This window comes from Apodemus sylvaticus, chromosome 13 (genome assembly GCF_947179515.1).
Source record: "Apodemus sylvaticus chromosome 13, mApoSyl1.1, whole genome shotgun sequence".
Taxonomy (NCBI): domain Eukaryota; kingdom Metazoa; phylum Chordata; class Mammalia; order Rodentia; family Muridae; genus Apodemus; species Apodemus sylvaticus.
Genome location: NC_067484.1, coordinates 38,163,570 through 38,682,288, shown reverse-complemented (window position 1 = coordinate 38,682,288; position 518,719 = coordinate 38,163,570). Strand labels below are relative to the sequence as shown.

The 518,719-nt window shown below is 38.3% G+C and overlaps 2 protein-coding genes across 2 annotated transcripts; both read left to right on the top strand.

The window, feature by feature from the left end:
• Positions 1-8,491: 8,491 nt before the first annotated feature.
• Positions 8,492-22,992, top strand: Minar2 (membrane integral NOTCH2 associated receptor 2). Its single transcript, XM_052155479.1, has 3 exons — positions 8,492-8,737; positions 18,165-18,389; positions 21,688-22,992. The coding sequence occupies exons 1-3, from the start codon at positions 8,561-8,563 to the stop codon at positions 21,865-21,867; spliced, it is 582 nt and encodes a 193-aa protein (XP_052011439.1). The 5' UTR covers positions 8,492-8,560; the 3' UTR covers positions 21,868-22,992.
• Positions 22,993-142,938: 119,946 nt separating this feature from the next.
• Chsy3 (chondroitin sulfate synthase 3) lies at positions 142,939-401,910 on the top strand. The gene is made up of 3 exons (XM_052155852.1): positions 142,939-144,072; positions 146,873-147,156; positions 399,212-401,910. The coding sequence occupies exons 1-3, from the start codon at positions 143,265-143,267 to the stop codon at positions 400,772-400,774; spliced, it is 2,655 nt and encodes an 884-aa protein (XP_052011812.1). The 5' UTR covers positions 142,939-143,264; the 3' UTR covers positions 400,775-401,910.
• Positions 401,911-518,719: the final 116,809 nt, after the last annotated feature.

Here is a 518,719-nt window from a genome sequence, read left to right as displayed (position 1 = left end):
GTCTGAAATCAAGTTTAACATACATGGGTGGCTACATCAGAAAGGTAGTTACAACAAGACAGAGAAACTTTTCCATGCACCTCAGGTATTATCCGATGACATTCTTAGCTCTGGGGTTGGCGGACGTACACTGTCAGCTAAGTTAATAGATTCCGAATTCTTTCTCTGGATTTCGGAGCCCATGCATCACAAGTCAAAATAGCATAGCCCCACATGTTGAAGTAGTTTAGAGTATGAACATACTCTATCAGTGCCTTGGGCCTTCAAGGTGTTTTCTTTCACCCAGTGCAACAACTGAAACTGTTTTAAAGGACTTTTGTTGGGTGCATCTTTTGTAGGGCTCCATGGGGCAGAGAGATTCCACATCACACCATAGTGACATTTTATGGTCATTTGTGGGAATTTCCCCTCAAATCTTTTTCTCCATCTTCGAAATTTGTTCTTTTGCATACTTTTATAATTAAACTCTTTACTTTGTATGTTAATTTTTGAAACTAATAAAAATAAATTAAACAAAAGGATGATGCCCTAAGAGATCTTAGGTCTGAGTTTACAGGGAGGGAACAGTGAAGTAACAGAGAGACTCTCAGCAGGGAGAGCTAGTTGCTCATGGAACTGATTGTACTTCCAAAATGTTACCAAGATTAATCTTGTACAACTGTGATGGGAGTCATGCTCTGATCAGGTAATCTGCCCACAGGCTTAGTGAATCAGACAAAGCATACCATACAATGAATTTACAAATCTAAGTTCTGGTTCCTTGAAAATATAAAACAAGATCTATAGACCCTTGACCTAATTAGTCAAAGAAGGAATGAGATAATCCTTAATAATGGAATTGAGATGAACAGAGAACATAACAACAGACAATGAAGAAGTCCAGAATATTATACAGGAATGCACTAAAGCCTGTATAATATATAATATACCACTAAGTTAGAAAATAAAGAGAAAAGTTACAAGTTTCTAGATTCACATACAACACTAAACAAAGAAGAGAGCAACAATTAAAACTTACCCACAATGCATAAGGAGATCTAAACAATAATAAAAAGCCTTCTAACATAGAAAACTCCAGGCCCAATTGGATGCACAGCAGATTCTACCAGTCTTTAATGGAGAGTCAACAACCTATACTTCTTAGATCACTAAAAAAGAGCAAAACAAATGGTACTTCTAAACTCTTTCTAGTAAGCCAGTATTACACTAATACCATAAGTAGATATGCACGCACACGCACACGCACACACACACACACACACATACTGGGGAGGGGAATGAGAGAGGGAGGGAGAGAAGGAGAGAGAGAGAAAGAGAGAGAAAGAGAGAGAGAGAGAGAGAGAGAGAGAGAATTACAAAATCACATAAGCAATACAAGCAAGAAAAGGCCTTGAACAAAATCCAGCAACCATTTGTGAAAAAAGTCCTCTAGAGTAGGAAAGAAAGAATAAGGAAACATACCATAACCTAATAAAAGCTACATCTGGCAAACCAAATGATCAAATCATTCAAAAATAGACAAAACCTAGAGGCAACCTCACTAAAATCAGGAAGAAGATAGGTCTGCCTACTATCTCTTTTTTAATATAGTGCATGAAGCAGTAGATAGAATAACAAGGCAAGAGGGGGATTAAAGGGATACAAATAGAAAAAGAAGAAAAATCATCCCTATTTGCAGATAATTTAATATTATAGATAAGAAAGCCCCATAATTCCACCAGAAAACTTCTAGGCATGGTTAAGAATTTCAACAGAGTGGCAGGCTACCAAATCAAATTATAGAAACATTTAGTCTTTGTATATACCAACAACAACCATGCTGAGAAATAGATCATGGGAACATTAGCTTTCACAGCAGCCTAAAAAAAAAAATCTAGAAATAAATCTAACCAAGAGGTTGAAAATTCTTGACAATGAAAATTTAAATCTCTGAGGGAAGAGATTAAAGAAAACGGAAGACAGAAAGACCTTCTACCCTCATAGATTGGTAGAATTAATATTGTAAAAAGACTGTGTTCCCAAAAAAAAACCCTACAGACTCATCGAAAGCCCAATAAAAAATCCCCGTGTCATTCTTTACATTAATCATAAAGCTAATATGGAACCACAAAGTCTCCAGATACCTATCTAACAATGATCCAACAGAACAAGGTGGAAGGATCACCATTCCAGACTTTAGCCTTTATTGTAGAGCTAAAATATTGAAAACAAACATAGACATAGAACAATGGAACAGAAGATACAAACACTAAGATAATTTACTACATCCACCTCATATTTGACAAAAATTCCAAAAATTCACACTGGCAAATCACATCTTCTACAAACAGTATTTGAAAACCTGCATGCCAGCATATAGAAGACTGGAATTAGGTCTCTATCTATCATCTCCCCCCACCCCGAACACACACACACACACACACACACACACACACACACAGAAAATCAACAAAAAATGGACCCAAGACCTCCAAACCCAAAACACCAAAATCTGGATGAGGCTATAGGCAGCCCCCTACAATACGGAGGTGTAGGAAAATGTCACTGAATAGGACTCCATTTGCCCAAGCAATAAGACCAACTATTGACAAAGTGGAACCTCATAAAACTCAAAAGCTTCTGTACAGCAAAGGAAGCTACAGAGGGAATATTTCCCACCCATATGTCTAACATAAGATTGATACTTCAAAATATATAAAGACCTCACAAAACAAATTCACGGAACCAAATGATCCAATGAAAAATGGGATATGAATCTGAGCAGAGAGTTCTCAAACATAAAAAAATAAATGGCTAAGAAATATTTTGCTTTAAAAAAAAATGTTCTGCTACCTAGGCAATTAGAGAAATGCAAATTAAAACTACTTGAAGAGTTCTTACCCCAGTAAGAATGGGTAAGGTCAAGAAAACAATTGATAGTAGCTGCTGACAGGCATGTGGGGAGAGGAGCGCTCATTGATTATGAGTGGCATTGTCAGCTTCGCCCTCCACTCTGAAAATCAATGCAAAGAATGCTCCAAAGCCTTAAAGGAGCCTCCCATACTATCCAGCTATCCAGCTCCTTGCCTCCCATACTATCCAGCTATGCAGCTCCTCGGCATATACACAAAGGACTCCACATCCTAGTCCAGGGATCCTGGTTCAGCCATGTTCCTTGCCACTCTGTTTGCTAGCTAGAAAATAGAAACAACCAACCTAATGCACTTCCACTATGAATTCGTAGTAGAAATGCAGTGGTGTGTGTGTGTGTGTGTGTGTGTGTGTGTTACAATATGATTCAGCCATAAAGAAAAAAAAAAGATAATGGAATTTACAGGTAAATAGATGGAACTAGAAAATATTATACTGAGCAAGGTATCGCATTCCCAAACGAATAATAATACATCCTCTCTGTTGCTTATTGATCCATGATCTGAATCTTTTATTTTTTTTGAAGATTTATTTATTTATTTTGTGTATACAAGAACACTGTAGCTGTCTTCAGACACCCAGCTGCAGGCCTCAGATCCCATTACAGATGGTTGTTAGGAATTGAACTCAGGACCTCTGGAAGAACAGTCAGAGTTCTTAACCGCTGAGCCATCTCTCCAGCCCAATCTGAATCTTTAGATGTGAGTATGTAACACAGAGTAACTACAGAAACCAGGAAAATAATAAGGAAGCACAGAGAAGGGGAACTCTAGAAAGAGGCCTAATAATATATTATATAATATTTAAGAAATTATATAATATTGCATATGTGTTATATAGCATATAATATATACTTATATAATGTTACATATATGTCATTGATGTGAGAGGTGATATATATTATTATATGATATGATATAACATATATAATATTATATAGGGGAAACTCTGAGGGAGACATTAACTGGGGAGGGCAATGGAAGGCAATATAGAGAGAGGAGGAAGGAGAGGTTGGTTCTCAGCATCCATATATGGCTCACTATGGTCCTTAACCCCTTTGTCTCAGTGCCCCCACAGACACTGCACACATTTACACGGCACACTTACACACAAAAACAAAACAGTTAGACACATACAATAAAAAGAAACAATTCTAAACAAAAAAAAAGTGCCAGGTCTAGGAAACCCACTTTTAAGTTATTGGTTTGGGGAGTCCAAGAGACCCAAACCATATAGGCTATTTCCTTTGCCCTTGGTTGTCTCCCACAAAGCTGAGGTGATGCTCTATTGCTAAATACACTACACACTTACGCACTTAGGACAAAGTTAGGAGGGACTGAGCTGGATCTGACTTAGTAGCTTCTTCCCTAAGGCCTAGCTTTCATCATACTGGAAGTTGGTAGGAAAGCAGCCAAGAAAGAAAAGCAACCAATAGTTCTTCCCAGCTGTAATGCTTACAAACCACGATGACCAGAATGAGATATCCAAAAAGGTGCAAAAGTGACTTTCATGTCCCATGGAGCAGCCGATAGACTATCTGATTGGAACTTAGGGCCCCACAAAGGAGGGGCTTCATGCCTGCTAGTGTACAAGTATTCCACTACCAATAGCTAATGACATGCTGTCGATGAACTGTCTACTGCCACTTTCCTAAAGCAGTGTTGTTTCTAGCTGCGCTCTAAATCCATATTCTTATGCCCACAGCTAAGTGTAGCTCTCATCCATTATCAAAAAATGTGTGTGTGTGTGTGTGTGTGTGTGTGTGTGTGTGTAGTAAAGGAACTCAGCAGATTGTATTTAAAAATTTGTACGTATATAAAATAATAATAATTAAAAATTAGAGGCCTGGCTTTAAGAGAGATTGGAGGTATTAGAAGGAGGAGAGGGCATGGGGAAAATGATGTCCATACAGGACTCATAAATTCTTTTTAAAAAATAAAAAAGAAATTCTGTCCAACAAATAAATTAATCCATTGTTTTTGAAAACTCAGCCTTAGATTAGTTCTCAGGACAAGGGAAGCATGCAGTCAGATTCTTTGCCAGGAGATAGCCTGAAGGGCCTCTTTCCCAAGTGTTTTCTGGAATCTGCATTGCCCTCTGGACCCTTATGACCTGGGCCTCTGCTTTGCGCATTTCCCTCAGCATTTGTGCCTTCCATGCTCCCACCAGCATGGCTGACATGTTCCGCTTACAGCCTCTAAGAGGGAAGTCTATCGTTCCAAACCCTTCCATCTACCCCCTGCAAACCAATCCCAAAGTCCTGACATCAGGTTTATCTTTATAATGACATTCCCTTTTTCTACCAATTCTCCATTAATTACTAGATTCACTGCTACAGTAAAATACTAGACTCAAGGACAAAGAAGAAAGGATTCACTTTGGTTCACATTTGCAGAGAATATCAGGGCAGGCAGGAGCTTGAGGCAGCTGATCACATTGGATCTGTAGTGAGGGACAGAGAGAGATGAAGGATGATTCTCAATTAGTGTTCTTCTTCATGGATTGGCATTACCTGCAGTTAAAGAGTCAGTCTTTATTAATTGAATCTAGCTAATACCCCATAGGCGTGTCTCCCATGTGATTCTGAAGACTGTCCACTTGGTGATCAGTATTAACCCCCAGAGGGGACTTTTAAAATAAAATTTGGAAATACATCATCAAACAGACAAAATTATAAAAAAAAATTACCCTAAAGTTTCAAAGGGGAAAACTTGTATTTACTAAAGAGATGGGGTTTTCTAGAAGGTTCTGTGTCAGATGTGACTCACGGATGTTAAAGAGGTCTACAAGACATAGGGATGAGAAGAGAAATCTTGGATGCAAGCAGATGTGTCAGTTTGGTATGATGATGGTGATGGTAGAAAGGATGCTTGTTTTCCTGTTTGCAAAATAGAGGCTTCATGGATAGCAGTAAGGAATGAGAAAAGGTGGGTTTTAGGGTAAAGACGGAATGTGGGGGAAAATAAAGACCCTGTGACTAAATTCGCAAATTGAGAGTCAGTATAAAAACTTCATGCATGGGGCAATACAGAGAAATCTGGAAGAAGCCTGAGGAGAACTGAATGCTCATTTCACCTACCTCATACTTTGGCTAAGAGAAAGGTCTAATCAAATCTATTTGGATGGAAGTTCTGTGTCTCCACTTGCCAATACAAAGAGCCAAAGACAAGTTAGGCTCTTCTTGAAGATGTGGATTTTCCCCCAAAGGATACTTTAGGAAAAGCAGTCTGAGAAATACTTGTTCATTAGATATTTTTTGGCAGCAACCAGAATATATCAAGCACATGATAAGCACATAATAAACTTGATTCTTGAAACATTAATGGCTTGATTTGTTTTGTTATTAACTGTCATCATTAAGTGCCCTTTGCTTTCTCTAGAAAATATGTTAGAAGCATCCAAAAGATGTAACAGTCATTGTAAGATAATGATGAACTTTATGTGCAAAACATTCCTGTGGCAAATGTTAACTTCTTAAACTGAGTTTATGACCGTAAATAGGTCAGGTTTTTGTCTGATCACATACCCTCGTGATTTTTGCTATAAAGAAGGTAAGTGCTCTCCTGTGTCTTGCCTGATTCAAAAACATCCTGATTCTTGTAAGCTATATGGCACTCTTCTGAAATCTATTCCTGATACATTCCATATGGGACAACACTGTGTCTGGAAGAGAAGCCTTCCTGCTACATCAGAGGGGTTTACAACAATAGTAAGATTACAGGCAATTGAAGTGTGTTAGAAACCCTTGACATATCTACCCTTCAAAAGTCTCCCAAGTGAGAGGTCTGCTTCCTCCAGATGACTTTGAATAGTTCTAGGTGAGAGGGTAAACTGTTTAAGACTGTTTTTTCACAGATATCATGGCTACATTAAATTTATCAGTTGTTGGCTGGCCAGGCTGGCCATAAAGTCATCCTGACCTTGGCTGTTTTAACAGCAGATGGGTTTACTTACAGTCCAGAGCATCACCCCGACTCAGCAGCCTGACTACCATTTGGATCCAAATGTGCCTAAGAGCACCACACATCCTAGGCTTTGATACTGCCAGGGATAGAGTCAAAGGAAACTAAATACTGAAGGGTTCCAGCTGTGTGTTAGGGATGACCTCCTGCCACCACCCATAAAGTACATGTCTGCTGTCTTCCCACTTAAAATAAACTGCCAACTTTAACCCAGTTAAGTTTCCCATGAGCTTGAGACTAGGATTCCCAACCTGAGAAGGAATAAGATCAGGTTTATCATGAAAGATGGAGGCAGGGTCAGGGCCAGAGCAGCTGCTTTTGTGTAGCAATACAAAAAACAAAAAACAAAAGAATGGATACAGAAAATGTGGTATATTTACACAATGAAGTACTATTCAGCTATTAAGAACAATGAGTTAATAAAATTCTTAGGCAAATGGATGGAACTAGAAAATGCCATCCTGAGTGAGGTAATCCAATCACAAAAGAACATACATAGTATGCACTCACTGATAAGTGGATATTAGCCCAAAAGCTCTGAATATCCAAGATACAATTCACAAACCACATGAAGCTCAAGAAGAATGAAGACCAAAGAGTGGGTGATTCGGTTCTTCTGAGAAGGGCAACAAAATACTCACAGGAGCAAATATGTAGATAAAGCATAGAGACTGAAAGAAAGGCCATCAGAGAAGAAAGACTGCCCCACCCGGGGATTCATCCCATACACAGTCACCAAACCCTCAACACTATTGTGGATGCCAAGAAGTGCTTGCTTAAAGGAGCCTGAAATGGCTGCTTCCTGAGAGGCCCTGCCAGAGCCTTACAAATACAGAGGCAGATGCTCACAGCCAACTATTGGACTGAGTGTGGGGTCCCCAATGGAGGCGTTAGAGAAATAACTAAAGGAGCTGAAGGGGTTTGCAACCTCATAGGAAGAACAACAATATCAACTAACCAGACCCCCCCAGAGCTCTCAGGGACTAAGCCATCAACCAAGGAGTATACTGCATATGAAGCAGAGGATTGTCTTGTCAGGCATCAAGGGGAGCAGAGGTCCTTAGAAGACTTGATAGATGCCCCATTGCAGGGGAATTGGGGGTGGGGAGGTGAGAGGGGGTGGGTGGAGAAACAACCTCATAAAAGTAGGGGGAGAGACGATGGGATTGGGGCTACCTGGGCGCACCCAGGAGGTAGGGGAAGACTGGGAAAGGGCATAACATTTGAAATATAAATAAAGAATATAACCAATAAAAAATTAAAAAAAAACAAAATCAAGCAGTGAGTCTCTTCAAGTGACTGTGCTGAGCTGCAAATGACGGACTTTCATACTGAGATTATAGCAGCCTTAATATACAAAATAGCTATTTCAGACTCTGCCTGGGGGAGATATTAAGTGTAACACAAACATAGTTTTCTCAATCCATTAATTTTAAATGATGTGCTTTTTTTGTGAAATTCAAGCATGGTGTGTGTGTGTGTGTGTGTGTGTGTGTCTCTGTGTTGTAAGGTAGGAGGGAGGGCTGCTTGTTTTGTTCCTGTGTGCTGACGTGGCCTTTAGAAAGTGGCTTTTGTGTGCAGCAGAGAAACCTGGGTTTCAGATGCCAGCCCAGCCGGAACATCTTCAGGCTCATTAATTATGGAGGCGCCTGACAGGGGTAGCTTCGCTTGCTTTGTTTCCATGGCAGATGAAAGGGGACATGGATCTTTCTGTTTTGCCCAATAACAACCATCCTGACAAATTCCTGCAGCTTGACGTGAAGTCTTTAATGAGGAGCTCAACCCTTCTGCAGGCTAGCCTCGCGAGATTTCCGGGTGCAAATTATCCTGCTCCACAACACTGGCAAAACCTTGTCTACTCACAGGTAAGATCTAAGGGCATAAAAATAAAGGGTAGGGGCGTGTTTCTTTATCACTGTATGACATTTTCTTATTCGTGTGAAGAAGGAGGTTTGGGGTGGGGGGGGGGGGATACAGAGAAGCTGCCTGCCCCCCCCATCCCTTCCTGTAAGCTCTGCATTTGATGTGCAAATTCTTCTGTGGGTTCATTCCCCTCCAATTCCTGGCTTCTCTGACTGATTTTGTTTCAGATTTGTATCTCATTTACTCCCTCGCTTCAGAACATTGTAAACCAACTGTTACATTATCAAATAAGCTTTGAGGGAAGAAATACTACTTAACCTCAGTCTGTTGGTGTGATCTATACAATAAAATGTGTCAAATGCTTGCAGGGAAAGGGTGTACCTGCCTCTGGGGAAGTCTGAGCCTTGCTTTGGCCCTTTTAGGCTATCCTTCCTTTGATACAAAGGAGCAAAGGATTGTGCGTGACAGGACAAACTGGCCGCTCTCCATCTTGGAAAGTGGTGCTCAGAGCTTAGATGTGCCTTTTCCACAGGTGTCTGCATGGACCAGCCATAGGAACAGGATCTTCCAATCTAATGCAGAGTATTTTGGTCTTGTTCTTTCCTTAAAGAATGAAACTAATGAATTCCATCTGCTGAGACCCACACAAAGGCCCCTGCTGAGGCACAGCTAATCTAACAGGGATAATCTTGTTTTAAGATGCGAAGGCTAATGGCTTTGAGGGCTACTCTAGTGTAGAGAGAGGAAAGAGCATTTCTTCTCAGAACTGAAGTAACTGGACCTATAAGCCCCTGTAAATCATTAAATTCTTCGGAGTGTTCAAATTCCCTGGACAGAAATTTGTTTGCTTTTAAGAACAGTTGCTGCTCATGAGTCCTGGTGTACAGTGACTGCTTTGTGGTGTTTGTAGGTTCCTTGGGACATATGTCATGAGATCATTCAGAGTAAGAGACTTAAATGATTATGTAAGTTGCCTCTATTTTATAAAGGGTTTGATTTGTTTCCATTGTAAGTCAGCAGCTTGGTATAAAAACATTAAAATTTTTATTTATTTATGTATTTATTTTTTTATTTTTACATCCAATCTTTGTAATTCTTAAAGCCTTGTGGCTTTCTATGCAAACCCATTTATTATTGTTTTGCTTGGTAAAATGAAATAAAGTTCCTGCTTTGTAGAACAAAAGGATTAAAAATGATTTTAGAGCATCTTGCTCCTCCTCCACCTTCCTGCTATGAAGTACATTGTGGGGTGTCACACAGCCAGTAGATTGTGGGGGTGCACTGTGACACATCAGTCTTCTAGCATCTTTTGTTAGGGAGTACGGTTGATCTACTGCCTACATTTACAATTTCACAACTAGAACTCATAAGCTGAGAAGATGCAAATTTCTAACAGGCAGCTTTTTATATAAACCCTGTTGGGCCTAAATAATTATTCTAGGAACAAAGAGGTATACTTCCACAGAGTGTCTTTGCTAAACCTCAAATGAATTATCTTTTTTTTCCCTCAAATGAAATGACAGATAACTTAGTGAAAGCTGATTTACTACTGAAGTAACAGATGGTGGGGAGGCATGGTAGACAAGTGTAAATTCAGGAAATTAGTAGGCGTGGTTCAAACTATGAGGAAAGGCACTTGATCTCACAGTCGCTAGTGAACTGCTGGAGATCTAGAAATGAAGACGGACAAACTCCATTGAGTAAAAAGTAAATAAATATGAAATGGGAACATGAAATTTTGAAATAGAACGATGTTTCTAAAAAAAATTCCTTCCATATATCAGGAATATCTAATGGGGTGCTAAGCATGAACGAAAAGGAAGTGTCGTATTTCTTAATTAAATTCTTTCCTTTGGGGAGATTAAGCAAACAGGAAGATTATGCAAACACCATTCTCATGAATCACATGTTCAAAAAAAATTTTCAATTAAACATTTAGGTTCAATCATCTTCAGGAAGAAAATTTGAGATTCATCTCTCACTGACCTTGAGCAGCCCAGGCCTCAGTCTGAGCTCTTGTAAAATGAGTGCAAGAGTCTCTATGGTTTCTTAAGAACTGAGAGCAAATAACGTATAAGGAAAAGACAATAAAGTGCAGTTTCCTCTCACAGTTGAAGAAGTAGAAACAGAAATTCTGGGCTGGGGGTCGGAGTGTTGTATTTCATTTGATAGAATCCTGGAATCCCAGCACACAGGAAACCCTGCCTCCCCTCCAGTACTGCATAAAACATGTGTGATTTACATCTAAAATCCGAGTACTCACTAGGTAGGATCAAGAGGACCAGGGATTCAGGGTGACTGTAGTTTGGGTAGGCCTCCTCCTCCTCTTCCTCCTCCTCCTCCTCCTTACCTAAGAAAAAAAAGAAAGTATAGGATTTGAAAAATTAACAGATAGTATTGTTACTTACTTTCACCATATTTGGGTTGGATTTGAGGCAGAACTTCATGTAGCTCAGGCTGGCCTCAAGCTCAATATGTGTCCAAAGGTGACCTTGAACTTATGCTCCATCCTCCCATTCCCTGGGGATTGGAATTGCAGGCGTATGCCACCATAACTGGTTTTAGAAGCTCTGGTAATTGAATCTAGGGTCCATGCATGGTAGTAAGCATTCTACCAATGGGAGAGTGCCACACATACACATGGTCAGGCACACACACACACACACAAACATACACACACACATACACACACACACACATACACACACAAAGAAAAAACCTTGTTTTAGTTAAATGACAAAATATTTAAAGGCATCAAAGTGGGAATTGGCTTTTCTTTTTTTTTTTCTTTTTATCTTTTTCTTTTTTTTCTTTTTGGTTTTATCGAGACAGGGTTTCTCTGTGTAGCCCTGGCTGTCCTAGAACTCACTCTGTAGATCAGGCTGGCCTCGAACTCAGAAATCCGCCTGCCCCTGTCTCCCAATTGCTGAGATTAAAGGCGTGTGTCACCACTGCCTGGTGGGAATGGGCTTTTCTGATGTGAGGAGCATCCGGACCTCTGAGTCTACTCAAAGTGAGGTGGTTTTGTTTGTTTTTGTTTTGTTTTTCTATTCCTGACTCTTTCTGCATTGGTTTCAGAGCCCTGAGGCTTCTCAGAGGAAGTCTGTGAGCTGGAGAGAAAAGGCAGCGGTGAGACATGGGCTTCCTTATTTCTAGACAGGTTCATTTCCTGTCCTAACGTGTCCATCACTGCATTGCTGTCCTATACCACTGTTTTCCTTAAATACCAGCATCTATATGTGTCTCTGTGTGTGTTCATCTATATGCATGCATATGCACATGTGTTCATCTATGCATGTGTATATGTGTGTGTATGACTTTAGATGTATATACATGTATACATAAGTTTACATATATGTAAGTCTGTATGTATATGAGTATGGATTTGTGTGTATGTGCTTGCATGTGTGTATATGTCTATATGATTTGTGTGTGTTTAGATATGTGTATGTATGTATGTATGTGTGTGTAAATATATTTGTCCTTCAGCCTTCCATTTTGTAACTCCACATTTTATTTCCACTGCATCATAGTTTAAAACATTTTCATTGCTTTTTATTTAAAATATAGTCTAAATATTTACAAAATTTGTATTTGAGATATGTTTCTGTTGATTCTTAGATCATTAATTACATTGTGTACTTTCCTTCAGAATCTATTGCATTATCAATGTTTTGAAAATATTCATAAAATGGAGTACTTTCAACTGTTGACGTCAATTGATTGGATTTGTTGATTTTGTTGTACAATTGTCTTAGGGATCTTTTATATGGACATATGTAATTTTAATAATTACTTTAATATTTTATTGTTACAATAGTTTTATAGCCTATGTCCTATATTATATTTACTGTACTTGGCCAGTGATGCTACTTTTATTTTTGGAGCTGTTAAAGCTTCCTGCTTTTAGTCTATTTTGTTTGATATTTATATTGTGATATATTATTATATTACATTATATATTCTGTAGTAGGTAGCTATTTTATGTTGCAGAAACAAACATACAGGAATCTAATAATGCAATAGGTATACAACTCATCTGCAACCTTGGTATATTCCTGCTATATACATTCTGAGAGGCTTCACCTAAAGGCAGAATTCAAATTCTTTTCTTGGAGGTCCTTTCTACAATATCAGAGTCTGCATTATGCCTGCATACCAAGAAGACAGAGAGGAAGACACATGTACTATTGGGGAGGTTAGTAGTCAAGTTTGAGTTTCAACCCAATTGTTGTGTGTCATTGGCAAGGAAATGGGTTTGTTGTGTGTCTAGACAAAAACTACCTTAAAATAAATAGATGCTATATTTAAGATAAGATACTTCAAATATATCACATGTCTACACATACAGCTTATATCTTTCTAAACACTTGCTCTACCCACAGAATTGACAACTGAGCTCATCTCTCAGATAGATTCTGTCTAATAACCATGCTTAGCAGCAGCTCCTGCAGGCCAGTCTACAAACTCCCCTGTAAAAAAGCAGAACTGATAAACATTTTTTTCCTCTTTAAGCATCAGCAAAATCACTATTCTGAAGTCGTTCTGAGATCTCTCTTGGAGTGCTTGTGCAGATCTCTGGAGGTGGGCAGGGTCAGAGCCATTTCTGTTCTTTGAGGACCCCCTAATCTCTCTCTGCACAGCCTCATCTCTTGAGAGGGTCTCAGAGCTTATGTCTACGCTTGTTCATGGGAATTTGGAGGCCCGTGCTTATAATTGTTTTTTAAACTTGGGTATGTTGTTTCTGTGGTTATTCTTAGTTTTTATGTCTAAATGACAGAAGATGTAGGTGATTTTATTTTATATTTAAAGACTCAAGTTCTCTTCTTGTAGTCTTCAGTAATTTATTTCCTCTACAGGTTAATTGACTATTTGTTAATTTATTTAATTATTTATATTATATATTATATATAGTAATTAATTTATTTAGCCTCAGATTGCTCTTCCTCACATACAATATCCCTAAAGTTCTCTTAAAGGTATGGGTCTCAAACTGGCCTTGGGAGCTGACTTTCCTATCTCTACTTCTCTACTGTCTGGCCTAATGAGGCTTATAAAATCATGTTTTTAACATAATATTTGCCTTCAGTTACTTTATACAGGTAAGAAATTTTCCTCATCTTTATCCCCCCTTTTGTTTGGAAGTAATTTTGCATCTCAAAGTTTGAGGTCTACAGTTATTATACTAGGAAGGACCATACTTTTAGGCCCTCCTCCCACACTTTCAACCATCCTGTTGGTTTCCCTGACTCTAGACATATAGAAATGGTTCAAGTTGTTATAAATGACTACGTAAATTCTCAGATTTGCCACAAGTATCTTTTAAATTTAGTAATCATTAATTGTCTCCCAGATTACCATGACTAACACTTATACCAAACGATTTTTCACTGTACAACTTGAATAACTGTCCCCAAGCTTCTGATATCAGGAGATATGGCTATGACTCAGATGGTAGGATGTCCCACATGAAACTTTAATGCTCTGAACTTGGTTCTGCATCATTCACATGAATATCTAGGCTCAGGGTCATTTTTCCATAATCCAATCTATTTTTGGGATGAGGTGGTGTTGGGACCGATGGACCCCTGAAGCTCATACGCAGACAGTTCAGTTGAATCAGCAAATTCCAGGCTCACTAAATGAACTTGTCTCAAAAAATAAGGAGCACACCCAATGCAACCTCTGGTGTCCACTCATGAGCACTTGTGCTCGCATGTATACACACAAGCACATGCACACAGAGCATCATCTACACACACTGCACACACACAAACCGGGCTAGAATAAAGCTCCAGCATTCCTTCCTGGTTCTGGGGTGTTGCAGTAGTGGGACACAATGGTCACTCTTCAGCAATGCTTCTGCTGTGGTGAGGGAGGCTACTCCTCACCACTGGGGCAAGTGGCAAAGTAACAGGGAGTCTAAACAGCGCTTACATTTTAAAATCTGGTCTGCTGATCTCTGTCACTGAAAGAAGAAGTTAAGTCTTCTTTAGTTCAGTAGGCTCACTTATGACTTTTCTTTTATTTGCTCTTGAGGTAGCTTATATTTACACCCGAGTCCACTAAGAGACTGCCATGGCGCTCTTCCTTGCTCTAGTAATTTGGAGGTAAACACTCTTTCTTTGATTTCAACAATATCTCTCTCTTTTCCTTACAATTGGTTCCTAGTGTCTTAACTGACATCAGTGTTAAGCTTATGACCATCTAATTCTCTAGTTCACTTTAAAACTCAAATTGTTATAGTCTGATCACCGTGTTGATTTCTATCTATTCATCAGCATGCTTTGGCTTCATCTCCCTGGCAAACGCCAACGTGACTCATTCTCGATGTATAATGATAGAGGTTCTTCTTTAAATGGTCAGTTAGATGCTCTCCCTTAGAGTTTATCTGCCCAAAAATGTCTCCGAGCTCTTTAAGTAAGTGACATTTTACTTGCACACTGGATTATTAGGATTGAAATGAATAAAAATTAATGGGCAAAATTAAGAGTGAAAGTCTAGCTGAACTTTGAAGTGTTACTTCTTTAAATAAATATTTCAAATGGAACTTATTCTTTCAAATGGAACTTATTCAACGGTCTAGTTGATTAAAATCATTCAGATGCTACTGAAATTTCTTCTTAGTGTGTCACCTAAGATGCAGTATGGAAAGTTAGACTTACATATATGTTCATTATTTTATTAAACCTATTTGGAAAAAAATAAAGTACAAATGAGCCTTTTTTTTTTTTTGGTAAACTTTCTATTTGAACCTTTGAACCTGAAGACTCACTCTTGCTAGGTAAGCCCTTTAGCATTGAACTATGTCTCCAGCCTCATAACTAGTGTTTATTTTTATTCTTCTATTATATAATAATTATTATATATTTGGCTCTCTCAGGGATGAAGGCCACAATTTCCAGTAATCTAAGCATGTGCTTGGTCTCTGAGCCTTGCCCCAGTAATCCATCAAATAATTATTAAGTAATTTATTGTTATATAAATTATTTAAAAATGGTTTCCTTAGTAATAAACCTTAATATTAAGTTTTCTTTGTTGTGTCCTTCAGATATAAGAATGATGTGAAGATCAAAAATAAAGAACACATTTCAGGAAAACATTTAAATCTTTTCAAGGAAATGTCCTAGAAATAAGGCTTTAGAATATACCTGTTTTGATAGCTTCATATATTAATTTGTCTAAATCTATATACATATTATAGTTTATATATACTTTTCCTGAGCCACACATTTTATTTTCCTCATTTATCAAACCTTTACATTTTCACTCAAGGAGCAGTCTAAGAGGAAAGGAACTTAACAAAGACAATATGCATGTCAGAAGAGTTAGCCTACTCCAAAACTGATCAAAGCTGCCACAGTTTCAAGAAAACAGAGGTATAATTATACAAAACTCAAATAACCTTAACTTCTTGTCACAATATTTTTATTTAATTAAGAACAACACTGATAAAGCTACTACTCATCTTTAAGCTAAATGTTAAGATGAAATTTATTATTTTATTATACAACTAAGCATCATACACTATAAATTGTCTTTTAGCATGCAAAAACCAAATTAACGTCAGAGGAGGTCTCCATAGTGACCCCTAAACACATGACAAATGGATTTATTCAAAAGTCAAAGGAGGGGTTGTGGAGATAACTCGGTTGTTAAGTCTACTTGTTGCTCTTCCGGTGGACCCAAGTTATATCCCCAGCACCCACAGTGTCTGGAACTCACGTTCCAGGGGATCCCACATCGTCTCTGGTGTTGGAGGGCACCAGGCCCACATGTGATGCACATGTATACATGCATGCAAACACTAATACCCGTAAAATAAATATTTTTTTAAGTCACAGAAACCCAGTGCCCAGAAAAACAAAAATGGTGTTATCAAAACTAATTTCCCCTTTATTAACCAATTATTTCAGAAGGATATGTCATGTAACACCCGTCTACAATTTTACACATTTAATGTGATTTCTATATCCTAAGAGATGCTGAGTCCATCTATGTATGACTAGGGGTTATACACATGATTCAAAAGGATGTAATTCCTACTTGTATATCTCCCATGTTCTTATTCAGTCACCGGCATCATTACACACCACACAAACACACACACGCACACACACACACACACACACACACACGAAAGTTTGTGGGGAAAGGACATATATTATTATGTGTGTTCTTTCTATGTATATATTATGTTTAAATGTCAATTTTTATAATTCTGAAAGTTGACAACTGAGCCCCCAATAGACAATTCCTCCACAGACACATAGTGCCAAATGAGGTTGAAGTGATCCAATTGCTCTGTGACTTTTCCTGGTGCCAGGGAGATGTGACTTTAGCTGATAACTGAAGAAATGAGTCCACTCAAATCAATAGTTTTAGTATAGAACCTTACAGGAGCATGGTGGCTCCTAGCCAACAGTAGCACCAAGAAAGCCCAATCTAGCATACAGGAAGACTCACAGAAAATCTATCCTGGGAGTGCCCTGCTTGTGCCAGTAACAGGCCGCTCCACAGAGATAACTCCTATATCCTAGCAATTGCTTGTTGCTTATATAGGCTTGGAAAGATGACTTGTGAATCTTGTAGTAGCTTTTGGATCCTCTGGAGAATTTCAGTGTAGCGATTTTCCTGAGCTTGGTAAGATATACATTATTAGCTTCCCATATTTAATGAACCTTCTGTCTTGGTCTAGCATGGACCAAGTGTTTCCATTTGGGAGAAGAAACTAAGGAGTACCACCCTCCACCCCAAACTCTAGGACAGATAAGCAAATGATGTGTTTATAACAAACCAAAACATAGGTATACGATTATTTTACATTTTTTTCATTTATTTGTGTGTGTGTGTGTGTGTGTCTGTTCATGTGCTTGCCAGGACTTATGTGTGTGGACATAAGGAGTACGGCATTGGCAGCTTTGTGATTCTCTTTTCTTCTTGTACTATAAGTGTCTGGTGATTAAATCCAGGCTGGCAGGTTTACCTGCTGAGCCATCTTGCAGTCCTTGAAAAATGTTTTTAATCTTAATTTTACTGGATTTAAACAATAATATGAAATATTTTTATGACTCAGGTAGCATACAAAAAGGCATAAAATACCATTAAATTCTAATGCACAGGAGCTGTAAAACTGGGTTTCCTCAGAATTCTAGATGAAATGAGGGACACAATACTTTCTTTGTGACTGGAAAATATCAGTGAAATGGATATGAAACTCAACAATGTAACATAAAGAGAGTAAAGTCCGTAAAAGGGAGGATTCTAAATAGAGGCAGATCAAGGGGCTGTTTTCTAATTTGTTGTTTTATCTGTTGGGTTTGAGACAGAATCAAGAGGTTTTCAGCTGCAGATTTCTGCCATTTTGGCTTCACTGCCACCAGGAAGCCTATCTTGTAATAGAAGCCTCATTTTCTAATCTCCCAACAGAGAGAAAAGAACATTACTACTCAACGAAACAAGGGATTTGGTGGGGAGAACCCAGTCCTTCCTGAGAGTCCTCCAGCCTCCATGTCTTCAGTCATGAAGAACAACCCATTGTATGGTGATGTAAGTTTGGAAGAAGCTATGGAAGAAAGGAAAAAGAATCCTTCGTGGACCATTGAGGAGTATGACAAGCATTCTGTGCATACAAATCTCTCTGGACATCTGAAGGTGTGTGTACTAAGAAGGGTCTCCAACTGATGAGGTAGATCAGCTAATCTGAAGTTAGAAAGCTGTGGTGGAGTGACAGGAGTGACCAATTCCCACACCATCCTTTCCACCCTTGAAATTATTTCTTCCCCAGCCATTAAGAGGGGGTTGCTTATTTGTTTTGTATTTTGCACAAGCCAATGGCATCTGGAGAGAGAAGAAAGAGGAAGTGGCAATGACCAAATTTCTCCTGGGAAGATAAAAGTTTCTTACTTTCTTAAAATTAATTTGTAAGGTCACATATGTGTTGCCTAATCTTATAAGTATTTATATTCATTATCACTTAGGAGTAAGTTTCTAACTCTACATTTTTCTAGAACCACTGATGAAGTTATCAGGCACTGTGCAAGGAATCCCTTAACAATGATCGTTTTATTAACATTCTGAGTCCATCAAATGATTTAAGATAGCAGGTTTACATCTTGGTCATTTTTCTTGTGTCTCCAAACCAAACAAAACACTTCAGTGAGGGAAAGTATGCAATGAACTCACTCACCCAGCTTACGATTTTTCTCCCCTTACTTTTTCTTTTCACCCTCTGATGTCACCCACACAGAAGACTCAAATACCTGAAAACCAGAATGGATCTTCTCTTGTCTGAAAGGAGTAAAATTCCTGATCAGCCTTGGCTTGCCTCCACCTGCCTTAGGCCAAAAAGGGCTGATATCTCCCAAATACCCGTCATTTAAAAATGTGTGTCTGGTCCAGGTTTATACCTTAGCCACCTGAAATGAATCACTTTCTTTATTTTTTCCCCTTGGATGGGACTATAGACTTTAATATTCTGCATACAAGTTTTAAAACGTTGAGTGTGTGTTCCTTGAAACACATCATAGACTAGAATCCCTGACAGCTCTTAATCCCCTGGCTTGGAGGAATCCCCTCTTCAGTTCCTTCCTGTGAAGATGCCAAAAGACAATCCCTTTCTCTCTGTCTTCTTTGTTTTGGTTTAATCTCATGTTTCTTACCAAAGACTTCAAATCATTAAGCCTATTATTGGGTAAAATGCATTGATTCACTTCACACACAGTCACTTAGTGCTGGGCACAAGCTAAGGCCTGTTCTGTTGCCTTTGCTGTGTGCAGGGCTGACAGGAGGTCTATGGAGATAAATGCTGCCTCCCTGCCTGCACACAAATCCATCTAACTGAGTAAACAGGAATAGTTTACCTGATTCAAAGAGTATAATTTTCATGTACCAACTGAAAAAATCGAATTTTTCTAAAAAGCTTTTTTTTTTGGTAGGTTTGGATCTCAGACTTAGACAATTCAAGATCATTGGCAACGAGAAAGTTTTTCTTTTAAGTTAAATTTACAAGATGAAACAGAAATCTAATGGGGATGCTGTGTTACTGAATCTGACAGTTCCTCACGTAGCTGAGCCTCTGTGCACACTCACACTTCTCCGAGCAGTCATAGTCCCAGGCTTTCCTGTGTACTGGCCTCTTGATGCACCTTTTCAGTGTTCATTTCCACAAGAATCTTCTGGAAAGCTGTGCAGCCTGCCCTCATTAGAACTTTTTTAAAAGTCTCTTGATGTCAACTTCTTTTGTCAGTATTTCTCTCCTTATCTCATAAATAGCAGAGAGAGCTCCTCATTCAAATTTATAATCCCCTTTTAAACCTTTATTTTTATTTTGCCTGTCTGGGTGGGTGTTTTGCCCGCATATGTGTCCATGCATGCAGTGCCCTCAGAGGACACAAGAGGGTGTCAAGTCCTCTTGAAACTGGAGTTATACTTGGCCATAAATGTAAGTGGCCCTGTGGGTGCTGGGACTCAAATCAGGGTCCTCTGCAAGAGCCGACATTGCTTTTAGCTAGTGACTCATCTCTCTAGTCCCATAATTTTATGATCTTGATACCAACTATGGACTATAACCCTTCCAAGTGTTTTCATGGATCACTTACTGTTTTTTTTTTCTAATTTTTTAAGAGCTGCAGGTCACAAAAGATAAAAGAAATGTTACACTTAATTACCAATGCAAACCGAAATGGGGCTTTACGAGGGGATTGCCTCTATGAGAGAAGCCATCGTGACAACAAAATGAAAGCACTAATGTTAGAAAATGCAGGACTCTGATTAGAACACAAACATGACGAAAACCAAGTGGGTGCAGACAAGGGTTTTAAAGCTGATATTCTTCTGCTGAGGTCTTTTAAACACAATGGTAATTCTTAAGCACTTTTAAGTAGGTGGTTTAAACCCACTTACACCTTCCTTTTAAAGAATCACCATTGCCAAATACATCCCTGCTCCTTACAGGTATGCACATGCCTCTCCTGGTGCTACAACCCTAACTCTGAAGCTATTTCAGAGACCCTAGAGGCTGCCAGCTATAGAAGACCAGTTTTGTGACACCCCCTCTCCCCGCCCACTAGCTGATAGAGGTCCACAGGATGTGTTGAGGGTGATGGCCTGTTTCAAATCCTTCAAAATATCTAGGCAAGAAAAAAAAATCAAGGTCTTCAGTTGATAAGTGAAACTGGCTACTCTTTGTAAACTTAATATATGAAAGTTCATTCCCTGACAAGACACAGAGACTCTGTACTAAACTAGCTAGAGATTAGAGGGAATTTAAAAAAAAATAGCATAGGAAATAGTAGAGCTTATAGGTGACCAATTGGGTGGGCACTTGGGAGCAGGCTGACTTGAGAAGCCAATGATACAGAGACACCCTATGGACAGGAGCTAACAGGAGGAAAGACACATCACGCCCCAGGGATTCTATGTAGAAGATACACAGTTGTTCAGCTGTGCAAGGAACCCTGAACACCTAGCATTATCCTTTCTGCATGGAAGTCAGTTAGGGATCTGGTGAAACTTAACCAAATTCTTTTCCCAGCCACAAAGATGACATAAAGCCTTCAAGGTCCATCTAAAGCTAGGAATTGTAACTGTATTCCAACTCGATTGATTTGTAGGCATATGTATAAGATGTTATAAACACACAGCTGGCTAAGAGATGACTCCCATATATCTGACTTGGAAGTTGAACAATTTAATACAGAGATTTTGCAGGCCACCCAACAAATTCCAATACAGACAGACAAGTTTCCTGTAGGTATCAGTGGTCGGCCAGGCTGTGTCAGTGTATCTGAGACATTTAAAGATTATAAGCCCAGTGTTTTAGCTTTGAAACTTAAGCCTTACCTAAAATAGTGCGCATACAGAGCAGGGGCCTCTGACATCATCTTGTTCTCCAGTCACCATCTACAGTGCTGACTAGTCGCTGATGTTTCCTGTGTTAATTTTCTTTTAGGAAAACCCCAATGACCTGCGCTTTTGGTTGGGGGACATGTACACTCCGGGCTTTGACACTTTGCTGAAAAAGAAGAAGAAACGCAACAAGCGGTCCAAGTTGTGTCACATGGGTCTGATTTTACTCGTCGTGGCCTCCATCCTGGTTACCATAGTGACTCTCTGCACTCTATTCGCTTAAGGAAGTTGCAAACCCCGCTTTAAAGCTCTAAAACGCCTTCTAAGTATTTGCAGGAAAATCTGTCCGTGCGTCGTGAATGTCTGCGTTGCTAACTGTGCGACCAAGCGTCATTGCCCTTTAGAACGTGAGCGTCGCTTGTGTTATGTTGGCCTCTCTGCTTTGGTCTTTAAAACCTGTGTGTCATTCCAGCCTGGGTTTGTCCTTTGTGAAGCAGGCTCACGGTAGCAAAAGTCACTTCCTAGAGTTACAATCAAGCTTTAGAGAACAGGCTGCGGCTGCTTGTCTCCCTGCTTACCTGGTTTCCACATCGGTCCTCCCCCGACTCCTCCTCCTCCTCTGAGGAAGCTGTAGCCCATCTGCCCAACCGCTAGGATGACCCGAAGGCTTCTGCTGAGCTATCCCTCAGTTTAGATCTGTTTTTACCTTCCTTTATCTCCGCTAAAGTTAAAGGCAGATAAAGTGGGAGGGAGACATTGTTCAAACCTATTCTAATTTCCCCAGTCATCCTTTCTGGTGAGCTAAATTTATGTTACTGTTTTAGCAGAAACAAATTGGTCAGCCACAGTGGCATAATCAATTGCATTATATCCAATCGTGCTTGTGGGTTGATAGGAACTGGCAAGTGTGACCTCTAGTGGCAGTGGGTACGTGGTTTACCAGAAATAGGGGGGTAGGGCACTGGAAAGACGCCAGGAATGCTGCCACCCCTGAGCATTCGACTGAATGACAGGCCTGAACAAAAGATTGTCAGAGAAGGGAGCTGGCTTTCAGACATGGAGGGGAGAGGAGCAGTTGGCTCCTAACTGTAGCTTTTCCCTCAATGGCAATGTCATTTTCTTTGTGTATTTATAACCTTCTGCTGGGTGCAGATACCTGGGAACAAACCCCAGGATGCAAAGAACCAAAGTAACCATCTTCTCCCAGGACATTCTTGCCGAAGGCTCTAAGCCCCACTTCTAATGCTATTTAGTGTGTGAAATAAGGCTTTTCTTCTTCTTCTTCTTCTTCTTCTTCCCAAAGAGCTCAGTCCTCTCATGCCCTGTGATAACGCCTTACTATCTCGCTGTATTGCTCATCAAGATACTTGAAGTATATAGAAATGAGGGTTTACTGGACAAATAAACCATTGTGTACAAAGCAAAATGTCTTACTGATCTTTGTGCTGTCTGGATTGTTATTCCTCTTTTTTTGCTTGGAGTCCAGTCCAATGTAGAAAGGATGTCAGGGAAATGGCGGTGAGGGGGCACTCCAATGCCAGCCAGGCTCACTTCTGCTGGGGATGCTCTTAGACACTGCCTGCGGTCACCCCACTGTCTTCTAAGCTTGACTGCTCTGAGGATTCAAATCATGCTCAGGGGTCCCCACACAAGACACCCCTCTGTGCTGAACTGTGTTATTTGTGTCTGTCCAAGACAAGGCCTGATGAAGCTTTCTAAATACACTGGGATGGGTAACCACAGAAATGTGAAGGCAGCTCTGTGAACTCCTAGCCCACCCCTCCACCCCAGCTTCCCTTTCTCCTTCCCAGTCAAGGAGCACCTACGATTCCTCTACTCTTTAGGCTTCCTCCCTTTTATTTACGATACCTTTGGACACTTATTTCTTCTGCATGAGTGAATTTATTACTTTGCTTTTAAACCAATATCCATTGCTAGCTTTCAGTGAAACCGGACTCAAAATACAATATTGTTCCTCACTGAATTAATGGTATGTGTCCTGCACATAAGGGAAAGTCATAATGGGAATGTGTCCTTGTTTGCATGCAAATTTATAACTTGCATGCACTTCTAATTCCCCTTGTGAAAACAGCTCCAGGAGGAAAAAAAAGTGTAGGGTCATGGAGAGGACAGCAGTAATGGCTCTGACCAGGCTTCTGCTCAAATCTGGGCTTGCTTGAGAGTCTCTGATCCAGGTCCACTCTTTTCTTCTTCCTCTCTCTTTCTCTTTTTAAGCTTTTAAATACCGCGTTTGGCACATAGCACTAGTCAATAAATAATAAGTCCCATTGTCAGCAACTCTATTTTAGTCTCTTTATTAACTACTAAATTGGGTTAAGTAAATCTGTACACCTAAATTCTTAATAATAACTTTTTTTCAAATACAAAATTTCCCCTTATTATTTAGAAGGCTCCTCTACAAAAGTCTGCTTTCTTGTTTATATATGTTTTATTTTATTTTATTTTTTGCGTATTAAGTTAGTGTGCTGAAAAATTATAAGCTAATGATGTCACAATTTCCAGGGGAAAAAAGTAGAACGTTTACACTTGTTTAAAGTGCTGCTCTCAGATATAAACAGAAAGATCGGCATTGTTTTTTCACCTATTAAGAATTCTTTTTCCAATTATATTTCGGTTGCTGCCACCTAGTGGAAAATTTGATGCGTGGCCTATGGGAATGCAAGGTCCCAAGGCCACGAACTAGAGTGAGCTGCTGCCACCTGGAGGACACATTTATTATGCCGGCGTGAAGAAATTACACAGGAAGAAATGGGCACTGTGCAGGTAGGTAAGGAACTGGGAGCTCTTGGCTACCCTTTGTAAGGCTGATTTTGACACTGTCTTGTCTTTCTAGAAAGGATATGTGACTGGCTGTCAGTCAGGTTGACAAAGACAGAGCTAGAACCTCGGAATAAACTTTAGATTCCACTGCACGTCATCTGTGAACACTAGAAGACTCAGTGCAGTGGTTCTCAACGATCCTGATGCTGCAGATAGTTGCACATTAAGTGGTGATCCCCAATCATAAAATCATTTCCATTGTTACTTTATAGGTATAATTTTGCTAATATGATTCATAATGTAAATATTTGTGTTTGGGGTGGTCTTAGGAAATCCTTGTGAAAACCACTGCTTTGGAGGATGACTACTTTCTCACTTCTCCAAATGGATTAAACCTTTGCTGCTTTGTTTTTGACTTCCTATGGTCTTCTGTTTGTATACTGGTAGCTCTCTGCATTGGGGAATGTCTTAGTCAGGGTTTCTATTCTGCACAAACATCATGACCAAGAAGCAAGTCAGGGAGGAAAGGGTTTATTCAGCTTACACTTCCACATTGCTGTTCATCACCAAAGGAAGTCAGGACTGGAACTCAAGCAGATCAGGAGGCAGGAGCTGATGCAGAGGCCATGGAGGGATGTTATTTACTGGCTTGCTTCCCTTGGCTTGCTCAGCTTGCTTTGTTATAGAACACAAGACTACCAGCCCAAGGATGGCACCACCCACAAGGGGTCCTACCACCCTTGATCACTAGCTGAGAAAATGCCTTACAACTGGATCTCATGGAGACATTTCCTCACCTGAAACTCCTTTCTCTGTGATAATTACAGCTTGTGTCAAGTTGACACACAAAACTAGCCAGTATAGGGAGCCTTTCCATTTTTCAATCAATCAATCAATCAGTTAATTAATTTAGGAACCTGTGCTCGCATGTGTGTGTGCATGCTCATGCATGCATGCAGAGTCCACAGCAGTATTTCAGGCATCCACCTCCAGCATCTTCTATCCTAGTCCTTGAAGCCCGAATCTTTCACTGAACCTGGACCTGCCCGCAGGCAGCACATTCCAGTGATCTGTCTGTCTCCAGCGTCCGCAGCACTGGGCTTGCAGGCAGGGTAGGTGGCAGTCCTCAGCTTTGGATGCGTGTTCATGGAGTTTGGACTCTGCTGCTGATTCTTTCACAGTTAACACATTCACTGAGCCATCTCTTCCATCCAAATACAGTTTTTGTAGTTCCCTTTCTTCCTGAAATAATCCTTTACCAGTTTTCAAATTTTCCCCTCCTATTACTGAATAAATGTCATTTTGGTCATATATAAGATTTTTTTTCAAACTATAACCAGACAGGGCCATTAAATCTTAGCCTCTCTAAAATCTTGCATGCACACACACAGTTTTTTATTTAAAAAAAAAAGAAAAACAACAAGGTTCTTGTTTCCTTCCAAACAGTCACTTAGCGCAGACTTTGGCCCGACTTCAGGTGAGAATGTTAAGCAAGAGGAAAGGACTTCAGAGACTGAAGCAGAAGTTTCTGCCAGAGTGGCAGCTCTTCACTCATTTTATGAACATGGTGACTCATGTACCTGATCAAATTTCCCTCTGTGCAAATGGCTGGAAAAAGTCAGGCTGGAAATATGGCTTCTCCTCTCCAGAGTGTGGCACTTTCTCATGTGCATTGCACGCTCAGCTTTATCCCGGCTCCACGACTTACTTTGCCCTTACGTTCTGCCCCAAATATAGATCCCATCCCCTACCTGCTTGACTTCCCCCTTCAGTTTCTGGTATGCAGAGGGCGGGATGATACTCTATGCAATCCTTGCTGTCCTGAAACTTGCTGTGTAGACCAGATTGGCCTTGAACTCACAGAGAACAGCCTGCCTCTGTCTCTGCTTCTGCCTCTGCCTCCTGGGTGTTGGAATTAAAGGTGTGGGCCACCACATCTGGTCCCCTTCCTCCACTTTTAACTTACTGACAAGATGCAGAGTCTAGAGACATAGAGGGGTGTGTAGATAATTACATGTTTGCATTGATACAATGAATATATTCATATATAGAAGCTAAACACAGGAATGAAGATGTGGCTGATTGCATAACGCTTTTCCTAGCATGCCTTGGCTTCTGGGTTGGATCCCAGAATGAAAAGAAAAGAAAAGAAAAAGAAAAGAAAAGAAAAGAAAAGAAAAAGACAAGAAAAGAAAGGAAAGAAAAAGAAAGAAGACTGATATTCAAAAGAAAAAAATTAAACCAAATGAAAGTATAATATTTATTTATTGGTTTTATGAATTTGGTTTTTTCAAGACAGGGTTTCTCTGTATAGCTCTGGCTGTCCTGGAACTTACTCTGTAGACCAGGCTGGCCTCAAACTCAGAAATTCGCCTGCCTCTGCCTCCCAGAGTGCTGGGATTACAGGTATGACCTACCACCGCCCAGCTGAAAGTATAATTTTAAAGAGAAAGTATAATTTTATTTTATTTGAAATTTTATTATTTTTTATTATTTTATTTTATTTAAAAATAAAAATGTTCTTTGAAGCAAAGATTTGAATATTTTTATAATATTTGAATATAAAAGACTCATGCACTAAGCATGTCTCCAGCAGGGGGCACTATTCATGAGGCATGAGGCCTACACTCCCCCCCCCACCCCCCCACCCCCCCACCCCCCTACCCCCCCCCACCCCCGCTGGGGAAAGAAGTCATTAAGGCTATGAATGTCTTTGGCCCCTTACTCACACTATAGGATGTTGAGTGTCCCCTTTTTTTTTTTTTTTTTTTTTTTTTTTTTTTTTTTTTTAAAGTTTTGGTTGCTTTTATTATTTTTTTTTTGTCTTTTTTTTTTATTTGATATAATTTATTTACATTTCAAATGATTTCCCCTTTTCTAGCCCCCCCCCCCACTCCCCGAAAGTCCCGTAAGCTCCCTTCTCTTCCCCTGTCCTCCCTCCCACCCCTTCCCAGTTCCCCGTTCTGGTTTTGCCAAATACTGTTTCATTGAGTCTTTCCAGAACCAGGGACCACTCCTGCTTTCTTCTTGTATCTCATTTGATGTGTGGATTATGTTTTGGGTATTCCAGTTTTCTAGGTTAATAACCACTTATTAGTGAGTGCATACCATGATTCACCTTTTGAGTCTGGGTTACCTCACTTAGTATGATGTTCTCTAGCTCCATCCATTTGCCTAAGAATTTCATGAATTCATTGTTTCTAATGGCTGAATAGTACTCCATTGTGTAGATATACCACATTTTTTGTATCCACTCTTCTGTTGAGGGATACCTGGGTTCTTTCCAGCATCTGGCAATTATAAATAGGGCTGCTATGAACATAGTAGAGCATGTATCCTTATTACATGGTGGGGAATCCTCTGGGTATATGCCCAGGAGTGGTATAGCAGGATCTTCTGGAAGTGAGGTGCCCAGTTTTCGGAGGAACCGCCAGACTGCTTTCCAGAGTGGTTGTACCAATTTGCAACCCCACCAGCAGTGGAGGAGTGTTCCTCTTTCTCCGCATCCTCTCCAACACCTGCTGTCTCCTGAATTTTTAATCTTAGCCATTCTGACTGGTGTAAGATGAAATCTTAGGGTTGTTTTGATTTGCATTTCCCTAATGACTAATGAAGTGGAGCATTTTTTAAGATGCTTCTCCGCCATCCGAAGTTCTTCAGGTGAGAATTCTTTGTTTAACTCTGTACCCCATTTTTTAATAGGGTTGTTCGGTTTTCTGGAGTCTAACTTCTTGAGTTCTTTATATATATTGGATATTAGCCCTCTATCTGATGTAGGATTGGTGAAGATCTTTTCCCAATTTGTTGGTTGCCGATCTGTCCTCTTGATGGTGTCCTTTGCCTTACAGAAACTCTGTAACCTTATGAGGTCCCATTTGTCAATTCTTGCTCTTAGAGCATACGCTATTGGTGTTCTGTTCAGAAACTTTCTCCCTGTACCGATGTCCTCAAGGGTCTTCCCCAGTTTCTTTTCTATTAGCTTCAGAGTGTCTGGCTTTATGTGGAGGTCCTTGATCCATTTGGATTTGAGCTTAGTACAAGGAGACAAGGATGGATCAATTCGCATTCTTCTGCATGCTGACCTCCAGTTGAACCAGCACCATTTGTTGAAAAGGCTATCTTTTTTCCATTGGATGTTTTCAGCCTCTTTGTCGAGGATCAAGTGGCCATAGGTGTGTGGGTTCATTTCTGGATCTTCAATCCTGTTCCATTGATCCTCCTGCCTGTCACTGTACCAATACCATGCAGTTTTTAACACTATTGCTCTGTAGTATTGCTTGAGGTCAGGGATACTGATTCCCCCAGATTTTCTTTTGTTGCTGAGAATAGTTTTAGCTATCCTGGGTTTTTTGTTGTTCCAGATGAATTTGATAATTGCTCTTTCTAACTCTGTGAAGAATTGAGTTGGGATTTTGATGGGTATTGCATTGAATCTGTATAGTGCTTTAGGCAAAATGGCCATTTTAACTATATTGATTCTACCGATCCATGAGCATGGGAGGTTTTCCCATTTTTTGAGGTCTTCTTCCATTTCCTTCTTCAGAGTCTTGAAGTTCTTGCCATACAGATCTTTTGCATGTTTGGTAAGAGTCACCCCAAGATACTTTATACTGTTTGTGGCTATTGTGAAGGGGGTCATTTCCCTAATTTCTTTCTCAGCCTGCTTATCCTTTGAGTATAGGAAGGCCACTGATTTGCTTGAGTTGATTTTGTAACCTGCCACTTTGCTGAAGTTGTTTATCAGCTGTAGGAGCTCTCTAGTGGAGTTCTTTTACTCCACTAGAGAGTGTCCCCTTTTACTTCACTGAATATGAAACTGTCTAGGGAGCTCCAATGACTGGCCAGTCTTCTGCCTCCCAATGTTCCTCAGTACTGGATTTGTTACAGTGCACAGCTGAGTCTAGCTTTTCAAACTTGGTTCTTTCATGATTGCTTTTGAGCCCTCTCCTCATCCTGGACACATTTCTGCTTTGAAACGAATAGCATGGATGATTCTTGGACACCTGCTGTCACATGGCACCACACTGATGTCCACTTATCCTGGGTCTCTGCATCTCAACTTGATGTTAACTTCCCTGCAGCTAATACATGTTGCCAGAGTGATACTCTTATCTTATCTTCTGCATTTTGTTATTTCAAAAGCCCTCCCCCCCACACACACACAACCTCATTTCTTTTGCCTTGTACTGCTTTGAAACACATACAGAACACAGTTTCAAGGAAAGAGGTTAAATTTTGAAGGTGGTGAACATCTGGCAGGAATGCAAACTGGAGACACCTGATCCTTTCAACTCTTCTGAGTGATTTGATCTAAGTGTCACTGTAATGAGGAGTTCATGTGCTTCAGCTGCTGACGATAAAGGGGGTCTTTATATCTTCCCATCCCTATAGTCACTCACATACAATTTCCTTACTATCCTTCAGCTCTCAACTTGCAGGGATTCATAGAGAAGTTATGAGTTAAATAAGCAGGGACACAGCCACACAGTATACACTGATTCCATCAACCTGTGCGGACTCTGGGTTAGATACAATCTTTGCAAAGTGGAAAGCCCACCATTGAGAAAGACTGTGGGTTAATTACTCTTTTCTTAGTAAATCATGCTGGCAGAATTTCTGTTGTCTATCACAAGGTAGCAGAGCACACAATTCAACTTAACTGACTTTCTGTTATAACTACTTGACAATTAGATATCTCCTCCTCTAGAGTTCACCAAGGACCCTGGCTAGAGGTGAACAGAGATGAAACCTACTTGAAAAAAATTCAACCTCCCATGCCCTGCATGTCAACATCTATATCTAAGGCTTCCAGGAGAAGATGCAAATTCTTACTGTCAGGTAATGTTCTCTCCTGGACTTCAAATTTTTGTATATTTCCTTAAAAATGTACATTTCTTAATTTGCACTCCTTGTACACCCAAACTTTCATCTTCACCCAAAAGAAAAAGGGATCACTTCTAATTTCTCAATAGCTTCTAGTTCGTCTCTTACCACCAGATGGTAGTCACGCACCAAGATGCAGCTCCACTGCCCCCACACCCTCAAGGATTGTGCTTCCCTCATGTTAGAAAAGAAAATGACTGGAGAACTTCTAAAAGAAAAATGATTAATCATGCTGATTAAGTCCTGGAGTCTGGGGCAGGGGCCGTCCTGGATTGTCCAGTGTGCATTAGCACAGAAAGTGACAGTAATTGGGATCCCATAGAGAGAACTTTTCAAATTCAGGGAGTTCAACCTGGGCACCAGCACTCATTAACCAAGTTCTCAGCAGTGTTTTTACTCAGAACTAAGTGATAGCTTGTTAAAATGCTGACTCTGGACAGCTGAAACGAACCTTCATGTTTGCCAGCTTCTGGGTTGATTATTGCTGTCAAACTTCAGGAAAGATACCGAAGGCTTCACCTTCTCTCTTTCTAGGCTGATTATAAAGAATCAAGGATTCCACTGTGGTTCTGGGGGGACACTGATACACACACACTCACACACACATACATATATACTCACATACACACATATACACACACACATACATACATACATACATATATACACACATACACATATACACATACACATATACATATGCTTTTATATTCTTTGTTTCCCTGGGAGAGGAGGAAACGATTTCTATTCCCCCTTCCTTTTGAAAAGACATGGCTGTGTCCTAACCTGTGTCCATCTGGAGCCTCGGGTGTTTTCATTCTCAGGGAGGTTAACTGGAGGGAGAAACTGAGAGATCTCTTGTGAGCTACCTTGAACCTGCCTTGCTTTGTTATGAGAACTGTTTCTCTAGAAGTCTTTTAGATTGCTCTCTTCTGTGTCCTGTGGAAGCCTCCATATCCCACCATGCAGACTGAAGAAGTCAGGTGGGACAAGCACAGATATTCTAGAGAGGGAATTACTAACAAATCTCCGTTCCCACTTCTCCCTGCTGTCTTTTGCTAGTGAGACATTGCTTTGAAATCTCCTTTATTTCTGTTCCATTTCCTTCTGGGGCCTATCCACAAAGAAGGGATCAATTTTACCACCATCACTCAGACTGTACAGGATTTGTAGACTTTCCCTGAAGTTGCAGAACCCTGGTGAGAAACAATGAGTGAAATGTGTTCGATAAAGAGGCAGATGCATGCCCATGAAGAAAGCCTTAGCCAAGAGTTGGGCTGACTTGTACATGTGAGTAACACCAGCCTCATGGAGTAGTTGGTGGATGTTGGGATCCTAAATCTATTGTAAAACACGAGAATCTATTAGAGTTTAAAACTCAAAATCTCATGAAATTTTACACTCCTGGACTTGATTTTTTTCCTGTCACTTATCTGTCCTTCAATAGCAATGTTATATTGTTTCTAGAAGGTTCTATATTTAGAGCAAATAGTTCTCACAGGTAAACTTAAATGAACTAGCATTCAAAAGTAGGTGAAAATGAAACTATTTTAGAACACCATGCTTTTGATTTTTTCCTGAAATTTCTTGGCTTTTCTATCTGCAAATAAATTTAAAGCAAATATTCTGGGTCATTCTTTAATTATAAAATACATTAAAATTACTCATATTTAGTTTATATATTAATGCTATCATTGCTATGTAATGACTATGTTGAGAACTATTTCCTCCAATCTTTTAAAATGGTTCTTGCCATATTTCCTTTTAAAATGCTCTAAAATTGTACCCCATGTTCTCATTTTGTTTGTAGACTCTGCAGACAATACTTACTTACTATATACCTGCAACTCGGGAGCTGAGATGTGGGGAAGGAAGGAGACCTGATGCTGTTTCTAGAAAACATGCTTCAGGGTTAGTGAAAGGTTTAAAGAAAGAAGAGAACAGAAATACCAGTCAAAATAGTAAATACAGTCTTGTCCCGAGTTAGATTTTCTGACGGAGTGGGTCAGTGAGATGCTTTCTCTTTGAACTCCATGTTATGTGAAGCATGGAATAAATAAAAGACCCGAAAAACAAAACACAGAAGAATTCCAGGACCAAAGCACATTTGATACAGTTCATTGCACAAAGGCTTTCCTAGAAATGATGGGAAAATGCCATAATATATGTCAACACCACCTTCCTTTGTTTTGGTTTTTGATAAACAAAATATAAGAGCATTGGCATTTCAAAAATACTGTCTGATATTATTATTATTATTAGAGTCTTTAACTGTTGAGAACTATCCTTTACTATCTATCTGACACCTAGTCACTACTGTCTCAACTGTCCAGCTGCTGTCATCACTACCACCAACCAACTGCTAACTACTATTGAGAGTAAACCACTTTCACCTTTCAAAAAGATAGCAAATGCCCCACCAGTAGATCAATCCACGGCACAGCATGCCCAAGGGCAGTGTATGTCATAGTAAAGGCTGGCACCTCAGTAGCCTGGAAGCCAATGGCAGGACCCTTTCCATTGGGGATCAGAACATTTCCTGATTTCAGGTAAACACTGGACATCATTGAGGTCTTCATCAAGACGATTAGGAGAATGAATAGCCTATCCAAGAATAAAACGATTAATAGCACAGAGGTAAAAGTAAGACACTTGGAAATGGCTTGCAAGCAAGACATGGTTTTTTTTTTTTTTTGAACTAAGCAAACAAAAGACTGCCTGAGAAGTTCTCCCTCCTTGATACCTGTGCGTTTTGTTCCCACCATTTTGAATTCAAGACATCTCCGGTTTAACCCAGACTCAATCTCTCTATTTGTAAATTGTATCAGTTCCTATCTTCTAATACTTGTCCCCTGTTACAAACCCAGACCTCTCTCTCTTTCCTCTTTCCTGTCTTGGTAGAATCTCTTTCTTAGCTATATCTTTGTAGATTAGCATATTTAACTATATTTCATCTTAAAAACAAACTAACAAAAACATTCATGTGCCCTAAAACCTGTATCAGACAGAGCACATTTCTTTGCTTTTAATATTGTAAGGCCATCTATATTACACAACAGGAAAGTGCTCAATTGTTCAACTGGTCAAGATCATTTGCTAGCATGAGTCTTCTAGAAAAAAAATTTAATCTCCTTTACAAAGCTGACTCTCTGGTACTTGGACATTTTTGCTGGATATTAGTTCCTTAGCCTCACATGTGAGCACACCTTCCTCTCTGTTTCCATAACTTCTCACTTACCCTAATATCTGTAGTAATCTTATACAACATGACTTTAAATTCCACTTGGTGACAATTCCCAATGGCCAGAGCAATGCCTATCCTTCTCACTGAACCCCAGACCTGTCTTCTCTTGACACAGGCTTTCACTACCTGAACTCACTAAAGAACAAAGACAAGCAGCAGATGGTTAGAATTCTAGTAGTGTTTATGACTGACACTTCAGGCTTTAGAACACACAGTATGCTGACATGTTCAGAGCACTGCAAGTTAAAACGGAAAAGTATCAAGCCAGAATTCTGGAAATGTCTTGGAAACTAAAGGGAAATAAACAAAAGATATCTTACTCAAATTACTCAAAGAAAATTCATTGCCTCTCATTGAGATAAATAAGAAAAATTAGAAAAATATTATTAATAAATTTTAATTTACACCTGAAGTATGGATACAAATTATTATATACATATATATGTATGAATTATCATAAAAACATATGGTAATCAGCAAAAAGTTAAGATACAAAAGAAAAGAAGCTAAAAGTTATAAAACAACACAGAAGATGGAGTAAGAGCGTAAAATGTAAACTCAGAATAAGGGTATTATTTTAAGAATCCAGCATTACATTCATTTATACACAAAAGTGTGAATGCACACGTACTAGTGATTCCGGTATTTTAAATGCAGCATGTCATTTCTCCACACTCTTGTTCTTGATCCCAGGATCTAGACTCTAGAAACTCCTCATCATGAAAGATCATCCCAGTGGCACTAGAGTCCATTGTATTGTCTCTGGCCAATGAAAATTGACAGCAAGACATCCACAGGAGTAAGCACAGCAGAGGTGAGCTTTACTAAAGAGTACAGTAGAGATGAGGGAAATTAATAGAATATGAGAAATTAAAAGAAGACATAAAGAAAAGGTTAGAGCACTTTCCAAGACAGGGAGGTGTCTGAAAGAGGAAAATTATAAATGGCATCATCTACAGCAGTGGTTCTCAACCTTTTGGTGGCTGTATATCAGATGTCCTGCATATCAGATATTTAAATTACAATTCATAACTAGCAAAATTATAGTTATGAAGTAGCAGTGAAATAATTTTATGTCTAGGGTTTTTATAACATGAGCAATTGTATTAAAGTATGGCAGCATTAGGAAGCTTGAGAACCACTAGACTCATGGGTTTTTAAAGAACTACAGCAGAAATGGACAAAGCAAGTTAATCCCTCTGAGATTAGTCAGACCTTGGGCTATGTGTGCGTGCGTAACCACTGACTCAATAGAGAGTCCACACATTCTACGAATATCTCTTTGCCCAACTAGGGAGATAGATGAATGCTGCATTCACAAAGAGCTCATGCAGTTAAGGTGTGAAGTCCACTCTACTAACCTCTGCCTCCAACTTTGTTAGTTATTAACCTTGACTGCCAGCCATCAGTGAGTGGCAGCTGTTGCAGCAACCTGTGGATATCTCACTTGAAGTTGTTTTTACTTTTCTTGCTTTGTTCTCACGCCTAGTGGTAAGCTTGGAACTCCCATCATATCCACAATTCCAACTGCATTCACTCTTAGGTAACTCGCTATCTACAAGATGGTCTAGGGTCTCTTGCCTGAAGCAGGTGACAGCAGAAACCATTATGACTTAATCTGCTACAGTGAGCTGCATTAGAAACAAGAATATGGAAAAGAGAAATATCACATAGTGTACATTCCCCAGTAGGGCATCTCCTACTGTCTCTGCTTCTCAGAGCCTGTCCTACTTTTAGGACCTCTTGGCTACCAAATGTCCACTTGGAAACTTTTTGTTTCTCGTCTTCAGCATTACTACATTTGCTGTTTTAACCCTAGCATTCCTTTAACCCCAGCATTTATTTCCCAGATTGCAGTTCTTACCAGGGATCCCTTTCCCTCACTACCTACAGAGAGCCAAGTCCCGAAACATTTATGTATAATACTTACCAGATACATATTTTTGAAGAGTTCTACTCTAATGTGACTTAGCCTATGATTTAGGATGAGAGTTAGGCTTTAGGTATGGAAAATATAGAAAACACGACCGTTGTAGTGTAGGCTTCAGAGGTCGTGAGGGTTAGAGATCAGAGTTGAGACATATTGTAGGTACAGTGTAGAGTGGAACTTCAATGTCTGCATCATGATAGCAAGGTGCACAGAACTGTGTAGACCCCTGTACAAATACTGTGTGTGTGTGTGTGTGTGTGTGTGTGTGTGTGTGTACTTTAGCTGTTTGACACTTGTGAGGTCTCTTGATCCATTGAAGAAGAATAGTACAGAAAATAAGTACTTACCTAATGCTATTTTCTTATCAGTACACATGAAAATTCTCCTTTGATTCATTTCTTCCAGATATTTTCCAAGAATCACCTCATACGTCCTTTACTGTCAAATGACTATGCCTGTCTAATTGTTTGTCTGTCTACATGAGACAGAAGGTCACAAGACTGCTGTTGCATAACTGTCTCCTGAGAGGCTTCATCCAGCAATGAATGGAAACAGCTGCAGAGACCTGCAGCCAAACAGACAGAGCTTGGGGAGTCTTGTGGAAGATTGGCCAGAGGGGTCAAGGACATCACAAGAAAACCTACAGAGTCAACTAACCTGAGTCAAGGGGGCTCACAGAGACTGAACTGCCAACTGAAGATCAGGCAGGGGCTGGACCCAGACTCCTTACACATTTGTAGCAGATGTGCAGCTTGGTCTTCATGTGGGTCCCCTAACAACTGACGAAGGGGCTGCCTTGGACTCTATTGCCTACCATTGGACCACCTTCTGCTACCTGGACTGCCTGGTTGGGCCTCAGTGGGAGAGAATGTGCTTAGTCCTGCTGGGACTAGATGTCTTGGGGTGGGGTGGTACCCAAAAAATGCTTCCCTTTCTCTGAAGAGAAGGTGAGTGGATAAGGGGGGACAAGGGATATAAGGGTGGGACTTGGAAGAGAGGAGAGAAGACAGTGGGGCTGTGATCAGCATGGAAAGTGAATAAAAAAATTATTGAAAAAAGAGAAGAATTTACATATATAGAAACTAAGTATACTTTCTTGTCTCTAGAATTCCCTAATAGCATTTTTACTGTTGGCTTCATTGTTATTTATGATAGTGTATTACTCTCATTGTGCCTAAAGGCAAGCTTCTAATTACTCTATCAAATACATTATTGATCCTCTTTGATGATGGCAACACTATATAAATATTCACAGTATGCAGGAAATTGTAATCAACATATCCTATCTCATTCATGTTAAATGTATAGTTTTGATTTGTATAACATAGAGTGTGTAGCATCTCCCAAATCATTCTAGGTCACATGGTACTTCTAGAATGTGAGTTTCCCCAATATTTACCACCTCCTACTTTGCATACAGCAAAAAAGAGATTTTGAATAGAAGGTTAAACCAAACTCAGCATTTTAAAAGCTATTCTGAATTCTTAGCTGACAGTTATGAAAGGACTGAGTTCTGAGACATGGTACCCAAAGCTCCTAAGTCCTCTGAGGAAATAGATATGGAATCTCAAGAGGAGTACGATGGTGGGTCCACCAAGCTTGCAATAGCTAATGAACAAAGTATAGCCTTCCTATGTTTGCTGCCCTTGTGTGCTGTCGACGAAACAGTCAGCTGCATGAGTCTTTTAGCATGACTTGAGAAAGCTATTCAACAGCACAGTGTTTTAAAATGTAGTTTAAGAAGAGTCCCTCACAGGCTTATGGGTCTGCGGACCTGGTCCCCACATAGTTGCACCATTTGGAAAGGTAGAGGAACCTTCTGAACTCAGGCCCTACCTGGGAACATAGAGTCAGAGTGTTGGGATTTAAGGGGTATAGTCCATCCTGTGTCTGGTAAGCTCTCTGCTTCGTGATCAGCCAAGATGTGACTCTCTGCAAGCACTAGCCACAGTTCAGCCACCAGCTGCTGTGTATTCATCACAATGGGCTATGTCCCCCTACCATGTCCCGTGCACCTTTTAGTTGTACATCTCAGATAGCTGTCACAACTAACAGAGGAAAGTGTTGCTATGATGCCCAAGATTCTTGTCCAGTTATCTCCTTGGAAGAAGATAAGAATATGAAAAGTGTGTGGGCGGGAACAGAAAAGGAAATGGTCCTTTTTATCTTTTGTGTGATCAAATCAGCTAAGTTAGAACTTTAAGTTTTTATTTGTTTATTTGTTTTGAAACACTGTGTATTCTTTATATGATCAGGGACTCAGTATCAGTCTGCTTTGGTTAAAATCTCTATTGCCCACACTGTAAACAAACATTGTAAAGAAATCCCAAAAGAAATACATTAGAAATTGTACACTAAAGCTTTAGTGCCAACTTGCTATCTGGATGATAATTGCCCTCACTTCTTGTCTACCCGAGTAATGAATTTCTGCCTTCAAGATTCTGCCCGCTTCCAGGTTACTGCAGAAAACTAATTCAGAGTCTCTTACTGTTTCAAACCACAGCAATAAATATAACTGACTTGACAATTTCCTTGTAAGTAATGTCAAGCCAGGCTTGCTCTTTACATAGAATATAGCAAAGCAGATAACTAAAAGTTTTGCTTTTAAGTGAATGAAATATATTCTGCCCAGGTGAGAACAGAAGAAAAGACACTGCCTATTTCTTTTAGAGCTTAGACATGAAAGACTAAAAAAAAAAAAAAATGCAGCTAGTAATCCTTAAAACTATGTGCATCCTAAGTATAGTGGGACCTTGGAGATTATAGGAGGAAAGAAATGTTTGTCCTATACGCACAAAATATTTTATCTCTGCCTTTAACTATTTAGAAGCTCATGCACGGAACAGTGAACATATTGCATCGCCATTATTTCATTATTTTCATGCAATGCCTTCAATTTTTTTCTGAAGGAGTATCCCAGTTGGGTCTTTGTGTTTGACAAGTTCAGAGGTCAACCTTCCTGAGAAGGTAAACACAAGATAAAGCAGGGAAGCCCATGCAGTCTTCCGCATTTCCTGTTTTTCTTCCTGCAGATGTTAGCTAGGTCTCCTACATTGGCACCTTAACTGTGCCAGCTTATCTGTGATAAGCTCAGAGGACAATCAGAGCATCTAAGTAGCTACCTCTTCCTGGCTAGAGAGGATCAGGCAGAAAAGTGGATTTTAAAGATTTATTTTGCAGTGTTTGGGAAAGGTGGTTGAACCAGTAATTCTGCAGGGTGTTTTTGGTTGTTGTTGTTTTTGTTTCTGTTTGTTTTTTGTTTTTATTGTGATTTTTGGAAGCGTGAGAGATCTAGTCTGCCATTTTTTGGCTCCAAGATTCTTCTATGCATATCTATGTTTAATTTAGTTTTTATTAAAGAACCTAGATTTGGATGGAGTTGTCATGTTGGGTACAGAAATTGTACTAAGTTCACTTACCCAGATGAAACAAAATCACTACTTTAAAATGATAGTAACCATCTTTATTTTAAGCACTTTATTTTCATTATACATTCCCAAGCACCTTAAATTCATGTGTTTATATGAAACATTTTCTCCTGGTTTTTCATTTTTCTATCTAAGCAAAACTGAGTTTTTAAAAGTCTCACTTAAGTAATGAAGCAAAACTGAGGGTTTTGTTTCTCAAGAAAGCACGTGCTATTCCATCAAGATGGGGACAAGGAGAACATACCATACAGCTCCATCAGTTCAGGTTGTCAGTGTAGCTAAACCCGGTGAGGCTGCCCTGATTTGTGGATCAAAGCCCCTCTGTTACTTTATCAGAGTCCTTCCGCAAAAGGGGCTCAGAAGGTTGTTTATCAAACCAAAGATTTACATAACTTGCTGACTCAAAAATTAAAAAAAAAAAATCAATAGTCCACTGTGACTTCCGTGATCTCTGACCAAATGCTAGTGTCTTTAATCACTGTCCAAGGAAGGCTGATAAATTGTATATGCCGTATGTGCCCTGGTTAAGGCTTTTACAAAGTCAACTTGTTCCTAAATTTTAATTTACCATATACCATCATGTTGTGGCTTGGAAATGGGTTAAATGGGTCTCACCAGAGATTGATATTATGGAATTGGTCTCCAGGATGGTGGAATTAGGAAGCAGTATGATTACATAAGGTGTGCCTTGTCACAGGTCATTAGGTTAACAGTAGATGGTCTAGGACATCATCACTTCTCCACATTCATGTCCATTCACTGCTGTAATGACACTCATCTCTGATGTGATACTCACCAGTGACAAGCCAGTTCTAGTGCCTTGCTCTAAATCTCCATGACTGAGTGTTAGATTAGCCCCTTTACCTTATAAAGATAGCTCACCTCGGGCATTATATCATAACATGAAAAATAGACTAACACATATCAAGATGAACTATTCTACCTACTGTCTGCGTTCTTCATCCCCTTTAGATACCCTATCCCAGGTGCATCCCACCAGGTGACACACTTGTTGATTCTAGATACTGCTAGGAGACCCCCCTTTATTTCTTTGTAAATGCAAGTCTCGGGCATGTTTACTCTGCCTTATTTTAAACCTCATTCAGACAGCAGACATACTCCAGGCTTTTTTGTCTAGAACCCAACTTCTCTTACTAATCTAATATTTTTTTTTAGATAACTTTGCTGATAGTCAATAGAAACTAATTTGCCTAACGTAATGGAAAGAAAAATTATCAAAAGGAAAACGTATAGATAGAAGCATCAAAAAAATTTGAGCCAGGCAGTGGTGGCACACTCCGTTAATCGCAGCACTTGGGAGGCAGAGGCAGTCAGATTTCTGAGTTCAAGGTCAGCCTGCTCTACAGAGTGAGTTCCAGGATAGCCAAGGCTACACAGAGAAACCCTGTCTCAACACTCCCTGCCCTCCCCCAAAAGATTTTGAAATATCTAATTTTGAGAATAGAAAAATTGCAAGAGTTTCAAGTATTTTAGTGAGTCATAGACCCACCACTATGTTGATAAGGTGTAGACTCACACCCACAAATTCCCCCAAAATAAAAAAAGAGTAAGTCCCTCTCTACCTGATAGGAAGGTTACATACATGACTACATGCATACACATAAGACTGTCCTCTACAGTTGAAATGACCAAGAAATCTGACTCATTTACATAGTAACTATGTAAATGAATTTGGAGTACTAATTAAATTAAGTAGTAAATGTTTGTATTAATCAGGCTTCCCTAGAGAACAGAACTGATAGATTGGATCTGTATGTAACCACAGATGCTTCTACCTGTTTTCCAGTTCCCAAATAATGACTTGAAGACTTATTATTTATTAATTAAATGCCTACACAATAAGCAAGGCTTGTTCCTACTATGTCATAACTTACATTAACCTGTCTTTATTCTATGTTTGCCGCATGGCTACTTACCTCTCCTAAGTTTCATGCATCTAACTTTGTCCGAGTCTGGGTTGGGAATCTTCCTGCCTCTGACTCTATTCGAGAGTTCCTCTCTTACTGCCTGATGTCCAACCTTCTAATCCTGCCTCAGGTTTTTGGCTATCAGATCTCTATTGATGCTTCCAAACAGTACATAGGAGATTATCCCTACATCTGTATATAGATACAGAAAAGGGATTTATTAGAGTGGTTTATAGGCTGTGACCCAGATAATCCAAAAGAGGCTATCTACCAAATGAAAGTCATTAAGTCCAAAAGTTGTTCTGTCCACAAGACTGATGTCTCAGATGGTCTTCAGTTTACACTGGAATCCTGAAGAAGTAAGCTCTAATGCCAATGAAGGAATGGACTTGCCGAGAGAGAGAGAGAGAGAGAGAGAGAGAGAGAGAGAGAGAGAGAGAGAGAGAGAGAGAGACAGAGAGATGTTTCTACTGCTGTTCATCATGTGCCCTGCCTTCTTAGCATAAATGAATTCTGAATTCTGTCCATTAGCAACTCTTCCTGCTGTGACATTATCTCTATCTCAAAATTTCAGAGAGTAGTAATACCCTGTCCAGCTCATCTGGTTCCTTGTACAGCCTCAACTCTGCAATTAACCTGGCTTTGCCAACTCAACAGTTTCTACTGGATGACTGTCTTACTCATTCACTTTGAATCCAGCCTCATCCATCTGCACTACATTAAAAACAAACACACAAACAAACAAACAAAAAAAAAACACCAACCAAAAAAGTACACATGGAGGGACCCACGACTCCAGCTGAATATGTAGCAGAGGATGGCCTTGTGGGCCATCAGTGAGAGGAGAAGCCCTTGGTCCTGTGAAGGCTCCTTGTCCCAGCGTAGGGGAATGCCAGGACAGGAAAGCAGGAGTGGGTGGGTTAGTAAGCAGGAAGAGGGGGGATGGGATAGGGGATTGTCAGAGGGGAAAAGAGGAAAGGGGATAACATTTGAAATGTAAATAATGAAAATACCTAATTAAAAAAAAGAACACTTTTCTTTTCTTTTATGTATGTGTTATTTTGCCTTCATGTTCATTTCATATACGTAGAGTCCGTGGAAGTCAAAAAAAGAACATTGAATCCTGAGGCTAGCATTATAATGGTTGTGAGCCACCATGTCAGTGCTGGATATCACCACCCCAAGTCCTCCATTCCACTCCCAATTCCCCCTTCATTTTTATCAGCACTATGAATTTATTTTGAACCTCTGTTTTACACTACCTAGCTTATCGCCTTAGTGTGTATCTAACCATTTATTGTACCTCTGCCTTCTTGTACCAGTACCAGCTGCTCTAAGATGTGATGTGGGAATCTTGGAAGGGAATCAATAAGACAAAAAGATATTGTAATAATTAAGTGTTATTGACCTTCTGAATATCATTTATTTATGGTAACATACAGTAGAGTTTCCTACATCAAATAGAGAAACAAATGGGAAAATCAGCTTCCCTAATGCTCATCCATAAATTCATAAATTTGTAAAAAAATTAAAAGATGGTCTTTTGACAGATGTTTTTTATTTTCCAAATATGGTTATTTATCATAAGCATTCAATATGTTTATTATTCTTTAGATGAAAGAATAAATGGTTTAAAATCCTCAAAACCCCTGTAGAAGAATATTAAAATTAAGATGTAAGAAAGCTCTGCATAAGCTCAAAATGTTTTTGTGTTTTTTGTTTTGTTTAATCTTTTTTTTTACAGTCCCTTTGTTATCCCCCTCCTGGTCTGCTCTTTAGCTTTCCTCATCCCATTCCTCCTCCCCACTCCCCATTTCCAAGAAGATGTCCCCATCCTACCCCACCATACCTCCCTACTCCCCGTTTCCAAGAAGATGTCCCCATTCTCCCCATCCTACCCCACCATGCCTCCCCACTCCCCGTTTCCAAGAAGATGTCCCCATTCTCCCCATCCTACCCCACCATGCCTCCCCACTCCCTGGGGCTTCAAGTCTCTCCAGGGTTAGTCCCCTCTTCTCTCACGGAGGCCAGACCAGGCAGTCCTCTGCTGTGTATGCATGGGGCCTCCTACCAGCTGGTGTGTGCTGCCTGGTGCCTGGTTGGTGAGGAGCTCAACAATGTAAATGTCTATAAAGCTGCCTGTAGGCTTGAAAACTTGAAAATTACTCTTGTGCAATAGGAAGCAAACTGTGACTATTTCAGGAGGATGGGTCTGGGTGAGTCTAAACTGCACAGGAATCCCCACATGAATGGACCATGGGGGCTGTGGAACTCAGGAGGAGGGGGCTTAGAATGGGGCTCTGTGAGGCTTCTAGTGTGTGCAGTCAGGGTAACTCAAGATATGCTCGGAGGAAGAGGAAAGTTAGGACTCTCACATAACTGCATCGTGAGAAGATGCTCATCGAAAGAAAAGTTTACAAAGAATGAAGAAATGAGTTGTCTAGAGACAGAGAGCTGGAGAAGGGGAGAGCGTCACAGACACCAAAGGAGTGGTGTTTCCAGTGGCCATTGCTACAGGCACCAAACGTTGGGAAATCTCTTTTTGCAACAAATGACTCTGTTAACATGGAAGAGGCCCCCCCTCACCCAGGGTGTGTGAGAGGGTCTGGCTTACAGTAAAGTAAGAAACTAAAGTCCCAGATAGCTTCTTTCTCATGGTATTTGTTTAGTAATAGGAAAGGTCATAGTATGATAACTGGGATGGAGGTGGGCACATGGTAGGGTAGGGTCTTGTAAGACACAGAAAGTTAATATTTATCTTGTGAAGATTGTCCTCATATGTCTGCCTTTCTTGTAAAATTACATGCAGGGCTGGATGGCTTAGTTAACATGTTCCTATATTTATTCTAGGCAGTTGTTACATGGAAAAATCACAGGAACTCCTTACATATTGGTATGTAATTCACCAGTTATATGTTTTAGAGCTTATTAATTTAGAACAGTACTTATAGCGTTTCATGAAATGCTGTAAAGGGATAACTGCTTATGTCAATAAGCATTGACATCACATGATAAGAAAACATCACATAAATTTTATTAAAAATGCTGGCCGTTTATATCCACAGAAGAACGTGTGTTCCACGTTTCCCATTCCAACTAACCATATTATTTTTAAGGTTCTGGAAGGCAGTAAAGCAGAGGAGAACTCCTGCCCATGGGAATTTCAAAGAAACAATTAGATTTCACAATTAAGATGCATTTAATTCATCTGCTTGCGTGCACAGTGTCAAAATCCTAAGAATAAAGTATGTGATCTGTTAAATATCTGTGAAGCATTAGTGAAGTAAAATCATGGGAGAAAATCCTGTGTTCTAAAGATGAGTCTAATTAAAAAGTAGGCTGATTAAAATTTAAACATCCAATTCATAACTCCTCATTTATTCTCATGAGGTTACTCAAACATCTGTGAATTAGAAAAATCACATTACAAACACAAAACACATAGGAACTTGTATAGGCTGAAAATAAAGCCAAATTATGCACAACAGAGAAATTAGCTGCATGCTAATGATCATTTGTTTTATCCATTTGTGAGATGGATGGTTAGCCAACTGAATATTCATTACCATAATCTTTCATTTAAGAACCATTTTTCTTAGAAACCGACAACTTATTTTAAATGGGGAAGAGCTAGCTGATCATGGGTTTGCAAACTTGTTAGTGGAGGGTATCTAGCTATTTACTAATGACAATTATTCAGGATAAATAAACTATTAATTATTTCAATGGATAGATAGAAAACAGCCTAGACACTAAACTTTAACCTGTTTGTGGTGGACATCTCCATATTCATGACTGCCCATTGTCTCCATAAGGCTATTGGACCCGGGCAGGGTGGGGGTGATGTCCCTGGGCTCACTGACCCTCTAGAGCAGTAATTAGAACCCCTGTCTACACTAACAGCCAAAGAAAGCCAAAGAAGGGCAACTTGTATGTAGCATTAAGAAACTTCTGTTGGGCCTTTAATGTAGAAATGAGTCCTAGAAGCCAATCATGCAAGAAGTGGGATAAAGGTCAAGATTAGTTGGAGTTTGTAATACACTGTGGTTAGGAGCTGCCAGAATTAGCAGTGTTGGTAGGTGAGCTGTACACAGGTAGCCCGGTCTCAGGTTGAGCACCGACCTAGAATCCCAGTGACCTGGTAGGCCTCTTCCACCTACATGGAACAGGAGTTCGGTCAAGGCCCCTGGGCCCCTGGGCCCCTGGGTCCTGTAGCAGTTTCAGCCCCCACAGTAGAGGTATGTGGCTATCAGTCATGTAGGAGCAGAACCAAGCCCTCCCACATGCATAAGGTTTCCCCAAGCTCTCAGTCCAAGCCAATGAGAAGTACCTGCTGTCCAACCCTGAATCACCCCCAAAACTGTATAGAAATCCTATCCTGGATCCTATAGAAATTATTAGAGGTGTGTGAGAACTAATCCATCGTCTGAGAGCTTCTGTCATAAGAGCTGTAACATTTGGGAAGAGGTCTGTACTCCCGAAATGCCACCTGTGGCTCAGCCACACTCCTCCTAGGCTGGTCGGCCTTTCCTAGGCCCAGCTGGACCCTCAGATAACCAAAATGGTGACTTGGTAAAGACAGAGGTGGAATCAGCTGCGGTGACAGAAGAGACCTTCCTCCTGCTCCCAACCTCTTCCCCCTGCCAGAAATCTAGCGCCCAGCCAGGTCAGAGACCTCTGTGGAAAGCCTCCGAATGGTATGCAGACCCACATACCAGTAAGGTAACTTTCTGGCACTTTACTATCCAAGTCAGAATGTCGCCTGGTTTCCCTAACAGCCCCATTATACACTGTGCTTTGGAATTCTGCTGCGAAAGGTTTGCTTTTGAGAATTTTGTTTTTCCTATTCCTTTTCCGGACATCCCTGTGAAGCTTTTAGCCATCTGATAGATTTAAGTGCACTGCTACCATGAACAACGTAGCTGCAGTAGATTCTATTGTTTATAACCAAGGGCGTTGACTGATAACTCAGTAAATGAAAAAATTAAATAGAGTAAGCTGGGAAGGCTCTTTTGAGCTAGGAAAATATTTACTGGAAGAAAAGTCGTGAGAATTCAAGGTATGGGACATTTAATTTTGAAAGGTTAATAAAATCAAGCTGCAGACTGCAGTAAGGGCCAGGCCTGAAAAGCTGTGGGTTTGTATCTAGCTATCCCCACGGCTGGCTACAGATAGGAGCTGTAACCTTTTGATACTTGGGGTATCACCTGTGATACAAAGCAACAGTGCTCAGTGATTACAAGGATTTAAAAGAAACCATTCATGCAGTATCAGTGTGGAGCTTTGGACTTCAAATTGCCTGACAAATAGCTTTTGGCTGAACTATTGTTGGTGCCACATAATTTGAAAAAGTTTTTTTTTTTTCAGTTACAAGAAATATAATCCACTCCAGCAACTTTAAGCAGGAAGAGATTTATTTGGGAGATTTAAAGCGCATTCTGAATGTTTGGGCTGAGGACTTCAAATGTAGAAAAATTCTGGAAGCAATGCACAGAATACACTAACAAAGAAGACACTTTCCTGGTCCTGCCCAGGAAAATGTAGAATTGTGAGGCTTTAGAGATAATAAGGATTCTCTTTCTACATTTTCCCACATGTGCCGTGTCCAGAAAGCCACGGGGTGGTCAGTTAGGAAATCATTATTCTAACTAACTTCTGTCACCATACTTTATCTTGTTATAATTTGAATTTTATATAAACAGAGTACATAACATTATTTTGTGAACTTAAAGTGCATGATAATATGTGTGGCACTGAAACAAGGTTTCTTTGCTTAGTCCATTATAATAACAGCCCTCAATAATATTAACATGTTAATACCATTGAGAGGCCAAACCTGCTCCATCTTGGAACCAGCTTCCGTCTTCAAAGAAAAAAAGGGGCCTGAGAACTTGGCCCACAGCTGGGCCCTAGCTGCACCCAAGTACCAGGAAGGACCTCATGGCTTGTCCTTGGCCAGAGTTACTCCCTCGCTACCTCCTAGCAACAGTTAATCAAACATTAGTCTGGATGTTTCAGATGTACTTTCTGACTGCTCGTGATTGTATATAGTCTGACTTCAGAGTACCCACCTGTCAGTTTACAGTAGACATTCAGTTAGATGCTTGCCAGGATGGATCCTGACCCCTTACTTTCTTCCATTTTCTATAAAACCTTATCCTGATGAGAGTTCCGGGCTGCCTCACCAAACCATCCTGTGGTAAGCCCAAACTCCAGTTTGTAATAGATAGATCCTAATGTGATTACATTGGAAATGGCTCCTTGGTGGTCTTTTGGGCTTCATGAACGCTTCCTGGCAAATTACCATTACCCATGAGTATGTTACAGCATATGGCAAGATAGAATTCATTTGTGTTGTTAAGCAGTGGATCTTAAGTAGAGTGTCTTCTGGATAATCCAGTTGAACTCAACTGTAGTAATGAGTCATGCTAAAATGAAAAAGCAGTGCAGAGAGTGGGTGGAGGATGTGAAAGGGAGGATCCTGGCCACCTTCCCAAGACAATGTGGTCTATGAACCAAGGAATAAGTATGAAAGGCCACAATGTGAAGGAACTCTCCTCCAGATGCAGGGGAACCCAAGAACACATGTGCTTCCTGAGAGCCTCTGGAGAGTAATGGAGGTCTTCAGACACTGAGGTTTTAATCTTGGGATGGACATCTAACCTACAGATATTTAAGAGAATGTGCTTGTATTGTTTTAAGCTATTACTACATTTTTTGGCAGTTTTTAGTGTATTGTTTCTCTTGATAATCTTTGGCCAGGTAGCTCTTATTGTGGGAACATCCTATGGATTATGGCACGTTAAGGAGCAAGGCTGGGTTCTGCCCACTGAAGGTATTAGCACTCTCAGTCATCGTGATAAGAAAGTATATTCTAGGCAATGCTAAAAACCCTCTGAGGCACAACATTCCCCCCCCCAGCTGAGAAGCATGTGCCAGCCCACTAATGTCTTAGACAGCATTCTGCTCAAAAATACCTGGATTGATTCCAGATTAGGATTATCATTAATAATGTTTCTTTGTGTATCTATTGCATGTGATTTGATAAATGGAGGTGCCAAAGGAAAAGAGAAAAAGAAAAAAATTGTGCTACTTCTATGTGGATGACCATGTCTTAATCCCTCAAACATAACTGCAAATGACTCCTTTAAGTGAAGTCCCTAAGCAGGTCACACCAAGGTGCACTGGTCTCAGAATAGACATTAGGTACCTATTTACAATTACATAGGCAGTGTATAAAAGTTTCTGTTGTATTTAATTTTTGAAAAACCTTTACAATAGCTGCCATTTTTCTCAATAGTCAATCATATAGATTTATTGAGTGTCTATAACACGTTATGAATTAAATTTGTACTTGTGTGACATTTAATAGGGACATGCATTTAAAGGATGTGGCTTTATTTTTATATTTTATTAATTATCGTATTTATTTACATTTCAAATGTTGTTACCCTTCCTGGTCTCCCCTCTTCAGACTGCCCATTGGACTGAGCCTGGGGATCCCAATGGAAGAGTTAGGAGAAGGACTGAAAAATGTGGTTTGATTATGGCATACCCTTATTTATGAAGGTCCCAATCAAGTCCTTAGCCCCAATTTTTCTATTTTAAAAATATTGTATAGTCTTTCAAAAATCCATATACATGCCATTTGTTGGAGTGACATACATGTTAACTCAGTTATTGGTCCTAATCACCTCAGTATAAGAAGTTTTTTTGTAACTTAACAGGCTTAGATGTAAACCAGGAATTCCTGTGTTAACTGTAGGGCTTGTGTAAGCATTTACTCGAAATTTTGCTCCTTTGGTTGGCATTACAAAACTTCATAAAATTCTGTTTTCTATGTGGTGGGCTTCTATATGGTTTTATGGTCCCATCTCTGCAGATGACTTATGAATTGAGACCTTTGCTTATGGGGTTGTTGTCCTCTCAGGCAAGGTGAGAACTTCTCAGTGTTTTTAGAAAAATTTACCCAAGGAAAGGAGACCCTTGCTTAACATGGGTGGTAACAGTCTTTAGGCTGCATCATGGACTGGATATAATAGAGAAAGCCAGATGAGCACCAACAGTCATTTTTTTTCTCTGCTTCCCAACTATGGATGCAATGTGACTCGCCACTTCACAATCCTGTTACCCAGCCTTCCCTGCCACCATTAACTGTATTCTGCTGAACTGTGACTCAAACTAAACCCTCCTTCCATAAGATGACAGTCAGATATTTTATCACAACAACAATGGAAACAAATGATGTAGAAAGTTAGTACTGAGAAGTGAACCACTCTAGTAAAAGCAACCGTGGGACTCTTTGGCCATCAAACTAATATGGAGGAGGAACATGGACCAGCACAGAGCCATGATTCCACTACTTTCCCTACACTTCTCTTGTTTGTGACTTTAAGCTTCCCCACTCTCCTTTCCCCACCAATTGTACAGTTTTTCATATCCATATTTTCTATTTATTGTTTTCTCAGTAACAATGAACAACCTGAACTCTATCCATCCTGCCTTGAAATTTCCCCTAAATTGATTAATACAGTATTTGTTAATGTAACCACACTCAAGCTTTCAAGACCTGGAAATAAGGCATCCAGTAAGGCTGAAGGCACCAAGTGGAGGTGTCCCAAGAAAACCGTCATAAGTGCTATAGTCTGAAGAGCTGGAGAGGCGGGGCTTCCAAAGCCCTTTGATGCCCAGATGATTCTGGCCTCAGATGCAAGACATGGAGATCTAGGGTTTGGTGCTTGTCCTGTTGGGATCTAGTCTTGCTATGGTCTGATATTTTCTAACTGGGTTCCCATTCCTCCTTTTTGAACTGTCAATGTTTATTCTGCATCATCATATTCCAGAAATATATAATTTGGTTTTAATTTTATTTTCTAGGTGCTAATGGTTAAGACATTACCTTAAGTCCCAATGAAACTGAGACTCTTGACTTTTGAATTGTCAGAATTGTAATGAATATGGGGAAGTATTAGAGATGAACTAAATGCATTTGATATTATGAGGTGAAAATGAGATATCCAGGTAATGGGGTGAAAAGTTATGGCTTGAATTGATGTGTTTGGGTGTCAAGTTGGCAAACTTGTAATAGTCTTCACTGTCTACTTGAATGGATTTAGGAAAATCTCAGAAACAAACCTCTGAGTGTGTCTAAGACCATGTTTCTGAGTAGTTTAACTGAGGAGAGTGGACTACTCTGAATGTGGACAGCATCTCCCCATGGAATGAAGTCTGGCAAAGTAAAAAACAGAAAGAAAGTAGGACACAGGTATTCCTATCTCTGTTTCCTGTCAGCTTATACACTGTGACAAGCCACACAAGCCTCTTCCATCACCCCTTCCATTCTACAAAGAGTATCTCAGGTGGTCAAAATAACCCCTCTTCCCTCAGTTGCTTTTTGGCTAGTATTTCATCGTAGCCCAAAACATCATTACCAAACCTAGGATAAAATCTTGAAGTTTCTCCCCACAACAGTATGAGTCAACAGTTTTTTATTATGAAATAATGTGACATTTTATAAACATAACATTTTTGGGGTCTATGAACTTACCAATGAGCACTAAATAATATATACTTCTAGAGCCATTGTGAAACATGCATATTTTGTGTAACTGCATTCTTGCTCTTCAGAGTATTTATTTGAGAGGAGTTGATGGGCCAATGCAACTGAAACTTGCCAAAATATTTTTCAGAGGTAGCACCATTTCACATTCCTAGCAATGATGTATAAGCGTTTCAGTGGCTCCACCTTCTTGCTAAGTTGGTTATTTTCCTGAAAATATAACAAGGAAGCCAACAGTAATAGGCAAATCACCTAACTAAAATAGGCAAAGGCTTTAAACAATTAGTTCTCCATAGAATATAAATCACTAACAAATCCCTGAAAAGATGATCAACGTTATCATTACTTAGGAAAATACAAATCAAAGCACCAGATTTCTCATCTAGGTCTCTTGACCCTCAGTAGAATATCTTGTAATTAACAAAATATATAAGTCTTTTGAGGAAAACTGTCATTAATTCTACAACAACTAACTTTATAGATGATGTGGATTATAACAACCTAGGGTCATCTATGAGGCACGATAAAGACCCTAGCAACCTGTAGACACCCATGAGGCATAGGAAGGACCATAGCAACCAACGGTTATTTATGAGGCATGGTGAGGACCATAGCAACCCGTGGACACCCATGAGGCATAAAGACATATTTCTTTGTGGTCATAGATATTCATGATTCACTTTCACAGTCTACCATGAGCTCTTTTTCTTTACCTTTTTCTATTTCACAGTCTCTGAAGCTATCAAAGGGAGTCTATTTGTTCCCTGCATGTTTCCTGAGTCTGTGAAGCTGCTGTTTCCATTTCAAAGGAGAGCATCACCTCTCTACAGTATCTCATTGGTGTTCTTTGGGACGAATGCCACTAAGTCCTTACTTCCTTTTCTAGTCTCCCACCATGCCACAGCTTAACCTTTGATCCCAGAATTCATCCTGTTTAAAAAGAACATATTTTTCTTTTTCTGTAACTATATATGCTTTTAAGAAACACTTCTAATACAGGCCCACAGAAAGACACGGGTGTACATGTTCTTAGCAAAATACCAAGTGAAAAAATTTCAAAATCTGAAGGAGTGACCTACTTAATTTTCTCTGTGTTCTGTCACTGGCATTGAAAAATTTTACAGGTGAACGTCTAGGGTAAAGTAACAGCAAGTCTTTAGAACAATCCTCTATGTGAATGTTCAGTTCTGTTTCTTCATGGCAAGGCATAATTAGATCACTGTTAAGTATAAATCTATGCTCATTTTTTGTAAGCCAGTAAGAAAAAAAAGTCATTATAATTGCCTTAAAAGAGGTCGTTAAAAGTTAGAAATAGCTCTCTGCACATTTTTAGTTTTATAAAAGAGCACCATTTCCCATTTTGGAAGGACATGCTGAAGCATGCAGATAGATGTCTTAGAATAAGCTGAGAGGGCTCATATAAGCAATACTGATTTTAGAAACATGTCACTCTGGAGTTTGATGCACATATTTCTATGCAAGAGCAATATTTAATTCTCCCTTGACTGTAGAGCTGCATATTAAGTACTAATTTTATAGCAGGCTTAAAACATTTTGTTACAGGTAATATCTTTTCATCTTATTCTAGGCATGTGTTTAACCTTATTTCTCATGTTAGCTAGGTCTGTATAAACTAGTGAAAATTGTCTAAGTTGTAGCTCCATATTTCTAAATACCTATGAATTTTATGTGGCTGAGACAGACTAATTTCTCTTCCCTTGGAGTTTCCTACCTTCAACAGTTTTCTGCACTATATCTCTGGTTGTTTCTTATCATGACCTAGAACCATAATCTTAGAGAGCAAACTAACAAATCCCTGAAAAGATGATCAATGTTATCAGTACTTAGGAAAATACAAATCAAAGCACCAGATTTGACCCTCTTGAATTCGTCTAGTTCTCTTGACCCTCAGTAGAATACCTGGTAATTAAAAAGATATATAAGTCTTTTGAGGAAAACTGTCATTTATTCTACAACAACTAACTTTACAGATGATGTGGATTATAACAACCTGGGGTCATCTATGAGGCATGATAAAGACCCTAGCAACCTGTAGACACCCATGAGGCATAGGAAGGACCATAACAACCAACGGTTATTTATGAGGCATGGTGAGGACCCTAGCAACCTGTAGACGCCCATGAGGCATAGGAAGGACTATAGCAAGCAGCGGTTATCTATGAGGCACGGTGAGGACCTATGAGGTGGGTTGTCGCTTGTAATCCATTCTTATCCTACCAAAATGGGAAATCGCTACCAATATAAGAAAGCCAAAGCCAGTTATTTGTGACTTGCAACACTCAAAAGATTTTTATGGTTGTGAGCCTAGCCTCTAACAGCTGAGACATCTCTCCAGCCCTCAAAAGATTTTTAAAATTAAACTGATTTATTTCTTTAGAAAGAATCCAAAATGTACATATATTTGTGCTCAACACTTGGTCCCTCTATTACATATTCTGACTTTATTTTTTTCTAGCTATTTTTTTTAATATTTTTATTTTCTATATTCTTTGTTTACATTCCAAATGATTTCCCCTTTCCCGGAACCCCCCTCCCCATATGTCCCATAAACCTTCTTCTCTCCATCCATTCTCTGATCACCTCCCTCCTTTTTCTCTGTCCGTATATTCCCCTCCAATGCTAGATCAATCCTTTCCAGGATCAGGACCCTCTCCATACTTCTTCATGGGAGTCATTTGTTATGCGATTTGTGCCTTGGGTATTCAGGGCTTCTGGGCTAATTAATATCCACTTACCAGAGATTGCATTCCATGTGTATTCTTTTGTGGTTGTGTTACCTCACTTAGGATGATATTTTCCAGATCAAACCATTTGCCTAAAAATTTTGTGAATTCATTGTTTCTAATTGCTGAGTAGTATTCCATTGTATGAATATACCACATTTTCTGTATCCATTCCTCCTTTGAGGGGCATCTGGGTTCTTTCCAGCTTCTGGCTATTATAAATAAGGCTGCTATGAACATAATGGAGCATGTGTCTTTATTGCATGCCGGAGAATCCTTTGGGTATATGCCCAGGAGAGGTATAGCAAGGTCCTTAGGACGTGTCATGTCCAGTTTTCTGAGGAACCACCAGACTGATTTCAAAAGTGGTTGTGCCATCTTACAGCCCCACCAGCAGTGGAGGAGTGTTCCTCTTTCTCCACATCCTCGCCAACACCTGCTGTCTCCTGAGTTTTTGGCCTTAGCCATTCTGACTGGTGTAAGGTGAAGTCTCAGGGTTGTTTTGATTTGTATTTCCCTAATGACTAATGATGTTGAACACTTCTTAAGGTGCCTCCCGGCCATCAGAATTTCTTCAGGTGAAAATTCTTTGTTTAGATCTGTACCCCATTTTTTTAATAGGGTTATTTGGTACCCTGGGGTCTAACTTCTTGAGTTCTTTGTATATATTGGATATTAGCCCTCTATCAGATGTAGGGTTGGTGAATATCCTTTCTCAATTTGATGGCTGCTGTTTTGTCCTTTTAACAGTGTCCTTTGCCTTACAGAAACTTTGTAATTTTATGAGGTCCCGTTTGTCAATTCTTGATCTTAGAGCATAAGCTATTGGTGATCTGTTCAGGAACTTTTCCCCTGTGCCCATGTCCTCAAGGGTCTTCCCCAGTTTCTTTTCTATTAGTTTCAGTGTGTCTGGTTTTACATGGAGGTCCTTGATCCACTTGGAGTGAAGTTTAGTACATGGAGATAAGAATGGATCAATTCGCATTCTTCTGCATGCTGACCTCCAATTGAACCAGCACCATTTGTTGAAAAGGCTATCTTTTTTCCACTGGATGTTTTTGGCTCCTTTGTTGAAAATCAAGTGACCATAGGTGTGTGGATTCATTTCTGGATCTTCAATTCTATTCCATTGGTCCATTTGTCTGTCATTGTGCCAATACCATGCAGTTTTTAACACTATTGCTCTGTAGTATTGCTTGAAGTCAGGGATACTGATTCCCCCAGAATTTCTTTTGTTGTTGAGAATAGTTTTAGTTGTCCTGGGTTTGTTGTTATTCCAGATGAATTTGAGAATTGCTTTTTCTAACTCGGTGAAGAATTGAGTTGGAATTTTGATAGGGATTGCGTTGAATCTGTAGATCACTTTTGGCAAAATGGCCATTTTAACTATATTAATCCTGCCGATGCACGAGCATGGCAGATTTTTCCATTTTCTGAGGTCTTCTTCGATTTCCTTCTTCAGAGACCTGAAGTTCTTGTTATATAGATCTTTCACTTGTTTGGTTAGAGACACACCAAGATACTTTATATTGTTTGTGGCTATTGTGAAGAGTGTCATTTCCCTAACTTCTTTCTCAGTCTGCTTATCCTTTGAGTATAGGAAGGCAACTGATTTGCTTGAATTGATTTTATAACCAGCCACTTTGCTGAAGTTGTTTATCAGCTTTAGGAGTTCTCTGGTGGAGGTTTTTGGGTCACTTAAGTAGACTATCATGTCATCTGCAAATAGTAATTTGACTTCTTCCTTTCCAATTTGTATCCCCTTGACCTCCTTACGTTATCTAATTGCTCTAGCTAGAACTTCAAGTACTATATTGAAAAGATATGGAGAGAGAGGACAGCCTTGTCTAGTCCCTGATTTTAGTGGGATTGCTTCAAGTTCCTCTCCATTTAGTTTGATGTTGGCTACCAGTTTGTTGTATAATGCTTTAACGATGTTTAGGTATGGGCCTTGAATTCCTGTTCTTTTCAAGACTTTCAACCTGAAAGGCTGCTGAATTTTGTCAAATGCTTTCTCTGCATCTAATGAGATAATGATATGGTTTTTTTTCTTTGCGTTTTTTTTTTATGTTGTGGATAGCATTGATAGATTTCCTTATATTGAACCATCCCTGCATCCCTGGGATGAAGCCTACTTGATCATGGTGGATGATCTTTTTGATGCATTCTTGGATTCGGTTGGCAAGAATTTTATTATTTTTGCATCAATATTCATAAGAGAAATTGGCCTGAAGTTCTCTTTCTTTGTTGGATCTTTGTGTGGTTTTGGTATCAGCGTAATTGTGGCTTCATAGAACGAGTTGGGTAGAGTTCCTTCTGTTTCTATTTTGTGGAATAGTTTGAAGAGTATTGGTGTTAGGTCTTCTATGAAGGTCTGATAGAATTCTGCACTGAAGCCATCTGGTCCTGTGCTTTTTTTTTGGTTGGGAGACTTTCTATGACCCTTTTATTTCTTCGGGTGTTATGGGACTGTTTAGATGATCTATTTGATCCTGATTTAGTTTTGGTGTCGGATATCTGTCTAGGAAACTGTCCATTTTCTCCAGATTCTCCAGTTGTGTTGAGTATAGGCTTTTGTAGTAGGATCTAATGATTTTTGGAATTTCCTCAGTATCTGTTGTTATATCTCCCTTTTCGTTTCTAAGTTTGTTAATCTGGATACTGTCTTTGTGCCCTTTGGTTAGTCTGGCTAAGGGTTTATCTATCTTGTTGATTTTCGCAAAGAACCAGATCCTGGTTTAGTTGATTCATTGTATGGTTTTCTTTGTTTCTATTTGATTGATTTCGGCCCTGAGTTTGATGATTTCCTGCCTTCTACTCCTCCTGGGTGAAATAGCTTCTTTTTGTTCCAGGGCTTTCAGGTGTGTCATTAAGCTGTTAGTGTATGCTCTCTCCATTTTCTTTTTGGAGGCACTCAGGGCTATGAGTTTTCCTCTTAGCACTGCTTTCATTGTGTCCCATAGATTTGGGTATGTTGTGTCTTCAATTTCATTATGTTCTAAAAAGTCTTTAATTTCTTTATTTCTTCCTTGATCAAGGTATCATTGAGTAGAATATTATTCAGTTTCCACGTGTATGTGGGTTTTCTGTTGTTTTTGTTGCTATTGAAGACCACTTTTACTCCATAGTGATCAGATAGGAGGAATTGGATTAGTTCGATCTTCTTGTATTTGTTGAGGTCTGTCTTGTGACCAATTATATGGTCGATTTTGGAGAAGGTACCATGAGGTGCTGAGAAAAAGGTATATTCTTTTGCTTTAGGATAGAATGTTCTATATATTTCTGTTAAATCTAATTGGTCCAAAGTGTCAATTAGTTTCACTCTGTCCCTGTTCAGTTTCTGTTTTCCTGATCGGTCCATTGAGGAAAGTGCAGTGTTGAAGTCACCCACAATTATTGTGTTAGGTGCAATGTGTGCTTTGAGCTTTAATAAAGTTTCTTTTATGAATGAGGGTGCCCTTGCATTTGGAGCATAGATGTTCAGGATTGAGAGTTCTTCTTGTTGTATTTTTCCTTTGACCAGCAAGAAGTGTCCCTCAGAGTCTCTTTTGATGACTTTGGGTTGAAAGTCAATTTTATCTGATATTAGAATGGCTACTCCAGCTTGTTTCCTGAGACCATTTGCTTGTAAAATTGTCTTCCAGCCTTTTACTCTAAGGTAGTGTTTGTCTTTGACCCTGAGGTGTGTTTCCTGTATGCAGCAAAATGTAGGGTCCTGTTTATATATCCAGTCGGTTAGTCTATGTCTTTTTATTGGGGCATTAAGTCCATTGATGTTAAGAGATATTAAGGAATAGTGATTATTACTTCCTGTCATTTTTGATCTTATTTTTTAAATTTGATTGGTTAACTTCTTTTGGGCTTGATGAAAGGTTACTCTCTTGCTTTTTCCAGGATAAAGTTTCCCTCCTTTTATTGCTGTTTTCTTCCTATTATCCTTTGTAGGGCTGGGTTTGTGGATAGATATTGGGTAAACTTGGTTTTGTCATGGAATATCTTAGTTTCTCCATCTATGGTGATTGAGAGTTTTGCTGGGTATAGTAGTTTTGGCTGGCATTTGTGTTCTCTTAGACTCTGCATGAGATCTGCCTAGGATCTTCTAGCTTTCATAGTCTCAGGTGAGATGTCTGGTGTGATTCTGATAGGTCTTCCTTTATATGTTACTTGGCCTTTTTCTCTTACTGCCTTTAATATTCTTTCTTTGTTTACTACATTTGGGGTTTTGATTATTATGTGACGGGAGGTATTTCTGATCTGGTCCAGTCTGTTTGGAGTTCTGTAGGCTTCTTGTATATTCATGGGCATCTCTCTCTTTAGGTTAGGGAAGTTTTCTTCCATAATTTTATTGAAGATATTTTCTGGCCATTTAAGTTGTAAATCTTCACTCTCATCTATGCCTATAATCCTTAGTTTGGTCTTCTCATTGTGTCTTGGATTTCCTTGATGTTTTGGGTTACAAGCTTTTTGTATTTTGCATTTTCTTTAACTTTTGAGTCTATGGTTTCTATGGTATCTTCAGCATCTGAGATTCTTTCTTCTATCTCTTGTATTCTGTTGTTGATATTTGCATCTATGTCCCCTGATATCTTCCCAAGGTTTTCTATCTCCAAAGTTGTCTTCCTTTGAGTTTTCTTAGTTGTTTCTACTTCTGATTTTAGATCCTGGATGGTTTTGCTTATCTCCTTCACTTGCTTGTTTGTGCTTTCCTCTAATTCTTTAAGAGATTTTTGTGTTTCCTCTTTCATGACCTCAGCCTGTTGACCAAAGTTCTCCTGTATTTCTTTAAGTGATTTTTGTGTTTCCTTCTTATTGGTTTTTTTATTCTCCTGAATTTCTTTCAATGATTTTTGTGTTTCCCTTGCAAGGGTTTCTAACTTTTGATCCATTTTCTCCTGAATTTCTTTAAGTATGTCCTCTATGTGTTTCTCTACCAGCTTCATGACCAGTGATTTTAAATTCAAATCTTGTTTTTCTGTTGTGATGGCGTATCCAAGACATGCTGTTAAAGGAGAATTGGGTTCAGATGCTGCCATATTGCCTTGATTTCTGTTAGTGACGTTCCTGCGTTTGCCTTTTGCCATCTAGTTCTCACTCGTGTTAGTTGGTCTTGTTAATGCTGGACTCACCAGTGCAAGCTGCCTCTTCCCAGGTGGCTTCTGGTGCACAGCTGACCTCCTACACTGCCTGGAGACAGGGTGCTGTGGCCCAGGCTGTTCAGATCCCAAAGCAGACTCCTGAAGGCTCCCACCGGGGCCTGCTGGACTCATCAGAGCACACTGACTCCTCCTAGCCGTCCTCCCAGGTGCCCCTCTGGTCTCTTGCAGGACCTGGAGATGTGGTGTTGCAGCCCAGGCTGTTCTGGGTCCCGAAGTGGAGATCTGAAGGCTCCTGCCAGAGGCCTCAGGACTAGAACCTCATATTCTGACTTTAATGATCTACATTTAAAGGGGGCATATGAAGCATTTCATGAATATTTTCATCTACATTCACCTCTAACAATAAAAAGTGATTTGTGCTTCCCCCATTACTAACTTTTATTCATTTCTCTATGGTAAATGTGAATTCTTATTGCTTAATCTTTAATGTACATCTCAACCTATTTCTGCTTCATTTGCCCCTTTGTATAAGGGAGAGCTGCAAACTGGTGTGTAAAATGTGCATGTGATCCCAGTAGTATCAGGAGAGTGCCAGCTGCTCCAAAGCACACTTGTACATGTGGCCCAGTTCTCTACAGTACCCACAACCCTGGCCATGCTCTGGATTTTCCAAGTTATAACCTGTCCCAACCTCTGCAGTATTTGGAGGGATGAAAATATAAGCTTGTACTCTTGGAGCCAGGGAACTACTAAGAGCCATCCAAAAGACTCTTTTAAATATGTCTGCTACTAGCATTTAAACGCTTCAGCTAGATTTTCTCAACTTTCTGAAAAATAGAACCGATTAACTGTAACAATAGGTCAATGGAGACATTAACTGAATCCACAATGCCTAGCTTCTACGGAGGAGACCCTTTTCTATCCCCCCTGTAAAATCAGATTTTAAAAGCAGGAAGCTTAAAAAAAATCTTAAAGGAATTTCTTTTACATATGAACGACAATGAAATTAATCCAAAAAGGTCAAAAAATATCAAACTAAAAAAGAGATCACAGACTTTTGCAACCTAAGTTAATTGTGATTTCTAACATTCACTGAAATCTTACTGTGTGTGAGACAGTCTTAACTACTGGCATAACCATTTCATTCAGTCCCTAAAGTTGATGGAATCATGAGTATCTTTATTAGCACGTCTCAGACTTAAAAACAATAAGGACAATGCCCAAGGTCGAGTGGCCAAGGAGAAGAGTATCTGTGAGTAAGAAATGCCCCTAACATGATATATCAGATAATGCAAGACATTCTTCAGTTTGGCTCAGCCTTCTCCATAGAACACTAGGCTCTGAGCCAGTGCTCTCTTTCATTAAACAATCATCTTATCTGATACACAACCTAAATGCTCTACATATATTACTACCACATTTCAAATAATATCTACCTATTTTATCACAAAACATTGTAACATTGTATTATCTGAATAAACTAATGCAAAATAACATTTAAAAATGTTTGAAAATGTCATAGATGTATGCACTGTCTTACATATCAGGTGCATCTTTGTCATATCTATCTCTACTCTCTCCCCCTAGATTTCCCCTGTACAATCCAATGCTTTTCATGCTTTATGTCATATATATATATATATATATATATATATATATATATATATATATATATATAATCATACACACACACATACACATCTTGTGTATGTGTGTATATCTTGTGTATAATCACATCTTGTGTAGGTCTTGAACAATAACCACATATGAAGTGGAAGTTTCTGGTTGGGTCATGTGATGCAGAATCATATGATGTTTTGCTATGGCTGACTCACATGTTGTTTGGCTAAGGCAAGATCTGTGGGAGGACATGTGATGTTTGGAGAAAGTATAAATGGTTCTCAAGGTACAGTGATGGCACACTTGCATAGCTAGCCTTGCAACTCTTTGTTGGTCTCACATCTTCATCTTTGTTGTTGCTGATTTTTGCTTCATTGAGAAAGGCATGGCAGAGAACTCCTGGCATCATGGCTAGTCCTGGTCACTTCAGTTGACTCATGTGGAATCTGCAGAGGCCTGGTGGTTTCTTCCGGATCTTGTCACCACTGCTGATTCATGTTTGGTATCCTGACACTACTGAACTGGACTGTTGGTATCCTGATAAATGGAGAATGCAATCATCCCAAATAGAGCCACAGCCTCTTATCCTATTTACTATCTTTTATCTCCTACCTTTGAAGGGTGGGCTAGAAGGGGAGAGTGCATACATTTGAGAACCTTTATTAAAGGTAGATTTTAAAAACTCTGAGCCTATACATATGTCCTGTGAGTTTTTAATTATAACACCACATCATGTTAAGAATACTGCATTTCACAGCACTCCCTGCATCCTCTGGCTCCAGACTCTGTGGGTTCCTCTGCACTCATCTGACTATTCCCTGTACTAGAAAGAAGTTTGCTGGCTTCACGAGATTTGGTACACTCTATTCAGAATGCCCTTCCCTGTGCTTACAAAGCTATGTGTTCTCCTGCATTTTCCTGCAACAATTTCAGAGTATCAAGTCTTATAATGATATTCTTGATCCATTTGTACCCAAGTTTTGCAAAGTAAGAAGAAAGGATATAATTTTACTTTTCTGAATGCTAACAACCAGGTTTTCCCTGAACTATTTACTGAAAGCTCTGTCTTTTCTACAATGTATATTTTTAGTATCTTTGTCAAAAGCCATGCAGCTGTAGTTACACGAAGTTATGTATGTCTTCTCTATTCTGTGATCTGTATGTCTATTTCCATTCAGGTACCATACAATTTTTATTACTATGGCTTTGTAGTATGAATTGAAACCAGGCATGACAATGCCCCCCCCCCCATTGTCTTTGGATTTTTTTAGATTATCTTTGGTCTTTTACTAGTACATATAACGTTTTTTCTTTCAGTGAAAAAACTCTGCTAGCTTGAATAGTAGAATACCTTTGGATCTGGTAACCATGAGGTATTTAGGTCACCCATCATCACTATGTGAGTATTAATCAGTAGTTTTATATCAAGTACTCTTAGCTTTAAGAAATTGTTGCTCTTATGTTTGATGTGAATCTGTAATACCCCCTTGGTGGATTGTTCCTTTACTGGTAAGGAGTAACTTTCCTTATTTCTTCTGACTCATGTGATTTAAAGTCCATTTTATCAGATAGAATAGCTCCTCCATACTTTTTTCCCTTTCTTGATCCATTTGCTTGGGATATCATTTTCTATCCTTTAGCTACAAAGTAGTGTCTATGGTTGATGATGATGTGTGTGCTTCTTGGAGGCAGCGGAAGAAAAAGATTCTGTTTTCTAATCTAGTCTGCTAATCTGTGTCTTTTCACTGGGAAAATTGAGACTGTTAATCTTTAGAGTTATTATTGAGAAATGTGTATTACTGTAATTTTGATGACTTTGAAGTGTTTTCTTATGGGTATTTTGATTTACTGACCTGGTATTGTTTATTATTTCATGTGACCCTTTGGTTATATTCTTAGCCCTCTTCTGACTGAGGCATTCTTTCTTATTTCTTCTGTGGACTCATCTTAGTGGTTATCAAGTCTTTAGATTTTTTTATTTCTACTTTAATTTTAATAAATGGTTTATTTAGTATAATAGTGTGGGTTGAAAATTGTGATCATTTTGAATATGGAATACATTTTTCAGTCACTTCAGGCTTTACAATTTTCTATAAAGTAATCAGTTGTTATTCGAATAGGCCTGCTTTTACAAGTTGACAGCACCCGTGCAGCCATCAGGTATAGGCCTGGAGGATTGACAGAAAACACAGACACGGGTCATTCTGTAAGGAGAATGCCAAAGCTTCACTGAGGGACCAGCAATATATACTAGAGGCCAGGGAAAACAACAGGAAGAAACAATCATAACCATAGGTTAGGCACCAGGGGGGTTCCTGTTTGGGAAAACACTGGGCGGGAAAACAGGAATCAAATTAAGCTGCAGGATGTTCCGGAGGATGTTCTGCAGGATGTTTCCTGTGCAAACTCAGCTGGGGGAGTTGAGCTAAGTTCACTAATGCCCAATAGGTCCCCCTTTTTTATTTTATAAAAGGAATAGCATCTGTCTTAGGTCACCTTCTGTCCAACTCCCATTACCTGTCTCTGGGAATCTCTGCTAGTCCCAGAGTCCCTGTCTTAGGTTGGTGTGAAATGCAAAGGAGTTGCCTGTCATAGACTAACTATTCTCGATACAGGCTGAGTCAAATTTGAGCAGATGGATTATCCTGTGCTGAAGACATAAGCACTTGTTCAGTTACTACTCTGGACTGGTTTTTGCTGTTTTCACATACGGTTTAGAAGGAACAATCCCAATGTGACAGCTCCACAAACCAAAAGCCCTAGTGCCATAGACTCAGACATTTTTAATCAGGGGTTTCAATAATGCCAAAGTCTCTCTTATGGTGATACAAGATGACAGGAAGTGTTCCTTCATCATTTAGCAGGATAGGCACAATTCCAGGATTTTTTACAAACATAGCCTCATCTTCATACTCTGAGCAAATTGTCAATACACACAGTCTGCTAAAAAATTCAATTTCTTCTTGTCTTCTTCCTATTCATTAGAGACTTTTCAAACTACAGAAAACACATAGTTTAGTATTCAAGGAAACATTGCAAAGCACAAGACAGGAACCAAGAAATGAAGTTCTATCTAACTAACTCCTATTACTATTTTTAATAAAACATAAACTATTATGTTTTATTAAAATATATTATAAATGTATTACTCTGTTCTACTTCTAATTTAGCTGTAGCCTTCCCCATGGTCCTATTATTAGAGAGCACAATCTGGCCACACAGTACTACTTATCCCCACTGGCATCAGGACTGGTGGATTTTCCACAAAGCTCCAGTGAGTTTCAGTCTGTACTTGTGTCTATAATGACAGGATGCACACAGCGCTCAGGAACCCAGATAGGACTTTCTGCATCTTTAGGGAAGATACAAACAGAACCTCTTATCCTGATCAACACTGGATCAGGACCTCTCCAAAGTCCTGAAGATAACTCTTTTCATTTTACTAAACCCTCTGACTTCTTTGCCCCTTTCCAATGCCTGTCTGCAGCAGAAAGCTTATAATAAAAAACTTTAAAGTATAAAGAATAGCATGCAGAGAGGTAAACTCACCCTTTTTTGTTTTTTCAAGATAATTTTTTTTACAGTAAGATTAGCTTTCTCCACTATAGCTTGCCTTTGTGGATTGTATGGAATCCCTGTTCTATAATAGTATGAAAATCCATGCAAAATTTTTCAAAGGATCTTCTGTTTTATGCTGGACTATTATTAGTTTTTAACTAATTTGGGACTTCCATACAAGCAAAAGCTTGCAAACAATGATTTTTTTTACATGAACAAATTGTAGTTTCCCAAAAGAATGGGAAGTGACTACATGAATCTTATAAATTCAAACCAAACTTCATTTTTCCTAGCTGCAATTTCAAGAGAAAACACACTTTGTACCCAATAGGAGAAATAACCATCAGCCTACTTGCCATAGAACTTGAGAAACTGCTGGCTCTTTTAAAAGCAGCTTTTCTCCAGCTGTGCTTGACTCCTAGCTAAATTCAGGGCAGCTTAAATCTTCATCCCCTGTGTAAACTGAGACTGGATCAATAGATGGACTTCCAGCAGATAAAGTTTTTACCAATTTTTCTTTTAATATAAATTAAAGTTTTTACCATTTTTTCTTTTCAACATGAAACAGAACAATCATTCAAACAACAAAACAAAAGACAGACACAAATTGACACGTGGACAAATTGGTGCACCAACGACAATACATAGGGAAGGAAGAGCACTTGTAATCAGTACTGTCACACCATAGCTATTTTAATTTTGACCAGTTGATCTACTTACTATTTGTAAGATGGAACTTATCATCCCCATGGTGCGATCCTGTACTTGCTTTGTTTGTTGCAGTTCCTACTTTCACTTTGTTTCTTGTATCATGTACTCCCCAATACATTCCTCTTCTTTTCACCAAATGGTTTTTCTTGGAATGGTCCCGTCAGGAGCTCATCTCTTTCCCAATCTTGGTGGGACCTCCATTTGACAGTGCCCGCACTGCCACGGTACCAAGTATCAGGCATAGGCCTGGGGGATTGACAGAAAACACAGACATGGGTCATTCTGTAAGGAGAATACCAAAGCTTTACTGAGGGAGCAGTAATATATACTAAAGGCCAGGGAAAACAACAGGAAAAAAACAATCAAAGCCATAGGTTAGGCACCAGGGAGGTTCCTACCACACTGGGCGGGAAAACAGAAATCAAATTAAGCTGCAGGATGTTCCACAGGATATTCTGCAGGATGTTTCCTGTGCAAACAGCTCAGCTGGGGGCGTGGAGCTAAGATCACAGATGCCCAACAATAAGTGACTTGAAAATTCTTTCAGATTTGAATAACTTTTCTTGATCTTATGTTTTGATGTTTTAACTTCAACATGTTGTAAGAAATTTCTTTTCTGCTCCTTTGTACTTAGTGTGTATAGGAACCTTATATCTGGATGGGCATCTCTCTTTCTAGATTTGGGAACTTTTCACTTATGATTTTGTTGAAAAGACATTTATTAATATTTTAACCTTTATTTTTATTCTATGTGCATGGGTAGATATTTTGCCCCCATAGATGTCTATGTACCACATGCAGGCAGGGCCAAGGAGTCTAGAAGAAGGTGATGGATTTCCTGGAACTAGAGTTACAGATGGCTATATGCTGCTATGTAGGTGCGGAGAACTGAATCTTGGTCCTTTGGAAAAGCACTCTTAATCAGTGAATCATCTCTTCTGCTCATTGGACCTATTTTCTATGTATTTGGTATTTCGCTCCTCTCATGTCCATGATTTGAAGCTTAGGTTTTTATTCTCATGCTGTAACAAAGCTGACTTTATTTTTTCTTCAAATATTTTTCTAAGTTTATAATTGTTCTTTATAGAATAATCCAGTTAAGCTGGCCTTGTCTTTGATCTCTAATACTCTTTTTTATTTTTTTATTTTTAAGAAATTTCCCCTTCTTTTTCTTTCCTCCAAAACCTCCTATATAATACTCACCACTCTCTTTGAAATGTATGGCCTCTTTAAAATAAATTATATACACATATATGGGCATATTTTAGAAATATATTCCTAAATAGTCTCAGACTGTATAATATTACTTATATGTATTTTTTTCTGAGCTAACAATTTGGCATTGGATACAAAAGTTTTCTAATCCATGTGCATGGATCTTTTTTTCCCCCATGTTTTTGTGTCATCCTTGAGTTTTTCATATCTTCATTACAATTTACATGGCAGAATTCTTTCCTCTCCTTGCTTAGATTTATATGTAACTATCCACTAATCCACTAGTCTGTCTCAATCTGAATAAAGTAAATTATGTTAAAAGAACATCTGACCTTGAATGTATGGCAGAGCAACATTCATATTCAAAGTGTGGAATCAACTTGGGCAATATTGGGAGCAGAACAGAGATAAGATACTAACTACTCTGGTTTGAAAACTCCACATTTCATGTTAAATGTTACACTGTGCAATATAAGTGTCTACAATGACACATAAATTTAAATCTTAAATACTAACAAGCAGCATATGCCAAGGGAAGTTCTGAGAGGGAGCATCTGAGAATTTTGAAACAAAAGACTGGAGGTCAAATGTGGGTCCAAGCTGATGGATAGCCTAGGTTCTACTCAAGACAGCTTTTCACACTCTTCTCTCTTCTCTCTCTCTTTCTCTCTTTCTCTCTCTCTCTCTCTCTCTCTCTCTCTCTCTCTCTCTCTCTCTCTCTCCCTCTCTCTCTCTCTCTCTCTCTCTCTCTCTCTCTCTCTTTTCTTTATTTATTGAAAAAGGAAGTAAAAACACTTTATGATAAAATTGGAGATTTATATGGAAAATATTTCTGACAAAATTGAAAAAAATATAAAGAAAAACATGTTAAAATTGACAATCTTCATGAAACATTAAAGAGTAAAGTAGTAGACATAAAGGACATTGCTAAATTAATTGAAAAAGAAATTATAAACATTTTATGATAGAATTGAAGATTTATGTGGAAAATATTTCTGATAAACTTGTAGAAAAATACAGAATAACATGTTAAAATTGAAGATTATCATGGAAAATTACACAGATAAAATGGTAGGCATAAAATATTTCTAAGTTGATTGAAAGTGGAGTTATAAACATTTTCTGATAAGATTGAAGATTTACATGGAAAATATTGGTGGCTGTTATCTTCACTCCCAGTTGGATAGGATGGGTGACCGAAATATCCTGAGTCTAAGATTTCTGGGGATGCAGATCTACAGCTGTGGGCTGCCACCTGCGCCCAGGACCTGGGCAGATCAACGGTTCATCTGTGTGCCAGCCAGGCATGGGTCCTGTGCCCTGTGGGGTGCCTGCGGGATCCCCGCTGCCATCTTTGCTCCCTGACAGAGCAGACAGGCAGCACCAGGTTTGGTTCACACAGACACCCCAAGTGTAACATTGCTTGGGGCAGGACACAACAGAGCTCCAACAGTATCCAAGAGAGGGGCAGCACATCAGCAGTCTGTGCCAGGGGAAACCCAGTCAGCCAGTGGTGCGGAAATAGCCTTACAGGCTCACAGGAGGTTCAAGCACCAGCCAGTGACAACAGGACCAACTAACGCCAGAGAAAACCAGATGGCAAAAGGCAAATGTAGGAATGTTACCAAAAGAAACCAAGGCAATATGGCAGCATCTGAACCCAATTCTCCAACAACAGCAAGTCCTGGATACCCCAACACACCAGAAAAATGAGATTTGGATTTAAAATCACTGATCATGATACTGTTAGAGGAACACAAGACGGACATAAATAAATCTCTTAAAGAAATTCAGGAGAAAACGAATCAAAAGTTAGAAGCTTTTACAAGGGAAACACAAAAATCATTTAAAGAAATTCAGGAGAATATGGGTCAAAAGACATAAGCCAATAAGGAAGAAATGCAAAAATCAGTTAAAGAAATACAGGAGTACTTGTGTCAACAGGCAGAAGTCATGAAAGAGGAAACATAAAAATCTCTTAAAGAATTACAGGAAAACACAAACAAGCAAGTAAAGGAACTGAGCAAAATCATCCAGGATCTAAAAGCAAAAGTTGAAACAACAAAGAAATCACAAAGGGAGACAACTTTGGAGATAGAAAACCTTGGGAAGAAATCAGGGGCCATAGATGCAAATATCAAGAACAGAATACAAGAGATAGAAGAAAGAATCTCAGATGCCAAAGATACCATAGAAACCATGGACTCAATAGTCAAAGAAAATGCAAAATGCAAAAAGCTTGTAACCTAAAATATCCAGGAAATCAAGGACATAATGAGAAGACCAAACCTAAGTATTATAGGCATAGACAAGAGTGAAGATTTACAGCTTAAAGGGCAAGCAAATATCTTCAACAAAATTATGAAAGAAAACTTCCCTAACCTAAAGAGAGAGATGCCCATGTATATACAAAAAGCCTACAGAACTCCAAACAGACTGGACCAGAACAGAAATACCTCCAGTCACATAATAATCAAAACCCCAAATGTACTAAACAAAGAAAGAATATTAAAGGCAGTAAGAGAAAAATGCCAAGTAACATATAAAGGAAGACCTATCAGAATTACACCAGACTTATCACCAGAGACCATGAAAGCTAGAAGATCCTAGGCAGATCTCATGCAGATTCTAAGAGAACAAAAATGACAGCCATGACTACTATACCCAGCAAAACTCTGGATCACCATAGATGGAGAAACCAAGGTATTCCACGACAAAACCAAATGTATGCAATATCTTTCCACAAACCCAGCCATACAAAGGATAATAGAGGGAAAGCACCAATATAAGGAGGGAAACTACACCTTGGAAAAAGTAAGATAGTAACCTTCTTTCATCAAACCCAAAAGAAGAAAACCAATCAAATATAAAAAGTAACATAAAAAATGACAGGAAGTAATAATCACTATTCCTTAATATCTCTTAACATCAATGGACTCAATTCCCCAATAAAAAGACATAGACTAACAGACTGGGTACATAATGAGGATCCTACATTTTGCTGCATATAGGAAACACACCTCAGTGTCAAAGGCAAACACTACCTTAGCATAAAAGGCTGGAAGACAACTTTACAAGCAAATGGTCTCAGTAAACAAGCCGGAGTAGCCATTCTAATATCAGATAAAATTGACTTTCAACCTAAAGTCATCAAAAGAGATGCAGAAGGACACTTCTTGCTGGTCAAAGGAAAAATACACCAAGAAGAACTCTCAATCTGTGAGCATCTATGCTCCAAATGCAAGGGCACCCTCATTCATAAAAGAAACTTTACTAAAGCTCAAAGCATACATTGCACCTAACACAATAATTGTCGGTGACTTCAACACTGCACTTTCTTCAATGGACCAATCAGGAAAACAGAAAATAAACAGGGACACAGTGAAACTAATTGAAGCTTTGGACCAATTAGATTTAACAGATATATATAGAACATTTCATCCTAAAGCAAAAGAATATATCTTTTTCTCAGCACCTCATGGGACCTTCTCCAAAATCAATCTTATAAATGGTCACAAGACATACCTCAACAAATATAAGAAGATTGAAATAATCCCATGCCTTCTATCAGATCACTATGGAGTAAAAGTGGTCTTCAATAGCAACAAAAACAACAGAAAGCCCATATACACATGGAAACTGAACAATACTCTACACAATGATACATTGGCCAAGGAAGAAATAAAGAAAAAATCAAAGACTTTTTAGAATTTAATGAAAATGAAGACACAACATACCCAAATCTATGGGACACAATGAAAGCAGTGCTAAGAGGAAAACTCATAGCCCTGAGTGGCTCCAAAAAAGAAAAAAAAAGAAAAAAAATGGAGAGAGCATACACTAGCAGCTTAATGATACACCTGAAAGCCCTGGAACAAAAATAAGCTAATTCACCCAGGAGGAGTACAAGGCAGGAAATCATCAAACTCGGGGCTGAAATCAATCAAGTAGAAACAAAGAGAACCATACAAAGAATCAACAAAACCAGGAGGTGGTTTTTTGATAAAATCAACAAGATAGATAAACCCTTATCCAGACTAACCAAAGGGCATAGAGACAGTATCCAAATTAACAACATTAGAAATGAAAAGGGAGATATAACATCAGAAACTGAGGAAATTCGAAAAATCATCAGATCCTATTACAAAAGCCCATACTCAACACAACTGGAGAATCTGGAGGAAATGGACAGTTTCCTGCACAGATATCAGACACCAAAATTAAATCAGGATCAAATAGATCATCTAAACAGTCCCATAACCCCTAAAGAAATAAAATGGGCCATAGAAAGTCTCCTAACAAAAAAAGCACGGGAACAGATGGCTTTAGTGCAGAATTCTATCAGATATTCAAAGAAGACCTAACACTAATACTCTTTAAACTATTCCACAAAATAGAAACAGAGGGAGCATTACCCAACTCATTCTACGAAGCCAAAATTAAGCTGATACTAAAAGCACACAAAGATCCAACAAAGAAAGAAAACTTCAGGTCAACACATCAAAACGATTATCCACCATGATCAAGTAGTCTTCATGCCAAGTAGGGATGCAGGGATGGTTCAATATAAGGAAATTGATCAATGCAATCCACTACATAAACAAACTCAAAGAAAAAAAAACACATGAAAAGCATTGGACAAAATTCATCATCCTTTCATGTTAAAGGTCTTGGAAAGAACAGAAATTCAAGGCCCATACCTAAACATAGTTAAAGCAATATACAGCAAACCGGTAGCCAACATCAAACTGAATGGAGAGAAACTTGAAGCAATCCCATTAAAATCAGGGACTAGACAAGACTGCCCTCTCTCTCCATATCCTTTCAATATAGTACTTGAAGTTCTACCTAGAGCAATTAGACAACATAAGGAGGTCAAAGGGATACAAATTGGAAAGGAAGAAGTCAAACTATCTCTATTTGCAGATGATGTGATAATCTATTTAAGTGACCCAAAAAACTCCACCAGAGAACTCCTACAGCTGATAAACAACTTCAGCAATTTGACTGGTTATAAAATCAATTCAAGCAAATCAGTTGCCTTCCTATACTCAAAGGATAAGCAGACTGAGAAAGGAATTAGGGAAATGACACCCTTCACAATAGCCACAAACAATACAAAGTATCTTGGTGTGACTCCAACCAAACAAGTGAAAGATCTATATGACAAGAACTTTAGGTCTCTGAAGAAGGAAATCGAAGAAGACCTCAGAAAATGGAAAAATCTTCCATGCTCGTGGATTGGTAGGATTAATATAAGTAAAATGGCCATCTTGCCAAAAGCAATCTACAGATTCAACGCAATCCCCATCAAAATCCCAACTCAGTTCTTCATAGAGTTAGAAAAAGCAATTCTCAAACTCATCTGGAATAACAAAAAACCCAGGATAGCTAAAACTATTCTCAACTGTAAAAGAGCTTCTGGGGGAATCAATATCCCAGAACTCAAGCAAGACTACAGAGTGTAGAAAACTGCATGGTATTGGTACAGTGAAAGGCAAGTGGACCAATGGAATAGGATTGAAGACCCAGAAATGAACCCCCACACTTATGGTCACTTGACCTTCGACAAAGTAGCAGAAAACATCCAGTTCAAATAAGATAGCCTTTTCAACAAATGGTGCTGGTTTAATTGGAGTGTCCTTCATCCAGTGTAAAACCAGACACACTGAAACTAATAGAAAAGAAACCGGGGAAGACCCTTGAGGACATAGGCACAGGGGAAAATTTCTGAACAGGAAACCAATAGCTTATGTTCTAAGATCAAGAATTGACAAATGGGACCACATAAAATTACAAAGCTTCTGTAAGGCAAAGGACACCATCAAAAGGACAAAACGGCAACCAACAAACTGGGAAAAAATCTTGAACAACCCTACATCCAACAGAGGGTTTATATCCAAAATATACAAAGAACTCAAGAAGTTAGACCCCAGAGAATCAAATAACCCTATTAAAAAATGGGGTACAGTGCTAAACAAAGAATTTTTACCTGAAGAAATTTGGATGGCCAAGAAGCAACTTAAGAAATGTTCAACATCATTAGTCATTAGGGAAATGCAAATCAAAACAACCCTGATATTTCACCTCACACCAGTCAGAATGGCTAAGATTAAAAACTCAAGAGACAGCAGGTGTTGGCGAGGATGTAGAGAAAGAGGAACACACCTCCACTGCTGGTGGGATTATAAGATGGTACAACCACTCCGGAAATCAGTCTTGTGGTTTCTCAGAAAACAGGGCATTACACTTCTGGAGGATCTGGCTTTACCACTCCTGGGCATATACCCAGAGTATTCCCTGGCATGCAATAAGGACACATGCTCTACTATGTTCATAGCCTTATTTATAATAGCCAGAAGCTGGAAAGAACCCAGATGTCCCTCAATGGAGGAATGGATACAGAAAATGTGGTATATTTACATAATGGAATACTACTCAGCAATTAACAATAATGAATTCATGAAATTTTTAGGCAAATGGTTGGAACTGGAAAATATCCTCCTAAGTGAGGTAACCCAATCACAAGAGAATACACATGGAATGCAATCACTGATCAGTGGATATTATTTACCCCAGAAGCTCTGAATACTGAAGACACAATTAACATATCAAATGATTCCCAAGAAGAAGGAAGGAGAGGGCCCTGGTCCTGGAAAGGCTTGATACAGAATTGTAGGGGAGTATCAGGACAGAGAAAATGGAGGGGGTGATTCAAGAATGGGTGGAGAGAAGAGGGCTTATGGGACATAGGGAGGGGGCGGGGACCGGGAAATGGGAAAGCATTTGGAATGTAAACAAAGAATATAGAAAATTAAAAATAAAGGAAAAAAAAGAAAAACATGTTAAAATGAACTATTTCATGGAAAATTATACAGATAAAATGATAGGCATAAAATATTTCTAAATTGATTGAAAGTGGAATTATAAACATATTCTAATAATATTGAAGATTTACATGGAAAATCTTTCTGATAAAACTGAAGAAATACATGTTAAAATAGAAATAGAAAAACATGTTAAAATTGAATATTATCATTCAAAATAATACAGATAAAATGGTAGATATAACAAACATTACTAAATTAATTGGAAGATGAATTACAAACATTTTTTGATAAAATTGAAGATTTACATGAGCAATATTTTTGTTAGTTTCTGCCTTTTCAATCAGGGAATTGAGTCCATTGATGTTAAGAGATATTAAGAAATAGTGATTGTTGCTTCCTGGTTTCCTTGGTGTTATTTTTATGTTTGTGTTGTTACTTTGTTTTTGGGTTTGTTATAAGATTACCTTTTTGCTTTTTCTAGGGTATAGTTTCCTTGTGTTGGCATTTTCCATCTGTTTACCTTTGCAGGGCCAGGTTTGTGGAAAGATATTTTAAATTTGGTTTTATCATGGAATATCTTGGTTTCTCCATCTATGGTAATCGAAAGTTTTGCTAGGTATAGTAGTCTTGGCTGGCATTTGTGTTCTCTTAAGGTCTGTATGAGATCTGCCCAGGTTCTTCTAGCTTTCATTGTCTCTGGAAAAGTCTGGTATAATTCTGATAAGTCTACCTTTATAAGTTACTTGTTATTCTAAAAATCTTTCCCTTAGTGCTTTTAATATTCTTTCTTCGTTTAGTGCATTTGGTGTTTTGATTATTATGTGCTAGGAGGACATTCTGTTCTGGACAAGTCTGTTTGGAGTTCTGTAGGCTTCTTGTATGTTCATGGGTATCTCATTCTTTAGGTTAGGAAAGTTTTCTTCTATAATTTTGTTGAAGATATTTACTGACCCTTTACGCTGGAAATCTTTGCTCTTTTCTATACCTATAATCCTTAGGTTTGGTCTTCTCATTGTGTCCAGGATTTTTTTGGGTTACAAGCCTTTTGCATTTTGCTTTTTTTTTTTTAACTGTAGAGTCAATGTTTTCTATGGTGTCTTTAGCACCTGCGATTCTTTCTTCTATCTTTTGTATTCTGTGGTTGATGCTTGCATCTATGACTCCTGATTTCTTTCCAAGATTTTTTTCTCCAGTGTTCTCTCCCTTTGTGATTTCTTCATTGTTTCTACTTCCATTTTTAGATCCTGTATGGTTTTGTTCAGTTCATTCACTTGACTTTTTGTGTTTTCCTTTAATTCTTTAAGGGATTTTTATGTTATCTCTTTAAGGGCTTCTACCTGTTGACCCATGTTCTCTTGTATTTCTTTAAGGGAGTTATTTATATCCTTCTTGAAGTCCTTTATCAGTATCATGAGGTAAGATTTTAAATTCAACTCTTGCTGTTCTGGTGTGTTGGAGTAACCAGGACTAGCTGTGGTGGGAGAACTGGGTTCTGGTGTTGCCAAGTAGCCTTGGTTTCATTTGATAGGGTTCTTGCACTTGCCTTTCACTATCTGGTTATCTCTGGTGTTAGTGGGACTTGCTGTCTCTGGCTGGAGCTTGTCCCTCCTGTGGGCCTGTAAGCTTGTGTCCATGATCCTGGGAGACCAACTCTCTTATGGAAGGGTCTGTGCACTGAAGGCTCTGGAGCCACCTGGATCCTTGGTGCAAATGTCAGCTGGAAGACTCCTGTCCCAGCAGCTCCACTGTGTGTGTGTGTGTGTGTGTGTGTGTGTGTTCTTGAGAAAGCGTTTTCTTATTATTCTAAAAATCTTTCTGGTTGAGACAGCTCTTTTAGCTCTAGCTAAAAGCTAGAAAAATTTAAAAGCTCTGGATAATTCATGGGTTTTTGGACCAAAGTCAGAAAAGCTACTATTAAAAATTATTAGATGTTCTAACCAAGTCAGAAACCCTGTTAGAAAAATTCTAAAATTAATTCTTGGATTTTTTAAATCAAAATCAGAAAGCCAGAAAACATTCTTTTTTTTTCTTTTTTTTTAAATTCGATATATTTTTTATTTACATTTCAAATGATTTCCCCTTTCCTGGCTCCCCACTCCCTGAAAGTCCCATAAGCCCTCTTCCCTCCCCCTGTTCCCCCATCCACCCCTTCCCACTTCCCTGTTCTGGTATTGCCCTGTACTGCTGCACTGAACCTTTCCAGAACCAGGGGCCACTCCTCCGTTCTTCTTGGACATCGTTTGATATGTTGATTATGACTTGGGTAATCCAAGTTTCTAGGCTAATATCCGCTTATCAGTGAGTGCATACCATGATTGATCTTTTGAGACTGGATTACCTCACTTAGTATGATGTTCTCTAGCTCCATCCGTTTGTCTAAGAATTTTATGAATTCATTGTTTCTAGTGGTTGAATAGTACTCCATTGTGTACATATACCACATTTTTTGTATCCATTCCTCCGTTGAGGGACACCTGGGTTCTTTCCAGCTTCTGGCTATTATAAATAGGGCTGCTATGAACACAGTGGAGCATGTATCCTTATTACATGCTGGAGAATCCTCTGGGCCAGAAAACATTCTAAAAGTGCTGTATTTTCTCTCTAAGGAATTCCTGCTAGAAAAAAATTTCTAAAAGAGCCATGAAAAGTTCTAAAAGGGGATTGTTCACTCTCTATGGACTTTTACCAAGTAAAATCATAAATGCTGTTAGAAAAGAATTTTTGAAGAATTGTGTTCACTCTCAGAGATATCCAGACAGCTTAATTCTTCACTCGAAAAAATTTTAAAAGAAAGAACTGCTATCACTTTCTGCTAGCTCATCTCATGGAGACCAAAAGACCATTTTTTAAATTTACATATTAAATCAACAAGAACATTTTGTGATATTCCTTATCACAATAGTAAATTCTTTATAATAAAAAAAAAGATAAAAAAATGGATTTCTTGAAAAAGCACACAAATGGACGGATAGTAAATGACAGAGGACCAAGTCTCCCCTACTCGGAATAAATAAAATTTGTGAATCAAACAATGGGAAAATCAAGCTTTTTAAACGTCTTTTGCAGATACCTTGTATATGTATTGTTGGATAAAATGTGGCCTAACAGTGATTCCCTGGAACTACCCAGAGACAGTGACAACAGAACAAAACATGTTGGAGAAGAACAGGTGATGGAATCATAGATGTCTGCACCATTCCTGACAGAAATCTATGCTCAAAATCCACAAGGAGGATACTTATTGTTTTGACAAAGTTCCAGAAGAAAGAATGAAACATTTATGCTAGAATCTTCTGTGTACAATCAGTATGGTTTTATTTATATAATTATTGCCCCAAATTCATAAGCTAAAGAGACACACATTTAGCTTATGGTAACTATCTGGATTATATGGGTTCTGTATCACATCTGAAATAAAAAGTAAATGATGAAAATTAGACAGAGATCTCTTGAGAGCATCTCAGTTTGAGATGACTGAGTGATCTGTGGTAACCATAACCCTTGATTGCAGGCAGGTCAGCTTGTTTTCCTGTGAGGCCTTTTAACACAGTCTGCAGAAGGCTTCTTTCATTATACTGAAATTTGGTAGGGTTGAGGTGGGAATCTGTCTGACCCTTTCACATCAGCAAGGGTATAAATTAAGAAAAACAGTGATTTTCTCCCAATTTTCTATAAAATGTTCCCTGGTATCTGCTTGCTCTTAAGTCTACCTTGTGAATTATAAGTGAGGTGAATGTGCTGGATTTGATTTTCTTCAGCACCAGAAAACAGAAGACTAGAGGAGGAGAAAGGTGGTGTTCTGTTGAATTCCAAGTGTGTGTGTGTGTGTGTGTGTGTGTGTGTGTGTGTTTGTGTGTGTATGTATGTGTCTGTGTGTCTGTATGTCTGTGTGTGTGTTTGTGTGTCTGTGTGTCTGTGTGTGTATACATATGTGCATACCTGTCTGAGCCCAAAGGCCCAAGGAGGATATAAGGTGTCCTGTTCTATCACTCTGCCCTTTTTTCTTCTTGTTAAGACTGAATCTCCTGTTGAGCCCGAACATGGGCTGGGAGGAAGGAAGCCCCAGCAATCATCTGGTTCTCACTTCCACAATATTGTCATTATAGGCACCTGTATAGCCAGGACCAGTTTGTTCTGTTAGACTTAAAATTAGGATAGTTAAGTACAAAACCAAGTAGTAGATAAAGCATAGACTTTGCTGTTAAACTACTTTAGTGTGTAACCTAACTCTCTTCTGGATGTATGCCAGGACAGGCCTGTCACCCTAATGGGCATCTGCCATCACCAAGAAGAGCAGTATTAGAAAGAATTGTAACAGATTGTTCAGAATGCTGGCAAAAAAACTGGTAGGGAAAGAGCATGAAAAGACATCGATAGCCTTATATCATATTTGCCCAAGGAACTGAAAAACACTGAGTCATCTCATATCTGCTCAAACTCACAGAGAAAACAGGGAAGAAAGGCCCACCAAAACCTCAAAATCTTTTCAATTTGAACAAGTCCCAAGTAACAAATTTCCAAACGCACTGGATCAAAGAAAAAGAGGTTAATGGCTGATGGACAGAAATCCAAAATTCTCTAAGATTTGTGCATGAGCTCCAAAAAGGCCCTGTAGGAGAGCTATTTAGATTTTGAGGCAGGGAAAGATAAAGTACCAAACAGGTTAAGAGTCCAGAAAATAAACTACAATAATTTGTGAAAAATTATACTTGCAGCCAATATAATGTCACCCTTGAACTGTGAGACTGTGATATTTTTGAAGTTTTTAAAATTTCTATAATGTATAAATTATCCATAACAAACCAGCATTGTACCGAAAATAGAACAAAAGGAATGGGATGAGTAATGTTTATATCTGTTGTCATTGCAGGTCCTTCTCATTTACTTGATGAACATTTTCCCTTGCTGCTACTCTTTCCGTGACTGTACATAGTGATTGATTCTTACTCCTGACAAGCATCTAAACTTGCCCGTTGCTGGCATTAGACAATCTTTCAAATACTCAGGTGTGCAAAGCAGAGACCTGGAGTCTTATCTTTTCTTACTTGATGAATCTTAGCTACTGAACTAATGTAAACCTGCCTCTTCATCTATAAAATATAATATTTATATATAGAGATTACTAAAATAATGAAATAGAGATGCTTAAGAGCACTTAATGGTCTTTTAAATATACAATTCTTTGTTTATTTGATTGATTTTGTTTTCTCAAGAAGGGTTTTTCAGTGTAGCCCTCCTGCCTTGGGATTTATTTCATAGACCAGGCTGACCTCGATCTCTTGAGTTAATCTGGGATTAAAGGTATTCACCACCACGCTGGGCTAAATTTCCAATTATTGATCCCTAGTAGTTTAATTGCTCTTTTAGCACAGAAGAAGAGAGTAACAATGCTCTCATATCACATAAAATAAATAAATAAATCTTTTTAAAAATCAGCCATTAATCTTTTCAGGAAGTAGAAATTGCCAATAGACAGAGTCAAACATCTGGTTTGATTCCATTCCATAGTTTCTGACTTTGGAATCTTCAATGGGTTCCAAACTTTCAGATTATCATGGTTCTCTTCTCCAAAGTCCAAAGGGTAAATATTCCCATATTACTAGAGTTTAAGGTATATAAATATGTTCTCCAGAGTGATGACCCATCTTTCCTCTTACTGAGACTTCCAAGGTGCCATGCTAGACCAGAGGAAATCACAACCAAACAGATCACATTGGGGGAAACACTCATATATTTATTTATTGAGTAAAATATTAAGTGAGTAGTATATGCTATGCATTCTCTTCCTAGGCACTGTGGCATAGCAGAAAATAAGCAGAGATAATGCTATGAAAGAAGTGCATTAGCATTATTGAGCCTGCCTCACTGTGTGCCTCTCATTTGAGCTGCACTAAACCTTCAGATACTCTAACGTATATGTTCCCTTTGATTTGGGGACATTCATAGACTTTTCTCTTTTAGATGACTGTAGCCCACTCTGTGTCATTTAACTACGTAAGTGAGATGAAAGAAATTGCAAGATATTATGGATTCTGGTCAGATCTGGTGAGATCTGGTGAGATCTGGTGTACTGGCTGGTTTTGTGTATCAATTTGACCAAAGCTAGAGTTATCAAAGAGAAAGGAACCTCAGTTGAAGAAGTACCTCCATGAGATTCAGCCGTAAAGCATTTTCTCAATTAGTGATCAAGATTGGGGGGGACCATTGTGGGTAGTAGCATCCCTAGACGGGTGGTCCTGGATTCTATAAGAAAGGAGGCTGAGCAAGGCAGGTAAAGCAAGCCAGTAAGTGGCACTCCTCCATGGCCTCTGCATCAGTTTTTGTTTCCTCATCTGCTTGAGTTCCAGTCCTGACTTCCTTTGGTGATGAACAGCAATATAGAAGTGTAAGTTGAATAAACCCTTTCCTCTCCAACTTGCTTCTTGGTCATGATGTTTTGTACAGGAAATCCAAACCATGACTAAGACAATTTCGTACCAGGAGTAGGGTATTCATGTGACAACCTGACCAAGTTTTGGAGAGGACAGTGGAAGGACTTTGGAACTTTCAGCTATAAGAGCCTTTGGGTGTCTAGAGCTCTGTGGGATCTTTTGTAGGATCTTGGAAAATAATGTTGAGAACAGTATAAATGATGGGAACCTGACATGTGAAACTTCAGAGGGAAGATTAAAGACTCTTATCAGGGCTAGTACTAGTTTGATTGTGAAGATTCTGTAGTTTTGGTTTGCTGGAGCTGAAGAATCAGCTGTAATTAACAAGATAACAGTACTACTAAAGCAAAACCTTTGTATTACTGGGACAATTGAAACTGGTTAGCTGGAGCTAAGAAATCATCAGTGATTAAGAAGAGACAAGCATCACTGTGGTGAAATCTTCTGGGAAGTGTTTCCTGAGAGCACAGAGAAGCTGTGTTTCAGAGGCAGCCAGTCGTACCTCATGTTGGCAGTGAGACTTGATAATGTATAAGAGTTATCCAGGTGGTACTCGTTTTGAAACATGAAGGAGTAGCAGCTGATGCTTGGCACTGAAGAGGCCAGGAGAGGCTATTGGTGAAGGTGCATCCTCAGTGACAGTTGAAGGTCCAGGACTAAAGGGGTTATACAGAGAAGTTGAGGCTTAGCACCACGAAAGGAGCCTATGAGAGGCTCTTTGTGAAAGTGCAGCTCAGTTGCAGCAGAAGACAGCCACAGTTAAGAGACTTTGAATTTTAAAGATATTGGATATTTTAAAGGGATTGAAATTTTATTATGTAAAGAATGTGGGACTTTTAAAGTTATTTAGATCTTGGAGATCAGAAAGAAAGTAAGGGTTGAGACTTAATAGTAATGTGTGTGTCAGGTTGACAAGGGGTCAGTTGTACTGGCTGGTTTTGTGTGTCAACTTGGCAGAAGCTGGAGTTATCACAGAGAAAGGAGTCTCATTTGACAAAATGCCTCCATGGGATCCATCTGTAAGGCATTTTCTCAATTAGTGATCAAGGCAGAAGGGCCCAGCTCATTGTGGATGGTGTCTTCTCTGGGCTGGAGCTCTTGGGTTCTATAAGAAAGCAAGCTGAGCAAGCCAGGGGAAGCAAGCCAGTAGCCATCACCCTCCATGACCTCTGCCTCAGCTCCTGCCTCCAAGTTCCCACCCTGGGTGAGTTCCTGTCCTGACTTCCTTTGGTGATAACCAGCAATGTGGATGTGTAAGCTGAATAAACCCCTTTCCTCCTCAACTTGCTTCTTGGTCATGATATTTTGTGCAGGAATAGAAACCCTGCCTAAGACACCTGGTCAGGCAGTTCTTCAGAGATGGACATTTGTGGCTGGTCAGATTGCTGACTTAGTAAAGTGCTTGCCATGCAAAATGGATTCAGTGAGCTCCAGGTTCAGTGAGAAACCCTAGTTAAAAACAATAAGATGGAACAGAGCTAAGACCAAAGGAGGCACCTGACAGTTTCATCTCATCTCTCCATGCACCCACAGCCATATGCACAGACACAAACATATGAAGGGGCGTTGGGCCCAAGCATAGATAAACTAGACAAAGAGTAGGGTGCAGTCATTTAAAAAAGAAAAGTCTATGAATGTAGACTTTCAAATCAAATCAAAGGAGCTGTATGTACTAAAGGATCTGAAGGCTCAGGGCAGCTCAGATGAGAGGCAAACAGCGAGGCAGGCTCAATAATGTCATATTCTCATCCACTTGGACCACTGCAGCGCATACTAGGAATGCTAATCTCGTGGCAGGATGCGATGCCCATTTATTCAGTTTGACGCAAGTGGAAGCAATGAAAGACATGGATTTCTATAGTAAATATGTCAAAGGAATATGATTTCCTAGAGATAATGTAAATACACATGTGTGCTAAAGAAAGGTATTAATAGGCAGCTTTCTGTGTTCCTGGTCTGGTCTATTTTGAAAGATAATATTGTGTTTGGTTGAGTTCCAGGCTGTGGGGATAAATTGTGTTTTCCGTTTAGTCATCTTAAGTCCAAAGTGATTTTGAGACAACCGAGGAGATGTGCCGACTTGGTGGATGGAATTTCAGGTCGGCATTTGGAAGCTATCTGGACTACAATGTTTGATCCTCAGCCAAGCATTCAGAGGGCTGAAGATAGAGCTATGTAAATCAGACTCTGTAAGATAAAGATACAGCCACGAGGAAAGAACAAGCATGCCACGCCTAAGATAAATCTTTATCTCTGATGACATATATGGATGCCTCTTACTCCGAAGATAACTGTACGATCACCAATTGCAACAATACGATTTTCAGAAGCAAACTGGGTCAACTCTTCTTGCTTCTAACTTGGAGGAAACTCATGCCTTTATCATGGCATTTTTGTGTTCTTTCCATTTTGTTGTTTTTCGCTAACACTTTGGATGATTAAAAAGAAAGAGAGTCTATTTTAGAGAACAGACTACTTACTAAAATTGTGCTGCAGTGCCAGAAATGTCATTTAGTGGAATAAATGGAAAATAATACAGGATGCTTTGATGTAAGAACTTACAAAATAATATAGCGAGGCAATTAGGAAGCCATCTGAAATGCTTTTCCAAGGTGAAGAATTGAATCCCAGAGCAGACTTTGTAACCATTTAACATTGGAAATCACTGCAATAAATTGGTTCTAAAAATGACTGTGTATTCATCTTCCTCTGTTCGTTTCCTTGCCATTCTTTTGACTACAATAAAACAATGGCGTTAAAGGGCCGTTTGTGCTTTGCTCCCTGCCTGTCTCATTTCCCTGTCTTCATCACTCAGTCACTCAGTTAAATGCCTTTCAGCTTTGTCTCCAGCTCCTGATCATGCTTGCCTTTTTTCTCTGAGCTCTGATCTTCCCCAGTGCCAAGCTTCATCTTTGAATCTCATAACTTATGTGCTGTATCCTCTCCTGGATCCTCAGTTTATCTCATAATGTATGTGTGCATCCTCCCCTGGTTCTGCAGCTTGCATTTGTATTTATTGTCGTATTCAATAAAAATAAAAATGATTTTCAGGGCACCAGCTTTTAAACACATTCAAGGTGATAGACGTGGTGACTGATCACACCTTCCCTGGTCATACTCACAGCAGCCCCAAGATAAAAAGGGATGCTTCCTTCTGCAATCCATAGAATAACCTGTTCCTGGAGATTTACCAAGACGTGGAGTGTGGACCCCTATTTCTCCAGCCCTATATGAAAATGCTACAAAGTATTACAGTTTATATATCAGGGAACACTGTTGTGGATTTGGAGGCCAAAGTTCTCTGTTCTCACACCTCTGCTCACAGGGAATGTGACTCGAACTGATCCAGGCTCAGGAAGCACTGGGTTCCTCAAGAGCAGAGATTAGAAAGCAGAGTTTGTGATTTTACTTAAGGAAGACTTTATCACTATCCACTATTGCCTGTTTTGGAAGACACCAAAACTGAAGTCTTTCCTCCAAGTGGGTGTCTTTGCTACTTTTTTTTTTGCTATATTGCAATTTCATAAAGCAATTGTTCCCTTCCATTGTTTAGCATTTTAGAGAATAGAATTTATATTAGTAAATGTGACCATTTTCCTAATGTCACAACTTGGTGGCAAGAGGTTTGATTACCACTGCATGCAGAGAATGCTTTGGGCTCCCAAGAAGTCTGTGTAGCTGTGAGACTTTTTAAACATATTTACTTAATTTTTGAGATTATAATACAATTACATCACTACCCCTCTTTTCTTCCCTCCATCCAAGCCCTCCCATCCACACCTCCTTGGTCTTTTTCAAATTCATGATCTCTTTTTCCCTTAATAGGTAAATATGTGTACATATATGTTCATAAATACACGTGAATACAACTTGTTTAGTCTGTATAATGTTACTTGCAGGTAAGTTTCCAGCATAGATCATTTGATATTAGATCAACTGTATAATTGGTGTACTCTTTTCTGGGGAAGACTATTTCTCCCACTCTCAGCATTCCCTACTTGCCTGTCGTCCTGTGTAGGACTGAGGCCTCTTGTTCTCTCCAGATCCACTTTAGCATGTTTATCTACTACTGTGAGATTTTTATGGCTCCAGTATTGACAGTAAAATTAAGGTCTCTAAACCTCACATACAAGGTAACTGAGGACCAATGTATCCCCTAACAGTCAGATGCTCTTCTATTTCCAGCATAACATGCATGTCCTTATCCGTGTGGGTGTAAACTATGAGAGGAAATGCTCAGGACACACCGGACCAAGTTTTCAGTACAAAGGAGATTTATTTGCCCCAGATGAACAAAGGACAGGGATAAGGGACAAAGACAGGAGGTAGAGAACGAGGAATAGGGGATGGGGAACAAAGAAGAGGGGAGAAAAAAAGGGAGAGGGTGAGGGGTAAGGGGTACTTGGCCTGGAGTGGGACCAAGAACTGCTTTTGGAAAAAGAGACAGACATGGCACATAGGAAAATGGAGGTTTATGAAGGCAAAATGGGAAGCCCCCATGTTAGGCTGAGGCATTTAATTTGTATGGGTATGATAATTTGGTGAGGCAAAGGGAGCTTTTGAATGTTACACTTCAATACTTTGATTGCTGGACCTTGGTAGTCAGTCTCAGGAGGAGGAAGTGGCCAAATAAAGTTTCCTAATGGCTATTTTTAGAAATGTAATTAACAGTTTTTAGCAAAGCAGAAGGAATGGGGGAGAAGGTTGAGGTGCAGCGCCATGCTAGTCCCGTTCAAGCTGGTCAGAGTCACTTTGAATCATACAGAAGGTGAAATTCTCTTATCACCACATGCTAATCTTCAAAGGGATAAAACATGGAGTGACTCTCTTGCCTATGCCTCATGTTTTATGCCTCCATGCCTTCTATCAGCTCTTGGGAGCAGGTTTTCCCCAAGTCCTCCCCCATTTCTTGAACATTATCTTGCTTTTTGCTCTAGTTATCTTTGCACCTTAGTTCAAAAATGGTGCTGTTCTCTTGACAGAGAGCTGTGGCTATTTTCTTGACCTCTAAAGAGAATCACTGGAGCTTCTTGTGGCTTCTAGAACATTCTTTCCCTATAAATGTGCTTAGGCTAGCATTTCATGCTTTCTGGCTACATTACTCTTGGCCCTTGTTATTGTCATCAAACACTTCTGCAATGATGTCCTTCTCTCAATGCATATTTTACCTTTTCCTTCTGTACATACCCCCCACACCCCACAGACATATGTATGGTTAAATAAATATCTTTATTATACATAAACACATAAAAGATTGTTCACACATCGATTTCTATATTACATAGTTGAATTTCTACCAGGCAAAATAACAAGTGGAGAAAATTTTAATTTAGAAATGAGCTAGAGGTGGAAGGAGAGAAGCCCCGCGGCCAAACTCGCTGTCTGCAGGGACACAAAAGGATCACTAGATACTGTAACACCCTGAGCCTTAGATTTCTGGTGGTGCAAACCACCAGGGTTCTGCCTGCACTCAGGAATTGAACAAATAGGCGGTTCATCTGCAAGCCAGTCCATCACAGGACCTGTGTCCTATGTGAGAATCAACAGAGGGAGTGACCCCCACCACAACTTCTTCCCTCCATAATAGAGCAGACAGAGAACACCTGGTTGACCTTGACAACCTAAGTATAGCATTTCTTGAGGCAAGATTGAGAAGGGCTCCAAAGGCACAAAAGAGGAAGGCAGCATATCAGTAATCTGTGCCAGAAGAAACCCAGTCATCCAGTGGTGCAGAGATAACCTTAAAGATCCACAGTAGGTTGAAGCACCAGCCAGTGACAATAAGACCATCTAACACCTGGGAGAACCAGATGGCTAAAAGCAAACATAGGAACGTTACTAACAGAAACCAAGGCATTATGACAGCATCTGAACCCAATTCTCCAACATTAGCAAGTCCTGGATACCCCAACACACCAGAAAAACAAGATTTGGATTTAAAATCACTGGTCATGATGCTAGTACAGGAAAACATGAAGGACATACTTAAAGAAATTCAGGAGAAAATGGATCAAAAATTATAAGCCCTTACAAGGGAAACACAAAAATCATTGAAAGAAATTCAGGAGAATACAAAAGCCAATAAGGAGGAAACACAAAAATCACTTAAAGAAATACAGGAGAACCTTGATCAACAGGCAGAAGTCATGAAAGAGGAAACACAAAAATCGCTTAAAGAATTAGAGGAAAACACAAACAAGCAAATGACAGAACTGAGCAAAAATTTCCAGGATCTAAAAACAGAAGTAGAAACAACTAAGAAAGCACAAAGGGAGACAACTTTGGAGATAGAAAACCTTGGGAAGAAATCAGGGACCATAGATGCAAATATCAACAATAGAATACAAGAGATAGAAGAAAGAATCTCAGATGCCGAAGATACCATAGAAACCATGGACTCAACAGTTAAATAAAATGCAAAATGCAAAAAGCTTGTAACCCAAAATATCCAGGAAATCCAGGACACGATGAGAAAGCCAAATCTAAGGATCATAGGTATTGATGAGAGTGAAGATTTACAACTTAAAGGGCCAGCAAATATCTTCAACAAAATTATGGAAGAAAACTTCCCTAACCTAAAGAGAGAGATGCCCATGAATATACAAGAAGCCTACAGAACTCCAAACAGACTAGACCAGAACAGAAATACCTCCGTCACATAATAATCAAAACCCCAAATGTACTAAACAAAGAAAGAATACTTAGGGCAGTAAGAGAAAAAGGGCAAGTAACATATAAAGGAAGACCTATCAGAATTACACCAGATTTCTCACCAGAGACCATGAAAGCTAGAAGATCCTGGGCAGAGCTCATGCAGACTCTAAGAGAACACAAATGCCAGCCGAGACTACTATACCCAGTGAAACTCTCAATTACTATAGATGGAAAAACCAAGATATTCCATGACAAAACCAAATTTACACAATATCTTTCTACAAACCCAGCCCTACAAAGGATAATAGGGGGAAAGCACTATTACAACGAGGGAAACTATACCCTGGCAAGAGCAGGATATTAAGCTTCTTTCATCAAACCCAAAGAGGATAATCACAAACATATAAAATTAAAATCAAAAATGTTAGGAAGCAATAACCACTACTCCTTGATATCTCTTAACATCAATGGACTCAATACCCCAATAAAAAGACATAGACTAACAGACTGGTTATGTAAACAGGACCCTACATTTTGCTGCTTACAGGAAACACACCTCAATGTCAAAGACAAAAACTACCTTAGAGTAAAAGGCTGGAAGACAATTCTACAAGCAAATGGTCCCAGGAAACAAGCCGGAGTCGCCATTCTAATTTCAGATAAAATTGACTTTCAACCTAATGTCATCAAAAGAGACATGGAAGGTCACTACTTGCTGGTCAAAGGAAAAATCCAACAGGAAGAACTCTCAATCCTGAACATCTATGCCCCAAATACAAGGGCGCCCTCATTCATAAGAGAAACTTTACTAAAGCTCAAAGTCCACATTGCACCTAACACAATAATTGTGGGTGACTTCAACACTCCACTGTCACCAATGGACCGATCAGGAAAACAGAAACTAAACAGGGAGACAATGAAACTAATTGAAGCTTTGAACCAATTGGAGTTAACGGATATATATAGAACTTTTTATCTTAAAGCAAAAGAATATACATTTTTCTCAGCACCTCATGGTACCTTCTCCAAAATAGATCATATGGTTGGTCACAAGACAGACCTCAACAAATATAAGAAGATTGAAATAATCCCATGCCTCCTATCAGATCACTATGGAGGAAAAGTGGTCTTTAGTAACAGTAAAAACAACAGAAAGCCCACATACACATGGAAACTGAATAATACTCTACTCAATGATACCCTGGTCAAGGAAGAAATAAAGAAAGAAATCAAAGATTTCTTAGAATTTAATGAAAATGAAGGCAAGTCCAGTCCGGAAGCCTCTGGCGGTAGCCCTCAGATCTCTCCGCTTCTGGATCCAGATCAGCCTGGGCAGCAACACCACATCTCCAGGTCCTGCAAGAGGCAAGAGGGGCTTCCGGGCGGCCGGCGGGGAGAAGTCGGTGTGCTCCTGTGAATCCAGCAGGCCCCAGCAGGAGCTTTTAGGTGCCTGCTTTGGGATCTGAACAGCCTGGGCCACAGCACTCGGTCTCCAGGAAGTGCAGGAGACCTAGTGTGCACCTAGAGGCAGTCTGGGAGCTCACAGCACAGCTTGCTCCTGTGGCACAAAGCTTAGGCTCTAGTCCGGAGGCCTCTGGCAGTAGCCCTCAGACCTCTCCGCTTCTGGATCCAGATCATCCTGGGCAGCAACACCACATCTCCAGGTCCTGCAAGAGGCAAGAGGGGCTTCCGGGCGGCCAGCGGGGAGAAGTCGGTGTGCTCCTGTGAATCCAGCAGGCCCCAGCGGGAGCCTTCAGGTGTCTGCTTCTGGATCTGAACAGCCTGGGCAACAGCATCCTGTTTCCAGGCAGTGCAGGAGGTAAGCTGTGCACAAAAGGCCACTTGGGAAGGGGCAGCTTGCACTGGTGAGTCCAGCATTGACAAGAACAACTAACACCAGTGAGAACTAGATGGCAAAAGGCAAACGCAGGAACATCACTAACAGAAATCAAGGCAATATGGCAACATCTGAACCCAATTCTCCTTTACCAGCATGTCCTGGATACCCCATCACACCAGTAAAACAAGATTTGGATTTAAAATCACTGGTCATGATGCTGGTACAGGAACACATGAAGGACATACTTAAAGAAATTCAGGAGAAAATGGATCAAAAGTTAGAAGCCCTTGCAAGGGAAACACAAAAATCATTGAAAGAAATCCAGGAGAATACAAAAGCCAATAATGAGGAAACGCAAAAAACACTTAAAGAAATACAGGAGAACTTTGGTCAACAGGCTGAAGTCATGAAAGAGGAAACACAAAAATCTCTTAAGGAATTACAGGAAAGCACAAACAAGCAAGTGAAGGAGCTAAGCAAAACCATCCAGGATCTAAAATCAGAAGTAGAAACAACTAAGAAAACTCAAAGGGAGACAACTTTGGAGATAGAAAGCCTTGGGAAGAAATCAGGGGACAGAGATGCAAATATCAATAACAGAATACAAGAGATAGAAGAAAGAATCTCAGATGCTGAAGATACCATAGAAACTATGGACTCAACAGTTAAAGAAAATGCAAAATGCAAAAAGCTTGTAACCCAAAATATCCAGGAAATCCAGGACACAATGAGAAGATCAAACCTAAGGATTATAGGCATAGATGAGAGTAAAGATTTACAACTTAAAGGGCCAGCAAATATCTTCAATAAAATTATGAAAGAAAACTTCCCTAACCTAAACAGAGAGATGCCCATTAATATACAAGAAGCCTACAGAACTCCAAACAGACTGGACCAGAACAGAAATACTCCCTGTCACATAATAATCAAAACATCATATGTACTAAACAAAGAAAGAATATTAAAAGAAGTAAGAGAAAAAGGCCAAGTAACATATAAAGGAAGACCTATCAGAATCACAGCAGACTTTTCACCTGAGACTATGAAGGCTAGAAGATCCTGAGCTGATCTCATGCAGACTCTAAGAGAATACAAATGCCAGCCAAAACTACTATATCCAGCAAAACTCTCAATTACCGTAGATGGAGAAACTAAGATATTCCATGACAAAACAAAGTTTACCCAATATCTATCCACAAACCCAGCCCTACAAAGGATAATAGGAGGAAAACACCAATACAAGGAGGGAAACTTCACCCTGGAAAAAGCAAGATAGTAACCTTTCATCAAACCCAAAAGAAGTTAACCAATCAAATTTAAAAAATAACGTCAAAAATGACAGGAAGTAACAATCACTATTCCTTAATATCTCTTAACATCAATGGACTCAATGCCCCAATAAAAAGACATAGACTAACTGACTGGCTACGTAAACAGGACCCTACATTTTGCTGCTTACAGGAAACACACCTCAGGGTCAAAGACAAACACTACCTTAGAGTAAAAGGCTGGAAAACAATTTTGCAAGCAAATGGTCTCAGGAAACAAGCTGGAGTAGCCATTTTAATATCAGATAAAATTGACTTTCAACCCAAAGTCATCAAAAGAGAGTCTAAGGGACACTTCTTGCTGGTCAAAGGAAAAATACAACAAGAAGAACTCTCAATCCTGAACATCTATGCTCCAAATGCAAGGGCACCCTCTTTCGTAAAAGAAACTTTATTAAAGCTCAAAGCACACATTGCACCTAACATAATAATTGTGTGTGACTTCAACACTGCACTTTCCTCAATGGGCCGATCAGGAAAACAGAAACTAAACAGGGACACAATGAAACTAATTGAAGCTTTGGACCAATTAGATTTAACAGATATATATATTTATATATATATATATATATATATATATATATATATATATATATATATATATATATAGCATTCTATCCTAAAGCAAAAGAGTATACCTTTTTCTCAGCACCTCATGGTACCTTCTCCAAAATCGACCATATAATTGGTCACAAGACAGACCTCAACAAATATAAGAAGATAGAAAAAATCCCATGCCTCCTATCAGATCACTATGGAGGAAAAGTGGTCTTCAATAGCAACAAAAACAACAGAAAACCCACAGGAATTCAAGGCCCATATCTAGACTTAGTAAAAGCAATATACAGCAAACCGGTAGCCAACATCAAATTAAATGGAGAGAAACTTGAAGCAATCCCACTAAAATCAAGGGCTAGACAAGGCTGCCCCCTCTCTCCATATCTTTTCAATATAGTACTTGAAGTCCTAGCTAGAGCAATTAGACAACAGAAGGAAGTTAAAGGGATACAAATTGGAAAGGAAGAAGTCAAACTATCACTATTTGCAGATGATATGATCGTACTTAAGTGACCCTAAAAACTCTACTAGAGAACTCCTACAGCTGATAAACAACTTCAGCAAAGTGGCTGGCTACAAAATCGATGCAAGAAAATCAGTAGCCTTTATATATTCAAAGGATAAGCAGACTGAGAAAGAAATTAGGGAAATGACCCCCTTCACAATATCTACAAATAGCATAAAGTATCTTGGGGTGACTCTAACCAAACAAGTGAAAGACCTATATGACAAGAACTTCAGATCTCTGATAAAGGAAATCGAAGAAGATCTCAGAAAATGGAAAAACATTCCATGCTCATGGATTGGCAGGATTAATATAGTTAAAATGGCCATCTTGCCAAAGGCAATCTACAGATTCAATGCTATTCCCATAAAAATCCCAACCCAGTTCTTCATAGAGCTAGAAAGAGCAATTCTCAAATTCCTCTGGAATAACAAAAAACCCAGGATAGCTAAAACTATTCTAAACAGTAAAAGAACTTCAGGGGGATTCAATATTCCAGATTTTAAACTCCACTACAGAGCAATAGTGATAAAAACTGTATGGTACTGGTACAATATCAGGCAAGTGGATCAATGGAATAGGATTGAACACCCAGAAATGAACCAACACACCTATGGTCACTTGGTCTTCGACAAAGGGGCTGAAAGCATCCAGTGGAAAAAAGATAGTCTTTTCAACAAATGGTGCTGGTTCAATTGGAGGTCAGCATGCAGAAGAATGAGCATCAATCCATTCTTATCTCCTTGTACCAAGCTCAACTCCAAATGGATCAAGGACCTCCACATAAAACCTGACACACTGAAACTAATTGAAAAAAAAAACTGGGGAAGACTCTGGAGGACATGGGCACAGGGGAAAAGTTCCTGAATAGAACACCAATAGCTTATGCTCTAAGATCAAGAATTGACAAATGGGACCTCATAAAACTACAAAGTTTTTGTAAGGCAAAGGACACCGTCAAAGGACAAAACGTCAACCAACAGACTGGGAAAGGATCTTCACCAACTCTAAATCCGACAGAGGGCTAATATCTAATATATATAAAGAACTCAAGAAAGTAGAACCCAGAGATCCAAATAACCCCATTAAAAAGTGGGGGTACCGAGCTAAACAAAGAATTTTCACATGAAGAACTTCGGAGAGCTGAGAAACACCTTAAGAAATGTTCAACATCATTAATCATTAGGGAAATGCAAATCAAAACAACCCTGTGATTTCACCTCACACTAGTCAGAATGGCTAAGTTCAAAAACTCAGGAGACAGCAGGTGTTGGCGAGGATGTGGAGAAAGAGGAACCCTCCTCCACTGCTGGTGGGGTTGCAAGATGGTGCAACCACTTTGGAAATCAGTCTGGAGGTTCCTCAGAAAACTGGGCATGTCACTTCCTGAGGACCCTGTTATACCACTCCTGGGCATATATCCAGAGGATTCTTCAGCATGCAATAAGGACACATGCTCCACTCTGTTCATAGCAGCCTTATTTGTAGTAGCCAGAAGCTGGAAAGAACCTAGATGTCCTTCAACAGAGGAATGGATACAAAAAATGTGGTATATTTACACAATGGAGTACTATTCAGCCATTAGAAACAATGAATTCATGAAATTCTTAGACAAATGGATGGAGCTGAAGAACATCATACTAAGTGAGGTAACCCAGTCTCAAAAGATCAATCATGGTATGCACTCACTGATAAGTGGATATTAGCCTAGAAACTTTGAATACCCAGGACATAATCCACAAATTAAATGATGTCCAAAAAGAATGGAGGAGAGGCCCCTGGTTCTGGAAAGACTCAGTGCAAGAGTATAGGGGAATTCCAGAACAGGGAAGTGGGAAGGGGTAGGTGGAAGAATAGGGGGATGGAAGAGGGCTTATGGGACTTGGGGGGAGTGGGGACCCAGGAAAGGGGAAATCATTTGCAATGTAAATAAATAAAATAAAATTAAAAAAATAATCGCAGAGGTGGAGGGAGAGAGAGATCTGGGTAGGAGAGGTTAAATGAAGAGGAAAGAGGGAACATGATTTGATGTGGGGGAGGGGACAGGAGAGAAGTCTGGAGGGCCAAGAGAATGGATGGAAATAAGCAGCCTCAGGGAGTGGGAGGTAGAAGGACCCTCTCGAGAGTACCAGACATCTGGGAAGTGAGAACCTCTTAGGACTCATTGGGGGTGACCTTAGCCAAAAGGCCTAACATTGGGGAAAGGGAACTTGAAAAGTCCACCTCCAGTATATAGACAGGGCCTCAAGTGGAAGGACAAGGATTCTAACCCACAATCAAAATTCCTGGTCCAGAATTGTTCCTGACTAAAAGAACTGCAGGGACAAACACAGAGAAGAGACCGAAGATAAAGAGATCCAATGACCAGCCCAACTTAGGATGCACCTCATAGGTGTGGAGGTCACCGAGGCCTGACACTATTATTGATGATATGATGTGCTTACAGAGTTTGACATGGTTGTCCTTTGAGAGGTCCTAGCAGCAGCTGACCGTGACAGAAACAGATACTTACATCCAATCATTGGACTGAAGTTGGGGAACCCTATGACTGAATTAGGGGAAGGATGAAGAAGCTGAAAGGGAGATCAATCCCCGCAGTCTCAACTGACTCAGACCTTAGGGAGCCCCCAGAGACTGAGCCACCAATCAGGAGCATACACAGGCTGCTCCAAAGCCCCTGCTACCTCAGCAGAGGTCTGCCTGGTCTGGCCTCAATAGGATAGGATGTTCCTAGTTCTCCAGAGCCTTGAGGACCCATGGAAGACAGAGGCCCAGTGGGAGGGTAGAACGTCCTCTCAGAGGCAAGAGGCAGGTAGGAATTGAATGAGGAACTATGGGAATGGGGACTGAAGGGGACAACACATGGAATGTAAATAAACAAAATAATTTAAATTAAAAAATACAAAAAAAAAAGAAATGAGCTAGAATGTTTTAAATTGTTTTGTAGCTTTTCTATGGGATTGATTCCACTAACTACAAAACAAAGTATAATATTCTCACAGATCATCTGCAATTCATTATGTTCTCCATGGACTAAGTATTCTGACATCCTTGTACCCTACATACATTTCTGCTTGAGTCTATTCTCCACTCCATGATAGTAATAGTCATAATCAGAGTAGACACCTTGATTTCTGCATGAGCAAGTTTTCAGCTGTGATCATGCTCGCTGACTTCTGTTAGGTTTTTACACTTAGACGTCTATCAGATAAGAGAAAGGTAGAGAGAGATGGATGAGGGATTTAGTATTTCAGATGTTTCAATGAGTATCATTTCTCATAAGATGAAATGTAAAGTCCAAAGCCTGGATCCCACCCACCTAAACATTAGTTTCTTCTTGTGGTCATGATGAAATACATAACAATTGCCCTCCTAGTTCTGACCTTGCTAGTTGGCATGCTGACAGTCTTGTGTATATGGACACTGGCCCGTCTCTCTTCCACACTCTTTTACCCTATCAGTGACTGACTCTATGGCCTGTAACTTGCTTTGTAGCTCCCCTTTTTCTATTCAACTCTAGGACTCCTTGGAAGCCTCATCAGTCATGTCTTCCTTGATGTCATGTTCACATCATGATGTGAATGTTCATCATGATGTCATGTTCACATCATCAGTACCACCTTCGGCAAATGCTCAGTAATTCTCTGATATTGTTCACTGACATTCCATGGTCTGAGTAGATAACTCTCCCTCTGACAGTGCATCTTGTACATCCTGTTCCACCAACACTGGCCTGCATGATGACTCATGAACCTTCCAGGTTCAGCTTTGTCTGGCTCTCTCTCTCCCTTAAGCATCTCTTTCTCCCTTAAGGACCCCAATGTCCAGGTAGGTGGAATGCTTATTGCTTTTTAGTTTCTAATATTAAGTCTTCTGCCCAGAGAGACCTACAGTTTCTACCCCTGACATTTTTTCCTCCATGGTATTCATTCTCTAAAAAACGTACATTTCATTTGTTCAATTTTGGTATATTTGTTTCTCTTAAGAACACAAACTACAGCACATACCCAAATACCTCCAGGAGAGAGCTAGCCTCCCAGGAGTATGGACAAGCCTGTGAGCACAGGTAAGACCACCACCTCAGCTCCAAGGGACCTGGCCAGAACCCTCAGGACAAAGGAACAACAAAGTAGCCTGGGATAGGAGCCTTCTGTTTTCCCTCTCTGACCAGAGCTGAACTTGTGCCATAGCACTAAATACTCAAATACCACCAGGAGAGAGCTGATCTCCCGAGAGTGCCTACACACCTGTGAGCATAGGTAAAACCATCACTTCTGTTTAAATTCCTGGCCCAAGAAGGATCCCCCTAGAGCCATCAGGAACAGTTGAGGACAGGATTCTTCTGTTTCTGTCTATACCCAGAGCTGACTCTGTTCCACAGCTCTCCATCTCCTCCCAGAGAGAACTGGTCTGCCAAGAGTACTGAAAAACAGGCATGCAGGAGGGTCAAGCCACAGTCAGAGAAAGCAAGACCAGTTAACAACAGAGATACCAGATGGCAAGAGGCAAGGGCAATAACATAAGCAATAGAAACCAAAGCTACTTGGTATCATCAGAACTCAGTTATTCCACCACAGTGAGTCCTGTATACCCCAACACACAAGAACAGCAAGACTCTGATTTATAATCACATCTCATGATAATGATAGAATACTTTAAGAATGACATAAATAACTCCCTTAAAGAAATACAGAAGAACACAGGTAAAAAGGTAGAAGCCTTTAAAGAGGAAAGAGAAAAATCCCTTAATCAATTACACAAAAACACAACCAAATAGGTGAAGAAATTGAACAAAACCATCTAGGATCTAAAAATATAAATAGAAACAATAAAGAAATCACAAAGAGAGACAACCATGGAGATAGAAAACCTTGGAAAGAGATCAGAAGTCATAGAAATACAAGAGATAAAAGAGAGAATTTCTAGTGCAGAAGATACCATAGCAAACATTGACACAACAGTCAAAGAAAATGCAAAATGCAAAAATCTCCTGACCGAAAACATTCAGGAAATGCAGGGCACAATGAGAAGACCAAACCTAAGGATAATAGGTATGGAAGAGAGTGAAGATTCCCAACTTAAAGGGTCAATAAATATCTTCCACAAAATTATAGAAGAAACTTCTCTAACCTAAAGAATGAGATGCCCATGGACATACAAGAAGCTTACAGAACTCCAAATAGATAGGATCAGAAAAGAAAATCCTCTCATCACATAACAGTCAAAACATCAAATGCACAAAACAAAGAAAGAATATTAAAAGCAGTAATGGAAAAAAGTCAAATAACATAAAAAGGCAGACCTATCAGAATTCCACCAGACTCCGAACCAGAGATTATAAAAGCTAGAAGATCCTGGGCAGATGTATTACAGATTCTAAGAGACCACAAATGCCAGCCCAGACTACTACACCAAGCAAAACTCCCAATTACCATTGATGTAGAAATCAAGATATTCCATGACAAAACCAAATTTACATAATATCTTCCCACAAATCCAGACCTACAAAAGATAATACATGGAAAATGCCAACACAAGGAGGGAAACTACACCCTAGAAAAAGCAAGAAAGTAATCTTCTTTCAAAACCCAAAGAAAATACCCACACTAACATAAAAATAACATAAAAAACAACAGGAAGTAGCGATCACTATTCCTTAATCTCTTAAGATCAATGGACTAAATTGTCCAATAGAAAGACAAACTAAGAGATTGGATACTTAAACAGGACCCAACATTTTGCTGCATACAGGAAATGGACCTCAGTGTCAAAGACAAACACTACCTCTGAATAAAGGGCTGAAAAAATTCAATATTCTAAAAAAATGGTCCGAAGAAACAAGCTGGAGTAGCCATTCTAATATTGAATAAAATTGACTTTCAACCAAAAGTTATAAAAAAAGATAAGAAAGGACACTTCATAATTATCAAAGGAAAAATCTACCAAGAGAACTCTCAGTTCTGAACATCTATGCTCCAAATGTAAGAGTACCCATATTCCTTAAAGAAACTTACTAAAGATGAAAGCACATTGCACCTCACACAATAATAGTGGGAGATTTCAACACCCCACTCTAATCAATGGACAGATTATAGAAACTAAACAGAGACACAGTGAAACTAACAGAAGTTATAGACCAAATGGATTTAGCAAATATCTATAGAATATTTTATCCTAAATCAAAAGACTACACCTTCTTCTCAGCACCTCATGATTGATACCTTCTCCAAAATTGACCATATAATCAGTCACAAAACAGACCTCAACAGATATAAGAAAATTGAACTAATGCTATGCATCCAATCAGAGCACTACAGATTAAGACTGGTATTCAATAACAACAAAAACAACAGAAAACTCACATACAGATGGAAGCTGAACAACACTCCACTCAATAACTTAGTCAAAGAAGAAATAAAGAAGAAAACTAAAGACTTTTTAGAATTTAGTGAAAAAGAAGGCACAACATACCCAAACTTATGGGATACAATGACAGCAGTCCTAAGAGGAAATTTCATAGCTCTGAGTGCTTCCAAAAAGAAACTAGAGAGAGCTTACACTAGCAACTTAACAGCATACCTGAAAGCTTTAGAACAAAAAGAAGCAAATACACTCATGAGGAATAGAGGTCAGAAAATAATCAAAATTAGGACTGAAATCAACCAAATAAAAACAAAAATAAATATACAGAGAATCAACAAAGCCAGGAGCTGATTCTTTGAGAAAATCAACAATATATATAAACCCTTAGGCAGACTAACCAGAGGGCACAAAGACAGTATCCAAATTAACAAAACCAGAAATGAAAAAGGAGATATAACAACAGAAACTGAGGAAACTCAAAAAGTCATCAGATCCTACTGCAAAAGACTATGCTCAACACAACTGGAGAATCTGGATGAAATGAACAATTTTGTAGACAGAAACCAAATACCAAAGTTAAGTCAGGATCAGATAGACCATCTAAACAGTCCCATAACCCCTAAAGAAATAGAATCAGTCATTAAAATTCTCCTAATCAAAAAAAGCACAGGACCAGATGGTTTTAGTGCAGAATTCTATCAGACCTTCAATGAAGTCCTAGTACCAATACTCTTCAAACTCTTCCACAAAATAAAAACAGAGGAAAAGTTCCTGAACAGAACACCAATGGCTTATCCCCTAAGATTGAGAATCGACAAATGGGACCTCATAAAATTGCAAAGCTTTTGTAAGGCAAAGGACACTGTCAATAGGACAAAACCGTAACCAATAAATTGGGAAGAGATCTTTACCAATCTCACATCAGTTAGACGGCTAATATCCAATATATACAAAGAACTCAAGCAGTTAGACTCCAGAGTGCCAAATAACCCTATTAAAAATGGAGTCGAGCTAAACAGAATTTTCAACTGAGGAAAACCAAATCACTAAAAAGCACCTAAAGAAATGTTCAGCATCCTTAGTCATCAGAGAAATGCAAATCAAAACAACCCCAAGATTCCACCTCACACCATCAGAGTGGCTAAGATCTAAAACTCAGGTGACAGCAGATGCTAGCAAGGATGTAGAGAAAGAAGAACATTCCTCCATTGCTGGTGGGATTGCAAGCTGGTACAAACCCTCTTGAAATCAGTCTGGTGGTTCTTCAGGAAACTGGTGCTAGTACTACCTAAGGACCCAACTATACCAGTCCTGGGCATTTACCCAGAAGATGCTCCAACATGTAATAAGGACACATGCTCCACTATGTTCATAGCAGCTATATTTATAATAGCCAGAAGATAGAAACAACTGAGATGTCCTTAAAAAGAGGAATGGATACAGAACATATGGTATATTTATACACGGAGTACTACACAGCTATTAAAAGCAATGACTTCATGAAATTCACAGTCAAAAGGATGGAACTTGAAAATATCATCCTGGGTGAGGTAACTCAGTCACAAAAGTACATACATGGTATGTACTCACTGATAAGTGGATATTAGCCCAAAAGCTAGGAGTACCCAAGATATAATTCACAGACCATATGAAGTGCAAGAAGAAGGAAGACTAACGTGTGGAAACTTTGGTCCTTCTTAGAAAAGGGAATCAAAATAACCATGAGAGAAGATTCAGAGACATTGTGTGGAGTAGAGGCTGAAGGAAAGGCCATTTAGAGACTGCCCCAAGTGGGGATCTATCCCAACTACAGCCACCAAACTGGGACACTACAGTGGTTGTCTAGAAGTACTTGCTGATGGAAGCCTAATATGGCTGTCTCCTGAGAGACTGCCAGTGCCTGACAAATACAGAGGCGGATGCTCAAAGTCAACCATTGTACTGAGCTCCAGGGTCCCCCAATGGAGGAGTTGGAGTAGGGACTGAAGGAGCTGAGGGGGTTTGCAGCCCCATGAAAGGAGAAACAGTGTCAATAGACAAGAACCCTCCCCCAGTTGCTCCCAGAGACTGGACCACCAACCAAAGAACACACATGGAAGGACCCATGGCACAGGCTGCATATGTGGCAGAGGATGGCCTTGTTGGACATCAGTGGCAGGAGAGGCCCCTGGGCCTGAGGGTGTTTGATGCCCCTATGTAGGGAGTACCAGGGCAGGAAGATGGGGGTTTGTGGTTGGTTGGGGGAGTACCCTCATAGAGGAAGCGATGGGGGATGGGATAGGGAAAAAAGAAAAACAAGAAAAGAAAAAGAACACAAGTTACAGAACAGCAGACATTTCTGTTTATTTTTATACAGCTGTATTCAAAGCACCAAGAATTTTCAGAATTTGTCAGTGAATGAATTGTCTCTATTTTGCTTAGGATAAAGATAATGAGTGGATTGTTTGATGAATGGCTGATGGCCACACTGACAGACTTAAATATTTAATACATGGGACCAGAGGACTTAACAGCTCAGTGAAACTTGGGAGTTAAATGATCATTTAATCCAACCTTCTAATTTCACAGATGAGGAGATTTGAAGCCAGGCTTTAGTGATTTATACTGAGACTCTCTCATAGCAAGGTCAAGATAGTAATCCCATCCTTAGGTATATTTCATGATTTGAGTTAGAATGAAAAGAATATATTTTCATATTAATTTATCTTTTAATATAACAGAAAGTAATGACTCTATTGTGATGAAGCACTGCATCTTGGGTTATTGTCACCCTTATCTTCAGAATTTAGGGACAGCCTCTCAGGCTTGAGACTGTCTTAATGTCAAAGCTTGTGTACTTGGTTTCCGGGTCCTTCCATGTACCTTCTTGGTGTCTGAACTGCAAGAGAGCGCCCCCATCTGCCCAATTGCCCAAACTGATAAAAATGCAGACTATTTCCCCCTTTTGTTCTGTTGATGGAGAAGGTTATTTTGTTTCTTTTCTGTGGTTTTTTTTTTCTGATTTGAGTAATTTATTTTCTTTTTTTTTCTTTTTTTATTCAATATATTTTTATTTACATTTCAAATGATTTCCCCTTTCCTAGCCCCCCCACTCCCAGAAAGTCCCATAAGCCCCCTTCTCCCCCCCTGTCCTCCCACCCACCCCTTCCCACTTCCCCGTTCTGGTTTTGCTGAATACTACTTCACTGAGTCTTTTCAGAACCAGGGGCCACTCTTCCTTTCTTCTTGTACCTCATTTGATGTGTGGATTATGTTTTGGGTATTCCAGTTTTCTAGGTTAATATCCACTTATTAGTGAGTGCATACCATGATTCACCTTTTGAATCTGAGTTACCTCACTTAGTATGATGTTCTCTAGCTCCATCCATTTGCCTAAGAATTTCATGAATTCATTGGTTCTAATGGCTGAATAGTACTCCATTGTGTAGATATACCACATTTTTTCATCCACTCTTCTGTTGAGGGATACCTGGGTTCTTTCCAGCATCTGGCAATTATAAATAGGGCTGCTATGAACATAGTAGAGCATGTATCCTTATTACATGCTCGGGAAATCCTCTGGGTATATGCCCAGGAGTGGTATAGCAGGATCTTCTGGAAGCCCCACTTGCCTCTTTCAGGACCTGGAGATGTGGTGTTGCAGCTCAGGCTGATCGGGATCCGGAGGTCTGAGGGCTACCGCCAGAGGCCTCAGGACTGAAGCCTAAGCTCTGTGCCACAGGAATGAGCTGTGCTGTGAGCTCCCAGACTGCCTCTGGGTGCACACCAGGCCTCCCGCACTTCCTGGAGACCGAGAGCTGTGTCCCAGGCTGTTCAGATCCCAAAGCAGGCGCCCAAAGGCTCCTGCTGGGGCCCGCTGGATTCACAGGACTTCTTTTCTGTTTTTATTCCCTACATTCTTTTGCAAAAAAATCCTCTATTTTCTAATTATCCAGAGAACAAAAATCTAAATAGCATTTCTGCCCAGGACTTCTCTCTCTCTCTCTCTCTCTCTCTCTCTCTCTCTCTCTCTCTCTCTCTCTCTTTCCCTCCCTCTCTTCCTCCCTCCCCCCTCTCTCTGTTTCTATCTCTCTCTCTGACTCTCTTTCTGTCCTTCTGCTCTCTTTCTGTCTTTGGTCTCTGCTTTTTTTTTTAGACATAAGTAGAGACCCTTTTAACTCTGATCTTCCTTCATGGTTTCCTATTTTAAAGGGACCCATCAAGTCTTCAATTTTGGAATAAGAGAATGAGAAATTCTAGTCCTTTATTGTTCATGTTGTTGAAACCAGAACACCATTAATTACATACTTCATAGCCAGCTCATGTTCTTCAGACTTTCTTTCAACCCCTGTGGGATAGGTCTCCACATTGGCCTTGAATTTGTGACACCTCATATCTTGACTTCCAGTGTAGCTAGGATTATGGGCACAGGTCAACACTCTTGGCTCGCAACTCAACTTTGCTCTATAAGCTAAGTCTAATGGATGGTTTTATCTCAAGAAAAACCATGAGAGTTTTCTTTTTCAAGTTTTATGATTCTACTTTAGAAGAGAGGAAGCTGAACTAATGTGGTATGACTAAGAACACATGTTAAAAAGTGTCAGAATTGGGGTTTTAATTCAAATCAATGTGATTGTAATACCATGTACTTTCAATTATATTACACCAATAAAGGGGACTTATTATTTGACCTGGAAGAGTGACGTGATTTGGTTCTAAAATTTTTATTTAATATTTCCACAAATTTAAAAACGTTTTTATTTTGACCCAGAAACATAAATTCTCAGACTGACAATCTCGTAAGTCATTATCCTACTTCGATTTACCTGTCAATTAGGTACAGCCTAGACTCACAAGAAAAAGGAGTCTCAGTCTAGGGACTGTCCAGCTCCAATTGGCCTCTGGGTATGGCTGCTGGGAGTTATCTTGATAGTTCATTGATACAGGCAGGCTGAGCCTTTTGTGGGCAGTACCATTCTCTGCATTGTACAAGGAAGTCAGGTGGGCAAGCAAGCAAGCTTCCCTCAATGGTTTCTGTCTTCGAGTTCCTGCCACGATTTTCCTTAGAGATGGACTGTGACCTGGAAGTCGGAGCCTGAGAAGCCTCTTCCTTTCCTACGTTGCGTTTAGTGTTTCACCACAGCAACAGAATGCAAACCAGGACATTCATCAAATCTGTTGCCCTCTTCTGACAGCCTGAATCTCTTTCACATTATCTGTGCAACTACATACCTGGTCTCTTACTCATCAATTCAGCAATTATAAGTAAATTTTACATTTCTGTAAGTATTAGAGTTGTGACATGCCTATTTTTTTCCTATGGTTTTTTTATTCGATATAATTTATTTACATTTCAAATGATTTCCCTTTTCTAGCCCCCCCACTCCCCGAAAGTCCCGTGACATGCCTATTTTATAAATATGTGTATGAATTCTCTTAGATTATATAATGAGATCAGAAGACAGCGAGATATAAAACCTAACATTTTGTGAATTTAAAAATTTAAGATGAAGTCAACTCCAAAATATTTAATGTGTAGGCAAAAGGAATAACTACAAAGTTAATTTATCAGGAAAATTCCACAATGAAACTCATTTCATTGTGCTAATCAAAAACTTAACTTGAGAAAGGTAATTAGATAAACAGGACAACCACAAAAATACATGAGGGAAAGTATCAAATCATTAAATAACTCTGATAGCAGGAGTTCAAAGGCCAAAGGTCTCTCCTGCGGTCAAATCACTCCTATCCCTTGTCTGCGCTTCCCGTTAATGTCATGTCAGTGGTTTTCATGAGGCAGCTGCTATTATTTATGAGCTGAATATTTAACAGGACGGTTGTGTCTACTACATGAGTGTTGTAACAAATTCTCGTCATTTCCAAAAAGAGAACAGTGACATCAGTAGCGTGGAATAGGAGTGTTTTGATGAGAACGGACCTGAAGATCACTTAGAAGAAACTCACACAGAATACCTAGAGAGTCCTAGGTGTCTTTATTTGTAACTGGGGCATAGGAAACAGCTGGTTAAAAACAAAAACCCACGGAATCTAAGGAGGGTCCTGGGGAGTTCACTGCAGGGGAATGAGAGTGGAGGGAGAAGTAGTTAAACACTCGAACTTGAGGGTCTTCCAAAGCTTTGGGATTTTCATTGTGATGGGAAGCAGTAAAGGGTTATCCATTAATGGTACCCATTAAAATTTTGACAGTCCTTGTGTCACCATAGAAAGGAGGGAAATATGGAAACTGAGGGCATATGGCTCCTGTACAGAGCAGAGAGGAGGAAACAGGTATGAAGAAACATGTTTTCCTTTCCTATTCTGTTGGGGTATTTAGTTTCTTCTCTATTGTGGTGGAGAAGCAGGCACAGTAAGGTAATTGGCTTAAAACAGGGTCTGATACAAGCTCCTGCAATCTGTCTCTGCCCCATCACTCACTCAGGCAAATCCCATACCCTCTTGGCTCTAGGTTTATAGTGTAAGATTAAAAACAAAACCTATTTCTGAGGGTTGTTAGAATGAAGAAACAAATCCATATATGAAAGTGTTAAGAGTGTTTAGATGGTGTTCAAACACTAAGTTTAATGTTGTGAAGATAGGGAGTGCTTTTTAAAATGCTTTGAGTACATTCAAATTGTCACTGATAAAATGGTTATATATTAAGAGTGGAAATAAAAGTGCAGTGGTCAACATTTTCTATCAACTACTCAGAGATGAGTCATCACAAAATACTTTCTCTAACAAGAGCAACCAAAATACCCCGACTTAGACCAGGGTAAGATAAAGAAGTGGGACAGTCAACTGAGTGAGGACTTTTACATTTCTATACTTAGTCTGCTAAGATTTTAAGGGAAAGCTCTTGGTAGATGTTTGGTTTTCTTCAAAGGTGGAAGTCTGTCGAGAGAACCTTGGCACTTAACATTTTGGTGCCTGTAACCAATACATTGCAAATATAGAATAAAATAAAATAAAAATTCTCTCTGTATTGGACTTTTCAGTGACTTAAATATGATTAAAGACACAAATGTTTGGAGGTTTTCATGTGCATTGTGAAAAACAGTGTATTCAGGACCACTGCTTGGATTTTAGACAACAGCTTGCAAGGGTAATTTTTCCCAAGGTGGTACTCTGTTTTAAACTTGAAGACCATTTTGGCAACAGTGGAAACATTCAGGAATAACTGCTAATGACATAACCAGATGTGTCTTAGAAAATCAACTGTCTGGCCAAACCACCAAACCCCACCAAAAAATTTTTTTAAAAAAATGCAGTGAGCTAAGCAGGTAGAGAAAAATTCCATCATGTCTCTTTCACCCTGAGAATATTAGTATGACTCAATTAATAGCAGACTTCATTTCATATTGGGATTCAAAAGTCATACTGGAGACAGTTTCTCTCGGTGTGTCAGCAGGATAACAAATACCCATTTGCTAAGTCACAGGCTTCCTCAGTATCCTGAAGGGATCCATGCATGCACCACTGCTGTTTCTGCCTTCCCTGGTACACCATACTCAGTGGGTGTTTCTGGGTCATTAGTACAAAGCATCAGGCTGTAGTCATTCAAATCTGTGAGCAGCTAGTGAGTACTATTCTTATATGGCTTGATTATTAACAATTAATTTTCAAAAGAAATGATTGTTTGAAGATGTTTTTTATCTTTGCTGGAAAACACTTCTCTCTCCTCCCTCTCACCTCCTCTCTCCTTTCCTTTCTTCTTCAGCCTTCTCTTCTAGCCCCCCTCCTGCTTGCTCCTCCTCCTCTAATTCACATTCTCTGTCTCCTTGTTCCCTCCATCACTTTTCTACATCTCTCTCCTTCTCACCCCTTCTCCCTCCTGATAGCAAAATATTCTCAGCTGTTCCTTGTCCCCACAGATGCTTTTGTGGCCAGTGGGTATTTTGCAATCTCATCTGTTTTCTGTCATGCAGCCATCTTATCAGCCTAGCTTGTTTACAGCAATTGGGAACGAGGCGTGCAAGCACCATGGGCAGTCCATCTTGAAGAAGTAGATGAATATAGCACAGGGCTAGGTCAGTTGAATAGCAGGTCTTAAATCTGCTCATCTACTGCTTCATGTGTATAGAAGAATCTGTCAGTCACAAGTTAGGCAAGCAAGGAGGAGATGTTATACATTGATTTCATACATTTTCAAAACTATAGCTATTAATAAACAAAACTGCAACACTTTTATTTTTTCAATTATCTATCTAAGTCTCATTTCATTCTTTTCAAAAGGGAAAGGTTTCTGAACAAATCTGGTTCTTTTGATAAGGGCATTTAATGGGGAAAGCGAATGATTAGACAAGAGGAGATTGAAGAAAGGGACAGAGGAAGGGGGGGGGAGAGGCTGTCTAGTTTCAGTTCAAGATCATTAGACTTCTGATCAACTGTGAGCTGCCTAGCAAAAGATGTTCATCTCTTCTACAGTTTCCCCCCAAAAAAATCTCTGACATGTTTTATAAACAATTCAAATCCTGACAAGAAAGAGAATGTGAACTTCTTCCTGTATAAATTATGTGTCAAACGGAACTGTCCACAAAATTTGCCTCATTCCTTTCTATTCAAAAAAAAATATAATAATAATGAAATATTTGGTTTTTCTTCAATATGAACCTTTCAACATCCTTGGTTTATTCATATCAAAACAGACTTCAAATAGCTGTCACAAGGAGATTCTTGGTGATAATAGTATCAACCAACCATGTATTAATGATTTTCAAATATTTATTGTACTTGTGATTATGTGTATGCATATCCATATGTGCATGTGAGTGTAGACATCTGTAAGTACCAGAAGGGGGCAGCAGATCCCGTGGAGTTGATGTAATAGCTGGTGGTGAGGAGACCACCATGGGTGCTGGGAATCAAGCTCTGTGCCTTTGCCAGAGCATGGGGTTCTCTTAACTACTGAGCTCTCTCTCCCTTTGCACCATTTCAAGTTTTATTTTTATATTTTTGAAATTATAATGTTATCACATCATTTTCCCCTTCCTGTTCCTCCCTTTGGCCCTTGCTATAAAATCCCTACCTTGCTTTCCATCAAATTTACAGACTTTACTTCTTTTATTGCTCACACATACATATGTATATTCCTAAATATATATAAACACAGTCTGATCAGATTGCATGGATACTAATCACCAGCTAACCAACTTGGGGACTCTTCCCTAAAAGAAGACTATTTTTCCTGTTCTCTGCATTCTTTGGTTATCTAAAGTTCTTTTCCCAGGCTTAAGGACCCCCATGAGATTTCCCCCTTCGTTTTAATTATATGTATGCACATGTGTCTATGAATGGATATGTGCAATGGTGCAGGATGTTAAGAATGTTCATCTAATAGATATTATTATAAATAACTTACTGAAGCCTCTTGACACTCTGATGTAGACTGACTTTCCATTGCAATATAAGCTGGCTGCCTTCTATCTTTATCATATAGATCTCTTTTCCTAAGACTTGTTCTTGTACCTGTTCTACAGAAGTGCACTCAAGATCAGAGACATACCTGCCTCCTAGGCATCATCTGGGACATATAAATATCCATATGTCAGAATCCACTGACAAAAAATGATGTGATAGGTAATTGATGACATCCTTTCTGATGTGGATATGTATCTTCCATTATGGAAATCCCCCTATGGACATAAAAATGTCAATATGTTGAAATCCTCTGAAACAAATAGTGTGGCTAATGATCAGTGGCCCCCTTGCCACCTTTATAAATGTCATAGTAGAAAATAATACTCTTTGAATAAAGACATCAGGTGCTTCTTCGTTCTAACAAGGCTGGAGGCCTCCTGCATTATAGAGGGAATCTGAATCCAAGTGGACCAACCTAACAACGACAAGTGAAAACATTTATGATACAGCTGAGGACAAACTTGGAGGAATAACTATTGCCTTAACAGAATCTGGATGTGTGTATGCCAAACGTCCTCTCCCAGATGACATTGCTTATAGATCTTGTTAACCTTGCATTTTGTCCTCTTTCTGTTTTTTTTTTTTTCTAAAGCATCTGTTAAAGTACTGAATCTGCTTACCCTGTTTTCTCTGTCTGCCTCCAATACATCATCCTTGAATTCCCTTCTGAATCTGGTTTTGAATTATTACATCTGTGAAACCAGGAACCTGCAAAAAGCCCCTCCTATTTGCAGCAGAAGTTCCACTGGCTGTGGTAACATTTCTCCTTGCCTGGATAACATAAGGGGTATGCCCTGGAAATGATACTAAGCCTCATTAAAACCTGTCTTAATGCCCCTTATTGCTGCTTGACCACTAACTAGGCCTAGATTCATTGTGGTCTTAGGAGGAAAATTATGATACTGTTTGAAGGAAACAGAACATCCATCAAAATCATGTCAGGACAAAAAACAGGCAGGGGATATTGAAGTCATCTTGTGGTTTAAAGGCTAGTATACTCCAATGGTGTCTGTAGCCATTTCTTTTTTCTTTTCTTTTTTTTATTTTTCATGTTTCATATTTTATTTTTAATTAGATATTATTAGACATATATTCTTTATTTACATTTCGAATGTTGTCCCCTTTCCTAGTTCCCCCCTGAAAATCCCCTAATCCATCTTCACCCTCTCTGTTCACCAATCAACCCACTCCTGCTTCCCTATCCTGGCATTCCCCTACACTATGGCATTGAACCTTCTCAGGACCAAGGGCCTCTCCTCCTTTTGATGTCCAACAAGGCTATGCTCTGCTGCCTATGCATCTAGAGCCATGGGTCCTTCCATGTGTACTCTCTGGTTGATGGTTTAGTCCCTGAGAGCTCTGGGGGTACTAGGTGGCTCATATTGTTGTTCCTCCTATGGGGCTGCAAACCCATTCAGCTCCTTGGGTCCTTTCTCTAGCTCCTCCCTTGGGGAACCTGTGCTCAGTTCAATGGCTGGCTGAGAGTATCCCCCTCTGTATTTGTCATGCACTGGCAGAGCCTCCCAGGTGACAGCTATATCAGGCTCTGATCAGCAAGCACTTGTGGGCATCCACAATTGTGTCTGGGTTTGTAACTGCATATGGTAAGGACCCATTCAACCTCCTTAATTATCAGGGAAATGCAAGTCAAAACAACTCTGAGACTTCACCTCATACCAGTCAAAATGGCTAAGATCAAAAACTCAGGAGACAGCAGGTGCTGGTGAGGATGTGGAGAAAAAGAATACTCCTCCACTGCTGGTGAGATTGCAAGCTGGTACAACCACTCTGGAAATCAATTTGGCAGTTCCTCAAAAAATTGGGCATAATACTATTGGAGGACCCTGCTATACCACTCCTGGGAATATACCCAGAGGATTCCCCAGCATGTAATAAGGACACATGCTCCACTATGTTCATAGCGTCCTTATTTATAATAGCCAGAAGCTGGAAAGAACCCAGATGTCCCTCAACAAAGGAATGAATACAGAAAATGTGGTATATTTATACAATGGAGTACTACTCAGCAATTAAAAACAATGAGTTCATGAATTTTTAAGGCAAATAGGTGGAGAAGCCATAGCCATTATTATTTCTAATAAATGAGAGATATATAGTCTAAAAATCAGACAAGATGACAGCTGAACTCTACGAATGAATACTAAGTAAATGACATTTAGCAACCAATTTGTTATACAGCAGAATAATGTACTCTCTTCTTCTTAAAGCCACAGCAGAAAACTCCCTCCTGCTTTGGCTCAGAAAATACAGAGGAAAAAAGACCCAACATTGCTGAAGACTTTAGCAATGGATTTACTCTTTGGGAAAGGTGAATAATACATGGATCTTGTAGAACTGGGCTCCCTGAGTGACAAGACCCTAGACTAGCCAAGGCCAAATGCAATGTCAAGTTATCATCAGGACTGATGCAATTACTGTTATGGGAAGTGCTGAAGGACAGTCAGGAATCCCTAGTCAATAAAGCTCAAGGTTATGACTTAAGGATCAAAGTCATTTTAGGCCAAGACAGGTGGCATTTGGTTCATATCTGTAACCAAAAAATGATCATGAATTCAGAAACAGATATATGTTATCAATAGCAAGAGACATCATGTTCTTGGCTGAGTTTCCAGACCAGAACTTATTCTCAAATGTGGAACTTTCATATTTAAGAAAATAAAACTAAATCTTAATAAAGTATCTTGAAATATCCATAAAATGCTTACACAGTGATCCCCACAGTCCTGAGAAACTCAACATCATTTCTTCAAAAAAAACACAATTATTCGGAATTCTTCTTCCAGGAGGAAAATGACATATTCAACTCTCTGGCAATTTCATGTAGTTTCTCAACTGAGACGCCACCAGAAAAAGTAATAGAATACTACTGTGATGTTCCTGTAACAACCAGAGTCTGGTGGAAGATACCTTGTCTTAAGATATGTCTCATAGTGGAACCAATATGTCAGTTCTTCGGTTTGTGGTAGCTGGGTATACACTTACACTGATTAATAGGTGCACTTTAACCTACATATGCTGTAAGAATCTGAAGTGGAAAGAAGGCCCGACTGAAAGCATCTGAACCCATTGAACTTGGCCAAGATCAACACATCATTGTATAGAGAACATAAGATTTCTAATCAGTTTAATGCATCGTCTTATGGAGAAGAGAAGATGTCTTAGTCAGGGTTTCTATTCCTGCACAAACCTTCATGGCCAAGAAGCAAGTTGGGGAGGAAAGGGTTTATTCAGCTTACAGTTCCACATTGTTGTTTATCACCAAAGGAAGTCAGGACAAGAACTTACCCAGGGCAGGAAGCAGGAGCTGATGCCGAGGTCATGGAAGAATGTTACTTACTGGCTTGCTTTCCCTGGCTTGCTCAGCTTGCTCTCTTATAGAACCCAAGACTACCAGCCCAAAGATGGCACTACCTACAATGAGACCTCCCACCCTTGATCACTAATTGGGAAAATGCCTTACAGCTAGATCTCATGGAGGCATTTCCTCAAGGGAGGCTCCTTTCTCTATGATAACTCCACCTTGTGTCAAGTTGACACACACAAAACCAGCCAGTACAGAAGGATATGATGTGTGAAAGGGTGTAAAAGGGCAACATGTTGCTGCCATTATTTCCCTCTATTTCTCACCAGTATGGTCCTCATAAAAATGAGATGGATTATAGCAGATGATATGAACTTATGGGGTGGCACATAAGACTGCCAATTTTAGGTTGGATTCTTCAGTATATATATGGTACAACAAATGACTTTTGTTATTTGGGACAAACGTCATGGTGAACCCTGTGAGGCAAGAGGTTTCTGTGATAGATTCAGGATGGTTGGCATGTGTTTTTCAAGTTCTAAGGAAAGGCAACAAGAAGAGACCCATTATACACTTCATATAGTTTTTAAACAAGACCATTCCACTTGCAACAGAAAAGTTTTAGCAGCAGGAAAATCAGTTTTAACCTGTTTCTGTGCCCAAATTAGAGATTGTTATTTGACTAGAACATCAAATGATCATAGATGTGCACATCAACATCTGTATGCTGCCCAAACCACCAGGCAATAAGATCAAAGAGTGATGTATTTATTGTATAAAGCTAACATAAGTAATATTAGGCTACAAAGGACCAGGAAAATAAGAAACTTATTGATGACTTACATTCTCTCCCATGTCACCTTTATTGCCCTAATCCTCACTTCCTATGACCTTGAAGCCAATTCTCCATGGCAAGTTGTCACAATGTTTCACTGGCTTCAGGTTGTCATGATACAATTGTGTTGCTGCTATATTATGACATGACTCCATGTCAGTCATGTAGCAGCAGTGGGATGACATCCTTCTGTGGGCAAAGCGTTGAGTGGCATACCTGGCCAAAAAGTAAATGTGGAAAGAAGTGGTCTGAAGTGGAATATACTAAACTTGGAGGTACCAGATAGGAATGCAATGGGTTCTCACATGGACGCCACACACAGCAGAGGAAGCTCTGATCAGATAGAATAGGGTGATGTGGGTTTTGCATATTGAAAAGCATTCAGGTCCTGTCCATGGCAGCACAGTGCTTGAAAAATTGGCTTTTAAATGAAGTAGTCAGTGTCAGGCATGAAGGCTATGTATGTGTTTCCTCTTGCTGAGGCTGACATATTTACTACCGAGGATTAATGTTAACCTCTCAATATGAAAGATTGATGCTGAACTCTCAATATGGAACTATTCTTCAAGAAACAGCCACTTGGTGGCAAGCCAAGTATATCAGACCCATTTCACTCCAGGAAAAAATACCCAACAACAGCAAAACCCTAACAATTTGCATGTACCAGCATTGATAAATGTATGGGGACTTTTTCTATCCAATCCCATAGTAACAGGGCTACCAATATTATCTGATGGGTCAGAGTTTCCAATTTATCATCCTGGCGTCTCACATAACATGGCCTTGGATAAAACAAGTATGGCAATGGGGAAATAATTATAGATCCTAAGGTATTCATCATCATTTGAGCCTTTGAATGTTACCTGTATTGTTTGGAGTCAATGTCTTCTCTTTCAGGATGCTGTATGTAGTCTGAGACAACAGCCATTATATAGTTCAGCATTATAAGTACAAAATTGAAAGCATCTAGGACCTCAGACACAATATAAATAGACAAATAGCTGCCCTATTCTAGCTCCCAATGATCCATGCAGGGACTATGTGCTTCTTGTCTCTGTACTTTAAAGTTACCTAAATTCAAGCCTCTGGTTCCTTATTAAATGAGACTGTATCTATCAGAAAATAGTGCTTAGTTCTACAACTATGATCCCAGCTTGATTATTGTAGATTTATCATACTAACAGACTAGCAGGCAAAAATCATGATTTACTACACCAACATATCACTGATTTTCACGAAAACACAACAGTTGCTGCTACGTAATTGGGATAATGTAGACTAGTTGTAAATAAAAATGTTATTCCAAAAAACAGTATTTATGCCATGACAGGAGCACAAAGCAGAGAATGGAAGACTAGAAAGATCACTATCTCAGCTCCTCAAGAAGTAAATAGCCTAGGTAACCAGAGACTTTAGCCAAGGTAAAAGATCTAAATGGGTGTATACAAAATGATGAATATCAAATTATACCTCAACAACTGTTCAGGATGCCCTAAATATGCCCCAAATCTATTCTCTAGTAAGGGTAGTGTAATGGGAAAATGAACACAAAAATAAGGAATAGAGTAAATCAAAGACAATGAAGGACTAGGTTTGCCTGCTTGTATGTCTAGATTGTATCTGCAAGGTGAACTAAGAAAGAATTAAGTTTGTAATGTCGACTGAGAATCTCACCAGAGGAAAATAATTATTAAAGGAGCAGATTGATCCAGGATGTCTGCATATCTAGAGAGCTGGCAACATTGGCATTGCTTTCCCATGAATTCCTGCTGAAGCTTAAGTACAACTCACACGGTGAATGTAATCATATTATTTCATTCATTGATAAAGCTAGGAGGAATAGAATTATCCCTAGGGAGAAAGGAATCTTAATCCTCTCTTTAATCTATGTCAAATAGACTAGGTTCAGAGTCCAAGTGTTGCCTTGAATGGTAGACTCTGAGACCTGGAGCCTCCGTGAGTGGGCAGCAGAAGGCTTACCAAAGTATCCATGGTTCACGTTGGCTAAGCTACAGTGCTTCTTTGCAAGACAGTGCAGACATAATGTCTATGCGAGGTTAACTGGTGCCTCACAGGCTCATGTTCTCCAAGATTAACTTTCACTCAACGCCCTTTCCCCTGGTAGACCAAATAGGTCATTTAATGATGCAGAAACCTTGGAAAAAGTTTTGCTCTGGCATTTCCATAATGAAGAAAAGGTTGGCAATGAAGTCATTTTGTGTGTAATGGACATAGCTAAATATAAAAGAAAAGGCAATCACCCAAGAAGCACTGCAAGAGGGAAGGAGGAGACCATAAGTCACCTCTGATGCCAGAAAAAAGAAAAAGAAGAAGACAAATAAGACTTGGGTGGTATTTTTTGGTGATATTCTAATTATGGTGGTCTATTTTAGTGTTGGAAATTTACTTTGTCTACCCCAATCTCCATTTTTTAAAAATAAACTCTACACTAAAACCTGCCTTACAGGACTCAAGGTGGCTTTAGTTCCCTGTGGTATCTGAAGAACGCCAGCCCCACGGAGCAGAGGCCCATACACATGAAGCACTGGGGGCAGGGTAATAAAGGTAATAAAGGGTAATAAGGTAATAAAGGTTAGCTGGGTGTGCTAACATTTGTCTTTATCCTCTCATTGTTTTAAATTGTGTTTCACTATAGAGATTTCCTTTTTAATCACACATGCTGGATTGATCTTTATTTTTCCAATCCTTTTGTTCTTTTGCTAGGCACTGTTAGAGAATTTTACTTCCATAAAAGCTAACTTCCTTTCTTAGACTTAAGTAGTCTATATCATATATTTAAATTAATGTAGCTAATAGAAATAATACTGTACTTTTCAGGAATTAATACACACCTAAGAAAAACAGAATAATATAAAGAAAAGCTTTTTAAAACATATACTATACTCTATTAAGTTGGAAAACTTAAATGATTACTCAATTGAAATTTAACAGATTACTCTCTTGACTCGGACGTTTGTTTTTTAAGGAAGGCAAGGCCATGGTTCTTGGTGATTGTGATTTTTGTACTAAACTCAAGCAAATAATTGATTTTGTAGTTCACAAAGTACTAGATAATGATAGGCATTAATATTTTTTTGAGAAATGCAATAAGTACATTATTTACTAAAAATTTCCAGAGGTTGTGTGTAGCAATCTTATCAAGTGAAATTCTTATTAAGCCACAACTACAGACTTGCATAATAAAATGTAGCATATAATTTTAGTGGAGTTTTATGTTAACCTAATTATTGTTCTAAATATCATTTAAGGGTTATATATACAGAAACTCTGTGGGTTCTATATTGTTTTTTATGATACCAGATGCTTGCTTTTCTTTGTTATTTTACACACACACACACACACACACACACACATGCACAGCCACATACATGCACTCAAACACTCACTCATGCGAGTATGCATGCGTGCACTCACAATATACTCGATGTCCATATTTTCTCTGTTGAAACAACTCACCCAGTGCTCATTTTGATCTTGCTATTGCTGTGATAAAGATCAGGGGTGAATGCATAGCCTGTTGCATGCTGTGTGTTTATTCAGTCCCTCACCAACCATGGCTGTGTGTCATTAACAGGAGGAGGAGATAGGAGCCAGCAGGCACCAGAGCTGCTTCAACACAAAGGTAATGGAGTGGAGGAAAGATGCAAAAGACTCAGTAGACGCCAGACTCACCACATGGAATGAAAAACAATTACTCTGAATCAAACCGTTCCTAAGCAGTGTTTTAATGCAAAATCTTAAGGCATCTAAGGTTTTATGAAAGAAGATCCAGGTAATGAAAAAACATATAAATTCATTTGGTGAAAAATGCATTCATTTTATCCCATGGTGGGAAGGTAACTGGGGTTTGGAAAGAGTTAATGAGTAATGATTGTGAATATTATAGAATTAAGAAATCATAAGGCAAGAGAAAAATTATCTCCAAAAAAGCAACTAATGCAGGGCTGATATTGGGATGTAAAGTGAATGAATAAATAAATTATTTAAAAAAGCATCTAATACATAATGAGAGAGGGAAAATAAAATTATATTATGAGTACACTTGAGGCCACATATCATCATAACCCTCCCCAATTTAGACAAAGGCACTTATGCAGTCCTAAATACCAATGTGTTTTTATTTTGTTGGCACTATTGTAACAATTTAAATGTAAGGGAAAGCAGCTTTGTGGAGAAAGGTCTTCTGATAGAGCTATTTGTTCTTGTGGATGAAGAAGCAACTCTTCAAAATAGAAGAAAGGAAGTGGGTGTGAAGGAGGGGAAGACTTCCACAGAGAAGTCAGGACAGGGATTATGCATGACACCAAGAATATCTAAAGAGTTTATCACATTGTTTGTTAATAGTTGAACTTTCTCTGATCTCTCCTGTAATTGTAAATCTCTGATCTGTCCTGTAATTCTTAATTACTCACTAATGCTTTTCATAAATGAAAGAGACCCAAAGCTTCCTATAAAGCATTAGACTTGGTTAAAAATAAAATCAAAACTCCCTGGTGAGCTAGCTTCCAACCACTGCTCAAACTCTGCAAATGTTTCTTCCGTTTTAGTGTTGATGAAACCACTAAGTCCACCTATTGTGTTATTTTTATTCATCCAGCTGTACGTTATTGTGCTGCTATCCATAACAAAGCTTTGGGAAACACAACTGAATAGTTGAGTTTACCTATAAGGTATTGTGAGCAGCGGCAAACTTCTGTGTACTCAAACGTTAGCATCATCGCATGGGTAGTAAGTGTAATGTTTGTGAAGAGGCAGGCAAGAAGCCAGCCCCTGCCTCGCCTTGGCAGACCCAGTTTTCCTCACCTTTAATGCAGTTCTCAGGATCAATATGTAGTATTCTGAGATACAAGGAACTGTCTGGTAAAGTCAGGACCGTGTCTATATCCCTTCTAGAACAAGATGCACTTGTAACACTTTAGCAATTACTGTGGCTTCTGGAGTCCAACATTACAGAACCAAAGATCGTCCAGGCCCCTCACCTATGTAGCACAGAATAAGTACTTACTGCAAATCATGGCGCTGCTGTGTGCGTGCCTCCACACGCTCTGGGCTTCTGTTGCTCCTACTTGTCTATCTGTGATGAAGCTGCTTCCCTGAGTCCTGGGCTGCGTGAAGCTATGCCTCACAGCACTTACATAAGGTATAGTGACCAGAGGATATTAAATGTGAACTCCATCATAAAGGTAGGCGACATTTCATATTAAAGAGGAAGAGGAGGATGCACTTAAGTAACAGTCACCGGGAAGGCAAAAGACCACATGCTTGGGGACACTGGAGATGTAGGTCTGGTGGCAGCAAAGGTGCTAGGATAGTACCAGACACCAGTCTTATCTGGGACTCACAGAATTATCCCAGTTATTTTGGGCTTTTTGGTGAGAGTATCAGAATCTATAAAGGAATGGTGGTAATTTGAAAACTGGGGTATTGGATTTAGGTTGTGCTGCAATGGGGTTGAGAACCGAGAAACCATGTATCTTTCAGAACCCTCTTTGTCAGCAGAGATAACCTCCTCTGTCTGTTATGATGTGCTAGCTCAGCTTTGTTTGAAGACCCAGGAACAACCTTCTCTGAGGTAGATATTTGAGGATATGTTCTTTTATTTTTAAAATTTAGTTTTTACTTATTCACTTCACAGTGCCCCACTCCTGGTCAACCCCTCCTTCCCACAATCCTTCCTCCTACCACCCTTCCCTTCTTATCTGAGTAGGCCTCCTAGGTATCCCTCCTTGGCATTTCAAGTCTCTATGAGACTAGGCACATCTTCTCTCACTGAGGCCAGACGAGGCAGTCCAGCTAGAAAAACATCTCACAGGCGGGCAATAGCTTTAGGGAGAGCCCCCATTCCAGTTGTTTGGAACCCACATGAAGAACAATCTGAATGTCTGTTACTTAGGTGCAGAGAGGACTGTGTCCAGCCCATGTATGTTTTTTTGACTGGTGAGTCAGTCTCTGGCAGCCCCCGAGGGTCCAGATTCTATTGATTGTCCTGCGGAGTTCCATCTCCTTAGGGGCTATGATCCTTGTAAGGAAGTATTCTTAAATTACTGGATCAGAAAAACAGGAGCATAGCCTTAGCTACGCCATCCAGGACATATTCCTCAGCTGTTTGTAACTAACTAAACAAGCTTACCATTCTTTTTCAGTAAAGCTAATTCCTGGAAATGCAAACATGATTTCCTCTTGCTACTGAAACAAGACACCACAGACTTAATGATTAAAACAATTCAGATTTCTTCTTTAGGATCCCAAAGACTAGAAGTCATAAAGCACAGACTCTAGGGAGCCATCTCTATTTTCATGGTTTTGGATTTTCTAGCATTTATAATCTGTTCATGAATGGTTTGTGATAGGTTCATGCTAAGGTTTTCTAGAATAGTGTTTCTAAATCTTCCTAGTTCTATAACCCTTTAAAACAGTTCATATTGTGGTACCCCCAACCATTAAATTATTTCATTGCTACCTCATAAGCATAATTCTGTTCCTAATGAACTGTAATATATCTAATATTTAGGATGTTTGATATGTGATTCCCAAAGGGGTTGCCATCCATAGATTGAGAACCACTGCTCTAAAGTAAGAAAATAAATATATTGGGTATATTAAAAGGAGATTTATTAGCTTTGCTTACAAGCTGTGTGTTGGATTCTCTAACAGTGGCCTGCCTCTGATGGAAAAACTGAGGGTCGAGTAACTTCTTGATTCATGAAGCTGGTGTTTTCAGCAGTCCCAGACAGGTGTAGAAGGACTGGAACATTCTTGGAAAGCCTAGGTCTTCGGTCAGTTTTGGAAGTCCATCGAAGCTAGTTTCTGAAGTCAATGAAGGATGATATCAGCAGGATGAGCAGCATACTCCAGCAAGAGACCAAGGGAAAGGATGTCCTGTCACTACATCTGTCTCACTGCAGGAAGGCACTGTCCACAATAGGGCACGTCTTCCTGCTTCTATTAACCTACTAAGAAAACACTACCCATGTGTGCTCAAGGGCTAACTTAGTCTAGATAACCCATCACTGGTGTGCACAATCACGGGTGCATATATCATGGGTTGTTCTGTGTCCAGTCAGGCTGATGCTCATTGTCTACCACGCAGCCCCATCCAGACTTACAAGCTGTAATGTGACTTCTAAGCTCCTATTTAAAGCTGACCCTCCCATCTCCCTTTATAAGAGGACAGTTTGATTATATTTGGCTCACCCACGAATCTAGGATAAATTGCCCCTATCATTAGCTTTAATTTATTCTTATATGCAGACTTCCTTTTTCCTTGTAAAAGACATTGTCCTGTGTCCCTGACTGGGATTAGGATATGGGCATCTTGGTAGGAGTGCTGTTTACCTTACCTCTTCTCTGAAACGGCTTTGCCAATGACTGTGACATGATGGTTGCAATGTGTCTTAGTCAGGGTTTCTATTCCTGCACAAACATCATGACCAAGAAACAAGTTGGGGAGGAAAGGCTTTATTCAGCTTACACTTTTATGTTGCTGTTAATCACCAGAGGACGTCAGGACTGGAACTCAATCAGGTCAGGAAGCAGGAGCTGAGCCAGAGGCCAGGGAGGGATGTTATTTACTGGCTTGCTTTCCCTGCCTTGCTTAGCCTATTGTCTCATAGAACCCAAGACTACCAGCCCAGGGATGGCACCACCCACAATGGGCACTCCTCACTTGATCACTAATTGAGAAATGCCTTACAGCTGGATGTCATGGAGGCATTTCCTCAAGGGAGGCTCCTTTCTCTGTAATAACTCCAGCTTGTGTCAAGTTGACACTCAAAACCAGCCAGTACACAATGTTTCTAGAATTATGAATATTGCCAATCTTTGCCTAAATGCTGGTTGGCAGTGTCGGGTGCAACTTCTAAGTCAAAGGTTGGCGATGTGTTTGTCCTTCCATCTCTACCAATGGGCTTGTAAAAACCTAGGCACCTAAAGAAAACACTTTGCTGTTTGAAATGCCTGGATCAGTTCTCATTTTTCACACTAAGTCTTGATTTCTACGACATTAAATAACTACATAAGCATCACTAGTTCCAGCTAAAAAGCAATATTCTGACAGATTTCAACTCTGAAAACCTATTTCTTTTATTTAATAGCCATGGGATCTTGGTAGAATTACTTATTTTCTGTGCCTTATTTTTTTCCTAATTACCTCTCTACCAATGTTGGTTTTTGTTTTGAGGCAAAGTAATTAACGTGCATAAAGATTTAGAAAAATCTGGAGTATCCATTTGCTATATAGAATACCATACTCTACATATAGAGCAAGTAATTTCAACCCACAAACAAGGACAAAATATTATTTTCATCAGTTGAGTGGTCTAAAAGAGAAAATTCATATTTCCAAAGAAAGAATTTTACAGAAGTATTTTTAACTAGCCAACCCAAAGGAACACTAATGTATCAGAAGATGTTAACTACGGGAAGCAGCTGACACCTTTGGATTTGGAAGACAAAGGGAATTTTAAAATTAGAAGCTCAAAGAGGGACTTCATGGAGTCTATTTCCCAATGTCAGAGCAAGGCATTGCTAGGTCAGTGCCAGAAACATGGAACAAAAAGCAAGTCCGATGGGGGAAAACATAAAGTGATGGAAAAATAATAAAATGATGGACAAAGACTGATTCAAACACTGGTACGGGAAATGCTCCAGCCGCCTTGCTGGACAAGAAGCCAGTACAGGCAAGCAGGATGTGCCAACCCTTTCTTCTATATCCTATGACTGGTTCTCGTGTCCAATTAAAGCTTATTGAAAAAGAAGCAATTCTTAAGCAGCAGGAATTTTGGTTCCAGTGTCCCAGGCAGAATATGGAAAGATAGGCTTTAGGGTCCTGTTGCTTTGTTCTACAGGGCCACGTACTGGACCCTTGGTCTCCATTAGGATATTGTTGAGAGTGCAGAACTTTCAAGGCCTTGGTCCTAGTGTACCAGAATCAGACTGTGAAGGCACAACCTGGGATATGATTAGTGTTGATCTCTTGGAATGAGTTAGCTTTTGCAAAAGTAGGTTTTATAATTGTATTTATACAAAGCCACTCTTCAGATCTGGTTCTTCTGAAAGTAGCCTATTAACTTTTGTTTCTTTGTCATGCTGTAAAACAAAGAAGCTGGCTTTTACCAAGATAGTGCCATCCTCTTGGACTTCCAGATCTGTGAGTTAAATAAACATTTTATCTTATAAAATACTCTACTTCAAACAATTTGCCATAGCAATGAAGAGTGAGTGAGTGAGTTTAGGAAACTCACATTTTCATATGTAACATCTCTCAAGACTTGGCAAAATTTTGAATTTCCCCTTTTCCAAACAGCACACCTCAGCTATCCTTCATCCAGTGAAGACAATTTACCCTTTCCCCAGAGTAACAAGATACTGCATCCCTCAAGACCCCTCCCCATGTCTGGAAAACAGCTCCATATATGTGTTGAGTGAATCAATTTTACCATTGGTAAGTTTCATCAGAATATAGTGTTACTTAAAGATAATATACACACAAAGTATTTATAAAACCTCAAAGACAAGGAAGGAATAGTACAGGGAGAAGCTAGACATTAACTCTAGTGTGCAAGTGCCATAAAACAGTGGTGCGTTCGCCAGATTTGTCTGATTTTCTTAGAAGAACATACCTCATTTGCATGCCTTATGAAACACAATTATTTATTCCATTGTTTACTTGTAAAATTCATTCCTAGCTATGCTGGATATAACATTTTAAAATTTTCTTATGACAACTATAATTCAGTATTTTCCTAATGTTGTCCAGAATACAAGCACATAATTTCAAACTCTCATGTATAGAGCTTAATATTATCTATTCAGCCCCCCCTTTCTATTTTCAGATGGCTAAACTTATGGTACAATTTATATTATTTTTCATACTTCTCTATGGGCCTTCATGATGGAGAGACACATGCTCCATTAATTCTAACAGAGCACATCTGACCTTTCACCTCTGCACAAATGATGGACTGGCATATACTAAAACATGAGCACAGATTTTGAAATTATTTTGTACGCTTCCTTATTAAAATTCCATTCATGTGATCAGTTATCTGCCATTTCTCTGTACATGTTTTTCCTTAGGGCAAGTTTTTTTTTCTGTTACAGGAACAAAATCTGAGAGAAAATGAGGCAGATATTTAATTCTCCATATGAAGATTGGAAATACTGGAGAGGATTTCACCAAGTTATCCTGGGCCAGAACTTGTGGACCAGATCATAAGAATGTTAAGACTGCAGGTACTGCATGAGAATGGTGTATTGGTGGCCAGGGTCAGAGAAAGAGGAGACAGAAGCCTAACCTTCATGACTTTGGATAGAAGAAGATGGTAACAGAGACCACAGAGTCAGCATGGCCAGCATCACAACCCTGACTTTCTTCTGTTGGTGCTGTGGGCATCATGGGAACCAGGGTGAAATGAAAGAAGAAACAGAACCTCTTGTATCTTGTTCTCTAGCTGGAGTCTTGGGAGTCCAGAGAGGCTGGCTTCTTCTCATTACCCTGAGGTGAATCAAGCTGTATGTGGAGTTAAGGGCAAAGGATCTGGGTACCTTTTCTGTGACCCATGACTGACACTGATAAAGAAGACTTCAGGCACCTAGGTAACTAACCCTTGCTCCATGCTGAAAGTTGTGGTCCCCTGAGACACTGATACCTCTTTACGCAGGAAAATAAATGGTAAATGAAACTTTGTGTGCTTAACTTTTAATGAGAATATTAATGCAACAGAAAGGTTTTAAAGTTTCAAGGTTTTAAAATTTGGAATAGGCAGCGGAGGTGGAATGGGATGGGGAACTGTTGGAGGGTGGACCGGAAGGCAGATAAGGATTGGATTGTAAAAAGATTTAAGAATAATAATAAAAAATTGGAATATACTGCTTAAAGCAAAAGAAAATGTTCCTTTGTTAAAATTCCCCTCTGATCTGAATGCCTTTCATATAAAGTTTAGAAGAACAACGCAAAATGAAAGATCCCTGTATTCTTTAGTTATCTGTGCACATGCGCACGATCACACACACACACACACACACACACACACACACACACACACACACACTATTAGAGTTGTTATCCAGTGATTGAGAAGCTTGATGGCAGTGCCTTCATGCACATGATTACCAATAAGCGAATTCTTAAACCTTGCATTTTAGAAATAAAATTCTAACGAAATTGTACTGTTCAAATATGTTTAAATAATTTGTTTTGTTGATAGTACAAGGTACGACATGATCAGTAACAATGATATTCAAATAATATTCAGTCACTTTCTGTGCTGATCTTCATGTATTATAAAACCATGCAGCATATGCTCTGCCAGGACATTTCTCTTGTCTTTCCATTCGAAACCATACTTAAATGTCACTCAGTTTAAAGAAAAAAATTAAAAAAAAATTTAAAAAACACCAAAATTTAAAAAAAAAATACCAAACTTACCAGTAATTAAAAAATTCTATTCATTGCATTTTGGTGATTTTTTTCCTATTTTTATTGTGCTATTTTTAATTCAGTTTGAATTTTTACATTTTGACCTAAGTCCTAGAATGAGGAACATTTAAAGGAAAGCGCTACACTTTATTATGAATTATAATTTCAATACAATAATTTCTTCTATGTAATTAGTTTTCCTATTTTAATGAATGCAATTTGAAATAGTTTTATTTGCCTCATCCAGTAAATAAAAGCCCCAGATTGGAACTGCATTCCACTAAATACTGACTACACCACGTCTCTATAAATGTCTGCTACATGTGTACAAAATTCCAAGAAAACTGGAGACTTAATGTTCATATTTTTTTTATATCCTGTTAGCACTACAGCCAGAAAAAAAAATTAAAGAAAATTTATGATCAAGTTACTGAAACTACTAACAGAAAGGCTGCCAGTTTAGAATATCTGCTGGTTTGGTTCTATGCACAGAGCTCTTGTTTTAGTGCCAGAATCATAGATTCCTTTTAAAAAGTAAAATAAATAGGGTGTCTGGGCTGGTGGCTGACAACCTGTGATTCACAGTTTTTTGTTTTTTTTTTTCCCCCTGCTGGTATCTTCAGACCCAGACATTTAGATTCAGATGCTTTGTGTTCCTATTCAATGAGCTCTGTTTAATTTCAGTGTTCTAAGTCCACCTCACTGCTTTGCCTTTAATCTGTTGCCTGGCCCTTTTAAGTCTGTTTGCTCTTAAATATTTGTTGTTGTTGTTGTTGTTGTTGTTGTTGTTGTTGATGTTGTGAGTGGTGGGTTTTTGTTTAGTATGTGTATTGCTTAGTGTATAAGTATAGCAATTTCAGTATTTATCATGGGTCAGACATAACCAATTAGTTTAGCCTCTCTCTCTCTCTCTCTCTCCCTCCCTCTCTCTTTCTCTCTCCCTCCCTTTATCCCTCTTTCCTTCTCTCTCTCTCCCCTCAATCCTTTCTCCCCATTTTCTTTAACCTTCTTCTTCTCCCTCTCTGTTCACTCATACACACAAACACAGTTTCTAGTCATAATAATCTTCAATAAAAGATATTGTCACACGTATTATGCCGCAGAAAGAAGCAAGTTCAAGGTATTAAAAGAGCAAATTCAAGCTCACAGAGCTAGCAAGGGGAATCACAGGGGTTCAGTTACTTTAAAGCACATTTATCTATGTATTAATGAAGATTCTACTTGTCATGAAGGACACAAGTCTAACATGATCTAGTGTATGAAAGACAGCACGCACTGCCTCACATCACCCCAAAGCCAGTTCCCAAACACTGGTGGGTCTGGGGAATGTCTGGATCTAGCTTTTATCCTCAGTAGGGTTCCATTTTCCTCTGACTCTGAAGTTAGACTGAAGTGACCCCCTGCAGCCCAGGCTCTGGAAGTTTTTGCAGCCAGTGTTCATGGAGAAGGGAGAGTGATATTCTTCCAACAATCACCCCTGGGAGGGTCATGGTATCCTTGATTGGGTCACATGACTGAGACTGAATACTGGCCAGAGCTTTGTAATGGCTAAAGATAGTTAGTTCCACCTACGTCACAGAGACTGAACAGGAATGTTGCAGAAGGTCAGATGATTTCCTCAAAGGATGCAAGCCATGCAAAATCTAAAAGCGTAAAAGAGTACTGAATGCCCCCAGTGTCCATTCACATATACTGACGTTCTGAAGTACTGTAACAACTTCAGCAAGCTCCATGAGGTCAAAGCTGTCTTTGTTATTCAGTTATCAGGAACAAAGACAGAGGCACATTCTTTAAGTCCACATCATATGTAAATCATAAGACCTTTTATAGATTAGTCATGTATTACATATGTATCAATGTAAAAAGTCACATACTCAGGCCTAAGCTTGTGACAGTCTAACCATGTATTAACTTTTAAGGATTAAATAGATGAAATTAGACTTTGGTCTGATTTAGTACTTATAGTGTTTGACAATAATTAATCTTTTAGACAATACTTTAATATTTTATAATAATAACTCTCACTTGCAGTTTACCAAAGGTATAAAATCAAGGAGCAGAAAATCTATATTAGATGAATGTCAGTTTATTCACATTCTTTGGTTGATGAATATGAAATTAGAATTAGGTAAGTTTAGAAATTAAAAAAAAACAATTTAGAACAGAATTTATTAGCATTTCATGTAAAAAAAGAGAAAGGAGCTTAGTTTTAATTAGGTTATTACTACCTGAAAATGGGGGAAATGTTTATTAAATAAAACTTGGTCTACGTCAATATCTATGCACCATGTTTTTTTTTTCTTTTCTCTCCATTTTTTCTCCAATCTTTCTTTTGGTTTTATTTTATATACAGACTCACTGTCTACCTCCCTGTGTGGGATTCACCATCCTCCTGCCTCAGGCTCTGGAGTGCTGGGATCATTAGCATGCACACAGCCTGTTCATTTTATTTTATTCTAGCCCTAGGCATCAGCTGCAGTAAAAGGTAAGAAATGAGACTGAAGGCATTTCTAGGACGTAGCTCTCCATTACAACTGTCTCAAGTCTCGGCATGTGCCTCCAGCGCCTGGGATGCTCCTAAAGTTATGCTGTGCCCAGTAGCGGTTTACACAACTGTTTCCCAGCCTAGAGGTTCTCAAATCTCTGCCCCCTATGCCTCGAGTCTCTTTTGATAATATGAAGCATATGATGCATACTTCCTAGCACGTTTAGCACATTCTGCTGGAATGACTCCAGTAGCCAACAGTCGTGGGACCCACAAACCTTGGTCCCACTTATATATATGATAAATGACCTGAAATCCATTTCCTTACCTGGTTGGAATGAGCCCAAAGGATCTTACTCATGAGCCAGTATTTTATAAAAGCCAAGGACGAAGGGTTTCCTCCAGAGGATTTTACTTCCAGCTCTGTAAAATGTCTGAGATCAAGAGAAACAAATAGGTTGACCCTCAGCTTGAAATGAGAGGAAGGAGAAATATTAAAGATAAAGATAAATCACTGCCTCGAAAAAGGAAAAAAAATAAACCTTTCATGTTGCACTGCATAATCAAGAGCTGCAGCTTGAATCACAGCAGTTGCAACAGGACTGCCTCCAAAGTGAAATTGCAGTGATAAGGAAATGGTGTGAACTTTAGCCTCTTGGAGTGGTACTCATCAAAGGCATCTCAGCTGCACCGATGTGGAGATGCGGCCCAATACAGATGCCAGTAGCATCTCTAAGCAGCGGCTAGATAAGGAATGAGGAGACATCACTAACAAGAAAAGCAGAATAAATATTTAAAAACAGCTAGAGAACAAACTAAAGAGCATCAGTAGCTGGATTGGACTCCCACAGACTGAGGACTGAAAGTTATAGATCTCTTCTGAGTCCCGAGACAAGCCTGTGGTTTATGAGTCTGTTAGAGGGCCTCAGGGTTCTGGAAGCATTTGATTTCATTTTCATTCCTCAAGAAGCACTGCTACTCAGGAAAGCAGCTGACCAACCTGAAGGTTTTGCCATGAAGGGATACTGTATGTGTGTGCATGTGTGCATGTGTGCATGTGTGTATGTGTGTGTGTGTGTATTGTGTGTGTGCACACACGTGCACATTCCCTTGTCTGTCTTTCTTTCTGTCTGTCTGTCTGTCTGTCTGTCTGTCTGTCTGTCTGGATGAAACTTCAAATAAGAGATCCCAACTTTCACAGAAGAAAGGATAAATGATCTCTGGCATCAAAATGCCATGGTTAGAGCTTTATACAAAATGGCTTGTGCAACTCCATTTGGCCCATAGTTCTTGAAGAATGTATTAAAACTTGAGTGAGGTCAAGACCTCTTTTACTCCATCCCTGCAATGTCCCCAGCTCAGGTAAAGCCTTATGTTGGCCAGCAGCTGCTGCACGCTCTTTACCTTGCTGATGTCATCACATTGCATTCCTCTTTCTCTTTGTTCAGTTACTCACTCTCCCTGCTGTTCCTGGAACAAACCATACCAATTTTGATGGACATTTTCAACTAGTGTGCATCCCATGAAACTTTGGTCTGCTTTACCTAGAAAAGAGTTCTTAGCACCTAAGGCCACATAGATGGTGCTTTGGGAATCTTTACTGAATAAGCGATACTGGAGAAAAATGATGATCCCCGACCTCTATGTGCAAGTGCCATGGTGAGATCCTTATACAGATGGTTGGTGTGCACATGCACATTTGAGTTTTATTCTGGTATTCTCACATAGATACTTTGGATCAAGCACTTTCTGTCCCAGACCTTCTTTATGCTGAGAATGTTTGTCTTGTTGCATTCATTTAGGTGATGTAACTTCCAAATATATCCTATTTCCACAAAAGTTAGAGCCCAAATTCAGAAAACATTTTAGTACTTCTACTGGCACCTTAATTAGGCAAGTACATGGTTGATTCTCTTAAAGGTAGGGGATCTACACACTAGACTGTGTGCTTTTTATCTTGGCTGAGTTGTAAGCTCTCAAATTTCAGTGTCATAAAACATGCTACACAGGGGTGCACATCCAGGACCATGGATAATCATCTTTATAGACAAACACAGGATTTTCAATAGTAAGTTTTACTGGACTTAATTTTCAGTTTATTTACAAATCTACACTAATCTCTTATAAAAATGTAAGTGCAATTACGCTAACTTTAATCCAACTATGGTTTCTATAAGCTTCAACTGCTGTACTTGTGCACATATCTAAATTTGAAGTTACAAACTTCAAATAAGAAGGTTGTTCTTCATCCCTCTATTTACAACTCAAGATCCTTGTTCACCAGCAGCAAACTCATCACTGGGCCCTGCATCTGGTATCCACTTACCAGTGGCTCCGTCCCAAACACACTCCGGGGATGCTAGAATATGCCCAGCTTTATCTCTCCCTCCAAATTGTTGGTGCTTCAAGCCTGATTGCTGCATTTTGATGATGAGAGCTGTTTCTGACATTGTGTGCAGAATCAAAATTTTCTATTTCTCTTCATAAGTATTTGAATCAGTTTAATTTCAAAACGTCCTAAGATTGCAAGGTGAGCTGTTAAAAAAAATGCTGCTATTCCTAATCACTTATCTGCTCGAAGCAGGATTTTATTTTTAAACCACTTGAACAACAACAAAAAGAGAAAATCCACAGACTAAATTGTAGGCTGATTTTTTTTCCTTCAAATACTGTAATTGTCATCTACAATCGTCAATGTCAAGATTGTCCTTCCGTAGTCTATCACGCTCACCAAGGCAGCTCTTTCACTTTGGATTGTACTTTTCTAGTGAACAATTGTTAAAACAAAATAAGGTCATTTAAGTAATTATTCATTCATCTCTTTGAAGTCAAAGCTTAGAGTTGAATCTTTCTTCCTCTCTTTTTCTAAATTCTGCTACTGAAATCAGGTTGAAAATCACAACCGTCATTTGTAGGTTGTTGAATTCCATCTGCAAGAACTAAATAGTAAATACTTTAAGTTCGTTTGTTTGTTTTAAGCCAGGACGTAAAATCAGGGACCTTAGGTAAATATTAAAAGGCAAAGCCATTAAAGTGTAAAGCATTTGGGGGAACTGAGTGGGGAAAGCTCGTTTTAAATCTGTAGACTGTGTCAAATAAGGCAGCGGAGTGGATTTGGCCTGAGGAATGCAGTTTGTCAACTTCTGCTCTATCCCAACCAATACCTACCTTCTCACAGGTGAAGAGAACACAGAGGAAATTCTTGGTGGGGTCACAGGAACTGCAGGCTAGGAAGAGAGGAGGGCTGCAGGGTAGGCCCTGTGAGGACTAGTATTGTTGGATCATTGATGAGTGATTCAGGGGGAAAAGATGCTCAGATATTAGCAGCAGCAGACACTAAGCCACAACTGACCTGCAAACAAACAGACAGACAAACAAACAACAACAACAACAACAAAAACAACCAAAAATGACTATGTGGGCATTCACCAAGTAAAAACCACACTCAGCAGAGATCTTCCCTTTTCAAATCCAATTCTACCAAACATTTATTAAATGTAACATAAAATATCCTGCAATCATACATAACCCATACACAATGTACAAGAAATTCTGGAGGCTAAGAAACATGTAATATGGAGGTGTAACCTTGAATCCTTGTCTTGACTCAATTGTCCACTTGCTTAAAATTTTGAGAAGATGAATAAGTGTAATTTAGAAATAAAAAGCAAAAAATAACAAAAAATACATAGCTTCTTCCATTCTTCTCAGATTCTTAGTTTTATGTATTATGCACATTTGGATATAGTTATGGGATTTTGGTTGGGTTAGAAAATTAGTCTCATTTTGGTAGGAACAGAATATGTCTAACCTTGACTTTTAAACTCTCTTGAACATTAAAATTAAAGGTAAGAGAGAAAAATTCCACCCCTTGTACACATTGTCTGAAATGGGAAATTTAGAGTAAGCTTTTCCTTTCTTGGTTTTTCTCCTTTTCATTAAGTAATTTATTCATTCACTTTACACCCTGATTGCAGCATCCCCTTTGCCCAGTCCCCCCCTCACAATCCTTCTGCCCCCATTACTCCCTTCCCTTCTCCTCAGAGACTGGAAGCCCCCCACGGGTACCAACTTGTCCTGGCACATCAAGTCACAGCAGGATTGTGCTCACCTGCTTCCCCCACAGTAATTTTTTCTTTACAGAAGTGTTTCAATTAATGTAGGAAGAACACTTACAATATGTCTACTTGGAGTTTTTACTAAGACAATCAGTAGATTAGTCAAGGAATCCAGTATCAATTGGTGACACCAGAGCTAAGGACAGACATACACTGCTCTCTTATTCCTAAGAGAACACAGTATAATTTATCGAGTAAATTATACCTAAAAGAGAAAAATATGAACCTGGACTTGCCATTCTCTAGAGGCTACTGTCAGTTTACCGTTTCAGAGGGCACAGTGAGTGTCTAGAGAACTGTGGTAACTGAAAACACACTGAGGAAGTAAGTCTATATGTTCTGTTATTGGGATCTCAGAAGGAAAAAGGCACAGTTTGTCTCCTTTCTTTTTTAGACAAAAAATAATTTCTTTAAAACAATAGATGGAGACACAATACAGAAAGACAGACACAGACAGAGAGAGGGAGAGAGAGAGAGTGAGTCAGATATTGTTGTCTGAAGAACCTCAGACAACAATACTGACTCTATGGACTTGGAGTAGAAGTTAGATAATATTAAGGAATGAATATTAGCTCCAGTTAGTGATGGACTAGGACACAAAGCTGAAATACCTGAGATAAAAGTGTTGAAGCTGGAGATCCAGAAGAGGAAGAAAAGTGTTCCTTTGTAAAAAGATTTTTTAAATAGCTGAAGGGAATTTTAAAAACCAAGCCTGGTTATATGGCCACAATGGCTTCCTCAATGAAATTCTAATAGCAGTTTAACAGGAAAGGCATCTAGGAAACACCAAGATAAATAGATCCTTGAAAGTTGCTAATGTAAGATTCATTCCTCAAGTAAAAGAAATTTTCGAGAAATGTACTTGAGCTATCATCTGGAGTGTGACAGTGGTGCTGTAGGAGTGACTGTGATTTCTAACTCCTGGGTGGAAAGAGAACTCAGCAGAGCCGTGATCATGTGACCTCCCCTTCAGTGCTGCCAGCTGTCCTCCCTTTAACAGACAACTGGGATGCACTGTGAACTGTACAAAGGAAGGTGTTGGGAAATGAATGTTCCTGGAAGCAGCCATTAATCAATGGCTGATGTGTCTGTCAATAAACACCCAAATTCTTTTCTCCTACAGTGGAATAATCCATATTCCATGTTCTATACCATTATCAAAGTCTAGAGGTGGAATTAAACTTTAGTTATCACTGTCTCAGTTACTGTTCTGTTGCTGCGGAGACATATCATGACCAAGGTAATTTAGAAAAGGAAGCTCTTGATTGGAGGATTGCTTATAGTTTCAGAGGGTGAGTATGCACTCATTATGGTGGGAAGCATGGCAGCATGCAGTCAGGCATGGAGCTGCAGCTGTAGCTGAAAGCTCATACCTTACCTAAAAGCATGAGGCAGACAGACAGACAGACAGACAGACAGACAGACACACACACACACACACACACACACACACACACACACACACACACAGAGAGACAGGGACAGAGAAAGAGAGACAGAGTCAGAGTCAGAGAGACAGGAAGACAGAGACACTGACACAGAGATACAGGAAATGGCTGGGTCTTTTCTTGAAACCTCAAAGCCCATGCTCAGTGCCCCACCATTTCAAACAAGGTCACACCTCATAATCCTTCTTAAACAGTCCACCAACTGGGAACCAAATAGTTGCTCATATGTACATGTACAAGCCAGTAGAGGCCATCCTTACTCAAATGATGACATCCATCAAGGTAAGACTTGATACCTTAGTATAGAGGAATACCAGGACAGGGATGCAGGGGTGGGTTGATCAGAAAAGGGGGGGGGGTGGCTTAGGGATTTTCAGGGCAGGGGGACACCAGGAAAGAGGACAACATTTGAAGTGTAAATAAAGAATATACCTAATTAAAAAAAAGAAAAAAGGGAAAAAATTAAAATAAAATAGATAAGAATATGTAATACATAACATAAAATAAATACAGTGTATGAAAAAAGGTAGTAGGCTTCAAAATTTGCATTTAATAATTCATTCTTTTTGCTTATCATTCCTTTTCTTGCTTATATCTCTTCTACTAATGATCTCTGGGGTCACTTTCCAAATAACCAGTTGCTCTATCATCATCATCATCATCATCATCATCACCAAATTAATTTTTATTCACTTTACAAGCTGATATAATCCCTTCCTTTCCTCCCAATAAGCCCTCTTGCAAGTTCCTCCCCCTAGAATAAGCAGTTCATTAAGGGTGGGGGAATCTACAGGCAGGCAGGCAACAGACTCAGTGACAGCCCCTGCTCCAGTTGTTGGGGGGGCTCTCATGAAGACCAAGTTGCACATCTGCTGCATATGTGCAGGGACCTAGGTCCAGCCCTTTTTCACTCTTTGGTTGGTGATTCAGTCTCTGGGGGAGCCGAAGCTTCCAGGTTAGTTGATTCTGTTGGTCTTCCAGTGGAGTCCCTGTTCTCTTTGGGTCCCTCAATCCTTCTCCTATGGATAAAGCATAGGAACTTCATAGAAAGACTCCTATGCTTCATCTAAAGTTTGGTTGAGTCTTTGTATCTCTTTCCATTGGCTACTGGGTGGAGTCACTCAGAGGACAGTTATGTTAGGTTCCTGTCTGCAAGTATAGCAGAATATAATTAGTGTCAGGGATTGGTTCTTACCCATGGGATGGTAAGTCATTGGTTGGCCATTCCTTCAGTCTCTGCTCTATCTTTGTCTCTGCACATTTTGTAGGCAGGACACATTTTGTGTTGAAGGTTTTGTGGGCTACTGTCCTTATCCCTCCATTGAGAGTCCTACCTGGCTATAGGAAGTGTCCATTTTAGGATCTATATCCTCCGCTGTACTTGATTTTTAACAAAGAAGTCAAATCATACAGTGGAAAAGGGAGAACATCTTTAACAAATGGTGTTGGTCTAACTGGATGTCTGCATGTAAAAAAATGCAAATAGATCTATATTTATCTTCCTGAGCACAAAACTCAAGTCCAAATGGATCAAAGGCCTCAATGCAAAACCAGATACACTGAATCTAATAGAACAGGAAGTGGAGAATAGTCTGGAACTCATTGGTACAGGAGACAGTTTCCTGACCAGAACACAAATGGCTCAGGTTCTAAGGTCAATAATTAATAATTGGGACCTCATGACAACGAAAATCTTCTGTAAGTCAAAGAACATTGTCATTAGGACAAAATGACAGCCTACATAATGAGAAAAGATTTTCACTAACCCTACATTTGACATAGGGATAATATCAAAATACAAACAGAACTCAAGAAGTTAGACTTTAACCATCCAAATAACCCAATCAAAAATGGGGTACAGAGCTAAACAGAGAATTATCAACAGGGGAAACTTGAATGGCCAAGAAATACCTAAAGAAATGTTCAACATTCTCAGTCATAAGGGAAATGCAAATCAAAAGGACTCTGAGATTCCACCTTACACCCATCAGAATGGCTAAGATTAAAAACTCAAAGGACAACACATGCTGGTGAGGATGTGGAGAAAGGGGAGCACTTCTGTACTGCTGCTGGTGGGAGTCCAAATTTGTATAACCATTCTGGAAATCAATTTCAGGGTTTCTCAGAAGATTGTGAATAGTCCTATCTCAAGACCCAGTTACACTACTGTTGCGGTTGCCGGTTAACCTCTACTCAAATAGACCCAATGCTCCCAAATGAAAGATACACACACAGACACACAGACACACAGACACACAGACACACACACACACACAGACACACAGACACACACACACAGACACACACACATACAGACACACAGACACACACACAGACACACACACATACAGACACACAGACACACACAGACACACACACAGACACACACACATACAGACACACAGACACACACACAGACACACACACAGACACACACAGACACACAGACACACACACATACACATACACAGACATACAGACACACACACAGATACACACACAGACACACACACAGACACACAGACACACACACACAGACACACACACACAGACACGCACACACACACAGACACACACACAGACACACACATACACACACAGACACACAAACACACACACAGATACACACACAGACACACACACACAAACACACACACACACACACACACAGCCTTATATTTTAGTGTGCCCCACAGCTCAATGGCTGAGCCACTCCCTAACTTTCTCATGGCTCACACTTCCCTCTGATGCTCCTGAGTTATTACTTACTACAATCTATATTCCATCTTTGCTGCCCTAGACCCAATGTGGGGAGCCCCTGGCTCTTACATGATTGCTATGCTCTCTCTTCTATTCCCCTCTAGCCTGGACTTTACTCCTTTCTGGGCATGGTGGCACTGAATCCTTCTTCCTCTATTGGTGCCCTTGCTCTTGAATCCTAAAGTCCCTTCTCTGTCTCCCTGCCCAGACATTGGCCACAAGCAACTTTATTTACCAACTGGAGGCCAACTGGAAACAGGGACCCTCAGCCTCTTACATGTGTATTCTCATGCAATTTTGGGAACCCAATTAACATAATCCAAGCATTAAACCAAACCCACAACATACCACTCCTCAGCATATATGCCCAAAAGATGATCCACCATTCCATGAAGGCACTTGCTCAACTATATTCATAGCAGCTTTATTTGCAATAGCCAGAAAAAGAAACCAACCTAGATGTCTCTCAACTGAAGAATGGCTACTGAAAATATCTTATATGTACACAATAGAATACTACTCAGCCATGAAAAACAAGGACACCATGAATTTCACAGGCAAATGGATGTAACTAGAAAATGTCATCCTGAGTAAGGTAACATAGGTCTAAAAGGACATGCATGACTTCACTTCTAAGTGAATATTAGCCATAATGTACAGGGTAACCATGCTGCAATCCACAGACCCACAGAAGGCAAATAACAAAAAGGACCTAAGGGAGGATGGCTGAGTCTTTTGCAGAATGGGAAATAAAATAGAGACCAGAGGTCGATAGAAGGACAGAATTGGATGGTAAAGGGGATGGGAGGGGAGGAGGGCAGGAGGAAGGTGGGAGGAGGGGGAGATTGTATGTAGGAATATAGTAGGGGAGAGAAAGGGGAGATCAACTGGGGAAAGACCCCAGAGCATCTATGTGGGTGGCTCTAACCACTTGCTCTTAAAGCCTGGACTGAAAACCTGTTTTCTGGGAGGCCAAAGTAAGACACAGAGTGATAGTAAAACATATAACTGAAAAGAAAAAAAAAGAACAAAAGAAAAAAAAAAGGTCTTCTTTGTTTTGGAGCTGGAGAACTGAGAATTTAGACATGGATCTAGAAGTTCTTGACTTTCATCTTACCTTGTTTAAGTTAATGTATTAGGAATTTAATTATCCCAATTATTAAGGGAAATTTGCTGGTTTTTTCACAAACTTTAGTAGTTTGAGAATCGAGTAAGTGAACAATGCATCCTTGGCTCTCCCTCTCAGAGTTTCTGATTCAGTAGGGATCTAGATTCATGACTCATTTTACCAAATTAAAAATTAGAAACATTTACATAACATTCTGTTCAACAACCTGCTGCCAACATGATTATTACCTGTCATTCCCACCTGAATTCTGTTTGTGGACAGACAAGCCTTCAGCTGAGTTTGGTGACTATACCAGGTTCAAAAGTTCAGGAGTCCCAATTCTGTGCCACTAATACCAAAACCTAAACTTCCTTTTAATTTGATTCAGATGACATTGCTACTATTCCTCTGTTTCTGTAAAGATATACATCGGAAATTAGGGCTGGCAAAAAAAAAAAATGCTTCCTAGGATGGAGGGGGTGCTGTGCTCACCACCAACAGAGTGGGGGAAGGTGCACCACATCCTCCCTCCTTTCTGAGAAGTCAGGTAACTGTGAGGCTCCTGTTTGCTCCTGCTCTTCTCTTTCTGAACCTCTTCCCTCCCCCTTTCTTCCATATGATAAATAAGTACAGAGGTACCAGTAACAGCATTGGCCTCACAGGCTTGCCTCCTCTGCATCATATTTTTTTTAATTAAGAAAATTTATGTGTGTGCATGATGCATATGTGCCTCTGTGTGTGTTTGTGTATGTGTGTGCCTTTGTGTGTGTATATATGTGTGCCCGTGTGTGTGCCTCCGTGTTTATGTGTGTGTATCGCTGTTTGCCTCTGTATGTCTGTGCCCGTGTGCATGTGTGTGCCTTTGCGTCTGTGTGCATGATGTGTGTGTGCATGTGGGTGCATGTGTGTGACTGTGTATGTGTATGTGCATGACTATACATGTGCAGAGGTTGAGAGGTTGACTTGGGGTTTTCCTCTATTGTTTGTTCTCCAGGTTATGTCTTTGAGATTGAGACTGTTTGTGCTAGAGTGCTTGCTCAGTCTGCTCTGGTGATCTCCCTGTATCTGCAACCACATCTCCCTCAGAGCTGGGGTGACAGAAGCTCCTGGCCTTTATGCCATTGCTAGGGATTTGAACTCAGGTTTTCCTTCTGGGAAAGCACTTTCCCCATCAGCCCATTTCCCTAGATTTTCCCCATCACCCTATCTCCCCAGTCTCCTGTCTCAAACTTTGAATCTTGTAAATCCTTTATGAATCTTTGAATCTTGTAAATCCACTTTTACCATTTTAATAAAGTTTACATTACTTTCTTTGGGTTTAGCATTCCAACTTGCAACACTGAAAATTTGACAAATACTAATTGAAGGACAGAAGCTGTTATATCAGGCTATAAAGCTAGCAACAAAGTATTCTAACTCTTAGTTGTTGGCTTGCTGTGTATTTTAATTTATTTTTTAATACTGACAAAGACAGGAAAATTTTAAAAAATGGGATAGGGGCCTCTATTCCTGTATTTGACCAGAAGTCTTGTCCTGGGTGGCCGTCTGAAATGCCATAAATATTTGTAGGTCCGTGTCCTTGGTCTAATTCTTAAACAATGGTAAACTCTCAGCTCTTGAGGGGGAAATTGTGCATAAATAACGTTAGAGGCCCCAGAGGCCACTGAGGCTTTGGACCCCACTTTTTATTTCGGAAGTAACACTAAAAAGGTTTGCTATGACTTAGACCTCGCCTCCACTCAGGAAGGCTAATTCAGAGGCGTGCAGGCTAAGGAAATGGGAGGAATAATGATCCCTTTAATGAAATGATGGACTATCTTCCTTCTAAGAAGCTGCTTCTCCATGTGAACCATTCAGGGCTTCTGTCAGGGAGCCCGAAGAGAGGGTGCATTCTTCTGAGTCCTTTTCCTTCTATCTCTCTTCTTTCTCATACTAGCCTAGGCTATCCTGGACACCGGGCTTTCTCACTCTGTCTCTGAAGCTGCTCCCCATTTCTGAGATGGAGACATGTTTCCAGGTTGTGGCCACACATAATGTGGCTTTTTCTCTTCCTCTTCTCCACCATTTTCTTCCCAGCAGCCACTGAGAGTTAGAGCTTTTCCTGTCCAGTTGTTTCATTCTAAAACTAATAAAGTTGTCCTTGAGCTCCCTCCCAAGTTCGTTTCTAAATTTCCTTACTAAGGAGTCTAAGAATCAAAGAGAAGAACCTTAGTTTTTCCAGTAACAACACAGGGTCTCACACTGTAGCCCAGACTGGCCCCCCCTTTTTCTTTTCTGTGAAGCCTGTAAGCATGAGCTACCAAACCAAGCTTAACTACCTTGTAACTCTTCTTCCTGGAGAACTTTTTACATTGCTTCCGGGAGAAGAAAAAGATACAGGATGGAATTTCTTTGGATAAGTGTTCTTAAACATTTTTTAAAAAGAGTACTCTTTTACATTTTTAAAAATTGATGAGGAGGGTCACATAGATGACTCACCAGTGCAAAGTGTGGACTGCATTTGCAGAAGTCAAGAATTTGATTCCCAGCAGCCATGTTTGGCAGCTGTAACTCCACTTCCAGGGAGAATCAATATCTCTGGCTCCAAGGGCACAGGCACATACCTAAACACACACACACACACACACACACACACACACACACCCCAATGATAATAATAATAACAAATCTTTAAAAATGTCAAGGAGTGAAAACATTTGAGAAATTAAAACATGAGAATTAGATATCAATCTATTAATTAATATAAAATAAGAATCATCATATGTTAATGTGAAGAAATAAGTTATTTTATAAAATTACTATGTTTCCCAAACCAACATGATCATGAAGAATAGGGAAAACAGCTGTCACCCTACTGCTAACACAGCCATACAACTTAACTTTCAAGACTTGGACACTTGTGGGTCATTATTAGTTTGCTACCAAATTAAATAACAGTCATGCTGTCTGCAACGACCATAAAATTAATTATAATCTATGCCTGCCTCACTTGAGATGTAGAATCTTAGGTAGAATAGTCAATCTTTCAGCCTAAGGCATGCATGACTCCCTGACAATCTATTTAAGGATGAGATGCCTAAGCCTGCCTGCATCCTAGTAAAGCATCCTGAAATTTAATAAGAATGTGATCAACAAGGGCAGTTTTTAATCTCTCTTCTTATATATTTTTATAATAATATAGCACTGAACAAATATGACACCCATAATATCAGCAACACACACACACACACACACAACATTGTTGTGTGTCCCTATGAAATATACTCACGTGAAAATTTTAGAAAGCAGTATAATAAATTTTATAAAGGTTCTGAATTAAGTCTTCTTTAAACCTAAAAGCTAGGTTTTAAGTTTTGCTGCCTAGAGACGAGATTACTGAGTAAACAAATATGCAATTGTTAAGACTAATTTTGCTTTTAAAAATGTGCCTACGAGAACATTTCAGATGATCTGCCTAAATGGTGTGTTTCTGCAGCACCGCTTTGCTCCATGAAACAGGCAGGCAGGAGTACGCAGCCGGGTTTAAACACGGAACAGAGGAAGGAGACACATATGTTTATAAAATACTAAGATTAAGGTGCTGAACTTCAGCTTATTAATATCTCAGGAGAACAGTGAAGAGAGAAAATTAAAGATCGGAATCTTTTGTGAGAATAAATTCAAATTTCTGATTAAGTCCTCTCTAAAATTTTTGCAGCTTGCTGTATAATTACAGGTTATTTCTACTTAGAAAAATAATCCTCACATCAGAAATGATTCTTCTCTCATTGTGAGAATTCAACCAGGCATTTTTTTTTAACCACTGAGAGTGACATTGTGGTGAAGAGAATATAGAAGACAAGGTTTTTGTTTTAGATTTTCATGACCCATACCTCAATGATATTGTCAAATTAGTTATCATTTTGTTGCTTGGAAAAGAAAATATCATGACCAAAAGCACCTTTATTAGAGAGGGTTTATTTGAACTTATGGCTCCAGACAAAGGAGTCCATCATGACAAAGGAGGCAGGGCAACTGGCAGGGAAAGCTAAGTAGAGGAAGTAGGAGCTATTGAGTCCATTTCCACCCACAAGCAGGAAGCAAACACCAAGCTCACTGTCCTAGTCCATTCCTACCATGTCAATAAAATTGTCCTTAATTCCTATTGCTTTGACCAACATAATGACCCAAAGCAACCTGGGGAGGAGGAAGGGTTTATTTGGCTTGCATGTCCAGGTCATAAGTCCATCCTCATTCAGAGAAGCAAAGGCAGAAACACAAGCAGGGCAGACACTGAAACAGACGCCATGGAAGAACTCTGCTTGCTCCCCAAGGCTGCCTATGCTTGCCTTTATATACAAGCCAGGTTCGTCTGCCCAGAGGCAGCCTGAACTGTCCCTCAGCAATCCAGAAAATGCTCCATGGATATACTTTAATGGATCAGTCTGTTGGAGGCATTTTTCTCAACTAAGCGACCCCCTTTAGAGTGATAGAAAGCCTAACCCCAAGCTCCTCCCCCAGTAATATATGGAAGGCCACACCTACAAAAGGGTCCATAACCTCCTAAGGGCCACCAACTGGCGGCAAGTGTTTAAACAGAAGAGACCTTGGCAGACATTTGTAATTCAAACCAACACACATTGCATTCTCAATCTCTTGTCAAATAACCTTTGCAGTGATGCTTTGACCGGTGGTTATGTTATCTCAGTCAATTAAATCTATTGGAAAAAAATGTTGAATTTTCACTAATTGTAAACAAATGAAATATTTGCTTTAAGCTGCTGATTATGGAGAATTCTAAATTACTCCAAAGGTAACCACCCATCTCCAAAACTCAGCCCCCTTCCCAAATCATTAAGCTTCATACATGTCAAGATCCAGTGGTTACGACTCAGACAATATTGTTTGAATTAAAGTCATCATACCAGCTTTCCTGTAAACATGCATTGTTTTGAAAATAAATTTATTCTTTTAAAAAAGTCCTGCCCTAATAGCATTATCATATGTAAAAGCAGAATTAGCAATAAATATTTTATTTCTAAAATTCAGATGTCCAGTCACTGTAAAAAATTAACCACAGCTTCTCGTTTTGTTAACCTAAGTATAGATTAAAATCAGGTCACAACCTATTCAATTTGCAGTATGCTCTAAGTAATTACATTTTCTTATTTCACTGTGTAAACTTTGATCATTTCCTCCTGTTCTGATGTCTGAGGGAATAACTGTGTAACAAAATAGCTACTTTACTATATCTATGGTTATGATAACTCTCAATGAGAAAAGTACCTATGACATAATTTATCCTTTAGAAGCAAACTGTGTTACCATTATGATCACTAACCACTAGATGCCACAGTTGCTTCACACAAATGAAATCAATTCAGTCTCGATCTGTCAAGGAAAAAAAAAAGTGCTGACATCTGAAATAGCTCTATAGAATCGCAAATTAAAGTGTCATTGCAAGCCTCAACTCAGTTAGAGCCTCTGAAGTATGTGTCGAATTATTTATTTAAATATTTACCTTCAGCATAGTGATAAGAACTAGGAACTCTCTTCCCAACTATTTCTACTAGCTGGTGCTAGCTCTTCAGAGTACTCAAAGGCACAAGGGACAGTCCTCAGAACAGGCATACCTTTGACACACTTGGTCTCCAGTGGTGAGTGAGATCCTGCCATCCAGCTCTACCTTACCAACAGGAATGCCACCTGTACCCTGAATCCAGATGGCAATATAGCTCAGGAACTCTATCTCTGAGGAGTCATGAATGAATCCATATGTGACACCACTTACAGCTGATCACCTCTGAAATATTTAAAATAGTGAAGGAGGACAGGGAATCAATTTTGTGATTTCCTTTGTTTAAGATTACAATTTTAGGACATTTCTATTCTTAGTGCCTCTCTCGAAATTGGCCACCATGTTGTTTCAGAGATCTTACCAGGTGGCTTGTTAGTTTGCATACTGAGACATCCTTGTTCAGAGAGGAATAGCAAGTGTACTGGGACCTTCAGTCAGAGACATCACACCTCCCTGATACATTCAACTGCTCTTTCCTTTACTGCAGCAGACTGTTCTACTGCTTTCTCTGCAATCCTTTTTTCTCTTCTACAATATTTTGTCTCTTGCTCTTGAGTGACAGTTTCTATGTAAATATGCCTCTAACATCTCTTGCCCAGAAAGGTTTTTCTTTCTTCTTAGAATATATATATATCCCATAAAATACTTAAATACTTATCCTAAAATCATGTATCTTCAAGATTAAATAAGTATGAAAAATTGTTTCACTGCTCTGGGTAATATCAAATAAGTAATTACAGGAATCTCAGCAAACCTAATACTTAATTCAGATTAATAAAAATACTTTCCTGTTGGCACAATGGCCCAGTGGTTAAACTAAAGTTGCCTGAAGCCAAATGACTTGAGTTCACTCCCCAGAACTTAGTGCTTCATGCCCTTCCACCTCTACATATGCAACATGGCACAAGATCTGCCACCCCATGAATAAATATAATGTAACTTAAAATACAAAACGTAAAGACATTTCTCATAGCTTCTTAAAAACAAAAAAGAAGTGCAAACACTGTTGGTGAAGAACAAAAGGGAGTTTTCTTCTTTCTTTCTTTCTTTCTTTCTTTCTTTCTTTCTTTCTTTCTTTCTTTCTTTCTTTCTTGTTTGCTAAAAGTACTTATTTATGCTGAATTTTTACAGGGCTGAAAATTGAGCTCAAGGCCTCACATATGCTAGGCCCCGGTCTCTAGCACTGGTGTATACTCACAGCTGCTGGGAGTAATGCAGTCAGTGCTTTCTACAACAAATCTACCCTTTTCTACATTTTTCCCCACAGGGATTAGAGTGAATTTATAAAAAATAAGTAGTTTTCTACTGTAAAATAAAAGTAATAACATAAGATTATTATACACAACACCTTTATTGTCACTCAGAATAAACCCAGACGTTTTAACAGTGGTTTTAAGACACTAAATATACACTGTCCACTGTTAGCCACTACCTACCTTTAGGTATTAAACACAGAAACTGTTCATATGAATTGTTGTATGCCAGAATGGTCTGGAAAAATCTAGTGTCACTAAAAGAACTGTAAAACATCTTACTAATAATTTTATGTTGATTATATATTATAATGCCATTTTGGATATGCTAATTTAAGAGCATGAAAAATAATCATACTACTTTAGTTTTAAATGTGACTCTTAAACGTTTTGATTACATAGCTTCCATTTGGAGTTCATTTTTCTTCTTTTGGACAGAAGCTACTTCCCCTTTTTAAGCTCCACTAATTTCTAGTGATCTTCAATGTGCTGAGCCTGTCCCAGAGGTTTGGTGACAGGGAGTCTCTTCCCTTATTTTTGCCTATCTTTGATAGAATTATCAGAAATAATAAGTTGCCTCATTTCCATGTATCTTGTTATTATATATCCTGATTTTTGAAAGCATGGGTTGAAGAGCAACAAGCTTATTTATTTACATATATCCTTACATACCATGTTTGCTCTTCCCTTAGTAGAATACAAGGCTCACAGAACTAGGGGCCTTGTCTGTTTACTGCTGTTTTTGACACCACACACCAGGTTCTCAATGGATACTAAATATTTGATAAATAAATAAGGAATGAAACATAAAATCTATGGTTGACAAGGTGGTTCAGTGATAAAGGCTGCCAAGCCTGATGACCCGAGATTGAATCTTCATTGAAGGGGAGAACTCATACAGACATGGACACACACACACACACACACACACACATTTATAAAAGAAAATAAGTATAAAAATGATGTGATATTTGAAGAGATCAGATGGGTAAGAACGAACGTTCCCTGCCTCTGCAGGCTGTACTAACACATTCAGTGTGCTGATAAATTCTCACAGAAATGTGACATTCATGAGAGAAATCTAAAGCTCAATGGATTTTTAACAGGTCCCACAAATCACACAGGTAGCATTGAATACTGCTTCAAAACTTTCACTTTATTTCCAGAAGCCTTCCAGATTCCCAAACTGATGTATTGAAGAACTAGAATACTCTGAAGAGGACTGTGTTTCTCCAGCCTATTGCTTATCAACACAAGGATATTTTGCAGTGGGGTGTTAACTCCACCTAGACATCAGTGACTGTGTACAATAAACTTTGTGTCAGGAGGCAGCAATTCTGTAGCTGGAGTCTCTTAGTCCAAAGCTCTCTGGTTTGAACAATATGCAATGCTTGCTATGCAATGCAATACATGCTTGTTAAGCAAATTAATAAATGGAATTAACTTTCTTCTCAATGCTTCTAAACAGGTCCTGAGTGGGTTATCTGCACCTCATGAGAATTTATGGCCATTAGAATGAAAAGCAGCTAGGAGCTTGCAGGGGAGTTTGCTGATGTGTAAGCAGATGTGGTTCTCAACCACTGACCACACGAAATTGGGAAACTCTGAAAATGTACGACCCATCATAGAGGCAGCTGACCACACAGGGCAACTTAAATCAGAACTAATTGAAGTTATATAAGACTGTTAATATATTCCCTCAGTCACACTAGCCACATTTCAAAGTGTCTCCAAATGTTACATGGTCATTGGCTACCATGAGAGTGATAAAGAATATTCCTTATAGCAGAAGTCTATGAGGTATCATTATGACAAAAATATATTGAAACCCAGAAAAGTCCTGCTTGCTTGGCTAGCTTGATTTCCTAGTTGAAATTCTACATTGAAAAGAATAGGATGGTCTTCATTCCCAGGAGTCTCGGGGCAAGCCTCAGACTTGGAAAGGTGAGGAGATTCACTGTCAAACAGGAGCAACCTTTACTTAGCTGGGCTCACGTACAGCCAGTGGCTGACGTGGAAAGAGCCGTCCTGCAATGATTCCCGGCAGACTCACTGTTCCAGAGACCGTGCCAGCACCCTGCTCCACTGAGCCATTATGTCTAATGCCATTCAATACCATCCCTGTTGAGGTTGATGTATAAAGCAGAACACGGAAATCTGAGAAGTAAAAAGTTTGGGATGTGAGACACACCAGACTGTGTATGGTTAGATACACAACCTCCAAAGAACAAATTTGAAATGTCTCCTTCAAATTATAACTCATCTTCGGGTAATTTCTTTACATTATTAAAGTAATTTTGGCCAATACAATTTAACCACCTCGGGCTCCTTTGCCAGAGAGATGATCTAGTTCCTGTCAGTGTATCAGAATAGGCAAGAACAAAAATGACACCTCTTAATTTATGATTAAGTTTGCTGGGATGAGCATTTCTTCAGTTTGATTCTTTGGGACTTTCTGATTTGTTCGCATTTTGTAATCATTTGCTGGTCCTACTTAGTCTTCTTCCCAGACAGAAAATGATTCATGCTTCTTATTTCCATACAAGAGATGACCAGAAGAGCGGAGGAGGGGACGATCAGGCAGTCCCGCATTTCCCAATACAACAGGTGGAGGACACTCTTTGCAAGTTCTTTGGTGGTGGTGGTCGGGGTTGCGGATTGAATACCCTCTTCTGGTCCCCATTTGCCTGCCTTTTTCCTGGCCTTCAAAAAGCATATTTCCGATTTCTGATTTTTCTCAGGAGACACCAAGTGTAGCTGATGCTCTGACCAGGGGAGGGAGGGTAAGAAAGATGCAGGTAGGGCAGCTAGGCTGGGGCAGACCATTGGTTTCCTGGCAGTGAGTGGAGAGAGAGGGTGCGGCACAGTGGCAAGAGTAAGTGTAGCCACTAAGAACCAAAACCGCTAAAGTGACTCCTCAGACCCCGGGCGGGGAGCAGTGGGAGAGGGTCAGGCTAGGACGCCAGGGGCTGGGGGAGGGGAGCCCACCCACAGCAGTGCGAGCTTGCTGGGGGCTCGAGCAGCCGAGCTTCTTGGAAAAACCCAGCGGGGCAGAGGCATCGGGAGGAGCGAAGCCAGGGCCCGGGAAGCGGTGTCTAGAGGGCAGGGGTGGGGGCGGGTCGGGACCCAGAGTGGAGCCAGACGAGGGGGAGACCAGGGGACAGCCGCGCTCAAAGCCGGAGGTGGCCGCACAGGCGTCGTTTCCTTCCGGAGAGAAGGATGGCCGACCCAGGCGTAGGCTGGGGGGCGTCCAAGGGCGGGTGATGGGGGAAATACCGCGGCCCGCGCTTCCCCACGCCTGGCAGCCACTACTAGGGTGGCTCCTCCTTCGGGCCGGTCCGGAGCCCGGCAGCGGGCGGGAGGGAGGCGGGGAGCGAGGGCGGAGGCTTCGGGAGGAGGAGGGACCAGGCGCGCCTGTGACAGGGTGGCAGCCGAGAAGCGGACGCGTTGCCGCCGCTGCTCCTCCTCCTGCAGCTCCTCTCGCGGCCGTCGCCGCCGCTGCCTGCGCCTCCACCGCTGCCGAAGTTTCACTCCCGACCCTCGGCGGGAGCCCCAGCGCAGAGCTGAGCCGCCACCTCGCCGGGAGCTGCAGCGCAGCTAGGCGTGCGGAGAGCTAACCCGCGTCGGTGCGCAGGAGGCGTTCACGGCCCCAGGCTAGGGGCGCGGAGACCCAGCCAGGGCGGCAGCCAGCCTAGGGGACCCACGACAGCGCCCACACCGCCCACTCTGCCTCCGTGCTCTGAGCTGCTACGATGGCTGTGCGCTCCCGCCGCCCGTGGGTGAGCGTGGCGCTTGGGTTGGTCCTGGGCTTCACCGCCGCGTCCTGGCTCATCGCCCCCCGGGTGGCCGAGCTGAGCGAGAAGAGGCGACGCGGCTCCAGTCTCTGCTCCTACTACGGTCGCTCGGCTACCGGGCCCCGCGCGGACGCGCAGCAGCCGCTCCCCCAGCCTCAGTCCCGGCCGCGGCTAGAGCAGTCGCCGCCCCCTGCCAGCCACGAGCTCCCGGGTCCTCAGCGGCCGGAGGCGGCGCCCGGAGGTCCTAGTTTTCGGAGCAGCCCCTGGCAGCAGCCGGCTCCGTTGCCGCAGAGGAGGCGAGGACATAAGCCCGAAGGTGCGACGGCGCTTCCAGGCGCTCCGGCTGCCAAAGGGGAACCGGAGGAGGAGGATGGGGGCGCGGCTGGTCCTCGGAAGGGTGGCCAGCCGGGGAGCAGCCACAACGGCAGCGGGGACGGGGGTGCCGCTGCCCCGACCTCCGGACCCGGGGACTTCCTGTACGTGGGTGTGATGACCGCACAGAAGTACCTGGGCAGTCGCGCGCTGGCCGCGCAGCGGACCTGGGCGCGCTTCATCCCTGGCCGCGTGGAGTTCTTCTCCAGTCAACAGCCTCCTAGTGCTGCGCTCGGCCAGCCCCCGCCACCGTTGCCTGTCATCGCGCTGCCGGGGGTCGACGATTCCTACCCTCCCCAGAAAAAGTCCTTCATGATGATCAAGTACATGCACGACCACTATCTGGACAAGTATGAGTGGTTCATGCGCGCCGACGACGATGTCTACATCAAAGGTGACCTCCCAGTGTTAGCTGTCCCCACTGCCCACCTTCTGATTCCTTTCTCTGCTGTCAACCCCAGCTCCTACCCACCTCCTCCACCGTTTCTCTTGCCAGCACCTGCTCCGGGCTTCTGCAGCCCCTGGCCGTCTATCCCCATCCCTTGCATCCGCCCATCATTCTTAGCCTGCGCCTCCTCTCCTGCAGTCTGTATGTTCCTCATACCTGCTCAGCTTCATCCACTTTCCTCGCTCTTGCAGCTGTTCATTCCATCTGGCTCAGGGCTCTACTCAGAAGGCTAAGTAGGGGACCTCAGAGCTAACCCAAAAGCCATTCCCGCCCCTCCCCCAAGCTCGCGGTAGGTGATAGTTCCCCAAATCTGTCCAGAGGGGCGTGTCCTGGCTAAAGGATAGCAAGATGCAAGATGCTAGAGCAGGGCTGGATATTTTATGTTGTTGCTTTCCTTCCCTGCTCCTTTGTTTCACCTTAATCTGGAGCAGTTTCAAGACAGCTGCAACTGTGGGTAGCCATCTCTTACTGTCCCAGATCTCTGCTTGACATTCTGTGGCTTTTAGAAACTTGCCCCACACCGTGAGACCTTGAATACACCCACCAGCCCACTGTGCTGTTCTTTCCAGCCAAGTCCCCATTTTCTGCCACACTTCAATAAAACTCAGCAGCAATCGGTGGGAGTTTCCAAAGGTCAGGTGAAGAAGAGGGGTTGACGGTTTGGCAGTGCATTGGATTTAAACAGCCTCTGGTACCTGCAAGCTGCGTCGTACACACTCACATTGGAACCTTTCCAGTTGCTCTTGGTGGCTGCAGCGTTTGAACAGATTCTAGAACTACCTAGACCACACCACTGAGCCACGGCATGAGAAAACTTTGTCAGTATTAAAAGAAAGGGACAGCTTTTTATCCAGATTGTTAGCAGTTCTGGCCAGAGAATTTCAGAGCTCAATAGCTCAAAGTTTCTTAGAGTACAGGAGTCAACTTTTTGGTTCAGATAGTGGAGAAGATGGGAAAAAGATCGCAAAGGAAGAAATAGGCTTGTCCTGGAGGAGCAATCGCCACTGTACATGCTCCCTACCTCTTATCCTAAGGAGTACAGCCCGTCTCGGCATGTGCTGGCTATTTGTAGACCTATGACTTTGTCATGATCAAGGTTAATACCTTTCACATAATGCAAGGGCAAGCAAATCCTAAGTTCTTCTTTGGGGCAAGGAGATGATGTCCTGTTAATAGAGTTGTTCCGAGTTTAAGGGAGAGGAGCCGATCTCTGTGGTGCCATTTGAAATGAGAGATTTTGATAGTTACGTGACAACAAGTCTATCATGATTGCATCCCTCAAATGTGGTATTTATGGTGGTGTCAAAGAAAAAGTATTTTTCAGAAGTATTGCCTTCTGCTCATTGTCTTGAGGAACCTAGACTTTAGAATAATTGTCTTCTATTTCTCATCAAAATCACCAAGATTTTTCTGGCAAAGGAGCCATACTTTGCACCATATATTGATAGGGCCTACTCCGGCCATGTGTTTTTAATGATTTGGAGTATATATTGTCCCTCAATTCTTTGAAATGCCATATTCTGTTTTTATTAAATTTAAAATGCATTTCTATCAATAATCCAGTATAGTTTAAAAAAAATTCCTATTGACAGCTAGAGGGTGAGACATGGGCTGGAGATAGTGGCCTTGCTTATTAAAAATAAGAGTACCAAGGCTGACTAAGGACACTGAAGAGGGTGACAACTTATTCCGATGTATCACTATACAGAATATCAGATGCTTTGAACTCTTATAGCTACAAGATTTTACTTTCAATCCTTTCTTTTGATCAACTTACCACCCACAAGTCAGTACATCTCATTATTTTGATTGTAATGTTCATGATTTTTTTCCTCTAGAATAATGCCTTCCCAAGTTCAGTTTCAAGATAAGGTTTTGTTTAGATCACCTCCTAAATAATGTAGATTGTGTATGACTGAAGTTTAATTAATAATAAACTCCCAACCTGGTCGATTATTATAAAAATAATCATTGGATATTGGAACTATGGAGGTAGCTAAATGGGTAAACTCACCTCTCAGGCATCAGGACCAGAGCTGCAAACCCCAAAACCATGTCAAAAAGAAAAGCATAATAGATATGGTGGAATACTCTTTGGAGCTCCCTGGCCTGCTAGTCTAGTCTACTTGGTGAGGTCCAGGCAAATGAGAAAGACAATCTCCTAAAATACACCCAGGTCAGTTAGAAACACACTGTCTTCAAACCCAAAGCGCTTGGAACCAGAGAAAGAACTAAGGTTGAACTCTGGCTTCCTTGTGAATGAATGTGATGTTGTATCCACATACATTAGGATATAGACACAATATGCCTACAAAGAAAACTACTTATCAGCTCTCAGCAGATTGCCAGGCCAACACCACCAGGTATCAATTTGATATTATGTTGTATTTCTGGAAATCTTTATTACTTCAAATGTACTAAGAAGCAATCTTCATTCCTCTTCTCTTCATCTCACCTCTGCTGAAATTGGGTGACAGATTCGTTAAAATTGTGTTAAGGTTTAATAAATACCCATGACTTTGCGTTGGGACTGGGAAAGGGGGGGCAACATTTGAAATGTAAATAGATAAAATCATTAACAAAAAAGGAAAATAATGACAGAAAGGAGAATTGTTTCTTCTTCTTCCCAATGGTTTAAGGTGCATGCTGAGGTTAAGAGAAATGGCGCAAGTTCTCTCACTCCATTGAACATGGTAATTGCCTGTGAAATGAGGACAGGAGGTGACTCTCGGCTTTCTCATTTTAGGTGATAAGTTGGAAGAATTTCTAAGATCCCTAAATAGCAGCAAGCCTCTCTACCTGGGACAGACTGGCCTGGGGAATACAGAAGAACTTGGAAAGCTGGGGCTGGAGCCGGGGGAGAACTTCTGCATGGGAGGACCTGGCATGATCTTCAGCAGAGAGGTTCTCAGGCGGATGGTGCCTCATATTGGTGAATGCCTCAGAGAGATGTACACCACTCACGAAGATGTAGAAGTAGGGCGGTGTGTTCGACGCTTCGGCGGGACACAGTGTGTCTGGTCTTATGAGGTAAGCCTTAAGGTTGTGAGGAGATATTCATGCATTACAGGTACATGCCGCTTTGCATCCTGGACAACAATTCTTTTATTTACTTTTCTTTATTTTCTTAGGGATGGGGAGGCATCTTTCTTATTAGATCCAAAGCCTTGATGAGGTCTTGTTGTTAGCATGAATTTTAACTTTAGGCAAACCTTCAGTTATACCTCTGCCACCGGATAAAATTCCTCCACCCCACTTTATTTCCTTTTTTTGGTGTTTATATTCATGTGCATTTATTTGCTGTCTCTAACTAGAGGGCTAATTGTAGTTCTTTCCATGTAATTTTTATTATTTATTGACCTGGATTTCTTCTTTGTGTACATGAGGACAGCTCTTTGTTTTCACAAGGCTAACATGTGCAGTCCTTGAGAATATTCGAGCGAGCGGGAACTAGACACTTAGGGGAAGGTCATCACTATGTCATTCATGATAGGTTCTTTTCTAGCACTTTACGGCTCTATTTGATAGCGTGTGAGTAATCTGGGGCAATGAGTGACTGTGTCACATGACTGTCACATGATTATGTTTTTCACTTGTTCTCTAGACTTTATTTATGTCTGTTTTTGTGACAATTTATCAAAAGTCAAAATTATTTAAATATGGAGAGGTATGTACTGTTATGACATCGTGGATATTAACTTTGTGGAACTTTTTTTCCCCTTTAGAATTTGGCTTTAAAATCAAATGAATTATCCTTTAAAATAGTTTTCCTGAAAGATAATTTTAGTAACAATTGATTTGGTGTTTAAATAATACATTGCAATTTTAATGCAGTTTGATTTGCAGTTATTTGGAGTTTAATTTTATTTTACCTTCCCAGTGGACACAGAGTGCATCTCAACCTCTTTATCTTCAAAAGTTTTGTAAATTTAGCAGGGAGAATGCATGTAAGGAAAATACGTTTCATGTGAAATGATTGTTTCTCAATGTTACATGGTTTATTTTATTTTTTCTTTCAGGGTTGTAATATCTCTTTATTTAGTTTTTTTAAAAATGTCTTGTGACACAATTTGTTGAGGTATTTTACACTTGATCTTAGCCAAAAGGCTGAGAAGCAGATGTTGAGGTATTTTAAAGAATTATTACCCACAGGGAAATTCACTGATAATTATGTATTGGGGATCTGTATTAGGCAAATTAAGTTGATTATACAAATAATTGCTTTCAATAGGAAAGTAGCAAGTTTTATTTTATAAAGCTATCCTATAGCTTTTGTAAGCCATTCTGGTAATTCTAATACTCAGAACCCTGAAGAGGAAGGATTGTGAGTTTCAGGTTAGCTTGAGCTATATAGTCAGACTCTGTCCTAAAAGCAAAACAAAGCAACAGTATTTAGAAGAAGATTAACAACAAAGTATTACAGCTTTTATCATGAAAGGCGACTTCACTGAACTCAATGCAGAATTCCCTCTAATATAAAATTATCTGGGATACAACCAATACTTAATGTCTAACCTACATTCAGCCAATTTCATGTGAAGATCTGCCACAGCAATTTTGAAAGTATGAATAAACACAAAAGGGAAATATGGAGTTCTTGATAACTTATTGCCTTCCATTAAATAGAACACTCTAGCAAAAAAATCTTTTATTATCATTCACGTTTTTCACTGATTTTACTACAAATGTCCAGTCTTTACCTTATGCTCTATCTGTTCATCTTCCACACCAAGAAAATGTTCTCAAGTGGTGTGCAAGCTCTCTTGTATCCTACACATTGGTGATATTTCCCATAACCTTTGCAGTATGTTTAAATTTGGAATGACACTTGTCCGTCAATGACTTCAGAGTCTGTAGGAAATAGATCATTTCAGCATTTAGTTCTAGCACTGGAAAAAAAATAAAGTGTCCTGAATTGCAGAGTGTGAATGTCACACTGAGAAACTTTGAGGCCCTCAGACAGTGCTGAGTTTGTGTCCAATTGTCAACGCATGCTGGTTACATTGTCTCAGTCGGAGGCATTGTGCATTATGCCTAGTGGTAAGCGATCAGGAGCTGTATGACATGGATTCTTAAACTTTACTCACTTCGCAGCCATTGGTAATGCTGATTCATTGTTATCAGAAGAGTCAAATTAAAAATTACAATCTTTAATTACACTTTACATGCTTTAATGATTTTTTTGGCCTAGAGTGAGAAAACCATTGTTTTATTTTAGAAATACCAAAAACCACTGAGAGTAAACTCGCCGTGAAACCCAGAGTGCTTCTAAATTGCATTATAATGTAACCAAATTAAAGGAGAATGTGTGGAATAGATTATTTCCTTTGGTACTTCAAGAATCCTAACCAGGTTAGACTATATCTACGTAATGAAAAATGACTCAAGAAACTACTAGATTCATTTCAAGAGTTCAGTTCTGTTTCCAGAGGTTTTCTTAGTCTCAATAGAAAGAAAGTTAGTGCTTTCTCACATAAACTCCTCTCCCTCCCTCTCTCTCTTGCTCTCTCTCTCTCTTCTGAGATAAGAAAACAAAATTACAGCAAAACTCTCTAGAAAAATGAAAACCTACATACATTTACACAGAAACATCTATGTAAATGTTATAGCGGTTTATTACTGACTGCCCTAAAACCCAAGCAACTCAAGTGGTCTCCAGCAGGCAATCCGCTTACTTTTGGGGAACGCATCTCGTAAGGCAGCTGGAACCTTCTCTTGCTGTATCTTTGGGACTTTGAGACACTAATGTGCAACTTCAGTGCCTGGCAATCAGAACCCAACAGTTTGTTTGTCAGGTGACTTCTTCTCCCCGTCTACTCCCCCACTTGCTTATCTCTCAGGGGACACAAAGGACCAGATGTCACTGGAGAGTATTGATGGATACTTTCCTACTTAGGTCTGAGCCATCCATTTTCCAAGTTGTTAGTACAGGTTGCTGCTATACTCACCTACACCTCAGGTTCTGTGTATGTGTTTGAAGTTAATTCTGTTGTACTCCCTCTGTACTAGAATTGATTGGTCCCTCCTGCTGGCTAAGGTCACACGTCCAGTGGAACCCTGACTTGACTACTGTGGGTCTCTGGCATTCTAGGAGGCTCTCAACATTGCCTTAGCAATGGAGGTTTTTAAAGTTTTGTGCTTTTAGTTTGTTCTGTTTCCTTCAGTAGAGGCAGGCAGGTTTCAGTTCTCGTCATATCTGATTGGACACTAGGATTTCCATGGGAATTTATTTTATATTCCTTGTCCAAGCTGATAAAAACAACACTTTTTTTTTCTTTTACAGACAGGGATTCTCTGTGTAGCCCTGGCTTTCCTGGAACTCACTCTGTTGACCAGGCTGGCCTCGAACTCAGAAATCTACCTGCCTCTGCCTCTCAGAGTGCTGGGATTAAAGGCGTGTGCCACCACTGCTTGGCTACAACAACACTTTCTTTCTTTCTTTCTTTCTTTCTTTCTTTCTTTCTTTCTTTCTTTCTTTCTTTCTTTCTTTCTTTCTTTCTTTCTCTTTCTTTTTTCCTTCCTTCCTTCCTTCCTTCCTTCCTTCCTTCCTTCCTTCCTTCCTTCCTTCCTTCCTTCCTTCCTTCCTTTCTTTCTTTCTTTCTTTCTTTCTTTCTTTCTTTCTTTCTTTCTTTCTTTCTTTCTTTCTTTCTTTCTTTCTTTCTTTCTTTTGAGGGAAGCAACCCTTGGCTACAAATTTTATGACATCTCTTTCCATAACATGAATTTTGGTAGTAAGAATCAAATTTATATTTTAAATACTTTGTTGTGAGGATTATACTTCATTGTGATTAACACCTATAGATGCCACATTAAGGAAAGAAATAAAAGAATTCACCATTAGAGTAGATTAATTAAGAGCAAGTCAAGATTTGAATTGTTCACTTCAAGTTTTCTGTGCCTCTGTCTTCTGTCTGATGTGTGAGTCTGATTTTGAGTCTGTGTCTGTATCGTTGTTTGTCTGGTGTACGTGTCTGTCCCTAACAAAGGGCTTCACTCTGTCTTTATTGAGAAGCATAAAGAGCATGCAAGGAGGAAGGAATGGGTTCTTTATAGCAGCGGTTCTCAACCTTCTTAATACTGAGACCCTTTGATGCCTTTAATGCAGTTCCTCACATTGTGGCAACCCCCTAACAAGATTATTTTCATTGCTATTTCATAACTGTAATTTTGCTACTGTTACAAATTGTGATATAAATATCTGATATGCAGGATATCAGCTTTGCAACCTACAAAAAGGTCATTCTAACCCCTGAGGGGGTTGTGCCCACAGGTTGAGAACCACTGCTGTACAAACCTCTTTAAAGGAGTTTTACAAGGGATTAAGTCACTGGCTCCAACTGAACCCACTGACCCAGATAACAAGCATTGTTTATCAACCAATATCCATGAATGGTTACATTTATGGGTGACTTTAGGAAGTTATTCACAGCTTCTGTATTTGCTGATTTCAGCAAATGTTGTGCCCACATTATCTGAGCCAGGAGCATGGAAGATTACATAATTTAAGATTACATCTATGCATTATCTTAAGTTGTAAAGATTGTTAACAAGGGTAACCAAAGGCAAGTAGTGTAGGTTCTTAGATTGATCTCTTAAAGGTAAGTTAAACAGTTTGAGGACACAGTAGGTTCTCTGGCTCTGAGGTCCAGAAAATTTTCCAGTCTCTTAGAATGTAAGAGATGCCAAGATGTTTATGCAGGTTTCCTCATTTGTGTGTCCCTGTGTGGAGTCGAGAGTTTGATGTTGAGTGTCTCCCCAGATGTTTGCCACTACATGTTTGAAGCAGGATCTTGAACTGAACCAAGAGTTCACCATTTAGGCCACTCTGTACCCCAGTTCTCAACATTGGGTTGCAGAAGAACATGCTAACATGTGTGACTTTCATTTTGGGGTCTGGGGACCTGAACTCAGCACCTCCTGGGTACACAGCAAGCACCTTAGTCATAGAGCCACCCCTCCCAGCACTAAGCTCTGTTATCAGAATGTTCCCTAGAACTAATTAATAGATGCAGTGAAGTCTAAGTTTTTATCTAAGATTCAGTCTTTCAGAAGTTTGCTGTTTTGTTTTTGCTTGTTTGTTTTTGGACTTTCCTAAGAGCAGGAAGCCTCCCACATCTGCCCTTTCTTCCCTGTCCCATTTGTCAGATGAAACCATCCTAAACTGTCTTTGTGAGGTTCTTGCTGCTGCACTGTTTTCTTCGTTGTACAAAAATCAAATCACCTCCTGAAGTTATGGAAAATTCAGTACAGATGTCGGTTGTGCTCTGTAAGCTTCGGGCATTTCCACCGCTAAGTGGTCCCTGATTACCTGACCTGAGACAAGTTATGTATTCTGAATAGATGCTTTCCAACAGTTGCAGATGCTACTAAGTTTGAGAAATGCCTCCAGACAACTGGAAACAAACTAGATGATAGCATGACATTCCTAACAGGTTTAAATGCTTTTCTTTCCTAATAAGTCACAAATATTTCAGTTTCTTGAAAAAAAAATCAAGTCTGGTTTCTGGCTCTGTCTGTTTTCATTGTCTTGTTGTTTTAAACAGTTCGTTCCCTGAGAAACATAAGTTCAGCTGTTTTTCTACTTAGCAAGTATTCAAAATACAAGGCAATGCATCAGACATCGAAGTGTAGTTTGTGTTATGTCACACATCTTTTGTAGAATGGTATAGCTTTTAATGGGACATTTTGTTCAAGGAATTTAATTGCTACAAGAACAGAAAGCAGGGAGCCATGTGAGCCATTATTTGATGTTGCCAAATACCAAAACCAGTCAAGGAAGGTGGGAATTGAGGAGCTGCTGGGCCTCACAGGCCCAGTGCAGTTCTTATTTAATCACCTAAGAAACACCCTGAACCAAGCCCAAGTCCTCATGTGTGTTTACTGTTGTTCTGTATTGGACATTAACAGTTCAGTAAGTGTGCTACAAGTTTATGAATTAACTAAACAAACATGATTTATTCTTTAAAACCCAGCGGGCACTGTCTCGGGCCTAATAGATAATTAAATTGATTTCTTAATTGTTGTGAGATTCTCAAGCCTTTATTTACTGATTTTAATTTTGACAGCAGTGTTCTTCATTCTTTGTGCTCAATACTATCTCAAGATTTTTTACTATCTCTTTTTGTTTCATTAATTTTTATTAGGAAGTTATTTGCTTATAAAAACTCCTATATCACTAAGAGATGGCTTAGATACACATACATAAGAAAAATAACTGTTAAAGTTCAAAGTACTCAAAGAAAATGAAACTTCAGAAAAATATGGTAACAACTATAAAAATACATATTGGCTCTTATTTTCTGAACATTAAATAATAATTTGGAATATTAAAACTTAACAAAAAGAAGCAAGTGACAGAAAGGAATGTAGAGGACCACATTCTCAGCACCTCAGCTAATAGAAGGTAGTGGGTTCAGTTGGATGTTTATTCTAACTTCCTTCAACAGACTCGGGCTGGAAGGCTAAGGGAAGATCCTGTGAATGGAATGAATTCTCTTTAGAGACAACAGTTTTCATCACGTGCAAAAGTGTTTGGTGTATTGCTGGATTTTATTTTGAACTGAAAAATGTTCTTCAGAGACTCCTCTGTGGCTAAGTAGAACTGTCTCAAATCTTTTCTAATAAGCTGCCAAACAGTTTGAAATGCTAAAAGCTCAGTGTACAGGTACTGTGGTTATGGTTGAGAGACTGTATGTGTGATTTAGCTAACCAAAGGATGGTAGGGGCCACTGCAGAAGTCCCACTGGCCACCTCTAGTCCAGGAGGTTTAGATGAGAAGGATGGAATTCTAAACTACTGGGCCCAGGAGTAAATCACCATTGCATAACTGTGACCTGCTGTTTAGAAACATCTCTTTTCGTAAATACTAATTTAATTTTGAGGCAAACTTTGCAATCACAAATCAAAATATAAGGGGATATATATATATATATATATATACTTAAAAATAAAAGCTGTATTTAATGAGATAAAAATTTTTATAATAGCAAGATGTATTCTTAGCGAAACGAGGATATTTAATGCACCTGAGTAGGTATCCTGAAAGTACACGTGATAAAGCACGTTTAACGTGTTCTGCTCACATAGCTAGCTTCTTTCACTTGCCTGTGAAGCTCCCTTTACAGACAGTGTGTCACGAGCACCTTTCTGTCTTATGGCATGGACTAGGAGGAGGGCTCTGGCTTCTAGCTTACCTCTTGCCTTCAGCTCTGACTGAATTGGGCTACCACCTCAGACATGTCTCTCAATATTATTTCATTCTGCACCACGGAATCTACAGTTGAGTCCAACTGTGATACTCTGTGCCACAATACAGATGATATCATTCTTGCCCCATTTTATTAGCAATGGCATTTCGTAGCTCACCAAAGATATCCGTTCACACATTTAGTGACTTAGTTCTCCGTTAATGGCTTTCATTTCTCTTGGCCACTACCAACTGCAAATTACTCCTAGATCAGAACTATCCCCGTTCCAGTCCTTAGTTTTCCATTCACGGATGGTATGGCTGTTGACAAGTTATTGTGTCTTTTAGTTCTTTGGTTTTCATTTCCTCATCTACTAAATGGTATTACAATAATTTTGTACTTAAAGGGTGCTTCTGGGAAAACTGAATGGCTCAATGTGCACAGAAGCATTTCAGAGTAGTAGCTAGTTCTCTAAGCTGCTCTTGAAGAAACAAACAGCCATAAAACAGTGCCAACTTTACAGAGCCATGGTGGGGAGTATAAAAGATCAATACATTGAAGGTCTTTAGAATCTTGCTCAGCATGTGTTCATGTTAGCTGTTTCTAGTCTCCAAAATGGCAGTGTTTTTTGCCTCATGCCCCATTGGAAGAGATAATGTCAATTGGAAAGGTTAATTATAATGGGTCTTTGGAAGATCTGTTCTGCTAAGGTAGGGAAAGTCTTGATTCAGTTTGTTTAGTGATTTATTTTTGTGCTCATCTGTACTTGAGTGTGTGTGCATGAGTGTAGATACTTGTAGACACCAGAAGAGAGCGTCAGATCCCCTGGAGCTAGAGTTGTAGGTGATTTCTATAAACCACCTGACATGATAGGAACCAGATTTGGCTCTTTAGAAAGAGCAGTATGTAATCCTAACTGATGAGCCAGCTCTCCAGCCACAGTGTAGTGGTTATTTATTTCCACTACAGAATGGGATTCTCTGAGGGACTTTGAAAATAGTTAGGAACCAACTGCTGGTCCAATATATTAGAATCTTTTTCCGGGGATGCCTATTGTTTGAAATAGCCTGGGTGACTAAGGTGGTCATAGTGTATGTTCGAAGTGACTAAGGTAGATATAGTGTTGACCTCACAGTACTCATTAGGATATATGCATGTCACACATTCATGCATTGTTTGGGGGTGGAGCCTATGCATTCAGGCTTGCAAAAAACTACTTTACCAACTGAGGTATCTCTCCAGTTCTCAAGTGTATTGATTTTAAGTTACCTATGATATTTGAATATCCAGCCAACTTTGAGTTATTCTTTATTTTCTTTCAGACATAGAGACTAACAAAAACTTCTATATAATTGTCATCCATTTGTTTAAAACAGCAAAGTCCCCAGATTTTAAGACAATAATATGAAACTATCACTTGCAGCCATATAGCTACTCCTCTAATGACTGTGCTCAAATATTACTTTAAAAAGAACATCAGGGTGGATTTTTCAGAGTTCTTAAAACTAGCTTCACACATTCAATGCTTGGGGAATTATAGTTCTTCTTAATCACCATATCTGAATGATCTATAATAACAGAGTTCTAAAATGCTTGAATGCTGATTCCCATTATTTTGCTGCTGTGATATCGACTTATTGCATTGGACTTTGGTGCTTTAAAGACAACAGGCATTCAAGAGACCTGTATGATAAATTCCAGAAATGGTAACTTTATAGATTTTAAAATCTTTAAATGTAAATGTGATGTCCTCTGCTTGTCACCAGTAAACATTCCTCTGCCCATCGCTGTACTGACTTCTTTGGAGGCGGAAAGTAAATGATACTTTATTTCAAATAAAGGAAAGAAGTGCTCCATAGAACTGGAAAATGCAGTGCATTCTTCAAGCCTTGAGCACCGTGGAGGACAGTTGGCAGATGCAGAGAAGATGAAAGGCAGCACCATATCACATAGCATGTTTGGGTTCAGCTTCCGAAAGGTATCAAAAGTGAGAATTAAAACCGGTAGCAGAATCCACTTATAAAGGACTTATACATCATACTCACAAGTTCAGATGGATCTGTAGATGTGTGAGTAAGCCTTAGAATCTCATGGAAAACTGTGGACTAGAAGAAAGTGTAAGATTGTGAAAAAATCCTTCTGGTTGATGTTAATGAGCAGCTGGTATAGAAAATCAGTCCACTGGGTCATAGAAAGCTTTGATGAGGTCTGAGTGGAGAGTATCACACAGATGTTTTCCTTAATGGCTCTAGTGCAGGAGGATGCCTTAACAGTCCTGTGCTTAAAGATGGGGTCTTATGGGATTTAGTTATAGCTGCTGATTGTGTGAGATGAATCTTAATAAAAGGGCCAAAGAGGAAGTGTACATGATGAACTTAAGATAGAGCAGACAGAGAATTGTCCACAGTAAAGATAATCTAGGTGTGCAGTACTAGCCTGGGAAAGGTTAACATGTCACCTGGGCTTCAGGCTTGAAGATGATAGTATTCCCAGAGGTAAGGTATGTGAGATGAGCAAGTCTGAGTGACCAACTTATTTCAGGAATTGGAAGAACACAGGAGGATGTCTACTTAGGGCACACCGAGTTCTACTCATTATTCATGTATTCAGCAAATAGTCACAACCTTCTAATGCCCAGGCATTCTTCTACAGTTGCTGTTTCAGCAAACATTAGATCCAAATCCTGACCTTATATTCTAGATTATGAACAAGGTAAATAAGGTCGAAAAAGACTCAGGAAGGCAGAGAGAGAGAGAGAGAGAGAGAGAGAGAGAGAGAGAGAGGTGCAGGCAGAGGCAGATACTGAGACAGACACATACATAGAGATAAAGAGAGACAGAGAGATAGAGAAAGACAGACAGGGGCTGCTACACAGCTCTGTGTAGGGAGCCCTGATGGGCTTTACTTAGAAGACAACTGTGTGAGTGACACAGGGAACAAGGGAGAAAATTCTCATCAAAGAAGCATGGACAAGTAAGCCATCTAGAAGGCAAGGGACGCTCAGGTGGAGTCCCAGACTGGGGTGTTGAAAATGCAAGATCAGAATGGAGAAAGGACAGAGGGCAGACATTGTGCATGACAATGATGTTCTTTGGGAGGACGTTTACTAAGAAAATTAAGGCACATCTACCTTGAACAAGTTTTCTGGCTAGTGAGGAATGGGTCCCAACCCACAGTGATCATTATCCTTTATTGCCTATATGCATTTATTTTAATCAAACTTCACTTCTTGGTAAAGCAAGTATTGTGTAAATAAAGCTCATGGCTGACCCTGGTGACAAGCGCCTGTGGGTCCTTCAGTCAATTCATGGCCCTGAAGTGGGAGGAGGGCTTGAGACTGGACTTCTGAGACATTGCATTGCCAAGTCTTATGGTCGTGGTGTGACAGTTCTGTTTTGTGATTAAATCTTTGTTTTAAAATCATTTGTTTTAAATGTTTTTAAATAAAATGTAAATACTAAGTATAGGGTGTTAAAATAATATAATAAAGTGGTCAGAGCATACAGATATAGAGTGAAAAATATTACTATTTCTGTGATTCATCTGATTTTAGAATTTTCTTCCCAACATTTTTTTATTTTTATGTTTTTTTTTTAAAAACTAAGACTCTTTTCTTCTATATCCAGTTTCTTTTGAATGTCAGAAAACTTTGATTTAGTTTCTTTCCCTGGTTATTTAGTTTTAAGAGGGAAGTAGAAGAAGTAACGTATGCATTGTTCTGAACATTAACGTTGTTCAGTTATGATCATTGCTGGGAGCTGTAGTTTGATGAGGGAGTGTCTTTCCCAAGACACCGTGTGCCCAGCTGGTGGCGCTAATGAGAGCTGAGTGGATTGGGAGGGCACTGGCTTCATTAGTGGATTATCTAATGATGAGTTTGCAGCTGAACTGCCTGGAGAAGGGGGAGTCTGGAAGAAAAGCAGGCCACAGAGTCATGCCTTTGGAGTGTATTCCTTGTGCTTGGTCCAGTCTCCTTCTCTTTTTCCAGACTGCCACTAGGTGCACAGCTTCCTTGGCCACATGCTCATACCAGTATGATATTGAATAATGGACTATAGGCCATGGACTAACCCCCTCTGAAACCCAATGAGCCAAATTAATCTTCCTCTTATACTCTTTCTCTCATGCATTTGCTATGGTGACAATAAAAGTGTTAGCAGAGAATTACTCTTATATCAGTATCTTATATCAGTAATATCCTCTCGTTTTATTTTAATGGCTGCTTAGAACTTCAAAATGATTGAATTACCATTTTTTTGGAGAATCAAAAGGAAAATAGACTCCGCAGCACTCCCAAATGCCCATGTTTATTGGTTGCTTTTGATTCCAGGCAGCAGTCTTGGCTCTCCCAATGATTAGCCTTTTCAATATTAATTTTATTATTAATTATCAATGATAAATAGTTTATTATTTAATTATTATTTTTTTAAAAAAGATTTGCCAAGAACCTCTTGGGAGGATAACATGCTGTGTGGTTTTAGAGGTAAATTCTGTTTGTGGACTATACGGTTACAGGGATGGAGTTAAAGAACAAACAAACAACAAAGGGACAAATTCATGCCTTCCTTTATGGAGCTGACACCTTGATTTATCAACACTAGTACTGTTTGATGTGGTAACTAAGCTTAGGTTCTTTGACTAAAATGAATTTGAACTAATAACCTCAGATTAATTACTCAGGCTGTTGCTAATTAGTCTGTTCTTCTTGATTTTCTACCCACACAGTTTCTTAGAATAGTTTAGTGCTCACTTGATTCCTCTGTGACTGTTTACATTCTGCATTTCTCATAACTGACCAGCATCTTCCTTGGTTTCCCTTTCCATTAAATAATTTAACACGTCATGGAATTGCGACAAATCAGAGTTCAGAGAGAATACTGTCTGACTTGTAAGTTAACAGAAAGCCTTACTGTGTGAGGTCTTATAATTGCAATCTCATTGGAAAAACAACAATATCAACTAACCACAACCTGTCCCCCTGCTCCTCCCCACCAGGAACTCCCAGGGACTAAACCACTAACCAAAGAAAGAGTAGGAATGCCATATCTGGCATCAATGGGAGGGGAAGCCCTTGGTCCTGTGAAGGTTTGATGCCCCAGCATAGGGGATGATAGAGGGGTAAGGTAGGAGTGGAAGGGTGGGTGGAGGAGCCTCCTCTTAGAGGCAGTGGGGAGGGGGAATGAGATAGGGGGTTTACGGAGGGGAGACTGGGAAGGGGGGCAATGAAAGAAATGTAATTAAAGAAAATATCCAATAAAAAAAGAGCCTTAGTTTATCAGCCCTTCCTTTTGACACCATTTTGTAGTAGTAGATTATCCTTGTTATTGTGTTGCCATACAATATTAGATGCACATCCAATCTTTCCCATGGAATATTTAATGAAGTGTCCATTGTAAAAATATTTTCAACTCCAACAACAGATTTGTTTCATTTGAAGAACATTTAATAACATTTGGGGGAGCTAGGCAGTCTCAGGATTATCAGTATAATAATGAAAATATATAACCATAACTATAGGATGATATAATTATGATGCCTCAATAAAAACAATATTCTTTGATACTGACTATAAATTTAGGTATTTATAACATTTTTAAAGCTCTGGTTTGAATAAATTTTAAATTATGTATATTTTAATGAGAACTGGGCTCCATGCTTTTCACCTCTAATTCTCATTTTGAAATATTTCTCTTTTATCAGCTCTCTGGTTTTAGTGCTGCATTATCATATTTAATTTTGTCCCGGTGCATCTTGGACTGATTTCTATGGTGAAATACATGATGTACTCTTCATACAATATGTTCTACATCTTACTTATGTGCTCCTGTGAAACTTCTGGCAGATGGACACATGACCTAGGTGCTGTGTCCAGGAGGCTGTGCTTATAGGTTTAGCACAATACCATGGCTTTAACACTTGAACTGAATTGAATGGCACTAGTGTTCAGTCACTCAAGCTACCACTTGAAACAGCTGATAATGAGCGAAACTGATTTTTCACATCTGGCAGACAGTTGCAGTGTGTGTCTGACAGTTACCAAGGGGCACCACATTTCACTTTTCTGAATTTTATCCTAGATGGGCAACTTTAAGGGGTTTTTGTGTAAGATTATAAGTCAAAATACTGACGATCCCTAACTGAGGGAACATGTTTGAATTTTTCAAAAAGCACCTGCTTTCATCTCATTGTTTGCTCCAAAGGTTTGTGATTGCAAATAGTCTGTTTAATTTTGTAAAGAATTAGAAAGATTAATGCTTGTTTATTTCCTCTTCTCCATGTTCGCATTAAATTCTAGTGTGTGTTACACACATACATTTAGGATAGTTACCCAGTGTGTCTGTCACAAGCTCCCATGAAGCCTGTGCAAACTTAATCCCTTGTGGTGTTGATGGAAGATAATGTCTACAGGATAACATATGTAGTTACAAGTTGCAGATTTTAGAATATTAGAAAATTATGAACATTAAATTTTTCTTAGCTTATTTGTATCGTAGGGTTTTTCTAACAAAATATAATTTTGTGGCTGAAGTAATGTAGCTAGATTCTAGAGTGGGATCCAAAATATTTTCTGTTATTTAAAAATTAGAAGATAATTCCAGTGACATTATTATTTTTTTGCGGGGGGGGGGTGGATAATAGGTTTATTTGGCTTATACATCCAATGGTATTATAAAACAGCTTTGATAAACTATATTAAATCTGCATGTCAGGGTTACTATTAAGGTAAATTTAGATGAGAATATTTTATCATTCTGCTGCTTTTTGAGATCTTAGAAGTTTGAGTAGTAACTTATTATAGCATAACAATATTATAATAAATATTCCAGAATCCATAGCTTGTTGTGGCCCTATGAAGGTCTACTTTCTTTCATTATTGAATAAAACAAAGCTATTAATTTATTAATTAATTGAAAAGTCTAAAATATTGTTAAGCTCATGATGAGCAGTAACCTACATTTGAACATTTTTAGTATATAAAATGAAAATCAACTTAATGATGTGATTGTTTCTGTAGTGGGTACTCTACACTCTGAGGCTTTCCTAGCTGTACAGGGGTTCAAGATGTTTCTTGCATCTTATGCTACAAGTGCTAGTGCAAACTAAAAATTTCACAACTAGCAGAGATCACATAGCCAAAGAATTTACAGTCTCGTGTTGAACTCAGATTTATATGATTCCAATGGCCACACCCTTATCAAATTGTTACACTGACATCATGCCTGTAAATTCAAGGGACAACCTTGGACTTTTAGTTTTGAAACTCCTGTCATTGTAGACAGACAAGGCCAGATGCATGTGTATACATCACTGGACGGAGTTGGAAAAATAGCACACAAGTGAATGATGTTAGGCCACAAAGATGGAGTTGAGAGCAGTATCCAATGATTGTATTGCCTTCTCTTCTAGACATGCTCACCTATTGAAGAAAAAGGAATACCGTCTTTCCAAGACAGATCTATGAGGTGTGAATGCATGAGATCAAATTTGCTCTTGCTTTCTTGCTGTTAGTGTGTTTCCAGGAAATTAATAGAATAATAAATCTTTTAGTAGAAACAAAACTTGTCTTTTACTGGGTGTCAGTTCAAAGATAAGACAGTGGGCTGTCAGTTTTATCTAAATGACCTTTATTTCCATCTGTACTTTTACAAGCAGAGTGCATGCGGGCATGCATATCACAAGGAAAACTTGTTTAATGTAATATATTCTGAGAAGTCAGCATATAAGTAATATATTCTGAGAAGGCAGCATATAAGTAATATATTCTGAGAAGTCAGTATATGAGAAAGTAGATCTTGTTCTCCTCTTGGGTGAGGTGTATTACCATATATACATATATGAGAAAGTTACCAGGACTAGTTAAATAGTACGAAACAAAATATCTAATATCTATAATGTTATAAAAACTATTGGTTCAGGCAATTAAAATGAATGTTTCATGCTAATTCGTTTTCAAGAATAAATGTCTTCTACTTAAGTTAAGCTATTAATAAATCCTCGTGAAACTCCCTAAAGATAAGTAGTGCCCTTATGAACACAACTCTAATAATCATTGCAAGAAGACTGTGATGAGTTCTAGACATGTGCTTAGCTTCTGATATAATGCAAAATGATAGAAATCCATTCAAGCCTTCTAAAAACATACTCCCATTTTTTTGAAGCTTAATGGAAGTATGAAGGCACACAATAGGGGTATCAGGGCAGTAGGACATATCTGAAGGAGCAGTGTAACCACTAAGTCTAAGATACTGTGCTTTGTTCAAGGCACAGAACCTCCTTAGGGTCAGCATATAAGAATAAGAATATGAACAACAGAATGCATACTCAGAGCAGGAATGGGGATGCTCACATGTGTCACCACTTGGGATCATGACATTTGTTAAGAGAGTTTCATGGATAAGTTCAGTTGATCTTAACTTGAAAACCTAAGTAGGGAAACCTCTTAGCACAGATGGAATGTGGAAGCCCTATGAAGTCCCAGACAGCCAGTGAAGGTCACCTAGACTTAAACTTTTTCCACTCATAACTACTTCTAACTTGTAACTTTTTATATGTATCTGAGTATACAGTAATACCAATCCAACATTTCATGGTAGTAAATCACAAATTTATTTTGAATAATTTAATTTATATATGCATTATTTTTTAGCTTTTCTTAAAGACAAAAGCAATTTTGCACACTAAAATGAATGTGCTGCTGATTTTCAAAGAAAGTAAAATATTGGCTCAATATTTAATAATGCAGAATGTAGAATATATTCAATATTTTTCAGAGTTAAACAACAGTTTGATTGTTTAGTCATCAATACTGTTTTATGTCTTGTACTGGCTGGTTTTGTGTGTCAAGTTGATATGGGTTGGAGTTATCACACAGAAAGGAGCTTCATTTGAGGAAAAGCCTCCATGAAATCCAGCTATAAAGCATTTTCTCAATTAGTGATCAAGGTGGGGGAGCATTGTGGGTGGTGCCATCTCTGGGCTTGTAGTCTTGGGTTCTATAAAAAAGCAAGCTGAGCAAGGCAGAGGAAGCAAGCCAGTAAGTAACATCCTTCCATGGCCTCTGCATCAGTTCCTGCTTCCTGGCCTGCTTGAATTCCAGTCCTAACTTCCTTTGGTGATGAACAGCAATGTGGACGTGTAAGCTGAGTAAACCCTTTCCTCCCCAACTTGCTTCTTGGTCATTGTGTTTGTGCAAGAATAGAAACCCAGATTAAGACATGTATGTTGTACCAAATGGCAGAAATATAATAAGGACCATTTCAGAAATTGATCATCAATCTTTCTTAATCTCAAGCCAAATGCATTTATTGATTTCTTATGACACTCAAGTCACAGACTCAAATGGCAATTCTCAGAAATCAAACATCCTAACACAGTACCATCCAAAGATATTTGACAGTTACATTTGGAGAAATGACAGTAGGAAAATATTAAAAGCCTTTGCTCTCATAAGCCATTATCATTCTATAATATTATTAAAAGAATCACAATGCATATTATAATAGTTTCTGAGCTAAGGTGCTTCACGCATTGTACAGCATGATCACAAGTGCAGTACAAATGTTATATGTTTAGCACCAAGCCTACAGTGAATTCCTTCCATGCACTCCTAGAAACACTTCAGGTTCTTTATGTTTCATCTTTTTAAATAAATTTGGCTATTGCAGGATCAGAAATATTTTACAATCGACAAATTATTTATAACCTCCCTACTTATGATATGATCTCATGTGAAGTCATGCCCCAATTCAAGGGACTGAGGTCTAGATCAGAGCTGTATAGGAACAGACCTCAGCAGCTCCAGGGGACAGTCAAGATTCTGTAAGGACAGAGTGAATGGTGTGGTGATCACAAAGACCTGAGCAACTGAGAGAAAGCAGTGGACGTCTACGGCAGAGATGAGAGCCCCAGAACAATGACAGAGTGAGAATGAGTGTTTCTGTCCACTGCTGGGGACAATGGGTCTTCATTAACTCTCTTCAGGTTTCCAATGTGTATATAAAGGTGCACATAACAGGTGTACTTGTATTTGTGTGCATGTGTATGGGCACTGAGAGCAAGGGTCAATGGTGGGTATCTTTTTCAGTCACCCTCTATTATAGTTTTGAGACAGGATCTTTCACCAAGCATGAAGCTCACACGCATTGACTTAACTGCCTTGTCAGCTGGGGTTTGTCTGCCTCTGCCTCCCCAGCACCGAGATCACAGAGATCACACTAGATTTACTTAATGTATTTGTTTATAAAAACCCCAGTTTATTTATTGGAATTAAATAAATATCATTATGCTCATATGGGAGTACTTTACAAACAGAGCTATAGCCTCGATGTTGTAACTCCTTTCTTTTTCTACTTCTTTTTCACTTTAATTATTCACTTTTTATTTTTAGGGTATTTAATGCTGTATTTCTATCACTTCCCCCCCCCCCCTTCCCTTTTCACGCTCCGACATCGCTCATGTTCCCCCTCTCAAATTTGTGACCTCTCATTTTCTATTGTTACATAGATATTCTTAAGGATACAAGAAATGCATTTCCTACTGATTTTATTTAGTATCATTTATATGCACCTGCATTCATCGTATGGGATTCGATAATCTATCAAGTGGCTCATCTTAGATAAAAATTATGCACCTTTTATCAGAAGTCATTAATTGTCTATAGTTCTTCATCTAGGGGTGGATGTTGTGAAATTTTCCTCATCCTCGTTGGTCCCTGCCTTTGTCATTATGCATATCCTGTTCAGGTAGCCATATTATTGAGATTTTATGGTGCAGCTTCCCACTCACATCTAAAAGCAGCAAACATACTGGTTCTATGGGTTTTGGAAACTTTCCACTCTCTCCTTTGAGCCTTAAGTATAGTGGTTGCATTGTAGGTGCATCAGTTTGTAGGAGGCATGTAGGTACTTGTGCTCCCAGATAAGCACCAGGGAAAACAAGAATGTTAAACACACAGGGTTCTCTCCTCAAAGGAGACAGATTTTTCCTGTTAAACTATTTTTTTATCCAGAAGGTTGGGAGCAGAGATGATTAGTAGGTGACCTCTACACTATCTAAATGGCCAGGTCACACCAGCTCCCTCAGATCCCTGTCTTAAGGCTGTTTATCTCAGTTAGTTTATAGCACTATTCTTCAGAGACCCTTACAATAAGCATTGCTTACCATGAGCCTGCTTCTTTAGTCATCTATAGCACCTATCTTAAATAGAAGATACTGGTACTTTACAAGAGTTTAATGATGTCTTAAGTATTGTTGTGTAAAAGGACTTGAGTTAATTATTACCCAGAAACCTTTTTCCCCAGAGTGTAATGTGGATGTGGTTTATATTTACCTAAAATAAACTATCTGGCATCAAACTCTCCAAGTTTGAACCAACAGTGGCTTCTGAGTCATGTTAAAATGAATTTCTTTCTTGACTCCCTTAGATGGCACTGTGATGACTGTGGTGTTTACAGAGACCCCCCACATCAATTGGGGTTGTACATCCCACAGTTAGTTGTTCTCTTTAGTTTGACCAGTCTGTAATAATCTCTATCTCCTCTATAAAGAAATTTTTTAATAGGGGCGATAACTATCCTTACCTGTAGCTAAGTATAAAGGGTGAATGTAAAGTATAATATATCTCTATCTGGTATAGAGTCTCATTACACCTAGAACATGAAAGGCGGGGTCTTGCCTTTCCTTTTGTTTATTTTTAATTTTTATTTTCTTTCTTTCTTTCTTTTTTTTTTTTTTAAAGACAGGACTTGACTGTGTGCCTTGGCTGGCCTGGAACTTGTGGTGAACTTCCTGCCCCTGCCTTCTGAGTGCTGAATTCACAAGCATGCATCACCAGGCCTAACTCTTGTTCTTTGTGATATAAATATGGATGATATTAAATATTCCTGTTTGAGACGTGAAAAATGCTGTGCTTCTAGAGACAGTGTAGGATTCCGTGCAGTGGTGAGTGATCAGAGTACAATAGCCGTTCAGGGAAATAACTGGAGCAGTATTTAGGGAACATTCTGTAGGAGTAATTCCAGGTTTCAGAAGATGGGGAGGAAGTTTTCGTCAGCAGCATAGGAGGTTTATTTGAGAAGGACTGTCTAAAAGGCCCAGTTGTGGTCTTGGATAGAGCTGATAATTGAACTGAGATATCTCAAGAATACTCAGTTTAAAGTTAGCCCTTCCCTCATATTAAGTGCATCATACTGAAAGCGAGGCTATAAAGGAAAAAGAAACTACAAAGAAGAATCGTTTAATTCACATGTGAAGAAGTGACTCGTTCCTAAAGAGAACACGACTCTGTTGGCCACATTTCTCCAGTGGGGCTAGAGGAGTGCATTATTGTAAGACCATTTAATTTACTGACTGAAATTGGCATTTGTGATGCAAACTTTCTGACATTTAACATATTTGTTATCCTGTGTATGTGTGTTTGTGTGTGTGTGTGTGTGTGTGTGTGTTTGTTCACATGCATTCTTCCTGTGGCATTGATGTGTGTGTGTGTGGGGGGGGGTCAAGAAAACAAAAACATAAAGTTGGTTATGTCTTTCTGTGAATGCTAGGGATCAGACTCAGGTTGTCAAGTTTGTATTAGAAGCATTTTTACCCTCTGAGCCTTCTCATTGACCTCTGATCTGTTTTATTTGCTTATAGGCCTTGCCCAACTTGTTTATATTGTTGGCAGGATCTCACCACATAGTCCAGACTTGCCTACATCTCAAGCTTGGCCTTAACTCAGAATCTTAGAACCCTGGCCTCTGAGATTGTAGGCATGTGAACCACAAGTAATTTCAGAAGTCCTTTTCTTTTTAAATTCTGTGTATGAAAATTATATAATTCTAGTTCTCACAGAAAAGCCATGTATGGAGTACGAAATATAGAGAACTGTTTTTGCCAAGTTTTGATAGGCTGTATATTTATCACATGCTTCCAAATTGGATTCATCCTATAACCAACCATACCTCAGAATGTTTGCTATTTTCTTGTCTGAAATAAAGGACAGGCATCTATCTGTCTCAAGAATGCTGCCTCATGAAATTGAAAGGTTGCTTCTTGGCAATGTATCATTGAGCCAAAATATTCATTTGACACAGTTTGCATTTTCAGAGTTCGTTCAGCCACAACAAAAATAACACATAGCTGCCTGCAAGAAAGTATTCCCAAATGGAACTGACTGATAAAACATAAGGAAAAATGAAAAAAAAAAAAAAAGAAACCCTGAAAACCTAGAATTTCTCACTTAGAACGTAAGCAGACAATATTCTCCTCATTTACTTTCCTGTACCATATTCTGAATGGATCTCATGCTTTTTTAAAAATATATTTTTAAAAGTGTGGGGTTTTTTTGAGTTTATAGTATAAACTATCACTTTATATCACTTTCTTCGTCTCTTCCTCCAAACCCTTCCTTGTGCTAAAACCTCTTTACTTGTTCTCATATTTGTGGTATCTTTTTCTTGAATTGTTGTTGATGTGTGTGTTTGTGTATTTCTAAATACATAAACACAACCTGTTCCATCTGTGCCTTGTTTTTTTGTACGTATATATATTCAGAACTGACCGTTTGGTAACTGGATAACCAGTTAGTGCACTCTTTCCTGGGAATGACTTTTTCTGTCTCCCTCAGCATTTCTCCCTTACCTGTAGTTCTTTGTCAGGGGTTGAGACCTCCTGAGCATTCCTTAATGTCATGCTACTTACGTCTACAGGTGCCATCACGTTTCAGGTCCAGGGCCTCCACACCAGACAGAAGCTGCAGCAGGCCAGGTGTTGACTGTTGTAGTTCCTAGCTTTCTGACCTTTATTTGGGCAGTATTCCTCTGCAAAGTTAGTAAGGAAAGTATCCTGCCCAATGTTTTTGAAAGACCAAATAGCTGCAGGGGACTTTCTAATCAGATATATCTAGGAAATGGGTTGGGTAAACATCCAATATGTTGAACTAGAAAGATAAATTTTGGCAGAAAATCAAAATGAAATGAAACAAAACAAAACAAAATAACAACAACAAAAGCCCCAAGTTTTAAAATCATTATCCAACCATCTGTTGATTGACAACTAAGTTGGTTCCAACTGTTTGCTATAGTGAGTAAAGCAAGAATAAACATGAGAGCACAAATATTTCTATAGTGGATTTGGAGTTCTCCCTGTAGAAAACTGGACAGACTTGGAATCCAAGTGAGGTCACAGAATCTCAGGAAGCAAAAACTTGCAGTTTAACTCTCATATGCAGAAACTAGCTACTATAACTATATATGTAAACCTATAAACATATTGATACAGTACACTGTGAAAGGAGAACAAGAAAACGTAAATCTTAGAGGATAGGGAAGGACTGAATGAAGATCATAGACATGAGTTATTTAAGAGATTTTAAGGCTAGCTATTTCTCTAGTTTTCATTCTGCAACAGATAAATTTTATGGCCTTTTTGTTCTCTGTATAGTACACCATAATAGCTTTGTGGTTTGAATAGCATCTAAGTTTGAATTGTTTGAAAGCAAAAGGACCACTTCTGGGTGATTTGCACAGTGACAGATTCATCCAAGGTACATGGGCAGCCCACAGATACTTTTATGGCCCAAGGCCAAAGTTGAGTTCCAGTTGCCAGGACAGTGTCCAGGATTAGGTTGCAGCTCATATTTAGTTGAGTATTATTGCTGCTACCGATCACCCACCAGACTTCAGTTACCACTGTTACGCTACTCTCAAAAGCCAAAATTAGCTGCCTCTGTGGTCATCCCCACTACAGGGAAACAGCTAACCTTGGTTTTGCTTCCCTGTGTTACAATTACTAGTGCTTAAATGGCTGGGTCTGGCTTGCTTTGTCAGGTGAGATTTCTATACCAGAGTAATAAGTATTGGTGTGAACATGACTACTCCGTCTCATTTATTGTACTGTGATGTAAGATGGGAATTACTCAAACAAAAGAATGAAAAGTATACAACATCCCCTCAGGAAAACTTGTGTCTGGCTTACAACTTTCTAGCTCACGGTTTCTCCATGCTCTACACTCTGTCCATAGCCTCTCCCTTTTCCTGTTGGGATGTTTTATGGTTTTGTAATGGTTTCATTTCCTTAACCTTCCTACCTTGCTCTGGAGTCCCCTCCTATCCCATTTGTACAGATTGTGTTCAAGTGTTGCCTACACAGTCATTGTGTACCTCCTACATGAAGAAACACAACCCTTCTTTTGTGATTTTCTCCTCTCCTCTCCTCTCCCTTCCCCTCCTCTCCTTTCCCTTTCCCCTTTCCTTCCCCTTTCTTCTCCTCCCCTCTCTTCTCCCCCCTTCTCGTCCTCCTTCCCTCCCCTCCACTCTCACCTCCTCTCCTCTCATCCCTGTTTCTGAGCTTGGAAGGGATGTTGGTGGATATCTTCCTAATTTTTTTTAAAATATCAATTGTCTTGGATTTGTCCCTCTCCTCTTCCACTCTCCTGCTTTCCTCTCTGACCATTCTCCTCCCATGTGTACCTGAAGGCTGGGCGTCAGTCATCTCAGGAAGCTCTGTCATAATTAAGAGCAAAAAGAGTTCAACAATGTGTGCTCAAGAATTTTCACATTCAAATACTGTATTTTCCTCCACAAAAATTATAAAATTAACTAATATAACTATTTATAACTATTATAGTTACAATATAACTAATAGTTAAAATAACTAATAATGAATCCTAAAATTTTAAGTATAATACCAGTACATTATAGTGCATGATTTTTTAGAGATTAAATAAAACACAGCTCTGGGCTTTTTGCTAAATAAAAACTTAGAATATAGAAAATCTCCTAGTGTAGGTGTTGCTTTGAATTTATGCAAGGAAGTGAACTTTGTTTCAATGAGATCAACTTGATTTTAAAACACAAATAATCTTTGCCAGATTTTAACTTGATGGACTGAAAGTAAAATTGCTCCTAGCTTTTCTCGGTAGAGCCAGTTAAAGGGAAACCTTCTCATAAGGAAACCTGAAGTCTGAGGAACAAGGCATAAAGATCACATGCATCTTCAGTCCTGAGTCTTCAGTTGTGTACTGTGGGAAACGTCACCGCTCACCAGGGACCGCTGCACATGATCTGTCTTAGAGAACTGTTGAAGAGGTGTGAGCCAGACACATGATCTTAGGTTCTAATTAATGGCTATGGAAATCAAATTAAAGTGTTTTTGAAAGAGTTCTTGAGTAGAAAATTTCAAAATTCCCCTTTACAGTTTGGAGCCCTACTTTCTGACAGCGTGGTAGAACAGGCTCCCACTGTGACCCACTCCATACCCTGTCTGTGTACAAACTGGACAGAAAGGAAATCTACAGTGATGTGAGTGTCTAGTTAGTTTTAATTTAATTTAGCTTAAATAGCAAAATGAGGTTCTTGTTTACTACAACATGAAGTTGAATTTTGATCATCAAATTATTTAAGATGTGATGGGTCTTCCTTTGATCCTCATTAACTGAACTCATTCTGAGCATTTGTAATGATGACTTATATGTGGATAAAAAAATTAATGTTTGCCCATGAGGTGGCTAACAAAATTATGTCATTAGATATTATAACAAGATTTGTTTTTATAATATGACTTTCAAACATTATGATAACCTTTAAAATATGCCTAAAACAAATTCATATAATGTAGACTCTTAAACATGTAAGACTATGCTTTTTATCCTTCAGAAAATTATGTGAATCTGACCTTCCTCTTTTTGTAAATGCCACTTGGAATTTTCCTTGTTACTAAAATTAGTATATTATTTTACTGCATGAAGATATGTGTTCAGATATAGTATAAATCTTATATAACACATATGTAGATTTAAATATACAAATTTATAATTGTCAGACAATTTTATTTATGTACATAACAAATATATTTGTATATATAAATATAATACAATGTTATATATTTACCTATTTAAATATACACACATAAAATTCTTATATTTATGTTCATATACATATCTATGAATTAAAAATATACCTTTGATACTTTATTAAATTCTGTGATATAAGGCTAAAATAATTACTTTTTCTCATTTAAAAGTTTGATAAATATAGATATTTGAAATTGTTATGATTAATTATTAAACATTTCCATATTATTTAAAATTCATAAACTAGACACATTCCAAAATTAGATCAAGGCTCAGTAAATTGTGCCAAGCTGGGGAACCCACAGGCTTGAGGGTTGCAGGAAAGGTACTTTTGACCGTGTCCCTTCAGTCTGTCTGTCTCTTTTCTAGTGGTAGCTTTTCAGCAGTGCTTATCAAGCACAATTGTCTACTTTCTAAGTGATATTCAGATAGCTGTCACTTCCAGTGGGCTTTAGTTGCGAGTTTACAGCATCTCCTGGGATTATTGGGAACATTGTCATTTAGACATTGTTGTGTTACATTCCCCATTAACCCACAGAAAGGTCACTAACTCTGTTCTAACGTTCAGCTTGCTTTCTGACCCATGTGAACACACGTGGTAATTTATTGGTGAGAGGAGAATGAGGAAGAAGAGTGGTTGCTTTAGACCGCTAATGAAGAGCATTAGGAAGGATTCAGTTGTAATTCCTTCAGATAGATATGTGGTGACGGTCCTCTACGTTGCCAGGACACCAGTAGTTTTAGCCACATCCTCCTGCATCACCTCTAGACACTTGGTTATTTAGGAGATAAGAACCCAGAGTTCCTTCCTGGCACTACTGACCAGAGGACCAAGAACTGCTGGTGGAACATCTTTTCCTTATACTTTCTTCTCACTGTTCTCCTGTGAGCAGGTGGATTGAGAAATCTATTTATCTTTCCCTTACTGTTGAATGGGGTTGTCAGGTATGACAGTTGGGATAGTTCTCCAATGGGGCAGTTGGGATAGCCCTCCAGTCAGGCATTTGGGATATTCCTCAAGTGGGGGCAAACGAGATGGCCCTCCAGTGGGGCAAATTTGAATTCCAATGTTTCCATTTGTAAAACAGTGGAGTATTGGGAAGAAAGAAAGTCCCTGTCTGGTGCCTGGATAGGCAGGAGGGAGAAATAAAGGAAAGACTTATTAACACTAACCTTCATAGACAGACTACCAGGCGATGCTAGAAAAGATATTTTAAAAATGTTTCTGCAGGGCGGTTGTGGTGTACGCCTTTAATCCCAGCACTTGGGAGGTAGAGGCAGGTGGATTTCTGAGTTTGAGGTTAGCTTGGTCTACAGAGTGAGTTCCAGGACAGCTAGGGCTACACAGAGAAACCTTGTCTCAGAAAACAAAAAAAACAAAAACAAAAACAAAAACAAAAAGCAAACAAACAAAATGTTTCTGAAGAATGGTTGCATTTCTTCATTCTGTGTCTAGAAGCCATCTAGGATGGTGCGCATAGTGTGATTCTAGTAGGCACTCCAACAACTGTTGACTCTACAGTCCATCCTCAGAGGTCAAAAGAAATGAGGAGGAGTCCAATGGATGGATGCCTTGGTAAGTCTGCTATAGGATTCTAACTAGTTTGGACTTATGATTTTTAACAATTTGAACTTTTGACTGCATCCTTTATTAGATGCCATTTTTATTATTTTATTTTGTTTACTTTGTGAGGTAAGGTGTTACTATGTAGCCTTGGCTGGCCTGGAACTTGCTATGCAGATCAGTCTGGCTTTGAACTCACTGAGCTCTGCCTTTAACCGCTTGCCAGATTAAAGTGCAGATTAAAGAAGTGTTCCACCATTTTCAGGTCAATTTCCTTTCAAAATCATTATATGAAGACAAACCTCATTTGCTACACATGAAAGTCTTATGTTCTCTTGTTTTTTTTTCCTTTAATTTTTTTTAAAAGAATGATGCCTCATCTTATAAAGCAATTGGCTGATACAAATTAATAATGGGAAGGCTAATATGATTGTTAACTTGAGACACTTGGGAAGAGAAAACCGCAATTGAAAAATTCCCTTCATCAATTTGGCCTGTAGAGCTTGTCTTGATTACTAATTGTTGTAGGAGGGCTCTGCCCACTGTGGGCAGTGACACCCTTGGGCAAGAGGGCTGGGTTGTATAACAGAGCAAGTGAGTAAGTAGCATTTTCCCTTGACCTTCGCTTCAGTTCCAGCATCCATATTTGGATGTCTTGACTTCCCTTTGTGAGCACCTACTACTTGCAAGTCATAGAAGCCCATTCCTCTCCAAGTTGAATTCCGTCACTGTATTTATCAGAGCACCAGGCAGCCAGAATTCTAAGTCAAAGTCTCTCTTCCTCATGGCCTTCACAATGTTCCTTTTCATAACTTAGTCCAGAACACGGTTTTTAGATTGAAAATGGTTGCAAGTGCAAGGGAGAGCAAAGCTTAGAGCCTATGTGGGAATGAAGAAATCACTGTTACTGTGAAGTTGTTTCACTTGTCCTATGACATAGGAGCTAATTATAGTTAGCACTACAGAAGTGCCCAGGTCAAAAGAATTGAGAGGATTTTCAGTGTTCTCATCACAGAAATGCTCAATCCCATGGTTTAATTATAATGCAGTCTCTATGTATATGGAGATGACGTACTCTACCCTATAGATAGGTACCATACTCATGGCATTGAAAAACACAAATGGAGTTAAAAAAAAGTGTGTGACTCTTGACATTTTCTTGGGAACTGACTGTGTCAAATAAAGTCTTGCCACACTGATATTCTTTGCTAGGAATGCATTGTGTTTTTTAATCTTTGTTAACCAAAATTAATTTCATAGGAAATTAAGATAAGCCTGTGTCAGATCCTTTTCCATTAGTAAAAACTGATGCTAGTTCAGGAACTGCATTACTTCAATAGTTGAGGTCTGTGTTTCTCTAACTGTCTGAGAGCAGTTGCCATGGAGCTTAGGAGAGAATGATATTGGGAGGCGCTTGGACAAGAGTAGTGCTGAGCATATAGAAAATGCAGAATGCACAGGAAGCGAGGAGAAATCCAAATTAAAAGTTTCTTTTCCGTTCTCTAACACATGGTCTGAGCACTCCAAGAAAGCCAACAGAATAAACACACAGTCATTTTCTCGATTTTCACTCTCTCAAAATTTTGAGAAAGAAAAAAACAAAATGGAACAAACAAGCCTATAGTAAGGAGTTAAATGTAAGTTTTCATAAAACTTGAAAATTTTAAGCTAAAGGGTCACTACTTTTAGAAATCACATCCATTTCCAGCAGTGTGTGGGGATGTGTGCTTTCTCTTCCACTGAGATACTTCTGATGGGAGACGTAGACTTCTCTCCTTGAAGGATGCAGGTAAAGGGAAGAGAGAGAAAGACAGGGCTGGGCCTTGTGCGTTTGGAAGTATGGGAGGTGAGATGGGCAGATGCAGTTACGAGTCTTCACTCACCCCTCCTCCACAGTATTTAGCAGAAACCCCTAAGGATGGCAGGCGAGCTAAACATTGCTCATTTTTTATTCAATTCCCCCTTTATTAAGGAAAAAAACAACTATGTTGTAATGACTACCACATTCCTACTTTCTTAGCATTTTTAGTATCTTGGGCTCATTCTCTCCCAGTCACATGAGTGTGTGGGTATGCGCACGCGCATGCATGCGCACACATACACACACACACACACACGTTAGTTTTAGTCAAAGTTTGAACTAACTAGTACAGTCCTCCCTCCCTCTCTTTCTTCCTTTTCTTTCATGTAGAGTATAGTTCTGACTTTTTCAGGAAAAATCTTCTGTGACTTTGAGAGACATGAACCTACAAAGATCTTATGCTAACCACAGACTTATTTTTATCCATCTTCCCACTCCTAGCATGACTTGAATAGCATCACAGAAGAGCAGACTGAGGAGCTGGGGTGCAATGAGGGACCAGCCTGGATTCCTCATATCTATGAATATCCCTGTTTGGTGCATTACCTAGTTTTCTAGTCTTTGGGTATATGGGTATGGATGCATTTAGGGAAAGTAGACATGTCCAGCAATTTTTTTCTCACTTTGTGATTCCCTCCTAAAGAATAATTTTGAGGTCAGATTCAGGAATTATGAAAGTAGTCATGCTCATTAGAAGATTTCTTTGTATAAATAATTACAGTGCAGCTTTAGATCAAGGTAAAAGTTACAATGAAAGAATCGAAAGTTACCAGGTGAAATAAAGTTATACTCTCCTTTATTTCAGCACTGTGCAGGCAGAGGTAGTCACATCTCTTCTACTGTTTCTAACACTTTGACAATTTTTTGATTCTATATGAAAGTGAGATTATGCAGTTGGGTCATTTAATTATATATATATATATATATATATATATATATATATATATATATATATTTGTAAATGACAGAAGTGCCATAATTCATAAGACTAAAAACAAGACATCTTTGGGGAAACCTTTCATTGTACTGATTATTTGCCTTTAGTATGCAGAAATTTCACAGGAAGAATATTCTTTCCAAAGTACAACGCCTATTCCTCACAGGCACACCTACAACTTTCAATGTGATAATATTCTAGGACACAAAAATATGTTTTTAACAACTTTGAAACCATGTGAACGTTTTACCAAATATGAACATAAAAAACTAGAAATCATTAATACAAGGATAACTGGAAAATGTAAAAATAAGTGGAAATTTTTAAAAAAGTGTCTGAGCAACCAAAGACCTAAAGGTATAATTAGCTCCAGAGAATTGTATAGCCTGAGACAAACATAAATGGAACATAGACATAAATATCTCTGAAGGAAGCCCATAGCTGTGCATATGGACTGCACATACCTAAAGGTGGGAAGCAACTTTGAACCTCAACTGTGCTCAAAGGGAAGAGCAAAGTAAGCCAAAAGATTTCTGTGTTTTTATGCATTTTAATTAAAATTTAATTGCAGTACCTGCACCTTTCCTCCAGCCCCTTCCAAATCTCAACCACTCTTCTATATGACTCCCTCCAAATTTAAAATTTGATGGTTTTTCCTTCCCCTATTACTATTGTTATTTTTATGTGCTCGTGTGTGCAAATATATAAATACAACCTGCTGAGTTTGTTTTTGTTGTTTGTGTATATATGGTTTATGACTGAATACTTTGTATTGACTGGATGACTAACAAGGAGACTCATCTCTGGGAGAGGCCACCTCTTCTCTTAGCAGCCATCAGCTGCCTGTCCAGAGGTGTGACCTCATGGTGATTTAAGCCCTTCTAAATCCTATTGATATTGTCATTGTTCCAGTCTCAATCATGCAGCCCTTTGTAAGAAAAGCCATGCTCAACAGACCTCCTGCTATTCTAGCTCTTATAGTCTTCCTTTCCCCTGTCCTATGATCCTTCCAGAGTCATAGATAGAAGAGCTGAGATGTAGATGTGTCTGCTGTGCCTGGACTCTCCCTGATCTGATCTCTGTATTTCATTAATTGGTGAATTGCTGTGGTGATCTCCCCTTCCTTTAGGGAGAACCTTCCTTGTGAGGGGTAGTAGCTACACAAATTTGTGGATAAAAGCATAAAATGTAGAATGTAGAAAGATTATTTTGATCTAGCAAAGTGGAAGTAGTGCATTTTCTTCTAAGATCCTTGACCGCAATAGTCCTGGGAAACTGGTTCTTTCTGGCATGATTTCTTCCCTGTCGAGTGGGCCTTAAATCCAATAAAATGGTTGTTGGTTCTTGCCAACATATGAGTATCACTTCCTGCACATTTCCAGTATTTCCAAGCTATGGAAATACTTCTTGTGAAAACCATTCTTATGCTTCGTAGGTGTCAGAGACAGGGAGGACTAATACTTGCTTCCATCTCTTGGCAGTTTACACAGTATTTTCTCAGAGTATGGAAATTAGACCACAGGTAGCAGGTTTTTGGGTCTCATCATCCAAATCTTCCATAAGTATGTGGTGTCTTCAGCAGTAGGGACTTACCCTTAGCTTCTACAAGGCAATGAAAACACCACAAGATTAATAAACATAGGAAATAACAAATAACAGATTATAAATAAATGAACAGCAGTCAGGAAGAGAAATCTTAATGCTGTAGTTAGTGTTTTGAAGTGATACACATTGGCAAATAGGCCCTAAAGAGGAAATAAAGGATTCTAATAAATAAATTCAGAAAACATTAGACAGCTGCAGCCTTTGTCATGGAAAATAACATATACACAGATAATATATATATATATATATAATTATTGTATATTGTTACTATAACTTATATATACACATATATAGATACACAAACACACACACACACACACACATATATGAAGAGGTTAAGAAAATGATGGCATCTTCAATAATATGGAAAATAACAGGAATAGACCTAACAGGAAGGCTGAAAGACCTGTAACCTGGAAAATATAAGGCAATGAAGAGAGAGTAAGAGGCAAGAGATCTTGTACTCATGCCCTTGGCAGTTAATATGTTAAAGTAACCATGTCATTGCAAACAATATGTGAATTTAATATAATCCTTGCAAAAATCCCAGTGACACTCTTCATACAAACAAACAAACAAATGAGCAAAAGACTTCATGTAGAACCACAATTGATACTAGTACTAGTGAAAGTTTAAGAAGAACAAAACGCAATCATGGCATTTCTTGAATTCAAAATGAACCTATGTTGATCAACACTATATGCTGCATTCATAAATACAGATGCAGAGACCACTGGATTGGGGATAACAAAAGTCATTTGAACATACATCGTCAACTGCTTTTCGGTAAAGATGTCAAGGAAGCATTTCTCTTCAAAACCCAGGGATAAAACAAAACCTGAATATTAAATATGTGAAAGAAGGGAATTGGATCACTGTATTTTACCACACAAAGTAATCAACTCAGAATGGAACAATTAAACAGAAACCTTGAGGTGTAAAACCCCTATGAGGAACCATAGAGAAGGGTCTGTGAAATTTGTCCTGGTACCCTACGTTTTGGATCCTTCCTCAAGAACATATTTATCACAAAAGCAAATAACTATAACCACATGAACTATAAAATGTATTTCTCTATTCTATGGTCTATGTGAAATCAGTATGACAATATGTTAATAATCTATATTCAATATGTGTTGCATTAAATATCAAATATCCTTTGTACAATTATCTATTGCTACTTAGTAATATATATCAATGAGTATAATTACATTTAACTAAAATATGTCTATATAAACTAATGTGGCTAGCTGAAAAAGGTAGTATAAATTAAATAATTACAGTGTTAAAAAGTTTCCCATATGTGAAGGGCTCCAGTTTTGTCAAATCTCATATAAAAGTCAACCTCATATGCAGTATTGCTATGCTATCATCCAGTCTTTCCCCTTTGGGGACAACTTTGAGAAACATTTGGAAAGGCATATATAGGAAGCAGAGAATTCCATAGCACTGGGTTGATATTCAGTTACGTTGGATGCCCTTAAAAATGTAGTTTTAGAGTGTGTTAATTCTCAAAGATGGCTGAACAAGTATGTATTTGATATTCTGAGAATACCATTGGAAGCTCACTGATGTCTGTACTCAAATCCAAACTTTCTAAGGTTTTTCAGAAGATGCTTATGGAAGAACTGTGAGCCGCCTTTCTTCCTGAAGGTTCCATTTGTATAACCTGTTGTGCTGCTGAGAAGGCAAAGCCCCCACTTGTTAAGAGAATGCATTTTTAGAGCTGTCACGACAGTGTGATTTTTGGTCTATACATCACCATTTGTGTTGAGCTGCTTTCTGGTTTACATTGCTAGTTCTGTGATATATGGTGCATCCACATCTGCTAAGGAATGGGGTACATGGGGAATGGGTATACAAGCAATCTGGTACAGAAAGGGGCAACCAAACAGGAAATCAGAGCACAACATAATTAGTTTAAAGTTACATGCCATATGGTGTAGGCTATGCCAGCCTGTAAGCATTCAGTGAGAGGGGGAAAGGCAAGGGGAGGAAGCAACTGGAGGTGGTTAAGAAAAACTAATTTCAGAGCCTGAAACGCCTGTATTGAGCAAATATAGAAAGGATGCTTCACTTTATTAAACAATAATGAGAGCTCTTGCCCTGCAGACTTGACAGGAGAAGTGACCAATATTCAGTTGGAAAAACAATTTAATGCAAATTTAACAAGAAATAATGATTAGGTTTTGAGCACTTTTAGGAAGTGCATTTTGAGATCACTTAATACCAGAAAGTTGAGTTCTATGTTCATTAGCATAGAACTCAAAGTAGCTATCAGTGCACTTGTGAAGCCAAGCTAGACAGCCATTCTGAGTTTACAGTGCAGCATTTCAAACTTTGAGTTCTTTCTACTGCCTACATATCTTACTGACGCCTTTTTACCCTTCCTGTGTGCTATCCTGTATCCTCAGCTTGCCATTCGTGTTTATGATCATCTACATTTTTCTCTTTATGCTTTAGAATCTCTCATTGGTCACATTCGATTATGTTGTGTTTTCCATCTGGAGCTTTTAATGCAAATTCCCACCTCATTCTTTAAATTCTGCAATTTCTTTTTATGGGGAATTTCAGGCTTATTTCCTGAGAGATCGTTTTATTTCTACATTAGTTCTGATAGTGACATATCTTTTGCATCCTCTGGGATGAGACTGGTATTCTGTGGTAGTTTCCTTGGATACACCAATAAAGGTAGGATGCATGCTAAGATAGGAAAGTTACCTAAATGTCTGCTGCAATCCGTGTCCAGGGCTGGGTCTTGGAATATATTATTTCACTTAGGCATCAAATACTGGGAAGTGAAGGATGGTCTCCATTTGACTATGGATGGCCTTAGACTTTAAATTACTTTATCATAGCAAAAATGGCTAGACACCAAGTATCAAATGAGTTTCTCACACTGAAAGAGTCAATTCTTAATCCATTAAATGAGAGTGTCATTGCACATCTGGGGAAACATGCTGGTTAGCACTGTGTTAATTATCATGTTCTTAGCATGGCTTTATGATGCTATCCTTTGATTTTTTGTATAACAATAGACATTTCTTTGGTACCTTGTGAGGATAAGGAGTCCTGATATCCTCCCAGGGCCTTCTCTGTGAGTAAGAACATGGTTGGTAGCCTGTGAACAGGCAGGGCAGGAGGGACATCAGCTGAACTCAAGCTTTTATTAGGACCCATTCACACGATAGCCAATATACCCCCACACTAACAATATTAGTTCATTCTTGATGGGTGAGTCCTGTGACCTAATAGCCTCTTAAAGGTTCTGCTTCCTAAAACTGTCATGATGGGTGGATATGCAGACATATTAACCATAGTACTATTACTCTCTATATTAGATCCAATAGGGTGCACAGTAGAACACTGAATGCTAAGCTTAATATATACATACATACATATATATATATATATATATATATATATATATTGATTGATATATATACATACATATATATATATAGATGACCTACATATATGATTAGAATATAAGGATAATACTAGAAAAATCCAGGCTTCAGAAAATACAGAATTATAAGAATTTGGCAAGACATGGCTTCACTTTTTAGGGACTAGCACTTTAATTTTTTTATTGAGTATTTGTTTTAATCTCACCTTAATACTCAATTTCTTAATCAGTGCCTACTCCAATCTACAGCCAAACTTTTACTTGGTTGAACTTTTCATTTGGAGAGTATTTCTTTTCTTCTTCCCTCATTTTTAAACATATGTTTTGTTGTTGTTGGCTATTTGTTTTGTGGTGTAGGAGATTGAAGACAGTACCCCGAGAAAGTCAGGCAACCATTCTTCCACTGATTTACTGTTTCAGCCCTCTGATTTACATTTTCTTATAAAAAGTCTATTGCAAACTTTTCTTCCTAATTTTAGCAAATAATTTAGAGCAACTGAAAATGGTCTTACCCTATAACTTCTTAAATAAAAATTAATTTTACTTAAGTGGCCAGGTTTGAGAACTATAATTTGATTGAAATAATTTTTATGTACATAGATTTTTAAACTACAGGGTACCAAAAGAAGTGTCATCTTTCCCCAGATTCCTTTCCAGAAGCATGCTTCCTCCTGTTCCACTCAAAAGTACTCCTTCAGCATCTGCTGCTGTAACCCTGACCAAAGTCCCCACCTCATCCTCTCTTGGATGGTACATCCGGTCACTTGTGCTCCTTCAGCATCTGCTGCTGTAAGCCTGACCAAAGTCCCCACCTCATCCTCTCTTGGATGGTACATCTGGTCACTTGCTGCTTTCTTCCCTCCCTCCCTTGAAAAATAGTCAAATATTTGGCCACAACATTACATAGAGGATGAAGCAAGCAAATTCTTAAAAGTAAAAAATACATTTTATTCCAGAAGGAAAAAAAACACCTTAATTATTACCCAGTAAGCATTTAACGAGAATGAGATAGGCCCCACTGACAGTCTGGGTTCATATCCAGGTAATGGGCATGTGCCTCATTTTAGACATAAGACACTGTTTTGTCTTAGGAATATCCAGCTGTTTCTGCACAAAGCAATCTAGAATATTTAATTAATTATTCTCAGCAAAAATTTTCCCACTGTTCTATGAAAGATGACAAGCTAATTCTCAAATCCAGCTGTTCCCATTAACCGTTTCCTCTCCATGCATTTTCCCCTCATCCCTATCTTTGCCCATGTATCTAGCCTGTTATTTACTTTGATGACATCAGTGTAGTGTCTGTCATTGCATACCTGACTTGTTTCATTTAATATTTCTCAGTTCTAACCACAAAAATATTTGTTCTCTATGCATTCTTGATTACCAATTATAAAAAATAGATTAATGATTGTTCTTTTAAACACAGAGCTTCAAGCTTACCAATATATTTCTTCAGATTGAGGTTATTCTTCATCTATATTTGATTATACAACAGTATGGTTGTATGAAATTGTGCTTCTACTGTACTACAGGTCTTCAGGAGGTCTAGATTTTTCTCTTTAGATGCTCTGAAACTTTATGATTGACATTTACATATTGAGGGTTCATATTTATTTCATTGTAAAAACAATTTTCAATGGAAGAATTTTCCTTGTTTCTTCTTTATGTAATTACAGCATTGATACTATTTTCACCTTTATAGAAGTGATCCCTTAAGTATTGAAGGTTCTGACTGTGTATGTTTAAGTTCCCTTTTCTGCCTTAAATTATGAGCACTTTCTATTTCTTTTTCTTCATGGTGGTTTAGACATTTGGTGGTATTTGCTTGTCTGCTCTTGTCTGAAAGCTGAATTTGATTATTTAATTATAAGTGTGGATTTTCTCAAATACTTGATCACTAGTCCTACTTCCTGCTAGATCCTTTCCTGAAGGAAAATCTGCCTATAACTCAGTAGAAGGAGTTGATTGGATAAAAAAAAGTCACTTATTAAGTATCACTCAACTGCTAATTCTTATTAACTAATTTTCCCAGTTATCTACAAAAGAGAATATTCTTTCTTTCTTTTTATTTATAAAAGACAACATTTAATTGGGGTTGGCTTACAGGCTCAGAGGTTCAGTCCATTGTCATGTCTGTCAAGGCAGAGACATGGCAGCATCCAGGCAGATATGGTGCATGAGTAGCTGAGAGTTCTCCATCTTCATCTGAAAGCTGCTAATAGAAGACTCGAGATACTATTTTTAATCTACAAAAATTTAAAGCAAAGAGTAATACTATTAGAAACAAGAGTCTGTGGTCCTTAAGAGGTTCTCAAAGTCCAGATTAACATACGGACTTTGTTCCTATTCTCTACATAGGGCTTAGTTCATTCTTATGTTTCTCTGCTTTTTCTTTTTCTTTTTTTCTTTTTTCTTTTTTCTTTTTTTTATTCGATATATTTTTTATTTACATTTCAAATGATTTCCCCTTTTCTGGTCCCCCACTCCCCGAAAGTCACATAAGCCACCTTCCCTCCCCCTGTTCTCCCACCCACTCCTCCCACTTCCCTGTTCTGGTTTTGCTTTATACTGCTACATTGAGTATTTCCAGAACCAGGGGCCCCTCCTCTGTTCTTCTTGTACCTCATTTCATGTGTGGATTATGTTTTGGGAATTCCAGTTTTCCAGCCTAATATCCACTTATTAGTGAGTGGATACCATGATTGATCTTTTGAGACTGGGTTACTTCCCTTAGTATGATGCTCTCTAGCTCCATCCATTTGCCCAAGAATTTAATGAATTGATTGTTTCTAATGGCTGAATAGTACTCCATTGTGTATATATACTACATTTTTTGCATCCATTCTTCTGTTGAGGGATACCTGGTTCTTTCCAGCTTCTGGCTATAATAAATAGGGCTGCTAGTTCTCTGCTTTTTCTAATGTGACTACTTTCTTTTTTATTTACCTATTTTTTTAAAGGAGTGGAAAGAAAAAATGTGAATGAAAATATGTCTAGTTACATGCAGGTGGTCTCTCGACAGACAATTCAAACAATCTCCCCTAATCTCTCAAATTAATCCAGGCCAGATGCTAGCTATTTAGGAAGTAGTTCCTTTAAGGATGAGATTATTTCTGAATGCTAAATGTTTTAAAAGATTAATCCCCAAAGGGTTGCAGGGCAGGGTTCAATATTTTCCTGCTAACCTAAACAAATGACTTGTTACACAAGTTTGTTAGGTAAACATAACAAGAATGTACTCTTCATTCATGGTCCAGCTTGTACTTTTGAATGAAGTGTTCTTGGATAAATTCCAAATGGATGTGCTCGCATTTGCATAGCATAGATTGGCTCTTCCCTCCCTGTGATAATTACCATATTTTTCTTCATGAGCTGATTTGGGTGCTACTGTTCACCACTACTTGATGTGGATCATGTCATGAAGATGATTTTAATTTTTATTTACGTCTGTTTATTTCCTGGATATGTTTCCCCTAATAGCTAAGTAAACAACATTGGCCAGTCGGCTAAACCCATGTGCATTTCATCACTAAATTCCAGTTACAATCTGTTACTTGCTTTCTACATCAAAATACTCTTCATATATCCAGAATATTTCTCAGCTGCTACCTTTCCAAGACACACTTCTGGGGTTGAATTTGCTTTTATGTTTATAGCTTACATTTTAAGGAATTGATATTATGGGAAAAAAACAAACACACATACTATATCCTCCTCTCTTTTCAAATTTGTGTTTAAAGCCAGGTGGTGGTGGCACATGCCTTTAATCCAAGAACTAAGGAGACAAAGGCAGGCAAAGAAAAACAGCAACAGCAACAGCAGCAGCAGCAACAACAACAACAATAACAACAACAACCAAAGACAAATGAAAAGAACAAAATGAGTTTATTATAATCCAGTATAACTAAGAAATTCCTACATAAGAACATGATATGCTATACTGTTTAATCTTGTCAATGGAGAGAAATAACAATATATTTATATCTAGAATACTTGAACTCACCATTACTAAGCTTAAATATGCAGCTAAAGGAGCATGGGTGTGTAAAGAGTTTCAATTTATAGTGTTTCTGAGTTATTTGTGTACTTTTTGTCAGCAAATGGAAAAGACACTATTGCGAATTGTCATAAAATTTCACCTTTTTTCAATTGTAGTTTTTCCTTCGGCAGTGCATGTTTTTTAAGTTTAAGGTATTTCTTAATAGTTATTATATTTTAAAAGATTTTTTCAGCTTAGTAACAGCTTTTACAAACGTAGTTGATATCATATTAGCTTATTACATTGCCACCAATCATTTATCATATCTCTGTTTTGGGAAGAGTTGGGAGGTATCTAACAGACGTTAGAAATTCCTTAGTTTCAGGAACCATTTAGTCTTAAACGACCTTTTGACAACAGACAATCATCATATCATGACTGCTACATCTTGTGTGGCTTGGTTCTGGAAACCCAACTGGAGCAATGAGGGAATGAGGAACAGATAGTCACCCAGACACATGTTTAGAAAAACTTGGACCAAATGGGTTGTTCTCCTCTGATGGAAGGTACTAACTACACCCTAGATGTTTCACACATCTGTATTGAGGAAGCAAGTTTATGATACATAGTTGAATAAGGAGGTGGGTTTATGGTATAGTGCCAACGGAGGAGGCAGGTTTAGTTGATTTCTTATATGGGAGCAGTCTCATGCTGCAGTCAACCTTAAGGCTGAAGCTAGAGTTGATAGTTTTCCCATACTCCATGAGCATTAGCACAGGGAACAGAGGAAGACTGTGTCATCCATTTAGGCCTCACTCAGGGAAGGCTATGAGATGCCTGCAGTCAGAAAGTGCTGGAATTCCTTGACTTGACTCTGCTCATATCAGCAACACACTCATGCAGGGCTCCTTACATGTTCACTCAGGGTTTGCTTCATTTCCTATACATGATATCATAATAAAAAATGGTTTGTCTAAGACCAACCCAATTCTGTATGCAGAGACCCTGACCTCCTATCCCAACACAATCCTTGGGCTGCCACTCTTGCTCTACAGGCTTTGCTTGCGTTTCAATCCATACAAGAGAAGAATTTAGCATGAAACAGACACTCACTAAATATAGTTGAGTAAACGAATTAAAGGAAGCTTACCATTTTTTGAAGTTTGAAATCTATCGGAAAGTCTTTGTCTAGAAATAATAAAATGGTGAAAACAATCTCAATGATATATTTTTTCCTGGAAAATAACTGGAAAATTTAATGACCACATAAATGAGCATTAATGCTGAGATTTAATTATTTGGCAATTTTTTTTAATAGATGAGAAAAACAAATCTAAAGGCAGATAAGTTTCATTATAGAATAGAGTAAGATATTTATATATTGTTTTTAAAACATGTTTTATATTTATTTCATTTGTAAAAGACAACTGGTAGTGAGAAGAAAAACTATTTGGATATTTGACATAAGTACATGAGAAAGTAGAAATTATGGAAGAATTCTTGAAACTCCAGCTCAAGTTTTCATTGTACTTGTTTTAAAATTATAAAACTCTGAATGCAGTGAGCCAACAGTTTTTGCAAATAATAAAAGTTTCATGTTAATGCTTTGGTAAGCCGATTGTTTTATATGCTAATCAAGTCTTTTAAAATAATGAATTTACCTCATTATTTAAAAGTAAGGTAGTTTTTGTAGTGTTTTGCAATTTCTGTAACACATTTTTAGGAAATAATCCATACATACCTTTCCCCTAATGTTAGCACAAACAGGAAAGCATGCAAAAGTCTGCCTTTGTAGTTATTTTACTTTGTGCCTAGAGTGTTCTATGTCATCGAATTGCAATTTACGTTTCCAGCCATTCTGCATGCTGTGTCCACCAGTGGATATGAGCAAACCAGCAGAAACTTTCCACAGCTTGCTCTTACTTGAAATTCTTCCCAGAGTGACTTGACTTGGAATGTTTGGTTGACTGTGGCAAAGCTGTCCTGCTTTTTCACCATAAATGGTACAGACATGAGTTTTCAGACAACAGTCAGTGGAAATTTCAGCTAATGCAAGGAACACAGAGAGGAGTAATTGCTTCCTTCCCCTCTTTCCTTTTAAATTGGATATTTCTGACATTTCTGAAGTTGTTGAGAATGCTTATTTTCCTAATCACACCATATAAATGCAGGTGAGGTCTGAAATTGTGATAAAAGGATTTAAATTGGGAGGAAAAAACCAACACATGTTCACACCAGCCTCTAAGAATAGTTTTATTGGGCTGGGGAGATGGCTGTGTTGGTAAAGTGCTTATCATGTATTATAGATGATCTAATGTAGAGATTAGCAACAGTTGGATAGAGAGCCTGACCTGACAGAATTGTCCCAATTTCCCTAGTTGGTGAATGCCCTAACACACCTCATAGATTTGAATACTTGTTTTTCAGATGGTGGGGCTGTTTGGCAATGATTAGGAGATTGTTACAGAATGTGTGTTTTTAGGTTCCTAAAGACATGTGTCATTCCTAGTGTTCTTTTCTGCTTACAACCTGAGGATCAAGGTATGATCTTTCAGCTGTTCCTACTGTCATGCCTTTGCTCTGCCACCATGGACTCTAAATGTCTGAAGCCATAATCTCCAAATTAAACACCTTTTTGTTCCCACAAAATAAGTTGCATTGGGCGTGCTATCTCATCACAGCAATAGAAATGAAGGTAGAAACTGGTACCAGGAATTTGGCATTGCTGCAAAAAGTCTGGCTGTATTGTTTTTTGGAAGAATGTAAAAGATTAGGGGACTTTGGACTAGGAAAGTAATTGAACTTGAATTGAATTGAGTCTTTATGGGCTGACCTATTAGGAACTTGAAAGACAGTAGTGCTGAGACTATGGAGATAGACTATCAATATACAGGAAGTTTCATAGGGTTGCAATACTAGCAACTTGGCTAGAGACCAGTTTTGTGATTATTTTGGCAAAGAATATGTCTGATTTCTGTTCTTGTCCTAAGAATCTGCCTGAGGTTAAATTGAAGAGTATTAGATTCATTTCCTTGGCAGAGGAGATTTCAAGAGAGCCTGATATCGATTCTGTCATATGATGATTTACAATCACTCTAATTCAGGTCTACAATGAAAAAGGGCAAGCCATGCATCACAAAATACAAATTGCACAGTATGAGAAGAAAATGAGCTTGAAAAAATTTAATGTTGGAGCGAAGTTTAGTTCTGAAAAGAATGAGAAGATTAAAGAAAGACCTGTTCTGAGGGCAAGACTCCACCAAGCTAAGCGTCTGACTTTTAAAGAAGAGAAGACTGAGAATTTTTGTTTGTTTGTTTTTAAAGGTATCAAGGAAACTTAGGTAAATGTAGCAGACCAGGCTTCCCATTAGGCTTGTAGTCAAACTTGGCATTGTTCTCTGACTTTAGCATCATAAAGGCCACATGAATAAAGGGGTTATGTATATTTTCTCTTCATTTGAGGATAGTCTTTGAGACACACACACACACACACACATGAGGGAGGGAGAGAAAGAGAGAGACCCTCTAACCCCTGAATGAAGTCCCTACAGAGGCCATTTAGTGAAGCTGTAAAAGTGAATTCTGAATATTGCTTTATTATGTTTATGTATGCTTGTAATACCCAAGACACAATTCAAATATCAAAATGATGCCCAAGAAGAAGGAAGGAGAGGCCCCTGATCCTGGAAAGGCTCAGTGCAGCAGTGTAGGGGAATACCAGGACAGGGAAGTGGGAAGGGGTGGGTTGGGGAACAGGGGAAAGAAGAGGACTTAGGGGACTTTTGGAGAGGGGGGATCCAGGAAAGGGAAAAATCACTTGAAATGTAAATAAAGAATATATCAAATAAAAAAAAGTGAATTCTGGATTGCATTGGAGATCCCAAGATGTTGGAAATGCTAGAGTCATGATTCATTGGCTAAGGAATGCTGCAGACAGGGAATGAAACCAGAGAGGTAAGTGTACTGGAAGCAGCAAAGGCAGAACAAAGAAACCATCAAAGCTATAAGATCTGGATTTTGCCCTGCTGGCTTTCTATCTTGCTTTTATTCAGGACTTCCTCACTGTGCCCAAATTTCTTTTTCTTTTTTTTTTTTTTTTTGGAATGGTAATGTATATTACATGATATTGTGTATGGAAAATATGTAATTTGCTTTTGCTTTTGATTATGGACACGGTTACAGTTAAGAAATTGCCTTGAGCCTCAGAAGAAACTCTTGACTGGATTTTTTTAGACTATACTGAAACTGTAAAAGTTTGAGATTTTTAACGATGGAATATACACAGTTTTCATTATGATATGGCCACATGCCTATGGAGTCAAGGGAGTGGACTATGGTGATTTGAATGAGAATGACCCCCCCCCCCCCATAGGTTCACATAGTGAATACTTGGTTGGAAACAGTTGGCAGAACTGTTTGGGAAGTATTAGGAGGTGTGGTCTTGTTGAAGGAGATGTGTCAAAAGGGGAAGGCTTTGAGGTTTCAAAAGGCCCACAGCATTCTCTTTTTCTCTGCCTCATACTTGCAGGTCAACTTGTAAGTTCTCAAATGTTTCTGCTGTCATGTTTTTGTTCTGCTATCAGGGACTCCAGCTCTCTGAAACAATAAGCCCAAAAGTCAATGTTTTCCTTTATAAGTTGTCTTGGCTATGATGTTTTATTATAACTCTAGAGAAGTAAATAAGATATACTGTAAGATTAAATAATGGCAAGAAGGTACAAGCACATGTGAAGAGCTTCGTCATTACCCTTCTTCTGTGTCAGAACTTAGGGTTTGAGATGCTGTTTTTCAATGGGATGAATTAAATGCAATGGGTTTCATTGAGCCCCAGAGTAACAGGGGCCTGGTTGGCAGCACTGACTTATTAATGGCAAGATGAAGTATAGACAAAGCAGTGTTTCTAATGGTCTGATCCATTACTGTCAGCACAGGTAAATTGATTTTTATGATGGCATGACTTGTATAGCCTGTTGAGACTGTCTAACCAACATGGTATTTTATTATAGCAATAGAAATCCTACCTAAGACACCATGCAAGCATGAAGAACTGAGTTCAGAATCTGAGAAACTAAGTGAAGCATCAGGTGGTTCAGCAAATGGATAATCTTTGTACTGGGGATGCAGAGAGGAGATGGGTCATGGTGGTCATCCAGCATAGCCAGTCTGTACATTCCAAGTTCAGGTTCACTCAAAAAACAGGGTGGAGTGCTATCATGAGAGACCTGTGCACATGTATCCACACACACATGTATATACTTGCACAAACATACATGCACAAATTCATACAGAATACATACATAAAACAGAAATATGCAAAGTTGTGCTAGTATAAAGAAAATTTATTTTTGATAACATATGAAAATTTTAACTTGAACTCTTTGGCTTGAAATGAAAACAGACCACATGCTACCCCTTTTCAGGCATGATGGTTAAAATGTTCTTCTCATCTACCCTCTGAACACACTTCTGTTACATTGTATTACACCCCTGTACCTTTATGCAATATAAGACTTATCTATTATCATAACTGTAACTACCTGCTGAATGTACGCTCTATCATTCCCCAATTCTCTACATATCTTTTGACAGCATAATCTGAGATCTTCTTGCACAGAACTTTTACCTTTGATTTCTCTTAGGGCACCATACCTTTAATAAATTCGGAAACTGTTGCAAACATCTTCTACTCTAATGCTTTGTTATTTTGTATCTTTTTATCTGAAGAAGACCCTATTTCATCCATGGATATTTATCATTTGGAAGTTCTCACCTTCCTTAGGTTCAAACCAGAAAACTATCCCGATCTACAACAGTATCCTCAACCCTGTTCCAGCTACTCATGTAGGAGGAAGTCTGTTCACTCTATGCCAATCCCTGCATCTGACTCTTGTTTTCCCTGTCCTCAGTCAGTCAGGTACTCTGTACTCTCTTTTATCTGAGATAAACTCTTTAGCTGGGACTCATCACCATTGCCTCCCATCTCACTGAATGGCTCTCCTGTCTAGACAGTTGCATTTGAAGATACCAGAGCCCTTGCAAGAAGTTTTCCTCTTCCTTGCCATGGATTCAACCCATTACATGTTTGTTGATACTGCCTCCTCATGTCCTCTTTTGTTCTTACCATTTAAATACTCTTACACCAGACAGATTAAAAAAAACCCTAATTCACCAGGCTGGTGACTGAATCACAGCTGTTTTTCATCTTTTCTCTCCATATAAATGACAAATAGCCTGGCCCTCTTCTTCTTAAGCTCATTCATTGCTTCTAGAACACACAAGGTGCAGTCAAATCTTTCTGTGGACTGTGGGATCCCCTGTGTATATCTGAAGCCTGATTCATACTACCCTTAACCACTAGTCATGATACTTCTCCTATCTAGTGAAGGGAAGAAATCCTGCTTCCTCTTGGTCGTGAGTGACATCATGTCTCTAGACTCTTGGTGACATAATTCAAGAACTACATTCAAGTGGCAATTCTTGTAGAAATATCTGAATCATACAGAAGGGTTAAAAGCCTCCTGGAGTGTTAGACACTTTGATTGGTTGTGGTCAGGGATATACCTGCCCCGTGTGTTGGTGACTACTTTGGGGCATCTAGTTTCTGAGTGAGAATCAATTTGGGTTGTTCATATCTGGTAGTAGATATTTTATAGACATTAAGAGTGGTTGTGAGGAAACTCAAGGTCAATACCAGGATCACAGCTTCAGAGGTAAAGCCAGATGACTAAAACTTATTGCTACTCATGATTGATCTAGCAAAATTATGTGGTGAGGAAGAGGAGTGGGCCCTGTATATTCAATGATATAATAATGAGGATCCTATTTCATTAAAATAGGTAACTCTGACCTTTCTCAAGTTAGAGAAATAATATGTTATATGCCTGCATCCTTATAGTGTACAAGAAACTATTTCCATCTACTATGTAGGTTGATATTTTACTTCATCTTTATGGTAGAGGTGGTTACCGTTCTTTTCAATTTTGTTTTTCTGTGAATGAAGAAATTATGATTTGGCTGTGGTATTTTAGTCTCAAAGCCAAGTGAAGCAGCCACATCATCTAATTTCTGTGCTGTCCTCATGAGATCAGTTTAACATTTAACACTATTCCGGTCACAGTGTGTGCTATTAACATATTAGTGAAGTGTGACTTAGTGGGAAAATAACTAGCCTATGACACTGTGGAGCTGATTTTCAGCTGCTCCTCACAATGCAGCCCTCTGTTCAGCTGTTACATTTGACCTGTGTTCAGTTGTGTTTGGGATGGATCCCAGAGCCGTATGTACAGAGTCTGTGACCTTCTTCTGGTGTTATTTGTCCTTCGTCATCATTCCAGTATTTCTAATGTTATCTGACTCAGAAAATCCACATTTTAATTTTCGTTTGCAGTACTGGCTAGGGTGTTTCAGGTCCCAAGTGGCATCATGCTTGAATTTTTTTTTTTTTTGTTTTTGTTTTAGGAGATTCTACTAAGAGTTTGAAAATTCTCCAACAAAAATTTACCTGTATGTGCTAGAGTTCATTTTTGATGTGGAATCTATTTCCATTTTCACATCTCAAAAGCAAGTGTGCCAGTCAGGAAAAGACTCACTGGCTTGGTGGGAATGGGTTGTGAGTTTTATCCTTTCCTGGAGCAGGCTTTCTGTGTCTACTAGAGGCTGTTTATTGCCATCTGATCCTGGAATAGCTCTATGATGATCCAGTCCTTTTGCTCAGAATATACTTATGTGAGTAAAAAGCAAATAAATGAGGTGGAATTCCTTTTGGCCACCACGGGCTCTTCTGTCTCAGTTAGGATCTTTTCTAGCTTGGGAGTAAAATGTAAGAGGAAGTAAGGATAGTTCAAGGGAAGAAGAGAATAATTTCAATTCATTCTGCAAGTGAGGCTACCATAGCTAAATTCTGCACCCACATATTGGAATCAGAAAGTTCTTAACCTACCCTGGCTGGAATTGTGAAAATGCAAAGTTCATTCTCTTCTTTTAATACCCACTCTGGGATTGAATTATTTAGGACAATACTTACAGGTGTCTACCAAATAATATGCACAGAATACTAATTACCTTAGGAAGAACCGTAATTGGAGACACAATGCAGTATACTAGTAACTGGTGTGCTTAAAATTCACATTATTATTAAGAACTTTTAACCTCTGTAGACACGATGACTCTCACAATCTAATTCTTCTTTGTGTCTTTCTTTGACTTTAAAGCTACACTATGCTTGAAAACACAAAGTATCTTGATCTTTCTTGATTCTTTTTATCCGTTTTCTTCCATTCAATCAAAAGTATTCTTTTGATATATATTTATTCTTCTACAATATGTGGAATTGTGTATAACAGTGGTTCTCTTCCTTTCTAAACCTGCAACCCTTTAATATAGTTCCTCAGTTAGTGATGACTTTTGCAACCATAAAATTATTCCTTGCTACTTCATAACTGTAGTTTTGCTACTCTTATGAATATTAATGTAAATATCTGATATGTATGATGATATCTGATATACGACCCTGAAAGTAATTGCTACCCATAGGTTGCAAACTGAGGGTGTATATTGTATTCTTACCTGTTTGAAGTTTTCCAAGAATTAAAAGCAGCTTACATGCTTCACACTTATGCTTGCTTAGTATCTGTTTCACTGCTGTGTACCTGACATGGGCAGTGATGGCATCTGTTGGCATCTGTCCCTGGGGCCTGCAGAGACATTGATTTATCATTGTGTCACTAGCCTTTAGGGATTTTAAGGATGCTGATAAAAAATAGATGCTATTGAAGTGGCTGCACACACAAAAAATATCGTGTGTGTGTGTGTGTGTGTGTGTGTATGTGTGTGTGTAACATGGAAAATTGGCTATCAGGTGACACAAAATCTAGCCACAGTCTTAACTGGTACTGTTGTATCTATGCCGTTTCAGTTGAGAGAAAGAGTGCACATCTCACTGGAGACTTGGTTGACTGGGATGGTGATTGTCTTTGTAGTTTATATAATATGAAGCTGTGACAAGAGGGTTTTTTTTTTATTTATATGCTCACTTAATATCTTTGTAAAGTATGAGAAATAACAGATAATTATAGAGTAACAGCTAGGAAGACATCATAGAGGGGGTATATTCCAGAACCAAAAGGGTAGAGTATGTCCCTTGTATTTAACATGGGGATTCAAAGTAGTTTGTTTTTGGAATAACCCAGTGTCATGTGAACAACTGGAGCTCAGAGAACAGTTGCAGAGTTGCAGCTATCAATGCACATCAGGCAAATAAATCATCCACCAGGTCCATGGCCTTCTCAGGCCCAATTCCAAACCTGCAGAGGATTGGCCAGGTAGCACTGCTTTCTGTGGGCTTCTGCAGAATAATCACTGAAATAAGTGAGACTGGATCACTGACATATTAAAACATTGCATAGATGTTTACATGCTTATGAATAGATATTTTAATGGATGAAAATGATACTCTTTTTATTTTATGGCTTAGCTTATTTTAGAGGTGTGGAATTGTAGTAATTCCAGGATTTGCCTTTCACTCACAGTGTGGGGTTTGTAGTCTTCATGTTCACAAAGATTCTTTCCTAACTGAGGGCTTTGCAGCCCTGTAGAAGCATTCAGTTTTATCCAGTGTCTACCTAAGAGAAAGAGAAAAAAAAATAATCACGAACCCACTATTGAGGATTAGTTTTCTTGAAATGGTTTTATTTCTGCAAAGGAGATGAGAAAAAGTCCCAAGAAGTAACAATGTGGGAGCCAGTGCCTGGCATAGTTCCCTTTCTCAGTGACCACACTGTCCCCACACACTGAAGACACTGTAAGTCACTTCATACTTAAAGTCAAAGGACTCCTTGTGCAGGGTCTCAACGTGTCTAGTGTTACTGTTGCCTAAAGCAATTTAAGAACGCAATAAATGAATGATTCTGACCATCTTCTATTTATGTAGCCAGTGTAGAGCGACCAGGTTGTAATGGAAAAAAGCACTCAGAGTAAAAGGCCCTTGTGTTTAAAGTCAAATTTCACTACTCAACTAACTGCGGTGTCCTCATGTATAAAATAATAATATCGCACAGCCTCTAGCTTGAAGTGTTCAGAACACATTTATAGAGACTGAGAAAGAGCTCAAAAGAAGAAGATCGAATCAGGAAATAGTCTTATACATCTGTCTAAAAAGTTAATATTTGGTCCAGGGGGAATTAAAAAACGTAGGTGAGGACCACATTTATGTGATTGATAATGCTTAAAGAGTTTTCATGGAGTACTGTCATAGGTGTGTATTTTTCTCAGTCCCTGTCTTTGTCTCTGCCTGTGCCTCTGTCTCTGTCTGTCTCTCTCTCTTTCTCTCTCACTCCCTCTGTGTATGTTGTTCTCTTTCAAATATCCTCTAAAGAGAATAAAACAAATTTATTTCTGTACACATTGAAAAGTGTCTTTTGCTGTTCTTTTTCAGGCTAATATGACATTTATTTAAAAGGGTCTGCTATTTACCAGTCACTGCTGCTATTTGGTTCCATAACAACCTTACTAATTATCCGAGAAAGCCAAATGTGATCTGGGCTTTCTTGGCAAAGGGATATTGACTTTCATTAAGGCTGAATTGCAATACAGACCTGTAAGCCTTTATCTGCATCCCATTAATTGGCATGTGATTTGGGAAAGTGGCTATTAATTATACAGAAGATGGTGAGTGAGTAGAAAGAATCATTCAAAGACAAACCATGTTTAAACCTGACCGTGTCTTCACGCATTATACACTTCACCTGGCAGCCATTAATTTGCCTAAGTGTTCAGTATCAACTCCAGTAAGGATTTTTAAAGGGCACATCTAGAAATAACATTAATGTCTAGATTTTTCACTTAATTTAATGCTAAGACATTTTTATTATGTTTTCAGGAGTGCTTTGGTTGAAGTCACAAGAAAGGCACACATGTAATCTTGAGATATTTTAGATTGGCTTATATGAATCAAATCCTCTTCCATAAGTAGGGTAGTGGCTGCTTTTAAAATCCACTGCCACTTAAAATAGTATGTTTCCTAAATGTAATGGGTCATGGAGAATCAATCCTCACACCTATTGTGAGATTTCAGCAAGTCATTTGTGTCTTGTTAGATATACACCATTTGGAAATCCATTTGAGTGACACACTTTAAAAGACTATATATGGAAATAGCTAAAAAATTAACATGGATTAAATCTAATTGAACCCTCACTTTTAAATTTTATCTGTGTAATGAGTGCTTTAACAATTTGGCCATGCATTTTCAAGTTTAGCCTTTTAAAAAAATGTTCTCCAAATTTTTAGGTTACACCTAATGGCTCCTCTGAATTAAATATGATGTGACTTTTAAGTACAAGAATCTAATGCCCAGTGACCATTCCCATGTAATTGTTATAACCATTATCTACTGAAAGTATTAACACATTCTCTGATCGCCATTTTGAAATGCTCAATTAGTTGTTTCTAACTGTAATAATCCTGCTATGCTGTACAGCATTAATAGTCAGTTCTGCTTTCCAACTGCACCTCTGTGTCTCTTAACTGTCCTCTTGGCAGCACGTTCTTCCTAGAAGAGTGCTCTGGTGCCCACCACCATTCTACATTCTGCCTCCATGAGACCACCTCCTTAGCTGCCCCGAGTGAAATCATATTGTAGTTGTTTTCTCCATGGCCGGTTTATCCATGCGTGTATGAACGTGTGCACCCATGCATCTGTTTGTATGGGTACATATGCTTGTGTGTGTGTGTGTGTGTGTACATGTGGATCCAAACAAATTTCATTTCCAAGGGACATTTTTCAGGAATCACCCACCTTTTAATTGAGGGAAGACTCTCTCATGGGCATGGAATTTGTCAAGTAGGATAGACTGAATGGCCGGGCACCAGAGATTTGGCTTTCACCCTCCCTACCACTGGAGTTATAAATGTGCATTATCACACCCAACTTCCTGTTTTTCTTTTCATGAGTTTTAGGAAGCTGAACTTATGTTCTTGTGCTTGTGAAGCAAGAAGCACTTTTCAACTGCAATATCCCTAGCCCCTGTTGTGGTCTGTTTTTAAAGGAAAATTATTATATGTAACTGTGTGCTATATCTGCATAATTTTCCAGTGTTAAATCTTTTTTCTCATAATGCAGTTCACAAACTGGCTTTGAATATTAGGTGTTACAGTTAACATTACTTTGGAGACAGGAGGGAAGAGTATTTTCCAGCTCCACCTGTGGTATGGCAGGCCGTAATCACGTGATCAGACTGTGTTTTAACTAGTTTCCTTGAAATTCTGTTACATGTGTGTCTGTGGAGGAGAGACATTTCTCACAATTCTATGGGTCACAAAAACTGCAAAGCAAATAAGGTTGTTTTTATTAAATAGTAAGCACTCTGTGACAGAATCCCCCAGCAAATGGCCCACTGTAAGCTTAAAACATTTTCTTGAGAGTTTTCCAGCTGCAGAGAGCAGTCAGTGCTTTCTAAAGTATGGGAGTAGCATTGTCTACCTTAATGTGATGTTGGGTTTGTTAGTGCTGATTTCCTAGCAGGACTCCAGACTTCTCCACCAAGCTCTCTGGAGCTTTTAACCCACATTCAACCTACCTTTGGGGATCATTAACCAGTGATTTCTCTTTTTGGCATTTTAGGCTGTGACTTATTTCTATGAGTATTTTACAATCAATGTATATGATATACAGCTAAATCAATGTTGGTATATGTTTTTCAGTGTTATTATTTATAGAGCAATGGAAGTAAAGGAACATGGTCTTGATAGGTTCTTTGTTTTCTATAAAATAGTACTTCAAAATTTTATCTCTGCTTTACTACAAAAGAGTCAGACAGACTTGAGCACACACAGAGTTGAGAGGGCGTTCAGGTGGAGTTAAGTACTTTGGTATAAATTTGGAACCAGTTTCTGAATTCAACATAAATACTGTGTTATTTCAAGTAGTTGATACAATTTCCATTATTAATGCAATGATTTATTCATTAATGGTTAATTATGAGGCATTACTTAGTATAATTAAATGGATCATGTTTTATGATGCATATTTTCTTCAACCAAGCATTAGCTAATTGTAGTTAAGTCATTACATGTAGTGATTGCCTGCTGCACTCATTTTTTGCTCTTTAAAGACATTTAATTTGAAATACATCTTGTGTGAATCAGTTATTTTCTCGGTTTCTGAGTGATCTTGAGCTTAAATGAAAGTTTTTCTTCTCAAAAATTTAATTTATTTCATTTTACATAAAGAATGTGTAATTTCAAAGCACTATATAAGTGGTTTTGCAAGATACGTGTCTAAAATATATTCTTCATCTTACATGCTTTCATATTTTATTCAGTTACAGTCATTTGGATAAGGTACCCATTATTCTATTTCTGTCATTATATTTGTTGAAGGTCAGCCAGAAATATAAACTTGAGCACAATGTTGTATTTTAATTAATTCAGTAGGTCAGTTTCTGTTGAATAAAAGGAAAATAAGATCTATTTAACGGAAAGCTAGTGCAACATTGGACACATACTTATTTGTAGGCTGAATTTACATTACTTGCTTGGGGTTTTCTCAACCTTCTGAGCCAATACCGAGCAAGGTTCCTTGCCATATATTATCTGCCTGCATGTATGGGTTCATCCATCCCACCCATGTCTGCCTGCAAAGCTATGTCTTTCTCAGCCTTTAGGTTCCTGTTGAAGCGAGTCACCTTGGCTTTGTCAGTGTGTTTCATGGAAGGCTTCACCTCAGTCTTTACCTGCTGCTTTCTGAAGACATCATGAGTTACATGAGGCTGTTTACTTCTTGTCTGTCTGTCTTTCCCATTGTACTGCAGGCAACTTGAAAATATCTCTCATGCAAACGTTTGCATAAGCAGAGCATAGTGAAATACCTGGCATGTAAGATACACTTAAAAATATGTTTTGTAAGGAAAGAATGGATGGAGAGATGGATAGTAAAAGCTTTTGAGTAGTGGGAGTTGGAACGTCTGGAGCAAGCTGATGTGAAATACTGCCTGTCTGATCATTGGCAAGGAAGAAATAAATTTTAGTACTAATTCAACATTCATTTAAACTATATAAGCAGAACTAATGACTTGTAGTTTGTGTTGGTTTCTGCACTTTGCCTACTCCTTTACTTGTTCCACACCTTAAATGCCATTTTATTTCTTAATTTTGAGTACATCTTATTCTTTTCTTTCCACAGAGAATGACTTGTGAGTATAATTTTCTTAACAATGTTATAATCTACTTTAAAATATTACACCATGCTACCAGAAAACATTATGATTTGAATTTGTGAAGTGCCAAACCCGATGAAGTATTTGGCAATATTAGGGATTAAAAAGGTGTCAGTGGGACCAATTCTTATATCATGTAGTTAAATGTAATTTAAAATGCCTCTATTGGATAAGTTATTAATAAATCTAGAAGATTAAAATTGGCTGTCATTTGTACTTAGACACATACCATTATCAAATTCCTTAATATTCTATTGTAAAATAGAATAAAAAGTTATGGTAGAATTAAAATACTTTCAATTTAGAGGGCATGTGATGCTTATACCCCAATAATTAAAAGTAAGAGAATTCCCAGATAGTCTGTTCTCTAAAATGTAATAAGGTGGAAATAGCTTTGCATATATTTAATCTTCATGATAACAATTTTTGTGATTGCATCTTAAACGTGCAATTTCACAGTGAAAAATCATTTTTCAGTGCATCATTTAATTAGTCAAAACAGTGTAAGCATTCAATTTTAAATATGCGAAATAATAATAATAAAATATGGATTAGTTTTATTTTTATAGTCACATCCCATTTATTCAATTTTGTAAGTTCTCTAGTCATTGGGTAACAAGACTAACATCATAAAACTAAGTGCATTGATTAGATAATTTACTCTATCATATTGCTAAGCAATAATGTAGGCACTTTAAATGTATTACACAGTCACTTTGTAAAAAAGTATTAATATGTTTTACAAATGAGAAAATTGTCTGCCCAAATCTCTGCCCTAAAACTATATTGCTACACACACACACACACAAAAAAAAAAAGTCCTGGAAAGGATTGATGTGTCTTTAAATCCTAAATTCTTTTTTTTATTGTATCATATAGTCTCTGGAAAATACCATTTTCACATCAAATAATATTCAGACACATTCTTGGTTTGCACTTTCCATTCAGTAGTAAATCAGCAAGCATTTATATAGGTTACTGGTACTATGGCTAGTTGAAAACTATCCTTGAGCCTTGTCTCCAGAGACCTCATTGTGTAAAGTAAGATGGTTGCTGGCAGCTGTGGATTTCCGCACATGCTTTCGTTCCTCTGGGACTTCAGCTACACTATTTTACTCATTGCTTCATCTCTAGTTAATTCAAGTGTGAATGGTCTACTTCCCTTAGAACAACCCTCAGTGAACCTTACAAAACTGTGTTGGCAGGAGCCAGTTTCCCCTTATGAATCAGCTGGGAATTTTGAGTGAGTTCAGGCGGGTGATCCACATAGCTCAGTGTTGTCTGATACCCTCAGAATATATGAATTATTTAAAGCGACTAACAGTGTCATCATCTATCGGCAGGATGAAAACCACTTCAGACCTCCAGTCTCCACTCTGTCTTTAAGTCCTAAAGACTGCTTATCTGATAGAAGGTCCTGTGTGTTCTTGGCAATGTGCAGGTGTTGTTCTCTGTGCCTGCAGCAGTTTTGCCACATTGGCAGCCCTTATTCATGTTGTATGTCTGGCTAGTGTCAACCTTAATGCCAAAGGCCTTCTCTACTATCCCCATCCCTATTAGTTATTGCTCCTCAGAACTATTTTAGCCTATTTTTGTTTTTTACAGTTCTTTGTTCTCTCAGCCTTTGTATGATCATTTATCTTTATCCTCCTCATGACTTGATTTTCTAATAAACTGTAGACATACAATGACTACGGTTCATACTCATATACTCATTCACTTTTTGTTGAAATATCTAGTAGTTTGTATAAACGAGTGTCATTTAATGTGCATACACAAGAGGCATTTAATATCTAATTATTGTTGCAGGATATTTAATAACACCATGAACCCAAGATTGTGTTATTTCCTGAAAATACCTGTCGATCCTTGTGCTGTGGCTCAGCCCTTAGCACACACATCTTTAATCTCTCTGGCTGAAATACAGATGACCCTTAGTGCACACCTTTAATCCCAGATAATAAAGGTAAAATTGGTTTGTAGAAGGAAGCACCCATTTTTGAAAGTGATGCATAATTGAATGGCAGACAAAGTGACAAATTAGAGAAAGATTTGACAGAATAGGATATGCCCAATTCTCATGAGAGAGGAAAAAGAAGCTACTTAAGAGAGAAGAGGTAGAGGAAGGAGGAAGGAAATGGAGGCAGTTTTGCTGCAAGAGCTTTACAGAGAGAGGTTGAAGAGAGAATGAGTGAGTCATAGGTGAAGACAGAGTGAGCCAGAGACTGAGAGGGAGCCAGGAGATTAAAAACAATTACCTGAATTAGTATGAGGCCAAGCAGAGCAACTCAGTAAGAAATGAAGAGAAGCTAGACTGAGTCAATCAGCTTGGGGAGAAGTTTAATCCAGAACAGCTGAGTTGAGACAACCAGCCAGTGTTCAGAAAGAACCAGAAAGGGTGACCTTATTCAGCAGCAAGTCTTAGATGCTGAAAACATTCCAGGTCTAGATAAGACTCTACAGGAGCTAGAAACTTCCAGGAGTAGTCCTGGGATAGCAGACAGAGGTAGTAAGCCTCAGATGCAACAATTACCAATAGGAGTATAAAAGTTACATTTACAAATTATACTTAACAAGCTGAACTGCTAGGTAAAGACAACAGTTCGTGGTAATCTTAGTACAATTTATTTAACTTCTTTCAAGTTGAGACCCTGTTAGACAGAAAGGGAGAAACTACTTTTGAGAATAAGAATATTTAATCAGTGATACCTACTTGTCAATCAGACAGAGAGCTAAGGATTCAAACATTCTACTTGGAATGACTCTCAGTGTGAGAGTGTGTCTTACACTTAATTTCATGCTTTAATTTTGACAATCCACAAAAGCTCGATTGATTTCAATTTTTTTTAAAAAGAACTTGTCATGCTGAAATCCATTAAAGGCCTAATTGAACATGAAATGTATGTATAATATTATCATTAAGAATAAGTGCACTGTTATTTTGTTCCATTTAACCTAACTCCCTTTTAGTTTCATAGCAGGTTTCGTGCCTTTATTTTTGTTTGTCTTTAACAGATAATAAAGATGATCTATGCCTAATTTCCTTAAATAACTCACTATCAGGACACCATCTGTAAATGTGCACACACACACACACACACACACATATATATATATATTCAGCTTTCTGGCGATCTAAGAGATAAATAATGTATCACAGTAAGAGTTCTTATTGTTTAACCCAATACCAAGCTTTTAAAAATTACTCTTAGCACTAAACCATGTCTGGGGATGAAAGGGTGACTGTTTTCTTTGTCTGGGGTTAATAGCTGTTGTTATTTGAATGAGAAATGTCCTTCTCAAGTCATGTATTTGAATAATCACTCACAAGTTGATGGGGATATTTGGGAGAGTTTACATAACCATCAGGGAGGTTGAGCCTTGCTGGTTGAAGTACATCACTGGGAAGAACTTTGAGAGTTTATAGCCTAGCACAGCTTCTGTTCTACTCTCTGCTTCATGTTTGTGGCTGAAGATGTGGTAACTCAGCTTCTTGCTCTAGCCGCCTGCTCTCATCCTACCCTACCATTGTGGACTCTCTATCCTGAACTGTAAGCCAAATAAATGCTTTCTTAGCCATGGAATTTTATCACTGCAACAAAAATTAACTAGTACAGTAGTGTTCTCCTAATTTCTGCCTTGTATCTTGTCTTTTAGTTGGAGTGACTGTCTTTTGTTCTGTGGACAGAATTGGGCTAAATGCTGTCACTCAACCTTTTCCTGAAAGAGAAAGCTGTTCATTTTGCCTAAATATTTTCTTGGTGTTTTTTTATTTTAGTGTATTTTCACCCCACACCCCAGGGTTTTTTTTTTTTCTTCAACTAAGAATTTATTTAAAAAACCCTAGCTATTCCAAGATCCAAACATTCTAAATAATCCCACCATCTAAACATATTTCTAGAGATTCAGAAAGCTAAAAGGATAAAAACCATGGGAGTAGAAAGGGGTTGGCAGGAAGACACTGAATTTCTGTCTCTATAGTGTTTCTCTTACTGGTTTCAGTTTGTGAGGTTCCAGGATTCTTGGAAGATATCCCATCCAATCCTGTCCTCCGGCATGTGTAGAAGAAAACATCATGATCTTTTAACATAATCTAAAAATTATTGATAGCAGTAGCCCCTCTTACTCGGGCAAGTATCCTAGTGTCTGTTTCAGAAGCTTGTGACCACAGCTCCGATGTCAACTCTGCTGTGCATGTGCACTTGTGTGTCTATGTCTAGGTGAATATTGCCAAACACTCACTCTCCCATCTGCTCACCCAGAGCGTTCTCAAAGCAGACTTGTAATAAATGAACACTGTTTCGAGAAGTGCTTCTGTGTTTGTCCAGAATGCCCTGCTCCCACATGATGCCTCTTCCAGTACTTTCTGCTGCCTGTGTCTTATTTCTCTGCCTTCTCTCATATCTCACTACTGACTCTAGGCTTCTCTGGATGCTTTAGCTCTTTCCATTTCCTTTTGATCTTTAGCCCACTGACCAGGTCTTATGATGAGTCACACTTGTGAGCCCAACTCATGTTGTGTTTTAAGCCTTTTGTAGCTCTACCCTTTTGGTTGTAGCGGTCATGCATTTCTCGGTGTCTCTGCTAGCTTTGATGGCTCCGTAATTAAGTGTGAGTTAATTTTTAGCTGTGCTGTTTACGAAACCTTTATGTCACACATCCTGTCTCTGCTGATTATGCCTTGTTAGTGAGTAGAGTCCTATCAGCATCATTACTGATACATATCCGTACATTGCCAAGTGTGTCTCTGAAATAACTCATTCCTCTTTTATTTATTACACTTTTTAATAAAGTTAGAAGCTTTAGAGCCCCCTGAAGAGTCAATACCTATAGTTAGCTACCTCTAACTGTGTATTCAAATAAACGAACATCTTTTGCTACTTTTTATGTCTCTGAATTATGTTCCTCCATAACCAACTTCTTTCTGCATATAAAATTCTTATTCCTGTTCTAATGAATACAAAGTGTTTCTTTTCAAATTGCTGCTGAATTTTAAAGATAATTTTAGATGCAATTTACCTCATTCATGATTTGAAAATGATTATATACATTCTTACTCCCTAATACTCCCATTGTTTGATTGCAGTTAGGATTTGTCAGTAGTCTCTATTGTCCTTCTGTAAAACCTCTTTTCTGTAGTTTTTATATGTAGAGCCTTGATCAAGGGCCTCATTAACTTTCCTGGAGGAATGAGGAGCTGCTTCTTCATGCACATCCTCTTGCCAAATGAGCACTTTTATAGTTATTTTTTTAAAATATGCCACTCTGGATAAGACACTTTTAAACTTAAAATCATTCAGTGCCTTGAAAGAATAAAACTGTACTCTATTTCTGCTTACGTTCTCAAGAAAAATAACCCTGCTCCCAGGGAAGTCAAAGTACTTGTGGCATTCTCTACATTGGCATTTGGTTCACAACACCAAGATTTTTTTTTTATACATGTTGTATCCTTGGTCTGGAATACTCTGATTTGGTCTGATTGCAAAAGCCCATCTGCCCTGAATATTTTATAGATTGACCGCTTCTCAATTTTCTGTGGTCATAATAATATTTTATTATTTAAAATCACTTAATATGTAAAGTTGAATATTCACCAAATGTATTGAGGGCAAACCATATTGTCCTTTAAGTATAGTGGCTCCTGAGAGCTCTTTTTTTTAATTATCCATGACATTTATTGTTTTTACTATGTGATTAGTTTAATACACTGACTTTTCTTTTTTTCTTTTTTTCTTTTTAATAATTTTTTATTTTCAATATTCTTTGTTTACAATCAAAATGATTTTCCCTTTCCCAGTTCTCCCCTCTCCATAAGTTCCCTAAGCCCTCTTCCCTGTGCCTGTTCTCCTATCAACACCCTCCTACTTCTCTGTCCTCTCTTAATTGCTGGGGATGCCATTAGCATTTGAGTCCCATTACTTATACTGAGCTAGCTACACTCTGACCCTCTACTTGTGAATCACCTACAAGGAATGGAATGTGCCAGTCTGGATGTGTAAATCATCACCATAGTACCGAGAAGCGAAGTGTCTGCGAGGCAGGATTGTCCAGGCATGGTGATGCTGTGAGTTTTCACATGGGTTTGATCTGTCAGAGGAGCCGTTTTTCTACGGGAGATTATTGAAATGAGTTTATGTTCACTCATAACCTGCAGCTGCTAACTTTTGAACTGGGAATGTAGAACAGCAGAGCCATTTGAATCGCCTTTGGCGAAATAAAAGCATTACGGCCAAGAAGCAGCTGCAAGATCCCCAGGTTTTATGTCTCCCCAGGGCTGTTGAGTGCAGATGGATAGGTGAGACATTTGGAGATTTGCCTTTCTAGCATCAAGAGTCAGTGTACAGAATGAGATTGAGGAAGAAAAAAATGGAACTTACATAGGGGAGAGCAGCAACAGAAAGATTCACAACTGCTTTCTAGATATCAGGTGACCTTAGGGGATCCTTTGCTCTTTCCCTGAATTAAGAACCAAAATCAGTGATTCAAGCCAAGATGCACATTATCAGGATACAGTGTAGGGAAGTAACGATACGCAGGCTGAGGTATGGCAGGGGTCTTAAAGTAATATGAGAAGTGTTCTCAGCTGAGTTTCAGTCCCAGAACTTGCTATTTTCCCACTCAACATTTACCCAAAATAAATCCTAAGGACAAAAATGATTTGGATTTCTTGTGGAAACTGGTTCCCCCAAACAGAAAAACCACAAAGGAATTCAAGAAGATACATTAGTGATTAATGCAAAGATTTTTTTTTATTGTTATTTACTTTAATGGTTGCTGTGACAAAATTCCTGTCAAGAAGCAACTTGGAATTTATTATGAAAAGAACTTTGTTTTGTCTGAGATATGGTTTGCCCAGATAAAAGTCATGGTGCAGACGTCAAATGGCTGCCCACATGTTGTCTATACGTGGGAGCACACAGAGGTGAGTGCTGGGCTCCGCCAGCTTTGTGTTTTAATGCTCTGTTATTCAATCCCCACTCTATGGGTGGGTCCTTCTTCCTAACTAGCCTTTGAAACACCCACATGGACATACCCAGAGTGTGTCTCATACATGATGCGACGGTGATTCAGAATAGCCACCCTAAAAGGCAGCTCAAGGATAAATGATATTTTTTAAATACAAAGTAACCACAATATGATGGCATAGTAGCAAGCTCATGTGAATGCTGTACTAGGGACATATCTATCCTTCTGGATTTCAGCAGCTCAGAACCCAGCAGCCCTTTGTTCACGTGCTCTATCACCATTAAATAAGTTTAGTATTTTTTCACCTAACATCATCCAATGCTTGTTTAGATTATATATAGTATAGTTTTAAAAATACTGATATGTAGTATAAGAGCACACACAAGTAAAACATTAACTATAGGGACATATTTTAAAACAATGTAGTGATCAAAGAATTTTCTAGGTATATGAATTTCAGAAGTACTTACTTATTTCAAGCAAGTTTTGCTTTTGCTGTGAAGAAATAAAAGATTTCAAAATACCAAGTATCATTATTATTATTATTATTATTATTATTATTATTATTAATTTTGTGGTGGCATACACCTTTATTCTCTCCAACTGGGTAGCAGAAACAGGCAGACATCTATAAGTTAGAGGCCAGCCTTATTTACAGAATGAGTTCCAGGACAGCAGCCAGAGATAGATAGAGAAGCCTGTGTGTGTGTGTGTGTGTGTGTGCGTGTGTGTATGTATGTATGTTTGTTTGTGTGTGTGTGTGAATACACATATATCTGTATATATGTATGTATATGTGTATATATGAATATATATGTAATATATATGTATATATAAACCACTAAAGTTTTATTGTAACCATAAAGGTGTTGGCAAAATGATTAAGACTATAGTTTTAATTTCAAATAAGTATTTTAAATGAATTTGGAAATACTGAATAAACTACTTGACTTGATTGCTTAATAGACCCACTGTAATCATGGGCAAAAGACCAAAACAACATTGTTCAGCAAAAAAATATGACAGAGATATATTTTTGAATAGAGATGGGAAGAATCCATATAGAATTCTCTTTAATCAAATATGTTTTGGTTGTTGTTGTTTGTTTCTTAGTTATTTGCTGTTTATTTTCCATTCAAAGAGAACATTCTTCTAGAAAGTTCACATGTTCATTCCTTATAAAGAACTTCACTGTGCTGTGAATTAGATGTTAAAGTAATTAATTTTTAGGTCTTCTTTTATTTCCAAGATTATAACTCATTACAAGGTTGGCTTTTAATGGTCTGTTTTGCATTGAAAAAAATTTCTGGTGACATATTACATATAATATTTAGGAATGCTTGATTTAAAAATATTAGCAACTATTCAAGTACCAAATAAAGGATCTATTTTATGGGGACTGGTCTTGATGGCATTCTTATAATCCATAGTTTAACTCAGAGTTCTTTCTTAGTATTGTTATGTGAATTTGGACAAATGCATAATGACAACATTTCAATATTTTACCAAGCTTTTGACTTCCTTACAAACCTTCCTGTCCTACTCAACAGTCTGCAAATCTCTAATGTACTTTACTATTTTGATGCTTTTCTTCTCTAGCCTGTAGCTGTCTAGAGAAAAGAACATATGGAACATAGTGTATATATGACCTTTTAAATTGGCTTTACTTTGTTTGCCTGTGTGTGTCTCTAAGTATCCCATGTTTTTGTTATTTGTTTTCTTAGATTGATAACTTGCATTCCTGATTTTTGAGACAGGGTCTCATGTAACCAAAACTGACCTTGAACTTGTTGTGTGTATGAGGATGACTCCAGAATTATCCTTGCTTCTCAAGAATTGTAATTATAGGAATGCCACACCATACCAGGCTCTGGAGCATTTTTTTTTTTTGAAATTGATATGTCCCACTGCTAAGTTCTTTGTTTACCAGTTTAACCAATGACAGACATAATTATCTTTGGTGATTTCTGTGTGAATAAGAAATTTCAACTAACATAGATTGTAGAGATCAGAGAAAGCCCTAAGAGAAATTAAAGTTCTTAGTGAATGTGTGTGGTGACATGAGCTGGCCATGTCAAAGACCCCAGAGCCTCAGACTCTTGGAGGAATGACAAAGTCTTCTTCCTGTGGTGAGTGAGATTGAGGAGATTGAGAGACATAACTTATCCTTTCTCAGGGGACTGTGATTGTTGGTTGTGTATGCAGAAAACGTCCATCACAGCTTCTTCCTTCTGGATATTTATGACTTAAAGACAGTGATTACTCTTACCAAGATTAGCCAAACCTACTTCCTTGATCCAGCTGTACACCATAAGCTTTGCCTCTTGATTTATCTGAATATAATGATTCCACTGTCTTGTTCAGCTCAATTAAATAACCATTCCTCTGTGTTCAACTGTATAAAACAAATATGCTGATCTTCCCTTGTGCCATGTGGTCTTAGCACTTAGACTGCTAAATAGTAGCTTTCTGTTTGCATGTCTGTCTGTTCATCTTTTCTTCCTTCCCTTGCCACCCCAGTTAGGACTGTCCCTGGAGTCATTTTTGGAGAAATGTAATCCAGTGTAATTGCTGGATCCCATGGCAACAATGTGTTTGTTTACCTTCTCAAGAAAATCAGCAAATTATTTTTCATGTTTGTTGTGCCATTTTGCATTGCCATCATAAATGAAAGGGTTTTCCCTGTGGTGTGCTGGCTTTGGGCATATGCTGTATGGCTATGACTTGTTCTTGCAGTAATGCAATCTTTACTCTTTGGAGAAATTCATTCTTCTTACTAATATACCTACTTTTAACTTAATGCTGTCTTGTTCCATTAGGAGAGACTCCCAGCAAATATTGAAAGACAATCTTCCTTGGCTTGTTCCAGATGTTTGTGAGAAAGCCCTGTGTTTCTCACCATTGAGCAAAATGATGGGCATGTGCTTTTTTTCTCTTTGAATTCTATTAGTTTTACTTTGTTAAAATCAAAAGTCATCGGTTAATAAGGAAAATTGAAGGTTTCATTTTGGAATTTGTATATGTCTGTATCCTTGCACCTTGTTCAGATTTGCTTCCACACTGTCCTCTTCTGTTGCCATGCCTCATTTCTTGTCCTGTTCCTCCCTTCAAGTAGTGTCTACACTTAAGTCACTTGTGTTGTTATTCTCTCATGTTCCCCTCCTCTCGTAGCTTTCTCCCTCCCACACACCTGTCACTTTATATATCAATGTCATGTCATTGATATATTAGAAAAAATGTGGTACATGTTTCCAGAGCCTTTTTTATCTTGGCTAATGTTATGATTCCTAGTCCCAATTGTTTACTACAGATATTATAATCCCATTCTTCCTTATTTAGATATTTACTATTTTAATACATTTAATATAATATATATATACTTTTCCTCCCTTGTGTCCTCTCTCGAATTGATAGACTCTTTTTCTTTCAATTACTATTGTTACACACACACACATTTATGAATATATATGTATGCACAATTATATAACTACAACGTGCTGAATCTGTTTTTATTGCTGTGTGTATACAATATCAGGGCCGATCACTTTGCATTGGACAAGCAACAAGGGGCCTCATCCCTGGGTGAGACTAGTGGTTCATATCTTATCTGTCATCAGTTGCTAGTAGTTCCATAGCTAGGAATGGGACCCTGTAAAACTTTGTCTTTTACCTGTGAGCATGTCTATTGATATTGAATGTTTTCTGCTCTTTTTCAAGCAGTTGTTTTTATGAAAGATTGGTTCACAGGAGTCTTCCTGGAATTCTGAACCTTACAATTTTTCTGCTCTAGCTACACTTATCTGTGATTATAAGGATAACATTTAGAATGCACTAAGGAGTTATGTTGGTCTACCAAAGTGGTGGTATTCTTCTTTATGGCTGAATGAAGTTAGATCCTATAGATGGATCACATTTTATTTATACATTTACTTACTAGTCATCTAGACTAGTCCACATCTTATTTATTATGAGTAGATTTTCAATAAGCAAGATACGCAAGTAGTTTTAGTGTATGAGTCCTTTGGGTATATGCCGTGTAGTGATATACTTTGAACATCCAGTAATATACAATTTGCATGCATGCCATCCTAACTTGTAAAGGTTTATCTTTCTATTTGCTTACTTGCACTCATTAATTCTTTCATAATAGTTCTTTGACTTGCATGTTATGGACTCAAGAAGTTTTAATATGCATTCCTTGATGGCTTAGGATGTTGAACACTTTGAAACATTTATTGAAATCTCTATTTCTTCCTTTGGGAACTGTTGGTTCAATGCATTAGCCGTTTACTAATCAGATTAGTATTTTAAAAATAGATTTAATGTTGAGTTAAGAAGCTTGCTTCTGTTCTTACTTAATTGACAGCTCTTTATCACAAATGAGTGTTGGATTTTTGTCTGTTGTTTCTTCTCCATATATTAATATGGCTCTGTAGGTTTTGTTTTTAATCCGGTTTTCCTACTTTCATATCTAGGATAAATTCCACTTGGTTGTCCTGTATGATCCTTTTAGCACATTTTTGGTCTCTATTTGCCAGTAGTTTGCCAAGCTCATTAGTATCTATGTTCATAAGAGGTAAGGTTCCATATATGGCTTATCTTCAAGTAAGATGTAAATATCACACATATTCTTTACTGGCGAATGCAACACTATTGTTAGGCTCTTTATTCTGGATGATATATTCAGGTGATAGAAATTTACTTTTTAATGACACCCTCACATGGTCTCACTGTACTTAATTTTTTTCTGATATAAAAGAAACCCACCAATTAACTGTTCTAAAACTATTGTCTAAGTTTTCTTTATAATGATAAAGTGTTTACAAGTATAGGAACTGTAAGGAAGATGTCTTTAGTTTCTATGTGTTCACTGTACTTTTAAACAAATCACTGAAATAATTTTATTCCTTTGATGAAAATGAAATAATGTCTTAAAAACTATTATATATAATTTGATGAAAAATTTCAAATTGGGTTGTTTTCTTCTGGACAGTTCTGAGATATATTTAAATTCAAATGTCATGAGCAAGTACTATACTTAACACAGTTCTGTGGTGGTTTGTATAGATTTCCCCCTCCTCCAGAGACTCATGTGTTTGAATGCTTGACCCACAGAGAATGGCACTATTAAGAGGTGTGGCCTTGTTTGAACTGGTGTGGCCTTGTACGAAATGTGTTACTATGTGGGTTGGCTTTGAGGTCTCCCATGCTCCAGCTCTACCCACTGTGGAATCAGAGTCTCCTGCTGCCTGTAGAAGACAGGCCCCTTCTGCTGCCTGCAGAGCTTGGCTCCTACAATGCCACGACTGCTTGCTTGCTGCCGTGCTTCCCACCAGGATGATAATGGACTGAACCTCTGAGACAGTAAGCCAGTCCCAACTGAATGCTTTTCTTTGTAAGAGTTGCCTTGGTCATGTTGTCTCTTCATAGCAATGAAACCCTATCTAAGAAGTTCCGTTCATTTTGCTCAATCAATATATGTTAGTATACTATTAAATTTGAGTGAGATGGAAAAGAATGAATCAATCCATTTCTGACTCTACATTAATTTAAGTAAATCATCAAATCAGTGTTCATAACAACTCATAAAAACACCAGTACAACTAGAGTTGATCCATGAATGCATGTTTAATTTAAATTTCTATTTAAAGTATAATTACATTTTCCCCCTACTCTTTCTTATTACTCCCATGGCCACCACACCCCTACTTCTTCCCAAATTCACTGGGCTCCTTTTCTTTTCCAGCATTGTTTTTACATGTTGTACACATAAAAAATAAACAAATATATATACAACCTACTTGATTAATTCACTGTTTCCTCCGTGTATCTGTTTCTAAAGTACTGGATAACCAGTCAGAGGGCTCATTTTCCTTATGTCAGCAGTTATTAATTGCTTGTAGCTCTTTATCTGGGGGTTGGGGCCCTGTGAAGTTTATCCCATCTCTAGTGACATGTCTATTTGTGTAGGATTGTGTTCAAGACTTGTTTTGGCAGCCAGGTTGTGCAATCATGGTATAGCTTTCCAGCACAGCAGAATTCCAGGTCCTTTAGTCTGTCACTACTTTTGCCATGTTCTCTGTGCCTTAGGTGTAGGCATTGTTCTGTAGACATGTCTACTGGAGCTAGGCACCCCACAACCAACTAGCTGTACTACAGAACAATAGTGATAAAAACTGCATGACATTGATGCAGAGACAGGCAGGTAGATCAATGGAATAGAACTGAAGACCCAGAAATGAACCCACACACCTATGGATACTTGATCTTTGATAAGGAGCTAAAACCATCCAGCGAGGAAAAAAGACATTTTCAACAATGATGCTGGTTCAACTGCTGGTCAACATGTAGAAGAATGTAAATTGATTCATTCGTATCTTCTTGTACAAAGCTCAAGTCCAAGTGAACCAAGGACCTCCCCATAAAAGGAAATACACTGAAACTAACAGAAGAGAAAGTGGTGAAGAGCTTCGGATATGTGGGTGCAGGGGGAAATTTCCTAAACAGAACATCAATGGCTTATGCTTTAAGATCAAGAATTGACAATTGGGACCTCATAAAATTGAAAAGCTTCTATAAGGTAAAGGACACTGTCAATAGGACAAAACAACAGCCAACAGATTTGGAAAAGATCTTTACCGATCCTACATCTGATAGACGCATAATTCTAATACATACAAAGAACTCAAGAAATTAGGCTCCAGACAATCAAATAACCCTATTAAAATGGGGTACAGAGCTAAACAAAGAATTCTCAACTGAGGAAACCCAAATGGTTGAGAAGCACCTCAAGAAATGTTTAACATCCTTATTCATCAGGGAAATGCAAATCAAAACAACCTTGAGATTTTTACTTCACACCAGTCAGAATGGTCTCTGCATTTTTATCAACTGTAGCTATCTATAATAGTCTGAGTCTGCTGCAAAAAGAAGGTTCCTTGGTGATGGGTGATGGCTACACTTTCAGGTGGGTATAAGGATAATTACTTATAATGCAGTTGCAATTATACTAGTTTAGAAAAGTAGTGTGCTATGGATTTGTACATGTTTTTGAGTAGGAAAAGGTAATAATAATATTATTTCAAGAGATAAACAAAATTTTAGCAAAACTTCAAATACTGCCAAAGACAAAGAATGAGTTTTTAAAAATTGTGCCAGTTTCATTTATGAAATTATAGGGAAGTTATTGTTACTATTTACATGCAGGTGGTCCTAAGCTCACATTCTGCATTATTATAAATACATAACCATTGCAGTAGGTGAACATTTGTTGACTGTACATGAAGGTGGTGGTCTGGTTGGCTTCATTATGTGTCCACATGCTGTTGCTTGGAAGAATTAAAAGATTCTGCTTTTCATGCCATGTGGGTTCAGTGTAAACCCTGTGAAGCTCACAGTAGTAAGTTATTATTTTATTATTATTTTAAATGGGTCTCAAACTTCTGTTACAGTGATACAGGGTTTTTCGTGGGGGGTTGTTTCCCATTTTAAGATATTGATTTTAAAATTTCTCTCTTTTATATACACACACACACACACATACATGAAAAATACATAAATAAATAATAAATGGTTCATAAAACATTATCCCTTTGAATGTTTTACAGTGCACTGTTGTCATTGAGCAGTCTTTTACTTTTAAACCTAAATAGCCAATGTAGACAAATAGTTCTGGGTAAGAATGGGGCAGATGTTGTTAGGGGTAATTCGCATTGGCCCCCTGTGTTTCTGGGAGGACTTGGTGACCTTGGTAGCTCCAGCAACCTTCTTTTCCACAGCTTTGTTGAATTGTATAGCAATTCTCTTTCTCACATCACATACAGCAAAACAACACAGTGGAGGAGAGTCAGAGAAGGTATAGACTCATTTGGGCTTGCCTGGAACCATAGACACAATGCAATGCCTGCATCACCAAGTTTCAGAAATTAGAGCCATCTTCCTAGCTTGATAACAGAATGGTAATCAATTGTGTATGTGTGTGTATGTGTCTGTGTGTGTGTGTGTGTGTGTGTGTGTGTGTGTGTGTGTGTGTGTGAGAGAGAGAGAGAGAGAGAGAGAGAGAGAGAGAGAGAGCGAGAGAGAGATGGGGGGAGGGAGAGGGAGAGCTGTCCTGCAACTCACTATGTGGACCAGGCTTGGCTTGAACTCAGACACCTGCTTGCTTCTGTCTCCCAAGTGTTTGGATTAAAAATATGTGTCCCCGTTCTCAATAATCAATCCTTTGTTTTTTTAAACTCAGCCATCTTGCAAGTTAGGTTAGCAAAGTGACAACTAGTACAGGGGCATAGCCATCACTACCTTTGCTTGAATGGTGCAGGATAATCATCTTGAGGCAAAGTCACTTGCTCTCTTTAGTGTGTCACTTTTGCTGTTCCCAGCAACATTACCATATCTAACATCTTTGGCAGGCATGCTCGTTATTTTGAAACTCATTGGCCCTGGAAGAATTTTACTCAAAAGCTCATAGCACTTTTCAGCAAATTTTATCTCCGTTGTGACACTGGCTGGGGTAAAGGTAACCACCATATCTGCTCTGAAAACACTAGACTCTACTTGGTTCACATCGACAGTACCAATATCATCAATTTTATAGTCATGTTGGAGAAGCAGTTGCAAAGGTTTGTCAGTTGGATGAGTTGGTGGCAGGATTCAATCCAAAGCTCCCAGCAGTATGGTCCCATTTGCATCCCTATCTTTTAAACCAAGGCATATTGGCACTGGTCTCCAGAATGCTGTCAACATTCCAACCAGAAATTGACACAAATGCTACTATGTCAGGATTGTTCCACAATGTTCTTGATTCAGTGTTTATTTCCTTAACCATTTCCTCCTGTCTCTTGGTGGAATCTGTTTTGTTGACACCAATAATTAGCTGTTTCACACTCAGCCTATGATCCAGAATGGCATGTTTACAGGGCTGCCCATTTCTAGAGATCCCAACTTCAAATACACTGGCAACAGCAGCGACATTCCAGATAGCAAGTCAGACGGAAATGCATCTGTAATGATGTTTTTGATAAAATCTGTGTTCTGGAACATCGATGATAGTCACACATTTGCCGGTCTCTTATTTCTACAGGGAAATGTACATGTGATACCACACTCATGCTTGCATTTAAGTTTGTCAAAGACACAGCCATACCTAAAGAAACCTTTTTCCATTTCTGCAACCTCCATTTTAAACTTTCTATTGCCTGTTTGCTGATTCCACCATATTTGTGGAACAGATGGCCAGTGGTAGTACACTTGCCCAAAACCACTTGTCCAATGATAATGTTGATGTCTTTTCCTTTCCCATTTTGGCTCAGAGTTAGCAATAGTTTTCACAACACCTGTGTTCTGATAGCAAACCCATTGTGGAAAAGCAGTAGAAGACTTTATTGGGAAACATCTACAGAGCTGAGAATCAACAGGAGAAAAGCATGTGTGAACACATACCTTTGATCTTGCAATGATATTACATGGAGACTTGTCGTCACCAGGGTGTACAATGGGCAAGTAGAAACAGATGATCAAAGCTTAGCCTGGGGTTACTTGTTGGCTGTGTAAATGCCTTGTTTGCAAATGCCAACCACTTAGCATTTATGAACCTTATAATGCATATGATGTTATAGGTCCCTCTGTCAGCGAGAAGAACCCTGATAAGCTGAACTTGGATCCTCCTCCTTCCTGAAAGTCCTACCATGTAGCCTTCTCTCCCAAAAATAGAATGATGCCATTTACTCTTGGAGAGACCTGCAGCCACTTAGGGCAAATTAAACTCTAATGAGACAGGAAATGTAGACAATCTTAATATATTTCAATAGTTAGAATACAGGATACTCATTGCCTTTTTGAAATCATATAGTAATTTTCTACACAGTTGTTGCTGCTCCCAATAGCTCTGTCAACATTTTCAATCCTTTGTTGTTGTTTTTTTATGACTTCTCCTTTTTGCCTTTTAAAACCTTTTATAGCCAGTGCCAGACTTTGGGATTGGTTTGCTTTGAACATGGATGTTATCGAGACTTCTCAGATGACATTCCCAGTCAAAATGTTCAATCTCTGCTGTCCTTCAACAGCTGCCTATTAGACATATCTATTGTTAGAAATGCACGCGCGTGTGTGTATGTGTGTGTGTGTGTGTGTGTGTGTGTATACGCATGCGCGTTTGTGTGTGTGTTTGTGTGTGTCTTTAAATGTTGTGTATATGGTTGACTGTGTGGGATATCAATGGCACTTCAAGTTCTTGTTATCAAATTATAGTGCAATGTGTGTGGGAGAAACATTGTTCAGGTAACGAGTCTTTCATGAGGTGAAATGCTGTCTTTTAATGGGGTTTGTTGTATTTTGAAAAGATTATTTATTCTCTCTGTCTCTTGTTGACAGGAGGTTTCCGAAGGAATGAAAATTTTAGTTTATGTGTTTTACTATGTCCAGAGTGAACATTCAGCCTTGATTCCAATATATTATGTAGCCAGATGGTGAACTATCCTGGTTGTGTGGTCCTCAGTTTTGCCTAGATTACCTTTCCTGAGGTTTAAGTCCTCCAAAGCACAGACTTTGGAGTTGGGGATACTGACCTTAACCAGGGCTCTTGTTCTCAGGAAGCAAGGCTGGGTTTGGTAAAAAGATGAATTAAAATAGTATTTAATTTAAACAAGAGGAAAGCACAACAGAATGGTAACATCACCGGATGAAAGCAGTATGTTTTTAAATTTTTTTCCCTAGATGATTGATTTAAAGCGTAGACTCTAATCTTATCTGAATTCTCATTAATGAGTAAAATTTATTTGCAAAGTTTACTATTAGACTTCAGTACATCTGAAGCCCACAAATATTTTAGAAGATAATCACCTTTTGAGATAGTATTAGTTAATTTTTAATCTTATCACTTAGTATTGACCCAGATATTCCCTATTTGATATTAACTTATTAAACAGTGCCTATAGAGTAACTATTTTTACTTTTCTAAAGGTACTTACTTGAAACCTCTGGAATATACCCCAGAACATCTGAAATCATTCATAAATTGGATCCTTTTTATCACTAGAGTTTGTAAAGTTTATTCAAATTATAATTACTGAACAATTAAAATGCAGGGGAGATATTTTCACTCCTGTGCTCTGGGAGCTTCTCAACTTAGCCACACTTAAAGGGAAGGTGATGATTTCTTAGCCACACAACCTGAAGCTCACTATTGAGTATCAAGTGATGAACGATGCCACATCTTCTATCAAATACACTTATTTCTATAATATTTGAGATTTTTACATATCTGAATTTCAGTGATGCAATTTTATTTAGTTTGACATGTTTGGATCCGTTGTTATAATGTGTATTGGAACATTTTCATTAATAATGACAATAATTTTAAAACTAAATCTCGACTTATTCAGCTATTTGCCTATCTGTACTGTTTTTATCCATTAGCACATCTGTTTTAATAGAGCTAGAAAAATAAGGAAAAATGGAAGATTTGGTTAGCATAGGAATGAGGACTGAGAACTCTAGGCCTATGTCCCTCTGCTACTCAAGGAAAGCAAGTGCTTTAGAATGCCTTCATTACAGAGATCAAGTTAAGCATTTATTAGACACAAGGCCAGAATATTCTATCACACCTAGAACCCAGCTCCTCATGTTTAATGAGTGTATCTATTTAAGGCTTCTGAGATACAGGTTAAAAGGGAGGTGCTTATGGAGAGAGACAGATCCTCACAGAGGGCATGGAGCCTGTGATGCTGATAAGAATCCTAGGATGGCCATGTCTTCCAAATGAGTGCTTTAATCATCCAGCCAAGTGTGAGGCGAGTCACATGATAAGGATTGTGTTCTTGGGGGTTGAAAGCAACTCCAAAAGCTAGACACATAAAGTCTTTGTGTGATCTTGGTTTGCCATGGTGCTTTCAGAGTCTAAGGATATTTGGCACTCGGTCTGTTCCTGTGTTTGTATGCATGCTGTGCAGGTGTGGAGCCGAGAGTGGTCCATGAGTGTGTAGCATGCTGCCTGCGTCCCAACATTCTGGAGATCGCCAGCTGCATGATGATGATTATCCTCCTGCTGTTACCCATTACTAAACGTAGGTCCCCTAACAAGCTGGTCTCTCCACTGCCCCAGGCTTTCTGCAGCCATCAGCATCCCCAGCGCCTACTCATAGCTCTTTAATAGTCTGCACCCCTTGAAGCAGGAACTTTTTTATCCTGATGTTGGTAGTAACTAATGAAAGAAAGACAAGTAAGTTAGTTGAATGAATCGCCTGGGAAACTTTACTTCCGTTTTCTCCAGTAAGACACTGGCAGGCTTTAAACAACATTTTTTTTTTTGTATAACATCTTACCTTATATTTCTTCTCTATGAAAACATTTTATATTTGCTTGGTTTTTTTTGTTTGTTTGTTTCTTTTAGATGATTTAAACATTAGCAGGCTGAGATGAAATGCTTCAGAAAGTCTATGAGCCATCATTTGTTATAGAATATTGAGTTTTGTAAAACATAGCATTTAAATACATTTACATAAAGTATGCTGGGCTAGGGAGATGGCTCAGTGGATAAAGCGCTTGTCATAGAATTGTGGTAAAACCCAAGTTTGAATCCCCAGAGAGCAAGTGATGCCCTGAATCATTTTACATGCTTGTAATCTCGGCAGAGATGGGAGAGTCCTCGGAAGCTCTAGTTCAGCTAAGGTGGGATATGTAGGAATGGAAAAGTGACCAGTCTCAACAAGATGGAAGATAAGAGCAAATACCTAATTCTGTCCCCTAACCTCATCTGTATGAGATCCAGGACACATGATTAGGCACACATATATGAATATAAACACATCATAACACACATATAAAGATAAACAGAAATCTTTAGAGAAAGTGTCTTGAAGATGTGCAGCAATGGTATCAATTGAATTTAACCCTAGAACTGCAGAAAATAATAGCACTGTTGTTTCCATTTGGTTTAGGAGATCTCTCGGAAAGTTTTAGTCAAACCCTCTTGAAACCCCTTGACCACAGAGGCTTATCTTGGGAACAAGAGTCTGAAGGACACATACTTCCTTTGTAATAGGGGATGTTTCTTCCTAAGTGACTAGTACTCTCAAATGCATGCCCATGGCCAGGTAATCTTAAGGAGGAGTTGCTGTCCCTGAGTTGTACCTTTAAGCCCTTTTGTTCTTCAAATTGACAACATTCCAGCTCAATTACTCTTTTTCACCTAAAGGGAGATTATGATTTCATAGTCTTAGGTGCCAAAACAAAATTGTATTCATATAGGGGAAGTATAGTATGGCCTTCTTTATAAACCAAAGTAATGCCTGTGCCTCTTGGTATTTCATATCTTGCTCTTTTAACAAGCAACCTGAACTATTTTCATTTATGTTAAAAACACCGCTACATTTCCAACCATTTAACAGACTTAATAGTGATTGTTAGAAAGCACCTTCTAGCACTGCTCTCCCAGCTCAGCCTGCACTCCTGTTGCTTCTTGTCTTTAAAGATGTTGTTGTTTTGATAATTTTGTAAGGATATAGGTCAAATTTATTTTTCTTGGACTTCTATTCATCATCAAATGGCATGATACCATAACTGTCCAGCCTTCTTGATTTCTTACGTTCCCAGCTTTATGCATCATGTAGAACTTTTTTTTAAAGTGTACTATGGTTACATTTAAATTATTATTTTATACCCATTGAAAACCTTCTTAAAATTACTATTATGATGTAAATACTATCAAACGTTAATATGTATATTCCAAAACAACCCACTTTGCCACCTCTTCTCATGCCCTCTGCTCTGCTCCATTAACCCAGATACCTGCTGGATTGTCCTTGGCCTCCTCTGCCTCAGCTCTCCTAGCTGCTTGTCTGATCAGTCTTATCTTTTTGCTGTTTTTCTCCCATCACCTCTGTCTCCCCATTTGTCATTCCTCATCTTTAGCTCAAGCTTTTATTACCCCCTCCTTAGATCACTGCGTTTTCCAATTAATCTTGTGCTCTGTCTCCCAGATCCTTACACAAATTTACTGTGGAGAATAACACGTGATTTGATGTCATTGGTAAAGTGCTTCTTGGATACTTTACATAAAACATCGTAGAATTACTAGCTTGTCAGGAGATTGTGTAAGTTTTCTTTATTAAGTATTGCTCTTTCCATTTGCATAATGCCTGGAATGTTAGCAGTTCTGACATCACTGGCCCTAGCAGAGACCTATTCCCAAAGCTCTATTGGTTAACAGTTATACCATTTGGTTAAAAGAAATGGACATTTTTTACATGTATTAAAACCCCATGAGGGATTATGATTGACTTGTTTTACATTGTGATTATTCCCACTTAAGATTACGGGCAGTCAACTCAAATTCACATTCTGCCAAAGAACATTAGAACATTCTGTTTCTGTGAATTATTGACATTAGCAGTGTGTCACGTGTACTTTCTATCTATTGTTATTTTACAGAAATTCTTATTAAAACATGAAGTTGGCACACCTACTATTCAGAGGAATATTATTATTAGTGTCTTGTTCATGCACCTTCTTCTGAGTAAAGTCTCAACTTTATTTTGGTTGGAATTGATATCCTTCTGTATCTGCATGTGATGCTGCATGCTGCTTTTCTGGACGTCTCCATCCAGGACCAACCTAGATACATATTTAAAATGTAATGGCCTATGAGATGGCTCCTTGGGTAAATTATTGATATGCAAACACGAGTCCCCAGAATCCACATGAGATCAGGACAAGTAGCAGCACTAACTATAATCTACCATTGCTACATGGAGATGGCAGACAAGCACAGGAGACACCCTGGAAGGCTAGCCTGGCATACACAACAGAAAAAGAACAGAAGAGATCTTATCTTAAACCTGTTTAAGACACCTGTTGTTGACCTCTGACTCCTACACATAGAAGCTGTGGTCTATGTACTCCTACACACACACACACACACACACACACACACACACACACACACATACACACACACACACGAGTAAAATTCAAGGCTCTTATGAGGGTTGGCAGAGTCTGGGGTTCTGTACCTTCCTTTGACAAAGCTCATAATCATGAAATTACAGTGACTTACCTTTTGGATGAAGAATATCTGTTATTGTTGGGAAGCCTGTTTCCATGTCACTGTCTTCTACTCTCTCTGGTAAGATGCTCCAAATCTTGGTCATAATTTTATTTTTATGCTTTTATCCATCCTGTTTCATCTCATAGTATTTCCAGTCATTTTCACGATGTCAAGTCTGCTATTGATATTCAAGAGCAGCACCATATTTATACAGTTGTATTTCTTCAGTATTTGAATATTATTCTTCAGTATTTGCTTGTCTTAATTACCATTCTATGGCTGTGAAGAGAGACCAGGGTCAAGAAAAATTATCAAAGGAAACATTCCATTGGAGACTTTTCTTTCTAAGAGTTTCAGAGGATGAGTCCATGACCATCATGGCGGGAAACGTGACAGCAGGGTGGAGCTGAAGCAATAGCTTCAGAGTGCAAGTTGAAGGCAGAGACAGCTATGCCAGGTTCCTGTCAGCAAGCACTTATTGGCATCCACAATAGTGTCTGGACAAATACAGAGGTGGATGTTCTCAGCCAACTATTGGACTGAGCACAAGGTTCCCAATGGAGGAGTTAAAGAAAGAACCGAAGGACATGAAGGAGCTTGTAACCCCATAAGAGGAATAACAATATGAACCATCCAGTATCCCCAGAGTTCCCAGGGAATAAACTACCAAACAAAAAGTACACATGGAGGGCCCCACAACTCCAGCTACATAGGTAGCAGAGGATGGCCTTATTGGACATCAAAGGGAGGAGAAGAGGCCCTTGGCCCTGAGAAGGCTAGATGCCCCAGTGTAGGGGAATGCCAGGACAGGGAAGCAGGAGTTGGTGTGTTGGTGAGCAGGGGGAGGGGGCTGGGAGAGGGGGAATGAGATAGGGGGTTTGGGGAGGGGAAACCAGGAAAGGGGATAACATTTGAAATGTAAATAAAGAAAATATCTAATAGAAAAAAGGAAAAAATGGTTGAAAGCAGAGAACAGGAGACAGAGCATGACAATGGCTTTCGAGGCCTCAAAGCCCACCCCTGGTGGCATACCACCACACCCCCTAATTCTTCCCAAAACATTTTCAGTAATGGGGACCAAGCATTCAAATATATGAGCCTGTGGGCCCATTGTCATTCTAACCACCACAATGCTATAGCAGATATCTATGTGTTTGTCTGGTAAATTGATGCTGGTATGCATTTCAGGTGGGGTGATTTTTATACATCACTATCATTTCTGTAGCACCCACTTTTAAATTTCATGTGTTGTATATTTAGGATGAAAGGCTTAGTAGCAAGAATCTCATTCTGATTCATCAGTAAGCAGATAATAGCATAGTCTTTGTTAAGATGAGGGGTCATGGCTAATGTTGGTTCTTAGGGCTACACCTGTGCTTGCTTGCTGTCTTTGTACACCCAAAGTGCACCCTGAGTACCCAACTAGCAATGTTGGAGGGCTTTTAAAACTATTAATATTTTCAGTTATACTTGAATCAGGGTTTTAAGTACATCAATGCAATTTGATCTTTTCTTCAGTAAATGTGGAGAGAAAACAGACACACACATGAATTGCTTTTCCCGTCAGTTTCCATGGTAATGGAGCTTTTGATTTGTTTAGCCAGGAAGGAACACAAGCTAGCAGAGTCTGGTTTGTTTCCTTAACACACACACACACACACACACACACACACACAAATACATGCACACACATGTGTACATGCATGCAAACACAAAGCACATGTATACACACATTCTAGCACAAAGTACACATGCATGAACATGTAGTTTTATTTTGTCAAATTTACCAAATCTTGACTAAAACTTAATGTTTCTTTCTGCTCCAGCTACTTTGCCCTGCCCCTTCTGTTTCTTTCATCAGAAACAGACTCTGTAAACTCCTATGTAGGAGAAACCCTCCCAGATTAAGAAAAGGACACATGCATTAGGATTTAAAGACTCTATGCTTCCTTCAGGGTTGTCCAGACTTTGCTAATAATGGGATTTCAGTATGATTAGAAGTAAGTTAGTTTACATTTCTGTGTTTACATATTGTTCTACCTAGATGTGTAATTGTAAAGCATCCATCAAAAGGTTTAGATTATAATATGTCCTTTTTATTGCAGCACAGATCCATGCCCAAGAGTGATTAACTCTCTTCTTTGTTATTTGGATAAACAAATTGGGTTATTTATTGAGAAAACAGATGAAATCTGTCATCTGAAATGAGGAATTTTGTTTTCAAACTATTCCTCTGTGAGTGGCAGCTGGTTGCATTTGGTTATATGATTTACAGTATGATGCAAGAAAGAGTTCAGTGAGCATGAGAGAATACTTCTTACCAATACCAGCTTCTTTTCTCAGCCATCTGGGTTTCCAATTTAACTGTTTTGTGTGTCGGGGGGGGGGGGGGGGCATGAATGCGCATGTGCATTTGTGGTCATGTGCATATGAGTGACAGTGCCCATGGAAATCAGATGTCCTTAAACTGGAGTTTCAAGTAGTTGTGAAACTCCAAGCATGGTCCTGGGAACTGAACTCTAGGTCTAGAGAAGAACAGCCTATTGATCATGCTAAATAATCCATCTTCCTTGACCACTTTTGTGGGCCACATCTCTTTCTAGTACATCTACATAACTAAGTATCTTATCTTAAGAAATATAATGAGTGTGTATTATGATGAGAAATCATCTTAGATTCTATGACTAAAGTTTTATTTTGTTTACTATAACACAAACCCTAAAGATGTGTCCCAGAGGATGAATGGCCAGTGGTGAAGCTGCTTATAATTGATCCAGTATATTGAAATGTGGGTCTCTGAGAGCAAAACCAGTTACATTCATTTACTCTCTGCCAATGGCATCTGACATACCCCTTCTCAACCTTTTAACTCTGTTCAATCAACTCTCATTTGTCAGTTGCTTGAAAAGTACATTTTACTAGAGCGCAAAGTGATAAGCTGAATGAATGACATCCTCAGTGTACAATTTGATCTTCCCAACGTTAGGCATCACCATTTGTTCAAAGACGCCTTCTATGGAATTGCATCATCGAAACCTTGTTTTCTTAGGTTCCAAGACACCTAGAATACATTTAAAATTAGTGATGAATCACACTCAGTATTACAGTGAGTATAAATAGTGAGTTTTCTTTTCATATTTTCCTTTGCATCTCCCATTTTATAGAAGGAATCTATGAAAATTCCAGTGGAATTTAATTTACTTTGAAGTTAAGTATAAAAGTATGTTTCACATGTGGTAAGGGGCAATACTGAATTAAAATGAGGATGAACTTGAGAATGTCTCTTTTACTGTCATTGCATACCTTTTAGAAAAGAACTCTTAAAATTATTTAAAAATACATAAAATTATTTAAATTATTTAAATGTCCAGATCAAAAGGGCTTTATAATTTTGATATACGTTACATTCTCTCTTTAGAAATGGGACACTCTACTCAAGAATATTCAGTTTTCTTTTTAATTTTTCTTTTCTACATGTCTTACAGAAAACAGAACAGGTTTCAGATAACAATGGGTATTTATCAACTAAATTATAGAGAATCTAATAAATAGTAAGTTGTGTGTTTGTGTATGTATGTGTGTGTGTTTGCAAAATTACACAAGGCAGCAGGAATCATGTATGTATCTTGACTGTTGATTGTGTTGACATTGCATTTCTTCTGGAGATTTATTTTTCAATTTCTTTATCATCAAACAATTGTCAAGGTAGATATCATGCACTAGTACTATAAAAATATGATGGGAAATAATTTTTCAGTGAAAAAGGATGTTTATGATAATTTCATTGCTATTTAAAAGCAATGTGATTACACTTTAGAGAAGAGGAGACCAACTGATGTTGAGTGTTGAGTAATCACTGTGCCTTAAGCTCTCAGACTCACACATGGTTGGTAAAATGTGTAGACAGTGAGCTGAGGACACTGAAATTAAGGCCATCATTATGATGTGTCTTAGAGAGTCAGAGAGAAGTTATACAGAAATTAACACTGTAGCCTGTCTTGTGACACTCCATACCTCACCCCTCCTTAATTCAGTGTGCTACAAAAGTGTAAAGAGACAAAACGTGACTTGGGGCAGGGGTGAACCTATGCAGGAGGAACCCTGTTTTTTCTCTCCTCAGCACTGGGACAGCAAATGCTATTTTCTTTTGAAAACAGTTCTCTTGGAGGAAATATACTTCTTTCTTTCTTTTTTCTTTCTTTCTTCTTTCCTTCCTTTTTTCTTTCTTTTTCTTCCTTTCTTTCCTTTTCCTTCCTTCCTTCTTTTCTTTCATTCATTCTCCCCTTCCTTTCTTTCTTCCATTCATTCTCCCCTTCCTTCCTTCATTCCTTTCTTCCTTTCTTCTTTCCTTTCTTTTGTTCATTCTCCCCTTCCTTCCTTCTTTCCTTCCTTCCTTCCTTCTTTCCTTCCTTCCTTGTTTCCTTCCTTCCTTCCTTCCTTCCTTCCTTCCTTCCTTCCTTCCTTCCTTCCTTCCTTCCTTCCTTTTTTCTTCTCCTCTTCTTCCTCTCATTCCCCTTCTTCCTCTTCCTTCTCCCCCTCTTCTTCTTGTTCCTCCTCCTAATCCTTCTTCTTCTCGTTCCTCATCATCATCATCCTTCTTCTTGTTCCTCCTCCTGATCGTCCTCCTTTTTCTTTTTATATGAGCTGCTGTTGTCAGTTTTCTTAGTTTAAGGTATCATTGCCATCTCAGTTTTGACAGTGAATTCCCTCCTGCCTTCAAAGGTAAAAACTGTATGTGGATAGTAAAGATCTTGCCTGGCAAATAAGAGAAGACCTTGCTTCCACATCCACAGACACATTAAAGTACAGAGATGCAGTCTGTATCCACCTCAATGCTACTTATATGTCCACAGTAACTCACAACCTGTTCCTCTCCTGTTGACCTCTTTTTACCAGGCTCATGAATGTGTAAGTGCGTAACCTTCTTCTGAAGAACACACAGGAGTTTAAATTATTTCCACATTAGAAATAAACTGTCAAGACTGTTTTCCAGATTTACAATTCTAATTTAAGTGAACATGATAAGATTTTAAAAAGTAATAATTTAGTGTAAGCAATCCAGTACCAAAGTCTGTTGGAACAGGTTTTATTGCTCTGAGCCTTAACTTAATAAAACCAAGGAAAGAATCTGTTTTTCTTGGAACATAAAGCAATTTGTTTGAGAGTGCTTCATTTGTGGGATAAAATATTGTGCAGATTGTGAACCAGTGTCTCACAGTGTGGAACAGTAAGACTTCACACTGCATCCCATCCCATTTTAACTCTTTACAGACACAGTATAAGTTAGTCTTAATTAAATAGTACTTAATAAATGTTTCTTATTAACATCTTTGAGAATTAATTTTTTTACATGCATGGACATGAGGTGAGAAGTCAGAAAGTCTTCATAACAGTGGATTGCATAAACAAAATATATATGCAAAATGTCATAGTACCATTCCTAAAGATTATGAGATATTGAATAACCCATTCTGAACACCCCACCCCAATATTTTCTTTTGAAATTACTATGTGGAGACAGAATTTGGTAACAGAAAACTTCAAGGGTTAAATAGTATCATGAAACACAGAACTCCTAGCTTTGGTTCCAGTCTTTCCTGAAACCTCTGTAGGAATTACCTGTATAGACTGGTAAGGCTGTCAGATACAGACATACTTCACTGGGTAGCAGGATTTTTATCTCATTTCGTCTTTGTAAAACACACAAACAAAAAGAAAGAAAAAAGAGAGAATATAGGTATTATTTGCATTCCAACTTTACGCATTGGTCATCTGACTTGGACAACTCAGCATAAGACCAAACTATACTGACAGTGTTGGGACTGCAGTCAGTTTTTAACTGTGTTCATTGGTTCAGCAAACATTTGTTGAATGACTAATTTGTGGATTAAAGCAGCTTATGTACTAGAAAATGAAGTCTTCCTCCCTTTGGTAAGGACTCTGGTGATATCCTCCCCCCACCCTCCCGCCATGTGATATTAAATTTATTTCAGAGTATTCCAGAGCTATAGGGTTCTTTAACTTGACTTTGCACAAGATAGAAACATAGGAGTCATCTATTTAAATTTGATGTAGGATCAGTGAAATCTTAAGCAAATAACTTTTATGTTGAGTGCTAATGAAATTAGCTTTGCCAAAATATTAGCAAAGCATCTTTCAGGGAAAGACACAGTGTAAAGGAACGAAGCCACAGACAGTGGGGGCAACTGACTGAAAGAAAGAGAATAGTGTGCCTAGAGTGAAAGCAAGAAGGCAGACTCACACAGGCTGAAGAACCTGTAAAATTTCCATCATAGGTATGTATACACATGAACCTATGCATATGTGTAGTCCATTTAGTGTTGGTTGATGTATGTGTGTTTAGGTCTGGCCACTTGAGATTGGATCACTCAATCCCTGGAGCCAACTGATTCTTCCTACTCCAGAAGCCACTGATGACCTGTGGCTCATCATCTAAATGTAGACTTTGCGGAATTTGTCCCATCTGATTTGGCATGTCACATGGTGTCATGCTGGTCTTGTTTATTTAGTCATACTGTTGAGATTTCTCAACATGGCAGCTTCGCTGTCATTTCTAGAAGACACTATCTAGTAGCAGGTGTTCTGGTCTTCTGAACTCTTTAAACCTTCCATTCCTGTCTTCCATGATGTTTCCTGAGATGTACATGTAGGGATTGCATTGTAGATGAGAAAAGGGTGACACAGGAGGAGCTGGAGGAGGGAGGAGGAACACTTGAAATAATATGAACACAATAGTTTTGTAAAAGTCTAAAGAAGAAAAAAAAACACTTAAAACTTAAAGAAGAGATTACATGTAATGGGAAAGGAAAGAAGGTGGATCTGGAAGGAGTGGGGGGATAATGTATGTGAATGTGATCAGAGTACATTGTAAGCATGTATGAAATTCTCAAATGATTAATTAAAAATATGCCTCTTAAAAATAAAAATATCTGACCATTCAAAAATAATTTTACTCCTATTGAAATGAGCTGAAGGGTTAAACAAGAAAAAGTTATTGTTTTGGACTACTTATATTGCTGTAACCAAAGCCATAAGCTGCACAGTTCTTATTAGCTTAGAGTTTGGAGGTTGGAAGCCTATGTCAAAGGCATGAATGGAAGTCCCTTCTCATGGGCTTCTGATTTTTGGTTGTCAGGTAGCAGAATTCTTGTTTCTTCAAATGGAGGAGGGCTAGCAGACACTCTGGGGTTTTCTTTTATGGGCAAAAACAATCCCTTTTAATGATCTCTCTGCTCTTATAATCTAATCTTCACTTTGAACTTCCACTTACAAATACTGTTACCAGTGAATGATCGAATATTCATATCAAATTCATATGATTAATATATTTAATCATATATTATATTTATAGCATATAGTTTCTGGATTACACTTTGAAAGATCATTTAGCTAACACCATATTAAAGACATGGGAAGGAAGCAATGGGAACATTTTTATCAATGTCCTTATTATCTTGCAGACTCACAGGTATGAGGTGGGTTGGCTCTGAGAACCAGGACAGGGCAGAACAGAATTGATGCAAAGAAACAGCCATGTTGCCTCTCAACAGGGCACCTATTCATATTTTATTTTTCTGCTAACCAGTCATGAACATGCATGTATTATGCGAGGGCAAAATTTATTCTTTGTTCACAGCATCTCTTCCTAAATATCTATTTGCATTTTGACAAATATTGTATTTTCTTTGGGAATGTATTAAAGTCTAGCAGAGAAGAAATTAAGGAATACAATGTACACTGCGTTCACTATAGTTAAACTCTAAGAAGATAATCGTTTTTTAAGTAACTTGACTGCCTGCTGAAAACACCGGTTAAGAGGATTTCCTTCAACAGAATTTATTGTCTCCTACCAGCGAGAAATGTTGTTATAGTCTGTCAGGTGGGATCTATAAATAGCAGTGATATGTTTTAGTTTTATTGATGTAAATGGATTTGTGCCTCCTAATTTGTGTGCCTAATTTGGCAATTTACATTCTTATAAGGAAATTATGTTTAATAACCATAGTCTCAAATCAATTCTATGAAAATGGGTTCTGTTGGCTCTTAAAATTGTGTGCAAATTGGGGAGCATTTTAATTAGGTTATGTTCTAAAAATTAATTCATTTTCAACAAATTTTTTAAAAATTGCCTTGTTCCTGATAATTTAACAGATTAATCTGTTCAAATTTGGACTAAATAATGGCACAGTATATCAAAATGCTTTTTAAATTTTTTATCATCTTTTAAAAATGCTGGTCAGTTTACAATTTTTGGTTATGATATGAAGAATGGAAATCACTTTTTCCTAAGGGCGTATTGTGTGTATACATACATGAGTGCGAACATAGGTAAATCCAATTGAAAACTGATAATAGTGGATTACTTTGTGAACTAGATTCTTACGTGTCTGGCCATCAGTACTGGGGAATCAGGACTTTTTCACTCCCTAGAAATACTGAGATGTGTGTTTGGTTATATACAATATGTACATCCTGAACAATGTTTTATAAATATTCTTAAGACATTAATGGTTAGGTTATTCAACTCCATCATATATATGACACTGTAAATGGGAGGAAGAAATGACCTTCAGCTAAGGTGTATAACCTTTTAAATCTGCAGGTTTATGAATCAGAGAACATAGATAACTGGTGAAGTATGGGGCAAAATCAAAGCTAATATTAGCCTTGTGGTTCATTCACACTTTTATTCCCAGTATACATGATCAACTGCAGCATATATATAGGTTTGGAATTTATCTGTTATATCTCTATATTCTTTTACTTATGGTGTTTATCTTTTTATATCACCTCTCCTCCTGCTCAGGCAGGGGTGTGAGATAACTTAGGATACTAAGAAGTATTTTCATTCCAGTTGTTTATTGGTTGCATGGTAGAACTCATCACACCTAGGTTTATAAATATTGTCATTTCTACTAATATAACAATATACTGTTACATTGTGCTTATCCATGCAATAAGGTGTTAAAATGGAAGCCTTAGCTGAGACATGTTAAAGAGGCACATTTTTATTAGATTCCCTTAAAAAGAACTCCTCTGTGATACAATGCCCCTTTATTTCCAAAATGAAGAAGTAGGCCACTAACACCCACTCTAAGCCTGGCAAGAATATCTTCCATGAGAATTATGAGAGAATTCTGTTGTGTGTTCCATCCCTTTGTCTTCTCAGAAGTGATGGTCTCATAATGAGCAGAGTTATTTAAAGAGACCTCTCAGAGGGCATTCCCTAAGTTCAGACATCTATCTGGGGAATCACAGCTGGGTTGGCATGAAAGAGAGAGGTGAGGATTTCTCCTAGGAAACTCAGAGATTTCAATTCATCTCTAAAAACCCATGAAGGGAGGAGTGCATGGGCCAGGGATGTCACTCAACAACCATGCAGACCTGACAACTATTGATGCAGACTTGACAATTATTGCCAGCCCAACAAGGAGGTTGAAGCAGAGTGTGCCTTGAGAGTGGCCTGGACCTTGTGGCAGTGTCCACTCATAAACAGCAACGTCCTGAAAAGATTGTGCTATTGGTTGGAAAGCTAAACGACTGGAGAATGTCTACCAGGATCTACTTTGCACAGATGGGTATCCAGTGTACTCTTCAGGATAATCTGCATGAGTCATATTCATTACAAAATACTCCTGGCATTTCTACTGTTATGCATATAGTATTCTAAGTGCTTTTAGTCATTATGTAGTCATCTTTAACTAATTACAACATACCAGGTGAGCATAATCATCAAAGTCTCAGTTTTCTTCATTTCCTTTCCTCTCTGAGGACAGTATATATTACCTACTCTGTAAATGATGTGACACATGACCTTGCTTTTTCTTAAATTCATCTATGTTTTACTTGACACAGTTCTGGTTCTTCTAGTTGACACTCACAAAGTAATAATAACTATAATGTTCTTATCGATACACTTGCAATCATGTTCCTTACAAACATCAGGAATGATTCTTAAACCAATTTTTGTACACATGAAACAACTTTATTTGGTAAATGGAGGAACCAGAATCCAGTTTCTTTTGTATCCCAGAGTTCTAGAGGCTGGATATCTGAGGCATCTAGAGTTCTAGAGCCTAGATAGCCTGAGGTTCCCAGAGTAATTCTTTCTGGACTTCCTAAATGTATAAAGTATCCTATGCTTTATATTTCTTTGCTTTAGAAAATGATTTTTCCTCTGGGCTTGAAGGTGGTTCAGTGTGCAAGCACTTGCTTTGAGTACTGACATTCTGAGTTCAGTCGTTGGGATCCATGGACGAGGAATGGAACTGTAATTGACTCTTGCAAGTTTTCCTCTGACCTTTACATAAAGACAACCTCCCAAACATACAACAAATAAATAAATGTTAAAAAAAGAGTTAATAAACCATTTTACCCATATAAAATGTTGACAATATTTATCTTTGCTTAGTTCTGGTGTTACCTCTAATGAAAAATCATGTAGATAAATGAAACAGAACAAATGAAAGCTCAGCTTGCCACTTTGTAGATGCTTTTAATATATGTTGAAATCTGAAAATGACATTTCTTCTTCGGTAGTGTGGAATCAAGCCCCATTGTGCGAGTGAACCACATCCTTTATTTTTTTTTTAACAGTTCACAACCACACTCTTTATTATAAAATTGAATGCTTACCAAATCTTATCTTAAAGTAGTTGTTTAATATACTGTATTTTCTATAGTATAATATGTATTACATCTGTTGTATATGACCTGTATACATATATATGTACACACAATCACAAGATTCACATTGGGTAGGTTCTCATTTGATATCTTATAACCTTTGCCACATATTGCATTGCACATCTGATTGTCAGTTGGTGGGCATCTATATTGACTCCATTTTCTTGATTTTGAGAATAGAACATCAATGAACACTGACAGGCAGTACCTCTGTCACAGTGTAAAGTCTTTGGGTATATGCTCATTATGGTAGTTCTGTGTGTAGCTGTCTGAGCCATCTTCATACTGATGTCTGTAGGGATACTAGTTACCACTACCATAAACAGAGGGCAGATGTTCTCTTCTTTCACATTCCACACAGCATGGACTCATTGGTTTTCTTGACAATGGTCCTTTTCATAAGAATGAGATAAGAAGAGAATCTCCTTGTAGATTTTATTTGCATTTCCATGACAGCTAGGAATGTTAAACCCTTAAAAAAATGTCCATTGGTCATCTGTATGGTACTTTGGGGAAACTCTGTTTAATTGAGAGTTTGGGTTGAATTACCATTTTCCTAGTGTTTAATTTTTTGAGTTTTTGTATATTTTAGAAGTTTATCCTCTATCAGATATGTGAGTGCCAAAGGTTTTTCTCCTATGCTATAGGCTGCCTCTGGCTGTATGTACACTAGTATTCTCCCTGTAAAATAAGAAGTTCTCAAAAACTTTCCAGCTGTTGTTGACGCCCTGCTCTGTGCTTTGAAAGCTTTTGTACTCTCTTTGTTCAATATTAAAATGCAGAGACCTCATTCAGGAATCCTATCTGTAAGCTTTCTCTATCGCTTTTTCCCTGCCTCGCAAAACCTGTGATTTTTTTTAAAAGTATTTTCAAACCTGTTCAGTTGCGTTCAGTAGTATGTTCTTGGTAAGTGTAGATTCAGCTGTTTCAGATAAACCATGATCTGCATTAGGTATGAGATAATCCTTGTTCACCTAGTCGCTGAGGATGCTAAAATATTTTCCTTAGGAACTTTGTGAAGGTGAAACATTTTTTTTTTCCCCATCCAAGTGTACAGTCTTAATCAAGCTGCTGGAAAATTCAGTTTCTTAACAAATGACTGATGTTTGGCTGTGAACACCAAAGTCTTTTCTTAACTTGCATCTTCATTTGCATCACCGCTGATCACAGTATTGCCACTTGCCTTGTGCTTTGCTATTGGCGTCACTACTGTGGATAATACCACTGCTGTGGCCCCAATAACCTGTTTGCACTATTGAACAGAGATTGTGCCACATGAAAAGACATTTTAAATGAATGTTTTAAAAAAGATAGATTTACTAGAGAAACAGAAACTAAAAGCTATGCTTTTGTCTCAAGTGTACCTACAGATAAAGGTTCACATATGTTAGCTTGCAAATTGCTCCGAGATTGGTCATTATTTGCTCATGTGAGAGTAAAAGTTAAAATAGGGATGCTTTTAAACTATTGCTTATGAACATCATAAACTAAATAAAAGCAAATTTTACTTTCTTTACACTTAATACTGATAGACTTTTTAGCTTTTCATCTGTGTTTGTTCTTCCATTGGAGACTATGAACTTCTCAAGCTACTAAGAATTCCTCCTTTTCCTTCTTTTAAGAGGTACAACTTCATATTTTTTGAAAAGAATGATTCATTTCCCCAAATAGGAATCTGAGAACTGCTAATTTTAGCAACACTTTATTATGCCATTCTCACTAGTCTCATCAGTATGATATAACTGATTTCTTTCTAAGGCAGAAAAAAAAATCCATTCAACAGGAATATGTGATTCAAAGATAGTTTTTCCAGCCAGAACTACACCTTAACAAAACAAACAAACCATACACTCTGCCAAGGTCATATTTAGGGAAGGCATGGGAAACAAAAATGGACAAGCAAGAAACATACCCAGCATGCACTTTCATAGTAAGCCCTAGTGTGGGTGTATAAAAGGAAACAGGGTGCTGGTACAGGAAGTGTGGAGGGGCAGAAGCTCCCAATGCACTATAATTTTAATATCACCAAGTTGCCACTAAAAAATAGCATCTGACTAGAGGCCCAATGGCAACTAACAATGAGGAATAAAATGTCCAGGTGATGGGCATCTCTAGTAGGGAGAATGGGGAGTATGGCAGCTCTGTGAGGAAAACAACAACAAAACCTGCTCAGTATTCATGAAGAAGGTCTGTATGTGGAGGTTGGGTAGGGAAGGCTGCTATTAATATGCCAAAGGCCGTGTGAACCAAAGAATGCATAGGAAGATAAGGCTAGAGACTTAACATCGAAAACATGTTAGTCCTGTAAGCCATTTCAGCAGCTGAAATTTTAAGGTAGTCCAATGGGCATGCATAGGAGTGTTTGCAGTTTTAGTAGTGGTGTGACATGTATCGAGAGTTCATTGTCACACAGCCAGGGAAGAATCAGAAATAATAGAGGTATAGGAGACTGTGCTAGACCAATGGCAGATACCTCTCCCAAAGGCAGAGAGCAGGGCCAGTTTCCTTTGTGTGTGAAGACAGCCAATGGGATTTTCTGATGGAAATTGATGCATTAAGTCTGGTGTGTGTGTGTGTGTGTGTGTGTCTGTGTGTCTGTGTGTCTCTGTGTGTGCACGTGTGTATTAAACAACCAAAAGGATAAAATTGCAAATATTTACAATACAATGAAAATCATCTATGTATTTTTACACTAACAAAAGATTTCTAAAACAGAAAATTACCAACAGAATTATCTTTAATGTAAAGCCACATGAATTGTACAGATTGTATAGCCTTGGGCTATGTGTAACATTATAGATGTTGAAATGAGTACTGTTTCAAGACACAGAAAACAGAAACAAACCCTGGTTAGTAGCAGAGAAGAATTACTGTGTGACAGGAATTAATCAACACAATTCATAAAAAATTCTAATATTTAGGTCAGCACTTCTGTCTCTAGGAAAACAAACTATTGATTTCAAGCTCCTTTCTTTTCTAAATTCCACTGACAACTTAAACACTCTGCATTAGAATTAAGAGCAGGTAGGCAGCTGATTGCGATATTGATGCTCTGGAGCGGGCGCCTAAGCCTGATTATTCATTTAGTTGTTCATTTAGTGGTGCTCTCACAAGTCGCTCGTGAGCATCACTGTGTCAGGCACAATCATATTCATCCCCGGCAGCAGAGCTTTGGGTCCACACACATCGACTGTCAGGCAAGTGCAGGAAGATAGATTAGCATCTTGCAACTGATGCACTCAAATAGAACAACAAAAAAATATAGTGCGCACTCTTTCTTTCTGAGACACGATAGAGAATGAATTAAATAATGCTTATGGAGTGTGTACCTGGGGAACACAGTGAGAAGTGTCACAACTCTTCCCAATTCTGTGGTAATGACATCTTATTTTCTCTACTTAGACAATTAACAAATTTGAAATTTGTGTGCATTTAAAAATATCTCAACACTTTCCTTGCATACCTTATGTATCTTTCTATTCACCTATAAGTCTTCGTGTGCCTTGAATTTTAAAATGATCCAAAATACACAGTTGCTCTAGAAATGTGTACTGATTACAGAGATACTGGATAGGTAGACTGTAGTCATTCTACTTTGTAAGCAAAGTTTGTTTTGTTCTTTGCTTAAAAATAAGGTCCCCAGGGGCTGGAGAGATGGCTCAGTGGGTAAGAGCACCAACTGCTCTTCCGAAGGTCATGAGTTCAAATCCCAGCACCCACATGATGGCTCACAACCATCTGTAAAGAAATCTGATGCCCTCTTCTGGTGTCTGAAGACAGCTACAGTGTACTTACATATAATAAATAAAGATATATATATAAACAGAGAAACCCTGACTGGGGGAAAAACAACAACCAAAAACTTCTTAGCAAAATTTTCCAGGTGATGGTGGCGCACACCTGTAATCCCAGCACTCTGGGAGGCAGAGGCAGGCGGATTTCTGAGTTCGAGGCCAGCCTGGTCTACAGAGTGAGTTCCAGGACAGCCAGGGCTATACAGAGAAACCCTGTCTCGAAAAAAACCAAATCAAAAAGAAAAAAAAAAAAGAAACAAAAATAAGGTCCCCTGATAAACTGTGAAAGGTCATTGAAAAACTCAGAAAGCAATGCACACAGGCTACTAAGAGGAGAAGTCAGATCCTGGAGCCTTCAGGCTGCATCTTAGGCCTGCTGTATTCTGCAGTGGCTCCGCTGCCTCCATGGATTCAGCTTTCTCCTGGGCGAAAAAATTTATCGAGTAAATTGGTCAATGTGTATTAGAGTGAATATAGTTTTCCTTTCTTCCTTTTCTTGTCTATTCCACCTATCTCTTGTGTGTGTGTGTGTGTGTGTGTGTGTGTTGTGTATCCAAGATCTTTAAGTGTGAAAAATGTGAAACTCCATATCTCCATTGTCGTTAGAGTGGAGAGCCATTGTCCAAACCAGGGACTTGACTTCTTACTAAGTAAACTAAAAGCTAGACTAAGTCAAGGAAAGATACTAGAGGAGAAAAGCATCTTTCCTACTATAGGTGTTTGCTTCTCCAAGAGTGGGTGGTCCCAGTGAAAGATCCAAAGCTGCCGCTTGCTATGGAAAGGGTAAAGATGCACAGAAAGAGAAATGTATTCAGATGATGACATCAAAAGGAAACTGAAACAAGATGATTCAAAATGGGCAGTATTTAATTTCTAGAACCCTCTTTATGACATCAGACAAATGCGCCACAGTGGCCCTTAATACCCTCAAGACTGAGACCCTTGAGAGGCAAAGGAATTCAGTTTTTTTCTGCTTAGTTCCTTCCTACAGGGAGGACAGAGAGACACTGATCATGAAGGTCAGATGTCAGAGGCTGAGAGAGAGTGTGAGAAGAAAAGAAGTGACAGAGCGTTAAAAACAAAACAAACAAACAAGAACAAGTTAAAAGCTTTTGGTTTCAACAAAGAACCCTTTAAAAGTACAGATTCTTCCATTTATTAAAGTTTTTAAAATTAAGAAATGGGATATTCAGCAAGGTACCCAGGCTGGGCTGTTTGGATTTTTGGTGGGCAGTAGGGTCATACCCTAAGAAGAAAAGAGCAATCAGAGCATCCTTTATCTGTGCAGCTAAAATTGATTGAGTCCTATCATGCCTTCAAAGAAGCCATTTTCTGATGTATGGAGATTAGAATGGAGAATAGAATTTTGTAAAAATGTAGCAATCATTGTTGGTATTTCAAAGATACATTTCTTTTTAGAATTATGTATTCTTCTGTACTTATTTTTTGATGCTATTGGACCATTAAAAATATCAGTGACCAACTGTAATTTGGTCTTCCCCAATTTCTGTGGTATGTAGTAAGAGTAAATTTGAAAGATATAGGCTTAGCAGGCTGACATCATCCCCAGGGGGGGTAGCTAAAATTTGTACTTACTTTGTAGTTAACCATCTGCAGGAAATAGCTTTAGATATCTCTCCCCAGGAAAAGGGCAGAATATTAATGTTTAGTAATTACCTTTTCTTTTGTGAACAAGCTTCTCTGAGAAAGTTTTAGAAATATCGAAAAGAGTCACTTCATTGTGTGCACATGAGAAAATGTGTATATACCTGTGTTTTTGTCCTAAAATATTTAAATCAAAACCAGCATTGTTCTTGTTAAAAGAAGTTCACATTGAATAAAAGCCTCAGCTATATCAAAAGTTCTACAAAACTTCATAAGTGACTAGAAGAACTTCATGATAGTCGAGAATTAAAAAGAACTCACGACTACAACTGATAGACTGAATTAAACTGCAATGATGGAGAATGTTGGGAATGTTGTAGGTCTAAAACCTAATTAACTCATGTTGGGCAAGCTTTTGCCCCTAGAATAGCCATTCGTTGTCCACCACTGTCTCAAATAACATCTTGTGACTGACAAAAACCATTGGAAGGTATGGATTTAGTAACCCACGTGGCTTCTACCACCCCAAAGATGAGTGTCTTAGATAGCATCTTTAGCCTACAGAAATTCTTGTATCTCAATGTAACTCTCTCTATATATCTGATGTTTCCATCAAGATATTTAAACTCACCTTCATTTATGAAAGTTTTATCTAACATCTTTGTTCTGTTAAACCATAAAACTTGATGAAATTGCGTTCATATTAGAACATGTAATTAGGAGCACATGAATCTGTGCTCCTAGGCCATGGTCATTCATATTGTCTCCAGAGCAAACTATTTCATACTCCCTCTAAAATGAGAGCTGGATTTTTATTTTTGTTGTTTGTTTCTTTGTGTTTGTTTTGCATGGACAACAGCCATTGTCCAATATGGTCATCCATGCCTTTGTCTTATCTAGCACTCAGGGGGCTGCTTTGTACAACCTAGAGAGATGCATTAAAGACCTCCCACCAAAATCTAAGAGACTTATTAGCATCTGAAAATTTTTGCAGAGATTTTCCTGCCTTACTATAACCAATATCCTGATATTTTACCAAGATACTTGAAGAGTGCCTTGATTTATTATTTTATTTTGTTTTTTATAAAAAGATTCATTAAACCATTTCTGAGTTAGAACATTGTATTTGAGGTAACATGATTTCATATTCCTAGCCTGTGATCACTCATATTTGGCTCAAGAATAAAGAACATGTTATTCCTTTTGAGGTGAGAGCTGTTTTGCATAGGCATTTAATTACCATCTTGTAATAGTACAACTAACTTGCTAAAGTTGAAAACACAGCTTTTAATTTGCAGAATGTTTATTCCACTTAACTTTAATCAGAGTGTTGGGGAGTATTCAGGCATTAGTATCTTTGGAGACCAATGAGGATGGCCCTAATCTAATGGTCAGCTTTAGATCCTACTGGCTGTTTCTTTGGTAGAATTAGAAAGGGAAACATCATAATTACTCCTTCTTAGGGCTCTTAGTAAAAAGAATAGAATACTTCTGACTCTGGATAGAAACATGTCATTCTTACCTGCTCCAAAATGTAGAGAACATTGAACAATTTTGTTGCTTTCATTAAGATACCCTCTAGCTGGGCTGTCTAGGTCACTATCCCCTCATCCCATAAAACTGATTAATCAAGAATATGCTAACAAGATAGGAGGCATGATTATGTCCTCTAAGAAGATAGTGTTCTGTCTTTCGAGCAGCTCCTCCATGGGTTGTACATGTTGTCAGAGGTTTCTGCCTGTCCTCATTGCTAAATTTGAACATTTTGAGTTAGAACTTACACCGTGTAACTTTTAATTTCTCTCTCCTTTTCTGGAACCTGGGCTATTATGCCTAGATCATGAGATTCCCACATACCACCAAAGACTAGCAGGAGTCCAACTTTTATGCAAAAGCAAAGAGTATTTATTCAAGCTGGAGCTTGGACCTCTCCAGCACAGTAGAAGGTATGGAAGGTACTGAGGTGGTACAAGCCTTGCCTATTTATCATGGTTGCTGTAGCAGGGTAAAGGATGTTCCAACTTAGCCATTATGTGACTGACAATTGCTTAATGCACTTCTATTGGCTAATAATGATTATTAATCATTAATAATGGTTGCTAGACTAATCAATCTACTTTAAGATATTAGGTACTTTTCCTTTCATAACTAATTGGTTGTTGCTAGGAGTAGAGTAGCTATTTGCCCAGGGAAATTGTGATTGTTTCCAGGATGACATGGCTCCTAGAATGAGTTGGGGGTTTTCCAGTAGCTGAGTTCATTCAGAGAGCAAGTTAATCATAAAATGGAGTCTGAAAGCAAAATGACGTTAGTAATGTTAAGCTGGACCCTCCGTGGGCAAATGCTTTCCCTGACTCTTGGGGCTTATTGCTCTTTTTCTGAAACCCCTCTCTACTTCTACCAGGCAGCTGTTTGCAGAAATCCATGTCGAATATGTTGGCTTTCTTAGATTCTAACTGATAAGTCTTGGCTTCCTCTTCTACTCTCCATCTCCCTCCTCACAGTAGCTCCTAAAATTTAGGTTGTGGGCCTTCCCTTCTTCCTTCTCAAACTCTAATGAAATTGTCTCCCATCTTTTTTTGGAACCTCTTTCTAAATTCTTTTACTAATAAGACTAAGAACTCAAAAGAGAAACACATTCTCCTCTGTGGAGTTACCATATGCTACAGGGGAAAACAGTATACCCTCTAGTAGACAGAATGGATGCATAGACATTAGTATTCATTTTGTCCTGTTTCAGTAACCCTATGGGCTGCATGATGGTGTGGTGAGTCAAAGTTGGCCTGCCTCTGCTTCTTAGCCCCATCTTCCCAGAAATAAGCCTCAGACTCAAAATATATTTACAAATACCTTGGCCATATAGCTAGGCTCTACTCTGACTAGATCATAACTAAAGATAACCCATTTATTTTAATTGCATTCTGTCATTTGTCTGGTTACTTCTTCTCTGTTTCCATTCATCCATCTCCTCACATCTTTCCAGGCTGATCTCTTGAATCTCTCTTTTATATCCTCTTTCCCATAATCCTGTTTCTTCTTGACCTGTTCCTATTTCTTGCCTCAGTTCATTGACCATTGGCTTTTTTTTTATTGACAATTGATTCTCTTTTTTAAAATTGCATATTTTAATTATTTACATTTCAAATGTTATCCCCTTTCATGATTCCCCCCCCAGAAGCTCCCTATGCCATCCCCCTCCTCCTTGTTCTATGAGGGTGTGCCCCAACCCACTCCCACCTCCCTGTCCTCGCATTCCTCTACACTGGCACATCAAGCCTTCACAGGTCCGAGGGCCTTTCCTCCCAATGATGCCGGACAAGGCCATCCTCTGCTATGGAGCCATGGGTCCATGTATGTGTACTCCTTGGTTGGTGGTTTAGACCCTGGGAGTTCTGGTTGATTGATATTTTTGTTCTTCCTATGGGGTTGCGAACCCCTTCAGATCCTTCAGTCCTTTCTCTAACGCCTCCATTGGTAACCCCATGATTAGTTCAATGGTTGGCTGCAAGCATCTGCCTCTGTATATGTCAGGCTCTGGCAGAGTCTCTCAGGAGACAGCTATAACAGGCTCCTTGACAGGTGATTCTTATAAGAAAAATTCTCTTACAGTGATGACTTTTAGTAAAACCAACCTCTGAGTGCTTGCTTAAACAAAATTTCTCACATTCTATTATAGATGTTTATGTTGTTTGCAGGACTGGTTTATGTTTAGCAATTTTGTTGCCAACTTTGGGATTTAGGAAGTTCTAACCTTGAAAGAAACAATTTTTCCCTGACAGTTGTAACAATAGAATTTTTACACTCCATAGTTAACATTATTAGATTCTTTAACTCATTATAATAATCTATTTTCCAATTTTTTTGCCCAAATTTTCATGGGCAAATCTTGTCATTTTAAGTAAACTGAGGTAAAACTACCCCATTTCCGTGGGAGAAGCTAGTGATATTATTAGAGGCATTCTAAACTCGAGTCCTTGTGCTTTTGAGCGGATGGCCCCATTCCTGATGTTCATTGAGCATGGAGATACTGGAGAAAGAGGTGCTCTTGTGTGGCCTCTGAGTTAGAGGCACTCTAAAATAAAGCACATTTCATTTGCTAATCAGTGGTCATTTTCTGGAAACCTGAATCACCATCTCCTATTTAGAATCTAAAAGATAGAGTATAGGGCAGGTTTTATAGAACTGTCAGCCTCTAGAGTAGCAATTTCAATGCTGTGAAAAGGTATTCATTCTAAAATTTGTTTCTCAAACAGTTCATATTTGTAATACTATGTATTTGAAATTGTGAAGATGTTTAAACTGTCAAAACTGCCTTGTTTTGTCCATCGTTAGTGCTAAGAAGATGGAGATGTCTCAGCTTGCCTGGAAATTTACTCATTAGTTTTCTATTGATAAATCTTCTGTGGCTCAGATATTTTCAATATTATGTCACAGAAAGCTGTGTAATACAACAGCTATGCCAGTATAAGTCAGAACAGTAAATAATTTCAAACTTGATGGACATTCAAAATAAGCTAATGGTTAGGTTTTCAGAGAAACTGATCCTTATGTTGTTTTCATCTGCCTCCCATTGCTGTGATCAAACACTGACTGACTAAAAGTAGCTTGGGAAGAGAAGAGTTTATAAAGCATCGTGAAGGGAAATCAGCAAAGAGACTCAAACAACGTCCCTAGTGTCAGGGACTGAAGCCGAATCCATGGGCAACACTCCTAACTGGCTTGCTCCTATTGTCTTGCTCAGTCTGCTTTCTTGTACACACTCCAGGACCACCTACCCAAGCTTGGCCCCATCTACAGTGGCTGGGACCTTCTATCCTCCCACCCCAAACATTAATATAAAATGCTACACTACAGGCCGATCTAATGGAAGCATTTTCTCAATAAGATTCCCTCTATACAGATGACGCCAGTTTTTGTGAAGTTGATAGAAAAATAGACAGCACCCACATTGGAATCCTAGCACAGTTTACAGCTTGTCTATGTTGACAGTATTTTTTAAGGGAAGAATAAAAAGTAACTCTTTCTGTACTGTTGCTAAGTCTGTCTACTCCATATAGAACACTAAAACAATTCTTTAATGGCAAAATACGACACATGAACCTGGTTTTTAGAAGAGAATAATGATATAATGGTGGAGCCGCAACATTGCTAGCTTATTTATTCTCAGGAACAATTAGTATGGAAGACAAGTATGGGACACTTAAGGAAGGTCTATGCCAATTGCTAGGATAAGTCTCAGACCCTCACCTCCTTTGTCAGAGTGGCCATCAGCAGTCTGCTCTAAGTATTGCTTGCTAACAGTTTTAAAGCTGCCTCTGACTCTGTATAGTTATTCTGGGCCCAGTAGGTATTATTTTAGCTATAAAGGAAATTTCACTCTTTCCCCCACTTAATGATTGACAGCAACTGGGAGATAATAGGAGGCCCCTTTGTCTCAGTTGGAATAAATTCAGCTGGCAATTATATCCATCTTTCTCCCACACTATGAGACTGGCATGAAATGAGAGAGTAGACCACAGGAGAACCCTATATCTTCTCTGCACCCACACCCCTTTTCCTGAGAATGTTTCTTCGAGGACAAGTGCACAGGGCCCTGCATAGGCAGACCAACACAATACAAGCGCCTGCTGTTTTACTTTATCTGTACTGCTCTGCTACTTATACCAAATGTTGGAGATACAAGAAGCACTAGAAAGAAACTGTGTTTGGGTGTGTGTGTGGGGGGAGAGAAATAGATAAAGATAGATGATAGATAGATAGATGATAGATAGATGATAAGTAGGTAGATAGATAGATAGATAGATAGATAGATAGATAGATAGATAGATAGTATTAAATGTTGTGTTCAGAGTCCATGGTAACCCTGAAGGTATGTATACTAGATGCTGTATTCTGAACTAGTTTAAGAAGGAGGTTCTAGAAATTATAGGAGGTAAAGTCTAGCAGAAGGAAGTAGGTCACCTAAAGAATGGCTTTGAAGGATGTTTGTGATTCCAGTGGTCCTTTCCCTTTTCTGTTTTCTGCTCACTATGAAGTAACAGCCTCATTCATCCTTTTCTACTGCATGGAGTCCTGTGTGAGTGCATAAAATCATCAGCTAATATAATTATCATTTTATCAAGTTGTGCCTCTGGAGTTTGGCCGCAGTGATACAAAAATACCTAATATCATAGTGATTAAATTTTCACATAATGACTATTTTTAATTTGTTTATTTTGAAAGTTGTAAAGCAACATCTTAACATTTGTGAAAATAGTGTTTTAATGAGCATTGAACACAGTGATCTTATTCTTTTATAAAGGTTAAAAGTATTTCTTAACTTACGGCTTTAGAATACTTGTATATTCATAAATTCTAGAGCATAGGAAATTTGGATAAAAGTAACAGTGATAGAAGGTACAAGATCTTGATAAGAACCTTTAAGGAAAAATTACGATTAATATTTAAAATCTCCACTGATAGGACATGCTTGTATTTTCATCTATTAATTTAAATATGAATTTATTGTTCTATAGCATCTCACTAATACATGCATTTCCCTCTAGACAGTAATTATTCAAGCAAATCTTTAATTAGATCAAGACAAAAATAAATATTTATATACTGCAATCCTGAATAGTTTTCAACTTCTTCTGCAATTTAAAAATAAAAAATATCCCTTTAAAATATCAAATCCTTTTGTTGAGTGCTTTTAAGCAGCCAAGACAATCACTTTATTTGATTATATCCTGCACATATGAAGCAGGATATCAATAGTTATTTGCTTTTGATTTTATGTTTTCAGTTTGATTATAGGAATAGAATCAAATGATTTTCTCTGTCTTTCTCTAATCTCTATTTTTATCTAATCCCTGTCTCTATAGTGTACACGTGTGTTCCTGTGTGTGTGGTAATCTTATGGATACTTCATATTGCAAATAAACACTATTTTAGCATTTTTTCATTGTGGAGCACTCCAGAAAAGTTTCTAGTTATTATACTGCCGCATATTATTCAGCAATAATTACAAAAATGATTGTAATGATAAGCAATCATTACAAAAATGTTGAGAAAAGTTTTGTTTCTCAGTACCATCATGGTAGGAACTTGAGCAATTTAATCCCATGATCTGACAAGCTAACCTTGAGTACCAGGGCTTAGCTGATGGCTTCAGACTTTTATTATAATTCCTGAAACCTGTGCAATTACTTTTGGCAAAGCCCAAAAGCTGAGGTGGTGTCCTCTGTTACGTGAATTCATTGGTAACAAGGAGTCTTTCCCTTTTCAAAGACTGCATCTGTTCTCCATTACTTTTTCTTTGCTGTGTCGAATTATGACTTTATTATTAAATTCTCCCAGCGGTGGAAGAAGTCATCCGTGTGTCAATATTGAAATTTATAACACTGGATGAATGACTTCTCAGACCTTTCCCTGAGGATAGAGTTTAATACAGTAATGGGTATTTGAATGAGTTTAGATATCTGGAGATGATATGCTTTAGAAATTAGAAGTGAGGGGCAGATCTTATAGGCATGTGTGCATCGATATGTTTGTATTTCTTTTCAGCAGATAATAGTAATTCAGTTATGCATTTTATTGTGTGCTAGGAGATTAGATGATAAAGAAAGGGCATGGACAGCATGGTTGCTGCTCAGCATTGTCTTTAAAATTATTATTATTATTATTATTATTATTATTATCATCATCATAATCATCATCATCATCATCATCATCATCATCATCATCATGTCTTTCAATAGCCATTGCTTCTATCCAGCTCCCCCTTCCCACATTCCCTCATCCCATTCCTCTTCCCCCCTTGTCTCCAAAAGGATATTTCCCCTCCCCCACCAGGCTTCCCCACATCCTGAAGTCTCAAGTCTCTCAAGGGTTAGGGGTTAGGCACTTTTCCCACTGAGGCCAGACCAGGCAGTCCTCTGCTGTATATGTGTGTGGGGTCCTCTGACCAGCTTCCCAATTGGTGGCTCCGTGTTTGAGAGAGCTCAAAGCAGGTTAGTTGAGACTGCTGGTCTTCCTATGGGTGGCCCTCCTTCTCAGCTTCTTCCAGCATTTTTCTAATTTGACCACGGGGTCCCAGACTTCAGTCCAATAGTTACTTTTAAGTATCTTTGTCTCAGTCATCTGCTTGTTGGGCCTTTGAGAACAGCCATGCTAGGCTCCTGTCTGTGAGCACTTCATAGCATCAGTAATAGTGTCAGGCCTTGGAGCCTCGCCTTGAGATGGATCCCAACTTGGGTCTACTCTATCTGATGTAGGGTTGGTGAAGATCTTTTCCAAATTTGTTGGTTGCCGATTTGCCCTTTTGATGGTGTCCTTTGCCTTACAGAAACTTTGTAATTTTATGAGGTCCCATTTGTCAATTCTTGGTCTTAGAGCATAAGCTATTGGTGTTCTGTTCAGGAACTTTCCCCCTGTACCGATGTCCTCAAGGGTCTTCCCCAGTTTCTTTTCTATTAGCTTCAGAGTGTCTGGCTTTATGTGGAGGTCCTTGATCCATTTGGAGTTGAGCTTAGTACAAGGAGATAAGAATGGATCAATTCGCATTCTTCTGCATGCTGACCTCCAGTTGAACCAGCACCATTTGTTGAAAAGGCTATCTTTTTTCCATTGGATGTTTTCTGCCCCTTTGTTGAGGATCAAGTGGCCATAGGTGTGTGGGTTCATTTCTGGATCTTCAATCCTGTTCCATCGATCTGACTGCCTGTCACTGTACCAATACCATGAAGTTTTTAACACTATTGCTCTGTAGTATTGCTTGAGGTCAGGGATACTGATACCCCCAGAATTTCTTTTTTTGTTGAGAGTAGTTTTAGCTATCCTGGGTTTTTTGTTATTCCAGTTTTCTACATTCTTTGTTTACATTCCAAATGATTTCCCCTTTCCTGGTTCCCCCTCCTCATAAGTCCCATAAGCCCTCTTCCCTACACCCATTCCCCCCCCCCCCCATCAATCCCCTTGCACTTCTCTGTTCTGGTAATCCCCTACATTGCTGCATCAAGCCTTTCAGGACCAGGGCAAAACCAATTCTTAACAATAAAAGAACTTCTAGGGGAATCACCATTTTGGACTGATCTCAAACTGTACTACAGAGCAGTAGTGATAAAAACTGCAAGGTATTGGTACAGAGACAGGCAGGTTGATCAATGGAATAGAACTGAATCCCCGAAATAAACCCACATACTTATGAACACTTGATCTTTAACAAACAAGCCAAAACTGTACAATGGAAAAAGAAAACATTTTCAATAAATGGTGCTGGTTTAACTGGCAGAAACATGAAAATAGATCCACATTTATCACCTTGCACAAAGCTCAAGTCCAAGTGGATCAAGGGGCCCTTTTTAAAAAATATTAAATGTTTTTAACTTATGTTTCATCTTCTCACTACCCCCCTCTCAGTTATCCACGATCCTCCCCCCATCCTCCATCCACTTTTCTTCCCTTTTCAGGGCCCCACCCTGGCACTTCAAGTCTATTTGATGCTAGGCACTTTCTTTCCCATTGACGCAGACAAGGCAGCCCAGCTAGAAGAACATATCCAATGTACAGTAAGCAGTTTTGTGATCGCCCCCATTCTAGTTGCTCAGGACCCACATGAAGACCAAGCATATGTGCAGGGAGACTTAGGTCCAGTTAGGTCCAGTCTGTGTATGTTCTTTGGTTGGTGGTTCAGACTCTGAGAGGCCCAAGGGTCCAGGTTAGTTGACTCTGTTGGTCTTCCTATGGAGTTCCTATCCATAGAGTCCCCAAGCTCCATCCACTGTTTGGCTGTGGGTATCTGTATCTTTTTGAGTCAGCTGCAGGGTAGAACCTCTCTGAAGACAACATGCTCCTGTTTTTAGGCATAACAGATTAATAGTGTTAGAGACTGCCAGAATTTGCCTCTTGTCAGGACAGTAAATCACACAAGATTCATGTATTACAGTTGCTGTCATATCATAGATTTATCTTAATAAATTATTAGAAAAGCACAGGAAGTGTACCCTCATTTTATTTATATTAATGATAGTTAATATTAACAGTTTGAAACTTTTTTTGAAATTACTGGCTTCTTGTTTTAATAATCATTTAGATCTACATTCTAGAAGATTATTTTTATGCTAAGTAATTTCTTATGACATGCTAGACATCCTTTGCTGATTATGTGGTTCTGTAACAACTGAGAACAGGGCTGGAGTGATGGCTCAGTGGTTAAGAGCACCAACTGCTTTTCTAGAGATCCTGAGTTCAATTCTCAGCAAGTGGTGGCTCACAACCATCTGTAATGGGATCTGATGCCCTCTTCTGGAGTGTCTGAAGAGAGCAGTGGTGTACTCATATACATTAAATAAATAAATAAATAAATAAATAAATAAATAAAGAAAGAAAGAAAGAAAGAAAGAAAGAATAATAAAAATACAATTGAGAACATTGCACACAGACTGGGTTGTCTATGTATTCTTTCATTTTTTTATTCATTTGATATTGAGCCTCCATGATACACACCTATCCTTGATAAATGCGAAGGACCCAGAGTTGAAGAGTAATACAAGATACCTTCCATTGTGATTATTAATGCTTATTAGGGGAACTAAAGATATAGGAGATTATAGAAAGCTAGTTATAAATATTGAAAAATGATTAGAAGAGAAAAATGAGGTCATGGAGTAGAACTGTACTGTGTGGTTCTAGGTAAGTTGTTTAGTAAGGAACCTGTAGCAGCTAGAATAATGGTTGATATGCTCAGGTAGAAATAAGACCATGTTCCTTAGTGTGAGCTGAGAGTTCAGAGGGAGCGGTCTGAAGCATCATATTAAGCAAGTAGGCCCAATCTTATAGGGCCTTATGGAGGAAATACTGTTGTATGAACAGTGGGAGCCACGTGCTGTTTTTAAAGCAAGAACATAAACTATTTAGTTGCTGTTTTTGAATGACTTCTGTAGAAAATGAAATATAGGTAATCAGACATAGTACCACTAGGATTAAAGAAAACAAACGACTTCCTGATCCATTTTGGAGACAGAACCTGACACATTTTGGAGACAGAAGCAGTAGGAGCTGTCGAGAGACAGAAGGGAAATCCTTGACAGTTATTTCAATTTTTGCTTGAGAAGATTGGGTGGATACTGGTGTTATCTCTTGTGATAATGGAGGCCAGAAGATTAGATCAGAAACATAACATTGAAGTGAAATGAGGACTTAGACTTGGCCAGGGTGAGGTGACATTCAGGTCAGGCATCCTTATGAAAATGTCAGGCACACAGCTGAACTGAATCAGGAATCAGAACATTTACAACTGGAAAGACTTCTGCTGAAAGGCTGTCATTCTTAGAGCAAATGTAGATGACATTTAAAGGCTCAATAGTAAACTGACCCTAAAAAGACAGTATCCATTAAGAGAACCAGGACAACCCAGGATTAATTGTCAAGGAATTTTGTTATTTGGAGGTCAGGAGAAAGAACAGGGAAGTGAAACTAGGGAATCAGCAAGGATGTAATATAGAAATCATCAACGTGAATGTCACTGACAAGGAAGGGGTTGAGGAAGAGTATAGGTCAGCTGCGTCAGCAGTAGAAGAAATGAACTAGAGAAGTCATCATTGAATTTGACAGCAGGGATTGAAGATGACCTTAATGACAAGTTTCACAAGTTTGTTTCAGAGACATCAGACTGGTGTATGCTAAACTGTGAATGGGAAGAGAAAAATTTAAGGGCTTTTGCTTTGAAAAGAGAGAAAATGGTTTTTAGATCAAATATACTGACAAAAAGTTTATATTCATGTGCTTTTCTGTGCTTGTACATATTTGTATGTGTATGTGTGCATGCATGTATCTGTATTAAAAACTCTTCAGCATGCTTTTGCATGATAAATAGAATAACTTAAAAAGTGAATTTCATGGTATAAGGTTAAGATACTATCTTGTAACAGCAAAAGTTCTGTGAGAAAAAGAAACAGAAAGTCGAATCCAGAGCATAGTGTAATATTGGTCTCCTGTAAATGAAGAGAATCCTCCACCACTGATGGAGGGGACAGAAGCAAGACTTGAACAAGCTACAGATGTGGGTAGATTGACAAATTCAGTAATTGAGAGATTTCTGAATATTATTATATTAACTGAGAGAATTGTGAAATCATTATCTATGAACGAGTAGGGGAAAATCAGTGCACTTTCTTTGGGAAAAAAGATGTACTAAATAATTATTTAGGGAATAATAAGTTGAGTTTATTAGGAATGTTAAAACGAATTTTGAGCATCATATCTAGTTTATAATGTGGAGGCAGCTAACTGTATTCTTCTTCCTATGAAATTAGATACACTGATACATATGTAGCTAATGACAGAAACATATATTTAGACTGGGTTAGGAGTATCTGTGGTTACCAGGGAGTTAGAAATATGTTTAAGACAGTGACTGTGATAATGGGACATGAGATCTAAGCAAGAAGTAAACAAAGCTAAGCTATTGATAACTAGTGATTCTTAAGGACACAGTCTGTGGCTGTCTTTAGAGAACAGCTGGCATTTTATTTAACCTGTGCTTGAGTGAACAGAAAGGAAGAGCAGTCAGAAGGAGATCAGAGGACTGAAGAATATGAAGAAGTGCATATAATGAGAATACAGGGTGAAGATTGCAACAAAGTGCGCGTTTCTGGGAAAAAGTTAGAATTAAGCTTTCAGTAAAGCAGTGACAGACTGTCAGGAAAAATTAATGGGGTTATTTGAGGTAACAAAGTCAAAGAATTAAGACAGCAGCATATGACCATTTGAAGGACATGCATTGCGGTATTTCAATGTGGTTGATGTCACCAAGAGAATGACAGAAAATCTAACTATTTATTCAGCAAATGACACAAGTTAAATAAATGATACACAAAAGAAGTTTCAGACAATGATACTTGGGTGGCTTAAGGGGCATTGGTTTTCAGTGGAACTACATAAATTACAAATAAATGTAGCAGGACCAGAAAACCTGTCCCACCTTCTAGGTGAGACATTTAAAGTATAAGGTAAAACCTCAAAGATGCTCACTAGATTAAAAAAAAAAAAAGCTCATTCAGAGTGCATTGAAATTTAGGTCATATTAGGTCATAGCAGGAATAATTAAGAATTCTTTTTTAATACATGTCTCTGTGTAGCCCTGGCTGTCCTGGAACTCGCTCTGTAGACCAGGCTGGCCTTGAATTCAGAGATCTGCTTGCCTCCCCCTCCCAAGTGCTGGGATTAAAGGTGTATGCCACCAGTGCCCGGCAGAGGAACTGAATGAGTTTAGTTCAAGGTTTCAGTCATGCCAGGCATGGAGATTGGAGGAAACATCAAGTGTTTGGGATAAGTCTTAGGGCCAGAATGGGTACAGAAAGGTGACTGTCTGAGATCTTACAGACCTGTTTCATGCTGGTGACCATGGATATAGCTGATGAAAAGACAAGTCCCAAGAAGATGAGAGCAGAATAACATTAATATTCTGTCTGTGTACCCAAGAATCACTGGGAGAGTATCAGCCTTGTCCACAGGAATACCAGAGAAGCCAGGGTACAGGACTGATGTTCAAATTAAGAGCCCTGAAGCATCCTTTAACTTGCCTTAATTTGTGTCTAGCCACGATTAAGACTCTTCTGCAATCTACAGATTCAATGCAATCCCCATCAAAATCCCAACTCAGTTCTTCATAGAGTTAGAAAGAGCAATTCTCAAATTCATCTGGAATAACAACAAAAAAACCCCCAGGATTGTTAAAACTATTCTCAACAGTAAAAGAACTTCTGGGCGAATCAGTATCCCGGACCTCAAGCAGTACTATAGACCAATAGTGTTAAAAACTGCATGGTATTGGTGCAGTGACAGGCAGGTAGATCAATGTAATAGGACTGTAGATCCAGAAATGAACTCACATACCTATAGTCACTTGATCTTTGACAAAGGAGCTGAAACCATTCAGTTGAAAAAAGATAGCTTTTTCAACAAATGGTGCTGGCTCAACTAGAGGACAGCATGCAGAAGAATGTGAATTGATCCATTCTTATCTCCTTGTACTAAGCTCAACTCCAAGTGGATCAAGGACCTCCATGTAAAAACCAGACACACTGAAAATAATAGAAAAGAAACTGGGGAAGACCCTTGAGGACATGGGCACAGGGGAAAAGTTCCTGAACAGAACACCAATAGCTTATGCTCTAAGATCAAGAATTAACAAATGGGACCTCATAAAATTATAAAGTTTCTGTAAGGCAAAGAACACTGTCAAGTTTCCCAACAAATTGGGAAAGGATCTTCACCAACCCTACATCTGACAGAGGGCTAATATCCAATATATACAAAGAACTCAAGAAGTTAGACCCCAGAGAGTCAAATAACCCTATTAAAAATGAGTTACAGAGCTAAACAAAGAATTTTCACCTGAAGAACTTCGAATGGCTGAGAAGCACTTAAAAAATGTTCAGCAACACTAGTCATTAGGGAAATGCAAATCAAAACAATCCTGAGGTTTCACCTTACACCAGTCAGAATGGCTAAGATTAAAAACTCAGGAGACAGCAGGTGTTGGCGAGGATGTGGAGAAAGAGGAACACTCTTCCATTGCTGGTGGGAATGCAAGTTGGTACAACCACTCTGGAAATCAGTCTGGCGGTTCCTCAGAAAACTGGCCATAACACTTCCAGAGGACCCTGCAATACCCCTCCTGGGCATATATTCAGAGGATTCCACAGCATGCAATAAGGACACATACTCCACTATGTTCATAGCAGCCCTATTTATAATAGCCAGAAGCTGGAAAGAACCCAGATGTCCCTCAATGGAGGAATGGATACAGAAAATGTGCTATATTTACACAATGGAATACTACTCAGCAATTAAAAACAATGAATTAGGCAAATGTTTGGATCTGGAAAATAACATCCTAAGTGAGGTAACCTAATCACAAAAAACACACATGAAATGCAGTCACTGATAAGTGGATATTAGCTCAGAAGCTCTGAGCACCCAAGACACAATTTACATATCAAATGACTCCCAAGAAGAAGGAAGGAGAGGTCCCTGGTCCTGGAAAGGCTTGATCCAGCATTGTAGGGGAGTACCAGGACAGAGAAGTATGAGGGGGTTGATTGGACAACGGGCGGAGGGAAGAGGGCTTATGGGACTTTTGGGGAGGGAGGAACTGGGAAAGGGAAAAACTTTTGGAATGTAAACAAAGAATATAGAAAATAAAAAAATTAAAAAAGAGAGAGACTCTTATATAATAGCAGGAAATAGGGACACCCCAGCATGCTCAGAGGGGATAAATATCCTCAGTCCTTCCAAAGGGTGCTCAAGTCTGGATTGCTCTCATGAATTCATTTTGCCTGAGGGAATGAGATCCCATTAAGTGTCTCAGTGTGTCACTGTGCCTTGCTGTAGCTTCAGTCTGCCTTATGTTCACTTCCTAAGTGACAGTTCCTACTCTCCTAAAGCTATTAAGGCTAGCTGTGAGAAAATAACTGTACTAAAGATACTGGCCCTGGAGGCTCTCTCTTAATCTTATATTGATTTAAAGAGAAGTACTGCATGTTTGCCCTCCGATCTCTTACATCCTATTCTTTCAAAGATTAGGAAGTAACTCCAACTGGAAGTGAAGGTCAATTGCCTCAACTCTGACAAAAGTTAGACTGGTTTATAGCAAAGTGCTCTTTGTGCTAAAACCAGCCTAAAGTATACAGAACTACAGGAGATTCTCAAGAGGTTGTCCTTATGAACAGTCATTTAAAAATTGGCTACTTATTAAAATGTTTCAGACTTGACATTTTCATAATGGTTGGTTTGCTCATAAATGTGTAGAACAATAGATATAATCTGATTATATCAAATATTTACTGAACAGTTATTTTGAAACAAATTGTACCTTTTGAAATATTTAATTATCACATTTTATAACGTCAATGAATAACAGTGAATTGGCATTTACTATACTATAATTGTTTATATCAGAAAGACAGAACACTCCCTCTTAAACATGCATGTGGTATACACATATGCATACCTATGTAAATCTGTGTATACATATGTATGTACACTTCTGTATTAGTTTGGGTTCTCTAGAGTCACAGAATATATGGGCAGTCTCTATATAGTTAAGGAATTTGTCAATGACTTACAGTCTATAGTCCAACTCCCCCAAAATGGGCAGCAGCAGCTGTGGATGGAAGTCCAAGGATCTAGCAGTTGCTCAGTCCCATGAGTCAAGCAGGCAAGGAAGAGTGAGTAAATCTTCCTTCTTCCAATGTCCTTATGTATCTCCAGCAGAGGGTGTAGCCCAGATTAAAGGCTGTAGGTCTCCAACAGAGGGTGTGGCCCAGATTAAAGGCATGTGGGTCTCCAGCAGAGGGTGTGACCCAGATTAAAGGCATGCTCCTCCATGCCTTAAATCCCAGATGATCTTGAACTCGGAGATCTCCTTGTCTTAATCTTCTGGAATTCATAGCCACTATGCTTCAAGATCTCCATGCCAAGATCCAGTCAGAAACTTATAAAGCCTCCAGATTAGGATCATAGGTGAATCTTTCAATTCTAGATTGTAGTTCATTCCAGATATAGTCATGTTGACAACCAGGAATAGCCACTACAACATTATATATTCTCTCATATATATATATATATATATATATATATATATATATATATATATATATATATATATATATAATGGGGGGCAGGGAGGAAACTAGAAAGGAGATCATGAGAGGAGAAGGAGAGATCTTGACTGGGAAGGGTGGTAATGGATATATGTGACATTAGGGAGGAAAGGGAACCAGAAAGAAGGCACAGCGACATGGTCAAGAGAGTAGACAGTGATAATGAATTGGAATAATGCACACTGACACATATATATGAAAATTTTGCCATAACAAAATGCTGCACACATGCTGTTTTAAAATTACTTAAACCATGTGTGCAGAGAATTTTATTACCTGTTCAACAGTAGTGAGTTAATTATAAATAAACCCTGTTCATTAAAGATAAACTGTTTTTCTCTTATTATCATTGGATAAGCATATTTATTCCCACAACATTGGTAAATACAAGAAAAATAATCATAAAATTTAGAAGTATATTTGACAAATTATAAGATCTGATCCAGTCAACCACACAGATTGTCAAACTACACTGGCATTGAATACTACTTCTTAGGAAGCAATCATCTTCAGAAATATTTCTGATTTTAATTCATTACCCATCCAATATACCAAAAAGACTCTGTGCAGTTTGTTTTGGGCCAGATCACACTCTTACCTAATACAAAAGTTCTGTTGGGTACAGGTCCATAGTTGAGATGAAAAACGATCAAAGAAAGCAAATTCCCTTCATAATATGCCCTAAAAAGCCACAATAAGAAATACCAAGCTCCCACTAAAGCCACAATAATAATTTCTATTTCCACCTTAACTGTAGAAATCAGAGAATGTGGATGAATACTTCATTCTTTATCATTTTTACTTTATCAAGCCAAGACAAATGGAGTATTACTATTGCATGTTTTAATGTAATCTGAGTATGTACATTAGTGTTTTTATCATATGTATTTGTTTATTTATTTCGAGACAGGGTTTCTCTGTGTAGCCCTGGCTGTCCTGGAACTCATTCTGGCGACCAGGCTGGCCTCAAACTCAGAAATCCACCTGTCTCTGCCTTTCAAGTGCTGGGATTAAAGGTTTGCACCACCAGTGCCCGGCTCATATGTATTTGTTTTAATCATTCTTGACTCCACACTTTCTCTCTAATTTTATTTAACTGATTTCCCTTGTCTCATGACACACCTGCAATATTTATTCATCTGAAAAGTACCCATTTTTTTTTCTGTAGAAATCTTGAAGAATGATAAGTTAGTTTGCCTGAATACAATAATAATTTAGGCAAACCTAGTAGATGGTCCTATGTAACCATATCATTAACCTACTTTGTTATTCTGTAAGTGTAAGTGTATGCAGAAATTGCAAGACATTTGCTATAAAAGAGTTCAAGTAAAGTGGACTTCGTTTTTACGTTGATTTATTGTGCAACTCTTAGCAGGTCAAGCCTTCATGTCAGACAGACTCAAATCCACATGCTGCCATTAACTTTAATTTTTTTAAAAATTAAAGTCCAAGTCTATAGCCTTTATATTCTTTTGTACTTGCAACAAAAACATTAAATATCAATTAAAAGGAGTCATAAGTACTTAGTACATCCTCTGTTATCTTGAAATTTCTTAAAACCCAGAGACCATTCAGCAAGAAGATGAAGCCTTAAATGGAGCCCATATATAGACAACGGGTCAGTAGTCATACCCACTTCATGCCTTCACATTACCCACCCTGGTCACTAATCTTGTGAATTCAAGTTACCTCCAGCACCTGAAATAATCTAATTTGAGGATGTAGACATCAAAGAACAAGACAATAACCCCTCTCACACCCTGTCCAAATTACAAGGGCTTTTTCTGACAATTCTATTTTAGATAGAATACAGGATGTTAATGTTAACCACCATAGGGTGACTCTTTATGCTGTCTCAGGCTCTATCTCAGAACTTTGCATAGTTTATTTAATATTCACAACTATATTAGTTAGTAATTATTACTAAGGAATTCCCATAGACCAGAGGTAACTCCTGGAGAAACTGAGTGTAACTTGTCCATGATATTGCTTGCATTATTATTTTTAAGAAAAAAATATTACACTCTCAGATATCAAGTTATCTGTTAAAGTGTACCTTCTTAAATTTTGCCCTGAGATGCCTGGGGCATGCCATGAAAAGGGGCCAGAAATCATTCTTAGATGTTCCTTTACATATTGCCCCAAACCCCAAACTACTAAGAAGCAATTTCTCAAAATTAGAAAATACAATTGAATGTATGGAGGGATAGATGAGAGAGATGATAGATAGATAGATAGATAGATAGATAGATAGATAGATAATAGATAGATAGATGATAGATAGATAGATAGATACATACATACATACATACATACATATATATATATATATATATATATACATACATACATAGATACATAGATACATAGACAGTACTACTTGACACCAAGCTTAAGAGAGAGTATACTTCTGAGAGGAGGAGAAGTATATAGGGTTAGTGGTTGGAAAGATAGTAGGGTATGGGAACAGTGACATATTTGCATAAAAGATCATAATGAAGAACATATTTTTTAGGTAAATTCCCAATTTAATCTTTAAGTACAAGGTAGTATGTTTAGTTTTTAGGTAAAAGATTATAAATGACATATTTTCCATATGTATCATCTTGCACCTGAAAGGATTTAATCACAACTTACATTGTGATTATAATTTAAGCTTATCAGCTCTTTTTCATTGCTTTTTTTTTTCCGGATATTTTCTTTATCTACATTTCAAATGTTTTCCCCTTTCCAGGTCTCCCCTCCAGAAACCCCTTATCACATCCCCCTACTTCTATGAGAGTGCTCCTTCACCTACCCACCCACCCACTCCCATTTTCCCTCCTTGGCATTCCCCTACACTGGGATATGAAATACCCTCAGGTCCAAGGGTCTCTCCTCTCACTTCTGTCCACCAAGGCCATTCTCTGCCACATATGCGACCAGCGCCATGGCTCCCTCCATGTGTATTCTTTGGTTGGTAGTCCAATTTCCGGGAGCTCCAGGGGGTCTGTCCTGTTGACACTGTTGCTCCCCCCATGGGGCTGCAAACCCCCTCAGCTCCTATAGTTCCTTCCCTAACTCCTCCACTGGGGAACACCACACTCAGTCCAATGGTTGGCTGCAAACATCTGCCTCTGAATTTAAGACCATACATTTTTAGTCTACAAATATTAATAATAAACATCCACAGAAAAACTGACAGTACTGAACACCTGTCTTAATTGCCAAAGGAACAGGAATTTACTCTGGTCCATGTGAGCTCACTCATTTTCAGGATTGGCACTCAGTTGCACATGCAGGGTGGAATGCAAGACTCAACAAGGTTTAAGGAATCCAAGATGGCAGCACCATAATCAGCCTTGCTCTTCAAAGGAAGAATCAATGTATTTACCTAACTCTCCCCAGGAGTGAGTTAATGGCTGTATTTATTTGTGTTTGGAAGTCATTGATGCAGCTGCCATAAGAAATACATTTTATGTATTGGGAATGTAACTGTGCTCTTAAGTAGAAATAATACATTTTTAAACTGCTACAAAGCATCACTTTATTTTTGTTAGGCATGGAAACAGATGTACATGTAAATTCATAGTGAAAGATACAGAATGATGTATATCAGACTCTTAAGAGGAGTCACATCTGTGAAGGGGAATGGATGGGGCTAGGAGAAGTATGAAGACAAATTTCATATTCTGTATAATTCCACTTTTTATTCTTAGGATAAAAGTATATTTATTTGCTTTTTTGGAAGAAGTATAAATAATATAATTGTAAATTTATCACGAAGCCACTATAGATATTTTAGAGAGAATGTCCACTATAAAATACCTGCCTTGGGAGTTTTCCTCATTGTTGGTTGTTTTTAGCCTTTTTCTCATTTGAAAACATCATACATAAATATAGTGTTTTATGATTTTTTTTAATCTGCCTCCCATTTCTTCTTTCTGTTCTCTCCAACTTTATGCACTCTGTTTTAAACCCCACTGAATCCACTTAGTATTCCCTGCGTTTGCATGGATTTAGGGCTGTGTACTAGAGCCTAGGTATCCTCCTAGGAACCATATCCCTAAACAAAACTGCCTCTTCCTGTCCAGGTTGCCATCATTTGACAAGAGTTGCACAGACAATATTCTAGTGCTAAGATTTCCCTTCACAGATGCTACTGGAATTTTGTCTAATTTGATCTTGCAATAATGGTATACATGTTTGGTATACATGCTTTATAAGATGGAATCCATGCTTTTTACTAGGCCAAAATCTAATGTCAGTGACTATGTCTCAAGCCACAGGGGAGTTTCTAATACATGTATTGTGCTTCTAAGACACAGAAACAAACTATTCCTTATGTTCCTATCTTTATCTCTATAAATTAGTGTATCTCTCCACTCTTACTAGTGAAGCTTCTTTTGGTAAAGTATCACCATTAACATAGAGATTCACAACTAGACAGCATTCAGAAAATAAGAGGTGTAGAGCACTCAGCTCTAAATGGTTTACTTCATAATATCTAATGATGTGATTTTGAGAATAGTGACAGAGATGTGTTATTGATCCTGGTGAGCCTGCAGCATTCTAAACAAATCCAAGTTGTGTTATATATAAGGTAGGAAAGCTAACAGTATTTATGGTAGAGTCAGAAAGCATGACCTAGACAGCTTTTCAAGGTTGGTATCAGTTTCTGAGAGACAGGCGGGAATGTTCTATGTAGGAAGGCAGTATCAGTTCCTAGGTTTTAAGCCAGAATTGGGCATTTAAAGGAAAGAGGGGGAAATTAGGGGTGAAAGAGGGAGATGATATTTAAAAGTCATCCAGAGAGAAAGTCAATGCGAAATAGCAGAATGAAAGATACATGCTGGAGACAGTAAGGAGAGAAAAATCAAGGTTTCTTAAATCATGGTTGTACTTATAAACCAGATATAGAATTTGAGCTCCCAGAGAAGGTGGCAGGCAATGAGGTGATAGTCAAAACCCAGGAGTAGAGTTAGAGATGACAGCTGTGTGCATTAAGATTATTTAAAACCAAAATCACACTTTACAAACAGAAGTGAAATATATCTAAGGAGCTGGGCCAAATAATCAAGGCCACACTGTCCCCTTCGACTCTGTACTCAGGGTATTGTATCGTCATGTTTCTCCTGCAAATGGAGGTAATTGCTCCTGAGAGAACCCCTTTGTCCATCCTTCCAGTTTGCCCTTCAGCTGTTCACACTTTCATTTAGCTCATCTGTGAAACTAAGATAACACCAGATACACATACACACACACACACACACACACACACACACACACACACACACACACATCTCCACCCTTACTAGTGAAGTTTCTTTTGGTAATATATTGCCATTAACATAGAGACTCACAACTGGACAGCATTCAGAATATGTGTGTGTGTGTGTGTGTGTGTGTGTACACACATACATATTCTCAGAACACTATCATCCATGAAGTATATAGCCCAAGTCCCACATTAGATGCTTGAACCCATGGATAGTACCCAACTCTCTCTGTATGCCATTATTTCCTATATATGCACATTGAAAACTCAGTACCTTTCTGTAATTTACTAAGCACACAATGATGCATTGTGCCATGCTGTTTGCAAAGTTAGCATCAACTTCTTTTTGCTATCTTCATCATCCCATGCTCAAAGGACTTATTCTCACCATAGAACTTATCAACTACAGTTTTAAGTTGAGCACATCTGAAACACTTCATATATTCTCTTTGTTATATCTGAATTATGAGCATTCTTACCTTTGTTGTTTGGAACTCTTATTCTATAAAAAGCCACACACTGTGCTACCATCACATCTGACCTAATAATTGGCATAACTACTAAGTATTTAATGGACAGTACATAAAATATGGATATCTGGACATAGGATGACTTGCATAAAATGGCACAAGTTTTCATCATGATTTTCAAAATGGTATGCAATTTAAAGCTTATTAACCTTTTATTTCTGAAAATTTTCATATACTGTTTCATTTATACTTGACCGTGGTGTAACAGAAACATGGGGAACAAACTATGCTGAAGAGTGGACTTTACTATAAATCCAAACTGCTTCCTGGGGTCAGCTTTCCTCCATGACAGACACTTATTTGCAACTAAGATTTTGCATTCATTAATTTATTTATCTTCATTACATCCTCATTGGATCTTCCACGCCCTCCTCTTCTCCCAGTCCCTGAATCTCACTTCATATCTCTCTATGCCCCCACTGCTCCTCAGAGAAAGGGAGACCTCCTATGCCAACCCACCTCGGCATATCAAGTTCTAGTAGGACTAGCTGTGTTGTTTTCTACTGAGGCTCAGCAAGGCCATTCAGTTAGGGGAAAAGGATCCAAAGGCAGGCAACAGAGTCAGAGATAGCCCCTGCTCCTGATGTTTAAGGTCTCACATTTGGATATAACTGAACATCCATTACATATCTGAAGGAGGACTAGGCCTATCCCATGCATGCTATTTGGTTGGTGGTTCAGTCTCTGTGAGCCCCTATGAGCCCAGGTTAGTTGATTCTGTAGGTTTTCTTGTGGTGTCCTTGGCCTCTCTGACTCCATCAATCCCTTCCTGCTCCTCTTCCACAAGATTCCCCAAGCTCTGCCTAATGTTTGACTGTGGGTCTCTGCATCTGTTTTCATCAACTGATGGGTTAAGTCATTCAGATAGCTATTATAGTAGGCTCCTGTCTGCAAGCATAGCAGTTAGGATTTTATGTTAATGAAAGAAAAGTGGAGAAGAATACTTAGGAATATAAAACTTTCCTCCTCAAAGGAAAAAGGTCATTATTAGCTATTCATCAGTCTGAAGAAGTATTACAAAACATTTCAAAAGACCTTTGATTTCATTTCTATAGTAATTTATGGTATGTGACTGTAATGTGTGAGTGTTTCCATTAATAGGAGAGTTTGATTTTTCTTGGCAAGCTGGAGTTTTCCTTAATGAATTTAAGTAAGAGTTGGAAACTTATGGAAAATAACACAAACCAGTGGCTCTTCTGTTCTTATTAAATATTGCAGAACATGAACTTTTCAGCCATTGCTTACTGGATCTGACAAATATTTTCATAGAATTGGTTAACATATAAAAGAGAAAGTTTTTTTTTAAAGGCCAAAAACTTTATTTAGTCTTTAGGGAAATACAAGATGCCTGAAAACATAAACAAAATATGAAGCAAAACAATCCAAATTTTAAAGTCTAGAAGCATGCCAAAGCAGGTCATTTGTACAGACCAAAGTGTCCCACCAAAGTAATAAAAGACACCCAGAAAGGGGCAGGTCAAGGGGGCTGGGTCCCTCCCCCAGCGAAACTGCATGTTTGTGATGAGACTTATAAAAGCAATCTACTATTAGAATTATGAGAAAAAATCAAGATAGTTTAGCACCATGGGGGATCCTGGAGATATGTTAGTACTTGCATGGACCCGTACTGCATCCATATCCTTGTCTCTGTTTCTCAGCTAAGGTGGGGAGGGCAGGGGAGAAGCTGGGGGAAAGGGCTCCTCTTGATCACAGTGAGCTGGCTGAGGATGAGTGGACACTACAAAGTCCCTGTGATTTAGGAGCCCCAATGACATCCACCTGGTTGTTCTTACCACATAGTAGCAGTGGCCACTCACATCTGCCTTAGAAGGTACCTTCCAGGCCTCTTGGTAACTGGCAGGGACACCCGTGCCCTCTGTTGCAGGAGACAAGTTATAAATCTAAGAATGGCAACTGTGTACCTCTTGAAGTAAACTCAAAAGCAGGGTACCTCAGTAGAAGCACTTGCAGGGAAGTTGGTGCTTTCACCTGCTCCCACTAGCAGCAGGAGGCCGACTCAGCAATTAGAACCATAGGTTGGTTCCATTGGAGCCTTGGGAATAAATGTCCAAATGAGGTCATCTGCCTCCTGTATAGGCCTGGGCTTTTAAGTTCTAGTGCAGGGTGTGTTGGGTCTCTACTCTGGTCTTTTATGGTCAGTGGTCTCTGTATGGTTTGACAGGCTAGCTCTGCTAGGAAAACCCTCATAGAGGCAGGGGAAGGAGAAGAAGACAGGGAGTTTGTGGAGGGGAAACTGGGTAGGAGGATAACATTGAAATGGAAATAAATAAAATAACCAATGAACAAATGAAAACAAAAAGAGAAGATCGGAAGGCATAGATACTCAAGGAAGCAAACAGTGAACCCTTCACCCTTCCATTCTCCAGGTGCTACTTAGATGGTTATCATCAAACCTGTTTTGAACATAATCTAAAAATATTGCACCCATCTTCCTATGTGGAAGTCCTTTTCCTGTCATCCTATAAGAATGTCAGTATAACTTTCATTTACACAGCACTTATGTTACATTGGGATTGAAGGAATTTAGAGGTGATTGAAAATGCCCTGGGAAAGAATAGGAAAACACCAGGGCATTTTAAGAGTTCTGAATGTATTTAGAATTTGTAGTGGTCAGAGTTCTAGCTAGAGCCAGCCTCCAGGGAGTCCAAGAGATGTGAGTATCTAATCCTCATAGCATCTAAACTAAAGCTCTGAGGAGAGCTGAATCTCAGGAGCAGCATCAACAGCAGCAGTTGCTGCTTCTGCCAGAAGCACTGTGGCCTGTTTTCCAGACAGAGTGCCAGGGAGGACTGGGCATTTTTTTTTATATTTTTATTTTCTATATTCTTTGTTTACATTCCAAATGATTTCCCCTTTCCTGGATCCCCCTCCCCATATGTCCCATAAACTTTCTTCTCTCCATCCCTTCTCCAATCACCTCCCTCCTTTTTCTCTGTCCTTATATGAGATGACCTATTCAATGTCTCAGCTCATGCAAGGTGATGTCAGTGGTAGCTTGCTTGGGTCCTCTCCTTATGACATATCTGTCATTATGTCAACTATTTTTCATCACCGAGAGACAATGCATATTGAAAATAATGCAAATAGAAGGTTTTGGAAAAGGATTTGGAAATTTGATTGTGACTTTTTTTTTTTTGATCGTAAATATTAGCATTGCCTAGAATTTGGTAATTATTAGGTTTCTCCATTGTGGGAGAAATTGAATGCTTATAGTTTCCTAGCTAAGTGCTGGTTTATGTAGCATTCCTTTTAAACCTCAAACCTTATGTCTCTGAACTACCAACTTCTTTGAGTTGGATGCAATTCTTTGACCCAGAAAATGTCTGATGACATGGGTTTGGAACTTTAACTTTCTCACTCAGCTGGGTACAGAAAGTTCTGGTTCATCAGAAGTAAGACATTGAAGAAAAGAAGCTGACCCATGTGACATTTCGGCGTCCACTCCCATTTAATGCAAGCTGCCCTTTTGTTGAAACAATGGCATCCTGTTCACCACAGATCCTGTCTTTAGGATTCTAGACTGGCAGTACTTTAGCATGTTCAGAACAGCTATGACCTGAAGGAAGGGAATTTCAGAACTCACCACAACGCATATACACTGATTTCAGGGGAGCAAGGGTTAAAGGAAAGGCTGACTTTTCTAATCCGTCTTTTCTTTTTTCATAGCATCTTTCCACTTCAGTGGAAAATGAAGAGGTGGCAGGCACCAGGAAAAGAACGCTTCATAATCAGAAGTAACTCACCAACTTCTGAAAAGTGGAGTGTAGTAGAGTTTGTGGTTTGTGTTATGGGTGAAATTCTGGCCCAGCCCATAGTGTCTGGGTGGCCTTGGGCAGTTTTTTAACTGCATGTTACCCCTTTACTTAGTGTCTCCTTCTATAGTATAGAATTGGGTTTTTTAAGAGAACTAACTGTACCCCATATGCAGAGAGCACTGGGAAGGCTGCCGACTGCACGGCATCACTGTGTGCGGTAGCCTTTGTTTCCCTCTGGCGAAACCACCCAAGAGCATGGAAACCTTGTGTTTTTCCTGCTTCCAATGAGATGGGTTCTGAAGCTGTTGGCAGAAATATCATATGACCGTGATTGACATTATGCATGGTGGTTGCTAAATAATTTCTATAGTTACTCTTAAGGGTGATGATGGTTTCTAGTAACATCTTGGTTTCTAAAACATATTTGTTTCCTTTAGACAGCTCAAGTATAGCAAGCACCAAAAATTGGATATGTTACACTTAGAACAAAATGCTGTCAAGGTTACCATGATATTTTCATCAATGCTGTAACTTAAGATGTATAATTTGGACATCTATATTCATTTCAGGCTGTGTATTGAAAGCATAGTCTGTTTTTATATTTATTTTGATGGAAATGGGAGAGGTCTAGTGATAGACTCCATAATTGTTAAACTTGTTTCTTGTTTCTTCCCTAGCAGTGCCATTATGCTAAGGAAAACATTTTATTTATATGTAGATGCTTCACCGCATGCCAAGGTCAACAAATTCTGAACTTAAGCTATTCTCATTTTTATTTATTCTTCTCTTTATTGATCCCCATTCTTCCCCAGTGTCTCCTTTTGCCTACAAATTATGCAAGTGTGTGCATGCTTATGCAAGCTCATGCACTGTGACCACACACAAACACACACACACACACACACAGACACATACACACAGATACACAGTACCTCTACCCAGCATCCTTGTTGGGTGTATCTTTGTTATACTAATCACTCAGTACCCCAAATTTAATTATAGATCTGATATGACATTATTTTATTTATCATTCATTCATTGTTTTTTCCGTAAAATGCATTAGAGAAATTTAATAAAATAACTACAAGCAAGTAGGTGAGATGAAGTGAGCACCGATTCCATTAGCATCTATTTTATCAGCAGCCAGTGTCTTGTTTTCCTATGTAATAGCCATTTATTTTTCAACATCAAGACTCATTCTTTCCTGGTTCTGGAGTCTAGAGGTCTGAATTCATAGTGCCACCAGACAACTTAGTCTCTGGGACAGAAATGGCTCTTGTCCTCTTCTATATACGTGTGACTGTAGCTGGGTTCCTGGATAGTAACTATGCCTCTATTCCAGGCCTTTGTTTGCCTTTTGCTGTATGACTGTATCAAGACATGTGCCTTAAGATTCAGCTTCGTGTGTACTTGGTTAGGGTGCTCTGCTTTTGATGAAGTCAAGATGTCTAGGGGACAGCTTTTTTGCATAGGTAATTAATTCTATGATGATGTAAATTGCACTCCATAATAACTGTAGACCTCATGCATTTAACTGGGGACCTTAAGTGAGCCACCAACCAGGCAGCATACACCAGCTGATATGAGGCCCCCCAACACATATATAGCAGAGGATTGCCAGTTCAGGACTCAGTCAGAGAAGATGCACCTAACCATCAAGAGACTTGAGGCCCCAGAGTGTAGGGAGGTCTGTTTGGGTCGGAGTAAGGGGGGTAGGGGCATCCTCTTGGAGACCGGGGAAGGAAGTATGGGATGTGGAACAGCCAGAGAGCTGACTGGGAGTGGGATAAAGTCTGGACTGTAAAAATGATTAAAAAACTAAATGTAAAAAAAAGAGCAAAATATGATGTTTCATGAAAAAGAAAGAACTGTGTTTGCATTGCCAGCCTCTTCTTGTGCCCTACAAACTCAACTCTCAAAGCTATAATATCAATTTTCACCCAAATTGCAAGCCTGTCTGCCTTGTGGATTTCAAACTTGCCAATAAGATGAGGACAATAAAAAAGTAATTTCTGTTAAAAAATAAACGTCCCCTCTCTTCTTTCCCATCTCTCTTTGCTTCCCTCCCCTTTCCTTCTTCTTCCATTCTCTGTTTTATTTAACAACACAACCCTGACCAATCCAAGGACCAATCTAGATAATCTAAGATGGTTTCATCTTAAAATTTTAAGCTCAGCTACATCTGAAAAAAACTTTTACTCAAATAAGGTAATAATATCATTTCTGGGATTAGAGGTATACACATTTGGGGGATTGAATGGCTGTGGTTTTGCCTACCATGACTACCCTATAAATGAGGAATTCCTGATAGATATGGTCTAGGAAATTGTGAAGTGTCATGAGGTGCCACAGAATTCATACTTCAGTAACCAACAACAACCATGTTTGAAAAATAGTGTCACAACAGAGAATTGGCATGGTCCTGGAGGTAATTTAAGACAGAAGAGCATCACAAGTATAAGACAATGTAGCCAACTGTAATGCTTTACATGAATTTAAAGTCTAAATAATGTTTAAAACTAACCAAAAGCACAATCTAGCAAAACTATCTTCATAGAAGCCAGAACCCAAATTTCTATTTTTTTAAGTAAATTTCATTACTTTAATGTATCTAATATGTATATATTTGGGTGGATGGGCAGGGGCTGAGCATATGATTGCCTTACCCATGGAGGCCAGAGGCATCAGATAGATACCTTGGATCTGGAGCTACAGGCAGCTAAGGACCACGTGACGTGGGTAGTAGGAAACAAACTCAGGTCTTCTGCAAGACCAGCACAACCCTGGACTCCTTAGCCATCTCTCCGGCCCAGGAGCAACTCCTAAGCACAGGGTGCAGAGGTTAGTACAGACTATTTGTTTTATTAATTTGCTCATCTTCCAGACTCTCTGTAGTGTCTTCCAGGGAATAAATAGTTTGTTGGCAAGTTACGTTACAACATATAACTCAACCCCATCCGGTGTAAAATAAATAATGGCTGCATCTTAAAGTATGTATTTATTCCCCCCAGTTTGTCCAAGTCTTCCAAACAGACTGTGAAAACATTTCCAGATAGGATTTATTTCTCAAATGAAAACCAGACTCCTATTTAAGAATAATTTTGTGCTCAGTAGATAATCATTAGCTCCTGCGTTTTGTTGACTATAACCTCTCATAGCTTTCTTTTCCTCCTTGTATTTCAAAAGTCTTCCAATTTGGCAAATCAGCAGTATAAATTGAGCTTGTATAATTAACAGCTGTATTTCTTAACTCTCATTTGTTCATGAACAATATAAATTTTTCTATTATATGCTTGTGAGTTCAGAAACATTTTGTGACTGTCTCCTTGCCTTCATCTCACTGGGCATCTGATATGGGCAGAGAATGAAAAGAAGCATTGCAGGGGGAAGGGGGAAGGTAGCTTGGCAGAGATGATTGCATATTTTCAGAGTATCTCCCAGAACCAAACGTTTTCTTACATTCCGGGGCACCATGTGTGACCAGGTGTAAATACCCCAACCTAATGACAATGGGTGCGTTCAGTAGTGCATCTTCCACTGCGCTATAATGTCTCTCTAATTGTTTAATTGTTGTGGTATCTAAGATACACTTACATAGTGCCTTTGTCAGGACAAGAGGGCCAAGTAGCTTGACACCAAATCTGACTTTTACTCTTGTTCACAAAGACCAACATCTCCCAATAGCCTAATCAGTTCTTTATGGTCCCATGTCATAATGCTATCCAATTGGCAAGATAACACCTAAAGGAGTCATTCAATTATTCCTTAATTATGACATTAAGGAAGGACATATTGGTTGTTAGGATTTCTAATAATTAAAATTGCGTCCATGTCTATGGGAAAGTTTCCTCTTCCTGATCTGTATATCTCTTATTTAACATTAAACAAATGGAATCTCAAAGAAAAGGATGGGGTTGCCATTTCACATACAGGCAATTTTGATTAAAATACTTTCAGTGTTTGTCTATAACATGATAGATGTCCTCTCTAATAATAATGTTACTGATCAGTTTTATGTACAAGCTCTATGTGAGAAACACCCCCAGGGACTTAGAAATTCTCTCGTTCCTGTGATGGCCTGGTGTGTGGCACTAAAAGGTACATTTTATACCAAGAAATTGAAACTGACATAAGTTAAGGAATTTTTACACAGTTCTATACTGGCTGTGGCAGGCCCAGAGAGTAGGTCTATTTATTGCTTCAATTCACCATTGATCATCCCTGTAGTATTTGGATAGGCATGGTGATTTTGAAATGATTTTCTGCTTGCTTTAAGCGGTTCTCCGAAGTAGGGCTATTTCTGAGGCATATGTTAAAAATTTAGAAAAGTCTAAATAATTTTGGTTAATTTGGGAAACAGATGAAAGGCTTTTCTGCTATTCACTGACTTCACATTTTGCATAATGAATCTACAATGTTTAAATCTGCATATGTCTGATTCTTCATCTGGAGCCAAGTCTGAGAGAATTCCCCAGTGCCAGAGCTCTTCTCAGAGTTCTCTTAAGTAATTGGCAAGGTGTAGAAAGTCTAATCAAAGTCACTGGCCCTGAGCAGAGAGAAAAGGCAGAGAGGTTGCCAACTAATTGTTCTGAAAGGAGAAACCTTTATAATTCCTTCTCCTGATGCTGCCTTTGTATGGAGTTGAAGGAGGAGCTCGAGTAGCTTCCTGGAGAGATTATTCCATTACCAACAGTTAGGGACTGAAGTATAGTTATGTTTTGTGTACATCAGTTTAGAAGGGTACTTTCCCTCACTTTCTTTTCTTTACTGTATTTGCAATGATTTTCTGATTATGATCTGAATAGAATTTTCTTCCTGCACCACATTCATTTTAGAAGAAACCTATTCTTTTTGCTACTACTTTTTCAACAGATGCAAATGCCTTCAAAAGATTGAATTTATTTAGAAATGTTAGCGGTTTTATGTGGCATGGTTTGAATCTTGCCTTCAAATATAAACCTAGTGTTCATTGTTCTAAAAGTAGGTTCATTTCGAAGCCAGAACACTTGCTAGCTAATAAAAACATTGGCATTTAGAACCAGCTTTGTAAAGGTCCTTTCATAACAGTGTTTAATTAATATTCATGGAAGAATTAATGATAGTCATCAATCACTGTTTACTGCACATTAAAAAGGATATTTATTGTGATGTGGTCTAGTGGTGTTCATTTTCTTAGAAAATTCTGATTATGGGATCTTTATTCTACTTATGAGCTGCCTTGCTAGTGTTTGTGTGAATTTCCCCAGGGTGTGCCCCTCTATCATTAGGTGTTCTTCCTATATCTCATAGTAGTTTCTTGCTTTTAGCTACATCAGAAGTATTTGTTGGGATCTACACAAAACATGTTCTTAGAGTCTTCCTGATTCACAATGCAAGATGAGCTGGCTGAGGGAGAAGTATGTAGGAGGCTGCTACTGTTTTCCTAGTGTAAAGGGATCAAGAGAAAGTTGTGCTTCTGTTCTGACATTTGATTGGGTTTGCTAATGCACTCCTAAATTTGCTGTCTAACATTATTGTTTAATTATATTGGTTCATTGGCTTTTTGTTTGGTGAGATTCCAGCTTTCTAGACCAAAGTGTCTGCATCACAGTTTCCTCTCTTGTCACATTTGTTTAGCACCCACAGTTTTCCTAATCCCAAACAATGTTCTTATTCATGCTGCTTTGTATTATCCTAAGATCTTCCCAATATGCTTTCACTTATGTGGCATTAACACATTGTTCCGTGGCTCCAACCATGGAAAATAAACCCAAACTTGGATACACATGTCCTGACAGTACACCAACAGAAGGGGCCAAGAATCTGCTCTCATTTCTCCATGCTTCTTCAGACCAGCCTTTCTCCCTGGTTCTGTCATACGCTCTAGTCATCACAACTTTCTTTTAAATATTCCTAGCTGTTTCTCTGTTTAATCATAGTCTATAAGAAGCATATGTGACTACTGAGTCTCTGACCAAGGTCTTCTGTTCATTGAGATGGGATGCACTAATATACTGGGTATTTTTAAAGAATATTTTAAGTCCAATCATTTGCTAGACTTCAACTATTAGAGTATGATGGAACCAGAGAAGCTCTTGGCTGGGTACTCATCGTTTGAATACTAAGAGCTACTGTGGAGCCACAATTAGTAATGGAGACAAAATTTGAACTTGCAAAACCTTCTTGTATGTTTAGATTTTGTTCTATATTATTTTTTTCCCTCAAAGGAACTCTTGAGTTGGAATGGTTAACACTGTAGGAGTTAATTACCCTCAGGGAATGTGCTGACAAACACACACATAGCGTATTTAGGAATTCCAGCTGTTAACATTATACTTACTCTCACCTCTTTATTTTACTATTTGCATTTAACTTCCATAAAATTTGACATTCGGTGATTTGTATTATACACATTTATAGTTCTATGAAGAAAATAATTTTTTAAAAAAATATTCCAATTCAACTTATTTAAGGTAAAAAAAAAACAAATAATAATCTAAAGTGCAAGGCAGGAGCAAACCTTGCTGTTCAGACACTCTCAGCATCATTAGAACCTGGTCTCTTTGATCAGTCAGTAGTGTCCACTTTGGCCAGGTGTTGAATGAGGTTGTACCAGATCCACTGACAGCATAATCAGGGGTGCTGATTTTTTTTCCATGACCTGCTACTATAAGGAATTTAATTCATGGTCTTTTGCTAGAAATTTGCAAATTAACATCTCTTTCTTCCCCTGCTTGCATTTCATTTTTGTTCTGTTATCACAAGCTGTACTGACATTAGGTGTGAATTTTTAAAATTACTTTTATTGTTAATTTATGAAAACTGACAAACAGGGCTTTCCAATAGCAGTTCAATAACCTCCTTCCTGAATCATTCTCTTATTTTCCTTGCTGAGAATTTTGGTTCTCTTCATGTCCTACAGCCATGAATTATTTTATTTTGCTGCTTTGCCATGTGACTGTAGATTCAATAGAACATTTAATAGTGTATCCTGTCTGCTATTCTGTTATGAATACAGGAACCCCTCTGAGAATTTGATCACATTCTTTCTTAATCAGAATTGAAAATAACCTTAGATAATGATGAGGCAGATGCTACTAGCAATCACTACACAAATAGTAGTGCTCCTACATGAGACTTTTACTTTGAAAATAACTATTGTGACATCCAGACCTACTTGCTCTACAAGTTAATGCCAGGAGACTTTTACTTTGGAAATATTGTGAGATCCAGACCTACTTGCTCTATAAGTTAATGTCAGTGGTTAGTTCATTGATGATAAATATTAGCCTTGAAGAAAACTAATTTGTTGAAGAGGTTGCCAAAATGTAAGGCTACTAATTAAAAACAGCATATCATGTCTAACATGCTTACATTATTAAGTGGCACATTATTTGCCTGTAAGTCAATTCCTGGATTGCTAAAGTATAAGAGTAATGATGACATTTTAAAATAATCACAAAATAAATGCATTTTGTGGGTAAACTGTCCAATATCTAAAGGAATGCTTCACGGACATACAATGTATACTACCAGATGCTTTCATCGAAAGTTGCAAAGCCATGTGACTCAGACATGTAGTGCCGTCTGATCTGATTCAGAAACCCTGGGTCCATCTGTCTATAAAGATGTTTCTTCTAATTAGAGGAATCGTCACAGGTGTTAACATGATATTCTTTTCCCTGGATTTTTCATAACTTCTTACACCCTACTTGCTCCTTCTGTCCTTACGTTTTACTCTCACTAGCTAAATAGACAACCCACTTTTCTTTCCTATCTTGCCACTCATATATTAGGTTCACATTTTAAAATTGTATCAATGCAAATATCATCTGACCAGAAATACAAATCATGCAAGATTTTGGGGAAGGACAGTCTAGATCTAAGAACATGTCATATGCTATGGCTTATTCTTCTCTAATTCTAAAAACAGCAGTAATTCAACTATGACTTACTCTGACTGATGGGCAAAGAGCAAGGAGAGAAGTAGATGCTAAGATGTTGATAATAGGTCAAGAAGCATGGAACAGTCATCCATTAATTGACAAGAACTTGAGGATGTCATGCTCTGGGGTGGTATAAGTGGTGAGAAGTGGTCAAATATGGGTGATGTGCTTTAAAGGAATTCAATGCAACTTGCTGAAGGATTGGATGAGACATGAACTAAGCAGAGAACTAAAATTCGGTTCTGATCGGCTTGATCAAATGGAAAGATAGAGCTGCCAGTGATGTAAGGGGAGGATGTTGGAGTGGGGGTTTGGTATATTTTTGTTGTTGTCTACACTTTGCTTCTCCTGTAGCAGAAAATAAGTAGAGCCCTGGATTTAGTCACAGGCTTTTAATAATGAGCAGATGAATCAAGAGTGTGAAAGTAGCTGAGGGTCTGTCAAAGACAGACACTGTAACTGGGCTCTGCGTTCTGAAACATTAATTGAGAGGTGGTTAGCGTGACTAGTTGTTGTTCCTGGAGACACTGGATAATTTTGATGAGATGGAGTGCGAAAAGATGTCGGCTATAGAACACACTAATGGAAATAGATCATGGAAAGGGTGCACTGACTTTAATAAGCCATAGAAAATGGCCTGGCAGAGAAGAGCGGAGGTTATACAGAAGAGAAACTTGTTAGATCATGGAAGATGAGGAGATTAAGACTTGAAAGTATAGTGTTGAGAGAATGATTTCTGTGGGTGTTGATATGTCAAAGAACAGGGACTGTGTCAAAAATTCTCAGCAGCTAACTTTATTTTTTGAGACTTGAACAATAGAGTCTCAGAGCTGACAGATTGGACAGTGGTGTTGGGATTTTACATATAATCTGAGAACTTAGAGTTTACAACTTCATCCTGGAGGAAAATAAGATGAACTAGAAGTGACAAGGTTACTCAGTCAGGTTTGTGTTTTGTGATGCAGAGCTTTGGGGATAGAAAATGGCCATCGTGGAGAACTGGCCTGGGCAGCACCATCCTCCAAGGAAACAGGTTCATCTAAGATCAAGGAAGGGTCAGGGCGAAGTGCAAGACTGGCTGAATCTGGCTGCTGGCATATCTGATTTTTAAGTCTCCTACTTGATTATGATTTCAAAGACACAGACTACTTTGTTATTTAGCTTCACTAATTTCATAATGCAGCAGGACCGAGTGATTTAATGTAGCATAGGTGCCTACAAATAAATAATGGAGTGAACTCTTCCAGCTACAGTTTCAGTCTGCAAACATGCAATGCCCATCACACTATATAAATATCCCAATAAATAACCTAAGACTCAGCCCATAATGTCTAGGCAACTATAAGAAAAGTATTATGTATAAATTTAAGCTTTCAGTGACTGCTTTCACCCCTTTCTCAATTTTTTTTAAGATTTTTTTTTTTTAATGTATGTGAATACACTGTCACTCTCTTCAGACACACCAGAAGAAGGCACCGGATCCCATTACAGATCGTTGTGAGCCACCATGTGGTTGCTGGGAATTTAACTCAGGACATGTGGAAGAGCAGTCAGTGCTCTTAACCGCTGAGCCATCTCTCTAGCCCCTCAAATTGTTTTAACATTGAGTTGATCTGAATTTGTATTTCTCTATTGGTCTCTCATCCAGGAACTTGGGGTGACTGTAATATACAGAGAACCTGTAGTTACTGTTAACGAGCCCTGTAATTGCAAGTTAAGAAATTGCATATCGTTAAACTTCTCAGAAAAAAAATTAAAATACGATGGAAAACTCATTACTCATCTATTTATTTTCGGAGGATTTTATCATTCCCAAAGTGTCTCTGTGATGGAACCATGTCTCTCTATGGTCTCTGTGGTAGTCCAGTTGCTTGCAGGATTGGCTACCTCTGTTGTGTTATTTTCCTGTTTATCAATATTTACCAGGAAATAGCCTCAAAGAGCACACTGCACTCGCCCAGCTCAAAAAGGGCTATGTCACAAAACTGCTCCTCTCTTCCTAATATGGAAGAGAGTGGAGAGCTCCCTGGACGTCCCGGAGTGATGCAGCAGGACACAGGAGTGCCAAACCACAAAAGTCTAGACAGAAAGTATGGAGCCAGTTCATAGAAAGTAACTACCGGTGTTTGCTTATGAATCAGGAAAGTTCTGAATGGTTTGCCACTGGAGAAACTTTCTAAAAGCCTTCATCAGCCATGGTAGTGTGGGTTGCCTGCAGCCACTTTGTTTATAGCCTGCCACGCTCGGGTTCTGGCTTAAAGACCTAGCTTACACCTACTTACAGAGCATGTTCCAAAGCTAATATAAAACAATCCTGTTGGTGAAAGACACTCGGGTTTGCTGCTTTGGCATCTGGAGAGTCAGCTACTAGTTCACAACTCAATTAATTAGTTTAATAAATGAGTCAGTAGTTTTACTATGCCAGCATATGTATACCTATCTGTAAATATCTTGTCATTAAAGATCCATACTTTCTATTCGTCAGTCTAGGCCTTAATTAACCTTTGGGTGGAAAGTGTAATTGAAGAGACAGCAAAATCCAAGGCCAGATTTCCCTGATGCATCACAATAAACTTTCTGTGGATTTGGCTTGCTTGAAACAATAAAGCAAAAACATTTTCCAGTTATAAAAGTTTAATTAACTACGGATCTTATAGTTTAATGCTGTAACACTAAAACGAGTAAGCACAATTAATTTACTGAGAGTTGAAAGAGAAAGTAATTTTAAGGCCAATGTTCAATTATGCAGCCAAATGCTCCCCTCCTGACATATTACAGTGACCTGGAAATAAACTCTACTGTCACTACCTGGATAAAATTATTGATGTTCATACTATTGAAGTATTAGCAACAGCTAGTCCCACTTCAGAGCTGGAGAGAGGACTCAGTGATTCAGAGCACACTTGCTCTTCTAGGCGACTGAGGTTTGGTTACCAGCACTCGTGTGCTGTGCTTCACAACCATCTGTAACCCCAGCTCCAGGGGATCTGACACAAGTTCCGTCCTCTACTGGTGCTGCAAGTATGTACTCACTTGTCCATACTCCACATACATCATCAAGCCAATCAATAAGCCAATCAATCAATCTTTAATCAATAAATGATTTTTAAAAGTAAGAAGAATCTTAATAGAACCAAAATAAAACTGGTGTGGAGTAAATATACTTAAGAACAGTGATACTCTGGCTGTTCTAATTCCATACCTGTTTATTGGTGTTTTACAAGAATTAGAAGTCATTTTTCTCTGAAAAATTTTAAAAGATTTATCTGTCTATCTATCTATCTATCTATCTATCTATCTATCTATCTATCTATCTATCTATCTATCTATCTATCTTTATATCTATCTATTTTATGCATGTGAGTACAATATTACTCTCTTCAGACACACCAGAAGAGAGCATCCCATCCCACTACAGATGGGTGTGAGCCACCATGCAGTTGCTGGGAATTGAACTCAGGACCAGTGCTCTTAACTGCTAAACCATCTCTCTAGCCCCTTGATTCATTTTTAACATCAAAGGATGTAATCTGAAGGGTCATAGACATAAATGCATTGACCATTGGGTTTATTCATATATATATATTTGTTTCTGCCATTTAACATCATAGAGAAACAAGAGGGACTTTGTTGGGGGAGGAGAATGAGGGGGGAAGGGAAACTGAGGTCAAGATGTAATATATGAGAAAAAATAAATTCATAAATTAAAAAGCATATAGTAGCAGATATTCTGTGCATCATACACTCATGTGTCCTAATTTGTCAATGAAAGAAAGCAAATTTGAGACCCATATAGCTTTATAAGCACATTTATTTATTAAATAATTGGGCAAGTAATGCCGACACATTCTCTTTCTTTTTTCGATGTATTTTTATTTTATTCGATATATTTTTTATTTACATTTCAAATAATTTCCCCTTTTCTGGTCCCTCACTCCCCAAAAGTCACATAAGCCCACTTCCCTTCCTCTGTTCTCCCACCCACCCCTTCCTACTTCCCTGTTCTGATTTTGCCTTATACTGCTACACTATGTCTTTCTAGAACCAGGGGCCACTGCTCCGTTCTTCTTGTACCTCATTTGATGTGTGGATTTTGTTTTGGGTATTCCAGTTTTCCAGGCTAATACCCACTTATTAGTGAGTGCATACCATGATTGATCTTTTGAGACTGGGTTACCTCACTTAGTATGATGTTCTCCAGCTCCATTCATTTGCCTAAGAATTTCATGAATTCATTGTTTCTAATGGCTGGATAGTACTCCATTGTGTATATATACCACATTTTTTGCATCCATTCTTCTGTTGAGGGATACCTGGGTTCTTTCCAGCTTCTGGCTATTATAAATAGGGCTGCTATGAACATAGTGGAACATATATCCTTATTACATGCTGGGGAATCCTCCAGGAGTGGTATAGTAGGATCTTTCGGAAGTGAGGTGCCCAGTTTTCTGAGGAACTGCCAGACTGATTTCCAGATTGGTTGTACCAATTTGCAACCCCACCAGCAGTGGAGGAGTGTTCCTCTTACTCCACATCCTCGCCAACACCTGCTGTCTCCTGAGTTTTTAATCTTAGCCATTCTGACTGGTGTAAGGTGAAATTTCAGGATTGTTTTGATTTGCATTTCCCTAATGACTAATGAAATTGGGCATTTTTTAAGATGTTTCTCTGCCATCTGAAGTTCTTCAGATGAGAATTCTTTGTTTAACTATGTACCCCATTTTTAATAGGGTTATTTGGTTTTCTAGGGTCTAACTTCTTGAGTTCTTTGTATATATTGGATATTAGCCATCTATCTGATGTAGGATTGGTGAAGATCTTTTCCCAATTTGTTGGTTGCCGATTTGTCCTTTTGATGATGTCCTTTGTTTTACAGAAACTTTTTTTTATGTTTTTTGAATTTATTTATTTTCTATATTCTTTGTTTACATTCTAAAAGCTTTCCCCTTTCCCAGTTCCCTCAAGGTCCCATTTGTCAATTCTTGATCTTAGAGCGTACGCTATTGGTGTTCAGGAACTTTCCCCCTGTACCGATGTCCTCAAGGGTCTTCCCCAGTTTCTTTTCTATTAGCTTCAGAGTGTCTGGCTTTATGTGGAGGTCCTTGATCCATTTGGAGTTGAGCTTAGTACAAGGAGACAAGGATGGATTAATTCTCATTCTTCTGCATGCTCACCTCCAGTTGAACCAGCACCATTTGTTGAAAAGGCTATCTTTTTTCCATTGGATGATCCCTTTGTCGAGGATCAAGTGGCCGTAGGTGTGTGGGTTCATTTCTGGATCTTCAATCCTGCTCCATTGATCTGCCTGCCTGTCACTGTACGAATACCATGCAGTTTTTAACACTATTGCTCTGTAGTATTGCTTGAGGTCAGGGATACTGATTCCCCCAGAATTTCTTTTGTTGTTGAGAATAGTTTTAGCTATCCTGGGTTTTTTCTTATTCCAGATGAATTTGAGAATTGCTCTTTTTAACTCTACGAATAATTGGCTTGGTTTTTGATGGGTATTGCATTGAATTTGTATATTCCTTTTGGCAAAATGGCCATTTTAACTATATTAATCCTGCTGATCCATGAGCATGGGAGGTTTTACCATTTTTTGAGGTCTTCTTTCATTTCCTTCTTCACAGTCTTGAAGTTCTTGTCATACAGATCTTTCACATGTTTGGTAAGAGTCACCCCAAGTTACTTTATACTGTTTGTGGCTATTGTGAAGGGTGTCAATTTTCTAATTTCTTTCTCAGCCTGCTTATCCTTTGAGTATAGGAAGGCTACTGATTTGCTTGAGTTGATTTTATAACCCGCCACTTTGCTGAAGTTGTTTATCAGCCGTAGGAGTTCTCTAGTGGAGTTTTTTGGGTGACTTAGGTAGACTATCATATATATCATCTACAAATAATGATAGTTTGACTTCCTCCTTTCCAATTTGTACCCCTTTGATTTCCTTATGTTGCCTAATTGCCCAAGCTAGTAGCTCAAGTACAATATTGAAAAGATAAGGAGAAAGGGGGCAGCTCTATCTAGTCCCTGATTTTAGTGGGATTGCTTCAAGTTTCTCTCCATTTAGTTTGATGCTGGCTACCGGTTTGCTGTATATTGCTTTTACTATTTTTAAGTATGGGCCTTGAATTCCTGTTCTTTCTAAGTCTTTAAGCAAGAAAGGATGCTGAATTTTGTCAAATGCTTTTTCAGTATCCAATGAAATGACGATGTGTTTTTTTTTTTCTTTGAGTTTGTTTATATAGTGGATTGCACTGATGGAACTCCTTATATTGAACCAACCCTGCATCCCTGGAATAAAGCCTACTTGATCATGGTGGATGATGGTTTTTATGTGTTCCTGGATTCAGTTGGCAAGAATTTTATTAAGTATTTTTGCATCGATGTTCATAAGGAAAATTGGTCTGAAGGTCTCTTTCTTTGTTGGATCTTTATAGAATGAATTGGGTAGTGTTCCTTCTGTTTCTATTTTGTGGAATAGTTTGAAGAGTATTGGTGTTAGGTCTTCTTTGAAGGTCTGATAGAATTCTGCACTGAAACCATCTGGTCCCGTGCTTTTTTTGGTTGGAAGACTTTCTATGACCCCTTTTATTTCTTTAGGGTTTTGGGGACTGTTTAGAGGACCTATTTGGTCCTGATTTAATTTTGGTATTTCGTATCTGTTTAGGAAATTGTCCATTTTCTCCAGATTCTCCAGTTTTGTTGAGTAGGCTTTTGTAGTAGGATCTGATGATTTTTTGAATTTCCTCAGTTTCTGTTGTTATATCCCCCCTTTCATTTCTAATTTTGTTAATTTGGATACTTTCTCTCTGCCGTTTGGTCAGTCTGGCTAATGATTTATCTATCTTGTTGATTTTCTCAAGAAACCAGCTCCTGGATTTGTCGATTCTTTGTATGGTTCTCTTTGTTTCCACTTGACTGATTTCAGCCCTGAGTTTGATGATTTCCTGTCTTCTACTTTTCCTGGGCTAATTGGCTTCTTTTTGTTCCAGGGCTTTCAGGTGTGTCCTTAAGCTGCTAGTGTATGCTCTCTCCATTTTCTTTTTGGAGGCACTCAGGGCTATGAGTTTTCCTCTTAGCACTGCTTTTATTGTGTCCCAAAGATTTGGGTATGTTGTGCCTTCATTTTCATTAAATTATAAAAAGTCTCTGATTTTTTTCTTTATTTCTTCTTTGGCCAAGGTGTCATTGAGTAGAGTATTTTTCAGCCTCCATGTGTATGTGGGCTTTCTGTTGTTTTTGTTGCCATTGAAGAACACTCTTACTCCATAGTGATCTGATAGGAGGCATGGGATTAGTTCAATCTTTTTATATTTGTTGAGGTCTGTCTTGTGACCAATTATATGGTCGATTTTGGAGAAGGTACCATGAGGTGCTGAGAAAAAGTATATTCTTTTGTTTTAGGGTGAAATGTTCTATAAATATCAGTTAAGTCCAACTGATCCAAAGCTTCAATTAGTTTTATTGCTGACACATTTTCCTAACTGTATTCTAGATGTTAAAATCCTTCCTAAAAGAATTAGCTATTTCTTGTAGCCTATAACTTTACACTTAGGATTAACATTACATTATAACTTTGTTTTGCATGCAAATGAAGGTGTTCAGCCAAATACATTTCTGTACTTGGTATTTTTATACTAGGAAAGTGAGTGGAAAAATTCTCTGAAGAGTTTGGATGGAGTAAACAAATGAGTAACCCTTGTCTGTTCAAAAAAAGGAGTGTAGTATGACATCCTAGAAAAGAACAAAGCATATCTAACTAGACAAGCCTCCCTAGCTTATCTATACACATGTACACACCATGGTTTCTTCATTCACTCATTCATTCATGGTGGACCTTAGGAACATAGAATGAATGTAGGTGGTGTATAGATGGCCCTTTAGCATTGCATATCTGATTTATCCTTAGTGGCTGCAAACCTAAGAATATGGCTTCTGGATCTCGTGGAAGATCTACTTGAAGGCTCTTGAAGAATCCCTATATTATATTCCAATATACATCTACAAATTGACATTCCCAGAAGCACTATAAAAGCATTTTCTTTTTCCCACATCTTTGCCAGTCTATGCCATTATTTTTACTTTGTGTAATATATTCTAAAAGATGTTCATGTAATTTTAAAGGTCATTCTGTAAAATGTTCTTTTTTTAAAAAAAATTATTTATATATATATATGAGTGCACTGTAGCTGTGAGCCTTCATGTGGTTGCTGGGGATTGAATTTAATACCTATGCTTGCTCTGGTATTAACCCCACTCAGGCTCAATCCTTCCTCTCTCCAGCCCAATAATTTATTTATTTATTATATGCAAGTACACTCTAGCTGTCTTCAGACACCCAAGAAGAGGGCATCAGATCTCATTACCAATGGCTGTGAGCCACCATGTGGGTGCTGGGATTTGAACTCAGGACCTTTGAAAGAGCAGTCAGTGCTCTTAACCAATGTGCCATCTCTCCAGCCCCCCCCCTCTGCCCCCGTAAAATGTTCTAAAAGGTGATAAATAATTTTGGGTTTAATTTTCATTTGACCAGTGATTTGAGATACTGAACACTTTTTAAATGTCTTTTCAGATCCTTTGGCTTCATTTTCAATCAGGTAATTCGTTTTTTTTTGTTGTAGCTCGAGTTCCTTCTCTATGAACCTATGAGCATCCTTTCAGACTGTGGCTTGCACTCTCATGTGAATGCAGTTGTCTGCTCTGCTGGGAGAAGCTTCATGGTTGCTTATATTTCTTTCACCACTTTTTACTTTACCTATGTGTACTTTTGGAGTTATTTCCAAGAAGCCATTGTGTAGACTGATGTCATAAACCTTTCCTGTTTTCTTTAGTTGTTTAGCAGATTCAGATCACGCATTTAAGTCAATTTTTGGTATGTAGTCATAGGTATCTGGGTATCTACATTTCCAGTTACTAAAGGAAATTTTCTTTTCCATAGCTTTTCATGTTTTTTATGTAAAAAAATATCATTTGATTATGTGTATGTAGGTTTATTTCTGGGGTCACTATTTGGCTTTATTGGTGTTTGTATTTGTTATATCTATATCTATATCTATATCATATATCTATATCTATATCTATATCTCTATATCTATATAGTCACTGGGACTTTGGAGGAAATATGTAGAATATATAATTTATTTTGGATAGTATAGATATTTTTAACAATATCAGTCCTTTTAGTCCATGCAAGTAGAATATTATACAGATGTAAAACTGAAGAAATAAAGCAAGGTTGGGTCCTTGTCATTTATGACAATGTGTGTATAACCCTATGCCAAATGAAATAATCCAGAAACACAAAAGTCACACTGGGTGAAGTCATATTATTATGGAGTGCAAACTAGTATCACTAATACAGAGAAGAAAGGTAGCTGCCAGAAGTTGGTGGAAAAGAGAAGATGTAGAAAAAGGAAGGTTGTTGGTTAAGGGCTAGACCCTTCCATTTAGACAGGAGGGTTTCTAATGGTTTGTAGTGCGTGGTGAGCACACATTGTAAGAATGTGATGTGTATTAAATAGAATATATAATATTCTTGCTAAAAGAATAATTACAAAATTTCTATTGGCACACGTGCACCTCTGACACACACACGTACACACACACACACACACACACACACACACACAGAGACACACACAAAGACACACAACCAGAAATGTAAGCTGATAAAACTCCACAGAATGTACATGGATTAAAACATGGCAATGCATTTCATATATATGTCTATTAATTATTTCTCCACTTGAAATAAATATCAAAGTGTGCTGGGGAGATTGATCTGTCAGTAAAATGCTTGCTGCAAAAATTCGAGGCACAGACTTCAATGCCCTGAATTGCTGGAAAAGCAAAGTGTGGCCATGCACCCATAAATACAATGCTAGATAGGAAGTCCACATTGTCCAGCCAGCCTAGCCTCCTACTAATCTAGCCTACTTAGAGAACTCTAGGCCAAGTTTAAGGCCCTATCTCATAAAACCATGTAGATGGCACCTGAGTACTGGCAGGCATGCATGCATATACCCAAAACCACACCACATCCACCACTGCTGCATGAGCACAACCCCACCCCCCAACACACACACTCACACATACATACACACATATACAAAGTTTGTATGAAAAAATGTCACTCCTGGTAAAATATAAGTGAAACAGTCTATAATAATATCTTCCAAATTTTTCTTCCCCACCCCCTCCTCCTCCTCCTCCTCCTCCTCCTCCTTCTCCAGGTAGGCTTCTTCTTATGTGGCTGAGGTTATTGTCAACCTCACTATGTAACTAAGGCAGGCCTTAAGCTCTTGATTCTCCAGTTTACAGAGGCTGGAATTATAGGAATATTCTAGTATGGATAGCTTTCCTGGATTTTTTACATTATAATACATCTATTTAATTTTCATATATGTTTACCATTATTTTCTATCTGTCTTTAATGAGACATTTAAGGGGAGACCCTTTGCTTTTTGTCAGAGACAGGGAGATTAAGACATTACATCTGATCTGAGACCCAGTTCTCAAGGGCTAGTTTGCAATAAGCAGTTTTTCTGTAAGCGGGAGCTCACATTTTGTCATTTGACCCTGTGCATTCTTGTGAAATGTTGGACAATTTATCAGTTTTTTAAAAAGCACGATGTCCTATTTTGCTTTCAATTGCAGTGATAAATCAGCATAACCGAAAGCCACGTGGGGAGAAGGATTTATTTGGCTGTGGGTCTCAGTCTCAGTACGCTATTGAGGAACACTGAGGAAGGAAGTGAAGAAGAGTCCATGTAGGGACCTGCTTGCCGGTTTGCTACCCAGGCATCTCCTCTGCAACCTTTCTTGTACTTCTGAAGAGCACCTTTCCAAGGGTGGCACAACACATTTGCCTACAGATAATCTGATGGAGGCATTTTCTCAATTTACATTCTCTCTTCTCAGATGGATGTAGCTTGAGTCAAGTTGAAAAGAAAGTCACATGCAAGCATTCATAGTATAAAGCTTAATTATTTGTAAAAATAGAAACAATGTACTAAAGCACTCTCTACTGGAGGATAGGATCTAAATTCTCCTTGTGCACCGCATGTGTGCAATGCTCTCAGGTGCCAGGAGTGGGTTGGAAGTCATCTGGAACTGGAGTGACAGAGAGTTGCAAGTCACCCGACTGGGTGCTGGGAATGGAACTCCAGTCCTTTTCAAGAGCATCAAATTCTTTTAACCAACTTGGCATCTCTCCAGTCCCAATGTTCTACATTCTCAGTAGAATAAAACTGGTAGGATCATATATTTTAGTGAGTGTACATTTACTATTCTTAAGGTAGCCCTCAATATCTAAGAGGTAATGAAATAAAAATTTGGCATAATTTGAAGCATAATTTCTACATGATATTCGCAGCACCATTGTATCTGGAATTAATATTTCTAAAACTAAGTATTTTCTAGTAATACTCTTGAAAGAAAAAATATCTTATTAGCTTATTAAAGGTGATAAGATTGTTCTTTCTTAACTTTTCCATTAACCACCAAGTGACATAATTTACAATGTTACTGCACAAGTATATCAACACTATACTTAGAATTCAATACTTATTTCATAGAGGTGGATACAATGTTACTGCATGATTATATCATCACTATATTTAGAATTCAATACTTATTGCATGGAGGTGGAGTCCACGCATACACACCAAAGACAGAGAAGAAAGTTACATTTTAGAAAATGGACATTTAGATTTAAATAAAGCAGAACCATGATGACCATAATCAGGCTTTTGAATAGTCACATGATTGCATACATTATTTTTATTCTGATCTTTTGTAAACAGAATCAGAGTCCCTCTGTTATTAGAATAACATGAGAATCTATCAGAACACAGGGCTTGGACCTGTGGAGTCTTGGTTTCATTCAGGATGTGGAACCATTTGCTTTGAAATCAGTTCTTTTCTTTTTTTGTCAAGGCCAGAGAAAGAAAATATTAGTCATTCTATCCAAAACTATGCATAAAAAATTCAGTCCTAGTGCTAAAGCACACATACCTTTATTATATCCCCAAGCCAAAATTATTTTAATAGAAATTTTAGTTCCAATACAGCTGCATATTCAGAATACTCAACTATGAATTGAAAGGTAGTGATAATACGGAAGAAGCAATATGAAAATTCAAAGATATTGGAGTGTTCATACATAGTTTGTTTACTTCAGTTTGTACAATAGTATTAATTCTACACAAATTACGCCTCTGTTGCCATGTCAAGAACTTTCTGCTAATTTTTCATAGATTCTGTGGAGTTCTTTATACATTCATTAATACTGTGGCTACTCACGTGGCTGATACTTAATAAGAACCTCTGTAGGCATTATGAAGAATACAGAGTCAGAATCTTTGAATTACTTATTTGGGGGATTTTAATACAATCATATTATCCACCCCTTCTCTTTCCTCCTCCAAAGCCTCACATATAACCTCCCTGGTTCTGTTTCAATGTCCTGGCTTCTTTTTTCAATACTTGTTGAAATTCTTTATTTATATTGAAATAGTTCATATATATGAGGAATTATTCTGAAGTAGAGACATACAACTTGTTCAATATGAAAGTCAGATTTTGTTTGTTTGTTTGTTTTTTTAAAAAAAAAAAAACCATGATCTCAAATTCCTTAACATTTTGTTCTGTAAATAAAATAAAGACACATACTAAAATACAAATAGATCTTGAAGATAAAATAATGCTACTTTGAGAAAGGAAAGGAGCATGGGCCTGGCATAAGACCATGTCTGACACATACCTCCTGAGATCATTGCAGGCCACGGAATCTACTCATATTACCTGGGATAAATTCTACTCCTTATTCCAGTATCTCAAATTCAGTGATGCCCGACACAAATTTATCCTTTTTGAGATTATTGTTTGGTTTTACCTCATCTTCCTGTTTAGGGGCATCACCACCCTTCTTATCTCTCAGTGTTTAACATGTGTGTAGCATGTAAGCCTTTCTTCATTGCTTACAAGGATGCTAAGCCACGAGTGCTGTGGAATTGGACAGCATTGGCTGCCTTCATGCAGTTCACCTCCCTCCTCTTGAAGATGCCCTTTACAACTGTACACTTCATCTCAGTCATGTCTGCTCTTGTCCTGAGTTCCCTTCATCCACAGTGATTTGCAAGAGCCATGAGCAGATGGTTTGGGAGCTACCTTGCCTATGTTCTTTGTCACTGTGTCTTTGTCCCTTCTCTAGAAACCAGCACTCCCAACCACATTCCAATCTCTTCTTGTGAAATCCTACAATTCTCAGTTTTTATATTCTCTGTGGCTCTATCCCATTCCACATCACATTATAATTATTTGAGAACAAACTTTATTCCTTATTTAGCTTATAAAAGCCTAAGGAAAAGAACTTTTTCTTTTCCATTTGAATTTCCTGAATATTCTGGAGTAAAACAGTAAGGAATGTTTCTATGTAGATGATAATGAATACATAAAAGCTGATCTTAATTTCACACTTAAACGATTTAACATTTCTTTGAGATTAATATTTTTGGAAATGTTCCTACATGCATACTTAAAAAGTTCTCTAAAGAAATAATATATACTTAGCTACACAGATTTGATTTTTCTTCTTTTTTTTCTTGAAGTTTACACTTGGAATTAACAAAGGAACATATCATATCTCTTTTTCTGGGAGGTAAATGGAACTTTGTGGAGAATTTGTTTGTGGAGTTGTCAGGTCAGTGGTCTTTCCTTATAGTGAAACTTTTGCAGAAGGAAAATACTCATTAATATGGAAGAAATGTGTCTGGAGTGTGTGCTGAGAATCCAAGAAAAAAGTCAATAAGCGCAGCTATCTTCTGTATTGTTAGCAGAGAGAGATCATAGGAGGGCTACTGGGTAGCAGAAGCAAAGACTTTTAATGGAGCCCCAAAGCCTAAACACAGAACCCTGTCAGTGTGGAGAAGGAGTACTGACTTCTCTGCGTGCTCTCTGCAAGCTAGGGAATAGCATTCCTTACAGTCAGATAATGAAGGCATATGTTAGGGATTTTCCAGTGCAGTTTTTACTTTTTTCTCTTTCTTTCCTTTATTCTTTATACATTTCCAATTAAATTATAACTACATCACTTGTCTTCCTATATCCCTTTCCAAGCTCCCATCCTAACTCTTACCATGTCACCCACCACTCTTAAATGCATAGCCTCTCTTTTTTCATATATATATCATATATCATATGTATAATATATAAGTATGCACAAATACATAAATATGACATGCAAAGTCCATTTTTGCTGTTTGTGAGTGCTGACTTGTATTGCATAAATATTAAGGGGCGGGCTCATCCCTGGGAGAGTCAAGTCTCTCTCTCTTAGCAATCATCAGTTGTGTGTAGGTCTTTGTTTAAGGTAACAATGGAACCACATGAGATTTTTCCCCTTAAGTGTTAGCATGTCTATATATTAATTATTCAAGTCTTATCTATGCATCTCTTTATAAGAGAAGAAGTAACAGAGTAGACTTCTTTGTCTTCTGCATCTTTCAATATTTCTGTTCCCCTCTGATTTTTTTTTTAGCTGTAGATGTAGGAACTATGATATAGATTTATACATTGAGTCTGGGGTTCCCACCTTCTGTTGATGCTTCTCGTGTCCAGTTGTGAATTACTGTGATGGTTCCCTTTTGCTATAAAGAGAAGCTTCTTAGATGAGGTGTGGTAGCTATACTTGTCTGTGGGCATAAGGATAAGATTTAGAGTGTATTTAGAATTATGTAGGCCTAGAAAAGTCACAGTAGTAGAATCTCTTCTGTGATTCATGGCCTTGTTAGCCCTCAGAAGTTGGATGGGTTTCTAGTAATAGGCACGATCTTCTCCTACTGAGAGGCCACATGTTCTCTCTCATCTGATCTCATAATGCCAGATCTTCAGATGTGAGTATATGATATGGAATAATCACAGGAAAATAAAAAATGAACATGCTGGTTGGAAGATTAAGAAAGGAATAGCAGAGCACAGGTGTTATGAGGGGGAGTAGAAAAATGGAGAGGAGGATCTAACTGTAGAGAGGACTGGAGGCCTGTGGGCTGGAGTTCTGTGGAGAGGACTGGAGGTCTGTGGAGAGGGCTGGAGTTCTGTGGAGAGGACTGGAGGTCTGTAGCATGAGATAGAGGTCTGGGGAAAGGGCTGGAGTACTGTGGAGAGGGCTAGAGTACTTTGGGGTGGACTGGAGGTCTGTGGAGACGGCTGGAGGTCTGTGGAGAGGGGTTGAGTTCTGTATAGATGGCTGGGATTCTGAAGAGAGGACTGGAGTTCCAGGGAGAGAGCTGGAGGTCTGTGGACAGGCCTGGGGGTCTGTGGACAGGGCTGGAGGTCTGTGGACAGGGCTGGAGTTCTGTGGAGAGGACTGGAGGTCTGTAGCATGAGATAGAGGTCTGGGGAAAGGGCTGGAGTACTGTGGAGAGGGCTAGAGTACTTTGGGGTGGACTGGAGGTCTGTGGAGACGGCTGGAGGTCTGTGGAGAGGGGTTGAGTTCTGTATAGATGGCTGGGGTTCTGAAGAGAGGGCTGGAGTTCCAGGGAGAGAGCTGGAGGTCTGTGGACAGGCCTGGGGGTCTGTGGACAGGGCTGGAGGTCTGTGGACAGGGCTGGGGGTCTGTGGACAGGGCTGGAGGTCTGGAAAGAAGGTAGGGTCAATACCAAAGAAGAGAAGTGAGAGACAAATAACATCAAGATTGTCTGATAAAGCTTCCAAGAAGCATATTAGTTTATATTTACCTGAAATCATATGTAATATATATAAGTATATTTATGCATGTATATGTCAAAAAGCATATGTCACTTGGGCCGACAGTGACCCTCATCTGATCCATAGTTTAACAAATTCTGCAGAGACAAGAACCCCCTTTTGAATGATTGGTCAGGGTGATGGAAATGACTCCATTAATGTTCAAATGACACTATTATAGGCTATTGCTCTGGCCTTTAGTTGCCTCCAGAGCATGAACTTAACTTCCCATTGCTGCAGACACCACACTCTGAGGACAAAGAGCTGGAATTATTTAAGCTAGACCTAATTTGAAAACTTCCTTCTTGAAGCTTTTTCCCTTGTAGCCCAGCTTCCATGTTACCAGAAACTGCTATGCAAGTTGCCAAGAGAGGAAAGAAAGAACTGGTACTCACCTGTGACACCTTTGAACCACAGCAACAACCAACATGACAAGATATACATAAAGGTGTACTTAAATATTGGCGGTAATCCATAGCTGTATAATTGGGCTTAAGGACATGTTGTATTTTAGAAACAAGGAGGTCCATACTGATGTGATGGCTAATTTCAATTCAATTTGATAGAACATAGATTCTTCTGGGAGAGGAAATCTCAATAAATAATTGTCTACATCAGCCTGTGACCATGTATTTCAGGATTATCTTGATTACCTTTTGTGAGAAAGGAAAAGCTGCCCATTGCATGTGAAACCATTGCCAAGGTAGGGTATCCTAAACTGTTTATGAATGGAAGATGGAACTGATTGTAATCATTCGTGGATACATTCTCTCTGCTCTTGACTACAGATGTGATTAGCTGCCATCTTCATTATTATTATTATTGTTGTTATTATTATTATTCAGATAGATTCTTTACTTACATTTCAAATGATTTCCCCTTTCCTGATTCCTGCCCCCTGAAAATCCCATAAGCCATCTCCCCTCCTCCTGTTCCCCAATCAAACCTCTCCAGCTTCCCTATCCTGGTATTCACCTACACTGCTGCATCGAGCCTTTCCAGGACCAAGGGCCTCTCCTCCCTTTGATGTCCAACAAGGTCATACTCTGCTGACTGTGCGTCTGGAGCCATGGTTAACACCATGTGTACTCTCTGATTGATGGTTTTGTCCCTGGGAACTCTGGGAGTACTGAGTAGCTCATATGGTTCCTCCTATGGCGTTGTAAACCCCTTCAGCTCTTTGGGGCCTTTCTCTAGGTCCTCCATTGGGGATCCTGTGCTCAGCTGCCATCTTAACTTCACAGTGATTGATTGCAACCTGAAATTGTGAGTGAAAGTAGATACCTTTTACCCTACTTAACTAGTCTATTTAACTACCTTTAATGTGTATTAGTTTTGTACATACATATAATGTTAAATGTACATCAGAGAAAAGTTTATAAGTGCTATATATGAAACCAATAGAAATTTCCCTAGGAAAACTATGTCTAAAGAAAGCAAAAAATATGAACACATTCTTAGAACAGTCATGTATTGAATATCTACTCTGTCATTCATAAAGCCATGCAAATTGTGTATATTTAATCTCCACACAATATACTGAAATATTACTCTCATGTATGAGTGCGAAAACTGAGATTTAGAGGCCACCAAAATAAGTCGTAGAGTTGGAATTGTTTATAAGCATTTCTTGTGGGATCTTAAAGGAGGCTATCTTATTCTGGATCCTAAATATATGATGTAGGAGGCCATCATCAACTTATGTCCACAGATGAGTCCTGGGCTCCTGAGTAGGAAATGCTTCTCTCACAACCTGGCAAATTTGGAACATGAATTTTGGTTTTTTTATAAAATCTGTGTCCTTGCAACAAACACCTGGATGCTGTTAGACCACTGGTGTGTCTATTTGTTCCAGAAGAGAACTTTGGGCACATGCACCATGATCTCTAAGTAGTCATCCCAGCTTGAGGAATGTGGTCACTCCAAAAATACAATAATCCCCCCACCCCCAGGATATCTGTAGCACCTTTTGTTGTTTGTAAATCAGCTTGATTGTCCACTGATGCTCATTTTAATTTGTATCAAGTATTCAGGAAATATAGTGACAACTTAGATTCATTGCTCTACTTAGTCATTGCTCCCATGACTCCCATTGTTCTAATTGAAACAATGCACCAAAGATGGTAGGATAGCTGGATGACTCTTAGAAACAAAAAATACAAAAGACAGTAGACAGCTTCTATTGATGTAGTCTAGGCTGGCCTCATAGCTTTACTCAGTGTTCTGGGGTTCAGGGAGGAAGGGAAGACAGACAACTGTAGAAGTCACCTGTCTCTGTTGTGAGACCATACAGAACTGCAGAGAATAAAGTGGAATCCACCAAGCTATGCCCCCTCCCTGTCTGCTGTACTCCATCTCTTCTCTTTCATCATCATCTCTCTGGGCTCCCTTGTTCAATATGCCATCATCATCAAACCAGGACATTAAGTGCAGAGATTACGTTTCCTCTCAAGGTTATCACGAGGATTGATGAGATTATGTTTGCTAAAGATTCCTGCAAACATCAGAGGAAAGGCTGTGTCTGAATATCAAGAACTGCTGTGTCTGGGGCAGAACAACATTCTTTGTCCCTCTATCCCCAGCCAGGATGTCAGCTGTAGGGAGCACAGGAGCGAACACTGAGGTCAGAAACTTGTTTCTGTAGACATTTAAGCCTGGGTGTTGCTGTCATTTCTGAGACCATTTCCTTTCAAATCTAACTTAGACACTTATGAATGCATTTTTAAGTGGAATTGCTTCTTTTTGAAGGACTCAAAGGCAAATATGACAAAAATAATATTTCCAATGTTGATACTTTTGAAGTTTTAACATTTGGATAAACTCCGGGATATATGTGTATATGGAAACCAGCAGCATATTGTCTTGCTGGATTCAACATCATGTATTTTTTTTCTACTTCATTTATGATCTTGGTGGTTGCTTTATTACATAGATTGGAGTTTGGATTTTTATAGAAAGTAGACTTAGGAATACTTAGACTAGGATGATGCTTAAGGACAGAGTCTTAGAGTTGTGCTAGAATACTGAATGTTACCTTCCCCCTGACTTCAGGCATATTGTACCTACTCTCTTTATGGCTGTTGTGAAGAAAGCAGAAGCTGTGAAGTCCTTGGCAGGTTTTTAATGCCTTTACGTGCTTCTTAAAATCCATAGAGAAAGCAAAGGAGGTGGGTCAGGATTACTGTGGGCATTTGAAATGTGACGGTTTTCTCTGACCAAGCAATCAACGTGCTCTATGACTTCGTAACATTAGTATTTTCAGTTAAACTTAGAGCTGGCCTTGCTCAGTAAAGTACCTTTAGCCCTTAAGAAGTACTTCTGTGCATGTCTATTCATGCATATATGTATAACTGTATGCACATATATACCCACACACTTGCATTTCTTGTTCCTTTGCCTATCCTCTACCATATGTCAGGCAGCTATTTATGTATGCCGTGTTGAATTCCATCAATTTGCTGTGTGTGTAGACAGAATGACGTTGTCTTTGCTTCTCTGTGCAGCTGTCTTTAAAATGAAGACTATGAAATAAGGAAGCTCTCAATTTCAAGTTCTCAGTCTTTGTCTTTACTTTTTTTTTTCTTGCTGGAACTCTGTCACATGATAGAGTCCTGTTGTCTGAGGCACTTGACCCTTGAAGCCTTTCCTTGCTCAGTAAATTGAGGCACCAGCACATGCTTACACTGCAGCGATCTGTGTGTGACCAGAGCTTCTCAATGGGCCTCTTGCTTCAATAGTTCCAGTTCTGCCCATTATTAGCACTGCGCCTGAGTTTGAGTTACCTTTCTCCATGGGAAGTACAGGATATGAAAATGTAAGGGCTGGCTGGCAACGTTGCTGTGGGAAGTAAGATGAAGCCCACTAGAACATTGTTCTTCTCATGCTGTATTTATGTAAAGCATGGTCTTTTATAAAGAAATGTGCTATTTTTGTTCATAATATTTTGACCTTTTTCTTAGAATAATATGATAAAAATCTAGGAATATGAATGTAACTATCTAATTCCTTAATATAAACCTTAATGTAAGCCTAATGATTTGGCAAATAACCAAATCAGAAAGCCATGGCCTGCTAACCTTATCATGTTGGCTTCTCCTTTTATAAACCATTTTTTCACATTTGTCATCCCTGGTGAAGGTGTATTGAATTATTATGATGAAGGATTCCAATTAAAATCCACCAAAACTTTGGAACAGATTGATGACCTTTTACTCATGTGTTCTATAAAAAGAAGTTTGAATGAACCATAGTGACTTACTGATAATTGCATGGATTTCATAACTTTTCAGAAGCAGGCATTCTATAGAGAAGATTTATATAATTGAGTCTCAATAATGAAAAGTTTGATAAAAAGTTTCTACTTTTTTTCTCACAGCCAAGAAATCCAAGTCACAGTATGTAATTTGTTTCAAATGATGTATTTGAACTAATAAAATATTTTTTCTTAATGCTTTATCCTGCTTTTCCTTATTGTTATAAAAGCTTATCTGTATAAATTCCATTAGTCTTAATCCCTTGGTTTGAAAAAAATCGATCAGGGAGTTAGAGAGCTGGCTAAGTCAGTGAGGTAAAGTGTTTGCTGCACAAGAATGACCTTGTAAGTGTAAATCTCCATCCCTCACATAAAAGCCTGGAGAGGCAGCTAGCCTATAATCCTGTCAATGAAGAAGCAGAGACAGAGGAGCTCCCTGGGGCTTGCTGCTCAGATAACTAGCTGAATCAAGTTCAGTGAGAGACCTTTTCTAAAAAAAAATAAAATGAACAGTGTACAGCTGACATGGACATGTAGCCTGCACACGCAAGCGCACACATACACATATACACACACACAAACACATATACATACACATTCACACATACATACACACACATATACACATACAAACACAAACACATACAGACACACACAAACATATACACACACAAACACACACACACACACACCAACAAACACACACACACACACACACACACTTTGCCTGGTGGGTTTTTAAATGACTATTTCCCCATTAAACATGTCATTTTTTATCACCAAAAATCACATATGGCTGAATGAACATGGAATGAATATAAGTAGGCATCAGGCCCTGTTCTTGTATTTATAAAGATTATTTCAGGGAATATGTGATAAGCAATTTCTCAGTTAAAGGAATAGGTATATTTAATCACTCAGTCATGCCTGTGCAATAAGACTTCTCCTTTACTGAAGAATTTTTCCAAAGGTGAATTATGTTAAGATAGATACAGAGGTGACAGTACTGCTGTAGGTTCCCACTGAGTGCTCTGACAGATGTACTAAGATCCTGCTGAATGCCACTTAAAAACAGACCTTCCTTCCTTCCCATCTTCTCCTCAAATGAGACTATTTCTCTTTCTCCCATAATACAAGTGACTTCTTTGACTTAAAAATACTACGTGGTTTCCTTTAGATTATTGTATTTTACATCTGAGAGGTACACATTCAATCAGCTGTAAAGCGACCTCAGTTTTCAGTCTGTGGAGGTCAGAGGACAGCTTATAGCAGTCGGTTCTCTACATCCACCATGTCCACTTCAGAGATCTAAGCCAAGTCATCCACCTTAGTGGCATGTACCTTTACCTACGGTGCTGTCTTATAGGCTCCTCCTCTGTAATTTAAAGATATATCTCACCCCATTAACATTTTATGGAAATGTATGCATAAGAAAACACATTCTATCTTTCCTCTTTCTAAAAACTCATTTCCACTGCCCCAAGGGTGACAGTATGACTTTATAAGGAAGTTTCATTGCTGAGGAATGAATATGACAAGTAAAATGTTAAAGCCAATTTGAGGCATTTCATGTGATAACATGTCCTATGTCTGTCATTTTTAAAGGAATAATACAAATGACTATTTTAAAGAAAATGAATTGATAATCAATGGTTAACTTCTTTCTAAGCATTGTCATCTTAGCAATTTTTGCCAATGCAGCTTTCTAAAGTGCATTTATATTTCTATGAATTATTGAAACATATAATCCTAAATTCCAGGAAAATGTATTATGGTTCAAGGTCATTGTAATAAATAATATCTGGGAGTTTTGTTGCTTTTCTAAATTTTTCCCATATGGAAATAACCCACACGTCTTTAAATATGCATTTTGACCTTTTCATAAGCAGATTAATGTTAATATTTTTTATATTTCATGCTTCATTACTTTTTGTTTATGTGTGGGAAGTGGCATGACAGCACTTTTTCTCCTTCTAAACAGACGTGAATATTGATGTTAATAAGTAGCCCTTCTGCCCACCCCAGGGTTTCTCTTTCTTTGCTTTTCTGTAGCTATACAATTATTATTAAACTAGTCAATGTAATCTATCTTTAAAAACCTGCCTGTATTCAGAAGCATATTCTGTTGTGGTTAAAAGAGTTGATGTTATGCTTAGAATGTCCTCAATGAGGCAAACCATAGGGTTTGTAACTATGTTTTTTATATCCTAAAATACAGAAAATTAACTGTCTTCAGCTGATGAGAAAATACTTATTCCAAACTTTTAAGTAGAAGCTATGATTGAGAATATTTCAAACTTTCTTAGAGATTTCAGAATGAGAAATGTTTGAGGTGATAAATATGCTAATTTACGTTTTCAGCAGTTCCCAATATATACATGTGTTAAAACATTGCCCTGTGTTCTACCAATTGTTTGTCAAGATTGTAAGACTTTTAAAAATGTATGAATAGAAAAATATGAAACATACTGTTTTTACCAACATGTACACATGCAATCTCTATAGCTTTGAAAATATAACAAAAAGATGAAAATCAATTAAATTGATGTCAGAATGAAACAGTCCATGATTATGAAGGTTTTTAAAAAATTAGAGTATTTCCTCTTGGTTGACATAGAGTTACTTTGTTCAACAACAAAAATCTCATTTTTAATGGATTAAATATAAAGTGGTTAGCAGAGAAAATAATAGCACTTCTAAGTGGGTCTTACTCCTTTACTAATCAATAGTCTTAATTTAATGACACAAAAATATATCCGTTTGTCTAATTCTGATGTAGACATTCAGCATTTGATCTATGTGCGAGGGGGAAGTCAAGTTCATCTGACACACTCAACGACTGTCAGCAGCTGTGAGGTTAACAGGTTTTGCTTGACGTTGATTTCACTTTACACACTGATGTACAGAAAATAAGATTCCCTATGGTTATGTGTATGAATTGTATGCGTTTCTCTTTGTGTGGACATATGTAGACCGACAAGGAAGTGAAACATACAGCTCTGTAAGTTGGTACTGATGAAGTCTTGATGACAGGGGAAGTGGAGGCTTATTCCTGTCGGCATGTGCCCAGGTAACAGAGGACTAATAAAACTGTTCAACCAGCATTTACACTTCAATGTGAAAATACAGTTGTAAGTGATTCATTGAACCTCCTGAACATAGCAGGGTTCTCTCTGTCTCAGTCTCTGTCTCTGTGTCTCTGTCTCTGTGTCTCTGTCTCTGTCTCTCTCTCTCTCTCTCTCTCTCTCTCTCTCTCTCTCTCACACACACACACACACACACACAATTTTATCCTTTCATTCCATTATCTAGCCTTTATGCTTCTGGCTAAAAATCTATTACATTCTCAGGACTTCCATCTACCCTCCAAGTGTTACTATCGGCATTTTCAGTGTCACGCTAAATGGAAAGTTCTACCTTTGGCTTTTTCCCTCTCTCCTCTTCTCCCATGTTGCTTCTGCTTTGGAGGGTTTGAGGAGTCAAAATAAAGAAACAGGAAAGAGTTGTCTTGTGGTGATGTTGACACTTGCCGATAGCTGGACATCTCAGTGGGTTTTCTTTCTCCTGTGAGATTTTGCTGCTCTTGTTGTCATTATTTTTGTTCTGTGAGGAGCCCTGTGCTGTGGTTCCAGACTTTTCAACACTCTCACACTGGAGGCACATCTACTAAACACTGTATAACACACTCTCTGGAAGTGCTGGCTCCCCAAGAGTTTCTGTTGATCTCATTTATATGGATGCAATCACATTTAGGAAAACAAAACTGATTTCATTCCTCAAGGGTCCCCATCCAGTCCCTTTCCTCTAACCACATTTTTTTGTTCCCTCACCCTGAAGAACTTTGCATAGCTCTGGAGGATTTCAACATTTATAGCCATGAGACAATACCAGTCTGCACATACTTTAAACTCTGGAGGATGTGTAGAGTACTATACTCTCTCCCCATTCTCCTTTGAGTTGTTACAGCCAACATGTGTAGACTTTAATACGCATAGTTCATTTATTCAAATACACAGACTACTAAGTTGTTCCTGTTTAAGTGTTACACTCATTAGTGTGAGTACAACAAGGAGAAGAGGAAGAGATCACTTAATAAGAGACCACTTCCCCTTTTCAGGGGTGCTGAAAATCTTTGAGGTGAACTTAGATTCATTTGCTTATAGAACAAGTGAACAAATACACTATTTATAGCATTCTGTTGGCACAGCCAACCTAATGCTATCTGTCTGACACATGGGAACTTCCTCGCATTTCAGATCTGCCTAACTTTCTTTATAATTGGAGATGTTCTGTTTGTGAAGTGTTTGGAATTCCTGTTTATCAGAACTGTGTCTGGACTGCTGCCACCGGCTACAGATTGGCTGTTTCCGAACTTAAAAACATTTCTTGCTTTTCTTATGTTTAATTATATAGGGTTTTGCTTTTCTCCTGTCAGACCATGATTCAGTGCTTTTTAGCATATAATTATCCCAATGTCCTCTGTTTGAAAGAAATGAATATATATATTTTTTGTCCCAAAGTAGCATCTTGTTTTCACTTGTGCCTTTTAGATACTAAGTATAAACAAGTGATTTTGAGCCTCTGCTTGGTAAAGAGAATTGCTCTTGAAAATAAAGTAAGGAAGTAACTGGGAAGAATTTAAAGTATCCGTTGCTTTATCTGCAAAATAGCTGTAAATAGCTTACATGTTGGGTAGCAGGATCAGGCCAAATAAGATATCTTTGGGCCTTCATACCACTGTGTAAAATAAGAATATGGGCATGAATTTTCTGGAGGAGAAAAAAGAAACACAAACAAAAAAAAATAGTGCTTCTTAAATTCCCATGTGCATTTTTATTTTCATTTATTTTATTTATTTATTTATTTATTTATTTATTTATTTATTTATTTATTCTTGATATATTTTTTATTTACATTTCAAATGATTTCCCCTTTTCTGGGTCCCCACTCCCCGCAAGTCCCATAAGCCCTCTTCCGTCCGTCCCCCTGTTCTTCCACCCACCCCTTCCCACTTCCCTGTTCTGGAATTCCCCTATACTCTTGCACTGAGTCTTTCCAGAACCAGGGGCCACTCCTCCATTCTTTTTGGACATCATTTAATTTGTGGATTATGTCCTGGGTATTCAAAGTTTCTAGGCTAATATCCACTTATCAGTGAGTGCATACCATGACTGATCTTTTGAGACTGGGTTACCTCACTTAGTATGATGTTCTCCAGCTCCATCCATTTGTCTAAGAATTTCATGAATTCATTGTTTCTAATGGCTGAATAGTACTCCATTGTGTAAATGTACCACTTTTTTTTAATCCATTCCTCCGTTGAAGGACACCTAGGTTCTTTCCAGCTTCTGCCTACTACAAATAGGGCTGCTATGAACATAGTGGAGCTTGTGTCCTTATTGGATGCTAAAGAATCCTATGGATATATGCCCAGGAGTGGTATAGCAGGGTCCTCAGGAAGTGACATGCCCAGTTTTCTGAGGAACCGCCAGACTGATTTCCAAAGTAGTTGCACCATCTTGCAATTCCACCAGCAGTGGAGGAGTGTTCCTCTTTCTCCACATCCTCGCCAACACCTGCTGTCTCTTGAGTTTTTGACCTTAGCTATTCTGACTGGTGTGAGGTGAAATCTCAGGGTTGTTTTGATTTGCATTTCCCTAATGATTAATGATGTTGAACATTTCTTAAGGTGTTTCTCAGCTCTCCGAAGTTCTTCATGTGAAAATTCTTTGTTTACCTCTGTACCCCACTTTTTAACGGGGTTATTTGGTTCTCTGGGTTCTACTTTCTTGAGTTCTTTGTATATATTAGATATTAGCCCTCTGTCGGATTTAGGGTTGGTGAAGATCCTTTCCCAGTCTGTTGGTTGACGTTTTGTCCTTTTGACAGTGTCCTTTGCCTTACAGAAACTTTGTAGTTTTACGAGGTCCCATTTGTCAATTCTTGATCTTAGAGCATAAGCTATTGGTGTTCTATTGAGGAACTTTCTCCCTGTGCCCATGTCCTCCAGGGTCTTTCCCAGTTTCTTTTCGATTAGTTTCAGTGTGTCAGGTTTTATGTGGAGGTCCTTGATCCATTTGGAGTTGAGCTTGGTACAAGGAGATAAGTGGATCAATGCACATTCTTCTGCATGCTAACTTCCAATTGAACCAGCACCATTTGTTGAAAAGACTATCTTTTTTCCACTGGATGCTTTCAGCTCCTTTATTGAAGACAAAGTGACCATGGGTGTGTTGGTTCATTTCTTGGTCTTCAATCCTATTCCATTGATCCGCTTGCCTGACATTGTACTAATACCATGCTGTTTTTATCACTATTGCTCTGTAGTAGAGTTTAAAGTCTGGGATACTGAATCCCCCTGAAGTTCTTTTACTGTTGAGAATAGTTTTAGCTATCCTGGGTTTTTTATTATTCCAGATGAATTTGAGAATTGCTCTTTCTAGCTCTATGAAGAACTGGGCTGGTATTTTTATGGGGGATAGCATTGAATCTGTAGGTTGCCTTTGGCAAGATGGCCATTTTAACTATATTAATCCTGCCAATCCACAAGCATGGAAGATTTTTCCATTTTCTGAGATCTTCGATTTCCTTCTTCAGAGATCTGAAGTTCTTGTTATATAGGTCTTTCACTTGTTTGGTTAGAGTCACCCCAAGATACTTTATGCTGTTTGTAGCTATTGTGAAGGGGGTCATTTCCCTAATTTCTTTCTCAGTCTGCTTATCCTTTGAATATATAAAGGCTACTGATTTGCTTGCATTGATTTTGTAGCCAGCCACTTTGCTGAAGTTTTTTATCAGCTGTAGGTGTTCTCTAGTAGAGATTTTAGGGTCACTTAATTATACGATCATATCATCTGCAAATAGTGATAGTTTGATTTCTTCCTTTCGAATTTGTATCCCTTTGACTTCCTTATGTTGTCTAATTGCTCTAGCTAGGACTTCAAGAACTATATTGAAAAGATATGGAGAGAGGGGGCAGCCTTGTCTAGTCCCTGATTTTAGTGGGATTGCTTCAAGTTTCTCTCCATTTAGTTTGATGTTGGCTACCGGTTTGCTGTATATTGCTTTTACTATGTTTAGATATAGGCCTTGAATTCTTGTCCTTTCCAAGACTTTTAGCATGAAAGGATGCTGAATTTTGTCAAATGCTTTTTCAGCATCTAATGAAATGATCATGTGGTTTTTTTCTTTGAGTTTGTTTATGTAGTGGATAGCATTTATGGATTTCCTTATATTGAACCATCCCTGCATCTCTGGGATGAAGCCTACTTGATCATGGTAGATGATCGTTTTTATGTGTTCTTGGATTCGGTGCGCAAGAATTTTATTTAGTATTTTTGTATCGATATTCATAAGGGAAATTGGCCTGCATCAGGTTGGGCGGCGGCGGCGGCGGCAGCAGCAGCAGCAGTGGCTGCTCCAGCTGAAGAGCCATCAGCAGTGGAACCAAGGCGTCACAGGGACCAGTTAGGCCCTGCGCCCACGACCACTGACCTTCGCTGACCAGCCGAACAGCAAGCAGCTGCAGTTGTGCGGCGCCTTTCCTGCACGGAGGCCACTTCAGAACTCGGCCTCCCACCAGTCAGGAGAGGAGCATCCATCTTGGTTCCGTACTCCAGGAATCGGACAGACTGAGGTACACAAACATAATCCGAGGCCAACACCGCGGTGGTCTGAGCCCGACGGGCGTTGGCCTGCACCCAGGCCCTGGGCGGGTCGGGGGGCCATCAGGGTGCCAACCCAACCAGGAGGTTTTTTGCCCAGGCCTGCGAGCGCGCCGCCGCCATTTTGCCTGCAGGACGACAGAGAGCTCAGGCGGGCAGACCTGTAACAGGCATAGCCTAAGGCTAACAAAGCGGGGGTCCAGGCCCCAAAAGGCACAGGACTGACCCCAAGAACTGGGCGGCTTGGTGGGCCATCTGTGAGTCAACCCGCCCAGGTGATTGTTAGCAAAGCAGACTCTCCCGGCGCTTTCAGGGAGCGCGGGCGCACACGCCCACCATCCTAGTCACCTGGCAAACCCAATTAACAGTCAAAGCCGTAGGGGAACTTTGCTCGGACCTTGGCCTCCCAGGCTTTTGCCTGGACTCAGGGACTGGGCGGCCAGGCTAACCTTGTGTGCGACAGCCCGGTTGGCAGATCGGCTGCCCAGCGGAGTGAGCGGAACACAGGGGAGGTCACAGTAGCATACACCGTCGGCACTCCCTGGGAGTGCACACGGGCTCCATCTGCTCCACAGACACAATCTGGGGCAAGGCCTCAGGCAGAAGCCCTTAGCTCCGCTTCCGGATCCAGATCAGTCTGGGCGGCAGCATTACATCTCCAAGTCCTGCAAGTGGCTAGCTGGGCTTCCGGGCGGCCAGCTGGGAGAAGTCAGTGTGCTCCAGTGAATCCAGCGGGCCCCAGCGGGAGCCTTCGGGTGCCTGCTTTGGGATCTGAACAGCCTGGGCAGCAGCACACTGTCTACAAGCAGTGCAGGAGGTAAGCTGTGCACCAGAGGCCAACTGGGAAGGGGCAGCTTGCACTGGTGAGTCCAGCACTGACAAGATAAACTAACACCAGTGAGATCTAGATGGCAAAAGGCAAACGCAGGAACGTCACTAACAGAAATCAAGGCAATATGGCAACATCTGAACCCAATTCTCCTCTACCAACATGTCCTGGATACCCCATCACACCAGTAAAACAAGATTTGGATTTAAAATCACTGGTCATGATGCTGGTACAGGAACACATGAAGGTCATACATAAAGAAATTCAGGAGACAATGGATCAAAAGTTAGAAGCCCTTGCAAGGGAAACACAAAAATCATTGAAAGAAATCCAGGAGAATACAAAAGCCAACAAGGAGGAAATGCAAAAAACACTTAAAGAAATACAGGAGAACTTTGCTCAACAGGCTGAGGTCATGAAAGACGAAACACAAAAATCTCTTAAAGAAATACAGGAGAACTTTGGTCAACAGGCTGAGCTCATGAAAGAGAAAACACAAAAATCTCTTAAAGAATTACAGGAAAACACAAACATGCAAGTGAAGGAGCTAAGCAAAACCATCCAGGATCTAAAATCAGAAGTAGAAACAACTAAGAAAACTCAAAGGGAGACAACTTTGGAGATAGAAAGCCTTGGGAAGAAATCAGGGGACAGAGATACAAATATCAACAACAGAATACAAGAGATAGAAGAAAGAATCTCAGATGCTGAAGATTCCATAGAAACCATGGACTCAACAGTTAAAGAAAATGCAAAATGCAAAAAGCTTGTAACCCAAAATATCCAGGAAATCCAGGACACAATGAGAAGACCAAACCTAAGGATTATAGGCATAGAGGAGAGTGAAGATTTACAACTTAAAGGGCCAGCAAATATCTTCAATAAAATTATGGAAGAAAACTTCCCTAACCTAAAGAGAGAGATGCCCATGAATATACAAGAAGCCTACAGAACTCCAAACAGACTGGACCAGAACAGAAATACTTCCCATCACATAATAATCAAAACACCAAATGTTCTAAACAAAGAAAGAATACTAAAGGCAGTAAGAGAAAAAGGCCAAGTAACATATAAAGGAAGACCTATCAGAATCACAGCAGACTTTTCACCTGAGACTATGAAGGCTAGAAGGTCCTGGGCAGATCTCATGCAGACTCTAAGAGAACACAAATGCCAACCAAAACTAATACATCCAGCAAAACTCTCAATCACCATAGATGGAGAAACTAAGATATTTCATGACAAAACCAAGTTTACCCAATATCTATCCACAAACCCGGCCCTAAAAAGGATAATAGGAGGACAACACCAATACAAGGAGGGAAACTTCACCCTGGAAAAAGCAAGATAGTAACCTTTCATCAAACCCAAAAGAAGTTAAGCATTCAAATTTAAAAAATAACGTCAAAAATGATAGGAAGTAACAATCACTATTCCTTAATATCTCTTAACATCAATGGACTTAATGCCCCAATAAAAAGACACAGACTAACTGAATGGATACGTAAACAGGACCCTACATTTTGCTGCTTACAGGAAACACACCTCAGGGTCAAAGATAAACACTACCTTAGAGTAAAAGGCTGGAAGACAATTTTACAAGCAAATGGTCTCAGGAAACAAGCTGGAGTAGCCATTTTAATATCAGATAAAATTGACTTTCAACCCAAAGTCATCAAAAGAGACCCTGAGGGACACTTCTTGCTGGTCAAAGGAAAAATACAAAAAGAAGAACTGACAATCCTGAACATCTATGCCCCAAATGCAAGGGCACCCTCTTTTGTAAAAGAAACTTTATTAAAACTAAAAGCACACATTGCACCTAACACAATAATTGTGGGTGACTTCAACACTGCACTTTCCTCAATGGACCGATCAGGAAAACAGAAACTAAACAGGGACACAATGAAACTAATTGAAGCTTTGGACCAATTAGATTTAACAGATATATATAGAACATTCTATCCTAAAACAAAAGAATATACCTTTTTCTCAGCACCTCATGGTACCTTCTCCAAAATCGACCATATAATTGGTCACAAGACAGACCTCAACAAATATAAGAAGATCGAACTAATCCCATGCCTCCTATCTGATCACTATGGAGTAAAAGTGGTCTTCAATAGCAACAGAAACAACAGAAAGCCCACATACACGTGGAAACTGAACAATACTCTACTCAATGATACCTTGGTCAAGGAAGAAATAAAGAAAGAAATTAAAGACTTTTTAGAACACAATGAAAATGAAAACACAACATACCCAAATCTATGGGACACAATGAAAGCAGTGCTAAGAGGAAAACTCATAGCCCTGAGTGCCTCCAAAAAGAAAATGGAGAGAGCATACATTACCAGCTTAATGACACACCTGAAAGCCCTGGAACAAAAAGAAGCTATTTCGCCCAGGAGGAGTAGAAGGCAGGAAATCATCAAACTCAGGGCCGAAATCAATCAAGTAGAAACAAAGAGAACCATACAAAAAATCAACAATACCAGGAGCTGGTTCTTTGAGAAAATCAACAAGATAGATAAACCCTTAGCCAGAATGACCAAAGGGCACAGAGAAAGTATCCAAATTAACAAACTTAGAAATGAAAAGGGAGATATAACAACGGAAACTGAGGAAATCCAAAAAATCATCAGATCCTACTACAAGAGCCTATACTCAACACAACTGGAGAATCTGGAGGAAATGGACAATTTCCTTGACAGATACCAAATACCAAAATTAAATCAGGACCAACTAGACCATCTAAACAGTCCCATAATGCCTAAAGAAATAGAAGGAGTCATAGAAAGTCTTCCAACCAAAAAAAGCACAGGACCAGATGGCTTCAGTGCAGAATTCTACCAGACCTTCAAAGAAGAGTTAACACCAATACTCTTCAAACTATTCAACAAAATAGAAACAGAAGGAACACTACCCAATTCCTTCTACGAAGCCACAATTACGCTGATACCAAAGCCACACAAAGATCCAACAAAGAAAGAGAACTTCAGACCAATTTCCCTTATGAACATCGATGCAAAAATACTCAATAAAATTCTTGCCAACCGAATCCAAGAACACATCAAAACGATCATCCACCATGATCAAGTAGGCTTTATCCCGGGAATGCAGGGTTGGTTCAATATACGGAAATCCATCAATACAATCCACTACATAAACAAACTCAAAGAACAAAACCACATGGTCATCTCATTGGATGCTGAAAAAGCATTTGACAAAATTCAGCATCCCTTCATGCTTAAAGTCTTGGAGAGAACAGGAATTCAAGGCCCATACCTAAACATAGTAAAAGCAATATACAGCAAACCGGTAGCCAGCATCAAACTAAATGGAGAGAAACTTGAAGCAATCCCACTGAAATCAGGGACCAGACAAGGCTGCCCCCTTTCTCCTTATCTTTTCAATATTGTACTTGAGGTACTAGCTCGGGCAATTCGACAACATAAGGAGATCAAAGGGATACAAATTGGAAAGGAAGAAGTCAAACTATCATTATTTGCAGACGACATGATCGTCTACCTAAGTGACCCAAAGAACTCCACTAGAGAGCTCCTACAGCTGATAAACAACTTCAGCAAAGTGGCAGGTTATAAAGTCAACTCAAGCAAATCAGTGGCCTTCCTATACTCAAAGGATAAGCAGGCTGAGAAAGAAATTAGGGAAATGACCCCCTTCACAATAGCCACAAACAGTATAAAGTATCTTGGGGTGACTCTTACCAAACATGTGAAAGATCTGTATGACAAGAACTTCAAGACTCTGAAGAAGGAAATGGAAGAAGACCTCAAAAAATGGGAAAACCTCCCATGCTCATGGATTGGCAGAATCAATATAGTTAAAATGGCCATTTTGCCTAAAGCACTATACAGATTCAATGCAATACCCATCAAAATCCCAACTCAATTCTTCACAGAGTTAGAAAGAGCAATTATCAAATTCATCTGGAACAACAAAAAACCCAGGATAGCTAAAACTATTCTCAGCAACAAAAGGAAATCTGGGGGAATCAGTATCCCTGACCTCAAGCAATACTACAGAGCAATAGTGTTAAAAACTGCATGGTATTGGTACAGTGACAGGCAGGAGGATCAATGGAACAGGATTGAAGATCCAGAAATGAACCCACACACCTATGGCCACTTGATCCTCGACAAAGAGGCTGAAAACATCCAATGGAAAAAAGATAGCCTTTTCAACAAATGGTGCTGGTTCAACTGGAGGTCAGCATGCAGAAGAATGCGAATTGATCCATCCTTGTCTCCTTGTACTAAGCTCAAATCCAAATGGATCAAGGACCTCCACATAAAGCCAGACACTCTGAAGCTAATAGAAAGAAAACTGGGGAAGACCCTTGAGGACATCGGTACAGGGAGAAAGTTTCTGAACAGAACACCAATAGCGTATGCTCTAAGAGCAAGAATTGACAAATGGGACCTCATAAAATTACAAAGTTTCTGTAAGGCAAAGGACACCATCAAGAGGACAAATCGGCAACCAACAAATTGGGAAAAGATCTTCACCAATCCTACATCAGATAGAGGGCTAATATCCAATATATATAAAGAACTCAAGAAGTTAGACTCCAGAAAACCAAACAACCCTATTAAAAAGTGGGGTACAGAGTTAAACAAAGAATTCTCACCTGAAGAACTTCGGATGGCGGAGAAGCATCTTAAAAAATGCTCAACTTCATTAGTCATTAGGGAAATGCAAATCAAAACAACCCTAAGATTTCATCTTACACCAGTCAGAATGGCTAAGATTAAAAATTCAGGAGACAGCAGGTGTTGGAGAGGGTGTGGAGAAAGAGGAACACTCCTCCACTGCTGGTGGGGTTGCAAATTGGTACAACCACTCTGGAAATCAGTCTGGCGGTTCCTCCGAAAACTGGGCACCTTACTTCCAGAAGATCCTGCTATACCACTCCTGGGCATATACCCAGAAGACTCCCCACCATGTAATAAGGATACATGTTCTACTATGTTCATAGCAGCCCTATTTGTAATTGCCAGATGCTGGAAAGAACCCAGGTATCCCTCAACAGAAGAGTGGATGCAAAAAATGTGGTATATCTACACAATGGAGTACTATTCAGCCATTAGAAACAATGAATTCATGAAATTCTTAGGCAAATGGATGGAGCTAGAGAATATCATACTAAGTGAGGTAACCCAGACTCAAAAGGTGAATCATGGTATGCACTCACTAATAAGTGGATATTAACCTAGAAAACTGGAATACCCAAAACATAATCCACACATCAAATGAGGTACAAGAAGAAAGGAGGAGTGGCCCCTGGTTCTGGAAAGACTCAGTGAAACAGTATTCAGCAAAACCAGAACGGGGAAGTGGGAAGGGGTGGGTGGGAGGACAGGGGAAGAGAAGGGGGCTTGCGGGACTTTCGGGGAGTGGGGGGGCTAGAAAAGGGGAAATCATTTGAAATGTAAATAAGTTATATCGAATAATAAAAAAATTTAAAAAAAAAAAAAAAAAAAAAAAAAGAACAGGTAATCACATGTTACCAAAAGAAAAAAAAAAAAAAAAAAAAAAAAAAAAAAAAAAAAAAAGGGAAATTGGCCTGATATTCTCTTTCTTAGTTGGATCTTTGTGTGGTTTTGGTATCAGCGTAATAGTGGCTTCGAAGAAGGAGTTGGGTAGTGTTCCTTCTGTTTCTATTTGGTGGAAAAGTTTGAAGAGTATTGGTGTTAAGTCTTCTTTGAAGGTCTGATAGAATTCTGCACTGAAACCATCTGGTCCTGTGCTTTTTTTGGTCGGAAGCCTATCTATGACCCCTTCTATTTCTTTAGGGGTTATGGGTCTGTTTAGATGGTCTATTTGATCCTGGTTTAATTTTGGTAATTGGTATCTGTCTAAGAAAATGTCCATTTCCTCCAGATTCTCCATTTGTGTTGAGCACAGGTTTTTGTAGTAGGATCTGATGATTTTTTGAATTTCCTCGGTTTCTGTTGTAATATCTCCGTTTTCATTTCTAATTTTCTTAATTTGGATACTTTCTCTGTGCCCATTGGTTAGTCTGGCTAAGGGTTTATCTATCTTGTTGATTTTTTCAAAGAACCAGCTTTTGGTCTTGTTGCTTCTTTGTATGGTTCTCTTGGTTTCTACTTGATTGATTTCAGCCCTGAGTTTGATGATTTCCTGTCTTCTCCTCCTGGGTGAATTGGCTTCTTGTTCCAGGGCTTTCAGTTGTTCCGTTAATCTTCTAGTGTATGCTCTCTCGAATTTCTTTTTGGAGGCACTCAAAGCTATGAGTTTTCCTCTTAGCATTGCTTTCATTGTGTCCCATAGATTTGTGTATGTTGTGCCTTCATTTTCATTAAATTCTAAGAAATCTTTGATTTCTTTCTTTGTTTCTTCCTTGACCAAGGTATCATTGAGTAGAGTATTGTTCAGTTTCCATGTGTATGTGGGCTTTCTGTTGGTTTTACTGTTACTAAAGACCACTTTTACTCCACTGTGATCTGATAGGAGGCATGGGATTATTTCAATCTTCCTATATTTGTTGAGGTCTGTCTTGTGACCAACTATATGTAATATTTTGGAGAAGGTACCATGAGGTGCTGAGAAAATGGTATATTCTTTTGCCTTGGGATGAAAAGTTCTATATATACTGTTACCACCAATTGGTTCAAAGCTTCAATTAGTTTCATTGTCTCCGTGTTTAGTTTCTGGTTTCCTGATCAGTCCATTGGTGAGAGTGGAGTGTTGAAGTCACCCACAACTATTGTGTTAGGTGCAATGTGTACTTTGAGCTTTAGTAAAGTTTCTTTTATGAATGAGGGTGACCTTGTATTTGGGGCATAGATGTTCAGGATTGAGAGTTCTTCTTGTTGGATTTTTCCTTTGACCAGCAAGAAGTGACCTTCCATGTCTCTTTTGATGACATTAGGTTGAAAGTCAATTTTATCTGAAATTAGAATGGCAACTCCGGCTTGTTTCCTGGGACCATTTGCTTGTAGAATTGTCTTCCAGCCTTTTACTCTAAGGTAGTTTTTGTCTTTGACACTGAGGTGTGTTTCCTGTATGCAGCAAAACATAGGGTCCTGTTTACATAACCAGTCTGTTAGTCTATGTCTTTTTATTGGGGAACTGAGTCCATTGATGTTAAGAGATATCAAGGAGTAGTGGTTATTGCTTCCTATCATTTTTGATTTTAATTTTATATGTGTGTGGTTATCTTCTTTGGGATTGATGAAAGAAGCTTAATATCCTGCTCTTGCCAGGGTATAGTTCCCCTTGTTGTAATGGTGTTTTCCCCCTATTATCCTTTGTAGGGCTGGGTTTGTAGAAAGATATTGTGTAAATTTGGTTTTGTCATGGAATATCTTGGTTTCTCCATCTATAGTAATTGAGAGTTTCGCTGGGTATAGTAGTCTCGGCTGGCATTTGTGTTCTCTTAGAGTCTGCATGAGCTCCGCCCAGGATCTTCTAGCTTTCATGCTCTCTGGTGAGAAATCTGATATAATTCTGATAGGTCTTCCTTTATATGTTACTTGCCCCTTTTCTCTTACTGCCCTAAGTATTTTTTCTTTGTTTAGTACATTTGGGGTTTTCATTATTATGTGACAGGAGGTATTTCTGTTCTGGTCCAGTCTGTTTGGAGTTCTGTAGGCATCTTTTATATTCATGGGCATCTCTCTCTTTAGGTTAGGGAAGTTTTCTTCAATAATTTTGTTTAAGATATTTGCTGCCCCTTTAAGTTGTAAATCTTCACTCTCATCAATGCCTATAATCCTTAGATTTGGCTTTCTCATTGTGTCCTGGATTTCCTGGATATTTTGGGTTACAAGCTTTTTGCATTTTGCATTTTCTTTAACTGTTGAGTCCATGGTTTCTATGGTATCTTCGGCATCTGAGATTCTTCTATCTCTTGTATTCTGTTGTTGATATTTGCGTCTATGGTCCCTGATTTCTTCCCAAGGTTTTCTATCTCCAAAGTTGTCTCCCTTTGTGCTTTCTTATTTGTTTCTACTTTTGTTTTTAGATTCTGGGAGTTTTTGCTCAGTTCTGTCATTTGCTTGTTTGTGTTTTTCTCTAATTCTTTAAGAGATTTTTGTGTTTCCTCTTTCATGACTTCTGCCTGTTGTTCAAGGTTCTCCTGTATTTCTTTAAGTGATTTTTGTGTTTCCTCCTTATTGGCTTTTGTATTCTCCTGAATTTCTTTCAATGATTTTTGTGTTTCCCTTGTAAGGGCTTCTAATTTTTGATCCATTTTCTCCTGAATTTCTTTAAGTATGTCCTTCATGTCTTCCTGTACCAGCATCATGACCAGTGATTTTAAATCCAAATCTTGTTTTTCTGGTGTGTTGGGGTATCCATGACTTGCTAATGTTGGAGAATTGGGTTCAGATGCTGCCATAATGCCTTGGTTTCTGTTAGTAACGTTCCTACGTTTGCCTTTAGCCATCTGGTTCTCCCAGGTGTTAGATGGTCTTATTGTCACTGGCTGGTGTTTCAACCTACCGTGGATCTTTAAGTTTATCTCTGCAACACTGGATGACTGGGTTTCTTCTGGCACAGATTACCGATATGCTGCCTTCCTCTTTTGTGCCTTTGGAGCCCTTCTCAGTCTTGCCTCAAGTAATGTTATACTTAGGTTGTCAAGGTCAACCAGGTGTTCTCTGTCTGCTCTATTATGGAGTGAAGATGTTGTGGTGGGGGTCACTCCCTCTGTTGATTCTCACATAGGACACAGGTCCTGCGATGGACTGGCTTGCAGATGACCCACCTTTGTGCTCAGTTCCTGAGTGCAGGCAGACCCCTGGTGGTTTGCTCCACCAGAAATCTAATGCTCAGGGTGGTACAGTACCTAGTGATCCTTTTCTGTCCCGGCAGGCAGCAAATATGGTCGCAGGGCTTCTCCCCTTCCACAGCTTCCTGGGCAGGACACGGGTCCCGAGCCAGGCAGGCTGGCAGACAAGCCTGCCTATGTGCTCAGTTCCTGAGTGCAGACAGACCCCTGACAGTTTGCACCACCAGAAATCTAAGGCTCAGGGTGATACAGTACCTAGTGATCCTTTTCTGTCCCGGCAGGCAGCAAATATGGTCGCGGGGCTTCTCTCCTTCCACAGCTCCCTGGGCAGGACATGGGCCCCAAGCTCGGAGGGCTGGCAGACCATGTGCATTTTTAGAATTAAGGAAGACAACTTAGTTCTAAGGTTTATATGATTATTATAAATTAGTTCCTGATATAGGAACCATGATAAATGACTATCCTCTCTAATAATAAGTATTTAAATATGGGCAAATAGCATTTTAAAAATTTTAAAAGGATAGTTGTGTAAAAAGAATATCATAAAGATTTTTATTAAAAACACATTCCATTGTCAGCAATCTGTTGAATTAGCTGGGACATCTAGGCCTCATAGATTACGTGGTTAACTAGCCTTGAGTTTAAAATGAGATCACATTATGGTAAAAGTTCCTATTTTACTAACTCTTTCTCTTGACAGCTAATGGAAAAGGCAATTGTTACTCTCTTGAAAGGAATTCTAAGTAGTTGTTCTACTGAGTAGCCCCAGGCAGTGACTGGGTCCAGTCCATCAGTTTTATACTCTGCCCTATAAGCATTGATAGAATTCTATCACTGAGCCACATGAAGACCCGAAGTGTTTTCTGTCTCATCTCTGGACACTCTGTAGCTGTGCTCAGATCCTCAACACACTGAAGGCACACCTTATCCCTCTGGGTGATACAAAAGGGTAGCTGTCTTCTACTCTACCTCATTTTGTCACACTATAAAAGTGGTAGTTTGTGAGACAAATTCAGGTTATATATGTCACAATGCATAACATGTTGGCAGGCCTGTACTAGTAGTGAGCCATAGCTGAAGAAATGCACTGAGTTCCACTGTTGCTATAACATATACTTATCTGATATCTAAACTATAGTGATGTTTAATAATCATGTCCACCTGATATGACAGGCCTAGAAAGATAGACTGAAGAAAACCACTATTCAGTTATTCCTATAATCCAGTGCTTTGATTACTTGAAGGACTGTAATATAAATATATTCTTTTTGTCACAGGTTATGGAGTCCAAGTTATACTCAAAGCAAGATAGCCTATTGTTGTTAATCCCTTTTCTGTCTGAGAACTTGAAGGTTAGGATACTACTGCTAAAAACACCATACTTATTAGACACAGGACTCGAAGGGATGGAGTTAGATCTACCAGGAATCTTCATCCTTGAGGACTAGCTCTCACAGTACCTGAATAGTATGCCAACTGCCTGGGGGAGAAAAAAAATGAATGGTGCAATTCATCCAGAAAGCCTGGAAGCTACAGTAATAACTGTCCCAAGAATTTATCATCAATAGTGCAACAGTTACTTGATTATCTTGATTACAGCTTGGTAAAATGGTAGTAGTAGGTTCTCCTTTAGGGTGCATGAGCTCGGCAGCCATGGAAAGTTATCTAGATATACAAGAAGAGGCATGAACATTTTTCCTTTAGTCCAGTTAGACTGTTGTTGGTTACCCCCCATATATGAATACCACTATTACCCCTTCCAGGATGTCTTGGCATTGCAGTCATTGTTGTTCATAGGCATTAATGCTTCCTAGGGGTATTGACTACTTTTCCCCTTGGAAGCTGGCAGAACTCCTTCTGGTATTTTCAGTGCTACTTCTCAGGCACAAGTCTCCCAAGCTCCTTCCAACTCTACTTCTCTAAGTCCTGTGTCCAAAGTCTGTGCTGTCTTCAGCAATAAGACTTTGCCTTCAGTTTCTTGGAGGCAATCAAAGGCAGCAATATCAGCTTATATTTTGGGGGATGGGGTCTTTTGGACTCCCCTGACCAACAACATAAAGGGAGATTTTCTATATCTAGCATCATGGTTTTTAAGTAACACTGAATATTTATAAAAAAAAAATCCTCACAGGATACACATAGAATGCCACAACTTTATGCTTCTGTAAAATTATACATATGTATGTGTATATGGATATATAGTTTGTGGAGTTGTCCCACTTGGGGTGACAGTATACTTCAAGTTCCTCAGACTATCTAAAGAATATTCTTATTACTGATATCTGAAATCTCTCTAAAAAGTAACCAGTATTGAAGAAGACACAAAGAAGCCTTGTGAATACTTCCAGGGCCTATAAGAGTCAGATACAAAAGAAAATGTAGATGCATCAGCAGTTTGTGAGGCAAAGAATTGTTTAGTCTACCTGACTCTTCTTATCACACTGTGCTCTTTGAAGAGATGGCTATTTTTAGTCATGATTATAAATATTAAAACTATGATTTCAATTAAATCAGATTTTTTCTTACCAACCATGAAAGTATGCATACGCATAATAATAGCTCTAGTAACCACTGCAAACTTATTTATCTTAGATGCTTCCTAGATCCCTACATTTGAAATTTCTTAGAGCAACTTTGATTGTTATCCATTATATGCCTATTTGACATAGAAAGGAATCCATGAGAGATATAGTAGGTTTCAGAGAGTTGCTCAGTAGCTCTCCCAACAGGATAATAAAGTCTCCTTCTCTGGTTGGTTATTCTTTAAGATCATCTTCTCAAAGAGGAAGTTCATATTCACCTCATGTGCTTTTGCAACCCTGAGAGCACTCCAGAAACACATTCTTGGAAATTGCTATTTTGACACAGAAAAAAACCAATCCAATAACCCTTGTGATAATTGCAAATTATTTCAATTTTTACTACCTATTTTCCTACATAGCTATTGCCCTCCTTTAATGTTATGATAGCCATTGCCTTCTGCTTCACACTGGAACATCACGATTATTTTTCTAATGATAAAAATTGGCATACCACACATAAAAATACAGTAGCCCTCTGTGTGAGCCTTTTGTACTGCATATCTGGTAAGGTCCTTGAAGGGGTGCATAGTGTCTTTTATTGGTCTTTGGCATGTTTTCAATACACTGTCCAAGTGGGAACTGATCTCTACCACCACATAGGAGAGTAGAAGAAAGGGCAGGTATTTCCTTTACTTATCCTTAAGTAGGTGATTCTGAACTATCTGAACTATAGACCACTTATGAAATTCTAATTTCAAACATTATAAGAAGAAAAATAACACTACAAAGAAAAACATATACCATGTAATTGGGAGAAAATTTAGCTAAAAGTATTTTTTAAAGCAGACTCTGAAAACTCATACAGTAAAAAATAGTATCCACGTATAGCTATATTGTTGTTTTCACTGTACTGACTTTCAGGTACCTTGCTACCATAACGTGACTAACATGTGTTGGCTTCTAAGTACTATTCTGCAGTGAATAAAATTAGGGGCTGAGGTTACAGAATCTGTGTGGTCTTGCAGTGTTATAAGAGGTGGTAGGGGGAGAAACCCAGAGGACAGCCGTGATCCGGAGTGGGTGTGTTCTGCATGCACACTGCTTTGGAACGCAGTTGGCACAGACATGTAGGTTGCCTGCTTGTCTTCCCCGGTACAACGGCTTGTACCACCACAGCTGTAGAACATCTTCAGAGCCATCTGTCTGCTTCAACACTCATCAGAATTGCCGCATTCCTGCTTTGGTGGCAAAGCCACAGCCCAGGCACAAAGCTACCAAGGATGAGTGTCATTGATTATTTAACGTTTTCTGTGTCCCTGGACAAACTAGGAGACTTCTGAAAAAAATAAAAAATGAGAGAGAGAGAGAGAGAGAGAGAGGGAGGGAGGGAGAGAGAGAGGGAGGGAGGGAGGGAGGAAAAGGGAGAAGAAAAAGGAGAGGGAGAGGGAGAGGGAGAGGGAGATGGAGAGGGAGAGGGAGAGGGAGAGGGAGAGGGAGAGGGAGAGGGAGAGGGAGAGGGAGAGGGAGAGGGAGAGGGAGAGGGAGAGGGAGAGGGAGAGGGAGAGGGAGAGGGAGAGGGAGAGGGAGAGGGAGAGGGAGAGGGAGAGAGAAATAATGATGTATATCCTCAGAGTGCTTAAGGTAGAACTAATGAGATGGTTTAAGTATATTAGGCAGCAGGGTATCTGGTACGTGCTGTCACCTGATGATCCTGTCACAGGACTCAGAATGTCTGGAAAAGGCTACTGCTGGCAGAACCTCCAAATTCCCAGCTCATCCTTACGAGAAAAATACAAACATGAAATTCATATAAGGTTTAATTAATTGATCATTTCAGTATTCTAGAAGTGGAAAGTCAAATTTCAAATTAGAAAGCATCCATTGTCCCTATTTTAAATGAGTAAGAGTGAGTAGTGAAAAGTGAACATTTGAAGTTCATTCTCAACTCTAATTTGACTGTGAGAAATGCCTTCGTGATTACTGTGTGGGCATGTCTGGCAGCACAGGCCTAAATATTAACCCAGGGACGGTTTGAAACCATGCTGTACTAGCTCTGCAGATCCCCAGAGCAGCGGTCAAAGCCACAATGTCTGTAATTGATAGAGCATATTGGCAAATTAACACATTTATTTTCCTCACACAGCCATATGCATCTAAAATAAAGCGAGTTCTGCCTCCTGTAACCCAGTTTGAAGATTAACACATGATGTTTGTGTGACAGTTGGTAAGAATGGACTAATTATGTTGGGCTTGTTTTTCTTTCTGACATTTACAGTGCTCCTTTCCAAACAGATCTTAGAGACAACGTGTGGGAGGCACTGCTTCTACTTCTCCACATCACCTTTATGTGCTGGCAGTTATGTGGAGGCAAGAAGATGTGCTCACTGTTCGTGATGTTTTCTTTTACTAAAGCTGGGGCACATTCTAACATAGATGTGGTGGCTGTGTGAAATCTCAAACAAGTTTCAAAATTATTTGATTTAAAATGAAAGTGATTAGAATCCTCCTTGCCCTTGTAATGCCGTAATTCATTTGTTTATATACAAATGAGGGAAAATGGCTCTATTTTTGCATGAAACTTATTTTCTACATATAAAAGTCTTTACTTACAAAGGTGGTAATATGAATTCTTCTTCATTTGTGTCATACTTGTATGAAGAGGCATGAACTCTGAGGATTAAATTTATGAGCCCAGAATTGAGACAAGAGCAGGAAATTATATATTTCTAAAGATAATTATTTATAAAGATCTTTGAGTGAAAATCACAAGTAAGCTATAATAGTCCCTGAGTAGACACTTCCATGTCTCAGAGTTGGTTGAAGGTTGCTTCAGAATCTCAAGTGAACTGGTTCAAAATCAGTTTGTCCTAAACAGAGGCAATCAACTGTAATGAGTGTGCTCCACCCATAATGGGTTCTGGGTATCTGTTATTTATTATCTGCTTGAATTGTGATACAAGAAATAAAGTTCCACATAGAGATTTTGAAAACACACATTGTATTTGAAAACGTCAAAGATTGCTGACAGAAGTTTTTAAGAGAGCAAAATAGGAACAAATCAAGATACAGAGAAGAAAAGTCTTTTTTTTTGTAAATGTAAATTGACTTCCATTTTAGAATCTAGACTTCTAATGCATTTGCATGTTTCAGTAACCACTAATTATGGAAAACATGGCTTTTTGTATTTAAATAGTGTGGCTATTTTGTTTTTGTATTTTTAAAAAAATGTTATTTATATATTTTCAAGAATTGGACTCTCTAGCTCCTACAAGATGCATCCTTGCCTATTCTTAACTTTCTGTGTTAGCTTATTAGAGATAAACTGAATTGAATATCAATAGAAAAGTCAAGGAAGAAAGTCAGCATTCCAATAGAAAGATACTGTTGTTGCTATTAATTTTCATCACTAAAAACCAGATAGCTATGTGATAATCATCTGTTGATTATTTGCATGTTTTTATTTTCACAATTAAAATCTAATACTATTCTACTTAAACAAGATTTAAATGCCCATGATGTATTCTCTGGGTAATTTGAAAGCTTTACTGATACTGACTATTTATAAAAATATTCTTTTGCTTTTATTCCCATTCTCCTCCTACACGAAAGATTGATAGATAGATGATAGGTAGATAGATAGATAGATAGATAGATAGATAGATAGATAGATAGATAGGTAGATGATAGATAATCAATTCCCAACTATTGAGCAGTAATTGCATCATCTATTTTAGTAGCCAACATGGCTATGAAGTGGTCCACAGCAGGAGCACAAAGAAACTCACTTTCATCCAAATGGGCTTAGTGACTTTGTTTCAAGCATGTTCAAGCATGTGCCTAATATTTTGTCTGATAGATAGGAGATCATGTGATTAAAAGAGTATTTAAAAAGTGACAATCACCTGTAGTCCTCACAACAAAGCCCAAAGTTGGAATACATCTTAGCTGGCATTCATGCTTGTGAATATTAACTGATTTCTGAGGAACACAGGGATGACTGCAAGGAAAATTATAACACCTGCTATTTTTTCCATTAATATTAACTTTACATCCAAATCATATGCCTCCTCCTCCCAGTCCCCTTCACATATCTCCTCCTGTTTTCCCCCTCCCTTTTTCCTCTGGAAAGGGAGATCCCCCCCCCCAATTTACTGACCTTGGCATATAAAGTTAGTACAGGACTAGGCACATCTTCTCCCACTAAGAAGAGACAATACAACCCAGTTATGGGAACAGGATCCACCGGCAGGCAAGAGAGTCAGGGACAGCCCTCTGCTCCAGTTGTTGGGGGACCCACATCAAAACCAAGCTCTAATCTGCTACATATGTGTGTGGGGAGGGCGGTGGGTATAGGTCCAGCCCGTGCATGCTCTCTGGTTGGTGTTTCAGTTTCTGGGAGCCCCCAAAGGCTTAAGCTAGTTGACAAGGTTTTCTTCTTATGGAATCCCTATCTCCTCTGTTCCCTCCAACTCTTCCAAGATTCTAGGAGCTTTCTCTAATGTTTGGCTCTTGGTCTCTGCAAATGTTTCCGTCAACTGCTGATTAGAGCTTCTTAGAGGACATTCATGCTAGGCTCCTGTCTGCAAGCATAATAGAGTATCATTAATACTGTCAGAGATTCATTCTTGCCCATGGATGGGGTCTCAAGTTTGGCCAGTCATTGCTTGGCCATTATTTAAATAAGTGTTCTACTGCCTTGTCTGTCACATTTCCCCAATACATTTCCCCCTAGCAGCTTGTTCTTTATCCTACTTGAGAATTAAAATGTTTACTTGGTAACTCAAAGGTCAAAAGTTGAACAGGCTATTTGCCTTAAAACAACATCAATGGAATAATATATCCTGTTAGAAAAATAGGACTGCTTTTCAGTCTTGTGTCTTACAGGTGTTGATGTGTGGGTACAACTATAGATTCAGCCAGATGGAACATATGGCAAAGACTAATTAAAATGTTCCAACTGGGAACAAGCCTTGCACTTTCCGAGCCATTTCTAGAATGTTGAAAATTTCTAGCAACACTCTATTCTGTGGTCATGTTTATCCCTCTGGCCAAATTTTTAGCTGTGTGAAAAACCTATTATGCCTAAGAAGGGTTGCACACATCCAGAACTGAAAGGGCCTGTGCAGATCTAGAATTAACATGTCTTGAGTTTGTATTAGAGTTACTCTAGACAAGCTTTTCTCCTGAGGCACTGGACCACATTGAGAACAGGAAATAAGAAATGTGTGCCTGGTAAAGTTTTCCTTAATGTTATCTTTGTGAGCATCAGTTTCATTCTCTTGTAATTTACCTTTCTACCTTTTTTTAAATAGGGTTTCAACATTTTAAATGAGTATACTATAGAACTAAAATTTAGGTAGCCACTCTTAGAGATAAGTGTGGGCATAAACAAACGGACAAAGAAAACTCAGATATATGCATGTGGACGACATATGAAATAATTTTGAGGGAAGTGCAATATTTTTTCCAAATGACTTAATTTAAAAGTAAAAATATCATTTTGCCACTGGAAGCATTATGCAGATTTCACCTGAGGCACCAGCATGCTATATAGAGTCAAACCGTGCCTTTTAACACTACCCTTGCCTTTGCTTTATATGTGCCTCCAAGAGCACTGCCTGATTTCATGGAGACAGATTGTTTACTCTGTAATGATTTATTAGTAATGTGTTAGTTAGCCCATGCTGTCTTAAGTCTTTAATGTGACTTATAGCTTAAAAATAGGTACTTATTAAAAGAAGGTATAAATATGTATCGATGGTCTTTGAACTTAAAGAGTATTTCTTTCACATATACTTAAATGCATTTGTTATATGCATTATTAAATTTGAAAACTCATTTTTTCAGCTTAGTTTTGTGGGGATTTGCTTGTAAGTTGAATTCTGCTTCCAGTTGCTTACATTTTCCTAATTCATCAGTCGCTTGTAAAATTCAATGGAAGTATATATAGCGTGATTATTCGCACTGATTTAAAAATGTTTTTTTAAACAGTGTTTACCAGAGAATTAAAAACAAGGCTGTTGATTAAACATATATTCCAATACTTTGAAACTGAGATATTTTTCTATGGAATCTTTCTTTCTTTCTTTCTTTCTTTCTTTCTTTCTTTCTTTCTTTCTTTCTTTCTTCCTTCCTTCCTTCCTTCCTTCCTTCCTTCCTTCCTTCCTTCCTTTCTTCCTTCCTTCCTTTCTTTCTTTCTTTCTTTCTTTCTTTCTTTCTTTCTTTCTTTCTTTCTTTCTTTCTTTCTTTCTTTCTTTCTTTCTTTCTCTCTCTCTCTCTCTCTCTCTCTCTCTCTCTCTCTCTCTTCTTTCTTTCTTTCTTTCTTTCTTTCTTTCTTCTTCTTTTTTTTTAGCAAAGAGTTCTTATACATGCAAGCACAATACCAGTAATGAAATAACACCCCTGAGTAAATGAATAGATGTATTTTTAGATATCCCATTCAATTAGGGCAATGGGCTTCATCAGAGCAGTGTAATGTGACCCAGAGAGTAAAAATCAGAAACTGAGGGCTGACGTGGATGTTTAATACTATAAGGTAAAACCCAGTGACTCCTGTTCTCATAGGATAGGATTTGGAGCCACCAAAAAGACTTTATATGTGTTTTCTATGTGCATTTAAATAAGTTTTAATTTCTGCAAGGAAATATCATCACCAAAAGCAACTTGAGAGTAAAGGATTTATTTGACTTAGAGTTCAATATCACTGTTCATCAGAGAAAGCCAGGACAGGTACTCAAACAGGACAGGAACCTGGAGGCAGGAGCTGATGCAGAGGCCATGGAGAAGTGGTTTACTGGCTTGGTCCTGTGGCTTGCTCAGCCATCTTTCTTATAGTCTCCAAGCCCAGGCCAGGGGTGGCACCACCCACAAAAGGCTGGACTCTCCCCCATTAATCACTAATTAAGAAAATACCCTACAGGCTACCCTACAGTCTGATCTTGTAGAGGCATTATCTTAATTAAAGTTTCCTCCTCTCAGATGACTATAGCTTGAGTCAAGTTGTCATAAAACTATCCAACACAATGTGAAAAAGCGAAATCAGGGAAAAGACACACTGTAAAGTGTCATCAAGAACACTAATGTACGACAGGTCAGGCAATGTCAGGTCATCAGAGCCTCAACTGATAGACAGAGGAGACTGGGTGAGATTCATCAGGTCTAGGAAAAATATTACTGATGCTTGGATAGAACGGCGTTAGTAGTTTGGAGACAATGTGACAGCAGTGTCGTACTAAATTAGATCTGAAAAATATGAATATCAGAATACGGAAAGTAAGGTGTGAGTCACTTGTGAACAGTAGCCCTGGGCGTACACTTCTCTCCCTTTCCCTCTGCCCTGTTCTCCACTTCTCTTCAAAATAGTGTGAACATGTGAATATAAGTACTCTGAGGTCTTGCTTTCTTTCAAATACCAGTTGTTTGGAGTAATATTTCATTCTCACTGGGAGGGTGCAAATTTGAGATAGAGGTGACTCCTGAGTGGAGAACTTGGTACTAGCTTAATACCTTACACTAGCATTTACACTTATGAGAAATTCTCCAAGTCATTTGAGGCAAACTATATGCAGGGATGACAGACAGACTTCTTATTTGTCTCAGAACAGCCTGCATATAGTAACACATTCCTGGAATAAAGGGCCATGGAATTTAGCATAACTTAATCTCAGGCACTTCTAGTCTGAAAATAGTTTATAACTATGCTGTCATATCATGCAAATTTCTATATAGCAGCTACTAACTAGGTACTTTGAGATATATTTACATTTGAAGCAATTTGACTATGCTTATAATTCTGATAGAGTTCACTAAAGTAACCACAATCACTGGTTTTAAGTTTTGTCACCACCACTGGCATTGTCATTGAATCTTAGCCAAAAAAAAAAAAAAAAAAAAAAAAAAAAATCCCAAGTAAAGATCAAACATAAAACTAGTCTTGGGAATATGTAAATTATTAATTCAGGCACTATGTTGCTAAAGTGTCAGTGATTGCCTACATATATTTGGTGATAGCACCATGATAATGAGCATGCTGGGTTTTTTTTCCCAAATAAACATTTAAACACATTTCATGAGAGTATTTTCATTGTGTCTATCTGGAACTTGTATATAACTGGGACTCCTCTTTCCCATCTCAAAACAAACAAGCCAAAGTAGTGTTATCTCTGAGAGTCTCTAGGATGACAGTCTCCAGGTTCTGCTAGCAAAGAGCTCTTGATGATGCTGCTTTATGACTCCAGGCGATGCAAAGAGTCAATTGAGTATTGTAAGATAATTTTACATCACGCTTAGCTCAGCAATGTCTTTACCAGGTGGAATTCAGTCGATTCGCTTAAAAATAGTTTATGCATATTATATTCATTCATGAATATTCATGAGACGTGGTTCTTGGGCATATATCATTTTACAATTGAGAATCATATATTGAGAATATTCTTTTGTTCTACCTTACCCTTCTTCAGTTCTCCTTTCTACTTATATCATTTATTTCATCAGACAAGTTCTCTTGGTATTTTGAGTCATATATATATATATATATATATATATATATATATATATATATATATATATACAATTTTATATCTTGGTATAAAATCAAGTAATAACTGATATTATTTTTGTCTGAAAAATTCTACTTGTGTGTGTGAGCATGTGTGTGCATCTATGTGTGTGGTTGCATGTTTCTTATACATTCCTCTGTTGTTGGCTACCAATATTGGATTCATAGTTTAGCTATTGTGAGTAATGCTTCAATAAACAAGATAAGCAAATATATTTGTGCTGTGCTAATGTGGATTCCTTTGGGTATATACACAGGAAGGGTATGGCTCAGTCTCACAGTAGCTCTATTTTTATTTTATAAGTAATCTCAAAACTGATTTCCATAGTGGCTAAACTAATAAACTAAATTACATCCCTGCCAGCAGTATGTAAGAATTCTCTTTAGTCTGCATGCTCACCAGCATTTATTACTTGTTTTCTTATTGACTTAGATTCTCACTGAGTGAGATCTCAATGTAGTTTTAATTCTCATTTGTTTGATTACTAGGTGTTTATTTTTTAATGTTTACTGGTTCTATTTGTCTTTGGAAAATTGTTGGTCCATTTCATTTCATTGTCTTTACCTCATTGTTGATTGATAGGATTCTTCTTCTTCTTCTTCTTCTTCTTCTTCTTCTTCTTCTTCTTCTTCTTCTTCTTCTTCTTCTTCTTCTTCTTCTTCTTCTCCTTCTCCTTCTCCTTCTCCTTCTCCTTCTCCTTCTCCTTCTCCTTCTCCTTCTCCTTCTCCTTCTCCTTCTCCTTCTCCTTCTCCTTCTCCTTCTCCTTCTCCTTCTCCTCTCCTCCTCCTCCTCCTCCTCCTCCTCCTCCTCCTCCTCCTCCTCCTCCTCCTCCTCCTTCTCCTTCTCCTTCTTCTTCTTCATCCTCCTTCTCTTCCTTTTCTTCTTCATTCTCCTTCTTCCCCCTTCTTTCTTCTTCTTTCTCCTCCTTCCTTCTCCATCTTCTTCCTCCACCTCTTTCCTTCTCCTCCTTCCTCTTCTTTCGCTTCTCCTCCTCCTCCTCCTCCTCCTCCTCCTCCTCCTCCTCCTCCTCCTTTTCTTCTTTCTCTTCCTCCTCCTCCTGCTCCTCCTCCTTCTTCAAATCAGGGTTTCTCCATGTAATTCTAGCTTTCCTGGAACTGACTCTGTAGAACAGTCTAGTATCAAACTCAGAGATCCAACTACCTCTGTCTCCTAAATGCTAGGACTAAAGGCACGTGCCACCACCATATAGAAGGCTGACTTCTTCTTATTTAGGTATTTGAATGCTATATGTGATGCAGATATTAATCCTCTATCACATGCATAACTAGCAAAGACTGATTACTATTCTGTTAGTTGTCTCTTAACTTTATTGTTTCCTTTGCTGATCAGAAGCTTTTAAATTTCATAAGCTACCATCCGTTAATTGTCGGCCTTCCTAAATTACTAGATTCCTAATGATGCAAATGATCAGTCTTATTGGTGAACCATATTGTGGCTTTGGCATCTCATCTCCACCAGCAAAGGAAAAGAATCCACACTATTTCAGCATGGCTATTGCTGCTGTACTTGTTCAGCCCTTAAGTAGGTTGGTGACACTTTATGAGTGTATCTTCCACCATTACTAGCAGACACTATCTCACAACAAACTCCATAATCCCCTGACTTCTACTGTCTTTCTGACCCCTGTTTCTCAATGTTTCCCAAACCTTAGTTGTCAAAATTGTTTGGTAGACATATCCTTTGTGGCTGGGCCCCACATGTCTCCATTTAAATTGGTTGTGGTGTTATTTAATGTTCTCTGTCTGTTGCAAAGAGAACTTTTCTTCTGGAGGGAAGAAGTCTATAATTGTCTGTGGATATAAGGAAACATTTTTAGAATGTGGATAGGGGATTTTGCTGAGTTAATGAAATGGCTGTTGTAGGTTCTCCTCCAAGTCCAAGATTTCTCTAGCTCTCTGGGTAGATGGCTGGGTTTCCAGTATCAGTCATGTTTTCCCTCTTCTTGGGTGGGTCTTAAGTGCAATCAGAGAGTTGTTGTTGACCACCAAGGTGTGCATGCCACCACTCAAGGGTCCCTGGTCCCTGCAACTAAAATATTAAGTCACTTCTTCAATGGGGACTTACCTTTCATTCCCTGGGAAAAACCAATGACAGTAATGAGAGAGAGAGAGAGAGAGAGAGAGAGAGAGAGAGAGAGAGAGAGAGAGAGAGAGAGAGAGAGAGGAGAGAGAATGATAGTGATATCTTTAGTGATACTTTGTAATATTTTAGAAATCTCTTAGGTAACCCTAACTAACTTCTCAAAAAGTGCCTTTTATGCCTGATGTTGGGTAGGAAAATGAATGTGTAAGTGTGTGTGTGTGTGTGTGTGTGTGTGTGTGTGTGTTATGCTTTTATTTATATCGTAATATGATTCCTTATGACATTTTGAAATATCTTTACATTTATTTTACCATCCTCTCTTTAATATGTATTTCTCTCTCTCCTTTTCCTTGTTAGAATCCCACATTTCCTCCATTTCCTTGGTCAGTCTGCTTGTATTCTGCTATCCCCTTCGCTATCACCCCCACCCACACACTGCCAAGGGGTCTTTTCTAACTTTGCTCCTTTCTAAATTTACCCCAGGATGTGTACTCACATCTGAAGATTTGGAGCTAGAGCCTCCAATGAGAGAGAACATGTGACATGTCTTTCAGGTCTGTTTTGCCTAACTCAATATAGTCTTTCCTAGCGCCTTTCATTTACCTGCAAAGTTAATGATTTCATTTTCTTTTGTCATAACTTAATAGTACTCTAAAGCATATATTCTAAAGCATTATTTCTTGACAATGTCAGTTGAAGGGCATTTAAGTTGCTTCTACTTCCTAGCTATTGTGAACAGAGCAGCAATAAACATGACTGTGCCTTGGGAGGTGATGGGTCATAATGCAGATTTATATTTAGCTTTTTGAGATTTCTCTACACTGATTTTCAGAGTTGTTGCACCGGTTTGCCATCCACCACAGAGAATCAGGTTCCATTTTCTCCATGTCCCTTCTTCATGTGTCACCAGTTGTTTTATTGATCTTTACCATTTTGACTGGGGTAAGATAAAATCTCAAATTTGTTTTGATTTACATTTCCCTAATTTCTAGTAATGATGAACAGTGTTTGAGATTGATCTGTGATCAAGCTTTATGACAGAAAGCAAAGTGGTGTAGAAGTGAGAAAGGGTTGGCAGGAATGAAGCACCTGTCCTTGGTGTGACTTAAAGCCTTCTATTTAAATATTTGCAGGCCTATGACTCCTTCGTAAAATTTGCCTGTGTATAAACGTAGATTTATGATCTCTGTAGCCATTGATCTAAAACTTATAATATCTACCTCTAACTGCATCATGTACATTATTTATTCCTAAATTGGCAGGGGCACCTGAATACCAGACTTATTGAAAAAACTCCTGGCCTGTGTGCAAAGTTCTGTTTTTTCTTGAATGTATGTTTTATAATTTCAGTGACCTCACAACACAGTTTAAGTGGGCACATGGAGTAACGGATTTCATCATTGTATCTTCCTCTACATGATAGAATATGTATGATTGTCTTTCCTTCTCACACATTCGTCTCTTTCTCAGTATACCCCCTTACTCTTCACCTCCAGATAGTTCCAGTCTTCCCACAGTCATATCCCAGTCTCTCTCTATTTCCTACATTAACACTGCTTCATTTTCTCTCATTATCCTTTTAATAGTTTTGTGACCTACATACATATATGTATATACCTACATACATATATGCATGTATGTATATATACATATATGTATATCTAAATATATAAACAAATTTCAAAACATGACATACACCTAATTTAAAGGTTAGTTCCACATATGAAAGAAGACATGGCACATTTATTTTTCTGACTCTTGTTTATTTCAGGTGTCATAATAATATGTGCTTAAATCCATTTGAGTGGAAATATTGATTTAATTTTTCTTTTGGCTACATAAAATTCCATTGTACATATGTCCCATATTCTAATTTTTTCATTTATTTATACTGGATCATCCGATGAAAAGTCAATGTTGAATAACAATAATTACCACTCTATCTCCATAGAGGTCCAATCTTGTTTTTATACACAGTTTTTGAAGGATCTGAAACTGTCCATTAAAATATTAGTAGCTTGTGTCATTAATATGGTTTTGCATCATAATCTTGATGATAGATTTTAGTTAACATTCTGATGGCTGAAGTAACATGAGTGTCACTTGTGTAACTCGTGGGATTTGGATAATGGCCTTGACACTACTCTCTTTCTTTAGAAACAAATATTAATCTGATCTGGATTAATTTTACCACTCAATATGATATAAAGTCCTCTGACCTCTTCACAATGTTATAAAGCCTAATAGTAACTCACAGCTCCTCCTGGATCAGCAAAATAAATATTGTATATTTAAAATGAATGTGAATTGCTGGGTATTCTTTCATAGCAATTAAATGTTTCATTGAGGGCTGATGTACTGCTATTTAATGGAGTAATGCTTTTGATAAAATGAATTTGACAATGAGTAGTTTTCCTTCAGCTTTATACACACACATGCATGCACACACATGCACGCACGCACACACACTCATTGCTTTACAAAATGTGTCCATCAGCTTAGACAGCCTCTACCTTGACTCCTCTATAGTACTGCATTTTTATGGTTGAATTTTATCTTGCCATAGAGACAATAAATCAAAACATACTCAGAAGTCAAAACTGCTGAAATAGATATAGCATGATATCTAATGATATTTAGTCAAGTTGGGTCAGTTTAGCAATTAGATCTAGTTGTCATTGTTCTGCATACCAAGTACAAGGTAACACTGACTTCTGTGCTTTTCACTACTGCCTCACAAATCACTTAACTACTCTACTTACAGCTGCTTTTGCTTTGCCAAATGAAGACTATCAAAGTTACTGTGTACTTTCATTATTCAGTCAGTATTCCAAAAGGCTGGTAGGGTCTTTTGGCATATCATAAGGAAAAATCATTTTTATTATAAAAACTTCTCACCATCTGACTATAAATATAACGACACCTGACAGTTTTGTAATTACTTATAATCTCTAATGAATTTTCAGATATGCCCTTGAAGTTCTTGTTGTGCTCAAATATTAATGTAAGACAGATGGAGCAAAAATTGATATTCTTTTCAAATTTATTTATTTATTCACCTTACATCCCAATATTAGCCTTCCTTTTCCTCCACAGAGCCCCTCGCACAGATCCTTTTACTACTTCCCCTCCCCTTGCCTGTTAGAAGCACCGCTTCATCAGGCACATTAAGTTACTAAAGAAGAGGCATATCCAATCCCACTGAGGCCAGACCAGACAACCCAGCCAGGGGAACAGGACCCACAGGTAGGCAAGAAATTCATGGGCAGCCCATGCTTCAGATTCTGGGGGACCTACATGAAGACCAAGCTTCACTTTTGATATATATATATATACATACATACATACATACATACATATGCAAGCGACTTCTGTCCAGCCCACGTATGGTTGGTGGTTCTCTGTTGGTCTTTCTGTAGACTCTGTTCTCTTCGGGTCCTTCAGTCCTTCTCAAGTCTTCTACAAGACTCCCTGAGCTCTAATGTTTGGCTATGGGTCTCTGCATCTGTTTCCATTGGCTACTGGGTTGATTTTCTTGGAGAACAGTTATGTTAGGGTCCTATCTGTTAGCATAACAGAGGTATCATTAATAGTGTTAGGGATTGGCTCTTGCCCATGGAGTAGGTCTCAGTTTAGGCTAGTCATTGTTTGGCTACTCTCTCTGTCTTTGCTCTGTCTTTGCTCCTGCATATCTTGCAGGCAGGCCAGAAGTTTTGTGGGTGGGTTACTGTCCTTATCATTCCTTTGAGAACCCTGGCTGGCTACATGAAGTGGCCACTTCATTATCTATATCCCCCATTGCAAAAGAGTCCCAGCTAGAGTTGCTGCAATAGCACGTAGGTCCTGTCCCCCACCCCAGACTCTGGCACTTCCTAGAGATGCCCCCTCATCAATTTCTGTTGTCTCTCTCCTATTCTCCCCATGCTTGATCCACCATCCTTGCTCTCTTAACCTTGTTCATTTCTACTCAAGTCCTTCCCTCCATCCACCTTTGATATCTATGTCCCTCAACTGAAGAATGCGTAAAGAAAATGTGGTTCCCAGATGTTTACAAGAGCCCAGCTTCAGATACCTACAGAGTTTTGGGAGAAGTCAAGATTGAAGATTTGTCTCAGCAAGCACAATTAGCAGCTGTTGAGAAATGCAAAGGTCAAGATGTGGCTGTTGCAAACAGTCAAGAAAACATTCAGACTCCAACTGTGCAAGAGAGTGAAGAGGTAAAAGTTGGTGAAAGGGGTGTGGAAGTTAGGGACATAGAATTGGTCATGTCACAAGCAATTGTGTCAAGAGAAAAGGTAGTCATGGCCATGAAAAACAACAGTAACAAATTATAAATGCTATTATGAATTAACAATGTAACTATTTGACAGTAAGACCATCCCCCTCTCCCCTCCCTGCTTTGGGCTTTGAAAAGTAGAACTACATCTTGGTTTAAAATTTGTACTTTTTTTAGCACTAATAAAGTTGTTGCTTCTTGTTGGAAAAGAAAAGAAATGTGGTTCACAATGCAATACTGCTCAGCTATTAAAATCAAGGGCATCATGAATTTTGCAGGCAAGTGGATAGTACTAGAAAATATCATCCTGAGAGAGTTAACACGGGCCCAAAAGAACATGCATGGTATGTACTCCCTGATCAATAGATATTAGACAAGAAGTACAGGATAACCATTTTACAATCCACAGAACTAAAGAAGCCAAATAAGGATGGTCCAAGGCAGGACAGTTGAATCCTTCTTAGAAGAATTAGTATTTTTGCTTAATTTAGTTATTGAGTTACTCTATTGTATGGCAACTTACTTTAAAAACAATCACACCAAAGCTTTCACTTAAATTACGTGAGGATATAAGCATATATCTCTACATCTATGATTAGTATGTTTGACGTTTCCTGTAAATACCATGTGCACGCTAGAGTCCCCAATCAGAATCTTACAGAACCCTTGTAAAATCACATTCTGTATTAATGGCTTACATAGTTGCACTACTTACTGTATGCATTGTATATTGTGTCTTTTATAGCTAAGTCCAGAGTCTCTAAGATGTAAGCAAATTTCATTTTTCTTTTAAAGTAGCGGTTTCTGATTCAACTGAATTCTAACTTAAATGTTTTCTTTTCAGTAGCAACATTTATAGTCAAGAGAGACAATGCACTGATTAATTAATCTAGTCTATGAAACATTGTTAAGTATATATGATAATATATGTTAAGTATGTACATTATATTTATGTAGAATTGTGACATTAATGTGAAGCTCGCTTGAATTTATTATTCACTTTGTAAATGTGATAAAACTTCTACTATATTTTGAAAATTCACTAGGCTTTTGTTAGGATATTCATACACATATTAATAACTTGGAAGTGGATTCATGGAGAGATAATAATGCAGCAATTAGTATACTTAAATCTTATTAGTGTAATAACATTTTAAGCACCAAGAATAGACCTGGCATACAACATTTAATCAGTATGAGGCAAATAACATTTCATAGTTTTGTTCAATTTATTGTACCTATAGACCCAAAAATTCCAAAGTGTGGGTCCTACTCTTCTGTCTTACACTCTCAAGATGTTTGGGAAGAAATGAGATCAAATCTACCATGTATATATTTTATATTCTAGCCTAATTTGTGTTTTATCATCTGAAAATGAAATTTCAAAAGGTTGTTAAGGAACAAGGTATTAAGCTAAGTCCAAGGAATGCTAATCATTAATATCCTTTACAAAGAGAGGAACTCACTGTACCTTAAAAATCATTTGCTTATAAAATCCTCTCTTTGTTTGCTTTGGGATATAAACATTATTTTGGGACATAAACATAGATCTCCATTAAACTTCTCCCAGCAGGCACGCAAACACCCTAGTTGATACTGTATTTCCACTAGGGGGTGATCTCTCATTGAAAGTAATAGGGAGGACATTGGAGACCATAAGTTCTTGACAAGCTAAAGCACTTTCAACCAAGTGTTTTAAGAAAGAGAAAAATAAACAAATGCTTTTGAATCTAGATCCAGTGAAGAAAAACTTAAGGATCTTTAGTACAAATACACACTTGTAATCTTTAAAGGCAGGTTATTCTTCTCAATTTCCAAATTTCAGTAGTCTTAGTTTTCCTCATTTAATTGGAATATAAAGTCTATTTTATGAGCATGCCATGGCTTCTTTGTGAAGAATAGATTTTCATATTTTAAAGAGAGGAACATTTAGCAAAACATGCATATATGTTCTATGTAAGCCTTTGTACAGAGGTGCACTAAGAAATACTAGTTGCAAATTTGAAAAATGTTTGAAAGTGAGAGGTGCCATGTGTTCACTCAGACTTAGGTTCTGCCCTGGCTAAGAGTCTCACAACATTGCATTTCATAATAACAACGTCCTTTTTCAAACCACAGGTGACTTAAAGACTGCAGCATGTGCTGGAGGTTGGGTATTAGGTAAGGTGCAGGGATGATGTAGAAAAGGGAAGCCTGGATAAGCTTGGAAGACCAGCCCTTCCAAGGTACAAGAGACAAGATACATCATCAGTTCTGGAAATGGATCTCCCAAGCAACATGTGATGACTCTACTAAAGAGAAATGTGCCATCATCTGTGATGGCATAGGCCTAGAATCCCTAGAATTTAGGATTCTAAGGCAGGAAGATTATCATGAGTTCAAGGCTGGCCTGTACTGTATAGTAAAATCCTGTATCAAAATACCAGGAAGAAGGGTTGGAGAGATGGCTCAGCTGGTAAAGACATTATGTCTGATACCATAATCTACATAATGCAAAGAGAGGACCAGTTCCAAGTGAGTTGCCCTTCAACCTCCAAAGATACATGGCATATACATATCCTATACATGCACACATGTGCATGCACACACACACACATACATACATACACACATGCATGTACGCACACATGCACATACGCTAATCAATGTAAGTTTTAAAAACTGAAAGAAAAAAGAAAGGAAGGAGGAGGAGGGAGAGAGGTAAAGAAAAAGGGAAGGAAGAATCATTGTTTTCTTACCAGTGGTGAAAACAGGACTTTCCAACATGGGATTTACAATGATTTTTTTTTTAATGTAAGTCTTTTAATTGTAAGGCTTTTAATAAATTAATGGTAGTTTTATATAGTTGTCAGCATGTTTCACTTAATTTCTTGATACAAATTTGATTACATTGTTTCATGTCCACTAAAAGAAATGTAGCAGTTGGGCCAATGGGCTACAAATGATGATCAATCAGAACAACAAATCCTACCTGGTAGTCTCCATCTTCTGCTTTATCCATTGTAGTAGACAACAGGAGCAGCTATGATTGCTGCTGCTTTTAACACATATATGTGATTCCCAAGGAAGATGTCCTAACACTCCCCAAAGGTGAGCCCACAGAAACCCTCATGGAATCTGTGGCTTTTCTTTTGCCTAGAGGCTTTTATAATGACAGTATATGAAGCTCAGATATAGGATCTGCTTTGAGCCTTTGGGAGATAATCTCCATAATGGGTTGATATTTGCATATGTGCTTACCTCAACTTAATTGAAAGGCACATTGATTTCATATTGAGATATGAAATCCATATCTATGGCAGAGAAGTACATGTCATCAGTGGTTTTATATATATATATATAACACTTTTTTGCCCAGGTTGGTGAATGTAAAATAGGTCATCACTGGTATGCTACAGACTTCTTTGTACTTCGTTAGCATGGAGGCATGTTAAACCTAGATAGAACGTGCAGTGTGTATAAAAGAAGCTTAAATGTTTTATATAGTCTCTTCAATAGGAATAGTTTTCAAACTTGATTCCAAGATTCTGATGTCAAGAATAGGAAAAGGTGTGGACAATTCTGCTGTCCCTGGGGACTGGGCATGTGTCCCTAGGGACTGTGCATGGATTCAATGATATTGTGACTATTTCAGCTTCCACTGGAACTGAATCTCTTACATGTTGGATGTTGTTTGTATATGAATGTCCATGTTTTTAACATTGAGACACTGATGTGTGCTGTTATAAATATAGTTGTTGCTTTGTGAGCAAGGCTTATTCTCCTATCATTCCTGACCCCATGGCCTGAGTCCTTCACATATGTAATTCATTAAAGCACAAATCCAAATAGCCATGGGCCCACAGGAAGGGAAACTAATAATATTAAATCCTCAGTGATCAGAATCTCACGTACTGTATTTTAAACAGCATAGCCAGACTTGAATTACCTATTAAAGCAGCCAGTGATTTCAAATTCTTTTTACATACACTGTACTGTACTATACTATACTACTGAGCAGTGTACATTTTAAGAGCCTTTTTATACGGGCTAGGGATTGTCCCACAGTCTTGGATATGTCAAAATCCAGCTGTCACTAAATTTGTAAACATAGTTGGCACTCAGATCAAGTGTTTAAACATCTCTGTATAGGTCTGAAGAAACAATTTATTCAATGATTCATTAGGTTGTGATAGATCTCACAGTTGACCACTTTATTTTGTAAGCATTTTAACTATTTATAGGTGAAGGTAATAGTTCCTGGTGAAGTATTTTGAAAGCATTTGAAGTACTCTAACAAATAGACTTCTGGCTAGATCAAACCAAATTGAAACTAGTTATCTTTAGCTACCAGGTAAGTCTAATAGTCTACCATGTTCAGGACCCAATGCATTATCATGATATTTTTCAGCTATCTGGAAAAAAAATGCTATCAGACACCATCTATGCAATGAGATTGTAGTAGGCCAAACATAGCAAACAATTGACTTCACATATTTTCTTTTAATAAACACATACATGGGATTACTAGGTATCAGGAAATATACTTAGTAGTAGCCTCAACTGTAGTCTCCAGCATGGTCAGACCAGAAGACTTGGGAATGCAAATCCTTAGATCCCACCCTAAGTTGCTGAAGTGCTAAGAGTCTGTGAGTCTAAAAACCTGTATTCTAGCAATTTCTCACATGAGAACCTTCCATTAGAAGCTGAAAGTCATTTCTAAACTTACAGGAAAATTACTCTCCTGGGCATTCATTTTTAGACAAACCTCAAGAAAATGTTCAGAAGCTGCTAGATGTACTGTGGGCTTCTGGGATCTTCCAACACTTCTCTGATCAGGAAGGCTGGGACAGACTGCATAGCACTCATTCTTGCAATTGCAAGCCTGTTTGTCTAGTAAATCACAAGTGAAGGTTTTCCAAGGTATCTGATGCGACCTATTCAAGGACCACAATAGGAGATTCAAGGGCTTGGCAGAGATTCTGAGGTTCACTTTCTGTAAGTGAGGATGCATGGTTGCAAACCTCATTAAACTGCTGCTGGAGTTGTCAATGATTTAACACAACCCATTCCTGTGTAAACTGAACTAGTCACTACTGGTTCCTGAGGAGAAATGGAGAACATGGTAGTGAAGAAATAAATAAGAACAAATGAAAGAATGAGATTACAGAGCTACCACAATTGCTTTTTCAACCGAAACCCCAATAGATTTTCCTTCTCTCCCCCTTTGCTAATTTATCCTCATTCTCTTTTCCTTTGGGTAAATCACACGGTAGTTACCAATATAATGCAGATAATTACCATCATAGAACCCTTTGTAGCTAATATTTAGAGGTAATTAGAAGCCATATTTTAAGCTAGTAGTATTAACCCTCTGCAGCTGTATTGGGATAAGAGGTATAGTTAGAATTCTGTAATCATGAGTCATGCTATTGAGATCTCACATACTTTTATATCAGGGAATTTTGTATAAAAACATGGTATAGAAGATCAGATGGTGTTCATAACAGGAGATAACAAATGATGAAATCATATATAATTCTCACAGTGCATCTAAGCTTAAAAATTGGGTAAATCAAACATAATGTCCTAACATATTTTTGCTTCAAATTCAGATCATTCCTATATCAACACTAGTGTCCCAGCATCTATAGGATATTTAATGTTATTCTGTGTGCTTTGTAGTATCTTTTTAGCATAAATAACAATAGTCATTTAAACTGAGAAGTAAAATGGATATATTAAAATAACATTTTAAATTCAGTCAACAAAATTTCTTTATAAAATAAATAATTCAAAATAAGACAATACAATGGCCTGGCACTTAAGAAGCATGCATCCTCTTCTATACAAACCTTGGCTGATTAGGTATCCAAAATGTGTGGAATTGATTCCTACTGCATTATATGTCTGTGTATTGAGTAGTCTCTTGCTGAGCCTTAAGTCCTGTACTTCCCAGAAACATTAAGAGAGACAGATATGGAGGAGTGGCCAACCGACTAGTCTTTTCCGCCAGCTGTGATTGTTACCTTGTTTTTACAATGGCTACATAAGAAGCTTCCATTGTGTTAAAATCATGACCCTGTTTAAAACTATTCCTAGAAAGCAGGAAAGCAACACAGTTCTCTCTATTTCTTGAACCAATATGAACTGTAAGTGTAACATTTCAAATTATACCCTCATTTTACTGGTGCCACCACAAGAATTACATTATGTGTCTGGAAATGGGAAATGATCTTTCTCTGTGTGTTTTATGCTGAATCATTTTATGAGACATGCTTTTTGCTTATATTCTTTTTTGCTGTAGTAAGTGGTTTACATAAAAAAGTTTGAACAAGCCCATTATTTTTCTAGGATTGAAACTTCAAATGAGCCGGGCGGTGGTGGTGCATGCCTGTAATCCCAACATTTGGGAGGCAGAGGCAGGCAGATTTCTGAGCTCGAGGCCAGCCTGGACTACAGAGTGAGTTCCAGGACAGCCAGGGCTATGCAGAGAAACCCTGTCTCGAAAAAAAAAAAGAAATAAAGAAACTTCAAATGACAGCTTCTGTAAATGTAGTTATTATTGTAACATACATTATTCTAAATTAGCAAAATATATTATAGTCGAAATAAGCTCTGCACTTTGTATCCAATGTGGTTAAACTACACCAGAAAATTATAGAAGTACATTTAAGGGAACAAAGAAATGTGAATTATAAGCTTAGGTGATATTTATGGATTTACTCTTTATTGCTCTTCTGTGAGGAGACTCAAATATGGTCTAAAGACATAGTCTTGCTAAGTAGCCCAGTTGTCCTCAGAGTTACAAACCTACTGCCTCAACCTCATGAGTGATGGGATTACCAACACACAACAGTATAACCAGTTTTCATTGTGTATTTTAATTGTAGATTTTGATATTAACTCTCATGGATAATAAAAAGTGAAAGTGTTTTCCAACTAGAGGATTAGGAAGTAAGTCATCCAAATGATGATGGTTGGAATACAAAGAAGGCATAAAAAGTATTTATAATGGTGGATAATGAAGTGAAGGCCTGTTGGACATTTTTATTCTTCTGACTTCTTAGGAAACCAAAACTTGTAAGGGAAATTAGAAAGGTAGAAAATATCCTTTTTAATTTTTATTTTGCACACAGTTGATAATAGTCCCCATGCTGTGCTGCTGTTTTGATAACTATTAAGTTAGTATTTATAATGTAACTAGCACATACATAACACATAATGCCATGGAATTGTCTGACAAATGCAATAGTGGATTAACTAAGCTCAATCTGATTCATTTAGAGCCTCACTGTGTGATGATTGTGAAGCAAATGTCACCCTCTAGATTGACCTTGCCGTTTTAAAAATGTCTGCAGGGTGGCCTTCTAGTCTGTCTGTCCCTCATAGTGTCATCTCAACTCAACTTCCAGGCTGCAGGACACGATCTTCTTAATCCATCTTCGAGAGCCTGTCATCATGCAGTTTTGCAGAAACCTCTATCCTTACTTCACCCCTGAAGATGCCACTGTTCTACTGCACACCCTGAACTAGTTCCATTTCCTCTAAGCAGGATCTGTAGATGTCACTTGGGAATATGAAGCTGAGACATTTTAAAGCTCTCATAAAGCACTCCCCCTTGCATGTACAGTATTATTATAACTATGCCACCAAAAATGTAGGAAAATAATTAAGGAAATATTAAAATGGTTTGATGGGTTTAGGTGGGTTTTGTTCCTAATTGTCAGTCTTATACAATGAGGTGACATATCTTACAATAGGGGGACTGGTGGGATGGCTCAGTATGTTTAGGTGCTTGCCATTTTAACTGGGGACCTGAGTTCAATTACCATAACCCATGAAAGCAGAGAACCAACTCCACAAAGTTGCCCTCCCTCTTTCTCATATGCCCCATGATATGTGCACACAAATGAATACACGTGAACACACACACATGAACACACAGCATAGACACATGTACACATGAATACATACACACAATAAATATACAATTTTAAGAGAAGGAAAGATTATAGTAGATAAGATTATAGATATTTTTGGACTAAAATCTCAAATCTATTTCTAGAACAAAGTTTTAATGTCTTATTTTTGCTTTGTTTTCTTTATCTCCAAAAATATGGAGTACATAATTATCTTTGAACCTAACTGAGGATTGTGGTTCTAAGTGTAATCTACATTGTCATCTACAGTAGTATATCAGAAAAGGTTCCCCAAAGAACATTGCGTGTTTTCTCACAATCCTAGTAGTGTTTCCCATACTTTCAAAACTTTCTGACAGTCATCTTGACATCTCTAGATGTCTACAGTTTGAATCTCAGGTCCAGGACTTGACCACTTAGTGTGCTGGTCTTTCCCTACCTGTCTGTCCAGACATCCCAGGGACCTTCTCCATTCCTTTTGCAGTTACTTTGGCAAGGCTCTGTTTAGACTTTACTAGTTTAAAGACTGATTTCCATCATGGGTTACTGTCCATTTTTTTCAACTCCCTGTATGTTACCGGCTAGCCTATGGATTTCAGGCTGCAGAGAACAAGGTGTGGGGAACTGTTAGTGCTAAATAACACTTGGTATGGGTTTTTTCCATGATATCATGACACTAATATCAGAGCTACTCTTTAGAATGACATTGTCCTTGGCTCTTCTTGGATAAACAGTTTAAGGGATGTCAGCATGCCCCATCCTCCCTAAAGCATGTGGCAGGCTCTCCTGTCAGCTTCCTCCTTAATAGCTCAAAGATGCTTCTCTTCCTCTCCGAGGGCTCTAGAGCTTTTCATATTTGGTCTACAGGGTGCTTTCCAGAGGCTTAAGTCTGTCAAGATTCCTTTCTCTTCCAGAATTTCTCTAATGATTCCCTCATTTGTCTCCCAGGATTATTTTTGGAAACTACTTCTCGGAAGTTTTAAGACACTTGACCCAAGTGGCAAGAACATGTCTGACATTAAATAGGAGATTTCTACTGCCAAGGCTTTAATTGGCCATTAAATTAGAATTCATACAAATAAGACAAAGATGAAGTATGTAACATTCTCTTTCTGACTTTATGAGGCTATAAACACTATATTCAAAATTAGAATAAACTCTCCACATTTAAAAGAATGTTATCTGGTATTATTATTATATCTGATATCTCATTCTTGTCGGTTGGCCTCATAGACAGTGTAGATGTTCAAATGCATCAAACAGTAGGAAGATGTATGGACAGTATTCATTCTATTACTTCAGCAGTATGAAGAAGAAGCTTAATAGCTCCGTGCTCTGCTTTTCTTGTTTATGTTATAGTCAATACACTGACTGTGAAGAATCATTCTATCTCAGTGGGCAATTGATTGATTCAAACAAGACTGATTCTTCCTGATTTCATTAGTTCATCACCTCTTGAAATGGACAGCTGGCTACTTGATAGATTTTTCTGTGCTTGCCCAAGCCAGCACAAGAAGAAAAGGTCAGGAGATAAGGCATGCCTCTCTAAGCCAAAAGGAGCTAGCATTTGAAAAGCTCAGTCAACAGAATTCTAAGCAACTTGGCTGCTTTGCCTCGATGGAAAAAAATCACCTCTCCAAGTTATCATAAATTATATGAGATTTAATGAGTTATTGTACTAAAAATGATGGATGTGTTGACTAAGTATTGCCACCTGTATGGAAACCTGGTATTGCTTTAAGGTGAAGGTCTAGGCAGTATTTAAGGCAGACATAAGAGAATAAAAAGCACCACAGTTCTAGTAACATGTCTTAGTTTCTATCAGCCTCTGTCACTAATGTGGAGCTGGATGAGCATGTGTTGAGGAGAATTTAGAAATTTACCACAGTTGTGTGAGGAAGCATCAAGAAGTGTGTATCTGCACCAGGAGAATGTGGAAACTGAGGCTGAGGGTGAGAGACAAGAAACTACGAAGAGTGGGAAAGTGATTGAAAGCCTATATGCAAGGATCCAAAGGACTACAGGAGACTTCTAGGTCAGTAGTCTCTAAGGGACCATGGGATGGTGAGATGGTGGTGACAGAGGAACATTGAAAAGGAAGACTCATAATTCAAGAGATCTCCTTGAGATCTCATTGTCTGCTAAGAATACAAGCCTGAGTTTCTAATTTCTAATGGAGAATATTTCCCCTGCTGCTTTTACTGAAAACACTAATGCCCCAAATCTCCTCTCCAGCAGTTATTTTAGCTGGTTTCATTCATAGACAACATATCTTGGCATGTAATAAGCAAAGTCTTGACTTTTCCATTCGTATTTTCTGTGATTAAAAAACATACAAAAATGAATTCTTAACTTTATTGCCCAACCTTCTCTTAATGAAGATGGATATCTAACAAGCTACTTAGTATCAAATGGAATGGACATCTGCCTAAGATTGATGCTTCCAGATCATTTTTCTTGGAGCTCAGAGAAACACTGCTGTGTTCTACAAACTTCTGATCATTAGTAATGAAATTGTAGCTTTGATTTCAATCCATGTAGGTCAAAGCATTTTCAGTGTTTTCAGTTAAGGTTAGACTTATCAAGACAATTTGCCAAGACGTTTTTTTTACAATGAACATTATTACTCTGAGTACAATCAGCTGAACCATTGGGATCAATCACTACAGATGCTAATAACAGCATCAGGACTAACCTGAGGCCACTAGTCGATCTGCGGAGGATGAACGGAGCCTGAACTTCCGGGTATATTATTGTTCAGTAGTCATTTTGCACATTAGCATAACTTCCCTTTCCTTGCATATAAGGTTAAAATAAAGAAGTATTACTTTTCATTAAAAGGAAGCATAATTTTTGGCCTAAGTCACACTGAAAAGGAATTTGCTAAAGTAACTCTACAGCTAAGATTTCTCAAAATAGGAATCTTGGTGTGCTTTGGTCTTCAGCTATGCTGGTAGTCAAGTCTATATTAGCAACTCACTTCCCAGGTCCCCATTCACCCTTCATGTGAACATAAGGGAAAGGGAATCACATGATAAGCACAGTGTTGGCCTAAACATATCATTATTAGATGTCTTGAGGGCAGGAGGAAGACTATTTTCTACCTTCAAACTTGGGCTGTCTTGGGATGAAAAGGAACACCATAAAAAGTACTCGTAGGGAACAAAACCTGTCCCTAGTCCACCAAGAAAAGTGATACATCAACTGGGAACCTCTGAGAAAGGGCTTCTCATTGTTCAGATAGCAAAACTTGAGTTTTCAACGGGCATGTTTAGAATGTGCTCCCCTGCTGGAGCTCTAGATTGTGCAGTGGCAAAGCTACTACGGCTGCCACTGTATATTAGCTTTATGCAGTTTAGAAGTTTCTAAACCACTGGTACAAGCTGCCACTTGGCTTGCAAGCAGACCTAAAGCTTAAAAATGGACCCCATTGAACAACTAATTCAGAGGTCCTCAATCTGTGGGTCATGACCTCATTTGGAGTTGAATGACCTTTTCACTGGCTTTGCATAAAACCATAGGAAAACACAAAGGTCTACATTATGTTTCCTAAGAGTAGTATAGTTTCAGTTATAAAGAAACAATGAGACAATTTTATGGTTGTGGGGGGTCACCAAAACATGAGAAACTGTATTAAAAGGTCTCAGCTTTAGGAGGGTTGAGGACCAACATTCTAAATGCTTTCTTTGTATGAGTAATTGCTACATAGCCATTAGTATGTGAAATGCTTTTGCGAAGGTTCTAGCCTCAGGAAGAAGCCTCCTTGCCACCTCCCTGTCATCACCAAGTCACTATACCTGAGATCTCCTTTCTATCACTGGCTTGTGCTTCACAAAGGCCTGCTTTCTGTTCTCGCATTTGAATTTAAATGGATTCTCTCAGGCTTGTGTCTTGGAGTTCTTGATTATATCAGTGCCTTGAGATTCCTATTTTTTCTTTAAAATATTAAGAATTATTTGTGTGTTTGTGTGCAGTGTGTGTGCTTGCATCATGCATGTGCATGTGGGTATGTGGCTCCAGAGTGCCTCAGGAGAGCTTGCAGGAGTGGGTTCTCTCATTCTCCCACATGGGTCAAGAAGGTTGAACTGAAGTCATCAGGCATAGTGTATCTTTACCCACTTTAATCCCCATATTCGGTTTCCTAATAATGGCTACCAGTCACATTTTAGAAAAAAAAAAAACGTAGTAGCGCGCGCGCGCGCGCGCGCGCGCACACACACACACACACACACACACAAACATAGTTCCTTAGTCAATAGGATGCTGCTTAAGTTTCCAGGGGTGGGAGGTGGGATTGAACAAAAGAGAAGAGTTGAAGAGGAGGAGAAGGAAGGAGAGGGTAGTGAAAGGACTATTTTTTTGACACTATGTACAAATATGTGCAAAGTTGTCCTGATCCTTCCTGTATCCTTGAGTCCAGATATGCAGATATAAGTGTTTACAAGAGAAGGTCCTTATTTCTACTTTGCACAAAATCTCCATTTGTCAAGCCTTCATGGAAAATATGTTCAACTGTTATATTTGGGGTTGGCCATGGTTATTAGTGATTCCATTAATAGCCTTTGTAAATCTCAGGAGCGGGACTATGTCTTTAGAGTGATTTCCCAACCTTAGTGCATACCTGTCAGCTTTTGTAGACTTGTTGAAATAGGGATTCATAGTCAATACTTCCAGCTTGCAATGCTATTGAGCTACCTATCCTGTGAACAGCCAGGTCCTAAAACTCAGTGGTACCCTCAGCATACAGTACAGGCTGCATAAATAGTGTCTAGATGGATAAGTGGCTGTGGATGAAGCCATATTTCCTATGTAGTAGGGAACTGGAGGTGCGTTTGTCTAACTTATTTAAAGAAAAGATGCCCAATGAAGACAGAATGATGGGAGAGAGTAGTGAACAACTTTATATTGGTAAACAGTTTTGACAGTTTAGAGTCAGATAATAAATCCATTAGAAGAGTTCTCTTCACCTTTTCCCAGAGCTTCCTGAAGCTTGAATTAAAAATAAAATATAATGAAATTAAAAAAATCACAACCTCTGCTCTATGTAGATACCAGGGAAACATCACTAGTCAAATAACCACATCTTGAATTTGTGAACTCTGAAGTATATGCTAACTTTATAGAATTTGGGCAGTAAGTTTTTTGGATACATCTAAAATCATTTTAACAAGTTGTTTTCCCCAGAGAAATGACAGAGAGTACATAATGTATCAGTGGTGATGGACAAGGGCTGAGGTAAACAGGGTTATTGATTGAGCCATGGATGTCTCCAGACTCCTTATCTCCTGTTAGAATTGGAGAAAGTGATGCAGTTGAAATGGATGAGGCTGGGAACAAAGGAGCCCGCTGTGAGAAATTCATCATTAAGTAAAGAGCAGGACTTTAGCTCCTGTGGTTTTCTGTCAGGCAGATCACTGGCAGTTCTCCCAGGGTCAGGGGAAGACCTGGCCAACCATAAAGCCAGCCTTGGTCTTCCTGAGGGCTTAGCTTGGAGAGAGACTCTATATCTGAGGGGATGTAAGCAAATGGGCTGACTCCCCCCCCCCAAAATTCTCTGTCTCTGTCTCTCTCTCTCTCTTTGCTCAGTTTATGGGTCAGAAATTTTTGAGATGTGCCAATATATCCATGAGAACACAAATGAATAGAGAAAGGAATTAATAGAGTGGGTGCCTCCATACACATGTACAGAAAATGAACAAGCAAATTAATGCACAAATGGGAGTCTAAACACACACATACGCGCACACACATGCACACGCGTGTGTATGCATGCACACACACACACACACACACACACACACACATAGGACAGACTGTTTGCAGCAGATGTGCGTAGTCTCCAATTCACCTTTCTTGTTGCTCTTTTGCCTTCTCTCCATGATTATTACACTGTCCAGGCTCTTGGAGGTGAGTCTACCCTTCACACATGTTAAGGCACTATTAGGAGAAGGCACAGGGGTAATATAACCTGACAAATCTGTGAATTTGTATGGTTCTTTCTCTCTTAATGACCAAGATGCTTAGGCTTTCTCACGAAGCCTTTCTAGGAAAAAACTAAAGGGGCCTTTTTATCCCGTAGCAGCCTGTGGCAAGTAGCAAGCACATAGGAAGCACTAAGGTTTCCAATAAGATCAACTTTAAGCAAGTGTTTGTGTCTGATTTCAAAGACAGGCATTGAGACAGCCCCCCAGTAGCAGGCAGACAACACCCACCGTTGGCTTCAGACTGAGAGAGTAGCCTTGTGTAAGTCACTTCCAGAACCGAAGAGCTTTGTTTCCTCTGGACAAATTGATGTGGGTTTTGGACTATTTCAAATGTTCAAAAAATTAAAGAAAATTTATCTCCAGTCAAGAAAGGGTCATTAAAGTTGCTCTCTTTTAGGTCATTTATAAATAATGGCTGTGTGGTGGACAGAGGAAGAAAATTAATTTGGAATCCATCCAACTGGCTGAGCTTTTTCTTTCATTTTTCTTTTTTTAATTGCTAGGTGTGACCTCTGCCCTTTAAAGTGCAAGAAAAATGTGTCATTAAACAGCTAATGGAATAGGAGGCACAGCCCAGCAGTTACGAGCACTGGCTACCCTTTCACAGGATTAGTGCTTGATTCCAGCACTCACACGGCAGCACAAAACTGCTTGTAACTCCAGCTCCAGAGGAATCTAAAGCCCTTTTCTGGTTTTCATAGGTAGCAAACATGCATGTGGTACAAAGATATATATGCAGAGAAAATTACCCATACTCATAAACTAATAATAGTAATAATTTATTTGTAGAATCATCATATAGTTTTAAAATAACATTAATTGTATACCATTGCTGCTGTGCCAGCAATGCAATTATCACAATTTGAAAGCATTTCTTTATAATCCCAAGAAAGGACAATGCTTAGGATGCTAAATTCACTGTTTTCAATTTCATTTCAAAAAGCTGGGTGTTTCAAATAAAGTTGTTATGATACATGAGTTTCTGATTGTATTTTTCCATGTACACACTTGGTCATGTATGAGGCACAGATGCATATCATCAGTAGTACCCCGAGTTATTTCTGAAATAGAAATTATTATTAACATAAAGAATAGAAAGACTCAGTGCAAGAGTATTGGGGAATTCCAGAACAGGGAAGCGGGAAGGGTTAGATGGAGGAACAGGGGCAGGGAAGAAGGCTTATGGAACTTGAGGGGAGTGGGGACCCAGAAAAGGGGAAATCATTTGAAATGTAAATAAAAATATATCAATAAAAAAAAAGAAATGGAGAGGTGTTATTTGAAAAAAATCAACACTGAAAAAAAAAGAATAGAACAGCACAGAGAACTGGGTAAAAAGCATAGAATGGTGTATATAAGATTTAGAAAAGCCATGTGATAAGACTGAAGGCGGCATTTTCTGGATGGTTCTTAAATGATGTTGTCAGACAAGTCCTTGTGGTAAGGTAGTCTTTGAACTGAAATAGCTTTGCACTCGCTAAGCCAGCCCTGTCATATGAGGTGTTCTTTGTCTCAGTGTTGTCCTTAGTTTACCCCTAAGTCTTCAAGGCAATGCTCTCATTGAGGATAAAGCAATAGAGGACATCTTCACAACCAGTGTGAGAAATAGAGTAAGTGCTTTCTGCATCTGGAAATTGTGTGTGCATGCTTCAACATTTCTTTCTTCCAAAATGACCCTCTGTACGCCTGGCACTATGTCACTCTCCTTATTTTTAAGGCACCTTTGGCATTTCGCTTTCAATGCCAGTAAAAGTTCAACACAGCAAACACTTCTGTGAAAGATCAATGCGCTGGTGTCAGCTGATTCTCCCTTTGCATTCGTTCCCGAAGAACAAAAGAGAGTTGGGATTTTGGAAAATAAATGCTCAGCTAGAAATAAACATTTCACCCTTGAAGCTATGATGGACCTAAATTAACACTGAATTAATGTAAAAATACGGAGATCAGAAATGAGCACTTTGTCCCCATTGCAAGCCCAAATCTTCACACCACTGCAAAGGGGTCTTAGAAACTGGCTTGTTAGATTTCAGTCTGCTAGATCACTGGTGGGAAACCCCAGACCAAAGGATACAATAACTTTTGTGCTCCTGGACAGAGACTCCTGCAGGGAGGTGACACTAGTGGCCTTGGATAGACAGAAAGCTTCACTTTTGTGTTTTAGGAAACTATTCTTTATGATTGTCCAAAGAGTTAAAAGTCTTGGCATTACCTCTTCTACTTCATAGCTGCTAAAATGGGCACAAGTATTCAGGGATTTTTCACTGGAATACAACTTCCCTGATCCCTGATGCATCCTTCCCCAATTTTATTTGGGGAAAAATCCGATAATTGTTATAATACTTTGAATTTAGATTTTATGAAGCCTTTTATATAGTTGTTTGCTGTTTTTGTCTTTTGGCAAATGCTAGTATAATTAATAATGACATTTTGAGGTTGCTGAGAACAGATTTCATATCACGAGTCTAGTATGGCTGTCTCATCAATGCTGAGTTCTTTACACTGTGTGGATAGTTGATGAATATGTGTGCATTGATTTCCTGTTGAGTAGCCCCTGCTGGGCTCATTAACCTTACCTGAGGAAGAAAGGTCAGCTGTTGTTGGTTTCACTCTCTGAGGAAAGCATGGTGGGTATTAAGCAGCGGCAGATCATTTTGCTGCCCCACCTCTGGGTCCTTGTGTATCATGTTGGACTTGTGTTTATAGTCATTAGGATGCTAACACAGAGTCAAGCAAAGCATAATTATACAGACAGGATTAGTCAGTACATTCTGGGTAAATCCTGTCTGTATTTTTTACATAATGATAAGACCAGCTTGTCATTTTGTTGTGCAAGAGAAAGCAAAACCAGGAATTGGAGGTTATAACCTCTGTGTACAAAGTAAGGATTTCACATTCATCCCACAAATGAAGGATTTCATGGTTTTATGCTCTGGTAGGAAACAACTCTGGTAGCCAAAGAGCGTTTCGCTTTATTTTTGGCTTTTTGATCCTATAATTCTGTAATTACAGGACTATATAATCATGCAAAGCAGAAAACATTAAGAATAAAAGGGTAACTTTATTATACAAGAAGAGAAGTGTAAACTCAGATTGTAGGACCAGGTTGGTTATATTCACTGTAAGAGTTTACTCTATTAAGTTTGAGTTTCCATGATCTGTCCATGGATGAAAATAGGATGGTGAAGTGGCCCACTATTATTGTGTGCGGTACAATATGTGGTTTGAGCTTTAGTAAAGTTTCTTTTTTGAATGTGGGTGCCCTTGCATTTGTAGCATAGATGTTCAGAATTGAGAGTTACTGCTAGATTTTTCTTTGATGAGTATGAAGTGTCCTTTCTTATCACTTTTGATAAATTTTGTTTGAAAGTTGATTTTATTCAATATTAGAATAGCTACTCCAGCATGTTTCTTGGGTCCATTTGCTTGAAAAATTATTTTCCCATCTCTTTACTCTGAGGTAGTGTCTGTCTTTGACATTGAGGTGCGTTTCCTGTGCAGCAAAAAACACAAACAAAACAGAGACATATTGAAACTAAAAGAACTTATGGATCAAATAGATTAAACAGATATCCATAGAACATTTCATCCTAAAACAAAAGAATATACTTTCTTCTCAGCACCTCATGGAACCTTCTCCAAAACTGACCATATAATCGGTCATAAAACAACTCTCTACCAATACAAGAAGATGTAAATAATCCCATGCATCCTATCAGATCACCACGGACTAAGGCTGGGCTTTAATAACAACAAAACAATAGAAAGTCCACATACACATGGAAGCTGAACAATGTCCTACTAAATGATAACTTGGCCAAGGAACAAATAAAGAAATTAAAGACTTTATAATTTAAAGAAAATGAAGGCACAACATACCTAAACTTATGGGACACAATGAAAGCAGTTCTAAGAGGAAAACTCATAGCTCTGAGCGTCTCCAAAAGAGACCATACACTAGCAGCTTAACAGCACACCTGAAAACTCTAGAACAAAAAGAAGCAAATATACCCATGAGGAATAGATAACAGGAAATAATAAAACTCAGGGATGAAATCAACCAAGTAGAAACATAAAGAACTATACAAGGAATCAACAAACTAGGAGTTAGTTCTTTGAGAAAATCAACAATGTAGATAAACCCTTAGCCATACTAACCAGAGGACACAGAGACAGTATCCAAATTAACAAAACCAGAAATGAAAAAGGAGATATAACAACAGAAACTAAGGAACATTTTTTAAAAAAATCAGATAGCCAGGCGCATGCCTTTAATCCCAGCACTTGGGAGGCAGAGGCAGGTGAATTTTTGAGTTTGAGGCCTGCCTAGTCTACAGAGTGAGTTCCAGGACAACCAGGGCTATAAAGAAAAACCCTGTCTCGAAAAAAAACCACCAGATCCTACTATAAAAGCTTATATTCAACAAAACTGTAAAATCTGGATGAAATGGACAATTTTCTAGTCAGATACCAAATACCTAAGTTAAATCAGGATCAGATAAACCATCTAAACAGTCCCATAACACTTAAAGAAACAGAAACAGTCATTACAATCTCCCAAGCAATAACAACAACAATAACAACAACAACAACAACAACAACAACAACAGCAGCCCAGGAAAAATGGGTTTAGTGCAGAATTCTTTCAAACCTTCAAAGAAGACCTAATACCAATACTCTTCAAACTATTCCACAAAATAGAAACAGAAGGAACTCTACCCAATTCATTCTATGAAGCCACAGTTATGAAGTGTATTCTCCCTTGGAGATTAATCGATTTCTGTCTAATGAGGAACTTGTCACAATTTTCTTTCATAGAGGACTTCGTAAGAGACTTTTTTTTTTCTACTTCTATCTTGTGTAATGTTCCAAATAGATTTTAAAATCTGGTTGAGTGTGTATTACTTTTAGCTTCCAAAGATACCATGTATATTTAAGAGGCATGACTGTTATAAATTATTTTGATGACTTAAAAAATGTCAATACTGAGTTGTTGAGTTGTATATTTTAAAATAAATTCTATTAGTTTAATAAAAGAAACACAAGTAAACAAAAAAGAAAGAAATAGCTTTCTCTTGGTGTGCTTCAATAAAGCCATATTTGTCCTCTGTAGCCTCCAAGACTATTGAGCACTGCCTCACAAATCGTAACAAAGACTTGCTGCCAAGCCTGACAGCCTGAATTTGATCCCCAGGATCCATATCGTAAAAGGAGACAATTTTTGAACCTTATCCTTTAGTCGTCAAAAAGTACATGTTGGCAATTGTGCTCTCTCTCTCTCTCTCTCTCTCTCTCTCTCTCTCTCTCTCTCACACACACACACACACACAATAAATGAGTATATAAATGTTAAAATTCGTTAAATAATAATAAACTACCACATACATACAGATTACAAAAGAAAGTTTACCAGGAGCTAGCCATATGGCTTTGAGGAAGGACCTTACTGCGGTGCGATACCTCTGAGGGTGTGACTATGCAGCCATCTTTCAAAAAGTCATGAAAGATGGTGGGATTCCATGAAAGGTAGTGACTTGCTTTTTCTTGATGTATGAATGCTATAAGAGAGTGTAATCAAACCAAGCAATAACTCTGTGTTCTGAGTTTATATTTTCAGTTTATATACATTTGACAAAGTGCTACAAGGGCGGAAGATAGGACAGTGCTTAAGAGAGTCATTTGCAGTTCTTCTACAGCACTTTGGTTCCCAGCACTCATGCCAGGCAGTTTGCAACTGCTAACTCTAGCTCTGGGGTATTGGATACCTTCTATAGATTCTGTGGGCACCTGCACTCACAGGTGTGAAACATCCCCTCTAAATATATGTAGTTAAGAAGTGAAAAATTCCTAACTTAATTCAATGTTGTCCACACTGCATTCTCTCTTGGGAACTCAAATTCAGATATTTTCTTTCTCCCTCTCTCAATTTTAATTTTCATGGAATCACATACAATTTTAGCCTCTAGTTTATGCGCTATGCTGTGCCAGACACTTCCCAACATTATTTGTCATTATTAAGCAACCCTGAAGCTTGGTGTTATATGGCCACATAAAACAAAAGGAAAAAGCAAAGCAGAGATATTCGTCTTTTGCTCAGTCTGTAACAGTAGATTCTGGATCACATCCTGGGTTTGGTTGGCTTTAAGCACATGGACCTTCTGCTAAATCCCTACATGTCCTTAATCGGCAATCCCTGAACGTAGAAATGCCTTCACTCATTCACCACCTGATGTCAGGCATCTGTTCACATGGAAGAATAAAAGTACATTGCTTTTGTTTCCTTGTTGTTAGACTATCATTAAGTCTAGAAAGACCTGACAGTCATGAATTTTTATGTACTTATGACGTAAATTTTACCTCTGGTGAAAAGCAGCATGCTATTTATTGACAACTTGAGAGCTAACTGTTTCAAGTGATATATTTTTCTGTGATCATAGACAACCAACATTTTGTTCTGTTCTGAAGATTATCTCTAAGTGTGGGATGCTTTATTGTGATTATGCTGTATTAGTGTTCTTGATTCTATAAATATATAGGCTTTAAGTTACCCCAGAGGGACACACTTTCAGCACAACTCCAACAAGGAGGTAAGCCTGCCCTGAAATCATTACCTCCTCACTGATAATAGGTCACTTTAAGCTATTCAAAGTTTGCAAGGAAATATATACCAACTTTACAGAGATTTTTAGTACAAAACAATGTATTTAGTTAGAACCAAGAATTCTCTTCCTTTCCTAAAAGTAAATAAATACTATGAAATGACAACAGCATAAATTACATAGAGAAAATGTATGTAAATTTCCTTCCTCCTCACAGATTCCATTCTCAAAAAGATAACAAGATTAAATAAATACTTTTAATAGTCAAGCTACAGGAATAATGCAAATGTCCATCTTCACAGAGAAAAAAAATTCCTGTTATCGATGACATGATTGGAACTCAAGGACATTAAGCCACATGAGGTCAGCTTGGAAGAAGATATTGCATGATTTCCTTTCTTTTAAAATTTAAAGTGCCAAAACTCATAAAGCCAAGAATGAAACTGGTGACTATCAGGGTCAAAAGGCAAAGTGCAAAGGTACAAGAGGGAAGGTCATGGCCACAGCGTTGGAAGTAAGGGGTATGGATGCCCAAGGGGTCTACTGCACACCATGATGATTGGAGATAACACTGTGCTATATGCTTAACTTTTTCTGAAGAGCAATCTTAGTTACAGTTTCTTACTGAATACAAATGAAACAGAAGGCTTAGTAGAAAATTTTCAGTGACTATGAATATGCTTACAGCTTTGAAATTGGTGATATTTTCCTAAGTGCACACTCACTTTCAAACTGGCCATACATATTTAATTGCTCTTTCTTGTGCATTTATTATATATTCATATATATGTAATAAAACTTGTATATCTAAAGTCTAATATACTACAAATCTTATTATGACTTTTTGTCTCTATGTAACACCTCTGAATAGAGAATGTTCAAGGAAAATATTGGTTATTGTAGTTAGCCGATCAATTAGAGAAATTTTCACAAACACATTTGTCTGTCCTCTTCTAGGTACATGTGTGAACTGGACAGGCTGGGCTGTTGCATATAGGAAGCTTGCTGTGTCAAGTTTCATCAAGTTATTCAGCACCAATTTTGTGAACAGCACAGATCATTTTGGTATTTTAGTGATGAAAACCACCATTCTCTACACACATGTAACAGGAAGAGATTATTAACTCAATGCATGCCATTTCTTAACTGAAGAGCCCATGTAAAGGTAATGTTTGACTTGAAACTTGGTTTCATCAGGAGCTCTGTTCATGGTATGCATCTCATTGCACATGTTAAAGAGTCCCCAATATTTAGAAAAGCAACTATGTCAGTAGGCTTTCTTACATGGTACAAATTAATTCCTAAAACAAAAGACTTTCTTGTCCTATTAATTTTTTAACAGGCAAGATAGAATACTAAGCATTTCTTATTTGGTTAAGTTCATGAAAATAATAATATGTGCAGTCCTTTATTTTATTTGGAAAATAGTGGTGTGAATGCACACAGTAATGTCAGAATTTTGTAGTAAAAATATGACTTTAAATGACTAACTTTTCTTAGAAATAACAATGGACATTTTTCCAAAAGTTTCACTTGAATCTGGCCCTTCCTCTTTCTAGCAGACCCTAAGGGAGATTCATAGTGGCCCCAGTGTTGTTTCTTTTCTGTTGATGTATGTATGAAACCACACTGTGTAATGTCTGCTGCCACAGGGACCTGATGAGAAAACACACTTAAAAGTCCTCTAGGTACTAAAAGCATTGTAAACATAAATCTACCTAATGTCTTCAAGAGATGTAGAGGGATTTCTAGGGGTCTGGAAAGAGGAAAATGATCAAAACACATTCTATAAACATGAATAAACTTTGTATTATTGAAAATACTTTTTAGTATGTTTTTCATCTGACTCTTAAGTAAAGCAAAACTGTCTTTCAATAGTCATGTTAAGATGCCAAGAATAGCCACTTCCACTGCCAAGACCGCTTTGCAGGGGAGTGGAAACAGAGCAGTCTGATTGTGGTAAATAGCATCTATTATAAATGTCAGTGTACCAGAGTTTATATAGAGATTGAAGGTGCATACTTCCGAAGTATGATTTAACTTTTTAGTTCTTAGTTCTGCTGCATGTAGCCTTAAGTTTTCTACCCTGCCCCCTTTTCTCTCACCATCTTTATCTTTCCTACCTTCTGTGTCTTCTCTAACATCAGACCTAAACCGAATTGAAACACAATGACTTCATCCTAGCTTATGTGTTTATGAATTTTCATGCAGAACTTTCCCCCAGAATTTCACATCACATAATAATTATATGCATATTCTTTAGCCATTGCATATATCTCAAACCATTCGATGTCCATTCCCTAGCTTTCAGCTCCATTTCACCCTGTTCATTCTCTGTAGAATTAGACTTGCAGCAGACCTTTCCCCAGGCAAATGATTCCTTGGCACCAACACTTCTCAGTCTTTGACAGTTCTCCAGAAGGTACCTAACTGTTCCTGTCTTCTGTCAGCGCTGCAACTTGCCAATCACTGATGAGAGAAATCATATGCACATTTTACTCTCTGCCATCCTGCATCAGCAATGCCAAGGCCATTTTTAAGTTCTCCCAAGGATCAGAAATGTCTTCTTCTATATTGTTCTTAACTCTATTCATGAGTCTTTTACTCCTTCAATTCCATGGGTCTCCTCCACACATGTCTTATAAACCCACACCTCTAGGCACTGCTGTAAGAAATGGTTTGCAATGAGAGTTACATCTCAATATCATATTCCTTTCCCCCTCTGTCAATCTCATAGACAGGTTCCATGTTCCTCTTTCTGTCTGTCCTAGTTCTTCCTACTTTCAGTGGTCCTAGACTGTTCTCCAGCGCTGCTCCCCAGCCTTGATCTTCTCTTTCTTCTTTAAACTGCCACATAGTCTTCAAAGGTTATAAAATATACTTAAAAGTTATAAAATATACTTAGTTGTTCAACCCCCTGCCACTCTATCAACTCAGATTTTTTTTTGAGGAGCTGCCAAACCTACGGAGCTTAAGATTCCAATCTAGAAGATTGGATGTCTGTCTCCTTACAATCTTTTTCACTGTTGGATGTCATTGGTTAGGTCAAATTGGAAACTCTAGAATATTCCTGGAGCCTTCTGTTTCATTTCTCATACTCAGTGTCCCTAATACATCATTTGCTGGCACACATTTCTAGGTGCACACCATGAGTGCTTCTCACAGTGGTCTTTAATCCTATTTCTGATGCGTCATCTCAGGTTTCCATACAATAGAAAGAATGTCTAAGAAACTGTAAGTCACCCTAGATCTCTTCCCTACTCAAAACTTGAAAAGACTTAGCTTTGGCCTTAAAATCTATTCTCTCTCCCAAGATGTAAATTAAAAAGAATAATATTCAAATTCATCATTTTGTATAATCACAACAATATTATTAATATCCCCATTCTATAGATAAGGAAATAAACCCAAAGCCACTTAGATAATACTGACTGAGCCCAGATTATATTCTGTAATGGCCCTAGAGCCTATACTACATACTATACTATATAATACATACTATATATATATATATATATATATATATATATATATATATATATGTATATATATATATATATATACTATATAATATAATATACTATATAATGCAAACATTTCAAAAAATGTTGTTTGAAATGTTGCAAAGCAAACATTTTAAAAAATCTGTTGACTAAAATAACTTTTATTTAATTATTATTATTTTTATTAGATAAATTATTTACATTTCAAATGGTTTCCCTTTTCCTGGTCCGCCCCCCACAAAATCCCATAAGCCATCTCTTCTCCTCCTGCTTCATTCAACCCTCTCCTGCTTCCCTGTTCTGGTATTTACCTACACTGCTGCATCAAACCTTTCCAGGACCAGGGGCCTCTCCTCCCTTTGATGTACAACAAGGCCATCATCTACTGCCTATGCATCTGGAGCCATGGGTAACACCATTTGTACTATATGGTTAATGGTTTTGTCCCTTGGAGCTCCAGGGGTACTGGGTGGCTCATATCTTTGTTTTTCCTATGGTGCTGCTAACCCCTTCAGCTCCTTGGGTCCTTTCTCTAGCTCCCCCATTGGGGACCCTGTACTAAGTTCAATGGCTGACTGAGAGTGTTCCTACTCTGCATTTGTCATGCACTAGCAGAGCCTCCCAGGTGACAGCTATATCCAGCTCTGTCTGGGTTTTGTAATTGTATATAGGATGGATAATTAGGTGGGGTAGTCACTGGATGGTATTTCCCTCAGACTCTGCTCCACACATTGTCTCTGTATCTCCTTCTGAGGGTATTTTGTTTCCTCTTCTAAGATGGATCAGAGTATTCATACTTTGTTCTTCCTTCTTCTTGGACATCATTTCATATGTGAATTGTGTCAGGTATTCCAAGCTTCTGGAATAATATCCACTTATAAGTGAGTGCATACCATGTGTGGTTTTTTGTGATTGGTTTACCTCACTTAGGATGATATTTTACAGTTCCACCCATTTTCCTAAGAATTTCATGAATTCATTGTTTTTAATAGCTGAGTAGCATTCCATTGTGTAAATATACCACATTTTCTGTATCAATTCCTCCGTCAAGGGGATATCTGGGTTCTTTCCCAGGTTCTCGCTATTATAAATATGGCTACTATGAACATAGTGGAATATGTGTCCTTATTACATGCTGGAGAATCCTCTCAGTATATGCCCAGGAATTATATAACAGGGTCCTCCAGTAGTATCATGCTCAGTTTTCTGAGGAACCACCAGACTGATTTCCAGAGTGGTTGTACCAGCTTGCAATCCCACCAGCAGGGGAAGAGTGTTTCTCTTTCTTCACATCCTCACTAGTAGCTGTTGTCTCCTGAGTTTTTGATGTTAGCCATTCTGACTAGTGTGAGGAGAAATCTCAGGGTTGTTTTGGTTTACATTTCTGTGATAACTAAGGTTGATGAACATTTCTTTAGGTGCTTCTCAGCCATTTGATATTCCTTAGATAAAAAAAAAATATTTGTTTAGCTCTGTACCCCATTTTTTAATAGGGTTATGAAGTAACTTTTCATGGCCAACTTTAAACACAGCGGCAGCTTCTGAAAAAGCAAGATAATTCCTGGTTTGTAATGAAATTGAGGAAACATTTAGTCATTTATCTAAAGATCAATCCCATGCTACAAATTGTGACTTCATTAGTGAAAATTAGACTTGATCTTGAAGTATAGAGTTCAGGATACAAGAAGAAATAATAAAAGTCACATCAGCATAATAACAGAACATGATGTAATAGTCATCTACTGGAAAAAGAAGCTTTTCTAATATGTGTTGAGAGATACTCTAATCTATGCTTTTAATGATATTATTAGTAATCCATTTAATACTATTGGAATTTAATAGGATATTAGTAGTAGTTTTATCCCTAGGATCTATGACCTCTCTAGCCATAGGTTCTTATCTGCATGATAGTATCAAGTTTCATCTTTTGAAATGGGACTTAAATCCAATTAGAAAATGTATGGTTGTTCTCATGTCATGTATGCCACTAATATAGTCAAGCTCATAGCTTTCCAAGTCAGACATTACTATAACCTACAGCGAAATAGCATTGATCATTGTTTTTCTCCTCTGGTACTATAAGCAGTATCTCCCAGTACCTGAAATCTGTCTGTAGGGATAAAGCATTCAGATTAGGACCAGGTTAGTTTCCCAGTGTTCTGTGACTCATGCATGTGGTGTCTTCAACAACAGGATCTTACCATCAGGTTTTGGAGGGTAATTAAGCATGATAAACAATAGCTTGTATATTGCTTTTTTGGGGAGGGTGTCTATGGGACCTCACTGGCCAGAAACTCCAGAGGAGATAACTGTTCCTAGTGCTGAACATTTTATTTGTTAGCTTGTGTTGTCTATTAACATGCTCTTCTATGTTCATAGCAGCCCTATTTATAATTGCCAGATGCTGGAAAGAACCCAGGTATCCCTCATCAGAAGAGTGGATGCAAAAAATGTGGTATATCTACACAATGGAGTACTATTCAGCCATTAGAAACAATGAATTCATGAAATTCTTAGGCAAATGGATGGAGCTAGAGAATATCATACTAAGTGAGGTAACCCAGACTCAAAAGGTGAATCATGGTATGTACTCACTAATAAGTGGATATTAACCTAGAAAACTGGAATACCCAAAACATAATCCACACATCAAATGAGGTACAAGAAGAAAGGAGGAGTGGCCCCTGGTTCTGGAAAGACTCAGTGAAACAGTATTCGGCAAAACCAGAACGGGGAAGTGGGAAGGGGTGGGTGGGAGGACAGGGGAAGAGAAGGGGGCTTACGGGACTTTCGGGGAGTGGGGGGGCTAGAAAAGGGAAATCATTTGAAATGTAAATAAATTATATCCTTAAAAAAAAGAGTTCTTTTTTTTATTTTATTTCAGATTTTCAAAAATGAGTAGTATATTTACAGAATTTTCACAAATACTTTTCTCCCTCTCCTTCACCTCCTGTCATGTCCCCTTAACCACGAATCAAATTATTGGCCTTTAGTTATTGCTGCAGAGACTTGTTCATTCCACCCAATCTATTTAGTATTACTGTTATGTACATGTGCTAGTGTTGATCAATATGGACTGGGTAACCTATCAGAGGACTCTCCCTAGAGAAAACTGATGTTCTCTTTCTCAGCAACACTGATTATCTGTCAGCCTTCTTCTAGGGGTAGAGACTTGTGAAATTCCCCCTATTCATCCTGGCATGTGGGCTGGTGTTTTAATTATCCAGGTCTTGTTTAGGCAACCATATGATTCAGATTTGATGGATTGGGCTTCTCTATCATGCCTGGAGGTTACTAGCTCACCTCTGAAGTCCTACTACTTCTGTATTCTTAAACCAATGTGTTTTCTAACTGTGTTATAATCCAAAGACATGTGTTATCTTTCACTCTTCACCAAAGAAGCTTCTTTTTGCAGCAGATGGAAACCAATTCAGAGATCCACAGATTTGGCAAAAGGCAAAGGTTAGGCAACTTTGAGGCACCAACTCCAGCTAGTTTGTGTCTGCAGTGCAACCCTGATACCTAGGATTCCAGGAGCATCACAGGGGAAGTTCTAGAAAGATTATAAGAGACGGGGTATCAAGAAAGCCACGTTAAGCAAATCTATATGTTAAATGAGGCATTTTCATATATATTTCAAAATGCCTTCTTAAAATTGTTAGCTTCCAATATCCCCCTTTCCTCACTGCTTCTTCTCCTTTCCTTACCCCTGTAATACTTATTTCTGCTCTCAGGTCCACTACCATTTCTTCTTTCTCCCTCCCTTAATGCCCTTTCTTTCTTTCTCATGATACCCTTCCTAGTTTTATGACCTACACACACACGCAGACACAAACACACACAGAGACACAAATATACACACAGACACACACAGACATGCATGTGTGCACATACACATACATAGAGAATCACAATTTGTCACAGTTGAAGAAAAGCCAGGCAAGAATTTAATGGAAGTGAAATTTTTTAAATATTATAGTCTCACCCTTGTTGTAAAGCTAAGATGATGAGTTCTTGTGTATACCAAAGGTGCTCTTGATAAACTGGTAAATGACTACAGATCCTTCATATAAAAATTCTAGGATACATCTGCCCACAAAGACAAGATGAGTGTTGGGTTTCCTAATTTTCCTGCAGCATAATGGTACAGTGTAATAGATATTTTTTATTTAATTGGGTTTCCTAATTTTCCTTTAGCAGAATAGTACAGTATACTGGATATTTTTGATTTAATTATACATAGTAAAGAGGTTTAGACAATATTAACTGTAGATTTGTATAAGTTTGGAGAGAGTACCAAAGTCTGATTCTTGGGCCATTTGAAGGTTTCTTAATCTTCATACTACTGATAATTAGGTCAAGAAAATAATTTGTTTTGAGGATGTGCATCTATCTCATTATACAATGTTTGGTCATTGCCCTGACTTCTTTCAACTAGATGCCCTCTTTTACAATTTGGTGAAATGTGTATGGAGTAAGGTGTTTGTGTGTGTGTGTGTGTGTGTGCATGCGTGTGTGCACACATGTGCCTGTTTACAAATATTCATGTGTGCATGCCTGTTTGCGTATATTTAGAGGTCAAAAATCATGTAACTTGCCTTCCTTAATCACTCTCCATCATATAACTTCAGATAAGACGTTAGTGGTCAGTGAGCTTTCAAAGTAGAGATTCTACTGTTTCTACTTCTCTAGTGCTAGGACTAAAGGTCTGTGCTGCTATAGGTTCTCTTACTTATACAACAAACACTTCACTCCCAATTTATACCTTCATCTGGAGGATCTTGGTATTGATGGGATACTATTATTTTTATGATATTGAAAACTTTTGATTTTCTGAAAATATAAGGGAGATATATTTATAAGGTAAGAAGACAGTGAATGCACCATCTTATAACAGGCTGTCAGCATCAAAAATGATGCAATAAAGATGCACTCTGATGTAGGCTATCTGTGAGGTGTGGACACTCTCGCTGTGATCACTTGTGTTCCTTATTTCAATTAGTCCTAAGTCCAGATCCTTTTTCTAGAAATTTCATAAAAACTGATAAATATTATTTTAAACATTAATATAACATGTCACATATTAACATTTGAGTACCAACCAAAAGTCATTTATATTGCATAATGTGCTATTTATATCTGCCCAGTAATCTTTGAAAATGACTCCTTGAAATATGTTTTGTATTGAAGAAGAGGACAATGAGGCTTGACCAAACATTGCTGTTTTGGCAGAGCTAATAGTCTGTAAGTGCAGACTTGAATCTAAACCTGTTTGTCTAAATCTATACAGAAAGTCCATCTGTGTATGTGTGCCACTTGATTTTAATGTTCAAACAATTTATTTAATCTATTTATATAATAAATTTCATACATTGAAAGGGGAGCCTTATAAATTAAAGTTTCTCTACAAGGTACATGTTTTGGCAAATCACAAAACAGAAGATACTTCCTTAGTCAATGACAGGGAATAGCCAAGTGCATACTGACGTCAATCCTGCTGCATTCTCTGACTTTAGTGCCAGAATCTCATGTGCTGTCTCTCTGCATTGTTCTCTTGAACAGGGATTTTACCCATTGATTGAAGAATGTAGTTCCACTTAAAAATTCAGTTCCATGAAACCATTGGCTTACTGTTTAATCACTAATTACTAGGGACACCACTATATGAATGTAGTCAAGATGTTCTCATTGAATTTCACATTTTTCCCTCAAAATTTGAGTCCAACATTTATCTCCCACCATTTATTAACTTACAAAGAATTTTTATGGTTAGAATAACTACCATGTGTAATTTTCTTAAAATAAAGAGAATAGCCAAATTGCACAATCGTCTCTGAATTGTTTAATTATATTCCCTCACACTTCAATTTTGGCCCAACTGTATTACCACATGTGTATTCTTCTCCAAACACCAAACTCTGAAGTCCATTCCTTTCTCCCACTTATGAATGTTTCTAGAAATATCTTTACATGTAGACACAGGTGAATATATAGACATTTGCATTTAAATATAGTTATGCTTCATATATCATGTAAATACCCAGAAATGTAAGTACCAGTTATGTATAATGTCTCATTTTATGCTGTCATGGAAATGTATACTATACATATGCATTATGAACATTTGTATTATGCATGTTAATAGGTTACATGTATGAATATTACATATTTCTTAAATTTACTGCACTCTAACCAGTACATGTATCTTGTTTTGTGGTGTTTTGTTTGTTTGTTTGTTTGTTTATTCATTTGGATTTTGAGATAGCATATCTCTATGTAGCTCTGGATAGCCCACGTAGAGCAGAATGGCCTTGAACTCACAGAGGTCTTCCTGCCATTGCCTTACAAGTGTTAGAAATACAATGGGGCCCACCACAAGCAGCCCACTTGTATTTTCAAACATCAGATTTTGATGTTTGAATTTAGAAAATTAAGAAATATCTTAACCATTTAAAGTATGTTAGTTCCTTTATTGTGTAGTAATTTTGTTTTTTATTTAACCTTGTAGATGATGTCAGCCATGTTCTTTCTTGACATTTTTCACTTTCAAATTGTTTTTTATTTTATGTGTGGGAAGTGCCACCATTTTCTCCATTTCTCCATGTGACTATGAATTGATTTTTTTTGAATGTCAGAACCATCACTTAAATATTGCTTAGAAATCTCTCAGGCTTTGTATGTGGCGGCAATCTCATTATTCCTTCCTCTGGAAAAAAGTTAGCATTTCTCAGGAGGGATTATCACTTGTTTATACATTTCTTAATAAAATTTAGAAACAAAAGATTATTTGACTAACACAGTTGATTCTCAGGCTCACAAAACCACAAACTCTGCTGATGTTTTGCTTGTTTAATTATCTCCAGATTTTAGATAGCTGATCAAACAAAATTAAGGATTTTTTGGTCATTTAAATATGAATTTAAAGTTGTCCACACAGTGAGCATTATGCCATGTGTTTAGTTTCTATAAGATAACTCCCAGACCCTTTTCTTCTCTAAAGCACTTGAAAGAGAAAAACCAAATCACTTTGATCAGAAATTTTAGGACCAGGATAAACTAGGTATGTGCCGAATACTGTGGAATCCAAGAAGATCTTATCTGCCAAAGTCAGACAGGGAAGACAAGGAAGAATGCTTCAAAAAATATAATCAATAATTGGACTCAGTGGTAGATGAGATGAAGTCAGATAGAGAAAACAAGTGGGTTGATGCAACTAGCTGAAAAGCAGGGAGAGAGCCAGGCAGAGGAATAAGTTAATAAAGGCAAGAAGCAACATAATACAGTTGGAAGCTGTAAGTAGTTTTATTTCATTGGAATATGCTACCCATATGGTTTCAAAGACTCCAGTAAGCCATGAAGCCTGATACCAAGCAGTTTTGAGCAACTGTGTTTTAAGGCAGGGAAGTAATGAGTGGATTCTAACTCTGGTGACTGTATGACAGATGGAGTTGAGAAAGACGAGAATGGGCAATTTCAGAAGCTACTTGAAATAGTCCAGGCAACAGATGATGGAAGACAGACTTAGGCACTGGCAGGGATGGTGGAAAGAAAATACAGAGAGGTTTATCCATAAATGAAACAGACAAAACCTAATCCAATGCTGAGTCATCCAACAAATGGATACTTGGGACCTACTGACCAGCAGACTCTGTCCTAAATACACAGGATTCCTGGAAAATGTGAAGAAAAGAGGCAAATTACCAGAAAAGTGCAGCAAACACTCTTCATATTACAAAAGAAATTGACCCAGATACAAAGGAGGCTGCTCTATCTGAGAACTGCCAGGTTCAATCATGCCAGAGTCTTACATGCTAATGGCAAGCAGAGTATCAGAGAGAAGATCTCAGAAGTCTCATGTGTTTCATAAAGAATTTAGACTTTGCCCACTGGGAAAGGAAAAGGGGCAGATTATAAAATTACATAGGCCTTTAAAACATTTTTCTGTAAAATTCACGTGGAAAGAGGATAGAAGTTGGGATAAAATGTGAGACAGGGAGACAGACAAAAGGGTCATTGAACCGTGAGAGGTTGGGATTGCTCTGACAACGGTGATAGGGCAATAGAGAGGGAAAGTAGAATCTGCAAGCATGATCTGTAAAGCTCTGTCATGAATGGGAAGTGGAACATGGGTCTGGTGGACAACTCCACTGAACAATGGCAGGCCACAGCATGAAAGAGGCTGCAGTTAGAGTAAGGAAACCCTAGAGATTCGAATCTTGATTTTTAAGAACTGCTTGATGACTGAGTACATGCAATTAGATATTGCCAATGCTGCCTGACATAAGAAAATGGATGAAGTTATGAGTATGATTGGCAGTATCCATGAAGATTGATCCAATTACAGGTTAACATATACTGACAGAGAACAGAAGACACTGAATAAAATTTAGAGGATGCTTCCTTATGGTGGGCAAGGTTATACTATCTCCTCTGGTAAATACATCCAACATAGAGTTTCATCCTGCCGATGAAGTATGTTCTTTATTCTTTGGTAATTCAGCCTTACTTCCATTTAGAGGTGTATCTACTGAAGTTCCCTTAATAGAAATGTCTTCTTTGTAGGCTGTATCTTAGGAGAGGATATTTCTGACCTCCTTGAGTTAGGCACAACACACAAATTTTATTCCTACCACCTTTATACAGTTCTCTCTAGTTTATCACTTTACACAAGCAGCAATGTGATTTTATGAGATTGATTATCTAGTTCCCATTCCTCTTTAAATATCCTTTACCTTGAAATTCTAAAATCTAGCATCTCACCCATTTGTCATTTTTATTTCCAGCCAACCCCAGACTTGTGACTAACAGATGCTTAGAAAACATTTGAAATATGAAGGTGCCAAAGTCAGTAGTCCAGCTGTTACTTGGGGTTTGCACTGCTGAGAAGGTACACAAGTCTTGATGTCTGTTAGACAAATTCTCTGTCACTGTAAACTAGACTCAGATCATGATGTTGCATGTGAAATATTCACTTTATATATAGTGAAAATAGAAGCAAAGAATATATATATATATATATATATATATATATATATATATATATATATATATATATATATATATATATATTATATACAGGATGATCAAAGTTTTTGTGTTTTTTACATTCACATGCCTCATATGTTTGGAAGTAACAGCATATATCCACAACAGTACCCACTTCAAATATCTAGAGCTATAATTACAGTTGATAATCTAAGCATAGAATTTAATTATCTTTAGATTTTAGTCTAAATCTCATTTTTTGCAATGCTTTAACAATGAATCTTTGAAGATTTTCATCAAAAATTAATTTAGCTTAAAATGTTGTCCCCTCACATTATCTTTGGAAAATATTCCCACATAATATTCATCTAGAATACAGAGTTTTATTAATAACAATTCTCAAATACAACCATGGCTAGATAATCATCAATAATTTGATCTACAGGCTAGAGATGAGGCTCAGTGGCATAACACTAGCTTATGATGTCCAAGAAACTGTGGTCCCTTCCTCCTGCTTGGGCAAGGATGAAGGAGGGGAGAACGAAGAAAGGAGAAAAAGAAAGGAAGAAAAATTAATGAAGGAAAGTAGGAAGGATGAATGAAGGGAAACAAGAAGAGGACAGAAAATAGAGAAAGAGAACCTAGTCGTCATTTATTCTAGTCTCTGTTACTAAATGTTAAAAACATTCATTGACTTCCATTGACTTCAATTAACATTTCTTCAAAATTGTTACCTATCATCATTTAGTTTCCTCATGTTTATCTCTCTAGTTTTCAGAAAAACACTGGAAATAAATCACTATTTTGAATATAATAACTCATACCTATTTTAGGAACATCATACTGAAAGCTAATAGGCATTCTCATAAGCTGAGCCCACACCATCTGCAGTCAGAAAACATCATACAACCTTTATTGTATGCACTAAAATGTAAAAATATCTTTCCCTTCAACTCCTTTCCTTTCAGTCCTGTGAAACTGCAGAACACAAAATGTTTTTAGAGTAGTTTGACATATATGAGATTATTGTGGCCAGCTAAGTTTGTCTCTTTACCAAAAGATGATCTTAATATTTTTTTTGTATCTTCTTGACTTTAAATCCATTGACACCCCATTCTTCCCTTCTTTTTTTTTATTCGATATAATTTTTTATTTACATTTCAAATGATTTCCCCTTTTCTAGCCCCCCACTCCCCAAAAGTCCCATAAGCCCCTTTCTCTTCCCCTGTGCTCCCACCCACCCCTTCTCACTTCCCCGTTCTGGTTTTGCCGAATACTGCTTCACTGAGTCTTTCCAGAACAAGGGGCCACTCCTCCTTTCTTCTTGTACCTCATTTGATGTGTGGGTTATGTTTTGGGTATTCCAGTTTTCTAGGTTAATATCCACTTATTAGTGAGTGCATACCATGATTCACCTTTTGAGTCTGGGTTACCTCACTTAGTATGATGTTCTCTAGCTCCATCCATTTGCCTAAGAATTTCATGAATTCATTGTTTCTAATGGCCTCATAAAATTACAAAGTTTCTGTAAGGCAAAGGACACCATCAAGAAGACAAATCAATCGGCAACTAACAAATGGGGAAAAGATCTTCACCAATCCTACATCAGATAGAGGGCTAATATCCAATATATATATAAAGAACTCAAGAAGTTAGACTCCAGAAAACCAAACAACCCTATTAAAAAATGGGGTACAGAGTTAAACAAAGAATTCTCACCTGAAGAACTTCGGATGGCGGAGAAGCATCTTAAAAAATGCTCAACTTCATTAGTCATTAGGGAAATGCAAATCAAAACAACCCTGAGATTTCACCTTACACCAGTCAGAATGGCTAAGATTAAAAATTCAGGAGACAGCAGGTGTTGGAGAGGGTGTGGAGAAAGAGGAACACTCCTCCACTGCTGGTGGGGTTGCAAATTGGTACAACCACTCTGGAAATCAGTCTGGCGATTCCTCCGAAAACTGGGCACCTCACTTTCAGAGGATCCTGCTATACCACTCCTGGGCATATACCCAGAGGATTCCCCACCATGTAATAAGGATACATGCTCTACTATGTTCATAGCAGCCCTATTTATAATTGCCAGATGCTGGAAAGAACCCAGGTATCCCTCAACAGAAGAGTGGATGCAAAAAATGTGGTATATCTACACAATGGAGTACTATTCAGCCATTAGAAACAATGAATTCATGAAATTCTTAGGCAAATGGATGGAGCTAGAGAACATCATACTAAGTGAGGTAACCATTCTTCCCTTCTAATAACTCTATCATAATGGGTTAAAAATAATATCAGTGCCAACGGAGGTCAGGCAGATAATGTGAATGCATGAGTTTATCTTGGGCTACAGCAGACATGTGTTGTAAATATCTAGTAAGAAATGTGTGTCAGAGCAAATATATGTTTTTCCCTCTCCCACCTTTTCTCCTCTCTCCCTTCCTCTCTTATAACCTCCCTTTCCTTCTTCCTTCCTCTCTCCAAATACATATATTTAACATGTGGCTATACCAATCTCTGTTTTTTTCCACTCATTTACTGATGATCAAAAAATGTGTTATCTTAAATCTTAGATCTAAGGTTTGAAACTTTTCTTGCCCACTTTCATCTTCCATAATGAAAGTAATAATTCAAACATAATAATAAGGTTTATATTTGACCTTACAGAGGGAGATGACAGTCTACAATAGAACGGCATCATCTGAGATATTAGCAGCCAAAAGAGTCACAACCACTGTCCTGTGGTGACACAGACACGGTATTGCTATAGCCCAACCTTAAATCAAACCTACAAATCCATTTTTTGTGTATATATGTGTGTGTGTGTGTGTTTGTGTATATGTATGTGTGTGTGTGATTCTTAGTTTTAAATTTTGATAGGCAATTCTTTAAAAAGACAATGGAGAAAAAGAAGGTAAAACAAACAAACCCAGTGTACGAACAACATTCTAATTAACATATATGAATTTTTCCATAGGTCAGGCAACAGACTAATAATTCATTCTCTGTAACACTAATGATGCTGTTTTCAGAATTAAAGCCCCTTTGGCAGAAGACTGGAGTTAGAGAGGCATAGCAGAGTTAAAGGCTGTGTACAAGAGCAGAGCCAGAATCAAGTGCCCATGCACTATAAGGCAAGGACAACATCTCAGCATTGGTCTAAGGGAAGGCTGGTGTTGGAAGGGAAGCTGATGCCTAGGCAGTCAGCTAGGAAATACTTAGGTAGTGGAGCTTTGACTGGGAGTCTGTGAAATAAACCAGAAAGGACGTTGGCCTAAGAAGAGTCATTGTACACAGGCCAAGAATTCAGAATCAAACACATGGGTCGATATCTGAAGTAGGAGCCAGTTCATGGTAGGAGGTGGCTGTGGATAAGAAGGTAAGAGAGCAGACAAAAAATGAGGACACACAGCTTGACTGACTTAATACTGAATTCATCTACACCTTTTATGCCCATAAGTGAGATTCACTTGAGAGCTAACCTGAGGCAAAGTCTATGAGGAGTAGGTGATGTTGGATGGTGTTAAGAATATATTGGGCGGGGCAGCATTGTGGTAAGAAATGCTATCATTATTTTTACCCAATAACTCTAGACTCCAATTTGAAATGTATATACAGACATGGGTATCTGAATCACTTTTGTTAGTGTAGAGTAATGAGGAAATAAAGAAGAAAAATAGTCAAATTATTGATGCAACCAAGGCTAGGCATCTGATCATGTCATGCATAGGTATATAACATATTCATATATAGCTTGCATCTCATATAGTTTTATCATATTAACGCATAATATTTCTAAAGTGACATTTCCTGAAGATACTTTGTTCTTGTTTTTGTTTTTTTTTTTCTGTTTAGTCTTGTCTTTAAAATCTTTTCTACCTTTAAAAGTATAATTTTTTTAAATAAGGAAATTTTGAATTTTGGAAAGGAATAAACACTTGAACAAACCACTCTTAAAACAAAGGTTTCTCCTGAAGTAATAATTTCAATAATCTGCCCCCTCCCACAGCTGTCAACTTCTTTCTTAGTAAGTATACCTAATGGGGCTATTTCAGTAGCTCAGTTTTGAATGGAATATACTCCAAAAATTCTACAGGGTTAATTATGTGCTCTTATCAATTTTCAACAGACAAAGACAGCAAAGACTCTGTGAACTTCATGGCATTTAATCATTATTGCTATCATACCAGATGGTTGAAAGTCAGAGGATGACACAAAAAGCTAATTGATTTTATAATTATCATATTATTGACCCTGATGAGACTCTGAAATAAACTATGAAAATTAGCCTAAGGGAAAGGCTGGCGGGCAGAAGACACATCATTGAATTTGCCTCTACTTCTCTGATCTCATGATACCCAGTGTATATTGGTGAATGATTAATAGTTGTTGGATGAAATTAATGTTTTATAGTATGAAAAGTTATTTCATGTCTTCTAAGAAGATATAAACATTTCTCTAGATTTTTGCCTGTATGTAAAATGTATGTATTTCATGAGAACACTAATCAGTACCAGGTTTAGAGGACTTTGTTTACAGTAAGCCAATGATGAGTCATGGTTATATCTAATTTTTTTCTTTTGATGTATTTTTATTTTATTCGATATATTTTTTATTTACATTTCAAATGATTTCCCCTTTTCTGGTCGCCCACTCCCCAAAATTCACATAAGCCCCCTTACCTCCCCCTGTTCTCCCACCTACCCCTTCCCACTTTCTTGCTCTGGTTTTGCCTTATACTGCTACACTGAGTCTTTCTAGAACCAGGGGCCACTCCTCCATTCTTCTTGTACCTCATTTGATGTGTGGATTATGTTTTGGGTATTCCAGGTTTCCAGGCTAATATCCACTTATTAGTGAGTGCATACCATGATTGATCTTTTGAGACTGGGTTACCTCACTTAGTATGATGTTCTCCAGCTCCATCCATTTGCCTAATAATTTCATGAATTCATTGTTTCTAATGGCTGAATAGTACTCCATTGTGTATATATACCACATTTCTTGCATCCATTCTTCTGTTGAGGGATACCTGGGTTCTTTCCAGCTTCTGGCTATTATAAATAGGGCTGCTATGAACATAGTGGAGCACGTATCGTTATTACATGCTGGAGAATCCTCTGGGTATATGCCCAGGTGTGGTATAGCAGTATCTTCCTGAAATGAGGTGCCCAGTTTTCTGAGGAACCGCCAGACTGATTTCCAGAGTGGTTGTACCAATTTGCAACCCCACCAGCAGTGGAGGAGTGTTCCTCTTTCTCCATATCCTCGCCAACAACTGATGTCTCCTGAGTTTTTAATATTAGCCATTCTGACTGGTGTAAGGTGAAATCTCAGGGTTGTTTTGATTTGCATTTCCCAGATGACTAATGAAGTTGAGCATTTTTAAAGATGTTTCTCCACCATCCAAAGTTCTTCAGGTGAGAATTCTTTGTTTAATTCTGTACCCCATTTTTAATAGGGCTATTTGGTTTTCTGGGGTCTAACTTCTTGAGTTCTTTGTATATATTGGATATTAGCCCTCTATCTGATGTAGGGTTGGTGAAGATCTTTTCCCAATTTGTTGGTTGCTGATTTGTCCTTTTGACGGTGTCCTTTGCTTTACAGAAACTTTGTAATTTTATGAGGTCCCATTTGTCAATTCTTGATCTTAGAGCATATGCTATTGATATTCTGTTCAGAAACTTTCTCCCTGTACCAATGTCCTCAAAGGTCTTCCCCAATTTCTTTTCTATTAGCTTCAGAGTGTCTGGCTTTATGTGGAGGTCCTTGATCCATTTGGACTTGAGCTTAGTACAAGGAGGCAAGGATGGATCAATTCGCATTCTTCTGCATGCTGACCTCCAGTTGAACCAGCACCATTTGTTGAAAAGGCTATCTTTTTTCCATTGGATGTTTTCAGCCCCATTGTCAAGGATCAAGTGGCCATAGGTGTGTGGGTTCATTTCCGGATCTACTTTTAAATCTAAAAAGCCATCCTAACTCATTAAGATGTTGTCTTACTTGGGGGTTTCCATTGCTGTGAAGAGACACCATGTCCATAGCAACTGTTGTAAAAGAAAAATTGGTGCTGGCTTACAGTCCAGAGGTTTAGTCCATTATCACCATGGTGGGAAGCACAGTAGCACACAAGCAGATATGATGCTAGTGAGGTAACTGGGAGTTTTACATCTAGATCTGTAGGCATCAGGAAGAGAATGAAACTCAAGACTTGAGCTTCTAAGATCTCAAAACCCACCTCTTAGTGACACATTTCTTCCAACAAGACTATACCTACTCCAACAATGCCATACCTTCTAATAATGCTACTACCTATGAACCTATGGTGACCATTTTCTTTCAAATTACTACAGATATATAACATTAATATTATCACATTATATTATTATAACATAACATATATTATTAGAACATAAATATTATAACATTAACATTATATATGTATATACTGACTTCAAGTGATTATCTTTGGGATAGGTGTAATCATATATAATGTAGAAAATAGATCATTGAATCAGTTTGGGGTGTCATTTTTTAAGTATTGACACAGATAATACAGATATAGATACATATAGAGATACAGACTTAATCTGATTTAGCTATCTGCAGGAGATTGCTAAAATGATAATGGGTGATGAGAAAAGAACAATGTGACCTAAAAGCTTAGGCAATTCCAGCAAGTGGAACCCAAGTCTTATTATTTCAAGAAAAATGATGATGCGCCAAAAAAAAAGAAAAGTATCTAAAATATCGCTTCAGCTAAAATTCAAATTCAGTTGGTCTAAGTATTTGTTTTTCCACCCAGGAAACTCAGGAGCTCAGAGTGAATTTTGCTGGCTTTGCCATGTGTTAGCCACACAGGAGGCCTCCCTGTAAGTTTCAGACTAGACTCTGCATAACCTGTACTGAAACCAAGGGCTAGGCAGCTGGTGAGGCATGCAGCTCCCATTCACAGTAGATGAAAACAAGACTTTCTAGCATATTAAGCAAACAATTTTTTATTTTAAAAAATGGAAACTGTTGTATTTTAAAGTCAAATTCTACATAAAATTTTAGTATGACAAGGGTCAGATATATTCCCCAAAATTGGACAAATCTGTCATTTATTGTTAAGGATATTAGTATCTATGTCCAAATTCCTTTAATGAAATATAAAATTGAGTAATTTAAAAATACCATTCATCCCTAAAATTATTATGCAAATGTCAAATGATGTTTATGAATAACTTCAGATAATCTCATTTAAAAGTAGATGATCTCAGGTCTGGAATGCATGCTTCTATCTGTAGTCTGCCTCTTACCTTCTTCCTACCCTCTCTTCAGTGATGTTTTCTGAGTTTTGATGGAGATGACAGTGATGATGGTAGTTTTGATATAGGTGTCCCATTTAGAGCTTTGGGGCAACAGCCTCTATTTCTCAGCACTTTGGGCAGTTGTACATTCTGTCCTCTGGACATGATATGCTGTGGTCCTCATGAACTTACAGAACTATGGCTACCTGCATATCAAGCCAATCAACATGAAAGTCTGAGGCATTACCCCTACCAGAAGATCTTTTGGCACTTAATGGCCACAGGAAAGGAGGAGGAATTACTAATATTCAGTGCCTATGATCTAGTATATAATCCTGCAAACATGCTCATACAAACAATTCTATTCAAATTCAATGGTTCAATAATTTATAAAAGGCATGAAAATAGGTAGACCTTTTTAGGAGGAAGAAGAGTCCATGGAAAGAAAAGAGAAATTATAGGGAAGGAATATAATCAAAATGTACTTTAATCATGCATGGAATTTTCAAAGAATAAATTAAAATATTTGTCAAAAGTGGATTATGAAATTGCTTATCTTTTTTAATGATAATTCTGTACAAATGACATAGAAAAACTTCAAATTATAATCATAAAATATCAATTATTGGTTTCAGTTGTTTAGAACCCCAGTATCCTTTTTATATGTTCACAAAATTTTGTAAGATAAGTACTTATTACTTTTAGTGGAAAAAATATCATGGAATCAGTGTGTTAAAGAAACCATTGAAAATACTTTTGATAATCAGAGAATGAAAACCCACATTAATTAGTATCATAGAATACTTGAATGTAGATTATTTATTTATTTATTTAAGCATGGTACTCATGGTTCGGTGAACTATTCACTCTAACAGTGCTAGCTTTCAGAATGAATAAGGGCTTCAGAACTATAATGCACATTTTTCCCTAGCCCTTGCTAATAAAAGGCACAGTGGGAAATAGCACTGGGTCCACTGCAGTAGCTAATGGCACAGACTTTCAATCTTGTCTGAGTCTCCATGGAGGAATAAAACTTCCTCTGAGTTTTATGTAATTTTAAATTTCCATAAAATATTCTCATGCACTCTAGAGAAATGTGGAAGGTTTCCTCACAGAAAGCATGTGTTTATGTGTCTCTTTGCCCGTCACCTCCACCTCCAGTTGAAACACCACACAGGATTGGTCTCAGAGCATGACAACTAATACAGAAACATTTCACAGGCTTTTAAGTCCCAGGGTTGTGGCTGTTCTTTAGTTCATCATGATTGGATTTGAAACCATGCATCATTTTAAGGGACTCTTGATATCATACTTCTTTTCTATGGTAACTTTGAGAAGACATTTGAATGTGGACCTGATTAATTATGATCTGTAGAGATATTACAACTTCTATGGCTGCTTTCTCAGTTGTCATTAGTCAGAGAGTATAAACCCCATTATAATGGTAACTTCAAGACAGTTAACAACTTGCATACTATCATGATTGGAAGCCCATATATGACCTTTTTGATAGCATGTTTTTCTATGTTTGACACATGTCCTTCACTTCCTGATACTTACATTCAAACAGATAACCAAGTAAAATACATGAATGTCAGTAATCAAGCACTGACATGCTCAATTCAGTTTTTTTTTCTGTGTGTGTCTTTATTCAATAATTTCTGAGTAAGTCTTTGCCAGATGCTGGGGTGAGTGCCGGGACCATTGCAAAGTACGAATCAGGCAAAGTTCAGCATACATGAAGCCCACACTTTCCTACAGCACCATAATGTGTATATCTCAGAAGTTTTTAATTTTCTTGAGGACTTAGTTGAGGTTAGTTATAGGTGTCCTTGAGCCAACCTAGCACAATCAATCCAACATAATTCAAAACATAATTCAGTGAGTACTCCTAATAGAATCACTTTGGACACCTTTAAAAAACATAACTAGGATTAACCTTAAGAAAAACAGGCACACTGCAATGTAGGAAGCATCTCAGCTTCCTTTCACATGATAGAGTCACAACAATGGTGAGCATGGCAAGTTATCCCCAAGCATGCCATAGTGACACTTATTTCTTAACCAAGAGCCATCCAATTGTAGATGTCTTACTCAATAGGTGAGATTCCATGCCTAATACTGCAAACCTAGCCAACTATTCATGGCTGGTAAGGTCATAAACTTTAGAAGTGGATATACTGCTGCCATTTTATTACACCAATATAATTTATAACTGTGTTCTAAATACTTGTTCTTATACCTACAGATAAATATAATGTTTATGTGCCACCAATGAAGCTTCTTTTTGCAGTAGATAGATACTACTAGTAAAAGTCATAACTTATCAAAATGTAGATATTATGTGGCCAGGCAGTTACCATTTATAATTAGTATATTTATAATGCAGTCCCTAGTCTAAGAGTCAAGGAATATTACAGAAGAGGGGATAAAGGATTAGGATTTGCAAAAGAGCATCTTCTGTATATGACATAGATGCTGCAGTCATGATATATTAATACAGTGGGTGTCCTACTCCTGGGTGATAAGGTAGATATGAGCAACCAATGACTGCTGAGAGAAATGGAATCTATTTTCTTCAAAAATGAACCCCTGATAGGTTATCTGATTCCAAGTGTTCATCCCTAACCACATACACATAACCAACACTAAATGAAGCTAGCAGGACCTAACAGGTCTTATTTATCGATATGTACATGTATGTGAACATGTACACATTTATGCATGCATGTATGTATATGTGTTCATGTGTGTGTTGTGTGTTTTGGTTTGCTTTCTATAGCCGTGATCAACATCATACCAAAACCTACTTGGGGGAAAAGGAGTTTGTTTTTCTCTTACACTCCCATAGTCCATCATTGAGAGTAGTCGGGACTGGAACTCACACAGGGACTAAAGCATGGATCATGGATGTTTACACTCACCAAGATCAGCTCCTTTCTTATCCCTCCCAGGCACGCCTGTACAGGTGTGGTACCATATCCTCTGAGTTGGACCCTACTGTATCAATTATTAATTAAGAAAATGCCCAAAGCTTTTCCTATGGGGCTAATTTGATAGAAGCATTTTATCAATTGTTCTTCATTCCCAGATGAGCCTAGTTTGTGTCAACTTGAGAAAGAAAGTTAACCAGCACAATGCAATTCTCCTACAAAATTCTAAAATAAATGCTGGTGGTGAAGAAATGTCTTAATGGGTGAACCTGCGTTTGAATCCTGGAACCCAGGCAAAGAGCTGGGTGTTTCCGTAACCCCATATTTGTGTTTATGGTCAGCAAGATCTAGTAAACCAGCAAACTTATCTGGTTTAGTGACATAGGGAAAGGACATCCACACACTCAAGAACATGCAACACATACACACACACACACACACACACATGAGCAGGAGAATTGGTGCTAGCATCTGTGTCTCATACTTATTACTATGAGGAAATAACACAAAATATAGCGATCCAAACCAATCTACATTCCTTATGATCTCAGCCAAAACTTTAGTTTGCCCATTCTGACACTCTGAGTTTGGAAAGAACAACTATGGATTGCATAAATTAATGACTTCCAGAACACCGATTGAAAATTTTAATAAAATATGCCTAACAGGATGTTTTAATATTCAGTTCAATTTCATCATTTCTCCTCTGCCTATAATTCTCAGAGATATTTCTGTGTTGGCTATTTTTCCCTACCAAAGAGCATTTAAAGTTTTTCCTGTCAATTCCATGATGTGCAAAAGAGGGGGAGTTTAGTTCTTAATCAATGTTCTTTTGCTAAAGTTGGGAGTAAATAAATAATTAAAATTGCAGATGGAATACCTCTAATTAATTCTATAGATAAAGCAACAGACACACAGTTTCCTTTAAAAGCAGCTCAGAAAGAAGCACAGCTGTTTTTCAAAGAAATATGAAGTCAGCTTGATTGATAATATTTAATGCCCTTTAAACATCTGTTAAAATGACTTTGTTCGTTTTTGGTAGTTTCTGAAAACTGAAGAAATTATTAGAAACTGCTTGCTGGCCTAAGCTACAGCAGCTCTACATCGGGTGAAATATGAAATTCCTCTTTCCTCTTCTATTATCTCTCTGGTCCCAGGGAAATCAAAGACAGAGCATGTAAGAGAAACTAATTAAAGTGATATTCTCGGTTTCTCCTACCACAGGCTGACACTGGCCTTCTTCAGAAAAACAAAAACAAAAACAAAACAGAGTATTAAAAATAAACAGAACAGAACCAACAGTTTTCATCACTAACTCATAAAGTTCAGTAAATGATGAAGCCTCTGTGCACCCTTCATGATGGTCCTGGCCCCATGCTTCATCCAAACAACACCCTTCCCATATTTGCCAGTGCAGTTTTCTCACCTGCAGCACCCCTCCTACTGTCTTCTTTCTCTTCTTTGCACCTCTTTTTTGCACGTTTTGAAACTTGAAGTCACAGCCAATATTTGCAAATCTGGGAATTCTCTCCTCACCTTGCCAGCAGTTTGAGTTGTTTCCACACCCCAGCACTCTGAGTGGAGATCCACCTCTCTGCATATCCCATTGTGCCCACTCCTACTGCCTACCTCTGCACATCCTGGAGGCTGCCAGCTAACCATTGGATAACCACAAAGTTCTAGACCAGTGGTTTTCAGTTTGTGGATCACAACATCTTCAGGGATTGCATATCAGATATCCTGCATATCAGATATTTACATTGCAATTCATATCAGTAGCAAAATATCAGTTGTGAATAGCAACAACATGATTTCATGGTTGAGGGTCATCCCAGCCTGAGGAAGCATATTAAATTGTTTCAGCATTAGGAAGGTTGAGAACCACTGTTTAGAATTCATGCCGAGATTGCACAGTCCTCGGTATATTTCATCCCACAGTGGTGTTTAGTTTGGAGTGCCCTGAAATTCCTTTCAGGGCAAATATTTTTCATTTAGACTCTGAAGTGCATTTTCTCTTGCCGTTGTGGATATCACAATGTTTGTCGTACTCTGTGAGTTCAACTCCACATGCCTTACAATAGAGAACAGAACATTGTATCAGGGACAAGCTTACCTTTCTAGATCAGTTAACCCATCCTTGCTCTTATGTCTCCCCTTGGAGATGTTTGATGCTCTCCAGATGCAATTTCTCTAAGGTCATCCATCAGTCAGTGTGTGCCTGTGTGCATTGTCTTCACTTATGAATATTATATAACACATAGACATTAACTAAGTATCAATGGCATAACTAAACCTGGTATAGAGATTTTTAAGATAGAACACCTTACTGCTCTGTATTCTTCTGTACCAGGAGAAGCTAGAGTTTCTGTGAGAATGTCAGAGGTCTTCCTTAGGAAGCAGAGAACTGGGCAGAAATTGTATGTAGCTCCTTGGCACTGAAGCTTTAATTTGCATTCAAATCATCTGGGATCTTGTTAAATTTCAGCTGCTGATTCATTTAGTTCTAATAGGCTTAGAAGCACACATCTCTCACAGGTTCTAAGATAATACTCAAAATGATGGCTTGACGAACAAACCCAAGACATCTGACTCTCCCAGAGAGTTTGACGTTGGCTCAATGGCAGATTGCTTCACTCTGGGATACACTGCAATCTGATGATGAGGTGTTTCCAAGACAGTTAACTTTGATTTTAACTATTCAGTAGGCCAAGAAAAAGGAGTACTGAACTTAGTTTGACGAATCTGTCCTAACAAATTCCCTTTTACAAATGTCCCTTGTATAATAACAGAAGGACCGTTACCTATTTAGGAAGCACCCCTGAAAGTAAAAGAGGGCCCTTTGATTTCAGTTCAAGGGCAGGCCATCTGGCCCTCTCCTTGTGTAGTAATCAGGCTAATGCTAATGCTAGTGGCTTCGCTGGAGAAAGCATAGAATGGCTCTTTCAAATCTGGCCCACGGCTATTTTTAGCCTGGCAGCACAGGAGTGGAGTGTTTATTTCATGTTTAATGCAACCCTCCACTTCAAAAAAAAATGTTTCTTTTCCTCTACTGAGTTTCTATCAAGTCTCCCAAGAAACATTGCCAGCTTTGCACATCCCTATCCTCTAAGATGATTAACTGTTGAAAATTGAAAAGCCTTGAAAATATAAATCCTGCCATAGGCCCCTAATGGGTAACAAGACAACTGGAGTAAACCGGTTGCAGATGGTTTAGGCATTATGTTCTTAATGTCCTCAAAGCGATGGAGGGTCCTGTGATGAACTGGTTGGTAGCAGCACGGGGAGGACTATTTGGCAGTCTTTTCCTGAAGCCTTGGAAGGCTAGGACAGGATTCCTGAGATAGCATATATTAGTGAGACTCTGCTAAGCAGCTGTTCCCTGTGCTCTAGCACAAGCTGCCTGAATGCAGGATGGGATGGCTCTCCTTGGCTTCTGTCTGTGAATCCTTTTGTAAATCTCATCCACTGTACAATTGGAAATGGTCTTTTTTTTCCACTTGGAAGTTTAGATTTGAATACAGTTGTTTGTGTTAATCCAAGTCAATCAGCCTTCCTGTTTGAAAAGGTTGTATTTATTTCTTTAGGAGCCATAGTGATTCTTACAGAAAAGAACTATCAGGTATCTTATAGCAAATACCACCTAAATGCACTTATAACCCCCCCCCCCCGAGCAATTTAATCACTTAGCTCTCTAACAATCACTTAAAGTATATCTGCTGCCTCATGGTAAGATGTTCAAGTCACTCACTGCATATTTAGCTCTCAGTTACAAAAATCCATAAAAAAAAATTAGTTGCTCAAAGTTGAGTGGGAGAGAGTATGAATTTTGAGCAGGTGTCAGGCTGTTTGTTTGGTTTCTGCACTGCTTGTAAGGCATTTCAGCATTGAGGACATGCTAATCCCAAGGTACACTTGGCATCTGTTGAATACACATATTTAGCATTTAAATGGCAATTTGTGTTTTCAAAGTGTTTTGTGAACATTAATTAGCATTTCTTCACAGCATGCCTAGGAGATGGGTCAACATCATTATCACCATTTTATAGATCAGAGGAGTGGGAAGACAGAGATGAGTTATTTGAATGAAAAACTGCAAATCAAAAGTTGCAAGGAAGGTCTGTGGCACCAGCCTAGGCATTGAATATATAGTATTATCTTGGAATCGGCACTCAGTCAGTACTCAGAGACTTGTATTAGTAATTCCAAACGTTGTTTGCTCCACCCCATAGGCACTATTCAATATTCATGCTTCATAGACTTAATTGTCGATATGTAAGCAAAATGCACCCCACAGTAGCACTCGCCTACAGAGAGCTCCTTACTAAAATCGTAGGATTGGATGTTTGACAGCCGCCTCTATGTGAACAGCCTGAAATTGTTTTTATCATCAAGAAAAAAGGACCTCTTATTGCATATTCTATGGAAAAATAATCACTGCTATGACAGTTATACATATGTATTGTGCTTCTCAATTTGGAGATTAAGAATTTAGGCCTATGGCTTAAATCTTTTAGCTAAACCACTTGCCTGATTCCTGTGAGACTTAGATTCAAACACAAGTTCACTAACTTGTTTGTGGTCTCCAAATGTTTAGGAGATAAGGTAAAGCATTAACATGGGGTTATCTATATCTACCTGTTAATCATCTGTCTGTCTGTCTCTTTGTCTATCTGTCTATCCATCTGTCCATCCATCCATCTATCCATCCATCTCCCCCCAATCACTTACTCTCCCCTACTTCTCTGTTCATTTTAGCAATGGCAAAATGAATGACAGCTCTTCTGGCCATACTGGAAGCACCTTTAGGAATTTGGTTTTGGTTACAATACACTAAGAAGACTAAAATCCTATAGTAGCATAGGAGATGAGGATCCTACCAGGATCTATTTTTAGCTGCACAGCAGCCAACCTAAGTGACTATGGTTGTCTCACATGAACAGAAGTCATGGACAAATAAAATCTGAGTCAGTCCTGCAGGACAAAAAGTGTTAGAAGTAGTATGGGGGCTAGACGTTAAAGGACACAATATTTTAATCGACTACAAAGACATGTCCTGAAGCATATCTAAGAAGGAAGTGAGCTGGGCACAACGAGTAAATCCTACACTTTGGTGTTTATTTTAGTGGATAGCAGAAGCATGACTCTGGAGACTGGCTTGTAAGAGCATTAGCCCAAATCTGCTTCTCTAATGATCTCCTATTCTTAAAGAACAAACAGAACTAATATCATGATATAGCCTAAGCTAAATGCCATAGAATATCTTAAAGGATTTCTTGATTTAGAAAGATACAATAAAATGAATTTTATAACAACTGGGGGACTTAGACAAGGAAGACCTTAAAGTCCCTCATTCTGTGCCCTGGACAGCCTTTGATGGAGTAGTTGTTAATTGGGGGAGTGGACTTTGCTAAGAGTGATGTTCCCACATGAAAGAAAGTACAGGTGGCCGTAAAGTTCACCTCAACATTTTTGCAGGAAGTCTGAAAAGTGCTACTTAACAGCAAGGATAAAAATTTTAGCCACAGGGATTTTTTGTATAATAGAAATCACTATTCCTTAATTCTATATTCAGATATTTAAAAGCAATTTTTATCCAGTTGTACTTGAAATCACATTAAATTTAGTTAGAAGAAAAGAGTTTCTGTCTTCTCCACTCTGTCTTTTCTGATCCTTCCAATTGAGCCATCACAGTAAGTGAGATCCAACTCTGAATACAAACATCTAGTATGTAGTTATGCATTTTTATGTAAAAATGAAAATTAGGCCTAATAACTTTAAATGGTAGAATTAACATATGTCAATTATTCCTATCTTAGCAAATTTGTAAAAATGACCGGAGGTGTGAGTGCTGGGGGGAATCTAGGATCCTGATGATAACTGAATGGAGAGAAAACAGAAATGAGCATCTGTGACTGCTTGTCAGTCTGATCTGACACATCCCAGGCAATTAGCTCCAGACAGTGATTACCATGAAACAGAAGCTGAGTGGTGGTCGTTACCTGGGACGGACCATGAAACTTACTTCTGCAGTGTGGAGTTTCACTGTGGAGGTTCCTCATAATATCATTTTTGTGTGTGACATCAAAGGATGCACCGTGTTTTTGTGACATAGTAATGAAACTCCTAGGTACCATTTAAAAGAAAACTTCATCTTGAATTATTTCTGTCAAATCTTGCATCGCCATTTGGATCTAAATTAGGAACAGATTGACTATTTTCAGTCACAGATGATTACGTAAATCAAAACCACAGATTTACGCATTTCAGCTTAGCAGAGTTAAACTGGGAACAGTAAGTTCCTTGTCCATCAGCTTCCAATACCTGCCTAACTTAGAAATAGTTACCCAGAAGTCCAAGTGTAGAAACCAGGTTGTCTCTGCTACCAAAGCCTCAGCTCATCCACTCAGGCATCTCTCCTCACTCCCCCTTATGATAACACAGAAAATATCTTTTCTCCTACCAAAGGGTCTTGAATCCTCTGCTGTTTCAGTTCTTTTCCAGAGGTGTTCGCCTTCCCTTTTTAAGTCCCTCCTTTTGCTTATGGCTTTCCATTTCCCTTTCAAATTTCATTCCCTGGTTTGCTGTGCTTTTCTGCAGTCACTGTATTTAGAGCTATGTCATGTCTCTGAACTAAAGACAATCTTGATTCTTTTATCATCATAGAGGAAGAGATTCTTGATGATCTCTCTTTTCACGGTGTAAAGTCAATGTCCTGTCTGTAGACTGTAGAGACCTCCACAGTGAAACCCCACACTGCAGAAGTAAGTCTCCTGTAGTCAGGAAGCTTCTGACCAGAAAGTGCTGCTCACTAGACAAATGGTAAGAGAATGAAGGGGGAGGAGACCTTTCCAGGAGAGAGGTTTAATGGCAGCCACAGCTAACCCTTTGGGGAGACTAGCAAGGAAAATGGTCACAAAGCGGGACAAAGCTCTACTCTTTCTTTTCTTTTCCTTCCTCTCCTTGTCTCCTTCTTTTCTTTTTAACCACTCTCATTTGTTCTCCTCTAATTTTTTTCTCTTTCTTTCCTACTTTCCAAAATAGGTTCTCAACTATCATGGGAACTTAATTACTCAAAGGATAAAGTTTTGAGTTACAAATAAATGCCAGATTCTTCAAAGCTCTCTGTATATACTAATTTAAGACTTACCACGACCATAGTCCCCACATTTGACTGGTGTAAAAATGGGGATTTAGAAATATTCACTGATGAACAAAGCCATGTTAGACACAGCATCAGCCACAACCAGGCAACAGTATGAGGATTCATCCAGCATAAAAATTCAAGACAACTTTATGAATGCCTTTTAAGACAGAAACATGTAAATATCTGGGATCTACCAAAGACAATATTAAAAGGCCCAAGCAAAACCTCCTTGCATTTTCTCAGGCAAACATACTTAGGGATTTTGGTCCATTTGACTTTTTAAAAAAGACAGAGACAATAATGAACCAACCTTAGATTTTTCTTGAGAAAAGGAAGCCCCAAAGTGACAGTAGGAACTCTTGAGGCATCCTTGATAATTGCTTCCCACTGTCTAATCCACAGTCGAAAACCCCACAAAAATCTTTCCCATTACTCAGGGCACACCCTAAAGTATGCTGAGAATTGGGATGGAGTAGTTTCTTCTACTAACAGCTGCATTTTATCTTTAAAGGATATATTGTTAGTTATTTAAATATTTGTATTTGTGGGTGTTGCAGGTTGGAAATCAATTTTATTTTCCTAAATTATAGACAACTATTCTAATACATTTATGATAGACAGTATAATATTTTTCTTGACTAACTTATTCTTCACCTATTTATTAGTAAAGTTCCTTTTTTTTTTAGCCACAAACAGTATAAAGTACCTTGGGGTGACTCTTACCAAACATGTGAAAGATCTGTATGACAAGAACTTCAAGACTCTGAAGAAGGAAATGGAAGAAGACCTCAAAAAATGGGAAAACCTCCCATGCTCATGGATCGGCAGGATCAATATAGTTAAAATGGCCATTTTTGCCAAAAGTAATCTACAGATTCAATGCAATACCCATCAAAATCCCAACTCAATTCTTCACAGAGTTAGAAAGAGCAATTATCAAATTCATCTGGAATAACAAAAAACCCAGGATAGCTAAAACTATTCTTAGCAACAAAAGAAATTCTGGGGGAATCAGTATCCCTGACCTCAAGCAATACTACAGAGCAATAGTGTTAAAAACTGCATGGTATTGGTACAGTGACAGGCAGGCAGATCAATGGAACAGGATTGAAGATCCAGAAATGAACCCACACACCTATGGCCACTTGATCCTCGACAAAGGGGCTGAAAACATCCAATGGAAAAAAGATAGCCTTTTCAACAAATGGTGGTGGTTCAACTGGAGGTCAGCATGCAGAAGGATGCGAATTGATCCATCCTTGTCTCCTTGTACTAAGTGCAAATCCAAATGGATCAAGGACCTCCACATAAAGCCAGACACTCTGAAGCTAATAGAAAAGGAACTGGGGAAGACCCTTGAGGACATCGGTATAGGGAGAAAGTTTCTGAACAGAACACCAATAGCATATGCTCTAAGATCAAGAATTGACAAATGGGACCTCATAAAATTACAAAGTTTCTGTAAGGCAAAGGACACCATCAAAAGGACAAATCGGCAACAAACAAATTGGGAAAAGATCTTCACCAACCCTACATCAGATAGAGGGCTAATATCCAATATATATAAAGAACTCAAGAAGTTAGACTTCAGAAAACCAAACAACCCTATTAAAAATGGGGTACAGAGTTAAACAAAGAATTATCACCTGAAGAAATTCGGATGGCAGAGAAACACCTTAAAAAATGCTGAACTTCATTAGTCATTAGGGAATTGCAAATCAAAACAACCCTGAGATTTCACCTTACACCAGTCAGAATGGCTAAGATTAAAAATTCAGGAGACAGCAGGTGTTGGCGAGGATGTGGAGAAAGAGGAACACTCCTCCACTGCTGGTGGGGTTGCAAATTGGTACAACCACTCTGGAAATCAGTCTGGCGGTTCCTCCGAAAACTGGGCACCTTACTTCCAGAAGATCCTGCTATACCACTCCTGGGCATATACCCAGAGGATTCCCCACCATGTAATAAGGATACATGCTCTACTATGTTCATAGCAGCCCTATTTATAATAGCCAGAAGTTGGAAAGAACCCAGGTATCCCTCAACAGAAGAATGGATGCAAAAAAATGTGGTATATCTATACAATGGAGTACTATTCAGCCATTAGAAACAATGAATTCATGAAATTCTTAGGCAAATGGATGGAGCTGGAGAATATCATACTAAGTGAGGCAATCCAGACTCAAAAGATGAATCATGGTATGCACTCACTAATAAGTGGATATTAACCTAGAAAACTGGAATACCCAAAACATAATCCACGCATCAAATGTGGTACAAGAAGAACGGAGGAGTGGCCCCTTGTTCTGAAAAGACTCAGTGAAGCAGTATAGAGCAAAGTCATAACAGGGAAGTGGGAAGGGTTGGGTGGGAAAACAGGGGTGGGAAGGGGACTGATGGGACTTTCGGGGAGTGGGGGTCCAGAAAAGGGGAAATCATTTGAAATATAAATAAATATATCAACAAATTAAAAAATAGAAAAAAAAAAGAAAAAAAAAGAAAAAAAGTAAAGTTCCTTTTAACGGAAGTATTAAATTAGTGTAACTGGGTATATCTCCTTCTAGGTGGCCCATTTCATTCTATCGATCCATTTACCTATCCTTGTATGTTTCCACACTATTGAAATCAGTTAAAGAAAACAGCTGTTCCTTTTTTCAATGAGTTTTGTTTATTTGTTTACTCATTTACTATTTTAATGTAATCACATGGAAGTACAATATCAGTAAGAACTCTTGGCAGCTGAGCCATCTTTCCATTGTGGTGGTCTATAAATATGGTTCTCAAAAACCCATATGGAGTGGTACTATTAGGAGATGTGGCTTTTCTGGAGGAAGTGTGTCGCTGAGGGTGGGCTTTGAGTTCTCAGATGCTCAAGCCAGGCCCAGTGTGGCATTCTCTTCTTGCTGCCTACCCATCCAGATGTAGAACTCTTAGCTCCTTTTCCAGAACCACATCTGCTTATGTACTGCCAGGGTACATGTACTGTACCATGATTACAATGGATTAAACCTCTGAACTGAAAGGAAGCTCAAATGAAATGTTTTGCCTTATAAACGTTGCCACACTCATAGTGTCTCTCCACAGCAGTGGAAACCCTAATTGAGACAATATTCTTACTAATTCAAGTACTGGAAAGCACTATTACAATTTATCTTATTAAAAAGCCTTAACATTTGTACCTGGAAAAATAATCCAGTACCCAGTTCTATTAGCTAGCTACATTTTGGGATCATGATTTAACATTTTGATAAATAAGAGTTCGAAGTTGAGGCATTAAAATTAGCACAGATCTAGCTTCTCAGCTCAGATCCTTGTGATTTCCAGAATGGAGAATTTTCCAAAGTAAAGCATCTTCTAACTGTGGAGTTCTTACAATTGCCCACACATAGGGACTCTTTCTTCCTCAAGCATATACGTAGTTCCGCCTTTGCTCATACCATTTGGTAACTTATTGTTTGAGAATGGCATACACATAAGCAATGTGTTTGGACAAAATCAACCCCGACCCTCCCTTCAACATGCTCCCTCATACGGCTTACCATTTTCTCTGTCTCAACCATGTGTGCTCTTTGGTTTGTAGCCCACTGAATCCATTCATTGCTGTACACATATGATTGTGGTAACAGAACCATCCACTAGAAATTGGACAAGCAACCAGGGGATGCAGGAACCCTGAAGAAAGCTGTCTGTGTCCTCCAGCAGACAAAAACTGTCAATAACCCCTCAGCTGATGGAGAGACAACATGAGACCCTCCATGGTAGGGTTTTGTCACCTTAGTTTTGTGTAAGTCTTGTACAGGCAGCCACAGATGCTGGTCTTGTCCCAATACACTTAAAGTTTGAGATATAAAATGTAGAGCTTATGGCCCTATCGTATCCTACAGATGCCATTTTGTAGCAGTCAGACTTTTAAAGCCTTAGGCTCTTACAATTTTTCCTTGATGATCCCTGAACTCTAAGAGGAAAGAGTGTGATATAGATGTCCCTTTGGAGCTGAGCACTCTGTGATCTATTATTCTGTTTTCTTAACACAGGCATTCCTGTCTACATCTTTATAAGCCTTTACATCTTTATCAGAAAGGCTTGCTGACTCTTTCAGTAATGAGTATTTGTCAGCTGGCTCACTTCTCAGTAGACCCTTTATCAACACCTATATGCTATGATAAATGCCATTCACTATTTTCGTGAGCTTTTTAATAAATCTGACATTTGAACCAAGACACATTTTTTTTGTTTTTTTCCAAGATGCTCATTTATATGTTTATTTTATTTTATTTTAAATGTATTAATTCTCAGACTGGTAAATTTGAGCAACCCCAGACCCATAATGTTATTTATTTATTTAGTCCATCCCATACCTCCTCCCCACCCCCTCTCTCCATGAGGATGTCTTCAGCCCCCATCTCCCACTCTCCACCCCACCTGGCCTCTAAACTCCTTGGGGCCTCCAGTCTCTTGAGGGTTAGGTGCATCATCTCTGAATGAACACAGAGCTGGCAGACCTCTGCTCTATGTGTGTTGGGAGTTTCATATCAGCTGATGTATGCTGCCTGACTGGTGGTCCAGTATTTAAGAGATCTCGGGGGTCCAGGTAAATCGAGACTGCTGGTCCTCCTACCGTGTCACCCTTCTCCTCAGCTTCTTTTTCTTCATGTTAAGGTATTTTAATTGTCTCACATAACTTGCTGAATGAATGTATGTTTTATTTTAATTGTACTTTTAAATAGCATTCATTAATTATGCACAGTGATTTTAGTTCATTGTAACAATTACATATATTGCTTGTGTTCGGCTTTTATTTTATTATTTACATAATAAGTAAAAAGACAATAATAATGTCTGCCGTATATTTGCTATTATACATCTGATCAGTTGACTTCCAGCCTAAGTGTCTACCTTATAATAAACTGACACCTAACATTCCTTTTTGTAAATACCCTAGATTCCTATCTTTATTTTTTTAGTTATTTGCTTTGTGTCTTATTTCTCACCATGCTTCCTGTAAATAGTAGCTTTGAAACAGCCACAATAGCATTCTAAGACTGGGATCTCTAAAGATGATAGAGGAGTCAGATACCAATTGTCCTAAGGATTAGACAATGCAGATGCCATACATTTACATAACTGTAATCAACTCCAATCTAAACTTGGGTGATATGAACGGAGCAATATTGTGCCTTCTCTATGTAAATGCGTTACCTTCCAATTTATTTTGTCATCAAACAAGCAATTTTTCAATCAGTGCAACTTGTGCAAATCAGCACTCAGAATATGAATTAAAACGCTTAGCATATATTTTGATGCCCAGGCCCCCAAAACAACTTGAGAGAAGATTACATGAAAGGAGGTTTGTCAACAGGAAAAGTAATGGATGTGTTGCGCTTCGTTCTAAAAAGAAACCTAAATGTGGGGCAGAGTGAAGGCATATGTGTGTGATCCCATATTCAGGAGACTGAGGCAGGAAGATCCAAATTCAAGTACATCTTGGGCTGCATAATGAGTCCTTGACTCATGAAAGTGTACATGCGATGGACATGTTTATGTACATATGTTATGTGTGCCTGTGTGATTGTATATAAAGTAAAATCTATTGGTAACATACATTTTGAGTACAGAAACAAAATATTTGTCAAAAATAAAGTTTAGCTTGGTTAATTGTTCTAATTTTTTAAAAAACTCAACACACACACACATTTTTATAAAATAAGACATTTTATCAAAAGCACTGGCCTAACGTTTTGTTTCACTTTCTCACAAAGGAACGCAATCCCGGTAGGCTGCTGGCTTTAGGCCTGTTTATCATGTCTCTTGCTTCAGCATCTTTCTAAGCTTGGATCCCTGCAGAACTGTTTCTATTTGTTCTAAATCCTCATCTAAGATAATTCTCTTGTCCTAAGTCAATGCCATCTCTTTTTCTGTGGAACCATAATTATTTAATGGTGTCTGGTTGTCCTTAATAACTCAGCACCAGCTGGAATGAGATACATTCATCAAAATAAGGTTTGGATGTAACTATTATGAAGGACTGAGAAGAACTAGGGACTAATTATCTAGTTAAATTGCCATTCAGTGATTAGACCTATAATTCGATAAAATAACATTTAGAAAGCCAAGCATTGTAGTAAACATAAGCTATGTGGTATGTCTGGCTTTATGATGCCTTAGAAAAAGCTAAGGGGACTGAGAATCTGTAGGCATTGCAACTGTGTAGTAGGAAGATATATAGAGTTAGAGGACAATAGCAGAACTAAGATTACAGCTTAAGGGCTGAGCATTTGCCTAGGGTATGTAAGGCTCCACGTTCAATACTCAGTACCACACACATAAATAATTTAAAAAAATAAAAGGAGACCATTTGACTTGTCAGAGCCATAGAAGAAAGGGGATTAAGAGAAATGGCTTAAAGCATGATTTGCCATTTACAGCTATTGCTTGGAAATCTAAAATCTATCAGCTTTTAAAGAAGAACTTCTTTTATTGCAGAGAAGAAGGAAATGGGCCCCCGGAGTTCCCTTAATATGTTCCCTAGTTTCTCATGGCCTCTGAATTAGCTTTCTCAAAATTACCCATTCTGTCTTATTCTGTTTGTTGGTATCCTCCATGTATTCTTTGAGCATTAATATCTTAGTCCCATAGAAGAGATGTTTGTAATAATTCATAAAGTCCAGATAATAAAGGAAAAGAAACAGATATAATTAAGGAGTAATTGTAAAAGCTAAAAAAGAAAGAGAGAAATAGAATGAATTGATTTTGATGTTAACAGTTATAGGAAAGAAATCTGAGATGACACTGAACTCATTCATCTGCCTCAGGGGAAAAAAACAAACAAACAAAGTAGCCCACCAACAAACAAACAACCACACAGCTACTTGGTTTTCATTAGGAAGCCAGAAAAAATATATTTAAATGCATGCATCTTTTATTCAAGTTTACATTGGCTTTCATATATCACTATGTTAAGTTGTTTTATTAAAGATTTTTAAGAACCACCGTTATTCTGATTTGATCTTTGAATATCCATCTTTCCTGAAAGACTTATTTCTGTTCATAGGCATGTGATATGCTCTGAAGCACTTCAGACACCCATTCCTGCACTTATATCATGTCAGGTACTGGGGATAGACTAGAGAAAGTATACATAGTCCCAGCCTTGGAAAACAATAGTTGGTGGGGAAGGAAAAATATATGGATGAATAAACAAATCAAAAATTAACCCAGAATTAGTGAATAATTAGCACCTGGTGCCAGAGAGAATATATCATTTCTGATAAAGGAAGAACAGTGCATTCAACATAGAAAAATCTGAGCTGAGAAAGAATTAATAGGAGAAAACTGAGCTAGATGGATTGAAGGACCTTCAAAGTAGAGAGAGAATGGGGCTTGTGGCAAAGCACTGAGAATACAAGACCTATGTGGCTAGAGTACAGAGAGGAGAAAGAGAAATCTTTGTAGAAGAATGGAGGTGACAAACCCTGAGTGCTTTGTTTCTGTGATTGTGGATGCATAGACAGGGTAGGCAGGTCAAATAATCATAGTCGCTTTGGCTTCATGCAGAGCAGATTACAGCCAGTTTCCAGAAGACATGCTACAAAGAAGTTGTTATTGGAGAGAGAGCTCTGTGGTCTTGGAACTTTTTATTTCTCTCCAGCATACAAGAAGAGTTAGGCAGGCAGTCATAGAACTTTGGAGACTGAGACAGGACGATCATGAATTTCTTCATCCTTGCCTATACAGTGATAACCTGTGAAAGAAGGAGAGAGATTGGAATTGGTAATGAATACTAAAACAACTGTATGTTAGTGATTGAGAATGATGTACTAAGAGTAACTTGACATAACATCTGTACTTACAAAAATCACTTTCATAATGCCCTGGTTGTGTTTTTACTTTGTGGAACTATTTTTTATTCGATATATTTTTTATTTACATTTCAAATGATTTCCCATTTTCTGGCACTCCACTCCACAAAAGTCCCATAAGCCTCCTTTCCTCCCCCTGTTCTCCCACCCACCCCTTCCCACTCCCTTGTTCTGGTTTTGTCTTATACTGCTACACTGAGTCTTGGTACTATATTTTAATAATAAATTTTTTTTAATTCTTTGAGAATATAATACAGTATAATTTGATTCATTATCATTCCACAATTTTCATAGTCTCCTGTCCCATGTCTACTTAGCTTCCGTCCTTCCTTCCTTTCTTCCTTCCTTCCTTCATTCCTTCCTTCCTTTTTCTTACTTGCTTGCTTGCTCTTTTACTCTCGTTGAAAGCTGGAATCCAGTTTGTAAAGGATTCCTTTATGTTGAACCTACAACATAATATAGTTGATATATCAAGTCCACTTGATTTATCACTCCATTTAAGAAAACTAACTTTCCTTCAGTCAGCATCAATCAAATTACAATAGTTCCTTGACTGGGGATGGGACTTTCTACACATCTTTTCTTCTGCATGCTGGGATTTTGTCTGCTTAGAGTTCATATAGACCTTATGCATGCTGTCAGTCTCTGTAAATTCATATGTGCTCTCTTCTGCTCTATCTGGAAATTGCTCTTTCCCTTAAGTCTCCACCTCTTTTGGCTCTTAAACCTTTCCTCTCTCTCTCTCTCTCTCTCTCTCTCTCTCTCTCTCTCTCTCTCTCTCTCTCTCTCTCTCTCTCTCTCTCTCTCTCTCTCTCTCATGCATAAGTTCCCCAAGCCATGAGGGGAGGAGTGTAGTGGAGTTATCACATATAGGATAAACATCCCATAGTCTCTTACTTTGCGTGTTGAAGAGCTGTGAGTCTCTGTGCTAATTCCCATCGACTGCAAGAAGAAGCTTCTCTGGTGAGGTTTGAATAAGACACTGATCCATGGGTATAGAAGTATAACATTGGGAGTCATTTTATTCCTATGTTCATTTAGTAGAATTCCTGCTGGCACATGACGTATCAAGTCTCTTGTTGTTGGCCTCATTTACAATGTTGTGTATGAATTCTATCACCTAAAGTTGGCTTTACATATGCTTAAAAAGTAGTTGGATGGTCTCATAACTTTCATGCTGCTATTGTACCACTGGTCACAACTTGTGGGCAGGTTTTTGCTATAGCTTGTATAGTTTAAAGCTGGATAAGATTGGGTATTATTCTTCTCTCCAGTAACTTTTATTTCACCTTCTAGAACTATAAATCTAGCCAGAAGTAATAAAACTTCCAATGACTACCATCTAGATATCTCCATATTCTATGACTTAAGTATGTAATATCTTTGGCAATAGGGTTCTACAGCAAGTTCTGGAGGGTATCCAATAGCATTGATTTGGGAAATTAATATTGGGAGATCTAGGGGATCCCATTAACCAACAAATTAAAAAGAAGTAATCTATTCTTGGGCTGGAGGTTTTATTTGATAGCATATAATGTCTATTTGGAGTATTGTCCTCCTTGTATAGAGTGACAACATTCAAACTCCCTTTTCTATATGTGCATATTTTAGGAAGCTTCTATAGTAGTAGATTTCCATATGGTTCTTTCAAAAGACCTTCAGTGTTAGTTTTTAATGGGAAAATTTGTATGTTAACACAGAATCAAAATTTGCTGGATTTTGGTTATACTTTTATTTTTCACTAGAAAGGATTTCCCAATATGCTTAGGAGAATTAAAAACTTAACATCCAAATATCTCTATCTCTATCTCTATCTCTATCTCTATCTCTATCTCTATCTCTATCTCTATCTCTATCTCTATCTCTATCTCTATCTCTATCTCTATCTCTATCTATAGGGTTCTACAGCAAGTTCTATACCCAACTTCTATATCTATATCTATAGATATATAGATATAGATAGATAGAGACATGAAGTAGGTATAAATATGAACTTAATTTTTTCCTATTAAATAGATAATTGCTCTGAGCTACATATGAATTTGTGACTCAGAGTCACTTGTGTTTAAGTAAAATATTTTTGTAAAGAATAAGTTACATGTAAATTTTTCATTTTTATTAATCTGTTTAAAAATAATAGTGTTGCAAACATTACAAGCAATACATTTTAAATGTTTGCTAATATTTGTAGCAATAGTTTTAGAACAGACATTTAAATCGTTGTACTCATAGGGTGTGTAATGTGTACTTAAGCTTGTTAATGAAACACAGCTTTTGGCAGAGTATGGTGGCATAGGAAGCTCCCTGTAAGTTTGAGGCCATCCTTGTCCATAGATTAATTTCCAAACTAACCAGAACTGCTTAGTGAAACCCTTTCTCGAAAGAAAAAAAAAATAATCCAGCCTAACAAATATAACCGGCTATTCACTCATGCCAATTCATTCCCCATCACAGTTCCTTAACTCCCCTCAACTTCAACTTGAGAGTCCCTGTTTGCTTTTGATTACTAGAAGTACTTCATTTGTTTCTTCTGGTCAACTGGAACAATTAGAAGTCCTTTCTGCGTGAACAGATGATAGTTATATTTACATAAAATTAAATTACCCATTCCTCTTTCAGTAACCTATGACATACATTATTACTTTGTTGTGACAACTTTTTTTACCTGAGAGCCCAAAACAACAAACTGTACACAGTTCCCAAGTAAAGATGCATCAATCTTGTTAGAAAGGTGAAATTCAGAGATATTCAGCTTGTTGTATTTTTTGACTTCCAGAAAACTTGACTTTCTGATTAGACTTCCGGTTATTTTTAGTCACCATCATCTTGAAAACACCCACTTGATAATTAGAGCCTTGTTACCATTCTTTTCCAAAGCTATGTTATGGCCCCATGCAAGTCTACTGCACCATAATTAGGATTTTCTTCTAAGAAAAACATTATAATAGATATCCCGCCATGCTTATGTTATTATAATTGTGTTTAGCTCTAGGGATCATTATAATTTATCATAAAACATTACTGTTAATAACATAAGTAGAAGGAGGTATTACTTATATCCTTGATTACACCATAAGGAGCTGCATCTTAATTTGAGCCTTTTGTTTCTCAGTTTTTTAAGTTAATGCGTGCAAGTTTTAATGTAATCATGGGCTATAAACACTGTGGCTCAGTACATCACCAAGTGTTCCCCATGACCCATATTAAACCAAAGTTACCAGAGGCAGAACTAAGTGAGGCAACAAGACCTCAGTCTAGCTGTCAGAATATGGAGAAAGACTGAACTCAACTTTATTGAAAGAGAACTCAGGAAGTGGAGTTAGAGGGGATTTGTTTGGTCTTCCTTGTTCTGTCTCCCCCCTTCCCCAAATTGTATACATTTATAGTATACAGTATGTTTTTGTTGTACATATGCACAGTGATTTAATTATATTAACTTTTACTTTTTGAAATTATAATTACTTCATTCCCCTTTCCTATTCTTTCCTGTAACCTTACCATAAACTCTCCTTGCTCTTTTATGACCTACTTAATTTTGAAACACATACACACAATCACTCGTACATGCTAAGGAGTGTGTGTGTGTGTGTGTGTGTGTGTATGCATGTGTGTGTGTGTGTGTGTGTGTGTGTGTGTGTGTGTGTGTGTTGGCTTGTGAGGACACTAAATACCTAGTATAGTGTCCTCAGGTTTAAACCATGATATAGTATGGTTTTACATGATTCAAAGGGAAAAGTAAGCTTTTCAAGACTTTAAAAGGATATCTGAAAACACAAATGACTTTAAGCAAATTAAAATCATTAAAGAAACATGGAGGGAGTTTATAGGCCCCTAATACATAGGCCATTTAATAATTTTCTATTTAAAATTTGTTCCAAGTGCTAGACTCCCTGACTATTAAGAAACATAGCACTGACATGATTACTGTGCAGCCTTTGGACTACAGCTCTTCAAAAATTGCCTTTAATATATTGTATGGTGATCTCTTTTAAGAAAAGCAAATCTTTTTGTCATGTAAATTATTTCAACTTTTGTTTTTACTTTCTGAGATAGTGATTTATCATATATGTTTATAAAAAACAATACACAGATTCTCTATACCCTCTTTCCAGCCATCTCCTACAGTGTCTGTCCTGGTTGTTTGGGGATTTGTGGTGGAGTTCTTTTCTTTTCTTTCTTTCTTTTTGTTTTGTCAACTTGACACAAGGTATAGCCATCTGAGATTCAGAGGATCTCAACTGGGAAAATTCCTTCAACACAATGGTCCATGGGACATTTTCTCTATTGATGATTGATGGGAGAGCTTGTCCACTGTGGGCAAGTGGTCCTGGAGGATGTAAGAGAAAAAACTGAGAAAACTAAAAAGAGGAAACCAGTTAGTAGTGTTCATCCACAGCTTCTACTTCAGTTTCTGCATCCAAGTCCCTTCCTTGAGTTCCTGCCCACAGACATCTCCTCATGATAGACTGTGATCTGTAAAATTAGTTAAACCTTCCCTAAGTTGCTTTGATAATTTATCACAGCAATAGAATCCCCAACTAAGGCAGCAATCATCACACTGATATAATCTCATCTCACTCAAACCTCTCAATTAGCTTGTGTGTGTATGTATATGTATATATTATGTGTGTGTGTACACACGCATTTTTGTGTTCTCATACTTTCTTGTAATCATGTTGTACAGTGAATTTGAAAGCACAATTTATAGATTAATTGTGCTTATTTCCAAAGTGCTGTTATTTTCATAAATCTCTATGACAAAACAATAGTTTATATGAAAAGCATAAATAATATGCAACAGGGCTTACAGTAACTCTTTGTTGACAACTGTTTCCTTACCACATATCATTTGACAAGTTTAAATTATTTTCTATGATTATAGAATTAAATGATTTTTGCCTAAAATTACTTCTTAACATTTAAAATCAAGCTGTGACTTCTTTGAGAAGTTTTTCCCACAGAGAAGTAGGACACACTTTGTGCATATTTCTGGTAATATTTGAAGCCAACACTTAAGAGAGAATAATAGTATTAATTGGAGAAATCACTATTCCTCTTAGGAATTCTATTTTCACTTTTTTATAAAATAAAAAAAGCACCATTATGCATTTCCATCAGAGCAGTAATACTCCCCATGTAGTCATATAGTATTATATAACTAAATCACAGAAAATGGAGAAAGTTTACATATTCAAAGGGCAAATTATGAAGTCTTTAATACATTGTCACTATTGTTTTATACTGTGTTAATTATTGATTATTTCCTGGTAAGGCTTCACAGTCATTCTAATTGTAGAGTATCCAGTTCTTAGTATAACAATATCTCCTTGCCCCAGCCTTCTTTAATCTCATATTAAAGAAATACATGGAAATGATTGCAATAAAAGGAATTTCTTTTCTTTTCAGACAGTCTGCTAATAGATACCAGCAGAGTAAAATGCTTTCTTATACATAAATTAAGTAAAAGTTCTGCTTAATACAGGAAAAAGTAATACAATTATTCCTCCTTAATGGGAAGCATCAAAAACATTCACATACAGTTTACCTAATAACGGCCTGGTCTCCCATTCCTCTTTTATCTCATCATGATTCAAGTGGTCATCTTGTTAGTTTTCAGGTGATAAATCCAGTAATAAGTGAAGTATTCTAATGAGAATTTGACCAAGGCCATTCTTATTTACTAATTCAATACTTTCATTAATACTATTAGAAAAGCAAATAGTTACAGAAATGTGCACAATCAAAATGGTGACTCCTATGACAATTATTATGTGACAAATTATTTTCTAAGTGCTTCAGCTAAACATAGTAAATCTAACAGTATTCTGCGAGTCGCATGCCCTTGCATGCCTGTTATAAGAGGGTTTAAACTGAAGCATGGAGAAATAAGTAGTCTATTCAAAATCACGAGATTGCTTAGCTTTAATGCTAGATCTATCCTTGATGGTCTGGCTTCAGTGTCTGAGTGTGAAGTTGCAAGGAACATCTATTAGCTAAGAGTTGTGGTGAGACAAATAGGAATAGCTCTTTAGAATATTTAAAATCCCATAGGAAAGAAAGAGCAAATGTTTTTAGATTGGACTGTAGGAGGTCAGAACTATTTAAGACATGCAACAGGAGAATCTCTGAGTTCTTTAGGGATTGAAGGCTCTTCCATGTTGTTTGCAAATGTGAGTGATGGGTAGAAAATTTGTGCAAATTAGGGCCATTTCATAATTTTAGAAACAACAGCAAAAAAAAAATTCTATTTCAGAATGCTTAAACAGTGTGTGTTGACATAGTCAACACACTACCCAACCCCTCTTTCTATAGCTACCTTTGCATACACCCAAGTTTAAGTCTAATTTTCCTTTTTCTTTTCTCCCTAACACCATTTAAGTCCAAGCTGTTCTGCCCACATAATCTTGAACATATGGTCTTCTGCTGGACTGTGATCAATTTACCAGGTCTACAGGATTTAATCTGTCCCTTTCCCTCCCTACAGAAACTATAGCTCCTTGGCCAAGGGTAGGACTTTGTGCTTACCTCCCCTTTATATGTTTTATTTGGTCTGCCTTGAGGCTGCATGGGTCTTGTGCATGCTGTTTTAATCGCTGATATGCAGCTACTTTGTGTCTGGAAGGTAGACTCATCATAGTCATCCACTTCCTCTAGGCCTTACTTTTCTGAAGTTCCAAGAAGATGAAAAGATCTCCCTTACTTATGGATTGGCAAGACTAATATTATAAAAATGGCCACCCTACCTAAATCAATCATTAGATTTAATGAAGTCCTCATCAAACAACTACAAAGAAACAGCACCTTTCAGACACATTGTAGAAAAGACAGTATCTCCAACAAATAGTGCTGGTCAAAATACATACCCATATGTTGAAGAATGGAACTAAACTCTTATCTCTCCCCTGCACAAAAGTCAATTCCATAAAAATGAAGACACTTAATGAGAAACCTGATACCTTTCTTAGGACGTTTTCTAACAAAATAGATGTGGCTAATGCTTGTGTAAATGTATTCGTATGCAATTAATTGTCAGTTTAAATTCACTACTACTAAATCTATGTGCAAAGTGGTTGAATCATCATGCAATGTCTTGAAATGTATAATGAAAAGCAAAATAATTCCTGCCTTTTTCCAATTAGTAATTTACTCCTTAACCATTTTATGTTTATTTCTAAGAACATTTTCTATTTTATATGATCTTGTTTCTTTATCACAAGCCCCTTTTTCTCTGTCACTCAATTTTGTGGAGTTGTTGGTAGCATTTTCTGTTCTCTGTCATATCCACTTAGTCATTGTGTTTATGTTTGTTGATGTATCTCTTTTTCCTTTTTATTCAAAAAGATTTTCTCAGACATTTGTTGATCTTTATAACTTAAGTCAAAATTAAATTATTTTTCAACATGTCCACAAGCTTATTAAAATATTCTCATGAATAGACCATAAGAAATTTCTAAGGAAATACAATTTTCTTGTAACCATCCTATTGCAATCTTGTGGATCAAGGATGATTAAACAGGGTCGAGGCTTCTCTCACACACTGCACAAGTACATCTTGCCCTGTGTTCTTTCATAAAAGGCAAATAATATCTTTAATGATGTACACATGTAATTTCCTCTAATAAACAGCTCAATGATAATCAGTTTCATTTCGCTTGCCCTTCCTTTCATGTCCCTCTTTTTTGCAATGTCTTCCTTTCTATTGTTTTTCTCTCTGTTTGGTAAAATATACCTGTTAATGGTTGTCTGAGAAATGCACTAGAGATATTTTTCTGTTAAGAACATGACCTTATCTCCTGCTCTTGAGACAGGCTTAACATCCGTATTCCATCAAGTTCTGAAACAATCATTTTCTTGTTTCTATTATGTTTTTGAAAAATCTGGAGACACTCAAGTGTTGAGGCTTCTCCTTCCTCCCCTTCTAGCAGGTTTCCAGCATATTCTCTACCACAGGACCCTAAAGTTTCATTGATGATATTCCATGAGTTAGTTCCATCATTATGATTTTGGTGAATAAGCCTTTGCAATGTGAAAAGACCACCACTTAAGGTGTTGCAACTGGGGGGAGTTTTCATGAGTTATTTTATGCATTCCTTGCCTGATTCTCTGTTGACTCTTCTACAATGACCATCACCCGGTATATTCAAACCCCTCAGATGAATCTGATCAATTTCTAGACTTCTGTGAGTCTGTCATCTGTTGTTTTTTTCTTTTTAGTTTTATGATTTTTGGTTTAACCTTCTAAAGTCTTTAAATCACCTTTAATTCCCATTCTTTTACTTTAAATTTAAATTTCTAATATTACATTTGATTTTTGCTGTATAGGTTATATATAGAGAGAAGTATAATGGAGCATATGATTATATGCTTGACCTTATATGACAATAATAATTCCAGCCACATCCTTCACTCTTTTGATGTCTTTACTTAATTTCTTCTTGTTTATTTTTTCTAAAGTCTGTTTCTATAAAAATGGCTGACCCCTTTGATAAAATATTTACAATTAAGAATAAGGGGGTGTGCAGAGATAATTCAATTAGTAAAATGCTTACTGCCCAACCATGATATCTGAATCTAGATCCCCAGCCCTCACTTAAAAGCCTGCATGGTTCACATGTTTGCAAGCCCAGAACTGTAGAGAATAGAGGCAAAAGAATCTGTGGGGCTTATTGGCTAACCATAGGATCTCACATGGATGAAGTCTAGGTTCAGACAGACCTTGTCTCAGAAATTAAGGCAGGTTTCCTGAGTGTTTACCCCAAATATTCTTTATTCTGCTGCAAAGGCATTTGCACAACTATATCTCTTGACACTGTATTCATAATATCAAGAAAATAGAATCAGCCTGGTTGTCATCCACAGATGAATGGCTAACAAAAATATGCCACATAGACACAATGGGATATTTTCAGTGGCAAAGAAAAGTAAGTCATGAAATTTTTAGGGAAATGGATGAATCTGAAAAATGAGGTTGTCATTAAGTGAGATGATCAGAGCATAGAAAGATAGAAAACCATTAGAAACAATGAATTCATGAAATTCTTAGGCAAATGGATGGAGCTAGAGAATATCATACTAAGTGAGGTAACCCAGACTCAAAAGGTGAATCATGGTATGCACTCACTAATAAGTGGATATTAACCTAGAAAACTGGAATACCCAAAACATAATCCACACATCAAATGAGGTACAAGAAGAAAGGAGGAGTGGCCCCTGGTTCTGGAAAGACTCAGTGAAACAGTATAGGGCAAAACCAGAACGGGGAAGTGGGAGGGGGTGGGTGGGAGGACAGGGGAAGAGAAGGGGGCTTGCGGGACTTTCGGGGAGTGGGGGGGCTAGAAAAGGGGAAATCATTGGAAATGTAAATAAATTATATCAAATAAAAAAAAGACAAAAAAAATATAAAAAAAAAAAAAGAAAAAAAGAAAACTATGCCCTCTCAATATTCTAGCCTAAACTGAATATGGTTTTCTGTAAACACATTTAAGTGTTAACAAAATCTGAAATTCTAGAAAAGAAACCCATATGAAGAGACCTACCTGATAAAGGGTGAGGAGTGGGCAAAGGACACATGGGCCATAAAACCAAAATGGCTGTGGGGACTGGGAGCTCTAGAAGGGATGGCTCAGCAGAAGGCAGATGAGGTAAGCAGAAAAATCATGAAGTATCTCTCTTTAGAAGATGACATAATGCTACTTAACACATTCAATGCTGGATGGACTCAGGGCCTTACTAAGAACAATAAAAATGTGGATGATGTTAGAAGAGATACTGATTGAGGGACATTAGGGAGCCTGGAGGTAGGTACTGTGTTTTATATAATAAGCTGTGTTGTATAAATGTATATTTAAAGAATAGGGAAAAAGTATTGTTTAAAAGTATTATTCCACAGAGACTACCATACCTGGGGATCCATCCCATATATAGTCACCAAACCCAGACACTATTGTGGATGCCAACAAGCGCTTGCTGACAGGAGCCTGATGTAGCTGTCTCCTGAGAGGCTCTGCTAGTACCTGACAAATACAGAGGTGGGTGCTCTCAGCCAACCATTGGACTGAACACAAGGTTCCTAATGCGGGAGCTAGAAAAGGACCCAAGGAGCTGAAGGAGCTTGCAGCCGCATAGCAGGAACAACAATATGAATCAACCAGTACCCCCAGAGCTCCCAGGGACTAAACTACCAACCAAAGAGTACACATGGAGGGACCCATGGTTCCAGCTGCATATGTAGCAGAGGATGGTCTTGTTGGACATCCAAGAGAGGAGAGACCCTTGATCCTGAGAAGGCTCCATGCCCTAGTATAGGGGAATACCAGGACAGGGAATGAGGAGTGGGTGGGTTGGTGAGCAGGAGGAAAGGAGAATGGAATAGGGTGTTTTTGGAGGGGAAACCAGGAAAGGGGAAAAACATTTGAAATGTAAATAAAGAAAATATCTAATAAAAATTGTTTATAAGAAAAAAAGAAACACAAAATGGATAGTAATTGAGGAAGACACCCAGTGCTGAGCTCCACACTCTACACACACACACACACACACACACACACAGAGAGAAAGAGAGAGAGAGAGAGAGAGAGAGAGAGAGAGAGTAAAGATAAGAGAACAAAAATATGATCAGTTTCTGAAAAATTGTGAATGGCTCTTGTTTGCCAAGACTGGAGTAACCACTCCATAGTTTTTAGAAAGTGTGTTTTTTAAAATGTATCTCGTCACACAAAGGGGGAGTTGTCTGGTCTGTCTGATATGTTGCCACTAGCTATTTTTCTCTACTACTCTACAGATCCCCATTAGGGTTTCTTATTTAAGTTGATTTCAATTTCTTCCCATTGCAATATTCAAGATTCATTTACCCATGGTATCCTGAATCCATGATTGTTTATTTGTAGCAGGTACATTGTTCCAACCTTTCATTTACCTTGTGTACATATATTTGCAAAATCTTTTGTTTGTGTTCAATTCAAAAAATATGGAATTACTGATCTAGCTGTCATTTTACAAGAAGTTAGCTGGAAAATTTTGTCTGTCTCTTAAGGATTTCGTTGTTTCTCTTTTTAAAACTACTTTGAGTTAATTTCATCTTTAATATAGTTAAGTGAAATTAGCATCTAGCATATAGATATTATAGTAGATGCTAGTTTCAAAAGAAAGTATAATATCTATATGCTAGATGCTAATTTCACTTAACTTGTTTCATCAGATTTATTATTTATGTAGTTTTTCTTTGTCTCTCTCTCTCTCTCTCTCTCTCTCTCTCTCTCTCTCTCTCTCTCTGTGTGTGTGTGTGTGTGTGTGTGTGTATGTGTGTATGCTCACATATGTGGATATAAAAGGACAATGGGCTACTTAATGTAGTTTAATGCCTCCTTTCATCCTGTTGGTTCTGGAGATCAACCCCAGGACATCATGGTTGGCAGCAAGCACTTCGACCTGCTGAATCAGACACACACACACACACACCACCACCACCACCACCACCACCAACAACAACAACAACAGCAACAGCAACAACAAACAACACACACACACACACACACACACACACACACACTCCCATTACCACCATCATCACAAAAAATATTTCCTTGAATTGTCTTTTCAATGTGTCTGCTGCTCTCTTACATTTTTCACTCATTCTACAGGATCTACCTTTTTATTTTCTCATTTTTTCCCCTGTCTCTGACAGCACACTTTTCTTATGTTTAAATCTATAGGCTGACATCTCTTCTTGCCATTACATCCCAACCATCTCATGTATCTGCTTCCTTTGTCAAATGTTTTCCTTGGTGCCATGGCTTATTTTTCTTTTCTTATGGGAATTGAGGGAAATAATAGTTCTTCATTTTAATTCTTTTTTACTTGGACTTTGCGTTTGTTACACTATTTTTCTTTCTTAGAAAAAAATGACTCAACTCAGAAAGAACTACTTTGATCGCGGCAAGACATTCACCTTAAATTTATCTTGGAATTGTGTTCAAAGCAGTTCTATACTTGCTAATTTCAACAAAGAGAGACATTGATTTGTTTTTTCTGCAGCCTAATATTAAATCTGTTCTATGGGGAAAAAGCTGTTTATGTGTTTCATACCTCCTATAGCTCTGTATTTTCTATGTCTCTGAAACAAATGTTGAATCCAACAATCGATTCTATCTGAGTTTCTCATGTGAATGTCTGCGCCCAAGGTATAAACCGATGGTTTTGTGTTCAACATTTTGAGATCATTTCTTTTCCTTGTGCTCTGTGAACTCTGCTGTCTGTGAACTCTGCTGTCTGGAAGGGATCTCGCCACAGGCTGTGCACTGCTTCTCCTTTTGTGACCAGTTGCTTTTAGAAGTCATTCCTCAGCATCCCTCGGAAATCCCAGCATTTTCTTAGTGACATATATCATTCTAATTTCTGAGTTTTAAATTGAAGTTGGGCGGATTTTATTTTAAATGTTATTATTTTTAAATGGCTTACATTTATGAAATTCTGATTTGTTCAGTTGTATAGTTTAATGGTATCCAGTAAACAGACACTGTTTTTTTGGGGGGGTGTTTATTTGTTTTTTTGTTTTGTTTGAGACAGGGTTTCTCTGTATAGCTCTGTCTGTCCTGGAACTCACTCTGTAGACCAAGTTGGCCTCAAATTCATAACAAACACAGTTTTATAGTTATAAAATAAAATCCATTGAGTTATCTCTCCATTATTCTTATAATGGCCTCATGTCTATAGAAACACCCAAAACTTTCCTCCATATCTAAAAGATTTTAAAGTTTTTCTTTTGCATATCGATAATCATTCCATAAATTCTAAATACTACATTTCCATTACTAATTAATGCAAAGGCAGAGGGAACTTGATATAGTAAAGTGTAACAATAAATTCATATTAAACCATCTCTGGATATTTGTTGTTTTCATAATAGGTTTGTTTCATAGCTTCTCAGATGTTGACATTGTGGATGGTGGAAGCCATTGGCATTATTACTGCTGTGAATTTGTTATCATGACATGGCACTGCCACAAAGAACAAACAAATTCAATTATAAGTTATAAATCATTTAAAGCATGCCCCTATAATGTCCAATATAAACTTCATATTCAAGTTTTAGTGTACTCCATATGTAATATGATTTGTGCCATTTAGTTTTTGAACTCTTGTTATTTTAATAGGCACTTAATTAAACAATTTGATACCAATAAACTTTAATTTGATGAAACCTTCACAATGTTATGTTTTTGTAATTAAATATGCCAAATAGTACATTAAGTTCACTGAAGCATTGGCTGTATGTAGCCAAATTTAAAATTGTCCTTGATAACCATGAAAATAATGATGTATTATTTGAAGGTGCCAACCATATTTTCTGAAGACTCCTAATAAAAAAAATTTAATATAAGGTTGCCATATCCTTGAATATTTCCATATGAATATTTTGACTGAGTGCTATCTACTTAAAGTTAGACTACAATGTTAAAAAGTCATGAATGCTTTTATTTTATTTTATGCAATTTCAGTAAGCATTGAATTAGTTGACATTTCCCATTGTACAGGGAAAACAAAGGATTAAACAGACTGATTATGAAATTCCCTGCAGATAATGGATCCCAGTGTTCAAAAACCTATATATACTCAATTCCAGCTGGTTTCAAAGTCTAGCTCTTAGCTGAATTATCCATTATTTAGAAATTTATCTTCTCTAAATATGAAAGAAAAAATTTTGAACAATAAGCTATGTGCTTCTTGCAAAAATTTATTGAAGATACTGTTACAATTCCTATACCTGAAGTAGGTATAAATGAGCTACTTTTAAGAATTTTTCCTACCCCCAACTAGATGCCATATGCTATCAAATAAAACCCTGGTACAGGAATGTATTTTCTCTTCTTGAGTCATTGACAGATGGTGTCTCATAGAATTCCCAAACACTGTGGATACCTCTACAACATGACTGTAAGATGCAGAAATATGGCTTTTACTCAACAGGAAGCCTAGCCCCTATTTTCCAGCATCCATAGTGCTAGAAGGTACTATATATATACCTTATATATATATGGGAAGGTAATATTCACCCTCACCCAGCTATGAATCCTATGAGCTATATAATGGCCTGCCTGTAAGATATGCCTAATGGTACAAAAAAATGAGCTCATGGGTTGGTTGGTTCTTTAAGTTTATTTATGAAATGTACATTTTGTTTATTAGGCTTGTGTATAAATGTTAATATATATCCTCAAATTTGCATCATAGTATTCCTTCTATTCATCAGTTTATTGCCAGAAATCTCACGCACACTGAAGCTTTTTTGATGTCCTCCTCTGCTTCCTTCTCTTACTCTTTCTCCACCCTCTTCTTCTTCCTCTTCTGGGTGTGGTAGAGAGCCTTTGGTTTCATGGTAAAGGAAGAAGTGTGATCTGGAAGTTTAAATGCTCATTCTAAATGTGTATTTCATTTATGATCCTGGGTTAATGATGTATCTTTACTGCTGCTTTTTGTCTTCACGGTTCTTTTTTTAAATAGATGATCTAAAAGCTTTTCTGATTCATAATTGTCAAGCATGTCTAAGTGGATATAACTTGATATGAGCATCATACTAAGAACTTCTGATATGGAGCTAGCTAGCTGACCAGAACACTAACCAGTGTTCGGTGCTATCTGACCAAGAACCTATTCCTGCAATTCTGTGTACTGGGCCTTTTGTTTAACTCTTCAATTAACATCCTCTTAGAAACATCCATGCCATGCCCTCTGAGCCTTTTTATTCTAAATGGTCGAGTAGGAGGTTCTGGAAATATTTGAATGATTTGGGGGCTGATTTTAGGAGAAAAGAAAATGCAAAACCTTGAAAATACATGAAACATTGGCTTACAGCATTTTCTCCTACATTCTTAGCATTTGTTATCTGAGTCCAAGTAGAAATAAAAAATACTGATCTAATTGGAAGCAGAAAGTAAAATGGTTTTTCTAGGTGCGTTGAAATAAACATTTCCTTGACAAGAGAAGTAAGGTCAGGGCTCCAGTACACAAGACAGAGGCTGAGGTCAACAATAATACAGCGTGTTATTAAAGGATGAAGTTCATGAAAGGGTAACTATAATATAGCAAATATGCTAATAACTTCACATACTTCGAAACCTCATATTGTACATGATAAATACAGTTTTACCTGTTGGTTTTAGAAATAAGACTTGTGATCGCATATAAATATAAATTTACAAAGCATATTAACAACAAAGTACCATATAAGTTCATATTTATTAACTATTTTCATTTAAGTGTTTCATTTTCATGCTCGTTTTCCTTCCCATCTCACATTCTGGTTGCCGTTCGCTTTTCAGATGCAGCAGCTGTTCCATGAAAACTACGAACACAATCGCAAGGGTTACATCCAAGACCTTCACAACAGCAAAATCCACGCAGCCATCACACTCCATCCGAACAAAAGGCCCGCGTACCAGTATAGACTTCATAACTACATGCTCAGCCGCAAGATCTCCGAGCTCCGCTACCGCACCGTCCAGCTCCACAGGGAGAGCGCTCTCATGAGCAAGCTCAGTAACAGCCAAGTGAGCAAAGACGACCAACAGCTGGGAACGATGCCTTCTTTCAATCACTTCCAGCCTCGGGAGAGAAATGAAGTCATGGAATGGGAGTTCCTGACAGGGAAGCTGCTCTACTCAGCGGCAGAGAACCAGCCTCCTCGACAGAGCATCAACAGCATCCTAAGGTCAGCTCTGGACGACACTGTTCTGCAAGTGATGGAAATGATCAACGAGAATGCCAAGAGTAGGGGCCGGCTCATCGACTTCAAGGAAATCCAGTATGGCTACCGCAGGGTTGATCCCATGCATGGGGTGGAGTACATATTAGATCTGCTACTCCTGTACAAAAGACACAAAGGAAGGAAACTGACTGTGCCTGTGAGGCGCCATGCATATCTTCAGCAGCCGTTTAGCAAGCCTTTCTTCAGAGAAATGGAAGAACTCGATGTCAACAGTCTGGTGGAGAGTATCAACAGCGGTACTCAGTCCTTCTCCTTTATATCCAATTCTCTAAAAATACTCTCTTCTCTTCAAGAGGCCAAAGAAATAGGAGGGCACAATGAAAAGAAAGTACACATTCTTGTCCCACTTGTTGGAAGGTACGATATTTTCTTGAGGTTCATGGAAAATTTTGAAAGTACATGTCTTATCCCAAAGCAAAATGTGAAGCTTGTCGTCGTCCTTTTCAGTAGGGATTCTGGCCAAGATTCTGTCAAGCACATTGAGCTGATACAAGAATATCAGAGCAGGTACCCCAGTGCAGAAATGGTGCTCGTTCCCATGAAGGGCGAGTTTTCCAGAGGTCTCGGTCTTGAAATGGCTTCTTCCCAGTTTGACAATGACACATTGCTGCTATTTTGTGATGTTGACTTAATTTTCAGAGGAGACTTCCTCCAACGCTGTAGAGACAACACAGTTCAGGGACAACAGGTATATTACCCCATCATCTTTAGCCAGTATGACCCAAAGGTCACCCATAGGGGAAATCCTCCCACAGAAGGTGACTTTGTATTCTCAAAGGAAACTGGATTTTGGAGAGACTATGGCTATGGAATCACATGCATTTATAAAAGTGATCTACTGGGTGCAGGTGGATTTGATACCTCAATACAAGGCTGGGGACTTGAAGATGTAGATCTCTATAACAAAGTCATCCTATCTGGCTTACAGCCCTTCAGAAGTCAAGAAGTGGGAGTGGTGCATATTTTCCATCCTGTTCATTGTGATCCTAACTTGGACCCTAAGCAGTATAAGATGTGCTTAGGATCCAAAGCAAGTACTTTTGCCTCAACCATGCAACTGGCTGAACTCTGGTTAGAAAAACATTTGGGTGTCAGGGATAATCGAACTCTCTCCTGACAGTCCAGGCAATACATACTGCCTTTGGAAAGGGGAGTTTACCTCAGTGTTGGCTGTTGTTATTTTTATTTTATTATTGTTATTTTATTATTATTATTGTTGTTGTTATTGTTATTGTTGATGTTGTTGTTGTTGTTATAATTTTATTTTGTTGTCCTGGTCTTAAAGTATTCTTGGTTGTCTTCCAAAGGGTGTTTGTTGACCTCAAGCAAGAAGAGTCTGCGGTTCACTGATATTTCACAGTCAGAGTTCTACTGAAGTCAATACATATATTACTTTTATATAACTTTATTTGAGATTGAGTTAAATCATGGCAATCAAATGACTTTGGAAGCTCATTCATCACAAGAGACAGCTTAGAAGAATGTTCTCTTAGGGCTTAAAGATGCAATATTGACTTTTCTTTTGTTTGTCAACTTCAATGTGATACAAATATTTACCAGTGAAAGGTACCACAAAAGTGCTTTACGCTTCCCAAGGGGAAGGGACTCTGTGACAGAAACTTGAGTTTTGTAATTTATACGAGGACTTAAATATATAGACAATAATTTTCTTCATCGTTAGAATTTTTAAAGTAAATGAACACCTATGATTGTATGTTTATTTTTTAAGAAAAAAATTTTAAAAACTGAGGAGTCCTGTTCCACAAGCAACCGGTACTGGCTACCCTGGTCTTACAATTACAAACTCCTCACAATTGTCTGCTATAAATGCGAAGGAACTTTATTTTCTCAAGGAAATATGATTTAATGAAATATTCATGTACATTTTAGAAGCTTTATGAAACAATGTCCTTCATTTGCTGGCAAGAAGATAAAATATGACAGAACCTGTTTATTTATAATAAAACACAGGTATAACCGTATTCTTTTTTCAAAAACATTGATAGAGCTCTGTTGTTTACTTTCCGTCTCATTTGATGTAATTTTTAGGGTGATGTTTGCCAAAATATGCTGGCTTTACTAGATGGAAAAAAAACACCACAGGATCACAAGAAATGTATTGTGTTATGCCTTACTCCCGCCCTCGTAAGTGATTCATAATAATAAATTCTTAATTCAGTAATCCAACATTTGAAAGGGGACGCTCTTCCTTGTCTCTGAAGACTGGAGTTCCTCTAACCACAAAAGACTAGTTCAGAATCTGCCTTGGGAAACATATATAAATATAATAACCCTGGGGGAAATTATAAATAAAATTAATTTTATAATTATGGGAAAACACCTAGGGAAATATCTAATTTCTCCATTTTTCTTTAAATAGAATTTCTAGAGAAACACAATCATATTTAAGAAATATAAAAATAAATGTACACAAGGAAGCCTCATGAGATTTATTTTTAAAAATAATCTTGCAAACAAGTAACACATTTACACAAAATCAAAGGAAAATGCTTAAATCTCTGCAATTATCTGGCTTTCTTACATTCCATTCAAACTTTCCTGGTACTACCGAGATCACTATTTTAGCTGGCATGTGTCTGCATGCCTGTCTTTATTTCTAATGAAGAAAAGAAACATCTTTTACAGTTTACCCTGTATTAACAAAGTGAAGAAATTGACATTAGTTTTTCACCAAATAAGAAAACAAGTTGCACCAAAATTATTTTGAGCACACAGCCCACAAATTGTTGTTGTTATTGAAACAGATTTCCACAAAGACACAAAACAATGTTGAGTCCTAAACAGGTTAAAACATCTTTTACTGAAAATATTTTCAAGATTCAAATTAACATTACTTACTATTGAGAAAAGCAGGATGGAAATATCCCTCTATAAACATATAATCTTAGTAATTCTGAGTTCCTTAGAAAGGGAAGAACTAATGACATTTTCATTTTTAAAATATTGACAGGGACAGCAATTTTAAATTGACCTTTCTTCCAAATTGTCTTGGGTTTCCACAAATATTTATTTTAGTAGTTTATTTTCTTACATTACATAACTTAACTCTTTTATACACTTTATTTTCTTTAAAAGCAAATATGTTAACCTTTGGTGAGTTGTTTTGTACAATTATTACCAAATGATCATGATTAGTTAATGTTTTAGCAACTTACCTGAGCCTACCATTTTCTTTAAAATATATGAGTGATACAAGAGGTTTTTACTGAATAGTAAACATAAATGCCTCATTTAAAATATTCTAAGTTGTAGAGTTATCCAAGGGACAAGGCAGTGTCTTTATTTTATTATCGTTTCTTTTATTTATGAGATTATAATAAAATTTAATTTCCCCTCCCATCTTTCATAACCCCCTTTGCTCTTTTAAATCCCTGATCCCTTTCTTATTAATTGTTGTGAAATTCATATGTCTTACATTTATATTCTTAAATATAATCTCCCTGTCTTATAATATCAGTTATATATACCTTTTCAGAGCTGATTATTTGGTGCTGGATATCCAATCAGTGTGCTCTTCCCCGGGGGAGACTATTTCCCCCACTCTCAGCATTTCTTAGCTGCTCATAGCTCTTTGTAGGGTTGATGCTTTGTTAACTGAGGGAACTGTGTCGAAGAAATGCAGGGCTACAGAGATCTCATCTCATTGTAACTGCAAATCAGTCCTCTCTATATAGGTGTATCTAAAATATGTTCTGCAGTTTAACATGAGTTTCTGACAATTTTTTTTTCAGGTAATGCAGGATTGCTTGAAGATTTAAGGGTCTTGATATCAGTAAAATTGGGTTTGTCCTATTAATATGGTATCTGTTTTCTTGGCACACTAAGGTTAAATGAAAATACAATGTGAATGTAGTCAGAAGTAAAAGATGTTCAGTCTCAGTTATGCAAACATAGCATTCTGTTATTTGGATATCTGTGAACATTTTTAACAAATATCGCCACCCCCAAAGTTCGCTTGTCCTTCAGCAACACTAAAGGTAAGGAACTCAACAACATGCAACACATTTTACTTATATTTTCCTCTTAAGTACAATCCTCAAAATAGCTCTCAAGATAATTCAGAATATTTTATATGTTCAACAGATGAAGAAATAGAGGTCTTCATCGATTAAGTGAGTCTACAATTCACATTTAAGCTAAAGGTTATCTGAATAGAATGCACTTGCCCTGGGTCTCTGCCAAACATGGCTTCTCAGGAATTGGGCAAGAGATAGTAATCAATGAAGGGCAAAGGTCAGCCGTCAACATAGATGTATTTGATCCACTCTTGAACTTGTTTCTGGTCTTCTGGAGATATTTAAGCCTTTTTCACGAACAAACTATCTTTACAATCCTCTCCGCCTTTGTTGGCTCCTTTGTACCAAGAGCTCTGCTAGGGAAAGGGAATCTTTCAGCAGTCTACCTGCAGATAAGACACTGGACTTGAGCAAAGTATCTTCAAAATTCATGATGCCAGCAGCTGTCCTTTGGTTTTATGTTGTTCAGCTAGGCATGGAAGTCTTCCACACTGATGAAGGTTGGCATGTGACAATGGCTATATATGTCATTCCTATACAGACTCAAGATAGGTACACTGTCATTAACACAATGTTCAAGATCTACAAGTTGAGTGCATTATAATTAGTAGTTTGAGACCCAAGTGTAGGGATGAAATATTCAAATGTGTGCTTAGGATCCAAGCAAGTAAATAAATGTTCACCAAACATATAGACAGTCTAGTAACATTTTAGCATAAGAAGTCCAAAGTCATTAGCACCATGGCTCGAACAATTGATTAATGGCCCAGATTAACGCTGAACACTTCCTTCTAGGATCAGAGCTCAGTGTATGATATTTCTTTCTAACAGCTTGATTATTCAGAAGTTCATTCAGCTAAGATTCTCTATGTTGTCCTGGAGATAACGCTGTTTGCAGAACTGGATCTGGAAATTTGGCCTCTCCCTTCTCTCCCTCCTAACAGCAAGTTGGTTCTTGTAGATAAATGAGCCAAGTAGCAAGTCTCCAGTAGCCCATGAAATATCTGTAGCTTCATGTTGGCCTTGATGGTACTGTTTGAAAGCTCTCTCCACACTCTGCTCATGTGGCCAAGCTAACCACTGTGTTTCCACTAACTCTTGCTCTGGTTAATTGCCTGTGGTCCTGAACACTATAGAAAGCTAGTATGCTTTACTCTGCTGCTAGGACTCAAGAGACTTATACAATTATTTTCGAATTTATGTTTAATTACTAAAGGCGTTTCATTTTTAGAATGTGCCCTGAGTTGAGGGGTATTGCTACAAGATAAGCCAACAAGGGGATATCTTCAAGGATTTATTATCAAGGAATCTCTTCGAGGGAGAGATCTTAACTGCTGCTGGCTTGTCGGCTTTCCCCTGTCATCTTCCTTTCATCATCTGAATTACTTTTATTTAGCATGCTGTATTAGAGGATTGTGTCTATACTGACGAACAATCCCTGTATCCTTTAGGGACATCAACAGGGAGTAGCTTCCCTAGGCAACATGGTCCAGCCTCTTTCAGCCACAGCCCCACTCAGATGCCAGCCGTTCTGCCAAGCTTGCCATGACAGATGGGGAGGATGATGTGAGACACCAGCAATGATTCATTCCCACAGATGGTGACGAGGCTGCATCTGGATCAGTCCAGAAACCACCGTGCCTGCCAGGACATTTTAGTGTCAACTCCAATTTCATATCCAATTGTCCATTTCCCTCTTCTATTCTGATCCGCAATGTCACCAGTGTCTGAGCTGTGTGCAGGATTCTATTCCATACTTGGTTTTATCTCAATAGAACTGTTTCAATATATTGGTTCCGCAACAAACTCTCATTGAGTTTGTTGATACATTATGAATACTTAAAACTGGTTTTTGGATTTCTACTGTCACATTTCAGAGAATGTAGTCACCAGGCAACTGAGCCGATAAAATAATATATGAAGTTGTCATATTGTGAAGAGATTTACAATGTAAACACAAACACAGAGCAGTATGAACAAATATGCAATCACTTATGCTACCCACGACATTAAACAACTAGCAGATATTTACTGAGAAAGTATTTGGTAAAAATACTCCCAAGTCAAAACTCTAAAACTGTGAAGACATACAACTCTAAACATTGATTAAATTAACTCATTGCCAAAAGTCCATATAAAAATGAAGACCTTCAGGTTTGCTCCCACTTCCAAGAACATTCCAGGGTAAGTATTTCATTCCCACAACTACCCTAAAATTCATTTCCACTCACCAAAATTGCTCCAGCATCTGTTTCTAATACAGATTAATAGAAGGAAAATAAAATAAATTAAAGAGAGCAGAGGTAACATGCATTATTTTCTTCTCCTCCGCTTCCCTCACACTGTCCATGGTATTTAAGCAGGCCCACAACTCTTTCCACATTTCAATGTTTTATTTACATTTCCTCATTGTACACACTGGAGTGTCTTGATCTAAACTTTCTACAATTTGGACAAGTTTCTCAGAGTCTTCAAACGAGTATCACTCTGTGTAATTCATGAGCTTGAATGATGATATTCATGTGATGTTTTCAGCTTTCTTCGTTAGCGATCCTGGTCTGCTGAAAGCATGCTAAGCTGCATTTCTTCTCCTAGGCAGCTGATTGGATCCCACCAGCTTTTATACACTCTGGTGAGCGTTTAAACGTGAGACTGAAGGCAGAGATGACTAGAATTCTTTGATCCTCTTCAAATGCGTATCTTTCCCTAATTAATCTGTTCAATATTCAGTCCTGAATTTAATGAGAAATATATTGCATCAAAATATTTGCTGAATATTATTTCATGAATAAAATCTAGTATGTATTTTCAAAAGCTATGTTGCTTTTGCAAAATACACACACACATTTTTTGTGAAGTAAACATGTACATACATATACATATTTTTCTGGTAAGGTATTATATTGTATTGGGACTTTTTATATAGTGGTCATTGTTTTTGATGTTAATAATGCTTATTTTTCTTTTACTAAGCTTAAAGCTCATATATGACTTTAATTAAAAAGAAAGGATGTTATTATTATACATAAGCACTGATATTTTCCACACCTAGTCCCTAGCTAGTTTGGAATAATTGTGACAAAGTAGATTTGTGTCCAAACTTTTCTCCCATTTGTCATTTCATGAAAGGTCATTTTAAGAAACAGGAAAACCAAATAAATTTATTTATATTATTTGACATTATTATAATAGCAAGTAATATTTAGTGCTTTTTACTTCACACTTTTATTTATGTAACCTCATCTCCCTCCAGCTTTGTCATATATAAAGTAGACATCACTATTCCTACCTTACAGACAAAAGCAAAATTAATCAGAAATATAAAATTCATTGTGTTATTCTAAATATATGTGTCATAATCTGACTTGGGACTGGATCCATTCTAAATGAATTTCATTCATCTTCCAAAAATATATTCTAAGCACGTCTTTCTTCAGCTTAGAACAATTCAGTTCAGCTGCCCTGCTACATGTCAAGACTCCAGCACTCCAAGGACAGAGATACAGGGATGCTAGTAACATGCCATCCATTCTCCTTATTCTCAGTTCTTCCTTCCTTACTATTTCACTGAATATGCACTTATGCCTTACTTATGACTGTGTACTGTGATAACATCTCATTTTGATCCAACCACTGTGCGAATAGTGGATAGCACCAAGCTGCAGGAGACTGCTGTCATCCAAATGTACTTCTTAAGAATCTCCAGGAATTGAAGACACTGGGAAAAGTCTCATGGTTTTACTCCACATTTTGAAATTATTCCCATGGCTATTTAGTAAAATTATTGTAAAGGTTAACATTGCTTGTAATTCACCAAATCATAATTAGTCAACACACGGAGCACTGAAGAGAGAAGCAGTGAGTCATGAGGAAAGACTCAGAGACAAATTCCTGCAAGATTTCAAAGCAGAGGGTGCCTGTGTTCTGCATTGGAGTCAAATGCTCATGTGCTAAGATGCAAAATCTGCAATGTTTATGTATTGGCTATAAAAAACTTTATCAAAGGAATTGCTTTATTCTTCTAAGATGTATGAGCCACTGCTTCAGACCTCCTAAGCATATGGATCTATCTTTTTTCTTTCTTCCTTTGTTCCTTTCTCTCTTTCTTCCCTCCTTTCTTCCGTATTTCATTCCTTTTTGCTTTCTTAGCTATTTTATTGTGTACTTATACCTACTACTCTTCTAATACTTATTCAACCTTAATTTCTTCCAACATCCCAACACTAAGGAGGAGAGGTTAGAGGGGAAAGAAGGTATAGACCTCTTTAGATCATTTCTTGTTGACTAAAGGCATTGAATTCCTTGAGGCAAGTCCAGCTTTTGTTGTAAAAATATCTGTAAATAGAAATCTAGCAAACACAACAGCAAGAACCAGCAGCAGCAAAAACCAGCAGCAGCAAGAACCACCAGCAGCAAAAACTGGCAGCAGCCACCACAGGCCCTTCAGGGCTCTTTCCTTTATACCCTCTCCAGATCATCAGAATTAAACTATATGCACCTGGAAAAAATTACAACCCTGCTAATTCTCAAGGCAAATAATAATAACCTGATATGAGGCAGCTTCTTATCCTACCCCCTGGATTAAAAACAGAAACATATTCACATAATGTAGATGGGATTTTAAGTTAAGAAAGTAAAATTCTCACTAATAATGAAATAAACTAATAAAGACCCAAATGAATGGGGGTCCAATCTGGTTTGGGACGAGAAGATCATTATACTAATGGATATTTCTTAAATTTATGTAATTATTATATTTAACAACCTTTTATTTGATTGAATTGTATGAAAAAAATGAAACTATTTGAAGCAACAAATATTCTTAAACAATCTGCAATGTCACATTTTAAGTAGATGAATTTCATTTTTGGGTCAATTACTCTGAGTATTCTTCACTCTGAAGAGATATTTTACCTTTAAATTCCAATACACAAACCAATAATAAAGTCATGGAAATTGAATTTTTGAGGGAGAATTTCATAGGATTCTATTCTCTTCCTTCTTTCTATGTTCATATATATAAGTAGATAGATGATAGATAGATAGATGATAAATGTAATTAGATTGTAGATATAAAGAAATCAATAATTGATAGATACATAGATGATAGATGGATGGATGGATAAATTATTGGTATTTTCTTTATTTATTGATGTTTTTTGATATTAGTACCTTTTTTCCGAGGATAAATATTTCAAAACCAGGAACTGTCACCTGTAGCTCATTTCTTTCTTTTGTCTTGGAATTCATATCTTAAGTTAGAATAGCTAAGTTATTCTCTCTTTCAATTTGATTTATCCAGAGTCTTCCGAGACTGAGACATTAGGTAAGTTTTATATTTTTACTTTACATTTTCAAACTCTTCTAATTGTATTTAATAAAATTGCTGTAAACATTAGTTGTTTTTTATACAAAACAATTACCTCAAAAATATATAAATGATGTTCCATTTTGTTATGGAACAAACATTTTGTTACGGTTCTACCAGAAGGGACCACTCAGACATAGTTTATAGCTAATTGAAAGGCTTTATTTCAATTGGCTGTAACTCTATTCATTTATCTTTTGATTTAACTGTAGACCCAAACACTTAGAGCAAGGACAAAAATCATAACCTATTATCTTACACAGTAGCTACATACAGGAGAAGGTGTAAAAGAAGCTAAGATAAGAGGTTATATGGATGGGAAGGCTTGCATAAGCAAGCAGTTTAACAGAAGCTAAGATAAATCAGCTGGGGCATCTTTACCTTGGTTTCATAGAATAAAGTTAGATAATTTTTCAGGTGATTCTCCATCAAGGAGATCAAATTCTAGTTAAGCTTGGTTTGGTCTCAGCAAGAATACATGATGGAGGAACCCTGTACTCTCTTGCCCTGTCATGTTCCCCACTTGTTCTATGGGCATGAGTTAAATTATTAACTTGTCCTGTTCTAGGGGGCCACAGTTGGTCCTAAGGACCAGTGTCTTAACTAACTTTAGTCTCCATTTGATGTAGCTGCTCATGAAGTTGAGGATGCAGGGTTCCACAATTAGCCTGATGAGGATAAGAATCAACAGGCAGGCTAAGACTGACAGTAACATCTCCATTCAGGTGGACAAGGTTAACAGAAACAGATACCAATTATCTGATCTATGTCTCCTTTATTTTCCTTTCTTGGATTTTTTTCTGACCACACGAGGTTTCTGCTAATTACCCATAGTTGGTTGGCATAGAAAGGGCAAGTTTCTCCTAAAGCAGTGCAAAGTCCTCCCTGTTTTCATAAAAAGGGCTCCAGCTACCCCAGCTCTCTAGGACTACCTATGCATTGGGTAAACTTGGTTCTCCAACCTAGAGGCAGACTTCTTCAAATGGCCTAGATCAAAGTCCATCAGGGAACTGAGTTCTCTAAAGTTTTGGTTCCTAACTGTCAAGGCTGAGGTGCCTTTGGCAGTGCACTGAATAGCCCTGCTTCTACTAGGATTTCAGCTGAAATAGATGCCCTTTAAACTTGTTTAACACTGAGTCAAGGTCAGTATGAGCTCTCTGTTCTTCTCAATTATGCACATGTACTTCAGAAACAGCACAGAAGGAGGCACACCTAGTTAATCTAGCCAGGTAATTTGAAGATATGATGCTTGTACCTAGACCAGTATTTACCCAAGGAAGGGAGGAAAGAGAGCAGAGGACCATACAAAAGATAGTTACTCATCTCTGTTTTGTTATAAAACTCCATGTTCAGTTTGGGACCTGGTGAGGATTGTGTATCCCAGGTTAGTAAACTCCAATCAGTCTCAGTTAAGAATCCAAGGTCCACATCCATCTGCTGTCTTCCTCAGTGGACCTTTTTCCAAAGGATGACACTGCCTATTTTGACAGCAGTTGGAATGGTGAGGATGAGTAGGTAGGGTTCTTTCTAGACAGATTCTTGAGACTAGGTTGTCTTTGTCCATACCACATCTCCTAGCTGGATTTAGGGTAAGGGTTCAGAAGTGAGAGATGAAAGGATTCCTTTCACAGTCCAATCAGTGAGCTTTCTGCCAAGCATGCAAGGACTTGAGAAAGGTGTAATTAAAGATTTATACCTGGGGAAAATCTTGATTCTTGGGGAGGATTGGTGGTGGTCTCCAAAATATAATTTCAATGTAATTTCATAAGATGGGTCTGCTGTCTAATAGCACCCTTCGTCCTTTGTCATCCTTTTGGATCAGTACTTTCTCCCAGTCACTCTTTACTTGGAGTGTGTCCTGAGTAGTCTGATAAGCTAGGCCCTGGAAGGGTTACTGAGGCTTAAAGAGGTTCTGTTGAATCTAGGGCCACTTCCCAGTCAGCCAGGTCAGCTGCTCTACTGCTTTTGGGTTTAAGGAAATACCTCCCTTTGATGGCCTTTGCAATGGATAATTGCCACCCTCATAGGTATCATGATAGCTCACAACTGGGCTAAGATTTTGTTCCTATGTTTGATTTCTTTTCCTGCTGAGGTTAGCAATCCTCTTTCCCTTTATAGAGTTTGATAGATGTGAGCCTGGTGAAAGCTATATATGCTATCAGTGCATATAGTGATAGCTTTGTCTTCCCCTAATTAAAATTCTTGATTCAAAGATAAAAGCTCCTCTTGTCAGTTCCCCTACTCAAAGATTATGTCCAGATAAGCTTAACATAGGTCTCCCCTACTTCCCCTAAATACCTGATGTGAAACTATTCACATCTGTGAACAAAGCTTCCTCTGGTGTTGACAATGGGACATCATTCTGATTGGCCTGATAGATCACAAGGTCATCACCTATCAGGAGAGTGACAGAATTGAGGGCCGACAACACTTGTCACAAATCTTGTGAAACCAAATGCAGGATTGACACGTAATCAGGATATAATTTTGGGTCACCTGGATGTTAGACAATCATTTCTTGGGTTTCCCCCCAGTAGGGCTTTCAAAGCATGTGGGGCTGTCAGAAACTGTGCTCTAAAGTTAATTTGTTTCTTTAACCATCAGAACAGTGGCAGCAAATAGGTCAAGTCTCTTGGGCAGATATGCCCATGTGTCTTACAGCGTCCCAAGGTTTGTATGATGACAACCCATGCAATGCCTCTGGCCTCTTTCACATATAAGTGGGATGGTTTAATAATATCTAGGAGGGCCATGACTCGGGCAGACATGGAGGTTTTTTTCCAAGGCTTTGAAGTCTCTCTGTTCCGTCTCAGCCTATTCCAACTGCTCCATGAGTAATTCTTGCTTGATGATCTCGATCTCATAAGAGCTGACAAAGCTCCTCTTCTTACGGCTTTCAGGCTCCAGGCAGCAGATCCTTGTTCCTCTATCAGGACAACATGCCTTTATGATATTAAATGGTCTTGATTTTTATCTCAGAGGTATATTTACAGCATATTGCACTAACTGCTTTAATTTCCCAGACATTATGGAAAAACACATAAAGATTAAAAACTTGACTCAGTAGACTTAAGGAGCATGAAACCCAAATCCACTCACATTTCCCATAGGAATGGAATTTTACTATGTAAACTATATCTTGGTTTCTTTATGCCTCTATGTATCTGTCCTGTGGGAATGTATGCAGCTTCTGGCATAGAACACTGATTGCTTCCTTACCTTTCATATTGGTTTCTCAATCTGACACTATTGGTAAATGCTGTGCACCAAATGTATTCAAAACAGTTGAGATATCAGACAGGCCAGTATTTGTCAATCTCCAGCTTGCACTGAAGTTTATTGCAGTTCATTTGACCTTCAAGGGATGGAACTTACTACTCTTACACAAAGGTGTTTGTTTTTATTTTATGATAAAAAGTCTCCAGAATCATGGTAATCCAAATAATTCTAAGGCAGGAGAGTGTCACTATGGTTTTGATCTGAATTTAACTTCCAGTATGTCTATTTATCTTTGAGTTGGAGTGCTTTTCCTTTTTACTGAAAAAGCTCAGCCATGGACAACATGTGAGCTCTTCATGAAATATTCTCTGCTGACACTCTAGTGGCCTACCCAAGGACATGTTTAGCGATTCTATAGTGTTCATCATTCAGCATCCAGAGGTAGAGCCCTCTTACCACCAGGCTGGGGTTGACCACACCCTCTCTCAGTTCCTGTTGTAGACTTTTCTCTCAATCATGAGTTACCAGGTAGTTGTGTCTCCAATTTCCTGACAATGTTCTAACTTGTGAAGCCAGGGAACTCAATTTGTGAAGGTACACCTTTATTGACAAACTAAAAGAAGCAATACAGAATATACTTTCAAAAGGAAAAGTAGAAATCACATCTATCTGCTTCAGTGTTTTGACTGGAATTCTTTGTTCTTAAAAAGTGTGTGTGTGTGTGTGTGTGTGTGTGTGTGCGCGCGCACATTTTTTCTGCCTTTTTTTTTTTTTTAGTATACAACCACTTCTTAAACGTTTTTTGTTTAGGAGAAATTTGAATATTTTACCAAATAACCATATTCACAAATTGAAGCAATTATTCAACTCACCATGAATGTCAACTTGATTAAGTTTACTTTTAGTTGCAGTAGAATTTCAGCATGATGATTGTCTTTGACTTTTATTTAAATGAAAGTATTTTTTTCTACTAACATAGAGAGATTAATACATCCCCAGGCATTTGCCATTTTTTATGACTTTGATATCTTCTCTCATCAATTCTCGGCCAGGTGAAGAACGCATAGACTGTTTTGCAGAAAATTTTAGGTACATGTCCTATTGCTTGGGACAAAATTATGGATGAATTATATAACAAGAGGGCTGGTGGTCATCTGGGGACCTGCTGAACCCATTATGTGGCAAAGATGAATTAAACGGCCTGGAAAAAACAAAAGACCAAGCCTTGGAGAATGTGACAGTAACAGCTTTCCTCTTTGGGTTGGGAGAGGCCTGAGGCTGGCAGTCCACTGGAATGTCATTGAATTTAGTATCTTATGGATCGATCCTGTGGATCGCTACCGTTCCCCTGATGGTCCTATTTAGATACCTACCCATGTTATCCTCACTTTTCTTCCCAAAATGTCTTCTGGGTAACAAGAAGCCCCCATCCCAGGAAATTCACCTTTGCCTCCTTGTCTTCTTATGCTCATTCATTTCCCCATCCCAGACAGTGACTTCTGCCGGTTCGTGGGGGGCTGGGGAGTGGGGGTAATGACTGTCATGGCTGCTTCATGCTGTGAAGAGATAGTCTAAAGCTGTGCTTCTCAACATGTGGGTTGCCACCCATATTGGGGTCACAAATCAGATATCCTGCATAGCAGATATTTTCATTATAATTCATAATAGAGCTTTAGATCATGAGATAAAAAAAACAGTCACAGTGACTTTACCCTTTGGCTGTTTTATTGCTCTTCTATGTTCATGTCATAGAGTAAGAGAGCCAGCTTAACTCTGAAAATAGGTTTGGAGGATATTTGTGAGACCAACATGCATGAGTCTAAAGTAGGAGAACCAAATCACATCTCCAGAATCAGCTTCTCAGTGAGCTAAAAAAGCATATGAACATTTCTATAAATAGCAATTTCATATGAAATTGACCCTAGTGGTTTTAAATTGAGTAGGAAACTCACTATTGAATCTGGTGTGATTTGCTGGACCTAAAGAACCTAGCCTTCTTTAAATTAGTGTAGATTTGTTCCAAATGAATCTTATCTATTTGGCCATGCCCTGGCAACAGGGACTGAAAATTTCAGAATCCTTAAACTTTACAAGCTCATCCCCAAAAATGCAGCAGAACTGGCTAATATATAAGTCTCCCATGTGTTACTGGTTTTACCATGACATGCATGTGCCCACACAAAAATAAATGTGAAGAATATTGATTCTTTTCAAAACTTCAATCTTCAATGCCAATATTAGACAATACAAAAGCAAAGTGATGTCTTGAACTGTGGAAAGAAAGGACTAAGTGTTTCCTTTTTATTTATTCATTCATTTTCATGAAAAGGGCTGGTGTATTCAGGAAACAAGGTTGGAAACAGCCTTTCAAAAACTCTTGATGAGGTCACCTGTCAACCCCTCATAGGAACAAAGTAGTCCTGGCAGAATGCAAATGTTGTGACAAGAGGCTTTGCCTATCAAAAGTTCTGATCAGACAAAAGTTTTCACTCAACACAACATCTAAATCTCAAGAGTATATTTAACTAGGTGCTTTGCGTTTCTAGCAATTGTCTAGGGAAATTTCAAGATATCTATAGTTTCACACAAGAAAAACATGTTATTTAATCACAGATTTATAAAATAACCCCCTACAGAAAACAGTTTACATTAAAAATTATTTTTAACACATCCATAAGACTCTTCCTAAAACCAAACAAAATCAATGTTACTTCAGTGAATAGACCTGGATTGTTACATATCATCAATGTAAAACTCTCTCTTGATTTTCATAGCTCAGAACAATATTAATTCACTTGCATTTTCAATATTGATGCTGTTTAAAATTTTAATTTTGTATAATAAAATTTTAGAAATAATTTGATTTCTTTCCATGATAGTAAAATACTGATATTTTTTTCAAGCAGGAGTTCATGATAGTTCAGCACAATCACCTTTCACTTGAGTAACCTTTGGTAAATGGCTTTAAAGAGTCACTATTGCTCTTCAAATGGATACTGGAGCTTGTAGCAACGTCTGCTGTTGTCCACAGTAGCAAAGGCTGATGTTCCTGCTCTTCATATTATATACAAGATCAAATAGCATAATGAGAAGTTTAATTATTTTACCCAACTGTGTATCCCCTGATTTTTCTGTGTTCCATTCATTTAATGCTGTGTAATGGTTTATTACTTTGTAAATAGCTTTAGAGTGTCTACTATATTCCCTAAATAAATTTCAAAAATAAGTTTTGAGAAGACCACCTGTGAGCTGATAACAGAAGTGGGAGTGTCTTGAGGACAGGAAGCGAGGTCACACGAAGAAGCAAGGAGAAGTTGGGGAGCATATTGATAACTGTACATTAAAAATCCATAATGATACCCAGTACTCTGAATGCTAACTTAAAAACAAACCTAATTTATTAGCAAGCTAGGGAAATGGCTCAGCAGGTAAGGTACTTGCCTTGCTACCCTGAGGACCAGTTTGAATCTCCAGCACTCATGAAAATGTTGTCCCCAACTTTAATCACAGCATGTGAGGGGCAGAAAATGCCCCCAGCAAGCTAACTAGCCAGATTACTGACAGGGAGAGCTCATAATTCAGCAACACACCCTATCAAAATGTAGAAAATAAAATATGAAGAAAGACTCCTGTTTTAGTCAGGGTTCTCCAGAATCACAGAACATGTGAAATGAATCTGTCTCTGCCTCTCTCTCTCTCTCTCTCTCTCTCTCTCTCTCTCTCTCTCTCTCTCTCTCTCCCACTTTCTAAGTCTACTGGCTTCTGGTACTCCAACTCTAAATCCATGTATGAAAGAGAACATGTGCCATTTGTATTTCTAGATTTGAAGTACTTCATTCAATTATAATATTGCCCAGTTTTACCCATTTACCTAAAAATATTATTCTGTTTTTTTATTCAGATGAATACAACTCCATTTTGTAAATGTACTATGCTCAGACATTATCCTTTTAGCAGTGATGGACACCAAGGCTGTTTCTATGACCTAGCTATTGTTTTAGAGCGATAATGAATATGGATGATCAGGTACCTCTGTAGAATATAAAGTCCATTGGTTATACTCCAAGGAATGGTATAACTAAATCATATGATATTTCTACTTAGAATTTTGTGAATACCCTCCATGCCTATTTCCATAGTAACTATCAATTTATACTCCCACCAAGAGACAATAAGAATTTTTCTTTCCCCACACCTTCTCCAAAGTCGTACATCCTTTGATTCTCATCTTGACCATTCCAAGTAGGAAAACTCCCAAAGTAGTTTTACTTTGTATTTCCCAGATTGCCTGGGAGGTTGCACAATTATAAAAATGCCAGTTAGCCTTGTCTATTTCTTCTTTAGCTTCCTCTTCACTCTGTTATTATGAAGTATGAAACAACATGCAGTCAGTCCCGTAGGGAGAAAAATATCCATTGTAATTTTATTTTACCCTCTTAACTTCAAATTTCTAATTAAAACTATTTCACATTTCTAGTATTTGTATTAAAATCTGTATATAATTCAGATTATATATTTATTAGATATATGTATGTTTCTATCCATTGCCTACTTGATTCTTAATGTCATTGCCCTGCTTCTTCATGTTCTAACACTTTTATATTCTGTGACTTGTATACATCAGAATGCTGGAAAGCAAACCCATATGCACTATTTATTTCCAAAGTGCAATCCACTTCCTTTATCAAGAAGCTAGGCTGAAGGCAAGCCACACAGATTCTTTCTCATGTATATTACTCTGAAATAAGGTGAAGCTGAAATGGATAGGTTTCACCTGTAATTAATTCAAATTTCAACTCATTGAGGTAACATCTTCTTGAAAATGACATTATTTGAATCAGAATGTGATTAAATAAAATTTCCCATATTTTATCTTCACTTAAAAGGTAGTAGTAGTTGGACTACAGTGTCCAGACACCCTGAAAATACACAAGGGAATTATTTTCTTCCCACCACCATCTCCTCTAATGTTGTAGCAAGATATTTCCTATCCATTCACATTAAGGCAGTGAGAGCCCGGAGAGAGAAGAGGAGGAGCTAAGGGAAGGGAGGGGTGGAGAGAGAGAAAGGGCTCAGTGGGTCCAGTTGAGCAGAGCAGAGAGGGGGGCATGGATATCCAGATGGCTTCAGATGTATTTCTGATGTTTTGGAGAGATTAGATAATTGGAATAAGACTTAATCATTGTAAATTGACATTATGTAATTGGGAGTTTAATATACATAAAGATATTTGGTTAATTATTCAAATTTAAAAGTCATGCTTTACTGGATACTTGGAAGGAGTGGTGCAGAAGCCTGGCAGGGTGGTATTCTTGTGTAATTACCCACTACATAATGTGTTTCTAGGAAACTGAAGGAAAGAGGAGAATGTATGTCCCATTTGTTTGTTACCACTTTCAACTGTCTTTCAGAGGCAATTTATCACATGAAGTTTTCCAAAATAGGCACATCAGGAATCCTTCTCAGAGTGTGATGACTTAACTTGAAATCTACCTTCTCTCTAGTTGCAGCCTCCACAATACTACACATATAGTGATGAAAGTTATTTCTACATGAATCAGTTGTGTGGACCTTACCCTGTGCTTTCTGCTAATGGTGGTAGACAGACATGACAACTGACATGATACAGTAAAGAAAGGACAAGTATCATCACAAGACCAAGTTTTCAGCACAAAGATTTATTTGCCCTAGAGGGACAGGGACAAGGAATAAGAGACAGGAGATAGAAGAAGAGGAAGAAGAGGAAAGGAGCAAGTGAGAAGAGACATTTGCCCCAAAGCGACGAATGACTATCTCTAGATAGAAAGAAGACAGACATGGCCCACAGGCAAACTTTGGGTTAAAAAGAGAAAAGGGAAATTTCACATTAGTATGAGTTCATTAATTTGATTGGAATTGTTAATTAGAGTAGCTAAATGGGGCTTTTGATAGATAGACTTCAATACTTTGATAATCAGACCTTGGTGGTCAATGTCAGGAATAAGAAGTGGCCAAATGAGGGAATAAACCTAGGTGAATAGCTTTAGGAATGTAGTCTAACAGTTTAGTGAGTCAGAGGGAATGGAGAGAGGGCAAGACCTTCCAGAGCCATGTTTGTCATGCTGGGTCTCACTAGAGCTCTTCAAATAATGTTTGGTACCAGTAACAAAAGAACACATGATATGTACTCGGTGATGAGTGGATATTAGCCCAAAAGCTTGGAATACCCAAGATACAATTCACAGACCACATGAAGTTCAAGAATGAAGACCAAAATGTGGATATTTTGGTCCTTCTTAGAAGGGGGATCAAAATACCCATGGCTCACAGCCAACCAATGGATTGAGCATAGGGTCCCCAATGGAGGAGTTATAGAAAGGACCCAAGGAGCTGAAGAGGTTTGCAACCCCATAGGAAGAACAATAATATGTACCAACCAGTAACCCTAGAGCTCCCAGGGACTAAACCACCAAGGAGTACACATGGAGGGACCTATGGCTACAGCTACATATGTAGCAGAGGAAGGCCTTTTCAGACATCAATGAAACAAGAGGCCATTGGTCCTGTGAAGGCTTGATGCCCCAGAGTAGGGGAATGCCAGGTCAGGACACTGGTTGCTGGGGGGTGAGCAGGAAGAAGGGGTATGGGATAGGGGGTTTTCGGAGGAGAAACAAGGAAAGAGGATAACATCTGAAATGTAAATAAAGCAAATATTTAATTAAAAAAGAAAAAAAAAGTAATGTTTGGACTGCAGTCCAATCACTAAAAATAGAATCCAAAGCAGGGGTAGCCAAGGTAGCTTAGCTGGTAAAATACTGTCTGTTCCAGCATGAGGATATTAGTTTGATACCACAGCTGGATATGGTGGTGAGTCCTTGTAATCCCAGAACCGCAGAAGTGATTACAGCAGCATCTGTGCAACTCATCCAGCTTAACCTAGTCAACTAGGTGATTCCAAATCAGTGAAAGACCCCATCAAAAGCCAAGATCAGTGGTTCCTAGAGCAATACTCAAGGTTGGTTTCTGGTCTCCAAATGCACATACACCTCTCACATATATATGCATAGAAACAGACACACACACACACACACAGTCACTCATATACACACACAATCCAAGTGCTGCTCAGGTGTCTATCTTCCTTTGTGTTTTTTTTTTTTTTTTTTTTTACCACATCTTATTGTCTGGGTATCAAACAGCTAATGTTGCAATTAAACAGGAATTGCTAAGTACAGATTCTGGTCTTGGCTTAAATCTGATCTTGGCTTAAGTAACAATATCATGGCCCATTTCCTGCCATCCTAAACTAGCAGGTAAAGATAGAGAGCTACAAAACTCAGATTCTCATCATTCATATCCTCAATGTGCTCCTTGCTCTCCGTATTCATTATCTTTCCCTAATGTGACTTTCTGCTCCGGTGCCTTTATCTTACTACTATAGCTTGGCTCTGGAACCTTGACTCGGACGGCAAGGGAAGGAAGAAATGATAGACATGCAGAGAACCAAAGCTGGGTTCAGGGCAGTTCTGTGTTCTGATATGTTACACTCACTACTGAAACAACCCAGAATTTCAGATTATGTTTTATATAGTACAAGGACACTGATTAGCTAGTAGGTGGTCTCTATATACAACAGTCTCAGTGTAAAAATATCCAGGAAGAGGAAGCTGGAATTGCTAGCTTTCGTACACACTGATCAATCCTCAGTAAACTCTGCTACTTGGACCAAAAGAAATCTTTGCCAATTTCCAGCCTGACCCATATGGAAGAATGGCTTTTTAATTTTTCCATGATTCGAAGGCCTGTGTCCTTGTCATGGTTGTATCCATATTAACAATACATAATACAATAATGAATATCCATTCCGGATTTCACTCATCAAAAATTTTTCCAATTCCTACATGACTGTGGAGAATAAAGGAATCACCCTGTAAGCTCTCTGATGTGACCTCTGCCTCTGCCATCACTTGGGTGCTGCTCATAATACCCACCCTGAGGCACAAGAACCTCTATAGACTGCACATGATGTAAAACATACAGGTTTCCTGTCCTCAGAAGACCTATGTAAAGTTTCTTTCAGTCATTACACCGGAAACTCAGCTCTGCAGGGAGCAGATGACAGGAACTTCATGTGTGCATTTCCCTCCTTTCTACTTTTAGCAGATGTCTGCCTCTAAAATATCATCTCCTCCTCCAGGGAGTTAGCATAAGTTTCCTTCTTCCACATTGGCAGGAGGCCTGTGCTGAGATTATCATCTGGAATGTTTTCCAGCCTTATGTGTTATGTTATTGACCCTGCAGTCTTAGCTCCCTTCTTTGGCATTTGATGAGAGAATTCTAAATGAGCCCATTTAGAATTCAGAAAAGTCTTTTTTTCTGGCTCCTGAAATTAAGAATTGTACCTGTAATGGTTGTCATTTCTGCTAAGTGCTAGTTAATTCTTTGTTCTGGTTATAATTATCTTTCACTACATGAATATCAGGATAGCTTACAGTGTAATTATATTTGAGAATATGAGTAATAAGATCTCTACATGCTAGCCCTGCTGGCTATGTTTCTGCCAGGAAAGAGAGCGTATTTGAAATGCAAACCAAAGTTGAGTTAGGGATTTGGCTCAGTTATAGAGCACTTGTTTAGTGCCTTTATCTCTCTAGCTTTTATCCCAAGCACCATATACACAAACTACACCATACACTCACACACACACACACATACACACACACACACACACATACACACACACACACACACACACATGCACACACACACACATACACACACACATGCACGCACACGCACATGCACACACACATACACACAAATGCATACACTCACACAGTCATGTATGCATACAAATACACATATGTGCACACAGAGTGCAATGATATTAAAGGAAGAAACTGCTTATTAATCATAGGCCTAGTTAAAAAAAACTATTAGAGGGAATACAAGGGAAATTGTCACTTCTAGTGAAATGATAAATTTTTAAAGCAAAAGAAGCTATACATTTTACATAAACATATAAACCACAAATCATTCAAAATTGTTGTAAAGTCATCTCCAAGTGGAATTTGTTAAGAGTTGGCATTAATTTGACCTTGAAAGAACATAAGCTCAGGGAAACATTACAAGATTGATTTCAAGACCCTGAAATCAGAGTCTGTATGCCCCCTCTCTTCCCCTCCCTCTCTCTTTTCCTCCCTTTCTTCCTGTCCCTTCTTCTTTACCTCTCTCCACCAACATGTTATTTTCCATGAAGCTTATTGACCTCAGAAAATACCTTCTTTATGATCTCAGGGTAGACAGAGAATCATTGTACTATCATGGCTTGGGCTTATATTTCTGTGTATTGGCCATCAGAGGAAAGAACAGTAACTAAAGAATTTAAGAGACTTTTTTTCCCCAAGATTTTGTCTCTGAAGGACAATTACTTGTACCTTTTGGACACCTCTGCTATGTTATGACAAATGACTCTGTAGAAGAGGTATACATATCTCTTCTTTCTTTTATTGAAAATGGCCTTTTATTTATACAGTTTGCTCTAATTACAGGTTTTTTCCTCCAATTCCTCCCAGTTCTTCCTACCACACCTTCCATGCAGGTACAATCTTTTCTGTCTCTCATTAGAAAGCAAATAGGTATCTAAGTAATAATAATAAAATAAAGTAAAATTACATACAAAACAAACAAATTGGAATAGGAAAAACAAACCAACAAATGGTAAAGATCCAAAGAATAACATAAGAAACACATATAGAAATGGAGACACACACGTTGGCACACAAAATATTAAACAAATAAAAAATAAATATTGTCTTTGCAAGGTCTATGAAGAATTGTGTTCAAATTTTAATGAAGGTTTGCATCAACTCTTGTTTGGTTGAGTTACCCTAAGCTATTTTGTTTTTGAAGTTATTATGCAAGATAGAGTTTCTCTGATTTCATTCTATGTCTACTTGTCATTTGTATATGGGAAGGCTACTGACTTTTGTGTTTTAATTTTGTATTTTGATACTTTTCTGAAAGAGTGTATCAGTATAGGAGCTTCCTGGTACAATTTTCAGGTCACTTATGTATATTATCATATAATCTGCAAATAAAAATACTTTGAAATGTTCTATTCCTATTTGATTCCATTGATCTCTTTCAGTTGTTTTATTTCTCAAATACTTCAAGCATTATATTGAATAGACATATGAAGAGTGGGAAATCATGTCTTGTTCTTCATTTTAGTGGAAATATTTTGAGTATCATTACATTTAAGTTGTTTTTTGAATATGGACTAGCTGTAAACTGTCTTTATTTTATTATGTTGAGGCATGTTCCATGTATCTCTAATCTTTCTGGTATGTATATCATGAAAGACTATCAGATTATGTCAAAATCCTTAAAACCACCTAATGAAATGATAATGTGCTTTTTGTATTTTCATGTTTATACCTTGGATTGTACTTATCAATTGGCATGTGGTGAACCATCTCTGCATCTTTTTATCAAGCCCACGGGATCAAGGTGGATCATCTTGTATCTGATATATAAGTGCTTTACTGAGCCATTTTTTGTCTAGGGTCATATAAGAAATCAACCAAAAATTCTCTTTCTCTGTTGGGTCTTTATGGGATTTAGTTTTCAAAGTAACTGATAGCTCATAAAAAGAACTGGGCAAAGTTCCTTCTCTTTCTTTTTTGTGGAATAATTTGAGTAGGATTTGCAACAATTTTTTTAAAGCCTAGTAGATCTCTGCACTTAAACCTCTGGCCTAGGGATTTGTTTGTTTGTTTGTTTTGTTTTGTTTTGTTTGTTTGTTTTTGTGGATGCAAGACATAACTTTTAGTTCCTAATTGCCAGATTATCTTTTAATATAATCTCTGTAACCCATTTTAAGGAGTAGAGGAACGTGGATCAGTGGATCCCAGGAGCTCAGTTATTAGCCATCATGCCGGTATGTAAACCTTCACAAAAGAATAAAATGGAGCATTTTGGTTTCTGATGTATTCAACAGCATATTCAATTCAACATTTACTTGTGAATACCTCATAAATAAGACCTCTGTTCTTTAGCTTTATTACCCAGACAATCTAGTACTACCTAATATGTATGCACAAGTTAAGGATGATAGAAATCACTAAAGAGTATTAGTACATAAACATTTTAAGTATCAGATCATCCTCTCTGGGCAAACTAGCTGTCTGTCTGTCTATCTGTCTATCTGTCTATCTGTCTATCTATCTATCTATCTATCTATCTATCTATCTATCTATCTATCTATCTATAGCTTTATCTCTCTTTACACTCTTGCCTCCTGTAGCTACAAGCTTCCTTCTACATATGCTATAGTACCTTAGCAGTGAATGACTATGAAACAATCACAGTAATGTAGCTGTCCTTCATGAGCTAGCCTTTATCTTTATCATGTTGGCAGTGGTAGTAGGTATCAGATTTAACGCTGGCTTCAACCTGCTCCCACAGGAAATTGCTTGAGCAAGTGACTGATGATACTCATGATACTTAGTATGTCTTTTTCTGAACCTCCCTACTATATCTAAGGACACATACTAGGACATTTAATACACAATTGATTAAAGAAGTGCTAGTTTGCTTAGTATGCTCATAGGTGTATACTATATAATATTCATAGCTAATTATGAAGTGATAAGACTCATTTATTTGTCTCTGGATCATACAAAGACATATTAAATGAGATAGTAATAAGGGGTGAATGTATATTGATTCATGGATAGCAGCAAAACTGGGGGGTATAATATTCATATAAATAGAAGAAATAAGATTTAAGGTTTAGAAACAAGATTTTAATCTTAGCCATTCTGACTGGTCTGAGGTGAAATCTTAGGGTTGTTTTGATTTGCATTTCCCTAATGACTAATGGAAAATATCATCCTAAGTGAGGTAACCCAATCACAAAAGAACACACATGGAATGCAGTCACTGATAAGTGGATATTAGCCCAGAAGCTCTGAATACCCAAGACACAACTCACACATCAAATCATTCCCAAGAAGAAGGAAGGAGAGGGCCCTGGTCCTGGAAAGGCTTGATGCAGCAATGTAGGGGAGTACCAGGACAGAGAAGTGGGAGGGGGTTGATTGGAGAATAGGCAGAGGGAAGAGGACTTAAGGGGAGGAGGGAACTGGGAAAGGGGAAATCATTTGGAATATAAACAATATAGAAAAGAAAAAAAGAAAAAAATTACTGCAGGAAGAATAAAAAAAGAAACAAGATTTTATATCATTTACATATGTTACTATCAGAATTGACACAAAGCATAAGGAATTATTCATCCTTGCAAGTATTAACTAACAATGATACCTACTAAAGACAAGACTTTCAAAAACCAGACATCAACAGACACATTCTATTACTTGCTATAGAATTTTTATTTGCAAGATGGGTAGATGGGTAAGTCCCCTCAGAAATAAGGCTTGAAGTCATATCTAGGCTGACCAGCTTTGATTTCCAGCTGATCTAGATAGCCTGTTAATTGCTTAGTCTATAATCAGCACAAGCAGGAATTAGCTATATAAACAGTTTTAAGAGACAGCTTCATAGGTAAGAAAAATTATACATTACCATAAACAATCTTAATACCTTTTATTTTCATTACCAGATCCCTCATACATCACTCTGGCAAGGAACTTTTATTGTGATATATATATATATATATACATATATATATATATATAAACAACCTCCAGGCAGTGGTGGCACACACCTTTAATCCCAGCTTTTGGGAGGCAGAGGCAGGCAGATTTCTGAGTTCGAGGCCAGCCTGGTCTACAGAGTGAGTTCCGGGATAGCCAGGGCTACACAGAGAAACCCTGTCTCAAGAAAAACAAAAACAAAAAAACAAACATATAAACAAACAAAAACCCAAATCCCTTAGAAATTCATCACAAATTGCTGAGAGTGGTGGCACATGCCTTTAATCCCAGCCCTTGAGAGGTAGAGTCAGGTGGATCCCTATGTGTTCAAGGCTAGCCTGATCGATATAATGAGTTACAGGATAACCAGGGCTACATAGAAAAACCCTGTATCCCCAACACCCCCAACAAAAGAAAAGAAATTCATCACAAATTGTGCAATTAAAGATAATTTACATCAACTAGCTGTTAATGGTTTGCAGATTAACTATTTTGCTTTGGGATTCTCTCTCACAGTATCCTTCTTTCATTAGGTAGAGTACAGAAACTGGTACTTTCCATTGTGTCTCTGAAGAGCCTTCTACACAAGATTTCACTTTCACCAATTTTATTACTTTTGGAACATTTAGAATTCCTGCTTTCCAAAGTTAGAATGCTTTCTGAAGAACTAAAATGGTGATTAAATGCTGAGGCGGCTATTTATCCACTGGCATTCTTCATGATCCTGAGCCAGTGGGTAAAGAAGAGATTGATAGACTGTGGTTGATAGATCTCACAGTTTGTGATTATAACTGTAGTTATAATGCAAAAAAAGGGCAGCAAGCATCTCTGAAACTGGGAGCTCTTCTATCCAACGTCCAAATCCAGCTGACTATGAACAATATTTCAGACTGGTTAAGACAAACTACTAAAATTCTGTTCCCATGTCACTTAGTCTCAGCAACTGAGAAGCATAGTAAAATTAAACTCCAGTTCTAATTTCATAACCAATTATCCAAGCAACGGCAGCAATATTTGTTTGCTATTTGCATGCTTATGCAAATTAGTTTCCACAATTTTTCTTTTCTTTTCTTTTCTTTTCTTTTCTTTTCTTTTCTTTTCTTTTCTTTTCTTTTCTTTTCTTTTCTTTTCTGTTTGACCTAAATGTATTAGGGGTGGTAATTTGGGCATTAGTTATCTGTATATTACAATTAGATTATGTTTGAACTGAAAAGAATAGAAAATACTCAGCTGTAGGTGTAGTTACCCATAGATGAAGAATGAATTTGGATGCTGAGCAATAGTAAAAAGGATGAATGATTTGTTTTGCAAGAAAAAGGTATTAAATAAAAAATAACCCATCTTTGAATTACAAAGCATACTATTCAAACAAGAATAAAACTTTCAAGTGACTTTTATTCTCCAACTACCACACTACAAAAAAAATACATAAATCAAAAAATTCTGATGGTATGTCAAAGTACTGTAGGTGAATATGAATAAACTTTCATCAGTTCATGATTGATGAGTTATTATAAAAGTATGTAAATCCTCATATTGCAATGAATCATGTGGTCAGTCTAATCAATGTATCCTAAACAACACTTTCAACAGACAGCAAGGTTCCCTTAATAGTCACACAAACCTCTCACAATTTTATATGAATCAGACCACCAAGATAAATATGAGTTTAAGAGAGATGTTCAAATCATTCACATTGATTTGCTTTCCAATAGAAATAATCTAAATATGTATCCTTGCTCATAATTTATGCTTTTTTCCTGCTTTTCTTTCTGGAACATTCTACTGGTAAAATACTTTATGGAAGACTTGGAGGAAAAGAATGGAAATGTTTATGAGGAAATTGCTTCTGGCTTCTACAGTGGAAAGGGCAGAATCAAGTTGCTGCAGTTTTTCCTCCGGGGAATAAAAGCAACACATTCCTATTCTTCCTTAAAACAAACAGAACCAGTTACAGATCTTTCATTTTCTCTTAATAAGCTTTTATATCAACTCATGCTAGAACTAGCAAGCAAAAGTTTCCCAAGGAGAGAGCTAGAGAGATTATGATTGCATCCTATTTTGTTTCTGCATTATATAATCATTATGGAGCAGGTTTCTGGCTATCCTAGACAAAATTTAACAAGTTTACATTATAAAGATAGAACAATCCAGCTGCTATGTTTGGGTTGATGGACAGCAAACACATCATGGTGGTTAGCACACTAGAGCTGAGTAGATGATTTCATATGAAATACTGATGAAGCTTTCTTGGAAAACCAGACAAGTTTTGGTTGAGCATTCCAACATCTTGAAAACCTGTGAGTATTTTTGAAAGGTCTTCAAAAGTAGTTATAGGAATGTATGGTTTATTTTTCTTAAGTCTTTAGCCTAATTAAAAAACTTAAGATCTTTTTGCCCCATTTATTGAAAATAGATTTTTTTATCTTATGTCCTGATGACAGTTTATTCCTCCCAGTTCCTCCTCACATGCCTCTATCTGATTCACTAATTTTCTGTCTCCCATTAGAAAAGAACAGGCTTCTAAGAGGTAATAACACAATATAATGAATAAAATAAAAACTATTATATCATAGTTGGACAAGGCAGACCAACAGAATTAAAAGAACACGAGAAGTCTTAAGAATCAGAGACCCACTTTTCATATACTCAGGAGTCACATAAAAACACAATATTGAAAGTTACTTTCTTTATGCAAAGAACCTAGTTTAGACATATGCTGGCCCTATGATTGCCGCTTCAGTCTCTATGAGTTCATATGAGCTTTGCTCACTTGACTGATAGGGTTTAATTCTCCTGATGACCTCCATCTCCTCTGGCTCTTATACTCTTTGCTTGAAGATTTATTGGTGATAAAGTACAATTTTATATTTCATGTTTTTCTAAAATATAACACTATAAATAAAGCTTAATAGTGAATATTATTGAGCTACTGAATATAGCAATATTATAAAATAGAATTCTAGAAATACAATAGCAATTGCTTTCTTAAAAAATAGATTCAATTCAGCAAGGTTATCTATCTTTCCAAGTACTTTTAATTGGTAATCCAACGACTCATGAACCATCTTAAAAATATATTTTTCCATGACAAAATATGCAAAATGATGGGATTTGGGAGATGGCTGAGTGGTTGAGAAGACATCATCAGAGAAGACCTGGGTTCCATTCCCAGAATACACATGGTAGCTTCCATCTTTCTACGATTCCAGTTCTAGGGGATTTAATATCCTCTTCTAATCTTTGCATGCACATGCATCAGACACAGACAGACATGCAAACAAAACCACTCATAAATGCAAAATAAAACAAATCAATCTAAAGGAAAAATTTAAAAAATGCAAAGTGAAATAATTTTTACTTTTTAATCTGCTGTTAATGACAAATGTTATATCCCAGATTGCAAATAAGTTGCAACTTGTTTTAAAAATTTAAGGTTTAACATTTAAATGACAATGTCCAATATCATACATCCTTTATCTTACAAAAAGATTATACTAAGATTATATTTGTGGTAGCTGAATATTTTTGAACAAATACTTTTATTTTGCATATATGAGCTATTTGATATTGTTATTTAAATGTGTATTAGAACTAAATGAATAATTTCTCTTAAAATTATCTAAAATTCTGTGTAGGACTAGGAAATAGATTGCTCTCATTAAATATTTGTTTTAAATTCTCTGTCTCTGTCTCTCTGTCTCTCTCTCTCTCTCTCTCTCTCTCTCTCTCTCTCTCTCTCTCTCTCTCTCTGTGTGTGTGTGTGTGTGTGTGTGTGTGTGTGTGTGTAGCAATAAGTATGTGATCATGTCTATGTGTGGCTATATGAATGTGATTGTCACAGAACCTGGAAGAGGACATTAAATCCTCTTTAGCTGTAGTTACATGCAGTTTTGATCTACCCAATATGGGATCTGAGAGCTGAATGTTGCTCCTCTGCAAGCAGAATACATACTCTTAATCTGCTGAGCAAGCTCTCTAGCCCTATGTATTACTTTTTTAATTCCCCCATGTGTGTGTGTCAATTCTTCCTTTAGTTAGTGAGTGTTTTACAATTTCACATAGTCATTTGACTCAAAATGGCATCCCAGAAGTTACACATTAGTTGGTGAGGACATTTCTAGATGAAATGAGCATGTGGAGTTAGTAGACAGAGTAGACCTTATTCCCTGCCCTAGAATGGGACCCATCCAAGCTACCAACTCCTTTTAAGAGATGACCAGAAGAAAAACACTGGGTAAATGGATTACTTTCTTGCCTGGATGCTTTAAACTGGGGCATCAGGTTTTTAATGGCTTCAGATTGAATTGAAACGCTGGCTCTCAGAGTTGCCAACTTTTGAAAAAGAACTACACTATCAGCACCCCTGGGTCTCCTGCCTGCTGACTGTAGTGCAGAGAATTTGTAAGACTATGTAACTCATACTGATAAATCCTTCTCTTTTTAGATACACGCCCACACCCCCACACACACACACACACACTCACACACACATACATACACAGAGGTTCAAGGGTACAGGGACACTCACAAGGATACAGAAACAAAATATACACCTATAGGTTCTTCCATGGATCACATTTATAAATATTCTGGAATCCAGCTTTTATACACACACACACACAAATACAAACACACACACACACATACACACACACACACACACACATATATATATATATGAATGATATTAATTACTTCCCTGTTCCTTTTTTACTTTAATGAGGCTAATATTTCTATATGATCTATTATGATATTTCTTTTCAAGCTTAGGAACTGTGGCTAAAACATATGCTGCTGGCTGAGGTTAGAGCAAAGTGTTAAACCCCATGTTCCTGTCATGTTGTCAGCTGCTGAGGTATGACTGCATAGCAAGAATCTTGGCAGCTGCAGGGCTGTCACCATTTGTCCTTCCACCAAACTTTGATAACATACTGAGGATCACTTGTGCAGTCACTACTTCTAAACGTATATCATGACATTTGTATACAGAAGTTATCTTAGGATGTATTTTAGAACTACCTATTGCCAACATATGACAATATATAAAGCAGATATCCACAGAATAACTGCCAAACTTTTAAGAAAATGTTTAGGACTGATTCCATAGAGGTTATCACCTATAATAGAATTCAGACAGTTAAAAATAAATGTATATTCTGATTGTTACACATTTTAAGCTTCAGTTTTACTTAAGTTCATTTTAATTAATATAAACATGAAAACTTGCATGCATTTATATATTACCATGTAATGTTTTGATGTCTAATATATGTAAGTAACATACAATGATTAAGTTAGGAGACATGTATGGATCTCCTCAAGGATTTATCACTTCAAAATGCTGAGAACATTCAAAATATTTTCTCTTCTCTATTTAAAATATGTAGTGCATTTCAAGATCTGTATCTAACCTGCTGTGTGCTAATATACTAGAATTACCACTACATGATAAAAATAAAATTAAATCTGGTTCTGGAATCAGACAAAATAATCTAACTTCTCTGGATTTCATTGCCATGTCTTTCATCTACACCACTGCATGAATCATTTTTAACTAGAAGCCCCTCCTCAAAATATTGCAAAACAAAGAAATCAAGTAGCTGTTCAGTATTTGGCTGTCTCAGCAGTCACAAACTGATGCTGGAGTTCTGGACATTCCTGGAGAGCTACTGGGCCCTCATTGGAATCCTGAAGAAGGATTTGAACTGAAAAGAGAGCTTCTTGGAACTGCTGTTAGATTTTCTGATTGGCTCTTGAGGGAAGTGTTATGAACCCAAATGGGAAAATATCACTTAAACTATACATGTATATATATATATATATATATATATATATATATATATATATATATATATATATATATATACTACTTCTTGAATGTATTTTAGACACTTTTTAATTAGTTGACAATACGAATCTTTATGTTTACAGACATTTTTATTCTTTTATATTGAATCTTTTCTTTATTTACATTTTAAATGTTATCCCCTTTCTAGTTCCCCCCAAAACCTCCTATTACATTCCCCTCCCCTGCTTCTATGAGGATGTTCCCCCCATCCACCCACCCATCAACTCCTGCCTCCCCACACTCAAATTCCCCTGCACTGGGGCCTCAAGCCTTCTCAGGATCAAGGGTTTCTCCTCCCAATGATGCCTGACAAGGCCATCCTCTGTTACATATGTGGGTGTAGCCATGGGTTCCTCCATGTGTACTCTTTGATTGGTGGTTTAGTCCCTGGGAGCTCTGGGGAGTTCTGGTTACTTGATGTTGTTGTTCTTCCTATGCAGTTGCAAACCCCTTCAGCTCCTTCAGTCCTTTCTCTAACTCCTCCATTGGGGACCCTGTGCACTGTCCAATGGTTGGCTGCAAGCATCTGCCTCTATGTTTGTCAGGCTCTGGCACAGCCTCTCAGGAGACAGCTATAATAGGCTACTTTCAGCAAGCACTTCTTAGCATCCACAATAGTGTCTGTTTTTGGTGACCATACGGGATGGATCTCCAGTGGGGCTGTCTCTGGATGGCCTTTCCTCCAGTCTCTGCTCTACACTTTGTCTCTATATTTGCTCCCATGGGTAAATTGTTCCTCTTTTTAAAAAGGACAGAAGCACCCACACTTTGGTCTTCCTTCTTCTTGAGCTTTATGTGGTCTATGAATTCTAATGTACCCTCTATCTTCTGTATTTATTTCCCTCTCCCATCCTTAGTAACAGTTTCCCTACTGACTTTTCCATGGTCCTCATCAGATCATATGTACCCTGGCTTTCCTTCCAGATTGCCCCATCTCAGCAATGGTCTCTCTTTATTTTTTCATTTCTGCAGTTACTTGAAGTTATATACTCACATCTGAAGGTTTGGGGCTAGGTGCCTCAAATGAGAGAGAAAATGAGATTATGTATTTCTGGGTCTTGGTTACTTCATTTCACATGATGTTTTAAAGTTGTATCCATTCAACTGCAAATTTCATTATTTTGTTTTTCTTTACAATCGAATAATATTCCATAGCATATATATTACACATTTACATTCTTCATTCATCAATTAAGGAAAGTTAGATTGTTTATATTTCCTAGAAATTGTGACTAGAGGTATAGGTATTTATTCCCTCACTGTCCTAAAGGTTTGAATACCAATTCCAAGGCACAGGCAGAGCCATGATCTCATAGACTGCTTAAGAAGATTCCTTCTTTGCTTTTTTCTTGATTCTATGATAGCCAGTGATTCTAGGTATTCCTCGGCTTACGGCTTCATCATATGAGTTTCTACCTCACTCTTTTTCTTTTTTCACATATCTTCTCTGTATGCCCCTCTGTCTCCTAAGCTTGTCTCATGATGCCATATAAAGATACCAGTCACAGGATTTCTGATTTCAGAACAAGAATGAATTCTAAGAGCCTGGATATATACACATCTTTGAGGTCTCCTAGTTAAGACACCACAGAAGCTCTCCCTGTTACAGATTTTCATTTTCCCTATTCACTTCACACATGTGTTTGATCTCACTGATAACCTTGGCCAATGCTGTGCTGAGACCAGGATGTGCAAAAATCCAGCATGGCCCTGCTCTAATGAGGACAATGATCAATCAAAAGTTTCTTTGAAGTAAAATGCAGTCACAATGTGGTATGCTAGAAAAAACACTAAGAGCTGAAATTCCAAAGTTTGGATTTAGACCCAACAACATGATATATGCTAAATACCCTCTCTACAATTTATAAATTGTAATGTTGAGAAATGTGAGCCCAAACCACAATTCTTTCTTACTATGGCGTTATGAGCCTACATTGACCTATAATGGTTTGTTTCATGATTCTGCAACCATTTTTGATGTATTTTACTGTGTATCCAGTCAAAGAGATCCTCTAAGAGTTCATTAATCTTAAGTATTTGGAATAGGGCAAAAATGGCACCTAAATTTTGTTCAACATTTAATTTCTGTGAAACAATCTGATGTTTCTTTGTTTTCCTCTTTCTTTCCTTTATCCTTTGTGGTCAGCATTGCTCAGGTCAGACTCTGTCAATGCCCTGCTCTAGACTGAACAGTTGACTCATTGGCATGGCCTACTTGCCTAGTGACTTCTCAAAGAAAGGGCTAGCCTACTCCAGAGGTATAAAGAGTTTGCTGGGCTGGGGGAAACAGAAAGGTTTCTGAAGCACTTTTCCTTGCTCCCAAAGGATTAGACTTAAAAAAAAAAAGTCTTTGATGGGATGTCATTTGTATCGCTTCATCATTAGGAGCTTGTCACAAAGTCTGGGTTTGGCAAACTTGTGAGGTAAATGCCATGTACCTCATGGGGTTTGAGGCTTGTTACTGAATATTCCACTGTAGTGGTTTCTACTATTGAAAATTAATATTACTCTTCCAAGAATTCTATTTTACTGCTGGATATGGAAGCAGGTTGAATAAAGAAGCAACTGAGAGATTGGGAAAGTGAAAGAGATTAAGAATCATGAATTGCTAAGGTGATTTGTAAGGAACTCAATGTAAGCAGAGTCATCCCATATTGCTACCAATCTGAAGACTCATCTTATTAGGAAGGGCTGTGAAGAAGGTACCAGGGATGCTAGTACATTGAGCACTAGACAATGAAACAAAAAGTGGCACATAGGAACAGACATTGGGGAATCTAGAGGGTCATAAATATATACTTTTAAAACCTAAACTCCACCAATAACCAGAAAAATACCATAGTTTAGTCAAGACAAAATATGCAACTTAAATAGAACCATATGCCTTAGTGAAATAGAAGCCGTAATTAAAGTCTCCTACCCCCCAATAAAAGCCATAGGCACATGTATTGAATACAAAATTCCACCAGATATTCAAAGAATTATTAACACCAATACACTTCAAATTATTCTGCAAATATAAACAGAGTGAACATTTCCTAATTATTTTCATGAGGTCAAAATTACCCTGATACTCAAACCACACAAAGACTCAGCAAAAAATAAGTTAAAAATTAATTTCCATGATGAACATAGATGCAAAACCTTTTAATAAAATACTTGAAAACCAAATATAAGAACACATCAAAAGTATCACTCATCATGATCACATAGGTGTCATCCCAGATATTCCGGGCTGGCTCAACATTTGTAAATCAATAAACATAATCCACCATAAAAACAAACAGAAGTATAGAAACTACATGATCAGATTGTCTCATTAGATACAAGAAAGGCCTTTGACAAAATGCAACTGCCTTATGATTATGGTTATGCCTTATGGTTACAATTATGCTTTATGCCCTGGAGAGATTGGCATGCAAAGGACACACCTCAACATAATGAAAGCAATTTACAGCAAGTTCATGACCAACATCAATCTATATTCCGAGAAACTCAAAGCATTGCCAATGAAATAAGGACCAAAACAAAGCTGTCCACTTTCTTCAAACCTATTCAAGATAGTTCTTGATGTCTTAGCTAGAGCAATAAGACAACTGAAGGAGATCAGGCAATAGAAGTAAGAAAAGAACTTAAAGTACATTTATTTGTAGACTATATAATTGAATACATGAATGACCCTACAATCTCCACCAGAAAACATCACCAGTTGATAAACCCTTTCAACAAAGTAGTTGTATGCAAATTAATACATAGCAGCTACTATACTTTCTATGTACAAATGACAAACATATCAAGAAAGAATTCATGAAATATCTTTTACAATAGTCCTGAAAATATAAAATAACATGAAGTAACTCTCACCAAGCATGTGAAGAAAGACTTGTATGATAAAAAAGTTGACATTTTAAAAAGAAACTAAAGAATATATCAAAAGATGAAGTGATTTCTTATGCTGATAGATAGCTAAGGTTAATGTAGTAAAAATGGCCATCATACCAAAAACAATCTATAGATTCAATACAATTTCCATGAAAATTCCAACACTGTTCTTTCACAATATTTGAAAGGACAATTTTCAGCTTCCTATGTAAATACATAAAACCCAGGATAGCTGAATCACTTCTTAATAATGAAAGAACTGCTACTGGAGGCTATCACCATCCAAATTTCAGCTTGTACCACAGAGTTCCCCTAAGTCAACTGAGCAAAGCTCACATGAACTCATTGAAACTGACACAGCAAGCTCAGGTCCTCTGCACATACACGACGGCTTTCATTCCAGTGTGGTTTTGAGGGAAATCCTGTGTGTCATTCTCCTGGGCTCTTTTCCTTCCGTTGGCTTGCCTTGTTCAACTTTGATGTAATGGTTTTTGGCTTATCTTATTATTTTCATTTTCTTTTTTAATTTTTTTATTTTAGATGCCTGTTTGTTTCCTTATGAGGGAGGAAGACAAAGGGTATGAGATTGAGTGGTTGTGGAGGTAAGGGGGATCTAAGAGGGGCTGGGGAAAGGCAAACCATAATTAGAATATATTGTATAGAAAAAAGTCTATTTTCAATTTAAAATATAAATGAGTACACTTGTAATTGTGTTCCTAACAGAGGCACTATCTTCTCAGAAGCACAGGAGGCTTTAGATTTCTCACCTACATACCTTCCCAGTGTGTCACAACCAAGTACCAGAGACTACTTATACTCATAAACAATGCATGGACTCACATTTCTAGGGGCTACTAGGCCAAAATTGGGGCACTGGCTGGGATTCATTACTTTCCTCTTCTCATATGCCATTTTTCTCCTTCAACCTCCCTACCTATATGGTGTGTGTGTGTGTGTGTGTGTGTGTGTGTGTGTGTGTGTGTGTGTGTGTGTGTGTTCATCTTTTTACAAAGATTCCAGTCACACTAATTGCATCTGCTGTAATCCTGGATATTGAGATACTTAATGCCATCTTGTTTTATTTTGTTTTGTTTTGTTTTGTTTTGTTTTGTTTTGTTTTGTTTTGTTTTGTTTTGTTTCTTGAGTACTCATGGCTAAATATACAGCACCAGGATTTCCAGTCTCTGCCTTGCACAGCCAATACTTTTAAAATGTGGTTTCTAACGTTAACCAAAATAATCAAACAACTTTTGATCAGAACAGACTCTAGGGATCTGAACATAGTACTCCACACCTGTAATCCCAGCACTTATGAAGTTGAAGGAAGAAGACTGTAATAAATTTAAGGCCAGCCTAGCCACAGACTGAGTTTGGGACTGCCTGAACTGTAGAGTGAGACCACATCTCAAAGAATGTAAAAGAAAAAGAAACAGAATAGTTAAGTAGAAATTTTACTTAGAAGGTCAGAGAAGAGTGCAATATTACATTCATCTGTGATAATGATTCACTTTGCTATTTCATGATCCAAATACAATGATTAAGCTTCCATTGTGTGACTCACATGCTGAGTGGGATAAAGACAGGGAGATGAACACTGTGACTCTATGGAGATTAAATTCTTATTGGGAGAGGTAAACAGTAAACACCTGCAGCACTAATATTATTTTAGTGATCTAAAAAATAATAAAACAGAGCAAGTTGGAAAGGCATGACAGTGAGAGCTTCCAGAAAGAATTTGTTGAGAGGGTAAGTAAAACAGGCAAGGGTAGGAGAAATTCAGGTTAATTTAGAGTATAGAAAGGAAGCTAGAAGTTTGGAGGAAACAAAGGTGATCTGAAATTAAGGAAGAAGGTGAGCACAGGCCAGAACAGCCTATTGTATTTCATCCAAGGCACAAATGTAGTTAAATGCTACATCATTCATGGGAACAATAAGTGTCCCTACTATATTAAAAACAGACATCTACAGGACATCAGTGAAGGCTGAGACATATATGTGTTCAGTAGAGAAGGTAAGAAGATAGCATGGTGTTAAACCTAGAGATGGAAGTCATTAGGTAGAGAGAGAGAAAGATGTAGGTCACAGACATCTAGAACTTATGAGGGTCAGAGAGTAAAGAAGATAGAAAGATGAGCTGTAAAGTGTTCTAGTACTTATAAAGTAAGAAGGGGGGAAGTCCGTGGTGCTACTGAGTGGACACTGTGACTCAGGACTACTGAGTTGCCTGTGAGACAGGAGGGAGGGAAGGAAGGAAGTTATAAATTTAAGTGGTGGGAAGCAAGCATTTTAGAGAGGGCCAGTGACCAAATGGGCCAAATGGTTGAGTGAAGCAAGTCAGGACAAATGCTGACAGAGGTTGCTGGTGAGCTGGATCTGAGCACTCCGAGTTGATTTCTAAGGAAAGCTTGAGCTGAGACAAAATGTGAAGGGATATTACTCTTTTTCTTCTTCTCTTGTGTATGAGTGTAAAGGAGATGATACATCTGTGTGTACAGGTATTCTGGCTTGTGTGGGCATGTGTGGAGCTAAGGGGTCAAGCGTCTACAACTTGCCACCTTATACTCTGAAACAGTGACTCACTGAGCCTAAAGTTCCTAGTTTATCTTAGACTGCCCAAAGAGTGGAGCCCTGGTATTCCATCTCATACTGCCAGCATTGAGCTTTCAGACACCGTATTTAGACCGACTTTGGCATGGGTCATCAGGATTGGTAGGAGGCATCTTTACCTGCACAGCCATCTTACTGACCCATGGTGACAAATCTTGTTCTTTTTCTTTTTATTTATTTATTTTTATTTTCTATATTCTTTATTTATATTCCAAATGATTTCCCCTTTCCTGGGTTCCCCCTTCCCATAAGTCCCATAAGTTCCTCTTCCCTCCCCCCGTTCTTCAATCAACCCCCTCCTACTTCTCTGTCCTGGTACTCCCCTACATTGCTGCATCAAGCCTTTCCAGGACCAGGGCACTCTCCTTCCTTCTTCTTGGGAATCATTTGATATGTGAATTGTGTCTTGGGTATTCAGAGCTTCTGGGCTAATATCCACTTATCAGTGACTGCATTCCATGTGTGTTCTTTAATGATTGGGTTACCTCGCTTTTGATGATATTTTCCAGTTTGAACCATTTGCCTAAAACTTTCATGAATTCATTCTTTTTAATTGCTGAGTAGTATTCCATTGTGTAAATATACCACATTTTCTGTATTCATTCCTCTATTGAGGGACATCTGGGTTCTTTCCAGCTTCTGGCTATTATAAATAAGGCTGCTATGAATATAGTGGAGCATGTGTCCTTATTACATGCCAGGGAATCCTCTGGGTATATGCCCAGGAGTGGTATAAGAGGGTCCTCCAGAAATGTCATACCCAGTTTTCTGAGAAACCACCAGACTGATTTTCAGAGTGGTTGTACCAGTTTGCAATCCCACCAGCAGTGGAGGGGTCTTCCTCTTTCTCCACATCCTTGCCAACACCTGCTGTCTCCTGAATTTTTAATCTTAGCCATTCTGACTGGTGTGAGATGAAATCTCAGGGTTGTTTTGATTTGCATTTCCCTAATGACTAATGATGTTGAACATTTCTTAAGGTGCTTTTCAGCCATCCGAATTTCTTCAGGTGAAAATTCTTTGCTTAGTTCTGTACCAGCACTATGCATCAAGCATCACTGAGTCATGTGCCCACTAGTTTTATTTCTAGAAGTCAGTTCTCTTGCCAGCCTCACCAGCTGGTGTACAGGCTTTCCTGATGACTAATGGGTATGTTCCCTGGTGATTCCTCAGAGGGTGGCTCACTCACTGTCCTTCTCTGATTATCTGATATCAGTTTTACATATCATGACAAGCGCTCATTAAAACTACTGAGGTAATATTGTCTAGAAAGTTTAATATAAATTTTTATAAAATTGTAAAGCTCACTTTATCTTTCCTTTTTATTTTTCAAGGTCACACCATGGGGGAGTAATATGTACTTACTTTAGGAAGTTCATTATTTTGTCATTGGTTTGAAATAGTCACCAAAACAAAACAAAATGTTGAATTTGAGTCCTTTTGCTTTATTTCCCTGATATATATTGCTTTAAAGCAACAGTTCTTATGTGATCCTATTAAACATTATTTTCTTCATTAGCTTTTGTAACTGTGGTTATTTGAACTGTAGGTACATCAATAAGCCACATTTTTTTTGTTTTGTCTCTCTTCGGGTGTATTTTTTTAAATTTTTTAAGATGTAATTGTTCATTTTATATATGAGTGCTCTATCTGCATGTATACCTGCATGTCAGAATAGGGCATCAGATCCCATTATAGGCCATTGAGAGCTACCTTGTGGTTGCTGGGAATTGAACTCAGGACCTTTGTAAGAGCCATCCTCAATCCCTTAAATGTTTTGTTTGTTTGATTTTTGCTTTTGTTATTTTTCTTAGCACAAATGCTTTTGTAAATCAAGATAAAGCAATTAAGGTTTCCATTGATTAGGATTTCTTGCTTACCATAAATCATTGAGGTATTAGGTTGAATACAACCTTCCATAACATTTTTTGAAGCCAGTCTGTTTAGTTTTTTTTTTTAATAACTTCAATTGATAACAATTTATCACCAACCAAAGAATACACATGGAGGGTCCCATGACTCCAAATATGTAGCAGAGGATGGCCTTGTCTGGCATCAATAGGAGAAGTCCTGGGTTCTGTGAAGGCTCTATTCCCCAGTGTAGGCAATAGTGGGTGGGTGGGTGAGTGGGTGGGGGAGCACCCTCATAGAAGCAGGGGAAGGGGAGATAGAACAAGGACATTCCAAAGGGGAAACCAGAAAGGGGGTAACATTTGAAATGTAAATACATAAAATAACCAAGAAAGAGAAAAATATTTATATATTTACCAAGCATGGGGTAATATATCAATGCATGTATGTAATATGCAACAATCAGCCAGGACAATCAACATGCCCACACAATCTCAAAGACTTACCTTTTTCTTGTGTTATAAATATCTATCTTTTCTTCTGGTTATTCCAAAACACACAATCAATTTATAACAACCGTACTCTGATGCAGAGCAAGAGAACTTAGCATTCTAACTTCACTTCTTATTCATTAACCAGCCCACTCCTATTATGTCTCTTCCTCAGCCTCCCCAGCCCCTGATAATTACCATTCTCTTTCCTATTGCTGTTGAGATTGATATGTTTAGCATACAAGTAAATAAATGAAACATGGTAACTGTCCTTCCTTGTCTGACTTAGTTCACGTAATTTAGCATTCTCCAGAGTCATTCAACTTGATGCATATGATAATATGGCTGTATAATATTTCATTTTCTATAAATACTACCATTTAAATATCAGTTCATCTGTTGATGACACCGGCATAGATTCTGTGTTATTAAGAATAGTGCTATAAGACAGTTGGGAGTGAGAAAATCTTCAGCATACTGATTTCCCTGGCTTCATGTATATCTAGGAGAGCAGGATTGTTTTGTCACATGGTAGGTCAATTTAGAGTTTTGAGATACCTCCATACCATTTTCCATAATGTCTACACAGGCTTCCATTTTACCATGGATGTGAGAAGGTTTGCTTTTCTCCATGTCTCCACCACTGCTTTTCACTCTGTCCTTCTGAAAACATCATTCTTCTTTGAGTGAGGTATTATCTCAATGCACTTTGGACTTGAGTTTCCATGATAATTTTGGATTTGAGAATTTTTCATATGCTTTACCACAAGTCAGTGATTTTTTAATAAAGGTGCTGAGGACATGCACTCAAGAAAGAAAGACCCTTCCTCAATAACTATAACTAGAGAAACTGGATACTCACATACCTAAGAGTGAAATCATATCGTTTCAAATCACACCAATTACTTGTAAGTATGTATAAGACTTGATGCTATGAAACTTACTAGAAAAAAGTTGAGAACTACTTAAAAACATTAGTGGGAATAATTATTATTTTGGTATGGCTCCAAAACCATAGGCAATGGCCACAAAAAAGGATTATGAAAAATTGAGAAACTTATGTCCAGTCTAAGAGAATTGACAAGGCAAAGAGACGATCTGTACATTGCAAGAAAATGTTAGTAAACTAATCATCCAGTGGGGTTTAATGTCAATAATATACGAAGAGCATAAATTTTAAAAGAATAAGCAGATTGTAAAAACCGAGAAAACGATCTTAATAAGTTATTTGATGTTGAATCCTAGAGTTCTATTAGGGACAAACTATTAGACTTTTGGAAACAACTATCACAATATGCTAACTTTAAGATTTTTTAGAACATCCATGTATATAAATTTTTATTGTTGCTTTTTTGAGTCAAGGTTTCATGTAGTTCAAACTGCCCTCAACTCTGCTATCTGGCCAAGGCTGCTGGCCTTGAACTCCTAACCATCCTTCTTCAGATTCCCAAGCATTCTTTTTTTTATATAATTTATTGAAAATGGAAGTATAGGGAAGTAAAAACACTTTATAATAAAATTGAAGATTTACATGGAAAATATTTCAGATAAACACATTAAAATTGACAATTTTCATGGAAAATTAAAGAGTAAAGTGGTAGACATGTAAAACATTGCTAAATTAATTGAAATATGGGATAGAAACATTCTATAATTGAAGATTTATGTGGAAAATATTTCTGATAAAATTGTCAAAAATGTAGAAAAACATGTTAGAATTGAAGATTATCATGGAAAATTTTATATAGATATAATTATGGTAGGTATAATAGTATTCCTAAGTTGGTTGACAGTGAAATTATAAACATTTTCTGATAAACTTGAAGATTTACATGGAAAATATTTCTGATAAAATTGAAGAAATATAGAGAAAAGCATGTTAAAATTAAAGATTATCATGGAAATTATATAGGTAAAATGGTAGGCATAAAGATAATTCTAAGTTGATTGAAGGCGGAATTATAAAAGTGTGCGTCCCTCCCAAAGCTGCACGCTTGGTCGAAGAGATCGACCTTCCCCAATAGAGGAGGACCGGTCTTCAGTCAAGGTTATATGAGTAGCTGCATTCCCCTGTTAGAACCTCCAAACAAGCTCCCAAGCACGCTTATCATAGATGTGAGCAGCCATACTTGGGTAACTTCCTTTATCTTTATAGAATCATGCAAGGATTGCTAGTTATATCATCAATTCTCCCACTGCTCTGCAATAGAATTTGGAGGAAGGTCACTTCAAATCTCTAAGTTCATCCCTTCTAAGCTATCTTTTGCTCTTAACACCATGTTCCTTAGTTTTTACAGTTTAAATATGATTTTCTGTGCAGAAAAGAGGAACCAATGAGGAACGGAAGAACTGAGTGTCTTCCGTTCACTGGATTTTTGGCATAAGGAATTGACATAGAAATATGTTTGCTTCTGCTCCATGCCGCTCACTCTTCCTTCACATGTAATTCATGCATCACATTACTTAAAGTGTGTCTTACCTCTGGCTGTATTCCCAGTGCCTACATTGATCCCAACCACCAGGAGGTTAACAAAGAAAATAGGACAGAAAAAAATGTTGGAGGTATGATCTGTTAATGAGTAGCCTTCTCCCATCCTTTACAGAATTTACTATGCATTTAGGTATATGCATTTATGCATATGTCCATATATATGTATATATACATTTATGTAACGATGTAAGGAATTTAAGAATAACAAGCATGATAGCAGCCAGGCAGGAACAACACTAGAGCACAATCTGAGAGCTTTCCTTTATTTCACAAGCACACACACACACACACAAACACACACACAGAGAGAGAGAGAGAGAGAGAGAGAGAGAGAGAGAGAGAGAGAGAGAGCTAGGAATGATGGCAGCTTTGAAAACTTTAAGCTCTCCCCTAGTGACATGGCTCCTTCAACAAGGCCACACTTCTGAATCATTCTAGTGAATGTGGACATGCTGGATAACTCTTGTCCAGGTTTTGTTATGTTTTTTTTTTCCTCTTAAGAAAAGATTACAACCAGATTCAAAGTAAGTTTGAGTTGTTAAGTTTGTCTAAATGATCTAAAGAGAAGAGACCTAAATGGCCTTCAGGAAGGCCACATCATACATCAGTCAAATGTCCCACCTGTGAAGAAAGGGGAAACAAAAGCTCTGACTCTGGTCTGTATTCCAAGGTTTATACTTTTAGGGGCTATGGTAATAGCTGAGAGCTTATATCTTGTTCTAAAGCTTGAGATATTGAAAGAAAGGGAAAGGGGGAAGGGGAGGGGGAAGGGAGGGGAGGGGAGGAGAGGGGAGGGGGAGGGAGAGAGAGACAGGAAGACAGGCAAGGTGACAGAGAGACAGAGATTCAGGAGACAGAGACAGAGAAAGTAACTCTTTCTATCTAACAATAATGATACAAGTATTTTTAAAGCTTAAAGCCCATCTCTAGTGACAAACTTCCTCCAACAAGAAAACATCTAATTATTCATAATCCTTCCCAAACTGTTCAAACTACTTCGGACCAAATAATCAGATAGACGAACCCCTGGGAGTCAGTCTCATTCAAGCCACTATATCTGGGGGAGGATTAGGCTGTATACAGAGTCTAACCAAGAAAAGAAACATGCAATTACCTAAGAAAACTTTTCAAATAAAATGCATATATCTATAGTAGTCTTTGAGTGAGAAATTTCTCATCTACTCATATTTTGATTATTTCCCTTTAATCATCTATTGACTTAATCTCAATATTTGTCAATAAGGTTTTATGGCACAGAAGCTTTGTGAATGTTATTAAGATTTGTCATTAAGATGGACCCTAACTCAAAATGGTTCTTGTTCTTAGAAGAATGAGATAGAGAATATATTGAAAGGCATTCAAAGTCAGGACATTTATGCAATGCTGAAGCACTGATTGCAGGGGTGAATCTATGCTTCAGTAATGGACAGCAAAGAATCCTACAGTCTTATATTTTTTAAAACCTACTTAATAAGTATACTTAAATTCTTTAACCTCCCTTCTAGCCCACCACCCACCAAAAGTAGTGGATAGGAATGATTAATAGGGTAAAGCAGGATATGAACCTATTTAGAAATAGTTCTTTGGGGTAAATACAATTTGATTGTCAGGATAGTAGCACTATAGTTCACACAAATCAGCAGCTGTGGTTCAATCCACTTGCAAACACCATTCACAAATCAGCAACTCGCCAGCCCAAATGATTGTTATTAATTTCACACAAGTAGTTACTATAAGCTCTTTGCCACTCTTCATTGATCACCCATAATGACATAATCTCAGCATTTGTAAGAAAACTTACAATTTCAACTGGATCTGTTCCTGACAATTGATGTAATCTTATTCTCCCCTTTATAATAATTCAGAAATCTTTTTTATATATGCTTTCAATTTTTTACTTTGTGTATGAGCTAAGAAAAGTCATCCCATACTACTATCTTTCCTTTTCATAATGAGCTATGTAGGAGAATGAGTTGAAGGTAAAATAATTAGAATGCAATCAAGATTAAGATCAGTTGAATCAACATATGCTTTTTGCAATTTTTATTTTACAAGAGTTAACTCTTTTTCTGCTTTGGCTATTAGACATATTGGAGTGTTTAAATTTGAATTTCCCTGTAATATTTGAAACAACTTACTTAACTTATAAGTACTTAATCCAATTAAAGGCCTCAGACAGTTAAGGTAAGGATATGTACATTTTATGGTTAAAGTTTTTATTGACTGATTTTATATCCCAAATAACTAAGTGAGTCTTCTCTTGTAATTTTTTTCTGGAGTAATCTGTAATTCCCAGCAATGGCAGAATTCTTTGTGTTTCTTTTAATATTTTCTCTAAAGCATCTCCGTCAGAATCAGCCAACAAAATGCCATCCATGTAATGATAAATGATAGATTAGGAAATTGTCTATAAATTATTTATAATGGCTCTTGCACAAAATATTGATATAATGTTGGACTATTTAACATTCCATGAAGCAGTACCTTCCAATGATATCTTTGTATTGGACCACTGTTCTTCAGAGTAGGTACTGAGAAAGCAAACATTTTCCTATTCTGCTCATGTAAGGGTATTGTGAAAAAAAGAAACCTTTCAAGTCAATTATTATAGGTAACAAAGAAGGTAAAGAAAGTCTCATTTGTACCCATTGGTTTAATTACTTTTTCACTCCTCTAAATCTGTTCTCATCCATTTTCCTGAATTATTTTTTTCCAACAAACACAGGTGGAATTCCATGGGCTGGTGGATCTTTCTATATGTTGAGTCTCCAGCTGCTTTTCTAATGTCTCCAATTTTTCTTTTATGATAGGCCACTGATCTTGCCACACAGGTCTGTTTGATAACCATTGTATGGGCAAGTCTGTGGTATACAAAAAGTGGCAACTATTATAAAATTGGAAACTGGATATCTGTGATGCCCTGTGTTTGGATAATGGACACATCTTATGGCCATTCTTGATAACCTGTATTAATATCTTCTCTAGTGGTATCTACCACAATACTAAACCATATATATCAACACCATTCATTACATGAATTTGAATCTCTCATCATTAACCAAAGTTTGTCAGAACATACATTTTCTTTTTTTTTTGTTGTTAAGAATTTATTTATTTATTTGAATAATCTTTTTTTATGAACTGGATTTTATTTCTTACAAATAATTCTATTCTATTCATCAATAACCAACATAAACAGTAGTCAACAGAGCTAGATAAGAAGACATTTTCAAAATACAAATCTTACTAAGTGTTTTACACAGTATGTAATAAGTAGCTTTTGTTTGTGTGCTTTGGATTGAGCTCAGGGCTTCACACATGGTAAGGAAAAAGCTTTCTCAGAACTTAAGATTAAAAATCAAACATTTGAATAATTACATAACACAGGGAAATACCAAAGTGGCAGGCAAACAAACTTTCAAGACATATGTCCATCACAGTTAGTTTTCAGGGAAATGCAGATTTATCCACAATATAGTATCACAATGCACCCATGGAATTGTTCCAATTGAAATGATTAACGAAATTTCTATTGGTAAAAAGAGCAAATATTTGGAATGTTTATAAATTACTGGCAAGAAACAAACAGATAAGACTTCTTTGGGAAGTTGAAACTAAAAGAGAACATACATTTTCTAATCCTCCCCAAAGCCCCTGTTCTTTCTACTGAACAGCCTTGCCCTTGATGTAAAGAAACAACAGCTAAGCAATTCTATCTCCTGCAACAACTTGCATGTCCCTTTTCATATATGACATAATTTTATTTTATCTTTGCTATTCCCATCTACCATACCTAGATGTACAATAAATCCTTGAGAAGTTAATTCACTTCTTCCAAAATTTATTCCCACTGTCCTTGAGGGTAAAGCATTATAAACACCAGTGGTCAACTTGTAACATTAAACATCAGGGGATAATGTAAATAAATAAATAAGTAAATAAATAAATAAATAATCTGTGGTCAGCTCCAAAGCTGCACTTCTTTCTGTAGCATGTATAAGATCAGAAATACTCAGTTCTGTTTTTCTTGCCCACTTAGTACTGCTTCAGTGACCCAAGGAACACAACCCGTATTGTTTGCTGTAGGGCCTTGAGCTAACAGACCCCTTGGTTCATTTCCCGATAGCAAGAGGTTACCTCATAGGTCTCTCTTGAACTGACAGTCCTTAGATGAATGTTTTCCCTTTTCATATCAATACCCTTGAAATCTTTAAGGCACATAGCAGACAGATCCTGCTTGTTCTCTTCTATGTAAACTTATTTTCTAGAGGCAATGTATCTGTTATTTTGAGCTCTGAATCTTTGAGCCTTAGAATTTCTTTGGAAATAACCAAATTCACTACAGTTAAAGCATCCAACATTTTGATTCCTGAAAATTCTAGCTACAATTTGCCCTGTGATGCTGGAATTATGCTCGTAGAACCAATATCAGTTGGCTCCCTTATCCACTCATCTATTGGGGCTCATTGTGCTTTCAATGATCTGATTTCTGTCTTACATTTGGTATTTGCATTTTCAAATGCCAAATTTCTATCAGTGGCTGTCTGGTTTCATGGTCTGATATGGTTCTATTTACAGATGAACCCAACCTCTGCAAGAATTCTGTAAAGGCTTCTGCAGAACCTTGTATTATCTTCGTAAATGCAGTGGATTTTTCCCAGGCTCCTCGATCATATCCCAAACTCTTAAAGCCTTAACCCAACATTGTTCAGTTATGCCATCATCAGATCTGATATGTTCCTGTAAGTCAGCATAACGCCCTTCAGCTAGACTTTAGTAACATTTTTCTCCTTTGTTAAATTATATTGTTCTATGTTGTGACTTCATACCTCCACCATGACAACCACTGTAACTGCTGTCCAGTTTGTAGTACAGCTGACACCAGTTCCTTCCAATCTTGGGGGATAACTCTATGCTGCATAACCCAGAATGCAAGTCATAGAATACAGTAGCCTCTTTGAAATTCTTTAGATCTAGCATTTCAATTGGATGCCAGGTCAATTAATTATAAGCCTCGAAAGCTAGCAGACATATGTTGTACAAAGGCTGGTAAAGCTAAAGGTGCCCAGAGCAAATCCTTTTGTGGTATATTTGTCAGTACATGTTGAGTCAGCACTGCCTTGTGCTCTCCCCAGACCCCTGTCTCATTAAGGTGCTCTGGATGACTGGCAGTGAAATTGTGTAGAGCAGGATGGGGTGGCAGTTTACCTTCCAGCCTAGTTAGCTTCCTGCTTTCATCCTGTGTGCTAAATTCTGGTCTCAGAAAGCAAGCCTGAACCCTCTTGTTCTCCTCCCACTTGCCCTTTTTGTTTTCCAAGCACTTCTACCTTTATCTGCAAACTCTCTAAGTTCGTAGCCCTCTAGAATCTTCTCGAACAGAAGTGAATTGTCAGTTTTTCTCCTAAACTTTTTCAAAGTAGTATACATGACAACTATGAAGAAAAACAAAACAAAACAAAAGGCAGGAGACCACTGGGAATAAGGTAGCGGACCTTCCAGCAGCAGTAGCTGCTATTTTGCTAACCTCCTTAAACAACATTGGTAACCCATCAAAACTTGCCTTTTTGTCTAGTATGTTAGAAGCAAAGTTACCCATAATGCCTAAGGCATACCTATAGGTTAGGTATTTCAAAACCTACTTTAATATGTTAATAAAACTGTCTTCATATGTTATCCTATTAGTATAATTTTAAAAATTTTTACTTAAGAAATTATAAAACTGCCTGGACTATTTTCTAAAATTATTTCATATAGCTACATTAGTAGTCTGTGCTGAAGTCTAAAATGTGGTAAGATAGTAAAAGTCATAAATACCAAATTAATTCTTGGTTTTACCAATATTTCTTTGAAATTAATTTGATTCCTTCTCATATGAATATCTTTTGACCATCTGCAAGACAGACAGACAAATGGACAGAAATCAAAACATGAAAACAGCTAAATATGTATTTCTCTCACCCTTCCTCCTCTTCCTGCTCTCTAGCATTAAACTTTATTGAAAGGTCATATACCCTATACTATGTCATCTACTCACTGATGTATAGTTTTCACTGATATAAAAAAATGTATATAAAATACAATCATTCTCCATCCACCACAATTGAAGAACATTTTACATGAATCTTATTTTGCAAAGATGATAAAAACTTCTTAATTGAAATTTACAGTGTTTTCCACTCATTGATTCTTAAGTAATATAACACCACAGGCCTTTTGAAAAGGCCACGTTAAAATCATTACCATAAAAGGATCTGGAGTATATATTTACACATTTTAAAAAATCTAAGTGGAATTATCCTAAAATGAGGGGCAATATCTCAACTAGATACCATAGGCAACCAAATAAAAACCTCCAGTACCACAAATAGATTACCTGATTTGTCCAGTGGGGTTTCATAGAACATCCCCACAATCACAAAACATTCCAGGGTATTACCAATATTACTATTGGTTACACTCCAAAAATGTTTCAGTAAGGCACTATTGTTGAACATACCACATATTTGTTAGAACATGGAGACATCAAGCTCCTACTAAACTGTAAGGTTCATCCTCACAGACTAGTATTCATGGTGCTGGAATGGAATCAATCAATAGGAGCATTGACGTTAGGAGGTGTTGGTTAAATCAGTTTTGTAATTATTGGATTTAAAGCTTGCTCCAGGAGTTGGTGTGTAGGTACCTGATACCATCAGTGAGACAAATAACCTATCTCTGTCTATGTTATAGACCCTTAGGGAAACCCCACTACCCAATAGACATCAGTAAAACAAACCAATCCTAATGGCTTATAGTCATAAGTATAGATTAGTACATCCCCCAACCTTCATTAGAAAATATATATTTTGCAGAATAAAGAAATAGACACAAAATTAAAAGTGATCAGTGTGCATAAAATATCACATGTTCTACCACTTATCCACAAATCAAATATCTATGTTCTCCCTCTCCTTTCAAGACTTCTGGATGTATGTTGAAGAGAGTCTAAAAATATTGTAAGAGACAGAGGTAATGAATGACTTCAACAAAGGCTCTAAATTATCACTTTCATTTTTCTAGTAAAATTACATTTTATTTGCCTTTATATGAAAAGGTTGGAACAACAAACTGGTATGTGTTGAGGGGATTCTTTGTCTTTTTGGAACATGGTAGAAACTTGGAGTTTAAATTATTCAAGAGTCTTAGGAAAGCATCTTTGCTCTTTGACCATGATTGACAATTGTCATTATCTACAGTTTCTTTCCTGCTTTATGCTTAATACCTCACAGGTGTTTCAACTTTATTCTTTGCCCTCAGTTCATGAGAATGTACTTGAGGATCTACTGCATTTTATATCTCTATTGTGCTCTTAAATGAGGTCCTTATTATCTCTCACATAGACTATTTAAAAGTTCTTTTATACTCTATTTTTACCCAATCTCTCTGACCCGATTCCCTCTTCATGAAGCTATCTATACTTTAAACTTAAATGTATGGATTTATCCTTATACTCAAATATTCTATGATTTTTAAACTGCAATAGTTTCTCCACCTTTTGCTTCTACTTCAGAATTTATTTGACCCCGTCTTGCCTTTATTTGATCTCACATGTACAATAAGTTAGGATCAAGAGACTTATGCATTCTTTTTATCAAAGATAACAGAAGTATGAGAGCTCAAACAGTCCAAGGCCAGATTCTTTAGGAAGTAGAGGAAGTTTCTAAAACCTGTGTTAAGTTTGTATGTCCTTAGTAAATCAGTCAAATAAAATCCCTGCAGAGGGTGTCACCAATCCAATATTACCTTGTCTTAGTTATTTTCTATTGCTGTGAAGAGTCATCATGTGCAAGGAAATTTATTTTGAAAAAATGCATTAAGTTGGGGTCTTACAGTTTCACAGGGTGAATCTATGTCCATCATGACAGGTAGCAAGGCAGCAAGAAGGCAGACATGGTGCCTAAGTGGTACCTGAGAGCTTATATCTGACCCAAGAATGAGACAGAAATCTAGAGAGATTGGACTTAGTGAGAGGGCTTATTAATCTTCAAATCCCATCCTTTCAACAAAGCCACACAACCTATTCCTTTCCAAATAATTCCACTAACTAAGGACCAATCATTCAAAGATATGGGTAAATGAGTAACAGTTTCATCCAAATATCAACACACATCCTCATTCCCAGAGTAGGGTAGATGCACTAAAGATTATGCAAATATATCATGTGGGGTCAAAGGTCCTAAATTCTTTATGGTATCTATGTGGATGAATGTGTGTCCCTTCAGAATTAAGGTCAAACTGTTGTTATTGGAATGCTGACAGCATATTAACCTGCTGGAGGGGAACCTCTCAGTGAAAACCATCAGGATGAAGTAAGAATGAAACTCCTATCAGCCTGATTTAGGTAACAGGTGCCGAACCAAGACTTTTTGAAGTCTGACTTCAGCACATATATTTCTGTCATATTTAAGCATAAGACAATTTTGGAAAAAAAGATTTTAGACAAGTCAGTTATGTAAGTACAACATATATCTTACAACATGCTTACGCTGAAGTTCTTTACAAAGTATATATGACTTATTTTGTAAGATGAGTTGCTGTTGTCTTAGAAACAATGCTCAAGATAAGGGTGTAGGAGAATGACTGAGGCACACACAGTACCTGGCCTTAGATAATATAGGAGACACTTAGGCGGTTATAAAGTAAGAATGACATCTCTCAGAAGGATGAGTTTTATGGTCTAGAAGCAATGTTTAAGGTTTTATGGATAAAGGGACTTAGGGATAAGAAAAGTGTAAATTCTGGAAAATATGGGCAGATCCTGGCTTATCAGATAGCAAAGGATCACTAGGTTGTAAACTACATTCATTGCCAGCATTCCAGGAGGATGACAGGCTAAACATCTCTTTCCTTAGAATGATGACTGCAAGTTTAAGTTTCCTGGCTTTTCCAGTGCTTATCTGTATGCAAAATCACTTTTTTTCCTTCTCCATTAGAGCAATAAGGAGGAGATGGTTCATTAGGAGATGGGAGGAGGTACAAGAGAACAATGGGGGTAAAATGTCCAAAATTTACTCTATACATACATGAAAATCTGAAAGAATAAGGTTTTATAGGATGTATGTGGTATAGGGACAGAAGTTGATCAATGCCATTTTTTTGTTGTTGTTAAATAATCTGGGTGAGGGGATGATTTTGTATTTTTCATTGGGTCAAATTATGGACCAAACAAAATGTGGTAAAAATATAGCCATGGGTAGAGATGCATATTTTATTTGTGTATTTCCTAATTTCTTAGTCTTTTGATATCCATTGTACAGACATAAGTGGTGGTCACAGGAGCAAAGCAAGTACTGTAGGACAGGGCAAAGCCCTGCCTTATTGGCAGATGGTTCCCCTCTCTAAGAGTTTCCAATTCATTTCTAAGGTTGAAGGTCTATATGTAAGAAAGGTATAGAAACCATTTGGAGGGATACCATGTTTGGGTGGATTAGTCTCTTTCCATATCATAAGGAGTGGCATTTCTTTACCCCCAAGCTCTCAGCTAGGATTGTGTACTATTTAAACAATTGAGTTTCTAGGGAAACAGTATGTAGAGATGAGGTACAGTATCCATTCCTTTGCCCCAGGAGTACTTTCAGTCGTAAGCCTTTGTCTACTTGTCCCCAAATATAAAACAATAAGAATAGAGGAGGTTGTAATTAGCTGATGATTGCAGCAAGGTTTGTTGTAGCAAAGTAGCCAGGACAGCATCTGCCACTGTCACCTGAGTAGCAAGGGGACGTCCCTATGTGCTACTTCTATGTGGAGAAGCCAACCAACAGAAGGCCCTTAAAATACAGAAAGACTGCGGTTGTGTTTCAACTCACAACAAACACCAACATAAAAGTAAGGAAATGATAGGAATGAGTTTTGACAGACATTCGTTCTGCTGGCAGACCCATAAGAGTAACAAGCCAGAACTCAAGTTCAAGCCTAACCTTATGGAGGAAGGTGTGGAATTACTGAGAAATTAAATCAGCAGTCAAAGGCAGCCATCCTGTACACGATGCCATTTGTTTTATAACTGCTAAATATCCTTTCCTTAGAGGAATATCACACAATGACATTACAACTCAGAGGAGGCCTCTAGGCATGAACCACAAGGGATTGATTCTGAAAGGAAGTGCAGGAACTTGCAACTTTCAGGAGAGGCTACATATGGCACAGAAGACAGGGATAATTCGCAGGCTGTTTGTAGGTTGGCTAATTTAAGTGATTAAAACTCCATAGCATAGGCTATCCCTAGTTATTTCGCATTTTGAGCCCTCTATGATCAAAATTGGTGTACAGGGCTCATAAATTCAAAGCAACAGGGTCTGAGTCTTGATGCAATATGCGGATCCATTTCTAGGTGAAAATAATACTCAAAACTAAAAGAAAAACCAACACACTTACTACATTTGTTTAAAAGACTTGTTCTTAAGCCACAGGCCTGGGCTCTGACATTATTTTCTTGGGCAGGAGTCTGGGAATTAGAAGGTCTCCAGAGAAGCCTGTTTATAGTAATGAGCTTGGATCACAAGCTAGGCTCTGGAGAGTTTGGTTTGGAAGGATGAATCTGGCAGCTGTAACCCTATACCTCTACATTACTTCTTATACCTCAGCCTTCTTATTAGGAAACTGGATAGAACAACAGTACCCCTGTCCTGATCTCTCACTAAATATTTAGAAAATCTTATAACATGCCTAGAGCAAGGGTTCTTAACCTGCATGCATGACTCCTTTGGAACTCAAACATTTAGAGATTGCTTGAAACCATCAGAAAACACAGACATTTACATTATAAATTATAACAGAAGCAAAATTTAAGTTATGAGGTAGCAATAAAGTAACTTCATGTTAGTAGCCACCACAACACAAGGAACTATATTAAAGGGTCACAGCATTAGGAAAGTTGAGAACCACTGGTCTAGAGTATTAACCATCTACAATTGCTTATAGTAACCTTAGACAATCATGAGCTTTAAAATAGAAATTAAAGAAAGGAATGAAGGCTGTCTGGGCAAATTTGTCAAGACAAAATGAACACCAAGCCTGGGCCAAGATGACCTATGCTAAATATCAGGTCAGCTATGAGTCAGCACACAGTGGCTGACATTGGGAACCTAAAAGTAACCAGTGATACAATCTGTTATAAGTCTATTCCTGGGAAGATGCTCTTTTGTGTAGTTATGGATAAATACGACCTTGCATCAGAGTTGTGCTCTTTACCTTAACCCTTTACCTTTCTCAGCTAGCCTGTGCAGATTGTGTGCTTATGTGTAGCCTGTGCCTGTTTCAGTGTAGCCCATGTATGCCAGCACATAGTAGGAGTCTGCCAGGATCCTCCTTCTTAGCAGTTCATGTGCCTATGACTCCTCAAATTATCTTTAACATCCTGACCAAAGCTCCTCTGATCCTGGTGTCAGAACTTGGACATCACAAGGGGAACTCTACAACTTTAGCATTTTATAAAACTTCAATTAAAAAAGATCATGATGCTTCATTGGGTTTAGAGAAATGCTAATTAATTGTGTGTGTTTGTGTGTGTGTGTGTGTGTGTGTGTGTGTGTGTGTGTGGTATTTGTGTGTGTTTCTCATCAGGATTTATTTTATCAGCCACTGATCAGGGTGAGCAAACCTTACATTCAATTCCATCCTGGTTTCAAAGATCAACTTGGTGGAGGGGACTTTTATCATTTTAAAGTTTTAAAAACTATTCCGATAGTTTTATAATTTAAAAGGCTTAATATTCATTCTTTTAAGAGGAAACTGAGCAGCATCAGCCTCAAACCTGAGATACTGAAGAGAATTTATTGATGCCTCTAAGATCTATTTTCACCCTTTAGTTTCTCTGTCACAATGAATGAAAAACTACCCAATACTAGCTAGTGGTCTGCAAAAAAAAAAAAAAAAAAAAAAGTCCTTTCCCATTTACAAGAAAACAAGATTATTTTATCCTCTCATGGAATAAGGCCTTACTGACCATTGAAAGACACTGATGTTCTCTTAAAATTAAATTTTTACATTTTTCACAATTTTTAGATGAATATAAAAACATGGACCTTGAATGTGTGCAAATGTGAGAGTTTGATATATGTAAACAGTTCAAAGTGGTTATTGTAATCAAAATAGTTAACATGACTGTCAACTCATGTACCTGCCTCTCATAACTGTGTTGGGTACGTTTTACTTACCATTAACAAAAATTTTAAAAGAATTATAAGACATACTTTATATTCTTCTATATAAGGTATTAACTGGGGTTTTTTATCTTTTTTTTCTACATTCTTTGTTTACATTCCAAATGATTTCTCCTTTCCTGGGTACTCTCTCCCCATAAATCCCATAAGCCCTCTTCCCTCTGCCCATTCCCTGATCAACCCCCTCCCACTTCTCTGTCCTGGTAATCCCCTACATTGCTGCAACAAGCCTTTCCAGGATTAGGGCCTTCCTTCTTGGGAATCATTTGATATGGTAATTGTGTCTTGGGTATTCAGAGCTTCTGGGCTAATATCCACTTATCAGTGACTGCACTCCATGTGTTTTCTTTTGTAATTGGGTTACTTCACATAGGATGATATTTTCCAGTTCCATCTATTTGCCTAAGAATTTCATTAATTTACTGTTTTTAATTGCTGAGTAGTATTCCATTGTGTAAATATACCACATTTTCTATATCCAATTCTCCACTGAGGGACATCTGGGTTCTTTCTGGCTATTATAAATAAGGCTGCTATGAACATAGTGGAGCATGTGTCCTTATTGCATGCTGGGAAATCCTCTAGGTATATGCCCAGGAGTGGTATTACAGGGTCCTCCGGAAGTGTCACGCCCAGTTTTCTGAGGAACCTCCAAACTGATTCCCAGAGTGGTTGTACAAGCTTGCAATTCCACCAGCAGTGCAGTTTTACTTTTCTAGAATGTAATTGATAAGACTAAAGTATGATTTTGAGCACTTGTTTTATTGTAGTAACCATTGAATAAAATAAATAAAAATCTACCTGACTTCCCATCTAATTGGTTAGATTGGAAATAATTTTATTTTAATTTTCTTTATTAGTTATTTTACTTATTTACATTTCAAATGTTATTCCCCTTTTCAGTTTCCTCTCCACAAATCCCCATCCCATCCCCCTCCCCCTGATTCTATCACAGTACTCCCCTAACCACCCACCTACTCCTGCCTCACCACCCTAGCATTCACCTACCTTGGGGCATTGAGCCTTCACAGAACCAAGAGCCTCCCTTCTCATTGATGCCAGATAAGGGAATCCTCTGCTACATATGCAGCTGGAGCCATGGGACCCTCTATGTGTACTCTTTGGTTGGTGGTTCAGTCCCTGGGAGCTCTGGGGTATCTGCTTGGTTGAAATTATTGTTCTTCCTATGGGGTTGCAAATCCCTTCAGCTCCTTCAGTCCTTCCCTTAACTCCTCCATTGGGGTCCCAGTGCTCGGTCCAATGGTGGGCTGCATACAGCTGCATCTGTATTGGTCAGGCTCTGGCAAAACCTCTCAGGTGAAAGCTAAATCAGGCTCCTGTCAGCAAGCACTTCTTGGCATCAGCAATGGTGTCTGAGTTTGGTGTCTGCATATGGGATGGATCTCTAGCTGGGGCAGTCTCTGGATGGCTTTCTTTAGTCTCTGTTCTATTCTTTGTTCCTATATTTCCTTTAGACAGAAGTAATTCTGGTTTAATACTTTTGAGTTGGGAGAGTGGCTTCATCCCTCAAATGGCAGCTGTGCCTAACCACTGGATATGATCTCTACAGTTTTTCTCTCCCCTTTGTTGGATATTTCAGCTAGTATTACCCTAGGAGCCAGCTACACCACTCCTGGGCATATACTCAAAAAATGATCAAACATACAACAAGGACACATGCTCCACTATAATAATAGAGCATTTTTTATAATAGCCAGAAGCTAGAAAGAACCTAGATGTTCCTCAGCAGAGGAATGGATTAAAAAAAAAGTGGTATATTTACACAATGGAGTACTACTCAGCTATTAAAAACAATGACTTCATAAAATTCATAGTCAAACTGATGGAACTAGAAATTCTAATCCTTAGTGAGGTAACCCAGTCACTAAAGAACACTTATGGTATGTGCTCACTGATAAGTGGGTAATAGACAAAAAGCTCAGAAAACCCATGATACAACTCACAGACCATATGAAGCCCAAGAAGGAAAATCAAAGTGTGGATGTTTCAGTCCTACTAAGAAGGGGGAACAATACAGTCATGGGAGGTAGAAGAAGGAAGAGACTTGGGAAGAAGAGAGAAGTGGGAGGGAAAAAGGGGGGACAGGATCAGGTGTGAAAGGAGATAGGGGATATGTGCAGATGATCAGGAAATTGAACAGAGGTGTGTATCAGTGGGGGATGGGGAACTGGGTTAGCCACTAGAGTGTCCCAGATGCCAGGAAGACAAAAGCCTCCCAGGACCCACTGGGGATGATATTAGCTGAAATAGAAAGAAATTTTAATAGGAACTGTTTTATATTCTTCATTAAGAGAAAAATGCTTTCAGGTACCTCAGTCACTGAGTTGATGAGAGTAGGTGATTTTTTTTTTTTAGTTGTCTAAACTTACGTAGTTTGTAAAATTCCAAGAAAACATTAAAACAATGAATTATCTTTGCAATCTTGTTTGTCATGGTTCACAAAATTCAAAAATTTAGATTGTATGCTTAACAGGTATTTAAAATTCTTGTTTGAAAGATAAGAGTTCCCTTTTGTATCTCTGTAAGCATACAGCCTGAGACTTTGAGTCTATAACACTTTGCAATAGCTAATTTCCTCCTCTTAAGAAAATATAATGTTTTTACACATCCAGAACAGTGACTGAAGTTTAGTAGGTGTTCAAAGATTGCTTTTTATATACTAATAATGTTCTAGGTGTTTAGCATCACTGATCACCTAGTGCCTTGGACCCTGTTTACACATGCCAATAGCTAAGTAATCTAAATCTATGCAGGGAACTGAATAGTCATTGTCTAAGTGCTATACAAGGCAAGTAGCCTGGTAAGTTTTGTGGTGTTTATTTCATTGTGTTCCCAGAACTCATCTATGCAAGAAATAGCCAAGTCAGTATCACCATCACACCCTGGCCATCTTTGGTTTGTCAACATTTAAGATCCAAGTCTTGGCAATCTTCCAAAATACCTTTTTCTGTACACCACACAGCCAGTGCTAAGCATTATATGTTAAACATTATGAAGGAAATTTGTTTGTAAAAAACATGGATGTAGAGATCAACAATTTGAAAAATTATGTGTCAAAACAGTTACAGACATCTTTTAGTACAAAACTCCAGATGGCTTCACCATTTTTAGTTTATTCCCTTTGTTATGTAACATTCATTAACCTTCCCTATCCAAAATACCAGCTCTGACAAACTTAGAAAGCTTTAGAAAGGATGTCTGTGGTGTGTTCTGTGTGACTATTTGGAACCAGTTAGAACTGAACTACACTCACCATCATCCTTGCATGACATTCAATTCTGAGTGCCAGCATATAGGCATTCTATACCCTTGTCCTCCTTAATGAATTTATAGAAGCCAGTAATCGATTATTTGTGCCTCCAGGGCTTAAACTTTAAACAGCATGTATGTGAAGATAATCAATATTTAAAATATTAAACTGGATATATATATATATGTATATATATCTCCACATCCACATTCAGAGACATGAATATTCCTCATTTCTACTTGCCCAGGAAAATTGTATTTGAAGTTTAAACAAAATCATTCATCATGTATCACGTGTATCTGGAACAGATCCCTCAGACAAATTTTGCTGTGTAGCCCAGGCTGGCCTCAAATTCCTGATCTTCCTGTATCAGCTACCAGAATGATGGACTTAAACATGTCACTACACAGTTTGTTCTTCCTTTCCCATCTGTTTGTTTGTTTATATTTATATTTAGATAGTTTTTCTGTGACAGAATTTCTCTGTATAATAGGCCTGGATATCACAGAACTCACGCTGTAGTCTAGGCTGGCTTCAAACTTAGAGATCTACCTGCCTCTGCCTCCTCAGTGCTGGGATTAAAGTCTTGTGCTACAACTGTCCATCTTCAGTCTATTTCATAATCACCAAAGCTATAATGAATTCTCCCTATTTACTTATGAGTTCATTCAATGATATGCCACAGCTGGCTTTCAGGAAACAATTACGAAATGTCCCAGAATTCTGTGGGACAGTCATTAAACAAAGCCATTATGAAGCATTAAAATGTATAAACTAATAAATTATATAACTCATGAGTGTAACAGGCACTAAGAAACATCGTCTAATGATCTTAGGATGTTTGATATTATCTTAGCTTGAAATTGCTTCCATGAATCACAGGGGTGTGGTGGCAATGCTCTGTACTGTTGAGCCATTAGGACTTTCTTCCCAAATCTGCATCTAGTGACATCATGTTAAGAACTGGGAAGTGACAAACATGGAATAGTCACAGCAAATAAGTCAGTAAATTGCACAAACTGGGGCTTTCGGCTCTATACCTGACAGTCACTTGCTAAATCTTATTTGTGAAAGGAAATACAAAAAATGATTGTAAAACATCTGCTCATGTGAGTGACTAAGGAACTGTTGTAAAAAGTAAATGTTCCCCAATCCACAGGGTGTGTAACCATGCCATAGGAACCAGTCATAAGAGCTGCTAAGAAACAAAGCAAAAACAATTTAATGAAATAACAAGTAGCATAGCTTATATTATAGCTTGTATTACAAATACATATGAAGGAGTTCTTGTTAGTATAAATAATGTGGTAAATTAATAAATAAGGTAAAATAGAAAAGTCTCACCCACTGACAATTCCCAAATAACTTGGGGAATCATTTCTGCCACTGCCACAATGAAACAGGAGTCTGCTCCTTAAGTGGGGTAAGCACTGAGTGTCAATGTTCCTAAGTCAGAAGACTTCATCTGGGACTTCTTACCTTGACTTTATAGAGAATGTACATAATAAGGACATTTTGGGCTAAGTCAATATTTTCTGTTAGAGAAGCTTCAAGTAAAATTGATATTTATCTAGACTTAATTTATAAATGAGGCTAAACAATTAGACCAGAGTTATAAATCTGTCCAGTGACACAAATATAATTTAAATATATTTTAAATAAATATGACCTAAATGTGCTTCTTTAAAATGCCATTTATCTAGTTTCAAATTAATTCTAATTAATGCTTCTGTTTTGCTAAAATCTCTGGGTTTTGAGACACAAATGTTAATTGTGTCCTTTAAGACAATGTCTTTAATTACTTTTAGCAATTTAACATAGGCTTAATATAATTAAAAACCACCAATGACTGGCCTGGTACGATGGCTCTGAAGTTAAAAGCACTCACTGTTCTTCCAGAGTATCTGGGTTCAATTCCCAGCACCCACATGGCTACTGACCACAGGCATCTGTAACTCCAGTTTAAGAGAACTGATACATTTTTCTGGCCTACACAAGTATTGAATGCATTTGTTATGAAGACATACATACAGATAAAATGCATATGTACATAAACTAAAAAATAATAAAACAATGGTGAATCCATTTCCATGGTTGCACACAATTGTATTTGGTGGCACTCTGTTTAGTTTTTGTTTTTGTTTTGTGGGCGTTATTTTATTTTATTCTTTTCTAAAATACCCAAAACCACAGCACTCATTTAAAATTTATCCTTTTTTTGTGTTCAGGGTTCTGTCATCATTACATTTTATAGTTCTGTTTCTTATTATATGTTCTTAGCTCATGTAAGACAAGAGTTCTTACTGCCTTCTTCCTTTTTATCGTGTTGTGTGACCAGAGAGACTTAAAATTATTTTGTGTGCTTCTAGCAAAAGTATGCTCAAACCTTGAAATTGGTTATTTTTCAATGTGATCTGACCAATAGTTTAGAATTAAACTATTGAGTTAAGAATTAAGAATTAAAGCACTTACTTGGGCTTGAGATGATACTACAGTTGTAAGTACTAAATACTTAAAGAAAGTGGCATGTGTTAGTAATAGAAGTCGGGAAATTGCAGAAGCAAATTACTGATAAAGATGGGTATATAACACCAAGAACAACAAGATAGATTACTGAAACTAGGAGAAGACTCAAATAAACTCAGAAATGACATAGGAGACATTACAGATGTTAATGTATAAGGCCACCAGAACATAAAAGAATGCTACAGACAATATCATACCAACAAACTGGATAACCTAGAATATGATGGATAAATCGTTGACACATGAATCCTCCTAAGATAGAATCACAATGAAGTAGAAAATCTGAATAGACCAATAATAAATAAAAAGATAAGCCAGTATTATTCATAACAAAAGGCCAGTATCTAAAGTGCTTAATGCCTGCATTCCTCCAAACAATTAAGAAACCTTAAAAGCAACCCTGCTTCTCAGATGTCTCCTAAAATTTGAAGAGGAAATCTGTATTCATTACTCTTCTAGTGCTATAATAAAAACAGCATCACCAATACAACTTATAAAAGGAAACATTTGGTACTCAGCAAGCAGTTCCAGAGGTCCGGAGTCCATGAAAGTTGAGAGAAAGGAGGTGGTAGGTGTGGCAGCTGAGAGCTCACATCTCAGACTCAAGCAGGAGGCAGAGAGCTCTTGAAATGGTGTTGGTCCTTTTACACTTCATAGCCTGCTCCAGGATCATATCCATTCATCACTGCCTTCCCCAACTCATCTTTCTGTCCCCTCACCCTCTCATCCTACCAACGTCATGTCTTCTTTTAAAGTAAATATTAATGGTCTCTTAAATTCAATTAGTGCTTTCATATGTACATAAATGGACTACCATTGGCTGGAGCACAGGCAATATGTCAGAGACCTAGTCCTCAAAGAAGAGTGATTCTCCTTACCCCTGGCAGCCCTACCCATAGCAGAGAAGGTTTGGCAAATAATGGAGTACTCACATGAACTTATACTTGGCACTTTGACCAGGTAGGAATCGCTGCATTGACCACCTCACACTATAAAAGGAAGCTTCTCTGACCAAGGTTTAGAGCAACAGTAATTCAGGGAGTAAACATGAATATTTAGAAGGCAGTTTGACAGCATGATCATTTTGTAAATTAACAACAGTAGCTTTCCCCATAGAGCCTATTGTCTCCCTAGTCATGGGCTCTTTTTTTTTTTAATTTATTGATATATTTATTTACATTTCAAATGATTTCCCCTTTTCTGGACCCCCACTCCCCAAAAGTCCCATCAGTCCCCTTCCCTCCCCCTGTTTTCCCACCCAACCCTTCCCACTTCCCTGTTCTGATTTTGTTCAATACTGCTTCACTGAGTCTTTCCAGAACAAGGGGCCACTCCTCCGTTCTTCTTGTACCTCATTTGATGTGTGGATTATGTTTTGGGTATTCCAGTTTTCTGGGTTAATATCCACTTATTAGTGAGTGCATACCATGATTCATCTTTTGAGACTGGGTTACCTCACTTAGTATGATGTTCTCCAGCTCCATTCATTTGCCAAAGAATTTCATGAATTCATTGTTTCTAATGGCTGAATAGTACTCCATTGTGTATATATACCACAGTTTTTGCATCCACTCTTCTGTTGAGGGATATCTGGGTTCTTTCCAACTTCTGGCAATTATAAATAGGGCTGCTATGAACATAGTAGAACATGTATCCTTATTACATGCTGGGGAATCTTTTGGGTATATGCCCAGGAGTGGTATAGCAGGATCTTCTGAAAGTGAGGTGCCCAGTTTTCGGAGGAACCGCCAGACTGATTTCCAGAGTGGTTGTACCAATTTGCAACCCCACCAGCAGTGGAGGAGTGTTCCTCTTTCTCCACATCCTCGCCAACACCTGCTGTCTCCTGAATTATGGGCTTTTTGTACAGTACAGTGCCAGTTAGAAAATCCCTCCTGTGTAGTTGGCCTCATCTCCAATTAGAATGTGGTTGGTTACCCTGTAACTGTTATGCCATCGCTGAGCCTGACTGACTACCTTTTGTCAGCAGGCCATTGTAATAGCATGCAGAGTCTAGTGCTGGGTCAGACCATTGATATCCTCTATCCTCCATTGCTATTCTGGCTCTGTGAAAGCAAGACAGCAGAAAGAGTTTCCTGGTCAGGTTAAGCTCGATTTCTCTATGGCTTGTAGACAAAATAAGAAGCAGTTTTAGCAGTAGGGTATTGCCATCTATGTTATTTAGTTGTATGTCAGCTTGACACAGGCTAGAATCACTGGAAAGGAGAGAGCCACAACTGAAAAAAAAATGTCTCCATAAGATTCAGTTGTAAGATATTTTCTTAATTAGTGATTGATGGGGGAGGCCCAGACCATTGTGGGTGGTGTCATTCCTGGGCTGGTGGTCCTGGATTCTGTAAGAAATCAGGCTGAGCAAGCCATGGGGAGTAAACCTATAAGCAGCATGGCCTCTGCATCAGATCCTGCCCTAGTTCCTGTTATTTTTAAGTTCCTGTCCTGACTTCCTTGGATGATGAATAGTGATATGGAAGTATAATCCAAATAACCCCTATCCTCCACACCTTACATTTTGGTCATGGTGTTTCATTGCAGCAATAGAAACACTAACTAAGAGACTATCTATATGTGGTGGGCAACCAAGAACCATAGCAATAGCTTGGGGTGTTTGGGGTACCTCTGCACCCCCCAACAATTAACTCAGATAGGAGGTATGCTGTACTGACAGATTAGAACTGAATGATCAGTGTCTATGGGGACAGTGTTGTTCAGCAGTACATAGTGCTTATATCTCTCTTCCCACACATATAATTACATCTATTTTTAATTATTTTATTTTAATTAAAATATAATTACATTATTTTCCTTTCTCTTTCTTCTCTTGCAACCCTTCTCCTCTTATCTTCCTCCAATCCCTCCATACCCTCCTTCATATCCTGTCTCCAATTCACAGACTCTTTATTATGGCTACACATATTTATTCATAAATATATAAATACTACCTGCTGAGTCTTTGGTATTGCTGGTATGTACATGCTTTCAGGGCTGACAGTTTGTATTGGATAACCAATTAGAGAACTCATCCTTGGGGAAAATTAGTATTTCTCTCTCAGCAGTCATTAGGTGAAGTCCCGCGAGACTTTCCTCTTGTATATTGGCATGCCTATTTGTGTTAGCATTTTATTTTTTCCAAGAATTTTATACTATAAAAATAAATATGGAAAAATCTTCAAAGCTGAAAGTAGATCTACAACAAGAACCAGCTGCACTATTCTTGGGCAAAACATTCTATCTTTTCCAACAGTGGTATTTGCTCATTCATATTAAGTGCTTCTGTATTCATACTAGCCAGAAATTAGAAACAGAGTACATGTTAACCAAATAATGAAACACTTACACAATGGAATGCTATCCAGATGTAAATAAAATTTAGTTATAATATTTTCAGGTAAGTGAAGATAATTAAGTAAGGTAAATATTGCATACTCTCTCATATGTACATGTTATCTTTTATGCTTTGGATACATGTGTTTTATTTAGAGTACCCACAGAGTTTAGGGTGCTAGTAAGGGACCAGAGGAGAGGAAGGGGGTCTTCTAAGGAATAGACAATCAAATATGATTTTATAAAGAGATAAATGGAAATAAGAACAGAATAATTAAATGGAAGGATAGAGGAGGAAAGATAAAGAAAAATGACTAATATTGAATCCCTTTTGAGAAGCTTTATGGAAACCTACTACTATAGATTCTTCCTAAAATATATAAATATTTTATATAAATATGAGTTCAAGGTGAGTTATATAGTGGGGGTACAATACCTCAATTAGTCATGATATGTTACCAAATAAAATCCCCAGTACCAGGAAAGGATTGCAACATTTTGAGTTATTGGCTAATGGATTTCTATAGACACACCACCCAAGCAACATAGGTTATTACCAATGCTATTGAATTCCCTCTAAAACTGGATAGTAATTATACTTTTAAGTTATCTTAAAAGCTAGTGAACTTGAAAATGTGCACACATATGTCTTTTTCCCCCATATATTCCTAGTATTGGTTGACCTACTCCGCTGCCCTCTCATCGCCTAATCTTCCCAAACACACTTAAATATTTAACCCTTAGTTAACCCCCCCTTTTTCTTTATTACTTCTATGTTCTACTATCAACTTTAACTAGATTTTCTCCTTGGTATTTAATTATTGTTCTATTGTTGTGAAGAGAAACCATGATTAAGGCAAATAACAGAAGCAAACATTTAATTTTGGGTCTGCTAAGAGCTTCAGAAGACTAATCCATTTTCATTATGGTGCTGTCCATGGTAGCAGGCAGGTAGGTGTGCTGCTGGAGAAGTGACTAAAAACTCATCCTGACTCACAGACAACAGTCAGAAAGGACAGGCCTAGCAAGGTCCTTTGAAACTTCAAAGACCAATCCCAGTGACACATCTCCTCCAATTAGACACACTTAACTTCAACAAGACCACAACCCCAATCCTTCTAAAAAGGTTCATCAACTGGGGCCTAAGCATGCAAACATATTAGCTTATCCTGGATGGGGAATGGCCTTCTCATTGAAACCATCACACACAGTTAGGGGATTTCCATAGTTTTTCATGCACCCTTCATTTTGGTTGAACTTTCTGCTAACCCATCACTTCCATATACTCAATTCTAAAAGAAGAATTGTTAACTCCAGGCTTTATTTAATTCAAACTTTTCAAGATATCAATATCAACAGTTTTCTCCAACTGATTTCCCATAGTAAGTATGGCATACAATCTTAGTTTTCAACTTGCTGAACCTTGGAAGAGAAAAATCTCAGTTGAAGAATTTCCTCCTTTCTTATTGAGGTGTCTGGACCACATTTTCTTAATTGCATATTAATTGAGAAGAGCCCACTGTGGGCATACCAACCCTAGGCAGGGCACTTGAGGTCTCTAAGGAAGGCAGCTGAAGGTAAGCCCGGGAATAAGTCAGTAAGCAAATTTCTATATAGTTTCTACTCCATGTGCTTGCCCTGTCACCCCTTACTATTGGCTATAACCTGTAAGATGACATAAACCACTTCTTCCACAATTTCCTTTTGGTGCTGGTATTTATCAAAGCAACAGAGAGCAAAACATACTGAGACTGCAGAGAAATCCTGCTTCTCAGAGGCTGAGTTGTTATGAGTCTGGGAAAATCTCATTATAAGATATATATATCCCAATGGCTCAGGCTCTAAGATCAACTATTGACAGATGTGATCTCATAAAATTGAAAAGCTTCTGTAAAGCAAAGGACACTGGCAATAGAACAAAACAGCAACTTACAAATTGGGAAAAGATCTTTACCAAGCCTACATTTTATAGAGGGCTAATATTCAATATATACAAAGAACTCCAAAAGCTAGACTCCAGAGAACCAAATAACCATATTAAAAATGGGGTACAGAGCTAAACAAAGAATTCTCAACTGAGGAATCTTGAGTGGCCAAGAAACACCTAAAGAAATGTTCAACATCCTTAGTCATCAGAGAAATGCAAATTAAAACAACTCTGAGGTTCCACCTCACACCAGTCAGAATGGCTAAGATAAAATTCTCAGGGGACAGCAGATGTTGTCAAGGATGCACAGAAAGACAAACACTCCTCTATTGCTGGTGGGATTGTAACCACTCTGGAAATCAGTCTGGCAGTTCCTCAGAAGATTGGCAGTAGTTCTACCAGGGGACCAGCTATACCACTCCTGGGCTTATACCCAAAAGATGCTTCAACATATAACAAGGACACATGCTCTACTATGTTCATAACAACCTTATTTATAATAAACAGAAGTTGGAAACAACCCACATGTCCCTCAGTGGAGGAATGGATACAGAAAATGTGGTACATTTGCATAATAAAGTATTACTCAGCTATTAAGAACAATGACTTCATGAAATTTGCAGTCAAATGGATGGAACTAGAAAATATCATCCTGAATGAATTAACAAAGTCACAAAAAATAAATAAATAAAAAATAAATAAGAATAAAAATAAAAACCACATGTGGTATGTACTCACTGATACGTGAATATTAGCCCAAAAGCTCAGAATATCCGTGATACAACTCACAGACCATATGAAGTTCAAGAAGAAGAAAGACCAAAGTATAGATGCTTCAGTCCTACTTAGAAGGGGGAACAAAATAATCATGGGAGGTAGAGAGAGGGAGGGACCTGGAAGAGAAGAGGAGGAGGAGGGAAAAGAGAGGCAGGATCAGGTGTGGGAGGAAACAGGGGAGAAGTACAGAGGGTCAGGAAATTAACAGCTGTGTGTAGCAGTGGGGGATGGGGGACTTGAGTTAGACACTAGAAAGTCCCAGATGCCAGGGAAGAATGAGGTTTCCAGGACCCAATGGGGATGACATCAGCTGAAATACCCCACAAAGGGGAGAGAGACTTGTAGAGACCACATCCAGTGGATGGCATGGTCCCCAGTTGAGGGATGGGGCCACCTACACATCTCAAAAATTTTAAACCAGAATTATTCCTGCCTAAAGGAAATACAGGGACAAAAAGTAGAGCAAAGACTGAAGGAAAGGCCATCCAGAGACTGCCCCACTGAGGGACTCAATCTATCTGCAGATACCAAACCCAGACACCATTGCTGAAGCCAAAAAGCACTTGCTGACAGGAACCTGGTATAGCTGTCCCTTGAGAGCCTCTGCCAAAGCCTGACCAAAATGCATGTAGATGCTTGCATCTGACTGAGGACAGGAACCTCAGTGGAAGAATTAGGGGAAGAACTGAAGGAGCTGAAGGGGATTGCAACTCCATAGAAAGAACAATATCAATCAACCAGATCCCCCAGAGCTCTCAGGAACTAAACCACCAACCAAAGAGTACGCATGGAGTGACCCATGGCTCCAGGTACATAAGAAGATTGCCTTATCTGACATCAATGGTAGGGGAGGCCTTTGGTCCTGTGGAGGGTCCATGTCCCAGTGTATTGGAATGCTAGGGTGATGAGGCTGGAATGGGTGGGTAGGTGTGGCAGCATCCTCAAAGAAGCAGAGGGTGAAGGCATGTGATGGGTGATTAGGGAGGTGAAACCAGGAAGAGGGACCACCATTTGAAATGTAAATATATAAAATAATCATATATATATATATATAGATAGATAGATAGATAGATAGATATAGATATAGATATAGATATAGATATAGATATAGATATAGATATAGATATAGATATAGATATAGATATAGATATAGATATAGATATAGATATAGATATAGATAGATATATGTAATGAGAAAATCTATAGAACCATGCCCTGGATATGTCACCAGAAGAAAATAAGGTTCTCCTGTATTTAACATGTCCTACTAGTTCTCCACCTAAAAAGAATGTAATGAATATTCAGAAAATCTGAAGATAAATAGCAATGTCTTCATATAAAAACTATTACATTTTTATCTCGCCAACTACACCATATACTGGTGCTTTCTCAAGACAGAAAATATTTTTTCTTCCTCCTCTCCATATCTTTCTTCCCACTTTCCTCTTTCTTTAATATTGACTACTAACCAATTTCAAGTATTTTGATTATAAAACATTAGCAAACACGAAATTAATAATATTTCATTCCAAGCACTTTTATATTTCTTTATTGAAAATAAATTTTAGCCACTAATGTAATCATATGAATTCTATAATTTCAATTTAATAATTCTTTTGAGATTAGATGAGATTGAGTGCATTCTGGGTGGAATAGACATAGAGACCTTTTAATAATTCTAGGGAATAAGCTCACTGATGGCTTTTTAACTAACATTGGCTAATGTTTGAAATGCTATTTACTCCATCTGTGTGCTGAAGCCTGTTAAACTATAAGCCTTGTCATATTGATATATGTTGATCATATATTGATCTGATTGTATATTGATCAGATTATGTACTCCGGTTTTCTCTGTTGTAGAACAAAATATAGAAGTTCTACAGAATTCGGTCTTTCTCGGTATAACAATGATTTTAGCAATCATATTTGCCACATCAGTAGTCAGTATACTTCGCTTGTTTAGTAACCAGTTAGACGGTTAATCTACCAACAGAAGGACATTTGCATGATTTAAAATTTTTCACCCCTTTGGATATGCCTACCCATAGATTTTTCTGCGAAGATCGATCTCCTCTCACTTGAATACATGCTTAGGAGGCATGGATAGAGAGTTTAGTAGATATTTAATTTGCAAATTGCCAAGCTGCTTTTCATTTGCCATCTCATCAGCAATGCTGGGCAATTCTAGCTGCACAGATTGGCTTCTTTTGGAATTTATTATGCTGATTATACTCTACTTAGTCTAATTTAGGCACAGTGGTGTGCACCACTGAGTTTACTATGCATTCCCTTAGTGTTTGGTGGAACACATCATACCTGCTAGTGCTTATTGGCTACTCATATTTTGTCTGTTCACATAGTTTGCCTGCATTTGAGTTATTTACCTATTGAGAATTTGGTAATTCTTTGTAATTCTGAGTCTATGCTTACTTTGTTTCAAATATATGCTTTTTAAACATTTTCTTACATTGTGGGACTTCAATGGTCATTTTCCAAAACTGTTTTTAAAAGACTGTATTTTATCTACAAACTATTTTTTGCTTCATTTTATCCATTCAAGAAATATCCATCGGTGATCCAAGGGAATAAGTTAATTTTTTTTTTTTACAAATGAATGTCGACTATTCAAATGCAGTCTGTTAAAAGGAATTTTATCTGTTGAGCTGGTGTTGGCCTTAGATTAATAGTCTATAGTCAAAAGAGGCTTATGTGCCCACACTTTTCTGTTATGCTTATCTGTATATTTATCATTTTGTAATATCTTTCTCTTGATTATAGATTTTTGATATGTATAGAATTATAATGATGTGATACATCCTTATTTATTTGTTTATTTATTTAGATAGATATATATAGCTGGTCATTTTAATAAGAGTCAAAACCCCCTTTCCAACTTCATTTGGTTACTCTAGTTAACCAAGTCACTTGTCATTTATAGGAATTATAGTATTAATTTATTAATATCCTCAAAAAATCTTGTTCGGTTTGTTCATTTGAGGTTTTGTAGCACCTATAGATAAGTTTGGAAGAATCTGACATTGTGTCAGCGATATTGAATCTCCAATATGTGAACACAGTATATTGCTCTCTAGATCTTTCAATGACATTTCATTATTTGTTAGCTGCTCCTTGGGGACTGAAACTTTAGATAGTGTTTATAAACTTATAATTAAAGGAAAAGAAGAGAGAAAACTTTAATGTGCTCTTGTTTGTGCTTCTCTACCCACTGGGAAATCAAATGGAAACATTCGGGGATCACTAGCTCCTATCATAAATGTTAACTTTATACTCTAGGTGGCAATTCCATTCTTTCCTCTTACAATGGCTTCATGAAATACATTTTAACTATTGAAACAGATTTTTATTTTTAAGGTGTATCATTTAAATTGGAAAGCTGTGAAATTATCTGAAAAAATGCAGATTTCTAGAACATTACTTTGCTTTTCAAAAGCATATCTTGGTATCTGTTGTTCAGTTTTACTTCTTGTTAAAAATTCTGAAACAAAATATAGACATACTTTTCAGATAAAATATACCCCAGAACTTCTCTGTGAAAAATTGGGACTATAATAGTACTTTTTAATATTTCCTTATAAATGGTAATGGGAATTATCTGAATATAAAAGTCAAAAGGATTGCTCATGGTTTATATTATAGGCTATTTAGAATATCTTGCATGTTGTTGCTAAAAACATGAGAATTGTTATATAAATATTTACATATTATTTTGTACCACACCCAGTTATATAACTAAGCCATTATTAGCCTGTACTTAGCATTTGAAAGCAGCTTTCATCCGCTTTAGAGATTTAGAGAAAATCTGAATTTTGTTATTTTCTCATAGAACTCTATCATAAAGGGGGAAAAATCCTTTAAGAAAGAATGTGGTGTGTTAGGACATTCTTTATTGCTGTTATTTAATTTGGATTAGCTTGTTTTGTAAAAGAACATTCAAATGAATAAGAAAGACTTCCACTTCTTTGAGTGTATTATATAAATCCTTTAAACTCTGGGCATATATTTGGCCTTGGCACCCATGGGAGTGTATGCACTGCATATTAAAAATTAAGAGGTCAATCTTTTCCTCCTAAGGAAAAGCCTTTTGCTTCTGAGATTCTCTACAGTGGCTACTGGGCTTCTTTAGTATTATCACTTAAGTCTTTTCTCCTTTGCCTGGCATGTTTAAGAGTCATTTGGACATGCGGTTCATGAGAAATGCTGCATTTACACCGTGAAAGTGACAGCATGGGAGTAGGAGACAAACGAATGTGTTTCTTTTTAAAAAATGCGCCCTAAGTTTTAGCTGTTCATTCCTTGCATGCAAAATGGTAACCTCTTGTGGTTGGAGTATCTTTTTCATAGACTTTAACCACTGCTACATAACCACAACTACTTTTCTGGAGTTTCCCTCCCCCTACTCTTTCTCCCAGGTCCTTGTCATCATCCTTAGGTGGGTTAATTTGCGGCTTAGCCCAAAGTGCCTCCACCAACTTGACATTTGCATGTTCATCAGGGCTGGACGCAAGCACATGCAGATGGGTTTGCTGCTTGTTTAAAGCTCTGGCAGCTGTGCTAGCTCCACATGGTGGGCTCTAGTGGATGCAGGCTCTCTCCAGCACCTTTGTAAAGCAGAAGTGAGGTTCATTATCCATCCAGCAGCAATGCCTCCCGCCACTGTGGTGTTAGCTTTCTGCTGAAGCTGAATCTTGAATACCCAGGAGCCTCTGCCTCTGCTGACTGGGCAGAGGTAGGGAAGAAAAGCATTGCTCATCAGTGCTCATGATTGCATTACCAACACTCATCTGTCCAAAGAGCACAGGACATTTCTTAGTTATAAGATATTTATTCCGAAAACCAGTCTGTGCCCAAACATGAACTGATCAGGACGATAGATAGGCCCAAGTGGATGTGGAAAAAACATTACAAATTACACAGCCTTAACTCTACACACAGAACTTATAGGCCAGTAAGAAAGGCTGAGGAGTGGGGCCTCTGCATCTGTTTCCTGTGACTTTTCTTTGGCTCTATTCCTTGTCTTTGTTGGTTTTCTCCTATTCAGATTTGTCTGATCCTATCGTAATTCATAATTCATTTTATTTTATTATTATCTCTCAGATGTCTAAAGAGAACTAGGATGGATCTGGAAGGGAGGGAAGGTGGGAAGGATGTGGGGAGACTGGAGGAAAGGAAACCCATATTTAGATTATAATGTATGAAAAGAATCCATTTTCAATGCAAAAATGTTTAAAAATCTACTTTAATAAAAATTAATAAATAATAAATTTAAAAAACAGTATGGACCACCTACAAAAGACAAGATAGGTGCTTCATCTTTCTAGATGACTATTCTTTAAGGAGATGGCTACCAGATACTTGAGAAAAATATTCCTGCGTTGCAAAAGCAAAGCCTTGCAAAACTTTATATCTCAAAGATGCAGCAGGAAGAATTTACAACTGCAGGTGTTTTACAGGGAGCCACAGGCCAAACTTCAATAGCCAGGAAGCAAACTGTCTAACATTTAGCCAGGTCAAGAAAAATAATGATGAGACTAGACTGTGCTTATAAAATATGTTAAGAATTATGCTTTTTGAGTTAGCAGTAGTTTGAAATCCTGTTGGTTATTATTTTATAACAATATTTTTAGCTAAAATCTTACAAAACTTAGCTATCAATTGATGTTCAATTTGTGGTATTGTTTATTGGGTTGCCTAACCCTGTGAATCTAAAAAAAGGTATACATATAAATATTCTACAAATCAAATCAAATTTAATATTAAATGAAAGAATTGCTAAGAGTGGGAGAAATAGTGTTCTCCAGGAAATAGCACAACAATTGATTTGTGCAGTATTGGTCAGCCCTATGAAAGTGCGTAGAATTTTGTTCCCCCTTCTAAAAATGACCAAAGAATCCATACATGGGAAAAGATACAGAGACAAAGTATGGAGAAGAGACTGAAGGAAAAACCATTCAGAGACTGTCCCTCCTGGGAATCCATCCCATCTACAGTCACCAAACCCAGACACTATTGTGTATGCTAACAAGTGCATGCTGACAGGAGACTTATATAGCTGTCACAGCTACATGACAAATGCAGAAGTGGACGCTCTCAGCGAACCATTGGGCTGAACACAAGGTCACCAATGGAGGTGCTAGAGAAAGGACCCAATGACTTGAAGGAGTTTGCAGCCACATAGGAGGAACAACAGTATGAACAAACCAGTACCCCTAGTACTTCGAGGGACTAAACAACCAACCAAAGAGTACACATGAAGGGACCCATGGCTCCAGCTGCATATGAAGCAGAGGATGGCCTTGTTGGACATCAAAGAGAGGAGAGGCCCTTGGTCCTGTGAAGGCTCAATGCCCCAGTGTAAGAGAATGCCATGACAGGGAAGCAGGAGTGGGCAGGTTGGTGAGCAGGGAGAGGGGGGTGGGGTAGGGTGTTTTGGGAGAGGAAACCAGGAAAGGGAATGACATTTGAAATGTAAATAAAGAAAATATCTAATAAGAAAAAAATTTAAAAAAGAATGTGCATGGGAATGGTATTGTTCAGACTGGGCAGCTTATGTTGGGTGTATATGTGTATATACATATATGTATGTAACAACAATTAAAAGAATGAGAGGTCATGAATTTGGAAGAGAACAAAGAACGGTTTGTGGAAGACTTTGGATAGACAAGATGGAAGGTAAAATGATATAATTATGTTATAATTTCAAAAATGAAAGAAAAAAATTACAAAAAATAAAGCCATTCTAGTCTTCTTGAGTGAAATGGTTTTTAATCGTCCCCAAATTTAAAAAAAAGTTAATGAGAAAAAATGGTCACAAGTATCATTAATATTCTTTGTATTACTATCATTTGCATATCTAATTATGTTATTTACTAGTTAAGCAATCAGCAAGTGAGTGGTAACAAAATAAATATAACGATGAAAAGCAATAGCTTGAGATAACACCAGTATTAACTCAATTTCACACATGGGCAAACATCCACAGGGATGATAAAAACCTGGCATTTATTGTGTATGGCTTTCAGTTTATTTTTTGCGACATTATTGTGTTCATAGTTTGACCTTGGTTTTGCTTGAGAGTTGGTAAAATATTCAAAGCTGACAGTATCATCTTTTGTTTCTCAATTCTGTGTTTGTTTTGATTTATTTTCTCCCCCGGGGACATTTCACAGGGATAAGTAATTTCAGGAATATAAGAGTAAATAAATTCAAACCATGATGATGCCTTTTAAAATTAGTGTTTATTAATTAAATAAAAATTTCATAAGTAGAAAATCCATGGAGGCTAAAGAATTGAATAGATACACAACTTAATTAATAGGCATGCATTTATGGAAATACACGAACATATAAAATACTGTAAGACTATTTCAAATTCATTTATCCAGAGGACAGAGAGGGTTATGAGAATCACAGAATATCTTGCTGAGTTTGGTTGATGATATAAAATGTCTATAATATGACATGTGTGTAGATATGTATATTGTACATTCTATGTTTCTATATATGGAGAACCAGTTTTACCTACCTTTGATTAGTGCACTGTTTTTAGAGATACACCCAATACATTGTGTACCCATCAAGCATGTTTGCTCCTTCTATATTTCCTGTCATAATTGTTATTCATGAGACCTGAAGAGAAATCTTGGAAAATGTAGTAAAAATATATTTACAATAACAAGATAATTTATATTTGAAATTAATAGGTGTCAAAGGCATCAGCTCTCTTTATTTCATTCAGCTTTGGTGACCATCTTAACATTTTATACAATGTTAAAACAATGAAAAAAACAATTGGATTATGATCTCCAAATTGTCTGTATATTAGAAATAGCATTGAAATATATTCTAAGGAGAAAACAGTCTGTGAGATCACTGACAAGGGTGCCCTCTGTCAATAGGAACTGTCATACTTGCCTTCAGCCTAATTCACTTCATGTAACATTTCAATGAACGTAGTAAAAAAAGAAATAATACCATGATGTTCAAGAAGGCTTTTGGTTTTATGTCTAAAAGATTCAAGAACACTGAACAATAATAGCTTTTGAAATAATGTATATTATCAGACACACTTAAAACTACTAAAATATTATTAATGTATTAGTTACAGCTCAAAACTTATAAAATACTGTACAAAAGACTTTTTCATGGAATTTTTATGATAATGGCATCCAAAGTTGGTCAGCAAGTATGTTTACTTTCTTCAACAATTAAAAGAAGTGGGGAAATGTTGATCAAGTATAACCTAACAAATTTGAAAATTTTCTTAGGCTTCCATTGCTGTGAAGAGACACCATGACTTAGGCAACTCTTATAAAGGAGAACATTTAACTGGGATTTGCTTAAAGGAAGTGTGTCACTCACTATCTAGGTGACACACTTCCTTCCAAGGCCATGCCTACTCCAATAAGCTCACACCTCCTAATGGTGCCACTCCCTGCCTTTAGCCAAGCATATTCAAACCTCCACACTACACTCCCTAACCCCCAGAGGCTTGTTCAAACCATGAATATGTGTGGCCGTATCTAAGCATAGCATAATGCAAAATACATGTAGTCCACCTTCAAAAGTCCCATAGTCCATAATAGTTTCCACAATGTTAAAAGCCCAAAGTTCAGAGTCTTTTCTGAGATTCATGTAATCTCTTAAGTGTAATTCCTTACAAAATCAAAATCAAAAAGTAGCTCACATACTTCCAACATCATGCAGGATACACACTACTATTCCAAAATGGTATGTCATGTCATGGTGAAGAAATATGGGACCAGAGCCAGACAGGAAACCATATGGGAAAACTCAAAACTGTATATCTCCATGTCTGATATCAAAAGCTCTTTAGATCTCCAACTTTTTTCATCTTCGTTGACTGCTGTTGGCACGTCTGGAATACAATAGAAACAAACTTTGTTCTCTTGGGTTGGTTCCGCCCAGTGTTAGCAGCTCACTTCAGCAGGTGTCCCATAGCTCTGACATCTCTAACAGCCAAGACATCTTCACCTTTACAGCTTCTTGTTTCAATGCCTAATATCCACATATGATCTTCTGGGCTCCTCCAAAGGGCTTGGATCACTTCTCCAGATCTGCCTTCTGTAGCACTCTAGGCTCTGGTTGGCTCTACTCACTGCTGATGATGTATGTGGTGATCATCCCATTGTACTGATATCTCTAATTCACTGGAGTGATCAGTGCAACTATCCTCTCCTAGACTCCCTTAATGATACCAAGCCTCAACTTCTTTGCATGACTGCTTTCTCGGGTCATCAACTGCAACTGAGATTGAACCTTCACAAATGGCCTTCCTTGGCCTCTTACAGTGTCAAGTTAAGACCCAGCTGCACTCCATGATCCCTTCATGGCTTCAAAACCAGCACTACATGGGCGATTTTTACACATTACTAAGTCCAACTGCAGCATGAGGTACAACCTTTGCCATCTCTGGAACACAACTTCTTTGTGCTCTCAAAAAACACTTCCCAGAAGATTTCACCTCAGTGATCTTGGTCTCTTCTTAATCACCACTAATTTCTTAGCTCCATCTAACCAGCATCAATTGTCCCAATAACTCTTCTATTCTTAACTCTAAAGCCAGAGCTAATACGTGCAGAAGCTGCCAAGGTCTGTTGCTTGCTGGGGCTGGAACATGCCACTCTTTGCTCTATTACATTATCAGCAGCTTTCTCTTTTCTGATGGTTTCTTTCACTGTCAAAGCTTGGCTGTTCCTGAAACTTTCTCTGGAGACCAGACTGACTGTGAGCTCAGAGATCTCCTGAGTTCCAGGATTAAAGGCATGTATTACCATGCCTGGAACTAAACTTTTCATTACCTGGAGTTCTCTCTTTACCAGGCTGGCCTGGAGATCTCTGAGTTCAGGGCCAGCCTGGTAAAGAGAGAACTCCATGCCTCTGTCTCCTGGAATTAAAGGTGTGTACCTCCATGGCAGTGCCTAAGCTTTTCATGGCCACTATATCTCAAGATCCAGATCAAAAGCGTGTGTCTTCCAGACTCAAGATCTGAATCACAGGTGTGTCCTCCATTTCTGGATTGTAGTTTATTTCAGATGAAAAGTCCAAATGTAAGCAATAACTAGGTAATAATAATGCTTAGATATAATCATCCCTTGTTCAACTGCAAAAGCTTAAAACAATAAGCTTAATGGGTAGGATCTTGGTCAGAATTTACCACTTCCTTAATCTGTTTATCTCCTGGAACACAGGATTTAGCTCCATTGTATCACTTTATTATTTCAACCACATATTTTGTATTTTTCCATTCTCAGTTTGCTATGCTTGATCAAAATGATCTTCCTGAGAGTGAACTACAGCACAGATTCTAAACTTGGGTTTTTAAGACCTCTTTTGTCAATGCAGTTAATATAAATCTCTTTATCTTAGTCTTAGGCAGACTCTTTAAAGAAGGACAAAAAGCAGCAAACACTTTACCAAAACATCATAAGAACAATTTCCAGATTTCAAATCACCCTCAGCACCCATGTATTCCATATTCCTACTAGAATATAAAGCCTCATTTAAAACATTCCACTGCTTTCCAAATCCAAAGTCCCACAATCCGCATCCTTCTGAACAAAAGCATGGTCAGGTCTATAACATAAGTATTCCATTCCTGGAACCAACTTCTGTCTTAGGGTTTCTATTGCTGTGAAGAAACATCATGTTCCAGGCAACTCATATAAAGAACAACATTTAATTGGGGTGGCTTACAGGTTCAGAGGTTCAGTCCATTATCATCATAGTGGGAAACATGGCAGGTAACTACATCTTGTTCCAAATACAAATAGGAGAAGACTGCCTTTGGGCAACTAGGAGGAGGATCTCAAATACCACCCCAAGAGTGACACACTTCCTGCAACAAGACTATACCAACTCCAACAAGACCATACCTCCTAATCGTGCCACTTCTTGAGCCAAGCATATCCAAACCACCACACTGAGCAAGACTAGTTCTATAAATTCATGTTTTAAACTAATCTGTTTTGGAATTGTTTTAGATTTATAAGAAAGTTATAAATGTAATGGGACAAATCTTTATAAACCCTTCATGCTGTTCCCCTTGATGATAATATCTTCTATTGCCATATCATATTTTGTACGAAGTTTTCATTTGTCACTCACTAGGAACTTAAGAGATTCAAGACATTGACAATTTTCCCAAACTCCTGGCTTCCACACTGTATCTCCTTTCACATCTCCTCGGCCTTTTCTGATTTTTAACAATCTCTTACATACTTACTTTTGATATTTCTGAATATTTCTGAAGTTCCCATGTTTAGATGACCTTGACAGTTTGTAGAGTCAGAATTTTATATTGAGTCTCAACTTGAGTTTGTAGGATATATTTCTATGATTTGACTGACTTATGACATGTTTAGAAGAATGTTAAAAAGTATAAACTGTTAATCTCAAGCCTAATAGGAGATATACAAAGTATTTGATATCATATTAGTCTCTTGGGTAAAGAATTTTCTGCATCATTAAATACGGTTTTCTGCCTTATAATCTAGTCTTTGGAAGTAATCTACTACTGCTAACTTACAAAATATGTTTGAAATATGACCTCTTTGTACAACCAAAGAATTTATCAAATATTAGATAAATGAAGTTATTATATAAGAGGGACTGATATAAATTCACTAGTAAAATATCTTTATATTGCATGCCATTTTCACATATTTTATGAAAATTTAAATCTATTTAAATCCAAGCTATGCTTATTTAAGTCAGTCAAAACACATTAATGAGGTGTGAGATTTCCCAACTCAGAATTCTATTACTATTTCAACAGATACTCTGAACAAACTGGAGTCAGTGATTACATGAGTGACTAATGATGTTCATTTTATTTCTATATCATGATAAATAACAGTTGTCCATGAGCATTGACTTATAGCTGGAGAAATAGGTATCTTTTCTTAATTAAGGAATAAAAGAAGCCCTCCAGTCTGCACCTGTAGCAGATATGAGTGTCTGCCACAAACAACACCCCATAGTCTGCTGGTCTCCCAAGAGATCTGCTGCTGCTAAGGCCACAGATCTCCCAGGATCTACTGCAATTAAATATATAAGCCTCACAGGAGGCTGGCTCCAGAGAGAGACACCCAGGCCAGCTAAATGGCCAGAGGCAAGTACAAGATCCTAATCAACAGAAGCCAATACACTTTGAAACCATAAGAATTCAACTCTCCCACCTCAGTAAACCCTGGACACCCCAACACACCGGAAAAGCACGATGCTGATCTAAAATCCCATCTCATAAAGATAATAGAGACTTTTACGGAGAATATAAATAACTCACTTAAAGAAATGCAGAAAAACACAGCTAAACAGATAGAAGCCCTTAAATAGGAAGCAAACAAATCCCTCAAAATCCACAGAACTCAAAATGTCGACAAACGGAAGTAAGTGCTCAAGTGAGGAAGACTCAGTCCCACTTAGGAGGGAGAACAAAGTAATCACCTGTGGGGAGGGAGGGAGGGACCTTGGAGAGAGAGTAGATGAGGGGGTGAAGGAGTGGAAAGGAGAGGGGAACCTGATCTGGTATTGGGTGAGGGAAAAGGACTGAAGCCCCAAGGGCCAGCAGGAAGAATGGAAACAGGCACCCTAGGGAGATAGGAGGTTGTGGGGACCCCTCAGAATGCACCAGAGACCTGGGAGGTGAGAAACTCAGGACTCAAAGGGAGAGACCTTAGATGAAATGCCTCTTAGGAGAGAAACCTGAGGAAAAGAAGTTCCAGCAACAGGCCCAAAGTGGGATCCAGCTCAAGGGGACATATCAAGCCTTAACTAAGGCTGTGAAGTGCTCACAAAAAGGGACCTGGCATGACTGCACTCCTGAAGACCCAAGAAGCAGCTGAACAAGTCAGATGCAGATATTTGCACCCAACCAATGAACAGAAGCAGTTGACCCCTGTTCTTGAACTAGGGAAGGCTGAAAGAAGTTGAGGAGGAGGGCGACCCTGTAGGAGGACTGGTAGTCTCAATTAATCTGTACCCTTAAAAAGATGCCCCACCATACCACAGTGGCATGTGCCCCATAATGTTCATAGTGGATTTATTTTTAATTGCTAGGAGCTGGAAACAACACAGATGTCCCTCAAATGAAGAATGGATACAAAAAATGTGGCCTGTTTACACAATGGAATACTGTTCAGCTATTAAGAACAAGGAGTTTGGAAGGCAAAAGGATGTAACTAGAAAATATCATCCTGAGTGAGGTAAGCCAGACTCAAAATGACATACATGGTATGTACTCACTAATAAGTGGATATTAGCCAAAAATTATGGAATACCTAGGATACAACCCACAGAATTTAAGAAGTTTAACAAGCAGAAAGACAAGTGAGGATGCTTCCATCCAACTTAGAAGGGGGAAGAAAATAATCATGGGAGTAAGAGGGAGGGAGGGAAGGGGGATTTGTGTTGGAGAGGGGAAAGAGAGGGGGAAGGGAAAGGAGGAACAGGATCAGGTATAGGGTGGGGTAGAGATAGAAGTATGGAGGGCCAGCAGAATGAAAGGAAATATACAGCCTCAGAGATTAGGAGGTGGGGAGGTCCTCTAGAAAGTACCAGAGACCAGGGAGATGTGAGACTCTCAGGACTCAATGGGAGTGACCTTAGATGAACTGCCCAACAGTGGGGAGAGGGAAACTGAAGAGTCCACCTTCAGTAGATAGAGAGAGCCTCAAGAGGAAGGGTAGAGTTACCAACTCACAGTCAAAACTCCTGACCCAAAATTGTTCCCGCCTAAAATAACTGCAGGGACAAAAAAGGAGAAGAGACTGAGGGAAAGGCAGTCCTGTGATAGGCCAAACTGGTGATCCATCTCATGGGGAGACCAAGGCCTGACACTGTCACTGATGCTATGGTGTGTTTATAACCAGGAGCCTAGCATGGCTATCCTCTTAGAGGTCCAACCAGCAGCTGAGGGAGATGTAAATACTTACACTGAATCACCGGACTGAAGTCGGGGACCCCTATGGTTAAATAAGGGGAAGGATGGCAGAAGAGGAAAAGGAGGGCAACCATATCGGAATTAACCCGGAACCCTGGGAGCACCCAGACACCAAGTCACCCACCAGGAAGCATACAGGAGCTGATCCAACACCCAGGACACATATATAGCACAGGACTGCCTTGTCTAACTTCAGTAGGAGAACATTTGCCTAATCCTTCAAAGCTTGAGGTCCTAGAGAGGCAGAGGCCTAGGAGACTGGAGGTGGGGGAGTATCCTCTTGGCTTTTGGGTGAAGGAAGAATGGGATGAGGAACTGTGGGAGGGGAGATTGGGAGGGGTGGTAACAGCCACATTGTAAGTAAATAAAATAGTAGTAACAATAATAATAGTAATAATAATATAACATTTTAAAAGGTATAAAAGAAAACCCAGTTAGAAAGTTTCTAGAATCTTTTAAGTTCTTAGTCTTATTGATAATTAAAAATATATATTATAAACATAGTATTATAGCACAATCTATGTTTCATTAAGTAAAGGAATTGTACTACACATAAGAGTTCTTGTCAACATTAGCAAGTGTTTAAATTAGCAAGTGTTGCCTATACATTATCATAAAATATAAAAATCACATGGTTGTTAAATCTATGTTTTTCTGTGAAATATTACCAGGAGTCCTGCAGGTGAGCCCAATGAATAGATGGAATCAATAAACCTAAGATAATTACATACGTCCTCTAGAGAATTTGAAGGACTTATCTATTTGTTAATAAGTTCTGTGAGGAAGTGATGTATGTGGAATGAGGTCTAGCTAATTCCTGAGTGAGGACCTTAGAAATCAACTCCCTAGAAATTATTTCAAAGCAAAGAAGAGCTAATAAGAATTAGGATTTTTCACACTATGTTCCACACTGATAAATGAAAACAATGGGTAGAAGCATCATTCCAGTTATAATAAAGGTTTAACAAAATATGGAAACATTTTTAAAATCATGAAAATATTATCATTAGTACAATAGAAAAGGCTTTTTAGTCTCAAGATTTGTTTCTCACTCAGAGTCTTCCAGAATGAGGTAACTGCATCTATTCTGTAGTGTTTTCCTTTCTAAATGTACTGTTTTAATTGAAAATGAAATAATGAATGTTCTTTGGTCTTCCTGAAAGATGTTGCAGAGTGAACATCACGATTCTGTAAAAATGACAGTTTTATTTTCAGTTCCCACTAGGAGGAATTTTCTTTCCAAAGGCACACCTTCTGTAGTACCTGTGCTGAGAAAGCACTCCAACTGTAGTGAAGACAGCTCATGTTAGAGATCCGAAGGTAAAAAGTCAGAACTGAAATATGGCATGGTCACTTCAGATGTAAGCAGGAAAATCTGTAATCCATGACCCTCTCCCTGAGCCAGTCCTATGAATTTTCTGACAAAGTATTGAAAACTGTGAAGATGATCTAGCTCTTTCAGGCACGTATACATTCCATAAAGGCTGGCCATTGTGGAACCCTACTCATCACAGAAGAGAATGTACTTCATGTAGTGATTTCATTTCAGGATTGGCATTATGTTTTGTAGAATGCGTAAATGCTGGCATTATAACCCGTTGAGTGCTTTTTAATAGTCTGAGCTCGTTAGTATTGTAAAACCTATACAGCTATTGCTCCATAAATGAAATTTGTACATCTAATTAAGTCTTCATAGAATCCTAAATCAATGAGCCATTAGAAAATCTTGCTTCAAGTGTTATCTGTGCTGGAGGGAACATATCTGCCAGATACAGTGTGTGTTATCCAAGCATGGGTCTAATCATGAAACATCCCATTGGGACCTAGGGTTCTGTTTGCTAAAACTCAGAATATTTTTTAAACTTTTACTAAGACAAGCTTTTATGTGAATGAGATACAGTGAAAGTTTAATTAACACTAAAGAAGATATTCCCAACACTACTGTACTTGAAAATACTATTTCCTTGATGCCCTGTCCTTCTACTGGAGGTACATTCTCCAAGTTCCCTCTTGCCACTGTTAATCAATTCATCTAAGGTCCCTCCCTTTGAGACTTGAGATTCTCACCTCCCCAGTCTCTGGTACATTCTAGAGGGTTCCCCCACCTATCACTTCCTCATTTTGTATATTTCCATTCATTCTGCTGACTTCTAGTCCCCTCTCAATACATTATCATGTTCCTCTTTTCTCCAGCCACTGCCCTTCCTCACTCCCACCCCGTTCCCTCCCTCCCTCTGCCCGCTGGTTTCTTCTCCCTCCCTAATAGGATTGAAGCATCCTCACTTGGGCCCTATGGATTGTTAAATCGTTTTGAGTTCTGTGGATTTTATCCTGGGTACTTTTGGCTAATATCTACTTATTCGTGAGTGCATACTATGCATGTCCTTTTGGGTCTCAGATACTCCATGAAGGATGATATTTACACAATAGTATTCCATTGTGTAAATGCACCACATTTTCTGTATCCATTCTTCCATTGTGGGACATTTGGGTTGTTTCCAGCTTCTGACTATCACAAATAAGGCTGTTATGAATCTAATGGAGCATGTGATTTTTGTGGCAAGATGGGGCATCATTTGGGTATATGCCCAGAAGTGGTATAGCTGGGTCTTCAGGTATATCTATTTCTAATTTTCTGAAGAACCTCCAGATTGATTTCCAAAGTAGTTGTATCAGTTTGCAATCATATAAGCAATGGAGGAGTGTTCCCCTTTCTTCACATCCTAAACTGCATGTGCTGTCACCTAAGTTTTTTATTTTAGCCGTTCTGCTTGGTGTAAGATGCAATCTCAGGGTCATTTTGATTTGCATTTGCCTATCTCTAAGGACTTTGAACATTTCTTTAAGTGCTTCTCTGCCATTCGAGATTCCTCTGTTGTGAATTCTCTGTTTAGTTATATACTACATTTTTTGATTGAGTTGCATGCTTTTTTAGAGGTAAGCTTCTTGAGCTGTGTTTTTTTAATTGGATATTTTCTTTATTTGCTTTTCTTTTTTATTAGATATATTCTTAATTTACATTTTAAATGATTTCCCCTTTCCTGGATCCCCCACCCCAGAAAGTCCCATAAGCCCTCTTCTCTCCCTCTGTTCCACAATCCACCCTTTTCCACTTCGCTGTTCTGGTATTTCCCCTACACTGCTACACTGAGACTTTCCAGGATGAGGGGCCACTCCTTTCTTCTTCTTGGGCATCATTTGGTATGTGAATTGTGCCTTGGGTAGTCCAAGTTTCTATACTGTGAGTGTTCTTTTGAGACTGTGTTCCCTCACTTAGGATGATATTCTCCAGTTCCATCCATTTGTCTAAGAATTTCACGAATTCATTGTTTCTAATGGCTGAATAGTACTCCATTGACTCCATTGTGTGTGTATATATATATATATATATATATATATATATATATATATATATATATATACATATATACCACATTTTCTGTATCCATTCCTCCATTGAGGGACATCTGGATTCGTTCCAGCTTCTGGCTATTATAAATAGGGCTGCTATGAACATAGTGGAGCGTGTATCCTTATTACATGATGGGGAATCCTCTGGGTATATGCCCAGGAGTGGTATAGCAGGGTCCTCTGGAAGAATCATTCCCAGTTTTCTGAGGAACCACCAGACTGATTTCCAGAGTGGAAATACAAATTTGTAACCCCACCAGCAGTGGAGGAGTTTTCCTCTTTCTCCACATTCTCACCAGCACCTCTGTTTCTCCTGAGTTTTTGATATTAGCCATTATGACTGGTGTGAGGTGAAATCTCAGGGTTGTTTTGCTTTGTGTTACAGACCGTGGGTCTGCTGCAGGATAACCAGCATTCTTTGGTCCAGGAAGACACAGGTCCGGCGGGAATTACAAATTGACATGACTACAGAGGTGGTTTGAAATCTGAATGTATTTTCGGGTATCTGCCAAAGTCCAGTCAAGTTAACATCTCAAATTAAGCATCATATACATCTGAACTAACGAACTCATTCTTCCTCTGAGTGTCTCTCTGAGTAGAAAGTATCTACTGCCTGAGTAAAAGTTGTCTACTGTCTCTCTACTCTCTCTCTCTCTCTGACCCAATTGAGTCTTCCTGAGTATTAAGTATAAACTGTATCCTGAATCACACCTGGATAAGCTAAGAAAGGTTTGTTTTTCTCAAGGACTCCCTAGGTGGGACCTGTAACACAAAAAGCCAGTTACTCATAAATTTCCCTTGCTATTCAGGTGAGCCTGAGATAGCCTGTCTGCAAGCAAAATCAAGAGTTAAAGGCAGAACTGGATTAAACTTGGGGAAGATAGTAGCTATGGGACTAGGTATCAACTCAAATGTAAATTCTCTCTACCTTGCCCAATATCCATTAGTACTGAGAGTTTCTTTAGATGTAAATCTTCTTACTCTGGCCTATTGTTTGGAATCTACCTGCCCTGAAAGGCAGTGACTAGAAAACCAAAAAAAAAAAAAAAAAAAAAAAAAAAAAAAAAAAAAAAAAGAACTTGTGACTGGAATTTCTGGAATGCCTTTTCTACCATAATAACATAAATGGTTGGAGCAAAGCAAAGCAGAATTTTTTGCTATAAGATGGATTCTTACATATCTATATTTGCTTGGTTATACCATGTCTCAGCTATAAGGAAAGAGGAGAGTTTAGGAAATTGCCAAGTGAGATTTTCAGCTTCTAAATATACAGAGAGGTCCGTTATTCCCAGGAGACATTTTTTCTTTCGCCTCTGTCTGTAAAATATCATGTTTACAGACTTCACTGGGCCACTGCGGCAGATTTGCATTTCCCTGATGATTTGCATTTTCCTGATGACTAAGGATGTTGAACATTTCTTTAGGTACTTCTCAGCCATTCGATATTCCTCAGGTGAAAATTCTTTGTTTAGCTCTGTACCCCATTTTTCAAAGGTGTTATTTGGCTCTCTGGAGTCTACCTTCTTAAGTTCTTTGTATATCTTGGATATAAGCCCTCTGTCTAATGTAGTGTTGGGAAAGATTTTTTTCCCCAATTTGTTGGTTGCCATTTTGTCCTTTTGACAATGTCCTTTACCTTACAGAAAGTCAGTAATTTTATGAGTTCCCATTTGTCCATTCTTGATCTTAGAGCATAAGCTATTGGAGCATATAAGTTCTGTTGAGGAAAATTTCCCCTGTGCCCATGTCCTCAAGGGTCTTCCCCAGTTTCTTTTCTATTAGTTTCAGTGTGTCTGCTTTTGTGTGGAGGTTCTTGATCTACTTGGAGTTGAGCTTAGTACAAGGAGATAAGAATGGATCAATTTGCATTCTTTTGCATGCTGACCTCCAGTTGAAGCAGCACCATTTGTTGAAAAGGCTATCTTTTTACCACTAGATGGTTGTAGCTCCCTTGTCAAAGATCAAGTGACCATATTCTGTGGGTTAATTTCCGGGTCTTCAATTCTATTCTGTTGATATACTTAACCTGTCACTGTGCCAATACCATGCACTTTTTAACACAATTGTTCTGTAGTACTACTTGAGGTCGGGGATACTGATTCCCTGAGAAGTTCTTTTACTGTTGAGAATAATTTTAGCTATCCTGGGTTTTTGTTATTCCAGATGAATTTGAGAATTGCTCTTTCTAAGTCTATGAAAAATTGAGTTGGGATTTAATGGGGATTGCATTGAATCTGTAGATTGCTTTTGGCAAGATGGGCATTTTTACTATATTAATTCTGCCAATCCAAGAGCATTGAAGATTTTTTCATCTTCTGAGGACTTCTTGGATTTCTTTCTTCAAAGACTTGAAGTTTCTGTCATACAGATCTTTCACTTGTTTGGTTAGAGTCACATCAAGATACTTTATATTATTTGTGGCTATTGTGAAGGGTGTCATTTCCCTCATTTCTTTCTCAGCCTGATTATCCATTGAGTATAGGAAGGCTACTGATTTGCTTGAGTTAATTTGATATCCAACCACATTCCTGAAGTTGTGTATCAGTTGTAGGAGTTCTCTGGTGGAGTTTTTGGGTCGCTTAAAGATATTATTATATCACTGCAAATAGTGATAGTTTGACTTCTTACTTTCCAATTTGTATCCTTTTGACCTCCTTTTGTTGTCTAATTGCTCTGGCTAGAATGTCAAGTATTATATTAAATAAATATGGACAGAGAGGGCAGCCTTGTCTAGTCCCTGATTTTAGTGGGATTGCTTCAAGTTTCTCTCCATTTAGTTTGATTTTAGTTGGCTACTGGTTTGCTGAATATTGCTTGTATTATGTTTAGGTATGGGCCTTGAATTCCTGTTATTTCCAAAACCTTAAACATGAAAGAATGCTGAATTTTATCAAATGCTTTTTCAGCATCTAATGAAATGACCATGTGGGTTTTTTCTTTGAGTTTGTTATGAAGTGGATTACATTGTTGAATTGTATATTGAACCATTCCTGCATCCCTGGGATGAAGCCTACTTGATCATGGTGAATGATCATTTTGATGTGTTCTTGGATTTGGTTGGCAAGAATTTTATTGAGTATTTTTGCATTGATATTCATAAGGAAAATTGGTCTAAGGTTCTCTTTTTTTGTTGGATTTTTGTGTGGTTTTGGTATCTATGAAACTGAGGCTTCATAGAATGAGTTGAGTAATGTTCCTTCTGTTTCTATTTTGTGGAATAGTTTGAAGAGTATTGGTATTAGATCTCCTTTGAGTGTCTGATAGAATTCTGCACTAAAGCCAACTGGTCCTGAGCTTTTTTTGGTTGGGAGACTGTCAATGACCACTTCTATTTCTTTAGGGGTTATGGGACCATTTAGATTGTTTACCTGGTCTTGATTAAATTTTGGTAGTTGGTATCTGTCTAGGAAATTGTCCATTTCATCCAAATTTTCCAGTTGTGTTGAGTATAGGCTTTTGGAGTGGGATATGATAATTTTTAAATTTTTCTTATTTTCTGTTGTTATTTCCCCCTTTTTCATTTCTGATTTTGTTAATTTGGATACTGTCTCTGTGCCCTTTGGTTCATCTGGCTAAAGGATTATCTATCTTGTTGATTTTGTCAAAGAACTACCTCCTGCTTTTGTTGGTTCTTTGTATAGTTCTTTTTGTTTCTACTTGCTTGATTTCAGCCCTGAGTTTGATGATTTCCTCTTGGGTGTATTAACTTCTTTTTGTTCTAAAGATTTTAGGTTACACTAGCTGTTAAGCTGCTAGTGTATGCTCTCTCCAGCTCCCTTTTGGAGGTACTTAGAGCTATGAGTTTCCCTCTTAGCACTGCTTTCATTGTGCCCCATAAATTTGGGTATGTTGTGCCTTTATTTTCATTAAGTTCTAAAAAGTCTCTGATTTCTTTCCTTATTTCTTCCTTAACCAAGGTATCACTGAGTAGAGCATTGTTCAGATTCCATGTATATGTGGGTTTTCTGGCGTTTTTGTTGCTATTGAAGACCATTCTTATTCCATAGTGATCTGATATGTGGCACAGAATTAGTTTGTCTTATATCTGTTGAGGTCTGTTTTGTGACCAATTATATAGTCAATATTGGAGAAGGAACCATGAGGTACTGAGAAGGCATATTTTTTTTGATTTAGGATGAAATGTTCTATAGATATCTATTAAATCCATATGGTACAAAACTTCTCTTAGTTTCACTGTGACTTTATTTAGGTTGTTTTTCCCTGATCTGTCCATTGAAGAGAGTGGGGTGTTTAAGTCCCCCATAATTATTGTGTTGGGTACCATGTGTGCTTTAAGCTTTAGTAAGGTTTCCTTTATGAATGCCTGTGCCATTGTATTTGTGGCATAGATGTTTAAAATTGAGAGTTTTTCCTGGTAGATTTTTCCTTTGATGAGTATAAAGTGTCCTTCTGTGTCTTTTTTGATGACTTTTGGTTGAAACTCTGTTTTATTGAATATTAGAATGGCTACTCCAGCTTGCTTCCTGGGACCATTTGCTTGGAGAACTGTTCTCCAGCTTATTACTCTGAGGTAGTGTTTGTCTTCACACTGAGATGCATTTCCTGTATGCAGCAAAATGTGGGGTCTTGTTTAAAAATCCAGTCTGTTAGCCTATGTCTTTTTACTGGGGAATTGAGTCCGTTGATGTTAAGAGATATTAAGGAATAGTAATTGTTGCTTCCTGATATTTTTTATGTAATTTTTATGTTTGTGTGGATATCTTCTTTTGTTGAAAGATTACTTTCTTGCTTTTTCTTGTGTTTAATTTCCTTCCTTTTGCTAGTGTTTTCCATTTATTATCCTTTGAATGGCTGGATTTGTGGAAAGATACTGTGTAAATTTGTTTTTGTCATGAAAAGCCTTGGTTTCTCCATTTATGGTAATTGAGAGATTTGCTGGATATAGCAGTTTGGGTTGGCATTTGTGTTCCCTTAAGGTCTGCCTGACATCTGCCCAGGCTCTTCTGGCTTTCATAGTCTCTGGAGAGAAAACCTGTGTAATTTCGGTAGGTCTACCTTTATATGTTACTTGACCTTTTTCCCTTTCTACTTTTAATATTCTTTCTTTGTTTAGTACATTTTGTATTTTAATTATTATGTGACGGGAAGAATTTCTTTTCTGGTGAAATCTATTTGGAGTTCTGTAGGCATCTTTTATGTTCATGGAAATGTCTTTCTTTAGGTTAGGGAAGTTTTCTTCTATAATTTTGTTGAAGACATTTACTGGCCCTTTAAGTTGGAAATCTTCACTCTCTTCTATACCTATAATCTTTAGATTATAATGAGATCTTCTCATTTTGTCCTGGATTTCCTGGATATTTTGGGTCAGGAGCTTTTTGCATTTTTCATTTTCTTTGGCTATTGTATCAATGCTTTCTATGGTATCTTCTGCATCTGAGATTCTCTCTTGTATCACTTGTATTCTGTTGTTGATGCTTGGATCCGTGACTCCTGACTTCTTTCTTAGGTTTTCATTGTCCCGAGATGTCTCTCTTTATGATGTCATTATTGTTTCTACTTCCTTCTTTAGATCCTGGATGGCTTTGTTTAATTCCTTCACCTGTTTTGTTGTGTTTTCCCTTAGTTCTTCAAGGGCTTCTCCCTGTTTACTTGTGTTCTCCTGTATTTCTTTAAGTGCGTTATTATGTCCTTCTTGAAGCCCTCCATCAGCATCATGACCTGTGATTATAAACCCAAATATTGCTTTCCTGGTGTGTTGGGGTATCCAGGACTTGCTGTTGTAGAAGAATTGGGTTCGGATGGTGCCATATTGCCTTGATTTCTGTTAGCAACTTTCACACATTTGCTTTTTACCATCTGGCTATCTCTGGTGTTAGTTGAGCCTGCTCTCATTGGCTGGAGCATGCCCCTCCTATGTGCCTGCAGGCCTATCTCAACAATCCTGGGTGACCTGCTTTCCCCTGGCACAAATTGCTGTGGTGCTGCCGAGTTCCTGGGTGCAGATGGAGTCCTGGTAGGTTATGTCCCAAGCGATCCTCTACTCTGGTGACCCCTACCTATCAATCTGTTACCCAGTCACAGGAGCAATGATGGCAGCCTAGACCCACTCTCTTGTAATTGTATTTGGGTATGTAGCTCTTTGGCCCCAATCAACTCTGGATGCAGGCTATGCTGGCTTTCTCCTCCAGCAGCTGTGTACATAGCTGGCTTCTTATGCTGCTTGGAGATGGCGTGCTATGTCCGGGGGTGTTCCTGATCTGAAGGAGGAAACCAGAAGGCTCTTGCTGGAGGCCTGCAGACAGGATCCTCTGAACTGCAGGGCTGGTCTCAACTGTGTAGTCTTCCTCCTCCTCACTGGCTGCTGGGTGTATAGCTGGCTTCCTCATTTACTTTTCAGATATTATCCTCTTTACTGATTTCTTCTCCAGAAACTTCTATCTCATCCCCCCTCCTGCTTCTATGAGAGTGTGCTTCCACCCACTCACCCATCCACTCCTGCCTTCCTGCCCTCTAATTCTCCTACACTGGGGCATCAAGCCTTCACAAGACCAAGGGCCTCTTCTCCCAATGATGCCCAGCAAGGTCATCCTCTGCTAAATATAGGGCTGGAGCTATGGGTCCCTCCATGTGTACTGCTTGCTTGGCGATTTAGTTCCTGGGAACTCAGGTTGGTTGATATTGTTGTTCTTCCTATGGGGTTGCGAACCACTTAAGCTCCTTCAGTACTTCCCCTAACTCCTCCATTGAAGACCTGTGATCAGTTCAATGGTTGGCTGAGAGCATCTACCTCTGTATATGTCAGGCTCTGGCAAAGCCTCTCAGGAGAAAGCAATATCAGGCTCCTGTCAGCATGCACTTCTTGGCATCCACAATAGTGTCCATGTTTGGTGAGTGTATATGGGATGGATCCCCAGGTGGGGATCTCTCTGGATGGCCTGTCCTTCAGTCTCTGCTTCACACTTTGTCTCCATATTTGTTCCTGTGTGTATGTTGTTACTGGTTCTAAGACGGACTGAAGCATCCACACTCTGGTCTTCCTTCTTGAGCTTCATGTGGTCTATGAATTGTATCTTGGGTATTCTGAGCTTTTGGGCTAGTATCTACTTATTAGTGGGTGCATACCATGTGTGTTCTTTTGTGATTTGGTTACCTCACTCAGGGTGATATTTTCTAGTTGTGATCATTTGCCTAAGAATTTCATGAATTTATTGTTTTTAATAGCTGAGTAGTGCTCCATTGTGTAACTGTAACACATTTTCTGTACCCATTCCTCTGTTAAAGGACATCTGGGCTCTTTCTAGCTTCTGGCTATTATAAATAAGCCTGCTATGTGCTCTATCCCTGAGCTAAATCCCCTACACCTTGAGCTCTTTATATATTTTGGATATTAGCCCTCTATCAGTTGCCATACTACAGTCAAAAGCTCTGACTCAGAATTGTCCCTGTCTAAAAGAACTTCAAGGACAAAAACGGAGAAGAGACTGAAAGAAAGAAGGTCCCATGTCTGGCCCAAATTTGGACCCATCTCAAGTCAAGGCTCCAAGACCTGACACTATTACTGATGCTATAGTGTACTTACAAATGGAAGCCTAGCATGGCTGCCCTCCAAGAGTCCCAACAAGCAGCTGACTGAGACAGAAGCAGATTCTTATACCCAACTCAATGGACCAAGGCTGGGGACTCCTGTGTTAGAATTAGGGAAAGGATGAAAGAAGCTAAGGAGGATGGTGACCCCATAGGTAGACCAGTAGTCTCAACTAACCAAGAACCCTGAGATTTCTCAGACACTGAGCTATCAACCAGGTGGCATATGCTAGCTGATCCAAGGCCACAGAAACCTACACAGGAGAGGACTGTGTGGTCTGGCCTCAGTGAGAGAAGATGCACCTAACTCTTGAGAAATTTGAGGTCCCAGGGAATGGGGAGGTCAGGGAGGGTGTAGTAGGGTGTGGGGGACTGTGGACATTCTCCTGGAGATGGAGAAAAAGGAATAGGATGAGGAAATATTGTAGGGCAGAACAGAATGGGATTAATGACTGGACTTAAAAAAAAAGATTAAAGATATATTTAAAAAATAACTATTTCCACCATTAGGAAAACCTATCAATTGAGATTTGGTCCTTGAATTAATTTTGATGAAACAGGTCAATTTTCTTATGTCTTTTTAAAATACTTTGATGATAACACTATGCCTATTTTCTCAAATTTAATGATGAAATGTGCTACATATGTCAGTGTTGCCCTTAATTTTAATGCTACCACCTTTCCCGGGAACTGTGCCCATTCTCTGACCTCTCCTGGTTCCCGTTGCTCCATCTGGCTTAGCCCAAGATTGATCACAACCCTCACCCAATCAGAGAAAACTGGGAACTGCTGTCCTTTATCCACTGCTATCCTCCATCACTTCTGCTTTTCTTTTGTTCCTCTGGGTTTGCTTTACCAAGCTGCCAGCTACTGCCCCGGCTTTTTTCTCTCTCTTCTCACCTTTGCTCCATGGAATGAAAAACACTCAGTTTTATTAGTCACAAAACCCAGACACTATTATCAATTTCCACAAGTGCTTGCTGACCTAAGCCAGATATAGCTGTCACCTGGGAGACTCTGCTAGTTCATGACAAATACAGAGGGAGACACTTTCATCCAGCCATTGAACTAAGCACAGGGTTCCCAAAGGAGGAGCTGGAGAAAGGACCCAAGCAGATGAAGGGGTGTGCAGTGCCATAGGAAGAACAACAGTATGAGTCACCCAGTACTCCCAGAGCTCCCAGAGACAAAACCATCAACCAAAGAGTACCCACGTCTCCAGTTGCATAAGGAGCAGAGGATGGCCTTGTTAGATTTCAAAGGGAAAAGAGGCCCTTGGTCCTGGAAAGGCTCGATGCTGCACTGTAGAGGAATACCAGGACAGAGAATTGGGAGAGGGTTTATTGGAGAAGAGGGGGAGGGGAGATGGCTTATTGGATTTTCTGGGGGGACCCGGAAAGTGGACAAAATTTGAAATGTAAGTAAATAGGTCTTCTTTGAAGGTCTGATAGAATTCTGCACTGAAACCATCTGGTCCTGTGCTTTTTTTGGTTGGAAGACTGTCTATGACCCCTTCTATGTCTTTAGAGGTTATAGGACTGTTTAAGTGATCCATTTGGTCCTGATTTAATTTTGGTATTTGGTATCTGTCTAGAAAATTATCCATTTCCTCCAGATTCTCCAGTTGTGTTGAGTATAAGCTTTTGTAGTAGGATCTGATGATTTTTTGAATTTCCTCAGTTTCTGTTGTTATATCCCCCTTTACATTTCTAATTTTGTTAATTCGGATACTGTCTCTGTGCCCTTTGGTCACTCTGGCTAAGGCTTTATCTATCTTTTTGATTTTCTCAAAGAACCAGCTCCTGGAGTTGTTGATTCTTTGTATAGCTCTCTTTGTTTCGTTTCCACTTGATTGATTTCAGCCCTGAGTTTGATGATTTCCTGTCTTCTTCTCCTCCTGGGTGAATTAGCTTCTTTTTGTTCCAGAGCTTTCACGTGTGCCATTAAGCTGCTAGTGTATGCTCTCCTCCGTTTCTTTTTAGAGGCACTCAGGGTTATGAGTTTTCCTCTTAGCACTGCTCTCAATGTATCCCAAAGATTTGGGTATGTTGCGCCTTCATTTTCATTAAATTCTAAAAAGTCTCTGATTTCTTTCTTTATTTCTTCTTTGGCCAAGGTGTCATTAAGTAGAGTATAGTTCAGCCTCCATGTGTATGTGAGCTTTCTGTTGTTTTTGTTGCTATTGAAGTCCACTCTTAATCCCTAGTGATCTGATAGGAGGCATGGGATTATTTTGATCTTCTTATATTTGTTGAGGTCTGTCTTGTGACTAATTATATAGTCGATTTTGGAGAAGGTACCAAGAGGTGCTGAGAAAAAGGTATATTCTTTTGCTTTAGGGTGAAATGTTCTATAAATATCAGTTAAATCCAATTGGTCCAAATCTTCAATTACTGTGTCCCTGTTCAGTTTTTGTTTTCCTGATCAGATCATTGAGGATAATGGAGTGTTGAAGTCACCCACAATTATTGTGGTAGGTGCAATGTGTGCTTTGAGCTTTAGTAAAGTTTCTTTTTCAAATGAGACTGTCCTTGCATTTGGCACATAGATGTTCAGAATTGACAGTTCTTCTTCATGGATTTTTCCTTTGACCAACAAGAAGTGTCCTTCCATGTCTCTTTTGATGACTTTAGGTAGAAAGTCAATTTTATCTGATATTAGAATGGCTACTCTGGCTCATTTCCTGAGACCATTGGCTTGTAAAATTGTCTTCCAGCCTTTTAGTCTAAGGTAGTTTTTGTCTTTGATACTGAGGTGTGTTTCCTGAATGCAGCAAAATGTAGGGTCCTATTTCCTTATCTAGTCTATTAGTCTATGTCTTTTTATTGGGGAATTGAGTCCATTGATGTTAAGAGAAATTAAGGAATAGTGATTATTACTTCCTATAATTTTTGATGTTATTTTTATATTTGAGTGGTTATCTTCTTTTGGATTTGATGAAAGAAGGTTATTATCTTGCTTTTTCCAGGATGTAGTTTCCCTCCTTGTATTGGAGTTTTCCTCCTGTTATTCTTTGTAGGGCTAGGTTTGTGGAAAGATACTGTGTAAATTTGATTTTGTCATGGAATATCTTGGTTTCTCCATCTATGGTGAATGAGAGTTTTGCTGGGTATAGTAGTCTTGGCTGACATTTGTGTTCTCTTAGAGTATGCATGAGATCTGCCCAGGATCTTCTAGCTTTCATGGTCTCTGGGGAGAAGTCTGGTGTAATTCTGATAGGTCTTCCTTTACTTGTTACTTGGCCTTTTTCTCTTACTGCCTTCGATATTCTTTCTTTGTTTAGTACATTTGCAGTTTTGATTATTATGTGACAGGAGGTATTTCTGCTCTTGTCCAATCTGTTTGGAGTTATGTAGGCTTCTTGTATAGTCATGGGCTTCTCTCCCTTTAGGTTAGGGATATATCTAATAAAAAAGAAATTAAAAAAATAGAATTTGCCTATTAGCACAATTGCTGGTCACAGAATCTTCTGCTCCAAACATATCAGTTAGTCTATATCAGCCAGCCTCTACAGACCTCTTTGGCTATATGCTAGTGACTGAGGTCACTTGTTCTAGTTTCCCCAAGATCTTACATGATTTTTTCATGCTTTCCCTTCCAAAGTCTAGCCAAAAAAGCCCTCTCTTTTCCTGCATCTCTTTTTCCTTTCCCTGGGACCCACCTATCTGTTCCATCCAGCAATTGGCTTCAGGCCTTCTTTATTGACACAATCAAGGGCCAATTAGGGTATTAGCACCTCCCTCTACATGACAGCAATATTTAAACTCAGTAGGATGCCACTAACATCATGTGACTGTACTAATGATATTGACACAAACATAAACATGTGTGCAAATGTGCCCATACATGTGTACACTTATTTTACAGGAGAGGTGTACACTTAAAATGTGTAAAAGTGACTTATTCACTGGTGTAATTGTCATATTGGATGCTTACTGATAAGTAAACTTACTCTTTCCAGCTCTTTTAGACTCTTTCTGGATGGTTCAATTCAACTCTACTTGTTTAAACTTCTCTCCAAGCTAACTGATTCAAACTAGCTTCTTGAAGTTTTTAACTGGCTGTTCTGCTTGGGCTCAAACTAACTTTAATAATCTTTTCTAATCTTCTGACTTCTTTTCATTCTCTGGCTCATTCTGTCTTTACGTGTAACCTGTCTCTAAAAGCGTTATGGTACACCTCCCTCCTCCCACCTCCTTCTCCTCCTCTCTGCCATACCTCCTTACTGTTCTTAAGTTACCACTCTTTCTTGTCCTCATGAGAGTTGGGGATATCCTATTTCTGACTCATTCTGTCAGATCTTTCTCTGATTCATCACTTTGCCTGCACATAAATTAAATGCCACTTTCAAACATGGCTGCTTCTTTCTACAATCTAAACTTACCTATGTTGTTTGGGATTAAAAGTGTGTACTAGCCAGCCAATGGTGGCACATGCTTTTAATTCCAGCACTTGGGAGGCAGAGGCAGGCACATTTCTGAGTTCGAGGCCAGCCTGCTCTATAGAGTGAGTTCCAGAACAGCCTATACAGAGAAACCTGTCTCGAAACAAACAAACAAAAGTGTGTACTAATGGTGTGTCTGCATTCCAGCCATGTCACCGGATTAAAATTCCTCCACCCCCAAACAAATATAATTCAAAAGAAAGAGCAGCTTCTAAAGTCAATGATTGAATAAGTTTTTTTTTTTTTTTAAAGAAAAGGCAATTGTGAATGTGATGTCTATGGATATCAGATTATGTTTAGATAGCTCAGCAGATCCAATTTTTCCTGAAAAGAAGGGATTTAAGGATGTAACATCCTCTAGACAAAATCACCTATTTACAGAAGAACTCCAAGAGGATTGTGATATTAATATCAGTCTGTGTCCTGCTCAAAGTTGCAATATATTGTATATAAAAGTGGATTTTTTCAGACTCTGATAGACTCCATCCTACAAAGCATTTGACTCCATTTTAAGTGCAAACAAAAGCAATGTGACTCCCACTCAGTAAGCAGGTAAATACTTCTATTTGTCCATTACCACTCATAAAGCATAATCTGATAAATGTCTTATTTCTAAAGTAAAAAGAAAACTACCATACAACTTCATTAAAGTAAGTTTGAACCATATGAGCATAAAAGGCTATGTTAAGTCATACCAAAAACACTGGGCTTGAGAACTTTCTGAGCACACTGAACCAAGGAACAGTTTAGTAACTTCACCTGAACCTTATAAAGACAAAGATGTTCAACATTGTGATGACAATAGCTTCTGCTCAAATGTCATCTGACCAGCTACTATGTATATGTGACTGAGCAACAGAGAGCAATCAACTCTCCTAGAAGTTTCAGCTCAGCTCTGATCCCACCAATTGTCTGTCTATACTCAGTTCCATACTTTCCCTCTCTCTTCTATAGCTAGGCTTGAACCAGAGGTTCAAATCAAACTTTGACCTTGGTGTCTGACTCCACAGCAGTGTTTCCAGCAGACCTCTGACAGTGTGGGTTACCTAACTCCCCCAGAATTTCTCTTAGCATGCTTATCAGCTATCTGATTCCCTTAGGTATGTCTACCATACAATTCCTTAAGATCTACATCCCCAATTAGAACTTCTGTGATCATTCTTACATAACATCTGAGAATTGATATTAATAATCATGTTTGGAGAACCTATATTTGCCTCAGCGAGATATCAAGAAAAGTTGACTTATAGCCAAGAAAACTGACACAGCTTGCGAATTTATTGTTATTCAATACATTCTTATGTTGTAGAAAGATGCAAATATGTCTGTAATACAGTATGCTCACCACACCTAATAATCCCTCTAGTTTAGAGCCCTGCTTTCTCATTTCTCATTTTCCTTATTCAGCATCTCTAAGAACTTTCAAGATGCTCAGCTAATTTTATTTCTTTCTTACCAAAATTTTACATCCTTGGGCACTCGATGACAGCTCTGGATAACAACGAGGAAGCTTGGCAAGAAATAAGGACTTGTTAACTTTTGCTTTAAGCCTTAGACATGGGGTTTTAGAATCACCTTTGCAAAGTAATAAAGACTTTAGCTCTCGGGAATTCAAAGGAAATTAACTTAAACTTACTATAATGCAATATTGGTGCTTCTTCGTGTTACTGGTTAGAAAACACTGAGAAATATTTCTACACATTATCATAAAAGCTTCCTTTGGCAGCAAATAGGAGTGGATACCAAGACCCATTGCCATATATTATGTGGACAAAGAGTCTAAATTGGAGGTTTCAGTTGGGTCCATCCCATCACAGATCAGGGAACTCCAGGAAAGAGGGGGAGGAAAGACTTTAGGAGTCGGAGAGGATGGAGGATACTAGGAGAATACTGCCCACTGAATCAACTAAGCAGTGTACACAGGCATTGAAGAGGCAAGCATGGGGCCTGTGCGGGTCTGTACTAGTTCCTCTACATATATGTTATGGCTGTTAGCTCAATGTTTTTTTAGGACACATATCAGTGGAACTGTGTGCCTCTGATTCTCTTGCTTGCTTTTAAGACTCTTTTCCTCCGGTTGGGTTACTTTGTCCAGCTCTATATGAGGGCTTTCACCTTATTGTATTCTGCTTTGTATGTCTATCTTTCATCTCTTGGAGGCCTGATCTTCTCTGAAGAGGTAATGGAGGAGGAGTGGATCTGGGGGAGAGTGGAGCTAGGAGGAATGAGAGGGAGTAGAAACTGTAGTTGGGATGAATTGTATAAGGGAAAATTCTATTTTCAATTAAAAAAATTCACACATGCACACACAAATAAAAACAAACAAAACACTTGACCATTTAGTACATTATCCATGTATGTTACATACATTCTTTTATGGAAATAACGTGTTTCATAATCTCTGTATGACATAATTTTAACTGTATTTTTTATATTTCTCTAAAAATTACCATCTTATGTTGAATATTAAATTAAATGTGAACAAGAGTGAAAGAAAACACATTTGAAAATATATCTGATGAATATATTAGGAAAAACTTTGGAAATGTTGTTACATGTTTTCTTCTTTATTTCCTTAGAACCAGATTTAACTCTTAGCACAAGTAGGCCTTTATGCATCTTATTAATGAATATGACACAGGCCATTCCAGTTGTCATTTTATTTTAACCATGAAAGCAACAAACTGCCCATTTTTATGGAAATTTAAAATTCTTCTTCGTTTCTCAGATGCTACATCTTACAAGTCACTTGTTATCGAGTAGAAGTAGGTGAAGAAACAGAAGCATAAAATCAGAGAAGGAAATGGTCCTTAGCTGAGAAAATGACAAAGTCATGTGTTCTCAAGTCAATAAAAGAGAGTAGGGGAAGTATGCATGCACAGGTAGAGACTCCAGCCAGTTACTCAGCTATGACTAAGAACAAAAGCTAACTCGGTCCTCATGTAAAAAAAGATCTTCTGCTGTAGAACAACAATGGGAGCTTGTGTAAAGTCCTGACTGGTAAACATAGATTGGTGAGTCCTATTAAACAAAGCATGTTTTATAATTTGAGCAACAGACATACCTTAACAATCATGACTGTAGGCACTCAGAAAGCATGTCTCAGTGCATGGCGTCTTGCGATGTTGAATATATTGAATTAAATGAGAATCAGGGTCTCTCTGACCTTCTGTGACCTTTCTGACTTCAGTTTGTCTTTCTCCCCCAAAGTGTAGGTGTGGGAGATGTTATATTTCTTTTTATGAATTCCCTTTACTACTTTTGAGATCCTCCAGCAAAGTATATTTGATGTTTATAATTTGGAAACCATTGTAGGACTGAAAAGCTAAGAAAAGTTGGATTGTATACTAAAATAAGCACATAGCTGTGAGGCATCCATAAAATAAACCTTGGCTCCTTCATAAAACCGAAGTCAAACAAAACTGCTATATTGCTTTAACCTTTAAGGAGGAAAAAGCTATGGAGAAAATGTGGCCTTTTTTTATTGTTCCTGAAGAAGCTGTTGATGTGAATCCATCCTATAATTCCTGAGAGGGAATGACTAGAATTAAAATGATATATAGAAGACAGGGCCAACGAGTCCCCAAAAACAAAGACTCAAGAAGAAATGCAGAACTGAGCAAGAAAGCTACCTCCAGCTTTGCAAAGGGCATTCTAAAGTGGAGATACCCTTGACTATAAAGGGAAAAGTATTAGAGGAGAAACAGACCGAGAAGCATTTGAAGATGGGAGTTACTCAGTTATTCATGCCTTAAGAGTTTACTTTTTTTAAAAAAAATATTATTAGATATTTTCTTTATTTACATTTCAAATGTTATCTCCTTTCCCAGTCCCCCCGAAACCCCCTATTCCGTTCCCTCTCCCATGCTTCTATGAGGATGTTCCCCCACTCACCCACCCACTCCTGAATCCCCACCATCTAATTCCCCTGCACTGAGGCATCGAACTTTCACAGGACCAAGGGCCTCTCCTCCCATTGATGCCTAACAAAGCCATCCTTTGCTACATATGCAGCTGGAGCCATGGGTCCATCAATGTGTGCTCTTTGGTTGGTGGTTTAGTCCCTGGGAGATCTGGGGTGTCTGGTTGGTTGATATTGTTGTTCTTTCTGTGGGGTTGAAAACCCCTTCACCTCCATCCTTTCTTTAACTCCTTCACTGGGGATCCCATGCTCAGTCTAATGGTTAGCTGTGAGCAGCCACCTCTGTATTTGTTAGGTTCTGGCAGAGCTTCTCAGGAGACAACTATATCAGGCTCCTGTCAGCATGCACTTCTTGGCATCCATAATAGTGTCTGAAGATTCTCCAACATATAACAAGGACACTTGCTCCACTATGTTCATATCAGCCTTATATATAACAGTCAGTAGCTGTTCTTAGTTGTGAACTCACGGATGAGGAGTTGAGATAAACAGCTCTATCTATCTATCTATCTATCTATCTATCTATCTATCTATCTATCTATCTATCTATCAGTTTGGGGGTTGGTTTTTTTTGTTTTGTTTTGTTTTTCTTTTTGTTTTTTTGTTTATTTGTTTTTTGGCTTGTTCTGTTTTTCTGGGAAAGTCAACCTACTGTGTAGCCCAGGCTGTCTAGAATCCATAGTCCACTTGCCTCAGCCTCTCATATGCTGGGATCACCAATATCTGTCACAAAATCTGGCCTCTTGATATTGAGCATTAGATATTGAAGAAATATTTAGCTAGTGCAAGAGTTCACTTACAACTGACTACTTTGGAACTGCTATCAATATACACAATTATCCCCTTCCCCTTACCTGTACTTGGCAACTCAAGCAAAGGCTTTGGTAGTTGTAGTTTAGAGTTAAAATTTGTAAATATGTACTGTACAGGAATGGTATGCTATGATGAAGAAGGCTTGAAAGAAGTTTATATCTTCTTTCTACCAATTGGCACAAAATGTGAAACATAGATGACTGCATGGTTAGGAGAAACTGTAGGAAAAGGGTAGGAGTTGTTGTGATGTACAACATGGACTAGAAGTTGTGAACTGGAAGATGCTGAGCTTTCTCCCATGTGGCTTTGTCACTGGCTATGTGTACTTGACACATCTCTATTAGACAAGACTCAGATGAATTTACTTCAAGTGTTCATCATTTAAATTTTAAAAAAAACTTTGCTCATCCCTCTTTTATTACCATTAATTATTTATTCACTCTACATTCTGATAGCTGCCCCCTTCTTCCAATCCCCCTTACAAGTCCCTCCCCATCCTCCTTCTCCTTCGCTTCTGAGAGTGTCTAAGGCTCCCCCTGGATATCCCCCCCCAACTCTGGCACATCAATTCTCTGCAGGGTTAGGTGCAGCCTCTCCCACTGAGACCCGAGAAGATAGCCAAGTTGGGAGAATTGGATCCATAGACAGGCAACACCTTTAGAGACAGCCTCCACTTCAGTTGTTGATGGACCAACAAGGAGACTTGGCTGCACATATGGTACATATGTGCAGGGGTCCTAGGTCCAGCCTGTGTGTGTACTTTGGTTGGTGGTTCAGTCTCTGTGAGTCCCCAAGCATACAGGTTAATTGACTGTGTTGGTCCTGTAGAGTTCCTATCCCCTCCTGGGCAATCAGTTGCTCCCTCAACTATTCTATAAGATTCCTCAAGCTCTGTCCAATATTTGACTGTGGGCCTCTGCATCTGCTTCAGTCAGCTGTTGGGTGGAGCCTCTCAGAAGTCATTTATGCAAGGCTCTTGTCTGCAAGGATAACACAGTGCCATTAATAGTGTCAGGGATTTGTGTTTGCTCTTGGGGGATGGATCTCAAGTTGGGCCACTTATTGGTTGGCCATTCCATCAGTCTCTGCATCATCCTTCTCTCTCTATTTCTTGTAGACAAGACAGATTTTGGGTGGGTTGATGTCATTATCCCTCCACTGAGGCTCCTGCCTGGCTATAGGAGGAGGCCACTTCATGTTCCATATCCCCATTGCTAGAAGTCACTGCATAGACTTCTGGGACCCTCCCTAATCCCAGGTTTCTGGCATGTCCTAGAGATACTCCCACCCTCAACCCCTTCCAGTAGAGGATTTTCAGTCATTCTTCTGACCCTTTCTCCTGCCTCTCCCCACACATGATCCTGAACACCTCCGCTTTCTCCTCCCCATTCCCTCTCCTACCCAGTTCCCTCCTTATATCTGCTTCCTATGACAACTTTATTCCCCCATCTAAGTTAGATTTAGAATTTCATCATCACCAGGGCCTTCTTTCTTTAGCTTCCTTAGGTCTGTAGGGTGTAGTGTGGGTTTGTTATACTTTATGGCTAATATCCACTTATAAGTGAGTACATGACCTGCATGTCCTTTTGGGTCTCCCTTACCTCACTCAGGATGATATCTCAGAGTTCAATCCATTTGCCTGAAAAATTCTTCATATACCTGATTTTAATAGTTGCATAGTACTCTATTGTAATGTGTAAATGAATCACATTATCTGTCAAGTAGGCTTCATCCCAGGGATGCAAGGCGGTTCAATATATGAAAATCCATCAATGTAATCCACCATATAAACAAACTAAAAGAAAACCCCACAAACCCAATACCCCTTCATGTTTAAAGTCTTGGAATTCAGGGGTACAAGGCACATACCAAAACACAATAAAGGCAAATGCCAATATCAAATTAAGGACAAGGCAAGGCTGTCCACTCTTTCCCTAATTCTTCAATATAGTACTCCCTAATTCTTCAGTATAGTTTTGGATACAGCAATAAAATAACTAAAGGAAAGGAAGAAGTCATAGTATTGATATTTGAAGATGATATGATAGTAAACCTAAGTGACCCCAAAAACTCTACCAAAGAACTACTACAGCTGATAAACACCTTTGGCAACGTGGCTGGATACAAAATTAACTAAAAATATATCCAGTAGCCCTCCTTTATACAAAGGATAAGCGAGGCTGAAAAAGAAATCCTGGAAATATCACCCTTCACAATAGCCACAAATAATATAAAGTAACTTGGTGTAACTCTAACTAAGCAAGTGAAAGACTTATATGACAAGAACTTTAAGGCTCTAAAGAAAGAAATTGAAGAAGATATCAGAAGATGAAAAGATCGCTCATGCCCATGAATTGGCAGGATTAACATAGTGAAAATGTTCATCTTACCAAAAGCTTTGATCATCTCTATCAACATCTTTATCAAATCTGTTCTTAGGCTCTAAAACTGCAAATAAAAAATTTTAAATCTGTATACTTTTAAAGCTTAGTTGATATTCAGGACTTTTAAATAAAACATGGCTATTTAAATATAACAAAATCTGTCTGACATTTTGAAGATTTTACTGTGTTCGTGTCCTTTTTCAAAGTAATTACCCTTTTAAAAAAAGTTTTACAAGAATTTTTTTGCTAAAGGCAGAGATAGTTTTCTGTATAATATACTCTGCATTTGATGGGGAAACATCTATATTTACATGATACAGCACTAAAAGAAAAGGCTATAGCAAGCAAGAATGTCTGCGTTGCAAGGAAATCACATAGCCTGGGATGCAGTACATGGCTCTTCATTTTATTATTTCTCTAGGGACATAAAATAATTCCATGATTATAAAATGGGGGAAAATGTAGTAGGAGCCCTATGCTTCAAAGAAAGAAATAAGAGAAAGGAATAATTAGTTTTCTGTAGACAACTCATGTTTGTGGTCTATATTTTATCCTCTAGTGTGCAAACTAATGGTGACCAGTGTGACTATGTACCAAGCCAGCCATTGGAAGGACAGAAATTCAAGGCTAGGAAAACTAAAATTAGAGTATTGTGGAGATTTATCTTGTTTAGGCTAAACAAGGAAAAAGTTAGAGAACAGGCAGCTTAATATACACATTATTCTCTTTTCTTGATTTTTCTTTGGGATCAAAACAATTTAGTCAAGGAGTACTATATACTAAATATGTATGTTTCGTTACAAATCCATAGATCGCCACCTTGTTCTTTTTTTTTTTTTTTTTTTTTTTGTCTTTTTTTTTATTTGATATAATTTATTTACATTTCAAATGATTTCCCCTTTTCTAGCCCCCCCCCCACTCCCCGAAAGTCCCGTAAGCCCCCTTCTCTTCCCCTGTCCTCCCTCCCACCCCTTCCCAGTTCCCCGTTCTGGTTTTGCCAAATACTGTTTCACTGAGTCTTTCCAGAACCAGGGACCACTCCTGCTTTCTTCTTGTATCTCATTTGATGTGTGGATTATGTTTTGGGTATTCCAGTTTTCTAGGTTAATAACCACTTATTAGTGAGTGCATACCATGATTCACCTTTTGAGTCTGGGTTACCTCACTTAGTATGATGTTCTCTAGCTCCATCCATTTGCCTAAGAATTTCATGAATTCATTGTTTCTAATGGCTGAATAGTACTCCATTGTGTAGATATACCACATTTTTTGTATCCACTCTTCTGTTGAGGGATACCTGGGTTCTTTCCAGCATCTGGCAATTATAAATAGGGCTGCTATGAACATAGTAGAGCATGTATCCTTATTACATGGTGGGGAATCCTCTGGGTATATGCCCAGGATTGGTATAGCAGGATCTTCTGGAAGTGAGGTGCCCAGTTTTCGGAGGAACCGCCAGACTGCTTTCCAGAGTGGTTGTACCAATTTGCAACCCCACCAGCAGTGGAGGAGTGTTCCTCTTTCTCCACACCCTCTCCAACACCTGCTGTCTCCTGAATTTTTAATCTTAGCCATTCTGACTGGTGTAAGATGAAATCTTAGGGTTGTTTTGATTTGCATTTCCCTAATGACTAATGAAGTGGAGCATTTTTTAAGATGCTTCTCCGCCATCCGAAGTTCTTCAGGTGAGAATTCTTTGTTTAACTCTGTACCCCATTTTTTAATAGGGTTGTTCGGTTTTCTGGAGTCTAACTTCTTGAGTTCTTTATATATATTGGATATTAGCCCTCTATCTGATGTAGGATTGGTGAAGATCTTTTCCCAATTTGTTGGTTGCCGATCTGTCCTCTTGATGGTGTCCTTTGCCTTACAGAAACTCTGTAACCTTATGAGGTCCCATTTGTCAATTCTTGCTCTTAGAGCATACGCTATTGGTGTTCTGTTCAGAAACTTTCTCCCTGTACCGATGTCCTCAAGGGTCTTCCCCAGTTTCTTTTCTATTAGCTTCAGAGTGTCTGGCTTTATGTGGAGGTCCTTGATCCATTTGGATTTGAGCTTAGTACAAGGAGACAAGGATGGATCAATTCGCATTCTTCTGCATGCTGACCTCCAGTTGAACCAGCACCATTTGTTGAAAAGGCTATCTTTTTTCCATTGGATGTTTTCAGCCTCTTTGTCGAGGATCAAGTGGCCATAGGTGTGTGGGTTCATTTCTGGATCTTCAATCCTGTTCCATTGATCCTCCTGCCTGTCACTGTACCAATACCATGCAGTTTTTAACACTATTGCTCTGTAGTATTGCTTGAGGTCAGGGATACTGATTCCCCCAGATTTTCTTTTGTTGCTGAGAATAGTTTTAGCTATCCTGGGTTTTTTGTTGTTCCAGATGAATTTGATAATTGCTCTTTCTAACTCTGTGAAGAATTGAGTTGGGATTTTGATGGGTATTGCATTGAATCTGTATAGTGCTTTAGGCAAAATGGCCATTTTAACTATATTGATTCTACCGATCCACGAGCATGGGAGGTTTTCCCATTTTTTGAGGTCTTCTTCCATTTCCTTCTTCAGAGTCTTGAAGTTCTTGCCATACAGATCTTTCGCATGTTTGGTAAGAGTCACCCCAAGATACTTTATACTGTTTGTGGCTATTGTGAAGGGGGTCATTTCCCTAATTTCTTTCTCAGCCTGCTTATCCTTTGAGTATAGGAAGGCCACTGATTTGCTTGAGTTGATTTTGTAACCTGCCACTTTGCTGAAGTTGTTTATCAGCTGTAGGAGCTCTCTAGTGGAGTTCTTTGGGTCACTTAGGTAGACGATCATGTCGTCTGCAAATAATGATAGTTTGACTTCCTCCTTTCCAATTTGTATCCCTTTGACCTCCTTATGTTGTCGAATTGCCCGAGCTAGTACCTCAAGTACAATATTGAAAAGATAAGGAGAAAGGGGGCAGCCTTGTCTGGTCCCTGATTTCAGTGGGATTGCTTCAAGTTTCTCTCCGTTTAGTTTGATGCTGGCTACCGGTTTGCTGTATATTGCTTTTACTATGTTTAGGTATGGGCCTTGAATTCCTGTTCTCTCCAAGACTTTAAGCATGAAAGGATGCTGAATTTTGTCAAATGCTTTTTCAGCATCCAATGAAATGACCATGTGGTTTTGTTCTTTGAGTTTGTTTATGTAGTGGATTGTATTGATGGATTTCCGTATATTGAACCAACCCTGCATTCCCGGGATAAAGCCTACTTGATCATGGTGGATGATCGTTTTGATGTGTTCTTGGATTCGGTTGGCAAGAATTTTGTTGAGTATTTTTGCATCGATGTTCATAAGGGAAATTGGTCTGAAGTTCTCTTTCTTTGTTGGATCTTTGTGTGGCTTTGGTATCAGCGTAATTGTGGCTTCGTAGAAGGAATTGGGTAGTGTTCCTTCTGTTTCTATTTTGTGGAATAGTTTGAAGAGTATTGGTGTTAACTCTTCTTTGAAGGTCTGGTAGAATTCTGCACTGAAACCATCTGGTCCTGTGCTTTTTTTGGTTGGAAGACTTTCTATGACTCCTTCTATTTCTTTAGGCTTTATGGGACTGTTTAGATGGTCTAGTTGGTCCTGATTTAATTTTGGTATTTGGTATCTGTCAAGGAAATTGTCCATTTCCTCCAGATTCTCCAGTTGTGTTGAGTACAGGCTCTTGTAGTAGGATCTGATGATTTTTTGGATTTCCTCAGTTTCCGTTGTTATGTCTCCCTTTTCATTTCTAAGTTTGTTAATTTGGATACTTTCTCTGTGCCCTTTGGTCAGTCTGGCTAAGGGTTTATCTATCTTGTTGATTTTCTCAAAGAACCAGCTCCTAGTTTTGTTGATTTTTTGTATGGTTCTCTTTGTTTCTACTTGATTGATTTCGGCCCTGAGTTTGATGATTTCCTGCCTTCTACTCCTCCTGGGTGAAATAGCTTCTTTTTGTTCTAGGGCTTTCAGGTGTGTCATTAAGTTGGTAATGTATGCTCTCTCCATTTTCTTTTTGGAGGCACTCAGGGCTATGAGTTTTCCTCTTAGCACTGCTTTCATTGTGTCCCATAGATTTGGGTATGTTGTGTTTTCATTTTCATTGTGTTCTAAAAAGTCTTTAATTTCTTTCTTTATTTCTTCCTTGACCAAGGTGTCATTGAGTAGAGTATTGTTCAATTTCCACGTGTATGTGGGTTTTCTGTTGTTTCTGTTGCTATTGAAGACCACTTTTATTCCATAGTGATCAGATAGGAGGCATGGGATTAGTTCTATCTTTTTATATTTGTTGAGGTCTGTCTTGTGACCAATTATATGGTCGATTTTGGAGAAGGTACCATGAGGTGCTGAAAAAAAGGTATATTCTTTTGTTTTAGGATAGAATGTTCTATATATATCAGTTAAGTCTAATTGGTCCAAAGCTTCAATTAGTTTCATTGTGTCCTTGTTTAGTTTCTGTTTTCCTGATCGGTCCATTGAGGAAAGTGCAGTGTTGAAGTCACCCACAATTATTGTGTTAGGTGTAATGTGTGCTTTGAGTTTTAATAAAGTTTCTTTTATGAAAGAGGGTGCCCTTGCATTTGGAGCATAGATGTTCAGGATTGAGAGTTCTTCTTGTTGTATTTTTCCTTTGACCAGCAAGAAGTGTCCCTCAGAGTCTCTTTTCATGACTTTGGGTTGAAAGTCAATTTTATCTGATATTAAAATGGCTACTCCAGCTTGTTTCCTGAGACCATTTGCTTGTAAAATTGTCTTCCAGCCTTTTACTCTAAGGTAGTGTTTGTCTTTGACCCTGAGGTGTGTTTCCTGTAAGCAGCAAAATGTAGGGTCCTGTTTACGTATCCAGTCAGTTAGTCTGTGTCTTTTTATTGGGGCATTGAGTCCATTGATGTTAAGAGATATTAAGGAAAAGTGATTGTTACTTCCTATCATTTTTGACGTTATTTTTTAAATTTGATTGCTTAACTTCTTTTGGGTTTGATGAAAGGTTACTATCTTGCTTTTTTCAGGGTGGAGTTTCCCTCCTTGTATTGGTGTTGTCCTCCTATTATCCTTTTTAGGGCTGGGTTTGTGGATAGATATTGGGTGAACTTGGTTTTGTCGTGAAATATCTTAGTTTCTCCATCTATGGTGATTGAGAGTTTTGCTGGATATAGTAGTTTTGGTTGGCATTTGTGTTCTCTTAGAGTCTGCATGAGATCTGCCCAGGACCTTCTAGCCTTCATAGTCTCAGGTGAAAAGTCTGCTGTGATTCTGATAGGTCTTCCTTTATATGTTACTTGGCCTTTTTCTCTTACTGCCTTTAGTATTCTTTCTTTGTTTAGAACATTTGGTGTTTTGATTATTATGTGACGGGAAGTATTTCTGTTCTGGTCCAGTCTGTTTGGAGTTCTGTAGGCTTCTTGTATATTCATGGGCATCTCTCTCTTTAGGTTAGGGAAGTTTTCTTCCATAATTTTATTGAAGATATTTGCTGGCCCTTTAAGTTGTAAATCTTCACTCTCATCTATGCCTATAATCCTTAGGTTTGGTCTTCTCATTGTGTCCTGGATTTCCTGGATATTTTGGGTTACAAGCTTTTTGCACTTTGCATTTTCTTTAACTGTTGAGTCCATGGTTTCTATGGAATCTTCAGCATCTGAGATTCTTTCTTCTATCTCTTGTATTCTGTTGTTGATATTTGCATCTCTGTCCCCTGATTTCTTCCCAAGGCTTTCTATCTCCAAAGTTGTCTCCCTTTGAGTTTTCTTAGTTGTTTCTACTTCTGATTTTAGATCCTGGATGGTTTTGCTTAGCTCCTTCCCTTGCATGTTTGTGTTTTCCTGTAATTCTTTAAGAGATTTTTGTGTTTCCTCTTTCATGAGCTCAGCCTGTTGACCAAAGTTCTCCTGTATTTCTTTAAGAGATTTTTGTGTTTCGTCTTTCATGACCTCAGCCTGTTGAGCAAAGTTCTCCTGTATTTCTTTAAGTGTTTTTTGCATTTCCTCCTTGTTGGCTTTTGTATTCTCCTGGATTTCTTTCAATGATTTTTGTGTTTCCCTTGCAAGGGCTTCTAACTTTTGATCCATTTTCTCCTCAATGTCCTTCATGTGTTCCTGTACCAGCATCATGACCAGTGATTTTAAATCCAAATCTTGTTTTACTGGTGTGATGGGGTATCCAGGACTTGCTGGTAGAGGAGAATTTGGTTCAGATGTTGCCATATTGCCTTGATTTCTGTTAGTGACGTTTCTGCGTTTGCCTTTTGCCATCTAGCTCTCACTGGTGTTACTTGGTCTTGTCAGTGCTGGACTCACCAGTGCAAGCTGCCCCTTCCCCGTTGGCCTCTGGTGCACAGCTTACACTCTGCACTGCCTATAGACAGGGTGCTGTTGTCCAGGCTGTTCAGATCCCGAAGCAGGCACCTGAAGGCTCCCGCTGGGGACCGCAGGATTTATTGGAGCACACCGACTTCTCCCAGTTGGCCGCCCGGAAGCCCCCACTAGCCTCTTGAGGGACCTGGAGATGTGGCGGCCACCCAGGCTGATCTGAAGCGGAGAGAGTTGAGCTGGGGGCTTCTGCCTGAGGCCTTGCCCCAGATTGTGTCTGTGGACCAGGTGGAACCCGTGTGCACCCCCAGGGAGCTCCGAAGGTGAATGTTGCTGTGACCTCCCCTGTGCTCCGCTCACTCCGCTGGGCAGCCGATTTCCCCAACCGGGCTGGTGCACACTAGGTTAGCCTTGTCGCCTGGGCCCTGAGTCCAGGCAAACGCCTGGGAGGCCAAGGTCCGAGCAAAGTTCCCCTAGGGCTATGTCTGTTATTTGGGTCCGCCAGGTGACCCGGATGGCGGGCGTGCGCGTCCGCGCTCCGCGAAAGCACCGGGAGAGTCTGTTGTGCTAATAACCTCCTGGGCTGGTTGACACACAGATGGCCCACCAAGCCGCCCAGTTCTTGGGGTCAGTCCTGTGCCTTTTGGGGCCTAGACCCCCGTTTTGTTAGCCTCAGGCTACGCTTGTTAGCAGTCTCTGCCCTCCCGAGCACTCTGGCTCCTGTAGGCAAAATGGCGGCGCGTGCACCGGCCGGGGCAAAAAAAAAAAACTCCTGGCTGGGTTGGTGCCCCGATGGCCACTCGAACAGCCCAGGGCCTGGGTGCAGGCCAACGCCCGTCTGGCTCAGACCCCTGCGGTGTTGGGCCTAGGATTATGTTTGTGTACCTCAGTCTGACCGATCTCTGGAGCCCGGGATCAAGATGGCGGTGAGTCTCTCCTGACTGGCGGGCAGCCGAGTTCTGAAGTGGCTTCCGTGCAGCGAAAGGCTCCGCAGAACCGCTGTTGCTTGCCACCCGGCTGGTCAGCGAAGGTCAGTGGTCGTGGGCGCAGGGCCTAACTGGACCCTGTGTCGCCTTGGTTCCACCGCTGATCGCCACCTTGTTCTTAATGTGATGATAATGTGAGATGCTGCCTTAAGGAAGTCATTAGAGCTCATGGATCAAACCCTCATGAGCCAAATGAGCCTTTGTAAAGGAGAGTCCTGATTCCTTGTCCAATGATTAAATTAAGAAAGCATCCCTTTGTACACCAGAAAGCCAAGAACACACCAGACACCAAATCTGCTTGCAGCACCTTAGCCTGGACATTCCATGCTTCAGAACTAGGAGAAGCAAACTTTTGTTCTTTATATACTAGCAAAGCTAAGATATTAAGCTGTAGTAGCCTAAATGCAGGGAGAACATGGAAGCAATTGCAAATGCACAGAAAAACAGCCCTTGATTTTTCTTTTTTCCTTTTTCTTTCTTTCTTTCTTTCTTTCTTTCTTTCTTTCTTTCTTTCACTTCTTTCTTCTTCTTCTTCTTCTTCTTCTTCTTCTTCTTCTTCTTCTTCTTCTTCTTCTTCTTCTTCTACAGCAAATGCAATCATATTTGTGTTTAACACAATAGGATCAGTTCTATGGTTGTTTTTATAAATTATGACTATAGAAGACCTTATAATGGAGCAGCTGGTAGGCATAGGCTTAAGACACATCCAAAGGCATACTGCTCAGAGTCAAAATCTTATCTTTATTATGTTTTACCAGCATTTCTGCTTCTGATTTCTTTCTCTAGCAGATCTACTTAGCATTTCTACTTTGTTTTCTTTCCTATCAAATCACATTACTATACAGACATTGTGGCTTATGCCAGTAGAAGTTAAGGTGGGTTATTCCTCTCAGCCCCACGCTCCCAGAACTCAGGCTCAAAATATATTTACATATATTACAAAATATATTTGCATATATTATAAAATATATTTACATAGAATTATATATATTACAAATACCTTAGTCATATAACTAGGCTCTTCTCTGACTAGATCATAACTTAACTTAAGCCAATTATTTTAACCTACATTCTACTATGTAGCTGGTTACCTGTAGTCAGGTAACATGCATCCATCTCATTGCATCTTCCTGGGCAAATCTCATGTACCTCTCTATCCCAGAATTCTCTCTGCTTCCTGGATGTCCCATCTTCTATTCTATTCTTCCCTATAGCCCAGGGATTTTTAAATTCAGAGGTGATTGATACATCTGTACAATACAAAAGATATTCTCTCCACACATGCTTAGGATCTCTGTGCTAATCTCAGGACTCTTAAGGTTTGAGGCAAGAGGATCTCTATGAGTTTGCCGCCATCCTGGACTACATAGGGAGTTTAAGAATAGCCTGAGCTTTAGAGTGATATCCCACTTTACAAAACAAGAACATCCAAAATGAAGTAAGTAAATGAACAGTGATTATAATATCTGCCTCAAGATTCTCTTGTGAGGCTTAAAGGAAATAATTTAATTGAACATTTGATATATGACTTGAGAACTTCTGAGAACTGCAATGGTATTAATATATAGTCCATACATACATGCACAAATGTTACTAGTAAATCATTTTAAGACTTTAGAAGTTTAAAAAAAAACTAACTTCTTCCTAAATCATGTACAATTACATAAATTAAACTACACATAAGAAAAAAAGGGCATGGAACCAACTCTTAGCTGTTTAACATATATAAAGTACACATATGTTTTAACCTCTAAATCTACCTTCTGTATATTAATTTCCCATTCAAATGCTTAAGAAACTTTTCTCTAGGTTATAGGCTTCTGAGAAGTCTGTAACTTAAAGAATTTAAAATATTATATGAAAATACTTACTATATTATATAAATATATATATACTTACTATATATAAATACCACTATAACATGTGGGTGCTTTGAAGAGACCCTTATTAACAAGCATTGGTTGTATAAAATGAGCTATTTTCAAATAGTGTGTGGTGAACTTCAATTAGTCAAAATATAGTATGTTTGCCCTCATTACTGTTAGTTCCTATTTCATTCCAGAATTTTTATAAAACCAGAGATAGCAACAAAGAGCTTCTTTCCTGTTCTTGAACATTTGTCTTTACTGTTATTCTTTCTCAACTTCCCCCAGAACTGTTGTCTCTAGTTGAGCCAAGAACAGTGGTCAGGAACAACTGTTTCAGTGTCACCTTCAGGATCAAGTGCAAACACACATATTGAAATAACCAGTTGTTGTACAGGTGTGAGAGAGAGAAGGAAATGGAGAAGGAGATGGAAAGGGAGAAGGGGAGAGAGAAGTCCCATTTAGAGGTGGTCTTGCTAGTCTTTTGAATCTGCATTTGTCATGAGATATTAGTTGAAAGTGACTCAGGCAGAAGATTAGAGGCTGGTTGTAGATCTGCACTGACCCCTCTTGATGCTAGGGACATTTCAGCCACCAAAGTCTGGACTAGATTCCCAGAAGTCAAGAGACTGAAAAGACTGAGACCATCCCAGCCTTACTGAATGAGATCTAGTAGACTAAGCAGCATACTAACAACAAGACAATTGAGTGAGGCCATTCTAGACCAAAAAAGCTGAGATGCAATCAAACAAAAATAAAAACAAAAAACAAAAACAAAAAACATCAGGACAGTACACAAAACTGTGAGAAACAAATATTTATTGTCTAAGACAAAGTTTTGTAGAGGCCAGTCATTGCAGTAACTTTATAATTCAATAGATATATACTGGACATTTTGCATGGCTCTGAGGTGTCAGAATGAACTTTTATCACTCTCTATTAACAGCTTTACTGAGGCCATAGTAGACGTAAGTCAAGATACAAAAACTACATAAAGTTGTTGTAGGAACAAATACCCATGGGGCTAGAAATATGGCCTAAGAGCACTTGCTGCTCTTCCAGAGGAGCAAGGTTCAATTCTCACCACCAACATGATGACAAGCAAATACCCATAATTCCAATTCAAGGGCATGTAATGCAATCCTGTGTTTCTACAGGCCCAAAGGGTACACAGACATACCTACAGGCAAAACACCGACTCCCATACAAAATATTTAAAATAAAAATGAAAAATCCCAAATGATCGTAAAATATTGAATCACATTATTAGACAGAAACACACTAAAATACCCCTCAGAACATAGTTTCTATAGAAAACCTTATTTCCCATCCCCAATTCAGAATAATGAATCTCTTCATTCATCACTAGGCATGTGACTCGGCATGTGGAGCAGACTCTAAAGCCAATCAGAAAGTAGTTGGTTAACTCAGGAATGTTTGTGTCACCATTGCACCAATGGGATTATCTGACTGTGACAGTAACAACTGAACTTTGGCGGATTCGGAGCTGTATAAGTCTCAGATTTTCTTTAACATGAGAAAACTGAGAGGCGAAATGGACCCTCTCTCATTCTCCAAGTCTTCACTATATTCTTGCTTTTCCACTCATTCCATGTGACACACATTTCTTACCTCATCCTAAAGTAAGCTAAATCTACGTGGTTGGCTTATCAAAAAGCTTGCTGTTACCTACACAGATACATTTCAATGATTATGCACAAATTTTTTATTTATAATTCTGCTTTTGTTTTATGAAAGATGTCTCCCAGAGGTGTTGAGGCAAGCATCTGACTCTGATACTCCTACATACCCTGCCAGTCTGAGAAACAATAGGCTAAGAGGTGGGACATAGCCTGTATTCAAGAAGCAGAAAGAACAATGTATGGATATTCTGGTTCTTCTTAGAAGAGGGAACAAAATACACACAGGAGAAGACACAGAGACAAAGTGTGGAACAGAGACTGAAGGAAGGACCATCCAGAGGCTTCCCCTCCTAGGGATCCAACCCATATACAGTTATAAAACCCAGACACTATTGTGGATACCAAAAAGCACTTGCTGACAGGAGCCTGATATAGCTGTCACATGGGAGGCTTTGCCAGTGCATGACAAATACAGAGGGGGATCCTCTCAGCCAATCATTGAACTGAGCACAGGGTCCCCAACGGAGGAGCTAGAGAAAGGAACCAATGAGCTGATGGGATTTTCATCGCCATAGGAGGAATAACAACATCAATCAACCTGTACCCCCAGAGCTCCCGGGGACTAAACCACCAACCAAAGAGCACACATGGAGGGATCCATGGCTCCAGACACATATGCAGCAGAGAATGGCCTTGTTGGACATCAAAGGAAGGAGAGGCCCTAGGTCCTGAGAAGGCTAGATGCCCCAGTACAGGGGAATGCCAAGACAGGGAAATAGGAGTGGGTGAATTGGTTAGAGGGTATTTTCCTGGGGGGAAACCAGGAAAGGGGACAGCATTTCAAATGTAACTAAAGAATATATCTAAGAAAAAAGAAAAAAGAAAATTAGAGGAAAACATTAAAATGAAGAGCTGATGATTCCAAAATATATTGCCACAGAGATCTGGTCATTTATTTTACACTAAAAATAAGATGAAAAATTGTTTTTTGTAAGATTTTTCCTTTTAGGGGTAGCCTATTTTGACAGCAGTAAAGTACAAAAATCAAACACACACACATTTCATGCAAAAATATAGTACTCTTGTTTTTCAGCAATGCTGAAACTTAAAATGTTTACTGATCTTTATCATTCACTAAAGACACAACAGAGAGAATGCACAACAGCATAACAGTAAAACAACCAGAGATGCAAATGGTATCCCCTTCCTTTAAGGTTTTTCTGAATATACATGAACAGTAAGATATCGGATAACAATCAACTGAGAAAATAATTGGTTAATTGTGTTCACTTATGTCAGTATCCTGAACTGTTTGACATAATTAATTATAATAATGATTTAATTGTTTTCACCCAGTTAATGAGAGAGAACAGATCTTCTAAAAGCTAGTTCTACCAAAATAACATTATTGGGGTGTGTGTGTGTGTGTGTGTGTGTGTGTGTGTGTGTGTGTGAGTGTGTGTTGTGTGGCAGAGAGAGAAGTGAGCAAGGAAGAGCAAGATATTATGAGAGAAAGAGAGAGAGAGAGAGAGATGCATACAGACAGAAACAAGACTTCGAAATGTTTCTTAATAAAAATCTAATGAAACAAAACAGTGCTTCATTCATCCCTGTGTTGATGGGTTGATGGAAATGGAAATAGGTGCACAGGTTAACTACCTGCCTTTGCTATGTCTAGCAATGCAACATTGAAGAAAGAAGCTTAGATACCAGAAAAGTGCAAAGTGATTTCCCTAGGGTTATACCATTTCTTTTATATTATGCTCAGAATGAATTATTGCTGGAACACTTGGTGTTTCCATTTTTTGTAAGATTATCATTTCTTACATCACCCAATAGTATACAAGCATGACCTTTTCTGCACATCTTCCTTGGCTAAAAGTGCTATTAAAGAGTAGTTGGAAATATGATATAGAATACAGTTTAGAGATTTAATAAAGTTGATCATCCAGCAACATATTTCTGAAAGGATTTGGTTTGTGATATCAAAGATAAACTGCATCAGACAGAGTCAAATAAACAGGAAAGATTTCACCCAGATTCACAGCAGTGAAGATCAAGACACTGACCTCAACATCTATTGTAAAAAAAGAAGATGAGGATATTTTAAATGTTGGAGCAAATCAGGGGGAAAGAATAATGGGGTCCTGATGGGGAGCCACTTATGCTTGGCTTTTGAAACTTTCCAGAGTTATGTGCATACTGTCCACCAAACTTGGAAAAAAATGGAACTATTTTTCCTTGATAATACATTTCAGAGATATAATTACTAGGTCCCCTTGCGGGTAAAAAGCTAACAATAAGTTGGGATATTTGTGTCTCAGAAGAAAAGAAAAAATGCAATTTTAACTTTCTCTTGCTTTTTGAAGATATCATGCATGTATTAATATATGTATTCATATTTATACTCAAATTTCATCATTGAAGAAATTCATCAGATACTCATCATTGAAGAAATTCATTCTTTCCATTAACTTCTAATGGTTCCTATGGGAGAATGAAGCCTCTTGAATCTCTTCCCCATCTATGACAGCTGCCCACTGACACGTTCTATCTTGCACAGGTTAGCAATACCTGCTACGAGCTCATGACACATTAGGTATATTCTGTACAAAAGACATTTGACAGTACTCCCCCTATTATTCCTTTCCCCTCTTCAAGTGATACTCTATGAGCCTTGGAGAGAATTAACATGGATGCCTTGTTTAGTGAGGAACATAATAGTCTTTTATGAACTTCTGCATCAATCACTTCCCACTCCGAATTGAAACTTCTTTCATTAACGTTGAGAGCAAAACTAACCTATGCTATACACATGAATATTTTGAAGACAGTTTGATGGCTTTTCATCCTTCATGTTAAAATAAAATGTAGAAGGAAGTTTGGGAACACATTCATTTAGCAAAGCAACAGAAGTAGCTTTCTATTTAGATCTTTAGCTATGGGATTTTGACCTGGTTTGTTATCAGACTTGAATTCTTTTTTATGAAGTACTCAAATATCAACATAAATTGCTTAGCAAGCTCCATAACTGCCATGCCATTTATGTACTAACAAACACATCTTACCTCGAAGAACTGCATGTAGGGTCTACATTTGGGTAGTATCAATGCACCTGAAGCTCTTCTCAAGTAAATATTCTGAGGAAACAATGGTCTGGGACTCGTAATAGGAAACAAGTATGTAAGTTTTGGTCAAGCTTAAAGGAGCCACAGACCACTTTGGGCAGTGAATTTGTCAGTATCTCCATACACTTGACTCTGACTTAGAAGAAAAGTCAACATTATGTAGTCTCCATATTTTCCCCCTTAGTTGAAACACTTTATTATTTAAATGTGATGCGATGTGATGTGATATGTGTGTGTGTGTGTGTGTGTGTGTGTGTGTGTGGTGTATGAGATGTGCATGTGTGTGTGTTTGCATACACTGCTACATGAAATGCTATAGGTTTAAATTGGAATGTGCTTCTCCATTGCTTTTCTACCTTATGTTTTGGGATAAATTCACTCATTCAAGCTTAAGCTTGTCATTGCAGCTGGACTCACTGGCCAGCAAGCCTCAGGGGTCTGCCCGTCTCTGTCACCTAGCATTAAGGATACAGGTGTCCAGCTGTTTTAAAAATATGGTCTGCAGGTCATTGAACTCAGGTTTTAGTGCTTGCACTTTGCCAACCGAATGGATTTCTGAGCCCTGACACAGTTTACTATTCCTTCTAAGGATTAAATCCTACTGATGTTTGAATCACCATTTGCCCATGGTCTTAAACTTACATTTAAAATTTATTTTAATTTAACTGTATATGTACATTTTTGTGTGTGTATGTGTGTGTGTGGAAAATTCTATTATTGAAATAAAAAGCCAGAAAAGTGAAGCAGTTACATAACTGATTGGTTGTAACCTTCTAAATCCACACATTTTGCTATCAAGCCTGTGGACTATGGACTCCAAAACCAGATTAACAAGTGACTCAAAGAAATTCTGTGTGTTCTCTTGACGCAGGACTAGCAGAGAATTAATCTTTGACAGGTTTTGACAAAAACAAAATCTCAAAATTTAAATATTCTAAATGTAACAAAACCTTAAAGGATGTTAGAATAACTTAGAGAACTGGAGTCTTCACAAATTCTTCTGTTTGTGCATGCATACATTTATTTAAAAAATGATTACTGAGTCTACTAGTTAGCATCCACTGTGGCAGATATCAGTAACTGATAAAAATAATAGTAGCTAATAGTGACTAAATCCTGTTGCTACTAAAATCTTTAAATAAATTATTTTTTCTTCAACTCATTTAATGCTCAATAACTTCAGGAAATAAATACTGTTGTTATCCTTTCTATAGAGGAAATAGAGACAATGAGAAAGCATAACTAACACATGCACAACAACATAAAATTGTGAATCTAGAATGTTTGAACTACTCAATATTTCCATTTCTCAGACAATTTTGAGTCAATTAGACACAACACTAGGGCTTTTCAAGTGAGAGACTAGGAAATGTGAATCAAGTGGCCATAATAAATATTTCACTATAAATGATTACAATGGTTGGACTCTTTTAAAGATCATGATATATGAGGACAACAGAAGAGAACAGAAACCAGATCCAGGCAACGGGGACGTGGCTGGGGTACAGAGAAGCAGGGATGTGTGCCTGCAGAGGCAAGGTGTTTAGTTTCTTTGGAGCCAGGCTAGGCAGTCTAAGATCTAAGCCACACCCTGCTATGTTTCATTTGCATACCTCTGCCAGGCTTTTAACCTTTCTGAGCTCAGGCTTGTATTTTTAAAATAAGGGTAGTTAAACAATCTATCTCCCAAAGTTCCAAACAGACAACTATGGTATGCATGCCACTTAACAAGTGGCATATGTAAACATAAATAAAGTCTAGTTACTATCACGATTACCTTAAAAGGTAAAAATATTTAGAACAATGGTTTCCCTTGTGAATCTAATTTTTTCTTTGGCTGAACTGCTGTTCTACAGTTTATAGACTTACTATATATGGAGCAGTACATGAGATGACTTTGGACTCAAAGATGTTTATGAAATAATTAGAGGGACTGGAGCAAAGATATCTCAGAGGTTGGTAGCAGTGGTTGCTCTTTTTGAAGCCCCAAGCTCTGTTCCTAGCATTCACTTGGGTGCTAAGAACCAAGTGCAACTTCAACTCCAGAGGATCAAATGCCATCTTTATGGCCTCCGAAGCACTTCACACATATAGTACCCAGGTAAAACACCCATTTTTCAAATGAGAAAATGTGGCAGGTATCACAAGAAACCTTCC

Bases quoted from the DNA above. Each gene is read 5' to 3' on its own strand.
- Minar2 (XM_052155479.1), top strand. From the start codon at position 8,561: ATGAAAGGGGACATGGATCTTTCTGTTTTGCCCAATAACAACCATCCT. The intron at 8,738-18,164 runs GTAAGATCTAAG...ATCTCCCAACAG, and splicing joins AAAACCTTGTCTACTCACAG to AGAGAAAAGAACATTACTAC. The intron at 18,390-21,687 runs GTGTGTGTACTA...ATTTTCTTTTAG, and splicing joins ATCTCTCTGGACATCTGAAG to GAAAACCCCAATGACCTGCG.
- Chsy3 (XM_052155852.1), top strand. From the start codon at position 143,265: ATGGCTGTGCGCTCCCGCCGCCCGTGGGTGAGCGTGGCGCTTGGGTTG. The intron at 144,073-146,872 runs GTGACCTCCCAG...TTCTCATTTTAG, and splicing joins CGACGATGTCTACATCAAAG to GTGATAAGTTGGAAGAATTT. The intron at 147,157-399,211 runs GTAAGCCTTAAG...TTCGCTTTTCAG, and splicing joins AGTGTGTCTGGTCTTATGAG to ATGCAGCAGCTGTTCCATGA.